The following is a 460,313-nucleotide window of genomic DNA, read 5'->3' on the forward strand; positions in this document are numbered from 1 at the left end:
GGCAGAGAGTCCGGGCGTGCATAAAGGATCTCACAGGCAGAGCCCTTCTCACCACCAGCCAAGCCACGTCTTGGTGCTTGTTGGAAAGTTCTGGCGATGAGGCATTCTGCCAAATGGCTTTGACAGTCTGCTCAGGGAACCGCTCGACAGGATCCGCCCTCTCCTTTTCCCGAAGGGTCTCAAGGACGCTACGTGCTGACCACTTCCTGATGGACTTGTGGTCAAAGGTGTTTTTCCTCATAAATTTCTCCACGAAGGACAGGTGATACGGAACGGTCCAACTACTCGGAGCGTTCCGCGGCAGCGAGGCCAGGCCCATCCTTCGCAACACCGGGGACAGGTAGAACCTCAGTACGTAGTGACACTTGGTGTTTGCGTACCGGGGATCCACGCACAGCTTGATGCAGCCACACACAAAGGTGGCCATCAGGGTGAGGGTGGCATTGGGCGTGTTTTTTCCCCCATTGCACCGGTCTTTGTACATTGAGTCTCTTCGGACCCGGTCCATCTTTGATCTCCAAATGAATTGGAAGATGGCCCGGGTGACTGCGGCGGCACAGGTCCTGGGGATAGGCCAGACCTGTGCCACATATAGCAATACTGAGAGGACCTCACACCTGATGACCAGGTTTTTTCCCGCGATGGAGAGCGACCGTTGCCCCCATCTGCCTAGTTTCTGTCTCATCTTCCTGATCCGCTCCTCCCAGGTCTTGGCGCACGCCCCAGCCCCCCCGAACCAAATACCCAGCACCTTCAGGTGGTCAGTCCTGACGGTGAAGGGGATAGAGGATTGGTCGACCCAGTTCCCGAAGAGCATGGCCTCGCTCTTGCCTCGGTTTACCTTGGCCCCCGAGGCCCGTTCGAACTGGTCGCAGATGCACACGAGTCTGTGCACGGACAGCGGATCCGAGCAGAAAACAGCGACGTCATCCATGTACAGGGAGGCCTTAACCTGCAGGCCCCCGCTGCCAGGAATAGTCACCCCTCTCAGGCTCGCATCCTTCCTGATGGATTCGGCAAATGGCTCTATGCAACACACAAACAAGGCAGGTGAGAGGGGGCATCCCTGCCTGACTCCAGATCTTACAGGGAAGCTATCTGATTCCCACCCATTGATTGAGACAGTATACATTTTTTTTATTTCAAAAATATACTTTATTCATAGAATGATTTGATGGTCTGTACATTTGATCATGCCATACATATGTCCATATTTACAAACACAGATTCGACTTTATTCTTGTCCTTTACAATCCTGTGCATTTTTTCAATCTTGTATATATACATATATTTGGCTGAGGCATCAGCAGAGCCCAAAAAAACGTCTGTATGGGCCCCCTGTTCTTCTTTCGGCAGGCCGATCTTACACGGTGGTCTTTCCCCACCGCGCCTTGGCGGCAGCTGCCCCAAGCTTCAGCGCGTCCCTCAACACGTAGTCTTGGACCTTGGAATGTGCCAGTCTGCAATACTCGGTCGGGGTCAACTCCTTCAGCTGGAAGATCAACAGGTTTCGGACCGCCCAGAGAGCGTCCTTCACCGAGTTGATGATCCTCCAGGCGCAGTTAATGTTCGTCTCGGTGTGAGTCCCGGGGAACAGGCCGTAGAGCACGGAGTCCCGCGTCACGGCGCTGCTCGGGACGAACCTCGACAAGCACCACTGCATTCCTCTCCAGACTTCCTCTGCATAGGCACATTCCAGAAGGAGGTGTGTGACAGTCTCGTCCCCCCCGCAGCCACTTCGAGGGCAGCGTGCGGTGCGGCAGAGAGTCCGGGCGTGCATAAAGGATCTCACAGGCAGAGCCCTTCTCACCACCAGCCAAGCCACGTCTTGGTGCTTGTTGGAAAGTTCTGGCGATGAGGCATTCTGCCAAATGGCTTTGACAGTCTGCTCAGGGAACCGCTCGACAGGATCCGCCCTCTCCTTTTCCCGAAGGGTCTCAAGGACGCTACGTGCTGACCACTTCCTGATGGACTTGTGGTCAAAGGTGTTTTTCCTCATAAATTTCTCCACGAAGGACAGGTGATACGGAACGGTCCAACTACTCGGAGCGTTCCGCGGCAGCGAGGCCAGGCCCATCCTTCGCAACACCGGGGACAGGTAGAACCTCAGTACGTAGTGACACTTGGTGTTTGCGTACCGGGGATCCACGCACAGCTTGATGCAGCCACACACAAAGGTGGCCATCAGGGTGAGGGTGGCATTGGGCGTGTTTTTTCCCCCATTGCACCGGTCTTTGTACATTGAGTCTCTTCGGACCCGGTCCATCTTTGATCTCCAAATGAATTGGAAGATGGCCCGGGTGACTGCGGCGGCACAGGTCCTGGGGATAGGCCAGACCTGTGCCACATATAGCAATACTGAGAGGACCTCACACCTGATGACCAGGTTTTTTCCCGCGATGGAGAGCGACCGTTGCCCCCATCTGCCTAGTTTCTGTCTCATCTTCCTGATCCGCTCCTCCCAGGTCTTGGCGCACGCCCCAGCCCCCCCGAACCAAATACCCAGCACCTTCAGGTGGTCAGTCCTGACGGTGAAGGGGATAGAGGATTGGTCGACCCAGTTCCCGAAGAGCATGGCCTCGCTCTTGCCTCGGTTTACCTTGGCCCCCGAGGCCCGTTCGAACTGGTCGCAGATGCACACGAGTCTGTGCACGGACAGCGGATCCGAGCAGAAAACAGCGACGTCATCCATGTACAGGGAGGCCTTAACCTGCAGGCCCCCGCTGCCAGGAATAGTCACCCCTCTCAGGCTCGCATCCTTCCTGATGGATTCGGCAAATGGCTCTATGCAACACACAAACAAGGCAGGTGAGAGGGGGCATCCCTGCCTGACTCCAGATCTTACAGGGAAGCTATCTGATTCCCACCCATTGATTGAGACAGTATACATTTTTTTTATTTCAAAAATATACTTTATTCATAGAATGATTTGATGGTCTGTACATTTGATCATGCCATACATATGTCCATATTTACAAACACAGATTCGACTTTATTCTTGTCCTTTACAATCCTGTGCATTTTTTCAATCTTGTATATATACATATATTTGGCTGAGGCATCAGCAGAGCCCAAAAAAACGTCTGTATGGGCCCCCTGTTCTTCTTTCGGCAGGCCGATCTTGCACGGTGGTCTTTCCCCACCGCGCCTTGGCGGCAGCTGCCCCAAGCTTCAGCGCGTCCCTCAACACGTAGTCTTGGACCTTGGAATGTGCCAGTCTGCAATACTCGGTCGGGGTCAACTCCTTCAGCTGGAAGATCAACAGGTTTCGGACCGCCCAGAGAGCGTCCTTCACCGAGTTGATGATCCTCCAGGCGCAGTTAATGTTCGTCTCGGTGTGAGTCCCGGGGAACAGGCCGTAGAGCACGGAGTCCCGCGTCACGGCGCTGCTCGGGACGAACCTCGACAAGCACCACTGCATTCCTCTCCAGACTTCCTCTGCATAGGCACATTCCAGAAGGAGGTGTGTGACAGTCTCGTCCCCCCCGCAGCCACTTCGAGGGCAGCGTGCGGTGCGGCAGAGAGTCCGGGCGTGCATAAAGGATCTCACAGGCAGAGCCCTTCTCACCACCAGCCAAGCCACGTCTTGGTGCTTGTTGGAAAGTTCTGGCGATGAGGCATTCTGCCAAATGGCTTTGACAGTCTGCTCAGGGAACCGCTCGACAGGATCCGCCCTCTCCTTTTCCCGAAGGGTCTCAAGGACGCTACGTGCTGACCACTTCCTGATGGACTTGTGGTCAAAGGTGTTTTTCCTCATAAATTTCTCCACGAAGGACAGGTGATACGGAACGGTCCAACTACTCGGAGCGTTCCGCGGCAGCGAGGCCAGGCCCATCCTTCGCAACACCGGGGACAGGTAGAACCTCAGTACGTAGTGACACTTGGTGTTTGCGTACCGGGGATCCACGCACAGCTTGATGCAGCCACACACAAAGGTGGCCATCAGGGTGAGGGTGGCATTGGGCGTGTTTTTTCCCCCATTGCACCGGTCTTTGTACATTGAGTCTCTTCGGACCCGGTCCATCTTTGATCTCCAAATGAATTGGAAGATGGCCCGGGTGACTGCGGCGGCACAGGTCCTGGGGATAGGCCAGACCTGTGCCACATATAGCAATACTGAGAGGACCTCACACCTGATGACCAGGTTTTTTCCCGCGATGGAGAGCGACCGTTGCCCCCATCTGCCTAGTTTCTGTCTCATCTTCCTGATCCGCTCCTCCCAGGTCTTGGCGCACGCCCCAGCCCCCCCGAACCAAATACCCAGCACCTTCAGGTGGTCAGTCCTGACGGTGAAGGGGATAGAGGATTGGTCGGCCCAGTTCCCGAAGAGCATGGCCTCGCTCTTGCCTCGGTTTACCTTGGCCCCCGAGGCCCGTTCGAACTGGTCGCAGATGCACACGAGTCTGTGCACGGACAGCGGATCCGAGCAGAAAACAGCGACGTCATCCATGTACAGGGAGGCCTTAACCTGCAGGCCCCCGCTGCCAGGAATAGTCACCCCTCTCAGGCTCGCATCCTTCCTGATGGATTCGGCAAATGGCTCTATGCAACACACAAACAAGGCGGGTGAGAGGGGGCATCCCTGCCTGACTCCAGATCTTACAGGGAAGCTATCTGATTCCCACCCATTGATTGAGACTGCACTGACAATGTTGGTGTAGAGCAGTCTGATCCAATTTCCGATTCCCTCCCCAAAGCCCATTTTGGAGAGGACATCCCTCATATATGTATGCGATATCCTGTCAAAGGCTTTCTCCTGGTCCAGGCTGATGAGGCAGGTGTCCACCCCCCTGTCCTGCACGTAGGCGATCGTATCCCTGAGGAGTGCGAGACTCTCAGAGATCTTCCTGCCCGGTACAGCACAGGTTTGGTCCGGGTGGATCACCGATCCCAGAGCAGACCTGACCCGGTTGGCGATGACCTTTGACAGGATTTTGTAGTCTGCATTTAACAGTGAGATCGGTCTCCAATTTCTAATTTCCTCCCTCTCCCCCTTCCGCTTGTAGACGAGGGTGATGATGCCTTTCCTCATGGATTCACTCATGGTACCTGCCCGGAGCATACTGACATACACCTCCAGCAGGTCCTGGCCGATCAAGTCCCAAAGAGCGGAATAAACCTCGACCGGTAAGCCGTCGCTTCCGGGAGTTTTATTCTTTCCGAAGGACTCGAGGGCCTTGGTCAGTTCATCCAGAGATAGCGGCTGGTCCAGCCTCTCTCGTGTTCCGTCATCTAGGACCTCCGTGATAGAGGACAGGAACGACTGGGAGGCCGCGCTGTCGGTCGGCTTCGAGTCATACAGGCTGGCGTAGAAGGATTTGCTGATCCTCATGACGTCAGCCTGAGATGACGTTACCGAGCCATCTTCTTTCTTCAGGCTGCTGAGCATGGAGCTCTCTTTGTGCACCTTCTGGAAGAAGAAACGTGAGCACGTCTCGTCCTGCTCCACCGAGCGGACCCTGGACCGGAAGATTATCCTGGAGGCCTCCGAGGCAAAGAGCGAGGCTTGCTGGCCCTTCACCTCCTTGAGGTCCTCCGTGACATCCCCCCCATCGTCTGCAGCAGGAGCAGGTTCTGCATACTTTCCTGGAGCTGGGACAGTTTTCCCCGCCTCTCTCTCGCCTCCTGGACACCTTTGAGGATAAAGAACCTCTTGATGTTCCCTTTTACCGTTTCCCACCAGTCCGCTGGAGACTCAAAGAGGGGCTTCACGGTTCTCCAACCTGCGTAATCCCTCTTGAGCTCTTCGATGTTTCCCGGGGTCAACAGCTTAGTGTTCAGTTTCCACGTTCCCTTGCCCGCCCGCTGTTCGTCCTGTAGGTGACAGTCGGCCAGCAGGAGGCAGTGGTCAGAGAAGAACACCGGCTTGACGTCGGTGGATCTGACCGAGAGCGTTCGGGACACAAACAGGTAATCTATCCTTGAGCGGATAGACCCGTCTGCCCGTGACCAGGTGTATCTACGCTGCGCTCCGTCTGCAGGGGCGCTGAAGACGTCGTGCAGCTTGGCGTCTTTGACCGTTTCCATCAGGGCCCTGGACGTAGCGTCCGGTTTACTGTCCCCCCCGCCGGATCGTCCATCAGCATCAATGATGCAGTTGAAGTCTCCGGCCAGAATGACCGGCCTGGACGTAGCCAGCAGCAGTGGAAGCTGTTGCAGGACGGCCAACCGTTCACTCTTACCCACTGGGGCGTACACGTTGATTAGTCTCACGGGAGCGTTTCTGTATTTGACGTCCACGACGAGGAGGCGCCCGCCCACCACCTCCTTAACCTCGGAGATGGTGAAGTTGCCTCCCCGCAACAGGATACCCAGGCCGGAGGCGCGGCTATCGTTGCCCCCCCGACCACACTGACGGCCCGTGGGCCCACAAGCTCGACCATCTCCTGTAACTGCTGAGGTGCGGTATCCCACACTCCTGCAGAAACAGGACATCGGCTTTGACGTTGGCCAGGAAGGCCAGCGTTGAAACACATCGCGTAGCCGCTTTAATGCTACGCACATTTATGCTGGCAATTTTAAACCCCATTTTAACAGTTTGCGGGGTTACCAGTGTCCATTTTCTTCTGGTCTTGCTCCAGTGGGGTAGCTGCGTGCATCCCCGTGGTGACAGCAAACTGCTGGACCTTCCCAGGGCTGAGGTAGTTGTCCGGCTCCACGCTGGAGTCATTTCCCCGCTCTGGTGTCATCGTGTCGGATCCAGGGTCCTCATCGCCCCGTTCTCCATCTGACAGCAGGGCTGTCACTGGGACGCTGCTCCCAGTTCCCTGGAGCTGTGGGCCGGTGGGTACCCCTTGGTTCTCACCGGGTAGGGGGAGGCCTTCACCCATCCCCTCAGAGGGATCGTCTTTTCCTTCTTGGGCGGTGTTGCCCTCCTTTCTCCCCACGGCGCTCTGCCTCTTCCTCCGGAGGCGACCCTTCTTGCGCCCCTCCTCACCCTCGGAGGAGCTGCCTGTATCCTCCTCTTGGAGGTGTCTCTTCCCCCTTCGCTTGGTGGCTTTGGGGCCCTCGAGAGGTTTCCTTTTCCTGTTTTTAACGATAATCCACTGCTCTGCCTCCTTTGATCCCTCCTCTTCCATTTCCTCCGTCTGTCTTGCAGGAGCTTGGGTCGGCTGCTGCATCTCCCCGCTGTCTGCTGCCTGCTCCTCTACAACTTTCCCTTCCTTCTGGGTGCCTCCAGGCACCGTTCCTTTGCTGATTCGCGGTACCTCGTTAGACTTTGTCGGTCCGCGGCTCGTGTTGCCACCTCCGGCCATCTGTGCGTAGGTGGCGGCTCCTCGTCTTGACAGTATACATTTTTTTTATTTCAAAAATATACTTTATTCATAAATGATTTGATGGTCTGTACATTGGATCATGCCATACATATGTCCATATTTACAAACACAGATTCGACTTTATTCTTGTCCTTTACAATCCTGTGCATTTTTTCAATCTTGTATATATACATATATTTGGCTGAGGCATCAGCAGAGCCCAAAAAAACGTCTGTATGGGCCCCCTGTTCTTCTTTCGGCAGGCCGATCTTACTCGGTGGTCTTTCCCCACCGCGCCTTGGCGGCAGCTGCCCCAAGCTTCAGCGCGTCCCTCAACACGTAGTCTTGGACCTTGGAATGTGCCAGTCTGCAATACTCGGTCGGGGTCAACTCCTTCAGCTGGAAGATCAACAGGTTTCGGACCGCCCAGAGAGCGTCCGTCTTGACAGTATACATTTTTTTTTTATTTCAAAAATATACTTTATTCATAAATGATTTGATGGTCTGTACATTGGATCATGCCATACATATGTCCATATTTACAAACACAGATTCGACTTTATTCTTGTCCTTTACAATCCTGTGCATTTTTTCAATCTTGTATATATACATATATTTGGCTGAGGCATCAGCAGAGCCCAAAAAAAACGTCTGTATGGGCCCCCTGTTCTTCTTTCGGCAGGCCGATCTTACACGGTGGTCTTTCCCCACCGCGCCTTGGCGGCAGCTGCCCCAAGCTTCAGCGCGTCCCTCAACACGTAGTCTTGGACCTTGGAATGTGCCAGTCTGCAACACTCGGTCGGGGTCAACTCCTTCAGCTGGAAGATCAACAGGTTTCGGACCGCCCAGAGAGCGTCCTTCACCGAGTTGATGATCCTCCAGGCGCAGTTAATGTTCGTCTCGGTGTGAGTCCCGGGGAACAGGCCGTAGAGCACGGAGTCCCGCGTCACGGCGCTGCTCGGGACGAACCTCGACAAGCACCACTGCATTCCTCTCCAGACTTCCTCTGCATAGGCACATTCCAGAAGGAGGTGTGTGACAGTCTCGTCCCCCCCGCAGCCACTTCGAGGGCAGCGTGCAGTGCGGCAGAGAGTCCGGGCGTGCATAAAGGATCTCACAGGCAGAGCCCTTCTCACCACCAGCCAAGCCACGTCTTGGTGCTTGTTGGAAAGTTCTGGCAATGAGGCATTCTGCCAAATGGCTTTGACAGTCTGCTCAGGGAACCGCTCGACAGGATACATCCGCTGCGGCGAACCCACAGCATTCCAACAGTACCTTTTTAATAATCAGGGTGCGATCGAGTGGAGTACGATCCTCAATCTTCTTCACAGTCACCCTGACTGTGTTCCGAACCCCCTGCCCAGGGCTGCGGGCAGCTGTCGAGGCCATAGCTCTGAGGTTGGCTAGTCCCTGAATTGGCGTTAGGCCGAAGCCAGCATGAAGATCCACCAAGAGCAGGTCAGCACAACCAAACGATCCTCCAACGTCCAATCACGATCCAGTGATGATCTCTTCACTAGCTCTGATGACTCGCAACTTGACACCTGTCCTGACAAGAACAGAACTACACATGATCTTAGCCAAAAGGCCGAGAAGCGAAATGAAAATGATTATTTAAAACTTTTGTTATCTCTTTAATCTCCCCTGAGGTGTCAGCCTTTCTATCCAATAATAGCCATATTCCTATCACAACCTTTTTAAATTGATGTGTCTGTAAAATATTATGTTGTCTTGTTGTATGTTCCTTGATAATTTAATGTCATCGTCTCTCTTTGCCTTTCTGTATTTTCAACTTTTCTCCTATTCTCCTGGTATTTAGCCTTATGACACTGCCTGCTAGTATTCTAAATATACACCTAACTCCTTCCACTGTTGTTTCCTTACGTATTCATGCTTAGAGTCTCACTAGCGTGTTTCTTTAGAATATGCTTTTACGTCGTTGCCAATGAGTAACATTAAGCAATGACAAGCGCCCACGATTCATTTCTTAAACATGCTGTGCGTAAGCTGTTTGAATGATGTTTCGATCCGATTTAATTCGAAATACACTTTTCATATTTAAAGAAGGGTTATTATAAGTTGCAAAATTCACGCTTCCTTGGGCCTTGATTGTTTAACTGATTTCTGCCGGATTACACATCTTTATATTTCAGGCACTTCAGATCTATTTCACAATTAGTTTCAAGCATTTTTTAAAAATGACGAATATGGACTTCTCCCGGGCTCTGTTGTAACTATGCATCGTGACCTGGCTCCTTTCCAGTGTACTTTGCCTGTGTGTTCCAGTGGTTTTCCTTCTGTGTGTGTACACAGCGCGGTGGGGGGATACTGAGTGCCATAGGTGTCCCCAGCTCAGTGAGAGGGTGGAGTGTAGGACCCCGCGGGCTCCCTGTGAGTGTCACGGGCGGGGGTTCAGTGAGAGGGTGGAGTGTAGGACCCCACGGGCTCTGTGTATGTGTCACAGCGCGGGGGGGGGTCTCAGTGAGTGGGTGGAGTGTAGGACCCCGCGGGCTCTCTGTGTGTGTACAGCGCGGGGGGGTCTCGGTGAGAGGGTGGAGTGTAGGACCCCGCGGGCTCTCTGTGAGTGTCACGGGCGGGCGGGGGTTTAGTGAGAGGGTGGAGTGTAGGACCCCGCGGGCTCTGTGTGTGTCACAGCGCGGGGCGGGGGTTTATTGAGAGGGTGGAGTGTAGGACCCCGCGGGCTCTCTGTGTGTGTACAGGGCGGGGGGGTTTCGGTGAGAGGGTGGAGTGTAGGACCCCGCGGGCTCTCTGTGTGTGTACAGGGCGGGGGGGGGGGGGGGGTCTCCGTGAGAGGGTGGAGTGTAGGACCCCGCGGGCTCTCTGTGTGTGTACAGGGGGGGGGGGGTCTCGGTGAGAGGGTGGAGTGTAGGACCCCGCGGGCTCTCTGTGTGTGTACAGGGCGGGGGGGGGTTTCGGTGAGAGGGTGGAGTGTAGGACCCCGCGGGCTCTCTGTGTGTACAGCCCGGGGCGGGGGTTTCGGTGAGAGGGTGGAGTGTAGGACCCCGCGGGCTCTCTGTGTGTGTACAGGGCGGGGCGGGGGGGGGTTTCGGTGAGAGGGTGGAGTGTAGGACCCCGCGGGCTCTCTGTGTGTGTACAGGGCGGGGGGGGGGTTTCGGTGAGAGGGTGGAGTGTAGGACCCCGCGGGCTCTCTGTGTGTACAGCCCGGGGCGGGGGTTCAGTGAGAGGGTGGAGTGTAGGACCCCGCGGGCTCTCTGTGTGTGTACAGGGCGGGGGGGGGGGTTTCGGTGAGAGGGTGGAGTGTAGGACCCCGCGGGCTCTGTGTGTGTGTACAGGGCGGGGGGGGGGGCCTCGGTGAGAGGGTGGAGTGTAGGACCCCGCGGGCTCTGTGTGTGTGTACAGCCCGGGGGGGGGGAGGTCTCAGTGAGAGGGTGGAGTGTAGGACCCCGCGGGCTCTCTGTGTGTGTACAGCCCGGGGCGGGGGAGGTCTCAGTGAGAGGGTGGAGTGTAGGACCCCGCGGGCTCTCTGTGTGTGTACAGCCCGGGGCGGGGGTTTAGTGAGAGGGTGGAGTGTAGGACCCCGCGGGCTGTGCCCTCACATGTTGCCGAGCACCGAGCCCGCCCGCCCACTCTCACAATGGCGTTCATGGAGAAGAAGAGCCCGGGCAAGGTGCTGCTGGACGACACGGTGCCGCTGAGCTGTATGATCGAGGCCAGCCAGAACCTGCAATCACACACGGTGAGTGCAGAGAGAGAGAGAGGCCTGGCCCCAGGCTCCCGGGGGCCCGGGACACTGGGGAGGAGGAAGGTGCCTAGGCCGCGGCTCCGCTCTGGAAGCCGGCCTGGTGCCGGCTGGGAGCCGGCTTGTGGCAAGGGACAGGCCGGGATTCCGAGTCCTCCTTTGGGCTGGAAGCCCCGTCACTCCCCGGAGAGCTGGGGCTGTTCATGTTTGTGAAATTATTGCAGTGTTCAGTATCTGCTCTGTCACTGGGACTGACACTGGCGAAGGGCTGCACCATCCCAGAGTCTCCAGCCTCCAGCCTGGTGCCGTTTTACTCACTTGGTTCATTACTACACTCATTCCAACTGAACTGTATTTATTGAAGTGTTAATATTTTTGTATTCTGTTTGTTACTAGCTAAAACATTTTAAAAGCTGATGAGTAGTCATAATAACTTTAATTAACAACCATTCCTCGAGTTTGCAGCAACTGCTCGAGTATACTTCTATCCTACACACAAGTAAAAATATCCCTGTTGAATTATTGCCTGAATTAGGTGTTTAAATATCTCTGTACAGTTCTGCCACAACCCTGATTAAAGTCAGAAGTGACATCTGATGTGACAATTGCACTATTTATCCCTCTTCATTCGGACACCATGTAGGTTTTACCTGACAATCAGCAGTGGTTTCATGATCATAATTAGACTGTACATCTCCGTTTTTAAAATTCTACACACCTTCCTTGGGATTTGAACTTGGGTCCCCAGGACATTACCATGGTGTTTGCATTGCTAGTCTAGCGTCATAGAGATGTACAGCACAGAAACAGTTCAACTCATCCAAGCTGACCAGACCAGGCCATCCCAATATAACCTAGTCCTATTTGCCAGCATTTGGCGCATATCCTTCTAACCCTTTATATTCATAAACCCATCAGATGCAGTTTAAATATTGTAATTGTACCTGCCTGCACCACTTCCTCTGGCAGTTCATTCCATGCATGCATCATCTGTGTGAAAATGTTGCCCCTTAGGTCCCTTTTAAATTTTTTCCCTCTCGCCTTAAATCTATGTCCTCTAGTTTTGGACTGCCCTACCCTGGGGAAAAGACCTTATCCATGCCCATTATGATCTTCTAAATTTATGTAAGATCACCCCTCAACCTCTGATGCTTCAGGGAAAATAGCCCCAGCCTATTCAGCCTCTCCCTATAGCAGTGATAATACCACAAGGCCATTGCTTCCCCATTACTACCAGTGCAGTCACTGCCTTTGTAGCTATTTCGTGTAAAAAATCATAGAACACAACTCATCTGTTTGGGGGACTGATTGGCCTTTTTCTGCAGTATATTTTCCCCAGTGATGGTTAGTTTGCCACTTGCCACATTGTATTTTTTTTCTTTCAATTTGATATTATCCTTAACTTCCTAGGTTAATAAAGGTCAGTTTATCCCCTTCTTTGAGTCCTTCCTCAGTGCAATATATCCTTGTTGTAAGTCATGAACTATTTCTTAAATATCTGCCAGTGAGCTTTCCGAGTGTGTGGTGGAACTTCCTCCTTTCTGATGCTATTTGTAGTATGGAAGTAAATATGTGCATTCTTCAACTAACTCAGTCATTTTCACTTACTTTATTAAATGTTTGGGTAGATTTCAGGACTGAAGTTTCTTACCATGAAATTTTCCTACTGTTCTCTCAGTGAAAGTGTTTGGGTATACAATATGCATAGTACAGTTTAAATGACCACCTGATCAGTCTATCTCCCTTATCTCAACTGCCAAGTTGCAGTTTTGTAAAATTCTAAGTAAATTTTTGAGAATATTGGTGTCACCAAAATAAAAGTTACTGATCTAATTAAGAAAAAAATACAAAAGGTTGTTTGTTGAGAATGAGATTTGAAGTTTTTATTAAAATTCAGTTAAGTTGTTTAGTGTGCAACATGTCACTGCCAAAGGAAACTCAGATCAAATTTTAGAATTTCCTGTGTGAAAGTAGTCTCTTGAATGAGAGAAATTTAGAGCGTTTTGTTCTGTATTTCATACTGGAAAGTTGTGTTCTATGGTGTCTTGCATCGTTTTTTAATCCTGTTCCATCTCCAATGAGTGTATTTTTTACACTGTTATTTTTGTCCTTTTCTTTGCTTGTGTCCAATTTTTGTTTTATGTCCAAAGCTCTGCATTTCCTCTCTCAACCATTGCATGTTTCTTCCTCTCGGAAGCTTAATTTCTCGTAACCTACCTTGTGACCTGGCTGCCTCTTGTTATTTTCTGATGTGGCTTGATGTATATTATTTCATTGCACATTCTTTAAAACTTTGTGGGATATGTTATTGTGTTAAAACTACTTTATGGTGCTTAAATATCAAGTAATTATATCACCAAATAATCCGATAAGTGTTCCCTCTGGTTTTCATGCTGGACATCAGCATCTGCTTGTTGAATATTGTTTCCTGTTTACTGTGTGAATTTCTTTGTTTTCTTTTCCTGCTGCTTTATTTATTGTTGTTTGAAATGCTTGTGTTTGTGCAAAAAACTTTTTTGAAAGAAAAATAACATAATGTTTATTAGGGAACAAATGTACCTAGGATAACATTTAATTTGTTACCTTGTAAAATGATCTTAGTGAGAGACAGCATAGCATGTCTTGACTTTTCCTTTAATGAATTTCCCTGTCAGGCTCAGTACCCATTCTTAGTCAGTTAAGGCAAAAGTAACAAATTGCCTCATTAAACCAAAATATTTAAAAGGTCATAAATTGCAAAATTATGCTAAGCGTAAGTGAATATAATTGTGGTTTAAACATTGTGCATTGTTAGTATTGTGCCCGAATCCACTCTCATTAACCTATTCTACATTCTTTCTGTTGCCTTCACTTGCCCCATAAAATGTGGGCCCAAAATTGGATCCAATACTTCAATTCAACCAAAGCCAAACTTTTTATAAACATTTATCATACATTCCTTGATTTGATATTTTGTGCCTCTCTCTATGAAGTCCAGTACCCCATCTATTTTATCATTGACTGTCTCAACTTGCCTGAATGATTTGAGCACATATACCCAAATGTGCACCTGTTTTAGAATTGTGCTTTTCCAGTGCCACCCTTTTTGACTCTGACTCTCCAACATCTGCAGTCCTCATTTTCTCCCACTTTAGAATTGGGTCCATTATTTTGTAATTTTTTCTTTGTTGTTCTGACCAAAATATATTGCATTAACACTTCACTGTATTTTTTTTTAATCTGCCGTGTGTCTATTCATTCCATGAGCCTGTCAATGCCTTCTTGAAGTCAATCGTTACTCTCTTCACAGTTCACAATTTGTTCAAATTCTGTATCATCTGCACATTTAGAAATGACATCCTACACAACCAAGTCTCGGTCATTTTATTTGAAGAGCTATGGTCAATGTACTGATCTCTGAGAAACCCCACTCGTAAATCTTCCTGTAGTCCGAAACAACTGTTCACCATTGTTCTTTGTTTCCTATCACTTAGCCAAGTTTATGTCCTTACTGCCACAGTCCCCATTATTCTGTTGGGTTTAACTTTGCTGTCAAGTCTAATATGTGGCATCTTATCAAATGTCTTTTTAAAGTCAGTGTACTCCACGCCAACTTCATTACCCTCATCAATCATTTCTGTCGCCTCATCAAAAACACTAAATTAAATTAGATAAACAGGATTTACCCTTAACACATCTGTGCTGGTGTTCCCTATTAATCTACACTTGTCCAAATGCCAATACTTTTGCCCAAACTCATTATCTTTCAAAGTTTTCTCACCAGAAGATTAAACTGATGGGCCTGCTGGTGGTGGCCCATTTTTTGGTTAAGATGTAACATTTGTAGCTCTTCAGTCCTTTGGTTCCACCTAAGTAGGAATGGATGATTGTGGTTTTTACCTGTGCAGTTTTCTCCCTTGCTTCCCTCCTGTACTGTCCTCTATTCCACTGGATGCAGGGCCTTGGGAGTTGCAGGTAGAGACGGTGGTGGAAAAGGCATTTGGCATGCTTGCCTTCATTGGTCAGAACATTGAGTTTAGGAATTGGGACGTCATGTTGTGGCTACTTATAGAGCTCTGTACACAATTTTGGTTGCCTTTCTATAGGAAGAATGTTGTTAAATCTGTGAAGGTTCAGAGAAGATTTACAAGGATGTTTCTGGGACTGGAGTGTTTGGGTGATAGGGAGAAGCTGAATTGGCTGGGGCTTTTTTCCTCTCGAGCGTTTGAGGCTGAGGGGGTGACCTTTATTGAGGTCTATCAAATCATGAGGGGAATGGATAGGATGATTAGCCAAGGTCTTTTTTTAGAAAAATTAGTGTGTATAGGTTTAAGGTGAGAGGGGAAAAATTTAAAAGGGACCTGAAGGGTAACTTTTTCATGCAGAGGGTGGTGTGTGTATGGAATGAGCTGCGAGAGAAAGTGGTGGAGGCAAGTACAGTTATGACTTTTAAAAGGCATCTGGATGGGTATATGAATAGAAAGGGTTTAGAGGAATATGGGCCAAATGCTGGCAAATGGGATGGATGAGTTGGACCAAAGGGTCTGTTTTCTATGCTGTATGACTGTAACTAACGAAGAAAACTAGAATTTGAACTTCATATCTTGGACATTACTCCAGGGCTTGCCTTTTCTTACAAAGCCAGTTTAAAGCAATCTGCTGCTGTCAATTAAAAATCTAATTTCTGAACCGGCAATAATTGTTGGCAAGCTCAAATTTCAGCCCATTGTACGTTATGTTCCTGCCTTGCTCTAATTTGCATATCTCGTTTACTTTTATAGGAATACATTATTCGTGTACAACGTGGAGTTTCAGCAGAAAACACTTGGCAGGTATATAATTTCAATGTAATTCTTTCACCCTATTACATTTTTATCAGTTAATTGTGTATAGCACCTAGAAGGTAACCAAGCATCATCTATCTCCTAATAAAGAGCAGTTGCCTAAGAACAATAGTTGTGCTTTATGTACGCCCATCTTACTGAATAAATACAAGTACTGAGTCGATAATTTAATTCAAATATACTTGACGTCAAGGGGACAAATAATTTAATGTGCTAATAGTTTGCAAAAAAGAAGCACTGGTTTTGTCATACAATAGCTATTGAAATTCGGCTTTACTCTGAATTGATTTATTTTCTGTTAACTGAAGCAACCTCTACTTGGTTACTAGAGATGAAATAAAAATAAAGAAGTACTGTCTTGTCATTTCTGAATTATGAGGTCACCTTATTTCTGGGATTAAGTTAAATCATGTGGATTTTCTACATGAATGATTTTTCTACGAAAATGTTGCAGAGGAAGTTTTCTTTTTGTGCAGACTTTAATTTTTCCTGCCCAGTTTCCCAGTGTCTCTATGAAGTACTGAAGGTGCTTTATAATTATCTGTGAGGAGTGACTCTGTAGCAAAATAGTAATATCAATGATCTAGCATTCCAGAGGTCTGGGCTAATGCTGAGGAGATAAGAGTTTAAAAATGGTAGCTGGGAGAATTGAATTTCAATTAATCTGAATTCAAATTAGTCTCAATGATGATAGTGAAGCTACTGGATTATCATAGAAGCTTAACTGGTTTACCAACCTCCTTTAGGGAAAGAAATCTGCCATCTGTAACCCCAGACCCCAGACCTGTAACACCATGATTGTCTTTTAACTGCTCTTTGAAGTAGCAAGCTATTCATTTGGATCAAACCATTGTGGCAAAACAAAACATTGTGGCTGTATCAATACCACATTGATTGGATTGGTTCAGGAAAGTGTCTCATTACAGTTTTTTCAAAGGCCATTGGGCCAGCAACAGTCACATCCTGATAATGAATTTAAAAAAACGTTATGACCACCCTAGTTTTGATTTGGCCATTTGAGAATTTCTGGTCTTAATACGTCCCTAACTTAATCAGACTGTTATTTTCCTATATCATAGTAACAAATATGATTCAGTGTAACACTCCCATCCTTGAGACAGAAGTTTGAATTAAAAACATGAATTCAAAATCTAGGCAGATGTTACAACATAGTACTGAGGAAATAATGTAGTCAGGTTTCTTTGTCTTCAGGTGGACGTAAAAGAATCTGTAGCTGTAACTATAGATCAGTGGAGGAAGGGGAAGTTATCCCTCACGTTCTGCCTAATACTTATCCCTCTGTTGGTGAAAATCCAATCGTCTAATTGTTATGTCATTTTTTTTGGATTTTGTTGTGAACATATTGTGTGCAGTAACTAGACGTCAATGCACTTAATTAGCATCGAAACATATCTCTCTCAACCCTTCCTATTCATATACCCTCCAGATGACTTTTAAATGTTATAATTTTACTTGCTTCCACCACTTCCTCTGGCAGCTCATTCAAACCCCCCCTCAAGTCCCTTTTAAATCTCTCCCCTCTCACCTTGAACCTATGCCCTCTAGTTTTGGACTCCCTGACTCTGGGGAAAAAGAGCTTGGCTATTCATCCTATCCACACACTACATGATTTTATAAACCTCTGTGAGGTCTTGGCGCTCTGGGAAAGAACACCCCATTTAAGGCATTCAGTTTCAGCCCTAAATACAGCACCTAAGAATATGCCTCCACAAAATACCACACTGACATCTGCTCTGTCAGTGTGGTAATTTTCAATTTATGACACTAGTCAACCTGTACCATCTGAATGAAATTGCCAAGTAGTGCAAAATTGAGCACAGTTTTGTGTGGCATGTCCACTGAGTGGAGAGAAATTTTGTCCTGTCAGATTGAAAGTTCATTATGCCCTTGACTGTATCATCTTTTCCTGGGTAGTAATCACATTTGGTAACATTTTCACCCCAGGAATATCATCATCCATAGAGTGGTAGTTTACTTTTAAGGTTAAATTGAAGATTTTATGATTTTTTATTGAATCAAAAGATGCTCATTTATTGAGCCTAGCATTATTTTGTGTTAAGACCTGAAATATCTATGAAGTGTAATTACAGAAGCTAAAGGCAAACAGTAATGGTTTATAATTTTTTTATTTTCAGGTTATCAGAAGATACAGTGACTTTGATGTCCTGAATGCTAGTTTACAGGTATCTCATTTATTATTATTTTCCTTTGTTTTTAACATGCTCCAGGAGCAGACCAGTTTTGTGAAATTTGAAAAATGTCTGACTTATTAAGAGAAAGCATTCCTGTGAGCAAATCTTAATATTAAAGATTAAAGGAATAAAATATAAAAACTGAGTCATTCAAAATTTGTTAGATGGAATTCCGAAATGTCATTAGTTTTGTACTAATTTTATGTCTTAAAGGTCAGCTTGCAGAATATTACAAAGACTAAAAGTTTAAATCTTATTTTGTCATAGATTAATTGCTTATGAATATTTTAAAATTATACAGTATAGTACTGCACAGGAACAGGCCTTTTAGCCCACCAAGCTGATTACTAATCCTGATTTAGACCTCCTACGTATTACTCGTACATGATTTCTGCTCCTCATGTTCACCTCCCATTCATTCACCCATCAAGATATTGCCTTAAACATTGCTAAAGTGCCTGCTTCTACCACCTCCACTGGTTGTGCGTTCCAGGAGCTCTCCAACCTCTTCGTGAAAATCTTTCCTCACACATCTCCCCTAAACGTACCCCCTCTCACCTTGATCCTGTGCTTTTTGTAGTTGACCTTTCCACCCCAGGGAAAAAGCCTCTGACGATCCGCCCTATCCAAGCCTCTCAACATTTTGAAGATCTTGATCAGGTCGCTCCTCAGCCTTTGTCTTTCCAGTGAAAACAATCCAAGTTTATCCAACCTCTCATCGTAACGAAAACCTTCCAGATCAGGCAATAGCGTGGTAAACTTTCTCTGCATCTTCTCCAAAATTTATACGTTGTAACATAACTTGCCAACTTTTATACTTCGTGCCCTAGCCGATGAAGGTAAGTATGCTGTATGCCTTCCTGACTATCTGTAGTGCCACTCTGTATGCCCAGATCTTTCTATATGTCAATGCTCCTGAGGGTTCTACCATTTATTGTATAACTCGAACCTGAATTTGATCTTCCAAAATGCATTGCCTTGCATTTGTCTGGATTAAACTCCATCTGCCATTTCTCAGCCTAGTTTCACAATCTATCTATATCTCACTGTATCCTTTGACAATCCTCCTCACAATCTGCAACTCTGCCAATTTTGGTGTCTTCTGCAGACTTACTATTTAGACCACCTACATTTTTCTCCAGATCATTTATATATGCATTACAAACAACAAAGCTCCTTGCAGAACACCACCAGTTACTGATCTCCATTCTGTAGAGCATCCTTCCACCACTACTGTCTTCTATGACCACTATGCATTATTATACATTATTAGAAGTTGCCATTATAATGCTTGCAAGTCAGAAGAATAAATTTACTATTGTGGAATATAAATTTGTTAAATCGTAAACATAAAATAATGTTGGGGTCTAGATTAGAGTGGTGCTGGAAAAGCACAGCAGGTCAGGATGCTGCCTGACCTGTTGTGCTTTTCCAGCACCACTCTAATCTAGACTCTGATTTCCAGCATCTGCAGTACCCACTTCTGCCATAGAATAATGTTGTCAAGTAATCAGTGTTCTTACAGTTACACTAAATTTGAGTTTATTACAGATCTCGGGCCTAATCCTACCTCTACCTCCCAAAAAGCTCATTGGAAATATGGATCCTGAGTTCATAGCAGAAAGACAAGAAGGACTTCAGAATTACCTGAATTTCATCACAACACAGCATATGCTGTCAAACTGTGAACTGGTTAAAAAATTTCTTGATCCCACCAACTATTCATCGAACTACACTGGTCAGTGCTTCAAAAGTGGACTTGTGTACTTTACTATCATTTGATTTAATTTTAAGTTGAGTTACTGAAAATTGCATCCTCTATGAATTAGAACACTTTTTTGGATGATTGAATTGGTTCCTTGCTGCAACAACAATATAGCTCTTGGGGTGAAAGGAATCAATGGGTAGAATGAGAAAGAAGAAACAGAGAATGGAATTGGCCAATCAGCCATGCTTGAAAGATGGAGCAGTTTTGAAGGGCTGAACGGCCTATTCCTCCTATTTTCTGTTCTTGTGCAAAGCTCTCAAAATTTAAATGTTATTTTTAAACACTATAGGTATTTGTAAAGGCATTGGTTTAAGTTAAGGGTTGAAAACAGTAAAAATTCAGCTCTTTAGTTCTTAAACTTTAATTGAAATTAGAGTTACTCTCCTTTTTGGCTTTCATTAGTTAAATCATTGTTCATTCCAGGCTTTGGTTTGGTTTGCAAGTGGCGACATTCATTGAGGGCTTTGCACAGGTGCTATTTTTTTTGTTTGAACTTGGGCATTGATTGTGAAGCAGTCATCATTAAGTCTAGGGCAGTGCTATCATATCATTGGCTCACATATTTCACTAACAGATTTCTAGATAGCATTTGGAAGCTTATGATCTTTTGAGTTGACTTTTCATTGTTCCTGGTATGGGATCCTGTGGCCAGTTGTAGCCCCTTGCTGCTCTGCTATCTTAGCTGTGATTAGTGAGCTCCTTACACATGAAGAATTAAGTTTTATTTTAAATGTAGTCTGAGAGTCTAAGAGCAATATGATAGTTAAATTATTTCCATTGATTTAGTCAAAATTGATGTTTCATTGTTGAGCAACTCATGTTTAAAATTAAATGGAATAAACTGAAAAGGGGAAAAGCATTACAAGTTCTTGCAGCTGAATCAATGGACCAAATAAGATTTGCAAATCCGTGTTGTTTCTATAAATAGTAACCCTTAAGTCACAGTTGTTAGTTACTGCATATCCCATATTCCTGTCAAGTATGACGAATACTGTAAACCATTTTTAAAGTCATTTTTGTTTCTTTATCGTTTAAGACTGACTTATTTTTCATTATTCTGAATTGGACATGTTTATGCAGTGGTTTACAATCCTTTTTTCCCTCTCTTAACATGCAAAACAGAAATCGCCTTACAGCAGGTATCCATGTTCTTCCGTTCTGAACCGAACTGGGAGGTGGTAGAACCACTGAAGGAAATAGGTGAGTGTAGTCTATGTATTTTTATTGTGTGAACTGTTGTGCTTATTGAGGACAGATGATTCATAATTAGGGTTTAGAAAACACTCTTGCTTGTTTCCAGTACATGCAGAAAGGTTTGCAAATGTGGTGTAAGCATATTTGTGTTCTTGTGATTGTTTTTATTCCTAGTTGCAATGACATTGTTTTTAAAGTTGTCACCTCTCTGGCTAGTGTTGAATTGTAAGTAGTTCCTTGATTATAGCAGTGGGTTGTGGCTTCCTCAATTTTTTTCACAGAGGACCTTAACAGTTGACAAAAAAAAGCTTTTATCTCATTGTTAAGCAAGATGAGTCCTGGTGATGATAAACATTCTACTTTTTTTTTAAATCTTGCACTTTTGTGCTTGTCGTATCCTTTTGCATAGATTGAATGTTCATCAGTTTTGTAAAATGTCTTCTCAACTTAGTTCTATTTTGGTTATTCACCAAAGCCAAAACCTTGTATCCAGCTTAAGTATTCTTTGCAAACTGTATTCCTTCAAAATCAATGCAATCCAATCAGATTTTAAGGTTTTAAAAAATATCCAAGATGCAGATAATGGCATTATGTTAAATTTAAGTTCTGAGGCAAATGGATTATTGTATGCTTTTTGTTGTGAGGTGGTGGTGAACTGATAATGTCACTGGACTAGTATTCCAAAACTAATGCTCTGGGATTTGGCTTTGAATTTCACCATGGAACCTGTTTGAATTTAAAGTCTATTAATAAACTTGGAATATATAGCAAGTACTGGTGATGGTGACCCTGGCAACTTTCATTGATTTTATTTTTAAAAACCCATGTAGTTCACTAATGCTCTTTAGCAAAGTAAATCTGCTATCCTTCTCCAGTTGCAAACTTAATAATGCAGACCCACAGCAATGAGGTTGACTCCTAACTGTCTTCTGAAATTGCCGAGCAAACACTCTGTTTAAGAGCAAATGGAGATAGGCAATAAATGTAAGTGAAAGAATAAAAAGAGAAAAAGAGAGATCACCTGAAAAGACATGAAATTCTGTTAACACAAACACTGTGCAAATGTGTGGACTTTTACAAGTTTTAGATTTGACGAAAATCCACACTGTACTCTACTTTTGGCATCGTCTGTGCTCCACTCTCAACATTATTTATTTCAAGTCTTTTTCTTCTGTAACTTTGTCTCTTTAGCCTGGTCCATTGCCCATACTCTGCAAATCTTTGTGCATTATCTGATTTTTACCCTAAGCTTCATGCTTGCTCTCAATTTGCTAGCTTCAAGAGATGTGTGTTACAAATGAATTCTTAGGGCATGAGTAATGTAAGAGAATGTTCATTGTTAATTTTTAAAAGGATTTGAATTCTTGCTATAGCTAATAATTAGATTAGATTAGATTTGATTCCTTAGATTAGATTCCTTATAGTGTGGAAACAGGCCCTTCGGCCCAACAAGTCCACACTGACCCTCCGAAAAGTAACCATTTCCCTCTGGCTAATGTACCTAACACAATGGGCAATTTAGCATGGCCAATTCACCTAACCTGCACATCTTTGGACTGTGGAAGGAAACTGGAGCACCCGTAGGAAACCCACGCAGACACAGGGAGAATGTGCAAACTCCACACAGTCGCCCAAGGCTGGAATCGAACCTGGAATCCTGGTGCTGTGAGGCAGCAGTGCTAACCACTGAGCCACTGTGCCACCCCATGAAAAGAGTCGTTTAAGAATTATTGTAAAATAGGTTTTTTATTGATTTAATAATTACCTTTCATATCAGTTATTATAAATTTTGACTGCTTATATAGAATTGCAAAAATTGCCCTATTTTTATCTGTATTCACTGGCAACCTTTGGTGTGACCTGTGGTATGAAACTACACTGGTGTTGACCAATTGTTGCATGAACATATGATTTTGAAACCAGATTTCACAGTATATCTTTTTGTCACATATCAAAGATCATGCAATAGTTTAATCAGCTTCAAACTTATATTTAATAAAGTTTGTGAATTTTTTTAAGCTGTAACTTTTTTGTCTGCGCTGAGATCGGATAGAATTAATTTTTGTAATGCTGGAAAGTACTGAAATACTGGAGAAAGGTTTGGAATATAATAATGTCAGATGCTAACTATGCAATTTAAAAAGTTTGTATTGTACATTATACTCATGTTTTCATTAACATTGATTTTAAAATTGTAGATAATTTATACAGCTATAAATTGCTTAGTGTTTCCTTGTTTTTCCAAGGTTGGAGATTAAGAAAACGGCACTTTTTGATAAAAAGTAAGGATCGACCCAAAGAGCGACAAGTACTAAGTTGGGTAAGTTTGATTTAAATGGCTAAAATCCTGAACTCGAATTTATAAATTTCACTCCACTGTAACCTTTGGAGTCTTGAACGTAATGGTCAAATCATGGAGTTTGAACTGAACTCCCTTGGAAGATTCATTAGCAAAATGCCTCTGTGTGAAATGACAACTATGTAGTTGTAGTTCCACATATGCTGGTATGATAGTTCCATGATACTGCAATCTGTTGCTATAAATTCTATGTCTTATAATTCTGCTCCACACCCATCTGAAGAAGAAGCAGCGCTTTGAAAGCTAGTGCTTCCAAATAAACCTGTTGGACTATAACCTGGTGTTTTAGATTGATACTGTCTGGCCTTTTCACTTTTACTTCACTTGCAAATTCTCCCTGAATTAAACACCAAATATACAGGACCTACAATGGAAATAATTGTACAGGCTGAGCTTAGCTTTCTGTTGTCAGGTTAAACATTGGTGTATAGTATTATAAAACTTCTCAGGCATTTCACTATTATTGGCAATCTTTGGTTGTCTCAAAATTTCCTAAGCAATGATGGAGATTCATTTGGGAAAATTGAACTTAGCATTGTCAGTTTCTATTGAAAATCTGTGCATGAGAGTTTATAATGCAAAAGTTAACAGTTGAGGCTTATGATTTTCTGGTTTAGAATATTAATCTTGAAATACTTATTCTGCTCAATTCCTTTGATTTTTATATTGTAATTTTCACTTTAATATAGTTTATTCATGTTCAAACTTACAACATTTAGAACTGGGGGCAAGGATGAAGAAGTGGTAGTAGGGGAAAGTATAGTGATGGGAATAACGCACATTGCTGCAACAAACAGCCTGATTCCAGACAGCTGTTTTGCGTGCTTGGTGCCAAGGTTTGGAACATCTGCTTGCAGCTAGAGAGGAATTTGAACTGGGAGGTGGAGGATCTTGTCATTGTGGTCTAAGTCAATGGCACTGATAGGCAGGATAAAGATGAAGGTATTGTAGTCAGCCTGGTGAGCAAGACCCTCACAAGTTGCAATCTCTGCATTATTAGCTGAGCCATGTGCAAATTGACATCGGGCAAAGCACATTGGAGAGGTGCATGCATGGCTAGAGCGCACAAATCTTGAGAGTCAAACAATAAATAAGATTAAAATTTAGAAAAAGGCAATATATCTGAATGCACGAAACATTCAAAACAAAGCAGCCAAAGTGACAGTGCAAATAGATCTGAAATGATAGCTACTCCAGAGAAATGGCTTCAGGATAACATGATTTGGGACCTGAACCCTGAAGGTTACAGGAAATTTAGAAACGTCAGGTATCTAGGAAAATGTGGAGGGTGGCTCTTTTAGTGAATGATGATATTGGCAAAATTGAGAGGGATGATCTAGTCCAAGTAAGCTAGATCTCAAAACTGTGGGTAGAAGTGAGAAATTATAAAGGCAAGAAGTCATTTGTGCGGGTGGCCTCTCCTAACAATAAGTTCATGGTTGAGTGAAGCATAAAGGAAGAAACACTAAAAGGCATGGCGATGAGCAAAGGTCACCTAGAGGAATTTATACAACATTTTCAAGATAGTTTCTGAATGTTCTGAAGCCAACCTGATGCCAAGACAGATGTCAGGTCAAAAGATTGGACAGAATATTTTGAAAAATGCAAAGAATGATCAAAACATTCAGAGAAAAATTGAAGTACAAGAGAAAGCCAGGCAAAAATATAAAATAACTAGTAAGGTAAGTATTTGAAGAAGAAACAAATTAACAAAGTGAATTTTGGTCCTATTGAAAGTGAAACTGGACAGAGATGAATTGAACTGGTATTTAGCATCAATCTTCACATAATAAAAGCAGCGTTGCAAAATCAGTGATAAATCAGAACATGGGAGAGAGAGAGAGGGACTCAGCAAATCTCAATTTCCAGAGAAGTGCTCCTGAGTAAATTCTTGGAAGTGCAGTTTGACAGGTGATTTTGTCTTGATGGAATTCATCATGGGAGCAAAACAAAGCGCGATGGATGCTTACGGTCTGAACAAAAATTACCAAGAAACTCAGCACGTCTGGAAGAATCTGTGGGGAGAAAGCAGAGTTCACTGTTCAAATCTGTTGAAGAGTCTTAGACCTACTGAGTTTCTCCAGATATTTCTGTTTTTGTTTAATCCTAGAGCAGTGGTTATCAACCTTTTCAGTATCAAGGCACACTTATTCCACGGTACATCTATTTTTTTCCATTACATATTTGTGACATTGAACGTCTATATATGCATGGCTCTGGAGGTTTGTGAATGCACAGTTGACAGGAGCATTTGGTGTCAGGTGATGCTGCCTTCAGTAATAGACAGTAAGACTCCAGAGGAAAGCAGATGCATGACACTGAGGTAAACAGTGCAGTTTTCTGAACATTTTGAGGCATATTTCTTACATTGTTGTTGAAAACCACTGTCCTGAAGTTTTTTTAACAAGTGACTAGTGAGATAGATGATGCATTGGTTTTAATTTTTTAAAGACCTGTGAGTTAAAGTTTGGGGAGGTGACGGCCTAATGCTGTTGTCGCTGTATTTAATCAGAGACTCGGGTAATGTTCTGGGACCTGAATTCGAATTCCACCGCAGCAGCTTGTAGAATTTGAATTTTTAAAAGTCTGGAATTAAGAGTCTGATCAGGAATCCATTGTTGATTGTCAGAAAAACCCATTCACTAATGTCCTTCAGGGAGGGAAACTGCCATCCTTACCTGGTTTGGCCTACATGTGACTCCAGACCCAGAGGAATGTGGTTGATTCTCATTAGGAATGGGCAATAAATGCTGACTTAGCCAGCAACACACTCATCCTGTGACTCCCTCTTCATAAGATTGCCAGATAGCAAATGTAATTATTCAAAAAGGAAAATCAGAAACTACAGGCTAGTTAGCTTAATGTCTGTTTCATGGAAAACGTTGGAAGCTATTATTACAGCAGTTACAGCAGGGCACTTGGATGTGTTGAAGGTAATCAGGTAGAGTTAACATGATTTTATGAAAGATTTTGTGAAAGAGAACTCTTTTGACCAAAGTATTGGTGTTTTTTGAGGGGAACTGGTGATGTTGTGTACTTAGATTTCCAAAAGATATTTGCTAACCTGCTATATCTAATGTTATTGCAGAAAATAAAAAGTAATGTATTAGGTGTGTACCATATGGCATGGACAAAAGATTGGCTGACCAACAGGGAGCAGAGGAGGCACAAATGGGTCTATTTCAGGCTGGGAAGATGTTAGGAGTGGTGTGTCACAGGAATTGCTGCTCAGCTCGTTACAACTTATATAAATGACTTGGCTGAGAGGATGGAATGCCAAACTTGCTGACGACCCAAAGATAAGTAGAAAAGTAAGTTGTGAAGAGGATGTAAGGATGCTACAAAAAGATATGGTTGTGTTAACTGAGTGGGCAAAGCTTTGGAAAATGAAGTTTAAATGTGTGAAATGTGAAATCGTCCGTTATAGTAGGAAGAATTGTAAAATCATTAAACAAATGGTAAGAGATTGCAAAGATCCGAGATGCAGAAGGGTTTTAGTGTCCTCCTGCATTAGTTGCAAAAGGTTAGTATGCAAGCATAGCGAGTAATTAAAAAAAGCTAATGGCATGTTATAGTTTATTACAAAGGAACTGAATACAAAAGTAGAGCGGTTATCTTTTAGTTATACAGGGTATGGGTGAGACCACAGCTGGATTACTGTTCAAACTATTCATCACCTAATTTAACATTGGATGAAAGTGCATTGCAGGCAGTTTTGAGAAGGCTTACCAGACTAACACCTGGAATGAGAGGGTTGTCTTGCGGGTATAGCTTGGACAGACTTGCTTTCGCTGGAGTTTAGAAGAGTAAGAATTGGCTTGATATAATCTAGGATCCTGGGCGGCACGGTGGCTCAGTGGTTAGCAGTGCTGCCTCACAGCACCAGGGTCCCAGGTTTGATTCCAGCCTTGGGCGACTGTCTGTGTGGAGCTTGCACATTCTCCCTGTGTCTGCGTGGGTTTCCTCCAAGTGCTCAGGTTCCTCCCACAGTCCAAAGATGTGCAGGTCAGGTGAATTGGCCATAGTGTTAGGTACATTAGTCAGAGGGAAATGAGTCTGGGTGGGTTACTCTTTGGAGGGTCGGTGTGGACTTGTTGGACCGAAGGGCCTGTTCCACATTGTAGGGAACCTAATCTAATCTAATCTGAGGACCCTTAATAGGATAGACATGGAGAGAGGGTGTTACCTCCTTCAGGAGAATCTAGAATAAGGGATTAGGTGTTGCCCATTTAAAGCAGATGAGATGAATTTTTTTGGAGGCAGGAGACTTTGGAAGTCTGTTAGTGAAAAGAGTGGAAGCAAAGTCCTTGATTAATTTTATGGCAGAGGTAGATACCCTCCTTGTGATAGGTCATTAGATTGTCAGGAATGCAGAATTGAGTATACAATCAAATCAGCCATGGTGGATCATGCTCGAAGGGCTGAAGGCCCACTCCTCTGAATTCACATGTTTGTACCAGTATGTCACCAGTCCTCAGCAGAGGCCTCACCTACATTCCCCTACGCTCTCGGATTAACGAGTTCAACACGTGGCGTGACATCGAACAATTCTTCTGCCGCCTTCGCCTCCGCGCCTACTACTTCATCCAGAATTCCCGCCCACCCTCTGACGACCCCTTCTCCCGCCTCCAACACACCCCATCCACCTGGACACCCCGTGCTGGCCTCTTACCCGCCCTCGATCTCTTCATAGCCAACTGCCGCCGCGACATTAACCGCCTCAACTTCTCCACCCCTCTCACCCACTCCTACCTCTCACCCTCGGAACTTGCAGCCCTCCACTCCCTCCGTTCCAACCCCAACCTCACTATCAAATCGGCAGACAAGGGAGGCGTGGTAGTAGTTTGGCTAAACGCCAGCTCATCGACACCTCCTCCTACTGCCCCCTTGACCATGACCCCATGTCCCACCACCAAACCATCATCTCCCAGACCATCCATAACCACATCACCTCAGGGGATCTCCCATCCACCGCCTCCAACCTCATAGTCCCACAACTCCGCACCGCCCGTTTCTACCTCCTGCCCAAAATCCACAAACCTGACTGTCCCGGCCGACCCATTGTCTCAGCCTGCTCCTGCCCCACCGAACTTATCTCTGCATACCTCGACATGGTCCTGTCCCCCTTAGTCCAAGAACTCCCCACCTACGTTCGGGACACCACCCACGCTCTCCACCTCCTCCATGATTTTCGCTTCCCTGGTCCCCAACACCTTATCTTCACCATGGACATCCACTCCCTGTACACCTCCATCCCCCATCACGAAGGACTCAAAGCCCTCCGCTTCTTCCTTTCCCGCCGTACCAACCAGTACCCTTCCACTGACACCCTCCTTCGACTGACTGAACTGGTCCTCGCCCTGAACAACTTCTCTTTCCAATCCTCTCACTTCCTCCAAACCAAAGGAGTAGCCATGGGCACCCGCATGGGCCCCAGGTATGCCTGCCTCTTCGTAGGATATGTGGAACAGTCCATCTTCCACAGCTACACTGGCACCACACCCCACCTTTTCCTCCGCTACATCGATGACTGTATCGGCGCTGCCTCGTGCTCCCACGAGGAGGTTGAACAGTTCATCCACTTTACCAACACCTTCCACCCCAACCTTAAATTCACCTGGACCAGCTCAGACTCCTCCCTCCCGTTCCTAGACCTTTCCATTTCTATCTTGGGCGACCGAATCAACACGAACATTTACTATAAACCGACCGACTCCCACAGCTACCTAGACTACACCTCCTCCCACCCTGCCCCCTGTAAAAACGCCATCCCATATTCCCAATTCCTTCGTCTCCGCCGCATCTACTCCCAGGAGGACCAATTCCAAAACCGTACAACCCAGATGACTTCCTTCTTCAAAGACCAAAATTTCCCCCAGATGTGGTCGACGATGCCCTCCACCATCTCTTCCACTTCCCGCTCCTCTACCCTTGAGCCCCACGGTCCTCACCTACCACCCCACCAACCTCCATGTACAGCGTATCATCCGTTGTCATTTCCCCCACCTCCAAATGGACCCCACCCCCAGGGATATATTCCCCTCCCCTCCCCTATCAGCGTTCTGAAAAGACCACTCCCTCTGTGACTCCCTCGTCCGGTCCACACCCCCCACCAACCCAACCTCCACTCCCGGCACCTTCCCTTGCAACCGGAAGAAATGCAAAACATGCGCCCACACCTCCCCCCTTACTTCCCTCCAAGGCCCCAAGGGATACTTCCATATCCGCCACAAATTCACCTGCACCTCTACACACATCATCTATTGCATCCGCTGCACCCGATGTGGCCTCCTCTATATTGGGGAGACATGCCGCCTACTTGCGGAATGTTTCAGAGAACACCTCTGGGACACCCGGACCAACCAACCTAACCACCCCGTGGCTCAACGCTTCAACTCCCCCTCCCACTCCACCAAGGACATGCAGGTCCTTGGACTCCTCCATTGCCAGACCATAGCAACACGACAGTTGGAGGAAGAATGCCTCATCTTCCGCCTAGGAACCCTCCAACCACAAGGGATGAACTCCGATTTCTCCACTTTCCTCATTTCCCCTCCCCCCCACCTTGTCTCAGTCAAATCCCTCGAACTCAGCACCGCCTTCCTAACCTGCAATCATCTTCCTGACCTCTCCGCCCCCACCCCCACTCGGGCCTATCGCCCTCACCTTGACCCCCTTCCACCTATCGCATTTCCAACCCCCCTTCCCCAAGTCCCTCCTCCCTACCTTTTATCTTAGCCTGCTGGACACACTTTCCTCATTCCTGAAGAAGGGCTTATGCCTGAAACGTCGATTCTCCTGTTCCTTGGATGCTGCCTGACCTGCTGCGCTTTTCCAGCAACACATTTTCAGCTCTGTACCAGTATGTCATTTGTATATCTTCACCTTTTTTATTTGTTTTGTGATCTGTTTGTAGGCTGACTTTGGTCCAGATATGTTTCTGTCTGATAAAGATCTTCAATCAACAATGAAACTTTTGCCTTCTTGGTCTGTAAGTAATCAATCAGTCATGGAGAAGAATTAGGCGCAGACTTTGTGCCAAAGTATTCAATTGAGGGCGGGGGAATTACAATGCTATTAGGCAGGAAATGTGGAGAATAAATTGGGCGCAGATATTCTCAGGAAATGCATGACAGAAGAATGGAGGTTGTTTAGGGAGCACTTGCTGCAAGTGGTGGAATTGTTTGTCCCACCGAGGCAAGGAAAGGATGGTAGGGCGAAGGAACCTTGGATGACAAGAGATGTGGAACATCTAATCAAGAGTAAGAAAGAAGCTTACTTAAGGTTGAGGAAGCAAACGTCAGACCGGGCTCTAGAGGGTTACAAGGTAGTCAGGAAATAACTGAATAATGGACTTAGGAGAGCTAGAGGGGGCATGAAAAAGCCTTGGTGGGTATGATTAAGGAAAACCCCAAGGCTTTCTACACCTACGTGAGAATGAGGGTAGGGGCTGATTAGGGATAGTGGAGGGAACTTGTGCCTGGAGTCCGAGGAGGTATCGTACTTTGCTTCAGTATTCACTAGTGAGGAGGGACCTTGGCGTTTGTGAGGACAGCGTGAAACAGGCTGATACGATTGAACAGGTTGATGTTTAGAAGGAGGATGTGCTGAAAATTTTGAAAAATATGAGGATAGATAAGTCCCCTGGGCAGATGGGTTATACCAAAGGTTATTACAGGAAGAGAGGAAAGAGATTGCTGCACCTTTGGTAATGATCTTTGCAACCTCACTGTCCACTGGAGTAGTACCAGATGATTAGATGGTGGCAAATGTTATTCTCTTGTTCAAGAAAGGGAATAGGGATAACCCTTAGAATTACAGACCAGTCAGTCTTAGTGGTGGGCAAATTATTGGAGACGATTCTGAGAGACAGGATTTATGATTATTTTGGAAAATAATAGCTTGATGAGAGATAGTCAGTATGACTTTGTGAGGGGCAGGTCACGCCTCACAAACCTTATTGAATTCTTTGAGTATGTGACAAAACACATTAAAGGTCGAGCAGTGGATGTAGTGTAAATGGATTTTAGCAAGGTGTTTGATAAGGTTCCCCATGTTAGGCTCATTCAGAAAGTGAGGAGGCATGGCACACAGGGAAATTTGGCTGTCTGGATATAGAATTGACTGGTCCATAGAAGACAGAGAGTAGTAGTAGATGGAAAGCATTTAGCCTGGACCTTGGTGACCAGTGATGTTCTGCAGGGATCTGTTCTGGGACCTATGCTCTCTTTGTGATTTTTGTTTATATAAGAGGAAGTGGAAGGTTGGGTTAGCAAGTCTGTGGATAACACAAAGGTTGGTGGAATTGTAGATAGTGTGGAGGGCTATTGTAGGTTGCAATAGGTCATTGACCAGATACAGAGCTGTGGCAAGTGGAGTTCAATCTAGAAAAGTGTGAAATTATTCACTTTGGAAGGTCAAATTTCAATGCGGAATACAGGGCTAAAGACAGGAATCCTGGCAGTGTGGAGCAACAGAGGGATCTTGGGGTCCATGTTCATAGATCCCTCAGAGTTGCCACCTAAGTTGATAGGGTTTAAGAAGGCGTATAGTGTGTTGACCTTCGTTAGCAGGGGAATTGAGTCTAAGAGCTGCGAGGTTATGCTGTAGCTCTATAAAGCCTTGGTTAGACCACACTTGGAATATTGTTCAGTTCTGGTTGCCACATTATAGAAAGAATGTGGAAGCTTTAGAGAGGGTGCAGAGGATATTTACCAAGATGCTGCCAGGACTGGGGGGCATGTCTTGAAGGGTTGAGGGAACTAGGGTTTTGCTCATTGGAGCAAAGAAGGATGAGAGGTCACTTGATAAAGGTGTACAAGATGATGATGAGAGACATAGATAGAGTGAATAGCCAGAGACTTTTTTCCCAGGCCAGAAATAGCTGTCACGAGGGGGCATAATTTTAAGGTGATTTGGAGAAAGGTTTAGAGGAGATGTCAGAGGTAGGTTCTGTCCACAGAGTGGTGGGTGCATGGAATGCACTACCAGCGGTGGTGGTAGAGTCAGATACATTAGGGACATTTCAGTGACTCTTTGATAGGCACATTGGAGATAGTAAAATGAAGGGTATGTAGGTTAGTTTGACCTTAGAGTAGGATAAAAGCTCAGCACAACATCGAGGGCCAGAGGGCCTGTACTGTGCTGCTCTATGTTCTAATCAGAATGAACTCAATGTGAAACAAAGGCTGCAAATTTTTGCTGTATACTGGACATTTGCATTTACTTTGTCATAGTATAACTATGGCAGTACTTCTGATGAAATCCCTTTCCAGAAATCTGTGAGAATAATGTTTACAAAGCACTGAGTTTCAGGAGTAACAACATTCAATTCTCCCCTGCAGTGGTGGGGAGGGGGGCACTTTCATAGTCAATAGGAACATAAACTCAGGACAGTTGAATGATTGACAACAACAGGAACAGTTGTTGAGATAGTCCATGACACAATAGCTCTTGCAAGGGAGTTTCAAGGCCAACCTGTAAAAGTGAAATTTAGTAAGAGGTTATGACCTACCATATCATTAATGCCTGGAACGAGTTGCTGAGAAATCCGTGGGATCTGTCTTTGATTGTATTTGCGATTTGATGCTTGCTATAGGGTGTTTAATCACAGTATATTACTCATGTTTACCAGATGTTACTACTGGGTGTTAGAACTAAGATGAATTGTAGATAAGATAAAATATTGTAGATTGTATTGCTATTCTGAACCCAGAACTATGATGTGGAGTGCTGGTGTTGAAGTGGGGTTGACAAAGTTAAAAATCACTTAACAACAACAACAGCACCAGGTTTTCATCCAGTGGGTTTATTTGAAAGTACAAACTTTTGGCCTCAACCAGGACCTTGAGTTCATTCACACTACAGGTGACTCCACTGCACTATGCACCCTCCCTCACACTCATATGCATACACACACTCACGCAGATCCACACACTCACTCAGGCCATCTCTCGTACACAAGCTCTATCTCATATGCTCACACATACACCCCCTACGCTAACACCCACACAGACACCCTTTCACAGACTTATACCCCATTACACTCTCTCACAGGCACACTCTCTCACAGTCACTCACATCCCCACATGCACACACTCACTCGGTCTCCCCTGCATGCACAGAAGTTTGGGGGGTGAAATTTCCTGCAGAACTACATTTTATTTTGCTCAAAAACTGCATAAACCAATGTAAGATTCTGTAAGTCCCACTTTAGAAATAGAATCAGTCTGACTTAACATTGGGACACAGATAGACTTTAACTTCACACCTTCAGTGTATTATCTGAGTTGAGATGGCTCCTGTTGTTACAAGCTATCTTGAGAATGTAGCTTTTTAAAAAAAAATGTTCTGGGATTTACATATGAAGGAGCCAAAACCAAAATGATCATTCTAAAAGATGAAAGACTCCAGCTAAATTTGTTTAATATTACATTCCATGACACTGCAATCCTATTGCTATAAAGTCTGTGTCTTTTATGATTCTGCTCCACAACCACCTGAGGAAGAAGAGCTTCGAAAGCTCGAGCTTCCAAATAAACCTGGTGGACTATAAACCTGGTGTGTGATTTTAAACTTTTGGACACTGCTCCTTTGTCAGGTGGTTGTGGCACTAGTGAGCTCGTAGGGCAGAATCATAGGACACAGAATTTATAGTAAAAGATCAAAATCTTATAAAACTGATGCGATATATTGAACAAAGCTACATTGCTGCTAAGTCTTTAATCACTTAGAATGGGGATGCAGGTTTTGATTGATTAATATGTAAATCCCAGAACTTCTTTCAAGTAACAGTCTGGAGATAACCTAAGGTTTTATCAGTATTTTTTAAAAAAGTGACATCTCAGCTCCGATAATGCATAAAGGTGTGAGATTAGAGTCTGCATGTATCCCAGCTAGGATTGTTGTTTGTTCAAATGGTGGAATCTTGCAGTTTTATTTGTTTAGTTTTTAAAAAAACACAAAGGTTACAGATCTCTCATCAGAATGTGACATTATTTGCTCATCATATCTGTGCTCACAACATAAAGCTGCTGATCTAGTCATGTTCCTAACATACTAAATTAAAAATAAGTTAGAATAAAACATATATGCATGTCTTCAATTACACAGCAATTTGTTTACTCTGTTCAGTGGTGAAATATTCAAACTTGTGACATCAAAGTGAATGTCCTTTCTCGTCTGGCATCCATGCATATGTGCTTCCCACGTTGCTGAATCAGAGATTGAAACTCTGGACTCGCACCCCCGTCTCAAACAGAACACTGGTGTCTCCTGTCCTCTGTAGGGTTTCTGGTTTGCAATCAGTAATTTGCTGATTTTTTTTAGGTGGTTCGAATCACTCCCAGATCCATGGTTCTGACAATGGACTTATTTAGGGAATGTGAAATGAGGAAGGCAGTAGACAGGTGTTTCATAGCAAAAGAATCTGTGTTTATTTAACTACGAAGTACAAGAAATAAAAAAAGGCAAATGCCTTTTTGACACAATTATACAGAGGACAGTAATTAAATACAGTATCAAATTAAACACAGGTTAAAACACTAGTCAAAGCTAAACAGTTTTAGTCACAGACATTTTCTTCGGGCCCCTTACTGTTAGGGTTCCTGTATTATCAGGTGAAAGTGAGGACTGCAGATTAGAATTGAGAGTGTGGTGCTGGAAAAGCGCAGCAGGTCAGGCAGCATCTGAGGAGCAGGAGAATCAACGTTTCGGGCATGAGCCCTTCATCAGAGTTTGGGTTGGATATCTGGTCTATGTGGTTCAGCACTTTGTGACCCTTAAGCCACTGGTCATTATACGTTTTTATGAATTCAAATCTGTTAGTAAACTTTCAGCATGAGCTGTCTTCTGTTCTGAAAAAGATATGTTTTATTTTAACCTCTAGCATCCATATATCTACCCTGTAACCTTTGCCACAGCGAGTGACTCATCAGCACTTGTAATTCGAATGTATAATGAGAAAGGAACGTTAAGAGATTATATCTGCAAGGTATGCCGCATTAAACAGCATATTACTGTTTTATAGTTTCAATGATCTTTCCTGGCAGTATTTCTAAACATGATTTGAATTTTGACTTTCACATACCAACAAAGAATAGGGTATCAACTTTACAGCGCACTGGCACAGTTTTGTTTGTCCAGAAAATTCTACTCAAGTTAAATTTTAAATTGCACTTTGAACAAGGCTAATCAGTAACTGACCTGCTGTGGACCTGGAACTTTCATTCCAGAACTTTTATGGAATTGAAAATACAGTCCACTTACTCTCTGGAGAGCCATCTTCAGGTTGTACTGTTAGGTTGTTCAGGACATCTTTGAAAATAAGAAATGGTTGCTGAAAATTTAGTGTAAGAAGAATTATGTAAGTAAGTAGCTGTTCAAAGTTGAGGGCATATTGTTGAGCTTTCTGATTATCATTTCCATATCGTAGTTGATTTGGATTCTGTTTTGAGCAGTTCTATGCATGCATTGTCTGCTGGCAAAAGTGTGAAGTGGAGATTCAGTCAAATTAGTAAAAGTCCTGCAGTTTTCTAAACGTTAGTGGTTGATTTATAGCAGATGGTTATTTCCATATTGTTCAAATAATATAATTGAATGTTCTGAAGCATGGACGTTATACAATCTTGTAAATGGCTAAATAAATGTATTTTTTATTCATTTACTGAGGTGCAAATATCTATAGGATTTTAAATATGTGTGAATTTGAAATATAGTTTTGTATCTTACATCCTGCTAGGGTTACAAAGAATATCAACTGTTTGACTGTTCATGGCAGATCAGCCGGTCAGTTGCTGTCTTGTTAAGAATAGTGCCAGTTGCAAATCAGTAATACATCAGTTATTTGGTTCACTTACAGAATATTCCAAAATATGATATTTAAGCACCAACACCAAGAAACCAATTATGCTAAAAGTAGTTGTTTATTTTGCATGAAGGCGAAGCCAAAAGATCCTTTTATGAAGAAATACTGCAACCCTAAGAAAATCCAGGGGCTTGATCTTCAACAAATAAAAACTTTTGGGAGACAAATACTTGAGGTAAATTGACTTTGCTGTTACCCTCTCTATCAAATTGTTGTTTAGTAACTCTATTTAATATTCATTTAAAGAGAATTCTTCTTGACTTTTGTGACTTTTCTTGTTCAATTTAAGTGTTTAATTTGATTTAAATTTCAGGTGTTGAAGTTTCTTCACGAGAAAAAAATTCCATATGGACATCTTCATCCTTCGAATGTGATGCTTGATGGAGATACGTGTAAATTACTGGATTTAGAAAACTCATTACTAGGATTGCCCAGCTACTATAGAGCTTACTATACACAGTCCAGAAAAATCAATGTAAATAATGTTTCTTTCATTTAAGGCTGTTATCTTTCACTTGCTCTCATATCACACTGTTGGTTTATATCCTAATTACTTCCCTTGCAGTTGAAATGATATGATGACATGCACAGTGCTGCTTACATTATCTAAAAAAGACAACTTATACGAAGCAATTAGCTTTGTAAGACAAAATATCTGAAGATAAAATCCTTTATCTAGCAGCCCATGTTTAGCATCATTTGATTCAGTCATGTCAGATGAAATTGAATCCAGTTAAGACTGGAATTAAAGGGTTTCTTTTAAACACTGCTGTCTATGAAACAGTTACTATTTTGCAGAATAGAAATTGGACTAAATTTAAAATTGTTCATAATAGGTTAAATCTAAAAATACTGATTTGTTGCTTGTACGAAAAAGACTGGATCCTTTTGATTTACAAACCAACTCTCACTAACTAAGGCTAGTTAACTGAGGCTGATTTGGATAGGTTCTGTTCCCTCCAGATAATATTGGGTAAAATTCAACTGTTATCCACCATGAAAACCTGGTGTGGTGTAATAGCTGGTTGATTCGTTACCACCCTTTCCCCGTTTTTATCAAGGCGGAATTTTGCACTCCTTAATGTGTCACATTGAATATCCGTTGCAAATTATTTTAGTTGTTTTACTGTTTAGTTTGAAGAAGAGCATTGGTGGTTAGGGTCTTGAGAAGGGAAGAGGTATGGAGTTGCTTTTCTACAAGTTAAGGACAAAGTGGAAATAGGGTTGAGTCAAGTGTGATATCTCTTTCTTATTATATCACAAAGTTATGTAGATTTGGTGACTGGGCAAAGATATGGCAAAAGGAGTATAATGTGAGAAAATGTGAAATTGTTCATTTTGGTAGGAAGAAGAGAAAAAGCATATGATCTAAATGGTGAGAGATTGCAGAAGAATTTAGGGATCCTAGTACATAAATCGCAAAAGATTAGTATGCAGGTACAGGAAGTAATTAAGAAAGCTAATAGAATGCTTTAGTTTACCACGGGAATTGAATACCAAAGTGGAAAAGATTTTTTGTTTGGTTAGATAAGGCATTGTCCGATGTCTGGAGTACTATGTATAATATTGGTCTCCTTATTTAAGGAAGGCTGTGCACGTATTAGAAGCAGTTCAGAAAAGTTTTGAGAGTAAAATGTTGAATGGATGGGCTGTCTTATAAGAAAATGTTGGCCTGCTCGGCTTGTATCTGTTTGGGTTTAGAATAAGAAGAAACTTTATTGAAGCATAAGATCCTGAGAAATTTTGACAGGATGGATGTGGAGAGGATGTTTTCTCTTGTGGAAGAATGTAGAACAAAAGGTCACTGTTTAAAGTCAGTGGTTCCTCATTGAAGACAGTTGAAAATTTTATTTCTGTGAGGGTCGAGTCTTTGGAACACTCTTCCTCCAAAAGGTGGGGGAAACAGAGTCTTTGAATTTAATTAAGCCAGAAGTGGATAGATCCTTTAAAAACAAGGAGTGAAAGGCTAGTGGGAGTAAGCAGGCGTGTGAAGAACATCGGATCAACTGTGAGCCTTGTTACAACATGGGGACACACTGTCGAAACAAATCAGCCCTTCTACTCTGCACTTGCAGTACAGTAAAATTAAAACCATTGAAGACACCCATTATTTATTTCAAGCATAGTAATCTAATTAATGTCCATATTTTAAATGTAAAACATTTGTTTTCAACCCCCAGTTACACAAAAGAGGGACAAACACACACAGGTATGGGCTAAATTAAAGAAAATAACATAACTGGCCAGCTTACCTAAATGGTTTTCATGTTATGTTGTTTTGCAGTCATAGATGTGGACTACTTTTTGCTCTTCTGGAGATGCTGATCAGGGTCACCTCAGTTCACTCAGTCACAGACACTTCTAACTCAGCTTTCTACTGTTTGTGCTTCCAAAGGCTGGTGAGGGAGGTTTCAAATCTTCATGCTGTGTCATCAGCCAAACCCTTCTCCCAGATAAAACCGTTGAAAAGAACAACTCCAGCTCTGGTTTCACCCTAACAGATTCACCTTCTTTTCCTGAAACCCCAATTACCATTCAACATCTGCCATCTGTTTGAATGAAGGGTCTCGTTCAGACTTGCTGGAATCAAATCCAATTACTAGCCAGCTTTTGCTTTCAATTTAAACACAATGCTCTTCCTAGGCTCGCTGTATCTGTAGGAACACTTTTAATCCAGCATCAACATCCAATTAATCATCAGGCCTGGCCTCTCAACAAACAAAAACTTGTTTGCTCTGTTGATTTCCTTTTACTGTAAGTTTTCCTAAAGTCCACAAATCATCTTCAGGTCACAATCCCAGTTCACAGTTCCAAAGCAAAATTGATAAAAGAATAAAAACAACAAAATATCAGTGAGGATTCTAACGGCTTATTGAATGGTAGCACAGCGGCTTACTCCTGCTCCTAATTCATTCATTTGTGTGTCTTTGGTTAAGATCACTTTGAAAGTTTAATTTAAAAAGACTGAATTTTAACATCAAAATATTTGATCTCTTTTAGCACTTCTAATATTTGTTCTGTATGTTTGTGTACTGTTAGACAACAGAAGCCATTGATGTTTATTCCTTTGGTCATTTGCTGTATGAAATTACATATGGAAGGCCGCCAGATTCTGTGCCAGTGGACAGCTTTCCATCTGTTCCCTCAACAGATATAGGTTAGAATTTTTAAAAGTCTTGTCTTTATTGATTGTCGCTGGTATGTATTAGTTGATGTAAGGGAAGATGATACAAAGGTACAATTCTGATTCTTTGAGTTCAATTATGCAGTGAATTTTTATAACTTTCAAACATTCCAATTGTAATTTCCACTCCCCAATCACTAGCTGATGTGTTTATATCTATAGGATGCACTGCAGTAATTTGCTAGGGCTACTTTTGTAATGTATCTCAGTCCTATAACCTCCATCATTTATAAGAAGGGTAGCAGACACATGTGAATCTGCTCTCTGGGTCATACATCATTCTGACTTGAGTATATGTTGCTAGGTATTACACTGTTGAGTAAACTTTGTTATTGTGTAGAATGCCAGATTTTTGCATATGTGGAATCTTGTGTTTTGTTTTTGAATGGGTACGGCACCTTGGACCTTTCCTCTAAATATTGCTCACATGGTGTAATTTGTGAACACAACTGAAAAAGATGCAGCTTTAGAATAGTTCGTATTTGTGTTCAGGCATAGTATATTGATTTTGCAATATTTAAAATTCTTAAAGCAGTGTTTTCTTTTTGGCAAGTTGCCTTAAATCGCACATATTTTGGATTTACTTTGGAGTAGGCAGCCGTTCTGAACTCCAAGTGTCTTAACTTCTGAATTTGTAGTTGGAGTTAGCTACAGATTTTAACAGCAGATTTTAAATGCTCTAACAATTTCAGAGAAATCATTATGACCCTGAAGTTTGGGGTTTTCAAAGATAATTAAATCAAATTTTCCTTCTCCCCTTTTTTTGTACATACAGTTCCTTTCCTAAACGATGTGATTTATTCAGGGATACAGTTCATGTATGTAACTCTGTACAGTGAATATCAGTAAGCTATGTAACTGTTATCAGAGGGTTAGATAGAGTGGACAGTGAGAGCCTTTTTTCCTCAGTTGGTGATGGCTACTACGAGGGGACATAGCTTTAAATTGAGGGGTGATAGACATAGGACAGATGTCAGAGGTAGTTTCTTTACTCAGAGTAGTAGGGGTGTGGAACAACCTGCTTGCGACAGTAGTAGACTCGCCAACTTTACAGACATTTAAATGGTGATTGGATAGGCATATGGACGAGAATAGAATAATGTAGGTTAGATGGGCTTCTGATGCAACATTGAGGGCCAAAGGGCCTGTACTGCGCTGTTATTTTCTCTTAAGATTCTATTTTTATCTTTTATTCACACATTCATGGCTGGAAAATCCTTAGCTGATGGTCACAGGAAGGCACTCAGCCTGGTAAAATTGATTATATCAGCCTTGCTACTACTCCAGTTGAGGTAGTTAATATAACTCTGCTCATGTTTTTTGATTTTTAAATCCAAGGATGATACAATAAATTTATTCACTGAACAATTGTTCAAGTGGGATTTAATGTTAGTGTTTATAATCTAATGAGATTGTTAGTTTAGTATTGGGTCAATTTGTGCAGGGGCATTATAAGTTAGAGTCTGCTGTTGGAACCACCTTGTGTCAGTTGATGGAACATGGTTTTGTGAACTCCAGATTAGATTTTTCTTGCCCAATACCTGCTTATACCCTTTTGAAGAGGATATGCATGTTTGTCATATTTGCCTCTCAAAGGTTTTTGGAGCTGAATTAAGAAAACAGCATTTGAAGAGAATGCCAGCGTAACTGTCATGGCTAAATGGTTTATTTCTGTACATTGTCTCTATGATTCTGTATTATTAGCTCCAAGCTACTGCATTGCCCATTTTTGTTGACTATTTCCAACTTGCTACTGTAGGTGAGGTATTCATTACATGTTTTACATTTTTCCAGTGCATATTTGCTAATCTTCTGTTTTTTTGGTTCATTTGATGAAACAAAATGCGGGCAAGAAGTAGGACGATGCATAAAAATGGAACCTGAGTTTTCTTTTCTTTACAGTATCTGTGTTGCAGTCTATCCTTTCTGCAGAAGCCTGGAAAACAAACATGCCAACAATTGCCCAGCTGTTGGAGACACCGTAAGTGAGAAAGCACTTAGCTTAGGTTTCTTGCTTTAGGAAATTTTCATAGCAATACAGCAACCATTTTTATCTTTCAGTGCATGATAAAATGAAAGTTATTTGGACACTGATTTATTTTATTACCTTATTTTGTAGATTTGTGTGTTGAATTGCCTGAATTTGTACCAGCCACATGTAAACCAGTTTGCGAATCTCCGCATAAAATGTGTGGTACTACTCTTGAAGCAAAATTCGCACTCTGAAAGTGACTTTGAGGTGTACTATCGAATCCATTATTGCAAAGGAATTTCTGGTCACCACTGCCTTCAGCCAACTGCCTGATCAATGTGTCCCTGGGCATCTGTTTGTGGCTTCCCTTAGACAGATGGGCCAATGGGCTGAGAAGTGGCAGATGGAGTTTAATTCAGTTAAATGCAAGGTGCTGCATTTTGGGAAAGCAAATCTTAACAGGACTTGTACACTTAATGGTAAGGTCATAGGAAGTGTTGCTGAACAAAGAGACCTTGGAGTGCAGGTTCATAGCTCCTTGAAAGTGGAGTCACAGGTAGATAGGATAGTGAAGAAGGCGTTTGGTATGCGTTCCTTTATTGGTCAGAGTATTGAGTATTGAGTACAGGAGTTGGGAGGTCATGTTGCGGCTGTACGGGACATTGGTTAGGCTACTGTTGGAATATTGCGTGCAATTCTGGTCTCCTTCCTATCGGAAAGATGTTGTGAAACTTGAAAGGATTCAGAAAAGGTTTACAAGGATGTTGCCAGGGTTGGAGGATCTGAGCTACAGGGAGAGGCTGAACAGGCTGGGGCTGTTTTCCCTGGAGCGTCGGAGGCTGAGGGGTGGCCTTTATAGGGGTTTACAAAATTATGAGGAGCATGGATAGGATAAGTATACAAAGTCTTTTCCCTGAAGTCGTGGAGTCCAGAACTAGAGGGCATAGGTTTAGGGTGAGAGGGGAAAGATATAAAAGAGACCTAAAGGGCAACTTTTTCACGCAGAGGGTGGTATGAGTATGGAATGAGCTGCCAGAGGATGTGGTGGAGGCTGGTACAATTGCATAGGAAGGGTTTGGAGGGATATGGGCTGGGTGCTGGCAGGTGGGGCTAGATTGGGTTGGGATATCTGGTCGGCATGGACGGGTTGGATCAAAGGCTCTGTTTCCATATGTACATCTCTATGACTCTATGTTGAGCCATGTGTCAATGTTGTTATCTGACAGAATTCAAAGGATTGCAATGTAGGACATTAACAAAATGAAGATCTCCACAGAATGAGGATATTAAAGCATGGATCTATCCTGTGTGTTTAAGCATTTTTTGAATGTTGTCCTTGGTCAATATATCGCTTGGATTGATTGCTAGTGGTTTCCACCAATGTTCCCTCTTTTGTTTTTGGAATGCATAGATTGTTTAAGTTTATGGCCCTTTTAAATTTCTTAGCACAATTGCAGACACCTGGTAACTTGGCGGTTGATTTGTCTTTGGTCTACACAAGAATTTTTATGTTGTTGTGCTGTTGCGTTGCTTGTGTGTGCATTGCTTCTATGAATAATGCATATGTTTTGTAAATCTCAGGAAGCTTCAGAGCAACACTTGTAATTTACAGAAAACTAGTTATACTGAACAGTAGGATGCAATTCATTTGAATTGATATTTGGTTTCCTTCAAGGGGAGGTGGTGGCATTATGGTAATGTCACTGAATTAGCAATCCAGAATCCCAGGCAGTGCTTTGTTTCGAATCCCACTAGACGATGAAATTAAAATTCTGTTAAAAATCTTGTTCACCTAATAGTCATGGTGGCTCAGTGTATCGCACTGCTGCCTTACAATGCCAGGGACCCAGATTCAATTCCACCCTCGTGTGACTGACTGTGTGGAGGGTGCATATTCACCCCATGCCTTGAGTGGCTTTCCTCCGTTTTCTCCCGCAGGTTAGATGGATTGGCCATGCTAAATTGCCCCATAGTGTCAGGGATGTGTAGGTAGGTGGGTTAGCCATGGGAAATGCAGGGTTATAGGGATAAGATAGTGGGGTGGGTCTGGGTGGAATGCTGTTTGCAGACTCGATGGGTTGAATGGCCTGATTCCACACTATGGTTCTATGATTCTATGATGATTCAAATAATTGTAATGGGAGATAAAAACAATTAGGGCATTTTCTCTACTTAATAATAACCTGTGCTATTTGCTTTTTTTTTTGGTTTTTAATGATATTTCTGTGGCAGAAGTGATTTAAACATGATGAAGGAATATTGGAATATTCTGTGCATTGAAATTGGTTACTGTGCTGTGTGTTGAACTTGTGATCTTCCTATTTTAGCAGTGTTTCATAGTCAGTGCACTTCAGCATTGTGTAATCTGTCCTTTATCATCGTTTCAAGGACCTATTGAGTTCTGACATTAATTGAAAATGCACACAAAGTAGTGTGTGTTTGTGGCTAATAATATCAGAGTGGACACAGAGCACCGAAAGTAGTGAAAAAGCGGCTGATTAGGCACTGCTATGAGTGAGAGGTCAGAGAAAAAACGTATTTTACTGAGAGGGTATGATCCCTCTCCTAGAATTAGCTAGTTTTCTAACAGTGGGAAAACATCTTCATGATGAATATAGCTTCCAGAATCTTCAGGTTGTCATGGATATGAGAAGGAAAATAACGTCTTTGTTGTTTACAGATTTGCATAAAGGATTACGATTTCTGTTCAGCACTTGCATAAATAAGCATGAATAAAAATGATCCAAGCCACTCCTGTTTTGCTGTACATACGGTAAAATATGAAGGCTTTATAACCATGGAATGCTTCAAATATGAATTTCTGTGGGTACAAATGAAGCAATGACATATGCATTATTTGGGCGTTGTCAGAAGGTTATTTCATGTCCTAGATGAATGTTGGAGGTTGCTGTGTGTATGGGCATGCACGTTGTTATTTACAGATTACAGTGATAATGTTGCATCACTGTCCTCACAGAAGCTATGCTGTAATAATGTAGTTGGCATAAGAAACAGCTATACATTTTGCCAACAGAAATCATCTTGCTTCAAGTAAGAGGTAAACACAGATTTGTCTCAATAGAATTAGAATTAGATTTTATTGTCATGTGTGCTCAAGTACAGAAGTACAGTGAAAAGTGCACAAAGTCGCCATTCCTGGTGCCATCTTAGTTCGAAAGGTACAAAATCATAAATATAAAGTAGAAAACCATGAAATAAGTTAAAAGTTCAATATTGCAGCCCTCCTTAAGTGCATAAAGGATTATATGGGCCTGGATCTGGACTCTTCCACCGCCATGCAAAAACCAACGCCAACACCAGGACAAGCCAGTCAGCCAGCTGGAGTCACAACTCTTTGATGCCACATTGTCTCGACCAACGAAGTCACCGCCACAAGTCTGAGCTGGGCCGATCTCGGCAGTGCAGCCACTATTGAGGACTCTGGGCCCAAACTCATCTCTCTGGGGACACCTTCTCGCTTCCCTCCTCCACCACTGCTACCAAGAACACAAACCCACTCCCTTCTTCACTGCTACCACCAGGAGCGCACATTCCACTTCCTCTGCCATCATTGCCGGGAAGAAATCTTACATCAGATGCACTGAAGCTGCCAAACACTCTGCAGAAAATAAGAAAGTTGAAGTAAGAAAAAACAAAGAAAGAAGATGGAAAAAAGTAAACATAGACGGCACAAACTCCAGACAGGAACCCACACATTGTGTTGCTACTGCCTAATATGATGATATTGTGGGATTTTCAGTTGCCATTAACAAAACAATTAGATATTTTTGTAGAAAAATACTTATGCATTTAATGCAAGACTCAAGTGACTCATTGAGAGAAATTCGTGTTGGATTCTGGGGAAGCTAGCAGACTGATAAAATTGTTTTGACTCTGATGTTTCATTGGCTAAATGGACCCAATGGAGTAAGATATCTGCCATCTCTACATGAGATTTACACACAGCAAACTGACTGAAATAATAGATATACTGATATGGAATGAGCCCTGGCATAGAGTTTGAGGCCCATTGTGACATCCATATCCACTAACAGTGTTTATAGGTGTTAGATATCGTTAATGTGGTCTCAATTTTTTGATCACTGTTTCCCAGACTATTGTTTAGCAGAATGGAAACTTTCAAGTATTTGAACATGTCTTGTCTGCGGAAACACAAACATTTTTCAAACTGGTATTTTTTTGCTTCATAACTAGAATATTGTAATGTTTTGGATTTTTGACAAGAATTTTGTGATCAATTATTTTTAGGTTCCTATCAACCGACATTTTTTTAAAGTCAGTGGTTCTGAATTAATTTCAGCAATAGAACCTCTTTTAAGTGAACTTCACTGAACCCGGCCCCATTTCATTTATCATATATAGTTTTCCATTTGAAGTGAAGAGTATTTTAATACATTTAGGAAGGCAGGTATTTATTTAGATATTTAGTGCTCAACATAGCAATCTCTGTGCTGCTTGTAACCCCTCCATGTGCATTTCCCAATTGATTGGAAAAGCTAAGCCACTGTTGTATGTGGTGGCTACAAGGCTCACACCAAGGCTACCTTTACTACCCACATCATCCACCATACAGCTGGATTCTCTAAGATTTTTGACAGTATTTTGCAAACTCTTGGAAGATCCCTATGGACTTCCAGACATCCATAAATTCTTGCTGGTGAACCATTCCTCTAAATTGAGCAATCATGACCAAGGTGTTTTAGAAATAAGTATAATGGTGCTTTATGTTTTCAAAGAAATAATTTTCAATTTTGTTTTCTTCAAATATTTGTATACTGCAGGTTTGTTTGGTCCTACTTGATGAGGAAGAGTAGCAATCCTTTAATGCAGAACTGTGGATAGAGCTGAGAAATACTAAGGGTAAAAAGACCCTCTTGGGAGTTATCTACAGGCCCCCAAACAGTAGTCTGGATGTCAGATGTAAGTTGAATCAGGAGTTGAAATTGGCCTGTCGCAAAGATGTTACTACAGTTGTTATGGGGGATTTCAATATGCAGGTAGACTGGGAGAATCAGGATGGTACTGGACCTCAAGAAAGAGACTTTGTGGAGTGCCTCAGAGATGGATTCTTAGAAGAGCTGGTGCTGGAGCCTGCCAGGGAGAAGGCAATTCTGGACCTGGTATTGTGCAACGAACCAGAATTGGGCAGGGACCTCGAAGTGAAGGAGCCATTGGGAAGTAGTGAGCATAATACAATAAACTTCAATCTGCAATTTGAGAGGGAGAGGGTACAATTGGAAGTTTCAATTTTTCAGATGAATAAAGGGAACTATGGAGCTATGAGGGAGGATCTGGCCAAAGTTGAATGGTGCAATACCTTAGCAGGGATGACAGTGGAGGAACAATGGCCGATATTTCTGTGTATAATGCAGAAGTTGCAGGATCAGTTCATTCCAAAAAGGAAGAAAGATCTTAGGAGGAGGCATAGGTGGCCGTGGCTGACGAAGGATGTTAAGAAACATATAAAGTTAAACGAGAAAAAGTATAACATAGCAAAGATAAGTGGGAAAACGGAGGACTGGGAAGCTTTTAAAGAACAACAGAGGATTACTAAGAAGGAAATACGCAGAGAAAAAATGAGGTACGAAGGTAAACTGGCCAATAATATAAAGGAGGATAGTAAAAGTTTTTTTAGGTATGTGAAAGGCAAAAAAAATGGTTAAGACTAAAATTGGGCCCTTGAAGACAGAAACAGGTGAATATATTACAGGGAACAAAGAAATGGCAGAAGAATTGAATTGGTACTTCAGATCTGTGTTCACTGGGGAAGACACAAGCAATCTCCCTGAGGTACCAGTGGCTGAATGACCTGAACTGAAGGGAATTTATATTTGCCAGGAATTGGTGTTGGAGAGACTGTTAGGTCTGAAGGTTGATAAGTCCCTGGGGCCTGATGGTCTACACCCCAGGGTACTGAAGGAGGTGGCTCGAGAAATCGTGGATGCGTTGGTGATTATTTTCCAGAGTTCGATAGATTCGGGATCAGTTCCTGCGGATTGGAGGGTGGCTAATGTTATACCACTTTTTAAGAAAGGTGGGAGAGAGAAAGCAGGAAATTATAGACCTGTTAGTCTGACCTCAGTGGTGGGAAAGATGTTGGAGTATTATAAAGGATGAAATTACAACACATCTGGATAGTAGTAACAGGATAGGTCAGAGTCAGCATGGATTTATGAAGGGGAAATCATGCTTGACTAATCTTCTGGAATTTTTTGAGGATGTAACTCTGAAGATGGGCAAGGGAGATCCAGTAAATGTAGTGTACCTGGACTTTCAGAAAGCTTTTGATAAAGTCCCACATAGGAGGTTAGTGAGCAAAATTAGGGTGCATGGTATTGGGGGCAAAGTACTAACTTGAATAGTTTGACACCATCCAGAGTTGAGTAGTCCATTTGGGTGGGGGATTTCATTTCAGAATGGCAGGCAGTGACCAGTGGGGTACCACAGGGATCAGTACTGGGACCGCAGCTTTTTACAATATATGTTAATGATAAAGAAGATGGTATTAGTGATAACATTAGCATATTTGCTGATGATACTAAGCTGGGTGGCAGGGTGAAATGTGATGAGGATGTTAGGAGATTACAGGGTGACCTGGACAAGTTAGGTGAGTGGTCAGATGCATGGCAGATGCAGTTTAATGTGGATAAATGTATGGTTATCCACTTTGGTGGCAAGAACAGGAAGGCAGATTACTACCTAAATGGAATCAATTTAGGTAAAGGGGCAGTACGGAGAGATCTGGGTGTTCTTGTACACCAGTCAATGAAGGTAAGCATGCAGGTACAGCAGGTAGTGAAGAAGGCTAATAGCATGCTGGCCTTCATAATAAGAGGGATTGAGTATAGGAGCAAAGAGGTTCTTCTGCAGCTGTACAGGGCCCTGGTGAGACCACACTTGGAGTACTGTGTGCAGTTCTGGTCTCCAAATTTGAGGAAAGACATTCTGGCTATTGAGGGAGTGCAGCGTAGGTTCACGAGGTCAATTCCTGGAATGGCGGGATTACCTTATGCTGAAAGACTGGAGCGACTGGGCTTGTATACCCTTGAGTTTAGAAGACTGAGAGGGGATATGATTGAGACATATAAGATTATTAAAGGATTGGACACTCTGGAGGCAGGAAACATGTTTCCGCTGATGGGTGAGTGCCAAACCAGAGGACACAGCTTAAAAATACGGGGTAGACCATTTAGGACAGAGATGAGGAGAAACTTCTTCACCCAGAGAGTGGTGGCTGTGTGGAATGCTCTGCCCCAGAGGGCAGTGGAGGCCCAGTCTCTGGATTCATTTAAGAAAGAGTTGGATAGATCTCTCAAGGATAGTGGAATCAAGGGTTATGGAGGTAAGGCAGGAACAGGATACTGATTAAGGATGATCAGCCATGATCATAATGAATGGTGGTGCAGGCTCGAAGGGCAGAATGGCCTACTACTGCACCTATTGCCTATTGGTGCCAAACCTCCAATAAAAAGCGAACAAATAGGTCATTTTAAAAGATTTAATGATTTTAATGTTTTAATGATTATTTCCTTGTCACCTTTCAGGTTATTCAATGATGTTGTGCTGCTTAATACTGAAAAACCCCAATTTAAGGTAAGGCTTTTGTACACTTTACTGAAGTGGTGTGTGCTTAAGATTTATAAGCAAACAGCTTAATTTTTTTTACTGAGATCACATATTCCATATTTGTGTCACTCATTGGGTAAAGAGCTTTCCTCCTAATTTCCTGTTGCCATTTTTTCAGTGATGTCTTACTTCGTGGATTTTGTCTCCCCATGTGTAAAAGAAAAAAAAACTCATCCCTATTTGTATGTCAGATTGTTTCATAATTTAAAAAAAAATCTTTAATTTCAGAACAGGGGAATGTATCAGCCTTTTCTGTTTTCTTCATTCATTCATTCATCATATGTGTTACTGGCTCGGCTAATATTTATTGTCAGTCCCTAATTATCCTGGTGAAGTTGGTGATAAGCTGCCCTTGAGTTAGAGGAACTGTTAGGATGGGAGTTCCAGGATTTTGATGCACTGGCTGGCAGTGAAGGAACAGTGATATTGTTCCAAGTCAGGTCGTTGAGTGGCTTGGAGGAGAACCTGAAGGTGATAGTGTTCCCAGGCATCTGCTGCCCTTCTCCTTGTAGCTGCTAGAGGTGATAGATTTGGAAAGTGCTGGTTGGAGGATCTTTGTTGAGCTACAGCAGTGCATCTTGTAGATGGCACACACTCTGCTACTGTGCATTGGTGGTGGAGGGAATGAATATTGGATGGGGTGCCAAGCAAATGGACTACTCAACTCTGGATGGTGTCAAACTATTCCGATGTGGGACCTGCATTCTTCTGAGCAAATGGAGAGTATTCTATCACACACCTGACGTGCCTTTTAGATGGTAGGCAGGCAATGAGGAGACAGGTGGTGACTCACTCACCACAGAATTCCTAGCCTTGGATGTTCTCTTGTGGCCATAATATTTATTTGCCTGGTCTAGTTCAGTTTCTGATCAATGGTAACTACCAGGATATTGATAGGAGATTCAACAATGGCAATGTTACAATTGAATGTTAGATTTGTTATGATTGGTTTCTCTCTTGATGGTTCATACTGTTAAGATCCCAGTTGATGGTAATACTGAACAATTCAGATCCCAGAATGAAACCTGGCTTGATAACTCAAACTTTAATTTATTCAATTGCTTACCATGGTAAATTACATACTGAATATATATATGACTGAAAATGTTGTTTAACTAAAGGCGACCAGGTTATTATATGGAAGAAGAGAAAAAAAAAGCTATATATAAGACATTTTAGAAAGTTCTTAACATAAATCATGAAATCAAAGATTCAGTCTTTTCCTACTAATATCCTTTCACAAATGCTCAATTCCAGAGAAATATCACTGCTAACTCAACTCCTTAATTTCTTATTTTAAAAGACTTTTTATTACCGTTCCCTTCTTGGGACTGTTGAAGCAGTTTTACAGTTTCTTCCTACTGGTATGAAACCTTTCTAATCTTGTAGTCTAACCTCTCTTCTGTTCTGGCAACTTGCAAGCTTCTCGACAAAATCTCAGTTTGAAGGCTTCACAAACTAAATTTCTTTTGTGGTGGGTCTAAACTCTGTTCAGACCTGAAAACGTGATTCTTCTACCCTGAAGTCAAAGGTAAATTAGTGGCCTATGAACTGCTTTTCTCCATCTGTCATAAACTCAGTAGTTTGACCATTCAATGCATTAACGCCACTGGTAGCCTACTTGGTGCTTGGTTAGTGTGAAGGACAGGTCTGGTAGGATAGGGAATACTGGATGACTAGAGATCTTGATGCTCTGGTCAAGACAAAGAGGGAGGCATATGTCAGGTATAGACAGCTGATATCAAGTGAATCCCTTGAAGACTAAAGTGGGTGTAGGATTACAATTAAGAGGGAAATCAAGAGGGCAAAAAGGGGCATGCGATAGCTTTGGCAAATTTAAGGAGAATCCAAAGAGATTCTACTTGTATATTAACGGCAAAAGAATAACTAGGAAGAGAATATGGTCTGTTAGAAATCAATGGGGCCATCTATGTGTGGGACCACAGGACATGGATGAGGTCCTAAACGAAGATTTTGTTTCATATTTACTGTGGAGAAAGACATGGAAGCGAGGGATCTCAAGGAAACAAATAGTGATTTCTTGAGAAGAGTCCACATTACAGAAGAGGATGTGCTGGAGGTCTTAAAACATATAAAGGTGGATAAGGCCCCTGGATCTGATCAAGTGTATGCCAGGACATTGTTGGAAGTTAAGGAAGAAATTGCAGGGCCCCTAACAAAGATATTGACTGCCCCAGGTGAGGTGTCTGAAGCCTAGCAGTTGGCTAATGCTGTGCCTTTACTTAAGAACGGCTGCAAGGAAAAGCCAGGGAATTTCTGGAGTACTGTGTGCAGTTCTGATTACCCTGCTTTAGAAAGAATATTATTAAACTGGAGACGGTCCAGAAAGGGATGTTGTTGGGAATAAAGGGTTTGACCTATAATAATAGATTGGATAGACTGGGACTTTTTCTCACTGCAATGTAGGAGGTTGAGCGGTGACCTTTATAGAGGATTATAAAATCATGATGGGCACGGATAAAATGAATAGCATGGCATTTTCCCCAGGGTGAGGGTGTTCAAAGCTAGGGGGCATTTTTTTAAGGTGAGAGAAGAAAAATTTTAAAATGGACTTGAGGGGCAACCTTTTTACATAGAGAATGGTTTGTGCGTGGAATTAATTGCCAGAGCAAATGGTGGTTGCAGACACAATTACAACATTTGGATAAGTACATGAAAGGTTTAGAGGGATATGGGCCAAATGCATTAAGTGGGACTAATTTAGTTTGGGAACATGTTTGCCATGGAATAATTGGGCTGAAGAGTCTGTTTCCATACTGTATGACTCTACAGAGTGGTGGATAAAATGTCAGAGAGGATTCTGAGAGACAGGATCTACAAGCATATAGAAAGGCAAGGACTAATTGAGGATAGTCAGCATGGCTTTGTGCATGGGAAATCGTGTCTCACAAATTTGATGGAGTTTTTTTTGAAGAGGTGACCAAAAAGATAAATGAAGGCAGAATGGTAGACCTTGTCTATGCGGACTTCAGCAAGCCTTTTGGCAAGGTTTAGCATGATAAACTGATTAGTTCGGTTAGATCACATGGGATCCAGGAGGAACTAGCCAATTGGATACAAGAGTTGACTTGATAGTTGGAGACAGAGGATGGTAGTAGAAGGTTGTTATTCCGACTGGAGGCCTGCGACCAGAGGTGTGTTCTAAGGATCATTACTAGGTCCACTGTTATTTGTCATTTATATAAACTATTTGGATGTGAATATAGGAGGCATGGTCCGTAAGTTTGTGGATGACACCAAGATTGGTGGTATAGTGGACAGTGAAAAAGGTTATCTAAGATGACGAGATCTTTATCAACTAGGCCAGTGGGTCGAGGAATGGCAGATAAAGTTCATTTTAGATAAATGCGAGATGTTGCACTTTTGATAAGACAAACCAGGGCAAGACTTACACAGTTACAACAGTAGGGCCTTTGGGAGTGTTGTCAAACAGAAACACCTAGAGGTGCAGGTTCATAATTCCTTGAAAGTGGAGTCATAGGTAGACAGCTGGTGAAGGAGATGTTTGATATGTTTGCCTTCATTGGTCAGAGCATTGAAGCAGAGATTGGGATGTCGTGTTATGGCAGTATAAGACTTGGGTAAGGCCACATTTGGAGTACTGCATACAATTCTGGTTGCCCTGCTGTAGGAAGAATGTTATTAAATTGGAGAGCGTGCAAAAAAGATTTTTGCGGATGTTACCAATACTGGAGGTTTGTGTTATAAAAAGAGGCTGGATAGGCTGGAACGTTTTTGCTTGGAGCTTAGAAGACTGAGGGGTGACCTTTACCGAGGTTTATAAAATCATGAGGAGTGTAGATAAGGTAAATAGCCAAGGCCTTTTCCCCAGGGTAGGGGAGTCCAAAACTAGAGAGTATAGGATTAAGGTGAGAAGGGAAGGGACCTGAGGGGTAACGTTTTCACACGGAGGGCTGTGCATATAAGGAACAAGCTGTCAGAGGAAGTGGTAAAAGCGAATGTAGTTACAACATTTAGAAGGCGTTTGGACAAGTACAGAAGATTTAGAGGGATGTGGGCAAAAACAGGCAAATGGGGCTAGTTCAGTTTAGGAAGTAATGTTGGTATGAGTTGGGCCAAGGGGTCTGTTTATTTGCTGTATGACGGTCTACATCTGAACCAGACTGGAACCAATGTCCTTGGGGGAGTTTTTGCTGTTGGGGAGGTTTTAAACTAATGTGGCAGGGGGCTGAGAACCAGAAGAGAAGTAGGCTGCGACATGGAGACTGGAGACTGTAAGAATTATGAACATAGCATTAGTAAAGGGAAGAGTAGAACATAGAACATAGAAAGGTACAGCACAGAACAGGCCTTTAGGTCCACGATGTTGTGCCGAGACTTAATCCTAATGCAAAATATAGTATCTTAATCTACGCACCCCTCGACTCACTGCTATCCATGTGCATGTCCAGCAGTCGCTTAAATGTCCCCAATGTTCCACCACCACAGCTGGCAACGCATTCCATGCATTCACAACTCTCTGTGTAAAGAACCTTCCTCTGATGTCTCCTTTATACCTTCCTCCTAATATCTTCAAACTATGACTTCTCGTACCAATCAACCCTGCCCTGGGAAAAAGTCTCTGGCTATTGACTCTATCTATTCCTCTCATTATTTTGTACACCTTGATCAGGTCTCCTCTCTTCTTCCTCCTCTTCAGAGAGAAAAGTCCGAGCTTATTCAACCTCTCTTCATAAGGCAAGCCCTCCAGTCCAGACAGCATCCTGGTAAACCTTCTTTGCACCCTCTCCAAAGCCTCTGTATCTTTCCTATAGTAGGGTGACCAGAACTGGACACAATATTCCAAGTGTGGTCTCACGAGGGACTTGTAGAGCTGCAGCAAAACCTCGCGGCTCTTAAACTCTATACACCTGTTAATGAAAGCCAAAATACCATATGCTTTCTTAACAACCCTATCCACTTGGGTGGCAACTTTGAGGGATCTATGTACTTGCACACCCAGATCCCTCTGTTCCTCCACACTACCAAGAATCCTGTCTTTAATCCTATATTCAGCATTCGAGTTCAATCTTCCAAAATGCATCACTTCACATTTATCCAGGTTGAACTCCATCTGCCATTTCTCAGCCCAGCTCTGCATCCTGTCATTGTCGCGCTGCAGCCTGCAGTAACCCTCTATACTATCAACAACACCTCTAACCTTTGTGTCATCTGCAAATTTACTATCCCACCCCTCGACCTCCTCATCCAAGTAATTTATAAAAACTACAAAGAGCAGAGGCCCAAGAACAGAGCCCTGCAGGGCCTCACTCAACACTGTCTTCCAGGCAGAATACTTTCCAACTACAACCACTCTCTGCCATCTGTTAGCCAGCCAATTCTGAATCCAGATAGCCAATGACTTTATGAATGAGCCTACCATGGAGAACCCTATCAAATGCCGTGCTGAAATCCATATACACCACATCCATTGCTTGACCGTTGTCGACCTGTCTTGACACCTCCTCAAAGAACTCAGTAAGATTTGTGAGGCATGACCTGCCCCTCACAAAGCCATGCTGACTGCCTTTAATCACACTATGCTTTGCCAAATAGTCATAAATCCTATCCCTCAGAATTCTTTCCACAACTTTGCTGACCACAGAGTCGGCAGAGAGAAGATGAGCGCAAAAATCTGTTGGCCTGAAATGCAGCTACTTTAATGCAAGGAGTATAGTGTGTAAGGCAGATAAATTTAGGTCTTGGATTGGTGCCTGGGAGTATGGCATTATTGCAATCACAGAGACTTGGTTGAAGGAAGGGCATGATGATTGGCAACTAAATGTTCCAGGATATAGACGCTTCTGACAGGACAGGGAGGGAAGTAAAAGGTAGGAGGTGGGGGGGGGGGGGAGTTGCATTGCTGGTCAGGGATGATATCACGGCTGTGCTAAAGGAGCTCACCATGGAGATCTTGGGTAGTGAGGCATTATGGGTGGAGCTGAGAAATAAGGATGCAATTACATTGTTGGGGCTATATTACAGGCCTCCCAACAGTGAGCATGAGGTAGAAGAACAAATAGGTAAACAGATAATGGAAAAATGTAGAGGCAATAGGGTAGTGGTGATGGGAGATTTTAATTTTCCCAATATTGACTGGGGTACACTTAGCGTCAGAGGTCTGGATGGGGTAGAATTTGTAAGAAGCGTCTGGTAGAGTTTTCTACAGCAATATGTCAATAGTCCGATGAGCAAAGGGGTCATATTGGACCTGGTACTGGGGAATGAGCCAGGACAGGTGGTAGAGGTTATGGTGGGGGATTTCTTTGAGAACAGTGACCACAATTCTGTAAGTTTTAGAATACGTAGACAAAGATGAGAGTGGTCCTAAGGGAAGAGTACTAAACTGGGTCAAGGACAATTGTCTCAAAATTAGGCAGGAGCTCGGAAATGTGGATTGGACACAGCTATTTGAAGGGAAGTCGACATTTAAGATGTGGGAGGCTTTCAGAGATAGTGCAGGATAAGCATGTTCCGTTGAAGGCAAAGGATAGGAAGGGCAAGATTTGTGAACTCTGGATGATAGGAGAAATTGTACGACTAGCCAAAAGGAAAAGGGAAGCGTACATAAGGTCCAGGCAGCTAAGAATAGAACAGGCCCTGGAGGAATATCGGAAGAGTAGGACAAGTCTTAATTGAGGAAAAGGGGCCATGAAATAACTTTAGCGAGTAGAATTAAGGAGAATCCCAAAGCATTTTATTCTTATAGAAGAAGCAAGCCGGGAACTAGGGAAAGGATTGGTCCACTAAAGGATAACGAAGGAAGTCTGTGTGTCGAACCTGAGCGAATGGGTGAGATTCTGAATGATTACATTGCATCAGTGTTCACTGAGGAGAGGAACATGATGAATCTTGAGATTAGCGATAGAAGTTTGATTAGTCTGGAGCACGTTTACATAAGTAGGGAAGATGTGTTGGGTAGGCTAGAGGTTATTAAGGTGGACAAATCCCCAGGACTGGATGGGATCTATCCCAGGTTGCTGAGGGAGGCGAGAGAGGAAATAGCTGGGGTCCTGACAGATACCTTTGTGGCATCCTTAAATACAGGTGAGGTGCCAGAGGACTGGACGGTTGCTCATGTTGTCCCCCTGTACAAGAAGGGTAGTGGGGATATTCCAGGTAACTACAGACCAGTGAGTCTGACATCCGTGGTGGGAAAGTTGCTGGAGAAGGTACTGAGGAATAGGATCTATTTATGTTTAGAAAAGAATGGGCTTATCAGTGATAAGCAACATGGTTTTGTGCGGGGGGAGATCGTGCCTTACCAACTTAATAGAGTTCTTCAAGGAAGTGACCAAGTTGATAGATGAAGGAAGGGCTGTTGACGTCATATACATGGACTTTAATAAGGCGTTTGATAAGGTTCCCCATTGTAGACTAATGGAGAAAGTGAAGTCACACGGTGTGCAGGGTGTTCTTGCTAGGTGGATAAAGAGCTGGTTGAGCAGCAGGAGACAGTAGTAGTTGAAGGGAGTTTCTCAAAATGGAGAAAGGTGTTCCACAGGGATCAGTGTTGGGGCCACTGTTGTTTGTAATATACATAAATGATCTGGAAGAGGGCACTGTTTATATGATCAGGTTTGCAGATGACATGAAGATTGGTAGAGTAACGGAAAGCATAAGGGACTGTCAGAGAATACAGGAGGATATAGATAGACTGGAGAGTTTGGCGGAAAAGTGGCAGATGGTTTTCAATCCAGACAAATGTGAGGTGATGCATTTCGGCAAAACTAATTCGAGAGTGAATTATACAATGAATGAAAGAGCCTTGGGAAAAGTTGATGGGCAGAGAGATCTGGGGATACACGCGGTAAGTACTTCACACAGAGGGTGGTGAGTGTCTGGAATGCATTGCCAGCAGAGGTAGTGGAGGTAGGCGCGGTAGATTCATTTAAGATGCGTCTGGACAGATGCATAGGTAGGTAGAGAGTAGAGGGATACAGATGCTTAGGAATTGGGCGACAGGTTTAGACAGCTGATTTGGGTCAGCTCAGGCTTGGAGGGCCAAAGGGCCTGTTCCTGGGCTGTAAAGTTTCTTCGTTCTTTGTAATATACTGTACCAAATGACGATTGACAGTTGACTACCAAGCACTGTTTACATTTTATAACAGGCAGGTTGATTTGATTGGTGAGAGCATTGCCCTGAGAAATGTACCAGCAATGACCATCATCATTGATTTGAAAAAGGCACACTGCATGATGTGTTTTTGTTGTCTACAAATTTAGGCCAGTCAGTTGGGCTTGCAGTGTGGCATGTTTACATGTGCTAGAAGCTGCATATTTTAATACACAAGACCCCGACCTACACAAGTTTAAAATATCTTTCTCGAGCATTGTTAGCAATCTTTCCCAATGTTCAGATCCATTTGATAAGTAAGCACTAGTTCTAAACAAGTAATAGTGGAAATGTGGGACATACAATTCCCCCTGGGCCACAGTAAAAACATAACTCCCCACCCCAGTTGCAAATGACTGTGGATACAAAATCAGTTGAAATTTTCAAGACTGAAATTGATACTTTTTTTTGAGATAAGGCTATTGAGCAATAAGGAACAATGGTGGGCACATCGATCTTGTGTATGCACAGCACCCAGTGTACCCTACTCTACACTGGAGAAACCAAATGTAGACTGGGTAACCACTTTGCCTCAACCTTCCTGTAGCCGGTTAATTTACCACCGTCCTGCTCACATGCCCACTTGTCTATCATCGGCATGCTGCAATGTTCTAGTGAATCGCAACATCTCATCTTCAGACACTTTACAACCTTCTGGACTTAACGTTAATTCAACACCTTCAAATTGTAAACTCACTCCCATTTCTTCCCTTTTAGCTTTACTTGTTACATTCCCTTGCCCCCATCCTAGTGGGACTGTCTTTTCTTTCCAGTCTGGCAGTTAGACACACCATTGTTTTGCCATTCTCGCATTCTGATCACTTAATCTGCACTATTAGCACCCTTTCTCCCCCAGTGCACTTCTCTGTTTCCACCCACCATCACTATTGCATAAATGATGTCCCCTCCACATTCCACATCAGCTCTGATGAAGAGACCTTGGAGTGCAGGTTCATAGCTCCTTGAAAGTGGAGTCGCAGGTAGATAGTGAAGAAGGTGTTTGGTATGCTTTCCTTGATTGGTCAGAGTATTGAATACATCATTTCTTGCATCCGCTGCACCCGATGTGGCCTCCTCTATATTGGGGAGACAGGCCGCCTACTTGCGGAAAGTTTCAGAGAACACCTCTGGGACACCCGGACCAACCACCCCGTGGCTCAACGCTTCAACTCCCCCTCCCACTCCACCAAGGACATGCAGGTCCTTGGACTCCTCCATCGCCAGACCATAGCAACACGACAGTTGGAAGAAGAGCGCTTCATCTTCCGCCTAGGAACCCTCCAACCACAAGGGATGAACTCAGATTTCTCCAGTTTCCTCATTTCCCCTCCCCCCCCACCTTGTCTCAGTCAAATCTCTCGAACTCCGCACCGCCTTCCTAACCTGCAATCTTCTTCCTGACCTCTCCGCCCCCACCCCCACTCCGGCCTATCACCCTCACCTTGACCTCCTTCCACCTATCACATTTCCAACGCCCCTCCCCCAAGTCCTTCTTCCCTACCTTTTATCTTAGCCTGCTGGACACACTTTCCTCATTCCTGAAGAAGGGCTGATGCCCGAAACGTCGATTCTCCTGTTCCTTGGATGCTGCCTGACCTGCTGCACTTTTCCAGCAACACATTTTCAGCTCTGATCTCCAGCATCTGTGGTCCTCACTTTCTCCTACAGGAGTTGGGAGGTCATGTTGCGGCTGTACAGGACATTGGTTAGGCCACTGTTGGAATATTGCGTGCAATTCTGGTCTCCTTTCTATCGGAAATATGTTGTGCAACTTGAAAGGGTTCAGAAAAGATTTACAAGAATGTTGCCAGGGTTGGAGGATTTGAGCTATCGGGAGAGGCTGAACAGGCTGGGACTGTATTCCCTGGAGCATCAGAGGTTGAGGGGTGACCTTATAGAGGTTTACAAAATTGAGGGGCATGGATAGGGTAAATAGGCAAAAGTCTTTTCCCTGGGGTCGGGGAGTCCAGAACTAGAGGGCATTGGTTTAGGGTGAGAGGGGAAAGATATGAAAGAGACCTCAGGGGCAACTTTTTCACACAAAGGATGGTACATATATGGAATGAGCTGCCAGAGGAATTGGTGAAGGTTGGTACAATTGCAACATTTAAGAGGCGTTTGGATGGGTATATGAATAGGAGAAAGTAAGGACTGCAAATGCTGGAGACCAGAGTTGAAAAGTGTGTTGCTGGAAAAGTGCAGCAGGCCAGGCAGCATCCGAGGAGCAGGAAAATCGACGTTTCGGGCATAAGCCCTTCTTCAGGAATGAGGGCTCATTCCTGAAGAAGGGCTTATGCCCGAAACATCGATTCTCCTGGGTATATGAATAGGAAGGGTTTGGAGGGATATGGGCCAGGTGCTGGCAGGAGGGACTAGATTGGGTTGGGATATCTGGTCAGCATGCTCGGATTGGACCGAAGGGTCTGTTTCCGTGCTGTACATCTCTATGACTCTATAAGAGTCATCTAGACTGAAAATGTTTGCTTTCTCTCCATGGATGGTGTGTGATCTGTTGTGATCTCCAGCATCTTTTGTTTTCAGGGAGATGGACAGAGTTGATGCACTGGCCAGCCATTATGAAAGTTTCAAATGAATGAATAGCAAAAACCTCTTCATATGCTTTTGATTTTTTGAAAACGTGAAAACATGCCAGGCAAATGGAGTTTCTAAAAATTTTCTGATTTGGTTGTTAATGATTTACAAAACATTACACAAATGAATAACTTTTCTAATTTTGAGGAAATAGCTATTTCTTCCCATGGAAAGCAGTTTAAATACTATTTATACATGTAGAAAGCTGCAAAAAGAAATGGACTAGTGTCTAACATTTGGAATTATTTTTGTGGCAGATCCCTACAAAACTGAAGGAAGCTTTAAAAACAGCAAAAGAATGCATGGAGAACAAGCTAAATCAAGAACAAAGAGCTGTGAGTTGAATAAAACAACCCAGACTACAGTATTAAGTCTGTAACATGTCTAGAAATTGAAAATGTCTAAGATGATGCCATTCTGGAAGAGTAAATATCATTTTGGATTCAAAGTGCATTTCTCTCTTGGAACATGGTGTTGTTATTGATAATGTAGAGAAGTGTAGAAATGTCTTAGCTCTGTCTGCATTCAGTCTGCTATTTTCAGCTTTTTTTGGCTGCGGTTAACATGTTGTCAGTGATGTGCTTGGCTTTTGCCTGAGTTGTATATGACGAGGTGAGGAGTTTGTTGCATGTTTAGACTGTAAGTGACATCAGAGGTTTCTCTCTGAGTCAGTCCATGTGCTAAGATGGTTCATCTAACTAAAACTTCACGTAACAGATTTCCTGAGGTAGAGGTAATCTGATATTTATATCATGCAGTTTGTGGCAGCCTCACGAATATTTGACTTTACAATCCAAATCTAAAGTGAAATCAAGATCAGCATTCCTTTATTTCAAACATATCTAGTATGTGATTAGAGTGCAAAATATTCCTGATTATACTTGATGTTTCAGTGCAGGTTTGGCTGTATGTTAGAGCTACAACATCGAGGATTTCTGCGGGTTATTGAAATTTCTCATTTGTTTTTTATTAAAGCACTCTCATTTACTGCTGACTAAATAGAAAACTTCTGTGGAATTAATATTATAAACCAATGTGGCAAAACTATATGTGCAAAGTGCTTAAACTTTTTCCTCTCACAATCCAAAGATGTGCAGGTCAGGTGAATTGGCCACACTAAGTTGCCCATTGTGTTAGGTGCATTAGTAAGAGGGAAATGGGTCTGGGCAGGTTACTCTCTGGAGAGTTTATGTGGACTTGTTGGACCGAAGGGCCTGTTTCCAACACTATAGGGAATCTAATCTAATCTAGTCTACTCTGCCTGTCCTTGGATCATGAAGGGAAAAAAAAAATCAGTTCAGGCACGTAGTCTTGAATGTTTGAATACAGTTGTCTTGAACACCATTGGAAAGTGCACATTGACACGTTGGAGGTCGGATTAGGATTGTTTCACCACAATTGAAAAGCCTGTCATCTTTCTTTATCTGAATTTATGCAAAACAAATGGTTGACGAGCACCTGTGACACAGTAAGTTAGTAAGCATCACTCTCTGAAATGAGAAATGAAGAAGTGATTGAATAATGCAGAAGAAGTTAGATTTCTATTTTCTGAATTGTAACTACTTCTGTATGCTTTAAATGATGAGTGTTCTGTCTAAATGTGGAAAAAATGTCAATCATCAGATGGCTGCTCAGGGCCTCTGGCAGCGCAGTGACCGTGTCCCTACCTTTAGGCCAGAAAGTTCATATTCAAGTCCCACCTGCTGTAAAAGTGTGTCATAACATGTCTGAACAGGTTGACTGACAAGAAAACCACCCGATCTTTTTTATTTTAAGAGCGGGCCTTTTGCTGAGAGGCCTGTTGCATTTTAAGGACTGAGTCTTGCGTGTTTCAAAAACATGTACTGTTGCAGATTTCTAGGTCTGATTCTGCACATATGTAGGCATTTCATAAGCTGACCCAACCAATAGGAAGGTGAGATTGGTTATAGATTATAGAGGATCACGTTGATCTTGTGGATACCGGAGGAGTACTTCTCCTGTGCCCAATGAAATAATTTTAACCTTGCCTTCTAATAATCCTTTTCTATTCACCAGGTTTTCTGGAGTAGAGAATTTATGGCAGATACTTGTACAATACTTCACATAGCTCCCTCAGGATCCTATTTGTGTCTGAGGACCCAGATATGCATAGGTTAATGAGGACCTGACCTGATTTAGATAATGCAGAAATCACTGGCAGAAGGCCCAAAATGGTGGCAAGGTTGAAGTGAGTTGGTACCTTAGCCACACGCAATACAATGGCACCAGTACCCTGTGAAAGCAGGGCAAAAATCTTTCCTACTTTACCACTGATAAGCAGAAAGTCAAGTATATCACCACAAACTAGTAGAATAGTTAGAACATATCTTGTACATTTTCTCATGCTGCCAGGAATCATCACTTCAACTTGTTTCTTTTCCAAAAGCTTCATCGGTATAAGAGGCTGACACGGGCACAATCTCATCATGGATCAGAGGAAGAGAAGAAGAGGAGGAAGACTTTGGCAAGAAAGGTAAATTAAAGTTAAAAAGATTTTAAAACATTATTGTTTTAACATTTATTCTAAAATTTTAATAAATGAAATGATTAGCACACAAGTTAAGATGGCTGTGAAAATGGTTGCATGCACAGATGGTGACGGTGATGTCAGTAACTGGCAACAGATGTCCCTGATTCAGAATGAATCTCTGCCTGTGTGGCTGCTGCCACTACATTCCCTGCATCATAATATCATACCAGTTGAGGCATGTGCAGATGGCCCTACTGTGGTCAAAGTTCAGGGTATGGGGGGATGGGGAGAGTGCAGAAGAGATCACGTAGTGCTGCTGTTCAACCGGGCAGTTTCCTCGTGCTTGGGGTGAGAGATATTGGCTCCAGGTTCGACTTGGGCATTAGGAAGGTAACACTAGCAGTATCAAGGCTCCCTGGCCTGGAACTCAGCAGGTACCACTTTACAGAACACCAGAAAGCTGGCCAAGTAGACTACTCTTCTGACTGGAAGGGAGGTGCTTCTGCACTAAACAGTGATGTCGCACTCCTAGATGGCATTCCTATGAAACACTGCCTTTACTAACAATCATTCAAACTGAACTGCTTGCTAAGAGATGTACTAGAAAAACAATGCAATGATAGGATGCCTTTCTTTAGTAAAGATGATATTTAATTTTGTTCATATTTTTAAATTAATATTCAATTTTAGTCCGAATAACTCTATAAAACTGTGGCTTTGTTTCTTAAAATAATAAAACTCTTCTGTTCTTTTATTGTAGCAAGCCAAGGTAACAAAAATTGATTCAAGAGAGGTCTAGTTACATTATTTTACTTGTCCTTTAGCTTTTCTGAATTAATTTGCAGCTATCTATATTTTATACTTTTATCTGCTTTATTGCATGTTCATTTTTAATGAGCATTGCACGATACACTGAATTTTGCTGTTTCTCTGATTGCATGACCAAAGTATGGTATAGTTGTATTTCATAGTGTTTCTCAGTCTTTTAAAATAAAATATGCTTTTTCTTATGAGCAGAAATCAAAGCAGTCTGTAACTGAAAATGAAGTGGACATCTCAGCTAAAAGCAGCAACTCAAACAATGTGAACTCTGGTATGTTTTTTGTAATTTGAAAATACATCTAGCAATTAATTCAAGTTCAGTGAATGATATGTGTTTTGAAGTTATTTTTAATAGTTAAAATTTCTGGGCAATTATTCAATAAAGTCTTAGGTTAATGTTCAAATGGAGCTACTGAATATATTGGTTTTATTTAAATGTCAAAGTTTTGTACAGTACAACTCATTCTCAATGGATGCTGCCCACACTAACCTAATTGAAAAAGAATGTAACTTAAAGGCAGAGGATTGGGGACAGAATAATAAAATGGATGGGGAACGTTATGGCAAACAGAAAACTGAGAAGGAATGAATGGGTGTTTTTTTTTCGAGACGCCAGTGACTAGAGAGATAGTGCAGGGATCAATACTTGTACCCCAGCTATTCAAAGCACATTCTAATGATTTAGGTGAGGAAAGTAAATGTAATATCTCTAGGTTTGCTGGTGACACAAAGCAAGGTGGGAGGGTGAACTGTGGGATGGATGCAGAGATGCTTCAGTGTGAATTGTACAAGTTGAGTGAGTGGGCAAACTTATGGCAGGCAAAGTATAATGTATGTAAGTGTGAGGTTATTCACTTGGGTAGCAAAAACAGAAAGGCAGATTATTATCTGAATGACATCAGTTACTCAAGGTGTGGGTGCAGCTGATGATGAAGGCACATGATATATTGACCTTCACAGTGAAAGGATTCAAATACATGAGCAAAGATGATTTCCTCTAATTGATTTGGAAATATATCTCAGTTCCAGCAGTGTTGCTGGGTCAAAATCCTGGAATTCTCTCCCTAACTGCATTGTCAGTCTACCTACAGCACATTGTCTGCAACAATTCAAGAAAACAGCTCATCACCACCACCACCTCCAGGGCAAAAAGGCTCAGCAAAAAGACTGGCAGAGCCAGTGACACCCACATCCCAAGAATGAATAAGGAAAAAAAATAGTACAAGGTCTTGGTGTGCGCTGTGTTGGTCTCCTTATCTGAGGAAGGATATTCTGGCTATGGAGAGAGTGCAGTGAAAGTTTACCTGACTGATTCTTGAGATGACAGGGCTGACCTATGAAGAGAAACTGGTTAGGACTGTATTCACTGGAAGGTAGATGAATGAGGGAAGATCCCACAGAAACCTATAAAATTCTAACAGGACTAGACAGGGTAAATGCAGGAAGGATAGGGAGTCCATAAACAAAAGGTCAAAATTTGTGAAGCTTTGTAGCTCAGGTTGAGGTTTAGGGTGTAGGTTTGCACGCTGAGCTGTAGGTTTGATATCCAGACGTTTTATTACCTGGCTAGGTAACATCATCAATGGCGACCTCCAAGTGAAGCTTCACTTGGAGGTCACCACTGATGATGATACCTAGCCAGGTAATGAAACGTCTAGATATCAAACCTACAGCTCAGCGAGCAAACCTACACTCTAAAAAGGTCAAAAGTTTAAGGATATGCAGTAGGCCATTTAGGACTGAGATGAGGAGGAATTTCTTCACCGAGCCAATGGAATTCTCTGCCACAGAAAATAGTTCAGGTTAAAACATTGAATGTTTTCAAGGAGTTGGATATAGGTCTTGGGGTTAAAGGGCTTAAATGGAATGGGAAGAAGGTGGATACAGGGTAGTGAATTGGATAATCCGTCAGGATTGTACTGAATGGTTGAGCAAGCTCAAAGCGTCGAATGGCCTACTCCTTCATTTGCCAGTTGTCGTGTGAAAAGTACCAAGGTTTAATTCAGTAAAATGTAAGTATTTTTAATGTTTTATGAATTTAAAGAAAGGGGAAAATAGACTTTCATTTCTGTGGAGACTTGGAGTTCAGAAAGTGAAGTAATTTTAAAGTGTGATCACTGTTGTGTGCCCCCATTTGGGCAGATAAAACACCCCAAACAGCAATCTGACGATGACCAGATAATTTATATTCATTGAGCTATAGGATGTAGTCATAATTCGTCTGCTCTTCAAAATAGTTCTGAGCGGCCTTTGATGTCTACCTGAGAGACCCGGGGCTTTGTTTTAACACCTAATCTGAAAGATGGCATCCTCTGAAGGTTGTTCATACATTTTTCTTCATTACATCTTTTAAAATGATTAATTTTAAGGGGAATATAGAATCATATAATTCCTATAGTGCAGGACCTATTCCTATAGTGCATTGACCCTCTGAGGAACTTCCACCCCCCTCCATTCTATACCCATAACCCCACGTTTCCCATGGCTGATCTACTTAGCCTGCACATCCCTGGACACTATGACTATTTGAGCACAGCCAGTCCACCTAATCTGCACATCTTTGGACTGGGGGAGGAAACGAGCACTGGTAGAAACCCACACAGACACGGGGAGACCGTGAGTCTCCTCACAGGTAGTCACCAGGACTGGAATTGATCCCAGATCCTTGACGCTGTGAGGCAGAAGTGCTAACTGCTGTGCTGTTGTGCCATGCCTTAAAAGACTAAACCTACTTAAAACTGTAAATTTAGTTTTTATTCAAAGTCCATAATTTTACATATTTACACAAAAGCTATAATCAATAACCATATTTTGAAAGGCAGAGTCAAGAAAAATGAGGAAAACAAGCTGCTACTGTTCACCTTTATTTTTGCAGATTACCTATTGCCCAGAAGTCAATGTGTAGCCACGTGGTGGCAAATGAAGGTTGTATGGTGCTGATCTCAAGCAAGTCATCTGATCACACTATTAAGCAAGCATCAACAATCAAATAAAGCTTTTGTTCTGTTTGCTGTTGGGAATGAAAAAAAACTCTTAGTAGGACTTTTTCATCACTGAGCCAAAAGATTTCAGTGGGTTCCATGGATTTTATAAGCTTCAGTCAATTTGAGATCCAGTATTTCATCTGTGAGTTGTACAGAATCCAGCCTAGTCAATGCAATGAACACGCTACAAATGAACTACAAAGGACACTTAGTTGAAAATTGTGTTTTATCCCCAGACCAATTTGAGCATGTCTATTAATTTGTAGCATTGTAGAACATGGGAAGGAATGCCTATGACATTTAAGGAAACATTGGGCTGATGACCACTTTGGTAGTTCTTTCAGCATTTTAAAACAAAATATTTATTTGTCAGTATTGAATAAATAAAATTTGAGTGTTCATTCCTTTTCAATTTATAATTTTCTCTTCAGGCTCTGGTGCTAGTTCTCCTTTAACATCACCATCTTCTCCTACTCCTCCATCAACTGGTAGGTACAAGTGTTTCTTAACATGAAAATGATCTGTAATTGTGTTATTAACAGTTGTCTTATTTTAGAATAACGTATTTAGCAAATTACTAACTTATTCTTTAAAAATCCAAGCTCAGAATCATTAATTCATCTAACGATATTATGACAATTAGTGTTAAAATGTTTTATCAAGGTTTGCCATTATCAGATTATATTGGAGGTTCCCCGCCTAAGGCTTATGTAAGCATATTAATGAAATTAATTCTAATTGTGCAACTAACTGAGTACAGTAGTCCCCTGCGTACCTGCGGGGGAATATGTTTCCAAACCTACCGCATAAGTCCAAAAACATGGATAGGAGTGAACACATTAATTTAAATGTGGAAATTTACCTTCCCGGCAGCCCCCTGGTCCCTGGTTCGGGAAGGTTTTCTATAACATGTTCGAGCCGTGGTAAATTGCGGGTAACTGAAACCGTGGAAAACAATTCCGCAGATATTGTAATAATTTCACACAGGGTGGACCTTATATGCAATGAGTTGCCAGAGGAAGTAGTAGATGTAGGTACAGTTACAACTTGTAAAAGGCATTTGGACAGGGACATGAACAAAAAAGGTTTAGAGGGATCTTGGCCAAATACAGGCAAATGGAATCCGTTCACTTTGGAAACCTGATTGGCACAGATGAGTTGGACTGAAGAGTTGGTTGGTTTCTGTGCTATGTGACTCTATAATTTAAACACATATTTGAGATGTTTAGAATTGGCATTAATAAAGAAGAAAAGTACTTTTTTTATGTTTGCTTTCAGGAGTAACTAGGGAACAACTACGAATTTACCTTATCATCATATGGAATGCACCCATTCCACATAGTGGACTTAAATTGTCACTCAATCAATAGGGCAATGATTGTCTTCCTAAACACCAAGCAACATTTTTAGGAGGTCAGCCATTGATCTGTTGTGGTGCAGTGGTCCATGCCTCTTAGCCAGGAGGCCCAGGTTCAAGTTCCACACAAGCCAGAAGTGAATAATACGTCTCTGAATAGGTTGATTAGAGAATATCTAGGAAGGCCAGCCACTGATTTTAAGGATTTGGGTTCTGGTGCTCATTCATGTTCTTTGTCTCATATTGTTTCATATCTTTATGTAATATATAAGTTTTTTTTATCCACTATTAATTAGTTTTGTGTTTGAATTGGTACAGTATAATTTTGCAAGGATAAAAAGAGCTTAAAGCACTCTTGGTTGACATAATTTTTAATTTAGAAGAATTGAGGAGTGATCTAATTGAGGTATTTAAAATTAACATGATATTCAAATACGAGAAATTACTTCCTCTGGTGAAATCAGCAAACGTTTGCTTGAGCGAGGTGAGTTAAAATCTCGTTCCCTGAAAGCTTGGAGATGTGGGTAAATTTAAATTTTATGGGCTGAGATTGAATGACTTAATTTTGGTAAGGGCACTAAGAGATATGAGATGAAGATAGATAAATGGTGTAAAAATATAGGTTAGCCATAATCTAATTGAATGGCTCAATGTGTTTGAAAGGCTGAGTAGATATCTTATTTTCCTATATTTGGAGGGAAGGGAAAATCTTTTTAAAATGTTTGAACTCAGCACTGCATTCTCATTGATGAACTTAGGATATATCCACAAATTTAACAATTTGAAGGAGGTCACTTCTGCCGTATTCAAACACACACCTACTTTGCAAATATTTTTCAGTGTTCAGTGGAGTGAAATAGCATTATTCTGAAAAAGAGTCACAACATTGAGTTTGTTTTCTCTCCACAGATACTGCCAGACCTCCTGAGTTTCTCTAGCATTTCTGTTTTATTTCTAATTAATATTCTGTTGTCCAAGTTTCTTTAAAAAGCAGAGTTATTCAGTTGTACAAACATTTTGAAACTGAAAATTATCAAATCAAGATACATGAAGGAAAGCCTAGTGCTTTTATGCAGCTCTTTGGGAAACACTAAAACAGCAATTTCAACATTTGTAAATGTATTAATTTTTCTCAAACTGAGGTAATGCCTTCATTTATTACTACATCACTATATTAGTATGAATACATTATTAAATAACAAATGAAGGTTCTTTTATTTTTTTCATAGCTGGTCAAAGCCAGCATTTTTTGCCCATTTCTAAGTGCTCTTGAAAAATTGGTATTGAACCACCACCTTGAACTGCTGCAGTTAATGTAATGTTTATATAACCCTAGTACTGCTAGGGTTCTGCAGGATGCTGATCCAGTATAGGGAGGGTCAAAGAAACAGCAACATACTTCCAAATGAAAATGGTTTGTGAGTTGCAGACAGAAGTATTCCCATACATCTACACAACAAAGGTTGTGCGTTTGAGATGTGCGATCAAAGGAGCCTTGAGTTGCTGTAATGCATCTTGCATGTGGTATGTATTGGTGCCACTCTGCATTGGTGATGGAAGGATTGACTGTTGAAAGTTGTAGATGGGGTGCCAGTCGAGTGAGTTGTCATGTCCTGAATGCCATCAGGCTTCTTGAGTGTTGTTGGCGCTGCACTAATCCAGGCAAGTTTCTTTACATTGTCTGACAGGTCCAGTTCACTAATGGTCGCTTTACATTGTTAAATTGACAAGTACACCAGATAATCATTTCTTAACTGCAATTGATACCACTATTAAGCCAGACCTACACTCTTGCAAAAGCAGCATAAAAGCTACGGTTTTTACTTTACAACATTTTGCATTCCTTCCCGTCTCTAGAAACTTTGCACTTTATACACAGACATTATGCGGTGTTAAGTAGTTACTGAATTAGTTGTTGCACCCTTTGATATTTAGGCGTAGTATTTCAACATGGCAATTGGAAACCAAGTACAAATTCTCCCAAGTCATTTCTACAGGTCAATTTTGATACAATTATGCCTAATCAAATTAACGTGATCGGCCATCATATTACATAAAGTTTAAAAAAAGTCACCTTTTGGCTTTGACCTTTGAACCTTAAATTATAACCAGTTAATTGATAGCAACCCTGTGCCATGCCAGTAGCAGGCATTGAAGTAACTCCATTGTTATTGTTGGAGTGACAAAGATATATCGAGGAAACTATCTTTAATGGAGCTCAATGACAACTCCATTTTGTTCTGTTTTCTTTCAGATCCTTAAACATATTGCACATCGCAAATCTGTGTTCATTTTCCCACATTGTATTTGAATTTCTCTTCTGCTTTTGCTTGAAATGGCCCTAATCAAACTCACCGATGATATATTCTGAGATTGTGCTGCATTATTCCTCCTTGACCTCTGCAGTCTGGTCTTTTGATGGCTCCTCTTCACTGACCAGTGCAGTTGTTCTGTGAATACTTGGTTCCACACATTCTCCAGTTTTGATTGGATATTTTCAGAAATGTCTGCTCATCCCACTTCCATCTTCTATTTTTGTGGTTAACCAAAGGATCTAACTTTGGAACATTCTCTTCCTCCTTGTCATAACTGAAGGCAGAATGCTATTTGTAGATGGGTCAGCTTCTACATATGCACTGACACTCAGTTTTCACGTGTCTCTCAACCTCTCAATTGCCTGTCTACTGTCAGGTTTGGGAAGAGTAAATCTCTATGACTAAAGCAAACCTTCAGCTCTGCCATAAAACATGTAACTTTGCTCATGATTCCTCCAAATCCCTAGTGACTTTTGAAGCTGGCGTTTCACAATCTCCGTATTCTGTTCAACTTTAAACACCTTCGCTTCTCTTTTCACTAAAATCTACATTTTTGACTCAGCTTTTTCATGATCCCTCCACCACCCCCAAATTTTAGGATCCAGTTTTGTGATTACACATTCTTGAATCACTTTGGGATTATTTTTGTGTCTGAAAGGTTCTATTTAAATTCATTTGTTGAGAATAGCCACGGATGCACTACTTGGTTTACCATCTGTTTATGACAGAGCTTTAATAAGGTAATGTGCTGTGTGTAGAAAATGCTGTGAACTCATGTACTGACCTACTTTACAAAGCACAAGTCTACCATGTTGCCCAATATATTCTGAAAATACAGTTCATCATTTATTTTTATTTGTGGATACTCTGTTATTGCTCACTGAAAGATTTGTTACCTATAAGTGAAATGTTTATGTTGTATGCCATTGAGGAATTTTAATGTTTTGTTTATGTGCTCAAACCATTAAATTTAATAGTCACACTCCCACATTATTAATGTTCAGGCATTAGTGTAGTCTTTTGAGTTTTCTGGATTTCGCAAAGTCATACTGAAATCACTATAATTGTATAGTTGTATGGTACAGTTACATTTTCGGTCCAATATTTTTGTTTTTAATGGCAAAAGATTTGGCTTTATGTAATCGTTCAGCAAACCTAAACTTCCGAAAATCTGACAGCAACAAATTGTAAACAGTGTAAAAAACAAAAAAGCTTCCTTTTCCTCCCTGTTCTAAATGCTTTTCCTTTCTATTGGTTATTTCATCACTAAATTGCAAGGGACCTCTGTATGCAGTATTAAAAATAAGAGGTGTTCTATAATTTATCATTCAACTTATTTTTCTTGGGTTATAACAGTTCATTATTAGGCTATGTTCTGACCATTGGTTTCTGCAACCTAATCATTTTTTATATTTAATCTGTGCTGTATAAATGAAATATGTTTAGATTCTGCTAAATTGACTTCCTGTCAATCAATCATTTTGTTTCAATTACCGTATTCTATATCTAAGTCTACTTTGTTTTGAGGGAGTGTTATAGCACACAGAGCTGGGGAAGCAGTGTTGTTAAGCTAGGAAGGGAAGATATTCTTGGCTGTTAATTTTGAAGCTCTCGAGCTATGGTTATGGCAGTGCTGTGGAGAACTGTGACTGGGTATTATTTATGAGAATTTCTGCTGTTTTGTTTTGTGTACCCATGCTTTATTTGTCCTTTTCTCGCCTGTTTTTCTTCATTTTTTCTTCTTGCAGGCAACATTAGTTATTGGGACTAAAAACAAAATACTGGCAATACTCAGCAGATTAGGCCGTAGAAGAAAGTGGTTCTGGTTAACAGACATTTCCAGAATGAAAGGTTATCAAAATTAAACATTAACTCTGTCTTACAGCACAGATGTTGCTTGATCTAGAGTTTTTAAAAATTCATCCATGGGATGTGGTCATTGCTGGTTGTACCAGCATTTATTGCCTAGCCCTAGTTGCCCTTGGCAAGATGGTGGTGACCTGCTTTCTTTACTGCTGCAGTCCAATATCCAGTATTTTCAGTTTTCATTTCAGATTTCCAGCATCCATCATATTTTGTTTTTATGTTTTTAATTCTGCCTTGTGAGAACTTGATACATTTGTAAAGTGTGATATAAAGACATCCAAAAACATTCAAACCTGTATGACACTTGGTGTAATAAGGAATCTTTTATCTTTATTGTTTTCTATGGTAATTCATCTGTCTGAAAGTCATTGTTGTATTTTGTATATTGTCCAGAATGCCTTGTTCTTGGTAATGACTTATTGCTTCTCTCTTTCTATGCTGTCTTTGCTGTAGAGCACACACCATTTTGAGCCTGACTTTGGGGTAATGTAGACCACCCTAAAACTTAAGGCTACAGAAAGAGGTCACAGTCATCAAGGTGAATCAGTTTGCTCTTAACAATTGCAATCATTCTTGGTTGGGAGAACAGCGGAGGTGGATTTTATTTGGACCAGATAACTTATATAATTGAACTCCTGGCTCCAAACTTCTTTGTATGTCTGTTCTATTTTACCTTTTGTTATTTTCCCCCCTTTATCTCAAGTACCAATTCTTTGTTTGAGCTGGTACAGTGCATACTATGCAAACAACAGTAACTTCCAATAAGCCCAGGAGGTCTGTCAGCATCTGTGGAGAGAGAAAGAGTAAATGTTTCAAGTCTGGTAGGAGTCTTCTGTTCTCAAGAAGTCATACCAGACTTGAACCATTTAACTCTGTTTCTCTCACAGATACTGCTAGACCTGAGCTTCTCCAATGTTTCCGTTCATTATTTTCAACATTGATAAGCATTTTGCCATTGTTCAACAATCTTGCAGTAGGTGCCTTTAACACAAATCTGTCTCAGAGTGCAACGACAAAATGGATTCCTTGCCCAAAATGCTTTATTTGAGGGTTTATTTGAGGAGAAAGGGATTGTGTTTATGGAGGGAATTTCCTAGTGTGATGCCTTAGTATCTGAACCCCAAACCACAATATGCACAAGATGCAAGAATCAAAGTGTGTTTTAAAGGTTTTGTAGGCTGGAGGTAATTATGACATTAATGAAAGATTAAAATACAGTGGTCCCAAGTGTTCTAGGCTAGGCATCATTCTCGCAGTCTTACTGTTAGTAGTAATTGATACTTTTTAAACTAATATCATCACTCATCCCCTTAAAACACAAACCCTCCATCTTGTAAATAAGAATTGCCAGCTTTCCTTTTCTCTCAAGGAAACCACTGTCATGACTGTGCTGAAGCTTCTATGTGAAGACCTGAAAACAGCTTACCATCTCTTGTCACAGCACCAAACCAGCCCTAACCAAAACCATGAATGATAATTCTTGGAGGTTGAACCCAAGCTGACTTTCTAACCCTATCCCCTCCATTAGCTATTTCATTTATAACATTTGGAGGAAATGCTTTCTATATGGGCAGATCTGAAGTAGTTTTTAAATAGGGGAAATGTCAGTAATGAGTGATTCAAGGATGTAATTTGATTTAAATACAGTGCTCCCCAAAGTGATTTCCTACATTACATCAAGTCCTGTTTGGTTAAAAATGTCAGAGAAAGTTGCATGTTGCTAAAGTTTGGGTGAGCTTTAGTTTAGAGACTGGAGGATTAAAATGCAGCCTGAAGAATATTAGATTCATTAAATATGAAGGTGTCAAAGACATGAATGAGGGTTTCAGCGATGTGAGTGGAGGGATGACCAGAGTTTGATCATACTGAAGAACTAGAAATAGCTAATGGAGGGGATATGGTTAGAAAGTCAGCTTGGGTTCAACCTCCAAGAATTATCATTCATGGCAAGAAAAGGAGCCCTTGGTTAACTGTAATCTAGCATGATGCTGGACTGCTGAGAGATTTTGGCAGATGATAATGTAACTTGGTAGGGAGACTAATGTGGCCAACCAATTTAGGAATGGATAGGTTTTTTGCCCTTAGGCAATTGTGGTTTTGCTCAGATTTTGGTGAAACTCTGATCTGCAGTTATAATCACATTAAGTAGAAAGCCAAAAGCTGCTGACAGTTTGTGATTTGGAGGAAATGCTTTCTTAAAGGGCAGATCTGAAGTAGTTTTTAAATAGGGGAAATGTTGTCAGTAATGAGTGATTCAAGGATGTAATTTGATTTTGTTAATCATGATTTTGGCATTTGAAAGGGGATTACTAATGAGAGCTTCAGGATGTTGGCTGTTAATATGGATGGGAAGGTATTTGTGGAAGAAGAGGGCATTGCTGATTTGAAAGCAAGAGGGGAAATGAAAACTGTCAAAGGCAATGAGTCTATTGTTGGAGGGAGGAATATCTTAAGGAAACTTGGAATGGAGCAGTAGATGAAAAGGATTCTAGAAACAAAATGAGGTTGGATTTGTGTGAATGTCCAAAGGAAGGTGACAGATTGGCAAGGGCTGTGGTAGCAGCATTTAAGTGTAGAGGCTTCAATAAGGGCCCAGTTGTGACCAACTAAATCACGTTATTAGCAAAGTACATAAAGTGACCAGATATTGTTAAAGAATTACCATCTTTCACATTCTCCTTGAGACAGCAAAAAGGAGAGAACGTGAAAAGTGTCACAGTAGGTTTGTTGGAGAGTGGCAAGAAATCTTGTACAGAGTTAGTCAACCATGCTACATTTGCAGGAGAATAGGAATGCAGAGGACTGAGGGATGATAAGGAATGGAATAGGTAAAGTACTTTGAAGAAAAAAAACCTTTTTTTTGGATGATATGGGGGAAGGGAGACAAAAAAGTTAGGTCCATTGCAAATTGGCGATATAGATTCTGTTTCCAGCAATAGTGACTGAATAGTAAACTATGTCCATTTCTGCTTGGCTCTAATCAGATGCGTTCAGGTAATATTACAACACCACACACAGTCTCTACTTCAAATGTGTGACATTAACTGAATATTACATACAAATTGTTTACCTTCTAGTCTATAATAAATTACAGTAGTACTCCATTTGGAAAAGGGACTGCTTCCATCACCATCATCCAACTCAGTGGTGTTACCTCCTATTGTTCTGCACAGCTGCTATTCTATTATGTTGTTTGTTGCATAGATTGTAGCATTACAATGTTTGGATCTCCTGCACCAGTCATATTACTTAATAGATATAATAATCTCATACAATTTCCAGATCATTGGTAATGTAACTAATTATTAGGGTTTGTATTAGCATTCCATTTTTTCTTCCCCATCCCCCCTGCCAGAGAAAGAATAGAGTGCCTCTCCTCTGATCCCAATCAGGAATTTGATGGTGCACCCTGCAGTAACCCAATTGAAATTTGCTGCTTTTGTTCTGCGTGAACTTAAAACTTTAATGTTGAACCTCTTTCTACCAGCTGTGGGTTTAAATGTTTTGGTTTGCATCTTTTTTAATTTTTCCAACTGAGTACTTCTAGTTAAAATGCTTTCAGTGAATAAATTAGACTGGAGTGTAATTACTAATGTCTAAAGAAAAATACAGGTCATTTTTGACGCTTGTAAATATTGTCAAAAATAAAATCACAATGATAAACCACCTGTCAGTATCAACAAAAACATGACATTTTGGCTATACACTACTCTAGAGGGATAGCCAAGGTATTAACATTTTTTTTGCCTAATGTATACACTTACTACTTTTTCTTTTCTCCTTAATCTGCAGGAGTTTCACTAGTTCCTCCACCACCAGTTGCACCTCCAAAGTCTGAGACTGATCTTCCATCACAATCAATTTCTACTGCTAATGGTGCAGGTAGAGCAGCCTTACTTAGTTCAATTCAAAGCTTTAAAAAGGGGCACTTGAAACCTACAGATACAAATGACCGCAGTGTCCCTACAATCAAATAATACAAAATGGCTTTGTTACTGGATTGCTTTGAATACCAAACTTGAAATCCTGATGAGTGAAGAAAATGGGCATGTGAAGTGGAGTTCGGTCCAGGACAATCATTCCTTTTCAAAGCATATGCTTTTTAAAGATGTGTTGCTGCCAAACGTGTAAAGATTTACTTATGGGCTTGCTGTGCCCTCTTCTGGACATGGCTATTTCTGAAGTAGATTCTCTCTCTCTTAGCAGTTGTCAGTAAGTTTAGCTTGTGGAACCAAAATGTTCTGCAATGATTTTATTTGAAGCAGTGCAAAAATAGCAACGATTGTTTCATAGTAATGATGTATCTTAAAAATACTAGCTACAGTTTGACCATAATCACCTAATACTCTTGAAATTCTGAAGAAAGTGCACTTTAATGATACAATTGTGTTTTACCTTCAAGAAACAGCTGTTTCTATGCAGAAAGATTGGTGGTATATTATCTGTACAAATTTTCTTGTAAACAATTAAAATATTGTTTTAATATTTTTATTAATAATTGTTCACCATTTTGTTTGCTTTGAAAATTCAATAATGAACAGCTTTATATGTTTCTAACAGAGCAATAGAAGGGATACTCCCATGTAATTACACTCTGCAGCCACTTTGCCATTCAAAATTTTGTTTTCACTAACTTTAAGAATACAATTTTCTTGATCATTACTATATTCTTACTGTTGCACAAGCTCATTTAAAATGCTGAAAAAAGTAATTATTTTTTCTGGAGGTTGACAATTGTCTCCATTTCACACTATCAGTAAAACACATGGGAATTTTCAGTTGTAAGTCAGTCTCCAGCCTTTTCCCAAGATTTGGCTCTCCTTATGGTATTGAACCATCACAACAATCAATCCTCTCTTGCATGTTTCAAAAGATGCAAACAGTTAAAGTCATTAAAACTCATTTATTAAGTGGTCAAAGCTTGGACTTTATTCAATTCATTTGTGGTTTCAACCTTATGACTGGTACTTAATGCAGTTTGGAACCCATACTTATTGACTGACAGTGTTACTGAATTAGTGATATCAAGCCTGGGTAGATTCCTAATTTCAAAACTAAAGTGACTCTCCCTTATTCATTAATGAATAAGTAACAAAGTAAATCACAATCCAATTGGTTGGCTGTAATTTTAAAAATCATGAATTTCCAAAAATGCAATTAAAACTGCTTAATGTTTGAGATTTGACCCTGCTATATGTAGTTGCCAAAAGGCTTTTGGGAGGACAAATCACTCAAAAAACCTTGTTTTTTAAATAATTGATTTTAAATTTGCACTGGTGTAATACAACCAAATCCCCTCAAAAAAAATTAAACTTGTAAATACAATTGACATTGACATACAACTCAAAATACAGCAAGGAGGTTGACTTTTAAACTAATCAAATGTGCATTTTTTAAAAATCATAAATAGTTGTGTATTAATGCTGCTACTTTTTCACAAAATTCCCAAGTGACACAAATGTGAATATTAAAGACTCAACTGAACAAAGATACAAGGCAACATTTAAATAAAGCCAGTTGGATATGTTTGCATTAATTATTAAGTACTAAGTTTCCCAAAGATGATCATCAATCCTTTCATTAAATGGTCATAACCTCCCTTTTCAAAACTGCTAGGTCCAGAAATCTTGTTTTCTAGATCGATTATGCTATCATTCAGATTCTCCAAGTCTTTCAGCATATTGAACATCCAAAGTTATTTTCACACTTTAAACATCTAACTGGTACCATGGTAATTATTTTGGAGTTCTGTACACTACCTCCAATATATAATTAGGGAAGAGGCAAAAATCTTACTATTCAATGAGTATTACCACAGTTCAAGTTAAAAGTTGACATCCTTTTTAAAGTAATACTTTTCTAATAGCGCATGGCACATAATATTTTGGATCTTCCAACAACTATTATACACCATTAATGAAAGGATTTAAAATGGAGTGGCAGGGGAAAACAGTAAGTACAATTACACATGGAGTACTTTCTTCACTGAAAAAATTATATCTTTAATCTGAGGTATGGAGTTATCTTCCAAGATCTTTGCATAAGGCATAGGAATATCTGCACCAGTGACACGTACAGCTGGGGCATCCAGGTAGTTAAATGCTGGTCCTAATTTTATTAAAAAAAAAGTTAAGATTCAATAAGATTGCAAACAACTATTGTAAATTTCAGAATTACATACACTTTTTCAGATGTCTACATTGTTAGTGAAATAAGCAAATAAATTTGGAAAACCAATGTCTTACAAATTGATATTATTTAATCTGCACCACTTTACCTTCCATTATTCTGGCACAAATTTCAGCACCCACTCCAAACTGTGGCCAACCGCCCTCAACTGTCACCAGGTGATTGGTCTTCATCACACTAGCTTCAATTGTTTCAATATCCAGAGGTCTAATTGTACGCATATTAATGACCTGGAATAATACAAGAGTTGATAAGTACTCTAATTTTGCATTTAATGCAACATATCATAAATTCCATTTCCTCCTTGGTAAAGGTTTAACAAGATAGCCCTTTTGACTGAATCCTATCTACTGAAACTATTGCCAGCCATATAGTTTGGCTGATATTTCCACCAGTGTTCAATCTGTTATAGACCAGGCCAGAGCTTCTCAAAACATTTCAAGAAAGGAGCCCAGACCCTAAAGTGGCTAGTTGTATTAAGCAGGTGTAACATATTCCAGGAGGGATGCAGGAGGTCAAACCACTTTGTTTTAAAAACAATTTACAAAGTTACCCAAGGAAACAAAAAGAAGAGAACAGAATAAACCCATCTGATCATCCCAACTTAAATGATGCTATTCAAATACTTGTAACAATCCCCATAAAAACACCCCCAGGCACAAAAAAAAAAGTTTTAAAAAAACCAAAACACAGGATCTTACAGGAGAGAAGGAAGGACCTGCTTCTTTGCAGTCCAGCAACTTTTTCAACTCTACTGTGCAAAAACCAAACTAAACCAGAGAAAAGCGAGCTGGGAGAACTGGCCACTCGCCTTTCATTGTATAAGTGTTTCCTTTAAAACTTAAAAGCCATTTGCCTGAGGCAGTACCTGTTACCTGTAATCTAATTAGTCCTAAAACCTTCAACCATAGATTTTTCAGACTGTCTTTTTTGGCCTTTTTGAAAAAAAAAGGCAGGGACAACATCCACAAGAGGTTTCAAACAAAAATGCTAGAATTTTTCTGTATTTTTAAAAGACAATATTTGTCAAACAGTTTCAAAACAAATTCCAGATCCTGCGAACTTTCTTAGCCAACAGCTTTGGGTTTACTTTTAATAAGACTTGGGCAGCACAGTGACTCAGGGACCCAGGTTAGATTTCAGTGTTTGGTGACTGGGTGGAATTTGAATGTTCTCCCCACAGCTGCATGGGTTTCCTCAAAAAAAATGTTAACCCACCTAACCTGCATAATGATAAATACAGGGTTACGGGGATAGGGTTGGGAGGATACCCTTGGAGGATCAATGTAGACTTGTTAGGCCGCTTTCCGCACTGTCAGGATTTTATGATTCTATGATAGCTACTTTCATTATATTCATGAAAACTCTTCTGAACAAATGTTTCTGCCCTTTAAAAACTGAGATTTACAGATATTCAACAAACCAAACTTAGGTGATAAATACTAGTGACACCAGGTGGTCAGTTGGAGGGAGCTGATCAATAATACACAATACGTTAGATTGTTTCAGATGTGCGCTCTCAACTCAAAATTCTCACATGCTACCTTTCAAGTTTAATCATCCTGTACAAAAGCTAGAGGTGGCTAGAGGTATTCAGGTACTTGTGTTAAACGTTCTGACATTTTAAAAAGAAAATTAAAATTTCCTTTCAAAATCTGTTGTTCTTCCAGTGACACAACCAGGGGCTGGCATGTATGAACGTGGAAGAGTAGGCCATTGAGTTCTTCAAGCCTGCTCCATCATTCAATAAGATACTGGCTGATCTGATTTTAAACTCAACCTTATCTTCCTGTATATTCTCAGTAATCAAGAATCTACCGCTGCTTTAAAATATTTAAAGGCTCTGCCTTTTGAGGCAGGGAATTCCAAAGACTAAGCCCTCAGATAAATGCTTTCCTCATTTGTTTCAAATGGGCAACCGTTTATTTTTAACCTTGACCCTTAATGTTAGATTGTTTCTTCTTGAGACATTCTTTTGATGTCCACCCATCTTGCTCTTTCGAGGTATGACTCTAGTAAGCTCCCTGAACTACTTCCAATGCATTAACATCCTTCTGCAAGCTTGGTGACCAGTCTGTATACAATACTTCAGATGTGGTTTCCCTAATGCCCAGTATAAATTGAAACATAACCTCCTTACTCTTACATTCAATTTGCCTTGCAATGAAATAACATTCAATTAGTTTTCTTGATTTTTTGCTGTGCCTGTATACTAACCTTCTACAATTTGTGCACTACAACAACACCTAGATCTCTCTGCATTTCAGAGCTCTGTGACCTCTCACCATTTAAATAATGCTTATTTTTAATTTTCTTTCAAAGTAGAGCTTCACATTTTCCCACACAGTACTCCATTTTCCAAATCTTTTCCCACTCACTTAACCTATCCATAGCACTTAAGGGTCCTCAAGTCTATTTCACAACTCACTTTCCTATGTAACAAATTTAGACATGACGCCTTCAATCCCTTCAAAATTATTCATTTAAAAGCAAAGAGTTGGGGCCTCAGCACTGACCTTGTGGCACACTCGTAATGCTCTGCCAGCCTGAAAAAGATCCATTTATTCCTTTTCTCTGCTTCCTGTTAACACACCAATCATCAGTGCCAATGTGTTACCACCTATACCATGAGCTTGAATTTTCCACAACAACTTTTGATGTGGCATATTATCAAATGCGTTCTGGATATCCAAGTATAATACATCCATTGGTTCCCCTCTAATCTACAACACAAGTTACTTCTTTTGAAGAACTCTGATAAATTAAACAATTTCTTTTTGACAAGACTATGTTAGCTTTGCTGATTACCTCAAAACTTATCCAAGTGCCTTGTTATAACATCTTTAATCCCATGACAGATGTTAACTAAGCTATAGTTTCTAAATAAAGTAGTTACATTAGCGGTTTTCCATTTTAAAAGGAACCATCCCAGAATATAATGGACTAAAAAAAAAGTCAATGCATCAACTCTCATGATCTACTTTTAAGACACTAGGTCCCAGGGACTTGTCAACTCTCAGTTTCAACAATTTATTCAGTACTACTTCCCTAATAATTATAACCTTGAGTTACTACTCTTCCAATTCCTGATTTAGTTATTGGAGATGTTACTTATATCCTCACAAAAGTGAGGACTGACACAAAATACATGTTCAACTTGTCTGCCTCCTCTTTATCCTCCAGTACGAATACACCAGACTCAAATGTTCTACAGGACCAACACTTATTTGGTTAATTCTTTAAGAATCTGAAGGTTTTTCCCTATCTGATCTTATTAATTACAATTACAAGAATAAGTAGGCAAAATGATCAAGTTTTGACATGTTATGAATTTATATAGAATCCCTACAGTGTTGAAGCAAGCTATTTAGCCCATTCAGTCCACACCAAAATCAGAAGAGCATCCCACCCAAACTCACACCCCTGCCCTGTCCTGGAGACCCTGCATTTCCCATGGCTAACCCAACTAGCCTTCACATCCTTGGACACTATAGGAAATTTAGCATGGCCAATCCATCTAACCTGCACATCTTTGTATCGTGGGAGGAAACCAAAGCACTAGAGAAAACCCACGCAGATGGGAGAATATGCAAACTCCACACGGTTCGCCTGAGGGTCCCTGGCACTGAGGCAGCAGTGCGAACTGATGAGCCACCATTCCACCCTGAACAATTGGTTGGACAGAGCAACTTAAATGACATTAGCTATTGAAGAAATGAGGAGGAAGCATATCAGTTAACATTTGAACATTTACTTTAAAAAGTTTTAATAATTCACATTCATCTTCTCTACTTGCTACATTTCAGCTTTATACATACCAGTCTTATTCTTTCTCAGTCACCCACCTCACAATCAATGCCTTCCTTTGCAAGAGCAACAGCTGCATCCAGACAATGCCCCACACTTCTGGAGTGTGCAACTAAAGTGACATTAGTTCCTACAAAATAAAAACTATGATTATTATTTAAGAACACTACATATTAAGTTAGTTTCAAATTCAGGCACAACATATAGGAGAGAAACAAATTATAAAGCCATTAAGTTAGCAAATGGATACACACATGGAGGTATTGGATACTGTAGTCAGCCAGTCACTTTAATCACAAAAGTGGGAAGTACAAGGATGATAACACTCAGATTGTTTGCATGAGAATTAAGCTGCATTCACTGAAGCACGTTGGAATTAATCTCAGCAGTGCCATAGGTGGGGAAGGAGGAGAAGAGTAAACAATAAGGAAAAAAGTGCAAAGACTTCTTTACCAATCAAGTCCACAGATCATTTTCCCAATGGGAATAGTGTAGATGATCTGCTTGATCATCTGTTTATAGTTACTGCCCTGAAACAGTACTCAAATAATGTACCTTTTAAAATATAGATTAAGTCAACTTTCATCATTACTCAAACCAAGATATGCAATAGTGTTTAATGTGCACATCAATAATTTTTGTTGCATAGGAGGAAACCACTAAAGATAATAAAATAAATCTCAATATGGATGGCAGTAGAGAAGCATCATAACAGGTCTGCACAAGGGGAGATACAATGCTAGAAAGCAAAATGTGCAGATTCAAGTACAAGATCAGTCATATTTGTGATACCTAGTTAAAAAGCTACGCTCATACATTAAGAATGGCCACTTGGCAGCTAGGTACCAGAAGACAACAAATGCTCAGTCTTCAAACATCCATAGTACAAATGAACCAAGAAAATACTGGAACTGTTTGCCGAGTCTTTCCTTCATACACAGGCCATTCAGCCCAACCAGCCTATGCCAGTGCTTATACAATCTCCTCCCATTCCATCTAATTAATCCCAGCCTTTCTTCATATATTTTGAACCCCTGCTCTTGCACATACTCATCTAGTTTCATTTTTAAAAATTAATCTATTTGCCTCCAATCACTTTCTGTAGCTCCAAGTAATTTCTCATTTCTCTACTAATTTATCAGTTACCTTTTTAAAAAAAGATGGTCTGTAGTTTTAGACTTCCCCATAAGTAGAAACAATCCACTCACCCTATGTAATCCATTCATTCCTTTAACCATCCCGATCAGGTCTTGAAGGCTTCTGTTTTCTAAGGAAAAAGACCCTAACTGTTTGATCTTACCCGATTGCTGTTCTCTCCTAGTTCTAGTATAGTTTTGGAATTGGAATTATGCACTCAACCGGGTCCTATACAAGTTCAACATTGCCTTCGATAGTAATGAAGTTATGCCGTTAGAAATAAATCTAAGTACTTTGTTGTCACTAAATACTTTGCTGGCTTGAAGTTCAACTTGTAATGATTTTCTGATCTATATCCCTAGATTCCAATATTCTTCTACCCTGATCAGTTTTTTATTTTCTAAATTGCAAGTGATAACTACATTTTTCTTATTAGCATACTTTCACCCCGATTCACATTAAAATTTGCCTCCTAACTACCTAGTATAAAAAAGATTGCTCATGTATTTTTGTATCCCCTTGCATGCTTGATTAGTGTTAGTTTTACTATCAAATTTAATATCCACAATTTTTAATATTGCCAAGTCCAAATTATTCCTTCTGCATGATGTGTTTTTACATAATTAAATTGCTTTAACTCAGTCATTATTTCTCAACGAGTGCAACGTTGAGAAAGACTTGCTCATCTGACTGATCTGACAACTTAGTGATCTATCCTTGTTCTCATTTTTAAAAACAGAAACCAATACTAATCAACATAGGTAAAATCCCAAAGTTTAAATTTTATTAATTTTTTTTTAATACTTAGACTGGGCTACCTTACACTCAAAGTAATTCTAAGTTGTATTCGAGCTGACACATTCTCTTAAGCAAATAATAAAATACAGAGTACCTGCAATCGTACACTTTACACCTATTTACTTAATGGGGCCATCATTTAAAAGATTAGGTTGTCTGGAAAAGGCTCAGTTCATAAAAAGGCAAGAATGCCCACATGTTCCATATAGGATAGTCCCTTTGGCACTGGAAGCAAGAACCAGTTACTCACAATGAAGGATTATTCTGCATGCACAGACTCTTCACAGCACATTCTGCTACTGTATATGGTGTCTCATTGTACTGGAAGTATTTCAGTGAGATGTGCTGGTTATAAAATTATCTTCTTTATTTTACCAAAACTACCCATCTCTTTCCTAATTATCTTTCCCTTTCTTCCATTCCTATATGGACTTTCCACTCTGGACCAGACTTCTTATTCCCCTGCTAGGAGTGATGTTTGATTACCCATCAAAGCCCAGTTGTGGCTTACAGAAATCTCCTCATCCTCTGACAATTCTTCCTTTCCCTGACTTGATGTTGTGATGATGCTGTCACTTTAAAAAGGTCATTTTGTCCTGGATATTTTGAGCAGAGATTGCAAAGATCCAAAGAGTCAAGGGAGACTTTGGGTTTCCTTTTAAAAAAAAAAGGAAAGGGGGGGGTGGCCAGTTCCCCATATCAGGTTTTTCTAGTTTTTAAAAAAAGTTGTAGCAGTCACAAAATGTTGGAGCTCAGAAGGGTTGCAAGCTTCCAGGAAAGGATTCCTAACCTACTTCCTCTGAAATCTCTTTCGACGTTGTTTTCTCTTGCCTGCAAGAATCAGTGTTTGAATTTATTTTTTTGCCAAGGTGTGTTTATGGGATGTTACTGAATTGGAACAGTTACTTAGTTGAATTGCTATATCAGGTTGGTTACGTTTTCCAATAGTTAAGTTGTTCTAAATTCAATTTTTTTTTTGTTTGTGTTTCAACTGGGATGTTGAAATACATTCTGTTTTGCTTAAAGCCAATGGCTTGACCAGTTGCATCACATCTGGAACACCCAAATCACATCCACCTTTTTAAAAAAAAAATAGGCTAAGGTCCAGGCTTCCACCTTAAAATACTTTCAGGGGTCTGACCTGGCCCATAATAATAGGCTGGGGGCTCACCTGGGACAATTCTATAATTCTAACTTGAATTTAACTTGGTTGTTGGACTCAAAAAGGTGGCGAGTGCTAAGTGTTAGTGTCTTTGTTTCAGGGCTTGAATTTGGTTGGTTTGAACTGTACTTTAAAGTAGCAATGGCTGTTGCAGTCACTAAAGGTTTGGAGAGTGGAAGAAGTGACTTCAGGAGCTTTACAAGAAACGGGCAAGGCAAAGCTGTTGGCTTTGTGTGGTGAGAAAAGGAGATAATTACAGCAATTGTAGGATAACAAAGTCACAAAACCACCAGTTGTAACAGAGACCACGTTTGATCAGATGGTTGAGAAAAACAAGAATAAGTGAAGGACAAAGTGAATGTTTTTAGTTCAGAGAAATTAACTTTTTTTAAAACAATAGGTTTTAATTGATCACGTAGGACCTTTTTCTTTCCGTCTCCTCCACCTTGGATCAAACTTGAAAGGGTTCAGAAAAGATTTACAAGGATGTTGTCAGGGTTGGAGGATTTGGAGCTATAGGGAGAGGCTGAACAGGCTGGGGCTGTTTTCCCTGTAACATCAGAGGCTGAGGGGTGACTGTATAGAGGTTTATAAAATCATGAGCAAGAATGGATAGGATAAACAGACCTGGGGTGGAGTCGTCCAGAACTAGAGGGCATAGGTTTAGGGTGAGAGGGGAAAGATATAAAAGGTGTTGCATGTATGGAATGAGCTGCTAGAGGAAGTGGAGGAGGCTGGTACAATTGCATTATTTAGAAGGCATCTGGATGGGTGTAGGAAAGGTTTAGAGGGATGTGGGCCAAGTACTGGCAAATGGGACTAGATTAGATTAATTTAGGATATCTGGTCAGTATGGATGAGTCGAACCAAAGTATCTGTTTCCACGCTGTACATCTCTAAGACTCCTATCTAAAATAAAACGTAGAAATAGTATTGATTAGCAAAAATGGATGTGTCCACTGGATTTCCAGAGGTCATTCCATTATGCAACACAGATAAAAAAAATTACAGAGAAGTTACTAAAATTTTTCACTAGATACAGACAGATACAAAATCAGATGAAGGGGCAAATTTTACTTCAGAATTATTCAGAGAAGTTGTGGATAGTTTATGAATAAAACAATTCAAATCCACTGCAAACCAACCAGAATCAAGGGAGCATTAGAACGGTGGCATCAAACTTTAAAGACCACGTTAAGGGCTTATTGTCAAGACTATCCAGATGACTGGGCTAAAGGAATTATTTGTACTTTTTGCCATTAGGGATGCACTAAATGAATTGACAAAATTCAGTCCATTTGATTTAGTTTTTCAGCTTGAGGTGAGAGGATCATTAAAATTAATTAAAAAGAAGTTTGTCAGTCAGAATTCAGACAGCACATATTTCGACCATGTTTAATCATTCCCTAAAATTTAACGGAGTGAGAGAATTGGTTAGAGTGCATTTAAAAAGTACCAAAGCACATAATGAGACAGAAGCAGACAAGAAATCAAAAATTCACAATTTTACTAACCGAGATAAAGTGTTTGTGTTACTTCCAGTGGTAGGTGATTCTCTAAAGGAAAGGCTTAGTGTACCTTATCAAACCAAAGAGATTGAAGAGAAGGAGATAAATTATTTGATAAGGACTCCAGATTGAAAAAAAATCTGTTATGTGAAAGGCTCAAAAAAAGTATTTTGATAGGGAAGGAAAACAAAAAGGAGAATGTGTTATTGGTTACAGAGTGAAGAACCAAGTTCAATGGATTCTGAACTGGACATGCCTCAAAATTAGATTGGACAATGAGGAAGTTCTCAAAAATTAGGATAAATTGAATTACTTTCCAGAGAAAATCAAAATGACTGGAATGAGTTATTACTATCACATGGGGAGATATGTGGGAATAAGCAGGGAAGTATTAATTTAATTGTGCACGAGGTAAATATAGGAAATGCTATTCCAATTAAGCAACATCCTTACAGATTTAACCCTCTAAGTGGTACAGGTTCAAAGAGAGATTGAATGCATACTCCAAGACAGCATAAATCGAAGTGAGTTGCAGTGAATGGAGCAAAACTGTAATAATGGTGCCAAAACCAGATGATACCTGATAAATGTGCGTAGACTATCACAAAGTCAAACCAGTTTCAAAGTTGGATTTATATTCAATTTCATGTTTGGAAGACTATTGAGAAGGTGGGACAAACAACTTATATTTCCAAGTTGGACTTACTCAGAAGATACTGTCACACACTTATCTGAATCAGAAGACAATTTTAGCTTCCACAACACCGAACGGACCGCACCAATTTAAAGTTATGCCACTGGTATGAAAAAATGCACCAGCCACATTTCAAAGACTAACCAATAAAGTCATTCCTAGATTACCCAATTGTGGTGTATACATCGACGACCTGAATGTTTTAGTCACATATGGAAGGAATGTTTGCAGCATTTATCAAAATTATTCGGTCAACTTCAAGAGGCAGATTTGGGGATAAACCTGGCTAAGAGCGAATTCGCCAAAGCCCAAGTCATGTTCCTGGGCCATGTTATTGGCCCTATGGAATGTGAAAAGGCAAGCTATTGGGGAGTTTCCCATACTGACAAAGTCAGCAGTACTATGATTCCTGAGATTTAGTGGGTTTTATCAGAAAAAAAAGCTATTGAATTTTAGTGGTGTGGCTGACCCACTGACTTAAGTGAAGTAGTGCAAGAAATTTCAGTGGATGGCAGATAGTCAGAAGGCATTTAACAGTCTGAAAGCGGCGTTAACCACTGCCCTGGTGTTAGCCACAACTAATTACACAAAGCCATTCAAGGTGGCTATCAATGAGAGTGATATGGGTGTCAGTGCTGTATTCTTACAAGACAACGACGAGAAAACAGAAAAACTTATTGGGTATTTATCCAGGAAATTGAACATTCATCAACGGAAATATTCCAAAACTGAGACGACGACTTGAGCTTGGTATTGTGTTGTGTTATAACATTTCCAACTTTTATACTGCCAGTAATGTTTGAGATAATTGTATATACGGATCATAACCCATTTAAATTTTTGGAGAAATTTAAAGATGAAGACAGACGGAGGTATTTAGTGGCAGAAGTAAATAGCCTAAAAAATAGAACACATTAGTGAATGCTTACAGGGTTAGAGGCGATGTATATAGAACAGAAAACATTACAGCGCAGTACAGTGTAATAAGACAGTAAGACTAAGGGTTTCAAAATGAAGCCACATGTGACAATGCTATCATTTAAAAAAAATTACTTTCTCTTGTGTGTTTTTGTAAAGAGGTTGTAAAGGCTGAAAAGGTGCCAAAGAATCTAGGGATCCTGTGTTTTGTTTTGAAAGAAAAAAGTTGTACAATGGAAGGGGAGTGGCAGTTCTCCTAGTTTTTTTTAAAAGCTGTAGCAATTACAAGATGTTGGAGCCCAGAAGGGTTACAAACTTCAGGAAATGATTCCTTACTGACTTCCTCTGAAATTTCTCTAGATGTTGTTCTCTCCTGCCTACAAGAATCGGTGTTTGAACTTAACTTTTTGCCAAGGGGTGTGTTTACGGGATATTACTGAATTGGAACAGTTACTTAGTGAAGTTGCTGTATTGGGTCAGTTAAGTTTTCCAATAGTTAAGTTATTCTAAATTCCGCTTTCTTCTGTTAGTGTTTCAACTATAGTCTTTAAATAAAAAACTGTTTTGCTTAAGGCCAAGTGGTTTGACTAGTTGCATCACACCTGGAACACCCACTTCACAACTTTTCTTTATTTTAAAGAAAGATAAGGTTTAGGCAGTCAGTTCGGCTATAACATGATTGTATTGCACAAGAACAGAACTGTGTTAAAAAAAAAAATCACATAATAGCAGCACCATTTAAACTAATGGGGCCAGAATAGGAAGAGTACAGATGTAATGGCTGAGGAAAGGACATTACACCAACATGAGAAGAGAAGCATTAACTATTAGAATACGAAGTTATTGAACTAATTATTTTTTGTTTAACATTTATGTTAAAATTCAAAGTGTATTTTTTTTAATGTATTCTTACCTTCTTTTTCCACTTTGGCTTTTCCTATTGGAATAACAAAGTCCTTTGACTGGAATTCCTCAGAAACTTCAAAAGGAACTCCATACAACAGTTCATTTTCCAAGAAAACAACTGCAAGATAAGGAGTGGTTAGTGCATGCTGTGAGATATGCTGCATATTTACAACAATAACCATATTCATCAAATTCCAAAGGAAAGTGGGCAAGTGATGAGAAATTTAATAAAAGTTTGAAAAAAGATCAATGTTAAAAGGTGATGAACTATTAGCTTTCAAAAAAAAACTATTTGCAGGGTTCAATGGAGAAAAAGGAACTAAAAAGTTCTAGTGATTACTAGTGTTTACCAACTCAATCTGGATCAGAACATGTTCAAGCCTAAAATAAACATTCAAGACTATAAATGACAAGTCACAGTTCACTTTGCAGCTGCATATCTGACAAATCAGTTAGTGAAGATCAGTTAAAGATTTTGTAAAAAAACTTAAAAAGCACTGCCTCCAAACTTTATTTCTCAACATTAAAAACATATGCAACTAGACTTCCTTGGACAAAACCTGTGAAAAGCAATAAAAATCAAGTTTCTTAAAAAAAGAAAATTTCACTCGTGGGATGTAGCTGTCACTGGTTGTACTAGCATCTACTGCCCATCGCTAGTTGCCCTCGAGAAGGTAATGGTGAGCTTTCTTCTTGAATTGCTGCAGCCCGTATTCTGTAGGTAGACACACAATGCCCTTAGGAATGGAATTCCAAGATTTTGACCGAGTAACAATGAAAGAATGGCAATATATTTCTAAGTAGGTATTGACAGTGGCTTCGAGGGGAACATTTTCTTCAGCATGGAAACAAGCCCTTTGGCCCAACTTCTCAATGCTGCCCACTTTACAGGTTACCATGTATTCGCTGCCCTTGTCTTTCTAGGTCATAGAAGAGATCATAGAATCCCCACAAATGCAGAGAGCGGCCATTTGGCCTGTCAAGTCTGCACTGATCTCCTGAACAGCAGCCCATCCAGATCCACTTCCCATCTTATCCCTGTAACCCATCTAGCCTGCTCATCCCTGGGCAATTTAGCATGGCCAATCCAACTAACCTGCACATTTTTGGACTGGGGGGGGGGGGGGGGCAACTGGAATACGCGGTGGAAACCAAAAGTCGACACTGGTCAATGTGCAAACTATGCAGGAAGTAGTGGTTGTAGGTGTGGAAGGTCCTATCTAAGGATATTTGGCAATTTTGACTGCTGAGTATCAGCAGTGGAAGGATTGTATATTTGTGGATGCGATGCTAATCACCAGATCAATTTGTCCTGGATTGTCAACGTTCAGTGTTATTGTACCTGCACTCATCCAGGCAAATTGGCTGGGGGCATTCTATCACACTCTTAACTTGTGCCTTTTGGGGAGCCAGGAGGCAAGTTGCTTGGTGCAGTATTCCTAGCTTCTGACTGGTTCTGGTAGCCACAGTTTATATGGTGAGCCCAGTTGGTAGCCCCCAGGATGTTGTTGGTAATGCTATTGAATAGCAAGGAGTGGTGGTTAGATTGTCTCTTATTGGAGATAATCGTGACATTTGTGTGGTACAAATATGTATTGCCACTTTTCAACCAAAGCCTGGACACGGTCTGTGTCTGTCACACTTTGCGTAACATTCAGCAGCATTTGCAATCATTGGTGAACATCCCCACTTCTAAACTGGACCCAGACCACTGATGAAGCAGCTGAAAATGGTTGAACCCAAGACATTACTCTGAAGAACTTCTGCAGATTTGTCCTGAAGCTGTGATACCACAGTCATGACTGGATGCGGCAGAACTGCAAAGCGGAGACCTAAACTATTGGTTGTGGGATGACTTGGCTCTAACACTTGCTGCTTGATATACAAGTAGTCCTGTTTCGTAGTATCACAAAGTGATACCCACATTTGAAGCATATTTTGTTCATTGACAAGAATGGCAGTTGTGGGTCTTTTGATACATTCTAACAATATACGTCTGAAATATAACCTTAAAATAAAATCTTTCAAAAAACTTACCAGGGTTATCATCTCTAATAGCAGATTTTAGCAAGCCTTTGGCATCTTCAGCACTCCAAGGACTAATCACTTTTAGGCCAGGGCAGTGACTATACCAGGCCGCAAAGCACTGTGAATGCTGAGCTGCCACTCCAGCTGAAGAACCGTTAGGACCTCTAAAGACTACAGGAACAGGCACTGCACCTGCTGACATGTAGTATGTTTTGGCAGCAGAATTTATAACTTGGTCGATGGCTTGCAGTGAGAAATTGAAGGTCATGAATTCACAAATGGGCCTCAAGCCAGCCTAATAAGTCAATGAAGAGTTAATATTAAGAATCTGACCTTATTGCTCCAAGAACATATTACAACAAGTCACGTTCATATGCACTATCCTTAACATTTAAATAGTAACTCAATTTTAAATATTTTCATGGTAGATTCCTGACAGTTTTCTACATTAAGTCAACATAAGTTTTGAGTACAGTTTCATTATGACGAAGGAAAATTGATATAATCTTCTTTTCTGTTATGAAACTAAATGTCTCAACTTTGATGATAAAACAAAAAAAAAAGTTCAGTGCTCCAAAAATTAATTCCCTTGAATAAGGTACAGTTAAAAAAAGAATTGAAAGTACATACCATGGCAGCACCAACTGCAATTCCTGCAAAACCCATCTGAAAGAAAGGTGTAACAATTTTACACTTGAAGTTAATAAATGCACATTAGAGATGAAATGGTTGCTTAATAACATATACCTCTGAAATAGGAGTGTCTATGATTCGCTTATCTCCCCACTTCTTCCACAGTCCACGGCTCACCTGCAGAAGTAAAACCAGGAATATTTACAGCCATATTTAGTGCTAAATGTATGAAAAGTGGCATATCACCAGCAATAGCTTACCTTGTATGCACCATCATACTGTGCTACCTCTTCTCCAAGTAGAAATACAGTTTCATCTCTCTCAATTTCCTCATCCAAGGCCTGGGTAAGAGCATCTCGATAGGTCAACTAGAATAGTATGAAAATAATCTGATTAATAAATAAAGAGGCTAGAATTTTTACTTCACTTATCATGAAAAATCAACAGAATAGTCAAAAATGATTAAAATAGAAATACAAGTTTTGGAAATTCTGCTGGTTGCTTTTCACTTGAAAATTAGGAAATATTTTTAGTCAGTGATCATTCTCAAAATTTTACAGGTATTTTGATTTTCAGTTAGTTGTCACTTTTTTTTTTAAAAAAAAAATCAGCTTCAAGTCCTCCACTCAGATACCTCAGATTAAAAAAAAATCATTCTCTAAATTATACAATGAGCAAAGGACAAACATTTTTGCGTATTTATAGGTCAATGATGAAATTTAACAAATTCCATTTTAATAAAAATTTCAATTTTTTTTGCAATTAAGACAGACATTTTTTAAACCACCATTAAACATCAGAACAAAGCAACTAGGAGAGGGAGTAGACAATTCAGTCCTTTGAGTCTGCTTGGCCATTTAACATGATAATGGCTGATCTTATCCTGGTCTTAACTCCACTTTCCTGCCTCCTCCCTGAAGTAATTTCAGAGAGGCCAGTATCCAGTCACCAAGTCATCCTTTATTTGCACATGTACAGTAGTAGACATTGATCCAGATTCCTCAGAGCCAGCTTTCAGAATGAATAGTACTTATGACAGCCCCAAACAGGAGACTGTTCTAAGATGCCCACTTAGCTGACCTCATTGTGGTCACTACACCCCTCACCCACTTCCTCCAGTGGTATAGGCCTGCCCTTTGCTTGTAGCCTCTCCTGGGGCATTTACACACCAGGTCCGGTTCCTCCAACTCAACCTCTGATATGAGCGGTATGTACCAGACCAAAGCGTGCCTCTTGTGCTTGGAAATCTTGGAAGAAATTCATGCTGTTTGTCAGACAGTGAAGGTATCAAAACTGTGGCATCCGCTGTGTTGATTTCAGACTCCTGAGCTTTCTTCAAGGCTAGATGGAGGGAAAGAACCTATGGGTTCTAAAAGCCTTTCCAGATGTTCTAAGGAATCAGATAGGTTTTGCTCCTGCCTCTTGAGAGATTGCCGATTTCATGTAGTCCACATACCTGAGCTTTGTATGTCATGGACCCAACTCACATCAACCATGCCTCTTACCCATGCAGGGCCACTTTCATGATAGCAGCACTAAACTTCATCCCCAGAAGTAAATTGTCTCTCAGAGTCTTCGTGTCTGGCATTGGCACTCCTGTTGCAGTTTCACTCTTCAACACCCGTTCCCTTTCTCCATGATGGCCCATTGTCTGTGACCAACACTTCCAGGAGCCAATGTATTGCAAAAGATGCTTGCAACTTTTCAATCATCCCAATGTTTGACAAATGACCTATGAAATTTCATTCACTTTAAGTATTCACAATGATCAAGAGCACTAAGCCAATGAAAGTACCTGTATAGTTGACTTGTAACAGTCCAGAGTTTATCCAGCCATTCCCATGAACACAGGGGAGCTGCTGTCAGTAACTAGTGTCCTTGATGGCACTCTATGTGCTGTCCCACCAACATGGCTAGGTCTGCATCCCACTCTCATCACCACTGAAATAACTCCAGATGCTGATATCCCAACACAAAGTCACCCTTTATTCACACCTACATAATACCTGACACAAGTATGGCTTGCTCAGTGCCAGCTCTTATACTGAACAGAAACAGTGATACTCCTGTTTACATCTCTCAGCCAGGGCTCCCTGATTGGACCAGATTAACAGCTCCTATCAGGGAAATCATTTTCTATGAGGTCTACCTGGCTGAAGTTGTTGCAATTACTACACTTCTCATAGCCCTTTATCCCACTTTTCATTAGAAAAGTATCTATTTCTTTCCTGAACTTGGTGACAGATTCTGCCATGACTGCAATCTGGGACAGAGTTCCACAGATTCACAACCCTCTAACAGAAGTACCTTCTCTCATTCTATAATCTATGACCTTTTGTTCTCGACTGTCCAACATAGAAAAACATCTGTACACCGTCCATATAAACCATGGAATTCAATCAATTAGGCTTATTTTTCAGTGGTGACGTCCAATAGAAGACTCCCAAAGGTTGGACTTAATGACACAATATTAAAAAGAATAAAATTATTAAACAGGAAAATTAAAATAAAGACAAAAACAAAACTTGTAAAACTCAGGTCTGACAGCATCTGTGAAGAGAAACAGAGCTAATATTTTGAGTGCAGTAATGCTTCTTCAGAACTCATACAAATGTGAAGCTGAAATTCCATCTACTCTTGACTAAACAAGCACCACAGCCTCGACAAAACAACAAACTCCTCTCATTCACAGGCACTGACAGGAGGTGACCTGCTTTACCTGAGCCGCGGCGACCGCCGACCGATGGAATTCCTTCCGTGACAACACGCCAAAGGCATTCTGTACAAACAAAGACAAGTCATCGTTACTGCACAGGTAAAAGTTCCAGAGACTGCTGCAACTTAATCGATGCATTTCTGCAAAGGACCGTCGTACCTTCCCGGCCCGAAACAAACTCCTCAACGCCTCCATTTCTCCTTGTCTCCTTCAAGGAGACTTTCTAACCAAAAGCATCAACCAATCAAAAGACACGATACTGAGACTGTCTCTGATCGTTGGCCATTTGTAATACGTATTATAGAGACGGTTTGACGTCATCGCGTATTGTGGGGGCGTGACGTTCCGCCGCCGTAGGGGTAAAAGCCTGACCCCGCCTCCTTCCGCGTGAGCCGTCACCGCAAGGCCCTCCACCACATGAACCGTCCATCGTCCAGGGCCCGCCTCTCCAGGAAACACCCGCCCTTCAGGCCCCGCCTCCCCAACATGCAACGCCTCCCATTCAGGCCCCGCCCCATTCCGCCTCCCCTCGTGGTCCACCTCCTCCTCAAATTCCGCCCCCCGCCAAGCCCCACCCCCCCCGGCCCGCCCCCCGCCCAAGCCACGCCCTCTCCACCCTTCGTTTTGTCTGCTCTCCAGGCTCCGTTACTGTTAAGGCTTGTCCTCAATAAACCGAAGCACTGCGGATGCTGGATGTCAGTAACAAAATAACAAGTTGCTGCGAAACTTCAGCAGAACTGGAGGCATTTATGGAGAGAAATGACTCTTCCTCAGAACTGGGTAAAAACAATGACTGCAGATGCTGGAAACCAGATTCTGGATTAGTGGTGCTAGAAGAGCACAGCAGTTCAGGCAGCATCCAAGTAGCTTCGAAATCGACGTTTCGGGCAAAAGCCCTTCATCAGGAATAAAGGCAGAGAGCCTGAAGCGTGGAGAGATAAGCTAGAGGAGGGTGTGGGTGGGGAGAAAGTAGCATAGAGTTGAAGAGCTTCAGGGCAGAGGAAATGACCTGGGAGTTGCAGTGGGAGAGGGACTCCCTGAGATTCTTCTAGAGAGAGGAGGAAAACTTCTTGGAGAGGGATTGTTTTTACCTCATTGATTTTAACCCTACTGCGAATCCTCTTGCAAGGATGCCTGCCTTGAAGAAGTTTTCCTCCTCTCTCTACAAGAATCTCAGGGAGTCCCTCTCCCACTGCAACTCCCAGGTCATTTCCTCTGCCCTGAAGCTCTTCAACTCTATGCTACTTTCTCCCCACCCCCACCCTCCTCTAGCTTATCTCTCCACGCTTCAGGCTCACTGCCTTTATTCCTGATGAAGGGCTTTTGCCCGAAACGTCGATTTCGAAGCTACTTGGATGCTGCCTGAACTGCTGTGCTCTTCTAGCACCACTAATCCAGAATCTTCCTCAGAACTGATAGGTAAAGATGGAAACCAGAGAGAGAGAGAAAAACAGTGGGGCAGACAAAGTAATGCGTAAAGTCAGCCTGTGAGAACTGATATGCTTACCTTCTTATATTGAACATTTCCTAGCTACAATCAGTTCTGGTGAAGGGTCAATGGACATGAAACGTTAACTCTGTTTTCTCTCCACTGATGCTGCCAGACCTACTGAGTTTCAGTACTCCAGTGAATCACATCACAAACTGGAGGAACTAGAGTGTCTAGTCTCAGCTTCAGACTAGACACTCAACAGCTTTCTGGATTTAATCTTGAGTTCAACATCTTTAAACTGTGAACCATGAGCATGTTGGCTCAATGGTTAGCACTGCTGCCTCACAACAACAGGGACTTGGGTTTGATTCTAGCCCCGGTCAATTATCTACGTGAGGTTTGCACCTTCTCCCTGTTTTTGCGTGGATTTCCTCCAGGTGCTCTGGTTCCTCCCACAATCCAAAGATGTGCAGGCAGGTGAATTGGCCATGCTAAATTGCCCATAGTGTTCAGGGATGTGTCGGTTATGTGCATTAGTCAAGGAAAAAGTAGAGTAATAGGATAGGGGAAATGGGTCTGGGTGGGTTACTCTTTGGAGGGTTGGTGTGAACTTGTTGGGCCAAAGGGCTTGTTTTCACATTGTAGGGATTCTATAAATTCTAATTCCGTGACTTCCCTTTCCTTTACCTTGTTGTCGTGTCCTCCAAACTGCCACACCGCCCCCCCCCCACCACCCCGCAGTTACTGTCCTTTCAAATCTGGCAGTTAGACACATTGTTCTGCCATTCTCACATTCCAGTCACTTAATCTGAATTTTCAACATCTTTTTTCCACCAGCATCCGACATTCCCCAAGCTATAGACTAAATGCTGCCCCCTCCACACTTCACTTCAGCTTCTGTAGAAGACTTATCTAGACTTGAAATGTTAGCTTGCTGTCTCTTCACGGATGCTGCCTGACCCACTGTGATCTCCAGCACTTGTTCTTTTCAATTTTTACCCAGTAGTTTGTTTGTGTCCTGGCACTGTCTTCCTGGCCTTGCCCCTCCCCCAGACACCACCCACATGGCCCACCCACTGTTGGACATGACCATTTCCCACTTCCAGCTGGACACTGGCCATTCCTCCTCTTGTACCTGAGAGGCCCTCAGAACTGAAACAACCCTCCAACTCTGACCAGCTTCACACCTCTGTGGCCCTTTCCCACACCAACAGTCAGAGGGCCTCGAGATTTGACAACCCTCATTCCTAGGAGGAGAAAATGAGGACTGCAGATGCTGGAGATTAGAGCTGAAAATGTGTTGCTGGAAAAGCGCAGCAGGTCAGGCAGCATCCAAGGAGCAGGAGAATCGATGTTTCGGGCGTGAGCCCTTCTTCAGAAATTCCTGAAGATGCTGCCTGACCTGCTGCGCTTTTTCAGCAACACATTTTCAACCCTCATTCCTAGACCACACCAACAATTAAGATTATATTACTTACATTAGATTAGATTCCTTACAGTGTGGAAACAGGCCCTTCGGCCCAACAAGTCCATACCGACCCTCTGAACAGCAACCTACCCAGACCCATTCCCCTACATTTACCCCATCACCTAACGCTACGGGCAATTTAGCATGGCCAATTCACCTAACCTGCACATTTTTGGACAGTGGGAGGAAACCCACGCAGACACGGGGAGAATGTGCAAACTCCACACAGACAGTTGCCTGAGGCAGGAATTGAAAACAAGTCTCTGGCGCTGTGAGGCAGCAGTGCTAACCACTGTGCCACCGTGCTGCCCAACCTGAACTGATAACAGCCCACAGCCTGAAGTCTCCCAGAACTGACACCCTCCCTCCAACTCTCCCTGTCTGACTGATCTTTTTACATTTTCCGACCTGAACGGAACTGACATGCCCTGGGCCTCCCCTCTTCCGTGGATCTGACCACCACACCAGTTACTCTGACCTCTCCAGAACTGAGCAGCTGAGCCATGAACCACCTCCTAATGCCGGAATCAGTCGCTCATTCACTTATCTGATACCCTACCCGCCTGGCCTGCTACCCAAGTGGCACCTCGCCTTCTTGGCACCCTATTTCCCTCACCCGGTTGGCAAACAACCCCAGTTATTACTTACTCTGCCACAGAAGTTGTCAAAGTGGTGGACTCTGCCATTGGACATCTAAATCTCAAAATATAGCACACTGACTGCTTTGTGACTTCTATGCCAATTCACTTTGTTGTTGGATTCGTAACTGGAGCCACCAGCTTCAGGAATCATCAGCACAGAATACTTAAAAAGGCAAGGGGGTAATTTGGATTGAAAGTAGGGTTTGGTTACATTGGCTACAGTGAGGAAACAGGCCATTTGGCGCAACAAGTCCACACCGACCCATTCCCCTAACCTATATTTCCTCTGACAAATGTACCGAACACTATGGGCAATTTCTCATGGCCAATTCACCTGATCTGCACATCTTTGGACTGTGGGAGGAAACCAGAGCACCTGGAGGAAACCCACGCAGACACAGGGAGAATGTGCAAACTTCACGCAGACAGTCGCCTGAGGTGGGAATCGAACCCGGGCATCTAGTGCTGTGAGGCAGCAGTGCTAACCCCAACCACTGAGCCGCCATACTGCCCATGATTTCCTAATGATTTCCTAGCTTGCCAAGACTGTTCAGGAACTTGCATACTTCAATCAAGTCACCGCAAGCAGTTTTGAAATCCAGTGATAAAAAGGCCAACCTGTCCAACCCATCTTCATTAGACAAACAGGTATCATTCTAGTAAACTGACTCTGAATTACTTCAGTGCATTTACATCCTTCCTTACACAGACATATTGAACACAAAAAGACAACAGTCACTGCAGAGATGATACTTAACTAAATGCAAAAGGGGCGAACATTCCTGTTGGCCAAGTGTTGAAAATGAAGGATAGAATATGATAACCTTGTGGTCAGCTGGGTTTTCTATTTAAGAATTCAAATTGCTGACAGCTGATGGAGGATTTCTGTTCTGATTACAATCAACCTTACCCTTTGGAAAGTGGTCACAGTCCAGTTTTCACATTTCACAAGGCCATAAGAAATATTTATATTTAGAAACTTTATCGGGTTTCCAGTAACATTTACTTGGAAAATGATGTGATGAAGATATGGGTGTACTGTACCTTTAAGAGAGTTAAAAGCTATTAATAAGCTACCTGACAGCACCAATTGTTCAGAAAAAGGTACAATGTAACATGTGCTCCAGCTACTAGGGGAGCTGGTTGCAAAGAAATGACAAAGCAGATTTGAATTAGGCCAATCAGTTATATCCCCAAAAATACCAAACTCCAATCCAGTTTGAATTTAGTATATTGAATATTTTAAAAGCCAATGATACAACCCAATACTTTGGGGGTATAAGACTGGGAAACATTGGACAGTTGAGAGGAGAACTGCCAAGCTACCAGCATGTAAAGACTGTCTGAAAAATAACTCTCTTAAAAGTACCTTTATCGATCAGTAACCTGTGAAGCAGAATCCCCAAGAAGAAGAGAAGATGACCGGAAGACAGAGAAAACTGAAAGCTGCCTGGTTTTGGGATAAGAAGTTTTGTTTTGTAAATTGTCATCGGGAGTTTTACCAGACTAGTATTATAGAAGGGAAGGTAAAAGATAGGTTAAAGAGGGGTTGTAAATAGTTGTTAGTTAATTATTTTCTGTTATACTTCAAGAAATAAAGTTGTTAATTTTTACCTTAAATCATTCTTGGCCTCTTGACTTTGCACAGATTACTGCACAGGAAAAATCTTTTCTGTGTTGCTGATTTACAGTAAGCAGGAGAGTTTGCTCCCGTGTCATAACACTGATCTTTCGGTCTGTACAACAGAAAGAGCCATGAGACAATTATTAATAATAGAGGCACTCTTCTGCCTTGTTTTCAAAATCATGTTTTTGTGTAATCTAGGGTCATAAACCAGATTTTTTTTCTCCTTGAATTCTTTGCTTGGCCTCTCCAAAATTTATTTTCAGTAAACATCAGGTAGCTTACAGCACATATTGAGTTGTTGAATTCATTCTTTATAAGACCACGTAGTACCCTTTTCAATTCAGGATATGTCTAAATTGTTGTTTGTCTTCTAATTTTTCGCATAGTATTGAAACAATAATATATACCTCTAATACTGCCAAGCTGAAAAATTAAACATTTTCCCACATTGTTCTCTGTTTGCCAGACTTAATTTAGGTTACGTTAACTTAACATAGGTCTGCCACTCAACCTATCTATATTGGTCTGCAACCTTCTGATGTCATCCTCACAACAAACAAAAAATTAGCTACCATTTCTTCGTTTTCCTCACTTAAGTAATTGATGTAAATTGTAAAACATTGAAGCTGGAGTACCCCTGTGGTACTCCAGTCATCTCATCCTGCCAATCAGAAACAAAATTCCATTTAAGCCTATTCCCTGTTTTTTGTGACTCAACTAATCTTCAATCCATGCTCGCATGTTACTCCTACACTATATGTTTTTACTTTACACAAAAACCTTTCATGTGGTAGCTTGTCAAATGCATTCTAGAAATCCAATTACAGTATATCAGTGGGCTCCCCCTTATCCACATCACATGTTGTTCCTTCAAAGAACTGCAATAAATTGGTTAAACAGGATTTCCCTTTTACAACACCATGCTGACTCTTCTTAGTTACCTTGACTTTTTGTAAATGCCCAGCTATAACCACCTAAATGATCAATTCAAATTGTTTCCCCATGACAGATATCTAACTAATTGGCATGCAGTTTCCTGTTTCATTGCCTCACTCCTTGCTGGAAGAGAGGGGTTATATTTTGGTAATTTCTAATTTGTTGAAACCTGTCCAGAATCTAGTGAACGTTGAAATATTAACAACAATACATCTACTATGTCATTAGCCTCTTCTTTCAAAACTGTGGAATGAAATCCATCAAGATGAGGGGACTAGTTAGTCTGCAGCTCCATTATGCTCTGTACTGATTCCTTAGCGCTTTACTTTTGTAAATTCCTCTCGTCCTCCCACATCCTGATTCTTAGCTACTAATGGAATGTTTTTGTATTCTTTATACTGAATACAGAAGCATGTGAGAGGCCCTTTGGAGCCTTCAGCCCCATTTATGGTTGTTTGCAAGCTGCTGACATGGTGTAGGATAGGGTGGAATTGGTCATGGGAGGTATCCCTCGATTATACCTGACTTAAGAAAGAGGGAACCCATCAAAAATCATCCCCAGCCCTCACTGCCAATTCACTTCCCCACATCTCACGGCCCTTCCCTATCACTTATCTCTGCTATGGAATGCAGTAACAATATTGTAGGATGATACGAAAAGATCTTGTGGTGCAGGTTCATAGTTCTTTAAAGATGGAGTCACAGTTAAACAAGGTAGTGAAGAAGGTATTTGGTACACTTGCCTTTTTTTGTTAGTGCATTAAGTATAGGAACTGGGATGTCATGTTGTGACTTTACAGAACATGGGTTAGGCCACTTTCAAACTATTGTGTTTAATTCTGGTCTGTCTGCTTTAGGAAGAATGTTGTTAAACCTGAAAAGTTGGAAACGATTAACAAGAATGTTGTCGGGTTGGAGGTTTGAGCTATAGGAGGAGCTATTTTTCCTGGAGCTTTGGAGGCTGAGGGGTGACTTTATAGAGGCTTTCGAGAACAGGAAATGACATCACCAACTCAAAGAAACTCAATCATATAAATAGAAAGCAGGAATCATCAACAGTGCTTCATCCAGAGGCTCACTGAAAGTGTTACGTAGTATGGTGATGAAACATCTGAAAATGAACCTTCCAGCTCAGTGAGCAAGCCTACACCCAGAACCTCAACCTGAGCTACAAATCTTCTCAAAACTCACAGTTTGGAAGCTAAGAATCCTGCAGGTGCTTCTGATTCCTCAAAGCCATTTCACCATCTATAAGGCACAAATTAAGTGTGTAACTCCCTTAATTATTTGCTTAGACTGGTACAGCTCCAACAACACTCAAGTAGCTTAACACCTGGCAGGACAAAGCAGTCTGCTTTACTAGCATCGCACCAACAAAATTCATTTCCTTCACCTCCACTCCTGTTGATGCTCAGTCGCAGCAGTGTGTATCATCTACAAAACTCACAGCTATTCACACAGCACCTTCCAATCCATTAAGGGGAGCAAATACATGGGAATACTACCACCTTCAAGTTCATTTCCAATCCACTCACATTCCTGTCTGGGAAATATATTATTGTTCCTTCAATACTGGTGAGTCTAAGTCCTGGAAATGTCCTCTATAGCGACATTGGTGGCTCTTCCTACCGCAAGAACGCCCTCTTGATCTGTCCATCTTCCTTTCCACCTATTCGCTCCACCCTCCCCACCGAACTACCTTCCCTACCTGCATCTACCTTCCCAGCTATCTTCCCCCCAGCCCCATCCCCACACTTGTATTTATCTCTCAGCGTCCAAACCCACATTCCCGTTGAAGAGCTTATGCCTGAAACGTGGATTCTCCTGTTTCTCGGATCCTGCCTGACCTGCTCTGCTTTTCCAGCAGCCGCACTTTTCGACTCTAAGTACAGCAAATGGACTGCAGTGGTTTATGAAGACAGTTCACTACCACCTTCTTCAGGGCAATTAGGATGTGTAATAAATACTGCCCTAGTCAACAACTCATGCACCCCATCAATGAATACAAAAAACAGCCAAGTTATAAACATGCATAGAACCGCACTTGCACCAGTAATATATTCAAACCTATTCTTGAAGTCATAATTTACAAGTACCTTTCATGTTGGATTACCAACATTTTAAATATTTTATACATTACATACTTGGGTTTGACACTTTAGGAAATAATATTGTATAATTTATTAAGGTTTAGTTGGTTGGTCGCTCTGATGAGTGGATTACCAAAGCAACAGGGAGGAAATCATTTGCTCTGTTGCACGAAGCTGATACACTGTACATATTGGCTGCTGTTGGTGAGCAGACAACTATAGAATAACGGTAATGCGATATTTCTGCTTCCAGTCGTTCATTATAGCAATTCATCTTTTTTTTTCTTTAACCGATAATAATTGCAAAATGTTTCGTGTAGATTATTTTGTTTTAGCTTGGGCACGTACAAACGCAAAGATTTTAAAAATCATGTTATTGTCAAATGTAAATAACCGTTTTTCAATCAGTGATGTAGACTTCTCGATGTGTTTTGAGGCGCAGCCATTCACTTTAGGATTATTACAATGTAGTGAAGATAATTGCCTGGATATCGGAACGAAATTGTTGCAGTTTGTCCAGACCGGATGTAATTTACTACTATTATTTCTTGCGCAAAGGCCAGATTTTCAATCCGTTTCCAAAGGTTTGCTTGAGGCGAATTACCTTTAGTTATCTCAATATTAATCCAGGTCTACATTGATCTGAATAATGCTTTAAGAATTGGCTTCTCAATCATTTGAGTACTGGTTCGAGGCAGTATTTAAACTTTAATGCCAAGCATATATTTAATAACTTGAAAATCCCTTGAGTATCTCTGGATTTCCCACTTGAAGTCTCCGCAGCTTCGTTCATGAGCAAGTCCTCGTTTTGATCAAAGTCGTATTGCCTTTATCAAAGATGGCGGTGCCCAGCCCAAAGTGACACGCCAATGGTGACAAGCTAGTACGCATGCCCGCCGCCTGCCAGCCTGTCTGTGCACGCATGCGCGGATTCAGCCGTGGCTGCGCGGACGGTTGAGCTTTGATCAAAGCGTCCGGAGCGAATGGATAATGGAGACTGGAGCCAGGCGGTAAGAATCGGCAGGTTGGCCGGCGAAAGCAAGCAGGCGCGTGTGGGCACCAGGGCGCCTGCTGTTGGTGTCCCCCGGCGAGTGCGTGTGGTCGGCCAGGGGCTGGCTTTGGGGACGGAGCTGCTGCTGCTGCTGCGTGGCGGCCGGCCCCTTGCCTGAGCCTCCTGTCCGGCCTGTCCGGTGGAGCTGCAGCCGCCCAGTCTCACAGTTGTGTGTGTGTTGGGAATCGCAGACCAGCGGAGATTTGACTATAGTTCAACCTACCCTCAACCAGGCGACTTTTGTTTTTTTAAAAATGAAGGGTTTATGCCCAAAATGTTGATTCTCCTGCCCCTTAGATGCTGCTTGACCTGCTGTGCTTTTCCAGCACCCACACTCTCGACTCTATCTCCAGCATCTCCAGTCCTCATTTTCTATTAGCTTTTTTGGTCGGGCAAATACATAATTAGTATTCTATCGTCTTTTATTGTTGGCTTCGATATCATTGCATCCTCATTTAAAGTTGAACTAAAATAAGGAAAAAGGCTCATGAATCATTTTAATGAATTTACCTGAACATATTGTTTTAACATTGTGGGGGGTGGTCATCCTAATTTATATTATTTAAAAGATATTGCACTGTTCTGATTGGTTACAATGACGTCGACGGCGAAAAATTAACTGGGCACTACTTTATTCATTTACTGGGTTTTGGCACTTCTGGCTTGGCCATCGATTATTTTTCATCCCTGGCTGCTTTTGAACTAGTGATTTGCTTTCTCGAATCACTGCAATTTTTTTTTAAAAATAGAAAATAATATTAATGTACATAGTTAATAAAACAGTTCAGATCTATACAGTGTTGGCATACAGAAAAAAAAATTGGATTTTTGACTTTCTCAATGCGTACAGCTAATCTGCAGATTTTTTTTTACTTGGGCTAGAAACAATTTATAGAGTCATAGAGATGTACAGCATGGAAACAAACCCTTCGGTCCAACCCGTCCATGCTGACCAGATATCCCAACCCAATCTAGTCCCACCTGCCAGCACCCAGCCCATATCCCTCCAAACCCTTCCTATTCATATACCCATCCAAATGCCCTTTAAAAGTTGCAATTGTACCAGCCTCCACCACTTCCTCTGGTAGCTCATTCCATACACGTACCACCTTCTGTATGAAAAAGTTGCCCCTTAGGTCCCATTTATATCTTTCCCCTCTCACCCTAAACCTATGCCCTCTAGTTCTGGACTCCCCCACCCCAGGGAAAAGACTTTGTTTATTTATCCTATCCATGCCCCTCATAACTTTGTAAACCTCTATAAGGTCACCCCTCTACCTCTGACGCTCCAGGGAAAATAGCCCCAGCCTGTTCAACCTCTCCCCATAGGTCAAATCCTCCAACCCTGGCAACATCCTTGTAAATCTTTTCTGAACCCTTCACAACATCTTTCCAATAGCAAAGAGACCAGAATTGCCCGCAATATTCCAACAGTGCTTAACCAATGTCCTGTACAGCTGCAACATGACCTCCCAACTCTTGTACTCAATACTCTGACCAATAAAGGAAAGCATACCAAATGCCTTCTTCACTATCCTATCTACCTGCAACTCCACTTTCAAGGAGCTATGAACCTGCACTCCAAGGTCTCTTTAACCTTACCATGAAGTGTAGATGTCCTGCTAAGATTTGCTTTCCCAAAACCTCGCATTTATCTGAATTAAACTTCATCTGCCAGTTCTCGGCCCATTGGCTCATCTGATCAAGATCCTTTTGTAATCTGAGGTAACGTTTTTCACTGTCCGCTACACCTCCAATTTTGGTGTCATCTGCAAACTTACTAACTGTACCTCTTATGCTCACATCCAAATCATTTGTGTAAATGACAAAAAAGTAGAGGACCCAGCATCGATCCTTGTGGCACTCCACTGGTCACAGGCCTCCAGACTGAAAAACAACCCTCCAGCACCACCCTCTGTCTCCTACCTTTGAGCCAATTCTGTATCCAAATGGCTAGTTCTCCCTTTATTCCCTGAGATCTAACCTTGCTAATCAGTCTCCCATGGGGAACCTTGTCAAACGTCTTACTGAAGTCCATATAGATCACATCTACCGCTCTGCCCTCATCAATCCTCTTTGTTACTTCTTCAGAAAACTCAATCAAGTTTGTGAGACGTGATTTCCCAAGCACAAAACCATGTTGACTATCCCTAATCAGTCCTTGCCTTTCCAAATACATGTACACCCTGTCCCTCAGGATTCTCTCCAACAACTTGCCGACAACCGACGTCGGGCTCACTGATCTATAGTTTCCTTACTACCCTTCTTAAAGAGTGGTACCACGTTAGCCAACCTCCAGTCTTCTGTCACCTTACCTGTGACTATTGATGATACAAATATCTCAGCAAGATGCCCAGCAATCACTTCTCTAGCTTCCACAGAGTTCTAGGGTACACCTGATCAGGTCCTGGGGATTTATCCACCTTTATGCATTTCAAGACATCCAGCACTTCCTCTTCTGTAATATAGATATTTTGCAAGGTGTCACCATGTATTTTGCTACTTTCTATATCCTTTTCCACAGTAAATACTGATGCAAAATACTCATTTAGTATCTCCCCCATTTTCTGCAGTTCCACACAAAGGCCGCCTTGCTGATCTTTGAGGGGGCCCTATTCTGTCCCTAGTTATCCTTTTATCCTTAATGTATTTGTAAAAACCCTTTGGGTTCTCCTTAATTCTATTTGCCAAATCTATTTCATATCCCCTTTTTGCCCTCCTGATTTCCCTCGAGTGTACTCCTACTGCCTTTATACTCTTCTTAGGATTCACTCGATCTATCCTGTCATCACCTCAAATATGCTTCCTTCTTTTTCTTAAGCAAACCCTCAATTTCTTTAGTCATCCAGCATTCCCTATACCTACCAGCCTTTCCTTTCACCCTAGATTCTCATTATCTCATTTCTGAAGGTTTCCTGTTTTCCAGCCGTCCCTTTACCTGCGAACATCTGCCCCCAATCAGCTTTTGAAAGTTCTTGCCTAATACTGTCAAAATTGGTCTTTCTCCAATTTAGAACTTCAACTTTTAGATCTGGTCTATCCTTGTAGGCGAAAGTGAGTACTGCAGATGCTGGAGAATAGAGTCAAGAGTGTGGTGCTGGAAAAGCACAGCAGGTCAGGCAGCATCTGAGGTGCAGGAGAATTGATGTTTCAGTCATAACCCCTTCATCCTTAATGAAGGACTTATGCCTGAAAGTTTGATTCTCCTGCTCCTTGGTTGCTGCCTGACCTGCTGTACTTTTCCAGCACCACACTCTTGACTCTGAGTTGGCAATATGTCAACCAGTACATTGAACCTGATTGTTTGATAGGTAAAAACCCTTCATCAGGAATGGGCCTCAAAAATACTATTCATAGGTATCAGATATTAAACTAGTAAAAGATTTATTGAAAAAAATATACTTTATTCATAAGTCTTTATGTGCATACAGTTAGAAAGCTGTTCAGATCTATATTGTCTTTACTTACAGAGAGGAAGCATTGGGGTTTGTCTTTCTGTATTCTTACAATTAATCTATAGACATTTCTGAGGCATTGGGAAAATCCAAGAACTGAATGGACCCCTGCCTGCTGTACTTCGGCAAAAGACCTTAGATGGTGGTCTTTCCACACTTGGCAGCACCTCCACAAGCTTTAGTATGTCTGCAATCTATTTAGTGCAGGTGCCCCCACTCCATAATACCATTAGGGAGGAAGTTTCAGGATTTTGTCTCAGCAACACAAGGACCAGTGATATATTTCCAAATCAGGATGATGAGCATCTTAGAGAAGAAATTGCAGGTGATGGTTAGGGTTAGCATCCTTTGCCATTGTCCTTCTTTGTGGAAATGGTCAAGGGTTTGGAAGGTGCTGGGAAGACGTGAATTTCTGCAGTGCGTCTTGTAGATGGTACGCATGCTACTACTAAGTGTCAGTGGTGGAGAGAATATGTTTGTTGACATGGTGCCAATCGGTTATGCTACTGTATTCTCTTGTTTCAAACTTCGTGAGTTTTGGAGTAGTATACATCCAAGAAATTGATCCATTACATTCCTGACTTTGCCTTGTAGATGCTGGACCGGCTTGAGGAGTCTGGAGGTGAATTACTTATCGCAGAACCCTTGATCTCTGACCTTCTTTTGCAGCCTCAGTATTGATGTGGCTAATCCAATTTGATTTCCGGCCAATAGTAACCCCTAGAATTTTGATAGGGACTCAGTTGTGCTAGTGTCATGGGGAAATGGTTAGATTCTCTCTTGCTGGAGATGGAGTTTGTCTGGCACTTGGATGGTGTAAATCTTACTGCCATTTGTCAGCCCAAGCCGACTTGGATATCGTCCAGGTCTTGCTGCATTTGACATGGTCAGCTGTAATATCTGAGGAGTTGGGAATTCTGTTTAACATTGCACAACTCCCATATGACATTATGATGCAGGGAAGGTCATTGAAGCAGCCTAAGATTATTAGGCCCAAGTCACTATCCTGAGGGATTTCTACAGAGATAACTGATCACAACTACCATGATTTCCTTTTGTGTTAGGTAGGAACTGCGACTAGTAGGAAGTTTCCCGATTCCCATTGACCCTAGTTATGCTAAGGCTCCTTGATGTCTTTCACAGTTAGAAAATACATACATTATCTCGAGAATATACTCATGCAACAACAATATTTGAACTTTGAATAAAATTGTATGTTTTTCTTTTCTGGAGTGTTTGGATCTACATAATGAATAACTTAATTTAAATTTGATGCCTTCCATAGTTAGAGTTTCAAAATTATGTTGAAATATCAACTCAAATCTGATTTTACATCAGTTAAAGATGAACTGCATACTGTTTTACCTAAAATGTAATTTGTATTAGATTTTTATTCTTTCAAAAATATCACTTGGACACTGAACAAATGAAACACCCACTGAAAATATTTTTACATAAATTGGGTAATATGGATATGTCTGACTTTGGTAATATGGGTAAAGAAACTTGTGTTGTAACAACTCATGGCCTGCATTTCCTTTTCTCATTACAGATGGCTGATCCAGTCACCCTTAACGTCGGAGGACACTTATATTCAACATCAATATCCACACTAACCAGATACCCAGACTCCATGTTGGGAGTCATGTTTAGGGGTGATTTCCCCACTGCCAAAGACTCTCAAGGAAACTACTTCATTGACAGAGATGGACCTCTCTTCAGATACATCTTGAATTTTTTAAGGACTGCGGCTTTGACGCTACCTCATGGCTTCAAAGAAATTGACCTCCTGAGAAAAGAGGCAGATTTTTATCAGATAGAGCCTTTGATTCACTGTCTGAATGATCCCAAGCCCCTTTATCCATTAGATACCTTTGAGGAGGTGGTGGAACTGTCTAGCACCCGCAAACTTTCCAAATATTCAAATCCAGTAGCTGTTATAATCACACAGCTGACTATCACTACTAAAGTTCACTCACTGCTGGAGGGTATTTCAAACTATTTCACAAAATGGAACAAACACATGATGGATACCAGAGACTTCCAGGTGTCCTTCACATTTGGACCTTGTGATTATCATCAGGAGGTGTCTCTTCGTGTTCATCTGATGGAGTACATTGCAAAGCAAGGCTTTACTATCAGAATGACAAGGGTACATCACATGAGCGAGAGAGCCAATGAGAACACAGTGGAACACAACTGGACTTTTTGTAGACTGGCACGAAAAACTGAAGACTGACCATCCTTATGGTGGTAAATGACATAACCACACAATAAAAAGTTATGGCACGCTATATGACACAATGTAACTAAATATCCAGGTAACCATGTTCTTCAATTCTTCTATTGAAAGGTTACTTTTTGTACAATAGCAAAGTATTCCCTATGCATAGTGTAACCAAATGATCCTGTTGAGAGAAGGTATTAAATGTAAGATGCGTATTCCTTTAAATGTTTTATTAACAATATATTCTAGATTTGTTTTCTTCAAGCAAGTACATGAAATTGTAGTTTTTCCCTGTTCTCTCCATATATGGATGAAATAAATAGTTCAAATGGATCAAAACATTGTCTTTGTACATTTTTCGTCTGTGAAATCTCTGCCCAACATAGTTTTAAACTGGTTAGTAAAGTGTATTTAAATAAATATAATGTGAGCTGATTTTTTTTAAATCTGGGAATTTCCATGATGTAACTTTATGACCCTTGCAAAATCATAGATTTTCAGCATTTGAACAGTTCATCTTTAACTGATGTAAAATCAGATTTGAGTTGATATTTCTGCAGCAACCGTATGTAGAAATGTTTCCTTCATTTTCTTTGCATTGATCTGTTAAACCTTTGTCACAGTGAGCCTTGTGTACTTACCCCAGCTATGACTGCAATAGCAGAAACTAGCTTGTTTTATTTTTAAGCAATAATTGGCAATTTTTGCACCAGTTCATCTAATGCAGTGCACTGCAGAGCAAGTATATTATACTTAATATTATGTATAGAGTATATTACATTTGTGTAAACATCTTTGGATTATAGCCATAGTTTAACAAAGATGCTGAATATATATTTTAGCATCAAAGATTTTGCTGAGCATGATGCTATTTATTACTTTAAAATCACCGTGTGGATGAAGCAGCATTACTCAAACTAATTTTATTTAACAAGTTTGGTCATAGGGAACCGAATGGAAGTCTCAGAAAAAGTGTTTTGAGTGGCATATTCGTTCAAATAGAAGTGTTGAGGTGACATTTTAATTCTCTACATGAACCAAATGGTTCAACAATTACTTTGTCTTTATGACTGAATTAAAGATCACAAACCATAGCAGTTACACTGCGTATTGAGTTTTAGGTAGTCTTGGGTGCAAGAAAGCTCATTTTCCACATATTAGCTGGAGATTTTGATCAGGAATCTGACAAAATATCAGAATTTGATATTTCACTTCAACTGAAGTGAAATTTGATTAGATTAGATTAGATTACTTACAGTGTGGAAACAGGCCCTTTGGCCCAACAAGTCCACACCGCCCCGCCGAAGCGCAACCCACCCATATCCCTACATCTACCCCTTACCTAACAGAGTTAAATCCATTGGAAATCTTGAGTTCTCTATTTCAAAAAATTGTATATGCTTACATGATTAGCATAACTTGCAGGTGCGAGTTTAGTGGGGAAGTAGGAGAAAGGAGACCACACACCTCAAATGTTATATTATTTGGTTCTCACGAGAAATGTTGTAATAAAGCAGTGCTCTCTCTGGTTTATTTAATAGTTAACATATGATACATTAAATGAAATCTGATAAGGCTAATGGTAGTAAAATGAATAGATATAGAAATATGTTTTATAGTTGTAAGCAGCATAAAAAAGAATGCATTCAAATCCTGAGCCTTCTGAAATTATTGGTATAATAGATCAGGCACTGAGTAAGGATTTTTAATTTTTCTGAAAACAAGTAGATATTCATTAGAAATTTGAAAAGAAATCAAGTGAACTTTAGTTCAACAACTAACATTTTTGAATGTTGTGAATAAACCTGGCTGTCAAGAGTCATAGTGGCCATTTGCAATTGTTTATGATAATCAATACTCTATGCTGTTAACGTAGTCTTAACCATTAAATTCAGCAGCAAAACAAAGCCAGAAAGTTACAACTTGGACTGTGCTAATCGAAAGCGAGGCTTCAGATATTTCTCATATGCAGGGTTTTCCTGTGGAAACAAAAATCCAGTAAACTATTTACTTTCAAACGTTGACAACAATAAATGCAAAGAATTGCTCCATCTTTGCAACAATATCCCTGCATTTCAATGGAATTTCATAACCAATGCATTTACTTCCATTATATAATCTAAAGGACAAAATATAAATTTGATAGAACATTATAGAATTAAATACGTAAGAACTTTGACTGCACTTGGGAAGATCTACTCTCATAGCTGAACACCTTCTAGATTGGCAATACCTTTCTAAACCAACAGCAAACATTTACAATAAATGTATGAATAAAGCTTAAAGTACTTTGACCCATGAGTTAATCCTAACATATTGCATGTAATTGAAAAATTGTGGACTGTGTTTTATGATTCTCTTACTGAGATAGTTCTAGGCTGGCAAATCACATCAGGTGTTACGTGCCTGGAAGATATAATAGGAGACTGGCAACTGTTTTTCTTTTTGCAACAGCCTTTTGAATCAGGATCAATGGTTACTACACAGGAGGCCATTATTAGTCTTGCAATGACTTATGACAATCAGTATTTCATACTGTTAACAGTCTTAACCGTTAAAATCAGCAGCAAATCAAAGCCAGAAAGTTACAATAGACAATAGGTGCAGGAGGACAATAGGATTCCATTCTGCCCTTCGAGCCTGCACCACCATTCAATATGATCATGGCTGATCATCCTTAATCAGTATCCTGTTCCTGCCTTATCTCCATAACCCTTGATTCCATTATCCTTGAGAGCTCTATCCAACTCTTTCTTAAATGAATCCAGAGACTGGGCCTCCACTGCCCTCTGGGGCAGAGCATTCCACGCAGCCACCACTCTCTGGGTGAAGAAGTTTCTCCTCAACTCTGTCCTAAATGGTCTACCCCGTATTTTTAAGCTGTGTCCTCTGGTTCGGCACTCCCCCATCAGCAGAAACATGTTTCCTGCCTCCAGAGTGTCCAATCCTTTAACAATCTTATATGTCTCAATCAGATCCCCCCCCTCAGTCTTCTAAACTCAAGGGTATACAAGCCCAGTCGCTCCAGTCTTTCAGCGTAAGGTAATCCCGTCATTCCAGGAATTGACCTTGTGAACCTACGCTGCAGTCCCTCAATAGCCAGAATGTCTTTCCTCAAATTTGGAGACCAGAACTGCACACAATACTCCAGGTGTGGTCCCACCAGGGATCCTGTACAGTTGCAGAAGAACCTCTTTGCTTCTATACTAAATTCCTCTTGTTATGAAGGCCAGCATGCTATTAGCCTTCTTCACTACCTGCTGTACCTGCATGCTTACCTTCATTGACTGGTGTACAAGAACACCCTTTACCTAAATTGATTCCATGTTGGACTGTTCTAATCGAAAGCGAGGCGGATTCCTGATGAAACAACTCTTCTGTTCCTCGGGTGCTGCTTGACCTACTGTGCTTTTCCAACACCACAGTCTTTGACTCTGATCTCCAGCATCTGCAGTCCTCACTTTCTCCTAGGCTGCTATTCAGTTCAGCATGTTCATGCAAGAACAACTTAGCTAGTCATACGACCTTCACTTTCCTAGAACCACTCAGCAAATCTTTTCTCTTCAAATAATAATGCAGTTTTCTTTTGAATGCAATGTTTTGGATGGATTTGCCTCTACCACACTTGGGTAGCACATTCCAGATTTTAACCACTCAGTGTGTATTAAAAACTTTCCTCATGTTATTGTTGCTTCTTTTGTCCTACACCTTAAGTGTCCTCTGGTTCTCAATCAATGGATACAGTTTGTCTCTATCCATGCTGTCAAGATACTTCATGATTCTGAACACCTCCATCACATCTCTATTCTTGGGGGACTGGTTGGCATGGACAAGTTGGACTGAAAGGTCTGCTTCCATTTAAGTTAGACAAATTATGATCACTACATTCTAACTGATCCTAGGTACAATTCAATATTATTTGTTGCTTTATTCATTTACATTTTTATTTTCATAAAGATAATCAGCTTTAGCTAACAAGAATGCAGGACAATTAAGAAAAAGGATGTTGGAAATGAAACTCCAGAAAGTGTTATTTCATTAGCAGCAGGGAAGTTAACCAACGTTACAAGATGCAAAACCTTACTGAATGATACAGAAAAGAGGTGGACATTTAGCCCAATGTGCCGATCTATAAAGGAGTTATCCAATTAGTTTCACTCACCAGTTTTTCTTCCCCCAACAGCACTGTAAATATTTTCTTTTTATCTTCATTTCAGTGGTAATCCGACTGAGTCAGAATACTTGAGCATATAAACTAGGCTGCCACAGTGGAGTACTGAGGAAGTGATGCATTGTTTGAGGTACTACATAAACAAATATGACAGATCCTACAATACTTTCAATGAGGAGTTGGAAAGGTTTGCCAATATATCAGCCAGTATCTAGCCCTTAAACACAATCAAAACAGACTAGCTATTTATTTACTGTTCATAGAACTTGCTTTGTATATTGGCTCTGCATATGCCTATTAAACAACAGACTACTTTAAAAAAAATAGGCTGCAAAATAATTAATAGACACATTAAGACATTCAAGCATAAGATACTGTGGATTCAAGTTCTTTCTCTTTCATACACTCCTAAAATACAAAGAAGCACATACAGTATTAATTGTAAGGATGGTGTCTGATCTGGGATCAAATGGAGTCTTGATGGGGTTAATGGGAATAAGGAAATGAACTACCTGGTGTGATTTCAACTTATCAATCCACCTTACAATAATCCATTATTTCAATATGTTATTATTTGAGTCCATAGAACAGATTAGATGTTTAGATGTGTATAGGGTACCAAAAATGCAAGAAATATGTACCTGAATGTCATATCTAGGAAACAAAGCAAATATCACTGCTGCGACAAGACAATGTAAATTTTAAGATAGAAATTGAGTTAACTGTTGTACTCTATAACTTAAGGTGAATGTTGATTTTTGATTTCATATTTTTGCATGAATATTTTAGTAAACAACCCCAAATGTCATTTACCATTTACAACATAGAAAGGCCCCCTTTTCCAGTAAACGCATCAACTATACTTTCAATTTTATAGATGCAACATCTGTAGTATAATGGCTTGTGGGGGTCCCCAATTTACGAATGGCTATGCTTACAAATGGGATCCCATATACAGTATAATTGTAAAGATCAGACAAACAAACATTTCCTATACTTATGAATGGCTTTTTTATACTTGCAAAGAGTCAAGAATGGAATTTGTTTGCAACTCAGGCCTGCTGATATATCGGATTAAGATCTATAAAGGATTAACCGTAATAGTCTGTGATGTCAAAAGAGGAAGTGACATGGACTCGGAATTCATGATTAAAAAAGAAAGTAGCATGGAAAGAAGTTAGTGTAAGGAAATGTGCTTATAACTGTGAATAGTTTATAATAACATTAGTGTTATATAGCTCACAGTCTTTGACTGTTATTGTTATAACTCCAACAATAATGAACCCAGAGAATCAAAGGACAATTTTTGTTTTATTATCCTTCATGGGATTTGGATGTTATCGGTTAGGCCAGTAGTGTGGGGACAGATTGACAAGAAAAGCAGATTTCTTTGTTTACAGCAAAACTGTGGGTGTGTTCTAACAAAGCGTATAGACTAACCTTTTAGCATTTTTGTAATTGTGGATTGAAATGAGAAAGAACTGTTTTAAAGCCAGTATTTCGCAAGGATTGCAGCCTATTTTGAAAAGCAAGAAATCGAACACTAATGCCATGCATTGTCGTACTCAGATGGAGCTTTGCTTGGTGACAAGTAGTTAATAGGTCTATGGACTAGTGACCACAATGCCTTTTGCCTGTGTGAATGTTTCTCAGGGAACTGATCAGCATGGGATTTGAATTCAAATCCAGAGAAGTGATCAGATCTCCACCAGCTCAGGTTTTTCCTCTGTTCTCTACTGTCAAAACCCACTTTACTTTGAAGAAAACTAGTTAATCTTTCCCTCTGCAGTTGCTGTAAGTTGTGACTTTTAATTGATAAGTCAAGAAACATGAAGTGAACCAGCCACTTTCTGCCTCTTGAAAACCAATGGAAGCACTTGGAAACAAAAGACTAATATGTGTGTGTGTGTGTGTGCGTTTATAATATTACTAGTGTTATATGGCAATAGTTAGTAAATAACATCCCCTCTAACCTTGGTAGTTGCCTCAAACAGATCTCAGAAGGCCATGCTGTTTATAACTATTTACCTGCAGTTAGATTCCAATTACTTGTAATAACTAGTCATTCTTGCTAAGTATAGAAAACTGGGTCTAGAAGACCGGTAAATTGAGGGAATCATTGTGTATGTTTAAAGAACTTTAACTTTTCTGACAATCCTAGGAATAGTCGGACTGATTTTCAGTACACTATCCCTGTGAGTTGTGACATAAGACATGTGTGCACAAAAGAAATCTTCCAGGCAACACCACTGGATGGGCTGCATGTACAATTTGTTATTCAAATGAATGAAACTCAGGGTACCTTTGCATTTGTGGGGGCTTTCTGAACCCATTCAAAGAGGCGTTGGTAAACATAGCCATCATAATTACCAATTGCAGAATTCAGCTGTTTGTCAGGATAATCCAATGCATCAGCTATGGAGATAGCCTTTTTCCTAAAAACAGAATTTTTCATTAAGAAATGTTTTTAATATATTCATATAAATATTAATGGAAGTACTGGTATTCATTAGTAATACAAAAAAGTAATAACTTGCTGTAACGTTTTCTTGCTGAAATGAGCATGCTGACATTTTGCTTTTCTGGTTTTGAGGTGTGTCCTCAGATGAATTCTTCACTCAGTACTCTCAACTGCAGTTAAAACTGTTAGTTTTTCAAGAAACATTACAATAAGTAATTAATAAGATTTGAACTAATTTTATATCAGAAGTCTATTTCTTACTTTTGCATCTTATGATTTTATCAAGTCTGAAACATATATCAGAACTAAATCACTGGTACTATTTACAAGAGTACTGAGTCTACGACTGCAGTAGCTGTAGTCCCACCCAGCTACACATGAACCAAAATCACAAACACCAATTTGTTCAGCATGATTTAAGAGAAGTGATGCAAAATATAAGCACTGTATATTGTTTTGAAAGGTAGATCTTGTCAATTTTGCATAAAATGGAGTTGATGATAGTAATGAAATCCACTCTCCAATAGTCAGCGTTTTTTTTGTTTCATCTGGTTACCAAGTGAAGACTACAAAATATATTAGATCTATACGTTTTTTTCTCATTGAAATGGAATGTACACAAAGCAGTGACTTTACCGGACAAGGGATAGAAGACGCTGTTGAGAGGTAGTCATCAAGTCTAGTTGCTTTCCAGTCAGATAGCCATCATATAAGAAATCCCCAGTGGTGTCTAGTATGCCAGTCAATGCGTAAAGATCACACAACATTTTGACCACTTGCTGGATTTCAGGCTCAAACTTTAATTTTTCCAGTGTCTCAACAAAGTTCTTCACAACTATATAATGGCAATGAGCCTGGAATGTCAAAATACAGATTCAATGGAACCCAAACTCAACAACACTTCTTCTCTCAACAAAGTATTCTTACTAAAAAGTATTTTAGTAAGTGAGGTTAAGAACAAAATTAATAAATGTTATGACTATATTTCATTTATTACATAATGGAGTCAGTAGGGAGAGTGGAAATAGAGTATTACCCATTCATTATGTTGTGTGAACTAGTCCTATCACAGTTAACTCTTTCACTATTGCATAGTTACCAGGCATTTGTAAATAAAAACACTTTACTAGACAAAAGCTAAAAAATCCAGTTAAGAAGCTGGTATTCTAATAAACGAATAAAACCAAATGCAGTGCGCATTATTACACCTGGAATTTTTTTTTTGTTTAGCATGATCTAAGACATGAAGTGATGCAAAATGTAAGTGCTGCACACTGTTTTGAAAAGGTAGATCTGATCATGGATAAGCCAACAGTAAATTTACAGTATTATACATATAAGCAACTTTGCAAAAGGCAGACACCGGAATGGCTGTACTTAACTATAGAAGGTTTGGCAAAGGCAAAAATACATGAAAATGATCTGAGCAGACGGATCTTACATTTGACAAGTTAGATTAATTGAATTAATTTTCATGTTTCAATGTACATATTTTTACTCAATGCCTCCACATACTAATGTAAAATTAATGCAAATTATTAAATAGACATGAGAAGACACTGTTGTGAAATTTGAAGACAAAAAATGATAGAGCTCGATGACATAACATGTTGCTGTGGACATTTGTAGTCTATACTGAAATCTTCTATATTTTCAGGAAGTAAATCATTCATACATATGTAGTTGAAGTTACCATGAAGGATTCTCCTTCTCAACTCCCCTAGCCTGAGACAATCCTCAGATTAAACTACGTCCAGTCACCTGTCTCTGTAATGGGAGAGTAGGCCTGGGATTTGGGGTTGAAATTTCACACATCTTCCTCACTGTGTCATCAAGTGGGACCCTATCCCTTGCATGAAATCTAAATATACTTTTGCTGATCAAATCAAGGCTTTCTTTATTTGCAATTTTCTCTCTCGTATCCCAATATGACTTTTTCAAATCATTTTGCTCTCTCAGGGTGGGATTAATTTGTGATCTGGGTGTACAGGTTAAGCTATTTCGACTTGCATTTGGTTATCACGGCACTAATGCAATGATAAATTGGAGATTCAGGGAAAATGTAACTGCAAGATAATTATGGATGTATGTTTAATCATTGTTTACTTTTTGACTAAAGTAATGAGAACATATAAACCATAATCTTACAACAGCAGCCCTTGCAAGCTGTACAGAAGTGCTATTCCAGGCAACATGTTGCTCAACCCCAGACTGAAGCAGAGACTGCAACTTGATCCCAGCATCCTTAATCAGTCTGAAGGAAATAGAACAACACATGACTGAGTAATCTTAAAGACAATTAATCAGATTCAAAATGACTCTTAATTAAATGAATGCATGGTATCATTACATGAAAAAGATTATTCTGCACTACAAAATTACGCTATTTAATATTATTTCTTTTTAATGAATATTAAATTCCAATTACATTATTGTTTATGGTAAAAGGTATCCTAATATACTAACAAGTGATGGCCTCACTATCATGTCCACAGCTCAGATATCATCACTATGTCGAATGTTAATATCACTATTTGACTTCTAAATTTGTATTATGTTCTGGTCTGAATGGAGCACTGTCCTGTTTCAACATTACTGCTACAGGCTTGTACTGGCAATATGATTGATTATTCTGTTCACTATAATTTTGTCCTATCAAAGGTATCAAGTGAATAACATTTTGATCATGACATTACATTCATTAGAAACAAGTGATGTTGTGTTGAATTACATTTGGTAAATCTCAGAAGACACTTTGACTAGGTCACTACATGATTGAATGGGTCATTAGCAAATTGCTTTCACTGGCTGTCAATATGGTGTATCTGCTTTCACCATCCTGTGGATGAGCTGTTACTCACTGTACAATCACAACCACTGTTTTGGTTTTCTTCCAATTCTAAGAGAAAATACTGCATTAAGGTCATTATCCATTGGTGTGGCTTGGTCTTTTTGATTCCCATTCCAACTGATTCACTTTTTAAAATGTCCCGAAGCTTCACACAATCCACAATGATGCTATTTTTGTTGAATACCACATCCACCAATCCGGTTTGTGTTTTCAACTACTGTTTATGCTATCAATGGCTGAACATGCAACTCAAGATTGTTTTTCAGATCCTAAGTGCTCTCATATAGGACAAAAACAGGCGTAGATTGTGGCTTACCACATGATAAGATCCAACTAATGTAGTCTTGCCAAATGAATCATCACCTTACTTTATTATAATGCATCTAAATTTTACAGCTTACTTGACTAGGGGTAAACTTGAAGTTAATTCATTTCTTTTGGAGTAGACAAAAGGGAAACTTTTCCAATCTGTTCGTGAGATGTGGACATCACTGGTCAGGGCAAAGTTTATTGCCCTCTCCTATTTGACCTTCAAGTATGTGTGATGATGCTGCTCCTTTAACAAGGTTATGGTGTCCTTGGCTTTTTTTTTTCCAGAGAGGTCATAAAAGACACAGACTCTGAAAAGTCTAAGTTTGAAGGACTTTAAGCCCAATTTGATTATAGCTAACAGATACTGCCTCAGGCAAAAGGCGTTTAAGTTTTTTTTAAAAAACCTGTACAATGAAAGGGGAGTGGCCAGTTCCCCCAGTTCAGCTGTTCTTTGGTTTGGTCTGGCTATTCACTGAAATCAGTCAGGCAGTTGTGAAGCTGCTAGTCCCAAAGAAGCAGGTCCATGTTGAAACTCTCTCTCTGACTTCTCTCCTGTAAGACCCAGTGTTTGATTTTACCTTTTGTGTCAAGGGGATTGTTGCAAGTATTGGGAACAGCATCATTAAGTCGATAGTTATAACAACCTATCTGAAACCCAACAGTCTAAGTGGCTTGATCAACTGCATCACTCCTGGGATATCCGCTTTACACCTGCTTAAACCAACTAGCGGAGTTAGGGTCTGGGCTACTTTCTTTGAGGGGTTCTGGCCTGGTCCATAACATGTGTAACATGCTTGGCCATTTCAGAGGGCAGTTAAGAATCAACTGCATTGCTGACAGTCTAGAGTTACATGTAGGCCAGACAAGGTAAGGACAGTAGATTTCTTACCTAAAGGATTCCAAATGGATTTCTGCAACAACTGACAAAAGACTGTGCTTTCTAGTTGGTGGCCAGGAACTGAAAGGGAGATAGTTAAATTATCTCTTGTTGGCAACATGCCTGGCACTCGCATGCTGCGAATGTCACGTGCACGTTACATTTGGGGAATTTATTTTCCTATGGATACTTGCTGAGTCAATTTTAAAAGACATACAATGATTTAAAAGTTCTTTTAGAAAGTTTGTTCCACAATCTTCTGCTCATTCCGAGTCTATGTCATTGATAAATTTCAATCCCAAATAGTAATGTTACTGACCTGTGTGCCCTGTGCTTGTAGGACTCTATATAAATGAATGGTTTGAGGAAATCACTTTTTTCCTTTGCAGAACAATGAGAAGTTACCGGTTCATACAGGTAAGAGACAGACTGGGGCAGGGGCTCACCACAATCTATTTTGTTAAGGCACTTGATTAGAAACCTAAATAGAGAAGAAAAATTACATTACTTCCAGCAGGTTAAAATGTAAACTTATAGCAGGGGCAATTTCATAAGTGCAGATTGGCCTTACCCAATGACTGCAAGAAACTGAATTTAGCTCAGGATTATTGACACAGAGGCTACTTGGTCCAGATTTCACAAGTTACTAATTTATTAAACTGCTTTGCTGTAGAACCTTTCCCTATTTAGTATATTTCAGTTTGGTATCAGATTATGTTTTTAAAACTTATACCCTTTTAAAACTTCTCCATCTTCTTCTCGTAACCATTTGTTTTCTTATTCATTCACAGGATGAGAGCGTTGCTAGCTAGAACAGCATTTATTGTCCATCTCTAATATCCCAGAGGGCAGTGAAGAATCATTCACATTACGGTGGGTCTCAGGTCACATGTAGGCCAGACCATGTAAAGATGACAGTTTCCTTCCGTAAAGGACATTAGTAAACCACATGGGTTTTTTTTTCCAAAAATGGTCATTAGACTCTTAATTCCAGATGTTTTTATTGAATTCAAATTCCACCATCTGTTGTGGTAGGATTTGAACACATGTCCGAGAACATTACCTGGGTCTCTGGATTAATAGTCCAGTGATAATACCACTAGCCCATTGCCTCCTCTTATTCTATGACTGACCAGTAACCTAATTCTATACATTAAAAATACCACAAAGTAATGAACTACTGAAAAAGTGCTGACTCAGCCTGTATGGATGCTCATGACCCTTACTTTTTTTTATTCATTTGTGGGACTTGGGCATCGCTGGATGACCCATCCCTACTTGCCTTTGAGAAAGTGGGGCTGAGCTGCCTTCTTGAATTGCTGCAGTCCACTTGCTGTGGGTTAACCCACAATGCCAGTAGGGAGGGAATTTGAGGATTTTGACTCAATGACTATGAAGGAATGACTGTATATTTCCAAGTCAAGGTGGTGAATGGCTTGGAGGGAACTTGCAAGTGATGGTGTTCCTAAGTACCTGCTGCTGCCCTTGTCCTTTTAGATGGAAATGGTCGTAGGTTTGGAAGGTGCTATCTAAGGATCTTGTAGATGGTACACATTGCTGCTACTGGCTGGTGATGGAGGGATTGAATGTTTGTAGATGTGGTGCCAATCAAGTGGATTGCTGTGTCCTGGATGGTGTCAAGCTGCTTGAATGTTGTTGTAGCTGCACCCATCCAGGCAAGTGGGGAGTACTCCATCACACTCCTGACTCATGCCTTGTAAATGGTGGATAGACTTCGGGGTGTCAGGAGGTGAGTTACTCACCGCAGAATCCCTAACCTTTGACCTGCTCTTGTAGCCACTGTGTTTATGTAAGAGTCCAGTTGAGTTTCTGGTCAATGGTCACCCCAAGAATGTTGACAGTGGGGGATTCAGTGATGGCAATACTGTTGAATGTCAAAGGGCAGTGGTTAGAATGTCTCTTATTGGTGACGGTCTTTGTCTGGCATTTGTGCAGCGCAAATGTTACTTGCCACTTGTCGACCCAAGCATGGATATTGTCCAGATCTTGTTGCATTTGAGCATGGACTGCTTCCATATCTGAGGAGTCCTGAATGGGTGCTGAACACTGTGCAATCATCGGCGACCATCCCCATTTCTGAGCTTATGACAGAGGGAAGGTCGTTGATGAAGCAGCTGAAGATTGTTGGGCCTAGGACACTACCCTGAGGGCCTCCTGCAGAGATGTCCTGCAGCTGAGATGACTGACCCTCCACAACCATCTTCCTTTGTTCCAGGTATTACTCTAACACTCTAACTAGCAGAGTGTTTGCCCCCAATATCCACTGATTCCAGTTTTGCCAGTGCTCCTTAATGCCATACCCAATCAATCAAATGTGAGCTTGATATCAAGGGCTGCCACTTTCACCTCTGGAATTCAGCTCTATTGTCCATGTTTGAACCAAGACTGTAATGAGATCAGGAGCAGAGGTGACCTTGGCGAAACCCAAACTGGGCATCACTGAGCAGGTTGTTGCTGAGCAGATGCTGCTTGACAGCACTGTTGATGACCCCTTCCATCACTTTACTGACGACGGAGAGCGGACCAATTGGGTGGTAATTGGCAGGATTGTATTTGTCCTGCTTTTGGGTGTACAGAACATACCTAGGCAATTTTCCACATTGTTGAGTAGATGCCAGTGTTGTAACTGTACTGGAAGAACTGGCTAGGGCAGTGGCAAGTTCTGGAGCACACGTCCTCAGTACTATTGCCGGAACGTTATCAGGGCCCATTGCCGTTGCAGTATTCAGTGCCTCCAGCCATTTCTTGATATTATGTAGAGTGAATCAAATTGGCTGGAGACTGATACCTGTGATGCTGGGGACCACTGGAGAAGCCAGAGACGGATCATCCACATAGCACTTCTGACTGAAGATTGTTGCAAATGCATCAGCCTTATCTTTTGCACTAATGTGCTGGCTTCTCTATCATTGAGGATGGGGATATTTGTGGAGCCTCCTCCTCTACAGAGTTGTTTAATTGTTCACAACTGGATGTGGAATGACTGCAGAATTTAGGTCTGATCTGTTGGTTGTGGGAACCCCCCACTCTGTCTATCACTTGCTGTTAATGCCGTTTGGCACGCAAGTAGTGCTGTTTGGTGGCTTCACCAGGTTGAGACCTCATTTTTAGGTATGCCTGCTGCTGCTCCTGACATGCCCTCCTGCACTGTCCATTGAACCAGGGTTGATCCCCTAGCTTGATGGTAATGGTTGAGTGGGGGATATGCCAGGCCATGAGACTGCAGATTGTGCTAGAGTTCAGTTCTACTGCTACTGATGGCCCACAGCGCCTCATGGATGCCTAGTCTTGATCTGCTAGATCGGTTCAAAGTCATAGACATAGACATAGACATAGACATAGACATAGAAGAATACAGCGCAGTACAGGCCCTTTGGCCCTCAATGTTGCGCCGATCAAAGCCCACCTAACCTACACTAACCCACTATCCTCCATATACCTATCCAATGCCCGCTTAAATACCCATAAAGAGGGAGAGTCCACCACTGCTACTGGCAGGGCATTCCATGAACTTACGACTCGCTGAGTGAAGAACCTACCCCTAACATCAGTCCTATATCTACCCCCCCTTAATTTAAAGCTATGCCCCCTTGTAATAGCTGACTCCATACGTGGAAAAAGATTCTCACTGTCAACCCTATCTAACCCCCTAATCATCTTGTACACCTCTATCAAGTCACCCCTAAACCTTCTTTTCTCCAATGAAAACAACCCCAAGTGCCTCAGCCTTTCCTCATAGGATCTTCCTACCATACCAGGCAACATCCTGGTAAACTTCCTCTGCACCCGTTCCAGAGCCTCCACATCCTTCCTATAGTATGGCGACCAAAACTGCACATAATATTCCAGAGGCGGCCGCACCAGAGTCTTATACAACTGCAGCATGACCTCAGGACTCCGGAACTCAATTCCTCTACCAATAAAAGCCAGTACGCCATATGCCTTCTTCACTGCACTATTTACCTGGGTGGCAACTTTCAGAGATCTGTGTACATGGACACCAAGATCCCTCTGCTCTTCCACACTTCCAAGTATCCGACCATTAGCCCAGTACCCCATCTTTTTGTTACTCTTACCAAAGTGAATCACCTCACACTCAGCTACATTGAACTCCATTTGCCACCTTTCTGCCCAGCTCTGCAGCTTCTCTATATCCCGCTGTAACCTGCCACATCCTTCCTCACTGTCTACAACCCCTCCGACTTTCGTATCATCCGCAAACTTGCTCACCCAACCTTCTAACCCTTCCTCCAGGTCATTTATAAAAATGACAAACAGCAATGGTCCCAAAACAGATCCTTGCGGAACACCGCTAGTGACGGCACTCCAAGATGAACCTTTACCATCAACTACTACCCTCTGTCTTCTTTCAGCCAGCCAATTCCTAATCCAAACCTCCAACTCACCCTCAATGCCATATCTCTGTATTTTCTGCAGTAGCCTACCATGGGGGACCTTATCAAACGCCTTACTAAAATCCATATATACCACATCTACCGCTTTCCCCTCATCTACCTCCTTAGTCACCTTCTCAAAGAATTCAATAAGGTTTGTGAGGCACGACCTGCCCTTCACAAAACCATGCTGACTATCCTTGATCACATCATTCTTATCCAGATGTGCATAAATCCTATCCCTTACAATTCTCTCTAAGACTTTGCCCACAACAGAAGTGAGACTCACTGGCCTATAGTTACTAGGATTATCCCTACTCCCCTTCTTGAACAAGGGAACCACGTTTGCTAGCCTCCAGTCCTCTGGCACTACTCCTGTAGACAAAGAGGACACAAAAATCAAGGCCAATGGCTCTGCAATCTCCTCCCTTGCTTCCCAGAGAATCCCTGGATAAATGCCATCAGGCCCAGGGGACTTATCTATTTTCACCCTTGCCAGAATTTCCAACACCTCTTCTCTACATATCTCAAAGCCATCCATTCTACTGATTCGTGCCTCAGTATTCATATCGACAACAATGTCCTGTTCCTGAGTGAATACTGATGAAAAGTATTCATTCAGTGCCTCCCCAATCTCTTCAGCTTCCACACGCAACTTCCCATTACTATCCTTGATTGGACCTATTCCTACCCTAGTCATTCTTTTATTCCTAACATACCTATAGAAAGCCTTAGAGTTTTCCCTAATCCTACCAACTAAGGACCTTTCATGTCCCCTCAAGTCTGTCCCATTTTGCACGGTGATAGTGCATGGCAACACAATGGAGGTTATTCTCCAGGCAGGACTTCATCTCCACAAGGACAGTGCAGTGCTCACTAAACTGTCATGGACAGATGCTTCTGCAGTCAGCTGATTAGTAAGGATGAGGTCAAGTATGTTTTTTCCTCTTGTTGATTCAAACCACCTGTCGCAGACCCAGTTTAGCAGTTATATCCTTTAGAACCCAACCAGCTCGATCAGTAATGCTGCTGCCGAGCCACTCTGGGTGATGGATATTGAAAACCCCACCCAGAGGACATTTTACGCCCTTGCCACCCTCTAGGTATTGTTCAAAATGGGGGAGTACTGAATCATCAGCCAAAGGAGAACAGTACATAGTAACCAGTAAGAGGTTTCCTTGCCCATGTTTAACCTGAAATCATGAGTCAATGTCAAGGACTCCCAGGGCAACTCCTTCCTGACTGTATACCACTGCATTACCACCTCTGCTGGGTCTGCCCATACCCAGGGATGGTAATGGTGATGTCTGGGGTGTTATCTGTAAGGTATGATTCCGTAAGAATGACTACGTCAGGCTGTTGCTTGACTAGTCCGTGAGGCAGCTCCCCCAATTTTGGCACTAGCCCCCAGATGTTGATAAGGAGGACTTTGCATGGTCGACAGGGCTGTTTGTGATTTTGCCGTTATCTTTTCCAGTTCTAAGATCGATGCCAAGTGGTCCGTATGGTTTTATTTGTTTGTTGTGACATTCTAGCGATTGATACAACTGAATGGCAGTGAGAGTCAACCCCATTCTCCCTGAGGTAACAGTGGCTGAAGGACCTGAACTTAAGGGAATTTCTATTTGCCAGGATTTGGTGTTGGAGAGACTGTTAGGTCTGAAGGTTGATAAGTCTCCGGGACCTGATGGCCTGCATCCCAGGGTACTGAAGGAGGTGGCTCGGGAAATCGTGGATGCGCTGGTGATTATTTTCCAGAGTTCAATAGAATCGGGGTTGGTTCCTGAGGATTGGAGGGCGGCTAATGTTGTGCCACTTTTTAAGAAGGGTGGGCGGGAGAAAGCAGGAAATTATAGACCAGTTAGTCTGACCTCAGTGGTGGGAAAGATGCTGGAGTCTATTATAAAGGATGAAATTACGGCACATCTGGATAATAGTAACAGGATAGGACAGAGTCAGCATGGATTTATGAAGGGGAAATCATGCTTGACTAATCTTCTTGAATTTTTTGAGGATGTAACTCGGAAGATGGACGAGGGAGATCCAGTGGATGTAGTGTACCTGGACTTTCAGAAAGCTTTTGATAAAGTCCCACACAAGAGGTTAGTGAGTAAAATTAGGGCGCATGGGATTGGGGGCAAAGTACTAGATTGGATAGAGAATTGGTTGGCTAACAGGAAACAAAGGGTAGTGATTAACGGCTCCATTTCGAAATGGCAGGCAGTGACCAGTGGGGTACCGCAGGGATCCGTGCTGGGACCGCAGCTTTTTACAATATATGTAAATGATATAGAAGATGGTATCAGCAATAACATTAGCAAATTTGCTGATGACACAAAGCTAGGTGGTAGGGTGAAATGTGATGAGGATGTTAGGGGATTACAGGGTGACCTGGACAAGTTAGGTGAGTGGGCAGATGCATGGCAGATGCAGTTTAATGTGGATAAATGTCTGGTTATCCACTTTGGTGGCAAGAACAGGAAGGCAGATTACTACCTCAATGGTATCAAATTAGGTAAAGGGGCTGTTCAGAGAGATCTGGGTGTTCTTGTCCACCAGTCAATGAAGGCAAGCATGCAGGTACAGCAGGTCGTGAAGAAGGCTAATAGCATGCTGGCCTTCATAACAAGAGGGATTGAGTATAGAAGCAAAGAGGTGCTTCTGCAGCTGTACAGGGCCCTGGTGAGACCACACCTGGAGTACTGTGTACAGTTCTGGTCTCCAAATTTGAGGAAAGACATTCTGGCTATTGAGGGAGTGCAGCGTAGGTTCACGAGGTCAATTCCTGGAATGGCAGGATTGCCTTACACGGAAAGACTGAAGCGACTGGGCTTGTATACCCTTGAGTTTAGAAGACTGAGAGGGGATCTGATTGAAACGTATAGGCTTATGAAAGGACTGGACACTCTGGCAGGAGGGAACATATTTCCGTTGATGGGGGAGTGCCGAACCAGAGGACACAACTTAAAAATACGGGGTAGACCATTTAGGACAGAGATGAGGAGAAACTACTTCACACAGAGAGTGGTGGCTGTGTGGAATGCTCTGCCCCAGAGGGCAGTGGAGGCCCAGTCTCTGGATTCTTTTAAGAAAGAATTGGATAGAGCTCTTAAAGATAGTGGAGTCAAGGGGTATGGAGATAAGGCTGGAACAGGATACTAATTAGGAATGATCAGCCATGATCATATTGTATGGCGGTGCAGGCTCGAAGGGCAGAATGGCCTACTCCTGCATCTATTGTCTATTGTCTATTGTCATTGCTGTCACATGTAGGCCAGACCAGGTAAGGATGGCAGATATCCTTCCCTATAGGACATTAGTGAACCAGATAGGTTTTTCTGACAATCGACAATGGTTTCATGGTCATCAGTCGACTGTTAATTCCAGACTTTTATTATTGAATTCAAATTCTACAATGGCGGGATTCAAACCCAGGTCCCTAGAACATTATTCTGGGTTTCTGGATTAAAAGTCGAATGATAATACCACTAGGCCATCGCCATTCTCTGTCAAGCTGTCAATATAAATTCATGCCCTACCCACCCTGAAAATATAAAACATGCTAAGTTGACAACCTGACATAACAAACGACTACCATAACGTAGTTGGCGCATCTGATTAACTACAAACCTTGTAAAATGCATAGAGGAGGAGAATAGAGCAGTGAGGTTTAAAACAGCTGCTTTAGTTATAAAACAGAGTGGATAAAATTGCAGAAAAAAAACATAATTTTATACCAAGAACATGCATTTGAAATACAGAAGTGGACTGCTGATATTTCACAGCTTAGACAAAAAGCGTACCATGTCGTGTTGTGATTAAATCATATTATGACCAAAATAGGGGAGTCTTAAGATATAAATTAGGGGAATGGACTTGAGCATCATTTGGCACTCAAAGTTACAATCTCTCATAGCTCGGAGGACTCTTACTCCCACTGGATATCCTACTTGCAAACATAGCTGATGTATGTGCTTGCTTGTAATCATTCACTGTTCAATACAGCTCTAAAGTTGATTTGTGTGTCCAGGTCTCTGTTAGGACTTTATGGCAAGTTAATTATGGCTCAACGTTGGAATGCAAGCAAAATTTAACAAATATTGTACCAATTACATAGAAATTTTTGATAGTAAACCATTTTCATTACAAAGCTAAGCTATTTAAATAGATACCATGCAAATTCCATTTTATAATAATTTTACATATTTCATTTTACAAAGCTGTACAAAATCCTCATCTACTTTAAAATAAAGAATGCTACACTACCAAAAACATTTGAAATATAGTCTAGAAACTGCTTTCATCATTAAATATTTACACTAGCAGCAAGTTAACATCATTAGACAGCAATTTGGAAAGTCTACCATTTCCTATAATTTATTTTAATTTGTGTGGAGGGCAAGCTAGATTCAAAAGTCTAACTCTGTCTGATGTTGCAAGTTGAGTCAAAACAGCTAAAGTTGGACTGAAGGCACTGCTCCAGGAGCTGGTCTGAGGTAATGGTCTCAACAGAGGCAATTTGGAGTTTGGATTATTACTGAGTTTGCAACATCAAGTCCTCGGATGTCCTGAATGCTAGTCTGACACAGAAGCTAGCAGCAGAACTTGTGTATGGATTGTGTTGTAAATACAGAATCATCTAGTCCAGATCTTAGGCAGTGAAATATGGAAGGTGGGCAGCTTTATTCCTGCAGGTCAGGGTTTGTCAACAATGAGGAAAGGTTGGTGTGTATCCAAATGTAGTACAGCACACTGGGATAGCAGCAGTGCTGTTATTTGAACATGTAATATATTTCCCAAAGGATTTATAGGCTTTTCGACACTTATGAAGAATGACGCAAAGCAGCTATTGGGAGAGGCTGGGGTAATTTTCCCTGGAGCATCAAAGGCTGATGGGTGATCTTATAGAGGCTTATAAAATCATTAAGATATGGATGGGGTGACGAGCTAAGGTCTTTTTTTTCCAGGGTGGGGTTCCAAAACTGAGCAGCATAGGTTTAAGGTAAAAGGCGAAAGATTTAAAAGGGACCTGAGGGACTACTTTATCATGCACAGGGTGGTGCATGTATGGAACAAGCTGCCAGAAGAACTGGTGGAAATAGGTACAATTACAACATTTAAAAGGCATCTAGATGGGTATATGAACAGGAGGGGTCTAGAGGGATATGGGACAAATACTGGCAAATGGGACTAGGTCAGATTAGGATATCTGGTTGGTATGGATAAATCGGATTGAAGGGTTTGTTTCTGAGCTTTATAACTATAACTCTAAGTACTAGACTTGAAACAGACTTTAAATATTATAAGATTGCTCTTTAAAGACATTTCTATCATACCGTGCAGTCTGCAATTGCAATACAGTGTTTTCCCCTTCATATGTACAGGAGGCTACCACCCGAGTGTAAAGAGAGGGTAAACCACTCAGTTTTGAGTAACCATGGCCACCACAAGCTCTGCGACACACTTCGACTCCAGCACTGCAGGCATCTGATATCAAAGCTTTCAGACCTGCTGACAAGGCATGGAGCTGCAGAGAAATAAAAAGTTGGACAAGTATTGACCAATTCTCTATTAAGAAATATCAGAAGGTTGTCATTTTCTCTTTTTCTTCAAGAAAGTATTTTATTGGCCAGTATTTATTTCTTTACCAACGGATCACAGTTCATGAAATGTTTTTCCCAAGTGTAGTCACGTAAAGAAATAAGTAATGTGGCAGCCACATGCCTCAGTCCTTGGGTCTCAATTATTTACTATCTATATTAATGAGTTAGAAAAGGAACAGTGCATCTAAATTTGCTGATATAATTAAATCATGTGGCAAGATACGTTGTGATGCGGGCATAAGGAATCTGCAAAGGCATACAGATAAGTTGAGTGAATGGGCAAAAATTGGCAGGTGGGGTTTAATGTAAGAAAAAAGTAAGATCATGCTTTTCGGTTATGCTTTTAAATAGAGACAGACTACAAAAATGTGCAGCACCGAGGGACCTGTGCAACCTTGTGCATGAAACAAAACGTTAGCATACAGATGCAGCAAGTAAATAAGGCGGCAAATGAAATTTTATTGCTTGAGTTTGGAGTTTATTAAGAATAGAAAAGTCTTGTTTCAATGGTGCAGGGTGTTGTTGAGGCTGGAGTACTGTGTAGCTTTTGTTCCCACATTTAAAAAAAAGGGTATTCTGGCATTAGGCTGATTCCTGGGATAAAGGGTTACCTCATCAAGAATAGCTAAAAAGATTAATTTTTCATTCATTAGTTTAGAAGAATCAGAGCGATCTTTTTGAAACCTACAAGATTCTCAAAGGGGCAGGACTTGACAGATTAGGTGCTGAGATGCTGTTTCACTGGTGGGGTAATCTCAAACTAAGGGACAGAGTTACAGAACAAGGGGCCATTTCATTTAAAACGGAGATACAAAGGAATTTCATATCTCAAATGGTAGCAAATATCTGAAATACTCTACCCGAGAGAGTTGTGGAGGCTAGACTACTAAAATATCTAGAAGTTTACATTAGATTAGATTCCCTACAGTATGGGAAACAAGCGGAGGATCGATTTGTGAAATATCAGGAATTCAGGGTCATGATGAGCTGGCATGCAAGAGGATTTGAGGCCAGGGGCAGATCAGCCATGACCTTTTAAGCCCATAACATATAGGAGCAAACGTAGGCCATTTAGCCCATCAAGTCTGTTCTGCCATTCAATTAGATCATGGCTGATCTAAATCACCCTCAACTCCACTTTCCTCCTACCCCCATAACCCTTGATTCCCTTACAGATGAAACATCTGTATATCTCAGCAAGCCAAAAAGATGACAGTCTTTTGTGGTAAAGAATTCCATGAATTCATCACCCTCAGACAAGAGATTTCTCCTCTCATCTCTCTCTCAAATGCGAGGCCCCTTATTCTGAGAATTCAGATTCTAATAGCACACTGTGTTAAAAAAAAGGTTTTGTCTTGTGTCACTTCTGTTTTTTATGTCATTCATGTTAAGTATATACGCTCTGGGTACTCAATCTTTCCACCAATTGGAGTGGTCTCTCCACATCAAATTTGACTTGACCCATTATTTTGAATATCTCCAGCGTCTGTTTTTCTAAATAATTTGTGAAGTCTGTAAAGTTCAGATCTGCTGGAGTGTAAAGTTCTCCACTGTTAGCAGGACAAAATTTACTGGCAAGTTTGCATACAAAATCACAATTATCTGCCATATTTTCCTGAATTTAGTTTGAAAACTCAGTGAAGCTTTTCTCATCTGAATGGCCACAGAACAAATGCATTTACTGAAACATAGAAATAGGACGATTAGGCCCATTTGGACTATTGAATGTCAGCCTCCAACTTAGTATCCTGTTCCTGCTTTCTCCCCAGGTACTTTTATGTATTTTACTTATTGTTGCTCTTAATCTAGGTTCTTTTGGGTAGATGATTCAATTAAATCTACGAAAGTAGCAGCTTAGTCTGGGACACACAAAATTCGACAATTACTAACCATTTTTATAGAGAGAGATGGTTCAGTTTCTGACACTGACCTCAACTTCTTCAGTTGATTTTATCCTATAGGAAAGCTTTGCCTATGATTTTTAGAGTACATCTCAAATAGATTTACTCAATTAAAATGTTCAAGGCATATTTTTGTCAGGTCTCAAGAATCTTTAAAAGATTCTGAGATGAAGTTGAAAGAAAAAAACTGACAAAGAAATAAAAATGAGACAGATTAGATCTACATGTCATAACATTCTAAAATTAAAATTGCAAATAATCTTTTCACATCTTGAATTTAATAATATGTCTAAAATATTTATTAAACCACTGACCGATGGTCACATTGAACTGATTCATATCATACAGTTTGTCAGTCAGTCAGTCAGTTCCACACGCTGTTCATCATATTGGGAGATGGAAACTTACTCATATTAAACACTTTCAGATACTAAGCTTTTTCTGAGAACACATTGCACAAAGTGCATCAATTACATCACATTTAGGGATCGGAGCTCGAATCCATAAAGCAAAATGACTAACTTTGTAAAACCTCATTCGGAACAGAAATATACCGGTTAATAAATCATAGGCAAATTTAAGACTGCTTTACTTTCCTCAAAAATGCTGATACTTAGCATGCCTAAAGTTAACACATTATGCATAATTTTCTGATATTTTCTCACATTTTTGCAGGTAACGTCAGCTTTGTTCGATGGCATCAGTTTTGCCTCTGTGTCAGAAAGTCATTAATTCCAAGCTCCATATCAGGATTACTTTAAAACAAAACTAACCCTCCACTAATACTTGCATGTAAATATGCTATTTCACTTATTTTAAATCACTACTACCCACTAGCACTGCTGGTATGTTGCACCTTAAGAAATTGGCAGCTAATAAGCAGTGATATGACTTGCATGTTTCCTATCAATCATTTTAAAAGGTCTGGGCTGCAGATGCAATGGTTTTAATCCTGATTATTGTACAGATTGCATGTTGCTCTGTCTGTACATTCCCAAAATTAGCATTAAGACAAATTATCTTATTTTCTTACTTCAGGCAATGATGAGGCATCTCCCTTGCTTTTGATCTGTACTTTCACTTGGTTGCAGAAGGTCTCCAATGATGAGGACATGAAATGAAAGGCAAATGTTGTTGCCAGCTGGGGAAGAAGCTTCTGTTGCTGGGTCTGATAATCAAGAATTTTTGCTTCCATTTCACTGAGGGCAGATCACAACTTCAAAATCATGAATCACAAAGCTGAATGTTGAATGAGTTGAGAGCATCTTGCTGGAAAAGCACAGCAGGTCAGGCAGCATCCGAGGAGCAGGAGAATCGACATTCTGGGCATTAGCCATTCCTCAGGAATCATGAAGAAGGGTTATGCCCGAAACTTGGATTCACCTGCTCCTTGGATGTTGCCTGACCTGCTGTGCTTTTCCAGCAAGACACTCTCGACTCTGAGCTCCAGCATCTGCAGTCCTCATTTTCTCCTCTGAATGCTGAATGAAGATGTTAACCAGACAGATATTATCTGTCCTTTTTTAATGGTAATCTTTGACATAATGTAATTTTTGTGTTAAACATTTTCTCGACTGGAACTACCATTTTCTTTGTTCATTTGCAACAATTCAGTTAATAGATACATTATTAATGGAATCACTACTGAAAACTATGAAATCAAACTTGGTTTCAGTGAAAAATATAACTATTAGGAAAGGAATGAAGAGTAATGTAAACAGGTTATACTACAGGGTTATTAATGTACAACATTTGGTTTCATCCTAACTGTCATACTCTGGTCAGTTATCATTGGATTGTAGGATTTTATTGTACATGGAAGAGGACAAAGAAGGGCACCCAAGATGACTGCAGGTATCAGAATATATTAAGAATGGTTAGAAAAACTAGGTTTACTTTCTTTGAGAAAGAGGATATTGTGCGTAAACATATTTAGAGTTCTCTATATTATTGAGATGACTGTCAAAAATGAAGAAGGCAGAATGTTCAGTCTGATTATGGGTTCAGATACAACAATGCATAGATAAAAATTTATAACTTAGGGGCAAGAAAGAATGCGAGGTAGAATTCTATGTTACATGTTGGGTAACAAACCTGCCTAATTAGCTATCAGTAGAAGTTAGGCGAAAGTGAGGACTGCAGATGCTGGAGATTAGAGTTGAGAGTGTGGTGCAGGAAAAGCACAGCAAGGTTGGGCAGCATCTGAGGAGCAGGAGAATCGATGTTCTGGGCAAAAGCTCTTCATTAGAAATCATTCCTCATGAAGGGCTTTTGCCAGAAACGTTGATTCTCCTGCTCCTTGGATGCTGTGCTTTTCCTGCGCTACACTCTACCAGTAGAAGTTCTTAAGCAAACAGTAACTGCATCAAGACAATAAAGGTATAGTTCAGAAATAAACTCCAGTTTAAGAATTCCAAGAAGAACTTTAATTAAATACCTCACTATATCTGTTCAGTGTACTGACCTTGGAATACGAACATTTTACAACATTAAATATCCATTATTCGGTACATTTCCTTCATATCAAGGATTATATCAAGAATATGCAAATAGGCTATCATCCAAATTTGTTGAATCTACAGACATTTGCTGGTCTTGAAAATTTTAAAATTCTTATGTTGCAATCAGAACCTAAATGTACTGGTGAGAAATTTATTGTATATTTCCATAAAAATAGTTTTCAGATTAAACATCTGAAAATTCCTTCGAGTAAAGCTGCTTTTACTTTGGAAGTAAAATTTGCAGCAAAAATAAAAAAAACACACTTAAATGTACAGTTAACATGTAAGCAAACACTCACTCCAGACAAATATTTATTAAGTGACAGAATTCCAACATACCCAGGCTTTAACTCTGATTGGCGTCTCACCACAGAATATCGAAGAGCAATAACACAGGCTTTGGAAAGAGGAATCACCATTTCTGAAGCTATTACCTTCACTCGAGTTAATACCATAGCAATGTAATTGATTTTGTCGAACGATTTTTTAATGTAGCGGCCATCTGAAGTAACCTAGAATGGCAGAAGGGATTAATGTAAAATTGGTATTTCTAACAGAACAAGGAGTAATTAATATAGAACTTTATTCTGTGCATGAATTATAATCTGCAAGACTGGCATATGAAATTTATTAGCATTATGAAGATGTGGGTGTATCTTTCAGAGAGAGAAGGGCTTAGCAAGTACACAGAGTGCTGGAGAATTTACAAAGTAACAGCACTCGCTGAGTGGCCCAGAGACAAAGACAAATTTCAATTCTGCCAATCAGTTTGAATTATACTCAGAACACACAAAACTCCAATCAAGTTTGAATTGAATATATTGACAATCTTAAACACCAATGACACAAACCGATGCTCTGGAGTTTAAGACTGGGGAAAATTGAACAATTGAGAGGAGACCTGCCATGTCCTAGCAAGTAAGAGACTGCTTCAAAAAAAAATCTCTTAAAAAGTACCTTTTTTTCAAAGATTAGATTAGATTAGATTAGATTACTTACAGTGTAGAAACAGGCCCTTCAGCCCAACAAGTCCACACCGCCCCGCCGAAGCGCAACCCACCCATACCCCTACATCTACCCCTTACCTAACGCTACGGACAATTTAGCATGGCCAATTCACCTGCCCTGCACATCTTTGGACTGTGGGAGGAAACCGGAGCACCCGGAGGAAACCCATGCAGACACGGGGAGAATGTGCAAACTCCACACAGTGGAGTTCCCCTGAGGCAGGAATTGAACCCGGGTCTCTGGCGCTGTGAGGCAGCAGTGCTAACCACTGTGCCACCGTGCCGCCCAGTAACCTATAACGCAGAAATTCCTAACAAGGAGAAAAGATGACAGTGGAAGATCTGAAGACAAGAACCTACAACTGCCTGGTTTTGAGATAAATAGTGTTGTTTTGTAAATTTTAATTGGGAGTTATATCAGACTAGTATTATAGAAGGGAAGCTAAAAGATAATTTAGAGAAAGAAATTGTCTATAATGGTTAGTTCATTATTCTCTATTATATTTTAAGGAATAAAGTTGTTAATTTTTACTTTAAGTAGTTCTTGGCCACTCGATTTTTACAGATTACTGCATGCGATAAATCTTTTTGGTGTTCCTGGTTTTAAATTAAGCAGGAGGGTTTACCATGTATCATAACATAAGCTATTCACATTCTACAAGGCAAGACTGGCATATCATCAGCACAGCAATATTTAGAGAATGTAGCAATGTAGCTTTTGTCATATGTACACTCAATGTGGGTTGTGGTCCTCATCATTTTGTTTTTCACAAAACAAAATTTAACCTATTTCCATGATACTCAACATCTACAGTTTCACAAAATTTCTATACCATCAACATAAAGGGCCGTAAGCAGTCCCTCCAGGTCACTCAATCTGACTTCAACATATATTACCATTCCTTAATTGTTGCTGGGTCAAAATTTGAAATATTCTTTATCTAACAGACTTGCAAAAGCACCTTTGAAGATTTATGACCCCTCAAGAGGGGCCTCTTCGTTCGAGATCAGTCAAAAGAATCAACGAATAGTCTGTTCAAAAAGTAAGGGTCATTAGTTTATTGAATTAAGGTACCTTGATGCAATTCTATCCAGCAACACAGAAGTTAAGGCTTCTGTGTTCCATGGTGAATTTGCACAATTACATTTGAAAATTACTCATTATGTTTTTTTTAAAGAGACAGTACAGCCTTCATTACAAGAAAGACTAAACACATATAATAAGGTAACATGATTTACAGCAAGTTAATCCAATGATATTTCCTGGGAAAGGGTTCTTAATTACAAGAAAAGTCCAATCAACTGTAATATGGTGACACAATTGACAACAGGCTAATCTAATGGTATTCCTTGGAAAATAAATCTTTTTTACGTAAATTGTCAAGCCATGTATCAGTTCAAGGTTAGTTCAAATGGTCATTTAACGTATTAGTATTCATTTTATGCAAACTCTTGTTGCCCTCTTAACTTTGATTTTAAACTTAATTCTACAAATCAGCAATACAGATTCACAGGGTTCAATCAGTATTCTCACAGCCATTTTATAGTATTCTTTTAAATTGAAAAACTATTTTGTGCTTAAAAAAATCTACATATACTTGTTGCCTAAATTCAAATTTTAGCTCCTCACCTTTAGCACAGAAACAGTGGTTTCAGAAAGCATACCACCATCACAAAAATTAGCTTTTAAAACTTCCAAATTCCAAAGCAATGGAATGAGATTGATTCAGTTTTTTTTGGGAGATGTTCTGCATTCATTTATTCTCCTAGCGAAATGGCCTGTACAATCTTCTCAAGAGCAACTAAGGGCTATAAATGTTGCCTTGTGAATGACTTCAATATCCCAAGTTTTTTTTTAAAATTGAAAATTCCAGCTTAAGAATTACGTGAAGAAATTTAATTAAATACCTCACTATGTCTGTTCAGCATATTCTCCTTGGGAATACGGACATTTTGTAATATTAAATATCCATTGTCAACATGTTCAAAGGCCATCTTTGGACCGATATCTCCAATCTTGACACCTGGAGTTACATTAACAAAATGCATTAGCATTATTGTCCATTTCTTGTTAAATTTTCCTGGGATGACGACATCATTAGCAAGACTGGCATTTATTGTATATCCCCAATTAATTTGTAGTGGTGGTGAACAGCCATCTTCCTGAGTGCAATGAGTAGCGCACTTGGCTATCTTCAGAAGGCAGTTGCATGGAAGCCAGGCTGTCTCCATATAGCAGACTCGTTTTCATGAAGGTCATTGCCTAACCAGATGGGGTTTTTTAAAACTGGAAATCCAGCGGTTTCATGATCACCAGTGATATTAAGTTTTTATTCCAGATTTTACTAAATTTACAGGCAGTCCCTGGGTTACAAATGGGTCCTATTCTACAGTCCTTTGGCAAGTCAATTTGTTCGACTTGGAACACAATTCAGGACAATGGAAAGCAGCTGATTGTGTAGGAAATATTCATATGTTGGGTATTTAAATTTTAAAAACCACGTATAGGATCATGTTTGTAAATTTGACACTCAAATCAGGGACCCCCGTACTGAATTTAAGTTCTCCCAGGGATGGAAATTCCCATATTCAACAAACTGACAAAGATTACAGAACCATTCATGTTCCATAACTCTAATAATCCTTCCCGTGTTATTTAAGAAAATGGAATCTATCATAAAGTCAGCTGAACAAAATCTTGGTGCTCTCACATCAACCATTGTGTTATGCTTGAATCTATGCAGGTAATGGGAAAATTGAGAAACTTTCCCCTCCATCCCCTTTCTCAGGTAATACTTTTTAGATGTGCAAAGAATTGAACTTTATCACAATGTCCCCTTTACAAACAGTTAAAAAGAGGGTGTATTCACAAAAACAGGATGAGCTTCACTAAGAGGTGAAAGGCTTAAGTCAGTTCCTCCACAAAATCTACATCAAAGATAAAGTCAAGGCCTAAAGTGAAGACAGAATCACATTTTTACTCTGTCCTCCACCACATATTGACAAATTAATTCAGGACCTGTAGTGAGAAGATGTCTCCTCCATCAGAGGACAACACCAAATTTCAATCCCGGACAGAGCCACCAAACTTCGTACTGCTTTTTAGATAACTTTTTATTTGCTCAAGATTTTATTTAATTTGCATTTTTCTCGCATCAAACTGAGTGGACTGTAAAAGCTTTTGTAAGTGTGTAAAAAGAAAAATATTAATGAAGAGAAATGAAGGTACCTCACATTCTGAAACAGGACAGTTGATAATAAGGAAATGGCAGAGCAATTAAATAACTTTAGTTCTGTCTTCATGCAAGAAAACAAATATAAACATTTCTAGAAATGTTAGGGAACCAAGGTTCTAGTAAGGAGAAATAAGAGGAAATTAGTAGAGGAAATTGGGGCAGCACGGTGGCTCAGTGGTTAGCACTGCTGCCTCACAGCACCAGGGTCCCAGGTTCAATTCTAGCCTCGGGCAGACTGTCTGTGTGGAGCACATTCTTCCCGTGTTTGCATGGGTTTCCTCCCACACTCCAAAGATGTGCAGGTCAGGTGGATTGGCCATGCTAAATGGCCATGCTAAATTGCCCATAGTGTTAGGTGCATTAGTCAGAGGTGCATTACTCTTCGGAAGGTCGATGTGGACTTGTTGGGCCAAAGGGCCTGTTTCCACACTGTAGGGAATCGAATCTAATCTAGTATTAGACTTTTTAAAAAGCCCTAGAGAAATTAATGGGGCTGAAAGCTGATAAATCCCCAGGGGCTTGATGATCTACATTCCAGGATGCCAAGGTATATGCAAATTAGTGAATGCATTGATCATCCTATTGTCATCCAAGGGATAGACAAAGTCAACGTGGATTTATGAAAGGGAAAAGCAAGTTTAGCAAACCTACTGGACCTTTTTGAAGATGAAACTAGTCGAGTTGAGAAGGAAGTACCAGAAGTTTCTGAATGCTTTTGGATTTTCAGAGAGATTTTCTACCCAAGAGATACTTTCCACTGAACAAGTGCAATGAAGGCTCACTAGTTTGGTACTGAAGATGGCAGCATTGTTTTAGGGAGGAGATAGTGGGTCAATCAGGCCTGTATTCTTTGAATTTAGAAGAGCAGAGATCTCAATGAAATGTATAACATGACAAACCAGACGGACTGGATGTAGGATGATATTTTGCTGAGCTGGGCTCTAGAACAATACATCACATTCTCAGGAAATGCAGGAGGTCACTTATGACAGAGGAGAAATTTCTTAGTTCAGAAGGTGAGAGACTGTGGACTTCTCTCCAGCATCAAATTATGGAAGACAACTGTCTGAATATAATTTAATGGGAAAGTAGGCTCAATGGGCTGAATAGCTCATTCCTGTTCCTCTTTCCTGTGTCCTCTGTTTTTGGAGGGTGAAAATTTAACATATTATTTCTAAATGTGGAAACTAATACATTAGGCAGTGACAAACACGCCATTTTCATTGGCCAGCTAACTCACCTGATCATTCATCAATTAGCTCATTAACATCTGACAGACAAAACTCAGTCTTGGTGACCTGGTTACCACATGCTTTTGGCTAAATCAGGGTCTGGCAACTTCTAGTTCTGAAGTCCATTGGTCAGAACCCACAGTTCGGAGGATCCAGTAAAGAGAAGGGATTTTTTTTCTTTTTCTTGTAGGGTGGGTAAGAACATTAACTCAGGAGGTTGCTGGTAGGCCTTCTTGGCCAGCACTTAACTATAGAGTTGGGGAACAAGGAGTTTCTTTCCAAGGCTAACTTGCCTAATTATTTCCCATTTTTGACAGGGGGTAGGAACCCGTGCACAGAATCTTTCTTAAAACTGCAAAATTAGCAAGACTATATATTTTCTTTTTCACTAATACAGCTATGCCTTGATAGGTTTAATAATGGTAAACAAAATAAGCAATTTGCAACAGAGTTTCTAGTCCACCACCTTTTGTAATCCAATTTTAAAACATTGAAAATTATCTCAAGAAATAATAGATACATTTATGAGTTTCACTGGCATAGTCAGTTTTAATACAGTATTTCTTGATATCTAAAGGATATCTGTTTTCTAGAAATAAACCCTAATTTTAAGAGTCTTCTCAAACGGCTGCAAACAGACGCAATTAGCAGAAACCTGAATTAATCACCATTACAATCAGGGACATGGTCAGGTTTGTCGGAAGCCCAGCTTCCAGTATTTCAGGTTTGAACAAGTGAAACCAGATTAGAGCTAGACATAATTCACAGTTGAAATTCCTCAATCCTTAACACTGTGTACCCTAAGTAGAGAAGAGTTTAGACTAAATAATGGCAGCAAGGAATCACAACGTGGGAAAACGTGGAAAATCAAAGGGCAGATTTAAGGCCAAAGAGAACGATATCAATATGGGAAAGGATAATGAGGCCACGACTGAAAGGGACAAAGAGTATAAATCTAACAGTTAACTTACAGATAAGACTAAAATTTATAATGACAGCACAAAAATAAAACTAAAGGCTCTGCATCTCAACATATATAGTAGCCAAAACAAAATAACAGAGTGTCCAAATAGAATCGAGTAAGTATAACATAGTAATCATTACAGCGACATGGCTACCAGGATGACATGGATTGAGCCTTGAAGAACACAGGGCATTTAGCAACGATAGGATCCTAGGAAAAGTTGGAGAGGTGGTTTTCCTGGTTAATTATGGCATTAGCACAACAGAGAAGTTCAATCCAAGTTCAGGAAACCCAAGATCTGAAAAGAAGGACTCAAAAATAAGGATGGAAAAATTCGAGTTTCAGCCAAAGCTAACCAGAAATATAAAAACAGATAACAAGAGATTCTACAAATATTTAAAGAGAAAGAGTTAGCTAAGTGAACATTGGTCCCACAGCAAGTGAAATTGGACAATTAATAATGGAAACCAAGGAAATTCAGATCAATTGAACAGGAATTTGGCATCAATCTTCAATATAAAAGATACAAGCAAAATTTCAGAAGCAACAAAAAGTCAGGATGTTCAATGCATGGAGAAATTCAGAAAAATCAAAATCACCTGACCGTGCACCCTTCCCCGATAAGAAGTGATACTTAGTAACTTATTTAAACTGTTGGCAGACAAGTGCCTAGATCCGGATCAACTTCATCCTGGGTCTTAAAAGAAGCGGCTAGTAAAATAGTTGATGTATTGGTTATTTTCCAATTTCCTCTATTTGGAGGAAATGCCCTCAGATTGGAAGATGGCATATTTATTCAAAGAGGAAGACAAAAAGCAAAAAACTACAGGCCAGTTAGCTTAACATTTATCAGAGAGAAATGATTAGAAGCTCTCATTAAAGAAGTTATAACAGGACACTTGGGTAAGTTCAGAGTTATTAATCAGAGGCAACATAGCTGTGTAATTTATTAGCATAACAATGAAAACAGTACTTTATTATAACTCATCCATTGTCAGAATAAGACAAGGCAGACTTTATTGCTAAAAAGACTTCCAAACTGTCAGAAAAATAAAACAAGCAGAATGTTACCTGGCAAAGCAGAATGGTCCAGCAGACTGCGAATCTGAACAATGAAAGCATGCATCCCATGGCACTTCTCCTGGGTATACAGCTGCGCCAAAACCACAGCATGATTTGCCGACCTACCCACTGACAGCAGTAAATACATTTTATTAAGACCTCTTTAAAAAAAATGCAATAGATTATATTAATGCTTGTCCCCCAACTTGTTGGTCAATTTACAATATTCTGTTTGTTTCAAACAAAAGGCATTGTGTTAATAGCCTTCCTGGTATTGTTAAGAATGCTCGATTTACACACTAATTGCCTGTGAATTGTGTCATAGTTTACACTTTTAACAGTTAGGCACAATATTCTATCTTTTAAACAATTTTAAATAATTGACAATACAATCCCAATTAATTCAGTCTCATCCCTTCATGTATTGAATTGTTGTTGACAGGTTTTAACTGTCTTTACTTTCTCAATTTCCCATCTCTCGATCTTTCTTTAGCACTTGATTTGACCCCAATTAACCTTCTTTCTCCATTGTTATGGTTTCTTTCTCCATCCTCAAATTTTATTTGTTAAAAACACTGTTGATTCTGTCATTCACTCAGGTTCAAAAGGATTCATTCCATCATCTCACCATTATAAGCTCTCACTTCCAGCAAGAAATGGTGGAGCAATTCAATGAAATGAAGCATTCAGAAAAGATCTAGCTAAGGACATACACCACGATACACTTGATTCCAGCAAGGCCCAGGCCATTATACTTCAATAACATGCATTTAGATAGCACCTGTAATGTTATAGTCTTGAATTAGTGGAGTACAATGTACATAGATTTTCTTGAGTTAGAAATCCATTTTCATTCAAAACAACTATATGGTCAGTGACAGGCAGAAATGAATGACTTTTAAGTCTAGTGAGTGAAAGGTTTTGAGGCTTACAGTCACCAGGCCACCACTTTATTGATGATGGTTTTGGTGTGTTGAGGATGAAATCCTGGTTGGAAGGATCAAAGGATGCAGTTGTTTCTAGTCCTCGAAGATAGGTGCCTTAAAATGAACAGCAAGCATACTGATTAAGACTGGGATAAATGGAAAGTTAGAGATTACAGATGGAAACGAAAAGTTGATTTATTTACCGTCAAGAGACTACTATTCTTTCTGGTTGTCACTTATCTCAGGTTCAGCTGATGTGTTTGAGCCAGGTTTGGCTGCATTGTTGACTTTAGTAAAGTATTGTTCAGGGGTTCCAATCATACAAATATTCTAAACCGATTGCTATATGTACCTAACTGAAATAGCATATCTATTCAACTACCTCAATTATATAAAGAAAGTTTGCTAAACAGCCAGATATCAGTTACTGGAACAGAGTAGTATTAAACTGATCTACAACTTGATCTAAAATTGATTGTCATTAAATTATTTTCAGAAAGGAGCCATTGTGAATTTGACTGAATGGTTGCACAACCAAGATCAGAATTTATTTGTCTGGTTCACAATAGAAACACTTCCCTCTGATTTGGGCCATAGTACATTAAGCACCAATATTCCACTTAGAAGCTGACTTTTGTAAATTCTAAAAGCCTAACTTATCGGAGTTTGATTCTGTAAAATTATGAAGCATAAATCAACTGGTACAATATAATTGTGCTGGAAAAAGTGCGCAAATATTAGCTTGTCAATTTGTCCTCTTACCATGGCCTAGTTCGGTTTGAGCATAGGTTCCAATAATTTGATAATCCTTAGCCAGTGGAACCCACTTAGCAATTTGTGCATCTGTTCCCAGTTCTGTGATGGTTGGTATAAAGACTCCGTTGTGTACTCCAAAAGCCAAATTTCCTCCCATGATTCTAAAGCCAGGAGAAAGCACAGGATCAGAAGCTTGAAATTCTGAGGTGAAGAACTCATCTCCAATATTCTAAAGGTTTTCTTTTCTTTATTCTTTCACAAGGGTTGTGGGGCCAGCCCATCCCCAAGTGCCGTTGACTGCAATGGTTACCAGTCTTTATAAAAAGGCAGTTAAGAATCAATCTGTGGGTCTGCAGTCACATGTAGGCCAGACTAGGTCAGGATGGCAGATTTCCTCCCCTAAGAGAGCATCAATAAACCAAGTGGATTCTTATGGCATAAGTATCATGGTTACAATTAATGTGGCTAATTTTTTATTCCAGATTTAAATTCAATTTAAAATTTCACAATAGTTGAATTTGAGCCCAGGCCCTTGGGCGACTAGTAGTAGGGTTACCACTATGTCATCACCTCACTAAATCCCCCTTACTGACAAAGCCCTGTACTGGAAAGTATCCTCTGCTTCTGTAAAGAGGACTATAAGATATAAATTTGTGGTTTAGAATAAGAGTTGAAATCTGGCAACAGTTTCAAGTTAGAAGAAAGAAATATAATGGTAAAAATAAGCCAGCCCGCCTTAGGAATAAAGTACCCTATTTGTTTTTGAGTAGAAAGGGTTCTTAGTTTGATTACAAAATGAACAAAAGAAAAATGCTGGAGAAACTGAGCAGGTCTAGTAGCATCTGTGGGGGGAGAGAGAGTGTTAAAGTTTCAGAACTTATGTTTTTCTTCAGAACTCATGCTTTCCACGATTACTTTGGACACTGTCTTACAATCCATGAAATGAGACAGCTTAAAAATTAATATCTGGCTTCATTTCATTAAATCTTCAGTTTATTCAAGGTAAGTTTGGAAGATTTCAATGAGTGTAAGAGGTGAGAAATCAGATTTCTGGCTATAATGAACAGGATATATGGGGTTAGCCCATCCCCAAGTGCCCTTGACTAGAACAGTTACAAGTCCATATGAAAAGGCAGTTAAGTATCAAACTGAGGGTCTGAAGTCATATGTCGGCCAGACCAGGCAAGAACGGCTTTGCTAAGCAATTAATGAACCTGGTTGCATTGAACCCACAGCTGAAGTATGAGTGTTTTGCAAATAGTGACCAAAATGCAGTAGAGTTTAGCATCACGTTTATGCTAGGAGCACCAAAGTGGACCACAATTTTGAAAGCGGAAGGAGGAAGATGGAAAATTTCCACGTCTGTTAACAGCTTGTAACTATAGACTAACAAGTGAGAGAAAAATGGGAGACTAGTATGGATGACAAAGGAAATACTGAAGGACTCAATAACAAAAATGCTTTCCTCAAGTAAAAAGCCAAGCACAAGAACAGGGATGAGCACAATAACAATTCACAGAAATTCCAGTATTTCAAATGAATGGCACATAATGTAGACTGAGTATCTTGGTCCTTACCTACTCATCCAGCTGTATTCTGTAAACCTTAAAAGCCTTTATTGACAGTTTTCTACTTGACATATTCACAGATGTTAGCAGGTGGAACATGAACTCAGCTCACCTAGCTCAGAGATAAGACAATACTACTGAACTACAAGAGCCCTCATACCTCTTTGTCCTTTTTTTCCCCCCCCAATCAACCTGTTCAGAGATGTTATTGCACACTTCTGGAGCAGGTGGGTTTTGAACCCAGGTCTCTCAATTCAGGGTTAGATATAGTACTACTGCACCACAAGAGGACACTTTCAAAACTCCTTGTGAATGGTTCTGGTAGTTAAAAGCAGGTTTGTGGACTTGAGATAAGAGGAATTTGTTTGGAGGACTCTTGCAGGGTAATGGTAGTGCTCCTACCTTTGGATCAGAAGCCATAGTTAAAATCCTATCTGGTCCTAGGTAGGTCACATCTCTGAACAGAGAGTGATTAGAAATATCTTGACAGGGATGTGTGACTTTTGGTTTGTAGAAAGGTTGGTAAAATGTGGAGAGAAAGTTGAGTCAGTTTCATTCACCAAAAAGACTTCTTTACATCAGTTCAGAATGTAATAGTGAATGTGAACAAGGAGTAATTAGGTAATGCCACCATGCTAGATATGCAAACACAAAAGGTTTTCTGAAATCAAGAAAACAGGACATAGAAATCAAACATACTACAACAAGAATTTAGATGCACGTCACAAGACTGAGCTTAAGTAACTTGAAAGAGATAATTTTACAGCAAAGGTATCTTATTTGAGATCATGCCTTGCATAATTATATTTTGCTTGTGAATGCATCAGTGTTCTTAAAAACAAAATTTATACTACAGCCAATATTCTCTGTTTGACACAAAATGGCATAGCAACTATGCTTTAGTGTTGATAAATGCCTTTGACTCCATGTCTATTATTGACTCTAGTTAAAACACTGTGGAGCAGTGTTTGACTGGAATATTTCCACAGAAGGAAATGAAGACTTGAGTTCAGACCACACATGTACTTTCTTGGGACATCACTGGAACAAAACTGATAGTAGATCTCTTACTGTGTTTGATACCTGAGGAGGGAGTGTGAACTCTTACAAACAAGTTATAAAATATACCTATAAGCAAACTGCAACTCAGGTCCATCATCCATCCATCCCAATTCCTTCATTTTCTGCCACAGGTGTACTGCTCTTTTCACAGCTAACTCATACTGCTCAGTCGGTGTCAAGAAATATTCATTTTCTCGACTAAATACAGTATCACCATTAACGACATGTTCTAATAAAAGAAAGAAAATAAATGTGAAATTAAAACATTTAATATAACTTAAATTGAACCAATTCAAAACTAATGTTAAATTAATCAAAGTTGAGGATCTAAAACACGACTCACACTTCATTGTTTATTGAATTCCCTTCTGAGCTCCTGACTTGTTCCTCCCCACCACCACCCCCCGATTGGACGACACTGTCACCATCCACAGCCTCCCCAACCCCCTCCCATACTGTAGTGGGCACTATCACTCACTACCGCCCCAATACGACAGTCACGGTCACCCCTTTCTGCTCCACCCCCACCCTCCCGATACGACAGGCACAGCTCCCCCACCCCTCCCGAAAGCGAAAGGCCCTAGCACTGTCCCCCTCTCCCCCCACCCCCCACCCCCCTCCCCGAGGGGTCAGGCACTGTCCCCCCCCACCCCCCTCCCCGAGGGGTCAGGCACTGTCCCCCTCTCCCCCCCCCTCCCCGGGGGGGGGTCAGGCACTGTCCCCCTCTCCCCCCCCCTCCCCGGGGGGGGGGGTCAGGCACTGTCCCCCTCTCCCCCCCCCTCCCCGGGGGGGGGGGTCAGGCACTGTCCCCCTCTCCCCCCCCTCCCCGGGGGGGGGGTCAGGCACTGTCCCCCTCTCCCCCCCCCTCCCCGAGGGGGGGTCAGGCACTGTCCCCCTCTCCCCCCCCCCTCCCCGAGGGGGGGTCAGGCACTGTCCCCCCCCACCCCCCTCCCCGAGGGGTCAGGCACTGTCCCCCTCTCCCCCCACCCTTTCCCCGAGGGGGGTCAGGCACTGTGTCCCCCGTTCCGCCTGTTACTCACCGACCGCTCTCCGGATCCGAGTGCGCTCCGCGCCGCCATCTAACAGGTTCACTAACTTCTCCAGCGGGAATCCCGGAGCCGTCCTCTCGCTCGCAATGTCCGGGTTGATAGCGGACTGTACTTTGTACGGGCCCTTTGCTGCTGCCCCCACCGCCGCCATTCCCCTCCAACTGCAGGCTCGGCAATGACCTGTACCGGGCATCTGTCACCAGCCGAGCCCTGCCCATACCGCCTCCTATTGGTGCAACCCGCCATATCCCTCCGTGGATTGGGTCAACACAACGTCGATCAACCTGTTTTTGTCCAATGGGATAGCTGACAAGTTGCTGTTACACAGACACCAGGTAACAGGCACTGTAGTGATTGCAGGTCTGGATGCGAAACATTAACACTGATTCTGTCAGATACTACCAGACTTGCTCAGCTTTCTAGCAACTTCTGTTTCTGACTTTCAGCGTCTGCAGTTCTTTGTTTTGATTAAATCACAGAACACGTTACCTTGCTCTCTCTCTCCATACATGTTGCCTGACCCGCTGGGATCTCGAGCATTTGTTGTTTTCACCATCACAATCTGCAATCTGGAGCAAGATTTTATCACTGTACAACAAGGGGTGATATCTTAGTTTAGACAACGCACTTTAGGTGTGGGGACCCAAACTGAATCTATGTTTTAAGCTAAGGTCCTTTTTCTTTGACCGAAAAGAATCTCGAATGAAATAATTCCTCCGTGTCTGTGTGCGTGTGTATATATGGGTGAGCGAGAGCGAGTGAACGTGAGTGTGTTTGTATGTGGGAGAGGTTCTGTATAAGTGTGCGTGTGTGTGAGAGTGAGTATATAGTATATAGTTACCTGTAGTGTGACATGAATCCAAGATCTCGGTTGAGACTATCTTCATGGGTATGGAACTTTGAGATATGCGACAACGCAAAATCATCGAGCAGAAGCTGATAGCAAAGTTCGCCTTCGAGGACGCTGACCTGAAGATTGGAGGACACGCGGAGGACCCCCATTTAACGTCAGCAGGGAGACCTCATACAGTGGTCTTTCCCCACTGAACTTTCGCAGCAAATGTCCAAAGCCTGAGATTAGATTAGATTAGATTACTTACAGTGTGGAAACAGGCCCTTTGGCCCAACAAGTCCACACCGACCCTCCAAAGAGCAACCCACCCAGACCCATTTCCCTACATTTACCGCTTCACCTAACACTACGGGCAATTCAACATGGCCAATTCACCCAACCTGCACATTTTTTGGACTGTGGGAGAAAACCGGAGCACCTGGAGGAAACCCACGCAGACACGGGGAGAACGTGCAAACTCCACACAGATAGTTGCCCGAAGTGGGAATTGAACCCAGGTCTCTGGTGCTGCGAGGCAGCAGTGCGAAACACTGTGCCACCCCCTTAGTTTGTCTCTTAGCATGTAGTCTTGGACCTTGGAATGTGCCAGCCCTAACAATCAGTCAAAGACCAAGTTTCAGGCTGACCAAAGAGCATCTTTCACCGAGTTGATGGTCCTCCAGGCACAATCGGTGTGTGTCTGGGTGTGCATCCCACGGGAATAGCACCATGTCCTGCCCAGCAGCTCTAATTATCTAGGGACAAAGACTTTAAAATGCAAAATCCAGATACCTTTAATCAACAGGCTATCTCCTAACTGATTAAAGGATTCAACAAGGGCAGCTAGTTTTAAAGTTGTTAAAATCTTGCTTTAAATACTGTCTAATACCTCCCTATCATACCACGCCTGAGGAAGGAGCAGCGCTCTGAAAGCTTGCAATTTCAAATAAATCCTTTGGACTTTACCCTGGTGTCCTATAATCAAAACATTCGCCATGGATTATCTTCCAGCGTCCACACTGTTAACTCTGGTTAGCCTTGAGGATCTTCCAGACAACTTATATTTACGTAATTCAACATCAGCAGATAGAAATATCTGTACTCGAAGTCCATGGAAAACTGCCAAGTAAAAAGAAATGCACCGAAGATTGTTACAAAAAAAAAATTTGCATCTACTTTGAAGTATTTTATGATATATATTCATGTTCTTGAATATGTTAGATGTAAGTATATTAATGGAATTAAGAGTTTAGCTCACTTAGCAACAAAATTATATAAACTGGATGATAAGACATATTGCTTTGAAATGTACATATCATCTTAGTCAGATTTCAATACATAATAATACTTCAGTCTGGAAGGAATTCTGCATTATCAAGGACCCTTCTATTAGTGAAGATGTTAAGGCAATACACTGTCTGCCTCTTTAGGGCAATGTAAATGCCCCCATGACACTTGGTAGAACAGAGTCCTTCATGATTGATTCGTTGGTTATTTGCTGTTTTTGGTATCTTGCTATGTGTATCCTGGCTACAGCATGAACAATAATTACATTTCAAAATGTAATTCATTCGTTGATAGGTCAATCTAAACCAAATGAGGTCATGATTGGGTGCCTGTGATGGAAAATCTTCCTCCTCAGCTCTAGGTCTTGTAAAATGCCAATAGTTGTCTGTAAGTAGAAGTAACAATTTATATGGAAGGTATAAAATATTGTAATATTATGGTAATTGCAATTCTTGAAGCAAAAAATATAAACCTAATTAAACCATCTATTTCCACAAAGTAAAATAAGCATCTATTTTATTTCAAAGTTATAAGGTACAATGACACAAACAGAGATGGTGTCAGTACAGCTGAATATAACAGTTTTCTTCCTGTAATTATTAATTGAACTGAGTAACTATAATCACATTCATGGTGATGTGAATTTGATACACATTTTATACACAGAAAAGTAATAAATCCCCAAAAAAGGAGCAGTGAGAAAAATAAACTCCATTCCATAATTAGTGCTGCTTGATATATTTTATCAGACTATGGTTTAGTGTAGTGATGTGATAGGTATAAAACTTACCCAACAGTCAATACCTATTCAGTAACACCTCAAAGGCAATATTTGCAAACATATACAGATAACTGTTACCATTATAAACAATACTAACTGTCATTTAAACAGTGTTAGCCAAACTGTACTTTTTCACAACCGTGTTCAAGTAAAATGCAAGAAAACATTTTAAATTTATATACTGTGAATCTAATACACAGAAAGCAAACCTAACAGCAGCCCAAATTCAAATATACTTTAAGTGATTTCAGAGTTACATTCATAACCAATTAAGGTTTTTTTTTTACAGTAAGCATTGTATCCATGACCTCAAGACTAAATACCAAAACTTATATATTAGTATTGTGAAATATATGAGAAATAACATGAAATATATAAAAATACTGCACCAATTAACCACATGAGCACTTCTTAAAAAAATAAGTTTGACCTTAAACCAGTAGTCACTTTATTTCTTGTGCCATGTCCATGAAATTCTACACATTCTGTCATGCTACTTTTCATGATTTCTGAAGACTGAATAAAGTAATGAAGCATTAAAGAAAAGTACCAAGCTAATAACTTACTACAGTAATGTCTTAATAAAATTAGTACAGAATTTAAAATATTGTCTGGAAGATACTTACAGATTTCTAAAGTGTTTAGGTCAATTGTTACTCTGTTTGCTGTAAAATTTATAATTGTGCAGACCCCAGTCATTACTCAACCCATGTGTATAGACAATTATCCCACTGAGAAACATGGTATATATTTCCAAAATACAAGGTGTTCTTTTATCTAAATTCAATTGCTAAAAATCAGCAGCTTACAGCTCTGAATCTTCCCGGCAGATTCTTGTGAATTTAGCTGAAGGCTGTACATGTGTGTATCTATACAAGGATTTATCCATAAAATACTACTACCTACCATTTACCTTACTGTTGATCAGGAACTCAAGATTAATAGTAAAATATATATGCAGCATTTACAATGATGTAATCTTCTAGTCACAACCTTTTAATTCAAATATAATTGTATCAAGAAACCAAGACACATGAGTCATTTAAAATCTGGTCAAATGCAGGCACAAAAAACTTGTTTTGATGATACAAAACCCAATATTGTAATATGTCTCACCATGCCATCCTGTCAAAGGGAACACTCTATTATGTTCTCATTAAACAGTTAAGAATCACTACTGCAAAAATTCAGTTGATGTTATTTAGATGGAAGGACCTTTGCATAAAAATTATGCAATGTTTGCGAGAACATAATTAACTCAATGCAGATCATATCATCAGTTTTAGCAGTGTGTAATGGATTTATAGTGTTGATGGATCACTCAAACTCTGCTTTAGCATATCACCTTCCAGCTTCATCCAGTGCCAGTGGACCCTAACTTTGTCTTTCTTCAAACTGCTATCTTCACCATAGACAGTACTCTAGTGTGTTCACCAAATAACCAGATTTGGTGAGTCAATGGAAACAACATTCTTTATATCCAAAAAGGCTGGCCATCCATTCGCAGCAGAATAAACATTTCATATTTCATTATTCTCTGAAGTAAGACAAGAACATTAAATGAACTCTACAATGATCGCATAGCAAATCAGTCAAGTAGAACTGGTGCCAAGTTTAACCAACCAGTTAAATTCAGTTGAGGCAGGAAGGCGCAGCATTAACCAGCTTTCTGTTCTGTACTGAAAGTGGAGGTTTTCCGTAAATTTTCTTTGACTTTGATAAATTCAGGAGCATTCTCTTGTTCTTCTCCACTCCTCTCTTGTTCTTGTTCCAACTGCAAGACAACATTTACAACATATTAATATTATAATGGGTTCTTGCATAGATTTTGACTTGAACTTGCTTCAAGTGACCCACACATGTTGTGAAGCATTATGTGCAATTGATCAGGTCCCTACATAACATATTAGATTAATGACTGTCTGTTCTTGATTTAGTACTCACTGATCATCAAGATTTACTGAATTATCCTATTGCTATTCTGAAGATTGTAAAGCTTTCTTTACAAATCCCATTCATCCCATCTCAGATTCCATAACAATTACAAAGTTTATTTCTACCCCTTACAATAACATTTTGTAAAATGTTGTAAAGGTGCTGTGCCATTAAGCAGTTTCAGCACAACATAGGGAGACCAGCAACCAAGTTGGGCAAGCAGTCACACAGACTAATCAGCATTGCTACAGACTGCCATGGGTGCAACTCGGGGACAACTTTCCAAACTGTTCTACCATTATCATGGATATGTCCTGCTCCCACCAGGGAGATATATGTAATAGAGATGGGCTTACAATGATAACCAGTCAGGTAGGAATGGCTCTGACAATTTTGGAAGCTGACGCTGGAACTTTGTGCAGATTCTCCTGTCCCACTCATCTCAATTAATGTTTCAGTAATGCTGATAAAGCATAACTCCCCAATGTTGAATATCACTTTCAGAAATCATTAAAGGAACCATGGATACAAAACATTGAGGAACACAATGTTCATCAGTAAGGTTGGTTTGGTTAATGCCATCATAGATGAAGCTATACAGATGAACTGTACAGTTACTAAACTGTCAACATCAGAAAGGGAAGGAATCAATTTTAAGAAAATAATCCACTTGGCTTCATCTTCAAACTGTCATGACTCAATTGTTGATAGCAGAAGTAACTAATGCACGGTGCTTGAAAAACACAACAGCCTAGGTTCTTGTCAGGAGGTGGACATCTCTGTTATGACAAAAAAAAAGTCAGCGGATACCAGGAATCCCAAGTCCCACTAGGATTGCAATGGGATGCTTAGTTCATGGACATGCAATCCTTGGCCATTTAATTTTCTAATTGTCAGCACTCTGAAAATCAGATTTGGGATTTCCTGGGAGTCCGAATGTAGAGATTGGACCAGCTAACAGCAGGTCTTTCACAGCATAGTTCTTTTAGATAGCAGGCCTATCCCTTCAGACATAGTCTTAGAACACCCTGGGGACAGAGCCTAGGAATCTTTTTGGAGTTACATCAGGTATCCTTTGAGATTGCCAACTATGGAGAAGATTGCGCCTAAAAAGCTGATAAATTCCAAGTAACTAGAGCAAAATAGGATAATCACAACACAAACATTGAGAATTCTGTAGAATATCTGTTTGTTCAAACAGATGTTAATAATAATGATCTAATTGTCAATTAATTATGAGCTTTACTTAATTGTCAGTTAGTTTACTTAAAAGAGTAAAGCATTCAAGTTATTCAAGCAAACCAAACAGCTTGCAAACATTGCAGGCCAATGTCAGGCAGTCATTCAATACAAAAAGCCCAGGAGCTCTTAAAAAGATGAATTCTCTCAAAGGCAAGGTGCACATACAACACAAACCTGCTCTAATCTTTGCTGTCTTTTTTGAAGCTGAAGTTCAAAAGGAGATTTTATTTTCCGTGCCTCCTCTTCCTCCTTTCTCTGTCGAATCAGCTGATCTCTCCGCCTGTATTCCAGCACCCTCTGTAGCTCTGGCTTGTTTTCAGAACCCAAACCTCTGCAACAAAAAATGTTAACTGAAATCTCTGGTGGCTTTGTCCATGGAAAATCAAAGTCAAATTTTGCTTCTACTGGTTTTGCTGGTGTCACACTGATGTGGATCTGGAGCTCCTGACACTTCAGAAACATGCAAGTCAGAATAATTGAGTAAATAAAGAGGTACCTCCTCAATTTACAAGATAATACTTTTTATGTTCTTAAATTACAGCTAATATATATCTGGATTACAAAAATAAAGAGAAATGAAGTGCACAAAAAGATCATCCACTGGTCCTTCCTTCTACCATGGAGGGAAAAAATACACAACCAAAAATACTGAACATTCAGGAAAATCTCGGAAAAAATCCAATCTGACTCATTAAGGCATTCAAACAAACCTCAAAGGCAAACATGCCAACAGGAAACTCCTATAAGTAGCAGTTAACCAACAACTCAACATGTACATCTGCAATCAAAAGGTACATCTGGAAAAGCACAGCCGTTCAGGCAACATCTGAGGAGCAGGAGAGTTGACATTTCGAGCATAAGCTCTTCGTCAGCTCGGTCCTGACAAAAAGCTTATGCTTGAAACATCGATTCTCCTGCTCCTCGGATGCTGCCTGACCGGCTGTGCTTTTCCGGTGCCACTTTTTTTGACTAATCTGCAGCATCTGCAGTCATCTCTTTCTCCACGTACATTTGGAATGTAAGCTGAAAGGGTTTGAAAGAGGAGTCACATTATAACATATTTTGGTATCATGTAGATCGCTGATTACCAATTGTCTTGGATGTAACTTAATGTAAATTTGTATTTTGTGATAAATAGTTTCATTATACTTATGAGATTTGTTCCCAAGATTGTTTCAGGTGCATGCATCAAAAACAACGAATGTTTAAAATTTGAATGCAGCATTCATTTCTCTAAATGTGATACATGATTGATCCTCTGCAGAAGGAAAATACTTAATGTTTGCCTGTTACCTTTTCCCAACTTATTAGTTTTCTTTACATGAAGCTGCACATGTCAAGAGACCATTTGACCTTGGTTGGGCATCACTTAAGCATTGAAACCATCGTCGCCCATGATCAGTATGTTGAAATCCCTGCTGAAGGGTGAAGTGCAGTACCCCGATTAATATCTTGTCTCTTGTTTTATAACACCTCAAAACAAATTGGAGATATGGGTATATGAATAAGAAGGGTTTAGAGGGATAAGGACCAAATGTGACTTGGTCAGATTGGGATGTCTACTTAGTGTGGACGAGTTGGACTGAGGGTTCTGCTTCGTGCTGTACAACTCTATTACTTTTACCTCCATAAGCTCAACATAAAGCAAAAGCTAAGTCTGTGACGTTCCCAACACATTTCCTTTCTGCCACTTTAGTTATAATTGAATCAAAGATTTGTAAAATACCCAGTTTACCAGACGGGGCTGGTGGTGGGAAAGGAGAGGAAAGCAACAAAAAAAAAGCAGGAAAAACTGTCCTGGGCACTGTTTTGACTGAATTTAACAGTTTTACAACTTCTTCAACCCATCAGTTTTCTATTGACCATGTTAATAACAGAGGATGGCTGTACCAATCAGTGGAGTGCCATTGCACATACACGATATCAAATGTTGCTTTGAAACTTGAATCCTGCAGCAAGAGTTGTGTATTTTAAACAAATGTATAAAAGGTTGCCAGAGCCAAAGAAACACAAGTATATCTAGGAGAAGCCCTTGGAAGTAGTCTTCAAAATGCTGACCCGTGTTTGGAATTTTGATGGATCATTTCTACTTTGTTTTAATAGACACTGTGTACTTTCCTGTAATTTATCCACTCAGATTTCCCTTCAGGAGCTGCCATTTTTGTCCTGCTACTCCTAAAATGTGCATAGTAATTTAGTAGCCCATCAGCTTCTGTTTAGCCTGATGCAGTTGTGATTTGGAAATGGATTAACATCAACATGAATGCCTGTTAAAATTCTCCTCCTGTTACTGGTGTTGAGTGTGCATCTGCCATGCTTCACAGTAGAGAGCTAGCTCCTGTGTTATGAACACACTCCAGTTCACCACCTGGGGTCTATCTTATTTCATCTGTCACAATTCAAGACCATAGTAGCCTTTTCCTCAGATTTCCCATTCCCTCTCCCTTTTGTGCTATTTTCTATAACTGTTTGTCTCCGCTAAACTCATCTTTGTACTTGGCCAATTACCCCTGTTTACTGCCTTTCATCAACATTGCTTTGCTTATTTAATCTCACCTGCTTTCCACCCAATTAGTAACCTTTCTCCTTCATTCTCATTTCCCCTTCACAACCATTTTCCCCACTGTTGGTACATTCCTAAAGTCAGTTACATTCTTTGATCTTTCCAGTTCTGATGAAAAGGTAGTTGACCCAAAATGTTTACCCAACTTTTTTCTTTCTGCATGTATTGCTGCACTTGTTGATCATTAACAACATTTTCTGTTTTTATTTATTTCAGACTTTCAGAATGCATATCATTTTAACTTTGTTAAAAGTGAATCACCTCTGTTGCAGTATAGTTTGTCTTGATTGTAAAGATATTGTATTAGATCTGCTTTTGTCATTATCTGACCATATATTGATGTTTCCCACAATGTTTGTTTTGCAATTACCTGCTTTGTTATACAGCTGTTATGCTGGAAGGTAAAGGCAACATTATCGATTTTATTTACAAACTCATTGTCAAACACTATTTTAGAATGTGAGAAGTTTTTAAATTAATATTTTCAGAACAGACAAGTTAAATTAGACCAATGTTATCAATGAAAGTATTTGAATTTCATTTCTTAATAAACTTGATTCTTATTTCATAGAGCAAATTTTATGGAGTGCCACGAGATTGTATGTCTGCCAGAGAGTTACTACTTCATTCACTTTGCCAGCAATCAAGTTATTCACCCCAGCTTGGGCATCAGGCTCCCTGGTGTTTATAAATCCTTAACTGAACAGCAAAGATAAAGAAAGGCTAAACTGGAGGCTGGTACAATTGCAACATTTAAGAGGAATTTGGATGGGTCTATGAATAGGAAGGGTTTGGAGGGATATGGGCCGGGTGCTGGCAGGTGGGACTAGATTAGGTTGGGATATCTGGTCGGCATAGACGGGTTGGACTGAAGGGTCTGTTTCCATGCTGTACATCTCTATGACTCTATTACTCCGCTCTGAATTGGTCACATGGCACCTAAAACTATTAAACATTAGTCAATAGAAACACAACAATGGAGCAGAAGCACAACATGCAGGCCAATGGAGTTTGCATCTCCTTAGTACCCAAACTCACCTAAAATCTATTAATTTCCTTTTTTCCCCACATGGTACAAGAAACTAGACAGTGACAATACATGATATGAAAATTAGAGTGGGTACCTCCAGGTGGTCCCCTATATCTCAGGGCGTACAACCACTTGCACCCTTTGTCCACAGAGGTCAGCACTGAGAATACATCAGCATCACACCATGACACCAATTTTCCAGTAATGTTAATCACTGCTGCACAGACCTCTGAAAGCTATTACAGAGAAACCTCAATTATCCGGCATTTGATTATCCGAATCAAATACTCCCTGCCCAGCTGGATAATTGAAGTTCCTCTGTAATTGGTACACTGACTGACATATGTATATGAGTGACTGAATCCTGACTAATTTCTGTGCAGCTCCCTGACTGACTTACCAAGAATCTCAGGCCTGGATGCAACGTACCTGCAGGAAAGACTGGGACCCAGTCACCTACATTGATATGGGACCACTGACCCAGACTGTCTCAACAGCTGACTGACCATGGCCATGCTCCTGGAGTGAGATCACACGCTGCCCCTAACAGACTGTGGTGACACCCCTCAAGTGACGACTGCTCTCCCTCCTTAATATGAGTGAGGACTACTTGCTTTAGCCTTTGAGACAGGGCCACTTGCATGACACACCTTCAGTTTGTTTGTCACATGAGTTCTGGCACATGCTTTAAGTGTAAGATTGATGCAACAGTGATACACAGCAGCTTCTGCTCTTTTGCTGACAACCATGACAAGCTGCTTGGTTTTGTGTCTGAACTAAAAGATAAGACAACACAGAAGTATAGTGAGCCTGTGCATTCTGAACGAGACATTTCAAGGCAAGGCGGAGACACTGGGAGCATTCAAATAGACATAAAGTGAATTAGTGCTAAGAGACCAAGCAAGGAGTCCTCAGATGCACTTTGCTTCAATCCATGAAACAGACCATATAAGGGTGGGAGACAATAATGACATGGGTTACTGTAGGTGAGAAGTGGCAAATTGATAGTCACCACCACCATGCTTTTGATGGAGTGTGGGGAAACAGTGAAGCACCATAGTTAGCATGTCTAAGCTGTAGAGCTGGGGTTCATGAGGTAATATTGGGAGATGAAGATGTGAATATTAGAGCTTACCAAGAACGCGCTGCAAGAGTGTACACAAGCATTGTACTGATGTAGTTAACAGGGAGTGCAGGGGAGGAAGTGACATGAAGGTTTGTGGCCAGATTGCAAGGATATGTCTGTGACTCACTCAATGAAGTCATCTTCCATCCTTGTCCAATTTATAAATGTATGGATGGAAATGGACAATGGCTGCAAACACACCTGGAATGGGTGGGCTAAGTATTTTTTTTCTGTCTCAGCACATGCGCTCCACTTGTGAGTGATATCTCTTCACGGAGAACTGCATTAATCAGGCCTTTACACAGAACAGGGTGTAGACATCTATAAAGATACAAAATAAAATGTTCTCACGTAGTGCCCCCAGACTCAAAATGTGAACTCTGTTTTCTTTTGTTTTCCCCACAAGTGCTGCTGGACCTGCTGAGTTTCTCCAGCAATTTCTGTTTTTGTCTATAGTCGTATTGTTCTGCATGTGAACTGCATACCCAGTGTCCAACACTGCAGGGTACAAATCCTGGCCACCATTAATCTTGACCATGTCTTTAGTCATTACAGATTGACCACAATTATTTAATCACTGGTAACTTTACAAGTATCACCTGTGGGCCACAACTCACAAAGACAGTTCTGGCTGCACCGGAACAAGGAGTTTCATTCCATTCATCTTGAACTGTAAGCATTCACCTACATGCTCTCATATGCGATGCTATCTTTCTTGAGTATTACTGGGAGGTGAAGACAGATTTCAGTAATCCCACTGAATTTACAATCTCTCCTTTATGTGCATGATGTGGATTGTACTGCATAAATTGAAATAAGATCCACGATGTCCAACATCCAGGCATTCCCTAGTCTCCCTTGTTAAGAATTCTCTATGTTCTACTGCATTGAGGAGTATGCTACACGGTCAGTTGTGTGAGGTCAATACTGACTGCTCAGATCACAAAGATTACTCCTCAGATTACCCATGTTGTTTCTGATACTCCCCTATTTCTGAGATTCCTTTCGATCCTACCACAGCAGGGATACACAGTTTGATCAAGCTTGCTCTTGCATTCCATTCTTTTGGTTATATAGTTCCTCTATTCCATTGCCTTTGTTCATTGTGGTTCTGTGTTGTCACGTCAAATTTTAAGTTCTAGAGTCTTTCTAAATTCCAATCAGAACTATTTCAGTTCAGTTCATATAGTCATTTATTTTATCTGCCAATCTGGAGTACTTCAGAACTTGCCTGCATAAAATTTCATCTGCTGAGAGAAAGTGAGGACTGCTGATGCTACAGAGTCAGAGAGTTCTACTATGAAAATATAATCTATCCCAGCTTTCCTTTCTCCAAGTTAACCTTTCCTGCATCTCACATGTGATGGTATGCCTTTAACAGCAGAGTACAATAATGAGTCAAGACCAAGATGACACTATATAACTGGCAGCATGCTAGACCAATGACTTATATAGAATTTGCTCCATTACTAAAAATGATCAGTTTATCTGTTAAGAAAACTGGTTCGAGATTTATCAACAAATTAAACCTATGCTACTTACCAATCCATGTGAGAGTGATCAATCCATGTAAGACAGTTGAAGAAAGCACCAGGGGTTGGGGTGACTAATGGGCTTAGTATTGGAAGTGCTAGAGAGGGCAAAAGAGAGTTGAGAAATGGGGAAAAGAAAGCAATGGAAGGCTTGAATGTTGACAGTGAACAAATAAATAGTTGCCTTCCAATGGGCAAGAAAGAAATATGGGGTAGGGTTAAATTGTGTGAATGTAAATGCACAGTGAACAGAACTGGGCAACTGAAAATAGAATTTGAAAGAAGGGCACCACTTTGACTGGGACAACACACATCCATCCCAGGATAGGCGAAAGAAAGACACGCATGGGAATTCCTAGAGGCCTGACATTCAAACCAGAACTTCATCAATAAACACATTGATTTGGATCCCATTTGCCAACCTCTGAGAAATGATATCACACCCCTTAAGGGACCAAGACACAAATAGAAAGCGGGACATAACGCCAACACTTTACCAGAGGCTTACTGATGAAGTTACCTAGTATGGCGATGAATTGTCTGAAAATAAATCTTCCAGCTCAGCGAGCAAACTTACAACCTGAAGGATTTTCTGCTTCTGCACTGGGTCAACATAATGCAGCCTATGATGTTTCTCCTCAGTGTGATTTCTGATGCATCCATTAATCTGATGGTAAACAAAGCAGCAACCATATCAACAGCAATAGAAGAGTAGAGTTGGATTAAAACATAGGGCCGCCTTTAAGTCAGATTGATTTTTAACCATGTTGATGTTTTTGACCTCTATTTAATTTACCCAGTGTTGGCTGTGCCAATCAAAGAGTTTGCTTGAGGCTGTCGTCAGCTCTGACAAAATCAATGAATGTCTTGAAAATATAGAGAACATTTTTGTGAGAGCAGTGGCAACAAATACCATAAATGCCTTAGGGAATTGATTGGTCCACCAAAACTTTCAACAAATTATAATGTCCAGAAAAACAAGGCAGTGTCTTACTGAACTCAACGTGGAGATGGTTTTCCCCTTTCCTTCTTTAGTTTAGTTACTTACAGACATTCTCTGAGGAATTGAAGATTCTACTTGCAATTCCCCTAACCCTGGAACCTCTGAAAGTATCCATCTAAATCAGAGAATTCGGAGGAAATCGCTGCAGTTAAATAAAGGCTACCCTACACTAAAAGGACCTGTCAGATTTAAAACACAGCTCCACATTTCTGAATGAACCTGTTCCTGTCAGAACTGCAGAGCTCTTGCTTAATGCGAAAAAGCAGCAGAGGGGTAACCTGAGTGAGATTGCCACTCCTTGAAAATCTGGCCCAAGGTTTCATGCTCACCATCTGCTCAGTACAGAGGTTTATTCTGAAGATAAATAAGAGAACCCTGTGCATTTTTACTCTTTTCCCTGGGTTCCTGTTAATTATCAAACCAAAACTCCAAGGTAAAAGGGCAATATTAACAAGGTGAAGATACAAAGTACATGTCACTGCAAAACCAGAAACATATTCAATAAAGGCCACTACCAGGATTTTTAAAACAAAAATAAACTTTTAACTTCTTTCATTCCTTAGAACAATGGGAAACAAATAACTTTGTGGCAACTTGACCAAAGATGAAACTTTGACTGTTCAAGCCATTTATCACTTGAAAGTTGTATTTTTAAATTAATTGTTATTTAACAATCTGCCAATCTTATTTCCAGCTGCCTCTGCAGTCCACACCTACTCTTGTGTTTTGTTTAATTATATGGAGGGATTTCTAATCAACTAACTCAATTAATTGTTGCTCAATAGTTAACGTGACTGGCTATTTATTTTGGTGCCAGCACACAATGAAGCATACAGAGGTCTTATTAAGTAACTCATGCACCTAAGCATTCTGCCAGTTCACTGTTTCATAAAATATATTTCTGGCCAAAGAGAAGGTTAAGATTAAGGTGACATGATCTGACTACTCTTACCAAAGTTTAGAGGGATGGATCCTAAAGAGAGAGTAAGAAGAGCAACATGAAAAGTTTTTGGCAGATAGGATCAAGGAAAACCCTAAGGCTTTCTATAGGTATATCAGGAATAAAAGAATGACTAGAGTAAGATTAGGGCCAATCAAGCCTAGTAGTGGGAAGTTGTACGTGGCATCAGAGGAGATAGGGGAAGCACGAAATGAATATTTTTCATCGGTATTCACACAAGAAAAAGGCAATGTGCTTGAGGAGAATACTGAGATACAGGATACTAGACTAGATAGGATTGAGGTGCATGAGGAGGAGGTGTTAGCAATTCTGGCAAGTGTACAAATAGATAAGTCCCCTGGAGCGGATAGGATTTATCCGAGGAGTCTTTGGGAAGCCAGGGAGGAGATTGCCGAGCCTTTGGCTTTGAACCTTATGTCGTCATTGTCGACAGGAATAGTACCAGAAGACTGGAGGATACCAAATGTCCCCTTGTTCAAGAAGGGGAGTAGAGACAACCCTGGAAATTATAGACCTGTTAGCCTTACTGCAGTTGTGGGCAAAGCATTGGAAAGGATTATAAGAAATGGGATTTATAATCATCCAGAAAGGAATACATTGATTAGGGATAGTCAACACGGTTTTGTGAAGGGTAGGTTGTGCCTTACAAAACTTATTGAGTCCTTTGAGAAGGCGACCAAACAGGTGGATGAGGGTAAAGCAGCTGATGTGGTGTATATGGATTTCACTAAGGCCTTTGATAAGGTTCCCCATGGTAGGCTATTGCACAAAATACGGAGGCATGGGATTGAGAGTGATTTAGTGGTTTGGATCAGAAATCGGCTAGCTGAAAGAAGATAGAGGGTGGCGGTTGATAGGAAATATTCATCCTGGAGTTCAGTTACTAGTGGTTTATCACAAGGATATGTTTTGGGTCCACTGTTGTTTGTCATTTTTATAAACAACCTGGATGAGGGTGTAGAAGGATGGGTTATTAAATTTGCAGATGACACCAAGGTCGGTAGAGTTGTAGTTAGTGACGAAGAATGTTGCAGGTTACAGAGGGACATAGATAAGTTGCAGAGCTGGATTGAGGAGGTGGCAAATGGGCTTTATTGCAGAAAAGTGTGAGGTGATTCACTTTGGAAGGAGTAACAGGAATGCAGAGTACTGGGCTAATAGTAAGATTCTTGGTAGTGTAGATGAGCAGAAAGATCTGAGTGTCCAGGTACACAGATCCTTGAAAGTTGCCACCCAGGTTGATAGGATTGTTGAGAAGGCATATGGTGTGTGTTAACTTTTATTAGTAAAGGGATTGCGTTTCGGAGCCATGAGGACATGCTGCAGCTTACAAAACTCTGGTGCGGCCACATTTGGAATATCACATACAGTTCTGGTCACCACATTATAGGAAGGATGTGGAAGCTTTGGAAAGGGTTCAGAGGAGATTTTCTAGGATGTTGTCTGGTATGGAGGGAAGAACTTACGAGGAAAGGCTGAGGGACTTGAGGCTGTTTTTGTTAGAGAGAAGGAGGTTGAGAGGTGACTTAATTGAGACATATAAGATAATCAGAGGGTTAGATAGGTTGGACAGTGAGAGCCTTTCTCCTCGGATGGCGATGGCTAGCATGAGGGGACGTAGCTTTAAATTGAGGGATGATAGATATAGGTCAGATGTCAGAGATGGTTTCTTTACTCAGAGAATAGTAGGGGAATGGAACACACTGCCAGCAACAGTTGTAGACTCATTAACTTTAAAGGCGTTGAAATCATTGGATAGGCATATGGACGAGAATGGGATAATGTAGGTTAGATGGGCTTCAGATTGGTTTCATAGTTCGGTGCAACACTGAGGGCAGAAGGGCCTGTACTGCGCTGTAATGTTCTATATTCTATGGCTTGTGCCTTCTCTCCCCCAACCCCAGAAGAGAAGTCCACAGTCAACCAACTGGCCAGTTATAGATCCACTGTATTGGGTTGTGGATGCATTAAACAAACTTCTGCAGGGACCTGCATCCTCCACTGTCAGCAAGACTCTCACAGAGAGCTGCCAACCAATTGAGCTGGCTGACAGTCATACAGCCATAGAGATGTACACCACAGAAACAGAACCTTCAGTCCAACCTGTCCAGATATCCTAAATTAATCTAATCCATTTGCCAGATTTGGCTCATATCCCTCAAAACCCTTCCTATTCATGTACCCATCCAGATGCCTTTTAAATGTTGTAATTGTACCAGCCTCCATCATTTCCTCTGGCAGCTCATTCCACACATGTACCATCCTCTACGTGAAAATGTTGCCCCTTAGGTTCTGTTTAACTCTTTCCCCTCTCCTTTCAAACCTACATCCTCTAGTTTTGGACTACCCCAAACTGGGGAAAAGACTTTGACTATTCACCCTATTTATGATTGCCCCTTATGATTGTATAAACCTCTAAGGTCACCCCTCTGCCTCCAACAGTCCAGAGAAAATAGCCCCAGCCTAGTCAGCCTCTCTCTATAGCTCAAACTCTCCACCCAGGCAATGTCCTTGTAACTCTTTTCTGAACCAACATCCTTTCTATAGCTGGTACAGCAGAATTGCAAACAGTATTCCATAGTGGCCAACCAATGTCCTACATGGCTGCAGCACGACCTCCCAACTGCTAAACTCAATGCACTGATCAATAAAGGCAAGCAAACCAAACACCTCCTTTACTACCCTGTCTATCTGGAACTCCACTTTCAAGGAAATATGAACCTGCTCTTCAAAGTCTATTTGTTCGGCAATGCTCCCCAGGGCCTACTATTTAAGTGTACAAGTCCTGCCCTGATTTGCCCTACCAAGATGCAGCATCTCACATTTATCTATATTAAAATCCATCTGCAAGTCCTTGACCCATCAGCTCATCTAACCAAGGTCCTATTGTCCGCTGAGGTAACCTTCTTTTCTGTACACTACACCTCCGATTTACCTCTTGTATTCACCTCCAAATCATTTAGATATGACAAAAACCAGTGGACCCAGCACCAATCTCTGCAGCACACCGGCAAGAACTTATCGCACATACCTCTTGCTCATTGATACTAGAATATTTACTTCTTGTTTTTATTGGTGGGAAAATCCTTCAGTCTCTTGCCAGACCTCAAGTCTCCAAGGGAGATCAAAGCTGGGGATCATCTTAGAATCATGGAGAGTTATGGAGAGGTTTCTCCTTTGAATTTTTCATTTTGTCCTGGATAAGTTCCTCATGTTCGCTAAATGTCTCTGGTATTGGTTGGTCTATAAATTGGAATTGATCAGTGGAGTGGCTGGATGTTATAGGAAAACATGGATCCCCAGGATCTTGAAATCCAATAGGTGAAAGCAATACAGTGCAGCATTTCTGCTTTACCAAAACACTAGCAGCATCAGACAATATAGGGCTGTGCTGTGTGGTCACAACATCTAATATTTACAACCTGTTTCAATGTGGAAGAATAGCCATAGGAAAAGCACTTGAACGTGCAGCACAGATAAACCGCGGATGTCCAAGTTGATGTATGGGATCGAAAGGCAGGATGTACAGGTAAGTGAGAATTAACCAAGAATTGAACAATAAAGACAAAGGACAGAATGAGAGGATTAACAGTGGGGCATTCAGCCCTGAGAAAGGCCATTCAACCACACAAAGCCATTATGACAAATGTGTTTCCCAATTCAATAAATCCTTGATTTCTTATCCTTTCATACCTTGTCCTGTAAAAGAATTATTGATTTCAGATTTAAAGTGATAAAGTCAACAAATACTGATTTCTGTGCCACAGACTTTCAAACATCTCCCACCAAATGAAAGAATGGTTTTCCAATTCTCTCTTGAATAGCCTGACTCTAACTTTCATTTGCCCTGTACTCCTTCCAAGGCCAATATAATATTTTCTTCAGTATATTGTTTGGAACTATACACCAGGCATCGTTTAATCTCGGCTTTACAAAACTGTAGGAAAGCATCTTTCCTTTGATATTTTAAATCCCCACACAAAGGCCAATATTTCACTGGCATTTCTATTACATTCTGCAACTCACTGTAAATTATCTGAGTAGATGATGGCAGATGGGACTAGATTAGGTTAGGATTTCTGGTTGACATGGATGAGTTGGACTGAAGGGTCTGTTTCCAAGCTGTACATCTCTAGGACTCTATAATTAGTTGAAAGTGAAAGGTATCATAGTTTTTGTAATAATGATACACCATGCAGCAGTAAAATGCTTTCCCTCCACAAAAGGGGAAAGTCCCAATTTGCTTTACCTCTATCCTGAGCTCTTATTTGTTGGCAAATTTCAGCCAAATCCCCAACCTCCTTGGCCATTCATTTCAATATGGTTTGATTTCCTATCTTAGTCTTCATCTGTTAGAATCTAATCTGGGGAACAGAAAACTAAGAATATTCACTTCTCTTGAAAACTTCACTTACTATTTGTACAGAAAATTCTCTTGCATTAAAAAAAATACAGTCATTGTTAGTTCTAAAAGGATTTTAGTTACAAGCATTTGACCCCATTGTGCCAGTTGCAATGCATTTGATTGACTATTTACTAGAGATAGCTCAGCTCAAATAACATTTCTTATTCAACACTTACTTACAGTACCAGGTCTTATTTATACTAGACAAAAAAAATGTGCATTCTAAATCATTTCATTTGGGGAGATAGATTAGGGTTAGGCATAGTCCCTGGACTATGGTCAATGCCCTGGAGGTATGGGTTAAGATCCTACCACATCAGCGACGGAATCCAAATTCAATTAACTAATTAATCCATTCATTCAAAAAAATGTCTGGATTTGAAAGCTATTCTCAGTAATGACACCACAAAACTATTATTGGTTGTCATAAAGAACAAAGATCTTTTTCACGGAGGTCCTTATGGAAGGGAATCCACTGTGCTTTGTTAGCCTGTTCTACATGTGATTTCAGACCCACACTGCAGTGGTTGACTCTCAAATGTCCTAGCAAATCACTTAGTTGTACTAAACTGCTACAAGAAAGTAACAAAACAATAAAACCAGACTGAATATATGTAGCACCCACAAGAAACATGAAGGGCATACCCATTGTATTCACCTCATGACATTTTTTGTACTTGTATCTGGAGGTGTCTGCCAAAATTGAAAACAGCTGGATTACAGGCAAGTCAAGCAATAGCCTGATAAACTATGATAGGGTGAACATGATGCAATCGGCAATGTTCATTGCCGTGATCTTCTTGGAGGGTGTTCTGTCCAACTGTGAGGACTGAGGACTGAGAACTAAAATCCTTTTAGAACTAACAATGACTTGCAGAGGTTTCTGAGAGCTCTCAAAGTGCACTCTGCATTCCACAAAGTCTCATGGCACCAGGCTAAACATGGGTAAAGAAACCTCCTGCTGATTACAATCTTCCTCCTCAGCCTACTCCCCTCTCCTCCACCACCTCAGCTGATGAATCAATACTCCATTGTATTGAATACCAATTGGAAAAAGCACTGAGGGTGGTAAGAGCACAGTGTACACATTGTGTGGGGATTTCAATGTCCATCACCAAGAGTAGTTTGGGTGCACATCAATGACCTAGCTCTTAAGAGGACAAGCTGCTAGACTGGGTATGTGGCAAGTGGTGAAGGAGGCAACAAGAGTGTAACCTACTAAGCATTATTCTTATTGATCTGTATGTCATACAGTGATCACTATGTAGTCCTTGTGGAAACTCATCTTTTCATTGACTACTGTCTTATATGATATTGCCACCATGTCAAATGAGATGAATAACAAACCTAGCAGTTTAAGACTGGACCCCTACGAGGTGCTGTGAGCCAATAGATGGTATTCAACCACAATGTAACCGTATGACCTGGAGTAGACCCTAGTCTACCATTATCATCAAAATACAAGATAAACCCTGCCTCACTGAGAAATGTAAGAGGGAGCAGCACCATACATACCTAAAACTGAAGTATTGATTAAGTAACAAATTAGGACTATTTATATGCTAAACACCATAAGCAGCAAGAGACAAATAGATCTAAACAATTTCACAACCAGTGAGTCTGACCTAACCTCTGTAGACTTGATATATCCAGTTGTGAATGGTGATGGAGCTGGAGGAGAAAGCTCTACAAATGTCCTCACCCACAACAATGGCGGAGCCCAGCACATCAGTGCAAAAGACAAAGCTGAAGCATTTACAATAATCTTCAGACAGATGTACCAATTGGATGATTCATCTTGGCCTCTAGGTCTAGAGTATCTCAGATGCCAGCCTTCAGTCAATTTAATTCACTGCACATGACATCCAGGAACAGCTGAGGGCACTGGATACTGCTAAGGTTATGGACCCTGACAACAGCTCAGCTGTATTACAACTGATACAGCAGTACTGAAGAATGGTGCTCCACAACCTGTCACCCTCCCCCCCAGCCAAACTGTTTTCATACAGCTCGAACACAAGCATCTACATGACAATATGGAAAATCATCTAACTATGTCTGCAAAAAAAGCAGGGCAAATCAGACTCGGCCACCGCATCAGTCTACTACTGATGGAAAGGGTTTTGACAGTGCCATCAAGCAATAATTTGCTCACTGAAGCCCAATTAGGGTTCTTTTAGAGTCATTTGACTTCCAACCCCATTATAGTCTTTGTCCAATAATGGACAAAACAACTGCACTTGAGGGAGAGAGGAGAGTGTGATGACCCTTTATTATGCACCAATGGGAAACATACTTTCTACCAGCTGATCCACCAGGGAACTCATTTAATTCCCACTGACTTACTGATCCAGGCACAAAGCTAGAACCCAATCTGTAAAACACAGGAGTGAAAATTAGGCCATTAGTCCCTTGAGTCTGCTCTTCCATTCAATCATGGCTGATAGGTTTTTCAAGGAGAAAGTGAGGACTGCAGATACTGGAGATCAGAGCTTAACAATGTGTTGCTGGAAAAGCACAGCAGGTCAGGCAGCATCCAAGGAGCAGGAGAATCGACGTTTCAGGCATAAACCCTTCTTCAGCCCATTCCTGAAGAAGGGCTTATGCCTGAAACGTCGATTCTCCTGCTCCTTGGATGCTGCCTGACCTGCTGCGCTTTTCCAGCAACACATTTTTAAGCTCTGATAGGTTTTTCAACCCTATTTCTCCCCCTTGGCAATCAAAAACATATCTTTCTCTGTTTTAAATATACTCAATGGCCTGTCCTCCACAGCCATCAGTGGCAATGAATTTCATAGATTCACCATTCTCTGGCTGAAGAAGTTTCTCCTTATCTCTGTTCTAAAAGGTCTTTCCTTTACTCTAAGGCTGTGCCCTTGGGTCTTCACCTCTCCTGCCAATGAAAACATCTTCCCAATGTCCATTCAGTTCAGTATTATGAAAGTTTCAATCAGATTCCCCCCTCATCCTTCTAAACTCCATTGAGTATAGACCTAGAGCCTTTAAATGTTCCTCATATGTTAAGCCTTTCATTCCTGTGATCATTCTTGTGAACCGCCTTTGCACCCGCTCCAGGGCCAGAACATTCTTCCTAAAGGATGAGGCCCAAAATTGCTCACAATGGATTGGACAGGAACCCAGAAAGGAAGGACTGCATCACAAGATTCTCCTCACAATATCATGGGTCAGATGGAGGCTTCAATAATTGGCATTTGATTCAAGTATGGTGCCAAGGAGCCCCAGAAAAACTGAAGTTGATATAAATCAGAGGGAAAACCCATCTGAATTGAATTCATACCTCATACAATGAAAGATGGCTATAGAGAACAATTACTACAAACACAGGACATTGCTGCAATTCATTTGAGGTGTATCTTTCACCCAAACATTTGCAGGTGCTTCAATGTCCTTCCCACTATTATAAGACCAAAGGTGGGAAATTTTGCTTATATTGTACAATGTTCAGCATCATTCACCATTCCTCAGATAACGAAGTAGTCCATACCAACCACAGCAAAGCCCAGACAACATTTAGACTTTATCTCATAATTGATAGGCAATGACCATCTCCAAGAAACACTCTCCTCTTGACATTCAACTGCATAGATATCATTGAACACCACCCACCCGCCCCCCTCCCACTAATATCATCCTGGGGGTTACCATTGACTAGAAATTGAACTAGATCAGCTATATAAATACTATGTTTATAAGATTAAATGTCGACTATAGACAGAGGCTAGGAATTGTAAAGTGACGAAGTCCAAGCTTCCCAAACCCTGCAAAATCAACTAGCCATAATTCAGAAGTTTGATCTGAATATTCTGGTGGAATACTATCCACCACCTGGTTAAGTCCAGCTCCACCAACACTCAAAGCTTGGCACCTTTTGGGATTCGGAGAAAGTGAGGACCGCAGATGCTGGAGTACCAGAGTTGAAAAATGTGGTGCTGGAAAAACACAGCTGGCCATTCTTCAGGAATGGCTTATGCCTGAAAAGTCAATTCTCCTGCTCCTCGGGATGCTGCCTGGCTTGCTGTGCTTTTCCAGCACCACATTTTTCAAACCTTTTGGGATTACACAGCTTGATTGATTGACACCCCATTCCCAAAATCCAACACCAATGCACAGTGGCAGCACCCAATTAGATACAAGATGCACTGCAATCACGAGGCCTTTTAAGCGGCACCTTCCAAACCCGCAATCTCTACCATCTAAAAGGATAAGTGCAGCAGATGCATGGGAATATCACCACCTGCAAGCTATACTCCAAACCTTATACCAGCCTGACTTGGAACTATATTGCCATTCCTGCAAAGTTGCTGGATCAAAAACCCGGGAGATCCTTTCCCCTCTGGATGAACCAAAAGGACATCTACGGCAGCAAGTGAAGATAACAGCTCATTATCATCTTGACGGCAAGTGGGGTGGTCATATCCTATCAAAAGAATCTTTTTAGAAGGTATGTGTATACGGCACAATAAATCAGAAAATCAGGTAAGGCAAAAATAAATATTTTAAATAATCCCAATTTTTCCTTGTGGTATTACATAAAATACAATTCATTACATAACTTGCTATTCTTTTTATATTAAGGTAATCAAAACATTTTGTTCCTTTGGTTTTTAATACTTTAATTCCAAATCCTATAAGTAAATGAAAGAAATCAAAGGTCACAGGTTGAGCACTGACTAACAGCATTTCTTCATTTTACATCTTCACTTTCCAAATTGAAGAGCACAAACTCCACATATTGTATCTGGTAAAATTTACACTGAATGGTTTGCTATAGAATTACACAGGTTGCTGGGCACATCTCCAACTTTGATTAGAGTCAGAGTCATAGAGATGTACAGCACGGAAACAGACCCTTCGGTCCAACTTGTCCATGCCGACCAGATATCCTAACGCAATCTAGTCCCACTTGCGAGCAGCTGGCCCATATCCCTCCAAACCCTTCCTATTCATAAAGCCATCCAGAGGTTTTTTTAAATGGTGCAGTTGTACCAGCCTCTACCACTTCCACTGGCAGCTCATTCCATACATGTACCATCCTCTGCATGAAAACGTTGCCCCTTCGGTCTCTTTTTTATCTTTCCCCTCTCACCTTAAACCTATGTCCCCTGGTTCTGGACCCCACCCACACCCCAGGGAAGAGACTTTGTCTATTCATTCAACCATACCCCTCATGATTTTGTAAACCTCTATAATATCATGACATTCCAGGGAAAACTACCAGAATATTCAATCTCTCCCTATAGCTCAAAGCCTCCAACCCTTGTAACATCTTTGTAAACCTTTTCTGAACACTTTCAAGTTTCACAACATCTTTCCGATAGGAAGGAGACCAGAAATACACTGATTCTCCTGCTCCTTGGATGCTGCCTGACCTGCTGCGCTTTTCCAGCAACACATTTTCAGCTCTGATCTCCAGCATCTGCAGTCCTCACTTTCTCCTCCCAACTCCTGTACTCAATATTCTAACCAATAAAGGAAAGCATACCAAACACCTCCTTCAGTATCCTATCTACCTGCGACTCCAATTTCAAGGAGCTATGAACCTGCACTCCAAGGTCTCTGTTTAGCAACACTCCCTAGGACCTTACCATTAAGTGTATATGTCCTGCTAAGATTTGCTTTCCAAAATGCAGCACCTCACATTTATCTGAATTAAACTCCATCTGCCACTTCTCGGCCCATTGGCCCATCTGATCAAGATCCTGTTGTAATCTGGAGGTAACCTTCTTTGCTGTCCACTACATCTCCAATTTTGGTGTCATCTGTAGATTTACTAACTATACCTCTTAGGCTCACATCCAGATCATTTACCTAAATGCCGAAAAGTGGTGAACCCAGCACCGATCCTTGTGGCACTCCATTGGTCACAGGCCTCCAGTCTGAAAAGCAACCTCCAACACTACCCGCTGTCTTCTACCTTTAAGCCAGTTCTATATTCAAATGGCTAGTTCTCCCTGTACTCCAGGAGATCTAACCGTGCTAAGTAGTCTCCCATGGGGAACATTGTCGAATGCCTTACTGAAGTCCATATAGATTACGCCCACCACTCTGCCCTCATCAATCCTTTTTGTTCCTTCTTCAAAAAACTCAATCAAGTTTGTGAGACATGATTTCCCATGCACAAAGCCATGTTGACTATCCCTAATCAGTCCTTGCCTTTCCAAATACATGTACATCCTGTCTCTCAGGATTCCCTCCAACAACTTGCCCACCACCGATGTCAGGCTCACCGGTCTATAGTTCCCTAGCTTGTCCTTACCACCTTTCTTAAACAGTGGCACCGCATTAGCCAACCTCCAGTCTTCCGGCACCTCACCTGTAACTATCGATGTATCGATGATACAAATATCTCAGTAAGAGGCCTAGTAATCACTTCCCTACCTTCCCACAGAGTTCTAGGGTACACCTGATCAGGTCCTGGGGATTTATCCACTTTTATGCATTTCTTTGTTTGTCTGTTTCAAAAAAAAGGGAGTAATATTGGTTCCAAATAATAGTCTCCTATCGCCTGTTAGATTTCTAAATCTACTGTAAGATTCATTATCTCAATATAATTTAGTAAAGCAGTGCAGAATCAAATTAAGGTGATACTCTTCATAGTTTCCTCACCGTTTCTGGTTCATGAGGAGTTCTCGATGCAGTTCTTGGTGACTCCTAGAGGCTTTGACTGGATTGAGAAGCTTCTTGGGCCTGATGAGCTCGGGATTATCATCAAAATAATCAGGTTCAGCCATGAGGCTTCTGATCTCCGAGGGATTGCTGTGCCTTTCAGAGTACATGGAGGCTAGAGAGAAGATACATAGGTTAATATTGTCAACAAAAATTAACTGGGTAAAAACAATGACTGCAGATGCTGAAAACCAAATACTGGATTAGTGGTGCTGGAAGAGCACAGCAGTTCAGGCAGCATCCAACGAGCAGCAAAATCGACGTTTCGGACAAAAGCCCTTCATCAGGAATAAATTATTCCTGATGAAGGGCTTTTGTCCGAAACGTCGATTTCACTGCTCGTTGGATGCTGCCTGAACTGCTGTGCTCTTCCAGCACCACTAATCCAACAAAAATAAACTGTCAACCCAATTTAGAGAAGGGATGGATGCCTGTAAACCATCGTTAGCACAGCAATGATTTTCCCTGTACAATTGTTTGCAGGAGATAATGCCTTGTTCAATAACTGTTGCAAGGCACCAAATAATTGAAGCTCACATCCAAAAGTGCTAGTTCATTTTTAATGTTCCTACTTTCATTGTGTTCTTCAGATTTCTTGCCAGTACTGCCAGATAAGATTTAGTGCATTCTTTCATATATTAGCTTACCATATTGATACAAACTGCAAACTACCATAGCACATCAGATAACGAACACAGTCATTTGTCTCAGAGTGATGCTGGAAGCCAGGAACTCCCAAGTACATTTTAGTGGCTGTTCAAGAACACTGCTTTTGAATAGCAATTGCAGAGTGACCACAAGGAACGGAATGCTGCTTTAGCTTATTGAGACATAAAGTCATAGAGATGTACAGCACGGAAACAGACCCTTCGGTCCAACTTGTCCAAGCTGATCAGCTATCCTAACCTAATCTAGTGCCATTTGCCAGCACATGGCCCATTTCCCTCCAAACCCTTCCTATTCATATATCCATCCAGCCACTTTTTAAATGCTATAATTGTACCAGCTCCACTACATCCTCTGGCAGGTCATTCCATACACACATCACCCTCCTTGTGGAAATGTTGCCCCTTAGGTCCCTTTTATAGCTTTCCCCTCACTACCTAAACCTATGTCCTCTACTTCTGAACTCCCCCACCCCAGGGAAAAGAGTTTGTCTATTTATCCCACCCATGCCCCTCATGATTTTATAAACCTCTATAAAGGTCAGCCTCAGTCACTCCAGGGAAAACAGCCCCAGTCTATTCAGCCTCTCCCTATAGGTCAAATCCTCTAAACCCTGGCAACATCCTTGTAAACCTTTACAGAATCCTTTCAAGTTTCATAACTTGAAGGATTGGAAGGAGACCAAAACTGCATGCCATATTCCAAAGGTGGCCTAACCAACGTCCTGTACAGTTACAACATGATCTCCTAACTCCTATACTCAATGCTCTAAATTAAACTCATTGTAATCCCATTGTACTCTGAGGTAACATTGTTCGCTGTCCACTATACCTTCAATCTTGTTGCCATCTGCAAACTTACCAACTATACCTCCTATGTTCACATCCAAATCATTTATATAAATGATGAAAAGCAGTGGACCCAGCACCGATTCTTGTGGCACACCACTGATCACAGCTTCAACATGATCCACACTTCCTCTGGATAGAGATTTTAATAAAAATAGACATTAACCCAATGAAATCATCTGATTTTGCACAAGGCCCGAAACTGGATGTGACCAACAAGACAATATCTTTCTGGTGTTAAAAAGCTTTGCCACACTGAAGGTGTACCAGAGATCTGCAATAATGGAATACCTGCACTGTTGGAGGACTATTTGTATTTTCTGGTGTGTTTACCACTACATTCCAAAGGCATTCTTCAAATGTGAAATACAATCTTATATTAGACAATATGAGAGCTCAGATACAATTAGGGAGTAACTTAGTAGCTGAACGTAATGGAAATGATCATTGGGTGATAGTGTATAACAGGGAGTTGAATCGATATTGCCCACTTTACATCAGCAGCCAAAGTCAAAATGACCCTCAGTGCGTGCCAGACAGGATGGAGTGATGTGATTTATTTTGTCTCCAGCAAGATATTGTACTTTGTGCAGCAATGTTTACACGACCATTTGTAATGAAGTACAACATGTGGGCTCATCAGTCGAGGAGCCCAGAGCTCCTCTATTCCATCTGCTTTACTTTTCTCCTTATACTTTTTTAAAAAGTATTTCCAATCTTTTATTAACTTTGGTGGAAGGGATTTTCTCCCGGTGCAGGCGTGGTTTCTCGGTGTGGCGGTCTTGTCTAGGAAAGGCAGTCTCAGCCTAGAGTGGCATTCTTGTCCCATCGTAGAGGTAGTCTTTGGAGGCTTTGGATATTCCAGCAGCCTGGTGTGAAGGTCTAGTCCCAGCATGGAGATCTCAGCTTGGCATGGAGGTAACTTGCTTTAGAGGTGGATTTTGGGTCTTCAAATGGCCCAGTGAGGAAGTCTCATGTCCGCTTGGCATTGAGATCTCAGCCCAGCTCCACATAACGGTTTTGGCTCAGTTTTCCAGCATACCCGAGCCCAGGAGTTGTTAACTGAACTGGAGTATACCCTCAAATTATGCTACGGTGTGGTGATGATATGATAAGCATGCATCTCAAAAGAGTACAGTAACATGCAAACTGTGTGATATAATAGCACAGGAGGTGCACAAACAAATTTAAAATAAAACTACTGGATATTGTCCCCAAGCTCGTGCCTGCTTTCATCAGCAGGCTTGAAGTTGTACAGGTCTTTGTTATGTCCATTGTTAAGATGATGTGCACAAAGCAAGGAATGCTTCAGGTCACACCACTGCCTTTTAAAGTATGATCCCTCTGTATGGGGCTCCTTGTCACGGCTGAAATCAGATCAAGGTAGAAATTTGTTGGAATTTCCCGAGGGACAGGGTGGAGGGGGAAAAAAAAAAGAGGCCTACAAATTGCGTCAAGAAATCTAAATTGCATTTGCTGTAAACAATAATTATTCACAATTTCTAAATATAAACAAAATTACTATTGCTTCTATAATTCTCATAAGTCTTTCAAAATTAACTCTGCAGCTCTTTACTGGCATCTTGAGAATGGCAAATGAATCTATCAGATTAATGCTCAGATAAAATTCCTCGAGCTAACGCTCTGTGTTGTCAACGTTTTGTAGAAAAATAAATTCCTTTGTGCTTTTTCACTATGACAGAGATTTGCGAACATTCGCTATTAGCACAAAGGCTGCTTCTCCAAAATAATACTGAAATAGTGAACAATAACTTGAATGTGAACTTATAACTGAATTAAGATTTTACATTAGCTATCTAACTGGCTCTCTCATATCTTGAAAAATGAATTTCTGTTATTGTAAGAGGGGACAGTGTTTATAAATTGATTAAGATTTGGCGTATTGCATTGTAGGATATTCTTCACTCCATACAAAGTCAGATTACTACATCTGGAGAATTATGGATAAAAGGGTCTTGGAGACAAGTGTGTTAATTACAATTGAAAAGCTCAAGAGTAATGCTGATTGAGGCCTTTAAATAAATTTGCACTAAGCTAAACTACAGTTCAATCGTAAATTTAATAGTGCTGTGTAATGCATAATTCTTGAAAGCTTGACTTTGTTAGAAATTGGGAAAAAGTGTGTGACAAAGTAAGATGATTGGTTGATCAATTTTCTGCACTCCTAAGCAATAAACATGCAAGAATTAAAATAAATGCACCTGCATGCCTACCATAAGATGAAAGCGAACTACCTTGAGACAGAATCATTTATATAATGGTGCAGAGGAGCAGAGAGACATAGGAATGTGTACATAAGTTATTAAATGTGGCAGATCAGCAGTGAGAGCAACTAATAAAGCATACAGTATTCTAGGCTTCATAAACAGGAGCATAGATTTCAGGAGAAGGGAGATTCATTACAACCTATGTGCATTATTGGTTAGACTTCAGCTGGAGTATTTTATACAGTTCTGGGCACTGCAACTTAGGAAGGATGTGAGTGCATTGGAGAAAGTGCATAATAGGTTTACAAAAATGGCTCCAAGGATGAGAAATTTCATTCCACTATGAGAATATATCAGAGGTGTTGGAGAAGAGAAAGCTGAGAGGAACTGTTGAGAGGAGATCTGATGGGGGTTTTCAAAATCATGAGGCGTTTGGACAAATTAGACAGAGAGAAACTGTTCCTGCTCATAAAATGATTGGGGACCAGAAAGCATAGATTGAAGTGTTTTGTAAAAGAAGCAAATGGGAGAAGACTATTGCACAGCAAGTAAGGAAGGTCTGGAAGGCAGAGTCTGGAATGTGGAGAAGGTGGGTTTGCTTGAAACATTTAAGAGGGCAGCAAAGGATTATTTTAAATATGTAGTATTATTGAGAAAAAGTAAAAGATTGCCACAAAGCCAAAATGCTCAGAGCACTAACACAGAAATTATGGGCCAAATGGTCTTATTCTTAACCATACCATTTCTACGATGTTATATAGTAAATGCGACAGAAAAAACATGGACAAAAGTACAACTGACAACATTTATCCCTTACAGAAGTCATTTAAATTTGACAAGGCAAACTGAGAGAAATGTGAACACCTTTGTTGACAAGTCCATCAGGGAAGTAATGTCCTCAAGGGACTGCAGCAAAAGGAGATGTTGGATCCTATGTTTCTCCAAGCAGATTGACAAAGACATTTGGAAGAAAGCTTCATTTTCAGACCTTCCAAACAAGCATTGAGACACAGCATGGCTCAAAGTGACTGTGGAGGTGGGAGTGGGGAAAGTAGACTGCTGTCTCCCTCCTCATGGAGGGTGTCTTTATGAGGAAGGTCTGGAGAGAAATGCAGTGGTTTTTGTTAAGGTTCTTCCCAAGAACTCTGTGACACAGGATTCTGTTCTGTTGTCCATGGGATCCACCTGACCCACATACATTAACCGTGCCGAGAGAACCACCAGCTCAGTGAAAGACACTCTTTGGGCTGCTTGAAACCTGCTGATCTTCCAGTACAAGAGCTAATTTTGACAAACTTTTTCAGACTGGCACATTCTAGGCGACTTCAAGGAACTATTCATAGAGTCATAGAGATGTACAGCATGGAAACAGACCCTTTGGTCCAACCTGTCCACGCCAACCAGATATCCCAACCCAATCTAGTCCCACCTGCCAGCACCCGGCCCATATCCCTCCAAACCCTTCCTTTTCATATACCCATCCAAATGCCACTTAAATGTTGCAATCGTACCAGCCTCCACCACATCCTCTGGCAGCTCATTCCATACACGTACCACTCTCTGCGTGCAAAAGTTGCTCCTTAGGTCTCTTTTACATCTTTCCCCTCTCACCCTAAACCTATGCCCTCTAGTTCTGGACTCCCCGATCCCAGGGAAAAGATTTTGTCTATTTATCCTATCTATGCCCCTCATAATTTTGTAAACCTTGATAAGGTCACACCTCAGCCTCCGACACTCCAGGGAAAACAGCCCCAGCCTGTTCAGCCTCTCCCTATAGCTCAAATCCTCCAACCCTAGCAACATCCTTATAAATCTTTCCTAAACCATTTCAAGTTTCACAACATCTTTCCAATAGGAAGGAGACCAGAATTGCACGCAATATTCCAACAGTGGCCGAACCAATGTCCTGTACAGCTGCAACATGACTTCCCAACTCCTGTACTCAATACTCTAACCAATAAAGGAAAGCATACCAAACGCCTTCTTCACTATCCTATCTACCTGTAACTCCACTTTTAAGGAGCATGACCTGCACTCCAAGGTCTCTTTGTTCAGCAACACTCTCCAGGACCTTACCATTAAGTGTATAAGTCCTGCTAAGATTTGCTTCCCAAAATGCAGCACCTCGCATATATCTGAATTAAACTCCATCTGCCACTTCTCAGCCCATTGGCCCATCCGGTCTAGATCCTGTTGTAATCTGAGGTAACCCTCTACGCTGTCCACTACACCTCCAATTTTGGTGTCATCTGCAAACTTACTACCTGTATCTCTTGTGCTTGCATCCAAATCATTTATGTAAGTGACAAAAAGTAGAAGACCCAGCACCGATCCTTGTGCACTCCACTGGTCACAGGCCTCCAGTCTGAAAAACAACCCTCCACCACCACCCTCTGTCTTCTACCTTTGAGCCAGTTCTATATCCAAATGGCTAGTTCTCCCTGTATTCCATGAGATCTAACCTTGCTCATCAGTCTCCCATGGGGAACCTTGTTGAACGCCTGACTGAAGTCCATATAGATCACATCTACTGCTCTGCCCCCATCAATCTTCTTTGTTACTTCTTCAAAAAACTCAATCAAGTTTGTGAGACATGATTTCCCATGCACAAAGCCATGTTGACAATCCCTAATCAGTCCTTGCCTTTCCAAATACATGTACATCCTGTCCCTCAGGATTCCGTCCAACAACTTGCCCACCACCGAGGTCAGGCTCACCGGTCTATAGTTCCCTGGCTTGTCTTTACCGCCCTTCTTAAACAGTGGCACCATGTTTGCCAACCTCCAGTCTTCCAGCACCTCACCTGTTACTATCGATGATACAAATATCTCAGCAAGAGGTCCAGCAATCACTTCTCTAGCTTCCCACAGAGTTCTTGGGTACACCTGATCAGGTCCTGGGGATATATCCACCTTTAACTATTTCAAAACATCCAGCACTTCCTCCTCTGTAATCTGGACATTTTGCAAGATGTCACCATCTATTTCTCTACAGTCTATATCATCCATATCCTTTTCAACAGTAAATGTTGATGCAAAATATTCATTTAGTATCTCCCGCATTTCCTGTGCCTTCATACAAAGGCCGCTTTGCTGATCTTTGAGGGGCCCTATTCTCTCCCTAGTTACCCTTTTGTCCTTAATAAATTTGTAAAAACCCTTTGGATTCTCCTTAATTCTATTTGCCAATGCTATGTCATGTCCCCTTTGTGCCCTCCTGATTTCCCTTTAAGTATACTCCTACTTCCTTTATACTCTAAGGATTCACTCGATCTATCCTGTCTATACCTGACATATGCTTCCTTCTTTTTCTTAACCAAACCCTCAATTTCTTTAGTCATCCAGCATTCCCTCTATCTACCAGCCTTCCCTTTCACCCTGAACTACTACAGCTTGGAGCAACTTCTGCAGAGGCTCACTGGAGAAAGTTTACTGTCCAAGTCTTTTCAGTTTTGGAAAACTGCAGGGCTGAAAACTGACAAATATCTTGGGTTGTGTGCCTTACAAAAAAAAACTTACATTGTGACAATTAAGAATATTGAAATTTTACTGAGGCATCTCAGAGAAAGCTGACGTTTCGAGAAATGTTTGCGTCTATTACATTTTCTGCAATTTCCACTTGAAATGTTTTGCTCTCAAAACACCTGGCATAGAATATATATTAGTATTATGACAATTGCATTTCTATCGAGATGCCAGAATGGAATATGCCATATAGGTACAAGTTAAATTACAGAATCGAAAAGAAAATTCAGTGGAAACCTTTTATTGTAATGTATTTTTACAAGTCAGAATCATACAGCACAGAAGAGGCCTTTTGGCTCTTCCAGTATGCACCAACCTATCTACACTAATCCCACATTCCAGCAATATGCCAAGGACGAGACTGTTATATCGTTTCAAGTATTCATCCACCTACCTTTTAAAGATTGAGATTTCCTGTCACTGCTACTCTCTCAGGCTGTGCCATCCAAATTCTCACCAGCCTGTGTGGAAAAAAAACTCTTTCTCAAATCCCCTCCAAACCTCTTGCTCTTCATGATAAAATTATGCCCCAAGTTATTGGCCCTTCAGCCAAGGGAACAGCTGCTTCCTATCTACTCTGTCCAGGCTCCTCAATCTTATACACCTCAGTCATGTCCTTGGGCTTTCTCTGCTTCAAAGAAAACAAACCAAACCTATGCAGCCTTCCTTCTTAGCTGAAATCCTCCAACCCAGGCAACATCCTAGTGAACCTCCTCTGCAGCCCCTTCAATACAGTTACATCCTTCCTGTACTGTGGTGCCCAGAACTCCACACAGTCCTACAGCTGTGGCTGAACCAAAGTTTTGTAAATCTCTAACAATAAACACCCTTCTCTTATAACCTATTCCACAACTGAGGTGCACTTAGCCTACACCAATAGCCAATTGGGTGAACATATCACAGCAAAGAATTTTGTTTTCAATTTGAGGGGTCTCGTATATTTGAAATGTCTATAGTGTAACAGTTCATTTCTAGCTTGTCATGTTTGCATGTCATTTTAACAGAGACAGGGAACGGCAGGGGCAAACAGAAACACAAAAAGCCCTGGCAACCAGTGAACAAATTATGCTGGCCTACACTGACAGGGAGACAGACAGCACAATCCTACATAAGAGGTCAAGTTGTCAGCCAGCTTGTACATGCCAAATTCATGCCAACATGCCTTAGCCTCCAGAATAATTAATTACTCAATGTCGTCCTATCAAGAACTTGGGTTTTCTATTCCATTACTTAAAAGGGCAATGATGAATTAGAAAAAAAGTGTTTTAAAGTACTTGTACTTATTACCCAGGTTATGGGACTGAGAAGCAAAGTGTAGCCTTACCAATGAAACATTTAACAGCATAGTACCCAACATCACCATATGCACTTGCACAAAGCACTAACACCTATGCTGATACATTTGAATTCGTGGAGATAGAAGTGCAGGAAGTAGTACTATTTCCCAGCATGGTCATGAAAAGGAGGTAGAAGTGGTTGCAGAAGCCAGTTATCAGCGTAGAGCCGAGTAGTCAGCACACTACTCGAGCCTCTTTACACCCTTCAGGCCAGAGTGCTCACCTTCCTGCATCACAAATAAAGTTGAACACAACATGGAGCAGTCCTTTACTTCAGGCCTTGGGTAAGGGCAATTGATGTAAACATATTAACCAAGAAAAATGATAAGTAGCCTGGTCAACAGAAATATCTTTGAAAATGCCAACAACTCAACAGTCTGAAAGTAGATCTTTGACATATAAAAGCAAAGAATTAGAGGGGAAGTTGCAGCTGGTCACATGCTTACCTTAATGCAAGCTGCAGGGCAGTCAACATTCTTTCATTTTTATGACACAACACACAAGAAATCTATGTCACCGAGACAGATTGGACATTTCTATAATACACAAAGTCTCTCTTTGTTTCTGGTTTGACGTTGTCAGCCCTACTTTGTTCAAGTTTGAAACAGACCAGTTGGACCTTGGGCTGGAGAAACATTTATAGTACTGAGAGAATAGGCCATGGTAATACAAATGACAATCAAGCAGAGGCCTCATCTTCATCCCCCTACACTCCCAGATTAACGAGTTCAACACGCGGCGTGACATCGAACAATTCTTCGCCGCCTTCGCCTCCGTGCCTACTTCTTCAGCCAGGAATCTTGCTCACTCTCTGACGACCCCTTCTCCTGCCTCCAATACACCCCATCCACCTGGACACCCTGTGCTGGCCTCTTACTGCCCTCGATCTCTTCATAGCCAACTGGCACCGCAACATTAACCGCCTCAACCTGTCCACCCCCTTACCCACTCCAACCTCTCACCCTTGCAACGTACAGCCCTCCACTCCCTCCACTCCAACCCCAACCTCACTATCAAATCGGCAGACAAGGAAGGCGCGGTGGTAGTTTGGTGCACCGATCTTTACATTGCTGAGGCTAAACGCCAGCTCATGGACACCTCCTCCTACTGCCCCCTTGACCATGACCCCATGTCCCACCACCAAACCATCATCTCCCAGACCATCCATAACCTCATCACCTCAGGGGATCTCCCATCCACTGCCTCCAACCTCATTGTCCAACAACCCCGCACCGCCCGTTTCTACCTCTGCCCAAAATCCACAAACCTGACTGCCCTGGTCGACCCATTGTCTCAGCCTGCTCCTGCCCCACCGAACCCATCTCTATATACCTTGACACGGTCCTGTCCCCCTTAGTCCAAGAACTCCCACCAACGTTCGGGACACCACCCACGCCCTCCACCTCCTCTATGATTTTTGCTTCCCTGGTTCCCAACGCCTTATCTTCACAATGGACATCCAGTCCCTGTACACCTCCATCCCCCATCACGAAGGACTCAAAGACCTCCGCTTCTTCCTTTCCCACCGTACCAACCAGTACCCTTCCACTGACACCCTCCTTCGACTGACTGAACTGGTCCTCACCCTGAACAACTTCTCTTTCCAATCCACCCACTCCCTCCAAACCAAAGGAGTAGCCCTGGGCACCCGCATGGGCCCCACCTATGCCTGCCTCTTCGCCAGATATGTGGAACAGTCCATTTTCCGCAGCTACACTGGTACCACTCCCCACCTTTTCCTCCGCTACATCGATGATTGTATCGGCGCTACCTCGTGCTCCCACGAGGAGGTTGAACAGTTCATCCACTTTACTAACACCTTCCACCCCGACCTCAAATTTACCTGGACCAGCTCAGACTCCTCCCTCCCCTTCCTAGACCTTTCCATTTCTATGTCGGGTGACTGACTCAACACAGACATTTACTATAAACCAACCGACTCCCACAGCTACCTAGACTACACCTCCTCCCACCCTGCCCCCTGTAAAAACATCATCCCATATTCCTAATTCCTTCGCCTCCGCCACATCTGCTCCCAGGAGGACCAATTCCAATACCGAACAACCCAGATGGCCTCCTTCTTCAAAGACCGCAATTTCCCCTCAGACGTGGTTGACGATGTTCTCCACCGCATCTTCTCCACTTCCCGCAACTCCGCCCTTGAATCCTGCCCTTCCAATCGCCACCAGGACAGAACTCCACTGGTCCTCACCTACCACCCCACCAACCTCCAGATACATCGTATTATCCTTCATTTCCGCCATCGCCAAACAGACCCCACCACCAAGGATATATTTCCCTCCCCTCCCCTATCAGCGTTCCGGAAATACCACACCCTCCGCGACTCCCTCGTCAGGTCCACACACCCCACCAACCCAACCTCCAATCCCGGCACCTTCCCCTGCAAACACAAGAAATGCAAAACTTGTGCCCACACCTCCCCCCTCACTTCCCTCCAAGACCCCAAGGGATCCTTCCATATCCGTCACAAATTCACCTGCACCTCCACACACATGATTTACTGCATCTGCTGCACCCAATGTGGCCTTCTCTGCACTAGGGAGACAGGCCGCCTACTTGCGGAACGTTTCCTCTGCGACACCCGCACCAACCAACCCTGTGGCTGAACACTTTAACTCCACCTCACCCTAGTTCTAAACTTCCAGCTCAGCACTGTCCCCATGACTTGTCTGGACTTGTCCTACCTGCCTATCTCCTTTTCCACATATCCACTCCACCCTCTCCTCCCTGACCTATCACCTTCATCCCCTCCCCCACTCACCCATTGTACTCTATGCTACTTTCTCCCCACCCCCACCCTCCTCTAGCTTATCTCTCCACGCTTCAGGCTCACTGCCTTTGTTCCTGATGAAGGGCTTTTGCCCGAAACGTCTATTTCGAAGCTACTTGGATGCTGCCTGAACTGCTGTGCTCTTCCAGCACCACTAATTCAGAATCTGTTTTCCAGCATCTGCAGTCACTGTTTTTACCACTTTAACTCCCCCTCCCACTCTGCCAAGGACATGCAGGTCCTTGGCCTCCTCCATTGCCAGATCATGGCAACACGACGCCTGGAGGAAGAGTGCCTCATCTTCCGCCTAGGAACCCTCCAACCACAAGGGATGAATGCAGATTTCTCCAGCTTCCTCATTTCCCCTCCCCCCACCTTATCTCAGTCCCAACCCTCTGACTCAGCACCGCCTTCTTGACCTGCAATCTTCTTCCCGACCCCTCTGCCCCCACCCCCTCTCCGGCCTATCACCCTCACCTTAACCTCCTTCCACCTATCACATTTCCAACGCCCCTCCCCCAAGTCCCTCCTCCCTACCTTTTATCTTAGCCTGCTTGGTACACCCTCCTCATTCCTGAAGAAGGGCATATGCCTGAAACGTTGATTCTCCTGCTCCTTGGATGCTGCCTGACCTGCTGCGCTTTTCCAGCAACACATTTTTCAGCTCCTCCTTTATCAAGCCAAAAGTCCCAACATAAAATTATTTGTTTGCAAAGTTCTTTCAATGAATGGGTATCAGTCACAATACAAAACCTTTAGCTCTGCTCTCAGAATATGCTTTCCTTTTACACTTTGAACATGATTTTTGATCTTCTGGCAATGTAGACAGCTGAACAGACACAGAAACGGGCGGGGGTGGGTGCTGGGAGGAAAGAGAGAGAGAGAGAGAGGGAGAGACAGACAGACAGACAGAGAGACACAAAAGAAAAATATTGTAAATATAATTTTCTATTTGTGGTGAATGGGATATTTTCCCTAGATGATCATTCTTGGAACTTTGTGATATATACGACCGCACCTAGTTTGTATTACTGAGTAAGCGCTGTTTGAGGTAATTCACTGTCCACAATGCTCTTTTGTCTTTGCAGTATGCAGCGAATAATAGTAGAGGGCACATCACCATATCTATAGAGGAGGATTTAGAAGGTTTATCTTCTGATAGCAATAAGTACAACTTCATTTGTTTGGACATAATTATGAGGACCTTAGGGAATTGGTACTGCTAGATCTGCTCTGAAAGCTAGCGTAAAACTCCCTGTCTCAGTCTGTGGAAGGAGACAATGTAACATGAACATTAATCCCCTCAGAACCGTTACCTTATACAACAATGGGTGGAGCTTAATGTAATCTCTAACGTATTTTTTTACCGAAAATATACTTTATTCATAAAACCTCTAAAAACATTATGAACTGTTTCCACTTGAAAATTACAGAATTTACAACAAAATTCAATTTGTCTTATAGCTTCATTACTTACAACATACATTACATACTAGAAGGTATGCAACCTGAAGGCAAAACATTTCAAAATGAATTTTAATTTTTTTAGAAAGTGAAAGAGAAATAAACATCTTTATGAATCTTGTTTCAATCTTCAGGTGTCTCAAGACAACTTCAAAACTCTTAATGTTCACTATTGCATTCTTTGTAAGGCAAACAGCCTTACAGGGCTATATACAGGACTTGAAAGTGTCATTGGTGTACTATAACTGAAAGGCCTGGACAGCAACCTTTCCCCATGACACCAATGTGGTAGTTGCCCTAAACACATGCTCTAATCTGACGCTCAGCACGAAGTCCAGGGCTTTAGAATATGCTGGTCTAGAACAATGAATTGACAACAACTCCTTGCATTGGTAGACTAGCAAATTTTGGGCAGACCAAAAAGGAATGCCTTCCACAGAGTTGCTGGTCCTCCAGGCACAGATGATCCTTGTCCTAATGTGCAGGCTTGGGAAACAACTTGTAGAGCACAGGCTACTGCATAGCATCTCTATCCAGCCCTTCTTTATAAAGGCACAGAGATGTATAGGTTAGGTGAACTAGCCATAGGAAATGCAAGGATAAGGTAGGGAGTGGGTCTGCACAAGATGCTCTTTGGAGGGTTGGTGGGGTATTGATAGGCCGAATGACCTGCTTTTACACGGTGGGGATTATATATATGAATCCCACAAGGAAGAGGATAATGTTTCAACAACAAAGATATTCTGGGCAGGTAGGAAGGACTGATAGGAAGGGCCTCTCTCAATACCAGCCAGTTACTATCATGGTGTGTATTTATAAATTCTGCCAAGTTATTTTTACAGTCTGCTCATTGAACCAACAGGATCTGCCCTTTCCTTTTCCTGCAGGACCCCAAGGACATCAAATGCTGAGCATTACCTGATAAGCTTCAAGCTCAAAAGGTGATTTCTGCATGAATCCTGCCATGAGGGGTCTGGCATGATCTAACTGCATGGAATATTCCACCATTAAAGTCACTGGCTTGGCTGGAAATAAGGCAGATCATTATATAGGCTGTTCGAAACATGATGGAATGAAAATCCATATTTACAGGTCTCCTCAGATAATTTTAATCAATCTGTTCAGACATGCCATAATTCATCTCTACAGCAGTTCGGACAGTGCCACAGGAGTCCTCAAAAGCCTCTTCTCCTATCAGATTCTGATCAATGTGGACTATGGCGAGATGCGTGGCTGAATTAGGTGACATGTTGAGCCAGGCCCATCATGTTAGGCAGCAACGAGTTCCCAAACAATGCACATTATTGTTTATTAAACACTGTTAACAGCCCAACACATCACATTAGTATTCTGGTTGTGATCTTATCAATCTCAGTATACAAACTAACCATCAGGAAAGTTTGAAAGCAATACCAGAATGAGATTTTCACAGCTTTAGCTCACTGCTCACCCCAAACAATCTCTATCTTGAAATTCAGGTACCAATATCTTGGGCACCCTCCATACGCACAGGCCACGTGCACACCACTTCCACAGACATTGGCATCTGATGCTTGCCAGCCTCTAAAAACCATCATGGTGCATCTCCATCTCACTTACAGGAGGCTTCTGCACTTCAGTGCTGCACTGACGACTACCATTGTAATGCTGCTACAAGAACACTGTGTTCAGGCACATGCCCAGCTAATGGACTGGACTCTGGGTCCTTGCACAGTCTCATAGCATTCACTCTCACACTGAACTTAGCTGGATTGTTGCAACGTCCATGCATTGCCTTGCTTTGCCTTTTTGTAATTTGCCCCCTCAGCCAAAGATACCAGCCTCATATTATCTCTGAGGTAAAAACAATGACTGCAGATGCTGGAAACCAGATTCTGGATTAGTGGTGCTGGAAGAGCACAGCAGTTCAGGCAGCATCCAAGGAGCTTCGAAATCGACGTTTCGGGCAAAAGCCCTTCATCAGATGAAGGGCTTTTGCCCGAAACATCGATTTCGAAGCTCCTTGGATGCTGCCTGAACTGCTGTGCTCTTCCAGCACCACTAATCCAGAATCATATTATCTCTGTCCTACCGAGCCACGTAGTGCAAGTTCAAAGACAGGAAGTTTGTTACAGTTGCCAGCAGGCCTCAGTCCAGTCAAGGGTGATAGCCTTTACTCATTATATCCTGGCACAGTAAGTCAGAGTCAGGATCCTCTCCTCATGAGGGGTGGGAAGCCAAATGACAGGTAGCCCATGGCCCATCTTTCAAGCCCTGTTGTTGGCTGCTGTCCTCTGTGAAGGTGGGAGATGAAAGTGGCACAGCTATTACTGCCACTGCAGGTGGAGGGGGGAGGTGTCCTGAGTATGTGAGGAAGCAGGTGCAGTGGCTACATGGGGGCTAGTGATATCACAGGCTTGAGGAGATGGGAAGGAAAGTGGGCAAGATGTTTCAGGCAACAGCGAGAGTGGTAGAGCACGTAGCTTGGTAGTAGGTGGATGCAGTAGCTGATGGAATGAGGGCATGGTGTTGGACAGTGACAGTTGTATTAATGCAGGTGACCTCTTTCCTGCAGTGCTTTCTTCCAGGTGGCTGAGACTGCTTTATCGACAACCTTGGACTGAGCTGGCATATACTAGTGACCTGGACTCCTCAGCTGGTTTTGGGAGAAGGAGAAAACAAGAATCCAGGACTGTATCTGCCATGTTTGGGGTAAACATCAGCAACCATGCAGGGCAGCTCTGGACTGACAGTACTTATCCAGGTGTACAACAGGCATTTAAAGATGGCAGCAGGCGACAATGGTCAGTTCTAGGATATCCAGCAAAGCAGTAAGTTGTTCCAGGATGCAAAGAGGATGGATATCATATGTGATAGGCACCATCAGAGCAGGAACAGCAGTTAAAATAGCAAGTTTAATAAGATTTTACAGAACACTTGCTTGACATCATGGTGGGAATCTCTCCAACAAACAACATGACTTGCACTTCACCAAAAAAACCATAATATTCAGGTCTCAGTATCAACATCTAACAAACTAACATAATCTGATAGCAATATGTACAAGATAGGAGTTATATCTTGTTAAGACAACAGCATCTTCTTGTTAACACTCAGTATGGTTGATCTTTCACCACTCAGCCAATTAGGCCCTTTGACACAGTAAAAAAAAAAATTGGTGGCAGATCCTTCTATTGAGTGAGAGCAAGAACAAAATTTCTGAATCATTTGGTTATAAAATGTAGCTCTTTGCTTATGTAAATGACTATGTCATTCTGTGATGCAAACTTGAGCACTTGATCAAAATGGAAAGAAATGTCAGCTAAGTGGTTACTGCATTCACTTATCTTCAAATTCCAAACAAATAGTTCACGTTTGCAGCTGTTAACATTCCCTTTATATCATTGCCTAGTCTGGATCATGAGCATAGCCTCACTAGATCAAACCTGCTGTCTATTTCTTAAATGTCAACAGTTTAAAGTACAATTTCACAATGGATTTCACAAGCACTATGATGGTGTTTACTTGTTTAAATTATAATATTCATTCTCACTTAGACCCACCTACCTTTCGAAATGATGTTTCAACATTCCAATACAGTGTTATGGTACTGGCTGTGCCAGGAATGCTTCTACCTGCATGAAGATAACCATGCTTTGGGCTTCAATGAAGGAGTTTCCTAACCATAAAAGTCATTTGCATGGTAATAGTGAACTCTATCATTTATCATAAAGTTTCCATCTAAATATCATGAACAAAAATTAAAGCAAGCACATCATCGCAGAGGTTTTTACACTAGTACTGATGTTCCTTTACCTAATTTTGGTATTAACTCTGTCTCTTTGCTACACTTCTTAAAAAGAAAACTTGTCTCACGTTACTGAATCAATCAGATTAGCATTAGACTATTTCCAGATATGTTAACTTAAACAGCATGTTTTACAGATTTTTATTGGGAATAATACTGTATCTTTTCATCAATGAGTAGTACAGAAAGTACTTCATTGGCAGTAAAGCATTTGAGACAGTGGTAGTGAAAATTTATTAATCAAGACTGTTAAAAAGGAAATGTTATTCAACTGCATCTCTCAGGTACAATGATCAAATAGCTTTCATCAGAAGAATTTGCAAAATCAAAAATCTATTTCAAATTGAATTTCAGAAAAAACACTTCTTGGAAAATCCATCAATTATGTTAGTATTCATAGATAGAATACAGTAGGGCAGAGGTAGGGAACATTATTATGGAATTGGTTTTTATGATGGCGATGCTCTGGGTCAGACAGACTACCAGCTGACACAGTTTGGAACAGTTTCTTCAGCCAAAGTCAGTGGTCAGGGATGAAATTTATGACAAAACTTAGAGCAGACACAGAGGGTGGTGATTTACAGCCTTCCTTAAGTTCAGGAATAAGATGTTACAGCTCACTCAATGCTGGATGTCAAACAAAGATATTTTTGGCATCCTTTTCTAAACACACTGGTTAGAAGTCAAGTAACCAGATAACAAGGGATTGCCTCCGGAAACAGTGTTATAAATATCGAGAAAACAACCAAATATTGCATTATGAAACTTTTGACATTTTGATTTGAATATGTCATAATAATTTATATCAAATTGATAGTCATAGAGATGTACAGCATGGAAACAGAACCTTTGGTCCAACCCAATCTAGTCCCACCTGCCAACACCCGGCCCATATCCCTCCAAACCCTTCCTATTCATATATCCATCTGCATGCCTTTTAAATGTTGCAATTGTACCAGCCTCCACCACTTCCTCTGGCAGCTCATTCCATATACGTAGCACCCTCTGTGTGAAAAAGTTGCCCCTTTGGTCTATTTTACATCTTTCCCCTCTGACCCTACACCATGCCCTCTAGTTCTGGACTCCCCATCCCAGGGATAAGACCTTGTCTATTTAGCCTATCCATGCCCCTCATCATTTTGTAAACCTCTATAAGATCACCCCTCAGCCTCCGACGCTCCAGGGAAAAAAGCCCTAGCCTATTCAACCTCTCCATATAGCTCAAATCCTCCCTGGTAATATTCTTGAAAATCTTTTCTGAATCCTTTCAAGTTTCACAACATCTTTCCGATAGGAAGGAGACTAGAATTGCACGCAATATTCCAAAAGTGGCCTAACCAATGTCCTGTACAGCCGCAACATGACCTTCCAACTCCTGTACTCAATACTCTGACCAATAAAAGAAAGCATACCAAATGCCCTCTTCACTATCCTATCTACCTGCGACTTCACTTTCAAGGAGCTATGAACCTGCACTCGAAGGTCTCTTTCTTCAGCAACACTCCCTGGGACCTGACCATTAAGTGCATAAGTCCTGCTAAGATTTGCTTTCCCAAAGTGCAGCACCTCGCATTTATCTAAACTAAACTCCATCTGCCGCTTCTCAGCCAATTGGCCCATCTGATCAAGATCACATTGTAATCTGAGGTAACCTTCTTCACTGTCCACTACACCTCCAATTTTGGTGTCATCTGCAAATTTACTAACCATACCTCTTATGCTCACATCCAAAACATTTATATAAAATGGACCCAGTGCCAATCTTTGTGGCACTCCACTGGTCACAGACCTCCAGTCTGAAAAACAACCCTCTACCACCACTCTGTCTTCTACGTTTGAGCCACTTCTATATCCAAATGGCTAATTCTCCTTGTATTCCATGAGATCTAACCATGCTAACCAGGCTCCCATGGGGAACCTTGTCGAACACCTTACTGAAGTCCATACAGATAATGCCCATTGCTCTGCCCTCATCAATCCTCTTTGTTACTTCTTCAAAACACCCAATCAAGTTCACGAAACATGACTTTCCATGCACAAAGCCATGCTGACTATCCCTAATCAGTCCTTGCCTTTACAAATACATGTACATCCTGTCCCTCAGGATTCCTTCCAACAACTTGCCCACCACCAACATAAGGCTCACTGGCCTATAGTTCCCTGGCTTGTCCTTACCACCCTTCCTAAATAGTGGCACCACGTTAGCCAACCTCCAGTCTTCTGGCACCTCACCTGTGACTATCGATGATATAAGTATCTCAGCAAGGGGCCCAGCAATCACTTCTCTAGTTTCCCACCGAATTCTCAGATATACCTGATCAGGTCCTGGGGATTGGTCCTGGTGTAAAGGTAAGTTTAGGTCATAGTGGATCAAGTTCACAAAATACCCCAAAAACATACATTGTATTTGTTTCCATACAGTTTCATTGATGCAATATGTTAAATTGCAACATCTGGTCAAAACATGCAAATGAATCTGAGATTAACAGGCCCTGCAATAGGCATCCCAGAGGAAGTTTCTGATTCATGGTAACCAATCTAATGGCCAATCCCAGGACTCTGATATTGAGTTGGGTCAGAGCTCAAAACCTTTGGCTTCCTGTGCACCAAAAAGAAGGGGAAACCTGCAGAAACGTGGAGTGAAAGACAAAGGTTGGAGGTGATAAGATTTTAAAATCTCAAAATGACAGATTGGGGGTTCAATGTGATATTGCAGACCTAGAACTTTGAGTCAGGATGATTTCTACCATTGCCAGCTCTACTACGGACATGAGCAGTTTACACCCCACATGTACACTTTCAATGGAGCCTAGTCCCTTGATTAAGGGAGCAGAGTCCATTGACTCTCAAAGGTGATCTGCAGCATGAGGAAACCCAACCCAAAATTAAGAACCAAAAGAAAAATCCACCTGCTTCCAAATAATTTTGCTCTCCAGGTCTTGATATAGAAAAAAGTTAATTTAGTTACACTAGCTATTGATGTATAATCTCCCCACCTAACAGGGAACCAAGTTGGTCTCTAAGCAGGGTTCCTGTTAAAAGGTTAAAAGATAGTGGAAGATGGCACAAGAAGAAAAGGGAATGTATAAGATAAACATACAGAAATGTATGGAATAAAGACTAGTCTTACATTAGGAGTAATTGATAAAGTAAGAATAAACAGTTGTTTATGAACAAGATGTTAATCACAGGAAGTATGCAAGCAGCAGAGGAAGGAACAAACAAACAGAATAGAAAGCGTTTTAAAAATTGTTACAAAAATAGTTACAGGAGCATTTAAATAGGTGATAGCCTTTTTTTTAAAAATAATTTTTTCCTATCGCGAAGATCAGTTCAGTGTTACCATCAGCCATAAATGTTGCAAGAGGAATCTACAGCTCATTGAGGTGTAAAATTCAGCTGGTAGATTTGCTGTCACCATCCTCTTTCCTACTGGAAATTCAGACAACATTTCAGACCTTTACACAAAAGTAAGTAATTCCAACTGCAAAATTTACTTAATACCCGGATTAGCACTTCTTGGAGATGGCAAAGGAGAATTACTAATATAATGAATTTATGATGAAACAGGTTTGCCTTATACTGTATCTTTAAAAACTATTTGATTTGAAGGTTTGGCACTTTCATGATTTTGCTATTAGTCATACTAAACCTTTTAACAATATTGTTTATTTGAAAAAGGATGGGTGGTACCATCTGCTATTGGAAAGGGCAGCATCAAGTTCACTGAGAAACAGTGCTGTCATCAGTGAAACTAGACAACAATGATTTAGATTCAAAGTGAGAATGATTGCACGTCCAATTCTACAATTAGTCCAAGTTTTATGTAGCATTGGGATTATATTTTTAAACCTAACTTACTGTACTATCACATTCATGTAGAATGAGACTCAAAGTTCAGTATCTGCAGTTTTTGAAGTCAGTGAGATCCCAATAAACATTACAAATGTATCTTAAAATTAAAGTAAGTACTACGATGTGAATCACAAAAATTTAGAGGGATTACCTGCTTGAACAAACAGCTGTCTAAAAGCTACAGCCTTACAAATTCAGTACCATGACACTCAGGCTGTCTTGTTAGATATTATATGAAGGCTTCCATTATACTTTCCTGACTGCTTGCATTTTAAAACATAATTCTGTAGAAAACTGGATTTTTTTAAGAAAGGTGTCACTGAAAGGAGTAAATCCTGTCCCTCAGGATTCCCATGTGTTTGGAAAGGCAAGGATTGATTAGGTATAATCAGCATGGCTTTGTGCATGGGAAATCATGTCTCACAAACTTGATTGAGTTTTTTTAAAGAAGTAACAAAGTAACAAAATTGATGAGGGCAGAGCGGTAGACGTGATCTATATGGACTTCAGTAAGGCATTCAAGCTCATTGCTTTTCCAGTCTAGCTAACTGAAAGATGTACCTTTCACCTTCCAAAGTGAATTCATAACATAACATTACATTACATTACAATGTGGAAACAGGCCCTTCGGCCCAACAAGTCCACACCAACCCGCCGAAGCGCAACCCACCCATACCCCTACATTTACCCCTTACCTAACACTACGGGCAATTTAGCATGGCCAATTAACCTGACCTGCACATCTTTGGACTGTGGGAGGAAACCGGAGCACCCGGAGGAAACCCACGCAGACACGGGGAGAACGTGCAAACTCCACACAGTCAGTCGCCTGAGGCGGGAATTGAACCTGGGTCTCTGGCACTGTGAGGCAGCAGTGCTAACCACTGTACCACCATGCTGCCCACCAAGAGTGAGTAAAACAAGTAATGCAAATTTCTTGAGCCTTACTGAGCTTTAATGCCTCTTGACTGACATGATAATTCTGGTACAGACAATTTCATAACCTCCAGGTGGTCAGAGTACCGATTTAGGAGAGTAGCATTGCTGTTAAGGCCAAGATTAGAGTGCTGCTGGAAAAGCACAGCAGGTCAGGCAGCATCCGAGGAGCAGGAAAATCGATGTTTCTGGCAAAAGCCCTTCGTCAGGAAAGATGCTTTCCTTTTAAATCCATTTTAGTTCATGAAATTCACAGGTATTAAAGTAAAAGTGATACAAGTTTAATACAGTATATCATTTTCACTAGTAACACTTTCAAGCACTGACAATTATTGGCCATGTTTTTCTCTCACAAAAAGGACTTCAGCAATGAAATCTGTTTTCTTATTTATTTTACTGGGTGGATGGAGTGTGTGCATATAAGAACAATTGTAAAATATAATCAATACTTTTTTTTATTAGAGTCAGAGATGTACAGCATGGAAACAAACCCTTCGGCACAACCCGTCCATGCCAACCAGATATCCCAACCCAATCTAGTCCCACCTGCCAGCACCCGGTCCATATCCCTCCAAACCCTTCCTATTCATATACCCATCCAAATGCCTCTTAAATGTTGCAATTGTACCAGCCTCCACCACTTCCTCTGGCAGCTCATTCCATACACGTACCACCCTCTGCGTGAAAACGTTGCCCCTTAGGTCTCTTTTATATCTTTCCCCTCTCACCCGAAACCTATGCCCTCTGGTTCTGGACTCCCCGACCCCAGGGAAAAGACTTTGTCTATTTATCCTATCCATGCCCCTCATAATTTTGTAAACCTCTATAAGGTCACCCCTCAGCCTCCGACACTCCAGGGAAAACAGCCCCAGCCTGTTCAGCCTCTCCCCGTAGCTCAGATCCTCCAACCCTGGCAACATCCTTGTAAATCTTTTCTGAATCCTTTCAAGTCTCACAACATCTTTCCGATAGGAAGGAGACTAGAATTTCCTGCAATATTCCAACAGTGGCCTAACCAATGTCTTGTACAGCTGCAACATGACCTCCCAACTCCTGTATCCAACACTCTGACCAATAAAGGAAAGCATACCAAACACCTTCTTCAGTATCCTATTGACCTGCAACTCCACTTCAAGGAGCTATGAACCTGCACTCCAAGGTCTATTTGTTCAGCAACATTCCCTATGACCTTACCATTAAGTGTATAAGTCCTGCTAAGATTTGCTTTCCCAAAATGCAGCACCTCACATTTATCTGAAATAAACTTCACCTGCCACTTCTCAGCCCATTGGCCCATCTGGTCAAGATCCTGTTGTAATCTGAGATAACCCTCTTCGCTGTCCAATACACCTCCAATTTTGGTGTTATCTGCAAACTTACTAACTGTATCTCTTATGCTCGCATCCAAATCACCCATTTTCCAGCCGTCCCTTTACCTGTGAACATTTGCTCCCAATCAGCTTTTGAAAGTTCTTGCCTAATACCGTCAAAATTGGCCTTTCTCCAACTTAGAACTTCAACTTATAGATCTGGTCTATCCTTTTCCATCACTATTTTAAATCTAATAGAATTGTGGTCGCTGGCCCCAAAATGCTCCCCCACTGACACCTCAGTCACCTGCCCTGCCTTATTTCCCAAGAGTAGGTCAAATTTTGCACCTTCTCCCGTAGGTACATCCACATACTGAATCAGAAAATTGTCTTGTACGCACTTAACAAATTCCTCTCCATCTAAGCCTTTAACACAATGGCAGTCCCAGTCGATGCTTGGAAAGTTAAAATCTCCTACCATAACCACCCTATTATTCTCACATATAGCTGAGATCTCCTTACAAGTTTGTTTCTAAATTTCCCTCTGATCATTAGGGCATCTATAATACAATTCCAATAAGGTGATCGTCCCTTTCTTATTTCTCAATCTCACCCAAATAACCTCCCTGGATGTATGTCCGGGAAAATCCTCCCTCAGTACAGCTGTAATGCTATCCCTTATCAAACATGCCACTCCCCCTCCTTTCTTGCCTCCCTTTCTATCCTTCCTGTAGCATTTGTATCCTGGAACATTAAGCTGCCAGTCCTGCCCATCCCTGAGCTACGTTTCTGTAATTGCTATGATATCCCAGTCCCAATGTTCCTAGCCATGCCCCGAGTTCATCTACCTTCCTTGTTAGGCCCCTTGCATTGAAGTAAATGCAGTTTAATTCATTCATCCTACCTTGTCCCCTGCATGTTTGACTCACTTCTGTTCCCAACTGTACCAGTCTCAGATTGATCTCTTTCCTCACTATCTCCCAGGGTCCCACCCCACTTCCCCCCACCCCCTCACCTTCCTAGTTTAAATCCTCCCAAGCAGTTCTAGCAAATCTCCCTGCCAGTATATTAGTCCCCTTCCAATTTAGTTGCAATATGTCCTTCTTGTACAGGTTACTTCTACCCCAAAAGAAATTCCAATGATCCAAAAATGTGAATCCTTCTCCCATAAACCAGCTCCTAGCCATGCATTCATCTGCTCTATCCTCCTATTCCTGCCCTCACTCGCTTGTAGCACTGGGAGTAATCCAGATATTACTACTCTCGTGGACCTCCTTTTTAAATTTCTGCATAACTCTCTGTAATCTCCCTTCAGAATCTCAACCTTTTCTCTTCCAATGTCATTGGTTCCAATATGGGCAATGACCTCTTGCTGGCCCCTCTCCCCCATGAGAACATTCTGCACCCTCTTGGAGACATCCTTGATCCTGGCACCAGGGAAACAACACACCATTCTGCGTTTTCGCTGCTGGCCACAGAAATGTCTGTCTGTACCTCGGACTGGAGAATTTCCTAACACAATTGATCTCTTGGAACCCGACATACCCCTCGTTGCATTTGAGCCAGTCTCAATATCAGAAACTTGGCGGTACGTGCTACATTCCCCTGAGAATCCATCACCCCTTACATTTTCCAAAACAGCATACCTGTTTGAAATGGGTGTATCCACAAAAGACTCCTGCACTAGGTGCCTACCTCTCTTACCTTTCCTGGAGTTAACCCATCTATGTGAATGTATCTGAGACTTTTTCCCCTTTCTATAACTGTCATCCATCACACACTGTTGCTGTTGCAAATTCCTCATTGCTTCTAACGGTCTCTCCAACAGATCCATTCCATCTGATAAGATTTGCATCCAACAGCATTTATGGCAGATATAATCTGCAGTAACCCTTAAACTCTCTTTCAACTCCCACATCTGACAAGAAGTACATATCGCTCTATTAAAGGCCATTTTTGCTCCTTCACAATCTACAGACACAGAAAATAACACCGCCCTATTCCTCTACAAACACTGCCTCAGGTTAAAATATAAGCCATAACTATTAATTTAAGTTTAATCAAGAGACATATCTCCAAAAACATATAATCAAGAATGAACCCACACTACTCACTACTGCAGATTCTCTGTAGGCCACACTTAAAACAACGATTAACTTATCTGATTCTGTGATGTGAACTTCGCCCAACAGTTCTCCAAGATTAGTTGTGAATTTCACTGTTTGTTAATTTTCCCAGATGCACTCCGATGTTCAGCGATACACGAATTCAAACATCAAAGGCCGTAACTATGCAGGTTCTCTCTCTCTCTCTCTCTCCTGCAATTACTTCACCATGTGCGTTCTTTGTCTGTTCTTCTCCCTTTTAAAACTGCTGTTGTTTTGACTTTTTTTTTCAAAGTTCCAAAACAATGCAAAAGCATATAAAACAGTAACTGCTGCTCGTGCAATTCGAGGAAATCACCTCCAGCACTTAAAATCCCTCAAAAAAGGAGTAGCTGTTACAGCCAGAAAGTTTTCCCATCCTCCATCTTGGATTACCTTTATTGTTTGATTAAAATAATTAGGTCTAGACTAAAGCATACAATTGGCAATATCAGTAACTGGGTTAAATATTTAATTTTATGTGGTGACGCTCAGAGTAGTGGGACTAAAGAGACAATATACACTCATCCCATCTCAGTTATAACAGTACCACTGATAGGATTGCTGTTGTGCTTTCACCCACAGCAGATTAGTTGAAACTAAACTATTTTGGGTACTTACACCTGTTCCATACACACATGGCAAGCATCAGCACTGAACTTAATACATTTATATGGTGCAATGGTTTACAGACTGTACTAGAACCCTCTAAAAGCCTCTGTTTAAAATCAGTGATATGGGATGGTACTAAACTGACCCCATTTTAACCTTTACATACGTACAACACTGACTCCTTACAGTCCTCAGATCCTGACCCGCATCTTTGCTGCTCCACAATTCCCAGTGCCTCTATTGATCCAACACCCTTCTCCCCACTCCAGGCCAGACTCTATCTGACCTGACATCCTCCCCTCCAGTATCACAAGATCCAACAAAAAACCCCTCCGCCAAACACGAACTCCTGTGACCCAAGCCCCAAAGCCCCACATGGACTCGATCCACATTTACCTGCAGGCTCAATTTCAGAACTTGTGGTTTGTGCAAGGCCAGAAAACATCTTGGCCTCAAATGTCAGTCCATAGATATCTCATCCTGAGCATTAAATGTTTGCAACAACTGGTGGGTTCTCTTGTAATTATGGCATTCCTCCATTCATTGACTTTTTCTGGCATAGGCAAAAGTGAGGACTGCAGATGCTGGAAATCAGAGTCTAGATTAGAGTGGTGCTGGAAAAGCACAGCCGGTCAGGCAGTATCCGATGAGCAGGAAAATCAACGTTTTGGGCAAAAGCCCTTCATCAGGAATATGCATGTTATTTTGGTAACATCATTTTGTTGTTATCCCGGAGGCAAATAACACTGTTCTACATCACTAACCCTTTCTCCATATTCAGTCAGCTCTCATCCGCCACAATCTGATTCTTACAATTGTTCAACATGTGTAAGCAGAAGATGTGGTGTCTCATCACTTTCTATGACATATTCAGATTCTGAAAAAATGAGTTACCTGTAGCGATGCCTGTAACTTGCTTTCTGGCTGAATGGGCTTCTGATGTCCAGAACCAGAAATCAATGCTGTGATTGATGCCTAATTGACATGCATGGAACTTTGGAGGGGCTGCATGTACAGGTGAGCAACTTCAAAGGGAACACTGGTAATCTGTGTCAATTAACCTCAAAGAATGCATCATTAATGGTTTGGTTGACATGTTGTAAAATTACCATTTTTCCATCATTATTTATAATCTTACCCAGACCTTTCCACTTCCTGTCCTTCTGTTATGTTGCATATCCTGAGGTTAAAATGAATTTCTGATGGCTTTATATGGTACTGGAAGGCTGGAACTTTCTCTGGCACCTCAAACTTAAATGCAAGGCATTCACATGCTACTCAGATAGAAAAGTGGAGTTAGTTGTAGCCCTTTCCCAAGTCGGAGGATGATCTATCATTATGAAAAAGGAATTTTTGGATCTTTTCCATAAAAGGTTGATAATAGCTGATAATCATTGGCAGCAAGTTGTTTAATGGATTACTCATGCCCAGGGTAAATGCTAATTTACAACTTGGTTGGCCTACTATGATTTTTATGAAGCATTTAGTACTGCATGGTTTCTTTCACATATCCAAAACTAAAGTGATTTTTCATGAGTGTGATCATGACAATGTCCTTATTTTCACACAGATTCACACAAATCTCCCTCTTATCAGTTAGGAATTTAGCTGGTGGATCCACTCTGCTCCCTGTTCATTTCTCCATTGGCTTGTTCATTATAACACATTTCTCTTTAACAATATCACTCTGGAGGGATTAAATCTCATCATCGCAACTATGTAACACAAACTAAAACCCTTTATTACATACTTGCAGGTCCATTTCTACAAGTTTGTTCAAGTCTTGATAAAAGTAGACTCAGTATGGGCCATGACGACATCCTCCAATATCATTTTTACACATGGACATAAGTAATACGTTGCAAGTTTAGTCTCCTCATTGCCTTTCATTCCCATATCCATCAGTCAGATTTTTAACATGTAAGATTGATGGGCTTTCAACCAATACAGTTTTAAAGATAAGTGGCCTTTATTTTTCATTGAACTCCTATCTCTTGATACCAATAATACCTGCTTCACACTTTGATTATTGTATTCCTTTGACAACATCTATCTTTTCCAACATCTGCATTGTGTAAACCATAACTCCACTGAAATATCAAAAGCAATTACCTGGTCACATTTGATGTCCAGTTTCAACTCAGTCTCTTCCAAAGGCAACCTGCTCAATAGTACACTGTGAAACTGCTTTCCCCAGTGTGTGACATTACAGGGAACTAACACTATTTTTTAGTGATTTCAGTATGTTATCATCATTTGGAGATACCGATGTTGGACTGGGGTGTACAAAGTTAAAAATCACACAACTGGTGTTGTGAGATTTTTAACTCAGTATGTTGTCATCCCCATCCAACTCTCATAGCTTACAATGTTACTCTTGGCCATACTTTTTAAAGGATAAATGTAATATTTCAATCCAATCCACTTCCCACAGTGGACATACTCCAATGCAGTGCAACTGAATGAATTTGCAAATAAAACATCTATTGCTGGCCTGGCGCTCCTTGTACAATTCACTCTGCCTAAACACTATCACAATCATCTTCTTTCAAATCTTCTGTGTTGTGCCTGGTTTCAATAAAATAGCCGGACATTCCTGGGGTTAATTTCTCTTCTGAATCCCTAATTCCTGTCACTTGTTATAATAAAGCACAGCAGTTCAGGCAGCATCCAAGGAGCAGCGAAATCGACGTTTTGGGCAAAAGCCCTTCATCAGGAATCAGCAGTCATTGTTTTTACCCACTTGTTATAATAGCCAGGGATAACACTACTCTCACTCCTTTTAATTATAATTCTCCTTTCCTGCCACTTCCACCCTGTATGTTGGCAGTCAGCATTGATGCTATCATTGAAACTCTCCATTCTTTGTTGAAGTGATGAATGTCCCACTTGAGCTAGAGCTACAAAAGCCACCTGGAATGAATGTTTCCCCAGGAAGGTTCGATGAGGCCTCTGACATCTTTTCAAAAATATGTTTTGAAAACCCCCAAACCAGGGTTCACAGTTTGTGGATACTGTGTAGGTTATATAAAACTGAGATGAGAAATTTCTTCACCCAGAGAATGATGAGCCTGTGGAATCCTGTGTCACAGAAAGCAATTGAGGACAAAACATTGAACGTTTTCAAGGAGTTAGATATAATTCTTAGGCTAACGAGATCAAAAGGTATGGGGAGATTGCAGAAACAGGGTACTATGTTGGATGATCAGCCATGATCATATTGAAGGCAGAGTAGGCTTGAAGGGCCAAATGGCCTACTCCTGCTCCAATTTTCTATGTTTTTATGGGTTTCCTTCTTTTAATAGTAGGAGTCTATGTTTGATATCTTAGCACAGACCAACAATTTTTAAAGCAAAAATTGGAGTTGGATATCTCCAAAGAGAATTTTTTCAAATCTTGAATGTAGTCTGTTAAATTCCATATTCTTCTATGAAATAACCATCCAACTTTCTAAATTGATCAAGTCTGACCACACCAGGTATGCATTTTAACAAATCATCTTTTGCATACATTTTGTCTGTGAATGTTAATCGGCTCTCCAAACCTTCCTTGATTTCCAATTCTAGAGTCTCTTACAAAACTTTAACCTGTTCCTGCTTCTCATGGGAAGTCTCAGTGTCAAGGCCATATTTTGTTTTGTCTTTAATAAGGATACAACATCGGTCTATACAAACATACAGACACTGATGTATATGGATTTTAAAGGTTCACTTTCACAAAACATTGGTGGGACATAGTACTCTAAAAGGTTATACTTAATTCAGCCATTTTTCTCAAAAAAGTCAAATTTCTGTCTACAAATAATTCTATGGATGGAATTTTACAGGAACCTGAATAAGCTATGCTATGGCACGATATCCAGAAATAACTACATGGAAAGTTTTGTGAGGATTTTCTTGAGAAATTACTTACATGTTCCAACAGAACTCTGGATGCTGAGATGAGATTTTCACTAAGGAGTAGCGAGTTGCTTATTAACAGGAAGATGCGTTTCCTGACCTGACACATACAATTTAAAGCACGGTACAGCACACGTGCAGATTTTGGGGGTTGGGAGGGGAAAAGAGATTGGCAGGACCTCCGAAGACAGCTAAGGATGAGTGTGGAAGGGGGAGAGGGAATCCCAGCTCCTGGGCCCTCCTTGTGCAACTCCCTCCTCCATTCTGGAATCTTCTCATCATCTCCCACCCCAACTAAACCTTCAGCTTCTGGGGCTTTTTCACTCCAGGGGATCCCTCTGTCCTGCATCCAGCATCTCTCTCCCCACCAGTGAAGTCCAACTTAAAAATGCACACGCTTCCCTGTGCATGCACAGTAATACACTTGCACATCATACATGAAATCTGTGATGCCATCAGTGCTTGCCCAATTAATGCACATGCATAGTTACTGGTGTCAGCAAATACTGCTATGGCAGTGAACCCACACATTCACATCCACAGACCCTGGCACCTGCCAGCCTCTCTGCATCATCATGGCACATCTCTGATTTACTTGAACCAGGCTACTAGACTTCAAGCTGCACCAGTAATTATCACTGCAATGCTGCAGCAAGGACCCTTTGCACCCATGGACAGACACTCAGTTCATCAATTAGACCAGGCCTCATCTCTGGGCAGCCTCCTTGCTGTCAGCTTTTACTCATACTAAGCCTGGCTGGATCCACATAACATAGCTGCCTTGCATGGTTTGCCCTATAGCCAGAGCTACCAGGATCATATTACTTTTATCCTGCCTTGCTGTTTAATGCTGACACAATGCCAGCAGGTTTGTCGTGGGTGTCAGCCTGCCTCAGTCAAGTCAGGGTTTTCGGCAAAGTGAGCCAAAGGGGCAGCCTCTGATACCAGTCCAGGGGCTTTGGTTCAGTCAGGGTCCTTTCTTCATATGGAGTGAGGAGTCCAAATGCCGGTCAGCTTGCCACCCGTTCGTGGCTCTTTCTGGCCTAATATGGGCTGTTAGTTCTTGGAATGAGAGAAAGGGAGGTGTTAAAGGGGGTGAAAGTAGGTCTCACAGATGTTGGTGTTGGTGCAGGTGGGCGTCACAAAGTCCATGTAGTGTTAGCAATGTGGGAATTGGGGGGAGGGAAGGTGCTTGCACATGAGAGAGAATTGTATAGTACAAGTCTTGTTGGGAGTTGGGTACAGTATGAAAGATAGAATAGCAGACTGAGGTAGCAGAATGAAGACAGTAGCACTTGCTTTACTTCACCAGATAGCATAATGGCCTGGGTGGGAATCTCAGATCAGGCTGGCAGTGACTGATGTTGTGGCCTCCTCCAGACTGACAGTGTTTGCCCAGGTGTATATATCCTTTTTAAATATGACACCAGTGCAAGGGATTCCAACTCATTCTGGAATATCAAGAGTGTGGGCGGCATGGTGGCACAGTGGTTAGCACTGCTGCCTCACAGTGCCAGAGACCTGGGTTCATTTCCCGCCTCAGGCGACTGACTGTGTGGAGTTTGCACGTTCTCCCCGTGTCTGCGTGGGTTTCCTCCGGGTGCTCCGGTTTCCTCCCACATTCCAAAGATGTAATTGCCCGTAGTGTTAGGTATGGGGTAAATGTAGGGGTATGGGTGGGTTGCACTTCGGCGGGGCGGTGTGGACTTGTTGGGCCGAAGGGCCTGTTTCCACACTGTAAGTAATCTAATCTAATCTACTCTACTGATTAAAGCAAATGGGAGAATCAGGATAGCATTGGCCAAAAGGTGCCTCACAGGGGTGGAGGTAGGTAGTTGATAAGGTGAGCTTGGGATGATAATGCAAGAAAACTCATTAGATGTTGCACAGAGAAATCCCCCTGGCATTTGACACAATTTGTAATTAGTCAATAAAGAAATCTTATGATTTAGCCTTTTGTGTTTGGATCCAAGCCAGTGGACGAGATGAAAACCAAGTCGATAAATGTTACTAACTACTTAGCCTTACAGCTCTTTTCACTCCTCATAGTGTTCTATATTTACCCAGTCAACCTAACTATCTGGCATTTAACCATAATTAGACAGAGACACAAAATATATTTTAAAAGGTAACATTGAAAATATTATCAAAATGATTTTGGAAAGAGGAAGGAATGCAAAGAAATCATGCATCATTGTCCTCAAGATTACTTACCTACAATAAAAAAAATTCAATCAATTTAACCTTATAAAACAGGCAAAAGATCTAAAAAACATTTCTTATGAGATTCTAATTAACTTACCTTCCGTGCAGTAAAGTCTGAGCATTTAGCCAATGAAACATAAGCAAATTAGTTATGAATGGCTAAACCTCACAAGAAAGCAAATCTTAGCAGGACTTATACACTTAATGGTAAGGTCCCAGGGAGTGCTGCTGAACAAAGAGACCTTGGAGTGCAGGTTCATAGCGCCTTGAAAGTGGAGTCGCAGGTAGATAGGATAGTGAAGGCGGCGTTTGGTATGCCTTCCTTTATTGGTCAGAGTATTGAGTACAGGAGTTGGGAGGTCATGTTGCGGCTGTATAGGACATTGATTAGGCCACTGTTGGAATATTGCGTGCAATTCTGGTCTCCTTCCTATTGGAAAGATGTTGTGAAACTTGAAAGGGTTCAGAAAAGATTTACAAGGATGTTGCCATGGTTGGAGGATTTGAGCTATAGGGAGAGGCTGAACAGGCTGGGGCTGTTTTCCCTGGAGCGTCGGATGCTGAGGGGTGAACTTATAGAGGTTTACAAAATTATGAGGGGCATGGATAGGATAAATAGACAAAGTCTTTTCCCTGGGGTCAGGGAGTCCAGAACTAGAGGGCATAAGTTCAGGGTGAGAGGGGAAAGATATAAGAGGGACCTCAGGGGCAACTTTTTCACACAGAGGGTGGTGCGTGTATGGAATGAGCTGCCAGAGGAAGTGGTGGAGGCTGGTACAATTGCAACATTTAATAGGCATTTGGACAGGTATATGAACAGGAAGGGTTTGGAGGGACATGGGCCGGGTGCTGGCAGGTGGGACTAGATTGGATTGGGGTATCAGATCGGCATGGACAGGTTGGACCGAAGAGTCTGTTTCCGTGCTGTACATCTCTATGACTCTAGAGGAGTTTTTATTTACCATTTCTACCATTATACAACAGATACAGTAAAATGAGGCAGTGTTCCACCACTACTGAGGGTGCTACATTGACAGCACAAACTACACAATTGTACATGGCATACAGTGCATAAGAAGCGCAAAACACGCAAGTCACAGTGTAACAGAAGAAGGATGAATGATAGACATTTATCTAGCAGCAATACAAAAATAAATTCAGATGGGAGAGAGTCTGATTATACTGTGTTAAGAAGCCTGATGGGGGCTTGGGGGAAGAAATAGTGGGCGGCACGGTGGCACAGTGGTTAGCACTGCTGCCTCACAGCGCTGGAGACCCGGGTTCAATTCCCGCCTCAGGCGACTGACTGTGTGGAGTTTGCACGTTCTCCCCGTGTCTGCGTGGGTTTCCTCCGGGTGCTCCGGGTGCTCCGGTTTCCTCCCACAGTCCAAAGATGTGCAGGTCAGGTGGATTGGCCATGCTAAATTGCCCGTAGTGTTAGGTAAGGGGTAGATGTAGATGTAGGGGTATGGGTGGGTTACGCGTCGGCGGGGCGGTGTGGAGTTGTTGGGCCGAAGGGCCTGTTTCCACACTGTAAGTAATCTAAAAAAAAAATAGTGGGCGGCATGGTGGCACAGTGGTTAGCACTGCTGCCTCACAGCGCTGGAGACCCGGGTTCAATTCCCGCCTCAGGCGACTGATTGTGTGGAGTTTGCACGTTCTCCCTGTGTGTGCGTGGGTTTCCTCCGGGTGCTCCGGTTTCCTCCCACAGTCCAAAGATGTGCAGGTCAGGTGAATTGCCTATGCTAAATTGCCCGTAGTGTTAGGTTAGGGGTATGGGTGGGTTGCACTTCGGCGGGTCGGTGTGGACTTGTTGGGCCGAAGGGCCTGTTTCCACACTGTAATGTAATCTAAATCTAAAACAAAACTGTTGCACAGTCAGACCGTATTATCCAGTATCTTCTGCCAGATTGCAGGAGGGAGAAGAGTTCGAGTGAGGGGTGTGTGGGGTCTTTTACAGTGCTCTTAGCCTTTCTGTTGCAGCGTGTGGAGTAGATGTCTGTAATGAATGGAAGAGCATCTTCTCAGCTGTCCTCACTATCCATTGTAGGGTCTTACGATCCGAGATGGTGCAATTCCCGAACAGGCAGTGATGCAGCAGCTCAGGCTACTCTCCCAATGAGCCCTCTGGAGAAGGTGGTGAGAATGGGTGGCGGGTGGTGGGCTTTCCTCAGCCTGTGCAGCAAGTAGAAATTTACACAACAATCCTTTACTGTTTATGACATCTTTCGATTACAGCACTTCAGTATGCTTTCAATGCAAAAGAATAATTTGCCAGAGGTTGTCTCACTGGCTGAAGCTCAGGAGAATTAGCTGAAGTTGTTTTCTATTCTAAAATCAAAAAAAAAGTTTGCCAAAGATTTTCACAGACAGCTGTGTAAAGGCTCACTGATTAAGACATTTGATTTAGCCTTTAAATAGAGTCTGCATATGATGATGCTGTCCCAAGTACAATGTAATATTCATGCTGCCTCCTCATTACCATCACAATAGTTGTATAAACAAGTGTAGGAGCTGCACACTAGCTGTAGACACCAGGAACACAATCCTGCACTGTGGAATTGCTGTGACAAATACTGACAGGGCATAGTTCTGATGACACCTTGCATGATGTTACAAGATAGGAAGAGAGACGTCCTCAACCCCAAGAGGCAATAGGTTTTCTGGACAATATTTCCACTGCTAGTGAAAGACAAAGAGGAAATCAAGGCCAGGGTTCTTAGTTCTCAGAACATGGCGACAATGCTAAGTATTCAATGACATCACCAGGGTTGTCATGGTAACATACTACACTTATTCTCATTGCAGGTTCACTGAACAGAAGGCTCAGATCCACCACTTCTTTCACTCTGCCAGAATCACTGCACAACGCGCCATTACATCTCCAACTTTCATTTCATCCCTCACTTCTCCACACCTCATTGTGGTATACTGCACACCAGTTATTTGACCATTTGTTTATTCTTTCATGCAAACTGAGCATTGCTAACGAGGCCGCCATTTAGAGTCATAGAGATGTACAGCATGGAAACAGACCCTTCTGCCCACACCGACCAGATATCCCAACCCAATCTAGTCCCACCTGCCAGCACCCGGCCCATATCCCTCCAAACCCTTCCTATCCAAATGCCTCTTAAATGTTGCAATTGTACCACCCTCCACCACATCCTCTGGCAGCACATTCTATACATGTACCACCCTCAGCGTGAAAAAGTTGCCCCTTAGGTCTCTTTTATATCTTTCCCCTCTCACCCTAAATCTATGCCCTCTAGTTCTGGACTCCCTGACCCCAGTGAAAAGACTTTGTCTATCTACTCTATCAATGCCCCTCATAATTTTGTAAACCTCTATAAGGTCACCCCTCAGCCTCCGACGCTCCAGGGAAAACAGCTCCAGCCTGTTCATCCTCTTCCTGTAGCTCAGATCCTCTAACCCTGGCAACATCCTTATAAATCTTTTCTGAACCCTTTCAAGTTTCACAACATCTTTCCAAGAGGAAGGAGACCAGAATTACACGCAATATTCCAACAGTGGCCTAACCAATGTCTTGTACAGCCGTAACATGACCTCCCAACTCCTGTACTCAATACTCTGACCTATAAAGGAAAGCATACCAAATGCCTTCTTCACTATCCTATCTACCTGCGACTCCACTTTCAAGGTGCTATGAACCTGCACTCCATGGTCTCTTTGTTCAGCAATACTCCCCAGGACCTTACCATTAAGTGTATAAGTCCTGCTAAGATTTGCTTTCCCAAAATGCAGCACCTTGCATTTATCTGAATTAAACTCCATCTGCCACTTCTCAGCCCATTGGTCCATCTAATCAAGATCCTGTTGTAATCTGAGGTAGGAGAAAGTGAGGACTGCAGATGCTGGAGATCAGAGCTGAAAATGTGTTGCTGGAAAAGTGCAGCAAGTCAGGCAGCATCCAAGGAGCAGGAGAATCGACATTTCGGGCATGAGCCCTTCTTCAGGAAGGGCTAATCTGAGGTAACCCTCTTTGTTGTCCACTACACCTCCAATTTTGGTGTCATCTGCAAACTTACTAACTGTACCTCTTATGCTCGCATCCAAATCATTTATGTAAGTGACAAAAAGTAGAGGACCCAGCAGCGATCCTTGTGGCACTCCACTGGTCACAGGCCTCCAGTCTGAAAAACAACCCTCCTCCACCACCCTCTGTCTTCTACCTTTGAGCCAGTTCTGTATCCAAACGGCTAGTTCTCCCTGTATTCCATGAGATCTAACCTTGCTAATCAGTCTCCCATGGGGAACCTTGTTGAACGCCTTGCTGAAGTCCATATAGATCACATCGACTACTCTGCCCTCATCAATCTTCTTTGTTACTTCTTCAAAAAAAACTCAGTTAAGCATTTATTGTTCATCCCTAACTGCTCTTCTGCTGAATGACTTGTCAGATGTGGGAGTTTAAGGAGAGTTTACAGGTCACTGTGGATTCTATCTGCAATAAGTGCTGTTGGTTGTGAATCCTATCAGATCAAATGGATCGGTTGGAGAGACAGTTAGAGGCAATGAGGAATTTGCAACAGCAACGGTATGTGATAGATGGCAGTCATAGAAAGGGGTAAAAGTCAAAGATACAGTCACATAGATGGGTTAATTCCAGGAAAGGTGAGAAAGGTAGGCAGTTAGTGCAGGAGTCACCTGTGGCTATCCCCATTTCATACAAGTATGCTGTTTTGGAAAATGTAGGAGGTGATCGATTCACAGGAGAATGTAGCACGAACAGCCAAGTTTCTGATATTGAGACTGGCTCTAATGCAACGAGGGGTACGTCGGGTTCTAAGAGATCAATTGTGTTTGAGGACTCTCTAGTCCGAGGTACAGATAAATATTCCTGTGACCAGCAGCGAAAAATCAGAATTGTGTGTTGCTTCCCTGGTGCCAGGAAAAAGGATGTCTCAGTGAAGGTGCAGAATGTTCTCAAGGGGGAGAGGGGCCAGCAGGAGGTCACTGTCCACATTGGAACCAACGACATAGGAAGGGAAAAGGTTGAGATTCTGAAGGGAGATTACAGAGAGTTAGGCAGAAATTTAAAAAGGCGGTCCTCAAGAGTAGTAATATCTAGATTACTCCCGGTGCTACGAGCTAGTGAGGGTAGGAATAGGAGGATAGAGCAGATGAATGCATGGCTGAGGAGCTGGTGTATGGGAGAAGGATTCACATTTTTGAACCATTGGAATCTCTTTTGGGGTAAAAGTGACCAGTACAAGAAGGACATATTGCACCTACATTGGAAAGGGACTAATATTCTGACAGGGAGATTTGCTAGAGCTGCTCAGGAAGATTTAAACTAGGAAGGTGAGGGGGAACCCAGGGAGATAGTGAGGAAAGAGATCAATCTGAGACTGGTACAGTTGAGAACAGAAGCGAGTCAAACAGTCAGGGCAGGCAGGGACAAGGTAGGACTAATAAAGTAAACTGCATTTATTTCAATGCAAAGGGCCGAACAGAAGACAGATGAACTCAGGGCATGGTTAGGAACATGGGACTGGGATATCATTGAAATTACAGAAACATGGTTCAGGGGTGGGCAGGACTGGCAGCTTAATGTTCCAGGATACAAATGCTATAGGAAGGATAGAAAGGGAGACAAGAAAGGAGGGGGAGTGGGGTTTTTGATAAGGGATAGCATTACAGCTGTACTGAGGGAGGATACTCCCAAAAATATATCCAGGCAAGTTATTTGGATGGAACTGAGAAATAAGAAAGGGATGATCACCTTACTGGGATTGTATTATACACCTCCTAATAGGCAGATGGAAACTGAGAAACAAATTTGCAAGGAAATCTCAGCTATCTGTAAGAATAATAGGGTGGTTATGGTATGGGATTTTAACTTTCCAAACCTTGACTGGGACTGCCATAGTGTTAAAGGTTTAGATGGAGAGGAATTTGTTAAGTGCGTACAAGAAAATTTTCTGATTCAGTATGTGGATGTACTTACTAGAGAAGGTGCAAAACTTGACCTACTCTTGGGAAATAAGACAGGGCAGGTGACTGAGGTGTTAGTGAGGGAGCACTTTGGGGCCAGCGACCATAATTCTATTAGCTTTAAAATAGTGATGCAAAAGGATAGACCAGATCTATAAGTTTAAGTTCTAAGTTGGTGAAAGACCAATTTTGACGGTATTAGGCAAGAACTTTCAAAAGCTGATTGGGGGCAGATGTTCGCAGGTAAAGGGACGGCTGGAAAATAGGAAGCCTTCAGAAATGAGATAACGAGAATCCAGAGAAAGTATATTCCTGTCAGGGTGAAAGGAAAGGCTGGTAGGTATAGGGAATGCTGGATGACTAAAGAAGTTGAGGGTTTGGTTTAGAAAAAGAAGGAAGCATATATCAGGTATAGACAGGAGAGATCAAGCGAATCCTTAGAAGAATATAAAGGCAGTCGGAGTATACTCAAGAGGGAAATCAGGAGGGCAAAAAGGGGACATGAGATAGCTTTGGCAAATAGAATTAAGGAGAATCCAAAGGGTTTTTACAAATAAAATAAGGACAAAAGGGTAACAAGGGAGAGAATAGGCCCCTCAAAGATCAGCAAGGCTGCCTTTGTGTAGAGCCGCAGAAAATGGGGGAGATACTAAATGAGTATTTTGCATCAGTGTTTACTGTGGAAAAGGAAATGGAAGATTTAAAATGTAGGGAAATAGATGGTGACATCTTGAAAAATGTCCATATTACAGAGGAGTAAGTGCTGGATGTCTTAAAATGCATAAAGGTGGATAAATCCCCAGGACCTGATCAGGTCTACCCTTGAACTCGTGGGAAGATCGAGAAGTGATTGCTGGCGCCTTACTGAGATATTTGTATCATCGATAGTCACAGGTGAGATGCCGAAAGACTGGAGGGTGGCAAAAGTGATGCCACTGTTTAAGAAAGGTGGTAAGGACAAGCCAGGGAACTATAGACCAGTGAGCTTGACGTCGGTGGTGGGCAGGTTGTTGGAGGGAATCCTGAGGGACAGGATGCACATGTAGTTGGAAAGGCAAGGACTGATTAGGGATAATCAACATGACTTTGTGCATGGGAAATCATTTCTCACAAACTTGATTGAGTTTTTTGAAGCAACAAAGAGGATTGATGAGGGCAGAGCGGTAGATGTGATGTATATGGGCTTCAGTAAGAAGTTCGACAAGGTTCCCCATGGTTACTGATTAGCAAGGTTAGATCTTACAGAATACAGGGAGAACTAGCCATTTAGATACAGAACAGGCTCAAAGGTAGAAGACAGAGGGTAGTGATGGAGGGCTGTTTTTCAGACTGGAGGCCTGTGACCAGTGGAGTGTGCCCACTACTTTTCATTATTTATATAAATGATTTGGATGTGAGCATAAGAGGTATAAGCTACTAAATTTGCAGATGACACCAAAATTGGAGGTGTAGTGGACAAAGAAGGCTGCCTCAGATTAAAACAGGATCTTGATCAGATGTGACAATGGACTGAGAAGTGGCAGATGGAGTTCAATTCAGATAAGTGCGAGACGCTGCATTTTGGGAAAGCAAATCTTAGCAGGACTTATACACTTAATGGTAAGGTCCTAGGGAGTGTTGCTGAACAAAGACACCTTGGAGTGCAGGTTCATAGCTCCTTGAAAGTGGAGCCACAGGTAGATAGGATAGTGAAGAAGGCGTTTGGTATGCTTTCCTTTATTGGTCAGAGTACTGAGTATAGGAGTTGGGAGGTCATGTTGTGGCTGTATAGGACATTGGTTAGGCCATTGTTGGAATGCTGCGTGCAATTCTGGTTTCCTTCCTATCGGAAAGATATTGTGAAACTTGTTGTGAAACTTGAAAGGATTCAGAAAAGATTTACAAGGATGTTGCCAGGGTTGGAGGATTTGTGCTATGGGGAGAGGCTGAACAGGCTGGGGCTGTTTTCTTGGAGCGTCGGAGGCTGAGGGGTGACCTTATAGTGGTTTACAAAATTATGAGGGGCATGGATAGGATAAATAGACAAAGTCTTTTCCCTGGGATAGGGAAGTCCAGAACTAGTGGGCATAGGTTTAGGGTGAGAGGGGAAAGATATAAAAGGGACCTAAGGGGCAACTTTTTCACACAGAGGGTGATATGTGCATGGAATGAGCTGCTAGAGGAAGTGGTGGAGGCTGGTACAAGTGCAACATTTAAAAGGCATTTGAATGGGTATATGAATAGAAAGTGTTTGGAGGGATATGGACCGGGTGCTGGCAGGTGGGACTAGATGGAGTTGGGATATCTGGTCGGCATGGACAGGTTGGACTGAAGGGTCTGTTTGTGTGCTATACATCTTTGTGACCCTATGACTTGCTCAGCAACTTCAGAGTACACATTACCGTGAACCTGGAGTCACAGGTGGCCACAACATGTAAAGGCAACTGACTTTCTTCTCGAAAATAGTTTAGTGGAAACAGATTTTAAATAGCCCTCATTGAATTACATTTATAAACAACAACAGAAATTGCTGGAAAAGCTCAACAGGTCTGGCAGAGAGAAATCAGAGTTAATGTTTCAGGTCAAGTGACCCTTCCTCAGAACTCAACCCAAAACATTAACTCAGATTTCTCTCCACAGATGATTCCAGACCTGCTGCGCTTTCCCAGCAATTTCCGTTGTTGTTTGGGATTTACATCAATCACAGTTTTTACTTGCTATATATTCATAGTTTGATGGTAACTATTCCAGAGACACGCATTCAGTTCCAAATTTATTAACTGAATTCAAATTCTACTATTTGCCACAGTGGATTTTGTACCCATGTCCCCAAAACAGTTGCCCAGCTCTCCGGATTACTAGTCTTTTGACATTAGCATGGGCACAGCATCTTCACTTGCAAGAGGGGCATTTGCTGAACAATTTAGAGACTCTCGCGTGGGGACGGTTGCCCTCACATCAATAGGCACTGAACAGAAGAAGCCAAGCCTGTCTGCGTGCACACCATTCCAAAAAGCAGGTTGGTCATCAAATGCTAATGCCAATTCAGAGTCATGGCTGTGTGACTGGCACTCAGCCTGCACTCTGTACGACCAGCTGTGAATCACTTAATCAGTCACTTCTCAGTTTCTGCCCTCCTTTCACACAGTGAATCCAGGCTTTGTTTTGAATGCTGGAGCCATGGACATATCTCAGCTACTTGAGGAAGAAAAGGCTAAACATTTTGCTTTGTTCCTGATACCTGCAAATCTCTACATTATTTGCAGTCAATTTGGCAATGTCTCTCCCTGCAGCTCAAAATGACATTTACAAAAGCTATCTTCCTTTAGTACACATCCAATTCATCAACATTTCATAAATTAAAACAGAATAGTGTAGCTTGCAGGGGATTTGCAATAATTAAAAAAAGTGCTGAAGGAACAAAGCAGGTTTGGCAGCATCTGGGGAGAAAGAAACAACTTTCATTCAAACAATTGCCATTATTTTTCTCTCTCTACCAATGCTGCCAGACCTGCTGAGTTTTTCCAGCAATTTCTGTTATTGAATCAGCATATTATCATCATGTAGGAATTCACAAAGCCCCCTCGACTCAGCTATTTTGGAATAGTTTATAGCAAAATAAAGGAATTACTAGATCTGACCAAACCCCTAGGCCCTGCTATCAAAACTGTCAAAGAGAAACAGTGCCAGTGAGAAAAGAGAGAGAGTGAGGATGGACCAGACAGACAGCAACATCTGTCCTGGTAGTTTTTTTCATCCATCTGTCAAAACCCAGGTGACTGGGAATAAAAATAAGACTTACTAATATTAGTAAATCTATTACCTGGCTACTCTTTTGAGGAGGTGGACACACCAATTTAGATAAGTTAATCTAGTTTAGTCAGTAGCCAGGGACTGGAGGGTGTGACTGCGAGAGAGACAATTCTGGAGTTTGAGCAAGTAGAAGTGGAGGAGTCTCAGCCCTTTATGTGCCCATTTCAATTGTTGAGGCTCTTGCACCTTGTGTGGCTGTGGGATAGAGGAACAAACTGACTATGGCATTGCGGTAAAGAAAGACATTCAAGGGGGACTGCGGAGGGAATTAAAAAGATTGTCATGGTAGTAGAGGATAGTACAGTCTGTGTATAAACACAGTTCTCCGCAATTGAGTGTCTTGGAGTTCAAATAGCAATGCTGCATGTAGTGCCAGGGTTCAGCACTTCTGCCCTGACAGTGAAAGGGTCTTACAATGACAGGAAGAAGATTGAGTTGCCATCATTCATGCGAATACCAAAGACATTGATGGATCTAGGAAACAGGTTCTGCTGAGAGAACATGAACAGATAAAACAAAAAGCAGGACTGTGGTCATGAGCTAAATTTAGCTTTATTTACATGAGCTAAAAGCAAATTGGAGCAGGATAAATAGGATTAGAGCATTAAATGCATGGCTCAAAGATTGTTAAGGGGTGGTCTTCACCCAAACCATGCTGAGAAATGTGTTCCAGTGAATTTTAGATACGGTTTTGAACTAAATAGTGGGAATAAGGAATCAAGTGAGAGAAGATGTGACAAATTAAAGTGTAATGTTTGCAAAGTTGAAAAATGAAAATTGATAATGAGAGTGTAACAGAAAGGGACATGGTGTTCAAACAGAGTGAACGAGGATATAAGGCTAGAAGCTGTGATTTTTTTTTAAAAAGGCACTGTCTGAATGCATGCAGCATTTACAACAAGGCAGATGAATTGACAGCACAAACGGAAGTAAACAGAAACAATTACAGAATGCTGAAGAAATTTGCCACACTCTGAGCATCTGACAAGAGAGAAACAGAGTTAACTATTCGAGTGCGGTATGACACTTCTTCAGAACTTCTGCTGTCAGACCTGCTGAGTTTCTCCAGCATTCTCTGTTTGTTTCAGATTTCCAGCATCTGCAATATTTTGCCTTTATGATGTCACTGCCAGTACAAGGACTTAGCTGTAAAGTGACCAAGGTTGGCAAATGAACACTCGGAGTATTCAACACTTACGAAGAAAACAGAAAAGAGAGTGGGAAAGCACTGTTAACAAAGGATGAGAGCAATCCCTTAGTGAGACAGAATCTTAGATCAAAGCACACAAGATGTAAGATCAGTTCGGGTGGAGCTAACCAAGAATTATCAAATATTGGTGGGGCTCATATATAGGCCTGCATAGTAATGTAGTGCAAGATATAAATCCGGAAATCAGGGTTGGATGTAATAAGGCTAACTTCAAACTACATATTGACTGGCTAAATCTAATAAGCAGTAATGACATGGAAACAATTTCCTGGATAGTACGCAAGATGGTTTGTAAACTGTATGTTGAGTAACCAACTAATTAGCTATCTGAGATCTAGCAATGTGCAATGAGAAAAGGTCAAATATAAATTTCATAGGGAAGAAACCTTTAAGGAAACTGACTGTAATGCTGGAGTGTACATCAAATTTGAAAGTGAACTATCTTTGGTTCCAAAAATCTTAAATCTAAAAATAACTGCAAAGACACGGGGAGCAAATCTGTAGATTGACAAATAGTAGATTGACAAATGACACGAAAGTGCCTATACAGTTGCCAAAAATGTAGTAGACCTGAAGATTGGGAAAAATTTTATGTGAGAAATATAAAAGGCAGACTGTAAACAAAACTCCATAGGTATTTTAGAAGGAAGATTAGCAGAGACAAATACATTTAAGTCAACAAACACTTTGTGTGGCTGACCTCACTGACAAAGATATGGAAAGTCTCCTAGAAAGGGAACCAAGAGGCTAGCAAAAATGAGAAACTGAAAAGGAATTAGTATTAGTTAACAAGAAGTACTACAGAAATAGTATTACAAGTGAATATATCCCTTGGACCTGATCACCTGCATCCCAGAATGCTGAAAGAAGTGATACAGAGATAGCGGATACATTGGTGATTGCCGTCCAAACTTCTATAGATTTTGGAACAGCACCTGTAGACTGGAAGGTAGCAAATGGAATATCATAATTTAAGAAAGGGAGAGAAAACACAGGGAACAAAAACTTGCTAAGTTAAAATTAGCACTTACTATAATATTAGAATTTATTATAAAGAATACAATAACTGGACTGCGAGATTCCAATATATTTCAATGTCATTTACTTTAAGACTGGATTTTTAAAAATAATAATGTATGGCGTTTCTGTGTATTTGAGGAATTTCATTATTAACTTTCCAGCATCTCCACAGCCACGGTGATTTCCTTCATGACAACTGAAGGGAATAGCTTTCAAAGCTAACGGCTTTTTCTATACCTTAGCAGTGGCTTAGAACAAAAGGTTAATAATTATGCATCATGGCTTCTGTTTCAATGTTGTCAAATTGTGCTTTTTCTTAAACGGAAGGAAAACACCTGTAAGCTTTGGGAAAACATTTTTTAGGTTTTCAGTTTGGACAGGTTCTGCAGAAGCCCTTTGATGAAGGTGGATTCATAAATCACTACTCATCAAGAAGGGGATAAGATAGTAAAACAAGATTACTATAGAGTAAGAAGGTTAGTGATAATCTCAGGGGAGAAATATTTGGATAAACTCTGAAACTGAGAATGTTTAAAACGTATGTGAAAGCTCAAGGAAAAGACTCTCATTTTTTCCAAATTAGGATTTGAAGTCACAATTAATTTAAGTTTTTCGAGAGGTTAGGGAAAGAGAATTTTCTCTGTTGTGAGTACTATACAAGGGTGCTTTTGGCTACTGTCAAGTGAATGTTTTGGGATTAATAAAATTATATTTCTACCTTGCTTTTCATAATCTTGAGGCATGTTATGTATAAATAGTTTAGTCTATTCCATCGTTCTTTGCTGAATAAGCCAAATCTGGAACACTGCCTGCTTATGTTTCAGTGAGAGACCACCCCATTAAAAACAAAACAAAATATGATCGATCAGGCTAGATTTCAGTTTGGTACCTGACTTGTTCTATAATAACATCAGCTAGAATTACAATAGGTCACTTAGAAAATTATACTTGGATCGGTAGAGTCAGCATGGATCTATGAAAGGAGTGTCATGGTTCGTTAAAGGGAAAAGATTTTAAAATGTGATGTGGTACATTAGATTTTTGGTGAAACTTAAAACAGAAGGCTAGTCAGAATTAGAACACATGGAATTAGGGGTGATATACGGTCATAAATGGAGAATTCATTATCAGAGATAAGTCAGTAAGAATAAACCAATTATTGTTAGATTGGCAGGTTGTACAAGAATCAGTACTCACTATACACAAACCACGTAATTTGATTTAGATGTGTGGACCAAACATAAGATTGTAATCCCCAAGTCTGCGAATGATCAGAATCTAGTTTGGAATGTTAAAAATCACACAACACCAGGTTATAGTCCAATAGGTTTATTTGGAAGCACTAGCTTTCGAAGCGTTGCTCTTTCTGGTTATGAAGCAGGACCATAAGGCACAAACTTTATAGCAAAAGATTACAGTGTCGTTCAAGTAAAATGATATAGTGAACAAACCTAGATTGTTGTTAAGTCTTTCATCTTTTAATATGGGTAACCAGCTTTGATTTCCTTTTCTAAGAAAGGATATCTTTACCATACAGGATGTTGATGAAATTTCACCAGACTGGGATAGCAGGACTATCCTGGAAGGAGAAATTAAAGAAAATGGGCCCATATTCTCCAGAGTTTTAAAGAAAGAGAGGTGGTGATCTCAATGAAGCATGCAATTCTTACAAGGTCTAACAGGATAAATGAAGGAAGGATATTTTTCTGGCTGTGAAGCCTAGGACCAGAAAATACTATCTCAGAAAAATCCATTTAAGACTATGGTAAGGAGAAATTTCATCACTCAGACAGTGGTGATTTTTTAGCATCTTCTCCCTGGGGGTTGTAGACGGTCAGCCATCGAATAAGTTCAAGTCAAGTGAACGAAACAACACCAAGTTGGGTGGCAGTTTGTGCTATGAGAAGGATGCTAAGAGGTAGCAGGTGACTTGGACAGGCTGGCTGAGTGGGTAAATGCAATATGCGGATAAATGGATACAAGAACAGGAAGTCGAGAGTGTGGTGCTGAAAAAGCACAGGTCAGTTGACATTTTGGGCAAAAGCCCTTCATCAGAAATGAGGCTTGTGGACCAAGGGGGTGGAGAGATAAATGGGGGGTGGGCTGTGGGGGAAGGTAGCTGAGAGTGTGATAGGTGGATGGAGGTGGGATAATGGTAATAGGTCAGAGGGGAGGGTGGAGCCGATAGGTGGAAGGAAGATGGACAAGTAGGACAGGTCATGAGGGCATCTCCAGCATCTGCAGTCCTCATTTTTGCCTACAAGAAAAGGAAGGCAGATTATTATCTGAATGGTGGCAGGTTAGGAAAAGGTGAGACGCAACGAGACCTAGGTGTCATGGTGGAATAGCTCCTGAAGTTGGTGTGCAGATGCAGCAGTCAGCTAGGAAATCTAATGAGGTGAGGCCACACCTTGAGTATTGTGTGCAGTTTTGGTCTCCTAGTCAGAGGAAAGATATTCTTGCTATTGAAGGAGTCCAGTGAAAGTTCACCAGACTGGTTCCTGAGTTGGCAAGACTGACGTATGAAGGAAGACTAGATCAAATGGGCTTGTCCTCACTGGAATTTAGAAGAATGGAGAGGGATCTCAGAGAAACATATGAAATCATGACAGGACTGGATAGGTTAGATGTGGGAAGAATCTTCTAAATGTTGGACAAGTCCAGAACTAGGGTCAGAGTCGAAGAATAAAGTCACCCAGGACTGAGATGAGGAAGAATTTCTGCATTCAGAGTTATGAACCTGTGAAATTCTCTCCTGCAGGAAGCTGTTGGGGCCAGTTTGTTAGATATATTCAAGAGGGAGCTGGATGTGGCCCTTATTGCTAAATGGATCAAGGGGTATGGACAGAGGGCAGGAGTGGGGTACTCAAACTGCATGATCAGCCATAATCATATTGAATGGTGGTGAAGGCTCAAAGGGCCAAATGGCCTACTCCTGAACCTATGTTTCTATGATAGATTTCTATAGGGTGGCACGGTGGTTAGCACTGCTGCCTCGCTACACCAGGGACCCAGATTAGATTCCTGCCTTGGACAACTGTCTGTGTGGAGTTTGCACATTCTCCCCGTGTCTGCGTGGGTTTCCTCTGGGCGCTCTGGTTTCCTTCCACATTCCAAAGATGTGCCAGTCATGTGAATTAGCCATGCTAAATTGCCCATAGTGTTAGGTGCATTAGTCAGGGGTAAATGTAGGGCAATGGGTCTGAGTGGGTTACTCTTCGGAGGGTCGGTGTGGACTTATTGGGCCGAAGGGCCTGTTTCCGTACTGTAGGGAATCTAATCTAATTTAATCTAATCTAAAGATATTAAGGAATACGGATACAGGGAGGAAAATGGCTTTAAGCTGTTAAGTCAGCCATGATCTTGTTCTTGAAACTTCTTCTGGAGGTCGTCACTGGACTCAAAATGCTTTCTCTCCACAGATGCTACCAGACCTACTGAGCTCCTCTAGCAATTTCTGTTTGTGTTTCAGATTTCCAGCATATGCAGTTCTTTGGGTTTTCTTTCAAAGCAACTGAGACAGGTTGTGTTGTAAAGATGTTCAAGAGTTAAAACATGCCCATAGAGTCCGATATCAATGCCATTTCAAAATGGCGACCACATATACTCATGCTGATGATTTGCTTCTAAACTTGCAGTATAAGTCAATGACAGTTTTGAGGAAGTTTGAAGCTTTGACAGATGACTTGTATACTGATATCTATGGTATTTCAGGATACATGTACTTTTTGATTGTTATCACTAATTTTCTGACAGCAACGATGCTTCATTTTGTAGTTAGACAATTTTCCATTGGTACTAAATTTGGTCTGATATTGTTGTACCAGTATATGCACAAATAGAACAAAGCAATTATGCTTACTAAACAACCATGAAATTTTGGGCACAATTTATGCACATAAAAACAATACCTCCAAATCTCAAGTATTTATACTGGTCTCTCTCCATCTGTAGTACTGGATCCACCTTAAGTTAGAGCTTCACAAACCAGGCTCCTGCAATTCCATGCGTTTAGGCTCTCCCAAATTTTAAACTAGATTTTCAGGTGCATTGGGGAACAAAGTCCTATTTCTAGCGCTCCACTGTGACAGTTTTGCAAATTTTTATGTTCTTGTACAAGTCATTATAAAAATGGGAAAAGCTTCCCTGGTCTGGGCTCCTAAATACGCTCCCAATATCACACTCATTTTAAGTATTTCCCTCAGGCCCAGATTTCTCCCTAATTTATTTGTGTAACACTGAACGCAAACTTTGTCTTGAATGACCAAAATCTGGTGTCTTAAAAACAATACATTTAAAATGTTTCCTTTATGAAATATTCATTGACATTTTTATGAATAAGTTAGCAAAGTTTGCTTAATAGAAAATAGGTTTATCATGAGAAAGCAAACAGTTGAAACTTAGATCCAATCTCCCAACTGGAAGAAACCTAATTCTAAATGACTAAAGTATCTTTTAAAAAACTGTTTTCTCATTAGGTCGTTAATTTAAATTTTCTTCCATCAAAATGATCCAGCTTAAATTGTTGAAGCAGTCAAATGAGTACAATTAGAGAAAATCCCAACATAATTTATGTTGATGTTAGGGTGTGCTTCCAGTATGATGGTTTTAAAACCATTGAAAAAGATTGCAGAAACATGAGTTGCTCTTATTGGGATGCACAACTTTAATTTTTATGCTTAAAGTTCTTCAATTTTTGTGCTTGTTGCACAGATATCATGGGAATGGCACCAAAAGTAACTTGCAAAACTTTAGCAAAATTCAGGAACAGAATATATACATGTGAGTTTAGCATTTTCCATGATGCACATTCACTTTTTTGAAGTTTCATCTATACTAAAAATATAGCAGGAAATTTAGATCTAATTTGACATTAGAAGATAGAAAATAGAAAACAGGAAACAGCATCATTTGAGTTGAAACTTCCAGGTTGTGTCCTTGTAGGAAATTCCAAGGCAATGGGGATGGTGCAGGACCTGAGAAATAAAAACCATCGCCACTCCCTAACCACCCAACACCCGGAGGAAGAATGGCTCTGTTCTGCCTCGGGACCCTCCAACCCTATGCCATCAATGTGGATTTCACCAGTTTCCTCAGTTCCCCTCCCCCCCCCCCCCCCCCCCCACTTTATCCCAGTTCCAATGTTCCAGCTCTGCACCACCCTCATAACCTGTTCTACCTGTCCATCTTCTTTCCCACCTATCTGCTCCACCCTCCTCTCTGACCTATCATGATTATCCCCACCTCCATCTCCATCTACTTTTCACACTCAGCTACCTTCCTCACAGCCCCACCCCCCCTCCCATTTATCTCACCACCCTCTTGGCTCTGAGCCTCATTCCTGACGAAGGGCTTTTGTCTGAAAGGTTGATTCCCTTGCTCCTTGGATGCTGCCTGACTTGCTATGCTTTTCCACACTCTCGACTCTAATCTCCAGCATTTGCAGTCCTCACTTTTGCCTTTATAAATCTATGGTCAGTTGTGAAGTTGAATACACACTGCATATACGTAACAGCTGAACAGGATTTTAGTCTAGGAAAGCATAAAGAACAAAAATCACAGATTACCATAGTAACAAGCAGGCTTTTGCCATCAATTTCCATCATCACCAAGGACCCCTTGAGCAAAGTGGTGAGTAAATCAGATTGACTCTTATCTCAGTATTTTCAATTTTATGAAAAATCTAAACAAATTGGAGATGATTGATCACTAAACTAATGCTCACGTCCACCAAAAAGTGGAAATATTAAATGGAGTTAGAGTTTAAATTTGTCTTTTCTTTCAATTAAACTTCCTATCAAACTCAACTCAGCATTTGGCTCCGAAAACCTATTGGGGACAATTTAGGTCACTGTGTGAACTTTTCCACTTGAATGAAATTAAAAGCAGAATATAGCTCATGAATATGCATTACTTAATTCTCTATTATTCGATTGCTATGTTAAAAATTAAAAACTTTGTCAACTTATGCTTTTTCTCCACATGGTCATTGAATTTGCAATGTGCTCACATTTGCATTAATAAAGAAGAATGCACTAATATACACTAGTTCAATTATTTTATTGAGAAAAGAAAATGTGGTTGTTATTTTAAAAAAAAAGCTACTTTCCATCTCTTATTAATGCAATTTTCCCTAAAATTGCTTATGTTCTCATTTATATAACAGAAGGTTGCCATGGTCACTTAACAGCAGCTTTATCCTTTCATGTACAAAATCTCTCCAAGTGCAGCAGAGGCTGCCCCTTGCACAGGCACAAATCAATGTTAGAACTTGTTTCCCTTGTCATTCAGCGTCAGAGCAAACAAACACTAACTGTAAGGTGTTGCCTTGACATACAGCCCTGCCAGCAGGAACTTCTGTTCTTAGTATCCACTGGGGAGTAGGAATGTGTGTAGTTGTTTAGCAAGGCAAGAAAAAGGACCGAGTTTATTTTATAAAGGACAAGTTTCTTTTTCATGTTTGGAAACAAATCGCTTAAAACTCTGTATTTTCATATTCTAAACAATGGAAACATTATTTTTATATAGAGAAAGCATTGCAAAGTAAATTACATAATAAAATCGCATCCTGTAGTACAGGTTAAACTAGTTACTGTCTTAACAAATTTCTGTGCTTTATTCAAGATCCTTAATGTTCAAACAACGCCTTAAAATTCAAAGAATACGTTTATATTTAAATGCTTCCTTATTCAAAGAATGAATCAGATAGAAAAGTAATATTTAGGTGAACTATGCCTAATGTTTTGAGCAGGCTTAAACTATCATATCCTCACATTTACACATTTGTAATTACCTGATTTAACCAACAGTCCCTGGGACGGCCTAGCTGGAGCTCTTGTCTGCTCCCACATTTTCTGAGACTTCGGGCAATGTTGCTGCGTTCCTCTCTCAAACGAGTGGATCGGAGAAGTGAATTGTTTCATTGGTTTCTGCTCTCTTGGGTTCTCCTCCCCAGTCCTGTCTGCAATGTTGAAGTCTATTGCAGCTCAGCCTGAACAGCAGAAAGATGAGTCACGTGGCTCGCCCTGCTGCAGAACTCCAGCCTCTCCTGCTGTCAGCTTCAGACAGCTCAAACAGAAGGCTGCTTCTCTTACCCTTCAACATATTGATAGCAAACAGAGTGGAAGCTTGCAGCATTTCCCTTCATAAAAGACACATTTTGTAAAAAGAAGTGCTATCATCACTGAAGACCCACTTTTATTTTCCTGAAAGTTAATAAATTAACTCTTGGACCGCCCTTACCATTTCTGTAACTAAGATTTGTTTCCATCAGATGTTCTGGAGCTCATGGTTTGAAACAAAATGTGAAAACATTCAAAATCATGACTTCGAGGAGATACAGGGCTGAGTGTCACTCAACATGCAACCTTCTGTCACTTTAAAACATGGCCTCCTGATTTGGTTTCTGCTAGAATGCTGAAGCATCTTGGAAGAGATTGGGCTGAGTCATACAGTTAGTTGACTCAGTACAAGTTTGATCAGGTTCTACAGAGGGTTTCTCTTCGGAAAGGTTTGATAAGAGTTTCATTTCAGCACCTTACCAAACTTACCTGATTAATTGCCTACCCTGCCCCTATGATGCCCTAGTACCCCAAAACGTACCTGGAATGACTCGTCACTGCTGACATTTCCCAAAGTGAAACCAGCATTCAAGCTGCCAACACCTGAACTCTAATCAACTGGCCTTTAATGACTGTTGTGATTAGCCTTCCCCAAATTTACCACTGTCACCTGAAGGAAGTTATTCTTATCTATAACTACCTTAAAACTTATGGAATTATGACCAATAATGGCATCAAAGTAGCTCAGTGGTCAGCACTGCTGCCTCACAGCACCAGGGACTTGGGTTCGATTCCAGCCTCAGGCGGCTGTCTGTGTGGAGTTTGAACATTCTCCCTGTGTCTGTGTCGGTCTCCTCCCACAACCCAAAAATGTGCAGGTCGGGTGAATTGGCCATGCTAAATTGTGTATAGTGTTCAGGGATGTGTACGCTAAGTGCATTCATCAGGGGTAAATGTAGAGTAATAGGGTAGGGAGATGGGTCTGGGTGGGTTACTCTTCGGAGGGTCTGTGTGGACTTGTTGGACAAATTGCCTGTTTCCACATTGTAGAGATTCTAAGAAAACTACCGTTCCTGAAATGCTTCCCACTGAAACTTTGATTACCTGGCCATGCTCATACTGTGGAGCATGAAGACTGAGGGGTGACCTTATAGAGGTTTATAAAATCATGAGGGGCATGAAAGCTAGTGCTTCCAATTAAACTTGTTGGACTATAACCTGGTGTTGTGTGATTTTTAAGTGTAAGGGGCATGGATAGGGTGGATAAGTAAAGTCTTTTTTCCTGTGGTGGGGGAGCCCAAAACTAGTGGACATAGGTTTACGGTGAGAGGGGAAAGATTTAAAATGAACCTGAGGGATCACTTTTTCACACAGACGGTGGTGCATGTATGGAACTTACTGCCACAAGAAGTGGTGGAGGTGGATGCAATTACTACATCTAAAAGGTATCTGGATTGGTATAGGAAAAGGAAGAGTTGAGAAGAATATGGTCCAAATGCTGGCAAATGGGACTAGATTTGTTAATGATGTCCAGTCGGTGCAGACGAGTTGGACCGAAGGATCTATTTCCATGCTGTATGATACTATGACTGTCTTGTACGACCATTTCCCTGGTTGGACTATCCACATGGATGCACCAAACAAATTCTGCCCCATCTAAGCCCCTGGTGTTAAAGGAGTCCTAGTCAATATTGGGAAAATTAAAATCATCCAATACAAAAACCCTGCTGTTTTTACAGCTTTCCATGATCTGTTCCACGTGTCTTTTCTTCAATCACCCATTGGCTATTGGGAGGCCTGTAATATAACCCCATCATAGTGATTACACCTTTCTTATTTCTGAGTTCTACCCATATCCAATATGTCCTCTCTTAGTGCAGCTGCACTTTCTCCTTAATCAGTATTGCAATTCCCCAACCACTTTTACATCCCTCTATTATCATGAAACAGCTAAACCCTGGAACATTGAGCTGTCAGTCCTGCCCTGCTCTAAACCAAGTTTCTGTAATGGCAGAAGCAACATGGTGAGGAAAAATAAACTGGCTCTTTTCAGGCTTTAGGGTTTTTTTTAAAACTGCAGAGCAAAGCAAAGTATCTTCCTTTTCAGGGACCCAATGACCTCTGACCTTATTGTTCACACCTAAAAGTTGTTCAGCTACCTGGACGCTTTCACATCGTTGTTGGCAAGTACACTGACCAATCAGCTACTTGTTGCAGGCTGAATCTCACTTCATACACACCCTCCTTGGCGCCAGTTCATCCACAACAAAGCTACCCTCACTGGTTAAAAAGCAACAGTGTCAACAACACTTACAATAAGTGCTGATAACTTACTTTTGGAAAAAGAGCAGTAATCCTTTCCCCAATTTTTCTTTTAAAAGCAATTCTTTTGCTGCTTCAATCCACAATGAACAATACAGGTAAATAAAAAGTAGTTTCTGCAGAATTGCTTTAGCTATCTGTCTGTATTTTTCTAACTTTTTTTAAAATGAGCAGTGATGTCTATAATATCAGGTGGGGCAAAAACTCTCATCAGATATCCTGGATTAAAACCCCCTGAACTTGGGACAGGAGGTTGTGAAATTCACATTTGAACTAAAACTCTCTGAGGTCACTGGCTGAGACAGATGAGGCAATATGCAAGCTTACAGGTAGCTGTCTGGAACAAGCTAATGGAAGGCCCTCACAAATGCCTCAGCTAAAAGACAATGACCTTTATTCTTGATGAACAGCTTATGCCTGAAATGTCGATTCTCCTGCTCCTTGGATGCTGCTTGACCTGCTGTGCTTTTCCAGCACCACACTCTCGACTCTGGTCTCCAGCATCTGTAGTCCTCACTTTCTCCTAATAGACAATAAACACCAGCCTGCAGAGAAAACAACTGAGACAATCTGGAGCCTACAAAATCATTCAACTTTTAAACATTTGCTTGGACGCAGAGATACTGAACATTCTGCATCATTGTACAACATGCAAACCTGTTTGCCTTGAATGGGAAGGCCTTCACACGATCAGCAACACCTTAACCTACACCCATCTAAAAGCAATAATGGATATTCAAAACTATCGGAAACTCATTCACTTTAGTTGAAGAACCATTCACACCTCATCGAATACTCAGGAAGCTCATTAAGCCCTGCAAGGAAGAACAACAGCTCAGAGATCAAATCCAGATTTGGTGGGAAATAATGGAAATCGACAGTCAGTATAACTGTGGAACCCTGATCTCTGGTGTGGTTCAACCAGTAGTCCAGCCAGCATCAAGAAATCAGCCACAGCCAGTCACTGACTCAGGAAAGGAAGGAGCATGAGCAATCTTCTCATCCATGAATCTCCACGTACTGATGGGAAAGCAGAGACACCGACTAGGGGCAGTGCCAGGGACATCCACCACTGTCCAAGCCAACAGAAGCCACTTTGGGGGTGAGCATAAGATCATCGAGACCCTCTGTCCCAGCGCAGTAAGATAGGGTAGGAAGGGTGGGTTTTGGGGCCGATAGTGCAGGGCACCCCCAGGGAAGGGAAGCAGGATAGGACTCCAGGATTCGCGTTTCCTCTCCTCTCTCTTTTCCCATCATCTAGTAATTAACAACTCTCTGTAATTAAAAAGCCACTATACTAAATTGGTGCTGTAAGGGTTAGTTGGGGTGTTAGTGGCTGTCAGACAAGGCACATTTCTCTTGATGCATTGCATTGTTTTTTTGTAAATATTCATTTTTTTGTCAGGGATTTTATATATATATATTCACAATTTTGCTTGTTTTTAATAAAATCCAGAGTTGCCTTTGCCTCTGAAGCATCTGCTTCCTGTGTTTTTCACCACACCACATCTCACTACATAAGCTCAGCATCTAAACCAGGGAGCTGCTGTACAATAAACTGACCAGCACTCCCTACAATGGTGTTTCCCCCCCAGATTATTTTAAATTAAATTATCACAAATGCAATCCATTAGAACTGGGGCTTTGTTAGAGATGCTAGCTCTCAGTCAATTTGATTCACGTGGTACTCTATCAAGAAATGGCGAAAGATGCAGGAACCACAAAAACATGTTCCAAAAACATCTGGCAATATTATTGTAGCCTTGTGCTCCAGAACTTGCTTCACCCTAGCTAAGCTGTTCCAGTTGAGCCACAATGTTGACAGCTACATGACAACGTGGAAAATTGTCTAGGTACATCTTGTACACAAAAAAAATTGGACAAATCCAATCGGCCATTAATGCCCTAGTCTATCTCGATCATCAGTAAACTGATCAAAGGGGTCATCAGTGTTATCAAGCAGCACTTGCTTAGCAATAACCTGCTTACTGACCCTTGGTATGGGTTCTGACAAGGCTACTCACAAATGACTTCATTACAGCTTGGTTCAAAACAACTGAATTCCAGGATGAGGCAAGAGGTCGTATTTAGCCAAGTATGACATCAGGAGCCGTAGTAAAATTGAGTTAATGGGAATCAAGGAAAAGCTCTTCACTGGTTGGAGTCTTACCTGGCAGAAAGACACTGGTTGTGCTTGTGAAGGTCAGTCATCTCAACTCCATGACACCTCTGCAGGAATTCCTCAGACTAGTATCTAGATCCAAGTATCTTCAGCTGCTTCATCAATGACCTTCCATCCGGAAGCAGGGATGTTGGCCAATGATTGTACAATGTTCAGTGCCACTCGCATGTAATCAGATATTGAAGCAGTCCATAAGCAAATGCAACAAGACTTGAACAATAATCTGGGTTTGGACTGACAAGTGGTAAGTAACATTCACAGCATGCAAATGTCAGGCAATGACCATCTCCAACAAGAGATAATCTAATATTACTCCTGGACATTTGATGACATCACTATATCACTCACCATCAGTATCTGAGAGATTACCATTGACCATAAACTGAATTTGACTAGCTATATCAATACTGTGATTACAATAGCAGGTCAGAGGCTAGGAGTTCTGCAGTAAGGAACTCATTTCCTGATTCCCCAAGCCTGTCCATCACCTACAAGACACAAGTCATATGTGTGATGGAATGCTTACCACCTGTCTGGATGAATGCACCCCTAACAACACTCAAAAAGATAATCACCATCCAGGACAAAGGAGTCAGCTTTACTGGCATCACATTCACTTCCTCCATCATCAGTACTCAGTAGCAGCCATGCGTAATATCCAAAAGATGTGTAGCAGAAAATCACCAAGGCATGTTAATAGCATCTTCCAAACTCATTACCACTATGATCTAGAAGGACAAGGGCAGCAGGATATATAGGAACACTGCTATCTGCAAGTTCACTCCAAGCCAGGCACGTCCTGACTTGAAAATATATTGCCATTCATTCACTGTTGCTGAATCAAAATCTTGAAATTCCCTCCCTAACAGGATTGTAGGTGCACCAAATGAACTGCATCAGTTCAAGGCAGCAGCTCACTACCACCTTCTCAACTAGGGATGAACAGTAAATGCTGACCCAGCTACTAATGCTCTCACCGTTTGCATGAACAAACAAAAGTTAATATACTTTTAGTCAGAAAAACTTTTGGTCTGTTCTGATAAAGTGAAAAGAGGAAATGTTTTTGTTCGCATAAATGGGGATATTGCAAGTTAGCTTGTTGGACTTCCTGATCATCCCTACTGTTATGCTGCAACAATGTGATTCTGATGTGGTGCAGCCAACAGATACCACTGAAGCAATGGGAAATGTTTGCAAATTGTTTCTCTCAAAAATTACTCAAAATGCAATTGAAAACCAGATAGAATACATCGTGAGAAGCGATAAAGTGCAAAGAGTGAGCAAAGTGAAAGATTAGATAAGAAGAAACCCTCCAACCTTACAATCATAAATAGCAAATATATATTTTTAAGGAATGATGGGACTGATTTAGGAACAAAAAGAAAGACTTCCATTTATAATGGCACTGCTGTGCCTTCTGGATAGAGTGTTTTTCAGTCAATGCAATGTGTTTCTGTTGTAACATAGAAAACATAGCAGCCAATTTGCCCTCAGTGAACTTCCACAAACAGTAATGTGATTATGACCAGATAATATGTTTTTTTTGTGGTGCTGTTTGAGAGACAAATATTGACTGGAGAAGTGAGAATAACTTCACTGCTCTTCTTTGAATAATGCTTTTACATCCATGCAGGTGAAAACTCTGTTTAAATATCTTAATTCAAAGATAGCATCTCCAATGAAGTGTTCCAAGATCAGTATTACATTGAAGTGTCAACCTTGATTTTTGCACTCAAGCCTGAGAGTGAAACTTGAACCTCTAACCCTGTGATTAAGAAGCATGCTATCAACTGAACCAAGACTGGCTGATCAACAAAAATCTCTGAGAATGAGGGCATAGTTGAGGTCGAGAGTGTGGTGATGGAAAAACACAGCAGGTCAGGCAGCATCCGAGGAGCAGGAGAATCAATGTTTCGGGCAAATAAATGTTTGATTGTCCTGCTCCTCAGATGCTGCCTGTCCTGCTGTGCTTTTCCAGCACCACACTCCCGACTGTAATCTCCAGCATCTGCAGTCCTCACTTTTGGCATGGAAGAGGTGCTGAATAAGTACATTGCTTCTGTCTTCACAGAAGAGAATGAAGTTAACACTGTAGTATAGTATAGGGGATCAGAGATATTGGATAAGTTAAAAAATGTACAATGGAGAGATTAGAAAATGGTTGGCACTCAAATTAACTAAGGCACTTGGTCCAGATATGATGCATTCTAGATAGCTGATGAAAGTTACTATAGAGAAAATTAAATTTCATTTGAAATGCATAGAATAATTATGAACAGCCAACAACAGCTTTATTAAAGGCAAGTCACATTTCACTAACTTGATTGGGGTTATTTTATAACTTTGAACGGGGTCACAATGGGCGTGCAGGAGAAGTATACAACAATTTCAAAAACAGCAATACAACATAAATATTCAAAAACAGAAGCAACATAGTATTTAGGGTGTAACTTGGGTCAAGTGATAATATGCAGCAGTAATAGTGAATATATTTTTTTGATGGACCAATTAAATGGGCGGCACGGTGGCACAGTGGTTAGCACTGCTGCCTCACAGCGCCAGAGACCTGGGTTCAATTCCCGCCTCAGGCGACTGACTGTGTGGAGTTTGCACATTCTCCCCATGTCTGCGTGGGTTTCCTCCGGGTGCTCCGGTTTCCTCCCACAGTCCAAAGATGTGCAGGTCAGGTGAATTGGCCATCCTAAATTGCCCATAGTGTAGGTAAGTGGGGGGGTGTGGGTGGGTTGCGCTTCGGCGGGGCGGTGTGGACTTGTTGGGCCGAAGGGCCTGTTTCCACACTGTAAGTAATCTAATCTAATCTAATCTAATATACCATGGGGTCATAAAATCAGTATTAGGACCAATCTTCTATATTTGTAAATACAGGAAGTTAGTGTCATAAATACATAGTCTATAAGTAAATGACTAGGACATATAGGAGTACAGTTTTAAGGTTTGCAGATGACACTATTTACTGCTAAAATTTAAAAGGATAACAGTAAGGCTGCAAGAAGCCATAGACTAGTAAAATGGACAGAAGCATTGGAATTGTCAGAAGCATTGCAATACAATTCCATATTGTTAATTGTGGAGTGATAAACATCAAGAGAAACAATGGTGAAGCAGTATTATCTAGGTTTTAATAAATGGTCAGTGCTAAGGAAATGATTCCTCTGGCTGGTGAATTTAGAACACTCTCAAAATAAGAGATGTCAGCCATTCATGACTGTAAACAAAAAGTTAAAGATCACACAACACCAGGTTATAGTCCAACAGGTTTATTTGGAAGCACTAGATTTCAGCACAGAATTTATAGGAAAAGTTTAGTGTGATGTCACTGAAATTATATATTGAAAAATATCTGGATTGTTTGTTAAGTCTCTCATCTTTTAGAGTGAGCAAAAGTGAGGACTGCAGATGTTGGAAATCAGAGTCTAGATTAGAGTGCTGCTGGAAAAGCACAGCAGGTCAGGCAACATCTGAGGAATAGGAAAATCGATAAGGATGCTAGTCAGTTAAGATTAAGTTGAGTAAAAATGTCTTTGCTCCACGAGTGAGGGTGTAGTTTCAGTTCTTTCATCTGTAAACCCCAGAACATTCTTAAAGTTACATTTTCAAGTTCACTTGAGAATGTAACCTGTTGGACTATAACCTGGTGTTGTATGATTTTTAACTTTGTACACCCCAGTCCAACACCAGTACCCTTCAAGTCATAAACAAAAAGAAACTTCTTCACTCAATGCATTATAAACCTTTGGAATTTTCTATCCCATAGAGCTACAAATGCTCAGTCACTGAACCCATTCAAGAGAAAGGTCAACAGATTGGTGGGTACCAAAGAAACGAAGGAATTTGAGGATGGCCAAGCAGAGTCAAGCTAGAAGATCTGCCATTATTCTGTTGGGATTGAAAATCCATAATTTTTTAAAATTTGAATTTCAAAATAGAAGTAGATGGATGTAGGTCATTTCTTTGAGGGTTTTTTTGAAAGGTCAGAGTCAATTTGGAACAGTGGTCCAATTACATTAATTCCATGAAAGAATAAGACTGTAGTAGCTCAAATGTCTAGGAGATCCCCTGTAGCATGAATGGATAAAAATGTTTATATTGTTGGGTTTGTGAAGGTAATGCAAACGCATTAAGGCAACTAGCTTAGTTTTCACTTCAGAATGTTCAAAATATTAGTCCAGAAGAATTGAGTTCATTACACATTAGATTAGATTAGATTACTTACAGTGTGGAAACAGGCCCTTCGGCCCAACAAGTCCACACCGACCCTCCAAAGAACAACCCACCCAGACCCATTCCTCTACGTTTACCCCTTCACCTAACACTACGGGCAATTTAGCATGGCCAATTCACCTAACTTATACGTTGTTAGACTGTGGGAGGAAACCCATGCAGACACGGGGAGAATGTGCAAACTCCATACAGACAGTTGCCCAAGGCAGGAATTGAACCCCGGTCTCTGGCGCTGTGAGGCAGCAGTGCTAACCACTGTGCCGCCCATATCTCCAAGCAAGGGACCTAATTTTTTTGGTTTAGCTCAGGGGAACCAGCCACAACAGTACAACTGGTTTCTGATCAATGGTGTTTCCAGGCCAAGAGGGCTTGCATTGAAGTCTTCAATTGTTTTTAAAAACAGAACAAGTTTAGGTCATAGGAACCAGTAAGGCATCTTAAAATTATCTCTAAGGTTCAAGAAAGAGAGACTAAGGAAGGTCAGGGAAAGGAATATTTTAAAAAGTTGAGGATGGAATGATATTTCTCTGGGATTGAGTTTCTTATGGATGGTATTGGAAAACCAGTTGAATCTTTGTTTTGATGTTTGTTAAGTTCTTTTAGCTATCTTGTATGTAAATGTTGTTTGTTTCTTCCTTTTGTATAAAAGACTTACGTTCCGCTGTTAAAAAATATCTGCAGCCCCACATGAATATCTCAGTGATTAACCACCATGTTGAATAACTGTAAAAATTAAACATGTGGCCTTTCAAATCTGGGTTCATTTTGAAGTGACACTAGTCCAGAACTGTCAGTTGAGATCATGACACTGTTGAATGTCAGAGGTGAAAAGGCCAAATGGTCTCGTTCCTATTTTAAATATGAATGGATGTAAGAGAGTGAAACATGCCATCCTCAAGACTTTAAAGGAGAAAGGGCAGATTGATAAGGCAGTTAGGAAATAATATGAAGTGTGAGACTTTATTAATTGAGGCATGGACTACAAAAACAAGGAAGATATTCTAGTCTTTTACAGATCTCTGGTTTGGTCTCAGTCAACATATTGCATGCATAAAATCCTGAAGATCACACTTTAGAAAGAATACCAAGGCCTTTTGAGGACAAAGTTATGTTGACCAGGACTGAAGACATTCTCCTATGCAGAGGCCTGACAGATTTCATGTGTTTTCCTTACAGCAAAATAAAGTTGAGGCGTCCTCACAATTATTCAAAACAACTAAAGGGTTCCTATAGCTTTGCTCCATTCACCTTATCTTGTGGGAAGGGAGACAGTAAAACAGAAACCTTAGCTTTAAAATAGAATAACAAAAGCCCTAATGGGAGATAAGGTTTATTTTCCAGTGGGCTGCTAAAAAAAAATCTGAAACTCACTACTTGAAAGGATTTTGGAATCAAGTTCCACACCAAGTTTGTGCTTGTTAGAATTTAATATGTAGGGTTACTTCAAAGAATAACTCTGGGGCCAATTTGGACAGAAAATACTAACACAGTGTGAAAAGTCGAGTTCATCTTAAAACAACTACAGTAAAATTTTAAATATTTCGTTAAGCAGCTGACTGTAAATGTTTACTGAATAGCTGCTAGTCTGTACATGGCTGTTCCCAGATATTCTACTCAAGAGCCAATAAAACAAATTACCTGCTGAAAACTATTTAAATTCAGTGACCCGGAATTCACCTCAGAATAACTTGGCATTGTTCAGATATCCCATCAAAATGTGCAGGTCCCTGTTACTTCATTTAAACTAAGTGAAACGGAACAAAATAACTCACGAAAACTTTCTAGCCACTGAAAATTGTAGAAACAGTGAATAACACGAGAAAAGGTAGGTCCATCTGTGAGCACACGATGAGCAATGAATGTTTGCACAGAGTGACTGACAACATTCCCCGAACAAAGTCCAATCAGTTCGCTGTCCATTCAGAGGGCTCGGTGGGCGGGGCAGGGGTTCCCCACAGATTGGCCTGAGCCACATGTCATGTTGATCAATGTCAAGAAGTGAATGGAGTTGGAGCAGAGGCCGATTTTATTCAGCATCACCCAATCGGCCACCTCCTTTCCCCCTCCGGCTAGTTTGGGAAGTGGAAATATATTGCTGAAGCCAGTGTGTATTCGTAAAACTGTAAGACAGTGGTGTAACTAAAACGCAGTAGGATGAAATGGTATTTGAATTTGATAAATTAGCTAATGAAACCCAAAATATCACAGTGACTCCTTACCTGGATGTAAAGAGTTTTGTCTTGTTGGTATATTATTTGCTTGTTATTTCTGTGATGAACTTTCCCCACAGGTTCACTTCATGCAACTCTGCCCAAGCTCACATTCTCTGCTCCTCTGAGTTTGCAGTAGCCTTCTCTACACTTTGGAACACTGCAGCTGCAATTCCAAACTTCTGCACTTTGCCACTTCTTCCTCCACCTTTAAAACTTTTCAGAACTAATTTTGTTTTAAAAAGCTTTTGGACATTTATTTGAGTTTATCACCATAGACTTGTGTCCTTTACCTCCTGAGATTTATGTATTTCTGTCTCATTTCTCCCATGCTTGTATACTGGAGTGGTCTTCTATCAGAGGCACTGTATTAACATGAGGTATTGATGGTGTTGAGTTTATTGACTGTGTTATGGAGATATATTGGATAGTGACTTTAATATCCTCCTCATTTGGATTTGGCGATGATTCAGGACTTCTTTTCCCAAATTTAACTACATTGTTATGTTATCACTCATCTCCCAAGGGAGGTTACTGAAACATGGGTGGTGGCTATGCTTACTACTAATAAGTAACAGGAGTCATTGAAAGTGTAGTTTCAAAAATCAAATCTGTCTGCAAAGCAAGATTGTGGCAGTACAAGATGATCTCAGTGAAGCAAAAAGAAATTAAGAAAGCTTCTCATGTTCAAATTTGATTTGAGATAGACTTGCTTTCTCATGAATGGGGAAGTAAATTCTCATGTCCTTTTCAGAAAGTCATAGAGATGTACAGCACAGAAACAGACCCTTCGGTCCAATCCATCCATGCTAACCTGATATCCTATCCTAATCTAGTCTCTTATGCCAGCAATTGGCCCCACATCCCTCTAAACCCTTCCTATTCATATATCCAGCCTTTTAAATGCTGTAGTTGTACCAGCCTTCACTGCCTCCTCTGGCACCTCTTTCCATTCACGCACACCTTCGGTGTGAAAAAGATGCCCCTTAGGTCCCTTTTATATCTTTCCTCTCTTACCCGAAATTTATGCCTTCCAGTTCTGGACTTCCCTATCCCTAGGAAAAGACATTGTCTATTTATCTGATCCATGCCCCTAATGATTAAATAAACCACCATATGGTCACCCCCTCAGCCTCCGACACTCCAGGGGAACCAGTGTATTCAGCCTCTCCTTATAGTTCAAATCCTCCAACCATGGAGACATCCTTGTAAATCTTTTCTGATCCCTTTCAAGTTTAACAACACCCTCTCGATAGGAAGGAGACCAGATTTGCACACAGTACTCCAACAGTGGCCTAACCAATGTCCAGTATAGCTGCAACATGACCTCCCAACACCTCTACTCAATACTCTGACCAATAAAGGAAAGCATACCAAACACCTTTTTCACTATCCTATCCACCTGTAACTCCATTTTAAAGGAACTATGAACCTGTACTCCAAGGTCGCTTTGTTCAACAGCACTGCCCAGGATCTTACCATTAAGTGTATAAGTCTGATTTGCTTTCCCAAAATGCAGCAGCTTACATTTATCTAAAGTAACTCGATCTGCCACTCCTCAGCCCATTGGACCATCTGATCAAGATCTTGTGTACTCTCAGGTAATCTTCTTCGCTGTCTACTGCACCTCCAATTTTGGTGTCATCTGCAAACTTATGTTCACATCCAAATCATTTATATAATTGACAAAAATAGTGGATCCAGAACCGATCCTTGTGGCACACCACTGGTCACAGACCTCCACCACCACCTCCTGTCTTCTAACTTCGAGCCAGATCTGTATCCAAATGGCTAGTTCTCTCTGTATTCCATGAGATCTAACCTTGCTAACCAGTCTCCCATGAGGAACCTTGTCGAATGTCTTACTGAAGTCTATTTAGATCATGTCTATCATTGTATTCTCATCAAGCCTGTTTGTTACTTCTTCAAAAAACTCAATCAAGTTCATGAGACATGATTTTCCACCCACAAAGCCATGCTGACTATCCATAATCAGTTCATATAAATCTTGTTGCTTCAGAATCCCTCCAACAACCTGGCCACCAGCAATGTCAGGCTCACCGGTCTAGACTTCCCTGGCTTTTCCTTACCATTTTTCTTAAATAAAGGTACCATGTTAGCCAACATTTAGTCTTCCGGCACCTCACCTGTGACTATCAATGATACAAATACCTCAGCAATCACTTCCCTAACTTCCCACACAGTTCTAGGGTACACCTGATCAGGTTCTGGGGATTTATCCACCTTTATTTGTATCAAGACATCCAGGGCACCCTCTCCACTGTACTATGGACATTTTTCAAGATGTCACCATCTATTTCCCCACATTCTGTATCTTCCTTGTCTGGCAGCACGGTGGCACAGTGGTTAGCACTGCTGCCTCACAGCGCCAGAGACCCGGGTTCAATTCCCGCCTCAGGCGACTGACTGTGTGGAGTTTGCACGTTTAGATTAGATTACATTTTAGATTACTTACAGTGTGGAAACAGGCCCTTCGGCCCAACAAGTCCACACCGCCCCGCCGAAGCGTAACCCACCCATACCCCTACATCTACATCTACATCTACCCCTTACCTAACACTACGGGCAATTTAGCATAGCCAATTCACCTGACCTGCACATCTTTGGACTGTGGGAGGAAACCGGAGCACCCGGAGGAAACCCACGCAGACACAGACGTGGGTGCTCCGGTTTCCTCCCACAGTCACAAAGATGTGCAGGTCAGGTGAATTGGCCATGCTAAATTGCCTGTAGGGGTATGGGTGGGTTGCGCTTCAGTGGGGCGGTGTGCACTTGTTGGGCCAAAGGGCCTGTTTCCACACTGTAAGTAATCTAAAATACTCGTTTACTATCTCTTCCATTTCCTGCAGCTCCACACAAAGGCCACCTTGCTGGTGTTGGAGGAACCCTATTCTCTTCCTAGTTACCCTTTTGTCCTTAATGTATTTATAAAATCCCTTTGGATTCTCCTTAACTGTATTTGCCCTTTTTACTCTCCTGATTTCCCTCAGAAGTACACTAATACTGCCTTTTTACTCTTCTAAGGATTCATTTGATGTCTGTTGTCTATACCTGACATATGCTTCCTTTTTTTTCTTAACCAAAATCTCAACTTCTCTATTCATCCAGCTTTCCCTACACCTACCAGCCTTTCCTTTCACCCTAACAGGAATATATTGTCTCTGGATTCTCGTTACCTCATTTCTTAAAGCTTCCCATTTTCCAGCCATCCCTTTACCTGCGAACATCTGCCCCCAGTTAGCTTTTGAAAGTTCTTGCCTTCCTCCAATTTAGAACTTCAACTTTTAGATCCGCTCTATCCTTTTCCATCACTATTTTAAAACTAATAGAACTATAGTCACTGGTCCCGAAGTGCTCCCCCACTGACACTTCAGTCATCTGCCCTGCCTTATTTGCCAAGAGTAGGGCAAGTTTTGCACCTTGTCGAGTAGGTACATCCACATACTGAATCAGAAAATGTTCTTGTACACACTTAACAAATTCCTCTCTGTCTAAACCCTTAACACTATGGCAGCCCCAGACTTTGTTTGGAAAGTTAAAATCCCTTATCCCACCCTATTATTCTTACAGATAACTGAGATCTCCTTACAAATTTGTTTCTCCATTCCCCTCTGACTATTGGGGGGTCTGTAATACAATCCCAATAAGGTGATCATCCCTTTCTTATTTCTCAGTTCCCCCCAAATAACTTCCCTGGATGTATTCCCAGAAATATCATCCCTCAGTACAGCAGTAATGCTATCCTTTATCAAAAAGGCCTCTGCCCCTCCTCTCTGCCCCTTTTCTGTCCTTCCTATAGCATCTATATCCTGGAATATTAAGCTGCCAGTTCTGTCCATCCCTGAGCCACGTTTCTGTAATTGCTATGATATCCCAGTCCCGTGTTCCTAACCATGCCTGAGTTCATATGTTAAGCTCGAATGATGGTGCCATCATTATGATAAATTCAAGAAGATTACCTATTTATTTGCTGTTTACCTATTATTTACTATCAATGCTACTTAACTATGTGATCTGTCTGTACTGCTCGTAAGACAAAGCTTTTCACTGTGCCTTGGTACACGTGACAATAAATTGAATTCAATTGAATTCAATTCAATTCAGACAAAATCATGAGGTTTGCCATTTCTACAGTCATCAGCCATCCATGATCAGCATGAAGAACTGCCCTGTCAGATCTAGTTAAGAATCTTGACATTTACAACTTCGATGGTTTTACATTTTTCAGTTTCCACATTTGGCAACAAAACTGTGAGAAAATCAAGTGGGAAACATTGAAAGCCAAAGATCCTTGGGTACATTTAGAGGGTGGTAATTTTTATTTGGAATGACATTGAAATTCAAGAAAACAAGTTAGTGACTAATAAAAGGATCCAGGAAAACTAAATGACAATCTGGCTTGACATACATAGTTCACCCCATCGTAGGAGTTTTAGTGGAAGTGCATTAAAGTATTTTAGATAAGGTTTGCTCCCCATGAACCATAGGTGTCGTCTACTCAAGATTCCCTTGTTCTGCCTGACAGTTTTCATCCTAATTTCACATATCGCTTATCGTACAAAACTACTAATGAACTTGTGAATGCTTTGGATCTAACAATATTTTCCTACAAACTCTGAATAAACATGGATGGTAATACGTCTAAGAAGAATTTATTCAAGTGTAGTTCTTGGATATGCGGTATGTGCAGAATTTACTTGAGGAATGACTCTATGACTATGACTACCCAACATACACATTAGCAACAATGTTCTGAATGTTGCATAATGGCAAATGCATGAATCATATGGTACATATATCACAAATGGGCATAAGTGAGGTGTGCAAATCATAGGACCCTTCAAGACCAGATATAATTTGGATATTTTCAGGTTAGATTTAAGAGGAATCGAACAATGTGAAGAAATGCAATAATTTATTGACAGTGTGGGATCATGTTCAAATAACAACTGAAATCAGTGCATGGCAAAAATAGCCTGTTTTTTCATCAATCACAGCACAATAGAATCCCAAAATACAGTTCTTACAAGAGTCCCTTTATGCACAGTTCGTACATATATTAAAATCCCATTACTATGGTGTTACATTTCTTATCTCTAGTACACAAAGATTTGAATGGCTTCTGTTCTGGGAGGCAGTAGTTGGGTAAAACACCTATCAGGAGGATATTGTGAAACTTGAAAGAATTCAGAAAAGATTTATGAGGATGTTGCGAGGGTTGAAGGATTTGAGCTAAAGGGAGAGGTTGAATTGGCTAGGGCTGTTTTCCCTGGAGCATCGGAGGCTGAGGGGTGACCTTATAGAGGTTTATAAAGTCATGAGGAGCATGGATAGGGTGAATAGACAAGGTCTTTTTCCTGGGATGGGGGAGTCCAGAACTAGAGGGCATAGGTTTAGGTGAGACAGAAAAGATATAAAAGAGACCTAAGGGGCAACTTTTTCACGTGGAGGGTGGTGTGGGTGTGGAATGAGCTGCCTGCAGAAGTGGTGGAGGGTTGTACAATTACAAATTTAAAAAGCAGCTGGATGGGTATATGAATAGGAAGGGTTTGGAAGGATATGGGCTGGGTGCTGGCAGGTGGGTCTAGATTGGGTTGGGATATCTGGTCGGCATGGACGAGTTGGACCAAAAGGCCTGTTTTCGTGCTGTACATCTCAATGACTCCATGTGCTAAGTGCTGGCTGCTACTTCTGATGAGACATCTGTCCGGTCTGCTTGCATAATTAGGAGGTGTTAGCCCTTTGTCTTCTAAGTTCGTAAATATTAGTAAAAAACGCTAGGCCTATATGCTCTAAATAAGTTAAAAATTGTACCTATACTTAATAAAAGAGTAAAGGATATTAAACTGATTACTGCAGCTGGGTCGTGAGATTTATTTACTATTAGCTGGTATGAGTTTCATTCATTCATACAATTTCATGCAAACACTTAAAGGGATAATGGCCCAGTTAAAAGGTATTTAACAGGTATTTAATCTATTCAGGTCCAGGAGATGGTTGGTAATGGCTGATTAATATTATAATATTTCGTGGAAACTTAATGGGGATGGCATTGTTCTGTATGCTGAGCAAAGACTGATAAGGTGTGGAAATGCAATAATGGGTTTGAAAGGGTTGCTTTTAAATTTGGATAGTACCGAACCTCGGTTTTATGAATGACTGAATAAAACCATGTTATAGTAAATAACGGGTTAATAAAAGATTATGAATGAATGAATGGGAATCTAGAGACACACACACACACATAAAATAAGTCTTTCTAGCTGAGAGAGAAGAAATGGAGAGAAAACAGAAAACGCCTGTAGTTTTAAGTATATCTGCTGGGAAGAATCATCTCTTATGTACTCAGCATCCATAGTTCAATGCAAATCTTATGCTCTGGTTACTGATTTTACAGGAGATCTGTAACATTGGTATTGTGAACCATTTTCAGGTTTCCCAGCACCCCTGAACTGCTTCAGAATTAAAACAGAAAATAAGAGAAAAACTCAGAATCTGTGGAGCATTAATGTTTCAAGTCTTCGGAACTTAAGTTCTGAAGAAATAATATTTAAGTCAAAACATTAACAATTGCTTTCTCTGACGATGCCAGTCCTGCTGAGTTTATTTCAGCACTTATTGTCTTTATTTCAGATTTTCAGCTTCTGCAGCATTTTGCTTTTATTATTGCTTTGGAATTATATAGGTTTTGAAGGCTCTTGGTGTGAATGCAAAATAACATTTGTCATCATGTAAAACAATAAATAAAAGCATTCTGATCTTCCTGTCCACAGACTGAGATAAGATGTTATTGTATTTTAATACCAGAGATTTCAGTATTTTCGAGGAGAAAGTGAGGACTGCAGATACTGGAGATCAGAGCTGAAAATGTGTTGCTGGAAAAGCGCAGCAGGTCAGGCAGCATCCAAGGAATAGGAGAATCGACGTTTTGGGCATAAGCCCTTCTTCAGGAATGAGGAAAGTGTGTCCAGCAGGCTAAGATAAAAGGTAGGGAGGAGGGACTTGGGGTAGGGGCGTTGTGTCAATTTTTTGGCTGTTCATTGTCTGTATTATGAATGAACAACCAGATTAAAAGATAAAAAATATAATTTAATGTATGATTTATTCTTTAGACATTGAGACATCAGAGCAGGAGTTGGCCATTCAGCCAATCAAATCTACTCTGCCAATCAATGAGATCACGGCTGACCTGATAATGCTCAGGTTCACTTTCCTGCAATTTCCTTGATTCCCTTACTGATTAAAAATAACTTCACCTCTCATTGTTCTAAACTCCAATGAGTACTCAACCTCTCACTAACTTACTCAACTGACTTAGTCAACCTCTTCTCATAAAACCACACTCCTTTAATATATACTGTACCTTCTCTGGACTGCCTCCAATGCTAGTATATCTTTTCTAGAATAAATGGCCCAAACTGTTCACAGAATTCCAGGTGTGGAATAACTCGAGCCATGTATAGTTTTAGCAAAACATTCCTACTTTTATGCTCTATTCCCTTTGAGATAAAGGCGAACATTTCATTTGCCATCCCTATTCCCTGCTGAACTTGATACTAGCTTGTCGTAATTCATGTGTAAGGATGCCCAAATTTCACTGTAGCTTTCTCCAGTATTTCTCCATTTGAATAAAATTCAACTCCTCTACCTTTCCTGCCAAAGTGCATTACCTCACATTTTCCCATATCATATTTCATCTGCCAAGTTTTTGCCACTCGCTTAACCTGTTTATATCCCTCAGGAAGAGTTATCCTCACCACCTGCCTTCCCGCCTATTGTTGTGTCACCTGCAAACTTGATTATAGCACATTCGCATTGTTTATCCAGGTCATTGATATATATTGAAAATAACTATGACCCCAGCACTGATCACTATAGCAGTACATTAGTTACATGTTGCTTTTCTGAAAATGCCTCCCTTATTCTAACTCTCTGTCTTCTGCTAGTTAGCCAATCCTCTCTCCATGTTCTGTACTACTACTGGTATAATAGGCTATTATGTTATTAAGTAGCCTGATGTATGGAGCTTGTCAAGTGCCTTCTGAGAATCCAAATATATTACATCCACAGCTTCACCTTTATTTATCCTGCTTGTTACCTTCTCAAAGAATTCTCATAAAGTTTAGTCAAGCATGACTTCCTCTTTGCGAAACCATGCTGATGCTGCTCTGCTGATACATCCTTAATAATGGAATCTAACATTTTCCCAATAAGTGACATTAGGCTAACTGGCCTATAGTTACTGTTTTCTTTGTCTCCTTCTCTTTCTAAATAAAGATATTGCATTCACAGTTTTCCAATCCTCGGGGACTTTTCCAGAATGTTTGAATTGCTGGAAGATTATTCCCAGTGCGTCCACTACCTCTGTAGCTATTCCTTTAATATCCTTAGATGCATCTGTTATGGACTAGTCCAGGCCCCCTCAAAACATTTCAATAAGGCAGCCCAGACCCTAACTTTTCTAATTGTTGTAAGCAGGTGTAAAGTGGATATTCCAGAGGTGATGCAGCTGGCCCAACCACTCAATCTTAAACAAAACATAATTTATTTATACACGAACAAAAGAAAACTGAATTTAGAATAACATAACTACTTGAAAACCCAACTGACATGAAAATACAAATTAATGAACAGCTTTTCCAAATACCTGCAACATCCCATAACATACACCCTGGCAAAAAGGTAAATTCAAACACAGGTTCTTACAGGAGTGATGTTAGAGAGGGAGCATCAGCATGGAGCTGTTTCTTTGGGTCCAGCAGCTTCTCTGGGTTCCCAGCTAAAACCTGACCAGCAGCTGCGAACAAAACAGCTTGCTAAAACCAAACCCTGAACTGGGAGAACTGGCCACTCCCCTTTCATTGTACAAGTGTTTTTAAAAGAAAACACTTAAAAACTTCTTCAAGTGGATAAACCCAGACAAAGCAGAACATCTGCTGAGTTTTAAATAGTGACCTCTAGTTCTAGGTTCACCAATGGGAGAAAACATCCTATCCATATGTATCCTGCCAAGATTCCTCACAGTCTTCTGTGCTTCATTGAAGTCTTCTAAATGCGAGTGAATACAAGTCTACCCTATAAGACAATCCTCTTATTCAGGTAAAATAGGATTTCCGTTCAAATCTTTCTCACAGTACACTGTCATTACTTTTGTTCTTACTTAGTTCTGAAGAAAGGTCACTTGACCTGACATATTCAATCTGTTTTCTCTCCATAGATGCTGCCAACCTTCTGAGTTTCTCCAGAAATTTCTGTTTGTTTTCCTCTCATTCAGGTATTCATCTGGTAAACATTTTCTGAACTGTCTACAATGCATTTACATCCTTCTGTCAGAAATTAATTTGACTAATATTGTACACAGTACAGTGGGTGGCACGGTGGTACAGTGGTTAGCACTGCTGCCTCACAGCACCAGAGACCCGGGTTCAATTCCCGCCTCGGGCAACTGTCTGTGTGGAGTTTGCACATTCTCCCCGTGTCTGCGTGGGTTTTCTCTGGGTGCTCTGGTTTCCTCCCACAGTTCAAAGATGTGCAGGTTAGGTGAATTGGCCATTCTAAAATTGCCCATAGTGTTAGGTGAAGGGGTAAATATAGGGGGGTGTGTTGCTCTTTGGAGGGTTAGTGTGGACTTGTTGGGCCAAAGTGCCTGTTTCCACACTGTAAGTACTGTAATGTACTCTAGATGTGCACCACCAGTTTCCTGTTTAACTGAAGCAAAATCTTTCTTCATTCGTGGGATTTTGGCATCATTTATTACCTATAGAACATAATTTATTCACCATCCCTTATTGCCAATTAAGCTTCAACTACATTGCTATGAGTTCAGAGTAGGCCAGATGGTAGTTACCTTCACTAAAGAACTTTAGTGAACTCGATGTGTTTATCTGACAATTGACAAGTGGTTCCATTTGACCTTTAATTCCAGGTTTTTATTGAACTCAAACTCTACTACCTGCCATGACAGGATTTGACGCTGGGGCCCCAGGATATTACCGGTGTCCCTGGATTAATAGTATAGCGATAATACCACGAGGCCATCACCTCTATACTTTATTCATGTATTCACTTCTCCTTATGGTCAATGATAACATGCTATGAGCTTTCCTAATTATTTGCTGCACCTGCGTACCAACCTTTTCGTGATTCATGAATCTGCAATCTCTAACCATTTAGATAATATCCTTTTTTATTCTTCCTGTCAAAATGGATAATTTCCTATGTTCCCATATTATACTTTATTTGCTAGATCTTTGCTCAATCACTTCATCTCCTATATCTTTTTGTAGCCTCACATCTTCTTCATTAATTACTTTCACACCTATTGTTGTGCCATCAGCAAATTCGACAACCAAACCTTCTGTCCATTGATCCAAGTTAATTATACAGGTTGTAAACAGTTGAAGTCACAGCACCAATTCCTGTGGCACACTATTCATTAAATCTTGCCAACCTGAAAAAGACATATTTGTGCCTATTCTCTGTTTCCTGTTAGCCAACCATGCCAATATGCTACTCCTAAACCACAAGCTTTCGTTTTTCATAGCAACATTCAATGTGGCACCCTATCAAATGCCTTCATGAAATCTAAACACAGTACATACACAGGTTCCCATTGATCCACAGCACATATTACCTCCTCAAGAAGTCCAGGAGATTGGTCAAACACAATCTCCAAGTTAGACATGAGTTGCCAGTCAGAATGTTTTGAGACTACATGGTGGAGACTACAGGTTTGGAAGGTGCTGAGGAAGATGCAAGAAAAGTTTTGACATGACCAGCCTCCGGGTTGGTACAAGAACCTACAGTACTGTGGGAGGACAAACGTTGTATTCCTTAGAGTTCAACAAATGCATTACATGCCAAAGAATGTTTTCATATGACCACAGACGCGTTAAGGTAATGATATGAAGGGGTTGAGTAGTAATAAATTTAACGACGCTTGTATGCTGTAATTGAGGAGGCAATCTTGCCCCTGACAATACATTAAGAATTTGGACAAGCAGTAACATTACCCTGTGCCTTTGAAAACAGTAGAACATCACTGCCAAAGTAAAATGTAAAAGTGCAATGATGGAATTTCCTAATTTCTTGCTCAAGCATTAACAAATGCATTTCCTGCATTAAAATAGCACAACATTGAGACTCCCATACTGAGGAAAAAAAGTATTGATTGAAATTGTTTGTAAAATCTCAGTTTGATTTGGTATTTTCAAGGCTGCACTCTTTCTGTGGAACTGTGGAGAAGGCCTTATTATATGGGGTAAACTATATTTTTGATGAAGTTGTGGGAACAGTTGATGCAAATTCCATGCTTGAATGTAATAATCACATTACAGTTGCATATTTAAAAACCTTCCCTATGACTTGTGGTTCAATATGATATAAGCATGTTATTGTCTCTAAGGGATCTTCAATGGATCTTAACATAAATATACCCTTTGGACAATCAGTTTAGTCATTGACAGGAGTGACTTGAACTTAATCTCATTTGGCTACATTTTCTAATGTGGATCCAATGTTTGTTTAAAATTTGCATTCATATCGTTTTGTTCTGGCTGGACTTCATATAACTTAGAATGAGAGCTTACCCGAGCCATTCAGTATGTGTTGTCTATTTTCACTCTGTGACTTGGATTGCAAAGAATATTCTTTCTGCAAGAAAAAAAAGTGAAAAATATTCATGGATACGCTCATAAATATTTGCATGTTTTTCATTGGCCAAATTAATTGTTTGAGAATTTTTTTTTCCCAAAAGCAAAAATATAAAATTGTCTACACCTGCCCAATGTTCTGCTAGAAGTGTCATATTTCCAGCATTTGCTGCTATTGTTAAGAGAATTATTTAACTTGTGTGGAAACATAGAATAACTCCCCTGAAGAATTAGTGAAGAAATACCTTTGCAATTTTCTGAGATGCATACCAGCCAGTCAAGCTTAGAAAATGAGCCCATGCATCTCATCATTTGACAAGAAACATCAATAAGATTTTCTTCATCATAACCAACAATATGGAGGAGATGACAATTATTCTGTTTGCTTATGACTGTGATCAAACCCATTAAAATATGGGAACGGTAGTGGTGAACAACTGTGGTTCTTCTCAAGGAGAAAGTGAGGACTGCAGGTGCTGGAGATCAGAGTTGAAGTGTGGTGCTGGAAAAGCACAGCAGGTCTAGCTGCATCCGAACAGCAGGAGAATTGACGTTTTGGGCATAAGCTCTTCATCAGGAATGAAGCCCTGATGAAGGGCTTATGCTCAAAATGTCAAATCTCCTGCTCCTCGGATGCTGCCTGATCTGCTGTGCTTTTCCAGCAACACACTCTTGACTGTGGTTCTCCTCAAGTAATGTTATCCATTCCTCCTAGGTGTAAATATCAGAAATGCTTTTGGTGACATGCAGAGAGTAAACTGAATCAGATTTAAATAGTCAATGTAGTTGCACTGCTGAACAGAATTCATTCATTAACAATGTTATTGCTGGCAGAATCACCATCAGGACTGTACAAGTACTAACAATAACTGGACCTGATCTGAGCTTCCTGCTATTCTCTTTAAAAAAATCATTGTTGTTGAATTAATACTGTGTCACATGGATACAGTTGGTTCAGTTAGCTGTATACTGTGTCTCAAAAGAGTAACTCAAAACCCGTACACTTCAAAAGGATTCACATAATTAATTTCCCACTAGTTCTTTGTTCTAAAATGATTGAGGCTATTTTCCTACCTATCACAGCATTGTGCATTAGTAATTTGTACATAGTAGCTTTACATGATCTGCTTTGAGAGACAAGAGTTTAGTTCACTTTACACAGTTTTTGTTTTGAAAAATATAGTACAAATGGCCATCTGTAGGCTTAAAGTTGTAAGTGAAGATCAAAGTCTTTTGCTATAAATTCTGTGTCCTCCAATCTTATACTCCATAACCACCTGATGAAGGAACAGCACTCCAAAAGCTAGCACCTCCAAATAAACCTGTTGGACCATAACCTGGTATTGTGTGACTTTTTTTAACTTTGTACACCCAGTTCAACACTGGCACCTACGAATAATTGTTTTCTGTGTAAGACACAGACTCACAAATGGGACAAAGGCCCTCAGTTTTGGAACTGAAAAGTGATTGGTCTATCTCAAAGAATCCTAGAAAGGCAAAGTACCTCAAAAATTCTAAATGTTTCTTTTCAGTAATACTCAGGTTCTGTACTACTAATAGCAAAAATCTCACATCCATAAATGGTCCAAATATTTAAGCATATTGATATTGATAGTGGAATAGAAACAGATTTCAACGTAAATGAGTATTTTTATGCTTGTGTGCTATCAGCAATTCATGTGCAAATTATACTTAAAATTGCACTCATTCTCTGAATTGATTGTTTTGCTCAAATTTCCACTCAGACTCATTTGCGTATTGTTGAACATAAAATCCTCTATGCGCCACTTCTATCAAGCAGGACTTTGAAGTGGATTCTTTTTTCTTGCATTAAAATATTCCCTGACATAGTTAAGAGTGGTAATGTTGTTCAGTTTCATTTAGTATTGTTGAAACAGAGTTACGAATGTGTTCTCCAATGTAAGAAAAAGTGCACCACCGACAAAAATGGCCACTGTAATCCATCTGAAATTTAGTTACAATAACAATTGATGGGAACAAAGAGTTTTTATTGGTACCTTGGATGCAAACCTGTGGTTATATCTGACAATACGCTCTATAAAGAAATTAATTAATGGTCAATTATACATTTCTCTTTCTGAAATTGGATGGGGTTGTATTTTAGATGCCAATGACTTTAATACCTGGTGGAAGCCCTTGTTATTAACAATTAGCCATAGCAGCTTATACAGAACAGTCTGTTTATTTGTAGATCTTTTCATGAATCAAAACAGCTATCCATGTTAACTGGATTTCCTATAACAGTGGGAGTGTAGTGTAATTATTTGTAAATCAAGCCTAAGATTACGTGATTCATTTGGTAAATGATGCTTTGTTGCTGGATGTGAGTTTAAAAGCAGTACTCTAATTTTTACACATGAGTGAGCAGCGGAGATGGTGGCCACAAATGCAACCTTGCTGAACCTGCGTTTAATCAAAACAAGAAGCATTTCAGTCAGAAAGACTGGACTATCACCTGTGAAAAATCCAAATTTTAATTAACATTGAATTGACTTAAGAAAATAAAAATACATTTACATGTTTTGTTAATATATAACATTGGTTAATTATACACTTTATTTTTAAAAGCTTATACAGCTCTTGCACTTAAAATGTTGCTTAATGCTAACAGCGTTCTTGAAGGGTCAAAAATGAAAATCAATAGCAGAAATTTGCCCTAATGATTAATTTGTTCTGGGGACATGGTCAGTTTTGAGGGCACGATTGACTTTCAAAGCAAAATCCTTTAAGTCAATGCAAAAGATCTTGGAAATACTCTCTGCACTGTGCATCATTTTGGTTTGCAGTGTCTCAATTTCGAGTGCTGGTTTTGCCGATTTCAGGTGAATTATGCTGGAAAACCCTACACAATCTGTCAGAAATTCTACCTCACTGTCTCAGATTGAGAATTCCATGTTCCATTGGTAAAATTACCTGTGCTTTTCTTTGAAGAATTGCTACTTAATAACAATAAATTAACATGATCTTCACAATTTGCAACTGGTGAAATTATTCAGTTTGTGGTATCTGTATTGTCAGAATCCCAAATGCATTGAATTGAAATGTCTGGTCATGTTGTTGTACCAATCTACCTATCGTTACATGCTTGTCACTATCGTAGTTGGGTTGATGTCACATTGGCATTGTGCTATTGGAAGTAGTCTAAGGCATGCTAAACCATTTCTGGGAACTACAAAATAGTAAGATAACCAATACAAATGCAGAGTTGTAAAAATGTTCCCAATAGTTTTGAGGAATCACTACGTAATTCATAGCAACACTGCAAAACTTGAATTGCATAAACAAAAGAGCTTTTGTATCGTTCCATTTTTCTATGTGAGGTTATTGTGTCAACTTCAGTAGTTGCTAGGCAATACTTAGTCAGACACTGCTCCCTTTCACAGGCATTTCCCAGTCTCTAACTCTCTTAAAATTATTGGCACTCTTAGTTGTTTTTCATTGAACAGATACCATGATAAGACTATTCCTGATATTTTTCCAACTCATTTCACAATTGAATTAGATGTCTTGTACAGCCAGTGGAAATCAAATATAATAAACAACAATCCTATGAATGAGGCACATAATTCAAACTCATGTCACTAATGCTAGTTTATTCTAGAACTGCTTGAAAGCATTCGAAATTTTAAGCAAAATAGGTGTGAAAATATTCCATCAGCTTCTGTAACATGAAAAGTTTCTCACCTTTATTAAGACTGTAGATACTATTGCAGTAGTAACCCTGTCATCTTTTGCATTCGTATCAACCAATAAACATATTAAGAAAACGCATGTTAACATTTTATCCAAGTTAGAACGTCTAAAAGTTCATAGATTGGTAACATTTTACCACAAATGATGGTCTAGAAGAGTAAGAAGTGATCTTACTGCAACATATAATCCTGAAAGAACTTGACAGGTTAGGTGCTGAAAGTATGTTTTCCTCTGTGAGACAGACTAGAACTAGGGGACACGTTCTAAGAATAGGGTGTCTTCTATTTAAGATGGAGGTGAGAAGTTTTCTTTTCTCTCAGAGGTTTGAGAGTCTTTGGCACTCTCGCGCCAGAGAACAGTGGAGGTAGATTCACTGAACATTTTTAAAGCATTTCTGCACAAACACCTTTAATTCAGTACAGTCCCTACACGCCTGGATGAGTGCAACTCCGACAGCACTCAAGAAGCTTGACACCATCCAGGACAAAGCAGCTCGCTTGATTGAATGTTTGTGAATGTGATGACAATCAGTCAGTAGTAGCAAAATGCAATATCTACAAGATGCACTCATAAATTCACCAAAGAACCTTAAACAATACCTTCCAAACACAGCCATTTCCATATAGAAGAACAAGGGCAACAGATCCTTGGGAACAACATCACTAGCACATTCCTCTCCAAACCACTCACCACACTGGACTTGGAAATATAGCCATTTCTTCACTACTGCGACATCAAAATCTTGGAACTCCCTCCCTAATGAATGTGTGGGTCTACCTACAGCACCTGGACAGCTATTGTTCAAGAAGGCAGCTTGCCACCACTTTCTCAAGGGCAACTAGGGATGGGCAATGTCCATGACCACATATGAATAGAAAAAAGTAAGTTTTACTTGAAGACACACAACTAACTTTGCATAGAGATGATGCTTGGAGGTTCTCTGCAATTTTTAAGAACAAAACTGATATTTAGGCATTCAATAGGCAAGGTTATGCTTCCAAGCGTTATGAGTTGGAAATATGGAGAAAGTGAGGACTGCAGATGCTGAAGTTCAGAGTCGAGAGTGTGGTGCTAGAAAAGCACAGCAGGTCAGGCAGCATCCGAGGAGCAGGAGAATCAAAGTTTCAGGCATAAGGCCTTCATCAGGAATGATTCTCCTGGTCCTCAGATGCTGCCTGACCTGCTATGCTTTATCAGCACCATACTCTCGACTCTGAGTTGGAAATATATCAACCAGTACATTGAACCAGATTGTTTAATAGGCATTCAGCTGATTCCAGACAGCTAAGCACTGACCACTGACTGCCCCCACAACCTCTTCTCACTTACACTGGAGGCATTGCTTAGAAGGCTTTCTGCCCTCTTGGGGTGGGAGTGGGGCTGGGGATGTCCCTCCTCCTGACCACATCTCAACCAGGATTGAAGGATCCAGCGCAGCAAATCTGCAGGTTGCAAATTGCAACTGTTTCTCTCTTCATTCAGAGGGGACCTCAAGTGGGCCGCAGCTGCCTGGTATCAGACTCCAAGCTCTAAAACAAGCATGTGGCCAAATAATATGATAATGTTGGCTCCAGGCTTGAGTTATTTCGATAAACCCTTGCATAACTTTAATGTGCTTCCCCAGGAAAGGTGAACAAATGTGTGCAACATACTGGGCAAACTGGAAAATCAGAAAGATCATCTTTGAAGATATTCAAAATGACAGGCTTTATTCTTCTCACTAGATTCTGTGATGATTGACATTTATTAACCTCGGTGTAACTGGATCAAAGTAGAAATTCCACTTCTGATGTTAACTGACCAGAATACAAATTTTTCAGTATGAGTACAGAAACTATTACATTGGTTTGCAAAGGTTACAAGTTCATGCAAATTAAGCTGTGGAAGAGTTTGAAGACTATCATTTCTCTGGATTGAATTTGGATAATAAAGAAATACAAAAGGACATTTAATATTATATTGTTAGTGGCCTGGCTAAAAATTACTTTAGCTTATTATAGGAAAAGTGATCAATTATTAACACACATGAAATGAAACAGTGCACAGAAATACCTGTCTATGGTGCCCTATTGTGCACACATGAAAGGACAAAATTAAACACATTCAAAGCAGGAACAAGGCATGAATTACACCACATCATTGAATGCAGTCTACAGTCACAGCAAGCCTCAATGAAATTGGTTCACTCTGGTTTGCAAACACGTGGGGCTGAATTTTCACTGAAGAGGACGAAAGGAGCTGAGTGTTCTGTTAGTGCATCAGTAAGCCACCTCTTGTGGGAATCTGACTAAAGTTTAGATTGTCACAGGGGTGAGATCTTAATTGATATCAGGCTCATATTGGTAGTCTACCTGGGGTGCACAGGATATATTGGTAGGAATAATTGGGAGGTTATATTACTTGGAAGATAAAAGTGGAGTACAGTGACAAAGGGTTTTCTAAATATAAATACAACCATCAGGTAAAAATGCACTGTGGATTAGCAAGTCATTAAAAAAAATTAAACCAAGTACAAATGCTTTACTTCAACAGGGATAGAATTGAAAGATGAATAAGATGCAGTCATTCCTCTGTATCTGCAAACTCACAAATCGTGAATTTGTCTATTTCGTAGGAAAAAAAAGTAACCAATCATTCAAAATCTGTGGACAAAACTCACCTATCCGCAAACACTTTCACTCACACAGTAATCTCTCTCTCGCTGCTGACCTATTCCAGTATATAGCTGCTCTCCTCATACTTCCACGATCAAGGACCCAGGTTCTGAGGAGGATGAATAGGTTCTGTCAGATGGAGGTAGAGGAGGAGGGTGCATCATTGGGGGAGACTGGCTAGGCGGGGAGCATGTCTGCACTGTCCTACCCTTACCACACCCAATAACCAAGGAGCTTCAAAATCGACGTTTCGGGCAAAAGCCCTTCATCAGGAATAAAGGCAGTGAGCCTGAAGCGTGGAGAGATAAGCTAGAGGAGGGTGGAGGTGGGGAGAAAGTAGCATAGAGTACAATGGGTGAGTGGGGGAGGGGATGAAGGTGATAGGCCAGGGAGGAGAGGGTGGAGTGGATAGGTGGAAAAGGAGCTAGGCAGGTAGGACAAGTCCGGACAAGTCATGGGAACAGTGCTGAGCTGGAAGTTTAGAACTAGGGTGAGGTGGGGGAAGGGGAAATGAGGAAACTGTTGAAGTCCACATTGATGCCCTGAGGTTGAAGTGTTCCAAGGCGGAAGATGAGGCATTCTTCCTCCAGGTGTCTGGTGGTGAGGGAGCGGTGGTGAAGGAGGCCCCGGACCTCCATGTCCTCGGCAGAGTGGGAGGGGGAGTTGAAATGTTGGGCCACGGGGCGGTGTGGTTGATTGGTGCGGGTGTCCCGGAGATGTTCCCTAAATCGCTCTGCTAGGAGGCGCCCAGTCTCCCCAATGTAGAGGAGACCGCATCGGGAGCAACGGATACAATAAATGATATTAGTTGATGTGCAAGTAAAACTTTGATGGATGTGGAAGGCTCCTTTAGGGCCTTGGATAGAGGTGAGGGAGGAGGTGTGGGCGCAGGTTTTACAGTTCCTGAGGTGGCAGGGGAAAATGCCAGGATGGGAGGGTGGGTTGTAGGGGGGTGTGGACCTGACCAGGTAGTCACGGAGGGAACGGTCTTTTTGGTCAGGTCCATGCCTCCCTACAACCCACCCTCCCATCCTGGCACTTTCCCCTGCCACCGTAGGAACTGTAAAACCTGCGCCCACACCTCCTCCCTCACCTCTATCCAAGGCCTTAAAGGAGCCTTCCACATCCATCAAAGTTTTACTTGCACATCCACTAATATCATTTATTGTATCCGTTGCTCCCGATGCGGTCTCCTCTACATTGGGGAAACTGGGCACCTCCAAGCAGACCGCTTTAGGGAACATCTCCAGGACAACCGCACCAATGAACTACACTGCCCCATGGCCCAACATTTCAACTCCCCCTCCCACTCTGCCGAGGACATGGAGGTCCTGGGCCTCCTTCACCACCGCTCCCTCACCACCAGACGGCTGGAGGAAGAACTCCTCATCTTCCGCCTCGGAACACTTCAACCCCAGGGCATCAATGTGGACTTCAACAGTTTCCTCATTTCCCCTTCACCCACCTCACCCTAGTTCCAAACTTCCAGCTCAGCACTGTTCCCATGACTTGTCCGGACTTGTCCTACCTGCCTATCTCCTTTCCCACCTATCCACTCCACCCTCTCCTCCCTGACCTATCACCTTCATCCCCTCCCCCACTCACCCATTGTAATTAAAGCTACTTTCTCCCCACCTCCACCCTCCTCTAGCTTATCTCTCCACGCTTCAGGCTCACTGCCTTTATTCCTGATGAAGGGCTTTTGCCCGAAACGTCAATTCCGAAGCACCTTGGATGCTGCCTGAACTGCTGTGCTCTTCCAGCACCACTAATCCAGAATCTGGTTTCCAGCATCTGCAGTCATTGTTTTTACACCCAATAACCATCCATAACCTCCTCAACAATGCCCAATCCTGTAATGCAGAATTTACTGCTCTAATCGGTAAGTTACAATGCATTACAATAGTTTTAAATATTTTATTCTATTAATATTACCTTTTATTTCAGATGTTTTAATGCTTATTATTTTAACCCAAAAAAAATCCAAAAATAAGAGGCAAAAAGTCAGAATCTTGAGTCCAGGAAACTAACCCTATTTTTAACCATCAATTATTAAGGTCTGCACTCGCGAATTCATTATTCCCTGGGATTTTCAGAAATGGAATCCTCACGGATACTAAGGAATGAATATTTGTTAAGTCTGTATTAAACATTAATACAGACCACACTTAAGGTTAGCATGTGCAGTTCTGGTTACTGCGTTTTGAAAGGATCTAGAAGCATTGGAGAGGATACAGAGAAAATTGACAAGGAAGGCATCAGAAATGTGTGCTTATATGTCATACCAGGAAAGAATTGCCAGGCTCATCTCCTTTGTCTTGAGAAGACCGAGGGATGACCTAATGGACGTCTTCAAAACAATGAAAGCTTTCAATAGCACAGACACAGAGAAAATAATTAATCTTGTTGGAACAGCATCATTAGAAGCTATTATTATAAAATAACCACCATGCTTATTCAGAGATTAAAATTAAAATACTGTATTCAGAGATAGATGTGAAACTGCCCCTTTCCTTGGGAGGTTCTGGCTGTGGGTGCGGTGCAGTGGTGAAAAGCCTCTGCAGAATGTGAGCAGTTGGGCTGTGAAACGCACTGTCTGAAAGTATGGTGGAGACAGGTTCATTTGAGGCATTCAAGATGGAATTATTCTATGTTCAAGAGTATGGGGAAAATAAAGAGGCACTTAACACTATGTAATTATACCTATTTCGTGAGCCACTGCAGGCACAGTCCTTATCCTGCACTGTAACAATTCTATGATTCTGTGACTACCTCTAGCAAAGAAGTCATCAGTGACCAGCAAAAGCAGTAGTAAGCAAACTTTCTGCAGATGCCATGGCCATCCACAGCAGATCCTTCAAATGAGACACAAGTGAATGGTTTCAATCCCACAATGACTTTGATGACCACTGGCAGGTCTTGGCAGCCAGTGGTGTGAGGTTTTCCAATAAGGACATTAATGTCTATGAGCTGCGAACAGAAGAGTGACCAGGGCATTGGTTCTCAGTCATCTCCAGGTAATGTTATCTCTAGTGGTTGATCCTGCTTTAGGGGTTTGAATTTAGTTGGCTTTCCTGTCCTTCCTTCTCTCCCAATGCTCAGGCATCAGCACTTTTCCTGAAGGGTGTTGCCTTCATCACCTTGGGACTCAGAATCTGACAGTCATGCCTCACCACTAACTGAAGCATTTGACCTGGAAAATTAGCTGCGCAAGTGACCTTGGCACTTTTGCCACTTGCTAGCTGCCTCAGTGATGCTAGAGGTAGCTGAATACCCACTCTCTTTGCCAACTATGCAGCACTTTGGTGCCCCATACCAAGTGTCCATATTCCCGTTCCCCCACTGATTTTCATATGAGATTTGGTATTGCAATTAGGGCAGCTATAACTCAGTCTGCTTCACTGTTCTAAACATGTCAGTTTCTAAGACTTACCTGGCCCTTTACATATCCCAGCCATATCTTTTCCATGAGCTTTTAATGAGTTTTTAAACAATGTTGAATGACCTAACTGTGGATGGGAGCAGGATTCCTGTCCTGTGCTTCATTATGTTCATTGTCAACACCTTGAAACTGGGACATCGATATTCCTCGGGGATTTCTGTCTTTGCTCTCACCTTTGGGGGAGCACCAAAAATTCAGCCTATGTGTAAACCAACTATATATTTTAAATGTAATTATTTCTCATTGACTGAGAAAAGTCACATTTCATTTTTGTTTGTGTGATTTCTTCCACCAAGCAAATTGTGGCTTTTTCACAAGCCACCAATTCTTGGTAATTGGAAATAGTTCATTTTGGCAACATCTTTCCATATATGATTGTTAATTCCAACAAATTCACCCAAAACCACTCATTGGTTATTTTGCCAATTTGTTAAATCTTGTGCACTCTTGTTACTGACCCTCCTGCCAGTGGAAACAGTTTCTTCCTATTTACTTCATAAAAGTCTGTCATAATTTTAAATACCTCTGTTAAAACTTTACTGAACATGCTCTGCTGTTGAGAGAAAAATCCCAGCTTCTCTAGTTATTTACACAACTACAGTCTCTCATCCTTGGCATCATTCTGGTAAACTCTCCTTTGTATCCTCATCAAGATTTGACATCCTTTGCCAAGGTTGGTGCCAGAACTGAGCACAATGCTCACTCATTAGAGCTCATCTAAAGCATAACTTTGTGCTGCTTTGCACATTGAGCTGCTTACTTACAAATCCAAGGATCCCATATGCTGCTTTAAACAGCTTTATGAAGTTGTTCAGCCTCTTTCAAAGGGAGAATACCACAGTCCTGTCATAGTGCAGAAGGAAGCCATTTGACCCATCACGTCTGCACTGGCTTTTTAAATAAGCATCTCACCCAATGTCATACTGAAAACAACAAGTGCTGGAGATCACAGTGGGTCAGGCAACATCCATGGAGAGAGAGCTTGCATGTTTTTTGTACAGATTCCAGCATCTGCAGTCATTTGCTCACTCAATGCTTTACCTTTCCCTTCTCCCAATAACCTTGCATATTCTCCGTTTTCAAATAACCATTCCATTCCTCTTGGAATTCTTTGGTTAAACTTGCCTCCATTATACTCTCAGGCAGGGCATTGCAGACCTTAACAACTCACTGCATAAACAGATTTTTCTATATACTTTAAACCTATGTCCCCTTATTCACAATCCTTTCACAAACAGGAACAGTTTCGCTCTATCTGTCCAAATCCCTCCTGATATTGAACACATCCATCAAGTCTTCTCTCAGTCTTCATTTCTCCAACCAACTGAGTGTCTACTTCTGCAACACATCCTCATAGTTAAAGTTCCTCAGCACTGGAACCATTCTCTTGAATCTTTTCTACACTTTCTCCAATGTCATTACGTGCCTCCTACTGTGTGATTCCCAGGAATGGATGCAATTCTCCAGCTGAGGCTGAACTCATGTCCTGTACACATTTAACATAGTCCTATTGCCCTTGTGTTCTATGCTGCTAATAAAGTCTAGGATACTCAAATTGTTGTAAGGGACCACATATTTTTCTTTTTTTGGACTAGAAGCCGGAACAGAAATCAGACCCTGCTATATCACTGAAGTACCAACAGTTTTGGAACGATCAAGTGGTGCATATTTTCAGCTGTGTAAGACAATGTTGCTTTTCGATGCAGTGAGGTGGATAATCTGAGACAGAATGGCACCAGGAATCTTTGAATTGAGAGAAGAACTGCCTGACGACAGCCCTGGAATTAATCCAACTGGAGATTGTAATAGATCTGTAAGTCCAGCGTAGCGAGAGACCTCCAGGGCCGGCAAACAGAAAACTTCCCTTAGTGTGTGAAAGGACAAATAAAACAAGAAATTTAAAGTAAGAAATTTAGTTCAAATAAAGACCCAGGTCAATTGGGTCAACTATCAAAGTGACGAACGAGTATTGCTTTACAGTCAACAATGTGTCATCAATGCTGAAATCAAATGGATCTAAGGCAATTTAACCTGCAGTCGTGATCTGGAGTTTTGATCTTCAGAATTTTCTTTTCCTTGTCTATATTTTTCTACTCATAGTATCTGTGACAGATAGTCTGTCTCTTGTCTTTCTTAATCCTGGATGGGTGCATGTGCATTTGTTGTTTTAAAGGGATAAAGTTTAAGTCTCTTAACAGTAAATTAGTAATCTTCTCTTTTCTCTGGCATTTAGAGTCATAGAGATTTCCAGCATAACAACTGGCCCTACAGTCCAACTTGTCCATAGCACCCAGTTTTCACACTTGAAATTGTTCCATTTGCCTGCATTTGGAACGTATCTCTCCATACCTATCCCATCCATGTACCTGTCCCCATTTGTAAAAATTAAATGTGTTTACAATAAGTACAAATATTTTCTCTTAATGATAAAATCTGTTTGAACAATCTTTACCCTGAATAGCAGTCAGTCAGGCAATTGGTAAGTCATCACAGTCAATTAGGATTTATAGATTTCTGAAGGCTTGTGAAACAGTGGGGTCAACTATAGTCCATCCTTCTCAGGTAAGTTGTATCACTGTTGTGCCACATTGAATGATGTATATGTATATATACCCAAATTTCTCTGCTTCTGAACTCCATTTAGAATTGTGTCCTTTATTTTACATTGTCTGTGTTAGTTACTTCACATTTAACAGCATTAAACCCCATTTGCTATTCGCCTGCCCATTCCACAAACTGATTTATACCCTTTGATGCTCTGCACTACACTTTCTCAATGTTTCCAGACTTCATATTACCTACAAATTTTGAAATCATGTCCTGTATGCTAAGGTCCGCATCACTAATATGTATCACGAAAAGCAAGGTTCCCAAACTCACCCCTGGGGAACACTCTACAAATCGTCCCGGCTTTAAAAACATTCAGTAACTACGACTCTTTGTTTTGTGTCACTCAGCTAATTTTTTATCCATGTTGTTGCTGTCCCTTTCCATCTCTGAGCTGTGACTTTGCTCAGAAGTCTGTTTTGCAGCAGTTAAGTTAAATGCCTTTTGCAAGCAGACGTGCAAAATATCAAGAGCATTGTCTTCATTAACCCTCTCTATTGCTTCCACAAAAGCTCCAGCAAATTAGTTGAACATGACATTTCCTCAACAAATCCTTGCTGACTTTGCTTAATTAACACACATATGTGACTATTCATTTTTGTCATTTCTAGATGTTTCAACTCCATTAAAATTAAAATACTGTATTTGGAAAGGCAAGGACAGATTAGGGATAGTCAACATGGCTTTGTGCGTGGGACCAAAGAGGATTAATGAGGGCAGAGCGCTAGATGTGATCTATATGGACTTCAGCAAAGCATTCAACAAGGTTCCCCATGGGAGACTGGTTAGCAAGGTTAGATCTCATGGAATACAGGGAGAACTAGACATTTGGATATACAACTGGCTCAAAGGTAGAAGACAGAGATTGTTGTTGGAGGGTTGTTTTTCAGACTGGAGGCTTGTGACCAGTGGAGTGCCACAAGGATCGGTGCCTGGGTACACTTTGTCATTTATATAAATGATTTGGATGTGAGTATAAGAGGTATAGTTAGTAAGTTTGCAGATGCCACCAAAATTGGAGGTGTAGTGGACAGCAAAGAAGGTTACCTCAGATTACAACAGGATCTTGATCAGATGGGCCAATGGACTGAGAAGTGGCAGATGGAGTTTAATTCAAATAAATGCGAGACGCTGCCTTTTAGGAAAGCAAATCTTAGTACGACTTATACACATAATGATAAAGTCCTAGGCAGTGTTGCTGAACAAAGAGACCATGGAATGCAGGTTCATAGCTCCTTAAAAGTGGAGTCACAGGTAGATAGGATATTGAAGAAGGCATTTGGTATGCTTTCCTTTATTGGTCAGAGTGTTGAGTACAGGAGTTGGGAGGTCATGTTGCAGCTGTACAGAACATTGGTTAGGCCAGTGTTGGAATATTGCGTGCAATTCTGGTCTCCTTCCTATCGGAAAGATGTTGTGAAACTTGAAAGGGTTCAGAAAAGATTTACAAGAATGTTGCCAGGTTGGAAGATTTGTGCTATAGGGAGAGGCTGAATAGGCTGGGGCCATTTTCCCTGGAGCGTCGGAGGCTGAGGGGTGACCTTATAGGGGTTTACAAAATCATGAGGGGCATGGATAGGATGGGGAGTCCAGAACTAGAGGGCATAGGTTTAGGGTGAGAGGGGAAAGATATAAAAGGGACCCAAAGGGCAACATTTTCACGCAGAGGGTGGTACATGTATGGAATGTGCTGCCAGAGGAAGTGGTGTAGGTTAGTACAATTGCAACATTTAAAAGGTATCTGGATGGGTATATGAATAGGAAGAGTTTGGAGGGATATGGGCTGAGTGCTGGCAGGTGGGAGTAGATTGGGTTGGGATATCTGGTCAGCATGAACAGGTTGGACCGAAGGGTCTGTTTCCACGTTGTACATCTCTATGACTCTATGACTGGCCTGTAGTTACTGTGCTTATAATAACATTAGTATTGCATTTACAATTTCCCAAACACTTCCACTATCAATATGTCTAAAGTAGACTGAAAGGTTATGGTAACTGCCTCCTGAGTTTCCATACCTACTTGCTTGGACAGATCTCAACCCCACCTGGTCCTTTTTCCACTTTAAATACAGTCAGCATATGTCATATCACTCTCCTTATTCATTTTGAATGCTTCTAGTGTCTGAATTATCTTCTAATTTTTCCATGGCCTTGGTAGTATCTTATTCCTTGGTAAACACAGGTACAAAGTATTCACTTAAAACCTTAGCTATGCCCACAGCCTCCAAGTGTAAATCCCATTTCTGATTCTAAATCAGCACTAAACACGTTTTTAGCCCCTCTTTTACAATACTGAAACAGGAATGTGCATTTCCTTTTATGTTGATTGTGAAGTGTGCAGATGGAACATGGTGTGAGGAAATATGAGGTAATGCACTTTGTCAGGGAGCATTCTGGAGCTGAATGATTTGATTTTGATTTGATTTATTGTAGTCACATGGGTGGCATGGTGGCTCAGTGGTTAGCTCTGCTGCCTCACAGCGCCAGGGACCTGGGTTCAATTCCTGCCTCGGGCAACTGTCTGTGTGGAGTTTGCACATTCTTCCTGTGTGTGCGTGGGTTTCCTCCGGGTGCTCTGGTTTCCTCCCACTGTCCAAAGATGTGCAGGTTAGGTGAATTGGCCATGCTAAATTGCCCGTAGTTTTAGGTGCAGGGCTAAATGTAGGGGAATGGTTCTGGGTGGGTTGCTCTTTGGAGGGACCGAAGGGCCTGTTTCCACACTGTAGGGAATCTAATCTAATCTAAGTACAGTGAAAAGCTTTGTTTTGTGAGCAGCACAGATAGATCATAGCAAATAAGGACATACAGATCATGGGATGCTTAGACAGAGCGAGGCATACAAGGTTACAGCTGCACAGGAAGTACACAAAGCAAGATCATCTTTAGCAAAATCAATAATTATTTGAAGTTAGAGAGGTCCATTCAGCAGTCTACTAACAACAGGGAAAAAGCTGTTCTTGAACCGTTGATTTGCGTGTTCAAGCTTTTGTACCTTCTGCCTGATGGAAGAGATTGAGAACAGACATTACTGGGATGGGAGGGGACTTTTGATGATGCTGGCAATCTTTCTGTGGCAACAAGAAGTGTAAATGGAGTCCATGGATGGGAAGTTGACTTCTGCGATAGTCTGAGCTGTGCAAACAACTTCCTGTAGTTTCTTTCTGGAACGGGGCAGAGCAATTGCCATACCAGGCCATTATGCACTAGATGGAATGCTTTCTATGGTACATCCATAAATGTTGGTGAGTGTCCTTTTGGACACGCAAAGTTTCCTTAGCCTCCAGAGGAAGAAGAGGCGTTGCTGCATCTTCTTGACCATTGTATCCAGGACAGATTGTTGGTTATCATCACTGCTAGGAACTTGACACTCTTGACTCTCACCACCTCAGCTCCTTTGATGTAGATGGGGGCATGTCCTCCTCCTTTCTTCCTGAAGTCAATGATCAGTTTTTTTGTTTTGCTGTCATTGAGACAGGGATTGTTATCATTGCACCATGATACCAAGCAATCTATCTCCTTCCTGTATTCTGACTCATTGTTGTTTGATATGGTGGGAGAAACGTGTAAGGAGTCAACAATAGGTGGAGAAAGAGTGCAAGGAGAGAGAAGAACAGTTGAACAGACTGTTGAACTTGATATTCAGTCCAGAAGGCTGTACAGTTTCCAAAAGAAACCCAAAACATTAACTCTGATTTCTCTCCACACATGCTGAGTTTTCCCAACAACTTCTGTTTTTGTTTCTAATTTCCAGCATCCACAGTTCTTTCAGCTTTCATTTATGGTAAATAGAATGTTGGCCTTTCAAAGGGAATTGAGTACAAAAGTCCAGATGTTTTGGTAAACTACATGAGGAAGAATCAGACCACAGCTGGGATATTGTGAAGTTTTGGGCCCCTTATCTAAGGAAAAGTATACTGACATTTGAGACAGTTCAGAGACATTTCACTTGGTTGATCCTGGCTATGAACATACTGCCGTATGAGGAGAGATTGAACAGGTTGATCTGTACTCATTTGAATTTAGAAGAATGATAGGCATCCTTACAGAAATATAGAAGGTTCTTAGAGACTTGGTAGGGTGAATGTGAAATGGTTGCTTCACTTTGTGGGAGACCAGAGAGGATATAAGGGGTCACCCATTTAAGACAAAGATGAAAATTTTTCTCAGAGGGCAGAGAATCTGTAGAATTCTTTACTGCAGATGGCTATCAAGGCTGGATCATTAAATATTTTCAAGGCAAAGACTGATTTTTATTCAAGAAAAGAATCAAGGATTATGGGGAAAAGGCAGGAAAGTGGAGTTGCAAATTCAAATCTTATTGAGTAGATTTAATGAGCTGAATTGTCTACTTTTATTCCTATGTCTTATGGCATCAGTCTCTGTCCACAATCCTTCTTCACTTCTCTTCTTTGTTTTTTCATCCTTCCTCTGAATCTTTTACAATCAGCCAGATTTTCAATTGCATTATCCACCTGACATCAGTCATAAACATAGTTTTTCTTCTTCATCTCAATATCTATCCCTTTTGTCATTTAGGGAGCTTTGGATTTGTTTCCCCTTCAAGGGAGTATACCTTAACTGTGCCGGAAGTATCTCAACTTTGATGGTAGCCCATGGTTCAGCTATTGTTTCTCCAGTCAATCCTTCAGACCAAATCCATTCTCACCTCATTGAAGCAGGCTTTCCTCAGTTTATTATTATTATTGTGAATTATTCTGGGATCTATGCCATAGCCAGCCTAAATTCATGAAACAAGGTTCACTGTCTCTTAAATGTTTTCTTCCTGATATTCAATTCAATTGGCCATTTCATTCCCACGAATGAAGTCCAGGAGTGTCTGCTGTGACATTAGACTGGAAACACGCTGCTACTAAACATTTTCTTGAACCCGCTGTATGAACTGTTGCCCTCTTTGACCTTTGCACTATTTCTAACCTGGTTTATATTTGGATAATTGAAGTCCTCTGTTATGACTACCTTATAAATCTTGCACCTCTTTGTCATTATCTTGAAAATTTGCACCTCTGTATCTTTCCCAATAATTACTGACCACACTGAGCAATGTATTTACATGCTTTTCTTATTGTTTAGCTCTAACCAAATCAATTCTGCCCTAGATGTGTCCGGTACATCCTCTTTTGCTAGCACGGTAGTACTCTCCTAATCTAATATTTCCTAATCCCTACCTCTCCCTTTTTCTTCCTTTTCTTTCTTACCTGAGCACCTTACACTCAGGAATAGTTAACACCTATCCTATCCAACTTTGAGCTAGGTTTCTTTATAGCTTCAACATCATCTTTCCACTTGTCAATCTGTGCCCATAATTATCCATCTTATTAGACAGCCTCCATATGTTCACATATTCACATTAGCCCTGATTTATTACTTCATTATGACTTTATTATTTTCTTCTTTATGCTGACCACAACTAATAATCTACTATTCTTAACTCTAGTATGTCCTCTCTCTCATGGTGTTCTGTATCTTTCTACTCCTCTCTGATTTTTCCTCCTTGTTCACACACCTCGGGGCAGGGACAGAAATCATAGGCCTCACTGCTGCTCTTGGCCTGGGCATGCTAGAAGACATCCAGGCCCCAGTTATTGGGCCTCTATCTATCTACCACCTAGGTCCCGGTCACACTTTTACAGAGTTAGCTTAAACAATCTTAAATAGCACCAGTGAACCACACAGAATGAACTCAGTTCTGGCTCTATTTAGATGCAATCTGACCAAGCCTATACAAATCAAAATTTTTTGGAGGGATTTGCTTCTGGTGACTCCATTTTGGTTGAGATTTTGGTAAATCTGATGGAGAGAGAGAGATGAATTAGAGGGCTGAGCCAGAAAATGGAGTAGATGTGAGTGACATGTTAATCATGGAGAGCGGGTGGGGATGCACAAGGAGGCAAGAAATAGAAAGAATGTCTGTCAGTGTGAATGAGGCTGACCTGACAGACTTGGCGTCTGTGACCCTTTCAAATCACGCTGTTCAAATTGTTGTCATGGTGTTGAAAGTGAATAAGTGTGCTTTAAAGGGTGAGTGATTGTGTCTGCAATTGAATGGTCTAGAAATGAGGTATGGGAGCAACCCAGCTTAAAGTTCCTTTCACAAATGGAAAAGTAGGTTAAACTTAAATTGAAAATTACCATTTTATGATTATTTTTCCTATGTAATTTAGAAGAGCACAAGAGCTAGTTTTTTTGTCTGTTGTATTTCTGTTAGGTACTTACTCATGAATTATTTTTGTGAGTGTATTAGTGATCTATTGATGCACTATAGCCTTTGAGAATTGGATGTAAAGATTTTTGTATATCAGTGTTTGTTGGTGTGTATGATGGAGCCACTGGAATTAAAGGTGTGGCAGCTGTAGGATAGATGGGGTAGTTTGAGGGAGAAATTTGTTCGCTTCATGCTGCTTCTCGTGATGTCATGCAGACTTACAGTGAATTCCTGGGTCAAGCAAAGCTGTGGGCTGTATAGATAGTAATGCATGTGACATTATCCTTGACAGCTTTGAAGAATGGCTCAGGGACCACACAAGCAGTTATACTTGACACTGCCTTCCCTGGTGACTCGATCTACGTCTGCATAAACCCTCACACAAATACTATTTCCCATATGGACTCAAAATACTGTTTAACACACTTTATTCATCAAATTATTGAAGCAATCAATATACAGACTGCCCATGATATTAGAACCAAACAAACTTGTGCAATGGACTCATCTGATATTACTGTACTTGTTAGTGTGCTGCTTTGACTAAACAAGATAAATAAAGGTTTTCAGGAATCTAGATGTTCTGTGATTTTACTGGGAATGTTATATTTTCTCCACATCATGCCATTACATCATCATATCCTAGCTACATCCAACAAATACATAAACATTTTGTGTCTGTTATGTAGCCATACTGAATGATGCTCCCTTTGCAACTTCGGGCAATACCATTAATCTCTCTTCATGGTTCTTTTTACAAGAGTCTCCAAATCTGTCAGACATAGCTTTAAGTTTCTTATCTCTTTCTGATAAATTCTACAAAAAGCTCTATTCATGCTTTTCACTCCCTATTCAATACCAGACGACCTGGCACCATTCTCATTCTTTAACATTCCTTTCCCTACACCACAGATAGGCTATTTTGGAATCCTGCCTATCACTACTTTCAACTGCTGGCCTCATCCTGGTTAACCCTAAAATTACACAGTTGAAATAATATGCATGTGTCCTTGTAGGGATATGTGTCTATCACACAGGCTATTTGTGTGTGCTTAATTTGTCTTGAATAATGGTATTTTTGCGAGGTGGTGAGTGCTCCTTTTACAGCATCTGTCAATGCCTTTGAATACTAGTTTCCAAGTTAAAGGATCTGGATATATTAGTGATAAGATCAGTGACTGCAATTTTGTGCGCATTTGGGGTTAATACCACTTTGTGCAAGTCTGAACGTTTAGAACTCTGTGGCACACTATTCAGGTAGCAGGGGGTAACAGGAGGCAAGAAGTGCTGAATAGTTTGAGGCATCAGCAGCGATAATACAGTTTGTATAACTCTGTGCCCACTTTCTACCTTGTACCCAATCCCACTTACCCATCACTCCAAGCTCTTTATCCTACACTAGTTCCCAGTTCAGCAATATCTTAAATTTAAAATTCTCATCCTTGTGTTCAAATCTCTCATGACCTTGTCTCTCCCAGACTAGCTTGTGTCCCTCTGATTTTCTTTCCCCCATCATTGTGTCAATGAGGTTTCAGTTGACTGTAATGCTCACAATGGGTGTTTATTACAATTCAAGTCTCCCAACACTACTTCTCAGATCTAGTGCAACTGACACCTCTATAGTCAAGTCTGTGTGTTCCATTAGCTGAAACATGACCTTAGATCCAAAATAAATTGGGAGATAATGTATTTGGGAAGAACAATACAACCCTTATGTCTTTGGATATACTGCAAAACACGTCATGCTCTCAGATTTCCTTTCATACCTTCTCAAATTAGTGAATATCTTAAGTAGTGCAGGTCAGGCCAGAAATAGGAAGATAATAAAGTTGAATGTGTGTCTGAAGAGCTGGTGCAGAAGGGAGGGCTTCAGATATTTGGATCATTGTGATCTCTTTCAGGGCAGGTGGGACCTATACAAGAAGGACAGGTGGCACCTCATTTGGCAAGGAAGTTTGCCACTTGGGAGGGCTTAAACTTACATGGCAGGGAATTGGGAACCAAATTGGTAGGTCAGCATGTGGAGTGATTGATGAGATGGTAGAGTTTAAGGCAAGTAAGTTTAATAGGAAGAACAGGTCCAGGTTAATGAATGCAGTGTGACTAGCGATCTGAAGTGTACTTATTATAATGCAAGGAAAATAACAAATGAGACAGATGAACCTAGAGCTTGGGTTAGTATCTGGAACTACAATGTTGTAACCATTGCAGGAATGATAGCTCAACATTCCAGGGTTTAGATGTTTCAGGATCATAGAGAGGGATGTAATAGGGGTGGGGGAGGTGGTTGTATTATTGATTAAGGAATGTCACAGCTGCACTAAGAGAGGACATCCTGAAAGGCTCATCCAGCAACAGCGTAAGGGTAGAACTCAAGGATAAGAAAGGTTTAGCTACTATGATGAGGGTCTGTGCACAGACTCGTGTGCATCTGTGACCAGTTCGAACGGGCCTCAGGGGCCAAGGTAAACCGAGGCAAGAGCGAGGCCATGCTCTTCGGGAACTGGGCCGACCAATCCTCTATCCCCTTCACCGTCAGGACGGACCACCTGAAGGTGCTGGGTATTTGGTTCGGGGGGGCTGGGGCGTGCACCAAGACCTGGGAGGAGCGGATCAGGAAGATGAGACAGAAACTAGGCAGATGGGGGCAACGGTCGCTCTCCATCGTGGGAAAAAACCTGGTCATCAGGTGTGAGGTACTCTCAGTATTGCTATATGTGGCACAGGTCTGGCCTATCCCCAGGACCTGTGCCGCCGCAGTCACCCGGGCCATCTTCCAATTCATTTGAAAATCAAAGATGGACCGGGTCCGAAGAGACTCTATGTACAAAGACCGGTGCAATGGGGGAAAAAACACGCCCAATGCCACCCTCACCCTGATGGCCACCTTTGTGTGTGGCTGCATCAAGCTGTGCGTGGATCCCCGGTACGCAAACACCAAGTGTCACTACGTACTGAGGTTCTACCTGTCCCCGGTGTTGCGAAAGATGGGCCTGGCCTCGCTGCCGCGGAACGCTCCGAGTAGTTGGACCGTTCCGTATCACCTGTCCTTCGTGGAGAAATTTATGAGGAAAAACACCTTTGACCACAAGTCCATCAGGAAGTGGTCAGCACGTAGCGTCCTTGAGACCCTTCGGGAAAAGGAGAGGGCGGATCCTGTCGAGCAGTTCCCTGAGCAGACTGTCAAAGCCATTTGGCAGAATGCCTCATCGCCAGAACTTTCCGACAAGCACCAAGACGTGGCTTGGCTGGTGGTGAGAAGGGCTCTGCCTGTGAGATCCTTTATGCATGCCCGGACTCTCTGCCGCACCGCACGCTGCCCTCGAAGTGGCTGCGGGGGGGACGAGACTGTCACACACCTCCTTCTGGAATGTGCCTATGCAGAGGAAGTCTGGAGAGGAATGCAGTGGTGCTTGTCGAGGTTCGTCCCGAGCAGCGCCGTGACGCGGGACTCCGTGCTCTACGGCCTGTTCCCCGGGACTCACACCGAGACGAACATTAACTGCGCCTGGAGGATCATCAACTCGGTGAAGGACGCTCTCTGGGCGGTCCGAAACCTGTTGATCTTCCAGCTGAAGGAGTTGACCCCGACCGAGTGTTGCAGACTGGCACATTCCAAGGTCCAAGACTACGTGTTGAGGGACGTGCTGAAGCTTGGGGCAGCTGCCGCCAAGGCGCGGTGGGGAAAGACCACCGTGTAAGATCGGCCTGCCTAAAGAAGAACAGGGGGCCCATGCGGACGTTTTTTTTTTGGGCTCTGCTGATGCCTCAGCCAAATATATGTACAAGATTGAAAAATGCACAGGATTGTAAATGACATTGATAAATACGAATCTGTGTTTGGAAATGTGGACATATGTATGGCATGATCAAATGTACAGACCATCAAATCTTTTTATGAATAAAGTATATTTTTGAAATAAAAAAAAAGTTATATTATAGGTCTCCCAGTGGCTAGCAGGAGAAAGAGGAACAGACATGTGAGCAGATCATGGAAGGATGTAAAAACAACGGGGTTGTTGTACTGGCTGATTTTAATTTCTCAATATTGACTGGGACTCCCAGTCAAGAGGCTTAGATGGGGCTGAATTTATGTGCTTCCAAGAGCACTTCTTGAAACAATAATTAGATAGTCCAACCGGGAAGGGGCTGTACTAGGCCTTGTACTCGGGAATGAGCTTGGCTAGGTGATCAAAGTTTCAGAGGGGGTACATTTTAGAAACAGTGATTATAATTCTGTAAATATTTAGTTATGAATAAGGATGAGATTGGTCCTCGGGTGAAAATGCTAAATTGAGGGAAGGCTAATTACAACAGTAGTAGGCAGGAGCTGGAGAAATTGGATTGGGACTGCTGTTTGAGGGTAAATCCATGTCTGACACATGGGAGTCTTTTAAAGGCCAGTTGATCAGAGTTCAGGATCAGCATGTTCCTACGAGGATGAAAGTTACAGACGGCAAGATTCAGGGACCCTGGATGATGAGAGATATTGAAAGATTAGTCAAAAAGAAAAAGGAAGCATATGCAAGGTTTATGACAAGGTCCTTGAGGAAGATAAATGTAGCACGAAAGAATTTAAGTAACTAGGAGATCTAAACAGGGCACTGAAATGTCCTTGGAAAGTGGGATAAAGGAGAAATCTGGGGCATTTTATTAGTATATTAGGAGCAAGAGGGGAGCTAGGGAAAGGGTAGGTCCACTCATTATCAAAGGAATGAACTTATGTATGAATTAATTAATTAATTATTTTATTGTCGAGTCTACTTTGCAGTGTGAAAGATAATAAAATATAGTGAAAAGCTTTCATTCATCACCACGGCACTATTTTGATAGTTCTAAGAATGCAAAGAAAATGAAAAGATATAACTTAAAGAGAAATCCATCTGTGTTTGAGTTCTGAACCAACTCAGAATCACTACTGCCTCATCGCCATCTATGCTAGTCCTAACTGATGTTGAAGTCGTCGATTCTCAGGTGCCATCTCTCACTGCTTGGCCGACCTCACCTCCACCAATGTCGCAGCCGCTGATTCCAGGGTCCTGTGCTCACCTGGAAAAGTAAGTAAGAGTTTGCTCTCCTTGGCACTAGGTCCACTCTCCCCAGTGCTGGGCTTCCTTTCTACCATTCATGGCTCACTCTCCCTCCATAAATGCGCTGGGATAACTTGCTGCCCCCAATGCCATCTCTATGCTTTACAGTCAGTGAGAGGAAGTGTCTTTAATGAGTACTTCACATTGGTATTCATCACATGGATTATGGTAAGATGGGGGGGGGTGGTGGTGGGGTAGTGAGGTAGTGAGTATGTTGACCATATGAAGCATGCCAATGTTAAAAAATGGGAGGAATTGAGTGTCTTGAAAAATATTAAGGTAGCAAAGTGCCCAGGGCTTGATGGGATCGATCCATAGATACTCAGGGACAAAAGGGGGAGATTGCTGGGCCCTTAACAGAGACCTTGGTATCCTCTTTAGCCACAGGTAAGGTCCCAGACGATGGCGATTAGCCAAAGTTGTTCATTTGTTTAAGAAGGCAACAGAGATAACCCAGGAAATTATAGGTTGAAGAACTTTACATCAGTGGTAGGAAAACTATTGGAGAAAATTCTTAGGGACTGGATTTACTTGTATATTTACTTGTAAGTTTACTAGTAATTTTGCAGGCAACACAAAAATTGGTGGACTTGTAGATAGTGAGGAAGGCTATCAAATGACACAGCAGGATACAGATCAGTTGGAAAGTAGGGTAGGGAAATAGCAGATGGAGTTTAGAATGGAAAAGTGTGAGGTGATGCATTGGAAGGTCAAATGCAAGAAGAAAATATACAGTAAATGGCAGGACCCTTTGCAGCATTGATATACAGAGGGATCTTAAGGTGCAAGTCCACAACTCCTTCATTGGTCAGGGCATTGAGAATAAAAGTTGGCAAGTAGTTTTGTAGGTGCATAAAACTTTAGTGAGGTCACATTTGGAGTACTGCGTGCAGTTCTGGTCGGTACACTATAGGAAGGATGTGGAGACCTTGGAAAAGGTGCAAAAGAAGTTTACCAGGATGTTGCTTGGATTGCAGTGTATTAGCTATGAGGAAAGGTTGGAAAAACTTGGATCATTTTCATTCTAGAATCGGAGACTGAGGGTGACCTGATAGAAGTATGTAAAATCATGAGAGGCATAAATTGGACGGATATTTGGAGTCTTTTATCTAGTGTGGAAATGTCGATATGGACATAGATTTAAGGTAAGTGGAGGGGGTGGAGGGGGTGGGGGGTGGGGGGGAGGTGAGTTTAAAGGAGATGTGCAAGGCAAGTTTTTTTGCACAGAGGGTAGTAGGTGCCTGGAATGCATTGCCAGGGGAGGTGGTAGAAACAAATATGATTGTAATGTTTAAGAGGCATCTAGACAGACACATGAACAGCCAGGGAATAGAGGGATATGGAGCATGTGCAGGCAGATGACATTAGTTTAGAATGACGTCATGGCTGACATAGTCATGGTGGGCAGAAGGATCTGTTCCTGTCCTGTACTGCTCTATGTTCTAATGGAAAATTTATTTGGTTAATATTGTGATTAGAATGAGGGCTGAGTGGATCTCATTGAGTATGATTTCCCTGATTGGGGCTGTCAACCTGGGCCAATCAGGGAGTCCTGGCTTACAGAAATAAACAGGAGTGTCCAAGATTCTTCTCACTCTAGGGACTGGCTTTGAGTTAGTTGATCAGACTCCATGTACTGTGCATGTGTAGATAAAGGATGACGTGGTGATGGGAGCCTGGCATCCATGGAGTTATTTCAGTCAGAGAGTCATACAAATGTACAGCACAGAAACAAATCCTTTGGTACAATTTGTCCAAGCCGACTAGATATCCTAACATAATCTAGTCCCATTTGCCCACAATTGGCCTTCTAAACCCTTCATACTCATATGACCAGTTAGATGTTTTTTAAAAATAATAATTGTGCCAGCCACCACCACCTCTGGTAGTTCATTCCATACATATGTGAAAAAGTTGCCCTTCAGTCCCTTTTAAATCTTTGTCCTCTCACCCTAAACCTATGCCCTCTAGTTCTGAACTGCCTCACCCCAGGGAAAAGACTATCTGTTTATCCAATCCATGATCCTCATGATTTTATAAACTTCTATATGGTCACCCCTAAGCTTCTGATGCTCCAGGGAAAACAGCCCCAGCCTGTTCAATCTCTCCCTGTAGCTCAAACCTTCCAACCCTGGCAACATCCTTATAAATCTTTTCTGAACCCTTTCAAGTTTCACAACATCCTTCCAAAAGGAGCGAGACCAGAATTGCACACAATATTCCAACAGTGGCCTAACCAATGTCCTGTACAGCCGCAACATGACCTCCCAACTCCTGTGCTTAATACTCTGACCAATAAAGGAAAGCACACCAAATGCCTTCTTCACTATCCTATCTACCTGCGACTCCACTTTCAAGGAGCTATGAACCTGCACTCCAAGGTCTCTTTGTTCAGCAACACTCCCAAGGATCTTACCATTAAGTGTATATGTCCTGCTAAGATTTGCTTTCCCAAAATGCAGCACGTTGCATTTATCTGAATTAAACTCCATCTGCCACTTCTCAGCTCATTGGCCCATCTGGTCAAGATCCTGTTGTAATCTGAGGTAATCTTCGCTGTCCACTACACATCCAATTTTGGTGTCATCTGCAAACTTACTACCTGTACCTCTTATGCTCGCATCCAAATCATTTATGTAAATGACAAAAAGTAGAGGACCCAGCACCGATCCTTGTGACACGCCACTGGTCACAGGCCTCCAGTCTGAAAAACAACCCTCCACCACCACCCTCTGTCTTCTACCTTTGAGCCAGTTCTGTATCCAAATGGCTAGTTCTCCCTTTATTCCGTGAGATCTAACCTTGCTAATCAGTCTCTCATTGGGAACCTTGTTGAATGTCTTACTGAAGTCCATATAGATCACATCTACTGCTCTGCCCTCATCAATCCTCTTTGCTACTTCCTCAAAAAACTCAATCAAGTTTGTGAGACATGATTTCTCAAGCGCAAAGCCATGTTGACTATCCCGAATCAGTCCTTGCCTTTCCAAATACATGTACAGGATTCCCTCCAACAACTTGCCCACTACCCATGTCAGGCTCATTTGTCTATAGTTCCCTGGCTTGTCCTTACCACCTTTTGTAAACAGTGGCACCACGTTATCCAACCTCCAGTCTTCCGGCACTTCACCTGTAACTATCGATGATACAAATATCTCAGCAAGAGGCCCAGCAATCAGTTCTCTAGCTTCCCATAGAGTTCTAGGGTACACCTGATCAGGTCCTGGGGGTTTATCCACCTTTACCCATTTCAAGACATCCAGCACTTCCTCCTCTGTAATCTGGACATTATGCAAGGTGTCACCATCTATTTCCCTACAGTCTATATCTTCCACATCCTTTTCCACAGTAAATACTGATGCAAGATACTCATTTAGTATCTGTCCCATTTTCTGTGGTTCCACATGAAGGCTGCCTTGCTGATCTTTGAGGGGCCCTATTCTCTCCCTAGTTACTTTTTTGTCCTTTATGTATTTGTAAAAACTCTTTGTATTCTCCTTAACTCTAGTTAAGGAGAAGAAGGGCTTATGCCTGAAACGTCGATTCTCCTGCTCCTTGGATGCTGCCTGACCTGCTGCGCTTTTCCAGCAACACATTTTTCAGCTCTGATCTCCAGCATGTGCAGTCCTCACTTTCTCCTAGATATAATCCACAGTAACCCTTAAACTCTCTTTAAACTCCCACATCTGGCAAGAAGTACATATCACTCTATTAAAGGTCATTTTTGCTCCTTCACAATCTACAGACCCAGAAAATAACACCGTCTTATTCATCATGGAGGTTGCATCTCAGTTTAGAAAACATTGCTTGCCCAATAATCTTACTTTAAAGTTGCATTCATTTCAACTTTGTATAATGATAAAACACATAAATCGATTGATTTCTTTTGTTTACTGTAAACAAAATGATATTTATTCTGTATTTTGGTGCTTAATATTACATTGAGGGCTACCTGAATTGAAAATGTTTAGCTTAGAATTTCTGAATGACCTGATGAATCTTGTATCTTCACAGACTAATGCGTCCAAGCTTGCATCATATTGTATCATCTCATTAACCTTTTGATTAATCATTTTTATTCAGCACCTTGACAAAGACATAAAAGGCTTAACATAGTTTTGAATACTCAGGCCAGTAAGTTCAAACATTCTGAAATATCCTATTACTGGCTATTCTCAAATTACCGTTTTACACAAGAAATTAATTCCACATGGCTGGAGAAGTGTACTGTTCAGTGGAGGGGGAAATGAAAGACCGCTGGGATAGATACAGCTAGGTGTCTAAAATACTGAAACATTAGGAGTTTTCTTGTTATGAAAAAGACTCAAGATTCAAAGTTTGTGTTCATCTCAGCTTAAATTGTTAAAATTCATTCACTCAGACTTTTGATTGGTTATAAAAGCCCTCCTCTATAACAAGCTGCATTGCAATGGAAAATTGAATCAAATTGTATTCCCCAGATTTTGATCCTAATTGACTTTTACTGCAGTACTGAAGGAATGCTGCATTCTGAGGTGTGGCAGTTTTGAATGTGATGTTTACGTGAGACACTATCTGCTAGGTCTGATGAATCCAAAGAACAAAAGAATATAAGAAATGAATGCAGAAGTAGGTTATACAGTCCCTAGAGCTTACACCATCTCTCAGTAAGATCATCACTGATCTTGGATCTCAATTCCACTTTCCCATCTGATCTCCATATACTTTGACTCCAATAAATCTCAGCGTTGAGTATATTCAATGACTTCAAGATCCACAGTCCTCTGAGACAGAACAAGTCAAAGATTTGAAAACCTATGAGGGAAGAAATTGCATTTTACTTCTGTTTTAAATGATTAACCACCTTAACCATGCATTTTGGGTCGAGATTCTCCAGCCATGGGAGAAAGTCACTCAATGTCAAGCTTTCTCAGAATTTTATATATTTTTAATAAGATTATATTTCATTCTTTTAAACTCCAGTCAAGCACTCAGCTTAGGAGAATCCTCACATTCCAGGAATCAATCTAATGCAATTTTGTTGCATTACCTTCAAGATAAATACATCCCATCCTTTGATAATGAGACCAAAACTGTGCTTAGTACTCCAGGTATGGTCTTCCTAAATCCCTCTATTATTGTAGCAAGACCTCTTAAACTCTAATTAACACCAACCACCTTATAAATAGATATGCTATTTTCCTTCTTAATTGTTTACTGTATCTACCCGTTAACTTTCAGTGTCACTTTTCTGAGGTCAGTCAAGTCCCTCCAAACACCAACGTTTAAAAAGTTTAATAATTTAAAAAATATCTTACTTGCTATTGTTCCTACTAAAGTGAACTAAAGTAAGTCACATTTTCCCACATTACACTCCACCAGCCTCATTAGTGTCCACTCATGTAGTCTATTTTTGTGGCTATCTCAGTGTCTTGTTTGATATTGTTCTTTCCACAACATCAAATATAAATAATTTATCTCACAAAATTAAAATTAAAATACCTCAGCTGCTGAAAATATTAAATAAAATCTAAAATTAAAATCTGAACTGATGCTCAGCCATGTCAATGGTGAGGAAAACAGTTCATGATTAAGTTTTTGTTTTATATGGACCCCATGTTTGGTCAGTGAGTTTTGATGTGTATGCCGATTATTGGTCACAGTACCTACTTGGCATCCGTTTCATTTCAGTGGGCAGCCTTCCAAGACAGGACCTTCAGTAACTGTGGTCTGTAGCTCCCTCTTCAAAAGTGAATGCTGCTAATGTCAGAAGAGATAGATGATGCTTCAAGATGGAGGTGCCCTCAGAAGTGATCTTAAAAAAATAAATTCAAGCGATGCAACAGATGCAAAACTGGAACTTCTCCACTGGATAGCCAATGGCTGCAGCTTTGGCCTGCAGTTATGGCAGGTCAGGAATTGGTGTGCTTCCTGGTTGAATTTGATGCCAGGCTTACCCTTTGCTGTGTTTCAGCCTCAATGTGAAACTGCATGCCAACTGTTGGCATATTGGACTGACCTTTATAGACCTGTTAGTCAGCCTAATGGACCATTCACTACTGGGTGACTGTCACTTGGCCTCCACTCTACAGTCCTCTGATCGTTCCAGAACAGAAGTGAAGCACGGCAGGAGATAGGCACACTCAGTGGTGGCAGAAAACAATGGGCCCATTTACCTCTGGTCTTCCTTTGAAACATATTTTCTTCATAGAATGTGGGCATTACTGGCCAGATCATCATTTACTGCCCATGCTTAACTGCTCTGGAGAAGATGTGGTGAGCTGGCTCCTTGAATAAATTTAGCCCTTGGGATGTAGGAACATCTGCATTCTGTTGATTCCAGGATGCTGACCCAGTGACAGTGAAGGAACAGATCTGAGTCAGGATGCTGGGGGAGTTGAATGGAAACTTACAGATGTTTGAGCTCACAGGTTTGAAAGGTGTTACCAAAGGCTCCGTGGTGAATTGCTGCAGTGAATCTTGCAGATGATGCACTCACTGCTGCCACTCTGTATTAGTTGATGAATTCTGATCAGTTTCCAGTCTGAAAACAGGTCACTGACCTGAAATCCTGATGAAGGGCTTTTGCCTGAAACTTCGATTTTCCTGCTCCTCGGATGCTGCTTGATCTGCTGTGCTTTTCCAGCACCACTTTAATCTTGACTCTGAGCTCCAGCATCTGCAGTCCTCACTTTCGTCACTGAGGTGAAATGTTAACTCTGTTTTCCTCTATTCACAGATGCTGCCTGATGAGTATTTTGTAGCATCTTCTGTATTTATGCCATTTATCTCAATGGGATTTTCAGGACCTTGCAGTACACAACTGGCTCCAGTATCTACTTACATTGAAGCAGGGACAGCATTTGAATGAATTAATGGAGACAGGTTGTTTTACTCAGCCAGCATATGCTGAAGTCAATAACTTCTGGCTCCAATTCTGCTTAAATTCAATTCTATTGAGTTCTGACAATTGAATGCAAAACCTTTGGAAATTCAGAACAACTGTATCCATCAAGGATACACTCAAATTACTCACAAGGAGCACAGTTAATGATGTTGCTTTCAGTGTGAATGACTCAGCTAATTTGGACACTTTTTATTGGGTTTTTGTGAATTTACAGAAAACTTCCACTGAATCAAATGAAGGACAGGTTTCAGATTTTAGCTTTGCAAACACTACCCCCTGTTGGTAGCTGGAAGAGTTAGTCAACATATGTTTCACAACAGCTAACTATTAGAATTCCATAGACGGCCAGTTAGAATGGGCTGTATCATACATAATGTCACATTTGTCAATGAATAACCAATTACTGATTAACAAGTCACAATTTTTCTTCTCACATAATTGAAATATTTCAGAATATTGTCAGGAGTTGTGTGTGTCAAATGAGTTGACAAAAATCCAAATCCATCCCAGCTATCAGAAAGTTTTATCTGAGTTCATTACACCTACAAACATACAAACTCTGAATTAGGACCAGGAGTGGGCCATTCAGCCCCTTGAACCTATGCCATTATTCAATAAGAATGTGACTGTTCTGACTGCAACATCAATTTCATATTCTGGTCTGCTTCTGATAATCTTCTTCAAGGATTATCTATCTCTGCCTTAAAAGTGTTGAATGATTTTGTTTCCACTGTTTTTTGGGGAAAAGTGTTCCAAAGTCTCATAACCCTCCTCATCTCTGTCTTAAGTGGAAGAGCCTTTATTTTCAAACCATAGTTTGAATCTCTCCCACAAGGGGACGTATCCTTTCAGCATCTACCCTGTCAAGTCCCCTCAGGATTTTATATGTTCCAAAAATAACACCTCATTCTTCTAAACCCAAATGGATATAGACTCAACCAGTTCAAACTTTATTCACAGGAAAACAGCCCTGCATCCCAAGAGTCAGTCAATGAAATCTTCCCTGAGTTGCTTCTAATATATTTATAATCTTGCATAAATAAGGAAAGCAAAACCGTACACAGAACTCCAAATGTCATCTCATCAAAGTCCTGCCCAACTGTAGCAAACTTACAGTTCCCTAAAAAAAAAATCCCTATTTTTAAATTCCACTCCTTTTGCAATAAACCACAATTTTTTTTGTCTTTTCTTTCTTAAACACATATACTTCTGTACTAACATTTTTTGATTTCTGTAACAAGGCAACCAGATCCTCTGTACCCCGGAGTTCTGCAATCTTTCTTCATTTAAAAATGTACTGCTTTTCAATTCTTGCTGTTAAAAAGGGCATGTTCAGATTTTCCCACATTTTACTACATCCGCCAGATTTTTGCCCATTCACTTAACCTACCTGTCCCTTTGGAAATTCCATATGCCCTCTTCACAACTTACTTTCCTACTTACCTTTATGGCACCAGCAAATGTAGCTACCATACCTTTGATTCTTTCATCCAAAACACTGAGATGAATTGTAAATAATTGACCCCATTAGTTCTCCACTCATCTCATCTTGCTAATTTGAAAATGTCCTATTTGTTCCTATTCTGTTTCCTGTTAGCTAATGAAGTCTTAGCTAACACTGACACTGACAACATGAGCTCTTATTTTATGTAGTAACCTTTGATTTGGCACTTTGTCAAATGCCTTCTGAAAATTTAAGTTCACCATATTGGCAGGTTCCCCTTTATCAGTGTTGCTTGTTACTTCCTTGAAAAAGTTAAATAAAACTTCTCTTTCACAAATCTATATTGAATCTGCTCTGATTGTGTTAAGAATTTCTAAGTGGCCCTTATACCCTCCTTTCTGTCTCCCTTCTTTCTTAAATAGGGGAGTCATGCTTACTATTTTCTGGTCTGATGGAACTCTTCCAAAATCTAGGGAATTGTTTGGAATATTAAAATCAATGCACCTACAATCACAGCAGCCACTTGTTTTGAGATCCCAGGATGAAATCCATTGGGGTGTAAAGACCTGTCAGCTTTTATTTCCAATAATTTTCTCCGTACTCTTTCCACGGTGTTTGTAGTTGTTTTAATTTTCTCTTTCCCTTTAACATCTGATTTAATTGTATTTGACAAAATAACCTCTGGCCCAAAGTATCCCTCAGTCTACTATTATCATCAAGCTGGGGAGAAAGTGAGAACTGCAGATGCTGGAGATCAGAGTCGAGAGTATGGCGCTGGAAAAGCACAGCAGGTCAAGCAGCATCGGAGAAGCAGGAGAATCGATGTTTTGAGCATTCCTGAAGAAAGGCTTATGCTTGAAACGTCGATTTTCCTGCTCCTCGGATGCTGCCTGACTTGCTGTGTTTTTCCAGCACCATCAAGCTGGGGAACCAACCCTGGCTCAATGAAAAGTGCAGGAGGGCAGCCGGGAGCAGCACAACATGACACAAGGCTATTCGCACATGCCAAACAATGGAGGCAGCAGATGACACTGGGCTAAGCAATAGGAACACGAGGAATCTCTCCACTAGTTGAAGTCATTCTGCATTAAAAAGGAAGATAGTTGTGGTTGTCAGAGATTAATCATCTCAGTCCAAAGACATCTCTGCAGGAGATCCTCACGAGAGTGACTTTGGCCCAACTGTCTTCAGCTGCATCATTAATAACAATTTTTCCATCATATGGTCAGATGTGGGAATGTTCACTGATGCTTCCATACTGTTCAATACCATTCACCAGTCTTCAGATACAGAAACAGCTTGTACCAATATACAACAGGAGCTGGTTCAGGCTTGGGCTGATTAAGTGTCAATTTGCATATGTGCCACAAAAGTATAAGGCAGTGACAATCTCCAATAACCAACATCCCTTGACATTTAAAGCATTCCCATCACTGATTACCCACTATCAACACTGAGGTAACCACTGACCAGAAACGGAACTGGTGCATCAAGCTAAGTCTGTGGCTGCAATAACAGGTTAGAAGCTGGGAATTGGTGAAGAGATGGCAATTGGTGAAGAGATGCTCTTACATGCCTATTTGCAACCCCAGACCCACAACAACGGGATTGATTCCTAACTCTCCTCCGTAATGGCCTAGTAAACAATTCAATTCCATCAAACCACTAAATGTCTCAAAAGAATGAAACTGGGTCGACCACCTGGCGTTAAATTCAGCACCATTAATGACGACACCAAACTCGCTCTGTTGACCCTACAAAGTTCTCATTAATAACATCTGTGGTTCGTGTCAATTTTGGGACCATTGTCTGACAGACTTGCAAAGTGACAGCTTTATAGTCATGCTCTCAGAATCATATGTTACAGACAACGTTCTGGATGAGTGCAGCTCTAATAACATACAAGAAGCCTGACACCATGGAACACAACTTGAATAACATTCAAGTGGCAAAACAGATTGCTACCCGCTTCAAGACTAAGCCTGGTCATGGAAGGAATGGATTGTTATTCAGAGTAGCCGAAGGTAGGAAACATGTTTCACTTGAGTCAATGCTGAGATCGTTGCTCTTTACAATTTATAATGTAGCCTTTCAAATCATAAATATAACTTTTAACTTTGCAAATGGCATCATATTGTGGGATATAGGTAATCAATACGAAGGACATAACAAGTGACATTAATGAACTGCAGAATGGTCAAATTGGCAAATGATGTTTTTCACAGAAATAAATGACATTGTACATTTTGGCTGAAATAGGCAAGTCACATTGCTTGTTAGGTTTCAGTCTAGTTGGGGTGGAAGCGCAAAGGGATCTCAGAGGAACAAATAGATCAATCATTTGCCATGGTTAAGCTAGCCTGTAAAACAAGCAAACCAAGCACTGGGTATTATTTATACAGGAATAAAATTGGAAACTGGGCAAATTATGGTACACCTGTATCAAATCTTGGTTAGACCACATTCAAAGTAATGATTGCAACTGCGATTGCTATCTTATGAAAAGTATACAGAGGGTGCAGAGAATATTTTAGAAGGATGATATCAAACACATGGTTATACATATCAGGAAAGGATTGACAAGTTGTGTTACTTACCTCTTGAAAAGAAAAAATCTGAAGAGTGAATTGTCAGAGAGCCTTAAAATTATGAAAGGGTTTGAGAATGAGTGCAGAGAGACTGTTTCCACTTATGGGGAGGATTATAACTAAAGGTCAAGATCGACATTAGGAAATCTAATAAGGAATTCAGAAGAACCCAAAACTGAAAAGTGGCGATAATGTGGAATGATTGAAGCAAATAGTATGGAGGCAATTGACCAGAAGCTAGACAAATATTTGAAAGGGAAAGGAATCAAGAGCAATAATGCAGGATTCAGATGAGGCCAGTTAGGAGAAGGCTCAAATGGATCCTCTCCTATCTGTTAAAGACGGTAGGGCTGTATGGCCTGTTGCTGGATCATATATCCCGTGAAATCCTGAGGATCAGTAAGATTATTATTGCTTGGCTTTCATACAGACATTCACCTCCGTTATTTGAATGTGGAGTAGTACTGACAGCTCTTGTTAAGCAGTTTTGTTTAAAATATGCCACCCACATTCTCAGGAAGTGTAATAGGAGAAATGCCAAGAACTTAAAACAGACCTTTAAAAGATTCATCTGTGATTTTCTGCCTCTTCAAAATGCATAATTAGGAAGTGATGTTAAATAACATTTCCATCTATAAAACTAGCAAGAATTACATCTGGGCCAGCAAGAAGGACTGTCAAAGAAGGAGGCATTATCTGTGCCTAACTAAGGAAATTAAAGATAGTATCATATTGAAAGAACAAGCATATGATTTTGTAAAGATGAGGGGTAGGTTTGAAGATTGCAGTGAATGTAACGAACAGCAAAAAATGACAATAAGGCTAATAAAGAGTGAGAAATCAGAGTACAAGAGAAAGCAAACTGAATATATAAAAATAAGAAGAGTTTATACAGGGCAGGAGTGGGGATGTTTGCTAATAATTGTACAATGTCCAACACCATTTGCAATCCTCAGTTACTGAAGCATACCATGTTCATATGCAGCAACACCTGGACAATATCTAGCTTTGGCTGATAATTGGCAAACAACATTCATGTCATAAAGGTGCTAGGCAATGGCAATCTTCAACAAGAGATTCAAATCATTGCCCCTTGGCTTTTAATGGCATTACCATTGCTGAATTTCCCATGATCCACAACCTGCTGATCAGTACTGACCAGAAACTGAGCTGGACTAGCCATGTAAATACAATGGCTAGAAAATCAGGTCAGAGGATAGGAACTCTGTGGTGAGCAACTTGTCTTACCTCTGCAATTTGTTAAATCTATTGAGAGCCACTAGTTTATAATCCAAAAGGAAAAATTCATGGTCCCTTACATTTGGGGGATCCTTGCATTTATCCTTATGAATGCAAGACAAAATGTTGTGGCAACATGACTTTCTTTTCAACAATATTCAAACTCTGACTTGCTGCTTTGATTCTGCAGCTACTTCTTATCTCTTATGTGAAAGGATATTCCATTAGCAGGTAAAATAGCTTTGCATTTGCAGCTTATTGTCATTTACATGAAACTATTTTCAAGTATTTTAATTTATTTTGAAACATCATAACCTGGCAGCAGAAAGGACTTCACACAGAGAATTCCAAACAATTTGAATTACTTGAAAATTTTACAATCTTATTTCCATGATCATTACAAAACAATCCTGTAGAATTTTCCATCTAAATTTGACCCTCACTAGCTTCACGTTGTTGTTATAGACAATAGACAATAAACAATAGGTGCAAGAGTAGGCCATTCTGCCCTTCAAGCCTGCACCACCATTCAATATGATCATGGCTGATCATCCTTAATCAGTATCCTGTTCCTGCCTTATCTCCATAATCCTTGATTCCACAATCCTTGAGAGCTCTATCCAACTCTTTCTTAAATAAATCCAGAGACTGGGCCTCCACTGCCCTCTGGGGCAGAGCATTCCACACAGCCACCACTCTCTGGGTGAAGAAGTTTCTCCTCATCTCTGTCCTAAATGGTCTACCCTGTATTTTTAAGCTGTGTCCTCTGGTTCAGCACTCACCCTTCAGTGGAAACATGTTCCCTGCCTCCAGAGTGTCCAATCCTTTAATAATCTTATATGTCTCAATCAGACCCTCTCTCAGTCTTCTAAACTCAAGGGTATACAAGCCCAGTCGCTCCAGTCCTTCAGTGTAAGGTAGTCCCGCCATTCCAGGAATTGACCTTGTGAACCTACGCTGCACTCCCTCAATAGCCAGAATGTCTTTCCTCAAATTTGGAGACCAGAACTGCACACATTACTCCAGATGTGGTCTCACCAGGGCCCTGTACAGCTGCAGAAGAACCTCTTTGCTTCTATACTCAATCCCTCTTGTTATGAAGGCCAACATGCTATTAGCCTTCTTCACTACCTGCTGTACCTGCATGCTTACCTTCATTGACTGGTGTACAAGAACACCCAGATCTCTTTGTACTGCCCCTTTACCTAAATTGATTCCATTTAGTTAGTAATCTGCCTTCCTGTTCTTGCCACCAAAGTGGATAACCATACATTTACCCACATTAAACTGCATCTGCCATGCATCTGACCACTCACCTAACCTGTCCAGGTCACCCTGTAATCTCCTAACATCCTCCTCACATTTCACCCTGCCACCCAGCTTAGTATCATCAGCAAATTTGCTAATGTTATTACTAATACCATCTTCTATATCATTAATATATAGTGTAAAAAGCTGCGATCCCATCACTGATCCCTGCTGTACCCCACTGGTCACTGCCTCCCTGTCCGAAATGGAGCCATTTATCACTACTCTTTGTTTCCTGTCAGCCAACCAACTTTCAATCCAAGTTAGTACTTTGCCCCCAATACCATGTGCCCTAAGTTTGCTCACTAAACTCCTATATGGGACTTTTTCAAAAGCTTTCTGAAAGTCCAGGTACACTACATCTACTGGATCTCCCTCGTCCATCTTCAGAGTTACAACCTCAAAAAATTCCAGAAGATTAGTCAAACATGATTTCCCCTTCATAAATCCATGCTGACTCTGACCTATCCTGTTACTACTGTCCAGATGTGTCATAATTTCATCCTTTATAATAGACTCCAGCATCTTTCCCACTGTGGGTAGGGTTTAATTTTGAAAATTCTGTGTGGCCTTGGAGTTATTCATTCCTCACAAACATTAATGCTGGTTTCTAGATTTTGGAAGACAAAAACTATAATTCTCTCCCTTTAAAAATTGGAGCATTGGGACAATTTCTAGCTGCAGACTTGGCCCTTTTCCATATTGTCTCTGCGAGCTTAATTTTATAGGACACGGCCAATTACAGCTCTTCCTCTTCTCCTTCTCCTCAGGCTTCCCATTTATACAGAAAGGATAGAACAAATATGTAGGTAGATCTTGGAGGAAAGCTGTTTTGAAATGGTCATGGCTGGTACTCTGCTGGAAGCCTCGAACCTTGACAGTACAGGGAGCTCTGAAGCCTTACTATTGTGTATAGTTTATTGATAAACGTTGTTTAAAAGTAACGCAGGAGTTTGGCCTGAGTTAGCATGAAAATCCAAAGATCCTATTTGGATCTTATTATTTTCTGATTATTCATAGATCTCATTGAAAGCTGAAGATACCAGGTGTCTTACAATGCATTCACTTCCTGGGAGCTGCTAAATGAAGAACACTGCAGGATCGCTTTCACCCTGAGAGGAAATAGTAAAGGTATACAAAACTGAAATACAATTCCCTAACCAATTTCTTCAACTGCTGACGCTTTGCTACCACATGTTTTTTTTTTTGCAACTCCCTCCTGAGAAAATCTTGAGCAGGCCATATAAATATTGTGGCTGCAAGAGGAGGTCCCAGGCTAGGAATCCTGGGACAATTAACTGACCTGTTGACTCTCCCAAAGCCCATCTACCATCTAAAAAAGAACAAGTCACAATACACTCCACTTGCTTAGCTCCAGCAACACTCAAGAAGCTTGATAATATCCAGAATAAAGCAGCCCACTTAAATGGAACTTCATCAACCATCTTCAACATTCACTACCTCCAACACTGACATGGTAGCAACAATTTGTACCATCTACCACCTACCTATCCGCAACCACTAGATGAAGGAGCCACACTCCAAAAACGAGTGCTGCCAAATAAACCTGTTGGACTATAACCTGGTGTTGTGTGATTTTTAACACTGGCATCTCCCAATCATAACCTGCAAGTTGCCTTCTAAGTCACACACCATTCTGACTTGGACATGTGTTGCCTCACTCAAAATCCTGGAACTCTTTCCTAGCAGCACCATGGGTGACCATACCCAAGATCTGTAGCTGTTTGAGAATGTAGCTCATTACCACTTTTCTCAGGGCAGTTATGACAAAAGATCAGGGAGTCAGCCTGATCTTTCTATCTCTGAATTTCCCTCCCTCTCCCACTGCCAAAACCTTCTCCACTGGGCTCAGAGAATTCCAGTCAAATATTCAGTTGTACACTTTAATGATTTTATTTGTGGGTTTGAGGTTTCTTCGATATTGTGTCTCGTGAGTCTTATAATATGTTGTTTGTCACATCAGCAAGTTTGAAGGTTTGGAACAGGTTAATGCCTTTCAACTCTGATCATCGAATTTCTGGAGAGGCACAAATGCTACTCACTGATAACATGCATTTTATTGCTGTAGAATTTGAAATAAAATTTCTCTAAAACAGCATGAGGAAATATTTGTCTACTTCCTGCCATCTGGACAGTAACAGAAAATTACAGTTTAAAAGCACATCATGAAACCAAAAACAAAGATGTTGGAGTGTGAATGACATTTAGGAGATGCAGAGCTGGTAATGTAATGCTGAGGGAAGTCCTCATTATGCAGAGTATAAGGAGAATTGCTGTTCCAAATACAGATCGCTCACTTCCAAAGGAAATAAAATCCTAATGAAGGACAAACCCAACGTTTTACCAAATCAAACCAGCCAATGTTTGCACACAACCTGAACCAGGTTTGTATTTATCCCTAAAAATGTTTTGCATACTGTTACAGAAAAAAGATAAAATGCATATTAATTAACATGGAAGCAAATATCGTACAGCATTTCCCCACCAATTTCTTTTTGTTGAAAATTAGTGACAAAATCCTGTAGAATAAGAAGTATGTAGGTCATTGGTCAGGAAGTAGACTCCGTACACAAAACAGCTCGCTACAGTGAATGTGTCCATCTGAATTGCCACTCAAGAGAATAATTTTAGGTTTGAAGCTTAGAACAAGGCAAGATACAACTAGAAATCAGCAACATTTTTGTCCAGTTTTTCTTTGATCTAATTGTATCACATGTCTCATTTGTATAATGCACAAAGAGAATCCCATGCCAAGAGCAGACAGTTCTTTGTGGCAGGACTGCTGGTTCGAGGCTCACAGGCCAATGTTTTATCACATACAGCTTTCACAGAGCACCCTATTCTCCTATTACAATGCCAAAGGGGAGCTCAGTAAACGACATGGGAAACCCTGGGAAGGTTTCTTTACTGACACTAGTGGATCTCTAGCCCTACAACTTACTGGGATCTCTGCACTCCTGGAATTCCAATTTCTTGTCCATTCCCAATTTTATTTGCTCCACCAAACTTTATCTGCCTAGACCCTAACCCAGTGGTCCCCCAAAGTATAAGTTGGGACTCTAAGAGGGTTCGCTGGCTAAAATTTTTGGGGTCATGAGATCTGAGACAGTAATGTCTGTATGGAGTTTGGTTCAAGTTATGACAGCCATGTAGCTGAAAATGTGTTGCACAGCAGGTCAGGCAGCAACCAAGGAGCAGGAGACTCAATGTTTTGGGCATGAGCCCTTCTTCAGGAATGAGGAAAGTGTGCCAAGCAGGCTAAGATAAAAGGTAGGGAGGAGCGACTTGGGGGAGGGGCAATGGAAATGCGATAGGTGGAAGGAGGTTAAGGTGAGGGTGATAAGGTGAGGGTGATAGGCCGGAGTGGGGGTAGGGGTGGAGAGGTCAGGAAGAAGATTACAGGTTAGGAAGGTGGTGCTGAGTTCGAGGGTTGGGACTGAGACAAGGTGGGGGGAGGAGAAATGAGGAAACTGGAGAAATCTGAGTTCATCCCTTGTGGTTGGAGAGTTCCTAGGTGGAAGATGAGGCGCTCTTCCTCCAGCCATCGTGTTGCTACTTCACCATCAAGCCAGCAGATAAAGGGGGCGCAGTGGTAGTCTGGTGCAGTGACCTCTACACCGCTGAAGCCAAACGCCAACTCGAGGACACCTCTTCCTACTGCCCCCTCGACCATGACCCCACCCCCATCACCAAACCATCATCTCCCAGACCATACAGAACCCCATCACCTCAGGAGATCTCCCACCCACAGCTTCCAACCTCATAGTCCGGGAACCCTGCACTGCCCGGTTCTACCTCATTCCCAAGATCCACGAGCCTGACCACCCTGGCCGACCCATTGTCTCAGCATGCTCCTGCCCCACTGAACTCATCTCTACCTACCTCGACACTGTCCTATCCCCCCTAGTCCAGGAACTCCTCACATACATTCGTGACACCACCCACGTCCTCCACCTCTTCCAAGACTTCCGTTTCCCTGGCCCCCAACGCCTCATCTTCACCATGGATATCCAATCCCTCTACACCTCCATCCGCCATGACCAGGGCCTCCAAGCTCTCCGTTTTTTCCTCTCTAGATGTCCCCAACAGTACCTTTTCACCGACACTGTCATTTGTTTGGCCGAACTGGTCCTCACCTTAACAATTTCTCCTTCAAATCCTCCCACTTCCTCCAGACCAAAGGGGTAGCCATGGGCAAACGTAGGGGCCCCAGCTATGCCTGTCTCTTTGTTGGCTACATAGAACAGTCGATCTTCCGTATTTACACCAGCACCACTCCCCACCTCTTCCTCCGCTACATTGATGACTGCATCGGCGCCACCTCATGCTCCCGCGAGGAGGTTCAGCAATTCATCAACTTCACCAACACATTCCACCCTGACCTTAAATTTACCTGGACCATCTCTGACACCTCCCTCCTCTTCCTGGACCTCTCCATCTCCATTAATGATGACCAAATTAACACTGACATTTTCTTACAAACCCACCGACTCCCACAGCTACCTGGATTACACCTCTTCCCACCCTACCTCTTGCAAAAATGCCATCCTGTATTCCCAATTCCTCTGCCTCCACCGTATCTGCTCCCAGGAGGACCAGTTCCACCACAGAACACACCAGATGGCCTCCTTCTTTAAAGACCACAATTTCCCTTCCCACGTGGTTAAAGATGCCCTCCAATGCATCTTGTCCATATCCCGCACCTCCACCCTCAGATCCCACCCTCCAAATTAACAAGGACAGAACGCCCCTGGTGCTCACCTTCCACCCTACCAACCTTCGCATAAACCAAATCATCCGCCGACATTTCCGCCACCTCCAAAAAGACCCCACCACCACGGATATATTTCCCTCCCCACCCCTTTCCGCCTTCCGCAAAGACCGTTCCCTCCATGACTACCTGGTCAGGTCCACGTCCCCCTACAACCCACCGTCCCATCCTGGCACCTTCCCCTGTTACTGTAGGAAATGCAAAACCTGTGCCCACACCTCCTCCCTCACCTCCATCCAAGGCCCTAAAGGAGCCTTCCACATCCATCAAAGTTTTGCCTGCACATCCACTAATATCATTTATTGCATCCTTTGCTCCCGATGCGGTCTCTTCTACATTGGGGAGACTGGACGCCTCCTAGCAGAGCGCTTTAGGAAACATCTCCGGGACATCCGCACCAATCAACCACACCACCCTGTGACCCAAATTTCAACTCCCCCTCCCACTCTGCCGAGGACATGGAGTTCCTGAGCCTCCTTCACCGCCGCTCCCTCACCACCAGACGCCTGGAGGAAGAACGCCTCATCTTCCGCCTTGGAATACTTCAACCCCAGGGCATCAATGTGGACTTCAACAGTTTCCTCATTTCCCCTCCCCCCATCTCACCCTAGTTCCAAACTTCCAGCTCAGCAGTGTCCCCATGACTTGTCCGACCTGCCTATCTTCTTTTCCACCTATCCACTCCACCCTCCTCCCTGACTTATCACCTTCATCCCCTCCCCCACTCACCTATTGTACTCTATGCTACTTTCTCCCCACCCCCACCCTCCTCTAGCTTATTTCTCCACGCTTCAGGCTCTCTGCCTTTATTCCTGATGAAGGGCTTTTGCCCGAAACGTCGATTTTGATGCTCCTCAGATGCTGCCTGAATTGCTGTGCTCTTCCAGCACTACTAATCCAAAATCTGGATTTCAGCCTCTGCAGTCATTGTTTTTACCACTGTCGTGTTGCTATGGTCTGGCGATGGAGGAGTCCAAGGACCTGCATGTCTTTGGTGGAGTGGGAGGGGGAGTTGAAGTGTTGAGCCACGGGGTGGTTGGGTTGGTTGGTCTGGGTGTCCCAGAGATGTTCACTGAAACGTTCTGCAAGTAGGCGGCCTGTCTCCCCAATATAGAGGAGGCCACATCGGGTGCAGCGGATGCAGTAAATGATGTGTTTGGAGGTGCAGGTGAATTTGTGGCGGATATGGAAATTGGGGAGACAGGCCGCCTACTTTCAGAGAACACCTCTGGGACACCCGGACCAACCAACCCAACCACCGCGTGGCTCAACACTTCAACTCCCCCTCTCACTCCACCAAAGACATGCAGGTCCTTGGACTCCTCCACCGCCAGACCATAGCTACATGACGGCTGGAGGAAGAGCACCTCATCTTCCGCCTAGGAACCCTCCAACCACAGCAGATGAACACAGATTTCTCCAGTTTCCTCATTTCCCCTCCCCCCACCTTGTCTCGAACTCAGCACCACCTTCCTAACCTGCAATCTTCTTCCTGACCTCTCCGTCCCCACCCCCACTCCAGCCTATCACCCTCACCTTATCACCCTCACCTTAACCTCCTTCCACCTATCGCATTTCCAACGCCCCTCCCCCAAGTCCCTCCTCCCTACCTTTTATCTTAGCCGGCTTGGCACACTTTCCTCATTCCTGAAGAAGGGCTCACGCCCAAAACATCGATTCTCCTGCTCCTTGGATGATGCCTGACCTGCTGCACTTTTCCAGCAACACATTTTCAGCTCTGATCTCCAGCATTTGCAGTCCTCACTTTCTCCCATGACAGCCATGTACCCACCCTCACTCTCACAATGGCAAAAGTGAGGAATGCAGATGCTGGAAATCAGAGTCTTGATTAGAGTGGTGCTGGAAAAGCACAGGTCAGGCAGCATCTGAGGAGCAGGAAAATCAACATTTCGGGCAAAAGCTCTTCTCTCACAATTCCCATTAAGGGTGAGTGATAATTTTCAAGCCTCAAAACAGGATCTCAATGGGAAAAAGTTTGGAAGACACTAGACTAAGCTCATCACTAAAAGTCTTTGCATCTCTAAAACTCTTTCATTCTTTATGATGCTCCTCAAAGCTTACTTTTTGGTCAATCTTTGTCCTAATATCTAATCACTTAGTCTGGTATCAACGTTTTTATTAATAAAATGCTACTAAATGCCTTAGGCCATTTATGACATTTAAAGAAACTATATAAATGGAAATTGTTGTTGCGTACAAAAATAAAAGTTCAATTGTAACCAATAATTTTTCTGAAAGATATGAGAACAACTTCTACTTAGTTAGGTTTGAACTGGTGAAATGAACAAGTATGACTATTCAAGGATGGACTGTTTTTGTTTAACAAAGTTCACATTCCCTCCATTAAAGAACGATATTGATGTCAAATTGCACCGTAAGGACCAGGAGCAGAATCTTCCCTCCCTGTAATGATGTGGACATTGGTGCATCAGTTGGTAAAAGAAGGTGGGATTTTCAGTCATGGAATTCTCAACATCAAGAAGGAAGCTTGATTCTTCAAGTAAGTATTCAACTGCAAGGTGTGAGTCTTGACAGTGAAGAGGATAGGTCTGTTTGTATCCCACCACCCAGTTTGAAAGTCAGGGTGGATACCTGGTGACTCCAGGTCGCTGCTTGCTCCTCTGGGCATTGTACATATACTAGGCCCACTGCACCCTAATGGCACATCTCCAACCCACTCACAATGCATGACTGCACTTCAGTGGTGCCTTTCACTGCAATGCTGCTTCAAGGACATTTTGTACACAGGGCTGGGCACCTAGCTCATAGATTCGACCAAATGGCCATGTCTCGATCTCTAACAGGCATAACTCATCTGGCCAAGGGAGATTGCCTTTAGATTAGATTAGATTACTTACAGTGTGGAAACAGGCCCTTCGGCCCAACAAGTCCACACCGCCCCGCCAAAGCGCAACCCACCCATACCCCTACATCTACCCCTTACCTAACACTATGGGCAATTTAGCATGGCCAATTCACCTGACCTGCACATCTTTGGACTGTGGGAGGAAACCGGAGCACCCGGAGGAAACCCACGCAGACACGGGGAGAATGTGCAAACTCCACACAGTCAGTCGCCTGAGGCAGGAATTGAACCCGGGTCTCTGGCGCTGTGAGGCAGCAGTGCTAACCACTGTGCCACCGTGCCACCTTTAATTTGGGCAGAGTCAATCAATCAATCTTCGAGTAACTCCTTGGAGATAGAATCTCTACAGGATGGAAAGAAGCCATTCAGCCACAGACCTTGCAACAAGCATCCCATCCAGCCCCAGCCTTTCACCCTATCCCTGTACTTACCATAATTAATTCACCCAGCCTGCACATCCCTGGAGACTTTGCAACAACTTAGCATGGCCAATCCACCTAACCTGCACACATTTGGACTGTGGGAGGTAACCAGAGCACCCGGAATAATCCTACACAGACATTGGGAGAATGTGCAAACTCTAGACAGTTTCCTGAGGTGGGAATTGAACCCTGGTCCCTAGCACTGTGAGGCAGTAGTGCTAACCACTGAGCCACTGTGCCACTCCACTTTCTCCAGAAACTTCCAAACCTTCCAAGACCTCAATCACAACCATCAAAAGTTCATTTCATTGTTAACCATGAATGTAAGGGAATCTATGCATATCTCTTATTTTCAGTTCATACAGAATAGTTTACTACTACTGAGACAACTTTACCATAGAACATAGAGCATAAAAGATAGAACATAGAAAAGTACAGCACAGATTTGGCCCACGATGTTGTGCTGAGGGTTAATCCTAATGTAAAGTAAAATAACTTAACCTACGCACCCCTCAACTCACTGCTATCCATGTGCATGTCTAGCAGTCGCTTCATTAACAAGTTGTTCATTAACAAGTCTATAAAGAAATTATGACAAATGAAGCAGATAAAATTTAAAAAGCATAGGTTCAAGTTGATTTCAGATGAATAGCAATGGGGATACTGCAAGTTAGAAAAATAAGTCAAAATTCTTACTTCTGATCATTATCCAGGAACGTTTGATGGAAGGAAATGTGTGACAATTTGTAAAAACACAGAATCAATCATTTATTTGTTTTAATCGTGGGTTTAGTGGGCTGTTGGCTCTCTCCCATAATCAAAAGGTTTCTCGGGTCCCATGTACAAGCAATGTCCACTTTGACAAGATGCTGAAAGACAACCTACATGAATGGAATTCTATCCAAGTATCAGTTGCCACCTTTATGGGAAGATTAGGGAGGACAGAAGGTCTAAGATATTAAGAAATAGGGAAGTAAACAGGTAGACATGAGTAGAGAGCAGTGCTAAATCCATTACGGTCTGAAATTGAGTTGAAATGCTGATTTCACAGAAAAAGAAATGCAGATGCTAGCTAACCAGTCAGATCTGAATGCAAAAGCACCTTTGCAAAATCATTCTGAAGCAATTTAGCTTCCCTCAGATGTAATGTGCCATTGGTAAGATTGTCACATCTGTTTACAGTTGAAATTAGCAACAACAAGGTAGCAAGAGCCTTAAATAGGCAAATGATTATTTCATAGGAAAGCCATCTCGTTTTTAATTTAAGTATTGTTTTACTCTATAAAGAAGGTGTGAGCTGATAGATGTCTATACGATTATGGAAGGGTTTGACAGGGTGACTTTTCTACTTCTGAACAAGACAAAAACTGAAGGCTATGAATAAAGTGGTCATTAATAAATTCAATAAAAGATTCAGCAGAAACGTCTTTACCCAGAGAGTAGGCAAAATGTGGAACTCACTACTACAGATGGAGGGTGTGGGAGGAGGCGTGTGTAGAGCGTCACAGAGATGTGCTTACATGTAATATTAATTTTTCATTCATTGGCTGGAATTAGAAATTGGACTTTTAAAATGACAGATATGTGGAGAGAGAAACAGAGTGAATATTTTGAGTCTGAAATGACTTCTCACATAAAAGACTCAAACTGGCCATGTCTTGAAACAGACTGAAGTGTTTTCGTCAAGATGGCTGGTGCTTTGTCTGGTGCTTTAAGGCAATACTGCTACAAACACGATGAGACTGCGGTCTGACGTGTCTCAGGTTTTTGGTCTCTGAGGCTGCTTGTCCCTTACAACTAATGAAAGCTCCCCAACTCCTGTAATAGTAGGGTTTCAAATACAGCTCTCTACTGTAGTTCCTAGCTCCCCTCTCTTCACATTCTCATTTTAGACTGATGTCTTCATTCTTCCGATGCTGAATCATGGGATCAGTTACATCATCTTAATTCACATGAATCTCATTATAAAACAGATGACACTAATTTATGTTGCTGTATATTCCGCATTCTAACCCTATGGAACAGAAACAGTGAGTTTGTGAAACTCACCAAAGACAAAGATCACTGAGGGGAAATGTGAAAGACCTTTGATCCTGCCCTATCGACAAAGCAGCGATGGAAATCACCAGAGGTACTCAACAGCTGAAGAAGAATCATTTATTGCTTGGACAGCAAAGCCTTGATTTTTAAGATAATTCCCCAGAGGAGCTACTTGAATTATAATTGGAATATATAATTATGTTTGAATTACTGCCAGTTATGGAACCAACAAATGACCAGCTCAAGTCTTTTATATGAAGAAGAGGAGTAACTTTGAACTCAAAGCATTAACTCTGCATCTCTCCACAAACCTGTCTCTCAGCAAAAGTTTGACAGTCACACTCATAGAATTATATCCTAAAGTCAATGTCCCAGAAACCACCATCACCAACACTAGTTTCATCCTATCTGACTGACACACCCAGCAGAACTGGTGGTACAGTGGCATATACTCAAGAGGCAGTTATCCTGGGAAATCTCAAAGTTGACTCCAGACCCCATGGAGTATCATGGCATCAGGTCAAACATGGGCAAGGAGAATGGTTACTGATTTCCATCCTTGGCTGGTGAATCAGTGCTCCTCTATATTCAACACCTCTAGGAGGAAGCATTTAAGGTGGCAAGGGCAGAGAATATAATCTGGATGAGGGACTTGAATGTTCATAACCAAGACTGGCTTGGCAGCACCATTACTGACTGAGCCAGCCAAGTCCTAAAGGGTGTTGCTGCTGGACTGGATCTGTGGCAGGTGATTTTACTTGTTTTATTTACCTTGTATTTTATTTTATTCTTTCCTCACATATATCTAGGAAGATTCAGTGAAAAGTGTTTGTTGCCACAATCCTGCACCATTTTGAGTTACAAACAGAATAAAAAGAACTTAAATCAGAGTTCATCTTTTGTTCAAACTGTTTGTTGTGAGGCCAGGCTCACAACAGCTCCAGGGTTTCTGCAAGGTCTCTGCAAAGTGTTAAAGACCTCAGGGAGTCCTTTTTTTTGTATTGCAGCAACAACACCGATGCCTCAGGAGATGAGAGCTCTGCTGCTGTTGGTGAGAGAACCAACAAGAAGGAAAACATACCAGACCTCATTGTCATCGATCTGCCTGCTGTATCTGTTCATGACAGTATGGGAAAGAGTGCTACATCCTGGAGGCAGACAGAACCAAATCAGACTTTCTACCTTTGTGTTCGCAACATATTAACATTAATTCATAGATCTAATTCAATATTAACCCTACGATTTGAATAATCAATCTCAAACTTTGTGAATAATTAATTCCAGACACTTGTTTTGTATCTCAAACAAAAGACTTAATCATTTATTAAGTATGCAATAACTTCAGCAGAGGAAAAGTTAAACACCAAGGTAGGCTCATTAATGTCTTTGCCTCAAAACCAAAACATTTGCTTTTGGGCCTCATTCATACAAAGGAGAGACAGACAAGCAAACTCAGCTAAGAAATAGATAAAACGAAATAATCAAACTGGCAGGATTACTTAAATGGTTTCCATGGCACTGTATGTTGTTTCACAGGCACAGGAGCGGGCTCCTTCCTTGCTTTTCAGGTATCTGCAATCAGGGTCACTTTCTCAGTTCACTCAGGTAAAGGCAGCAACATTTTCAACTCAGCTTTCTACTCTTTTGCATTTCCGATGTAGCGGATTAGGCAGGGAGCTTTCAAATTTTCATGCAGGAGCCAAAAACCATCTCCCAGAAAACCGTTTTAAAAAATCAATTCCGATTCAGCCCGAATAGACTGATTGTCTCTTCCTGAAGTTATAATAACAATTCGATAACTGTCATCCTCTCTTATCTGACTTTCTGGAACCAATTCTCTTGTACAAATCTTGCTAATAGCCAACTCCTGCTATCTGTTTAAACACAATGCTCTTCCCAGAGTTGCTGTGTCTGTTCAAACCCACATCAAGAATCAGCTTGCAATTAACCTCCAGGCCTGGCCTCATAACAAACAAAGCTGGTTTCTGTAGTTATTATGATGAGGTCAGCCAGGTGGACTTCAGAGAATATGAGTTCCCTGACTGGGGCTGTTAATCTGGTCTAATCAGGGAGTTCTAGCTGATATACAAAATGGGGAGTGTCAGAGAAATGAACACTCTGACTCTGAATGAAGCAGGACAATTGTCAAGGACTGTTCATGTGTAGATAAAGGGTGGCTCGGTGACAGGATACTAGCCTCTGTGCAGTTATTTCAATTTAGTCTGGTATAGAATCCTACAGTCAGATCTTTTGGTCCAACTAGTCCACACCAACCATTTCCCAAACTAAAGTAGTTCCATCTGCCTGCATTTGGTTTATATCCCTCCAAAACTTTTCTATTCATATACTTATCCAAATATCATTTAAATACTATAACTCTACCTGCATTCACCACTTCCTCTGGCAATTTATTCTGTATACTAACCTCTCTCTGTGTAAAAAAGTTGTCCCACATGTCCTTTTTAAATCTTCTCCTTTCACATTAAAAATATGGCCCCTAGTTACTCCAAAGTCAATTTCCAGCTCACAATTCACAATTGAAAAAAGAATAAATATAATAAAGTATCAGCAAGGGTTCTAACAAGAGTGACCACCTTACAGTCTTTGTGGAGATGAAGTCCTGCGTTCACATTGAGAGTACTCTGCATTGTGTTGTGTGGCACTGTCACCAAGCTAAAAGGGACAGACTTCAAATAGATCTCAAGACTGGGTATCCATGAAACATAGTGGCCACCAGCAGCAGCAAAATCATACTCCAACAAATTCTGCAACCTCATGGCATAGCATATCCCCCACTTAACTATTACCATCAAGTTAGAGCTAATGAAAGTGATCTAATAGTTTAGTCTAGGGACAAGTCAATAGAGATGCAGTGGTAAACATTTGAGAGAATATTTCCAGAAAGCACAGAATAAATATAAATAAGAAAACTTTTATGGGACAGACTTGCCACCTGTGGTGAACTAAAATATGTTAAAGATAGTATTAAACTCAAAGCCAAAAAGATACAAAAAAGTAGGAAATTTTAAAAAAGAGTTATCAAAGTAAGTTTTGGTCCTATAGAAGATGAATCTGGAGAATGAACAATGGAGGGTAATGAGAAGGCAGATGAATTGTAAAAATGTTTTATTTTGGTCTTCACTAGAAGAAAATAGTTGTAAATCAGGAATTTAAAGAGAGGGAGGGACTCAAGTAAATTACAACTACCAAGGAAGTAGCACTGAGTAAAATGATGGAACTACAAGTTGATACATCCCCAGTTTCTGGTGGATTTCATCCTAGATTCTTAAGAGAAGTAGCCAGTGAAATAGTTGATGCATTGATTTTGAATATCCAATCATTAAATTCAGGGAAGGTTCTTTTAATCTGGAAAATATCTACTGTAACTTATTTAGTCAAAAAGGGAGGGAAGCAGGAATCTAGAAACTACAGGTCAGTGAGCTTAACCATTGCTCAGAGAGAAAATTTTAGAAGCTATTATTAAAGACACTTGGATAAGTTAAAGATAATCAGGCAAAGCCAACATGCTTTGTCAAAGGAAAATCATGTTTAACTAATTTATTGGAGTTCTTTGAAAAAGTAACTTTTCCCCTTGATGGAGGGATCAATGACCAGGGGCAAAGATTTAAGGTAGTAGCAGAAGGTTTACAGACCATGTGAGGAAAATCTTTTTCACCCAGAGGGTGATGGCAATTTGGAACTCAATGGTTGTAAGGGCAGTACAAGCAGAAACTCTCAAATTCAAGAAATATTTAGAGATGTACTTGTGATGTAAGACATACAATGCTAGAAGATGGGATTAGAATAGTTCGATCATTGTTTTTGACCATCACAGGCATGATAGGCTGAAGGATCTTTTTCTGAACTGTACATCTCTATGCCTGTAAGTATTTTGTGCCGCAGGTAAAGGGGAACCAGTGAGTGTATTGCCACATCAAAAGTTATTACAGAAAATACTCTCCATGATCTGGGGAGTAACATATTGGCATGGATAGATGATTGGTTTGCTAACAGGAAACTGAGAGTAGGAATAAGTGGGTATTTTTCAGGCTGGCAAGATGATATGAATGGTATGCCACAGGGATCGGTGCTGGGGCCTCAATTCTTTACAATTTATACAAATAATTCGGATGAAGGGATCAAAGGAATGATGGCTAAATCTGCTGATGACACAAAGATAAGCAGGAAAGTGAGTTGTGAAGAGGACACAAGGAGCCTCCAAAGGGATAGAGATTATTGAGTGGGGAAATATCTGGCAAATGGAGTACAATGTGGTAAATTTTGAAGTTGTCCATTTTGGCAGAAAGAATAAAAATTAAAGATTATTATCAAAATGGTGAGCAGCTGCAGAGTTTGGAGATAAAGAGAGATTTGGGTGTCCTAGTGCATGAATCACAAAAGGTTAATATGCAGGTGCAGCAAGTAATTCGGAAAGCTAATAGAAAGTTGTTGTTTATTATGAGGGAAATCAAATGCAAGATTAGGGAGGTCATGCTTCATTGATGTAGGGTATTGGTGAGACTGCATATTGTGTATGGTACTGGTCATGGTACTATTGGAAGGATATTAATGTACTGGAAGCAGTTCAGAAAAGGTTTACTAGATTAATACCTGGAATGAGTGGATTGCCTTTTGAGGAATGGTCAGATAGGCTAGGCCTTTATCCTTTGAAGTGACTTAATTGAGATATATAAGAAGCTGAGGGGACTTGATTGTGTGAGTAGTGAAAGGATGTTTCCTCATGTGGGAGAATCTAGACATAGAGGTCATAGTTTAAAAATGGTGTCCATTTAAAACAGATGTGGAAACACTTTTTCTATCAGAGTTTTGAGAGTTTTGGAACCCTTTCTCAAAAGGCAGTGGATGCCGTTAGGTATATTTAAGGCAAAAGTAAATAGGTTCTTGATTACCAAGGGGATGAAAAATTATTGGAGATTTACAAGAGTATAAGAATTCAGGTTAAAATCAGATCAGTAATGGCAGAGCAGGCTCGAAGGGCAGAGTGTAATTTGTTCCTTGTTTTTACGTTAACTCCCTTCTGGGCAGTAAATGCAGGTCTCACCAGCAATGCCCACATACCATGAAGGAATAAAAAAAATCAAATGCAACAGCTTTCTTTGCATTTAGGTTACCCAGAAAATATTGAATTACATTGCAATACAGTGCTTCCTGATGTTTTCAATCAATGCAGTGTAGCTCCAATTACCTTCTATAAGAAGGCGTAATCTGAGAGAAATCTAGGCAACTGCACAGAAGAACTTTTTCTATAGGAAATTGTCTGTGCTTGGCATGATCTTGGAATAAATTCTATAAACTCAAACATAGAAGACGGAATATTAAGTTTTCAGTAAAATTCAAGGGATCTTTTAGCATTCATATTATAATTAAGAGTTTTCTGATTATATTTGCATTGTTCCGTGTTGTGCTGTAGAAAATCTCTAATATTATGACATTTACATGTGAAAATGTCTCAACTTATTTCTAAGTTATCCAATTCACCACTATCAGAGTATTTCATACATAATTCAAAAAACATTATTCACAATGACAATAAGTTATTTTTGGATCTGTAGTTGCATCTATAAATATTAAATATAACTGCAGCATGTTTTGGAGCTGTGCTATTGTTTAATTCTTTAATGGTTCCTGTGGAAGAATGATCCAAACTTTGTGTTCAGGCATCATTAGCTTCTGCCTACTCAGCTGGAAATGTCAAGAAAATAATTTGTTACTTCTTCCAGTGATCTAAAGCAAGAGTAGCATTATCAAAAACGAATGTGCAAGGGATAATCATTCAATTATCAAAAGTTTCTGCTCAAACAATTTTTGCAAAGAAAATCGAGAGAAGAGTTGGATAGCAGCAAACTTTTTAAAAAAGAAATATGATATCTGTCAGTTCTGGAATGTGGTTTTTATCTGTTTGTATCACCTGATATCAACATATGGTGAAAGAAGTTTGCTAGTAACTTAAAACTCATGATCCACCAACTGGAAGGCAACAACATCAGTTGAAAGTTCTGTTCTTTGAGCATAATTTTGAACGGAATGCTGTGGCTGAACTCTACTGGCCCTTAATGGATTAATATTAAATTTTCCCATATCTTCAAGGCAAATCTGAGCTAGTAATCAGATAGCACAGAGGGTCTTTTAGCAAGAATGACTCAGTCGTGCCGTTAGCTGGCCAAGTCCTGATAAATATGGTTGCAAGACTGAGCTTGCAGCAGGTGACAGATCTGACAAGAGTGGAAAATATCTACCTGATCTTGAACTCTTCCTTACCAATCAACTTAATCCAGATAGATACATCCATGACAGTATTGTGATAGTGACCACTGTACAGTTCTTATGGAGAAGATGTTCCATTTCAATGCTGAGAATATCCTACATTATATTGTGTGACACAAATACTGTGCAAACTTCAATAGATTCAGAATAAGCTTAGCAGATGCTCATTGGACATCTATGAAACACTGTGGGCAATCAGCAGCAGAAGAATTCCATTTCACCACAATCATGGCCTGGTATATCTTTCACTTTACCACTACTGTTAAACCAGAAGATCAATCTTGAGGAGTGTAGGAGAACAAACTAGAGCCAGCATCAGGCCCACCTAAAAATGAGGTGTAGACCTGGCTGGCCTACATTCTTTCCTGAAGAAGCATAAGGCAGACAGTGGTAAGCACTCCCACAACAGATCATTCATAGATCTGTAATCCTGCCATGTCTAGTTGGGAACAGTGGTGGATAATCAAACAAATAACCAAAGAATAAGGTTTTATAAATTCTATCCTTAACAATGTGGACTCCAGCATACCAGTGCAAATGACAAAGCTGAAGCATTAGCATCCTACCAGCTTCAGTCAGAGTGTCAAGTGAATGATCCATCTTGGCCTTTTACTGAGGTCTCCAACATCATAGATTCCAGTCTTCAGGTGAAATCAGGAAATAGTTGAAGACACTCACTTACAAAGGCTATGGGCCCTGACAACATCCATCAGTAGTACTGAAGAGTTGTATTATAGAACTGCCCACCCCTCGAGCCAAGTTGTTTCAATACATCTGCAAAACTAGCATCTACTCAGTGATGCAGAACATTGAGCAGTTATGTCCTGCAGGGACAAGAAGCAGGTCAAATCCACTTTGGCCAATTATCATGCTGTCTACTCTTATCAGCAAAATAGTGGAAGATTTCATTGACAGTGCTATGAATTGGAACATGGACAGTTTTGCTCAACAATGCACATTGTGAGTTCCAGCAGGACAACAAGACCACAAGGATATGGGGCAGAATTAGGTCAGTCAGCCCATCGAGTCTGCTTGACCATTTGAGCATGGCTGATATATTTCTCAACCTTATTCTCCTGCCTTCTTTCCATAACATTTGTTTTTTTTTATTTGAGTCATTTATTATCATGTGTATTCAATATAAAATACAGTGAAAAATGTGTACCATTGCCATACATAGGCGCCATTCATGTTAACTTAGAACAAAAAATACTTGAAGAGAGTCCAAATGTTCCTTCTCCACTGCTACAGTCCCACTCTGGGGTTCCCTGTCCATGCCATGCCACTGCCAGAGTCTCCCTCAGGGCTTCACCAGCCCACTTTCTAAGCTAGAACCCACTGAATTCAGTCTTAACTGCACTTTATGACTTGGCCTTCACAATCTTCTGTGGCAATGAGTTCCACAGATTCACCACCCTCTGGCCAAAGAAACTCCTCCTCAGCTCAGTTCTAAAGAGTTGTCTCTTCACTCTGAGGTTGTGAATCCTAGTCTCTCCTACCTAGTTGAAATGTTTACTCCACATCCACACTATCCAGGCCTCTCAGTATTCTATAACTTTCCATCAGATCTCCTCCCACCCTTCTAAATGCCAAGTACAAATCCAGAGTCCTCAACTGTTCCTCATATAATAAGTCCTTCATCCCCAGGATCATTCTTGTAGACATCCTCTAGACTCCCTCCAAGATCAGCAAATCCTTCTTTAGATATGGGACCTAAAACTGTTCACAATTTTCCAAATGTGGTCAGATCAAGCCTAATACAGGCTCAGCAGTACATTCCTGCTCTAAATGAATGTTAACCACCCATCTCCTGACCTTAACAAAGTTTTGGGTAAAATATAGACAAAAGAGCTGAAGTCAAAAGGTATTGTGATTGTGAAATTATTGCACTATTTGACCAACTATGGGACCTTAAGAATCAGTCTAGTAATATTCAAACCAATGGGAATCATGGGAAGACTCCTCCACTGGTTAGAATTATATTTAGCATAAAGGACTTTTGGAGGTCAAACATCTCAGCAGTGGATATCACAGCAGATGGCACGCTCATGTCCTATGAACAACCGTTTTCAGCTGCTTCGATAATGGTTTGCTCTCCAGCATAAGATGAGAAGTGTGAATTTCACTGATATTTACACAATCTTCAGTGCTATCACAACTCCTCACATAATGGAGCAATCTGTGCCCACACGCAGCCATATCTGGACAATATTTAGGTTTGGGCTGATAAATAGCAAATAATATTCTCACCAACTATCGCCAACAAGATAGAGAATCTAGGCAGCTTTATTTGATATCCAATAACATCCATCACCATTGCTGAATTCCTACCGTTGACATTCTGGAGTTACCATTAATCAGGGACTGAACTGGATCAGCCTTTTAAATACTCTGAGTACAAGAATAAGTCAGAGGCTGGGTACTCTGCAGTAAGTAACTCTCCTACTGACTCCCCAGAGCATATAAGGCACAAGTTAGGAGTGCAATGGAGTTTTCTACACTGGCCCAGGGGAGTATAGCTCCAACAACTCTCAAGCTATTCAAGACCACCTTGGGTTGCATGGTGGCTCAGTGGTTAGCACTGTTGCCTCACAGCACCAGGGACCCAAGTTTGATTCCAGCCTCGATGACTGTCTGTGTGGAGTTTGCACATTCTCCCCATGTATGCGTGAGTTTGCTCTGGTTTCCTCCCACAATCCAAAGATGTGCAGGTTAGATGAATTGGCCATGCTAAATTGCCCGCAGTGTTCAGGGATGTGTAGGCTAGGTGTATTAGTCTGGGGTAAATGTAGGGGAATGGGTCTGGGTGGATTATTCTTCAGAGGGTTGGTGTGGATTTGTTGGGCCGAAGAGCCTGTTTCCACACTGTAGGGATTCTATAACTCAATTGATGATCATGCCATCCACATTTTAAACTTCCATTTTCTTCACTATCAGTACGCAGTGGCAGCAATGAATCACATCTGCAAGATACACTGCAGCAATTCATCTCGCCTATTTTCAGTTACAATTAGTGTGGAAACAGGCCAGGATTGCAGTTTTCAATCTTTATTGAATGATACCTTCTTAATACTACAAGCATCTGGAAGTAAGTTGGAAACAGAATCTGGGATGACTCTGTTGCTCTCCTGTGGTTAGACAGCCTTCCATTAGCTGCTGGCAAGGTATGAACATGAACAACGATCACTGAAATTTATGCTGAGAACAGAAGAAAGAGTAGCTGTGGCCTGGGACAGATCAGCCCTGATTTTATAGAAAGGAAGGGTAGGCTTGAGAGGACAAATGGCCTATAGCTGCTCATACTTCCGATGTTCTTATGATTACTCATATTCACAGGCCCATATGTCAGAAAACAGATTTCAAAAGAGAAAGTGAAGAAACTGGCAAGAAGGCAGAAGTAAGCTCTGTCTGTTTTACAAATTGGAGAAAACCAATGTTAGTTGGACAATCTTTTATTTCTAATGAAGTCAGTCATCTAAAAATAGTTAAAGCCAGGCTGGCTGCCAGTTTGTAAGCACAGATAATAAATTATCTTCCTGGTGCAGCTAGAATCTTCTTTAGCATCAATTTGAACAATGTTGTGTGACAGGATAGAATTGGATTACTGGGGGACAAAAGAAAAACAACTATTTGTGCGGTTAATTAATCAATTAAAGCTTTGAGTAATGGGGAATTCAGATGTTCTATTAAAATTGCTGGCAAGATCTCCATGTTGACTGTTTTTGCAACAACCAAAGGGGTTATTGGTAACTCCATTGTCCTAAAGTAATAAAAAAATTAAGTTTTCTTTCAAGTTGTTTATTTTCAATTCTGGTCAAATATTTATTTAAAACAGAATTATAGACTGGTTTTGCATTCTCAAAAGCAATTGAAATAATTGTCACATTAGTTCAAATTGCAAATAAATTCATGAAAAAGTGGACACGGCAATTAATAGGAAGTTGCCTGCACAATCCGATCTGTACTGAATCAGCATGGACAAATTCAGAATCCAAGTTGGAATTTGAAAATTTAGATTTAATGACTTCTTGATGTTCAATTCCAAAAGCACTATTTGAGGATGGAATCACAGAATGAAAGGAAACCACTCAGTTTGCTTTGCCTATATTGACCCTTTATGGTTACTGCTTCCCCTGACTTTTCCTCTTATCTCTGCAAATGTTTACTTTTCAGATAATGATCCAATTCCCTTTTGAAAACCTCAGTTGAATCTGCCTCTGCCTTACTCCCAGGCACTGCATTCCAGATCCTAACCACTTGCTGCGGTTTAATTTTTCAAGTTGCCATTGCCTCTTTTGCTAATTATCTTAAGTCTGTGCACACTGGTTCTCACTGCAACCACCAATGGCAACAGTTTCTCTGTCTATTCTGTTCAAACTGAACATGATTTTGAAAACTCCCATTACATTTCCGCTCAACCTTCTCCTCCAAGAAGTGGAGTCCCAACTTTTCCAAACTATGTAACTGAAGTTCCTCAATCCTGAAACCATTCTCAGTAAAATTTCATTGAACCATTTCTACTGTCTTCATATATTTCCTAGCGTAACACCCATACTTATATACAATACTCTAACTGGAGCTAAGTTCTTCATACGTCTCCACAGCAGTAACTTTCATCTACTATTTGTCTGCTCATTTGTTCAATGTGTCTATGTTCTTTTGAGGTTCTCCACTGTCCTCCTCAAAGTTCACAATATCTAATTTTGGTATCATTCCAAATTTTGAAATTGTACACAATGCACTAAGGTTGATTTCAATATACAACTGAGAGAGCTGGGATCCTAACACCACCCTTACTGTAAACTTTCCTCCAGTCCAACAGGCAACCATTCACCACTGACCTGTTTCCTGTCACTCAGTCAGTTTCACATCCACATTGTCAACATACTTCATGAGGTCTAAACCTTGCCCACAAACCTGCATGTGGCACTTCACCAAATACCCTGGAAATGAATGCACACCAGCAGCACCACCCCTATCAATTCCTTCTACTAAACCCTCAAAATACTTAAGTGAGTTGAACATGCTTTCACTATATCCTAGAACTCACCAATAATCTAACCCTGAACAACTGTGTCTAAAAGCCTTTCCACCACTAAAGCCAAACTAACTGGTCCATAGCAGTTGGGCCCATCTCCACATCCTCTCCTGAATAAGCATGGAGCATCTGCAACTCTCCTTCTCTCTGACACCCTCTCTTGAGTCTAAGACCAGAACACCTGGTCAGTGTCCCTGCAACTTCCACTTCCACTTTCTCCAGCATCAGTGGATGCATTCCATTTGACGCTGGACATGAGTCTTAATCACCTAAAACTTGAATGAATCCTAATTAGATAGTGGCTATTTTCTTGTGAATAATTAGAACACTGGATTCACTGTTCAATTGTAGTATGGTGAACAGAATAGACACCAAGTCTAATGCCCTGACAACACTATAGCTATTCTCTAAACACTCTGTTTAAATATCTAGATTAGGTAGGATTTGAAACCAGGCCTCTTGGATCAGAGGCAGAGTCACTACTGCTGTGCCACAAGAGACCTACTAAAACATTATAATGCAGGATTCTTTATTAGTTTTATATATGATTTCTCTCTTGTTTAAGTTGTAAATGTTTTTATTTTATAGAACCAATTATAGAATTTTGATTTTTGACCCTTTTTCCCTTCCATAGTGTGAAGATCTAGGGATGAGATATTTTATTGGTTGTGTTTTTAAAAATGTAAATTCACAAGGCTTTAAAAAGCAAAATAGGATTCCAGCTTCAAGATGCTGGAGTGTTTAATCATTATCTGCAGTAACTGAGGACACCAAACAAATTGGCAGCCTATTTCATTAATCTAACAAAGCAATCACACTTACTTTCTTCTTTAATCCAGAAGTGCTCTTTTACACAACTGAACAGTTTTTCCCCATCACCAAATCACCACTGGCATTTTTCACCACCAGTAAATCACCAGTGTATCCAATTGTTCAAATGCAACAACACCGAAAGCGAGGAAGTGATATGTTAGTGGTAGGGAAATTATTGGAAAAGATTCTCAGGGACAAGATCTATACGCATTTAGAAACAAATGGACTTAATAGCGAGAGACAGCATGGTTTTGTGTAGGGGAGGTAATGCCTCAATAACTTGATTGAGTTTTTTGAGGGGGTGATGAAGATGATTGATGAGGGAAAAGTGGTTGATGTTGCCTACATGGACTTCAGTAAAGCCCTTGACAAGGTCCCTCATGGCAGGCTGGTACAAAATGTGAAGTCACATGGTATCGGGGGTTAGCTGGCAAGATGGATACAGAACTGTCTTAATCATAGGAGACAGAGGGCAATTGTGGAAGGATGCTTTTCAGAATGGAGGGCTGTGACTAGTGGAGTTCCACAGGGATCAGTGCTGGGACCTCTGTTGTTCATGGTCTATATGAATGACTTAGAGGAAAATGTAGGTGGTCTAATTAGTAAGTTTGCAGATGATGCAAGGATTGGTGGAGTTGCGGATAGTGAGGAGGATTGTCAGAGGATACAGCAGGATATAAGTCAGGAGGCATGGGCAGAAAAATGGCAGATGCAGTCTAATCCAGACAAATGTGAGGTGATGCATTTTGAAAAGTCAAACACATGTGAAATTATACAGTGAATGATAGAACCCTTAGAGTATTGATATGCAGAGGGATCTGGGTGTCCAGGTTCACAGATCACTGAAGATGTCAACGGCAGTAGGTAAGGTAGTTAAAAAAGGCCTATGGCATGCTTGCCTTCATTGGAAGGGACATTGGGTATACAGATAGGCAAGTTATGCTGCAACTTTATGGAACTTTAGTTAGGCCATACTTAGAATATTGTATACAGTTCTGACCACTACAGTACCAGAAGAAGGTGGATCCTTTGGACAGCATACAGAAAAGGTTTTCCAGGATGTTGCCTGGTGTTGGAGAAATCTGCCCAATAAGACAGAGATCACAAAACACAGTTCAAAGTGAAATTGACAAACAGTTTATTACAAGCGATACAGCTGGAAGAGAAACTGACTAGGCTGACACAGAACTGACAATCTGTACAGGTAGATCAGAATTTCTCTTCCCAGATAGAATAAGGCTAATTAGAAATGGGGAAAATACAATACAATTTGACCAGAATTGAGAATAAACAACTTAAAAGAAAACTAAATTTGTTTATTACTTTAGGACAATGGAGTTACCAATAACCCCTTTGGTTGTTGCAAAAACAGTCAACATGGAGATCTTGCCAGCAATTTTAATAGAACATCTGAATTTCCCATTACTCAAAGCTTTAGTGAGACTGAGGGATAAACCAAAATAGAGGGGGAAGGGAGAAATCATTCTTATATTGGTGCAATTAATTCCAATCACACGAGGTGTCAAGTGACTGGTTAAGAGGAGGATAGACAGTACGTTCAAAACATTTACTGACAAATCCCACAATAAGGAGGGAGACACAGCTCCTGTTAATATAGATATATGGACAAATTTTAAACAAGGAACTTCAAATTATGTGCTAAGGTCCCAATCTGGAATCTAAAATGTAGGATATGAGAGTTCGCTGTTAGAAATTACCTGAAAAGGTGACAAAAATGGGTTGGAAGGGAACACAAAAAATAGGTGAGAAGGCAGGAGGTCAGCATGATGCAAAGTGTCTGCAGAGGGATATAAACAGGTTAAATGAGTGGTCAAAAACTTTGCAGATGAAATATAATGTGGGGAAACATGAGAATATGCACTTTAGCAGGAAGAACACTGGAGCTGAATACTACTTAAATGGGGAAAGACTGCAGAAAGCTGCAGCTCAGAGATTTGGAGGTTCCCATGCATAAATCACTAAAAGCAAACCTCAAATTCCGGTGGGTAATAAGGAGAATATCGTGACCAGTTTTGGTCCTCTTATCTAAGGAAAAATAATTATTTTAATTAATCTGCTCGGACATGATATGCCACTCTCTGGGGCAGGTGGGCATTCAACCTAGACCTTCATTCAAAGGATACAATGTTGTGAAAATTAATGGGAAGCCAAAGGATTGGGAAGGCTATAAAAATCAGCAGAGAGAGCCACTAAAAAAAACAATAAGGGGCAAGAAGTTGAAATATGAGTTTAAGCTAGCTAGTAATATAAAAGAAGATCACAACAGTTTTGTTTAGATTTATACAAGGTAAGAGAGAAGCAAGATTGGACATTGGACTGCTAGTAAATGAGGTTGGAGAGGTATTCATGCAAAACAAAGAAATGGCAGAGGGACTGAATAGGTACAATGCGTCATGTTTCACAATGGAAGGCATCAGAACATTAAGAGAGACACAGAGCAAAGATGAGTGCAGTGGCCATCACTAAAAGGGTAGAACTAGGGAAGGTGAAAGGTCTGAAGATGGACAACCTATCCAGCTGGACTGCAACCTCAGAGTTCTGAAGGAGGTAGCTGAAGAGATTGTAGAGGTATTGATGGTGAACTTTGAAGAATCACTGGAATCAGGGAGGCTGCCGAGGACAGGAAAATAGCCAATGTAACACTGTTGTTTAAGAAAGGAGGGAGGCAGACGATAGTGCATTATTGACCAGTTAGCCTGATCTTGGTCATTTGCAAGATTTTAGAGTCCATTATTAAGGATGAGATTTCAGAGTTCTTGGAGGTGCATTGCAAAATAGGGCTGTGTCAGCACGGTATCATCCAGGGGAGAATCAGGCCTGACAATTCTGTTAGAATTCTATGAAGAGGTAATGAGAAAGTTAGATAAAGGATAGTGGACAAGATCGATTTGGTTTTCCAGAAGGCCTTTTACAAAGTGCTGCACAGGAGGATGCTAAAAAAGATAAGAACCCATGGTGTTAGGGTTAGGATTCTGGCTTGGATAGAGGATTGACTGACTGGCAGAAGGAGGGGAGAAGGGATAAAGGGATAACGCCAGTGACTAGTGGAGTTCCGCAAGTCAGTGTTGGGACCATAACTATTCACGTTATACATTAACAATCGGGAACTGAGGGCACTCTTGCTGTTTGCAGATGACAAAGACAGTTGGAGGGACAGGTAGTGTGTTGAACAGCAGAAGAGGTGTGAGAGTTAGTCCAAGAGCAAAAATGACCTTATGGTTTATCAATGCTGACTTGTGTTGAGGAGGCTGAAGGAGGATTTGGACAGGTTAGGAGAGTGGGCAAAGAAGTGGCAGATGGAATACGATGTAGGTAAGTGTGAGGTTATGCACTTTATTAGGAAGAACAGAGACATAGACTATTTTCGAAATGGGGAAAGGCTTAGGAAGTCTGAACCACAAAGGGACATAGGAATCCTAATTCAGGATTCTCTTAAGGTTAACATGCAGGTTCAGTTAGTGGTTAAGAAGGCAAATGCAATGTTAGCATTCATTTAAAGATGGCAGCAATACAAGAGCAGAGATGTACAGCTGAGGGTGTATAATTAAATTGAATTCAATTAGCTTTATTGTCACACATACTCAAATGAGTACAGTGAAAGGTTTACAAGTCACCACAAATGGTGATATCTTAGGTACAAGGTATGTAGGTACAGATTCTTCAGTTACAAGTCCTTAGAAAATTAGAAAAATAAATATATATAAAGCCTAGCATTGCAGATTATAGGAATGAATTAGAAAATAGAGAAATGAAAAGTTTAGTACATTGGTCCGCACCAAGTCAAGAGACTGCTACGTCAGGCCGATAGACTGCTGCACTGGGCCGAGAGGCTGCTGCGCTGAGCCGGGAGACTGCTACGCTTGGCTGAAAAGCCACCGCGCTGGACTGAGAGATTGCTGCGCCAGGCTGGGAGAATGTCATGCCGGGCTGAGAGATGGCCACATTGGGCTGACAGACTGCTGCGCCAGTCAGGGAGGGTGCCATGTTGGGCCGAAAGGCCACCAAGACAGGTTGAGAGACCGCCACATGGCCTGAGAGACAGCCATGCCAGGCTGAGAGACTGCTGCACCAGGCAGAGAGGATGCCAGGCTTGGCCAAGAGGCCACCACACCGGGCTGAGACACTGCCATGCTGGGCTGACATAATGCCATGCCGGGCTGAGAGACTGCTGTGTGACCTGAGATTATGCCGTGCCAGGCTCAGGGACTGCCAAGCCGGGCTGAGTGGTCACCAAGCTGTGCTGAGAGACCTCCATACCAGGCTGGGAGGTCACTACGTCAGGCCAAGAGGATGCCTTGTTGGGTTTGTGCGGAGGCCAGGAGTCTGAGGTTGAGAAGAAATAAGAAAGAAGACAGATGGGAAAAAAAACACACCAAAAAAGGGAAAGAAAAGGAAAAGAGCCGCTGCCATCTCAGATTTTTATAAGGCTCTTGTCTGACTGCGTTTGGAATATGGTGAGACATTTTGGGCCCAAACCGGAGGGAGGATGTGCTGGCCTTGGAGGGTGTCCAGAGGTGGTTTACAAAAATGATTCCAGGAGTGAAGGGCTTGTCATATAAGGAATGATTGACGATTGTTAGTCTGTACTTGATAGAGTTTCGAAGGAGGAGGCGGGATCTGAACACAGAATACAGAGAGACCTGGACAGTGTAAAATGTGGGGAAGATGTTTCCATTAGGAGGAGAAATTTGGACTTGAGGTCACAGCCTCAGACTCTTTAAAACTGAGATAAGGAGGAATTGTTTCAGCCAGATGGCAGTGATGGTGTGGAACGCCTTGCTGCAGATGGCTGTGTAGGCCAAGACATTGAGTGCCTTTGAGGTAGAGCTAGGTAGGTTTTTGATTAATAAGGGGATAAAAGATTACAGGAGAATGGGGCTGAGAAACATATCAACCATGATTGAATGGTGGAGCATTCAATGGCCATATAGCCTAATTCTGTTCCTGTATGCTGCAATGGTCTTTTGGCCCAGAAGCAGGGACACCGTCATTGTGTCACAAGAGCCTTCCAAATATAATGTCATGGGAGGCAATCCAGAGAAAAGTCACTCAGTTGATCCTGGATATGGAAGGGTTATTTTAGAAGGAGAGGTTGAGTAGGTTGAATTTGTACTCATTGGAGTTTAGAATAATGAGAGGTGACTTTATTGAACCATACATTAGGGGCAGATGCAGAAAGGTTATTTCACCTTGTAGGCCAGTTAAGGACATAAACTCAGAATAAAAGGTTACACATTTAAGACAGAGATGAGGATAGTTAATCTGTGGAGTTTTTTTAAACCCCATTGAGCTGTTGTGACTAGGTGGCTAAGGCTGGGACAGACGGATTTTTAATCAGTCTGGGAATCAACGGTTTTGGGAAAGCAACAGGAAGGTGCAGTTGAGAAATATCAGATCAGCCAGGATCTCATTGAATGGCAGAATGGATTCAATGGGCCAAATGCCCAATTTAGAGGGTCAGTGTGGGCTTGTTGGGCTGAAGGGCCTGTTTCCATACTGTAGGGATTCTATGATTCTTTGATTCTGCTCCTGTGTTTTATGGTCAAAAGAGCATTTCTACTGAACCTTTCGTATCTCAGGATATCCCAAAATCTGGAAAATGAGCTCATGCCAAAAACAAACCAACCACAAAAGCATGGCAGAACACGATTTACACTTTTGTTCTGTTCTGCCATTCAATGAGATCCTGGCTGATCTGGTATTTCTCAACTGCACCTTCCTGTTGCTTTCCCACAACCGTTGATTCCCAGACTGATTAAAAATCTGTCTGTTCCAGCCTTAGCCACCTAGCCACAACAGCTCAATGTGGTTAAAAAAAACTCCACAGATTATCTATCCTTATATCTTAAATGTGTAACCTTTTATTCTGAGTTTATGTTCTTTACTGGCCTACAAGGTGAAATAACCTTTCTGCATCTGTCCCTAACGTATGGTTCAATAAATTCACCTCTCATTATTCTAAACTCCAATGAGTACAAATTCAACCGACTCAACCTCTCCTTCTAAAATAACCCTTCCATACCCAGGATCAACTTAGTGACCCTTCCCTGGACTGCCTCCCATGTGCGTTTGTGTGGAAGAATTGAAATTTGTGTCAGCAAGTTGTATTTTCACAGAGTCCTATCACTCTTATTTTTGTCCCCATGCAGTGCCGCAGAGATGCTGAGGGACAGCCCTTGAACAGACAGGCCTGCCTTCACAGTTGATGCTCCTGCATCTCAAGACAGCAGCATCTGTCCCCCACAACCACCCACTCTGTTAGAGCCATATAACCAGCTGGGTCAGAACTGACCCAGTTAATGTCAAGAGACTGCCGTCTGTCACCCATCCCTCAAAATCCACAACCACATGGATTCCTTAAATGTCTGATCTTTCCTGCTGGGCCATTCTGATCATAGCACTGAGTTCCTAAACCTAGCGCAATAAAGTTCTGGGAACCTTTGGACTGCAGTGGTAATCAGGTCTTTTTCAAATACCACGGACTCACTAATCCAGCACAACTGTCTGCTTCAGAGTTACTAAATTGATCTTAATCCCTTCCAAGTAAAAACTGATAAAATCTACTCAGGGTGAAGACAGGGTGAAGAATAACAACTGCAGGAAATTTGATCACCCAAATATTCCACACTGACCCTTATTATCTCTTTCTGGGTAAAAATGTGCTTCCCTGATGCTGTCTATTAGCTGATTTGTAATCATTCATGCCAGTATTCAAACCTTTTAAGTCCAAGTTGGCACATCAATGCACATGGAGGAGAAAATTCACAGTCTGAACAGCAACCGCGAATTGTTCATGGAAAAGACTGTCTATCATTCTAAACTTTGCATTATTCCCATCACCCACATTGCAAGATTTCCTTAGCTCAACAAAAAAAAGTGATCCACTTGATTTCTTGTCTGAATTAAAATATTTAGTGGTAAGTTATAAAGCTATGTTCCAGCTGTCAGTTTTAATAAGTTCAGTTAACTGTGTGTTTAGATTAGCAATGTACTCACATGTGTATATGCTTAACATTTTATATTTGGAATTCTTCTGTTTTCCACCACCTTCTTTATTGCGTTCTTCAGCTTTCCTGTCATCACATATTGCAGCTGTGTAATGGCATTTCAAATGGTTTTATTTCCTTCTTGTTCCTTTTTGTGACAGTGGTGGTTGTCAGAATGCAATGATGCAGAATGTTCAGCAGACTCATATTTTATGACATTGACAAGTGAGCATTATTAGTGAGAAGGTTGTGGAGAAACACAAGAAATATGTTGGCATCTGCAGAGAGAAATGACAAGTTAATGACTTGGATGTAATCATTGATCAGAACGGGAGTGTGAAGAGTTACACCTGATGGGCATGCAGTAACTTGTTCAGCTTTTTTGCGTCCTCATTGTTGATTCCGAACATTTGTATATTTCTTCTCAGTTTTTAAGGGAACTAACAGATTTTCAATGTTAGGCAAGTTATTTCTATGTTCATTCATGAGCTGTAGGTGTCACTTTCTAGGTCAGCATTTGTTGTCTCTCCCTAATTGCCCTGAAGAAAATGTTGGTAATTTGCCACCTATCTGTCGAATTCTGAAGCAGTCGAGGCTATCTTGTTGAGTGTTTTTAAGGCAAAGATAGATAGATTTTTGAACTGTAATGGAATTAAGGATTATAGTGCGCGGGTGGGTGAGTGGAGTTGAAGAGTGTAGTGCTGGAAAAGCACAGCCGGTTGGGCAGCATCCGAGTGGCAGGAGAATCGGTGTTTCAAACATAAGCTTTTCATCCAGAATGAAGGGATTGTCCAAGGGAGCTGAGAGATAAATAGGTGGGGGGTGAGTCGGCGGGGGGAGTTAGCTGGGAATGCGATAAGTAGATGAAGGTGTGAGTGAAGGTGATAGGTCAGAGAGGAGGGTGGAACGGACAGGCAGGAAGGAAGATGGACAGATAGAACAGGTCAAGAGGGCAGTGCAGAGTTGGAAATTTGGATCTGGGATAAGGTTGGGGGGAGGGGAAATGAGGAAACTGGTGAAATCTACATTGATCCTGTGTAGTTGGAGTGTCCCAAGGTGGAATACGAGGCGTTCTTTCTCCAGCTGTCAGGTGTTTGGGGACTGGCAATGGAGGAGGTCCAGGACCTGCATGTCCTTGGCGAGTGGGAGGGGGAGTTAAAGTGTTTGGCCATGGGGCAGTGGCGTTGATTCATGCGAGTGGAGCTGAGTCCATGAAAAAACTCAGCCATGATCTTATTGATTGGCAAAGCAGGGTCAAGGGGCTCAATGGTTTACTCCTGCTCCGATTTCTTATGTTCTTATGAACTGCTGCACTCCTTGGGCATGGGTACAGCTTGGGTGTGGTGTTGGGAAGGAGGTTCCAGGAATTTGACTCTGCAATAGCCAAGAAATGACAATACAGCTCTGAGTAAAGATGATGTGTGGCTCAGGTGGGAACTTGCAGGTAGTGGTAATTTCCCTAGGATGTTGCTAGTGGGGGATTCAGTGCTGGTAATGATATTGACAAGGATGAGGGGTAGGTTCACTTTTGTTGGAGATGGTGCAGGTGTCGGACACAGTGAAAAGCAACAAGTGTGTAATTTATTTATATGCCATCACCAGGCAGAAAGGAAACACCCAAGTGGCCAGTGACAAGCAGTGCCTTTCACATTAAAGGGCAATGCTGTGTGATCAAACAGTGAAGGGGAGAGATTAAATCAAAATAGAGCTGGAGGGGGAAATAATACAGTCCACTCCCTGCGGGGTGCTCACCTTTCCCTGAAGATCTCAAGTGTGTTGGTGGACACTGCGTGCTCCTTCTCCAGAGACACCAGGGTGGAGATGGTCATTACCTGGAATTTGTCAGGTGCAAATGATATTTGCCACTTAACAGCCCAAGTCTGGAATCTATCCAGGAGTTGCTGCATATGGAAAGACTGCTTCAGTATCTGAGGAATCGTGAACTCTACCGAACATTATACAATCATCAGTAAACACCCAATGTTGACCTTATGATGGAGGGAAGGTCATTGAAGAAACAACTCAAATGGCTGGGTCTGGAACATGACCCTGAGGAACTCCTCCTGCTTCTGGGCTAAGATGTTGACCTTCAACAGTCAACTATCTTTCTTTGTGCCATGTATGATTCCAAACAGCTGTGAGCTTTCTCCCTGATTCCCATTAATTCCAGTTCTGCTAGGTCACAGTCTGTCAAAAATGTCATAGGCAATCACTCACACCTCAACTCTGGAATTCTGCTCTTCTATCTATGTTTGAACCAATCTGCAATGAGGTCAGGAGCTGAGTGAAAATGTGAGCGTAAAGGGTGAATGGGCAAGAACATGGCAGATGGAACACAATGTGGAAAAAATGTTGAAGGTACAGATGTACAGACCATTTCTTAAATGGCAGAAGGATGTACAAAGGGGCTTGGCTGTCCTTGTCTATAAGTCACTGAAGGCTAATGAAATGTTAGTCTTTATTTCAAGAGGATTTGAGTACAGGAGTAGTGAAGTCTTGCTTCAATTGTTTAGGAGCTTGGTTGGACAGTACCTGGAGTATTGTGTGCAGTTTTGGTCTCTTTACCTCAGGTGATATATTTCTACCATTGAAGGAATGAAACCAGATGAACTAAGGTCATCAGGTTTGCTCCTCGGATGACGGCCTCTGTCCTATGAAGAGAGATTGGTCAAACTGGGCCTGTATTGTCTATAGCTTCAAACAATGAGAGGTAATCTCATGGAAATTTACAAAATACAGATGCAGATTTGATGCTTCCCCTGTTTGGGGACTCTAAGACCATGGCTCATTTCAAAAATAAACTACTGAGCTGCGAGACGAAGATTTTTTTTTAAGTTAGAGGACTGTGATGCTTTGGAATTCTCTACCACAGAGGGCTGTGGAAGCTTGCCTTTCAGTTTATTTCAGGGAGAGAGTAATGGCTTTGTGATTACAAATGGCATCCAGGATTATGGGTTGGTTAAAAGGCATTCAAATGTTCTTTTAGCCGTGATCGTATTCAATAGCAGAACAGATTTGACTGGCTGAATGATCTACTGCTTTCCAATGCTCCTAACTGTAATCACAATGTGGAACAAAATATACAAGAAGAAATAGTGGGTGCTTGTGAGAAAGAGATGTAAATAATCATGGTGACTTAATCTACATATGAACTGGAAAAATCAGATTGGTTGCTTTGATGAGTTCACAGATGCATTTAAGATAGCTTCTTAGAGCAACACGTTTTGGAGTTGACCAGAGAACAGGTTATATTACACTTGGAATTATATAATGGAACACAATTAATTAATTACCTCAGAGTAAAGATATCCCTAGGTAGCAGCAACTACAATATGATTAAATTTTACACCAAGTTTGAAAGGAAGAAGATTGGGTCCAAGACAAGTGATTTAAACTGAAATAAAGGCAACTATGTTGAGCTGAGCTAGCTGCAGTGAATGGACATACAAGGCCAAGGGATAGATCAACAGAATTACAGAGTTAGATATTGAAAGATATATTTTAGAACACGCAGAATAACTTATTCCTACTACAAAGAAAAATTCTAAAGGGAGGACCCATTACCTGTAGTTAACTACAGTTAGGGAAAGTATCAAACACAAAGAACAAAGTATAACTCTTCAAAGATGATGTCAGAATATAAAGATAGCAGAGAATGTTGAAAAGGTGCTTCTGGAGGAAGAAACTTGAGTATAATAGGAAGCTAGGTGGGAATGTAAAGCAAGAGTTTCTCCAAGTATTTAGAAAGAAGTGTCTTTAAACTCAATATTAACTATAGTTATCTCCCTTTCCCACTCCACAGAATGCAGCCAGGCCTTTTGTGTTTCTCCAGTGCTTTCTGTTTTTATTTCAGATCTCCAGCATCTGCTTTCATTGAAGTAAAGTAACTGTTACTGATTGGAAGAGTGAGAACGGGTTTTTAACTGTAGATAACAAAATGAAAGGAACAATTATTTTGTTTCTGTCCTCACAGAGAGAATACAAAAAAAAATTGCAGGAATAATTGCAAATCAGTAGGTGGAAAGAAGAGAGAAACGTTGTGAAAATACAAGCACGAGGGAAGTGGTACTTAGCAAACTGACGGAGAGATGGGCTGGCAAGTCTCCGGGAAGAGGGTGGCTAATGAGGTAGTAGATGTTTTGATGTTATTTTTCCAAAATTCCGAGATTCAGGAAAGGTTCCATTAGACTGGAATTTAGAAACATAAACCCTCTGTTCAAGAAGATAGGGGCAGAAAGCAGAAAACATGTGCAGGTTAGGTGAATTGGCCATGCTAAATTGCCCATAGTGTTAGGTGTAGGGGAATGGGTCTGGATGGATTGCTCTTCGGAGGATCAGTGTGGACTTGTTGGGCCGAAGGGCCTGTTTCCATACTGTAGGTAATCTAATCTAATCTAAAAAAAACTATCGGCCAGTTAGCTTCATGTCTGTTGTGGGGAAGGTGTTAAGAATCAATTAGTAAAGAGATTATAGCTATGCATGTAGAAAACCTCGAAATGATCAGAATGGATTGGCATGGTTTCATCGAAGGGAAATCATGTTTACCCAATTTATTGGAGTTCTTTGAAGAAGTAACATGCTCTCTGGATAAAGGGGAGCCAGTTGGTGTTGGATTTTCAGAAGACATTTTAGAAGGAGCCAGAGATAAAGGGTAGCATATTAACATGGACAGAAGATTGGATGGCTGGCAGAAAACAGAGAACGTGCATCAAATGGTCTTTGTTTGATTGTCTGGGTGTGCTATGTGGAGTCCTGCAGGGATGTGTGGCCTGAACAGTTTACAACTTACATCAATGACTTTGGATGAGAGGAATGAAGGCATGGTAGCTGAATTCACAGATGGCGCCAAAATAAATAGGAAACTATGTTGTGAAGAAGACATAGGATGCTGCAAATTAATATCGATAAATTGCATGAGTGGACAAACATTTAGCAGATGGAGCACAATGTAAGAAAATGTGAATTTGTTCACTTTGGCAGGACGAATCAAAAAGCAGAGTGTTTTGCTAGCAATTAATTGGTAACAGGATGGTACTTAAACTCTTAAATCCCTCAGAGGGATTTAGGCATTCTAGGGCATTTGTCACAAAAGGTAATTTTGCAAATGCAGCGTGTAATCAAGAAGGTGAAATAGATATTTATTCCTTCTTACAAAAGGAATTGAATATGAAGTGGGAATGCATTTCAGAATAGTTTTAAGAATGAGTTGGATAGATTTATATTAGACCAGGGAATTGAGGGTTATGGTGGGTAGAGAAGAATGTGGAATTTGAAACATCAGACAGATCAGCTAGGATCTTATCATGTAATGGCACAGGGTCAAGAGGCCAAATGGTTTACGTCTGCTCCTATTTTATATACTCATATGTCTCCATGAGGAATGTGCCATGGTCACTCCTACCAGTGCAGTATTGGACCAATGCATCTGCTATTGTAGATTAGTGAGGACATGTTCAAGTAGAATTTTCCCTCTCGTTGGTTCCCTCACCATTTGCCTCAGGCTCAGTCTAGCAGCCATGGCCCTTAGGTCTTGACCAGCATCATTAGCAGTTTAGCTCCAAGAAATGCTTTGTGATGGACATTGAAGGTCCCCATGCAGAGTACATTCTTGACACTTGTCACCCTCAGTTTTTTCTCTCAGTGGTGCTCAACCTGAGGAGTGCTGCTTTATCAGCAGACAGTATTGGTTGGCAGTAATCAGCAGGATGTATCCTTGTCCATTGTTGACCAGATTTCATGAGCTTACATGTTGTCTGGAGTTAATATCTGGACTCCTAGGGCAACTCTCTCCCATTTGCATACCACTGTGCACTCTGGCCCTTTCCCCACATTCAGTGAGTCTGTCCTGCTAATCGGACAGGAATGGTGATGTCTGAAACTTAGTCATATTCATGGAAGCATGCGTTACAGACAATGCCGGGCAGCTACTGCACTAGTCCATGGGACAACTCTCCCAATTTTGGCTCGAGCCCACAGATGTTGGTATGGAAACTTTGTGGGGTCAACACAGCTGAGTTTCCAGTGCCTATATCCAAGTTTCTAAGTGGTCCATCCAGTTTCATTTCTTTAGAGTCATAGAGATGTACAGCATGGAAATAGACCCTTCAGTCCAACTCGTCCATGCTGACCAGATATCCAAACCTAATCTAGTCCCATTTGCCAGCACCTGGCCCATATCCCTCTAAAACCTTTCTTTTCATATACCCATCCAGATGCATTTTAAATGTTGCAATTGTACCAGACTCCACCACTTCCTCTGGCAGCTCATTCCATACACGTACCATCCTCTGTGTGAAAACGTTGCCTCTTAAGTCTCTTTTATATCTTTCCCCTCTCACCTGAAATATATGCCCCCTAGTTTTGGCCTCCCCCACCCCAGGGAAAAGATTTTGGCTGTTCACCTTATCCAGGCCTCTCATGATTCTATAAACCTCCTCAGGTCATTGTCAGCCTCTAATGCTCCAGGGCAAAAAAGACCCAGCCTATTCAGCCTCTCCTTATAATTCAAAACAGTCAGTTCTGGCAACATCCCTGTAAAACTTTTATTTACCCTCTCAAGCTTAACCACATCTTTCCCATAGAATGGTGACCAGAATTGAACACAGCATTCTAAAAGTGGCCTCGCCAATGTCCTGTACAGCCACAGTATGACATCTCAACTTGTATACTCAATGTTTTAACCAATGATGGCAAACAATCTCCTCAGCTATCTTCTTCAGAACACCAGGCTGTAGTCAGAATTGCAGGGCCATATAGCACAGAAACAGACTCCCTGGTCCAACTAGTCCATGTCAATCACAATTCCAAATTAAACTGGTTCCAGCTGCCTATGCTTGACCCATATTCCTCCAAACATTTCTTATCCGAATGTTTTTTTCTTTACAATTTGTAGCAGCATGGTACAACTAAGTGGGATTGCTGAGTCTTTTCAGAGTCATCCACATTGATGTAAGTCTGGAGTCACATGTAGGCCAGACCAGGTAAGGGTGGCAGACTTCCTTCTCTAAATGATATTAGATTCACTACGGTAGTGTGTATTCAGATAATATAGTGCAAAACACAGTTTTAATTCATTCCAAGCAGAATTTAATAAAAATTACAATTACAAAGTACAGACCTTTCCTCCTAAATATGGATTGATTCAATATTATTTCACTTCCTCACCTTGATACTTGAATTCTCTGTCAACTGATTGACTGCATAGAAATATATTCCTACTCAAGATTATAGTACAGAGATTACATTATTTGCTGTCCATTGTGGTCATTAATAGCCCTGAGGTGATCATTTATTGCAGTATTCATGCTAATAAGACTGCAGTGTAAATCACCATAATGTCTGAGCAAAATTATATTCTTCATGCTATTATCGGTCATTGTGTTGCACTTCTAATTTACTGTGCTGTTACCGTGGACATAGGTTCCTTTGAAATACTGCATTGTGGCAAAATTCCTTTGACATTCTATCAGTCAGTTATTTCATTGTGTCTCACCCACATAAAAATGTCAACACAAAAGGAAGCTTTATTGCTCATTATGCCTTTTCCAGAGCTTGCTCTACATCAAAGCTAATCCAATTTCTTTGTACCTTCAATATTTCTCTGTGTTATCCCTTCTTAAATATTGCATTTTAACTTTAATAATTACGAGTGATAATGTACTAAGATGATGCATGAAGGGCATATTGCTAATCTCTGTTTTTCTTCTAATTCTAATCTCAAGTTTATGCCATTCTGTTACCAATTAATTACTAGCAAAAAAAGCCTCTTTGACTATGTTCTCTCTGAAACACCTACAAAATATTGAATATATTTCCTGGTTCTTCTCTGACATTCTTTGATCCAGTGAATACAGCTTAGTTTTCCATGTCTTTGATGCTAGTCAATTTATGTTGTTCTCTTTCCATAAATCTAGTTCTATAAAATTTAATGCAAGGACAGCAAAAATTGGAAAAATTTATTGCAGTACATTAACATTAATCACAATTCAGTATGTATTTTTAGAGCAGATTTAGACTCAACATATGCACAATTTGTTCTCTGTAATGCTATCTATTTGGTGAAATCAATTGTTATTGAAGTCATTAGAGCATAGATATTCCATCCCAATTAATTTCACTTTCTTCATGTGAAGAATGGAAAGAATGCGAGCACTTGTTCCATGAAGATACTGGCCAGTTTAATTTGGTTTACATAACTCTGAATTTCAATATTTCAGTTCAGTTTCTCTTGTCTCACATTGCAACACTCTGGTTAGTAGGGCCAAAATTCCTGTACTTTGGATTTAGCCGTGCTCCCAAGCAAGCTACTCCAGTACAGCAGCAACACTGATGTCCACCTGACAGAGTGGAAAGTTGACTAGGTATTCTGTACCGAGAGCAAGCAGAACCACACATTTTGGTCAATGAGCACCCAGTTAGCCTTGTTTCAGCATCAGTAAGGCATTATAAAAGTATTGTCAACTGTGCTATCAAATGATATCGCACTTCAGTCTACCCTATGTATAGGACAGGTGTCAGAAGATTAGAAAGTTGCAAATATAACACCTTGTTCAAGAAAGGGTTCAAAGGCATTCCCAGTAACTACAAGTTAGACAGTTAAACTGCCATGTGGGGGCGGTGGCGGGGGTGGGGGATGCAAGTCTAATATAGACCTTATGGTTCTAATGAAGAATCACTGGACTCAAAAATTTAATTCTGTTTTCTCCCCACAAGTGCTGCGTTTCTCTGAGCAATTTCTGTTTTTGGTTCAGATTTCCAGCGTCTGCAGTTCTTTGTTTTACTTTATTATTGACATTATAGCATTCGTCTAAAGAATGTGCATCGACACACAGACCTTGGAGTTCATGGGCATATATTTTTGAAGGTAGTCACACTGTATGGGATGTATTAAGTCAATGGAAGTCTTAGGATATAGATTTACAGTGTGTTGTATTTTTGCTATAAATTCTGTGTTAGGATTGATCTCTCCACTATCACCTGATGAAGGAGCGACGCTCCGAAAGCTAGTGTGCTTCCAATTGAACTTGTTGGACTATAACCTGGTGTTGTGTGATTTTTAACTTTGTACACCCCAGTCCAACACAAGCATTTCCAAATTAGGATATAGAGCTACTGTCATCACCACATTCTTGTAATGCGGAGAGACATGGACTGTGTTTCAGAGACACAAGAGAGAACCAAAGAAATTTTGACAGCAATGCTTCTGAAGATCCATTGAACAAATGTTAGTTTACTTATTGAAGACAGCCACAAAACCAATATCAACTTCACTGAATCTGACAAAGCTCTGCCTAGATCACAACCAAAGTAGCTCTCTGTCCTGGTCACCACCATGTTTAGGAAGGAGCTTTACTGCAGCTTGCTTCCATTAAGTGATCATATGATAAGTTACTTCAGAGATGAATGATAGGAAAATGTCAACAACAAGTTGATCATAGTAAGTGCCAGTGTGGCTCTGGTCTCAAGCAATAACTTCAAGTTAGTCAATTTATCAGCTGTGGGAGAGGGGGTGTTAGTCTAATATAGACATGAAAGCATGAGTCTAAATTCTTATTAGCTTTTAGTTTAGATCAAGCTTGCTGCAGGAAACATCTCTTGAAATGCTGTAAAAGAGTTCAACCCTCTGGTAACTGCAAAACTCCAAGATAAACCATAGAATCCCTACAGTGCAGTAGAGGCCATTTTGGGCCATTGAGTCTGCAATGACCCTCCAAAGAGCATCTTACCCAGACCCACTCCCCTACCCTTATCACCGTATTTTACAGTGGCTAATCCACCCAACCTGCACATCACTGGATCCTATGGGACAATTTACATTTACATTCACATTGGAAAAAGGGAATGTTAGCGAGAATGGAGATACAGGCTACAAGATTATATGGATTGAGATCGACAAAGAGGAGGTTTTGGAAGACCTGAAAATAGATATCACCCCTGGGCTGGATGGGATTTATCCTCAGATTCTCTGGGAAGCCAGGGAAGAAATTGCAGAGCCTTTGGATTTGAGCTATATGTCATCATTGTTGACAGGAGTAGTGCCAGAAGACTGGAGGATAGCAAATGTTGTTTCCTTGTTTAAGAAGGGGAGTCTTGATAGCCCGGTGAGCTTTACTTCGGTTGTGGGTAAGGTGTTGGAAAAGGTTATAAGAGATAGGATTTATAATCATCTGGAAAGGAATAATTTGATTAGGGATAGTCAACACAGTTTTGTGAAGGGTAGGTTGTGCTTCACTAACCTTATTGAGATCTTTGAGAAGGTGACAATACGTGTGGATGATGGTAAAGCGGTTGATGTGGTGTATATGAACTTCAGTAAGGCATTTGATAAGGTTCCACACGGTTGGCTATTGCACAAAATACATATTTTCAGGATTGAAGGTGCTTTAGCTATTTGAATCAGAAATTGGCTAGCTGAAAGAAGACAGAGGGTGATGGGAAATGCTCATCCTGGTGCTCAGTTACCAGTGGTGTGCTGCTAGGCTCTGTTTTGGGGCCACTCCTGTTTGTCAGTTTCATAAATGATCTGGATGTGGGCGTAGAGGGATGGGTGAGTAAATTCACAGATGACATGAAGGTAGGCAGAGCTGTGAATAGTGTGGAAGGATGTTGTGGGTTACAGAGGGACATAGGTAAGATGCAGAACTGCACTGAGAAGTGGCAAATAGAGTTTCTTGCAGAAAAGTGTGAGGCAGTTCACTTTGGAAGAAATACCAGGAATGCAGAGTACTGGGCTAATGGTAAAATTCTTGGCAGTGTCGATGAACAGAGAGATCTCAGTGTCCTGGTGCACAAATTCCTAAAAGCTGCCACACAGGTTGATAGAGTTGTTAAGATGCATATGGTGTGTTTATGTTCATTGTTAGGGCGATTGAATTTAGGAGCCACAAGGTCATGCTTCAGCTGTACAAGACACAGGTAACGCCGCGCCTGGAGTATTGCTGCAGTTCTGGTCACTGCATTATAGGAAGGATGTGGAAGCTTTGGAAAGGGTTCAGAGGAGATTTACTAGGATGTTGTCTGCTATAGAAGGAAGGACTAATGAGGAAAGGCTAAGGGAACTGAGGTGTTTTCGGTGGAGCAGGAAGGTTTAGAGGTGTATTAATTGAGACATTTAAATAATCAGAGGGTTAGATAGAATGGGCTGTGAGAGCGTTTTTCCTCGGATGGTGAAGGCTAACACAAGGGGACATAGCTTTAAATTGAGGGGTGATAGGTTTAGGACAGACATTGGGGTAGTTTTTTCACTCAGAGAGTAGGAGAGGCATGGAACAGCCTGACTGCAACAGTAGTAGACTTGCCCACGTTAAGGGCATTTAAATGGGCATTGGACATACATATGGATAATAATGGAAAGGTGTAGGTTAGATGGGCATTCGATTATTTTCACAGGTCGGCGCAACATCAAGGGCCGAAGGGCCTGTACTGCGCTGTAACATTCTATGTAATTTAGCATGGCAATTTACAATTTACCACTTTACAGCAGTCAATCCACTTAAACTGCACATTTTGGACTCTGGGAGGAAACTGGAGCACCCGAAGGGAATCCAGGTGAATGTGAAAACTCCACACAGTCAGTCAGTCAAGGCTAGAATCGAGCCACGTCCCTGGCACTGTGAGGCAGGGTGCTGCCCCTGTAGCGGTGATTGGACTTCTGGGATAGCCAACTTGAGAAGTGGAGAGGAGAGGTGGAGAGAGAGACAGAGAGAGAGAGACAGACAGACACAGCGAGAGAGAGAGAGACAGACAGACACAGCGAGAGAGAGAGACAGACAGACACAGCGAGAGAGAGAAAATTCCAGAGTTACAAAATATTCAAACCAGGAGAGTTTTGACTCAAGGTCTCTACAATTAAGACAGTTGCAGTGCTTGGTGTGATTTGGGAGTCTACAATCAGCGGACTGTTGGAAGACCTTTAAAATGAAACTTTGCCAGAAGTAAGCAGAAAATCCAAGAAAGCAAAGCCCTTATACAGATATTTAAAAGAGTACTCAGACCAAATGCTCAATCTTCCAATTTCTAACAAATATCTTGGGGCATATATTTGGGGTGTACGCCAAATGAGTGGAGAAGGAATGTTGAGTTAAGAAATTTGTTTTACAGTAAAAGCATTTGTTATCATTGTACTTGTAATATCGTTAATGTACTGACTATTTATAATGGAGTGTAATTACTAATCTTCTTATTGTGTGACTTTTATGAAATAAAATACAGTGGATTTTAACTATCTACCTTGTGGCTTCATTCTTGCAGTAAATTTCTGGATTTTTAAGATTTAAAATAAAAGTTAAAACTTTACTGGTCTCTATCGAGTTGATGACATCTAAATGATAAAGATTGCTGGTACTGAGTGATGGAGGTTTCGTGACTTCAGCAGTAGTTGATGCTAATTGTGTAGCTGGTTGAATGTAGTATTTTATAGAGTCATAGATTCCCTACAGTATGAAAGCAGGCCACTTGGCTCATCAAATCCACACCAACCCTCTGAATAGCATCCCTCCCAAACCCACCCCTAACCCTATCCCTGTAACTCTGCATTTTCCATGGTTAATCCTCCTATCCTACACAACCCTGAACACTACGGGCAATCTAGCATGGCCAATCCATGTAATCTGTTTGTCTTTGGACTGTGGGAGGAAAACGGTGCACCCGAAGAAAACCCATGCAGTCACAGGAAGAATGTGTGGAGTTTGCACAGATAGTTGTCCAAGGCTGGAATCGAAACTAGGTCCCTGTTGCTGTGAGGAGCAGTGCTAACCACTGAACCACCATGCCATACTGAAGATGCATTTACTTACCTTTTGCCATTCACACAATGTCATTGAAATTCTTATGCATCCAGATCCTGGAGGCTTGACTCCTAGCATTGACTGTAAGGGCTATCTGTTTCCACAACCTTTTGAATGGGTATAAAGGGTATGTTTTGCACTTGTGAATACACAGGACACACCTCCTTCATTTCACCTGTCCACCCAGACTTCCAAAACAGTGTCCAAATACATTGGAACTTCATACTCTGCCATTCCCATTCTTTCCTAAATCCCTGTGCAACCATAATTTCTAATTATCCAGTGAATCTCCTTTTTTAAGGTATTTCTGTTAGCTTGGGGCAGTGCAGGTTAGTCTTAAGCGGTGTTAGCCACTCACAATATTAGCTCCCTTCATGACACACCCAATTATTAAACAGTGTGATTAATGCTGGCTGGAAAGTTGGCCAGCCGTGCGCATTTCAATGAGGTGGAGTGGATCCCTGCACCTATCTTTGGGACGATTGAATTTTGTCCCGATACAACTTAACCAAGAAATGTTGGTTAGGAAAGGAAACTGAATGTGTAGGGTAGACAAAATAAAAATGGCATGTCATACTTAAGAGAGAAATGAAAGAAGAAGAAAAGGTGTAAAATAAAAATTAGCTTTTTTTTTTCCAATGATTAAAATCTGAAGGATTTGCACAAGTTATCATTCAATGCTCAAGAGATTGTTGTCAGGAATTAAGAATTGTGTCATGCTGTTAATAGTTTACTTACACTAACACAGACAAACCTTAACATTTTCTGACCTGGTTATTGGATACCTACTCTTGAAGTACAGCAACCTAATGGTTTTCCATTCATTTCAACCCAGTCTCTTGGAGAGGTAATGACTTAGTGAAGGCTGTGGAGTGGAGGACCATTGCTTCTCCTACAACAATTTAATGAATTCTTAATTTACTTACATGCAGTCACTTGATAGCTGTTGTCCAATTGAATCGTTAAGGGTGAGAATTGATAAACTCGTTGCTATTTTTATCACAAACTCTGGACTGCTGTTTCCTCTTCCACACCAGAGGCTTTATTCCTCTTCTTAGTCAATAGTCCCTAATATTGCTGCTTTCCTGATAGTTGTAAATCACAATGGAATGAAATTCTGCAGCTGTGAATAAATGTCTGATTCTTAGCTGTGACACCATCCCCATTATATCCATGAATATGTTTTTAAATGGCAACATAACATGCAGTGCACAATTTCTCAGGAGCTATGGGTCATGAGAATGTAAGAACTAGGAACAGAACCAGGCTTCATTATCCAGCAAATCTCTCCTGCAGTCCAATGAGATGACACTGAACTTTTAAATCAACTCTACTCTCCTGCCCTGTTCCCATTTGCTTCAATTTCTTTTGGATCCAAAACAATATTGACTTTGGTTTTGTAGACACTCAATCAACTCAATACTCAACCACACCAAAGAATCATCTTGCTCTGAGTGAAGAGGTTTCTTGTCATCTCAGTGCTAAATGACCAACTCCTTATTCTGAAACTGCATAAAGAGTGGGCCACCCTCCTGCACATATAGAAAATGCAACATGATAATATTGGGTGACAACGCAATGTCATTATGCCAGTCTCAGAAATAACGGAAGGTGAACAGATGCCAAAATCAGAAGTCTGTCTGCCATTTTGAAATGACCAATTAACAAGTTAGTAAGCTTGTTAAAGAGCCACTTGTGCACAATCTTTTGTGGCATTTCTCATGCATCAGATGGGAAAATATTAAGAAGTGCTTTACGGTAGCTTGTAGAGGAATGCCAAGAGGGCAGGAGTAAAGACCTGTCACTGAAATCATGCATAAAGGAGCAGATTCCGTTTGTGAACATGACAACAATGTCTTTGTGATTTTTGACTACATTTATTGCAGTTTTTGAGTTGGCCAAAATAGAGAGATTCAAAGAGACTAGGGGGTCTTTAAACTTGTAGCTGTTACTGAATTCTGTTCACCATTCTGCAGATAATAACCTTTGCTAAACTCCAGATCAGGGGTGAGACCACTGTCGCACTGATAACTGCCTTCCCACTAGCCACTGATAGAATGTCCAGCATTTGATTCATTCAGATGAGATAGCTCACTCATTCTCCATTCTGCCTCCTTCATCTTGCTGGAAAGTCCAGCCCTCAAACTTGCTCAGGATGCTTCAGTCAGGGTTTATAGCCATTCAACAACCACCCTGTCAAGCTCTTTCAGAACCTTTTCTGTTTCAATGAGATCACTTCTCATTTTTGTTGTGGAGAATATAGGCCCATTCTAATTAATCTTTCATCTTAAAACAGCCTTCGCATCTAGATAAAAACAATGACTGCAGATGCTGGAAAGCAAATACTGGATTAATGGTGCTGGAAGAGCACAGCACCATTAATCCAGCCTTCACATCTAGTGAATTCTTTTTTGCACCTCCTCCTTAGATCAGAAGATCAAAGCTGCATAAATATTCTCAATGTTTTCTCACCAAATCTGCACATAATTGACTACCTTAATTTTGTATTCCCATCCTTTCCAATCAGGATTTTGCCCTGCTAATCAGTTGTTCTACCTCTTTGCTAACTTTCTGTGATTGATGGGCTGCCATAACCCCCAATTACCACTGAAAACTAACATTTACTCATCTCACATCTTCTTAAATGTTCTGCTTTGCTATTTCCTGACCAAAGTGGATAATTTCATGCTATCTCACATTACATCATATCGGCCACATTTTTATCTAAACAACATGAACGATCTATATTCTATTTGCATCTTGCTTACAACTTACTTTCTCATCTCCTGCTTTCATTTCTGACATGTCCCATTTTTGCTTAGGGGAAAAGGGACTCGGGTTGATTGATTTTAAAAAATCTCAAACTCAGGAAGGTTTTTAGAACTTGGCATTGAGTTTAAAAATACCCTTTTTGACTGTTGTATGGATTTAAACTGCAGAGTGAAAGTTACAAATTGATGGAGTAGATGTAAATGCTCTTGAAAGTTGAATAAGGTCTGGTTAAGTATCATGATCTGAATTGTTAAAACTACCTTTTAAACATGACCAAACAGACAAATTCTCAGTGAAAATTAAGAAAAACACTCTGCTGGTCTACTTCAATCTAAATGTCATTTAGTTCAGGTTAGAAAATAAATTATCATTTGGATCTGCAGTTCTAATTTCTTTTTAGCCATTTACACAATGGCTATTATATCATTATAAATTCTCGGCTGAATTTCAGAAGGTATATTTATCTCATCTAAAATTCTGCGTTCACAGTTTGACTGGCAGTTTAAAGACATGGAGGGTCATTCGACTGTGGGATTCTCTTTCCCAGCGAGCAACAGGTGCTGGATCATTGAATAAATTCAAAGATGAGTTAGACATATTTTTAATGAACTAGTGAGTAAAGATTATGGCGTCAGGGAAGAAAGTGGAGTTGATGCCATCAGCCATGTTCCGATGAAATGGCTTGGCTCAAAGGGCAGATTGGTTTCATCCTGAAACTAATTCTTGTGTTTATGTGTGCTTTCATGTAAAATACATTCCAATGTAATTTTACTGAGCTATTATTATTCAATTTTCTTAGTCTATAAACTTATCTATTCCATTGTCAATGAATTCGATTATGCTTTAAATGGGAATAAAATGGCTATGTTGCATGAAATAGTTTCCAAGTTCCCATTTAAAACATTGGAACAATACCAACTGTCTATGCCATCAAGATAGGCTCATTTTTTTGGATTTCTTTTTGTTTAGCATTTTACTTTGACAATTTTTAAGGCAATTAAATCAGTCTACGGTAATACCTCTTAGTGAAGGATCAGCTCTTTGATCCTTTGACCAACATTTAACCCCTTTATTCACTTTGTTGAAATGATGTTGACATCATGCTGTTGGAAAAACAAAACACTACAATTCCTCTCTGGCTTTGGGGGAGGTGCCAGAGGACTGAAGGAAGTTATTCAAGAAGAGAGCAAAGGATGAACCAGGAAACTACAGGCTGGTAAGTCTCAGTGGTGAGGAAACTATTGGAAGTAATTCTTAGGGACACAATTAATTTGCATCTAGAGAGTTGGGGATTAATCAAAAACAGTCAGCATTGTTTTGATAAAGGAGACATCATTTCTGACCAACTTGATTAACCAGGTATGTAGTTGAGGACAGTGCATTTGATGAGTCTAATAATTCAATAAGGTCTCACATGGGAGACTGATAGCAAAGGTAAGAGCCTATGGAATGCAAGGAATGTTTTCTAATTGGATGCAGAATTGGCGGGAAGGAGAGGGTGATGGTCAAGGGATGTTTTTGTAACCGGAAGCCTGTGTCCAGTGGGATTCTGCAGGGATCAGCATTTGGCCTTTTGCTGTTTGTGCTATATATAAATGATTTAGACTTGAATATCGGAAAGTTTGTCAGTAAGTTTGCGGATGACATTAGAATTAGTGGGTTGCTAAATAGTGAGGAGGATAATGTTAGTTTTACAGGAGGGTACAGACAGGCTGGTCAGATGGGCAGATAAGCAACAAATGGAGGTTAATCTGGATAAGTGTGTGGTAGTGGACTTGAGCAGGACAAACAAGGTAAGGGGGTAAGTGAGTACATGGTGAACACCAAGGATCAGAGTGACCTTGGTGGTCATGTTCACCCTTCTCTTAATGTAACAGGATAGGTAGATAAAGTGGTTAGGAACTCATATGGGATTCATGCCTTCATTGTCCAAGACATCGAATTTAAGAGCTAGAAGGTTATACTGAAACTGTATAAAATATTGGTCCACTACAACTAGAGTATTGTGTGGAAGTTCTGGAATCTATATTATAGGAAGGTTGTGATGGTATTGGAGAGCGTGCAGAGCTACTTTACCAAGATGTTGCCTGGACTGGAGAGTTTTAGTAATAGAAAGATTGGATAGACTGGGGCGATTTTCCTTGGAGCAGAGAAGACTGAGGGATGACATGACTGAGATGTATAAAATTATGAGAGACATAGATAAGGCAGACAGGAATGTACTTTTCCCCTTGGTGGAGGGATCAATGACCAGGGGCATAGATTTAAGGTAAAGGGCAGGATGTTTAGAGGGGATGTGAGGAATATGTTTTCACCCAGAGGGTGGTGAGAATCTGGTTCTCAGTGCTTTTAAGGGTCTTAGAGGCAAAACTGTTATAACACTTAAGGGGGCAAGGTGGAATTTCTGGGCAGGGCGAAAGGTAGAGATTCAGGGGAAGGGGCAGGATGGAGCTTCTTGGGAGGGTGAGAGGGTAGGGTGGGGTTTCTGGGGAAGGGAGAGAGCAGGGTAGGGTTTCTGGGAGAGGGGAGAGAGCAGGGTGGGGTTTCAGGAAGGGAAGAGAGCAGGGTGAAGCTTCTAGGGAATAGAAGGGGGCAGGGTGGTATTTCTGCAGAGGGGGAGAGGGCAGGGTGGAGTTTCTGGGGAGAGGGATGGGGAGAGGGCAGGGTGGAGGTTCTGGGGAAGGACAAAAGCAAGGTGGAAGTTCTGGGGAGGAGTAGAGATTCTGGGGAGGGGTATGTTAGAGTTGCAGGGGTGGGGGGAGGGAAATGATGAAGTGTTCTTTGAGGGGAAGCAGGCAAGGTGAGGATCTGCTACAGAGTTCTTGGAAAGAACTGGAATAAAAAAAAACTCACGTTTTGACTTTGATTGAGAACTAGAGAATGCATCAGTCATGTAAACATCTACAAGATCGATTTAATGCACGAACTTGATAACCTGGATGATTAATTAATGAATCACACAGTAAAGTATGGGAGCGTTGAGCTAATATAATAATTCTACAGATGATTCATTCTGCACCAGTGAAATATGAAATATTTTTAAATTACTGCAGTGGGACAATAAGCTAATAAGATAGAGATCAAAACGTGGTCTGTCTGATTCTCAATTGTTAAATTTTTATTTTGAGTTCTAAAAAGGCTTCCAATTTCTCTTTGATTTGACTTGCTTTTTTAGTGTTCAGTTCATGCTTACATTGGATTTTTATCTTTCAGCAAAAAAAAGGATAAGTCGGAGGAAGCTAAAAGCAGCAATGTAGTCATGAGGTTTGGATTACCTCAAAGCATAGGAACAAATCTGGAGCAGTACACACACACATCATCTGACCTCTGAATCCATTACTTCCTTTAACTCCTTCTGCAGACAGAAATCCCATTGTACACTCAAATACCAGGTTTTTGTTAGCTATTCCTCAATTGGAGTCAGGGAACACTATGCTTTGGAAGCTTGTTGAAGTGTCGGGGTCTAGTCTGTGGGAGAGCTGGTGAGAGACCTGTGTTGCCTCTTTTCCAGAAAGCCAACCAAACCACAAACTAATCAGGCAATGGTGAGGCTGCCGTTGGGTCTTTCCCTTGAATCAGGACACTTGGGAGAGGGGGTAGGGAAGGATGGGGGGGCTGTGGAAGACTCACCCACTGAGAGCTGCTGGCCAAATGGAAGGTCAGCAGCTCATTATCAGTGGTACTACGGGGAGACCATGGCTCCTGCAGGAAGTTTACACACCAGCGTGCCAGGATCATGGAACAAAACAACACATAGGTCAGGATGAGGCCCTTAATGATCATTAATGAACCACGTAATTGCTGATGAGGTTGAATGTGGGCCTTCCCACCCAAAACATACTTATGGTGGTTATGGGAAAGCAATGGGTTCAAGTACGTCACAATTCCACTCAGAGTCATAGAATCCTACAGCACAGAGATAGGCCCTTTGGCCCAAACTGGTCCATACCAACCAAAATGTCCCTCCACAATAATCCCATTTCCCTGCACTTGGCCTTATCCTTCAAAACTTTTCCTACCCATGTCCAAATGCCTTTTAAATGTTGTTAATGTACCTGCCTCAACTCAATTAAATTTCTTTACTGCCTCCAAGCTCACCATCAATAAAAGCAGAAGATTTCATCCAATGTTTCTGCTTTTTCAGTATAAAGCAGGAGGCAAACAAAAATTTTGGACTTGCGAAAGGAAGCAAGGAAAATTAAGCTGCATATCCTTCTGTACCAACCAGCATCACAGGGGGCCTTGGGAATATCTGTTATCTTGTGACCATGACTGCTAACAGCATCGTGAGGAAATCCCTACTAAACAGGGAGGCAGCTCAGTGCGCCTTCTTAAGGGCATCTAGAGATGGGTAATAAATACTGGCACAGCCAGTGACACCCATATTCTATGAGTGAATAAAAAAAATCAGAAAATACTCTAATACTCACTTGTCTCTACCAGTGCCTTGAAAACCATTCGAAAATTTATCTAAATTGGCTGAATGAATACATGGCAGAAGTAATTGTGAATGGAACAACAGCAAGTCTCATGCTCCAACTAGAAGAATACTTATTTTATTCAGTAGTAAATGTTAAGTCCAGAAGGTGACCATTTGGCTCCTGGTGCTGGCTCATGGAAAGAGTTGTCCAATTCATCCTTTCACTTCTCTTTTCCTGCTGCACATTTTTCCTTTTTGGATCCAACCCAGTGGATGTGGTCTATCTAGACTTCCAAAAGGCCTTTGATAAGGTGTCACACGGGAGGCTGCTGAGCAAGGTGAGGGCCCATGGTGTTCGAGGTGAGCTACTGGGATGGATTGAGGATTGGCTGTCTGACAGAAGGCAGAGAGTTGGGATAAAAGGTTCTTTTTCAGGATGGCAGCCGGTGACAAGTGGTGTCCTGTGTTCAGTGTTGGGGCCGCAGCTGTTAACGTTATATATTAATGATCTGGATGAAGGGACTGGGGGCATTCTAGCGAAGCTTGCCAATGATACAAAGTTAGGTGGACAGGCAGGTAGTACTGAGGAGGTGGGGAGGCTGCAGAAGGATCTAGACAGTTTGGGAGAGTGGTCCAGGAAATGGCTGATGGAATTCAATGTGAGCAAATGCAAGGTTTTGCATTTTGGAAAAAAGAATACAAGAATGGACTACTTTCTAAATGGTGAGAAAATTCGCAAAGCCAAAGTACAAAGAGATCTGGGAGTGTTAGTTGAGGATTCTCTAAAGGTAAACATGAAGGTTGAGTCCGTGATTAAGAAAGCGAATGCAATGTTGTCATTTATCTCAAGAGGGTTGGAATATAAAAGCACCGTTGTGCTACTGAGACTTTATAAAGCTCTGGTTAGACCCCATTTGGAGTCCAGTTTTGGTCCCCACACCTCAGGAAGGACATACTGGCACTGGAGCATGTCCAGCGGAGATTCACACGGATGATCCCTGGAATGGTAGGTCTAACATATGAGGAATGGCTGAGGATCCTGGGATTGTATTCATTGGATTTTAGAAGATTAAGGGGAGATCTAATAGAAACTTACAAGATAATACATGGCTTGGAAAGGGTGGATGCTAGGAAATTGTTTCCATTAGGCGAGGAGACTAGGACCCGTGGATATAGCCTTAGAATTAGAGGGGGTAAATTCAGAACAGAAATGCGGAGACATTTCTTCAGCCAGAGAGTGGTGGGCCTGTGGAATTCATTGCCGCAGAGTGCAGTGGAGGCTGGGACGCTAAATGTCTTCAAGGCAGTGATTGATAAATTCTTGATGTCACAAGGAATTAAGGGCTACGGGGAGAATGTGGGTAAGTGGAGTTGAAATGCCCATCAGCCATGATTGAATGGAGGAGTGGACTCGATGGGCCGAATGGCCTTACTTCTGCTCCTATGTCTTATGGTGTAATGGTCTTATTTATTCAACACAAGATAAATATCCTAAAGGATAATTAATTGCATTATTTTGGGCTAGTTCACAAAATGTCAAAATTATGCTCCCTAATTTGGGGCGCCTGATGCCCACCTGATTTGGGGGCAGCATGGTGGCTCAGTGGTTAGCACTGCTGCCCCTAGTATTAAGTGTATTAGTCAAGGGGAAATATAGGGAAATGAGTCTGGGTGGGTTACTCTTCGGAAGGTCGGTGTGGACTTGTTGGGCCGAAGGGCCTGTTTCCACACTGTAGGAAATCTAATCTAATCTAACTGGAGGTGAAGAGCAAGTGTGGATCCAGTAAATGAGAATCAATCTCACTCCAAGCTTGCCAAGGTAACTCCTGGGTCTCACTTAATGCTCGATTTGCATTTAGATCCATCATCCGTGATGGGGCAACAGTGAACCAGAACTGACAAGTCTTGGCCAAGGGCTTACATGAATAATTCCCAGCAAAGATATGTTTGGGGAGCGATCTTCTGGATTGTCATCAAGCACTGAACAAGCAATGGCCAGCATCCTCCCAAAACAGTTAAGGTACCATTGGAGTGAATGCATCATTCAGCAGTGGGGCAGGACAGTGACTCAATTCTTAACATCCTTAGTGGGCATGGTGTTGGTGGTGGTGGTGGGAGGGTTTTAAATTACCTCTTAGATTTATTTTGCTAAATGGATTAGGCCTAAGTGCAAATGACTTTTAGAATTGAGAGCACCTGTAAAATTTTTTAAAATTGACAGCCAAACAAGAGAAAGAGCCTTCATTTTGAATGAGACGGGGGCTCAGCCCGTCAGTATAAAAGACAAAACTGAAGAAATTGTATCCACCTTCAGACAGACAGGCTGAGTGGATGATCCATTGCAGCATCTGCCTGAGGTCCTCAGGATCACCGATGTTAGTCTTTAACTAATTCAAATCACTCCACACGATATGAAGAAACTGCAAAAGCTATGAGTCATAACATTCCAGTAATAATATTGAAGACCCATGCTCCAGAACTAACTGTGCCCCTAGCCAAGCTGTTCCAGTACAGCTACAGCATCTGGATTCTACCCGACAAGGTGGAAAATGGTCGAGGTATGTCCAATACAGAGAAAGCGAGAAATCCAACCCAGCCACTCACCACCTTATCTCTCACTCATCAGGAAACAAATGGAAGGAGATGTTGACACTAGGTTTGAGTTCAATCAGAGCCAGTCACCTCCTGATCTCATTATAGCCTTCAAAAACAAAATCAGAAATTGCTGGAAAAGCTCAGCAGGTCTGGCAGCATCTGTCAAGAACTGAGAACGGAGACCTCCGAACTGAGGAAGGGTCACCAGACCCAAAACGTTAACTCTGATTTTTTTCATAGATGCTGTCAGATTTGCTGCGCTTTTCCAGCAATTTCTGTTTTTGTTTCTGATTTATAGCATCCACAGTTCTTTCGGTTCTTATTTCAGCCTTGGTTGAGACAAAGAGCTGAGTTCTGGAGGTGAGGTGAGAGGGACTTAACATCAAGAAAGCAAATGACTGAAGATAAAATCAGTGAGCCCTTGCAAAACTGGGGTCAATGGGTATCAGGGGGAAAACTCTCCATGCACCTGACATAGAGGGAGATGGTTGTGGTTTGCTGAAGTTCAATCATCTCAGCCCCAATACATCTCTGCAGGAGTTCCTCAGGGTAGTGTTCTAGGCCTAACCATCTTCAGCCCATCATTGACAAGCTTCCCTCCATCATAAGGTTAGAATTGGGAACGTTCACTAGTCAGAAGTGGGCATGTTCACTGATAATTGCACAATGTTCAGTATCATTCCCGACACAGATTCTTAAACAGTCCTTGTGCATATGAGCTAGTACTGGACAACATCAGAATGGGCTGATAAGTGTAGCAAGTAATATTCACACCACACAAGTGCCAAGTAACAGCCATTTCCATCAAGAGAGAATCTGACCACTCTGATTATCAACACCCTCCTAGTAACCATTGACCAGAAGTTGAACTGGACCAGCTATATAAGTGGTTACAAGAGCAGGTCAGAGGTCAGGTATTCTGGGGTGATTAACTCACTTACTTTGCACAAACTCTGTCCAAGGTAGAAGTCAGGAGTAGGATGAAATACTCTCCACGTTCCTGAATGAGTGCAGCTCCAATGACTTCACATCTACAAGATACACAGCAGTAACTCACCAACGCTCTTCCACTAGCACCTTCAAAACCAATGGTCTCCACCAAGGGCAGCCGGTATGTGGAAACACAGCCACATGAAGCCGCACATCATCGTGACTTGAAACTATATTGCCTTTCCTTCACTGTCACCAACTCCCTGCAGGTGTCCCTGCATGCCATGGACTACAGAAATTCAGGCTGATAGCTCACTATCATCTTCTCCAAAAAATGTGAACTCCCATGAGTTCAATAAAAAGTATCTAAAGGAAAAGGCACATTTGTATAGCGTCTTTAACAGAGAGAGATATCTAAAGATATGGAAATACAGTTAGGAAGAGGATGAAAAGTATCTACTGGGACAGTATGATTATGAGCATTTCTAGAAGCAGCACTGATATATGTGAGGAATTTTAGTTTATAATAAAAACAGGGAACCATTTTGATAAATATTTGTGATTATAAAAATTAGCATTATCAATGTTGCAAAATAAAACACCAATTTCTCTATTGGCCCCAAGTGTCAGCATCAGATCAAACATTCGCAAATCAGGTGTGGATGGCATAGATGCAAAGTAAAGCTTCTTTTGCGAGCCAGAACAAGGTCTGTAATCCTAGACTCTGACTGCAATGCTAACTCAGCTGGACGGCTGGCTTGCGATGGAGAATAACGCCAACAGCGTGGGTTCCACTCCTCTACCATCTGATATTACCGTGAAGGACTCTCCTTCTTAACCTCTCTCCTCAGGGGACCCTCAGGTTAAACTGCCACCAGTTGTCTCTCTTTAATGAGAGAGCAGCATTATGGTCTGGTAGCACACCGGTGACTTTACCTTTACATGTGATGCCTTAGTTATTCATAACCTTGACTGGAATCTCCCTGAATCAGGATATCCATTTGGCAAGTTAAGTTGTTTTCACACTGTTGAGCTATATCCAATAGAAACTGGAACGAAACTCTCTAAATTAATTTCAGTTAGAACACTTTGCAGTTGATTGAGAAAGGAAACTTTTACATTGTTTGGAGCTTGATCTAAACCAAAATATCAGAGGTAAAAAGACAGTATAAGACCATAAGAGCATAAGACATAGGAGTGGAAGTAAGGCCATTCGGCCCATCGAGTCCACTCCACCATTCGATCATGGCTGCTGGGCACTTCAACTCCACTTACCCGCATTCTCCCCGTAGCCCTTAATTCCCCGAGTCAACAAGAATCTATCAATCTCTGCGTTGAAGACATTTAGCATCCCGGCCTCCACTGCACTCTGCGGCAATGAATTCCACAAACTCTATGCTAACTCAATGAATCAGCAATGAATCTACAGTGCTCGGTCTTTTAAATATCATGCATGCTGGTCTTAAAAAGCCTATACAGATACTAACAAATTGACAATGGAGTATTTTTAACAAAATGACTTGCCATCCAATTGTTCATGATGAGTCTGGAGATATGCTGAGTTCATAACCATAAAAATGAAAGTGCAATGTACAACAATTTCTTCTTGTGATACAGGATTCTGTCTTTTAACTGTAAGTTTCCTCTGAATTCCTAATAGATTTATTTGTGACTGTTTTAAATTTATGGTATTTAGTTTAATTCATCCCATCAAACGTCGCCAATATCTCTGTATCCACCCTTTCAAATCCTTTCATAATTTTAAAGGCTTCTGTTAGGTCACCCCTCAGTTTTGTTCTCTAGAGAACTCTGCCTCTTCAATCTTTCCTGATTGACCATGACTAACAGTCTGAGATATTTTCTAACCAACCTGTTCAGAGATATTATGTCAAACCTCTGAAGCAGGTGGGATTTGAATCTAGGCCTCTTGGTTCAGAGGTAGGGATACTACCACTGCACCACAAGACCCTTAATATTCAGTCGAAGGTGTGCTGAATTAATTGACCTCAGTTGGGATATGTCCATTACAAGTGACTTTAGCACATGTAAATGGCAAAAGTTCTCACTCCTAATTATTACCTAAGAAACAATGACCTTGCAAGATCCACCATCTACAATGTATATTTTTAAATGATTCATTGAAAGGTTGTGGGTGTTGCTGGCTGTGTTGTTTATTGACCATTCCTAATTGTCATTGTGAAGCTGGTAAAGAGCTGCTTTCTTCAACTGCTGCAGTCAATTTGTTGTAGGGACACCCATAATACAATTAGGGAAGGAGTTGCAGGATTTTGACTCAGGTTTTGAACGACAGATTGAGATGACTAACCTCCAATAACCACATTATTTTCTTCTGTGCTAGTTTTCTCTGGATTCCCATGGACTTCAGTTTTATTAGGGCTCCTTAGTGCCACACTCAGTCAAATTTTGCCTTGTTGTCAAGGGCAGTCATGTCTGGAGTTCAGCCTTTTTTCAACCATGTTTGGATCAAGGTTATAATGAGTTCGGGATTTGAGTGGCCCTGATAGAACCTAAACTGAATATCAGTGAGCAGGTTAATCTTTAGGAAGTGCCACTGTTAGCACTGTTGGGAGGACCCCTTTCATCACTTTGTCAATAGTTGAGAATACATTGATAAGCAATTGCATTTGTCCTACTTTGTGTGTACAGGTCATACCTAGGCAATTTGCCACATTGCCAGATAGGTATTAGTGTTATAGTTCTACTGAAACTGCTTCGCTTAGCATGTTCTAGAGTACAAGACGGCAGTACTATTGCAGGAACATTGTCAGGGCCCACAGCCTTTGCAGTCTTCTTCTGTTTCGTGATATCATTTGGAGTGAATTAAATTCATTGATGGCTGGTTTCTGTAATGTTGGGGAGATCAGGAAGAGGCCAAAATAGATTTGGCTGAAGATAAATACATTTTGAACAGAAACGGCAGCCACTCAGCTTTCAAATTACATTGAGCATGAGCCAAAGTAGATAGGAGAAATTCGTGCCTCAAGTTTTCTCTTTCGCTTCCCCTGAAGACATTACTTACTCTCAGGGTACAGTTTCACATGCATGAACCACTCTAGTATCTTGCCCAGTCATCTACTCTTTGACAGTGTATGTTCTGGGATAAGTGATCCTGTGGTCAGTCAACATCTGAACTCCAGAAATGGTCAATTTTGTTCAATCTGTGAGCAGCTATACCACTCTACCAGTGGCCAAATGGAAAGCAGCCAACTCAACAGAATCTTCTTGCCCTTTTTGTCAAATACTCACTGTCTTACAATCACACTATTTTGGGAAGCTCTATTGTAATAAGATCTATGCCAATAAGATAAGAATTGCAAGTACAGGTCCAATGTTAGATTATTAATATTCTAACTCAGGGTTTTCAATACCCACAATCTTTCCTGTTTCCTATACCACACATTTAAATGTGCCCAATCTGTTACATTGGATAAAACCAGACAATAAGGCAAAGTATGAGAAAAAAATAGATCAGGGAAGAATCAATGTTTTTACTGATAAACATAAATAAAACCCGTACTTCATTTGTGTTAATCATTTAAACTGAACATGCTTAAAGCAATGCAATCCCACAACTTACTTCTCTATTTTCAGATAACAATCAGTTTATTTCAGTTCTTCTTGGCAGCTGGTACTTAACTTCAATATAGGCAATCATTCACAATCAGCACAAAAGATATTAGTAGTGTAGTCCCATATTTTATGTGCTGCTAAGAGTTCTGACCCCTCTTTCATTATGTAAAATGATAAATCAAGATGAGGAACAAAGGACTCTACCTTTTTGCCATGAGCTGCTCCCATATTGAAGGTTTTGCTCACTCCTCTGTAGGTTCTGCTGCAGTTTCCCCTGAACAATATCCTTTTCTGTCTGGACTCCCCGTACTGTTCTCTTTCTGCAAGAGGAGCTGCCTGCACAATGTGCGAGGAGGCACAGACTGCAGCAGGCAGGCAGGAGATGTGAAAACACGCAGCTCTGGCACCTTGACAACTCTTCCACAGAACCAAGGCTTTACTAATTCAGCAGAATGGCAAAGACCTGGCATGGAGAAGCCAAAAAAAAGTATTTAAGAGTCTAACCAATTTACAAAATAAATTAACAAAGCAAAACACTGCAATACAATACTGATTGACACAAGTATTTCTCTCTTCAGTCCACAGCAAGCTGTAGTGTGTGCCCTCTAAAGCTTTAGTACTGAATAAAGATTACATTAATTGCTCATGACACCATGTGATGATGCACAGAGCACATGGATGGCTTTACATTGAATGTGACAATCCTACAATGCCTCGTTATTACACAAAGAAGGTGCTCCTGCTGGATCGGCCTGGGTCTTCCTACATTTATGTTTGGAGCTCTTCCAAGCAGTAATGCCATCCATTTTAGTATTTCACATAGATTCATGTACCCAAAAACTGTTGAACAACTACTGGTGCTATGTTACAGCTAAACAGTTTTTGAACTCTAGCTCAAAATCCTTCTAATCTCCAGTTGACCATCAACTGAGTTACATGAATAGTCATATGAATGAATTGCAATGTTGCCATTTCATTGCTTAAACCAGGGTTTTTGTTAAATGGGTTTGAGTTTCTGAATTGCAAAATCGAAGTTGTACTAATTGGATGGATGCAAGAATCACATAAAAATAGACATATTTACACATCTTAACTATTGGTATAGAGATTCAAAAGAAGTTACAAGGAACATTAGTTTTCTTTTCTCAAAACCAAGGCCTCCGATTTTACTTCAGACCATGCCAACCAGCACTTTATTTTTCTGTAATGTCCAATGGGATTAAGTCAACTCTCTTTTGCATTAATATTTATATCATTGCTTACTTTGGAAATAAACTGTTCAAAACCAGCTACAATTAGAATTTCTTACCAGCAGCTTCTTTTATTAATTGGGCATCTTTTCAAGGGCAAAATAATGTAACCATTGGTGATTAGAAAAATTAGTTTTGCAAGAACATAAAGTAGATGTGTGACTTACACTAAGCCTTGCTCTCAATCTGAAATTCTGAACAAAGGCAAGAGAGGATTGATAAATGATGGAAGCTTTTCTCAAACATCATGCTCCCTCCCCCCATCCCAAATATCCTCACCCGAATACTCATTATCAGCGGGACGGTCGACGTTTCATTTTACTTAGTTATTATGATCTGATAACTATTTGAAGTTTAGAATTGCACTGATCTAGTTAGTGTGTTACAATGTGTGTGGTCTGTAAGTCAGTGTCATTTTCAACTCTGATGTCCAAACATTGATCTGGGAAAGTGGATTGTCTGCCCATTCTCTGCCCTATGGATATCAATGGGATGACATTCACACAGTTCCTACAATGGATGGGCAACTTTCTCCAAGTGGTAGAGATGAAATTTAACCTCGTTGAATTACAGGTGGTATAACTTGCATCACAAGATGGTTAGCACTGTTGCCTCACAATGCCAGGGATCCAGGCTTGATTCCGTCCTTGGTGACTGTGTGGAATTTGCACATTCTCCCCATGTCTGCGTGGGTTTCCTCAGATTTCTTCCCACTGTCAAAGATTTGCAGTTTAAGTGGATCAGCCATGCTAAATTGCCCATGGTGTCCAGGGATATGCAGGCTAGGTGAATTAACTATGGGAAACACGGGGTTACAGGGATGGCTGGGTCTGGGTGGGATGCTCTTTGGAGGGTCAGTGTGGACTAAATCGACCAAATAGCCTGCTTCCGCACTGTAGGGATTCTATGATTCTAAGGGAATCCAAGCTGAGAGCCTTAGATAAACAAACAGAGGCAGGGCATTGGGATACTGTACCCTAGCTTCAATCTATGTTTACTCAAGCCTGGCCCTTATCAGGATCTTAGAATAACAGAGGTCTTATGCCACTGAAGGTGGCCATTTGAGCCATCATGTCTGCACTGCTTCTTCAAAGGAGACCACTCCTACCTTGTTCAACCTATCCTCAAAACTGAAACGATTCTTCGAAATTGCTGTCGCACAAACAGGAGAGTGTAACTTGCCAAATGATCTTAAACAAATTGAAAACATTTTGGAGACTGGTATTACTCTTAAAGAAAAAAAACAATTAACAATCTTTTCTGTGGAAATAGTTCAATATTCATGAGAATTTCTTTCCTGCACATTTTACACATGGAGACCCCAACCTGTAAACTGTAGTGTTCCATTTACTTTGATTCAGTCAGACCACCAAAATATTCCCTTTGAGTATTAATTGAGTATTAATGGAACATTACAGTTTACAGGTTGGGATCTCCATGTGTAAAATGTGCAGGAAAAAAATTCTCATGAATATTGAACTATTTCCACAGAAAAGATTGTTGATTGTTTTTTTCTTTAAGAGTAATACCAGTCTCCAAAATGTTTTCAATTTGTTTACGATCATTTGGCAAGTTACACTCTCCTGTTTGTGCAGCAGCAATTTAGGGTGCAGGACCTGGAGTGTAGGGAGGTTAGGAACATGGTATTAATCTCAAAGGAGGGTGCCTGTAAACAGGAAAGTGGCTTGAAGTGTGAATACTTCAATGCAAGAAGTATACGAAATAAGGTAGGTGAACTTGCAGCGTGGGTTGGTACCTGGGATTTCGATGTTGTGGCTATTATGGAGACATGGGTAGAACAGGGTTTAAATGTTTTAGTAGGGTCAGAGGTGAGGGTAAAAGAGGGGGAGGTGTGGCATTGCTTGTCAAAGATAGTATTACAGCGGTGAAAAGGATGATGGATGAAGACTCGCCATCTGAGGTAGTTTGGGCTGAGGTTAGGAATAGGAAAGGTGAGGTCACCCTGTTAGGAGTTTTCTACAGGCCTCCTAATAGTCCTAGAGACATAGGGCGGCACGGTGGCACAGTGGTTAGCACTGCTGCCTCACAACGCCAGAGACCCGGGTTCAATTCCCGCCTCAGGCGACTGACTGTGTGGAGTTTGCACATTCTCCCCGTGTCTGCGTGGGTTTCCTCCGGGTGCTCCGGTTTCCTCCCACAGTCCAAAGATGTGCAGGTCAGGTGAATTGGCCATGCTAAATTGCCCGTAGTGTTAGGTAAGGGGTAGATGTAGGGGTATGGGTGGGTTGCGCTTCGGCGGGGCGGTGTGGACTTGTTGGGCCGAAGGGCCTGTTTCCACACTAAGTAATCTAATCTAATCTCCAAAATTCATTCAGAAATTACTGCCTTTTTGTGGGCGGCACGGTGGCACAGTGGTTAGCACTGCTGCCTCACAGCGCCGGAGACCCGGGTTCAATTCCCGCCTCAGGCGACTGACTGTGTGGAGTTTGCACGTTCTCCCCGTGCCTGCGTGGGTTTCCTCCGGGTGCTCCGGTTTCCTCCCACAGTCACAAAGATGTTGGGTCAGGTGAATTTGGCCATGCTAAATTGCCCGTAGTGTTAGGTAAGGGGTAGATGTAGATGTAGGGGTATGGGTGGGTTACGCTTCGGCGGGGCGGTGTGGACTTGTTGGGCCGAAGGGCCTGTTTCCACACTGTAAGTAATCTAATCTAATCTAAAAGAAAGGATTGCGAGGATGATTCAGGAGAAGAGTGAAAGCAATAGGGTGGTTGTTATGGGGTCTTTAACTTTCCTGATATTGACTGGGAAAGCTATAGCTCAAGTTTGTTAGATGGGTCGGTGTTTGTCCAATGTGTGCAGGAGGGTTTCCTGACACAATATGTAGACAGGCCAACAAGAGGTGAGGCCATACTGGATTTGGTTCTGGGTAACGAACCAGGCCAGGTGTTAGAATTGGAGGTAGGTGAGCACTTCGGGACAGTGACCACAATTTGGTGACTTTTACTCTAGTGATGGAGAGGGATAAGTGTGCACTGCAGGGCAAGAGTTATAGCTGGGGGCAGGGAAATTATGATGCGGTGAGGCATGACTTAGGGTGCATGGCTTGGAAAAGTAGGCTTCAAGGCAAGAGCGCAATTGATATGTGGAGATTGTTCAAGGAGCAACTATTGAGTGTCCTTGATAAATATGTACCTGTCAGGCAGGGAGGAAAGGGTCGTGTGAGGGAACCGTGGTTTAATAAGGAATTGGAATCCCTTGTTAAATGGAAGAGGACGGCCTATGTAAAGATGAGGCGTGAAGGTTCAGTTGGGGTAATTGAGAGTTATAAGGTAGCCAGGAAGAATCTGAAGAGAGCGCTAAGCGCGGCAAGGAGGTGGCATGAAAAGTCCTTAGATGGTAGGATTAGGGAAAACCCAAAGGCTTTCTATAGGTATGTCAGGAATAAAAGAATGACTAGGGTAGGAATAGGTCCAGTCAAGGATAGTAGTGGGAAGTTGCGTGTGGAGGCTGAAGAGATTGGGGAGACACTGAATGAATACTTTTCGTCAGTATTCACTCAGGAACATGACATTGTTGCTGATGTGAATACTGAGTCACAATTTATTAGAATGGACGGCTTTGATGTATGTAGGGAAGAGGTGTTGGAAATTCTGGAAAGGGTGAAAATAGATAAGTTCCCTGGGCCTGATGGCATTTATCCTAGGATTCTCTGGGAAGCAAGGGAGGAGATTGCAGAACCATTGGCCTTGATTTTTATGTCCTCGTTGTCTACAGGAATAGTGCCAGAAGACTGGAGGATAGCAAATGTGGTTCCCTTGTTCAAGAAGGGGAGTAGGGATAACCCTAGTAACTATAGGTCGGTGAGTCTCACTTCTGTTGTGGGCAAAGTCTTAGTGAGAATTGTAAGGGATAGGATTTATGAACATCTGGATAGGAATAATGTGAATAAGGAGAGTCAGCATGGTTTTGTGAAGGGCAGGTTGTGCCTCACAAACCTTATTGAATTCTTTGAGAAGGTGACTAAGGAGGTGGACGAAGGTAAAGCGGTAGATATGGTGTATATGGATTTTAGTAAGGCATTTGATAAGGTTCCCCATGGTAGGCTACTGCAAAAAATACGGAGGTATGGTATTGAAGGTGAGTTGGAGGTTTGGATTAGGAATTGGCTGGCTGGAGGAAGACAGAGGGTAGTAGTTGATGGTAAAGGTTCATTTTGGAGTGCAGTTACTAGCGGTGTTCTGCAAGGATCTGTTTTGGGACCATTGCTGTTTGTCATTTTTATAAATGACCTGGAGGAGGGGCTAGAAGGTTGGGTGAGCAAGTTTGCGGATGATATGAAAGTCGGAGGAGTTGTAGACAGTGAGGAACAATGTGTCAGGTTACAGCGGGATAAGGGGAAACTGCAGAGCTCAGCAGAAAGGTAGCAAATGGAGTTCAATGTGGGTAAGTGTGAGGTGATTCACTTTGGTATGAGTAACAAAAAGATGGGGTACTGGGCTAATGGACGGATACTTGGTTGTGTGGATGAGCAGAGGGATCTTGGTGTCCATGTACACAGATCTCTGAAAGTTGCCACCCAGGTAAATAGTGCGGTGAAGAAGGCATATGGCGTACTGGCTTTTATTGGTAGAGGAATTGAGTTCCGGAGTCCTGAGGTCATGTTGCAGTTGTATAAGACTCTGGTGCAGCTGCATCTGGAATATTGTGTGCAGTTTTGGTCGCCATACTATAGGTAGGATTTGGAGGCACTGGAATGGGTGCAGAAGAGGTTTACCAGAATGTTGCCTGGTATGGTAGGAAGATCATATGAGGAAAGGCAAGGCACTTGGGGCTGTTTTCATTGGAGAAAAGAAGGTTTAGGGGTGACTTGATAGAGGTGTACAAGATGATTAGGGGTTTAGATAGGGTTGACCATGAGAACCTTTTTCCACATATGGAGTCAGCTATTACGAGGGGGCATAGCTTTAAATTAAGGGGTGGTAGGTATAGGACAGATGTTCGGGGTAGATTCTTTACTCAGTGAGTCGTGAGTTCATGGAATGCCCTGCCAGTAGCCGTGGTGGACTCTCTCTCTTTATGGGCATTTAAACGGGCATTGGATAGGCATATGGAGGATAGTGGGCTAGTGTAGGTTAGGTGGGCTTGGATCGGCGCAACATCGAGGGCCAAAGGGCCTGTACTGCGCTGTTTTTTTTTAATGTTCTATGTTCTATAATATCAGAGAATGAAAATCCAGCACTGATTCCTTCTATTTTGCCCGTAGCTAATATTTTAGAACTCTATGAGCAAATGTGGTAATAGAAAAGCCTTTGTGATGATTGACCAGAAACTTGTAGTGTATAACAAATGTAATTTCTAAACAAAGCCAATCATATAATCATCTGCCTGAGGGTCTTGTAGTGCAGTGGCATTGTCCCTATGTCTGGGCCAAAAGGCATATTGCACCATGTCTCAGTAGTTTGATTTACATAACTATAATCAATTTCCTTTGGAAAACATAAAATAAAACAGCTAGTTTGAACTTTGTATAATTAATTAGCAAAACCACAGGTCAGGGAGAAACTTGGAGTAATAATAATCCCTCAAAATGTTTAGTTTGCTCTGGCATTGGCAAATCTCTGGTAGCAGGTCATCTATCCATTTGCATCTGTATTTAGGGCATTCGAGGGAAAGGCAGGAGACTGGTTTCAAGTTAAAATGTTCAGAGCCAATGTAGACACAATAGGCTAAAAAGCCTCCCTCTGTACTGGAATAATTCTGTGATTTTGTAATAATGAGTGGAAGCAGGGGGTAGGCCACTTCCCAGATTGAAAACAGCTCAAACTATTTTTCTACAAGCTATTCACAGCTGTTATTACACACCTCTGGAGCAGGTATGGGGAATAGGCCAATTGAGACCAGTAAGTAGATAATTCATGTTCACTTAAGGGCCTCATCAGTCAATGTTAGGACAAACCCAGGCTGGAGGTAAGCTTTTTGCTAAGCAATGTGCATGACAGCTAAAACTGTGTAGCTGGCTTGTCAGCCAATGGGAGGAGGTCACTTGATTAATGGCACTGAGGGCCTGACTGTAGGGCTCGACAGTGGGAAATGGGGTCGATACAGAAAGCTACCCCCTGCCTTTTCAGCCAACTCCTCTACCCATGACCTCTGCTCCATGAACCTCCTCCTGATATTACCGATCTCTGGTCAAGCTTGCTTCATAATCCTGAGACTTGGTTGAAGGTTTGTCCTGAAACAGACACTGTCTTCCCTGCTGTGCTATCTGGGCACAGGAGTCATTGACTCCTGAGTGATTGGCATCTTGGTGGATGAGATTTCTGCCCCGTGGTCCTGATTCTAGGTGAAGGCTTGCTGGAGACCTCACTGCTGCCTGTTTATGGTTTGGTACAACAGGTTTAATTGGACGCACACTAGCTTTCGGAGCGATGCTCCTTCATCAGGTGATAGTCTATCTCCTGATGAAGGAGCGTTGCTCCGAAAGCTAGTGTGCTTCCAATTAAACCTGTTGGACTATAACCTGGTGTTGTGTGATTTTTAACTTTGTACACCCCAGTCCAACAATGGCATCTCCAAATCACAGTTTGGTAGGCCTCCCTGGAAAGGGACATTGTTGGCTTTCCAACTAGCAGGCAAGATCTAGATGATAGCAACCTTCAGGTAACCACTGATGTAGGAACTAAAATGACATGTATTAAAGAATTTTTGTATAATGCAAGTGACCATATTAATGAATGGATAATGGATTCCCTCTTCTCTTTAGGACATCTGCACATTAATTTGCATATTCATGGTTGTCAGATAAAAATGGCTAAAACAAAACTGAAGTCCTCTTTAATTTGCTTCCTTTCAACAAAAAACTGGTTTAACATTATCAGTCTCATCAAAACACAGCACTCCTGTTCTTTAACCTGCAGAGGAGGTTTCCACTTTCTTACGGTGTAGCTCTTGATAATGAAAGTGTGGGAGTTAAGATTCTGGTGATTCATTTCTGATGTAACCAAATGAAAGTAACTCTATAGCATGTTTATTGATAAAATATTGTAATATACTACACAAGGGCAAATGCAAAACTGGTGAAGGCAGAGTCAAAAAGTAAGTGTTCATAGACAGGCAACTGCAAAACATATTCCTAATTTCCATTTTAAAAGACAGTGATTCCAAAATTATTGACATTGGTGAGTTGGGATTCAGCTTTGTTTAAATACGTTGTTTTTGGTTTTAGACAAACAGCTGGAGGAATCTTTTATCAATCTTGTTCTTCTTCTGTCCTGGGGACAGCTACCACCCCTGAGCATCTTTGTATTGATCCTGTTACTGTGATGTGAGCAAGGTTTAGCATCTGGATGTAGGTTTGCTCGCTGAGTTGGAAGGTTCATTTTCAGACATTTTGTCACCATACAAATAAATAGGGGCTCCCAAACATATAAATAGAAAACAAGAACTACCAGCAGTGCTTCGTCCAGAGCCTCATTGAAGATGTTACCTAGTATGGTGATGAAACGTCTGAAAATGAACCTTCCAGCTCAGTGAGCAAACCTACATCCAGAACCTCACCCTGAGCTACAAATCTTCTCAAAGCTTGCTCAGGGTTTAGCATTTTTTTTTAACCATCATAGAATCTCTACAGTGTGGAAATAGGCCATTTGGCCCAACAAGTCCACACCGAATCTCCGAAGACTATCACACCAAGATCCATTCCCCAATGTGACTCATGCACCTAATCTACACATCCCTGAACACTATGGGCAATGTAGCATGGCCAATTCACCTAACCTGCACATCTGTGTACTGTGGGAGGAAACCAGAGCATCCGGAGATAACCTATGCAGACACAGGGAGGATGTGCAAACTCCACACAGACAGTTGCCTGAAGCTGAAATTGAACCCGGATCCCTGGCGCTGTGAGACAGCAATGCTAACCACCGAGCTAACCACTGAGCCACCGTGCTACCCCAGAGTATTGTCATGTTTCTTCTTCAAGATTTTAAATAGCTTTGGGAATTCTTGTTGAAATTCTCTTCCTTCTCCATTCTAAAATAAACATTCACTGTCACTGAGACTTAGGTGAGTACATTCAGTTTTGCTTAAAAATTAGATTTCTCAGTATATATAATGCTTCACTGACATTTTGCTAGCCGTGGCCGAATGTCTTGGTAATTTGGCCCCTGTAATTTCTGCACCTTGGACCTATATGTTTATTGATTGGACTCTCACAGACTTCAACCACAGGCAGCTGATTGTCAGTGTTGCAACATTTGCTTCTATGTTGGGTTTAAATTCTGTTTCAAAGCATTGTACTTTTACACTGATGGTTCAGAATCTGTTTTATTCTCTTTGATTGTCTGTAGAACCGTTGTCTTCACTTTTTGTTCTGGGAGCTTTAACTTCAGGACCTTTTTTCCCTGTTGCATGATTTCCACTTCTCTGGAAATTCCCCATTTTGCAGGACATTTCTTTGTTTTTGAGGGACTGAAGGTGCTGTTAACTTCCAATACTTTCTGAAGAGTCCAGTTGGCCACACTTATCAGAGCTCTCATTTCATGCTGTTACACATTCATTGTGTTGTGGTTCTGTTTTGAACTACAACCTAATATAGGTGATGATTTTGATTCCAAATCTTCCGGCACTTTCCAAGGTTTTTGGAATGTGACAATGGCATCTTGGGATCTGCTCATTTGACCATGTCAAAAGAAATTCCCCTCCATCATAAAGTCAGAATGAAATGAAAGTCAATTTGTTACAGCATTTCAACAGGTAGATCTGGATGTGTTGTTGTACCTGTACAAGGTATTAAATTTTGAAGATAGTTCATATTATTGTCGAACTCCATCCCTTTTGTGACTGTCACACACAGTTTGGTGTGTGAGGCAGTAAGTGGTACACTAGCCTATGGCGGGTATTGCTCCCAAAAATCCTAGTAATTATACCTGACGTGTAATGTCACTGTACTATTGCAATAAACAATCTTGTTAACTAAGAACCATGCCAGTTTTGTAAATACTCTACAGTTGTAAATCCTCTTCCACTAACCATTAGACTGGTTCGGGACAAAGTATTGACTGGAAAAAGGATTTGTGACAGTAAACTACCTCAGTCAATCCTTACTTTGAATCTTATTCTGACAGAGGTGACAGATGCCATGAGGTACTGGTAATGTCAATTAGCGTAATACCACAGCTATTTCAATTATGTCACTTTCTATCCATTGTTTACATTAATTTATCACAATTTATACTAAAAAGGGTGTCATTTTCTTGTCAGGCCAGGTATATTACAAATTCAATGACGGGAAATAATTTCCAATTGATCATTTCAACTATTCATTTTGAAATCATTAAACTTAACTGACCAGTGAGTTCCAAGAAGGTTCACAGAAGATTTACAAATGATCACGGCTTAAAGGCCACAAATTTAAAACTCAATGCTATTCCCAAAGACAAGTCAACATTTTTTGTTGACAGTGTAAATTTACTGCAAAACTTCGCCAGCTAGTTTCAATAGTATTGAGGTGGGAATGAAGAGCTTAATATCTCTATGATTAACATTAAAGTACACCATATGTCTTGAAATTAGTGATGTGACAATGCTTGTTTTTTTTCCCCATGTTGTAACATTCGGAGGCTGTGTAAGCACCTCATTCATTGCTACAAAGAACAAGGAGATAAAGAACAGATACGACATTTGAACTACTAAGAAAGCTAGCAGACCCAAGGCTGAAGGTTGCGATAACAGTAGTCTGCATGAAGTTAAGAATTATAATTGTGTGCTGCAAACCAGTATTTTTGATAGGTTCTTTGTGGAAATCATGAAGAGCTTATCCCTGGTTTATGCTCAAATAATATATCTGGGCCTTGTTTGAACCACACAGACTTGAGAGTGGTTAATTTTCACAATACAATTTTCAGTCAAAAAAGCCAGGTTGTTTAAAACTTGGAAAAAAATCTCCAAATGTTCTAATCTATGATATGTCAAAATGAAATCAGTGCCTAGCACACAAGGAACTGGTTAACTTGTTCCAAGGAACAAATACAGTAGTTGCACCTTTATTAAGAGAGCATACATTTTAATTAGGCTTTATTCCTTCATAAATGGAAAGCAGCTACATCAGAACAATTTTTGCTAGTTTTAACATACAGGATAAATCACCATGACAATCATTTCACAATGTGCTGGATACTGACATCACCACAGCTAAACAGATAACTCCCCTGCAATAGAATAACAGATATCAGATTCTGTTTTGCAATGAGATTACATACCTTTTCTTCTTTATTAACTGAACAGGCTCAGTTTTAAATTGAATCATCTGACATGAAATAATGAAGTTGGTTGCCCAAGAACTTCAGTGATACAGCTGATGCCAGAGTTCTTATGGTGTAGTTGTAATGTCCCTACCTGTGAGCCAGAAGGTTCAGGTTCAAGTCCCACTTACTCCCGAGGTGGCATATTCCACATCACAAAAAAAGCGGGCGCTATTCCAATTCTGACAATGTTGATGATGTGAAGCATCTGCTGTTTCAGGTGATTGGCTGATTTCACAAAAGCAAATCAGAGTCAGCACTCTCAATTGCAAATCCAGATGTAAAATGGTTTGAATTTTGCCATGCTGCCACCTCAGGATGTACGCCAGTGAGTGGAACCTTCCTGACTAACATTTACCTTCTGCTCATCAGGATATCCGAATCTGGTCAACCTGAGTCCCATCAAGTGCAGAGATCAAGCAAGATTCAAAACTGTCCTCACTGGATAAAGGTACAACTCAGTTAGGGAGGAACTATAAAGGTTTAAAGCTTCCCTTCCTGTCATGCTTTATGAAGTCAGCTGATCTCAGCTGGTGTTGGGCCAGGAATCCGATATTGAGCTCAGCAGGGAGGGGCTAGGGAGGCAGAATAAAATCATCTGTGTTTACTAACTACTTGGTACACACACATGTGATTGTTGGGTGAGAGAAGGTGCAGTTTCACAGTTTCACCTTTCACAACATAATTTTATTCTATTGTTCTGTACCTTGTTGGTGTGGCATATTTCTTTATCATTTCCAACTAGCTACATGACTAATCCTGATTCAAGAGTGTAGAAAAAGATGCCAAACAGTAGGACTAGACTTACCTAAAAACAGGATGTTAACCTGGTGACACTGCAAATAGGACTACGTGTATGCTAAACAGCAAAAGCAGCAGGTTCTAGATAGAAAGCTAAGCAATCCCTTAACCAATGGATCAGATCAACACTCTACCAGCTGTGAATGGTGGTAAATTAAACAACTAACAGGAAAAGGAGATTCCCTAAACATTTTCAGCAATGATGGCAAACCCTATGTTGTGTAAGATAAGGGTGAAACAATTGGAACTATCTTCAGTCAGAAATGCTGAGTAGATGACCAACTTCTCTTCATCTTCCTCAGGTTTCCCCAATCGTCAATGTAATTGGTCCATGCCATTTGATAAAGTAATAGCTGAACACACTTGATAAAGACTAAAGGCCCTGATGATGTCTTGGGTGATGTTCTGAAGAATTGTGTTCCAAAAGTGTTTGTATTTCTAGCCGAACTTTTCAAGTACAACTATAATACTGCTAGTTTTCCTACAAAGTAAAAAAAGAATTGCTTGGATCTTTAAGCAAGCCAAATCCAATGCAGCAACTATGGTCCTGTCTAGCTACTCTCAATTATCAGCAAAGTGATCAAAGGTGTTATCAATGGTGCGACTGAGTGACATTTGCTCACTAATAACAAATTCATTGGCTCTCACATTGGGATCTGCCAGGAATACTTAGCTCCAGATCTCATTAAAATCCTGGTTCATTGATGAACAAAAAACCCAAACTACAGAGGCAGGGTAAAAGGAAACTTTCCTTGACCTAAAGCACATTCGACCAAAAGGAGCCCTTTCATGTTTAAATTTGTCGGAAGTCAGGGGGAAATTCTTCACTGGGTCAAATCTTACCAAGATAGCTTTTAGTCATTTCAGTCCAATCATCTCAATCCGGGACATCACTGCAGGAGTTGTTTTGTCCCAGGCTCGACCATCTTCAACTCTTGCACTGAAGAAATGGAGATGCTCACAATTCCTCAGCAGATGAATCAGTTTGTGCTAACATGCAGCAGCTTTAGGTAAAATCTAGGGTTGGGCTCATAACTGGGACTGTAACATTTACAGCTGTCGAATGCTGGACAACGGGCTTCTTCAACAAGGGAGTGTAACCATCTCCCCTTAACATTTAATGCTGCATAATCATTACTGAAGTCCCTAATCAATACTCTAGAGCTCACTCGTGAAAAGAAATGTAATTGGGTAAGGTGTGAATATTGTGTTCATAACTGCAGGTATTGGCTAGAAACTTTGTGGTGAGTAACTCACCAACTGACTCCTCAAAGCTTGCCCACCATCTACAGGGCCCAAGTCAGGAGTGTGGTGGGATCCTCTCCACTTCCCTGGGTGAATGCAGTTTTAAAAACATGGAAGAAACTCAACAGCATCTGATTATCAGCCAGTTGCTCAGAAGCCCATCCACCAACTAACAAATCCACTCCCTCTGCCTTCACACAGTATGGCTGCAATGTGTATCATCTCCCAAAGGCTTCCTCAGCATCTTCCAAACCTGTGACCTTTACAAGGAGAGCAAGTCATGTGGGAACACTACCACTTGCCACCTTCCCCTCCACTCCCAGGCCATCTTGACCTAGAACTATACGGGTGTAACTTCATCATTATTCAGTGACATGTTGGTGCTCCCTGTGAATGACAGTGATTGAAGAATGTAGCTCATCCCCTTTTTTTTTGTTAAGGTAATTAGAGATGAACAATAAATGCTCACCTTGGTAGTGAAGCCCACATCCCTGGAATCGATTCCGATGCCATCTGGAATCGGCTGGTAGGGCCATGTTCAAACAGTCCACAGGTACTTTGGATGAGTACACCACCACCATCACAAACTTTATCAGCAAGTGTGTGGAGGACTGTATACCGAGGAAGTCAATCCAGGTGTTCCTCAACAGGAAACCCTGGATAAATCAGGACATACAAAACCTGCTGAAAACCAGGAGTGAGGCCTTCAGATCAGGAGACCCACTCAAATGTAAAGAAGCCAAGTGTGACCTTTGCAGATCCATTAAGACAGCCAAGGACCAATACTGACCCAAACTAGAGACCCAGACAGATACCCAGCGACTACGGCAAGGTCTGAATGACATCACAGGTTCTAAAAAGAGACAGTGCAAGATAGTAGACGATGACATATCCCTCCCAGATCATCTCAACGCCTTCTATGCTCACTTTGAGCAGAATTTCAGTGGAGAGGTAACACCTATTCCGACAAGTCCTGATGAACCTATCCCTACAGTCACTGCATCAGAGGTCAGATCAGTTTTCCTTCATGTGAATCCAAGGAAAGCGATGGGACCAGACGGAGTACCAGGCCGTGCACTCAGAGCATGCACAGGTCAATTGGCAGAGGTCTTCTCTGACATCTTCAACCTCTCCCTGCAGCAGGCCACTATCCCTTCCTGTTTCAAGAGGGTCAACATCATCCCTGTACCTAAGAAGGCTCATACAGCGTGTCTCAATGACTACCACCCAGTGGCCCTAACTTTGGTGGTCATGAAGTGCTTTGAAAGGCTGGTCATGGCATTAATCAACTCCAGCCTCTTCACTACTCTTGACTCACTCCAACTTGCCTATCGGACCAACTGATCCATGTCAGATGCTATATTACTTGCACTTCTCTTCTCCCTAGAACATCTTGACACCAAGAACAGCCCCATAAGAATCCTTCTCATTGACTACAGTTCAGTTTTCAACACTATTATCCCCTCGAGACTGATTACTAAACTTAGTGACCTTGGACTAAGCCCCACTCTCTGTAACTGGATCCTCAGTTTCCTGACCCACAGGCCACAATCAGTGAAGACTGGGGACAATATTTCATCCTCACAAACACTCAACACTGGAGCCCCCCCAGGGATGAGTACTCACTCCCCTACTGTACGCACTGTATACCCATGACTGTGTTGCCAAATACCAGACTCATGCCATTTACAACTTTGCTGATGACACCACTATAGTCTGTTGAATCTCAGATGGTGATGAAACAGACTACAGACGGGAGGTGGAGGACCTGGAAAAGTTGTGCACTGAGAACAACCTAGCTCTCAATGCCGGCAAAACCAAAGAATCATTGTTGAGTTAGCAGCAGTACTAACCACTGAGCCACTGTGCTGCCCCATGCCGTGGGTGGTTTAACAAATAAAAAACTTCCCCAGAAAGGCATCCATTCAGGTAAGGGGAGGAATCATGTGCTGTTGAAAAATCTGGGTCTTTTTAGTAATTTTCTCTGATCCACAAATTAGGTCTAATCTCCATGAACAAATCGGTATTGGTGCTGGAGTGTTTTTGTCTGGCTTGGGAAGAGTTTAGTCAGTGAGGTCCTCCTACAGTTTTGTAAATTTTTAAAAACCTAAATAACAGAGGTCAAACAACATTCTGTCCACTGCAAGCCCCCTCTCTAAAAAGCCAATGAAAGGGTGCTTTGATTTTGTTTTTGCCTGGTGAATGATGTCACAGCTGCCTTTAGCAACAGACCATGAGATTGATAGATGGAAGACCAGCCCAGCATGTCTGTTACAAGCCTTCCACCCACAGATTGCAAATTCCAGCGGCAGTCTAGATTGTATTTAAAAACTGAATGCACCTTTTCAAAGGAGGCCTCACTGTATGAAGCGAAATACTGGTGCAAGTTGTCAAAGAAAATGCAAATATTTTACGATGGCTGGTTTCCAGGCTATTAGATACCTCCCTAGAGATGCTGCTGCCAGCAGGAGGATCGGGAGTGAAGTTCTTTTCTCCCCCAAATGGAAAGAAATCCAACTCTCTTGAACAAAGCATAACTGACGGTCACACAACAGTGAGCAGAGAACCTGGATCCAGTACCAGAAAAGATTCAATGACTTTTGTGTGTCAGGGAAGCCAAACACAGTTTCTCCCATTTCTTATTGTGCACCTGTTCACAGTGCATCTCCTTCCATAAGACAATTAAATAAAGGAACAAAAGGAGGCCATTCAGCCCCTCAAGCCTGCTCTACCATTCAGGCTGATCCAACATTCCTCACACCCATTCTCTATCTGTCTATCTAAACCTAGAAGCTTTAAATATGCACACAGACTCTGAACCCACAGCTCTCTGTTGCAAACCCATGAGAGAAGAAATTCTTCTTGATCTCAGTTTTAAATTAGTGCCCCTTTATTCTAAGGTATGTCTTCTGGTCCTGAACTCTCCCATGAAGGGAAACATCTTCCCAGCATTTACCCTGTCAAGTTCTTAAGAACCCTACATATTTCAATGAGGTCATCTCTCATTCTTATAAACTCCAGTAAGCAGAGTCCCAACCTGTTTAACTATTGCTCATAAGACAATCAAATAGCATCCTAGTGAAATTTTGTGAACTGCCTCCAATGAAATGATATCTTCCTTAAAAAAAGGCCAAAACTGCTCACAACACTTGAGATATCGTCTCACCATCACCTTGTAAGTAAGGTTTCCCTACTCTTATCTGCCAATCCCATTGAAATAAGGGCTAACATTCCCTTAGCCTTCCTGATTACCTGCTAACCCCTGTGTGCTAGCTTTCTGTGTTTCATACACAAGAACCTGCAAGTCCCTTTGTGTTGCAGCTTTCTGTAGTTTTTCCTCAACATAAATAATATTCTGTTCTTTTATTCTCACTTCCAAAATAAGCAACTTCGCACATTATGCTCCATTTGCTAACTTCTTGCCCACTTAATTAACCTATCAATATCTCACCACAAACTAGAAAGGGTTTGTATCACCCTATTTTAGTGTCATCGGCAAATTTGGCTACTGTATGTTCACTTCCATCTTCCAAGTTATGAATCTATATTGTAAACAGTTCCGGTCTCAGCACCAATCCCTGTGGAACCCAACTGGTCACAGGTTGCCAACCTGAGAAAGAACCCCTTATCCCCACTTCTGTTTCCTGCCCATGAGCCAATTCTCTATCCATGCCAATACACTACCTCCAACACAGTGTACCTTATTATATGACTTAACCTGTTGTGATGTATCTTGTTGAATGCCTTCTGGAAGTTCAAATACAAGACATCCACTGGTTCTGATTCACTCAGGCTGAGACTTCCTTAAAAAACTCTAATATATTGGTCTGATACAATATCTCTGTAGCTACCTCTTTTAGAATCCTAGGATGCAAACCAGCTGGGCCAGGAACATATCCGCCTTCAGTGCCATTAGTTTGTCTAATACTACTCCTCAAATGATGATGATGGTATTTAACTCCCCTCTGTGTACTCTTTAGTTTTAATGGGATGTTCGCAGTATCTTCCAGCATAAAGACTGTGTAACACCTTTGCCATTTTCTTGTTCCTCAAAACCATCTCCCCAGATTCTTTTCTAAGGGGCATATATTTACTTTGACCTCTCTTTTTGGTCCATATATATTTTTAAAGAAGCTCTTATTGTCAGTTTTTATATTCCTCACTAATTTTCCCTTGTAGTTTATTGTCTCTTTCTTTACTTTCATTTGTCCACCTTTGCTGAATTCTGATTTTATCCCAGTCTTCAGGGCTATCACTGACTTTAGCCTTCTTATATACTTTCTCTTGTAATTTAATGGTCTCATAGAATCATACAGCACAGATACAAACCCTTTGGTTGAACTCATGCTGACCAAATTTCCCAAACCAAATCATTCCCACTTGCCTGCGTTTGGCCAATATTCCTCTAAATCTTTCCTTTTCATGTACCGGTCCAAATGTCTTTTAAATGTAGTAACTGTACCTGCATCCACCACTGTCAGTTCATTCCACATGCAGTGTCTCATGTAGGTAGTGCACACTGCTGTTATTATGTGTCAGTGATTAAGAAAGTGATTGCTGAAGATAGTGGATAGTGTGTTAAAATCAGGTGGGCTGCTTTGTCCTGGATGGTGTCAAACTTATTCAATGTGGTTGAAGAAGCACTCATCCACGGCATTTGGGAGATTCAATGATAGTGATGCCATCAAATGTCATAGAATGACTGTTAGATTCTCTCTTGTTGAAGTTGGTCATTGCTTTTGACACTTGTGTCGTAGGAATATTATGCACCACTGCAAACCTGGATGTTGTCCACATCTTGCTCTATATGGACACAGACTGCTTCAATGTCTAAGTTGTTGAATATTACGCAGCAATTATTGAACACCTCCAACTTCTAACCTTATTATGGAAGGAATAACATGATGAAACATGGAAAAGAGGAGGAGTAGCCCATTTGGCTCTTCAAACCTGCTCTGCCATTCAATATTATCATGGCTGGTCATCCAACTCAGTATCCTGTATCCTCTTGCTCCCCAAACCCTTTGATCCCTTTAGCCCTACATTTATCTCCTTCCTGAAAACATTCACTTTTTTGGCCTCAACTACTTAGTGTGGAAGAGAATTCCATAGTTCACCATTCTCAGAGTGAAGACATTTCTCCTCATCTCATTCCTAAATGGCTTTCCCTATGTCTTTAGGCTGTAACCCCTGGTTCAGGACTCCCTGGTCATCAGGAACATCCTTCCTGAATTTACCCTGACCAGTCCCATGAGAATTTTATAGGTTTTTGTGAGATCATGTCGCATTCATCTAAGGTTCATTGAAAATAGTCCTACATCACTCCTGCATCCCAGGAATCAGTCAGGAAAACGTTTATTGCACTCCCTCTAGAGCCAGAATACCCTTCCTCAGGTAAGGAGACCAAAACTGTACACAATGTTCCAGGTGTAGCCTCACCAAGGCCCTGCTCCTGTAATGAAATCCTTTTGCTAAGAAGACCAACATACCATTTGCCTTCTTTATTGCCTGCTGCACCTGCATGCTAACTTTCAGCAATTGTGTACAAGGGCACCCAGGTCTTGTAGCAACCCCCTTTTTCCAATCCCATGTACCAGGAGAGGTGGTGGGGATGCAGTGGTGAACAAATGGATGGAGTTCAAGACACCCGAGTTTCATTGCCTTGTGTACAACTCAACCCACCACATTAATATTTTGGTTGCAATTTTACCAAACTTGCCAAACAAACTAGCCTTCATGATAATGTGACATGAAAACTAGAGTGAGTTCTTCATGGGGTCAACTCACTGCAAACCTCAAATGACCTTCATAGTGCATCAACATCAGGACAGCAGGATACCTTCCATGGCACTGACCACACATACCCCATGTCCAAAGACATTTGCATCTGACATCTGCCAGCCCTATGACCCCTGTGGGCACATTTCCCAATCCACTTACAAGATGCTTCTATATTTCAATGTTATTCCTTGGCATGTACTGGAACTATCATTGAAATACTGCAGCAAGAACATGTTACATTCAGGGATACACACCCAGTTCATGGATTGGACCAGGCTGCATCTTCAAGCTCTTTGTTTGTTGACAGACTTCTCACTCACTCTGACTGACCTGGATGTTCACATCATCCCTGTCTTGCATTGTCTAACTTCTGTGGCCAGCCATGGTTAGTTTATCCCTCTCGTAGAATCTTTTCTCCTTACTGGAAGCAGTGATCATAACATGATAGAATTTAATGTGCAATTCAAGAGTGAAAAACTTGGATTGGAAACATCTGTAGGTTTAACTTAAAATAAGGAGACTTTTGGTGAGAGTTACTGATTACCTCCTTACGTGTCTGCTACTTCTTGCTTACTATCATTTCTGTGAATCTATCTGCCCAGTACACTTTCGCATACTCCACCTTTATTTCATGGTAATTCTCCTTATTTGAGTTAAACACAGATGTTTCCGATCCAAGTTTCTCACTCTTGAATTGCACATTAAATTCTATCATGTTATGATCACTACTTCCTTATGGATCCTTTACCTAAATGTCATTTATTAAACCTGCCTCGTTACCCATTATGAGATCCAAGATAGCCTGCCGTCTGGTTGGCTCCATTACATAATCCTATGAGAAATTATCCCTCATGCAATCCATGAATTTGTTGTTGCAGGTACACTTTTCAATTTGATTAACCCAATGAACAATCTCTCCATTAATGTCAGCAAAATGAAGGTAATTGACTTCTGGAAGCAGAGTGGAGGGCACACTCCTGACTGTACCAATGGTGCTGAAGTGGAGCTGGTCGAGAGCTTCAAGTTCCTAGGAGTAAGTATCACCAACAATCTATTCTGGTTCAGCCATGCTGACGCTATTGTCAAGAAAGCACACCGATGCCTCTACTTCCTCTGAAGGTTAAGGAAGTTCAGCATGTCCACAATGACTTTTACCAATTTTTTATAGATGCACCATAGAAAGCATCCTATTTGGATGCATCACAGCCTGGTAATGACAATCACTCTGCCCAAGATGGAAAGGAATCATAGAGAGTTGTGAACGTAGCCCAGTCCATCACAAAAACCATCTTTCCTTCCATTGACTCTGTCTACACTTCCAATTGCCTCAGAAAATCAGCCAATATAATCAAAGACCCTCCCACCCCGGTTATAATCTCTTCTACCTTCTTTCATCAGGCAGAGGAAAGAAAAGTTTGAAAACATCTCACAACAGATTTAAGGACAGCTTCTTCCCCACTGTTATCAGACTTATTAATGGACCTCTCATATATTAGAGTTGATCTTTCTCTGCACCTTTGGTTTTGCTGTAACATTATGTTTGGTATTCTGTTTTATTACTCTGATATACTTAAGCACACAAAAAAACAATACTTTTCACTCTATCTCAGTTCATGTGTCAATAATAAATCAAATCAAAATGAAGGTTAAAGTCACCCATAATTATTGCTATGTTTTTTATACATTCTCTATTAATTGTTGATTAAAGGTTTTCTGACAGAGTGGCCACAGTTTAGGGGTCTGTACACTATATCCGCCAATATCTTCTTTCTCTGCTGCTTTTGTACTTCCAGCCCATGGACTCTACATCATCCGAGCCTAGATCATCTCTCACAACTATCCTCATGTTATCTCTTATTAACAGTGTTACCCCATCACCTTTTCCTTCCCTCCTGTCTCTCCAAAAGGTCAAATATCCTTGCATGCTAAATTCCCAGTTTTGATCTCTTTGTAACTGTTTCTGTAATGGTTAAGGGATCAAATTCATTTACCTTGATTTGCACTTCACTTTGTCTACCTCATTCTGAATGTTTTGCGCATTAAGATACAAAGCCATTCGTTTTTCTATTATTGAATTTCCCTGCACTTTTTATGGTTTCTTTGTATGACATTCTGTCTCCTCCTTTTATTTTCTGGTAACAATCAACCCCATCGCTAACTTGCAACCATACCTTCTCCTTTACCTTTGATTTTCTAATTTTTCATGCAACTGAACCCACCTCCCTTCCACTTTCACTACTCCCACCAGTTCACATCTATGCATCTGTTTTTTTTAAACCATGTTCTACCACCTCCAATCCTTATTGCAGTCATACTCACATACCTCCAGATTCCTTCCTTCAGAATTGCCTCTTATTATTACTGAGGGAGCACACTGTTGGAGGTGCTGTCCTTCAGAGAAGACACTGTACTGAGGCCCCTCTCTCTGCGTAGGTGGATGTAAAAGATCCCATGGCAGTCCTGTCAAGGAAAGCAGGAAAGTTATAATTGGTGTCCTGACCAAAATTATCCCTGTGTCTAATACGTAAAACAAATTAATTGGCTCAATTTTAACATTTCTGTTTGTAAATGATGGCTGAGCATGTATTGGCTGGCATGTTTTCTGCATTGAAAGAGTTAATACAGTTGAGAAAGGCCTTCATAGGTTGTGAAGTGCTTTGATAAATCCACTGGTTGTGAAATAGTAGCAAGTGCTTTTGTTTATAAGTATGCAAAATTCCAAAATTTACCAAAGATACCAAACTTGGAAGATGTGGCAAACATTGAGGATGCAACTAACTGACTGTAACAGGACATGGAAAAACTGGTCAAATGGACAGAGAAAAGGCAGGTGGAACTTAATGTAAGGGAGGTAGTTGTCCAGAGAGAGAGTCATGGTTTACTAAAGATGTTGAAGCTCTTGTCAAGAGGAAGAAGAAAGCTTATGTGAGGATGAGGCATGAAGGCTCAGTTAGTGGGCTTGAGAGTTATAAGTTAGCCAGAAAAGATCTAAAGAGAGGTCCAGGAAGAGCCAGGAGAGGACATGAGAAGTTGTTCATGGATAGGATCAAGGAAAACCCTAAAACCTTCTATTGGTATATCAGGAACAAAATAATGACTAGAGTAAGAAAAGGGCTAATCAAAGATAGTCGTGGGAAGTTGTGTACGTAATCTGAGGACATAAGGGAAGCGCTTAATGAATACTTTTGGAAAAGGGCAATGTTCGTGAGAACGCAGAGATACAGGCTACAAGGTAATATGGGATTGGGGATGACAAAGAGGTGGTTTTTGCAATTTTAGAAGATCTGAAAATAGATAAGACCCCTAGGCCAGATGGGATTCTCGGATTCTCTGGGAAGCCAGAGGGGAGATTGCAGAGCCTTTGGTTTTGATCTTTTTGTCATCATTGTCAACAGGAGTAGTGCCAGAAACTGGAGGATAGCAAATGTTGTTCCCTTGTTTAAGAAAGGGAGTCAGGACACCCTGGTAATTATAGGCCAGTGAGCCTTACTTTGTGGGTAAGGTGTTGGAAAAGGTTATAAGAGATAGGATTTATAATCATCTGGAAATGAATATGATTAGAGATAGTGAACACAGTATTGTGAAGGGTAGGTCATGCCTCACTAACCTTGAGTTCTTCGAAAAGGTGACAAAATAGATGGATCAAGATAAATCGGTTAATGTGGTGTATATGGACTTTAGTAAGGCATCTGATAAGGTTCCACACTGTGGGCTATTGCACAAAATAGGGATTTTTGGGACTGAAGATGATTTAGCAGTTTGGATCAGAAATTGGCTAGCTGAAAGATGACTCAGGGTGGTAGTTGATGGGAAATGTTCATTCTGGAGTTCAGTTACCAGTGGTGTGCCGCTAGGATCTGTTTTAGGACGACTGCTGTTTGTCATTTTTATAAATGATCTGGATGTGGGCATAGAAGGATGGGTTAGTAAATTTGCAGATGACACGAAGGTAGGCAGAGTTGCGGATAGTGCTGAAGGACTTGTAGATTACAAAGGGACATCGATAAAATGCAGAACTGGGCTGAGAAGTGGCAAATGGAGTTTTATGCAGAAAAGTGTGAGGTAGTTCACTTTGGAAGAAGTAACGGGAATGCAGAGTACTGGGCTAATGCTATAATTTTTGGTAGTTTAGATGAACAGTGCAAGCTCATTGGTGTCCAAGTGCATAAATCCCTAAAAGTTGCCATCCAGGTTGATAGGGTTGTTAAGAGGCATATGGTGTGTTTATGTTCATTGGTAAGGGGATTGAGTTTAGGAGCCACGAGGTCGTGCTTCAGCTGTACAAGACACTGGTAAGACTGCACCTGGAGTATTGTGTGCAGTTCTGGTCACCGCATTATAGGAAGGATGTGGAAGCTTTGGAAAAGGTTCAGAGGAGATTTACTAGATGTTGCCTGGTAGGAAGTAGGAATAAAGGCTGAGGGAACTGAAGCTGTCTTCGTTGGAGAGAAGAAAGTTGAGAGGTAACTTAAATCGAGATGTATAAGATAATCAGAGGGTTAGATACAGTGGATAATGACAGCCTTTTTCCTCAGATGGTGAAGGCTAATATGAGGGAACATAGATTTAAATTGAGGGGTGATAGATTTAGGACAGAATAGTAGGGACGTAGAATGGCCTGCCGGCAGCAGTAGTAGCCTCACCGACTTTAAGGGTATTTAAATGGGCATTGGACATACATATGGATAATAATGGAACGGCGTAGGTTAGATGGGCATTAGATTAATTTCACAGGTTGGCGCAACATCAAGGGCCGAAGGGCCTGTATTGTGCTGAAATGTTCTATGTAAGAGTGAGGTACAGCCTTTAGGTAGAAGGGATAGAAAAAAAGCAATTATAGTCTGAATAACACAGTTCTAATGAAGGCTCAGGGGGAGAGGAACTTTGGACTCCTGTATGTGATAGCTTTGAAGATGACAGGATAGACGGAGATAGTTCCCAAAACATAGCAGACAATGTGCTTCACAAATAGAGGTATTGCGTACAAGAGCAGGCAAGATTTGGAGGTGCCAGTGTTGGACTGGGGTGGACAAAATTAAAAGTCACACGACACTAGTTTATAGTCCAATGGGTTTATTTGGAAGTACTAGCTTTCAGAGCAGTGCTCCTTCATCAGGTTGCTAGTGGGGTAGTATTATAGGACACAGAATTTATAGCAAAATATCAAAGTGTCATACAACTGATGTGATGTATTGAACAAACGTACATTGCTGTTATGTCTTTAATCACTTAGAATGGGGTGGAATTCATAATATGTAAATCCTGCCCCACTAGCTACCTGATGAAGGAACAGTGCTCCGAAAGCTGATGAAGGGCTTTTGCCTGAAACGTCGATTTTACTGCTCCTCGGATGCTGCCTGAACTGCTGTGCTTTTCCAGCACCACTCTAATCTAGACTCTGGTTTACAGCATCTGCAGTCATTGTTTTTTTCACTTCGAAAGCTTGTACTTCCAAATAAACCTGTTGGACTATAACCTGGTGTTATGTGATTTTTAACTGTAACGTGGTTATCTTACCAATAACAGAAAATAAAAATGGACCAAAGTACCCTTTAAAATTACATTTTAAAAATGCTCTCATTAATGTCCACTCCCTTAGTGTCTGTCTTGTGTGTACATTTGCTTATTCTCCTGCTCCTATGAGGTCCTTCCCCAGGTAATTGCAGAAGAAGACGGGGTGCTGTTCTTTATTTGAGAAGACTGCATTTGGAGACTGACCTTGAGCAGCTCTGGGCCTGTCTGACCTGGTTTCAGACTGTCAGACCTCCTTAGCTCAGGCTGTTGCAATCTGGTCAGTCTGGCAGGCAACAGCAAGTGAAGTGGAAGCAGGAATCCTGTTGTTCAGTGATCACAATTATGTTCCAGTCTCATGTCATTATGATTCTTGCAAGGCAGTCCCTCAGTGAACAGATTAATGGACGGCTGCAATGTCCTTTATTGGAAACCGTACTGCATTGGAAACTGTAATATTTGCTGTCAGATGCTGCGTTAAGGTTGATTCCATACGTATCCTGATGGAGATGACTAAGTGAAGTCCCGTGATGGACTCCACGTTCCTTGACGTTAAAAGCAGATGCTTTGGCAGGATAGTCAATGGCACCAAACACTTAGTTCTGAAGAAAGGTCACTTGACTTGAAAAGCTGATTCTGTTCTCTCTCCACAGATGGTGTCAGATCTGCCGAGTTTCTGCAGCAATTTCTGTTTTTGTTTGTTTCAAATCTCCAGCATCTGCAGTTCTTTGTTTTATCAACACTTGGTGATGTACATCCAGTAGCTGCCTTCAATCTGCTGAACTTTACATCTAACTCCACTGTAGGAAATCAGAAAGGTTTAAACAGATATGGACCAAAGGCAGGCAAATGGAACTAGTTTGGTTTGGGAAAACTGGTTGGCATGGACAGGTTGGACCGAAGGATCTGTTTCCATGCTATATGACTATGAATCTAATGTGCACCTTGCCATCCAGTAACCTGGCACCAGCACTATCCTTTTCACATCCTGCCTTCAGGTGTCCCACCACATGTAGATCCTCCTCTATCCTCATCTCTGAAAAAAAACAAAAGGGTCAGTCACCATGTTACTGGTTGATTGAAAGATGAACTGACAGAGCATTTCCCGTTCCAAGTCTTAGGTAACTTGCTTCATCACTTACCTACCGCTGCCCAATGGTGTTTGCCATACTCGATTTATGCCCCATCTTACCTGGAACCATTCCCAGAACAATTTGCACTCAGAATTCACTGGCATTCCTTCTGTCCCCCACCATCTTTAAAAGCCCATTGCATGCCCAGATAAGCGCTGTCAGTCTGGAGCTACCCTGCTCAGTCCCTAGTAGTTTCCTTGAACACGGTAGAATTGGGAAATTGTGGCCTAATGTGTGGACAGAAATCTGGAAGTCCTGCTGAATAGGGTGGTGCAGTGGTGGGACTTACACTTCCCCAGGACCAGCGGTGGAAACCACCACCACCAGGCCATGCCAGCCTGGGCTGAGGAACCACCCTTGCCCCTGCCTGACCCTTCAGTGCAGTTTCAGTCATCTGGAAAAATACACGGCCGTGCAAGAAGGTGATCAATGATCTTCTCCAATCTACCTGTGAATGTGCCAACACCTTCTCTGATACCGCACACTCACTCTCTCTGCTGCTGCAACCAACTCCCACCAAGGCTCATTCTCTACTAACCTCACTGTTGCCTGCAATATCTTCCCTCACTCGTTCTCACCCAGTTCAACTCCCAGCACCACTAACCCTGCATGTCCTCTGCCCTGCCCACCTACAGCACTCCCTCAGCTGTATCACCTCCACTGTCATCTCCCTTAACACTGGTCTCTCTTTTGTTCCAAGAGTAAAGCAGCAAACAATAGGGCTGAAAAACTCAAGATGGGATGATGGGCCTCTCAACAGTGAGCTCCTTGAGAGGATACTGATGCTGACTGCCCCAAAAGGTGAAGTGACTCTGTCCAAGCCTCTGGAGTGATATTAGAGGCTGCTCTTACCTTAGTGCACTGGGGCCCCTGTCTGAAGGCCATTCCCATTGACTTGACTAAGGCCTACTGTCAACCGTGACAAGGTTCCTTCCTTTGGCAAGGCTGGAGACGGGTGATACGAGCCTCATATCTCTGGTTGACAGGGCAAGGGATGATGGAAGTATTTAACTACAGACAAAGTGAGTGAGTGCTATGAGAGCTGCGGGGGCACTGGTTCATTCCATTAGTTGGGTCCATGTTCCGAGCACACAGTGTCCTCTCAGCAATTTTACTGTGTTACTTGCAGTTGCTGCTCCACCCCTACAAGGTGCAACATTGAAGTGCAGAAGTGTCCCACAGGTGGATCAGAGATGTGCCATGAGGGTTCTTCGAGGTTGACACATCGGGTGCCAACGTCCATGGCTTTGGGGTGTGTTAGGCCAAGGCTCATGGAGGAAGCCCTGAGGTGTTGGTGCCCAGTGTCCAACATGGAGTTCTTCAGAGTAGGTGGTGAGCTGAATTCACCAGGTACCTGTTGTGGTTTCCATGTTGAGTTTTCCAGATGTCGAGCATGTTTGGTGAGTGTGGTAGGATGGAAAGCTGAATTTTAATGAGCTGAATTAGATCATCAACATGGTGTTTGACAAGTAACAATCCCCTTTAATTAGGAACTCTCCATTGCCTAGCAAGAATCTTGCCATGCAGCTTGTAAAAAGTATAGAAGATGGAGCAGGATGCTCCTGATGTCGAGATGGGCATCACCAGGCTTCTTGTTTGATTCTGCCACATCTTTCACCATTGGTCTTGTCATTCAGCCTCTTATAAGATTCTGCTTAATATTTTTCTCAAAACTAATTGCTTTAAAATATATTGGTTGATATATTTAAGAATGGCACTTTGGTGCATTTTGATCAATGCATTTTCAAATGGGTTTAATATGAAAAAAACATCTTGTCAGATGGAAATATGGTAAAGTGATGGGACTTGGACGATGTAAGAGAGAAGGCCTAAGACTAGTTGGAAACTGTGGAGATAAGAGTTTTAAACACAATGGGTTCCGAAGAGGATCAGGGACTGATGGGAAGAGATGGAAAAGGGTGATCAATCAGCATTGTGGAGACTCTAACTAAAATGTGAGAAACTGAAAGAAGAAAAGCATTTTTAATCTTTACCTCAATTTCCCACCTGTGTATAACCACATTTTAAATGAATGAAAATTATTTCACAGGTATACGCATCTTCCAGTTATATTTTGTTATAGTCCCCTTTCTTGATAAGTTCAAATAGTGACAATCCAAATGTTTATCAGGTGCCTATTAGTGTTCTTGGCCTGGGAAGATGCTTCTTAACCTTTACAGCCTCTTGAAGGCCTGTTAATGAATGCAATTAGCTGAAACTCCCAAAAGTGATTAATTCACGTGGTGTATGGTCAGAATCCAGAGGAATATTTTTTTTTCATGCAAAAAAAAGAGAGACTTGAGTACAATTTGCATCAAAAATTCCTACAATGTGCCAAATTCAGCCAAGTTACACAAAAGCCAATGCAATGCTATGAGTTTTTCACTGATGTTGACAATTGAAATTATTGAATTGAAGCTAAAGTGAAGTTACAGGAAAATTGTATCTGTCTTAGTAATAACTTGAGAACTGTCAAAAGCCAATTACCTGCCATTTGCCTACATTGTGTATAAGTACATGGATATTTCTGGACAGTCCAGTCTAAGGCTGGACAGTCTAATCTGCACTGTAGACTATATTTTGGAGTCTGATTATTGGAGCTTCAAAATGCATCAGTGCAAAGGGTTCTCAATGTCCTTGTGCCTAAGTTGCAGAAAATCCATCTATAGGTATCACAGGTAATAAGGAGTACAAATGAAATCTTAGTATTTATTTCTAAAGGAATGGAAGATAAAAGTAGGGAAGTATTGTTGCAACTGTACAAGGCTTTTGTAGGATTATACCTGGAGTACAAGGCATTGGTGAGACCATATCTGGAGTGCTGCATTCAGTTTGGTCCCATTAATTGAGGAAAAGTGGAATTGCTTTGGAGGTAGTTCAGGGAACGTTCACTAGATTATTGCAGAGATTAAATGGTTGTTTTATGAGGAGACATTGAGCAATTTAGGCCTATACTCGCTAAAATTTAGAATAGTGAAAAGAGATTTAATTGAGGTGCACAAGATGTTAAAGGAATTGACAAATTAGATGTAGAAAGTATGTTTTCTCTTGTGGGAAAATCTAGAATGAGAGCTTATGGTTTAGGTTAGACCAGGGAAACCCAGTGGGTGTGGTCTATCTAGACTTCCAAAAGGCCTTTGATAAGGTGCCACATGGGAGGCTGCTGAGCAAGGTGAGGGCCCATGGTGTTCGAGGTGAGCTACTGGCATGGATTGAGGATTGGCTGTCTGACAGAAGGCAGAGAGTTGGGATAAAAGGTTCTTTTTCGGAAGCGGTGTCCTGCAGGGTTCAGTGTTGGGGCCACAGCTGTTCACATTATATATTAGTGATCTGGATGAAGGGACTAGGGGCATTCTAGCGAAGTTTGCCGATGATACAAAGTTAGGTGGACAAACAGGTAGTACTGAGGAAGTGGGGAGGCTGCAGAAGGATCTAGACAGTTTGGGAGAGTGGTCCAGGAAATGGCTGATGGAATTCAATGTGAGTAAATGCAAGGTCTTGCACTTTGGAAAAAAGAATACAAGAATGGACTACTTTCTAAACGGTGAGAAAATTCATAAAGCCAAAGTACAAAGAGATCTGGGAGTGCTAGTCGAGAATTCTCTAAAGGTAAACATGCAGGTTGAGTCCGTGATTAAGAAAGTGAATGCAATGTTGTCATTTATCTCAAGAAGGTTGGAATATAAAAGCACCGTTGTGCTACTGAGACTTTATAAAGCTCTGGTTAGGCCCCATTTGGAGTACTGTGTCCAGTTTTGGTCCCCACACCTCAGGAAGGACATACTGGCACTGGAGTGTGTCCAGCAGAAATTCACATGGATGATCCCTGAATGGTAAGTCTAACATATGAGGAACGGCTGAGGATCCTGGGATTGTATTCATTGGAGTTTAGAAGATTAAGGGGAGATCTAATAGAAACTTACAAGATAATACATGGCTTGGAAAGGGTGGATGCTAGAAAATTGTTTCCGTTAGGCGAGGAGACTAGGACCCATGGACACAGCCTTAGATTTAGAGGGGGTAAATTCAGAACAGAAATGTGGAGACATTTCTTCAGCCAGAGAGTGGTGGGCCTGTGGAATTCATTGCCGCAGAGTGCAGTGGAGGCTGGGACGCTAAATGTCTTCAAGGCAGAGATTGATAAATTCTTGATGTCACAAGGAATTCAGGGTTACGGGGAGAATGTGGGTAAGTGGAGTTGAAATACCCATCAGCCATGATTGAATGACGGAGTGGACTCAATGGGCCGAATGGCCTTACTTCCACTCCTATGTCTTATGGTCTTAGGTTGGTGGGTGGCAGATTTAAAACAAGGTCAAAAGTCACATGACATCAGATTATAGTCCAATAGGTTTATTTGGAAATCACTAGCTGGAACTGTAATCTGGTGTAGTGTGACCTTTGCCCTTGTCCACCCCAATCCAACACCTCCACCTCCATGTCAGATTTAAAATAGGACAAATTACTTCTCTCAGGGGGTAGTGAATTCTGAAAGTGCAGCTGGGACAGTGAATAAATTTAAGGTGGAGATAGATCGATTTTTCATTAATAAAGGGTAGGGTTATGGAGAGTGGGGTGGAAAGTGAAGTTGAGGCTGTGATGAGATTTAGCCTGAACTGCTGTGCTCTTCCAGCACCACTAATCCAGAAGCTGTGATGAGATTAGCTATGATTGTGTTAAATGGCAGTGCAGGTTTGAGTGGCTGAACTGTCTCTTCCTATTCCTCGTCCTTACGTTCTTTCAGCATAGCAACAAAATCAGAGAAGTGATTTGAATATATCAGCAAGAAATATTTTCATTAAATCGCAAGATAAACAATGATGGAATACAACATGTGAATCCATGATACCAATTAACATAGCTACAGAATTACAGCTCAAGAAATATGACTTCAAAAGCATGAATTTTTTAAAAAAGGAGAAAATGAAGAAATAAAATGAAGAAATTAACCTGGATAAGGTACAAACCTGTTTGATAAATCACGCCCAATGACCATTTCCAGTAATTCAGTGGCTCAGAGATCCTGACAAACACAGAAATGGAGATACTCCGAAACAGAAGTCAGAAATGCAATAAGCAGCACCATCTGGTGGTGTCCAAGGCTCATCCGTTAAATTCATCACCGTTACATTCTGCTGTGGGTGGGAAAGGAATTGTCCAATGCAAATTCCCATGGAAACCCACTGTTAGTTAAAATCCAGGCTCAAGTGTGTGTGGGCAGCAGAACCTAACCAGCGAGAGTGAAGTAACAATGTTCAAGTATTCACTCACAGGAACACTGTTTAAACACCATAGTACCTCTGACAAGAATGACTGAAAATTTGTGGTGTTACCTAAAGTCAGACTTTCTGGACGGTTTCATAAATTGTGTAGGTAAGAATAAAATATTAGAGTGAAGGGCAAAATTCTGATAAGCTTCCATGATAACCATCATAATTTAAGCATGAACTATTTAACAGAACTTTCAAAAGTTATTTGCTTTCTTCTCCAGTAACAATTATTTTCTGTATGTTCCTGATAGTGGATGTAACTGAAAGATTTTCCAAGAATTCTTAAGGTGAATGGTCAACAATGACAGGCAAATTCTACTTACTGGGGAATTAAAATACATTTCTGTTCCTTAAACTTGAATTTATGATCATTTTGCCAGTCCTGGGTGTTAAATGATCTTTTAAAATAACAATTTGGTGGAACCACCCTGGAAATGAGTGTGAAGTTCAGTAGCTGCAGAATTGTTTGGGGCATTCCTAGGTGTTTCTAGCTGCTCTTTGAAATATTTCAGTAGGGATTATTATTAGTGTGTGTATTAGCACCCTTTTGGGAAACTGATGCCTGAGAACGTTTAATGTGATCATTCTCAAGAACTCCCAGCAAAACATGGACTGGAATACTCAATGATTCTCCAACTCCAGTAAGGAACGACACTGGCACTGGAAAATCACTATGTTTATAGCTACCTATTTGGCTCACCTATTGTAAGTCCAAAACAAGATGTTGACCTTTGTGCAATTTTGCTGCATGTTTTGTCTGAGATCTTTTTGCCACTTGGAAGGGGGTACTCATCTCTCGGCCTCTATTAACAGACGTCCACCCCAAATACCCTCCAACACTGCCCCCCGCCGCCCCCAAACCCCATTCAACACTGCCCCTGCCTGCCCCAAACCCCATCCAACACTGCCCCCGCCCGTCCCCAAACCCTGTCCGACACTGCACCCCCGTCCACCCTCAAACCCATCCAACACTGCCCCCCCACCCGACCAAAACTCCGCCCAAACTGCCCCCCACCCGCCCCAAGCCCATCCAATACTGCCCCACACCCACCCCCAAACCCCATCCAACACTGCCCCCATCCGTCCCCAAACCCGTCCAACACTGCCCCCCCAACTCCCCAAATCCCCTCCAATACTGCCCCCCACCCGCCCCCAAACCACATTCAACACTGCCCCTTCCCCCCCCAAAACCCTGTCCGACACTGCCCCCCCGCCCGCCCCCAAACCCCGTCCAACACTGCCCCCTGCCTGCCCCCAAACCCTGTCCAACACCGCCCCTCGCCCACCCCCAAACCTCATCCAACACTGCCACCCTGCCCCCAAACTCCATCCAACACTGCCACCCTGCCCGCACCCAAACCCCGTCATACACTGCACCCTGCCCACCCCCAAACACTTTCCAACACTGACCCCCACCAGCCCCAAACCCATTCATCACCGCCCCCTGCCCGGCCCCAAACCCCGTCTGACACTGCCCCCCCACCCGCCTCAAACCCATCCAACACTGCCCCCATCTGTACCCAAACCCTGTCCAACACTGCCCCCCACCCCATCTCCAAATCCCCTCCAACACTGCCCTCTACCCGCCCACAAACCCCATCCAAAACTGCCCCCAACTGCCCCAAACCACGTCCAACACTGCCCCCCGCCCGCCCCCAGACCCCGTCCAACACTGACCCCGCATGCCTCCAAACCTCATCCAACACTGTCCCCCCACCCGCCCCAAACCCATCCAACACTGCCCCCCACCTGCCCCTAAACCCGTCTAACATGGCCCCCCCCACTCCGCTCCCACATCCCCTCCAACACTGCCCCCCGCCTGCCCCCACACCCCATTCAATACTGCCCTGCCCGCCACAAACACCGTCCAAAAATGCCCCTGACCGTCCCCAAACCCCTTCCAACACTGCCCCCCGCCTGCCCCAAACCCTGTCCAACACCGCCCCTCGCCCACCCCTAAACCCATTCATCACCGCCCCCCGCCCGCACCCAAACCCCATCCAACACTGCCCTGCCCACCCCAAACCCCATCCAACACTGCCCCCCCGCCCGCCCACAATCCCCGTCCAACACCGCCCCCACCCGTTCCAAACCCTGTCCAACACCGCCCCCCCGCATCCACCAAAACCGTTCAACACTGCCCCCCACCCGACCCCAAAGCCCGTCCAACACTGCCCCCCGCCAGCCCACAAACCCCATCCAACACTGCCCCCGCCCGCCCCCAAATCCCATCCAACAATGCTCCCACCCATCTCCAAACCCTTTCCAACACTGCCCCCTTGACCGCCCCACAAACCCTGTCCAACACCGCCCCTCGCCCGCCCCCAAACCCTGTCCAACACTGCCCCCTTGCCCACCCCCAAACCCTGTCCAACACTGCCCCCTGCCCGCCTCCAAACCCTGTCCAACACCACCCCTCGCCCACCCCCAAACCTCATCCAACACTGCCCCCCAGCCCCCAAAACCCATCCAACACTGCACCCCCCGCCCCCAAACCCCGTCCAACACCGCCCCCGCCCGCCCCCAAACCCCATCCAACACTGCCCCCCGCCCGCCCACAAACCCCATCCAACACTGTCCCACGCCCGTCCCAAACCCCGTCCAACACTGCCCCTACCCCGCCCCCAAACCCTTTCCAACACTGGCCCCTTGCCCACCCCCCAAACCCCATCCAATACTGCCCCACCGCCCGCCGCCAAATCCATCCAACACTGCCCCCCCACCCGCCCGTCCCCAAACACCGTCCAACACTGCCCCCGCCCGCCCACAAACCCTTTCCAACACTACCCCCTCGCCCACCCCACAAACCCTGTCCAACACCGCCCCTCAGCCCCCAAAACCCATCCAACACTGCACCCTGCCTGCCCCCAAACCCTGTCCAACACCGCCTCCCTCCCCGCCCCCAAACCCTGTCCAACACTGTCCCCCACCTGCCCACAAACCCCGTCCCACATTCCCCCCGCCCGCCCCCAAGCACCCTTCAGCACTGCCCCCTCGCCCTCACCCAAACCCATCCAACACTGCCCCCTCGCCCGTTCCCAAACCCTGTCCAACACCACCCCCACCCCTAAATCCCCTCCAACACTTCCACCACCCGTCCCAAACCCCGTCCAACACTGCCCCCCGCCTGCTCCCAAACCTTTCCAGCACTGCCCCCCCGCCCTCCCCCAAACCCATCCAACACTGCCCCCCGCCCACCCCCAAACCCCATCCAACCATGCCACCCGCCCGCCCCAGATCCCGTCCAACAATGCCCCCGCCAGCCCACAAACCCCATCCAACATTCCCCCCGCCCGCCCAAAAACCCCTCCAACACTGCACCCCCGCCTGCCCCAAACCCTGTCTGACACTGCCCCCCCGCCCGCTCCCAGACCCCGTCCAACACTGTCCCCCCGCCCACCCCAAACCCATCCAACACTGCCCCCCACCTGCCCCAAACCCATCCAACACTGCCCCCCACCTGCCCCTAAACCCGTCTAACACGGCTCCCCCCACTCCACTCCCAAATCTCCTCCAACACTGCCCCCCGCCTGCCCCCAAACCCCATTCAATACTGCCCTGCCCGCCACAAACACCGTCCAAAAATGCCCTGACCGTCCCCAAACCCCGTCCGACACTGCCCCCCGCCCGGTCTCAAACCCATCCAACACTGCCTCCCCACCCGACCGAAACTCCGTCCAACACTGCCCCCCCCCCACCCGCCCCCAAACCCCGTCCAATACTGACCCCGCCCGTCCCCAAACCCCGTCCAACACTGCCACCCACCCAGCCCCCAAACCCCGTCCAACACTGCCCCCCGCCCGTCCCCAAACCCCGTCCAACACTGCTACCCACCCAGCCCCCAAATCCCCTCCAACACTGCCCCCCCGCCCGCCCCCAAAACCCATCCAACACTGACCCCCACCCCGCCCCCAAACCCATCCAACACTGCCACCCCACCCACCCCACCCACCCCAAACCCCATCCAACACCGCCCCCCCATCCACCCTCAAACCCCATCCAACACCGCCCACTGCCCGCCCCCAAACCCCGTCCAACACTGCCCCCCGCCCACCCCCAAACAGTGTCCGACACTGCCCCCCGCCCGCCCCCAAACCCATCCAACACTGCCACCCCACCCATCTCCAAACCCCGCCCAACACTGCCACCCCGCCTGCCTCCAAACCCCGCCCAACACTGCCACCCCGCCTGCCTCCAAACCCCATCCAACACTGCAACCCGCCCGCCCCCAAACCCTGTCCAACACTGCCCCCAACTTCATTCAACACCGCACCCTGCCCGCCCCAAACCCCGTCCTACACCGCTCCCGCCCGCCCCCAAACCTCGTCCAACACTGCCCCCGCCCCACCCCCAAACCCATCCAACACCGCCCCCACCCACCCCCAAACTTCATCCAACCCTGCCCCCGCCTGCCCCCAAACCCATCCAACAACGCCCCCCTGCCCCCAAACCCCGTCCAACATCCCCCCACCTGCCCCAAAACCCCATCCAACACTGCCCCCCCGCCTGCCCCAAAACCCCTCCAACACTGCCACCCCCCCGCCCAGCCCCAAACCCTGTCCAACACTACCCCCTACCCTCTCCCAAACTCTATCTAACACTGCCCCCCACCTGCCCCCAAGCCCCGTCCAATACTGCCCCCCTCCCGCCCCAAACCCCGTCCAACACCACCCCCCATCTGCCCCCAAACCCCATCCAACACCGCCCCCTGCCCACTCCCAAACCCCACCCAACACTGCCCCCCGCCCACCCCCAAACACCGTCTGACACTGCCCCCCCGCCCGCCCCCAAACGCCATCCACCACTGTCCCCTGCCCGCCCCCAAACCCCATCCAACACTGTCCCCCCGCTCACCCCCAAATACCATCCAACACTGCCCCCCACTGCCCCCAAACCCCTTCCAACACCTACCCCCGCCCCAAACCCCTCCAACACTGCCCCCCAGCTCGCCCAAAAACCCCTTCAACATTGCTCCCCCCCACCCGGCCCCAAACCCCGTCCAACACTGCCCCCCCACCCACCCCAAACCCCATCCAACACCGCCCCCCCATCCACCCTCAAACCCCATCCAACACCGCCCACTGCCCGCCCCCAAACCCTGTCCAACACTGCCCCCCGCCCACCCCCAAACAGTGTCCGACACTGCCCCCCCGCCCGCCCCCAAACCCATCCAACACTGCCACCCCACCCATCTCCAAACCCCGCCCAACACTGCCACCCCGCCTGCCTCCAAACCCCGCCCAACACTGCCACCCCGCCTGCCTCCAAACCCCATCCAACACTGCAACCCGCCCGCCCCCAAACCCTGTCCAACACTGCTCCCAACTTCATTCAACACCGCACCCTGCCCGCCCCAAACCCCGTCAGACACCGCTCCCGCCCGCCCCCAAACCCTGTCCAACACTGCCCCCACCCCACCCCCAAACCCATCCAACACCGCCCCCACCCACCCCCAAACTTCATCCAACCCTGCCCCCGCCTGCCCCCAAACCCATCCAACAACGCCCCCCTGCCCCCAAACCCCGTCCAACATCCCCCCACCTGCCCCAAAACCCGTCCAACACTGCCCCCCCGCCTGCCCCAAAACCCCTCCAACACTGCCACCCCCCCGCCCAGCCCCAAACCCTGTCCAACACTACCCCCTACCCTCTCCCAAACTCCATCTAACACTGCCCCCCACCTGCCCCCAAGCCCCATCTAATACTGCCCCCCTCCCGCCCCAAACCCCGTCCAACACCGCCCCCATCTGCCCCCAAACCCCATCCAACACCGCCCCTTGCCCACCCCCAAACCCCACCCAACACTGCCCCCTGCCCACCCTCAAACACCGTCTGACACTGCCCCCCCGCCCGCCCCCAAACGCCATCCACCACTGTCCCCCGCCCGCCCCCAAACCCCGTCCAACACTGTCCCCCCGCTCACCCCCAAACACCATCCAACACTGCCCCCCACTGCCCCCAAACCCCTTCCAACACTTACCCCCGCCCCAAACCCCTCCAACACTGCCCCCCAGCCCGCCCCAAAACCCCTCCAACATTGCCCCCCCCACCCGGCCCCAAACCCCGTCCAACACTGCCCCCCTGCCTGCCCCCAAACCCCGTCCAACACTGCCCCTCTGCCTATCCACAAACCCCATCCAACACTTCCCCCCTTCCTGCCCCATACACTGTCCAACACTGCCCCCCACCTGCCCCCAAACACTGTCCAACACTGCCCCCATGCCTGCCCACAAACCCCATCCAACACTGCCCCCTGCCCGTCCCCAAACACTGTCCAACACTGCACCCCGCCCGCCCCAAAACCCCTCCAACACTGCCCCCCCCCACCCGGCCCCAAACCCCATCCAACACTGTCCCCACCCACCCCAAACCCTGTCCAACACTGCCCCCCCGCCCGCCCCCAAACCCCATCCAACACTGCCCCCATGCCTGCCCCCAAACTCCATCCAACACTGCCCCCCTGCCCGCCCCCATACACCGTCCAACACTGCACCCTGCCCGCCCCCAAACCCCATCCAACACTGCCCCCCCCACCCGGCCCCAAACCCCATCCAACACTGTCCCCACCCACCCCCAAACCCTGTCCAACACTGCCCCCCCGCCCGCCCCCAAACCCCATCCAACACTGCCCCCATGCCTGCCCCCAAACTCCATCCAACACTGCCCCCCTGCCCGCCCCCATACACCGTCCAACACTGCACCCTGCCCGCCCCCAAACCCCATCCAACACTGCCCCCCCCACCCGGCCCCAAACACCGTCCAACACTGTCCCCCTCGCCCGCCCCCAAACTCTGTCCAACACCGCCCCCCTGCCCTACCCCAAACAACGTCCAGCACCGCACCCCATCCGCCCCACTCCCACCCCGCACGCGACCCCCATCTGCCCCTCCCCCACCCCTTACACACCCAATCCCTCTCCAAGGCAGCCGCACTGGATACCAACAACAAGACTGCTGCTGCTGTTATTGCCATTTGGAGGGTGAGTCTCCAAATAGCGCGCACACACACAACATTTTACTGTAACTTTTTGACAGGTTCCACCTCTGCCCTGTACAGGACAATGTTGGAAAGATTATCTGAGGAAGGGGGGTTTAGGGTACACGCCTGTGTAGAACTCAAGGGAAAGTGTGGGAAGAGAGGGAGAGAGGGGGTGATGGGGCGGTGGGAGGTCAGTCATTTAGACACAGTGCCTGTATTCCCATCAGAGCCGGACTATTCTTTGGCAGCACTTTTAATCATTGTAAATAAAAGACGTGATCAGTGTTGGACACACGTCTTTGATGTAATGTTTCTGTCGGGACCTCAAGATCTTCTTCAGATAATCCAATTTTTGGATAATTGGTATTCGGATAATCGAGGTTCCCCTGTACATAGAATTTTGTGAATATTTAATAGAATCATGATGCCATCTAGTGGTTACCTTTGGTGTAGCTGTAATCACTTGCTGGCATTGTATTTAATTGTATAAGCTTATAATAAAGTAAGGACCGATTTAATTACCTAAACTTAACACACACATTGGAAGTATCAACATTTTACAATGTGAAGCAAATTATAATATTATATTTTAGCACAATTTGAAAACTGAGGATGGTATCCTGTGGAAGTCTGAGTGATGTGGATTCTGATGAAATATGTGGTAGAACTGGGCGCCAAATGTGTTAAGGCCCATCTCAGCATTGAGATCGCCTCACTCCATCTTTTAGACTTTTCACAAGTGCCATGATGCAGTTCTCGTTGGACAGTGGTGATCTCCATAATCTGCCTTATTAATACTCAGACTCCATCCCACCAAACTCACCAAATATGCTAGATTGTCAGGAAAACCTGACAAGTAAGCCAGAGTGTGTCGTTGGCAGTTTTAGCCCTCAACTTGCTCTGACTGGCCTTCATGTTAGTGACTGGACAACATCTTAGGGCATGATGCCCAAGCAGCAGCCACATATACCCTTCATCTATGGTCTCTGGCACATGGAACCTACTAACCAAGGATGACCATCATGGTTCCTTTCTGAAATACTTATACTCATGAGGCACCAATTTGCATTAGCAACTAGCATTAAGAAGGCTACAACAGAGACACTTTATGCACACAGACAGGGACCCAGCTGAAGGACTGGATCAGAATGCTCATTAGCTATCTTCACACCCACACTGTCCATGCTTTGCCATGTCTGTTAGTGCACTGGTGCTTCAGTCAGAGCTAAAGGCTTTCACCTGTATCATTCTAACAGACCGTTTAATGGAGACTCTTGGACAGGCTGCTTGTCATGTTTGTCATTACTAAATGGTCCAAGGGAAGGAGGAAGTGAATAGCACAACAGTGTAACACCTAGAGTATACACCAGCTGCCTGAGTGGCAAACACACTGCACGTTCCTTCAAACAAATGGCCATGTCAGCAACTGGTGTGAGACACTCTTCAGTATAGTCAAGGCAGGGGGCACCACTGTGGCCTCCACAGAGGGAGGGGTAAGGAGTAGGATGGGCATTAATGCATTGCAATTCCTGGGTTCAGGGCATAAAGAGGGCAGTTGGGAACAAAGTTTGGTGTGGTAGGTCTCCACTTTGAGGGGATGGGTCAGTTTGGGTTGTTAGGGTAGTGTGAAGTAAATGGGGGACATGCAGTCAGTAGAAGGGGTGCTTACAGAGGGCCCAGGCAGAGTCAGGCACTGACAGTGTCCACTGCAAGCTGTATTCCCAGCTCTCACTCGCCTTTCTCTGGATCTAAAGTGCTACTGGAAAACAATTGGAACAACACCTAGGCTTGATGGGTGAAAGTGCAGGACAATGTTTGCTGGTTGCCATAGCGTTGCACTGACAAAAACACATGAAAGAAGATTCGCAAAGCAAAGCTACATTTAATTTGCAGTCATTGCACCATTTCAAATTGAGGCTGCTTTGGGCATCAGGTGCTGGTCAAAGGTGATCTGCTATATATTGTTGGATCTTGGCAATCTTAATGATGTTAGCAGCAGTGACATTACAGAAGTGTTGACTAGTGTTGGCTAAAAGGAAATCACTGTTCAACCCACCTCCAAGAGCCTGGTGGTTTATCCATCATGGAAGTAGATCTGGTGTCTGTGCAGAATGCAGTGTGAGGTAAAGACACGGTCCTGATAATCTGGGTGCAGTATGTCTCTCTTTCTCTCTGAACGGTGAATTGTGCTCAGCCATCAGCGACAGTGTTAGCCACTGATGACTGTTCTGAGATCTAAGAAACTCTTTCAGTCCTTCTGTTCCCAATTTTGGTCCTTCCCACAGTGAGCAATGGGCCCTGCCCATTGAGGGATTAGATTAGATTCCCTACAGTATGGAAACAGGCCCTTTGGCTCAACAAGTTCACACCAACCCTCCAAAGAGTAATCCATCCAGACCCATTCCTCTACCCTAAATTTACCCCTGACTAATGCACCTAACACTATGGGCAATTTTGCATGGCCAATTCACCTGACCTGCACATCTTTGAATTGCGGGAGGAAACCAGAGCACCCGGAGGAAACCCACGCAGATACGGGGAGAATATGCAAGCTCCAGGAAAAAGGCTTGGTAGGAAGGATTAGGGAGAACCCAAAGACATTTTAGTCATATGTGAGGAATATGAGAATGATCAGGGAGAAGGCAGGGCCGATCAGGGATAGTGGAGGGAACATGTGCATGGAGTCTGAGCAGATAGGGGAAGCCCTAAATGAGATTTTTGTTTTGGCTTTCACTAAAGAACGGGACCTTGTTGGGAATGAGAATTTTGAGGAGCGGGGAAACAGGTTTGAATAGATCTAGATTGAGGAAGTTGATGTGCTGGAAACTTTGGCAAACATTAAGATTGATAAGTCCCCAGGGCCAGACCAGATTTATCCTAGATTGCTTGGGGAAGCAACAAAAGAGGTTGCTAAGCTGCTGGTGAAGATCTTTGCTTCCTCACTCTCCACGGGAGTCGTACTGGAGAATTGGAGGGAGGCGAATATTGTTCCTCATTTCAAGAAGGGGAATAGGGAAATCCCTGGCAATTACAGACCAGTCAGTCTTGTGTCTGTGTTCAGCAAAGTTTTGGAAAGAATTATGAGGGATAGGATTTATGACTATTTGGAAAAGCACAGCTTTGTGAAGGACAGATCGTACTTTGAGGAGGTGACAAGACATGTTGACGAAGGTCGAGCAGTGGATGTGGTGTACATGGACATCAGCAAGGCATTTGATAAGGTTCCCCACAGTAGGCTCATTCATAAAGTCAGGCGGTATGGAATACAGGGAGATTTGGCTATCTGGATTCAGAATTGATTGGCTGACAGAAGGCAGAGAGTGGTTGTGGATGAAAAGTATACTGCCTGGAGGTCAGTGGTGAGTGATGTCCTGCAGGGCTCTGTACTTGGGCCTCTGCTCTTTGTAGTTTTTATAAATGACTTGGATGAGGAGGTTGAGGGGTGGGTTAGTAAATTTGCCGATGACACAAAGGGTGGAGATGTCATTGATAGTATCGAGGGCTATTGTAGGCTGCAGCGCGACATTGACAGGATGTAGAGCTGGGCTGAAAAATGGCAGATGGAGTTCAACCTGGATAAATGTGAAGTGATGCATTTTGGAAGATTGAACTTGAATGCTGAATATAGGATTAAAGACAGGATTCTTGGCAGTGTGGAGGAATAGCGTGATTTTGGTGTTCAAGTGTATAGATCCCTCAAAGTTGCCACCCAAGTGGATAGGGTTGTTAAGAATGCATATGGTATTTTGGCTTTCATTAACAGGAGGATCGAGTTTAAGAGCCGTGAGGATTTGCTGCAGCTCTACAAGTCCCTGGTGAGATCACACTTGGAATATTGTGTCCAGTTCTGGTCGCCCTACTATAGGAAAGATGTGGAGGCTTTGGAGAGGGTACAAAGAAGGTTTACCAGGATGCTGCCTGGACTGGAGCTGACTGAGTTTGGACTTTTCTCTTTGGAGAGAAGTAGGAAGAGAGGTGATTTGATCGAGGTGTACAAGGTAATGAGAGGCATAGATAGAGTCGATAGCCAGGGACTTTTCCCCAGGGCAGGATTGACTACTATGAGGGGTCATAGTTTTAATGCGTTAAGAAGAAGGTATAGAGGAAACATCAGAGATACACAGAGAGTTGTGAATGCATGGAATGCGTTGCCAGTGGTGGTGGTGGAAGCAGAGTCATTAGGGACATTAAAGCAACTGCTGGACATGCAAATGGACAGCAGTGAATTGAGGGAAGTGTAGTTTAGGTTATTTTATTTTAGATTAGGATTAATCCTCGGTACAACATTGTGGGCCGCAAGGCCTGTACTGTGCTGTACTTTTCTATGTTCTATGTTCTATGAGGAGCACCCAGCTGAGGGAGAAGACACAATCCCTGGGCATCTCAGGATGTGTGGAATTCTCAGGAGATCCAGAATTTTCCAGCTCTGATTCCATTTCATGGGGATGAAGTGCAATGGCAATACAAGCTCCTCTTGTCCCAGAACGCTGACAGAACTGTACCGGATGCTGGAACAAGAGCTGAGAGCTGCAGCAGCGAGCGACCATCTTCTCCCAGTGGCTGGGAAGATCACTGCTGCATTGAACTTCTTTGTAACTGATTCCTCCTAGGGATCTGTGTGGGATCTCTCAATCATGCACCTTTAAATACAACAGGATAGTGACTAATGCCATCTTTGCCAGGCACAGTGCTGCAGCTCAGGCAGTAGAACTCAGAAACATTGCTGGGATCCCTCAGTTGCAGAGTTCCATTGACAGTACACATATGGCACTGAGAGGGCTGTATCACAATGCAGTGCAATCCATCAACTGTGAATGTCATAATCCATTAGCCAGACTAGATTACTCATGCCTAAAGGCCATTTCAAACTAGAGCTGATCAGTCATTCTCCAAAGCCATCTGCAGTTTCCCTGACTGAAACACAGCATTGCATTGTACAATAGACAAACTTAGGTCAGGAATTGTGGGAATATACAAGGATGATTAGTTGACACATTTATGGAATATTAGATAGAATCCCTGATAAAATTGGTTTCAATGTTTGTTTTATGATGATTTTACTTATACATCATGGCCAAGAGGACACTGTGATGTATGCAATAGAGGGAAGAGAAGATGGAAAATTATTGATGAATGGAGTGCTATCTCAGATAATTCCCCCACTCAGAAAGTGAATGCAGTCTCTGAACCCTCCTCTTCCCTCACTATCCTCACCACTCATCCTCCCTATGTTTGGGGACGAGAACCTCCGCATCATGAAGGTCAAGATTGGGCAGCATGCAGTGGATCACAGCACCCTCTCTGGTGAGTACTGAAAAAGCTCATCCAGAACGTTCCTGTCAGAATTGTGCGAACTCCCCCAGTGGGCATCCTGATCAGTTTGTGTGGTAACCATGTTATTGCCATATTGTCATATGCATAGTGCCCACTTGTGTTACAGGGTGTGCATAAAATCAATAACCATGAGCCTTGTCAATTGATACCTGCCCTCCAGATTCTCTTAGTACAACAGGCTGGTGCAGGAACTGGAGTGGTGGAACAGCTGCCAGGTTACTGGGCACTGACTGAGGTAATGCTGAGGATGCTGCGTACCAGCTGGACCTTGAGGGTGTAAGAAGCCTTTCAGTTGAGGTCCTTGACAGAATTTACATCTGATCCTCACAAAGCAATGTGTATGTTGGTAATGGCCTTCTGCACCATGGAGAAAAGCTGCAACCTCAGCAAAGCAGCATGTTTACTGAACCTGTTTCTGTCCAGGAAGAGGGAATGTAAAATGTTTCATTCATTTTGCATACAGGCACTCAGTGATTTCTCTGACAATCAGTGGATGGAAAACCAGCAGACATTCCAAGTATCACCTACTCCAGCTGAAAGGAGCCATATACCTTCACAGTCACTGGTACTGTTCCTCCTCCTCCTCTCTGAGGTTACGGTTTGGGCTGAAGTAAGCAGTCTGTTTGAGTGAGGACCTTCCTGATGAAGTGGAGACACCTGACATACAGTTTCTCACGTGGTTAACATTGGAGGACTGCTTCCTGTAGATCCTAGGCCGATGCTACCTTTTGCTGACAGCCCATCTCCTCCCTTTCTTTCTCCCACTCTGACCAGCTTCTCCTGCTGTGTCTGCTTTGCTCATTCTCCATCATGTTGCAGGTTCATATCTTCTCCTGACAGCCACACTCCACTGGAGCTTGCAGTCAATCGAGTGGCTAACCAATCACATAGTCTGCCATTACACACGACCTATTGTTAGCCACTAACAGTCTCCATTAACAGCCATTCACCCCAGTCAGAGCTTTATCCTCTCCTTTGTCTGTCCAACTGTTCTCTCTCTCTTTGAATTCTATCCCTACCTATCATTTACTCCTTACCCCCTCCCCCCACCCTATCTTCTGCATATAAACCAACATTTTCCTGACTACCATTAGCCTTGAGGAAGGACCATTGGAACCGAAACATTAACACTAATTTCGCTTCACGGATGCTGCCAGCTCTGTTTGAGCTTTTCCAGCAACTTCTGTTTTTGTTACAATCCAATTTTTTCTGTGGTTGTGGTGACTAGACCACAGGGTGGAAGGAAGGTTCGTGATTGACAGGGAGAATGATGACCAGGATACCTGAAAAACTCCACAAATCCTTTTGTAATATGAACAAACATTGACATCCATCTCCTTGGCTGGATGGCTAGTTTGCATTACAGGGTGATGCCAACTGCTTGGACTGAATTCCTGCCACGGCTGAGGTTACTGTGAAGGACTCTCTTTCTCAACCTTTCCTTTTACCTGAGATGTTCTGACCTTGAGGTTAAATCACTGCCAGTCATCTCTCTCATCATGATAGCCCTATCTTCTTCTGGGACTTTGTGAACTTTATTGACATAGAAGTTGTGATTAAATACCCGGAGGAGTTTAAGGAAGGTATAGGAACTATCAAAGGAGCCAAGGTCACCTTATGTTGACCAGGAAGCGATTCCGTGATTCTGCAAGGATCTTCCAGAGCCATTTGCCTTATGGCCAAAAGCAGAAGCAGAAATCAGAAAGTGAAGGATCATCAAATCCATGCAGTTTGCAGAATGGGCAGCACCGGTCACACAGGTTGTAAGACCATAAGACCAGAGGGCATAGGAGTAGAAATTAGGGCATTCAGCCCATTGAGTCTGCTCTGTCATTCAATCATGGCTGATAAGTTTCTCAGCGCCATTCTCTCACTTTCTCCCCATAACCCTTGATTTCCTTTACAATCAAGAACCTATCTACCCGTCTTAAATATACTCAATGACCTGGCCTCCACAGTCTTCTGAGGTAGTGAATTCCACAGATTTGCCACTCTCTGGTTGAAGACGTTTCTCCATATTTCTGTTCTAAAAAGTCTTCAAAGGCTGTGTCCTCAGGCTCCAGTCTCTCTCTTCCCAACATCCACTCTGTCCAGGCCATTCAGTATTCTTTAAGTTTAAATTAGATCCCCCTCATTCTTTGAAAATCAATTGAGTATAGACCCAGAGTTCTTAAACATTCCTCATATGTTAAGTTTTTCATTCCTGGGAACATTCTCGTGAATCTCCTCTGAACATGCTGCAGGGCCAGGACATCCTTCCTGAGATATGGGGCCCAAAACTGCACACAGTACTCCAAATGTGGTCTGACCAGAGGCTTATAGAGCCTCAGAAGTACATCCCTGCTTTTATATTGAAGTCCTCTTGCATTTGCCTTCCTACCTACTGATTCAACCTGCAAGTTTACCTTGAGAGAATCCTGGACTAGAACTCCCAAGACTCTTTGCACTTTAGATTTCTGAATTTTCTCCCGATTTAGAAAATAGTCCATGTCTCTACTCTTCCTACCAAAGTGCATGACCTCACATTTTCCCACATTGTACTCCATCTGCCAATTCTTTGCCCACTCTCCTAGCCTGTCCAAATCCTTCTGCAGCCTTCCAACCTCCTCAATGCTCCCTGTCCTCTACCTATCTTTGTATCTTAGCCAGAATGCCATCAGTTCCATCATCTAGATCTTTAAGGTCTAAAGTGAAAATTTGTGTCCCCAATACTGAGCCCCACCGAGAAGGACCATTTTATCCCCACTCTCTGCTTTCTGCCTGACATCCAAGCTTCTATCTGTGCTAGCACCTTGCCTATAACACCATGGGCTCTTATCTTACTCAGTAGTCTCCTGTGCAGCACTTTATCAAAGGCCGCTTTGAAGTCCAAGCAGTTAACATCCATTGGCTCTTCTTGGTCTAATCTGCTCATTACTTCATCAAAGAATTCTCGCAGATTTGTCAGGCATGACCTCCCCTTGATGAAACCATGATGACTTTGCCTTATTTTACTGTACATTTCCAAGTATTCAGAAATCTAATCCTTCATGATGGATTCCAGGATCTTCCCCATGACCGAGGTTAGACTAATTGGTCAGTAATGCTGGAAGAGCACAGCAGTTCAGGCAGCATCCAAGAAGCGACTTGGATGCTGCCTGAACTGCTGTGCTCTTCCAGCACCACTAATCCAGAATCTGGTTTCCAGCATCTGCAGTCATTGTTTTTACCTAATTGGTCAGTAATTTTCGCTCTTCTGCCTTACTCCCTTTTTAAACAGGGGTGTCATGTGAGCCATTTTCCAGTCCTCTGGGACCTTCCCTGATTCTAGTGAATCCTGAAAGATCACCACTAATGCCTCCACTATCTCTTCAGCTATCTCCCTTAGAACTCTATCTGTCCATCTGGTCCAGGTGATTTATCCACCTTCAGGCCATTCAGTTTTTCTAGCACCTTCTCCTTGGTGATGGCCAACATACTCAGCTCTGCCTCCTCACTCTCTTGAATTTTTAGGAAATTACTTGTCTCTTCCACTGTGAAGACTGACATGAAGTAATTATTCAGTTCCTCAGCCATTTCTTTGTTCCCCATTACTATCTTTCCAGCATCATTTTCCAGTTGCCCAATGTCCACTTTTTCCTCTCTCTTGCCCTTTATATATCTAAAGAAATTCTTACAGTCTTCCTTTGTATTACTGGCTAGCTTACCCTCATATTTAATCTTCTCCCTCCTTATCTTTTTTTTGTTGCCCTCTGTTGGTCTTTGCAAGCTTCCCAATCCTCTGTGAAGCCTGATCACTCAGTTTGCTCTTGTGGGAATTTTAAGCAGCTGGTAAACTGTTTCTGAGAACTGGATAAATACTCAATCTCTTGCTTAGAGAACTTGGCAGGAGAAGATGTACTTCACGAAGCTAGACATGAGCCATGCATAATAGCAATTACAACTTGATGAGGAGTCCCAGAAGTATGCCACAATTAATACCCATAAGGGTTTGTACCAATATACAAAACTGCCATGTGAGGTATCATTAGCCGGTGCCCTTTTCCAACAAATGATGGAAAGTATTTTCAAGGGTTACCCTAGTTTGCCATATATCTGGCTGACACACTCATAACCAGGAAGACCAATAAAGAGCACTTGGAGATTGTGCTTAAATGCTTCTCTCAGACAGGCATATACTTTAGAAGGGAAACATGTGTACAGCAGGCTCCTCATGTGGCCTACTTGGGCTACAGAATCGACAAGATGGGATTACACCCTTTGGAAGATAAAGTGAGGACAATCATAAGTGCCCCGACTCCCACTTCTGTTCCTGAGCTTAGGTCTTTCCTTGGGTTACTGAATCATTACAGAAAGTTCATACATAACCTGGTCTCCATATTTTATACCCTTACACCTACTAATGGAAAAGAGTTAACCTTGGCAGTAGGCAAGTAGCCAAGAAGTAGTCTTTAGGAGAATGAAAATGCAGCTATTACCATCTAAGGTGTTGGCCCACTACGATCCAAAGCGAGATGTGGTGCTGACATGCGATACCTCCCTGTATGGTATGGGGGTAGTGTTGGCTCACTGTTGGCCCAATGGAGAGGAACGCCCAACAGCGTATGCTTCCTGAAATTTGGCTAATACTGAATGCAAATACATCCAGATGGAGAAGGAAGGTCTGGCGATCATCTATGCTGTGAGAAAGTTCCATCAATACCTTGATGGATAAAAATTTGTAATCGTAATGGACCACAAACAAAGTAGCTCGGGCTACTTAAAGAGTACATGGCTGTGCCACCAATAGCTTCTGACTGAATTCAGCAGTGGGTCCTTATCCTTTAGTGTTCACAGTTACAAGTTGGAACACCGTCTAGGAGGCCAAGCAGCAGATACGGATACCTGTAGCTGCCTCCCACTGGCAGATACACCACCAGTGGTGCCTCTCCTGGAAAAACTCATTCTGATGTTAAACTTTCTGGACACCTTACCAGTCACTGCTGACAATATCTAACTGTGAACGTAAAACAATCCTGTCCTGGCAAAACTAAAACACCTGATGGTGATGGGGAAAGCAAAAGTGCCATCACAATCAGAATTCAAACCTTTCTGGACCCAGTGAGACCCGATCATGGTAGAGGACGGCATAATATTATGGGGAGCAAGAGTGATTATCCTGAGTAAAGGTCACTGACAGATGCTGGCTGAACTCCCCCAGGGTCATCCAGGGGTCTCTGAAATGAAAATTTTGGCAAGTTATGTCTGGTGGCCAGGATTGGATGCTGACATAACTGTGTTGGTAGGGCAGTGCCCAGAGTGCCAACAATGACAAAAAATACCATCAGTAGCTCCCCCACATTCATGGGAATGACCAGGTAAACCCTGGACTCAGGTAAAAACAATGACTGCAGATGCTGGAAACCAGATTCTCTCTGACCTATCACCTTCATCCCCTCCCCCACTCACCCATTGTACTCCATGCTACTTTCTCCCCACTCCCACCCTCCTCTAGCTTATCTCTCCACGCTTCAGGCTCACTGCCTTTATTCCTGACGAAGGGCTTTTGCCCGAAACGTCGATTTCGAAGCTCCTTGGATGCTGCCTGAACTGCTGTGCTCTTCCAGCACCACTAATCCAGAAACCCTGGACTCAGTTGCCCATCGACTATACTGTCATTTCATGGGCTCAATGTTCTTGGTCATTATGGGTGCCCATTCAAAGTGTCTGGACATGCATAAATTTCATTAATAAACTCAGAGATGATGTTTGAGAAACTACGAGTAACATTAGCAATACTGGGATTCCTGGAAATATTGGTTATGGACAATGGGACATCACTTACCAGCAGGGAATTTGAGTATTTCCTTAAGTCAAATGGCATTCGGCATGTTCGGATAGCTCCATACCATCCATCATCCAATAGTCTAGTAGAAAGAGCGGTCCAAATATTGAAGGCAGTTAAAGAAACAGACCACAGCGTCATGTGATATCAAGCTGTCCCAGTTCCCGTTTAATTATAGACACAGCCTACATGCAACTCCAGGGATAGGTCCAGCAAAGTTGCTGATGGGATGAGGACTCGGCATCAGGTTAAACCTGATATTTCTGGGCCTGGGGATGGGTGGTAAAACAGCATCAGGATCACCAATAGGCCACATGCCTCCACTATGTGAGAGAGACAATTTACTTTATGGTGCCAAAACCACAGAAATGGCCCTGCATGGGTTCGAGGCAATGTCGATGTGAGGTCAGGTCCTGTGATCGGATAGATGAGGTGGCCCTGAACAAACGTGTGGATCACCTGAAAGCTTCTACCTCATAAATGGGGCAGGAGCAAATATTACTGGTCCCTCAGGACATTCAGCAAGGCTTTCAGAAACTGTAGGATCACCCTCTCCTCCATCTAGCATGGAAGAAGCCTCAGCATCTGAAATGGATGCAGCTTTGATACCATTACCAGCTGAAGGAAAGGAGAAATTTCTCCCAAACACTCCAACTACAACAGCTGGGCTACGGTCCAGTATATGGCACCTGTGTCGAGGTCTGAGTGGAAGGAGCCAAACATAGGATGAAAATGTCCCAGGAGAAGCTACAAGGAAAGGAACAGACCTCCATCCCCAAGCTTAGGCAGGGTAGGGATGTAGTGATTGGAACCAGGTTAGTGAGGTCAATCTCTTTGCGTATGAGATCCCTGAGTGGGGCTGTTAACCTGGTCAAATCAGGGAGTCTTGGCTGACAGATATAAACAGGAGTCACAGGGATTCTCCTCACTCTAAGGACTGGGTCTGAGTGAGCTGGTCAGAGTCCATGTACTGTCACATGGAAATAAAGAGTGACTTGGTGTCAGGACACTGGTCTCTGCAATTATTTCACAGCAAAAATGTGAAGATTACTAACAAAATGTTTAAAAAGTAAAGAACACATTCTCCAGGCCTAGGGTAGTAATGTTTACATATCACAATGTTATCTTAAAAATACAGGTAAACTTGGAAGAAAATACAAAAGCTGTTGGAGGGGTTTCCTCCTGAATTAATTATAGTTGGCTGGATTCTCTTTTTGTGGAGACAGTGATATAGATTGAGACTTCTCCTTTAAGAATCCTTCATTTGTGACAATGAGGCCTTCCAACATTAACATAGAGTAGTGCAGCACAGGAACAATATTGTGCCAAACATGACTGAATTCAGCAGTGGGTCCTTATCCTTTAGTGTTCACAGTTACAAGTTGGAACACCGTCTAGGAGGCCAAGCAGCAGATACGGATACCTGTAGCTGCCTCCCACTGGCAGATACACCACCAGTGGTGCCTCTCCTGGAAAAACTCATTCTGATGTTAAACTTTCTGGACACCTTACCAGTCACTGCTGACAAATTAAACTAATTCCTTCTGTCCACCCTTGGTCCACACCCTTCCATTCCCTCTATATTCATGTGCTTATCTAAAGGTCCCTTAAATGCCCCTGACACATCTGCCTCCACCACCAACACTGGCAGCACATTCCAGACTCCTACCAATCTCTGTATAAAGAAAAAGCTTGCCTCTCACATCTCCTTTGAACTTTCCTCCTCTCATCTTAAATGCATGCCCTCTAGTATTAGACATTTCAATTTAGGATTGGCAGACAGAGTCTTTATCCCAATCTCTGCATCTCACAGTTTTATAGACTTCCATCAAGTCTCCCCTCAGCCTTGCCACTGCAGAGAAAATAACCCGAGTTTTTTTAGCCTCTCCTTATAGCTCATACCACCTAGTTTAGGCAGCATCCTGGGAAACCTCTTCTGCACCCTCTCCAAACCTCCACATCCTTCCTGTAATGTGGTGACCAGAATTGAATGCAATAACCTTAAGTATGCCTAAACAAAGTCTTATAAAGCTGCAACATGACATCTTGACTCTTGCTCTCAATTCCTCAACCAATAAAGGGAAGCATACCATATGCCTTCTTTACCACCCTATCTACTGTGTGGCCACATTTTCAGGGAGCTATGCACTTGAACCTCAAGATTCTCCTGTACATCCGTGCTGTTCAGGGTCCTGCCATTATCTGTACACTCCTCCTAAACATTTGATTTCCCAAAGTGAAGCACCTCACACTTACCTGGATTAAACTCCATTTGCCATTTCTCTGCCCATATCTGCAACAAATTTGTATCTTGGTATATCCTTTAACAAGCTTCTACACTAATCATAGCAGATCTTTGTATCGTCTACAAACCTATAACCCACCCAAATATATTTTCATCTGAGTCATTTATATATATCACAAACAGCAGAGGTCCCAGTATGGATCTCTGCAGAATACCACTAGTCACAGATCTTCAGCCTGAAAAATACCTTTCCACCACTACCCTCTGCCTTTAGTGGGCAAACCATTTCTGAATCCGTGTGGCCAAGTCACTGTGGATGCCATATATCTTAATTTTCTGGATGAGCCTACCATAAGGGACCATGTTGAAAGCCTTACTAAAATCCATGTAGATAACATCTTCTGCTCTATCCTCGTCAATCACATTTGTCACCACCTCGAAACCTTCAATCAAGTTAGAAAGACATGACCAGCCCTGCACAAAGCCATGCTGACTGTCCCTGATTAGACCATGCTTTTCCAAATGCGCGTAAATACTATCCTGAACAATTCTTTGCAATAGCTTCCCAACCACCAATATGACACTCACCGGTCTATAGTTTCCTGGATTATCCCTATTTCCAGTGGGATTTCAACCTAAACCTTGAGAGGGTGTTCTGAGACAGAGAGGGCAAAGGTTGTTTCCCTGAGGCGATGTCTTTCTCACTGTGTTCAAAACCAAAATTTCACCCAACTACAAACTGGGTCATATGACCTGTTTCTGAACATGTCACAGACTCAGTATGTCCAGAAAGCAGCTGGTTCTTTGAAAATGCAACATTGTTGCTGCTGTAGTCAGTAGCTTTTGCTGTGAAAAATGTTCTGTCCAGAAAGGTGTCAATTATATTACAAATTAATGTTTCAGATAATGCATAAGGTTTTGCAATACTGGATGGGCTAAAACTGGCGGTGTAGAGCACTAAAGCAGAGAGATTATAACAAACATTTATAAAATTCTGGGTTCTGGCTCACTGGATTATTGTGCCCAATTCTAGTCATTACATTTTAGTAACGATTTGAAGGATTTAGAGAGGTTGCAGAAATTTTTTTATGAAAATGTTTTTAAGGATGCAAAGCTTCAGTTATGTGGAGGGATTGATTTCGAGGGATATGGGCCAAATGCTGGCAAATGGGATTAGACTAATTTAGGATACCTGGTCGGTATGGGTGAGTTGGACTGAAGGGTCTGTTTCCGTGTTGTACATCTCAATAAGTCTATGACTGGAGACTGAGGCTGTGCTCCTTGGAGAAGTGAAGGTAGACAGGAGTTTAGATAGATGTGTTCAATATCATCAGTGGAAGAGTGTAGTCTTGGAGAAGCTATTCCCTGTGGTAGAAGGCTTCAGACGCGGGCAACATTCCGTTAATAAAGTGATTGGCAAAAGAAATAACACATGGGAAATGATCGCTTTATGGAGTGAATGGTTAGGATCTGAATATACTGCCTCAAAGATTCCTTTGTGGCCTTCAGAAGGCAAGAATGAGAACGTAAAGAGATGAAAATTGCAGGAGTACTGGAAAGAAGACTAATTGAGTTGCTCTTGCAGAGATCCAGCATGGACACAACAGGCAGAATGGCCTCATTCTGCACTGTGGCCATTTTACAATTGCACGTTTCTGTGATTTCCGCCAGTTTTCTGGGAGCCATGAGTGCCTGTCGAACTCCAAAGTAGCATCCACAGTGAATCCATTTTCAGGGTAAATTGCCTTGTTGGTGATGGCATGACCACTTGTGGCTATTTGGTTTAAAAAGAGAAGGAGATCATGATGTGAATTGGTCTGCAATATTGTGGTGCTACGGTTAGTGGTGCCATTTTTGAGTTCAATGCTCCAATTCATGTCCGCTCTTAAAATGAGATAGCTGCACATATGATCAGATTGTAAAAGAACTCCATTGTTACTGTTTAAAGAGATCAAATACTTTTGGGTTAGTTGCTGAATCATTTCTTCTAGCAGTTCCTTTAATGTTGTAAGTAGTTGTTGCTTTGTATCATCATTTAAAATTGCAAGGTTCAATAAGGAGTGGAGTGGCAGGTGCTAAAGGAGACTTTGTTGACTTCAAGCCTTCTGTCCAAAACCAGTTACTCCCTGATTTTGACATCCTAATACATGTGTCCCTTTGGCACATCATGACATGGAGAATGAACAGAGGTCACAAACTACAGCTTGAGTAAGGAGCTCTCCACTGAAATTCGTTCCTGCTGCAGCCCACTTGTACATGATGCACCTTATAACATGCAGATCTCACCTCTCTACTATCCCCTGGTGTCGAGCAGTGTAAGTACGTATTGGAACTGATGGCTGTGAATGTGAATTCAAACGGCTGTGTGTCATCATCGTTACTGTCTTCATGCTGCTCTTCCTGCAAGGCCTGACCAGACTGGGCCTCTTGAATACCTGAAAGAAGAAAAACACAGGAGGGAACTTGTAATGTGGGAGATGGGGAAAATAAAGTGGAATGAGTGTACAGTCATCTTTGATGGTTTTAGAACTGCTGCTGCTCATGCCCTCAACAAAGTGCATGCAATTATAGCCAGTAATGTCTCCTGCATTAGGATTAGGATTTGCAGATGTGCCTTTCACCCACCGGTAATCTCCTGCTGTGTTTGGGTATGCACCAACTTTGTTCCGTGTGATAGAGTGAAATGCATCAGTGAATGCTTTGCATTCACTGATTTAGGTGGTTTAGGTCGAATACCTGTAATGTATAAGCTGTGAGATGTGGTTCTAAATCTTGCACGAGTGTTAAGAATGAGGGGTTGAAGTGGAACACATGAATCTTACAAAAAACTGAAAGAACTGTGGATGTTGGAAATAAGAAACAAAAATAAAAACAGAAATGAGTTCTAAGGAAGGGTCACTTGATCTGAAACGTTAACTCTGATTTCTCTCCACGGATGCTGCCGGACCTGCTGACTTTTTCCAGCATTTTCAGTTTTTGTTTTTGTGACATGAATGTTAAATATGAGTTATGATTGATAGAGATTGTCAGGAGATGAGTGATGGAGTTTTTTTCATTCATGAAGAAGATGTGGGCATCGCTCACTGGGCCAGGTTAAGGACATCAACCTTAGATGTCCATAAGAAGGTAGTGATGATCTGCCTTCTTGAAGCTCTGCATCCATTTGGTGTAGTCCGTTTGAGAATGATAGGATTTTGGCACAGTGACACTGAGAGAACAATGATATAATTCAAAGTCAGAACAGTGACTTGTACAAGAACTTGCAAGTGGTGGTGATCCTGTGCAGCACCTGCCCTTCTGGATGGAAGGGGTACTGCATTTGGAACGTGCTGTCTATGGAGCCTTGGTGAGTTTTTGTCGTGCATCTGGTAGGTGGTACATACCACACCCTTCCTATTCATATACCCATCCAGATGCCTTTTAAATGTTGTGATTGTACCAGCCTGCACCACTTCCTCTGGCAACTTATTCCACATATGCACCACCCTCTGCATGAAAACGTTGCCCCTTAGGTCCCTTTTAAATCTTTCCCCTCTCACTTGAAACCTATGTCCTCGAATTTTGGACTCCGCTACCCTAGAGGAAAAGAGCTTGGCTATTCGCCCTATCCATGCACTTCATGATTGTATAAAGCTCTTATAAGGTCCAGCCTATTCAACGTCTCCCTTTGGCTCAAACCCTCCAACCCTGACAACATCCTTGTAAATCTTTTCTGAACCATTTCAAGTTTCACAACATCCTTCCTATAGCAGGGAGACCAGAATTGCATGCAGTATTCCAAAAGTGGCCTCACCAGTGTCCTGTACAGCTGAGGCATGACCTCCCAACTCCTGTACTCAATACTCTGACCAATAAGGGAAAGCATACCAATTACCTTCTTCACTATCCTGTCTACTTGAGACTCCACTTTCAAGGAATTATGAACCTGCACTGCAAGGTCTCTTTGTTCAGCAACACTCCCCAAGACCATACCATTAAGCGTATAAGTCTTGCCCTGATTTGCCTTTTCAAAATGCAGCAGCTTGGCCCATTGGCCCTACTGATCAAGGTCCCATTGTACTCTGAGGTAACCTTGTTTGCTGTTCACCACTAATTTTGGTGTCATCTGCAAGTATACTAATCATATCCTCCCATGTTCACATCCAAATCATTTACATAAGTGACGCACAGCAGTGGACCCAGCACCGATCCTTGTGGCACACCACTGGACACAGGAATTCAGTCTGAAAAGCAACCCTTCACCTCCACCCTCTGTGATCTACCTTTGAGCCAGTTCCGTATCCAAATGGCTAGTTCTCCCTGTATTCCATGTGTTCTAACTTTGTTAATCAATTTATTATGCAGAACCCTTCAAATGCCTTACTGAAGTCCATATAGATCACATTCACTGCTCTGCCCTCATCAATCCTCTTTGTTACTTCTTCTATGTTTTCTTCATTCATTGTGGTCTGCACAGCTCCAGCCAGTCAAACTAATTATTGACAAGTTCATTCTTCAAGTGACCTAATTTATAACCAGTAATGTCTTCTGCATTAGGGTTAGTATATGCAGATGTACCTTTCACCCACCGGTAATCTCCTGCTGAGGTCTTTCAAGTAGCTGCAAAGGTGTAACGTTTGCGGTAGGATTAAGAAAATTGGGATTACTGTTACAAAAGTTGAGTTGTTAACTAATACAAAGATGAAAGAGAAAGCAAACATTAATACAACATGAAAACAAGTACATTGTGTTGATATGTAAACTTGCCATACTCCCAGTGGGCAATAGGACTGCTTTATCATTCGAGTTGCCTGGTGGTGAGTATAACCTGAATGTCACAACACATCAGTTGATGAGGTCAAGAAGGCAGGACCTCCATTGTAACAATAACTGGTGTGGGAGTTGAGCCCATGCTGTTGGTGACACTTTGTATTGCAAACCAACTGTCCAGTCCGCTGAGCTAACCCGCCCCCCTTATAATTGGAGTACAGAGGGGGAAAACCAACAATGGCTTGGTTACAAAAAAAAACTGCATAAAATAAAATGTGTCATTCTTATTTCCAAAACAATGTTTTAATGTGTTAGTCCACAATAAAACAATTGATATTTTCTGGTTACTGCGTTACAGTATTTTGATGATGTCAACAGCACAGCCTCTTCTAGCAATTGCTACTAATAAAGTACAGCACAGCAAATAAAGATTTTAGCCTTGAAGATATCAATCATCATTAATATTATCAGAAATACTTCACATATTGCTATAGTTTAAGACTGAAGGTTGTTATCTCAAAGGAGCATATTAAAAAAGAAATTTGAATTCCCAGTAATTACTTGAAAGAATTATTCAATAAGGTTTCACATTTTAAACAAAAACTTTTACTGTACAAGGCAAACAAAGCAAGTAGTATCAATTTAATATTAAATTTTGTACAACGTTATTATTTAAACCAACAAATATTTTAAATGTCTTATAAAGTCAACAGGAGATATCTGTCTCTATCCATAATCTCAGAAGGGTGTAACCCATTTCACCTCTGAACTCTTTAAGTCAATATGGACCATCCTTTGAATAGTATTTATCTTTGGGGTGTTTACCAATTTCTCAAACATAGGTTTTTCCACTTATGTTAGATTTAACTCTTTAATCCACAACTACAAGTTACATTCCTAAAACTATGAAATGAAGACACTTCACAACACATTTTTTCAATGTGCATTTTGAAGGAGATAAAACTAGTTTATCAAGTTGAACTATGAATCTGAGACTTGGTAAGAACAAGTTTTCTTCACCTGAGGGCTGTCAGTGCAATGAAGTGAATATTTTCACCTTCGGTAACCAATGAAAGCACACGGTGTAGGGGGTAACATATTAGCATAGATGAAGGATTAGTTAGCTAACAAGAAGCAGCGAGTGATGATAGCGGGGTCTTTTTGGGTAGGCATGCTGCAATTAGTGGATGCCAAAAAGGTCAGTGCTGGCATCTCAATTATGTATAATCTATATCAATGGCTTAGATGGAGGGATTAATAATGTGGTAGTTAAATTTGCCAATGACAGTAAGATAGCTAAGTAAGCAAATTATCAAGGTGAGGAAACAAAACTGCAAAGAGTTATAGACAGATTGAGAAGGCAAAAAATTAGCCGATAGAGGTATAATGTGGCAAAATGAGACTTGGTCGTTTTGACAGGAAGAATGAAGAAATATTTAAATCGAGTGTGATTGTTACCTGAATCACAAAAATCTGGAATGTAGGGAGATCAAATGATTAAGAGGGCAAATAGAACATTGGTATTTAGTGTAAAGACAATGGAATACAGAAGTAGGAACATTTTACTACAGCCGTGCAAGATGAGACCACATCTGGAGTACCATGCATGGATCTAGTCTCATTGTTTGAAAACAATATACAAGCCTGTTGGAAGCAATTCAGAGAAGGTTCACTTCACTCATTCCTCATATGAGGAAAGGTTGAATGCTTTGTCTAATTACATTTGAATTTAGAAGAATGAGAGGTGAACATATTGAAACATATAAGATCCTGAGGAAATATGATATTGTGGATACATGAGGCTATTGGAGACAAGAACCAGGAGTTAGAGTTTATGGATAAAAGGTGCCCATTTTAAGATAGAAATGGTCAGAATTTTTTTTTCTGAGGGTCATTGGTATGTGTTTTCCTCAGAAAACAATGGAGAAATTATGTCACTAAATTTATTCAAGGCAGAATTAAGATAGATTTCTGAAATGTAAGGGAGCCCAGGGTAATTTGGTAGTGTTGGGTTGGGGGCGGGGAGAGACAGGAAGTGGAATTCAGACCAGAACCACATGAGCCATGATTATACTAAATGGCAAGATAGGCTGAAAGAGGTTATGGTCTCCTCCTCCTGCCAAATCTCACGTTGCTATGTATATTTCAGTATTAAGCATTCCTAGTTACCTAGGCAGCTGCAACGTGAAGCTGTCTCTAGCTTATATCAGCAATTTGCCTCAGCTCTGAAGTCAGCAGAATGGTCTTCAGCGCTTCAACACACACTTTAAGTTCCCAGAAGCAGCTGTTATTTCTACCTCTCTGAACGAGTTTGATAATCAATATCAAAGTTTGGACAGCTTAATGCAGTGGATTCATGTCCTCTGTGGATTGGAATCAAGTTTTTCCAAATTATTGTGCATATGGAATGTACAGTCACCATAGAGAGAAGACATCTCTCCCATCAATCTGGCCTAATAGGCAATCAACTTCACTTGCAGATACCAGGTGCAGAATCATGAAAGCTGCCAAGTGACTAAAGCATATCTATGCAAAGGACAGCACAGAGCGCACAGAATGGGACAAATACAAAGACCGATGGGCCACCAAGTGCTTACAAGAGTGGCTAAAAAGGATTATGAAAGGAACCTTGCAAGGGATATGAAAGACAAAAAGAAGAGATTTTATAGTTGCATAAAGGGAAAGTGACTGATTAAGTGTACTGTTAGGTGACTGAAGGTGACAGTGGGGATATTGTCAATGACCAGGGGAACATGCTGAATGATTATTTTGCTTCAGTATTCACACCAAAAAAGGAGGATAACTGGCCAGAAGTCCAAAAGGAATTAACAGCGAATCAGGGAATTGATCTAAATACTTAAGTAAATCTTCAATAATTGGAAACTAATGGAACTGAAGAGTGACAAATCCCAGGACCTAATGGTTTCCAGTAATAGGTGTTAAAGGAGGTAAGACAGTACATTGCCAACACCCTAACCATAATCTTTCATAGTTCCCTGGATTCAGGAATTCTACCTCTGGATTGGAAATTTTCTCATGTCACTCTCTTCTTTAAGAAAGGTAAGAGAGGGAAACCATGGTATAACAGACCAATTAGCCTCACATCTGCAGTGGGGAAATTGTTGAAGTCTATAATTAAGGATAGAATATCTGATCATTTGAAACATTTCCAATTGATCAAGGAGAGTCAGCATGGATTCATGAAAGATGGGTCATGCCTGATAAATCTCATAAAGCTTTTTGAAGAGGTGACAAAGGTGGTAGATAGAGATAAGCCCAATGGATATTGTTTATTTGGACTTTCAGAAGAATTTTGATAAAGGCCCACACAGGAGACTGTAAGTTACGGTGGAAACCCACTGAAACTGAGGGCTAATTATTGACATGGATAGGAAATTGATTGAGTGGCAAGAAATAGAGATTTGAAATAATGGGTAAGTACTCAAACTGATAGGATGTAACTTGTGGTATCTCACAGGAGTCTCTGCTGGGGCCTTAATCATCCACAATACTTAGTATCGACTTTGATAATGGCATAAAAAGTCAAATTTGCTGATGATACAAAATTGGGTAGCATTAAAGACATAAAATTCCGACAGGATATTAATAGATTAGGTGAATGGGAAAGCTGTGGGATATTGATTTAAATGTAAGCAAAGGTGAGGTTATCCATTTCAGAATGAAAAAGGATAGATCAGAGTATTTTTTTTAGGGGGCACAAAGTTAAATACAATGGATGTCCAATGAGATTTGGGCTTTCAGGCACATAGCTCTTTAAATGCCAGGAACAGCTGCAGAAAATAGTTGCTGGCTTTCATATTTAAATGGATGGAATATAGGGATGCAAATGTTATGCAGCAGTAATTCAAAACCCCAGTTAAACCCCAATGACAGTACTGTGAGCAGATCTGAGCACTACACCTTAGGAAGAATGTTTTGGCCCTGGAGGGAGTTCAACACAGTTTACAAGGATGAACCCTAGACTTCAGGGGTTAAGTTACGAGGAGAGATAAGACAAATTAGGCCATAATGCTCTAGAATCTTCTGTAGAAGGTTAAGGGGGGGGGGGATGTAATTGAGGTTTCTGGATAGTAATGGGGCAACACAGAGTAGATATACTATTTCCATTGGTTAAAGATTCTAGAATCGGGGACATAGTCCAAGAACTAGTGAAGTGACAGTGTTATAGTTCCAAGTCAGGATGGCGACTGGCTTGGAGAGGAACTTGCAGGTGGTGTTCCCACGCTCTTGTCCTTTCAGATGAAAGTGGTCATTGGTTTGAAAGGTGATGCTTAAGGATCTTTGGTGAATTTCTGCAGTGCATCTTTTAAATAAAACACACTGATGCTACTGAGCATTAGTGATAGAGGGAATGGATGCTTACTGATGTGGTGCCAATAAAGCCTTGGCCTGGATGGTCAAAGTTTCTTGAGTGTTTTTGAAACTGCATCCATCCAGGCAAATGGGGAGTGGTCTTTGAGTGACCTTTGAGGTGATAGAGGTCATGGATTTGGTGGGTCATCTAAAAGGACGCTTTGAGAAATGCTGCATTCATCATGTAGATGTTCACTCTGCAGTCAAGCTGTGCTCAGTAGTGGATTCTTAAGGTGGTAGATGGGTTACTGTTCAAATGAGTTGCTTTACACTGAATGGTGTTAGCATCTTGAGTGTTGTTGTAGCTGCACTGATCCAGGGAAGCGTGCCGTATTGCATCACACTTGTGCCTTGAAAATGGTAAAAGGTCTTTGGAGCAGAATTTCAAGCCTTTGACCTGCTTTTGTATTTGCAATATCTATGCAGTTCAGCTTCTGGTTAATAGCAAACCCCAAGATATTGATGGTGGAGAATTCAGTCACAGTAAGGCTCCTGAATGTAAAGGGGAGCTGATTAAATTTTCTTTTGTCAGAGATGATAATTACATGCCACTTATCAGTCCAAGCCTGGATGTTGTCCAGGACTTGCTGCAAGGGGTCACAGGCTGATTTAACATTTGAGGAGTTGTGAGTAGCACTCAATAACACTTGAACATAGAACATAGGACAGTACAGCACAGAACAGGCCCTTCAGCCCACGATGTTGTGCCGACCACTGATCCTCATGTATACACCCTCAAATTTCTGTGACCATATGCATGTCCAGCAGTCTCTTAAATGTCCCCAATGACCTCGCTTCCACGACTGCTGCTGGCAACGCATTCCATGCTCTCACAACTCTGTGTAAAGAACCCGCCTCTGACATCCCCTCTATACTTTCCTCCAACCAGCTTAAAACTATGACCTCTCGTGTTAGCCATTTCTGCCCTGGGAAATTGTCTCTGGCTATCGACTCTATCTATGCCTCTCATTATCTTGCATACCTTAATTAGGTCCCCTCTCCTCCTCCTTTTCTCCAATGAAAAAAGTCCGAGCTCAGTCAACCTCTCTTCATAAGATAAGCCCTCCAGTCCAGGCAGCATCCTGGTAAACCTCTCCAAAGCATCCACATCTTTCCTATAATAGGGTGACCAGAATTGGACGCAGTATTCCAAGTGCGGTCTAACCAAAGTTTTATAGAGCTGCAACAAAATCTCACGAGTCTTAAACTCAATCCCCCTGTTAATGAAAGCCAAAAATTCCTTGGTTGAGGTTGAAATTCACAGTAGCAGTGGGTGATACTAAAATATCTAGGCAAATTTCATAATTGAGGCAAATAATGTGAGAAAATTGTCTCCTCCATAAGTAGAACTGACAACTTGATCAGAATCAACTTCAGGACAGAAACACCCTTTCATTATAGGAGCAGTGAATAGTCAGGAGAATAAGTGGTAGCAGTAAGGGTTGCTGGGGATGCCTTTTGCCTGTGCTGGGGGAGGGGCGGGGGCTGTCTTTTGCAGATTGGACATTGTGGGGTGAGGGCCTTTTGCTTGGGTGGGGGAATCCAACTGCTTAGTCCAGGAGTTTCATTTTCCAGGGATGACAGAGGTTAGAGGAAGGTATGGTGGAGAGGAGGTGGAAGTGACAAGTACATGAGGGGCGAAGGAGACTGTAAGGAGGAGGTGGGGATAAAGGAGGCTCAAAGTGAGGTGTGGGGGTAGAAGGGGCTGAAAAAGGCTTCAAGGGTGTGAGAGGAGACAGGATGGGAGAAAGGAAACACAGGCTTTAAGAGGGTGGGGATGAGAAGAAGGCTGCAAACAAGGAGGGCAGAAGGAGGCTACAAGGGGTGTTAGATAATGCGTGTTTGCACGGAGTGTGGACAATTTGGAATCTACAGAGGAGACAGAATAGTTTAGAAACCCATCAACAAAGAAATACTCCGTCAAACTGGAGCTAAGAAAATGTGAAATCACAGAGGTAATGTGTTACTTGAAATTGAAGGTGAAAACTATCTTCAGTTTTTTTAAGGTTCAAGAACTACTATGAGGAGAAAATATATACTGTAAAATATATTGTAATAAACATTTTGTCAATTTTTAAATTCAATCCGAGATTGAGATTTGAGATGTAGTGAGAAGTTTTCTAATGGTTAGGTTAAAATGTTCTAATTTTGTTCATATGCAGTGGAAACACACTATTAGCTAAGACTTCACCAGTTTGCACAAGGTGTGCTTTTGGAATAGCTTTTTGTGTATTGATGTGTGCATCAATTATTTTGAAAGCATCTTTCACTGTTAACTCAAACTTGTTGATTTCTAGCAATCTAAATACTCTGGTGTCTAAAAACTTCATGCCTTTGTTTATGTTTAATAGTGGGTTGATAATTAAAAATATTGGTAATTCTGACTAATTCTGCTTCTGCTGGTGTTCCTATGCTCTATATGCACAGAAGGTATTGTTACTATGTGGCTGCATCACCTAATAAATGAATAAGTGAGGTTGAAAAAGGGATTTCAGAAAACCAAAAGCTGGCCTCCGAATTTTTCAAAACATTTGTTTGATCAAATGCTGATGATTGTGGACATCTCTACATCTGACCTCATGTTCAAGGGAAACTGTTTCTAATTTTACCAAATATTGCTCATCATATTATGATGAATTTCTGTACTTCCTGTAACAATGATTGACAAGGTTGGACAATAAAACAACATGATTTTTGATGTAGGACAAACAAAATTTTAATGAGACGTAAGTGCATAAATGAATCAAGGATATAAAATGATAGCCTTTGCAAGAAATACAAAACATAAAAAAATGTACACTGTTAGAATTTCCAGTAGTTTGACCAGTGCAATTAGGGAGAAACTAGCTGAACCAATGTAAAAGATCATGGAACGTTAAATGCAAGTTGAAGCAATAAATTGAGTTTCTGATCTCTTTAGCATTGGTTTAAGCAAAAAATTAACCCCAGGCTGAAATAATGACAATGGTGAGTTTCCTTCAAATACCGTGATTAAATTGTAATCTAATTACCAGTAGGTTCATTTCTGACTTTCTAATGAACCTGCTAACAGATGGTATTATATAACTCCAGAGTAGTTGGAACTTGAACCCAGGCATCCTGACCCAGAGGTAGGGACACTACCACTGTGGTGCAATAGCCTTCAAATATGTATAGCTTACCTGGTAAGGTAAATGGAAATTGAAGCTTTACTTGGCAACAATAATAAATTTGAAGAGGGCAAAAATATTAAATTGATCATTATTATTTTGGGGAATAAAGAACCAATATAGTGTTTTTTAAAGAAATGTAAAAATAAAATTTTATAAATTGCAGTTAATCCATCTTTCTTGGTATGCAACCCTCCATTTCGATTGCTTCAGGCCATTGTCCGTATTTGTTCTTTGATTTCTCATTCTTCAGGATCTGTTAACAAAAATATATCTTTAATGAAAATACTGCTTAGATACTTAAAGTAATTTTTGCTTCTTTCATTAAAATGCAATCGTCCTCAGTGACATTTGAGATTTACTGTTCTTTATTTAGAACTGAAGATGTTTTCTTTAATTTACTGACCACCCAAAAATTTACTAAACAACAACAATTTTTTCCAGTTTCAAATTTAAAACATGTCTTGACCCCTGGGTGAAAGTGGGACTGTGTATCCAGTCTCAGTCTATGTTCACAGCAGCACATCCTTTTCCATTGTTATCTGGGAGGTTCTCCAGATCTGTTCTTCCCTATTGAAAATACAGGCAGAAAAAAACTCACCATCTGGACATCAACAGCATGTAAAGATTGCAGTGGAACCATATTTGAGAACAGCAATGAATCGAATGGTTATTGACATCCTAGTTTAGGTTTTTACCCCATGCCCCATGGTTATACTGCCAGTACGGAATCACAGGGATAAAAAATAATACTTTCTTATTTGTCAGATACAAATATAAAATATGAACCATAATGTATGCCAAAACAGGAATACATTAATCACAGAAGCGCTGTGGCACAGTAGAAGGCCACTCAGCCCACAGTGTCTGCACTGGCTCTCCAAATGAGCTTCATGACTATTAGTGTCAGTCCCTTTCCTTTTCCCCATATTCCCCACACTGTTTCATTTAACTAATCATCTCATGGCCACATCTGAAGATAATGCATTTCCACACCTGCATCATTCATGTGAAGACATATTTTCCACATCACAATTGCTTGTTTTCATTACTGAAACGTTTGCAAATTGATGTAGACTTAATGAACACTTCAGCTACTAGCAACTAGATTTGAATATAAGGAGGATATCCCTTTACGACACTCAACATAATGGTAAGCCAAAAAGCTCTATCTCATCACATGACCAGGAACCAGTGTTATTCTATACCATAACAACCTAGACAAAAGGGGTGTTTAGAGTTTGCAGCATATTGTCTGTTCTACTTTAGCTGTAAATTAACCCACCACAGATCTTCAAGTAAACAGAAACTGTGCACCTCCTTTGTGATACATTTAGACAGCATAACATCTGACTATATAATGTCAGAGTGTGATTATTACTCCATGGTGTAGAGCAATGAGTGTTGCTTTAAGGGAAAAAAACTGAACAAAGAAGGAAGCCATGTAAACTTGAAGACCAAGGTGAGAATAACAAACAAGGTAATAGCAGAACAGACGTCCTCTTGGTACAGAAAACAAGTAAATTAGATAAGTCCCTGGGCTGGATGGAATTTATCCTATGATTCTCTGGAAAGCAAGGGAGGAGATTACCAAGCCTTTGGCTTTGACCTTAATGTCATCATTGTCTACAGGAATAGTGGCAGAAGATTGGAGGATAGCAAATGTTGTCCCCTTGTTCAAGAAGGGGAGTAGAGCCAACCCTGGCAATTATAGACCTGTGAGCCTTACTTCGGTTGTGGGTAAAGTGTTGGAAAAGGTTATAAGAGATATGATTTATAATCATCTAGAAAGGAATAAGTTGATTAGGGATTGTAGGTCATGCCTCACAAACCTTATGAAGTTCATTGAGAAGATGAGCAAACAGGTAGATGAGAGTAAAGCGGTTGATGTGGTGTATATTGATTTCAATAAGGTGTTTGATAACGTTCCCCACGGTAGGCTATTGCACAAAATAGGATTGAGGGTGATTTAGCAGTTTGGATCAGAAATTAGCTAGCTGAAAGAAGACAGAGGGTGGTGGTTGATGGTAAATGTTCATCCTGGAGTTATAGAGTCATAGAGATGTACAGCATGGAAACAGACCCTTCGGTCCAACCCATCCATGCCGACCAGATATCCCAACCCAATCTAGTCCCACCTGCCAGCACCCAGACCATATCCCTCCAAACCCTTTCCAATCATATACCCATCCAAATGCCTCTTAAATGTTGCAGTTGTACCAGCCTCCACCACTTCCTCTGGCAGCTCATTCCATCCCCGTACCACCCTCTGTGTGAAAAAGTAGACCCTTAGGTCTCTTTTATACCTTTACCCTCTCACCCGAAACCTAAGCCCTCTAGTTCTGGACTCCCTGACCCCAGAGAAAGACTTTGCCTATTTAACCTATCCAAAGAGAACAAAGAAAATTTACAGCCCAGGAACACGCCCTTCGGCCTTCCAAGCCTGAGCCGATCTGTATCCCTCTGCTCCCCACCTACTCCTGCATCTGTCCAGATGCATCTTAAATGAATCTACCACGCCTGCCTCTACCACCTCTGCTGGCAACGTGTTCCAAATGCCCACCACCCTCTGTGTGAAGTACTTACCATGTGTATCCCCCTTAAACTTTCCACCTCTCTCCTTGAAAGCATGACCTCTGGTTATTGAATCCTTCACCCTGGGAAAAAGCTTGTCTCTATCCACCCTGTCTATACTCTTCATAGTTTTGTAAACCTCAATCAGGTCCCCCCTCAATCTCCTTTTTTCTAGTGAAAATAAATCTAACCTACTCAACCTCTCTTCATAGCTAGCACCTTCCATACCAGGCAACATCCTCGTAAACCTTCTCTGCACCCTCTCCAAAGCGTCCACATCCTTTTGGTAATGTGGCGCCCAGAACTGTACACAGTAATCTCAGTGTGGCCGACCCAATGTCTTGTATAATTTTAACATGACTTGCCAGCTCTTATACTCAATACCCCGTCTGATGAAGGCAAGTATACTATGTTACTTCTTGACCACTCTATCACCTGTGCAGCAAACTTCAGGGTACAATGGACCTACACTCCCAGATCTCATTGCCCATCAACTTTTCCCAAGGCTCTTCCATTCATTGTATAATTCGCTTGAGAATTAGACTTACCTAAATGCATCACCTCACATTTGTCTGGATTGAAAACCATCTGCCACTTTTCTGCCCATCTCTCCAGTCTATGTATATCCTCCTGTATTCTCTGACAGTTCCTTATGCTTTCTGCCACTCCACCAATCTTTGTGTCATCTGCAAACTTGCTGATCATACCAACAGTGCCCTCTTCTAGATCATTTATGTATATTACAAACAACAGTGGCCCCAGTACTGACCTCTGTGGAACACCACTGGTCACCTTTCTCCATTTTGGGAAACTCCCTTCAACTACTACTACTCTGTCTCCTGTTCAACCAGTTCTTTACCCACCCAGCTAGAACACCCAGCACATCATGTGACTTCACTTTCGCCATTAGTCTATAACGGGGAAACTTATCAAACGCCTTACTAAAGTCCATGTGTATGACCATGCCCCTCATAATTTTGTAAACCTCTATAAAGTCAGCCCTCAGCCTCCGGTGCTCCAGGGAAAACAACCCCAGCCTGTTCAGCCTCTCCCTATAGCTCAAATCCTCCAACCCTGGCAACATTCTTGCAAATCTTTTCTGAACCTTTTCAAGTTTCACAACATCTTTCCGATAGGAAGGAGACCAGAATTGCATGCAATATCTTAACAGTGGCCTAACCAATGTCCTGTACAGCCACAACATGACTTCCCAACTCCTGTACTCAATACCCCCGACCAGTAAAAGAAAGCATACCAACCGCTTTCTTCACTATCCTAACTACCTGCGACTCCACTTTCAAGGAGCTATGAACCTGCACTCCAAGGTCTCTTTGTTCAGCAACACTCCCAAGGACCTTACCATTAAGTGTATAAGTCCTGCTAAGATTTGCTTTCCCAAAATGCAGCACCTCGCATTTATCTGAATTAAAATCCATCTACCACTTCTCAACCCATTGGCCCATCTGGTCCAGATCCTGTTGTAATCTGAGGTAACCCTCTTCGCTGTCCACTACACCTCCAATTTTGGTGTCATCTGCAAACTTACTAACTGTACCGCTTATGCTCGCATCCAAATCATGTATGTTAATGACAAAAAGTAGAGGACCCAGCACCGATCCTTGTGGTACTCCACTGGTCACAGGCCTCCGGTCTGAAAAACAACCATCCACCACCACCCTCTGTCTTCTACCTTTGAGCCAGTTCTGTATTCAAATGGCTAGTTCTCCCTGTATTCCATGAGATCTAACCTTGCTAATCAGTCTCCCATGGGGAACCTTGTCGAACGCCTTACTGAAGTCCATATAGATCACATCTACCGCTCTGCCCTCATCAATCTTCTTTGTTACTTCTTCAAAAAATTCAATCAAGTTTGTGAGAAATGATTTCCCACGCACAAAGCCATGTTGACTATCCCTAATCAGTCCTTGCCTTTCCAAATACATGTACATCCTGTCCCTCAGGATTCCCTCCAACAACTTGCCCACCACCGAGGTCAGGCTCACTGTTCTTTAGTTCCCTGGCTTGTCCTTACTACTGTTCTTAAACAGTGGCACCACGTTTGCCAATCTCCAGTCTTCTGGCACCTCACCTGTGACTATTGATGATACAAATATCTCAGCAAGAGGCCCAACAATCACTTCTCTAGCTTCCCACATAGTTCTAGGGGACACCTGATCAGGTCCTGGGGACTTATCCACATTTATCTCTTTCAAGACATCCAGCACTTCCTCCTCTGTAATCTGGACATTTTGCAAGGTGTCACCATCTATTTAGCTACTTTCTATATCTTCTATATCCATTTCCACAGTAAATACTGATGCAAAATACTCATTGAGTATCTCCCCCATTTTCTGTGGCTCCACACAAAGGCCGTCTTGCTGATCTTTGAGGGGCCCTAGTCTCTCCTAGTTACCCTTTTGTCCTTAATATATTTGTAAAAATCCTTTGGATTCTCCTTAGCTCTATTTGCCAAAGCTATCTCATGTCCCCTTTTTGCCCTCCTGATTTCCCACTTAAGTAGACTCCTACTTCCTTTATACTCTTCTAAGGATTCACTCGATCTATCCTGTCTGTACCCGACATATGCTTCCTTCTTTTTCTGAAACAAACCATCAATTTCTTCCGTCATCCAGCATTCCCTATACCTACCAGCCTTTCCTTTCACCCTACAGGAATATACTTTCTCTGGATTTTCATTATCGCATTTCTGAACGCTTCCCATTTTCCAACCGTCCCTTTACCTGCGAACATCTGCCCCCAATTAGCTTTCAAAAGTTCTTGCCTAATACCGTCAAAATTGGCCTTTCTCCAATTTAGATCTTCAACTTTTAGATCTGGTCTATTCTTTTCCATCACGATTTTAAATCTAATAGAATTATGATTGCTGGCCCCAAAGTGCTCCCCCACTGACACCTCAGTCACCTGCCCTGCCTTATTGTCCAAGAGTAGGTCAAGTTTTACACCTTCTCTAGTAGGTACATCCACATATTGAATCAGAAATTGTCTTGTATGCACTTAACAAATTCCTCTCCATCTAAACCTTTAACACTATGGCAGTCCCAGTCGAGGTTTGGAAAGTTAAAATCCCTGACCATAACCACCCTATTATTCTTACAGATAACTGAGATCTCCTTACAAGTTTGTTGCTCAATTTCCCTCTGACTATTAGGGGGTCTATAATACAATCCCAATAAGGTGATCATCCCTTTCTTATTTCTCAGTTCTACCCAAATAACATCCCTGGATGTATTTCCGGGAATATCCTCCCTCAGCACAGCTGTAATGCTATCCCTTATCAAAAATGCCACTCCCCCTCCTCTCTTGCCTCCCTTTCTATCCTTTCTGTAGCATTTGTATCCTGGAACATTAAGCTGCCAGTCCTGCCCATCTGTGAGCTATGTTTCTGTAATTGCTATGATATCCCAGTCCCATGTTCCTAACCATGCCCTGAGTTCATCTGCCTTCCCTGTGAGGCCCCTTGCATTGAAATAAATGCAGTTCAATTTGTTAGACCTACCTTGTCCCTGCCTGCCCTGACCGTTTGACTCACTTCTGTTCTCAGCTGTACCAGTCTCAGATTGATCTCTTTCCTCACTATCTCCTTGGGTCCCACCCCCACACCTTACTAATTTAAATGCTCCCAAGCAGCTCTCGTAAATTTCCCTGCCAATATATTAGTCCCCTTCCAATTTAGGTGCAATCCGTCCTTCTTGTACAGGTCACTTCTACCCCAAAAGAGATTCCAATGATCCAAAAATGTGAATCCTTCTCCCATACACCAACTCCTCAGCCATGCATTCATCTACTCTATTCTCCTATTCCTGCCCTCACTAGCTCATAGCACTGGGAGTAATCCAGATATTACTACTCTCGTGGACCTCCTTATTAAATTTCTTCCATAACTCTCTGTAATCTCCCTTCAGAATCTCAACCTTTTCCCTCCCTATGTCATTGGTTCCAATGTGGACAATGTCCTCTTGCTGGCCCCTCTCCCCCGTGAGAACATTTTGCACCCTCTCTGAGACATCCTTGATCCTGGCACCATTCTGCTGACCACAGAAACATCTGTCTGTACCTTGGACTACAGATTCCCCTTGCGCAATTGATCGCTTGGAACCCGACGTACCCTTTGTTGCATTAGAGCCAGTCTCAATAACAGAAACTTGGCTGTATGTGCTACGTTCCCCTGGGAATCCATCACCCCCTACATTTTCCAAAACAGCATACCTGTTTGAAATGGGTATATCCACAAAAGACTCCTGCACTAGGTGCCTACCTCTCTTACCTTTCCTGGAGTTAACCCATCTATGTGTATGTATCTGAGACTTTCTCCCCTTTCTATAACTGCCATCCATCACATACTGTTGCTGTTGCAAATTCCTCATTGCTTCTCACTGTCTCTCCGACCGATCCATTCGATCTGATATGATTTGCATCCAACAGCATTTATGGCAGATATAATCTGCAATAACCCTTAAACTCCCTTTAAACTCCCACATCTGACAAGAAGTACATATCACTGTACAAAAGGCCATTTTTGCTCCTTCACAATCTACAGACCCAGAAAATAACACCGTCTTATTCCTCTACAAAACACTGCCCCCGGTTAAATTAATAGTTATGGCTTATATTTTAAGTTTAATCAAGAGACATATCTCCAAAATCATTGAATCAAGAAAGAACCCACTCTACTCACTACTGCAGCCTTTCTGTTGGACACACTTAAAACAACGATTCACTTATTTGACTCTGTGCTGTTAACTTCGCCCAAACAGGTTCCTCCAAGATCAGTTGTGAATTTCACTGTTTGTTAATTTTCCCAGGCACACTCTGATGTCCAACGATACATGAATTCAAACAGCAAAAGCAGTAACTGTGCAGGTTCTCTCTCTCTCTCTCTCTCTTGCACTGTCTTCAACATGTGCTTCCTTTGTCTGTGATTCTCCCTTTTAAAACTGTTGTTGTTTTGACTTTTTTTTCCAAGTTCCAAAACAATGCAACAGCACGTGAGACAGTAATTGCTGCTCCTGGAATTTGAGGAAATCATCTCCAGCACCTAAAATATCTCAAAAAAGGAGCAGCTGTTACAGCCAGAAATTTTTCCCGTCCTCCATCTTGGATTACTCAGAATCAGTTAATCATTGTGTACCTCAAGGATCTGTTTAGGGTCCACGACTGCTTGTCATTTTTATAAACGACCTGGATGAGGGTGTAGAAGGATTGGTGAGTAAATTTGCAGATGACACTAAAGTCGGTAGAGTTGTTGATACTGCAGAAGCATGTTGTAGGTTACAGAGGGACACAGATAAGCTGCAGAGCTGGGCTGAGAGGTGGCAAATGGAATTTAATGCAGAAAAGTATGAGGTGATTCATTTTGGAAGGAGCAACAGGAATGCAGAGTACTGGGCTAATGGTAAGATTCTTGGTAGTGTAGATGAGCAGAGGGATCTCAGTGTCCATGTACATAGATCCCTGAAATTTGCCACTCAGATTGATAGGGTTGTTAAGAAGGTTTACGTTGTGTTAACTTTTTTGTCAGAAGGATTGAGTTTTGGAACCATGAGGTTATGCAGCAGCTGTACAAAACTGTGGTGTGGTTGCATTTCTGAGAGTATCGCTTATAGTTCTGGTCGCTACATTATAAGAAGGATATGGAAGCTTTGGAAGGGGTTGAGAGGAGATTTACTAGGATGTTGCCTGTTATGGAGGGAAGGTCTTGTGAGGAAAGGCTGAGGGACTTGAGGCTGTTTTTGTTAGAGACAAGAAGGTTGAGAGGTGACTTAATTGAGACATGGAAGATAATCAGAGGGTTAGCTCAGGTGGACAGTGAGAGCCATTTTTCTCGGATGGTGATGGCTAGCATGACGGGGCATAACTTTAAATTGTGGGTTGACAGATATAGAACAGATGTCAGAGGTAATTTCTTTACTCAGAAATTAGTTGGGGCATGGAATGCACTGCCTGCAACGGTAGTACACTTGCCAGCTTTAAGGGCATTTAATGGTCATTGGATAGAGATATGGATAAAAATGGAATAGCATAGGTGAGCTGGGCTTCAGATTGGTTTCACAGGTCAGCGCAACATCAAGGGCTGAAGGGCCTGTACTGCACAGTAGTGTTCTGTGTTTTGTGAATACACAAAAGAAAATACAAAGTGAAAAGAAAAGGCAAAAGCAGAGCACACAGCAGAAACCATGCTGAAGATATATACTGAATGACCCCATGGTAATAAGATGACTGAAACGAAGACTCCTCCATATCAGTAATGTCTTAAAAAGGCAGAAGAGCATAAGGCTGGTACCACATCCTCCAGTGTGAATTGGAAGAGTGTGAATTGCCTATTTGAGTTCAAACATTTTGAACTAAGGCAGCTGTGCTTCACAGATCCTGCAGTTGCAAACTATTTACACAAGCCATAAAAACACTGATAACAATTTGTAAACAACATCAATACCATGAGCTTATCTGAAGAGGACCAGAAAGAAGCTTCAAATATATACAAAGTTATGAGAAGATCAGCTGCATGTAAGAGTTAATTGTCAAATGTACCACTTATAATTCATGTTCTATTAGTGACAGTTACAAAAATCAATAGTTCAGTCTGTAAGTCAATGCTGTAACAGGGGTGACAATGTGATTTTTCAGAGACTGAAATGTTGGAGTGGATAATGGTGTTGGTAATTGCCTCAACACTGATTGAAGCATTCCAAAGGGACCACCTGGAAAAAAAATGAAAGGTTGCAGCATTGATTCACTGCTAGCAGATGGCACAAAATATGAAGCCAGTATAGTCAGACAACAACAAGCACTGGATACAGCCAATAGAACTGCATTGTAGCTAGGACACAAAAAACAAGTCAGCTGTGTAGCATGGATGGTCTCTCACACCCCACAAAGTCCTCCTGCATTCCAAGATCTATGCAAGGCAGTGGTACAAAATGACACTGGGCCAAAGTAAGAAACAAACCTGGCTCCAAAGCCGCAGCTAGAGAGTATGACAGGGAACAGCCAAACAGAAGACTGACACAGCAGGATGACAATATCAACGAGGAGTGTACCAGAGACCTGAGTAAACATAAGCTGATGCACAGAGATCACAGAAAGACAGACCTGAGACATAACCTGGAGGGGAACAACTTTTAACCAGAGGATAAACAAACATTTGACATTTTGTGGATGAAGCTTTCGGCACAATCAACACCATTATTCCATAAAAACTAGCAACTACACAAGAAAAACCAAGATTGACATGGTAACGTATGCAAGTACCTGAACATTCCAAATTCTGAAGGACACTGAGGGAACTCAATGATGAACCAAGCTGCTGCCAAATTTGCTGTTCAAATTACCCATCCCTTATATTAGCACATTAATGATACAATGCAACTATGTAATTTAACCACAAGTATTTTACTTAACATGAGTAGACCAGCCATGGCAGGGCCATTAGTGTGTACAGACCTCAACTTTGTGATTATTCTTGAGATTACCAAGGTAGCTGGCAGTAGAAGGGATGGAATACTCACATTAAGCCACTCCCTGATTTACAACAATGGACCCAGTCAGGTTTGACGTACTGCATGAGAGAGAAGATTTAATTGTGTCAATTAGCCCTCCCACAAGATTCAGCATTGGGAGAAAACTTAATCGCATAGAACGCAATGGCACCATTCATTTGTGCATCACCACATGGACTGTTGTAGTTCTGTGAACTCAAAGAGGATAGTGCAATCAGGGTATGTCTGGATCTGAAAATCATTGAAACATACCCACACAAGATTCCAACACTAGGAGAACTGAATCCCAGGCTCCTAGGACCTAGGTCCTTCTCTGAGATGGACACCATGCCAAGGAATCTCAGCACGTCATTGCCTTCAGAACACTATCTGGAAAGCAGTGCTTCCTTTTGGTTTATCATCAGTCAAGAACTACAACAGCATATGAACAGAATTACAGAAACTGGGCCTGTGAGAGTGGTGTGGATTCATTATTGACGATATTGCAGTAATGAGCAAATCAAAGAAAAACCTGGCCAGATCCCTCACTCACTGATGGTGGGGATCACCATGAAAAGGTCATGTTCAGCACTAAGAAGTGCCAGATGAATGTAAGCCAGATCAATACTTTTGGCTCTGTATATTCAGGTTCTGGAATCTCTCCTCATCCAGGCAAAGTCCACAAAGACAAAGAATCTACAAGTTGCAGTAGGTTATTCAACTTTTTGGATATTGACCAGAACCTTTGACCCAGAGAGAGAGAAAATGTCTTGAGTGCCTGCCCCATAAGCTTTGCCACAAACTCTCACAACAAGTTGCACGTATGTGCAGTAAGTTGAAAAGAATTTGATGTGCAAGAAAACTCCCAAGTCACAGCTGAAGTGATGACCTGAAGTAAGATATTTGGCACAACAGCTTAATTCCAAAGTGGACAATGTATCCGGGATGGAGGTAATCAGACATGAGGATGGGGGTCAAGAAAGAGTTTAATGAAACTGCAAATTTGTTTAATGTAGCAAACTCAGAGACACAGATAAATGAAAAGACAACTTTTTCCGTCATCAGTTTTTGTATTGCTAAGAGTTTGGAGAAGATTAAATGATTTAAGACTGCACGCCTTTGAGGGAAAGCCAGGAAATGGGCTGCTTGTTTTGGAGGGACATGATAGGATACAATATTGTAGATGTGTCTTTGGCCAATGCCAGGCTGAGGATGAAATATGTCGAAGAGTGTGGTGCTGGAAAACCACAGCCGGTCAAGCAGCATCTGAGAAGCAGGAGAATCAATGTTGTGAGCATCAACTTTTCATCAGGAATGAGGGGGTGGTCCAAGGGCCCTGAGAGATAAATGGGAGGGGGGTGAGGGGCTGGGGGGAAGGTAGCTGGGAATGTGATAGGTAGATGAAGGTTGGAGAGAAGGGTGGAGCGGATAGGTGGGAAGGAAGATGGACAGGTAGGTCAGGTCAAGAGGCCATTGTTGAGTTGGAAAGTTGGAACTGGGATAAGGTGGGGGAGGGGAAATGAAGAAACTGGTGAAATCCAAATTGATCCCATGTGGTTTGAGGGTCCCGAAGCAGAAGATGAGGTGTTCTTCCTCCAGGTGTTGGGTAGCTAGAATTTGGTGGTGGAGGTGGCCCAGGATTTGCATGTCCTTAGTGGAGTGGGAGGGAGTTTAAGAATCCTTCCACATCCAGTAGAGATTTTCCTGTACCTCCAAAACCTCACCTACTGTGTCCGTTGTTCTTGATGTTGTCTGCCCTACGCTGGGGAGGCAGGATGACAACTTGTGGAATGTTTCAGAGAACATCTCTAGGACACAAAGACTAAACAACCCCACCACCTTGTGGCTGAATACTTTAGCCCCCCCCCTCCCACTCCACCAAGGACATGCAAGTCTTGGGCTGCCTCCACCGACAAACTGTAGCCACCCGATGCCTGGAGGAACAATGCCTCATCTTCTGCCTGGGGACCCTCCAACCACACGGGATCAATGTGAATTTCACCAGTTTCCTCATTTCCTCTCTCCCAGCCTTATCACAAATCCAACCTTCCAACTTGGCACTGCCCTCTTGAACTGTCTTACCTGTCCATCTTCCTTCACACCTATCCGCTCCACCCTCTTCTTCAACCTATCACTTTCACTCACACATTCATCTACCCATCACATTCCCAGCTACCTTCTCCTCAGCTCTACACCCCCCTACCAAAAAAGGTGTCAAGCCCAAAATCTGGGCTGCTCAGACTTCAATGTTCAGATACTAAGTTTGATCCCTATGCCCTTGGTTACAAAAGCTCACTTGATGTGAATTATGAGGCTGTGAAAAAGCTGTCCAGTCACACCATCCACTTAATTTTGTTTCATGAAACTTCACAAAAATGGTTGCAAGTAATACAAGATTAAAAAATAAGCTGTTACTCAGCCTCAAATCACAACCATGCAATCCATCTGTACATAAACTAGCAACATTCACCCACAAGAATATATATCAATTAAACAAAATATCAGCACTTCAATATTTGATCAAATTAATTAATTTGGATTGCAATTATATTCTTCATTCACACCTGTTCAAATGGACTTTTCTCCTTAATTGGTTTTGCTCCAACAAAAATCCAATTGTCCCGAAACTTCACATCATGAACTAAGGAACTTCCTAGCTCACTAAAAAGTGTTCTTGCTTCATCAGTAAACCTAAAAAAGGAAAAAAAAAATCAATTTGTATTTACTTCAAGCAACCATTTTTTAAAAATGTGGACTGAACTACAAAAGCTATAGAGAAGAGCTGTACAAATCAGAAAAGCCTGTGTAGAACAGTAAATTAGCACAATGACCTTCTGGATCTATGTTTGAATACACTTAAGACTGAGAGGTTGAAGCTTCCTACGTGTCTGGTAGGGAATTATTAAATGAGTTTGGCAGCTCTTACATTTGGTGTGACATGAGGCACAGGATGGAGACCAACAAGAGGGAAAAACATAGTTGATCTCATCCTTATCAACGATCAGTTGCAGATGTATCTGTCAATGACAGTATTGATAAGAATGACCACTATGTAGCCCTTGTAGACACTACACATTAAGAATACCTTCTATTGTGATATGTAGCATTATCACCATGCTAAATGGGACAAACCTCGCACTGACATAGCAAGTAAAGACTGAGCATGAGATGCTGTGGGCCATCAACAGCAGCAGAATTGTTCATAGAGTCATAGAGGTGTATCCATCCACACCGACCAGATATCCCAACCCAATCTAGTCCCACCTGCCAGCACCCGGTCCATATCCCTCCAAACCCTTCCTATTCATATACCCATCTAAATGCCTCTTAAATGTTGCAATTGTACCAGCCTCGACCACTTCCTCTGGCAGCTCATTCCATACACATACCACCCTATGCATGAAAAAGTTGCCCCTTAGGTCTCTTTTATACCTTTCCCCTCTCACCCTAAACCTATGCCCTCTAGTTCTGGACTCCCCCACCCCAGGGAAAAGACTTTGTCTATTTATGCTATCCATGCCACTCATAATTTTGTAAACCTCTATAAGGTCACCCCTCAACCTCCGACGCTCCAGGGAAAACAGTCCCAGCCTGTTCAGCCTCTCCCTGTAGCTCAGGTCCTCCAACCCTGGCAACATCCTTGTAAATCTTTTCTGAACCCTTTCAAGTTTCACAACATCTTTCCGATAGGAAGGAGACCAGAATTACACGCAATATTCCAACAGTGGCCTAACCAATGTCCTGTACAGCCGCAACATGACCTCCCAACTCCTGTACTCAATACTCTGACCAATAAAGGAAAGCATATCAAACACCTTGTTCACTAACCTATCTACCTGCGACTCCACTTTCAAGCAGCTATGAACCTGCACTCCAAGTTCTCCAACATTCCCCACTCAAATACTACTATCAAGCTACAGGAATCAATCCTGGTTTAATGGAGTATGCAGGAGGTCATGCCAGGACCATGACACCATCCAGGACGGAGCAGCCCATTTGGTTGGCACCACATGCACAAGCATCCACTCCCACCACCTACAAGATCCACTGCAGAAATTCACCAATGTTTCTTAGACAGCACCTTCCAAACCCACAATCATTTCCATCTAGAAAGACAAGGGCAGTAGGTACATGGGAACACCATCACCTGTAAGTTCCCAGCTGAGCTGCTCCCTATCCTCACTTGGAAATATATTGCTGTTCCTTCACTATCTCTGGGTCAAAATCCTGGAATTCCCTCCCCAAAGTCATTGTGATCAACCCACAGCAAGTGGACTGCAGTGGTTCAAGAAGGCAGCTCACCACCACCTTAAGGGTGACTAGGGAGGGGTGATAAATGCTGGCTGGTCAGCAATGCCCACGTCCCATGTGTGAATGAATAAAAAGAATTTCCATTTTACTAAAATAACAATTTGCATTTATATAGTACTTTTAGCGCTAAAAAAAGGAAATCACTTCTTCAAAGTGATAATAATAGTAATTATGAAAAGCTTAATCAAAGAGGGCGGCACGGTGGCACAGTGGTTAGCACTGCTGCCTCACAGCGCCAGAGACCCGGGTTCAATTCCTGCCTCGGGCAACTGACTGTGTGGAGTTTGCACATTCTCCCCGTGTCTGCGTGGGTTTCCTCCGGGTGCTCCGGTTTCCTCCCACAGTCCACAGATGTGCAGGTTAGGTGAATTGGCCATGCTAAATTGCCCGTAGTGTTAGGTAAGGGGTAGATGTAGGGATATGGGTGGGTTGCGCTTCGGCGGGGCGGTGTGGACTTGTTGGGCCGAAGGGCCTGTTTCCACACTGTATGTAATCTAATCTAAGGAAGGCCTAAAATGAGAAGATGGCATTAACATCACTGAATCCCTTTGCTATCAGTACTGTGGCAGTTGCCATTGACCAGAAACTGAACTGACCTAGCCATATAAATACAATGACTACAAAAGCAGAACAAATAGGAATCTTATGGTGAATAACTCACCTCCTAACCACTCTGAGCCTGTATAATGAAATTCTTACCCTTGGCTTACATGAGTGTAGTTCCAACAACACTGAAGAAGCTCAATATTACCTGGACAAAGCAATTTGCCGATTAGCACACCTTTTGGTATTTTAAACATTAAGTCCCTTCACCACAATTGGGAATACTGTGTACCATCTGTACGATGTACTCCAGCAACACAGGATACCTCAACACATTCCAAACCTGTGACCTCTGCCATTTAGAAGGTGAAGGGCAGAAGATACAGGGGAACACCATTGCCTGTGCGGTCCTCTCCAAGACACTCACCATCCTGACTTGGAAATACATTGTTGTTCCTTCAATGTCACTGGGTGAAAGTGCTGAAATTCCCTGTCCTAACAACACTGACGGTGTACCTACAAACCATGGACTGCAGCGATTAAGGACGAGAGTTTATTGTCACCTTCTCAAGGGCAACTTAGGATTTTCAATAAATGCTGGCCCAGCCAGTGACACCCATATCCAGGAATGAATGAAGAAGAGTTAAAAGATGGTGGGGTTAGGAAATTTCGGTCAGTGAGATCTGGACAGCTGCTGGATGTATAGCTATAGAGAATCAATGGTGGAGTATAAGGAGGGAGAAGCCCAAGAGGTAGAAAGAGGTGACAGGAATGAGACGAATGAGGCCACAAAGGAATTTAAACATCAAAGGAAAAATGTTCATATTGAAAGGATGGCGCACCGAAAGTCAATGTTGATCAGTGAGGACAGGATGAGATGAGAGAGTGAAGGTGCACTGTAGAGTTTTAGATGAGTTGATTTATGGATGATAGAGATAGGAGTTCTAGGTCAAAATGTGTCTGAATATTTGAGTCTGAAGATGCCAGACATGAATGAAAGTTTTAGCAACAGTTTGGTTGAAGTAAGGTTAAAGACAGAGGTCATAAGAGAGATGGGACAACTGCTACAGAGAAATGGAATTAAAACATTGGCTCAAGTTCAATTAGCATACCCCTTGCTAACGGCTTTGTTAAACTTGACATAGCTGAAGTTGGGAATGGAGTGAATGGTTGGTTTCAATTTTTTTTTGGTTGAGGCCATTATGTATTTGATCTTTCCATTAATTAGCTGGAGGACTTTTACCTCATCCAAGAGATTCTTGCATGTGACTTACCCACATCGATAGAGTGGCATCAATGCAGAGTTTTATTTTGATGTAGAGTTGCCGGTGTTGGGTGTAACAAAGTTAAAAATCACACAACACCAGGTTATAGTCCAACAGGTTTATTTGGGAAGACAAGCTTTCGGAGTGTTGCTCCTTGGTCAGGGTAGCTAGCTGTTAGACTATAATTTGGTGTTGTGTGATTTTTGACTTTTAATTTGGCATTATTTAACTTGTTTCCAGGATGCTGGCATTTAGAAGTCACTTACTTTCTTGAATCTGGCTTTCATACCTTGGTAACAGATGCACAAATCAATTCTAAAAACTGTCTGAAGGCCACATTTCAGAATAAGGAAAGCTAATATAAACTTGGAAAGCGGATGATTTACTTTTGTGTAAAATGGTGCCAAAGTAAAAGCAACTATAATTTCACCTTCTGGTTTAATTTTTTTCTCCTATTTCCCTTAAACTGTTGGTGCCTGGCTTCACACACAGTGTTTGGAAATCAGGTCCTAAAGCTCGCAGTTTCAACATGGAAATTGATGGCCTACAGAACTCTAGAGTAGGTAAATAGAATGCAGGTATTGGGAGAATGTCATCCACATTTTAAAATTTCCAATCCATCCTTTACTTGTTGCTTAAGAAAAACATGCTTCCCTTCCTGTTCTGAGTGGATATTAAACTGATGAAACAGCATATTCTGCTGATAATAATGTAGCTGCTGACAATGGCATTAATAAGTCAACAATTCAGATTTTTATTATTTTGATACTCAGCTAATACTTCTAACCTCAGACTCTAAAGCTACAGACTCTCCTAACTTACTAGCCAGTGTGCCAATGTTCTGGAGTCAGATACCAGCCAGAATGATAGCCAGCTGATGAACATTAAGCATGCATGCTGTTTAACAGCACATTAAATATGATGCAGCATGTGTTTAATCCAAATTAGCAGCTTACTGTCCCAGCTGGTAACCTGCTTCAGAGCATTAGAATAGACACAGACAGATGGAGAGATGCAACAGGGTTGGATGGATGTATTAGAAGCAGCAGCCGAGAGAAGTCTCACTAGAGTGGAAGCAGTATTAGGAGGCAGATCCACTATGTTTTCTCACAAAATGTTTTCCTGTCAATAATAGAAACGTAGGCAATAAAAATTTATACACTGAGATAACTGTGTTACAATGGGTTATAAATGATTCTGTTACAAATGATTTCTACTGTAATTATTAAATGCTACATGTTCCATGGATGGGTTTCATTCATTATTCCAAATTTCCACACATGATGAGATCACAATAAAACAAATGAGAACTGGATCACATGATGTGATCTTGAGGCCAGACCACCTTAGCCCATCACCCATTCCAGCCAGAAGCTGCTTTGACTCACTTTGTTGCCGGTTCATCAAAAGAAGCAAGTAGAACAATAGTCCCAAGTTTAACCTTATGTAAGAAATTCACCAGCAACTTGATATCTGGAAGAAAGGAAATTAGTAATCTTTTAATTCTATAATTTTACTTTCCATGTGATATGAGCACTGGTTACTTGGTTTGTCTTTAGAGACAGTAATTAATATTGAAACCATTATGTTCTGTTTGCGTTTGTTGTGAATTTATCTCTACACCCACACCCCCCACCATCTACAAATGTCTAACAATAAAGGAAAGGGGTAGTTGATTGGGTTGATTATGTTTCTGTTTGTGCAGGATCAAAAATGTTTGTGCTAAATCAGAACAAATTCATTTCAAGTTTTACAAGCATCTTACCTCCAGTCCACATGTCAAAAAAGTCAGTTGCTATTAGATCACCAGATGAAGCTGTGAAATGAAGAGATATAATCATCACTTTTTAGAAATAATAATTAATATGAAGCAGTAGGAACATTTATTCAAAAAATGTTCACACTCTACTCACCATTAACTAAAGCAATATTTAATCCCTTTCCAATGTTATTCTTTATACTGTTCATGATTCTATAAGGAAGGGAAAAAAAGAAACATCTCAAATAGCAAGCAATCATTTTTACCATGGTCTTGAACCCATGATTTGTGCAGTGTCTATATGACTGCTAAGCTGAACATTAAGCACCATCAGATTATTTGAACCTAAGAGTGAGGAGTGCATTGTACTCAATAAAATCCTTACCATCACTCAACATTGACAGAAAAGCAGAAGTTAATTTGTAAAGGATTGTAGATTGGAAGTGCTAATTAACTTGACTTGAGACATTGTACAATATCTGAATGGGGTTGCAAGTGTATGGAAAAAAGTTATTTTTTAGGATGAGTGGAACATACGGTCTGAATTGGTTTATGGGCCTGAAGATTTAAGCCCACTGATTGCTTATCTGCAGATTTTCTTTATTTTCCAGTTTGCTTTAATCCATTCCAATCAATCAGCATTTGAGTCTCCTTTCTTCATTTCTGCTAATCTCTTATTGTGTACTGCTTCCCTTCTATGGTCGATATCAGGAATGAGGACAAAGTCATATGGAAATTATTTGATGGCTGAATTCTTCATTTTGTTTCTTGACTCTGGTTAATATTTTATTAAACACTGAATGTCTTGCACCATTATAAGTCAAAACTGAATAATTAAGAGGCATATTTTAGATTTAGAATGGTCTTCAATGAAACAAATATCATGGGAAGTTTACAATTCAAAGGATATTTACAATCCAGTTGCAGCAATGTTCAGAGTTAGATCTTTGCTACTTACGGTTTATCATTGATACAAATGTGGGGTCCAACAACATTAGCTGCCCCACTAATGATTTTAAATGGGAAATGGTTTGCATTGCAACGTGTTTCCATTCCACACGGGGGCTTAACTTTTGACTCTGTAAATGTAAAAAGAAGCACATAATATACTTTTTATAATTCAAAAATGTAATTACCTCAAAATTGGCAGATGTTGTACCTTCCTTTTAGCTATTAAAGGAGTTTTAAAGGAGGGAATGAAGCAGACTGTGAGCATGTGCACTGGGAATTTGCTGCCTGTCATATCAATAAAAAAGGCAAGAAATGAAACACCCGAGGATAGTGCTGAATAAAGCAATAGAAATTACAGGTTCGAAAAGAGACCCAACACCTGTTTAAGAATTCGTTTATCTTTGGAGCAAATTATACACTGCCTTTTATTAAAACTTCATAGAATAAATGAAACAGTTTCACTGGATTTTACTGGATGTAACTGAAATTTCAGCAAAACTGGAGTGAAATTATTTAAAATGTAAATATGTCTTCATCAGGCACTTTGTAAACTATTATTGCTTTAAGAGTGATGGTCTTTTAAGAAGCTCAACACACAAATGAATCAAGTATCTGGATGTAATCACATAACCTGAGACCACAACCGCTTTGCATTATAACACCCTAGAAAAAAGATCCGTCTACAGATTACTCTGTACTGTCTGTACTAGCTTAGTTATAACTAAATTATATGAGAGATGTTCAAATAAATGGAATCTGCATATCTCATTGTGTTTTAGATAGCTAAGCAATCACATGTTGTAGCTGTAATCACTCCCCAAATGCCCAAGTATAAGCACAAATGTTTGAGATTATTTACTCCCAACATAGCACCCAGCTGTTGATTTTCCAAATGTGTTATTAAGTATTGGAGCAGCTTAACCTCATAGTAGACATACTCATTTTGTTGGCCAACCATGATGAAATAATGGCAAGCTCAACTTGAAACCAGAACTCTTTACTTTGGTAATTTAAGTAAATGAAAACTAATCATTTAAGTACAAGAGTAAAGATGTCTTGTTGTGGTTGTATTGAGCCTCAGTGAGTCCTCAACTGGAGTATTGTGCCCATTTGTTTCTCCTAATGTAAGGAAGGAAATATTTGTCCAACAGTGAGTTTGATGGAGATTCACCAGATTAATCCCTGGCATGGTGAAATTGTCTCATGAGGAAAGATTGAGTACACTGGGTCTGTATTCTCTGGAATTTCACAGAATGAGGGTGATTTCATTGAAGCTCACAAAGTTCTTACAGGGCATGACTGTCTGGATATTGATAGGATGCTTCCCTGGCTGGTGTTTCCAGGGTCATCTCAGGAGAAGGAGCAGACTATTTAAGACTGAGATGGAGAGGAATCTATTCACTCAGAAGGTGGTGAATCTTTGGAATTCTTTCCACATAGGGCTGTGGAAGCTCAATCATTGAGCAGGTTCAAAACAGAAATCAAGTATAGAGTCATAGAGATGTACAGCATGGAAACAGACCCTTCGGTCCAACCTGTCCATGCCAACCAGATATCCCAACCCAACCTAGTCCCACCCGCCAGCACCCAGACTATATCCCTCCAAACCCTTCCTATTCATATACCCATCCAAATGCCTCTTAAATGTTGCAATTGTACCACCCTCCACCACTTCCTCTGGCAGCTCATTCCATACACGTACCACCCTCTGCGTGAAAAAGTTGCCCCTTCGGTCTCTTTTATATCTTTCCCCTCTCACCCTAAACCTATGCCCTCTAGTTCTGGATTCCCCGACCCCAGGGAAAAGACTTTGTCTATTTATCCTATTCATGCCCCTCATAATTTTGTAAACCTCTGTAAGGTCACACCTCAGCCTCCGACGCTCTAGGGAAAACAGCCCCAGCCTGTTCAGCCTCTCCATAAATCTCAAATCCTCCAACCCTGGCAACATAATTCTAAATCTTTTCTGAACCCTTTCAAATGTCACAGCACCTTTCTGATAGGAAGGAGACCAGAATTGCACGCAATATTCCAATAGTGTCCTAACCAATGTACTGTACAGCTGCAATATGACCTCCCAACTCCTGTACTCAATACTCTGACCAATAAAGGAAGGCATACCAAACGCCTTCTTCACTATCCTATCAACCTGCGGCTCCACATTCAAGGAGCTATGAACCTGCAATCCAAGGTCTCTTTGTTCAGCAACACTCCCTAGGACCTTACCAATAAATATTTAAGACCTGCTAAGATTTGCTTTCCCAAAATGCAGCACCTCGCATTTATCTGAATTAAACTCCATCTGCCTCTTCTCAGCCTATTGGCCCATCTGGTCTAGATCCTGTTGTAATCTGAGGTAACCCTCTTTGCTGTCCACTACATCGCCAATTTTGGTGTCATCTGCAAACTTACTAACTGTACCTCTTATGCTTGCATCCAAATCATTTATGTAAATGACAAAAAGTAGAGGGCCCAGCACCGGTCCTTGTGGCACTCCACTGGTCACAGGCCTGTAGTCTGAAAATAAAACCATCCACCACCACCCTCTGTCTTCTACCTTTGAGCCAGTTCTGTATCCAAATGGCTGGTTCTCCCTGTATTCCATGAGATCTAACCTTGCTAATCAGTCTCCCATGGGGAACCTTATCGAACGCCTTACTGAAGTCCATATAGATCACATCTACTGCTCTGCCCTCATCAATCCTCTTTGTTACTTCTTCAATAAACTCAATCAAGTTTGTGAGACATGATTTCCCACGCACAAAGCCATGTTGACTATCCCTAATCAGTCCTTGTCTTTCCAAATACATGTACATCCTGTCCCTCAGGATTCCCTCCAACAACTTGCCCACCACCGAGGTCAGGCTCACCAGTCTATAGTTCCCTGGGTTGTCTTTACCACCCTTCTTAAACAGTGGCACCACATTTGCCAACCTCCAGTCTTCCGGCACCTCACCTGTGACTATCGATGATACAAATATCTCAGCAAGAGGCCCAGTAATCACATCTCTGGCTTCCCACAGAGTTCTCAGTTACACCTGATCAGGTCCTGGGGATTTATCCACCTTTACCCTTTTCAAGACATCCAGCACTTCCTCCTCTGTAATCTGGACATTTTGCAAGATATCACCATCTATTCCCTACAGTCTATATCTTCCACATCCTTTTCCACAGTAAATACTGATGCAAAATATTCATTTAGTATCTCCCCCATTTTCTGTAGCTCCACACAAAGGTTGCCTTGCTGATCTTTGAGGGACCCTGTTCTCTCCCTAGTTACCATTTTGTCCTTAATATATTTGTAAAAACCCTTTGGATTCTCCTTAATTCTGTTTGCTAAAGCTATCTCATGTCCCCTTTTTGCCCTCCTGATTTCCCTCTTAAGTATACTCCTACTTCCGTTATACTCTTCAAAATCGATCTATCCTATCTATGCCTGACATATGCTTCCTTCTTTTTCTTATCCAACCCCCAATTTCTTTAGTCATCCAGCATTCCCTATACCTACCAGCCTTTCCTTTCACCCCGACAGGAATATACTTTCTCTGGATTCTTGTTATCTCATCTCTGAATGCTTCCCATTTTCCAGCCGTCCCTTTACCTGTGAACATCTGCCTCCAATCAGCTTTCGAAAGTTCTTGCCTAATACCGTCAAAATTGGCCTTTCTCCAACTTAGAACTTCAACTTTTAGATCTGGTCTATCCTTTTCCATCACTATTTTAAAACAATTAGAATTATGGTTGCTGGCCCCAAAGTGCTCCCCCACTGATACCTCAGTCACCTGCCCTGCCTTATTGTCCAAGTGTAGGTCAAGTTTAGGTCAAGTTTTGCACCTTCTCTAGTAGGTACATCCACTTACTGAATCAGAAAATTGTCTTGTATGCACTTAGAAATTCCTCTCCATCTATGGCAGTGCCAGTCTATGTTTGGAAAGTTAAAATCCCCTACCATAACCACCCTATTATTCTTACAAGTAGCTGAGATCTCCTTACAAGTTTGTTTCTCAATTTCCCTTTGACTATTAGGGGGTCCATAGTGCAATCCCAATAGGGTGATCATCCCTTTCTTATTTCTCAGTTCCACCCAAAATTCTGTTTGTACAGGCTAAAGATGTGACAGGCTCCATGAGTTGAATGTTGTTATGGACCAGACCAGACCCCCTCGAATGATAATAAGAAAGTAGCCTAGACTCTTAACTTTTTCTTATTTTGAAGGTAAATGTGAGATACTGTGTTCTGGATGCAATTCAATTGGTCAAACTACTCAACGTTAAGCACTACTGTTAAACTACAACAAAAGAAAGAGGATCTTGGAATAACTTAAGTCTACTGGAAAACTTAACAGAATAATAGGATATTTTACTACTAAACAGTAACTATTCCAATTTGGTAACATCCAACAAGCACGCTCTTGGCAAAAGATGAATTCAAATAACTGAATTGTCTCACATGCAATGACAACAGCCCAGGAGGAAAAACATCTAGAGAAAACTCAGGGAGAGAGTGTGTAGCAGTCAGGAGAGATTCACTGCCTTCCAGCCCTGCTGAGACCTCAACTGTTGAAAGCTAAACTAAAGATCCCTGGATCTATGGGAACTTGACCCAACCCATTCAGGCTGCTTCTACTGTTCCAATTTTGAAAAAAACCCAAGGCCTCACAAGCTGTTTGTTCTCTTACAGACTGCTTGTCACCTTTCGTTAATCATTTTAAAAAGGACAAAATAACATCAGTTGAATAAGGGGAACTATGGAGCTATGAGGGAGGAGCTGGCCAAAGTTCAGTGGTGCAATACCCTAGCAGGGATGGCAGTGGAATAACAATAACAGGTATTTCTGGGTATAATGCAGAAGATGCAGGATCAGTTCATTCCAAAAAGGAAGAAAGATCCTAAGGGGAGGCAGGGATGGCCATGGCTGAAGAGGGAAGTTCAGGACAATATAAAGACAAAAGGGAAAATGTATAACATAGCAAAGATGAGTGGGAAATTGGAGGACTGGGAAGCTTTTAAAGAACAATAAAGGATAACTAAAAAGGAAATACGCAAAAAAAAAGGTACAAAGGTAAACTGGCCAAAATATAAAGGAGGATAGTAAAGGCTTTTTTCGGTATGTGAAAAGAAAAAAAAAGGTTAAGACTAAAATTGGGCCACTGACGACAGAAACGGGTGAATTTATTACGGGGAACAAAGAAATGGCAGAAGAATTGAATTAGTACTTCAGATCTGTGTTCAGACACAAGCAATCTCCCTGAGGTTAACAGTGGCTGAAAGATCTGAACTGAAGGGAATTTATATTAGGCAGGAAATGGTGTTGGAGAGACTGTTAGGGCAGAAGGCTGATAAGTCCCCAGGGCCTGATGGTCTGCATCCCAGGGTACTGAAGGAGATGGCTTTAGAAATCGTGGATTCATTGGTGATCATTTTCCAATGTTCTATAGATTCAGGATCAGTTCCTGTGGATTGGAGGGTGGCTAATGTTATCCCACTTTTTAAGAAAGGAGGGAGAGAGAAAACAGAGAATTATAGACCAGTTAGTCTGATCTCAGTGGTGGGAAAAATGCTGGAGTCAATTATAAAGGACAAAATTACGACACATCTGGATAGCAGTAACAGGATAGGTCAGGGTCAGGATGGGTTTATGAAGGAGAAATCATGCTTGACTAATTTTCTGGAATTTTTTGAGGATGTAACTCTGAAGATGAACAAGGGAGATCCAATGGATGTAGTATACCTGGACTTTCAGAAAGCCTTTGATAAAGTCCCACATAGGAGGTTAGTGAGCAAAATTAGGGCACATGGTATTAGGGGCAAAATACTGACATGGATTGAAAATTGGTTGGCTGCCAGGAAACAAAGAGTAGTGATAAACGGCTCCCTTTCGGAATGGCAGGTGGTTACCAGGGGTGTGCTGCAGGGATCAGCGCTGGGACCACAGCTTTTTACAATGTACATTAATGATATTGATGAAGTTATTAAAAGTAATATTAGCAAATTTGCTGATGACACAAAGCTGGGTGGCAGGGTGAAATGTGAGGAGGATGTTAGGAGAATACAGGGTGACCTGGACAGGCTAGGTGAGTGGACAGATGCGTGGCAGATGCAGTTTAATGTGGATAAATGTGTGGTTATCCACTTTGGTGGCAAGAACAGGAAGGCAGATTACAATCTAAATGGAATCAAGTTAGGTAAAGGGGCCGTACAATGAGATCTAGGTGTTCTTGTACATTAGTCAATGAAAGCAAGCATTCAGGTACAGCAGGCAGTGAAGAAAGCTAATGGCATGCTGGCCTTCAGAACAAGAGGAATGGAGTATAGAAGCAAAGAGGTCCTTCTACAGCTGTACAGGGCCCTGGTGAGACCACACCTGGAATATTGTGAACAGTTTTGGTTTCCAAATTTGAGGAAAGACATTCTGGCTATTGAGGGAGTGCAGCGTAGGTTTACGAGGTCAATTCCCGGAATGGCAGGGCTATCTTCTGCTGAAAAATTGGAGCGACTGGGCTTGTATACCCTTGAGTTTAGAAGGCTGAGGGGGGATCTGATTAAGACATATAAGATTATTAAAGGATTGGACACTCTGGAGGTAAGAAACATGTTTCCGCTGATGGGTGAGTGCCAAACCAGAGGACACAGCTTAAAAATAAGGGGTAGGCCACTTAGAACAGAGTTGAGGAGAAACTTCTTCACCCAGAGAGTGGTGGGTGTATGGAATGCTCTGTCCCAGAAGACTGTGGAGGCCAAGTCTCTGGATACTTTCTAGACAGAGTTGGATAGAGCTCTTAAGGATAGTGGAATCAAGAGTTATGGGGATAAGGCAGTAACAGGATACTGATTGAGGATGATCAGTCATGATCATAATGAATGGTGGTGCTGGCTCGAAGGGCAGAATGGCCTACTCCTGCACCTAAGCCATAACATGGTCACAGTGCCCTACTCCCATTCCTATGTTCCAAAGCAACAGATCACAGTTCTGTCACAAACATAAGCAAAAACCTTAACATGGCTCTGTTTGAGATGCTGACTGAACCACTGTGTAAATTCTTTAATTCTCATTTTATGATTGTTTGAATCAATGTTCTTTGCCAAAATTCAAAACTATCATCCAGCTTTACATAAATCTGATAGTTAGTGTCACTGACAGAATACAGTAAATATTTCCGTTCAAATATATTGCAATACAACAAAGCTAACCTCTGCTTCTTTAGTAATAGAAATATGCACTTTGATGTCTGTACCTGTTAAATGTTCTGAATTATTCTGTTTTTCTGAAGAATCCATCAGTTTATTTGCAAGGAACAATGTCAGACCAATGACCAGCAGGACCACTACACTGCGTATCACAGCTGGAAGATAACATTTGGAATGAGTTATTCATTGTGGTATTACAATTGAATTTTTCTGTTTGTAATGTCATACCGACGTCTCGGTGGCCAGCTCCCTATGGAGCTCCTTACTGTGCTCTGTTCCTTGGTCATCTAATTCCCTTTCTCCTCCACTGTTTAAGTCCCCTCTGCAGCCAGTGCATCTTAACTGCAATTGCAATTTGACTATAAGCATAAACTGCTATGGTCCATCTCCTGACCAGGTCTGCAATTTGCTTTCCTTAAATTTGGCTTCCAGCTTCCAGGACTTCTTTATTTGCATCAAGATGATGTTTTCTACCCTGAAGCATACAGTTAAACACAGCCCTTGTTCTGCTACAGTGTTGCTTTAATCTTTATATGTTGTTTCCTTCTATGGCTGTGCCTCTAGGTAGTAGGAATCATAACATGATTGATTTTCGTATCCAGCTTAAGAAAGAGAAGAATGAGTAGGGTCCTGGGGTTTTAAACTTAAGCCATGTTCCAGTGAGAAAGAAACATTCTAAGGAAAGGACACATTATCTGAAACTAATACTATGACCCTTGTAGGAAAATTGTACAAGACGTCAAGCATCCCAAATCCATGAAATGTCACAAATATGAAATATATCAGATAGAGTTGATGGTAGTTGTCTCTTCCCTAGGAAGGGGATTTTCAAGACTAAGGGACAAATTGTTAAGGTGAGAGAGAGAGAGAGATTTAAAAAGGACATGTGGGAAATTTTTTTACACAGGGTCGTTCATGTGTGGAGTGAACTCGTGAGGATGTGAGTGCAATTATAATGTTTAAAAGACATTTGGATGGATACACGAATAAGAAATGTTTAGAGGGAAATGGGCCAGGAGCAGGCTAGTGGGACTAATTTAGTTTAGGATTATGTTCGGCATAGACTGGTTGGACTGAAGGATCTGTTTCCATGCTGTATGACTCTATAATAATAAAGTCTATGGGTAAATGCCTGACTGTGATCACCATCAGAAAAAACTTACAGCAGGATACATTAATAAATATGAAAATAAAAACCTGCCTGTTATAACACACTAATGCTCTAAAATGCAGCAAAACAGATTCTTAATTACTAATATGCAAACTTAAACTATATCCCCTTTAAATCCAAACATACACATTCACTCGTAAACAATACGACAGGTTGGACAAGGCAATTTTTTTCAGGAATACTGTGCGTGGAAAATATAGACAAGAAATATAAAGTTTGTATATCAGAAACCAAGCTACAGTAAGGAAATAATGCGATCTTCTCTCAATAGGTTTTGGTTTATGGTGATAATATAACATTGTCATTTTCAGCAGCAGTTTCAACTGCGAGCCAGTTAATTGGACTTAACTCTTGATTGAATGAGCAGTTTTTCTTTGGGGGGGGGCACAGTCTTTTGTATTTATTTTCCACTCACAGAGAAAGGAAGTGATCTCACTGGCTGGCAGGTTTTTGAATGTCTGAGCTGCTCTCTCTCCTCTCAATTCAGTGACAAATTGCAACTTATAACCAATCCACATGCTGTTGCTGGACAGGTACTTATTTTTTCCTCAAAGAAACCTGTGGTCATGTCCCAGAAAACTGTCAAATTCAGTTGCAGCAAAAGTACACAATACAGTTCTATTCAATTGTAAAAGGAAAGCTGATAATTCAAATTTTCATTTCTATAATTCCAAATAGAATATGTGTAGTCCTTACACATGAAGGAAGTTAATGATAGATTGAAAATGAAAGAAAAACTTCTGAAAGATCAGTTGCAGGTCAAAAGATTGGACAGAACAACGAGGGATGACAAAAAGATTAATAAGGAAGGAGAGATCAGAGTATGACAGAAAGCTAGCCAGAAATATAAAACTAGATAGTGTGAGTTTCTACAAATATTTATGAGGAAAAAGAGTAAGTAAAGGTGATGTTGATTCTCTTGAAAGTGAGTGTGATGCTGGAAAAGCACAACAGGTCAGGCAGCATCTGAGGAGTAGGAGAATCAATGTTTCCAGTAAATCATCCTGATGAAAGTTTCTTGCCCAAAATGTGTGAAGGGCTCTTGCTTGAAATGTTGATTCTCCTGCTCCTTGGATGCTGCCTGACCTGCTGTGCTTTTCCAGCACCACACTCTTGACTCTGATCTCCAACATCTGCAGTCCTCACTTTCTCCTCCCTTGAAAGTGAGTCTGGAGAATTAATATTGGAGCTCAGAACATAGTAAATGAATTGAACAGAGATTTTGCACCTGTCTTCACTGTAGAGAATACAAATAACATCCCCAAAATAACTGTGAGAGGGAATGTGGTATTTAAAACAATTAGCATCACCAGGAAAACAATTATTGTAGCATAAAGCTGATAAATCACCACATCCTGGTGGGCTTCATCATAGGAAAAGGAGTAGCTGACGGGATAGTAAATATACTGATTTTCATTTTTGAAAATTTCCTCGAGTCCCATCAGTTTGGAAAAGAGCAAATGTGACATGTATTCAAGAGAGAGAGAAAGCAAGAAACAACAGGTCAAGGAGAAAATGTTGGCATTTATTATTAATGAATTCACAGAACATAGAATCACAGAAGTATTACAAGAGATTGCAGCAAGGCACATAGAAAATCTTAATACAATCAGAGGAGATGGTACATCGTGATAATATTACTGGACAAGTAATCCACAGGCCCAGGATAATTATGGATAGGATTTAAATATAGCTAATAAATCTAGAATTGAAAACTTTTCTCAGCAATAGTGACCATGAAATAATCTTTGAGTGAGGCCTCTTTCGGTCATGGCTGACCAGGGATTGCATCCTCCTTTAGATTAGATTCCCTACAATGTGGAAACAGGCCCTTCAGCCCAACAAGTCCACACCGACCCTCCGAAGAGTAACCTAGGCCCCCACCCCCCCAACCCCCGAGTAATGCACCTAACAACTATGGACAATTTAGCATGGCAAATTGACCTGACCTGCACATCTTTGGAAAGTAGGAGGAAAATATGACAGGAGACCGGAGTACCCAGAAAAAATCCCACAAACATGAGGAGAATGTGCAAACTCCACACAGACAGTCAGACAAAGCTGGATTTGAACCTGGGACCCTGGTACTGTGAGGCAGCAATGCTAATCACTGAGCCACTGTGCTATTGTTTTAGCTTTCTACTTCCCTGAAGCAAGAAGCTTGTGACTGAAGAGCCCAATGCTGGAGAGACAGTCCCGGTCACAGAGGTCACACCTGTATGTGGTTGTTGATCTGCTAGAACTGCTGCACTCCTTCCTTTGTGCCCGTATGTCTGGTGCAGCACTCATCAGCTTCTTTCCCCTTGTTTTGAGGTGTTGGTTCAGAGTGCTTCTCCATCTCATGTGGTCTGCTGCAAGACTTTCCCAGGACTCCATAATAATATCAAGTGCCTTCATGTCCCTCATGCAAACATCCTTTTTGTGCAGCTGGGGATGCCCAGTGGGTTTCTTCCTGGATGCAAGTTCTCCATTGAGAATATCCTTTGGGATGCAGCCATTCTCCATGTGGGAGACGTGGCCCAACCAGAGCTGTCTCTGTTGCCTGAGCGAAGTGTACATGCTGTGAAGGCCAGCACGAGATAGGACCGCTGTGTTGGACACTGTCCTGGCAGGATATGCCGAGGGTATGGCGGATACTCCTCAAATGGATGGTGTTCTGTCTTCTCTCCTGTCTGGCATATGTAGTCCATGTCTCACTGCCATACAGCAGTGTGCTTATGATGCAGGTGTTGTAGACTGACATTCTTGTCTTCACTGTCAGTTTGAGATTTGTCCATACTCGAGTTGTGAGGTGAGCAAGAGTTGAGGCTGCTTTTCCAATCCTCTTGTTGATGTCTGTCTCCAAGGAGAGGTTAGCAAAGCCAAGGGACGTACACTGATGGATGACATTGAGTTCATAGTCGTTGATGGTGATGACTGGTGGTGCCTCTATGTCCTGTCCCAAGATGTTCGTCTTCCTCAGACTGATAATCAGCCTGAGTGCTGCATGTACTTTTGTCTTGGCTCTGAGGTAGGCCAGGTTGGAGAGCCTGCCGTCTGATCGAGTGTGTAGGTAAATCCCCTCCATTACAGTGCCAAAGGCATGTTTCAGGAACACAGCAAGAAAAATCCCAAAGAATGTGAGAGCAAGGACGCAGCCTTTTTTGATACTGCTGCAGATGTCGACGGGCTCAGAGGAGCTGCCGTTGAACTGCACTGTCCCCTTCATGTTACTGCGGAAGGATTCGATCATGCTCAGCAGTTTTAGAGGGCAGCCAATCTTCAGGAGAACCTTGAAAAGGCCGTTTCTGCTGACCAGGTCCAACGTGTTGGTGAGGGCGATGAAAGTGACATACAGGGAGATTGCCTGTTCTTTGCATTTCTCCTGCAGATGGGAAAAGAGAGAAGATCATGTCTACTGTGGATCTTTTAGCTCGGAAGCTGCACTGTGACTATGGGTATACACGTCCTGCCAGTTTCTGCAGATGAGTCAAGATGACCCGAGCAAAGGCTTTGCCGACAGTGTTGAGCAGAGAGATGCCTCTGTAGTTGTTGCAATCGCATCTCTCGCCCTTGTTCTTGTAAAGGGCAATGATCTTGGCATCCATCATGGCCTCCGGTGCAGCTGTTCCTTGCTAGCACTGACAGAGAACTTCATACAATGGGAGCAGGAAGCTAGCCTTGCAGGGCTTGATCAGATCAGAAGGAATCCCATCGCTACCCTGGTCCTCACCTCAGGCCAGGCTGTCAATGGTGTTGCTAAGCTCTTCTACTGATGGCTCTGCATCTAGCTCCTCCATGGTCGACAAGCACGTGATGGCATAAACCGCTGAAGCGGACATGGTCTGCTCCCTGGAGTAGAGATCTGAGTAGTATTCAACCTATCTCTCCATCTGCTGGCATTTGTCTGTGATTACTTCCCCAGTAGAGGATTTGATGGGTCTGTCTTGCTCAGAGCTGATCCTAGTGCCTTTCTTGATGCCTTTGTACATTCCCCTCATGTTCCCTGTTATAGTGGCTGTCTGAATTTACTCACTTCGCTATGTGCAATACTCATTAGCACATCGCCTGGCAGTCTACTGAACCTTTTTCCTGGCAGTCCTGAGAGTCTGCAGATTCTTCCAGCTTGCTGACTGCTTGTACTCAGCGAGGGCAACACGCTTGGCTTCAATGATGGGGGACATCTTGGTTACCTTAGCCTTAAACTAGTCATGTGTCTTGCAGATCTTCTTCCTTAAGATAGCCAGGTAGGTGAAGTGCATGGTATCCCACAAGGTTTCCCGCTTCTCTGTGGAGGTGTGTCCGTGTCATGAGGCGCTGAGTTCTCTCTCGAAAGCCTCTGAGAACTGTTACACAAGGTCTGGCTGGGACATCTTGCTGACATTGATGTGAGGGCTCCCCTGTATTTTAGTGTGATGGAATCTCTTAGGCTGCAGCCTAATCTTGCAACACATGAAGGAGTGGTTTGTGTCAAAGTCCGCACTGTGATAACAGTGTGTGTGGAGAAGGTGTTTGATGGTGGTGGACCTCACTAAGATCAGATCGAGTTGGTGCCAATGCTTTGAGCACAGGTGTCTCCAGGAATCCTTGTGCTGAGGCTTTGTCTGGAAGGAGGAATTAGTGATGCACAAATCATGGTAAATGTACAGCTCGAGCTGTCATTCTCTGTTCATTCATTTTGTCAGCTCTGGAGTTTTCCTTAAGGTTTACTTCTGAAGCCTTTACCACATGTGGGTCTGACTGCAAGGCAACAGAGGTTTGAAATCAGAGATTTCCTTCTATTTGCCAGGAAGCAGCCCACTCCGTGAATGGGTGGATGGTTATGGTAGGGGGTGGGGGGGTCACTGGTTGGGGGGATGGTTGGTGGCGAGGACTCTCCTAACCCTCCTCATCCACATCTCTCCTAACTCAATCTCTGCCCATCTCCTCCTCTCACCTAGTCACCTCTTTCTTGTCTAACCCAATTCTTTTATATTCCCAACTCCCCTCTTTACCCACTCTCCCACATAACTTGCATCAACTTGAGTCTCTACCCCCACCACCCCATCTCTCTCACCCTCCACTGTCTTCCCCCTGCCCAGGTTTCTCTACCCCAGACCCCGTTCCTCTTTCCACCAAACCAGCACCTCTCCATTTCCCCCCCTGCTGCCCCCCCCAGACCCCAACTTCACACCCCCATTCCCCCGGATCTCTTTCTGTCTCTCCCTGCCCTGCCCTGGTACTTTGGTAGAGCTGGGCGATAGCAGTGGCCAAGTTCTGGGAGCACAGCCAAAGCCATGACATAATCTTTAATTGCTGTAAAACCCCATTTGATCACTCAATAAAAACCAAAAGAACTGGAGATGCTGTAAATCAGAAACAAAAACCAAAATTGCTGGAAAAGCTCAGCAGGTCTGGCAGCAACTGTGGTGAGAAATCAGAGTTAACGTTTTGGGCCAAGTGGCTCTTCCTCAGAACTAGGGAAGGGTCACTCGACCCAACATATTAACTCTGGTTTCTCTCCACAGATGCTGCCAGACCTGCTGAGCTTTTCCAGTAATTTTTGTTTTTGTTCCGTTTTGGTCACTAATTTCATTCAGGGAATGAAATCTGCATTCTTTACCTGGCCTGGTCTGTAAGCAACTTCAGACCCTCAGCGATGTGTTTGATTTTTAATAGGGTAAGCATAAGTGGTCCCCTTTGGATTGGCAGGTGGAGATGAATGATCAGAAGATCAGAGATTTTAAATCTTTACAACTTGTATTAATAATAATGGGCACTGGGAGGAGCAGGTGGTTAGTGAGAGGGATGATTTTGTTCGGGGGGATCAGTAAGGGGTTAGAAGTAGGGGGCAAATATCTGGAAGGGGGCAATGAATAAATTGATTAAGGGGTGGTGAGCAGGACAGTGAGCAGTCAGTGGAGCAGTGGTGATTGGGAGAGGGGCAGTGAGTTGAGACAGTGAGGTGGATGCATGATGGTCAGAGATCAGGAGTGGGGCAGTAGAGGGACCTGTCAAGGGTGGCAGCAAGTCGATGAGTGGAACAGTGAGGGATCAGGAGTGGGGCCTCTGAGGAAACAGGAGAGGTGTCAGGAAATGGGCTTTGTGGAACTAGGAGGGGCCAGAAAGTGGGTTAGCTGGCAGAGGTGGACAATGGGCACACTGTTGGATATCAGCAATGAAGGTAAAGCAAACTGGATGCCAAGTGAGATTGTGCAAGTGAGTTCTGGTCAGCAGCAGCAAACATAGCACAATTCTGAAGCAGAGGATCAGTTTACAAACCTTCCCCCTCATTATTGGTCTCCACCCTGCTTGCGGCTAGTCTGCTGGTTCTCACGTTAAGCTTCAGTTAATTTCATCATTGCATGACTCACTCTCCTCGGCTGATCCACATTCCTCTGTTGCTCTGGGACCTTCACCTCACTGTATGTTTTTTTTTCTGCCCTGCAACTGATTCTACGCTCACAAGTAGATGTTCATTCAAATGAAAATGTTTGAATCAGTACATCCTCCAACTACTCGATCCTTTCAAATAGCTTCTAGACATTGTTCAGCTTGCAGTGTGCTCCTCGAATGCTGCCTGACTTGCTGTGCTTTTCCAGCACCACATTCTTGACTCTAATCTTCAGCATCTGCAGTCCTCACTTTTGCCCATTATTCAGTCTGCACACAAGTCTCTGGAGTCATGCAGTCACTGCTGCCTCACAGCACCAGGGTCCCAGGTTCAATCCCAGCCTCGGGAGACTGTCTGTGTGGAGTTTGCACATTCTCCCCGTGTCTGCATGGGTTTGCTCCGGTTTCCTCCCACAGTCCAATGATACGCAAGTCGGGTGAATTGGTCATGCTAAATTGCCCATAGTGATAGGTGCATTAGTCAGAGGGTAGTGGGTCTGGGTGGGTTACTCTTTGGAGGGTCAGTGTGGACTGGTTGGGCCAAAGGGCCTGTTTCCACACTGTAGGGAATCTAATCTCAAAAAGTCTCTGGAGTTGAGTGAATTTCCTTGATGCTCCATACCAAGTCCACCCTACCAATACCAACTTCAGCCCACTATGAGTCTGCAAACTTTAACCCTGGATTCCCTCATGTTGTCCTATCGCTTTATCCCTTTTACCAAAGGAAGTGTGTGGTCTAATAATCACTCCAGAACCAGGCTGGCCTGTGTCCATTCAGGGGATAGGAGTGGGGAGGGTGATTTTTGCTGCTCCAAACCGGAGCCCATAGCTTCTACTTCAACTTATTTTTCTGACGTGGTAAACTTGTCTTTCCCTTTTTTTAGATTCTCTCTCCTTTCAGTCATTGGCTATCAGCATTGCTGACTGGGTCAGCATTTACTGCCACTCCCAATTTCCCTTCAGGGGATAGTGTGGAGCTGCCTTCCTGAATCACTGCACTCCCTGTTATGCTGACAGGATGGGCTTTCCAGGGTTTTGACCCAGCGACAGTGAAGGAATGGTGACATATTTCCAAGCCAGGGGAGTGAGTGGCTTGAAGGGGAACTTGTAGGCAATGGTGTTTCCATGCATCTGCTGCCCTTGTCCTTCTAGATGGAAGTAGTTGTGGTTTTGGAAGGTGCTGTCTGAGGATCTTTGGTGAATTTCTGAAGTGCATCGTGTGGTTGGTACAATCTGCTGCTACTGAGTATCGATGGTGAAGGGACTGAATGTTTGTGGATAAGCGGGTTGCTTTGTCCCAAATGACGTCAAACTTCTTGAATGTTTTGGAGGTGTCAATGTTGGACAGGGGTAGACAAGGTTAAAAGTCACACAACACCAGGTTAGCACTGCTGCCTCACTGAGGTTTTGATTCCAGCCTTGGGCAACTGTCTGTGTGGAGTTTGCACATTCTCCCCATGTCTGCGTGGCTTTCCTCCAGTTGCTCCAGTTTCCTCGCACAATCCAAAGTTGTGCAGGTCAGGTGAATTGGCCAGGTAAAAACAATGACTGCAGATGCTGGGAACCAGATTCTGGATTAGTGGTGCTGGAAGAGCACAGCAGTTCGGGCAGCATCCAAGTAGCTTCGAAATCGACGTTTCGGGCAAAAGCCCTGAAGGGCTTTTGCCTGAAACGTCGATTTCGAAGCTGCCAGGTGAATTGGCCATGCCAGTGTTCAGGGATGTGTAGGTTGGATGCATTAGTCAGGAGGAATGTAGAGTAATAGGGTAGGGGAATGGATGTGGATGGGATACTCTTTGGAGAGTTGGTGTGGACTTGCTGGGCCAAATTCTATGATTCCAACAGCTTTATTTGGAAGTACTAGCTTTGAGAGCGCTACTCCTTCGTCAGGTAACTAGTAGGGCAGGATCATAAGACACAGAATTTAGAGTTAAAGATCACAGTGTCATGCAATTAAAATGATATATTGAAAACACCTAGATTGCTGTTAAGTCTTTAATCTTTTACAATGGGGTTGCAGGTTTTGATTCATTAATATGTAAATCCCAGAACTTCTTTTGAGTCACATTCTCGAGATAATTTAAGGTTTTACAAAAAAGTGACATCTCAGCTCAGACAATGCATTAAAGGTGTGAGGTTAGAGTCTAATATGTATCCCAATCTTGAGTCAGATTGGTTCTATTTCCAAAGTAGGAATTTATAAAATGTTGTATGGTTTGACTGCCTGTGTTGACTGCCTGCAGGTTGTGTGCCTTTTGAGCAAGATTAGAATACAATTCTGCAAATGCAAATTCACCCCATAGACTAGTGTGTGTGTGTGTGTGTGTGTGTGAGGGAGAGAGAAAGAGTGTGAGCATGTGCGTGTGAGTATGAGTGCACGTGAGAGAATGTATGTTTGTGTGTGCATACTTGGTAGAGTGTGTGCATGAGTGTGACAGAGTATAAGCCTGTGAGAGGGTGTGTGCATGCGTGAGTGTGGGAGATGCATGTGTATGTCTGAGAGAGGGTCTGCATGAGTGTGTATGTAAGAGTGTGTGCGCGTGTGTAGTGTATCGAATCACCTGTAGTATGACATGAACCCAAGGTCCCAGTTGAGGCCATCTCCATGGGTACCGAACTTGGCTCTCAGCCTCTGCTTGGCCACTCTGCGTTGTTGCATATCCTAAAGTCCACCTTAGAGGATGGTTACCTGAAGATCCAAGGCTGAAAGTCCCTGACCTTTGAAGTGTTCCCAGAATGGGAAGGAACATCCCTGTCTGACAATTGTTGCGCAGAGTCTATTCATCCGTTGTCACAGAGTCTGCTTAGTCTCCCCAATGTACCATGCCTCGGGGCATTCTTGCCTGCAATGTATATCGCATATCTTATGATCCTGCCCCACTAGTTACCTGACAAAGGAGCAGTGCTCTGAAAGCTCGTACTCTTGAATGTTATTGGAGCTACACTCATCCAGGTCAGTGGGAAGAATTCCATAACATTCCTGACTTGTGCCTTGTAGTTGGTGGACAGGATTTGGGAATTCAGGAGGTGAGTTACTTGCTGTAGAATTCCTTGTCTTTGGTCTGCTCCTGCCGCTACTGTATTTATGTGGTGAGTCCAGTTGAGTTTCTGGTAAAGGGTAACCCCGAGGATGTTGACAGTAGGGGATCTGATGATGGTAACACCACTGAATGTCAAGGAGTGATGGTTTGATTCTCTCTTGTTGGAGATGGTGATTGCCTGATATTTTTGTGGTGTGAATGTTACTTGCCACTTGTTAGCTCAAAGCTGCATATTGACCAGGTCTAGTTGCATTTGAACATGGACACCCTCTGAGGAGTTGTGAATGGTGCTGAATATTTTGCAATCATTGGGGAAGATCCCCACTTTTGATTTTATAATGGAAGGAAGGTTATTGATGAAGCAGCTGAATATGGTTGGAAAGATACACAGTTCCCTGTGGAACTCCTGCAGAGATATCCTGGATAGGTAATGATTGACCTCCATCTACCATACACATCTTCCTTGTGCCAGATGGGACTCCAATCAACAGAGCTTTCCCCCAATTCCCACTGACTCCAGTTTTGCTAAGGCTCTTTGATGCCACACATAATCAAATGCAGCCTCAATGTCAAGGGCAGTCACTTTTGCCTCACCTTTATAATTCATCTCTCTCATCCATGTGGCTCTGGCAGATCCCAGATCTTCAGTTACCAGATTGTTGGATAATCAAATGTTGCTTGATGACACCTTCTATCACTTTTCTGAAGATTTAGAGTAGACTGATGGGGTGCTAATTGGCTGAGTTAGATTTATCCTGTTTTTTTGTGCACAGGACATTCCTGGCAACATCCCACAATGTCAAGTAGATACTGATGTTGTAGCTGAATTGTTTGGCCAAGGATGTGGCAATTCCTGGAGCACAATTCTGCAGGATTATTACGGCAATGTTGTCAGGGCCCATAGCCTTTGCGGATCCAGGGCCTTCCGTTATTCCCAAATATTGACATGGAATGAATCAAATTGATTGAAGACTGGTATTTGTGATGCTAGGGACCACTGGAAGAGATCAAAATGGATTATCACCTCAGCACCTCTGGCTGAAGATTGATGCAAATGCTTCAGTCTTATCTTTTGCACTATTTGCTGGGCACTCAATCATTAAGGATAGGATATTTTAGGCTCATCTTTGTCAAGTGAGTTGCTTAATTGGCCAGCACCATTCACAGTTGGATGTGGAAGGACTGCAGAACTTAGGTCTGATTTGTTGAACGTGGAATTGCTTAGTTCTTTCCATCACTTGCTGCTTATGCTGTTTGCCATGTAAGTAATTCTGTGCCTACATTGGATTCACTTCTGAAAATATTGCCCATCAAAATCCTCAGCTCAACCCCCTTAAACCTCCTATTCGCCTGCACCATTTACAAATTTCATTTGCTCTTTGTTGGTCTTACATATTCCTCAATGCTTCACTTAACATTTCCCAAACAGCTGATCTGGCCACTCATCTCTTCTTGTTTATGAGTCACTGTTAATTATTCTGTTCTTTCAATCACCTCTTAACATAAGAACATAAAAACAGAAGAACTAGGAGCAGGAGTAGGCCCTCTGGCCCATTGAGCCTGCTCCACCATTCAATAAGATCATGGCTGATCTTTCCATGGACTCACTTACCATAACTTTTAATTCCTTTATTGTTCAAAAATATATGTATCTTTACCTTAAGATACGTAGCCTCATTGGCAGGGAATTCCACAGGTTCACGATCTTTTGGGTGAAGAACTTCCTCCTCAACTCAGTCCGAAATCTGCTCTCCCTTATTTTGAGGCCATGCCCCCTAGTTCTAGTTTCACCTGCCAGTGGAAACAAATTCCCTGCTTCTATCTTACCCATTCCCTTCAAAATTTTGTATGTTTCCAAAAACCCTGCCTCATTCTTCTAAATTCCAATGAGTATAGTCCCAGTCTGCTCAATCTCCCCTCATAAGTTAAACCAGTCGACTCCAGAATCAACCTAATGAAATATAACCCAACAGCTTGTTTGTAGTATGGGCGTGTGAGCGAGCTCTTTTGTACCATCATCCGTTTTGTCATTTCATCATCCCTGACCTCCACCTGATCACAGACCTTTTGATTTCCTTTCACATCTCCCCCGGCTCTATTCTTAAAACCTTTACCATCTTGAACTTTGTCCAATTCTGATCAAAAGTCAATAACCTGAAGCATTAGTGCTGCTTTTCCGTCCACAGACTCTCCATGACTTATTGAATAGTTGTGGCATTTTCTGATTTTGTTTGAGATTTATTGCATTTGTGACATGTTGCTTTTGTATTGAGGAGATCTGAATGTCAGCCATTCCAGAACCCAAGGAATACAAAAACTTGTGCTGAAGTTGATTGCACCAATCCATTTGACTGGTTATAAAATACCTCGGTAACTAGCAAAGGCATCCTGTCCAGGAATGTCATGAAAGTTGAAAAAAGAAGGGATAAAAAATGTATTTTAAGGGGTGGGGGGGTGGGGGGGAACAGAAACAGACAACACTGCTGGTTTCCAGAGTGAGGTGAGAGTTGCTGCCTTTGACATTAAGGCTGCATTTGGCTAAATGTGGATCAGAGCCCTAGCAAGACTGCATTTGATGGGAACCAAGTTGTTTGGAATCATACCTACTATAAAGGGAGATGGTTGTTGGAGATTGGTTATCTTAGCTGCAGGACCTCACTGCAGGGGTTCCTCAGGGTAATGTCCAAGGCTGAACCATTTTCAGCTGCTTCATCAATGACCTTCCCTCCATCATAAGGACAACTGAGGAGATATTCACAGTTGACCACAAAAGGTTCAGTACCATTTTGTAACTCCTTAGATACTGAAGTACTCCAAATGCAGAGAAACCTGGTCATCATCTGTGTGGAAGAGTAAATATACTTTAAAACGAAACATTTAGTATTATTTTCAATTAACTTTACCAACTTAAACTTTTTTTGTAATATAAGGTTTTTTGAGATCTGGATAATTAACTTCCCCAATTCAAGTCTACCGATGCTAAAATATTCCACAACCTTCCTATAGTACAGTATTCAAGGTCAAGACTGACCTGTTCACTTTTCCTTTCAGTCAACATTCTGTAGAAAGAAACCATTTGTGAATTTACCTCTTGCATGGAACATCTAAAGCCTCATTTCAATTTATTTAGATTTAATTAATGTGATTTTCCTGTCCCCTGCCTTATTTACTTAATCAGATGTATGTCACTTTCCCAGTTTATAAGCATTGTTAAAGATTAACTTCTGTATTAATAAACCCAATGTTTACTCTGACATTAATATAAATGAACTTCCTTGACACATTCTCTGTCGTGTAACAAGTTGCCACACCTTTTTAAATTTAACTTTCCTGAAGTTAACTTTCTGCCCCTTCTGTGTTTAATGAAACTCATTGCCATTTCTTCTTGAAATCAATTCTCTAGCAAGTTGAGTAAATTCACCTTCACATGACATGCATCAAACTCCATTTTTTATACTTAATCCTTACATCAGTATAAATGTATACTTCGTCAATAAAAAATGTTTTGGCTCAGCCTTTTGACTGGCAAATAATACCCATGCTTTGATAAGCTGTAACTATTTATACATCTTACCTCATGATCTCACCTCACAGTCAACTATTGCTTACAAACTCAATTTGAATTGAGAGTTGTGAAGCTTCAATTCACATTTCTTAAAACAGCATTAATTGCTAAATTACTGAAATATACAAAGGAAATTTTAAATGCTAAAGTTACAATAATCAAGTCACTTGAACGCTTTGAAAGTGAAATTCCTACCTGCGATCCTCATTTTTCTGGGAAGTTAATACATGCGAATTCAAATCTAGTGTATTTCAGCTTTCAGAACAGTTTCAGGTACCTCCTTGTTTAGAATCATCACCTCAGCACTCCCTGAAATGGTATGTCACCATTAAGTGAAATACAAGTTTTTTAACCCATGAAAACTCAATTTGTGTATCATAACTTCAATTCATTAAACATTAATCTTGATAAATATAATGTTAATATTGAATTGTGAATATAAACATACAATTGAAAATCAACAGAAATATCTAATACTGGAACGATGCTACAGTTTTCATTATTTAAAAATAACAGTGTTTCCAAATTGCTTTAATTTGTTCTAATTAACATCACTGCAAGTTCTGTCTGAAACAAAGTGATTGCATAGCTAAGGGACCTTGTATATACAATTGGAAAATGAGTTAACACTAATTAGTGTAATCAATAACGAAATGGAGAAAAACAAAGACAACAGTAGTTAGAACATAAAATTTAGGGAATAATACAGCCACTCAGCATATTATCAAGTGCATCATGGTTCTCAAAAGATGAATGCTGATGCTCTTTGTCTCATCCCACTTTTAAAATTCTGTTCAGTTAAATCTAATTGTGCTTAGTTTTTTTGAACCTCGTCCAGTAGAATTTCTAAGGCTCCTGTGACTCAGAGGGCCTTGCACCTTGACAAGTTTACCAAAATGGCATGGATATGTTAACAAGAATAGATAGAAAATCACATGAAATCTGGGTTGGAAGGTAAGGAGTGGGGATAACACGTGGAATCCGCAGAGGAAAATAGACAGATTAAGTGAACAGGCAAAAAAAGAAGTGGATGGATATAATATGAGGCTATGCATTTCGGCCGGAAGAATAGAAATGGAGAAGGACTACAGAAAGCAGCCGCTCTGAGGAATTTTGCAGTCTTCGTGCATGAATCATAAAGCTAGTATTCACATTCAGCAGTTAATAGGGAAGGCAAATTGTCTGTTAACCTTTATTTCAAAGGGAATACAGTATAAAGGTAGGGATCATATAAATGGTTTCCTGATGAAGGGCTTATGCCCGAAACATTGACTCTCCTGCTGCTCGCATGCTGCCTGAGCTGCTGTGCTGCACCATACCTTTTGACGCTGATCTCCAGCATCTGCAGTCCTCACTTTCTCCTTGAAAGATAGGGAGGTCTTGCTGAAACTATACAAGGCATCAGTTAGAGCAAATCTAGAATACTGTGAACAGTTTTGGTCTCCTCATCAAAATAAAGAAATGCTGGCATTGAAGGTAGTCCAGAGAAGGCTCACTAGGTATTCCACATATGGAGGGATTCTTTTATGAGAAGACGTTGAGGAGATTGAACTTGTACACATTGGAGTTTAGTAAAATGATAGATGACCTTATTGAAACATTTATGATTCTTAGTGGGCATGGCGGGGTAGATGCATAGAGCATGTTTCCCCTTGTTGCAGCGTCTAAGGCCAGAGGTTATGATCTCAAAGTTAGAGGTAACCGATTTAAGATAGCAATGAGGAGGATTTTAATCAGTAAGGTAATCAAGGATTAGGGGAAAAGACAGGGAGGTGGAGTTGAGGATGATAAGTTGAGGATGGCAGATCTTATTGAATGGTGAAGCAGATTAGCTGGGCTGAATGGCCTACTCCTGTTCCTCCATCTTATGGACTTGAAATGCTAACTGTTCCTCTTCCCAGATACTGTCCAACCCAACAGCTTCTATTTCAGTTTTCCAGCATATGTCATATTTTGCATTTGCCCTGTTTGTCCTGCCAGGTCCATTGTATTGTAGTTAGATCCATTATAAAAGTGGCTTGTGGATCTATGTTTGTTTAAAATTCTCAAACACAGATACATTGGCGTGAGTCAGAACTATCTCATGTATTGATGCTTGCTTTCTCAGTTCCTTTGAATTTGTCACCTGATGTCAAGAGTTATTCTTGGCATCAAATTAAATAAAACTTTAGCAAGGAATGTTGCATTATATTTTATTCTTGCTCACTGTAATACATTCATCATAATGTGATGGTAGTCTTAGAGAACTAAGTGACCAAACAATTTGACTAGCAAAAGAAAAGTAATGCAGTAGTGGTCAGGGTATCTGAAACCACGTATACAAGAAATTCAATTCAGCAACACTCTGATCTCATTCAATATTGGCTGTTCCTTCTTTGCAACTGCTCTGTAGTTCAAGTGTAACAGCCAAAGATGTCCCTTGTTCTAATTGCTGCCATTTGAATTTTCTACAGCATTCAATACATCAAGTGCAAAGCCAAAATATTGCAGATGCTGGAAAACTGAACTAGAAACAGAAAAGGCTAGAAATGCTGAGGAAATGATTAGGATCTAGAATAAAGCGGCCCCAATCTCGAAGAGCTGCTGGCCTATAATTGTAGAGGTTAGGGCCACTGCCAGTCCCACTTCCAGGATGAGGGATCTCTACAGGAAAGTTAAGTGTTACTTGGGATAGAGAGAATCATGAGGAGAGGCACCCAGGGAGATCAGAAGCAAGGCCCAAGGTGTCAGCAGCCATTTCTATTCTCCTGTCCCTTGAACGTGTACAAAGTTATTGCATATTTAGGAGGAACAGCAGATACCTTCCATAACAATTGATGGCCTGTTTAGTCAGTCAGCCAGGCCAACTCTTCCTTATCTCACCTGGCATTGGATATTTTCTAATCAACCTACTCAGATATGTTATAGTGCTACTCTGTTACAGGTGAGACTTGAACCCAGACTTCCTGGTTTAGATGTCAGAGCATTACCACTGTACCACAAAATCACTTCATCTGGAGCTATAAGAATTGTAGGCCCGGCAGGAATAAATCCTTAACCACCATTAATTGCCCACTTCTGTATTTCAATTATACCAAGGTTGGATGGTGGATCATGAGTGTTCCCACTCAGACAGGAAGGGTGTGAGGTTCTGATCCCCAACTTCCCTCCTCATTATGCTCCTTGCCCAATCTGAAGCCTGAAAGATTCCAGCCAATATTTCAGATCAATGATGAACCTCTGACAGAACATACACCAAAATTACTCTGGCATCACCTTCTTCCTCTGTGACAACTACCATTAAGAGTAGGAGTGGCAATGTCACAAGCTCAGCGTCATCTCCAAGTCAGACAGGATCTTTACCTGAAAATATTTATTTCCACTGGATCCATCACCAGGAATTCCCAAGCTAATACCTTTGGTGGTGCACTATAAAGAAGACCAATCACCTCGTTTTTATAGCCCACTAAGGTTGGGTAAATGTGGAGACAAGGAGTTCTACTCTAGCTTTCAGAGAAAGAAAATATCTCTGGATCAGTTCCTTCAGGTTCTAGTAATTATCCTTGGCCAAATGTGATTATACTTATCGCCTCCCTCCAGTAAACCTTGTTATCTAAAAAGATTGCCTTTCTGTAGCTACACTATGATGGTGCATCTTCTACCTTTAATTCCTAGATAGCCCCAAGGCAAAAGCAAATATCTCAAATAATCATTACTTGTATGTCATACTGGTAGAACACCTTGTAGATTTTGGAATGCCTAATTTTAGTTCTCACCTGAAATGTATGATTCATTTCAGCAACAAATACATATATATATATTGTCATAATATTGGAAAATGTTTCATGTAGATAAAATGGACACCAAACCAAAAGAGACATTTCAAGGGATGACCAAAGCTTCATCAAGCAATTTTTAAGGAAGGTGGTAAATTACATACAGTGGAGAATGAGTTTAGAGAGTGAATTGGAACATTTGCAGCAAAGGAAATTGTTGATAGAGTGAAAGAGAGGGAAATGTAAAATAAGCTAGAGTCAGAGGAATGTATATATGTATTTGTTGTTGAAATGAATCATAGATTTCAGGTGAGAACTAAAATTAGGCATTTCAAAATCATGGTAGTGGTCTTAGTGGTTAGCACTGTTGCCTTACAGCACCAGGGACCCAGGTTCGATTCCCACCTTGGGCAACTGTCTGTGTGGAGTCTGCACATTCTCTCCATGTCTGCATGGGTTTCCTTCGGGTGCTCTGGTTTCCTCCCACAATCCAAAGATGTGCAGATTAGGTGAATTGGCCATGCTAAATTGTCATAATGTTAGGTGCATTAGTCAGGGGTAAATGTCTGGGTGGGTTACTCTTCGGAAGGTCGGTGTGGACATTTTTGGCCAAAATGGCCTGTTTCCACACTGTAAGGAATCTCATCTAAGCTAATCTAAATGTGGTTATACAGTGGACGGAGCTGTGACAATGGTCAAGTGGTATTATTGCTCAACTATTAATTCAGAAAGCCACGTAATATTCTGGTGACCTGTGTTTGAATCCTGCCATGGCAGATAATGGATATTAAAATCATTAAAAATCTGGAATCAAGATGATCATGAAACCATTGCATATTGCTGGGGAGAAACCCTGATGTCCTGGAGGGAAAGAAACAGCTATCCTTACCTCAGCTGCCTTACATGTGACTCCACATACACTGCAATGTGGTTGACTCTTGACTGTCAAATGGGCAATAAATATTGCCCTTACCAGCGATGTATACATCCCATGAATGAGTTTTATAAAAAGGAGGAGGTTACACAGATAGGGAGCGACAAGCCCATAATGAATTGGAACTTTGAACTTGTGGAGTGCAGAGATCTGGAGCCAATTTAAGTCAATGATGATGGAACTGAAATGTATATGTTCAACAGAGTTTTCCTTTTGTACTGTGCTCATGATCCAAGTTAAACATGGTGCTGAAACCTACTTATTTTTAAATTAGGATATTAAAGAACAAATTTAAATATGGAATTGCAGTTCATAATCTTGAATGATTGGAAGAGCTGATAGCCAAGTAAATGATCTTTTCATTACGATCAGTCAACAGCAATGAAATGAGTCTGAAACATCTTTTATGTGCAGCATTCTTTGTATTTACTCAATGCACTGATCCTAGGGACTGAAACTTTAATGATGGCATTGTGTGAGAAACAATCTAGGTTCTGGATTGTAAACCTAAGCAAATGAAGAGGTGTGTTTCGAGCCACACCTTATTTCATTCCAGTGTCAAATTACTGCCCGTCCAACAAATGCAGGATTTTAGGTGGTAGCTCACAGACTGAGGTGACTGAAATAAGGCAGGTCTAAAATAATACAAACTAATAAAATAATACAAGCTAAAATAATACAAGCTAAAATAATACAAGCTAATGAGGACATGGGTTTAGAAGATTCTGTGAGAAACAGTAGGTGGGAGAAAACCAAATCTCACGGGGAAAACAGAAGGATCTTAATCATCCACTTGAACATATTTGATTGTAAGATGAATTTGGAGTTTAACTGAACTAATTCACTACAGATTATAAATGGAGATGTACTTTTAAACACATTATCAGTCATTTAAAATGCCAAAATGCATGGGACATAACATTTGTTTGGGCCCTCTTCAAAACTAAGAACTTTTTAATAGCATGTCAGGACAGAAACCAACTTGTTTGAGTACAGCTACAAAAGTGCGAAACAATTAAAAAATAATGAAAATAAGACCTTGGGAGATAAGTTGGAAAGGCCCTAAAAATGAACACTAAGCGAAGCTAAGCCTCACAACCTTTTCGCACAGCTTATAAAACATTGGCACCTATTCAACTACGAGCTACGTCATCACATCAATCAAGATGTGGTCTTGACAAAGTTGCTGTCTTGTTGGAGCAAGTGCTGTGGACCAGGCCAAACCCCCTCAAAATATATTGAGAAGATAGTCTACACCCAAATGTTTTCTTAGGTTAAAGGTAAGTTTAAGGTGTTGCATCCCAGATGCAATTCAATTAACTTTATTTTTACAATACAGTTAAAATAAAAATAAAAGAATTGGCTTAAATGTAACTCCATCAAAATGCTTTAACAAACTAATCAATGTATTAATTACTCAGGGTTCAGAAAAGATTTACAAGGATGTTACCGTGGTTGAAGGGCTTGAGTTATAGGGAGAGGCTGAATAGGCTAAGGCTGTTTTCCCTGGAGCGTCGGAGGCTGAGGGGTGACCTTATAGAGGTCTATAACATCATGAGGGGCGTGGATAGGGTAAATAAACAAGGTCATTTCCTGGGGGTGGGGGAGTCCAGATCTAGAGGGCATAGGTTTAGGGTGAGAGGAGAAAAATTTAAAAGGGACCTAAGGAGCAACTTTTTCATGCAAAGTGTGGTACGTGTATGGAATGAGCTGCCAGAGGAATTCATGTAGGCTGGTACAATTATAACAGTTAAAAGGCATCTGGAGGGGTATATGAATAGGAAGGGTTAAGATATGGGCTAAGTGCTGGCAAACGGGACTAGGTTAGTTTGGATTATCTGGTCGGCGTGGATGAGTTGGACCAAAGGGTCTGTTTTTGTGCTGTACATCTGTATGGTTCTCTAACTGTTCCAATGCAGTGACAGCCCATAAACACACCTTAGGCAAAGCCAAATTCAGTAAAATAGATTGTCTCACATACAGGAAGAGAACCACAGCTTTTAGCTGTACCAGAGAGAGAAATCAGAGCATCATCTTTGGGGCGGCATGGTAACTCAGTGGTTAGCACTGCTACCTCACAGTGCCAGTGACCCTGGCTCATATCCAGCCTTGGGCAACAGTCTGTGTAGAATTTGCACATCCTCCCCGTGCCTCTATGGGTTTCCTTTGGGTGCTCTAGTTTCCTCCCACATTCCAACAATGTGCAGATTAGGTGGATTGGCCATGCTAAATTTTCCATAGTGTCCAGGGATATGTAGATGAGATGGTGTAGCCATGGGAAATGTCAGATTACAGCGATAGCATGAGGGGGTGGACTCTGGGAGGGATGCACTTTGGAGAATCGGTGTGGACCTGTTGGGTGAATGGTCTGTAGGGACCAAAACAGATGCTACTTCTAAAATGAAAAATTCTGGTTCAGTGGGAGCTTGACTCTACCCATTCAGGCTGCTTCTATTGTTCCAACTTTAAAAACAAATCTCAGAAGGCATCACAAGCTGGTTACTTCAGTGACTTAAGCAGACTGCTCGGGACCTCTGTCTCAACCTCTCTTCATTAAAAAAAGGACAAAGTACACCTCTTAAAGCCACAGTATCATCACAAAAGTGACATACAATCAGAGGCAATAGAAACTGACCTATAGCCCATGCAGGAGGTAGCTCTGACCTTATTGGGATCCAGCAATGATGTTGTGCTTGGGGTCAGACTGAAATCATCAAAGAGAATGATATCCTCAAATTTAATCCTCATCCTTGCCTCACACTCAACCTTCACACTCTGATTTACAAGTTACAAATGCTGTAAGCATACACCCGTTACTTTTCCTCCCTCTCTCCACCACAACTTCACATTTGTGGCTTTTTGCTTTCAGATGCCAATACTTTGAAGCTGTCAAACAGTGCAGTAATATCAAAATGACAGGGACACTGATGGCATAGCACCACAACTTAAATTGACGTTCTCAGCCATGATGTCATATTCTAACAGTGCCTGTATTGTCGAGGATAGATCAGAGGCAGGATCTGCAATGATCCTAATAACTGGAAGATCTCACAGAAGAATGCTTGCAAAAATGCAAATCAAAATACTTACTGTATTAGGAAATTTACCAGAACAAACATAGAATCAAATAATCATAAAACTTTACAGTACAGAGGAGGCTATTCGATCTATTGTGTCTATACCGGCTCTCGGAAGAGCTAACCAGCAAGTTCCACTTTTTTTTTCTATAGCCCTCTAAGTTTTCACTTTCAAATGTACAATTTTGTCTAATATTAAGCAGTGTAGAAGAGTCCAGTATTAACTTGGCAAAGGGCTTTGCATTGGAGTTGGAATCCAATCATACCAGTGTGGCAATAATGATCATTCATTTCACTGCATTCTCACATTTGCAGACCCAATCACTGTACAGTGTCTTTTGGTGATGTTATAGAGTCATACAGCATGGAAACAAACCTCTCGGTCCAATTCATTCATGACCATCTAATTTCCTAGATTAAACTAGCCCCATTTGCCTGCACTTGGCTCATATCCCTCTAAACCTTTCCTATTCTAGCTTCCAATGCAGCAGCCAATCAGAGTACTTCAGTGGGAGGTCGGATTGCTGTCATAATGCTTCTGGATTATTGCACCAATGGGGTTGGTGGGGTATCATAGCAGTTCAGCAAGCATTTTAGCAACAGCTTACCAGGATTGCTGAGGTCATGTAAGGTGTTACAGTGTGGGAGTTCTGGTGGCTTCATTAAGCACCAACTTTCTTTTGTCTCTCAGGATGACAGCTTTCCTCTGCCCACACAGCTCGTGGCCTTGCTGTTCCTCACTAGGCAGCCAACCCAGATTCCTTCCACCATGCAAGATGGTACAGTCCTCAGCCACATCGGCACAAGCCACAGCTGAGCAAGGTTGTGCTCCAAGGCCATCTGCAGTCTCCAACACTGAAACTCAATTGCATTGGACTGACAAGTGGCAAGTAACATTTGTGCCACACAGATAAGGCCATAGACCATAAGAAGTAGGAACAAGACTAAGTCATTCAGTTCTTTGAGCTTGCTCTGCCACTCAACGGGATCATGGCTGATCTGACATTCCTTACATCCACTTTCCTGTGTTTTCTTCAGAAATCCCCTACTGCTCAAGAATCTATCTTAACTTTAAATATTCACAAGGACTCTGCTCCCACAGCCCCCTGTGGCAAGGTTCCAAAGAGTTACAACCCTCTGAGAGGAAATTCCTCTTCGTCTCAGTTTTAAATTCACACCCCTTTATTTTGAGACATTGCCCTCTCATCCTAAACTGTTCCATGAGGGGAAATGTCTTCTCAACATTTACAATGCTCTCCTAGCACTCACTCATTCTGACCCTACCTGGATACTCGCAGCATCCCTCCTCTGCATTTCCTTGCTTTGCACTTTGGCACCTTGCCCCTCAGCTAGTAGCTAGGCTCACTGAACTCTTATAGTTCAATGACATTTAGTGTAAGTATAAAGGGAGGAAGCTAGTCACGGTTGTGAGCAACCCTCAGTCAATTAAAAGAGATCACCTTCAATCATGGGGTCCTGGCATAGTAAGTTCAGGGCAGCTTCTGATACCAGACCAGAGGCTTGGACATGGTCAGTCAGCCAGGATCTTCTCTTCATAAAGTGTAAGGAGCCAAATATCATCAGCCCACTACCTACCTTGATTCTTTATGCCGTAGTGTGGACTGTTTTTCTCCTGGAATGAGAGAGACAGACAGATATTATGGGGGACAAAAGTGGGGGTGACACAGCTATAATTTTTGATGCAACTGGGCAGTGTCCTGAGTGAGTGACTAAGCAGCACACAGGACATTTGGTGTCAGGAGTTGGAGTGAGTGAGAACAAATGAGGGAAGATGTTGCAGGCTGGAGATTGAGAGTGCTGGAGTATGAGTCTTGGGTGCAGTAGCAGAGATAGAGTGAGTGTGAGGTATCGAGCAGATGTTGGTAGCACTTGCATTGATGGAGTGGAGAGGTTTATTGATTTCCTTCCTAAAGGGTTGGACTTGGACTACACTGATCTGGATGACAACCTTGGATTTGGTGTTGTGGCCTCCTCTGCCGGTCCTGTGACAAGTGGACTAACCCACCTCTGCACCATCACATCCACCAGGACCTTTAGGTTTCTGCCCACAAAGTGGAGGGCCAAATCTCCCTTGTCTGCCACATCCAGAGCAACTGTTAGGATCCATTAGAATAACTCCACATTGACAGTGACCCAATATTCACATTAAGACAAAGTTTCTCACCCAGTGCATGGATAGCATCTAGATTGCATTGCTCGGCAGTATTGTGAAGGCAAATTCAATTAGTACTTTTAAAAGGAATTGGAATACCAAGAAAATTATGCAGGGCCAGGTGGAAAGAGCTGAGGAATGGATTAGATGAACTGATCTTACTCAGACATGACAGGCTGAATGCTCTCTTGCTGGGCTGCAACAACTCTTATGAATTTCATAATTTCTGATTCTCAGAAGACTGTACATATTCTAAGCTGGTTTGCAATGGTGTTGAAGGAAGACAAAGTGATCTACTGCTCGAACAGATTTTGAAGTTTTGAATTAATTTTACTTGTTATTCAATAAGTATGTTTGTAAGTAGCTATTGTATTAAGATTCCCACAAGGGAACATATTGATTTTTTTAAAAAATCATTCACAGGATATTGTTGTCATTGGCAAGCCAACATTTATTGCCCATCTCTGACTGTCTCAATGCTTCAACCAGATTGCTGAGAGTCTGCAGTCACATGTAGGCCAGACCAAGAAAGAATGGAGTTTCCTTCCCGAAAGGACATTAGTGAACCAGATGGGTTTTTCCAACAATCAGTAGCAGTTTCATACTCATTACTGGATTAGTGGTGCTGGAAGAGCACAGCAGTTCAGGCAGCATCCAACAAGCAGCGAAATTGACGTTTCGGGCAAAAGCCCTTCATCAGGAATAAAAGGATGAAGGGCTTTTGCCCAAAACGTCAATTTCGCTGCTTGTTGGATGCTGCCTGAACTGCTGTGCTCTTCCAGCACCACTAATCCAGTATTTGGTTTTCAGCATCTGCAGTCATTGTTTTTACCTAGTTTCATACTCATTGTTCAACTCTTATTTCCAAGTTTTTATTTAATTCAAATTCTACCATCTGCCATGGTGAGTATTGAACCAAGGTCCCCAGAACATCACCGGGATTTCTGGATTTGCAGTCTTGAGACAATACCATTAGGCTATCAACTCCCAATTACATTTAAAGGAACCAGGCTCTTTTAAATTTGTACTCTGATCCTCAGACTAGCCATAAACAACACAACAATAGTTCCATTAGCATAATGATCAGAATATAGCAAAATACACCAGCTCAGATCTCTTTCTAATTTATGACTTTACAGGTTTTGGTTTCTATGGCTGTGCTCATGAAAGGTTGCGAAGGTTGGGAGTGCTGGATTCCAGTCCAGAATACAGTATTAATCATCTTGACAGGTTTACAAGGTTCTTGTCAGTTTGTCTCTCAAACCTAGTCAGAGTGCATCTCAAGGGTCACAAGTGGCTATGTTTTTTGTTTCACTTTTGAGCCTTAAGTTTTAACAATAGCAGAGGGCTCTCACAGATACTTTGAATGCTTAGAAAGCCCTAACATCATAGCAATATTTTGCTTTTCTCTCTCTAGCGACAACACAGTGTAATCCTGCAGATTTTGTGCAACAGACACCAAAATGCTGGAGAAACCTAGTAGGTCTGGCAGCATCTGTTGGGAAAGAAATAGAGTTAATGTTTTACATCTGGTAGGATGACAAGTGACTGCAGTATTTTGCCTTTCTAGGAGATTATATGCCTCAAATACATCTCTGGTAAGAGCAGGTAGCACTGAGGGCCAAAGATTAATCAGCAGGTCACTCAACTTTTGCTTCTGTCCTAAAAGAAGCACCATTTTACCCTTGTGAGAACAGTTGACAAAATTAATTGTTCTAGCAATAGTTCTCCTCTTTCTCAATCATACGGAAAATATGCAATTAAAATGCAAAAAAAACTGTTCACTTGAACCACCTCATAAAATGTCTATAAACATGAAGGAAAATTTGCAATTGAATCATTTGTACCTAAAATAAAACATCTCCAATGAGCTGTGTTTTGGTCTCAGTCCAGAACTAGATGTTGAACAATTTGTTTTTCTTGACTGACAAAATTTCACTTTGTATTGTGTTTCATGTTACTCTAAATTAGTACACACACTGCTGCCAGAAAGAAACATATTGTGCAATGTTCAGTTCCTTGCTTTTATTTAATTCACTAAATTCCTGAGATTTTCCAGTTATTTTCAGTTATTTAAATTCAATTATTTTAATCACTTTTCCAGTTAAAACAAAAGACGATCATGTCTGCCACATGATCAATGAGCTGTAGGAAGTAAATGCACTTTTTAAAGGGTCATCATCTACCCAAGTGGGATGGGGTAATGGCTACAACGTTTTACATTCGCAACATGGGGATAAATTGTACCAAATGAATTATGAAAATCTGACCACTGTTACTCTGTACTTCACCTTGTTCTGCACTTGTTGAAGACACTGGGGTAATGGAGGGAGCAAACTGGGATGGAGTGGAGAAACTGTGGCATAAGAGGCATGTTGGACAAGGAAAAATGAGAGCTGCATTTTTCAGGTGAGGAACAACATAGATCAATTAGGTGTGCTGGGAGGGAGAAAGGGAAGGTGAATTGATTAAGGAACAGTTTACAACTCAGGTTGGCCATGCAAATCTGGATGAGAGTGGAATCAAGGGAAGAGTAGGAATTTAATGGGACATAGTGGAAGAGCTCGTAGTCACAAAGGGAGGAAGTTCTTTATGCCAAAGGACAGGAGAATGTCATCTGCAGTATTGGAGGATGTGGGAAAAGCAGGATTAAGGGAAGAGGAGAGTAGAATGTGAATGATTCAAAAGGAAAGTTTACAACCACCATCCTTCTATCTGTTTTCAAAACAAGACTTCTCGGAGAATGTGGAGTCCAAAGCCACATGAGATCTATTTGCACATATTCCTGTACAGTGCCATCACAGCCAACTGAGGGAATCAAAACAGAAACTAAAAGATCAAGGCCACAAAGATTTTGCATATGGCAGAATCAGGAAGGTGAAAATCAGCTCTGGGTCATGAAGGTTATATTTCACTCCCTGGAGGTGGCTATAGGGCGGCTTTCCACTAAGGTACAAGCCTCTCATAACAAAAGATTGATTGACTATGTCAAGATCTGAAGTAGAAAGCAAGCAACCAATTCATTCCTGATATTTTTCACAGGTCAGTACTTTCATGCCAGATATTTGATCCTCAGCAGCACTGTTAGCTTTACTCTGGTTAGGAATATGAAGGAGGAAGAGGAGGAGGAGAATAGATGAACAACATCAACTCAATCAGAGACACAGCGGCAGCAGCTGTGGATGAGCAAGCACCATGTGAAGAGGGGAACCAGAGTTTTCAGCACCAGCGAGCAGTGTAGCAATACAGGGTGTACGGAAAGTATTGCAACTGCCTGCAGATGTGTGAAGAACAGTGCAAGAGGCACCTTTGCAATATTGAGGCAGCCATCACCTATATCTGGCATCTCCTGCAGGCAGAACTGCAGCCACGCAGCTTGGGTGGCAATGCTGCACACACGGTGTGGTTGGAAATTGGTTAGAAACCTGTTTAAAACTAAATTCATATTTATTGCTTTCCATGGAGCATGAATGTTACACCAGGAACTTGCTTTCTGCAAATAGAAACAGATCTCTGGTGCATGAAAACAAAATAAAAGGTAATGAGAACAGTAAGAATCACTGAGGTCACAATGCCCCATTCAACGAATCATCTGCAGCCATATACACTCTTTATCAATGTACTGTCTTAAGTTTTTGATCTGAGAAAGAATGGTAAACTAATCCTCCAATGAAGGTGGCAAAGGATCAACGGTCATCCTGACATTATGAGTACCTGGCTGAAAGGGTTCAGACTCTCACATCATAGACTGACAGCTCCTGAAATAAAATATATCAACAGGGTGAGGAGAGAGAGAGAGAGAGAGAGAGACAGAGAGAGAGAGAGAGAGAGAGACAGAGAGAGAGAGAGAGAGACAGAGAGAGAGTGGTGAGGGGGGTTTGTGTCAAGAGATAGAGAAAGTCTACAGAACAAGCCATTACCATTTTGGAAGAAGACCAGAGGCTCAAATGGAGAACATAGATTGTTACGACTGAAAACTGTGAGCCATGAGGGATGAATACTCCACCTCTCCAAATGGTAGGGACCCAACACCTCCATTTCTCCATTCTACAGAAGAGGTTGAAGATCTGGAAAGTCTTCTCATCTGTGACTAATGTTGCATTTCCTTTCTTTGTCCGATTAAATAATGAACGGCACCTAAACTGCTGCTTCTTAACAAACTTAATAAATTGCTTACAAATGTTCGACTGCCAGTGTTAGATGACTGCGAACATAAACACCCAAAAATCAATTCCTGAAGATTACAGCAGCATTGAAGTTCCTAGTCATAGGCTCCTTTCAAATCTCAACTGGGGATACGTGTGGTATCTCCAAATTAGTAGCAGAGCACTTGTGAGTCCACTGATGGCCTGTACAGGAAAGCAATACAATTTGTCCTACCTGCCATCAATGCAGTCCAGGTGCCTAAACCATCAGATCTACACCCATCACTGATTTCCCTCAGGTACAAGAGATTACTGACTGCACATATGTGGTGCTCAGAGCTCCACTGCAACTTCCAGGCAGATTCCTGAACAGGAAAGAATCTCACTCCCTCAATGTCCAGCTTGTTATTGATGACAGGCAGTAACTCTTGCAGGGAACTGCTGCATTGCTTACACACTGCATGATTCTCAGGTTTTGCAAATGTTTGACAAACACTCCAACCGCCAAGTTATCAGGGCTTATCCATGTGTGAAAAGGGGTAACTCTAGAAGGCATGGCTAATGAGCTGGGAGTGAAACCCTCAGACTGAATCTGAAAAGCTCTACAATGCTGCCCATGCATCCACAGAAACAATCGTGAAATGGACAATCAATCTCCTGAAGATATCTTCCATTACTGAGATCCAGAAGGTTCATTCTTCCAGATATGCATTTCCAGCCTCATTGTCATTCTAACTCTTGTCCCTTTCCTCTCACCATTTTTTTCTCTGCAGCAATAGTCTTCTGAGGAGGTTCTTGAAGATACCTCATGGAAATGTTATCACTCCGGATCAAGGAAACACCATTAAATGCTTTGTTCCTTCCAAATGCTGAACAAGAATCATTGGACTCAAAATGTTAAGCCTTTTTCTCTCTCCATAAATGCTGCCAGACTTGCTGAACTTCTCCAGCACTTTCTGATTTATTAGGGGAAGTCTTGGAAACAACTCATTGTTTCCTGGTAGCTTTGCTAAGGGAGCTTGAGATGGTGACTTAAAGATCTTGTCATGAAAATAAGAAAAAGACTGCAATAACCAATGACTGAATGACGCAGGGAAGGACTCAGTGCAACTTTCTGAATGAATGCAGAAGTCAACTGCCACCACCTATTCATTTTTCAGGTGGCACTTCAATTCTGCAATCTCACCTGGAATGTATGGCAGGAGTCAAGAACTTTGACTGCAGCTGTAACATTAAAGATGTCACCAGAAGTCACCACCTAGCATTCTAGGGCCCCTGTATGATGCATTGGAGTCTACCAGCATCATTGTTGAGGGAGCATATTGTGAGATAGTCCATTTGTTGTATCATACACAAGCTTTACATCGATTACATAGGACTCCTTGTGATATAGCTTCTTGCCTGTTCTCATTGGGCTTTGGTGTGATTAACAGTGCTCTGACATTGCTGTAGATGCTAAGTTTGACTGCTATCATCAATGGGAAATGAAATGCTTGGCACCTGTCACCTCACCGATGCACTTATTGAGCGATACCTCCAATGCCTTCAAGTATCTTAACAGTTACTGACAAGGCAGGGATCCCAAACGTGGCAGCGAGTAAAGCTTTGAATGGCACATGACAAAAATCAGAAACAATCTACTTTGAGAAGCACAGCTTCCTCCTTCATGATTTGGAGATGCCAGTGTTGGACTGGGGTGTACAATGTTAAAAATCACACAACACCAGGTTATAGTCCAACAGGTTTATTTGGAAGCACTAGCTTTCAGAGCGCTGGTCCTTCATCAGATGGTTGTGGAGTACAAGATTGTAAGACAAAGAATTTATGAATTCTGACACAGAAATTCTGTGTCTCACGATTTTGTACTCCACAACCACTTGATGAAGGACAGCAATCTGAAAGCTAATGCTACTAGATAAACCTGTTTGACTATAACCTGGTGTTATGTGTTGTGTGATTTTTTTTAACCTTCTCCTTCACAACTTTTCAGGCAACTCTCGAAAGATTCCTGTTGTCCTGAAGACCCCCCCCCTGTTTTCACATCTCCTCTTTCATGTTAAAGCACTACCTCTGCCATTATTGCTGCTGCTGTTCTCTTCCTCCATCTTTCACGTATTTTAAGAATTTTACTTGCATAACTTTATATGTAGGAGTTTTGTGGGCAGTCTTATTTCATTATTTTTCTTTCCCTTTTGCTTCTTGCTAAGCACAATTTTCCAAATATCTATGTATGTTATCCAGAATGAAGGGTTAATGATTGTAATCCAATTACAGGCTATTTATCAAGTAACAACCTGCAGTTAAATTCCAAACAAAACCTAGTATGTAGAATAATCCTTCTATTTGTTAAAATGATCTCATCATCACCACGGATACAAAAAGATACAAATTATGGCCTCAACTGAAGTGATTTTCTTTTTTTAAGATCCAAAAGTACATTGAAAAACCAGGAAGTAGCAAGTTGAAAATTCAACAGCACTAAGTTAGAGTGAGAGGAAGCCAGGTTTTCCTTTTTGTTAATGACTAACATAAGTCAAAACATAAACCAATTGAACTTACCTGTCATTCAGCCATCAAAGCACCAGCTTGTTCAGCAATGATTATCTCGACATTTTTCTTTGTGCTTCCTGCTGTGTCTGAACCGAACAAATCAAATTTTGCTTATTGTTGGTAACAAAAAGGGAGGAGGTTGTGACAACGTGGCATCTAATCAAAGCGTCACACCCAGTTCATACATTGGGTGTTTAAATGAAAGTAATTCAAGGTTAAAACTTCAGTAACGCCATAAATTCAGTTAGAAAAAATGCAACAAGTAATAAACTTGTGCAAATAAATGACTATAAAACATCACTCTGCGGCAAGTTGTAAATTGCTAAAGAATTTATTGTTATGTGTTTATAAAGTTAAATAAGGGTCGGTGCAAATTGGCAATTACAGTGTATGGAATTTAATTTG

At 41.8% G+C, this 460,313-nt stretch overlaps 6 protein-coding genes across 24 annotated transcripts; 2 read left to right on the top strand and 4 right to left on the bottom strand.

The window, feature by feature from the left end:
* Positions 1-10,704: 10,704 nt before the first annotated feature.
* pxk (PX domain containing serine/threonine kinase) lies at positions 10,705-76,006 on the top strand. Of its 4 annotated transcripts, XR_011962037.1 has the most exons (19): positions 10,705-10,974; positions 15,738-15,788; positions 17,957-18,004; positions 19,565-19,751; positions 20,904-20,981; positions 23,222-23,295; positions 30,251-30,325; positions 35,222-35,326; positions 36,273-36,374; positions 36,513-36,674; positions 39,239-39,356; positions 41,286-41,364; positions 48,921-48,969; positions 59,989-60,066; positions 62,139-62,225; positions 63,240-63,315; positions 66,460-66,516; positions 72,020-72,104; positions 75,359-75,502. XR_011962037.1 is itself a non-coding variant. In XM_072582401.1 (18 exons), the coding sequence occupies exons 1-18, from the start codon at positions 10,873-10,875 to the stop codon at positions 75,541-75,543; spliced, it is 1,713 nt and encodes a 570-aa protein (XP_072438502.1). In that variant the 5' UTR covers positions 10,709-10,872; the 3' UTR covers positions 75,544-76,006. The 4 variants fall into 4 exon arrangements, 3 of the variants coding, with proteins under 3 accessions (XP_072438503.1, XP_072438502.1, XP_072438505.1); XM_072582401.1 differs by lacking the exon at positions 72,020-72,104 and having other exon boundaries at positions 10,709-10,974; positions 75,359-76,006; XM_072582404.1 differs by lacking the exon at positions 72,020-72,104 and having other exon boundaries at positions 10,877-10,974; positions 19,555-19,751; positions 75,359-76,004.
* Positions 76,007-76,038: 32 nt separating this feature from the next.
* On the bottom strand, positions 76,039-94,365 carry pdhb (pyruvate dehydrogenase E1 subunit beta). The gene is made up of 10 exons (XM_072582405.1): positions 94,222-94,365; positions 94,066-94,125; positions 91,607-91,714; positions 91,461-91,523; positions 91,344-91,379; positions 90,723-91,008; positions 88,693-88,803; positions 81,601-81,692; positions 77,844-77,985; positions 76,039-77,674 (listed from the first exon to the last, which is right to left on the bottom strand). The coding sequence occupies exons 1-10, from the start codon at positions 94,255-94,257 to the stop codon at positions 77,529-77,531; spliced, it is 1,080 nt and encodes a 359-aa protein (XP_072438506.1). The 5' UTR covers positions 94,258-94,365; the 3' UTR covers positions 76,039-77,528.
* Positions 94,366-102,462: 8,097 nt separating this feature from the next.
* kctd6a (potassium channel tetramerization domain containing 6a) lies at positions 102,463-109,318 on the top strand. 2 transcript variants are annotated; one of them, XM_072582409.1, is made up of 2 exons: positions 102,463-102,485; positions 108,315-109,318. In XM_072582409.1, the coding sequence occupies exon 2, from the start codon at positions 108,315-108,317 to the stop codon at positions 108,999-109,001; it is 687 nt and encodes a 228-aa protein (XP_072438510.1). In that variant the 5' UTR covers positions 102,463-102,485; the 3' UTR covers positions 109,002-109,318. The 2 variants fall into 2 exon arrangements, with proteins under 2 accessions (XP_072438510.1, XP_072438509.1); XM_072582408.1 differs by lacking the exon at positions 102,463-102,485 and adding an exon at positions 103,163-103,266.
* A 1,174-nt stretch (positions 109,319-110,492) lies between these two features.
* Positions 110,493-147,131, bottom strand: LOC140483802 (peroxisomal acyl-coenzyme A oxidase 2-like). Of its 3 annotated transcripts, XR_011962038.1 has the most exons (15): positions 146,935-147,131; positions 145,961-146,123; positions 143,271-143,425; positions 142,515-142,622; positions 141,592-141,711; positions 136,997-137,112; positions 134,421-134,593; positions 132,614-132,779; positions 129,413-129,603; positions 119,981-120,142; positions 117,770-117,875; positions 116,258-116,475; positions 115,463-115,595; positions 113,152-113,265; positions 110,493-110,968 (listed from the first exon to the last, which is right to left on the bottom strand). XR_011962038.1 is itself a non-coding variant. In XM_072582406.1 (14 exons), exons 1-14 carry the CDS (start codon positions 147,092-147,094, stop codon positions 110,906-110,908), a joined length of 2,034 nt encoding a protein of 677 aa, XP_072438507.1. In that variant the 5' UTR covers positions 147,095-147,130; the 3' UTR covers positions 110,493-110,905. The 3 variants fall into 3 exon arrangements, 2 of the variants coding, with proteins under 2 accessions (XP_072438507.1, XP_072438508.1); XM_072582406.1 differs by lacking the exon at positions 113,152-113,265 and having other exon boundaries at positions 146,935-147,130; XM_072582407.1 differs by lacking the exons at positions 113,152-113,265; positions 116,258-116,475; positions 117,770-117,875 and having other exon boundaries at positions 146,935-147,130.
* Positions 147,132-149,561: 2,430 nt separating this feature from the next.
* On the bottom strand, positions 149,562-370,218 carry LOC140483804 (protein FAM107B-like). 5 transcript variants are annotated; one of them, XM_072582413.1, is made up of 7 exons: positions 370,127-370,218; positions 360,839-360,975; positions 339,378-339,636; positions 245,540-245,603; positions 172,268-172,442; positions 153,195-153,351; positions 149,562-151,617 (listed from the first exon to the last, which is right to left on the bottom strand). In XM_072582413.1, the coding sequence occupies exons 3-7, from the start codon at positions 339,399-339,401 to the stop codon at positions 151,501-151,503; spliced, it is 537 nt and encodes a 178-aa protein (XP_072438514.1). In that variant the 5' UTR covers positions 339,402-339,636; positions 360,839-360,975; positions 370,127-370,218; the 3' UTR covers positions 149,562-151,500. The 5 variants fall into 5 exon arrangements, with proteins under 5 accessions (XP_072438514.1, XP_072438513.1, XP_072438515.1 ...); XM_072582412.1 differs by lacking the exon at positions 370,127-370,218 and adding an exon at positions 364,234-364,624; XM_072582414.1 differs by lacking the exons at positions 360,839-360,975; positions 370,127-370,218 and having other exon boundaries at positions 339,378-339,684.
* Positions 370,219-402,605: 32,387 nt separating this feature from the next.
* LOC140483805 (protein FAM3C-like) lies at positions 402,606-460,049 on the bottom strand. 9 transcript variants are annotated; one of them, XM_072582420.1, is made up of 12 exons: positions 459,918-460,049; positions 452,637-452,673; positions 444,594-444,663; positions 443,470-443,583; positions 429,194-429,301; positions 421,967-422,087; positions 421,163-421,221; positions 421,015-421,065; positions 420,638-420,722; positions 415,695-415,821; positions 413,161-413,210; positions 402,606-403,316 (listed from the first exon to the last, which is right to left on the bottom strand). In XM_072582420.1, the coding sequence occupies exons 4-12, from the start codon at positions 443,480-443,482 to the stop codon at positions 403,310-403,312; spliced, it is 621 nt and encodes a 206-aa protein (XP_072438521.1). In that variant the 5' UTR covers positions 443,483-443,583; positions 444,594-444,663; positions 452,637-452,673; positions 459,918-460,049; the 3' UTR covers positions 402,606-403,309. The 9 variants fall into 9 exon arrangements, with proteins under 9 accessions (XP_072438521.1, XP_072438526.1, XP_072438524.1 ...); XM_072582423.1 differs by lacking the exon at positions 413,161-413,210 and adding an exon at positions 442,317-442,549 and having other exon boundaries at positions 402,610-403,316; positions 459,918-460,047; XM_072582421.1 differs by lacking the exon at positions 413,161-413,210 and adding an exon at positions 442,313-442,549 and having other exon boundaries at positions 402,610-403,316; positions 459,918-460,047.
* Between the last annotated feature and the right edge of the window lie 264 nt (positions 460,050-460,313).

Source organism: Chiloscyllium punctatum, chromosome 12, assembly GCF_047496795.1.
Source record: "Chiloscyllium punctatum isolate Juve2018m chromosome 12, sChiPun1.3, whole genome shotgun sequence".
NCBI classification, from domain to species: domain Eukaryota; kingdom Metazoa; phylum Chordata; class Chondrichthyes; order Orectolobiformes; family Hemiscylliidae; genus Chiloscyllium; species Chiloscyllium punctatum.

Coding starts and splice junctions, on each gene's coding strand:
- pxk (XM_072582401.1), top strand. CDS start 10,873: ATGGCGTTCATGGAGAAGAAGAGCCCGGGCAAGGTGCTGCTGGACGAC. Junction 48,970..59,988: donor CTGAAAAACCCCAATTTAAG/GTAAGGCTTTTG, acceptor TTTTTGTGGCAG/ATCCCTACAAAACTGAAGGA. Junction 60,067..62,138: donor TAAATCAAGAACAAAGAGCT/GTGAGTTGAATA, acceptor CTTTTCCAAAAG/CTTCATCGGTATAAGAGGCT.
- pdhb (XM_072582405.1), bottom strand. CDS start 94,257: ATGGAGGCGTTGAGGAGTTTGTTTCGGGCCGGGAAG. Junction 91,524..91,606: donor AGTATGATGGTGCATACAAG/GTAAGCTATTGC, acceptor TTACTTCTGCAG/GTGAGCCGTGGACTGTGGAA. Junction 91,009..91,343: donor TTGCAGTTGGTGCTGCCATG/GTATGTACTTTC, acceptor TTGACTTATTAG/GCTGGCTTGAGGCCCATTTG.
- kctd6a (XM_072582408.1), top strand. CDS start 103,240: ATGGATAATGGAGACTGGAGCCAGGCG. Junction 103,267..108,314: donor ATGGAGACTGGAGCCAGGCG/GTAAGAATCGGC, acceptor TTCTCATTACAG/ATGGCTGATCCAGTCACCCT.
- LOC140483802 (XM_072582406.1), bottom strand. CDS start 147,094: ATGGCGGCGGTGGGGGCAGCAGCAAAGGGCCCGTACAAAGTACAGTCC. Junction 143,426..145,960: donor GAGTTGCAGTTTGCTTATAG/GTATATTTTATA, acceptor TCCTGGCTTTAG/AATCATGGGAGGAAATTTGG. Junction 116,476..117,769: donor AGCTTGCAAGGGCTGCTGTT/GTAAGATTATGG, acceptor TTGACATTCCAG/GCTCATTGCCATTATATAGT.
- LOC140483804 (XM_072582410.1), bottom strand. CDS start 222,836: ATGAAACAATTCACTTCTCCGATCCACTCGTTTGAGAGAGGAACGCAG. Junction 153,352..172,267: donor CTCCTCATGAACCAGAAACG/GTGAGGAAACTA, acceptor TTTTTGTTGCAG/AGGTTTGGGTTCTGAAAACA. Junction 151,618..153,194: donor GACAGCAAAGATTAGAGCAG/GTTTGTGTTGTA, acceptor GTTGTCTTGCAG/TTGGAACAAGAACAAGAGAG.
- LOC140483805 (XM_072582419.1), bottom strand. Junction 422,088..429,193: donor TAATTCAGAACATTTAACAG/GTACAGACATCA, acceptor TTACATTTACAG/AGTCAAAAGTTAAGCCCCCG. Junction 421,066..421,162: donor AAATATTGCTTTAGTTAATG/GTGAGTAGAGTG, acceptor TTCATTTCACAG/CTTCATCTGGTGATCTAATA.